This window comes from Castor canadensis, chromosome 16 (genome assembly GCF_047511655.1).
Source record: "Castor canadensis chromosome 16, mCasCan1.hap1v2, whole genome shotgun sequence".
NCBI classification, from domain to species: domain Eukaryota; kingdom Metazoa; phylum Chordata; class Mammalia; order Rodentia; family Castoridae; genus Castor; species Castor canadensis.
The window spans coordinates 51958096-52534811 of NC_133401.1; the positions used below are offsets into that span (position 1 = coordinate 51958096).

A 576716-nucleotide genomic window follows, 5' to 3' on the forward strand; every position below is an offset into this window, starting at 1 on the left:
AGTGTGTCAAAGAGATAGGTGTACTCCATGTACACTGCAGCATTATTCACTGTAGCCAGGAAGTAGAAATCATCTATGTCCGTCAGTAGACAGATGCATAAAGAAAATATGATGTAATGGAATATAGCTCAGCCCTAAAAAAAAATCCTCTATTTGCAGCAACATAATTGAAGCTGGAAGACATTATGCTAAGTGGAATAAAACTGCACAGAAAGACAAACACTTCATGATCTCACTTTTATGTGAAATCTAAAGTTAAATTTATGAATGCTTAGAATAAAAAAGGTGGTTGCCAGAGTTTGTGAGGATGGGGAGATGCTGATCAAAGAGTCCAAAGTGTCAACCATGTGGGATGAGCAAGTTCTGGAAATCTCATGTCCTGCACAGGGACCATGATTAGTAATACTGTGCCACACAACTAAATTATTAAACTTGCTGAGAGGATTGATCTTTACCACAAAAATGATGCTTATAACTACGTGAGATAGTCAAGCAGCTTGGTTGTGATAATCGTCACCAAAACATCACACTGCATACCTGAAACACACACAAGTTCTATTGTCAAGTATACTTCTGTAAAGTTGGAAAAAAGAGAAATGTTTTCTTTATATGCCTTCCTACCCAAAGTAGTTATTTCCTGCCCAGATGAACTCAACAGCCTCTTACCATCCTTGCCTCCAGTCTGGTCCTGCTGTAATATATTTGGTATACTTATACTGTGAAAAATGTAAATCAGATCTCTACACAGCTTTAGAATTAATAATTGGTTCCTTGCAGCATAGGACCAAGTTCATACTTTATCATACAATCTTTGGTTCAAACAAGGACAAGCTGCCCTCTTAAGCAGATCCCAGGGAATATAAATGGAGTGGGCAAAAATGAACAGGGAATGGAGAAAAGTCTATTAGTGTCATAAAAAGTGAGCTTCTTCTGTGGGCAGTGGGGGAGAGGCTCAGTCCTACTGCTGACCCTCTGTGTCTGGAACACACCTTAATGCCCCCTCCCCACTCGATCAAAGTACTCTTAGGTATATTAGCACTGCTTGCAATTTGTGCTGCTTGGAAGGGAGCCATTTCCTGTGGCTATGGAGAGAGAACTCAAGCAGAAAGGAGAGAAGTGGGCACTTTTGTGTTAGAACAGCATTCATGTTGGAGGAACTGCCTTACCTGCAGTTGCAGGTGAGCTCAGGAAGGCTGAGAGATGAGATGGGTGGGTGGGTGGGGTTATGAGTGGACTTCACATGGCACAGAAGACTCACGTTCTGGTATGGAACTCCACACTCCTATCTGGCTCCCTCAATATAATTCACCTATGTTCAATGCCAGCTTTCAAAATTGCACTTTTGTGCACTCAGACCCATTATCGCTGCTCCCACAGCAGATAGTCCATATTTTAGTACAGCACGTATCCAGCATTATGAACCAATTGCAATTTGCAAAGTCCTAACAGATTGCAGAGAGAGAACACTCATATTTGTTGAATAAACAAAAAAATACTACTTTGCATGGTAGTGATATTGCTAAGAAAGTGACAGAGCGTATCTGTCTGATGGGGTCAAGTAGAATTATCACATTTAGGGGAAGTAGAGTTGCCTTCCCAATATACTGAAACACCACAGGAACCTTCCAGATAATATTTATGATGGGAAGGCAAACCAGATCCTTAAATGTAGCTAAGAGAATCATTTGCTCTTTTTCTTTTTAGCTCAAGTTTGTGGTCTGTGTTGAATCTGAGGTTCCTAGGTGGAAGGAACGATTGGCTTCTTTTATTTAAATATCTATTTTAGAATCTAAATATCTACTCAATTTCTGAGAAGCACTGTTAAATATCTACAATATCTCCTCTTGTGGATTTGTAGAGAGTTCCTGGGATTCCCACTGCTACTGTTAATTGACAAAATTATTTTTCCTGGAATCACCTCTTCCTCCATGAGCATACAGGGAACCAGAAAAGAAAAATGGAAAAAAACCAATGGTCAGCTTCATTAAAATGCCACAGAGTCAGGCTGTTTTTGGAGCTCTGTGGGTGGCTCCTGAATCTGTTGACCTGGTTTCTGCATTCAGGAAGCAGGCTTTATCTCAGCTGCATCTCACAATCTACCCTTTCCCATCTGATTTAGCAGGATATTCATCTGTTGTCCTGGACTCTTCTATCTCCCTTTTTCCTATTTAAAGGGATGCTATACAGTTGTAGGAATATGATTTGTAAATACTGCAGTTTTGTGAGGATAAACAAAGAAGGTTTTTAAAAGTACATCTTTGTTAGAAGTGAGAGAAAACTGTCAAAGCTAGGCTTTATTAGCCAGGCTAATAAACTGGAGTTTGTTTTCTTTTCATAGTCAGGAGTAAAACACTCTTTTGGTGCAGTGGCATCAATATTTGCACAAAATTGACTTGGGGGTCAGGGTCCTGAGCTGTGCACTAGAGAGGTGTGGCCAAAGTTTCCTTGAGCAGACAGAAACACAATACCAGGACTTTGTTGGCCCTGGTGCATCTGAAACAAGAACTTCAAAATGAGTCTGAGATTTAGTACTAACACGTGAACTCTGTATGGTCTATGAGAGCTGGCTATGAACTGAGTTATTCAGACACTGTATGCATCAGAAGGTAACAGAAGAGCAAATGACCTGAGGTCTGTGCTAAACAGAGAGCACCACACAGTAAACCACATCAAACAATGGCAATGCCAACTCTGGAAGGCTCGGGAGTTACAGTACATAGAAATCTGTTTCACCAATATGACTCTTACTGCTGCAATGCATGTTAATCCTGTTCATTTATAGAGTCTCATAAATGCATATGGCAAAAGAACAGACTGCGTTCATCACTAAACTCTGAATCATCCCTTTCACTCTGCATATGCCAACACTTATCATGTCTTTCTTCAAAATATCTCCTGTAATTATACTTCTTCTATCTACTATCCATTTTATAACACACACGTCATCTAGTGGAGTTTGATATAGTACCAGGGTAATACTTCATAGATGATTAATAAAACTGGCAACCAGTGATATTAGGAAGCTAGCCCCATATCACTCAAATAGTAAAAGATGCATCTCAGCTCCTCATCTGGAAGACTGTGGACCAGGCATCACCCACCTCAGACACACTGTGGATTGACTTAACACTTGCATATCCTTTGTTCCAACTGTCATAGCCTCACTTCTCACCCTGGTCGCCATGGTTTCCTCTTTTCCTGACAGTGATAGTCTCAGGGAGTATTTCCTCCTTTTTCCATCAGCCCCATGACACACTTCTCCAATGAACAATTATTGCTCTCCTTGTTCTTGGGATCACAATCTAGATGTTCAGCCTCTTTTCCCATGTCTCCCATTACAGACTGAGTGGTGAGTGTCTGGTCACTCCTACTTAGTTGTTGGCTCACATATGCCCTTCTCTTCTCATCCTGCCTCACTTCTACCTGAGGCTTCTAAACCTATCTGACGTGGAAACACATGCACTCTGCTTCACCTCACCTGGCTGCCCCCTGCTTTGCTGCTTCTTTCTGCATTTAATCAACAAAGTCCTCCTGTAAAAAAGCAGCTTTCTGAACTCCTGACTTCATGTGGCTCAGACCTGTGTGACACCGTGCATGACATGTTGATGAAATCATCTGTATCAGACTCAATCTCCTGGGGGCCAGTGACATGACACAATTATCTGTGCTACGTAGAAACAGAAAATCAACACTCAGTATGTATTAAATAAATGGAAACAAACATCATTATTCTTGAGCCCTTTGGAATTTTCCCATGTCATATATCGAATTTCTTGTGCTCAAAATGCAAACAGGAATAAACTTCATGAGGCTGTTAGAAAATATTACCCAAAAAACCAAGCCCTTCTTAAAATGAAGCCTGTGCACATTTCACCATATTGGATTGATGTCTAAAGGAAATTTGTGGAAATTTTATACAGTGACACATTTGCTACATTCACCTGTACTCTGGGATTTACGAACAATATGAGGTGTTTTTTAGGCATTCATAATGAAAACAGAAAAATGGGATATTTCCAAACATGCATATTAATGTCCTTTGATCATATTCACCTGTTACTCTCTTATCCCCCCTCTTTTTACAGTTTTAATGGGTTTCATTATTCTTTTTTTATACATGCACATAGTGTACCTTAGTCATTCACACACCCTCCCAGTGATGCTATTTTTAGCATGTTTGTATCTGTCTTCCTGTGTTGCATTGTGGGTCCATACATTACACACAAAGCACATAGAATCTTCCAGAGTCGATGTAGAACTACAAAGAGCACTATCCTTGTGTTGCTTTGCTTACTTTGTTGACTTGGGAGAAACTTTTGATAAATGTTTGTTACACTGAATATTTATGGTAAAGACTTATTTATAAGCCACCAGGAAGAAATGAAAGTTTAGTTGTGCAAATCTAACCCTGTGCGTGGTATACTGTTTTGTTTTTTTTTTTAACTGTGCTGCCTGGGGCCAGATGCAGTGGCTCATGCCTGTAATCTATCTGCTTGGGAGGCATAAATAGGAGGACAGTGGTCCAAGCCATTCTGTGTGGCTTAAGTAGTGGATCACTTGTCTAGAAGCACAGACCCTGGGCCAAACCCCAGTACCACAAAAAACCAACACAAAACAAATAAAACGTGCTTCAATATCGTCTTTGATATTGTCTTGTAAACTTCAGGAAAGTCACATATGTGTGTCTGTCAAGTGTCTTTGTACAATCAGTAACAATGTACCATATCTGCTAAATTGAGGTAGTAGTAAGACATTCTGATTTCCTCATGCATTCTGAAATATAAAAAGAAACTTATAAAAAGAATTGTGCTTCTTATAAATGATGAATATGTTGCACTATGAAATGTAAGCTAGTTTTAAAATGTGCATCTAGCTACACATTTGAAAAGGAAAATGCACTTGAGTTTATACACAAGGGTCCTCAAGGGAGATGTTAGTTTCATGTGAATGAGTGAAATATGCAATGAACTCCAAAAAAGCTGCCAAAAATGTAATCATTCTCATCACTTCCTGAGGTAGAAACAAGAAATGTTCTGTGCAGAAGTCATGGTGTCTGCTGTTGTTTCTGAGTGAGGAAGATGGCTCAAAAGTGGCATGGTGCTGAGGCTGCCCACAGAATCAGCTTTTCTAAGAACTTTAACCCAGCAAAATAAGACCCGAGAGCTGGCAGAGAATTTGTAAGATATTTAGTCTGGGTATCTTCCTTTACTGATGAGGAAAAGATACCCATATCATCATGGTCCTGGAGATAAGCACAGGACCTCGAGCTTCCCAAGTTCTTTGCCAGTGCTCTCTGCCACATGTCACCAGCTCCTCTGAGTAGTTCCAGCTCATACAGAAGATAAGCAGGACTCCATTCTCCTATGTGATCCTACAGAAGATAAATGGTATCCCATTCTTCTCTGTGATCTTGCAAAAGAGAAATTGTACCTCATTCTCCTATGTGACTTTACAGAAGCTAGACAGTATCCCATTCTCCTATGTGATCCTATAGGAGATAAACGGTACCCAGTTAAGTGATTTTGCAGATTAGCACTCCCTTCTCCCAGTGTAGTTCTATCTCACTTTGAGAGAACTCATGCTCTTCTGGCTGGGCATGAATTGAAATGACTGGAAAATGCTTTCCAAAACATTCCTAGAGCAGAATTTGAAATGATCTCAGAGCCTCTAAGAAAGGCAGAACCAACTAATAAGCATAAATCAGAAACCGAATACAGGGGTCAACCTTGCTGTAGGTACGTGAAATCTCACCTGCCACGTTACTTTTGAAGGTTTTGCTGAAACCTCACCATACCCATTTCCACATTACCCACAAAGCCTTCTGAACCTTTAGAGAAAATGTCAACTCTTGATCTAGAGGACAGACTAGACTGCTAAGGATGGAGATGGGAACAATGGACTGCAAATTTCTTCAACACAGCAAGAGAAAGACTGTGCTTTTAAACATGTATAAATGTAGCCTCCTTGTACACATTCAATATTGATTATAACATCACCTTTCATGATAGAACATGATACATATACACATAAATGCATGTGTACATGTGTACAAAGGGGGTGGGTTTATTCTGTTATCTGATATAGTTAATCTCATGAAACTCCAATAAAGGGTACAAAATTCTTATCTAATAGACATTTTACATTTTATATTTTACCAAATGCTATCTCCATAAATGAAAGTAGGCTATATAAGTTCTATCAGTAATATTGTAACTTAAAAATATGTTTTAAAACATTTTTATTAGTATATGATAGCTTAGAGGGGCTCATTGTGACATTTTCCATATATACATATATTATTTGTTCATCCCCTTCATTATTCTCCCTCCTGTCCAATTACCCTTCATAAAATGACTTTGACAGGTTTGAATGTTCCAAATTCACACATGTATAGAAAATACATCCACCATATTTACCTTCCCCCTCCTCCTACTGCCCTCCCCTTAACACGACCTGTTTTACATTCCTGTCCTTCATTGTTTGTCTTCATTGTTCAGTGGGGATTTTGCCTTGGTGTTTTACCTGTAATTATATTGTACTTCAGTAAGTCAAACCCCCTCTATTACTCTTCTTTATTCTTTTCCCCTACCCTGTATTGTTCAATAGTTTTCATTGTGTTTTGTTGTGTCTTGTTCCTGCATAGATGTGATATATTTCAATATTACTCACTCTATATCATTCTGTTTTTCTTTTCCTCCTCCCTTAGTCTCCTCTAACAGTCCCATGTTTGGAGACATGTGTACATATATACATACGTATACGTGTCTATATGATAATGCTTATATGTGTATTCAGATGACTTATCTACACAACTGATTTCCTTTATAATATAATTCTATAGCTGTAAGGAGCTGAAACTTCTGGAATAACTGCATTCCTCACTTAGCACAAAAGTTCTTAAGCTGAAAAAGCAAGGATCTGCCTGATGAAGACTCGCAGCACTCTGTAAAGCACAGCCAGCATGATAAATCAAGAATTTAGCTCACAGAACCACCAGTGGATTTATCTGAAAATTGATTTTAATAGTGGTTCTAGATTTTTCACAAGTAAACACTGCTCTGTAGAAAAATTTGTGGCACTGATGAAACATTTGGGGTTTGGGGTATTCTAAAATATCCGAATGGATTCTTGAATCTCTTAGATGAAATATATGTTCCTGAGTGAATGACTCTTTAAATATATAATTTTCTATGGCTTTAACTTGCCTCCTGCTAATATCTTAAAGCCAGTCCCTACAGGAATAAAACCATCCCAAAATTCAATTCACCAAATGAGTCCCTTAACCATGCTTTTAAAAAATAATCTAAACTGAAATTGATTCTGTAACTGTTCCAACACAAAGCTTATGTATGCTAATAGAATGTTGGTCAGCAAGTGTTCCCAACAATTTTGCCTGAGACAGAAACCTAAAAGATGTTGGCAGCCCTCCTCACTGAGGTTTTCCTAAGCCTGCAAGAATGCCTGTAAATGCTGCAATTGCTGAAAATTGCCCTTCAGATACTCACACTTTCCAATACCTCATTTTCCTCCCGGCTTGATTTATAATATTTTGGTTCATTTGCTTTCAATCCAAAATAAAGAACATATTGAGGATTCAAGAGAAAATGTAAAAGTTTTGAGAGAAGAGAAACAAAGGCAGCACTGGAATATTAGGAAAACACTGCAGAAAAGAAAAAATAAAATAAAATAATAAAAATAATCTGGATGGAGTGAGACAGGAGGGTTAGGAACCAGAAGAACGAGGCATCTGATAACTGAGTGAAGCCGAGTTCCTGGCCACCAGGGCTATGATTGTGGGGATGGCCGACAATATATCCCTGTTTCTGCATGCTATGCTTAGGTAAGTTAATGCAGACAAGTGTCTTAGTTGACTTCTCTAGATGTCCTTCCAGCTCTGATTCTGTGACTTGGTAACCTAAAAATGACTAACCTAATTCCAAAAATTAATTTACAAATAACCCATGCTTATGTGGATCATACATGCAGGATTTATGTTCAACCTCAGAACTTTGAATCAGAGTGACATGGAGTGAATCTCAGACATGTCATTCTCTATTGGTAATTGTTTGATTGAGTGCTAGGGAATGACTCAGTATAACCTCATGACACTGTTCAATTTATACACACAATTGCTCTTCTGGCTTCCTTTATATTCTTGGTCCAATTTTCATATATTCCAAGTCAAATAGACATCTAATCAGCATTTCAGAAGTCTTTAAAATATCACCCTTTCTACTTGGGGGGTAAGGGTTGGTACCAGTGGGAGGGGGAAGATATAAGGAAAGGATGTAGGAGGGTGAATGTGGTGGAATATTATGTACTCATGTATGAAAATGGAAAAATAAGACCTGCTGAAACTATTCCAGGAATAAGGGGAGGGAGATAAAGGAGAATGATGGAGGGAGTGAATTCAACTATGATAGATTGTAAGAACTTTGTAAATGTCACAATGTACCCCAGTACAACAATAATATGATGATGTATATATATTTTAAAACTCAACAGCTAAAAAAAAATCACCACTTCTAGACTCCATGAGATTACTTCTATATTCTGAATGACAGGCCCAGCATAAATTGACTGTGTGTTTTTCTCAAATTTCATAAAACATTGGCTCCATTCCAATGCATTTTGTTTTATTCCATGATGTATGTTTTCTGAAGAACTAGCATACTTATGGTTTCACTTTGACATACTGCAGTGGGCTAGATTTGAAGGAATAAGGATAGTCTGTTCTGTGTTGTCTGTAATTCCTCTGAATTTAGCAGTTAAGTTTCTATTTCTGGTGGGTCTGTCACACATGGAATGCCCACTTGTGCTAGTTTACCTTCACATGATTCAAAGTGAGGTTCTAATAGCAGTCAAGCTTTGTGGTAACACAATTTCCCAGAATCTTATCCTGTATAAACCTCTCATTTAGGCTCATTTTCTCATGAGTAACATACTTAATTACCTATGCATTACAAACCTTTGCAGGATTCACACCTGGCTGAAATTTCCACCTCAACTGTATTTATGCTCTGTTTCCCACTATCATCTTAAGTAACCCCATTTTAACCCACTCTGATACTTAGTAACCATTGATTATGTCTTTGAACAATCTATTTATTTTCTGTTTTTCTCCTGTTTTTTATTCCAGTAATTGCCTGCTTTTGGTTCTTTTTACATGACAACCAATTCATCACATCTTTGATATTTTCTCATAATTTTTACTCTATTACTGTTCCTGACATCTTTCCATCATCCTATTGGATACCACGATTTCTGCTTCCACTTGAATGCTAATTACTACAGTCTTGGTCGTTTTTTAGAAGGATTAATGAGTAGATGGGATATTTGATGATTCTAGAATTCTAAGGTCCTTAACCAAACTTGTCCTGAATTCTCAGACAAGGAACGAAGATGACTATTGTTCTTGCTGTAACTTTAAGAAAAAATGAGGCCTATTTTCCCTGGTACAACTGGTTTTCAAACATAACAGAGTCTCATGAATATAAAACAAATTTAGAAAATGCTAAAGAATAATTTTAAGAGCTATTTTTAATTACTGGCATGAGGTGAAACTAGTGAACAGAATAATTACAGTCATCAAAGAAAACTTGAAAACAGTCAACTTTGTTTTCTTTTTCTTAGGTAAGCAGCAGCCAGCAAAGAGCCACAGGAGACATTTATGAAGATTTCAGTCAATCACAAATCCCCTAGAAATGGGGGTTTTTCCCTTGTCCCTTCATGTTATTGCTTATACTCTCTCTACAACAAAATTAGAAATAAGGGCAAAATAGTTTCTGCTGGGTATTGGCGGGGGGAGGGAGGGGGCTGAGTGGGTGGTAAGGGAGGGGGTGGGGGCAGGGGGGAGAAATGAACCAAGCCTTGTATGCACATATGAATAATAAAAGAAAAAGGAAAAAAACCCAAAAAAAAACCAAAAGAAATGGGGGTTTTTAATCTTCAGGGAAGTGCAAGTACTGGCTGCCTTTTGCCTGTCATTGTCACCTATGTCTGGAACATCTACTAGCACTTCTGTGAGAATCTCCCAGAGCATCCCACTGGCTAAGTCAAATTGACCTATTGGGGCTTTAGTTTCTGTGACATGGGGTTATGAGTTGTGGCTACTTAGGGACAGTGGCTTTAGATTAGCATTATGAATATTACAATCTGTAAGGTTGGACAAAAAGGTTTAGGACCTGACCTTTCTGAGCAACATGGCCATCACTCGTGTCAAAAGACACAATTACCACTTGTGTGTACCATGAGTTACATGATACCCAACTAACTTGAGCATGTTTTATGTATGACTTAAAATGATGGAGGTATCACAATACCTGACTTCAAATTATACTACAGAGTCATAGTATCAAACAGTGTGGTACTGGCACAACAACAGACATGAAGATCAATTGTACAGTAGACCCAGAAATAAAACCACACAGCTACAGCCAGCTAATGTTTTAACAGTAAAACCAAAAACATATGCTGGCTTTTAACCAAGTGGTAGTGGGAAAACTGTATATCTGCATATAGAAGATTGAAGCTAGACCCCCGTCTCTTTCTCTGTACAAAATTCAGCTCAAAAAAATTGACCAACGATCTTAATGGAATACCTGAAACTTTGAAACTACTACAGAAAAACAGAGAAAACACTTGAAGAAAGGGGGGCAGGCCATGATTTTCTGAATAGGACTCCAATTGCTCAGGAAATAAAAGCAAGAATTGACAAATAGAACAGTGTCAAATTAAAAAGGTTCAAAAAAGAGATGGGAGAAAATTTTTACAAGCTATTTATCAAAGGATTAACATCCAGGATATAAAAAGAGCTCAAAAATGAAATACCAAAGGAATATATAATCCAGCTAATAACTGAACAATGAGTTTAACAGACAGTTCTCACAGTAGTAGTACAATGGCCAATACAAAGAAATGTTCAACATTCTTAGTCACAATGGATAGCATCAGGAAGACAACAAACACTGGCAAGGATCTGGGGGAAAAGGAGCCCTAATCTACTGTTGGAGGGAATGTACACTAGTGCAGCCCCTAGGGAGATCATTATGAAAGTTCCTCAAAAAGCTAAAATTAGACCTACTGTATGATCCTGCTCTCCCACTCTTGGGGATGTGTCTGAAGAAGTGTAAGTCAGCATACAGTAGAGACCAGCATACTAACATTTATAGCAGCAGCATTCGCTATACTCTAGTGTGCGTATATGTGTGTATATGTACACTAATGTATACATGTATATGTATATAGACACACCACATTGTCTTTATCCATTCAACTAATACACAGCTAGGCTGATTCCATAGATTGGCTATGGTGAATGATTTTCTGGAAGCTCTTGATGCTTATTGGTGTGCGATACTGTTTGGGCATTGAAGGGTCAGGTCTTTATTCTAGTCTTCTTAATCTGGCTTTTTGTTTTTTTTTTTTTTTTTTGGCTTGTCCTTACACAAATTCTAAGCAGGCAGCTACTTTCTCTGAGCCTGAAGTCACTGCCCCAATTTCAGCACCGAGTTACACCCACATCTAGATTTGGCAGTAGTCTTTTGGTGTGTTGTCAATATTTTAGTGCTAGGATAATCCTAGCACAGGTTTCTCCAAGACTTGCTCTCAGTATATTAACAAGAAAGAAATAGGAAGGTATCTAAAATGAGTGTTTATCTACCTATTCTCCCTGAGGCAATGGTGGGTCCAGATACCGTGCCGTATTTCCAGCCTGTGGTCAGAAACTGCAGGATTCTGTCCAGCTCTGGGTAGAGTTAAGGTGGACAGACCAGCCCCAGGCTTCTATGTAACACTTGTGGCCTTGGCTGCTGTGACTGCGTCAAACCCTGAGCCCACCACCCACCAAGACCAGCACATTGGTATGGCAACTGTTATAGGCTGCCTATGCTTAGGTGGACTCATGGGTCAAGACCACCACAGGCAGCCACAGGAGAATTGGCTGGAACAGAAGTCTGATCCACTGGGGCCCCAGATCCTCCCCAGAAGCTGTTCCAGTGGCTCCATCTGCCATGAGGCCTAGGGACTGGGGTCATTGGGATCTGCTTGGTTTTTCCAGCTCAGCACTAAATTCCAAAGCAACATCTTGTGCTTACTTTGACCAATCCCCAGAAATGGGGCATTGTACCATACTCTACCTGAGGTTGGAAGGGCAGTGGTGAAGGCAGTGAGTGCCTTGGCCACCTAGGCTAGGCTAAGCTGGGTTATGCATGAGTCTCACGGCCACAAGACACAAGGTTCTTCAGAGTGTCAGGATTGCATAGAAGCTCCCATCATAGCTGGTGGTAATACACAGGCTGAAACACAAGTTCATTCTTGGGTTAGGTGTATAGTGCCTGGTGCCAGCACTGTCCTGGCCATAGCTGTGTTCCCTGAGTGATGGAGACAATCCCCTAACCACTACAACTGTGCTAAGCTGAGCTACACCCGAGTCCTAGTGCTTCAAGGGGCCTGTACAGTCCCAGGAAGATGGGAAAATTACCCCAGGCCTACGCCCACATTAAAAATAATGTAGGCTAAAACTTGAGTCTCTCACACCACTGTGTGTCTCACCTGCTGCTATTGCTGGATTGGAACTCCACTTATGGGCCTTCAGTTTCTACTAGGTGCTGGCCTTCACTGCAGAGGTCCTGGCCTTAGGCTCTGAGACAAAGCCATGGGCTGGCTTTCAAGCCCTTCCCCCCCCCCCCCAGTGGCTAGAGCCTGGCTCCCAAAGCTGGAGGAGGGGTGGTGGAGACAGACAACTGTCTGTCTTATTCCATGAGTCTGGCCTGATGATTGGGGTCATCAGACTTTGCCCAGCACTGGGTTTAATCATGGTGGGCAGATACTGAGTTTCAAGTCTAAGACCTGGATGTAATTATCTCTCCTCTCAAGCAGGAGACATCTCAGTACATGCTGCAGTACTTGGAATGGGGGTGGGCTGACCTGGGGAGTTCTTTCCTTGCTGCCTTTTTCAATGTGTCTTTTCACCTTATTCTACCATAAGCAGGCACTGTGGTCTCTCACCTGATGTCCTTAGCTCTCATGAAGGTAGCTTATGCATGAACAATTATTCCACTGGTGTACATCTGGGGAGACCATCCCTGGAGGATCTTACTCAGCCACCATCTTGCTCTGCCTCCCACATTAATAGTTTAAAAGACAAGAGAAAAAAAGTTGTCTAAATAAAACTGTATATTATGTAGAGCCAAAAGAGCAGAGGGTATCATGAAACATTTGAGTTACATAGGATCTTAAAGATCATTTAAATATGTTCTTCAAGCATTTGTACCCCATACACTTTTAAAATGCATGAAACCAACACTAAGTGTGTAGCTTAATCTACAGAAGTTGTCAGTAGTGAATATATTTGAAATCAGTTATTCCTTAAAATACATGAAACGCTTTGTTCTCCATCATAAACCAATGTTGCTGAAATTAATATTCTAAATATATTAAATATAGAAACGAGCATAACTGCTTATAAATTCTGTAGTAGCAAAAGACCAGGAACCATCTAGATGTCATTTAATGCAAGATTAAATAAATTGTCTCTCCATGGAATATTATGCAGCCATTAAAAACAGGAGGGAAATAGATGTGGAATGCTCTCCAGGAGAAATTGTGTGGAAAAGGCAAGGTTTGCAACAGTCTCCTCAGAGCAGCTCCACTTTAATAATTGAAAATGTTATTTATATAACACATATAGCAGGTATGTTTTGAATACATATGAGGCAAGTCATTATTCTAGGTGTGGAACAAAGCACTGAATGAAACAGAGAAACTATGCTCTAGTCAAGGGCAACAGTGAAAAATACAGCCATGCCATGAAGGGACAGACAACACAAAGGAAAAGAAAAAAGTGAAGAATGTTGGGGGTGTGGCTACTGCTCCCCATGGGAGTAGGCAGGGATGATGTCACATTTGACCGGGGATGGTATCATATATGACTGGGGATGATGTGACACTTAAGCAGGGGACTACAGATGGATGGGAACAGACTGGGGAGAAGAATGGTGGGAGTGAAAGCTTCTATATTTGTCATTTTGAGTCAAGTAAATTTTCTATGTAATTAAAATGATCAAACCGGAAGAATGGAAAACAAACACCCTAAAATTAAACACAAACATATAATTAAACTCATGTTATTGGACGGGAGGCATAGCTCAAGTGGTAGAGCACCTGCTTAGCCAAGGTGAAACCCTGAGTTCAAAACCCAGTGTTGCCAAAACAACAACAAAAAACCCCAAAACCCTTATTTTATTAAATAGATAACATAACCACACAAAGTAGAAATTTAATTAAAATTACTGTAAACATCCTTTAGATGACTAAGTGCAGAGTGTCAATAACATCCTAAACTTTTCTTAGAAGGTTTGTTGTAAGCATTGCTATGACTTTCATAATCCTCAAACTATTTAATGTATATGATAAAGCAAATGAGTTAAGATACCAATTTTGAGGGGGAATCTGAATTTTCTCTGTGGAAAAAGGCAGATTACAAATATGGAATGGTAGACTATGGGGAAAATCTTGTGTTGGAATGCAGGGGCCACAGTGGGAGATAGTTATTTTTGTGGACTTCAGTCCTATAATTTGGGGGGCTCTCAAGGAAAGCAAGAAGTATGAAATTAGATCTAGAACCTGAAAAGCAACTCATTAGTGTCATGATGTCACAATGAGTCTTCCTCTGACCTCCTGATTTGACTTTAAGAAGTAGCTATTTTGACGCTATTGTTGGGAATGTAAATTAGTGTAGCCACTATTGAAGTCAGTATGGAAATTCTTCAAAACACTAAAAATAGGCCTACTATGACCCTGCCATGCCACTCCTGGGCACATATCCAAAGAAATGTAAGTCAACAGACAATAGACACACCTGCACACCCATGTTTATGTTTATTGCAGCATTATTCACAAGAGTCAAGCTATGAACTCAGTCTAGGTGCCCAAAAGCTGATGAATGAAAAAACAGTGATTTTATATATATATATATATATATATATATACACACACACAAACATATAACACACACACACATATACACATACTACAGGATATTATTCAGCCATAAATAATGAAATTATGTCATTTGCAAAAATTGACAGACTTGGAGATCATCATGTTAAGTGAAATAATCCAGATTCATAAGACAAATATATACTGCATGTTCTCTGTCATATGCAGAAACTAGATCTAAAGAAAACACAAACATAAATCAGGGGAGCGGGCTACTTGGGGGAGGAGACAGAGGGCAAAGCGGGGAGAAAATGATCAAAGTGTATAAAATGAATGCATGAAAAGATAATAAAAGCTATTTAAAAAATTTCAAGAAAGATTAAAATTGGGAGAATAAGAAAGAGCAATAAAGGGGATGAGTATATGATATGCATTTATGTGTATATCACAATCAAATCCCAACTTTGCACAGTTATTATGTGCTAATCAAAAATGCAGGAAAAAAAGAATTATGCTTTTTTGCTTTATGCACTGGAAGTGCCTAGGAAGAATGACACCCTTCTAGCAATGGCACATCTAATGTCCAGAATTTGTTTTCTAAATCTACTACCTGACAGAAAGGAATATGGGGTCCCTAGAGAAATGCCTGACTCCAGGTCTGAGCAGGAAAAGTATAAGGAGATCTTAAAACATTCTGTGTCAAACACAAGGAAGTTCTCAAAGACTAATGGGGGTCACATTAAAATGACACAAGAACCTGCATAATAAGGACTCTAATGGCCAAATTTGCAACTTTTTAGAGCACCAAAAATAACCATGAAAAAAAAAATAACCATGACAGTAATGGATGACACATCCAATTTAAAAAATTCTGAGTCTGTAGTGATGGGGAAGAGATAAAAAATAGCAAACAAAGACATGGGGAAACCTCATGGCTGTGGAAGAATTCTACCTAACAGCTGCAGAAGGCAGGCTAGGAAGCATTTTGGATGCCCCGTGTCAAAGTGAGTTCATGGAAGGATCAGTAATGGATGCTAAAATTGCCATGTGTGATGGTTTACAGGAACAGAAAATTCTAACATGAACATAATACCAGCCTATAGTTTATTAATTTCAAATTGGTGAATAATAAGGTGGTCAGCCCTAAATTAATGGGGTTAGCACTATTCCTATAAATTACAGACTATGATAAGGAACTACTAATATGATGCTAGTAAAACCATGGAGGACCAGTGCTGTCTGGAGTATTCACCATCATTGTTCAATCAGGACATTCATGAGAAATAATGAGAGATCCAGAGTGTGAAACTTCCTATAAAGCAGCTTACCAAATTCTTAAAAAAAATCTTGATGGGGGAGAAAAAAAAAATCAAACATTAACTAAAGAGACAAAATAGTCAAATGCTGCTTGTGATCTTTGATTTGATCCTGGGCCTGTGCCCCTTCTCCTAGATAGTAGCCATAAAGAGAATTGGGAAACTAGGTTAATTTAAATATTAATTGTGTATTAAATGATAGTGCATTATCATTCAATTAATATTAATTTTCATAACTGTGATCATGGCTTTGTGGTTATACTGCAGTTATGCAGGAGAATGTCCTTATTTCCAGGAGTTCCCCGCTAAAGAAAGGATCCTGGTGTGTGCAGCTTCTAAACGATCTGAGAAAATGTGTGTGTGCTCACATGTACACAAGTGTGTGTGTGCTGTTTGTACTTTTTCAGAACAGCAAGAATAACTGACAGTAATAGGCAGAACACTGAATTAAGAAACAATACTGAAAGAAAATGAGAGCACAGTTGTGCAATTGAATAAAGTACGTGTTCAAATTTTTAATAATTTGGATGTCTAGCATAAGATACTCTGATGTTCTTTGAAATTTTTCAAAGCAGAAACAAAACTAGGGAAAGGTAAAAATACTAAGGATGAGTCTGAAAGCACTGGGTGAGAGTTGCAGACCGTGAATAACCTCAGTCTGTGTCCCTTTTCCTCATCCCAGTCGCCCCCCCCCCCCGAGAAAGTAAATTACCAGCTGTGACAAAAGCAAATAGAATTTGTATACATTTTGCTATAAATGATGAGTTCTAAAATACTATTTTATTTTAAAATACAAAATACTACACTTTATGATTTTCTGGGAAGTGGGGTTGACATTTGGTACTAATTCAAACAAATGTAAACTCTATACATAGCAAGATATTTCTAAGGTCTGTCTGATGGGAAAACCGAAATACTATCCTAGTTAAAAGTGATCTCTATAGAAATGCATACTAAACATAAGACTGTCATAATTTTAACAAGATATTAACATTTTCTCCAAAATCCTAAGGTGATTTGGATGTTACATAAGAAACATTCCAGGAAAGAGTCAAAATAACCTAAGCTGAGTTGGCCTCAGATGCACATGTAACATAAGCAAGTTTATCCTTCATTCCAGGCTTCTCTTGTCACTTTCAGGCCATTCCCACTGCTCTGTGGGTTTTCACCTAAAGCAGATGGTATTATTTATTCAATCAATTGGCTTCTTCTCACCACCAGAAGCTCATCTCTGCTTCACTCAATCCTCTGCTCCTTGATTCCCAAAGTGCTGCATGAAAATTCACCTGTTTCCCTTTCCTTCCTGGTTCACCCTTCTCTCTAGTGAGCATTATCAATCATTCCTGCTCAACATACCAATTAAAAGAACGAGATGACCGCTCCATACACATGCTAATTCAATCTTCTGAAGGAAATAACATGGTTTTTTGTCTAAGTCCTCAGTCACATTATTCCTTCTTCAACTTCTCCTGTGAACCTATGGCCACTGTCATATCTTCATAACATGTGTTACATAATAGCATAACTATTTCTTCAGATCTGTGTCTCAATCAATTGGACCAACTTCCTTTAGCAAATGTCTTGAACATTTTTGCTTCTCTACATATAGCCCAATACCTACCACATTACAAATACTCAGTAAAGGATTATTGAACATAAGTATAAAATTAAAACAATTTACTTCTGGAATCACTTCATCCTAGAAGCAGAAATTGTAGTTCAAAGGAAATTCTTCCTTTCGGGAAAGGCCAAAGTAATAAGGGAAAAACAAAAACAATAAAACAGGAAACCAAGCCAAAGAGTTGAAGTCTTTCTCAGCTGAGAAACCAGGTAGGTTAAAAACAGCCTTTTTGCTTAAGCACATTGCAGTCCTTTGAGCATAGAAAACCTTAACTGAAATTTGCTTAGTATTTGACCTTGAGATCCTCCAAGACAGAACCAGCTTCAAACAAATAGAACTTAGGTCTTTTGCCATTTATCCTTCATTATTATTCAGGTGATTATTGCAAGGAAACTTAGTTAAAAGGAAACTACACAAAAATATTTCCAACAAAATGTAAAATGTATTAAAATACAGTCAGCCCTCAGTATATTGGGGGAGGGTTTCTCAGGTCTTATATAAAAAGTTGTATTTGCACAGAACCCACACACATCTTTCCATATGATTTAAATTGTCTCTAGATTCCTTATAACACACACAATTTAAATGCTGGATAAATTTTTTTTTTAGGTATTAATGGCAAGGGAAAAGTGTACACACAGATTCCATACAGGTGAAGATTTTTTCCTAGATATTTTGATCGAGGTGGTGAAGTCTCAGATAGAAACTACCCAGATATGGAAGACTGTTAGCATTAATTTCTAGCCAGAGTTTGCAATCTAAAACCCAGTCCTGAGAAAAAAACAGTGCCTCTGGAATATGAGAAAGAAAGAAGAAATTGTGGAGCAAACCACAAAGATGGGGCCGACACTTGCAGCATGTTGCAGTGGGGACTAGATTCTGAAACTTTCAAATATGACAATTTCTAATATGGTTTTCTAGCAGATGGCAGATTCTGGAGGTGCATGAGCTCTGGGGTGCTGGCCAAGGACTACATCCCAAGAGAGCAGCATCAGTATCCATGGTTACACTTCCACTAAGAGCAAAGTGCTTGGCTTACCTGAACCTCTGATCTTTCATCTGAAAACGAGTTGTCTTAAACTTGATGTGATTTTAAGCCTCTTTCAATGGATATTATCCAATAAGACCATGTTTTGTTGTTCTTTGTGGGGAGTTAAAATATGTGGTAAAGAAGCACAAACTGTATTAAAATACAAAGTTTTAGGAGTTCCTGGGCTGCCCTGACCAGATATTGCCTTTAAAAACAAAGCCCTCCTTCTCCTTGCAGCTGAGCCCACCTCTCAAGGAATTAGCCTTGAGTGCAACAGGCTGGTGCCATCTCTTCTCTGGGACAACTTGCCTCCACCTGCTGATCAGTGCAGGGATACAAAGGCTTGGTGCTTTTGCCCAATTTGGATCAGTGCTGGAAGACCACCCCAGGTGCAGAACACCCTGGAGTTTCAGCTGAGCTGGTCACCACTATAACAGACATCAACTCCTCCCTGAGCCCAATCTTGTGTTCCTCTGTGTCTCACAGGTGCTGGATATGAGGGCACTTCCCATCATACTTCTGCCAGAATATCTCCATCTTAGGCCATTTCCTGGGTAATTTAACTGTAGTTAGGGGCACCATCAGTGGTTCTAGGAGAAAATTATATAATGGCAATTTGGAGTGGTGAACACAAGGACCCCTTCACTAGTGGGAACTGTAGTATTGATCATTCCCAGTGGCAGAGAAATTAACAAAAGACTTACCTGTAAGTTGGGACAAGAAAAAAGTGTGTCAGAAAACACTGGCAGGTGTAGTGTCATGTATTTCAGAGGCATAGAGGGAAAATTATAAGAACTATAAAATCACATGAGCTTCGCTGGCTAATACTGATACATTGTAAGGATTTAATTATGTTCTCAGGGCATGAATCTCAAATTTAAGGCAAAGTCCAAAAGTCTGGGGACCTCTGTGTTAGTCAGGCTTTCTGTCACTGTTGCAAATACCTGAGAAAACAGCTTAATGGGAGGAAGGAGTTATTTTGGCTGATGGTTTCTAATCATCCTGGAGGAGAGCAGCCCACATCATTCTGGCGGGGGGAGGGGAAAGAGAGAGGGAATGGGGAAGAGAGAGAGATTAAATATTCAAATGCTCACTCTGGGGAAGGGCTTTCTCTTCTTCCCCTTTCACCCATCTGGGTCCCTCCCTATGGGGTGGCACTGCCCATATTCAAGGTAGGTCTTTCCCCCTCAGTTAGTGTCTCACACTTCAATCCAATTCGGAAATGCCCTCAAGTCAATGGGAGGTGTGCTTTACTAATTTCCTAAACATTTCTCAATCCCATCAAGTTCACAATCAAGATTAACTACCAGAGTCTCTTTAGAAGCAAATAAAAAGGCTCTAACCTGCTACAATCAGAGGGAGAATAATTTAAGAGCAAGTCCAATGGAATTTATAAGAGAAGGAGAGGTCCAGAGAAAAGAAGTTGAGTTCTCTGTGGCAGCCAGTAAGTCCTACAACTTGGACTGGGGATAGCTGGATCAGGACTCTGAAGATCTTGAACTCACAGCTCCTGTGGCTCCTTGCTGCTCTGCCCAGTGACTTCCTTCCCTCCCTTGAGTTCAGCACTTGAGAGAGAACACACAGACTTCTCAGGTCTACTCCACCTCCTCTCTTGGATACGAGATAATAACTAGGGTTAAATCATAGCATAGCTCAGACAAGGACTTGCAAGAGGAGAAAAGGATGCAGGAGGACTTGTGCGGACTAATGAACAGGATTCTGCAGGAGACAGCAGAGGATATATGATTAGGCCCTGAGGTTGCTGGATCAGGGGTGTGATGCACAAATTTGAATAAGAGAGGTTTTATCAACAGGGTAATTTCCAGTGACATGAGATTTAACACCATGGCAAGGACCCTGGTGATTTTACTAACACACTGTTGGGGGAGCTCTTGGAAGCCTTAAAAACCAACAGCCCATGTTTAAAAAGCTAGAAATGCCAGAATAGCTGAGATGGCAAAAAAGAAGCTTACATAAAATATAGCAAGATGGTCAAGTTGTCCAAGATTGCATCAATCCAAGCTAATGTGTGTGAATTTTCTCAGATAAATGCTTGTTGGAGTATGCTATTTTTCCCAGAATTGTGGACATATTTGAAATACAAGACAAGCCTACCTCAGGAATTTCTATTGAAGTGTTGAAAATACTATCCAGTGCAGAAGCAAGATACTGTGTGCATATAACCAATGATAGTTTCAAGATTTCCATCTACATCTGCCATATGATCCAGCAATACCACTCTTGGGGATATACCCAAAAGAATGTGACACAGTTTACTCCAGAGGCACCTGCACACCCATGTTTATTGCAGCACTATTCACAATAGCCAAGTTATGGAAACAGCCAAGATGCCCCACTATTGACAAATGGATTAAGAAAATGTGGTATTTATACACAATGGAATTTTATGCAGCCATACAGAAGAACAAAATGTTATCATTCACAGGTAAATGGATGGAACTGGAGAACATAATTCTGAGTGAGGTTAGCCTGGCCCAAAAGACCAAAAATTGTATGTTCTCTCTCATATGTGGACATTAGATCAAGGGCAAACACAACAAGGGGATTGGACTTCGATCACATGACAAAGCGAGAGCACACTTGGGAGGTATGAGGATAGGTAAGACACCCAAAAAACTAGATAGCATTTTTTGTCCTCAATGCAGGGAAACTAAAGCAGATACTTTAAAGCAACTGAGGCCAATAGAAGAAGGGAACCAGGAACTAGAGAAAAGGTTAGTTCAAGAGGAATTAACTTAGAAGGTAGCAGACATGCACAGGAAAGCAATGCAAGTCAACTCCCTGTATAGTTGTCCTTATCTAAAGTAGCAAAAACCCTTGGTCCTTCCTATTATTGCTTATACTCTCTCTTCAATAAAATTAGAGATAAGGGAAAAATAGTTTCTGCCTGGTAGTGAGGGGGTGGGGGAGGGAAAAAGGAGGGGGTGGTGGGGTAAGGGAGAGGGGAGGAGGAAGGGGGAAGAAATGACCCAAACATTGTATGCACACATAAATAAAAGAAAAAAAAAGATTTCCATCTACAAAACCAAATACATGTTACACCTGTTAAACCATCAACCACCATCTCCAAGAATTCTTCCTGTGGCCTCTTTACGTGTCTTTGCAGTAAACACAGGTGTATTTCTTGGCCAGCAAATGCCCCTACTTTTAAAGAACCTGTTGCTCATCCACATTGGTAGCTCTCTGAAGTCATGTTGGAGTCACATACCTTGTGTCCACAAGGGGTGGACATGAGTCATTCATGATAAGTCCAGAAGATTCTCCACCTAACAGAAGCTTGTAATGGACGTGGAGATGTCCACTAGTTACTCTCTTTGGTACCTGAACTGAAATGAATCTGTAACTCCTTGTAGCTGCCACATGGCAAAAGCTGATCTGTAGAAAAAGGAGAATGAAGCAGATAATCTGAGAGGAGGAAAAAGGAGATGACAGACAACTTCTCCATTCTACACATCTGCAATTCCTGCTATCAAGCTCTGTAAGAAACTGATTACACAAATTCTCCCTTTCCCTTAAACTAGTAGAACAGAAAAACTGACCTAGCATGTCTTGTGGTATATAATCAAAATACAACTTTCAGTCTCCTATTGTCCCTCTAAAATTTATTCAGTAATGGAATGTTTTTCTCTTGCCCTTGGATGAAATTCTTTCTTTACTAAGCTCCACAAGTTTTCTGTTCTCATTTAAAGTATAAAAATATCCTGCAGATACCTTAAAACCCCAAAGTGCCTTGGTTCTGCAAGTAGAACCATATAGCTCTCTATGATAGCCCAAGATCAGCTTTCCTGTCAGGTTAATCCTTAAGGTTAACTCTTGTAATGGAAAGTGGGAGAAGTGAACTGAGCACATCATTCTTTCTTCTTCACCTAAGGTGTCTGTTCCTCTGCTAACTGCAGTTCTGACTTCCCCAAGGTTATATCCAGGAGGGAAGCGGAGTTTGGAGTCTAGGGCAGTCCTATGTGGCAGGTGCAGCTATCATGTGGTCATGGACCTGTAGCAACAGGTGCACATATGCTGATTGTTCCTTTGTGAGCTTCCCAGAGAAACAGTCTTCACTCTCCACTGCAATTGCTACCATACGACCAATGATACATATTCTGGCACCACTTTCGCCCTCAATGCCTAGATTCCCAGTAACCTACACCACATGAAACTCCCTCTTAGGATACTCAAGTTGTGGGATGTTCTCTTGGACAGCATTATGAATTGCTCTGCCAGATTTGCCTTTCTTGTGGGGTCCAGCTCTGGGGTGCAGGATGTGTGCATTCTTTGCACAGCTGTCTCTGCAAGTGTGGTCACATCTGAAACAATCTTCCCTTCTTTTTTGGCCCTCTGCTATCTGCTGATGGCGACAATCACTCACCTAGCCCAGCAGATTCATTTTCTGTTTTCTGAATTGTCCAATTGAGGAAACACCAACCTTACCTCCTCTTTCTCAAGGAGAAATAAGAACCAAAATAAGGGTTCACAAATCCTTTTTTTCTTTCCTCAATGTTTTTATATAAATGACAAAGGGGCATCCAGGAGTTTAAAAACGAATTCTCTCATTTACTAAGAATATACAAATGTGGCACTTTTCTTGTGTGTAGCAGCTGTGGCAACTTGGTGCTGTAGTCAAAAGTTAAATTTTGCAGATGTAGCTTCTGCAAAGGAGGTGGGGTGCTTGCCTATTATGGACAAGGTACAGCACTGGAAAAATTACATCATCAGTATAATGTTAGCATCAAGTGGTTTCCGTTACTATCAAACTACCATTAAGCATTGTGCCAGTATTCACAGTAAATACTCACATCAGTTCTGTGAACCTGAAAGTAAGTTTCACTGTGAAATGAGTGTGAAGGTTCATAGAATGTATGGAGCCATTTGCTGAATCAAGAGTGTGAATCTCATTAGCTAATAAATGAGGCTGAAGCCACTCGATATTCTTAGGCATATGTGATTTTGACTCCTTTTATTGGTAGTAGAATAGAAAGTAAGTCTTGTGAGGTGGTTTAAGGAAACATAACTCTTATTAAGAAAATAAAAGTTTATTGAATATATAAGATCATCAAAGTGTAGAGTGTAGGATGACTCTGGCATGGACCTACAGTTTTCAGAGAAATATTTAAGAGCATCAAAAACTAGAGTACAGAATGATTCAGTGTGGATCTATGAGTTTTAGAACCAACAGACACTTTATCCAGAGTATAAATATTGAGCATCTATCATCTGAAAATATTGTAATGGGTGTTTGGTCTAAGTGCTGAATAGTGTGGGCATCCTTCCTTCTCTTTGAAGTTGGCTGTCTACATTTGTTCCAGATAAAACAAGAAAAAAAGTTCATGAAATTATTTCTGCCAGTTATCTCCTTCTACATCAAGGGAGAAAGAAAATTTTGATGAAAGGTAAAATCTGCTTAATTTATGCTATGAAAATATGCACAGGCAATGTGTGCCTTTAGGCAAAATTGTGAATCTTTAGAAAGCCAGGTGCCTATCCAGAAAGTTATTTTCACGATATAAACATAAACAAGCAGATTTTTTAATTAGGGTAAAGGAAGAAAAGAGCATTTGACCATATACAAAATAAAAAGGAGTAGAGAAAGGCAAGATTTCTACAGAATTGTTCTCCCATCTGAAGAAAGGGCTAAGGCTCAGCAACAGTCCTTGGGTCTGCTGGGAGCTGCCTTCTCAAAGTAGGGCAGGGGTCACGTCTGTCCAGCCCAGCAGGGACCCTTCTGCCCATCCATCACCTCTGCTCTCCAATTGTTTATTCAAGAAGTGAAAGGCTAATATTATAATAATGATGAATACAAGACCTGCAGGGCTTGTTTGCTAGCAAAGTTTAAACTTCATAAATTACTTAAACATTTCCTTTACATTTTGTTTTATAATACATATAAAATATATAGCATGTTATATATGATTAGAATTGTAAATTCATAAATGTGGAGTTTTGAAGAATTGTCCCTAAGATTGTAAGAGGTATCTCACCTACCTATGTTGTCCACATATACTACCAATAAGTCCTGTCTTTCGCCAGTTTTGTTACCTGGGAGCAGTCAAAGCAAACCTCTAAGGAATGAATATGTAGAAACCTACTTTAAAAGCTTTAGTAAAGCTGGGCATGGTGGTGGGTACCTGTAATCCCAGCTCTCAGGAGGCTGAGGCAGGAGGATCTCAAGCTGGCTGACAGCCTGGGCTGCATAGGGAGACCCTATATCTAAAAACAAACAGAGAAACAAAAGCTTTACCAAAATGACTGCAGGTGACTTGCATGGATATTTGTGAGTTCTTTGCATGTACATTTCCATTGCATGAAATGCTAATGGCGATACTGTTCCAGATTTTGGAAGTCAGGGTAGTGGCTTGAGGTAAAATATCTTATTGGGGCTGACTTACAGTGCAGTCCAGGGTACTCATAGGACAGAAAGAGGGAGCCATTAGTAAATATGCCACAACAGAGTTACAAATGTGCGAACAGCAATGGATGGTTAGCCTGACTGAGTATTCTGATCAATACACAGTAGAAGGTCATTTACTTCTCCTGAATGCAGAGCAGAGATGCCACTCCCTGGGAGGAGGAAAGATGTCACAGTGTGAGGGAACACATACCACATTTGAGATGTGTGCATTCTCAGCTGCTTAGTTGGCTAACTTGGGAGCAAATGAAGAAAAGACGATCTGATGCCTCACCACCCCCACACAATCCACCTGATGAGATTCTGGTAACTCAGAGGACTTCCCCATGAACCACTGGGATTCAGAGCATGACAGTGACTCATGAGGTGTGGGGTGCCCTGATGGAACAATCAGACCAGGTTACAGTGATAACAGATCCCACAAGAGCAAGTTTGCCAACTCACTATTCAGAAATTGCTACTTTAAGGAGGTGTTTGAGGCTTTAGATTAGTGTAACTTGCCCATTTATTTTAAATAAGATTTCTTTTATGCCTCTGTCACCAGAAATCTGACATTATGGTTATTCATGTAGCCCATAGTTCCAGGATCTCAAATCACCTCCCATACCCAGAGTGCTATAGCACTTATTTATTTAGGTGTAAGTGAAGTTAATAGCTAGCAATTTACAAGAATTTCTTAGGTTACGTCAAACTTATTGATGTTTATTTCTGGCAGAGAAGTATAACTGTGTAGGAATACATTACCCACGGGGATAATCTTTGCTGCTGATCCACTGTTAAAATGGAAAATCATGATTCTACAATGCACATTCTTCCTGCTCTTTCTTTCATTGGTTTATAACAGATGCCTGTGCCTACTATGGGCCAAATGTTGTGTTTGGTTGTAAGGACACACAATACATGCCAGGATTCTGTCCTAATAAAGATTTCCATTTAGTGACAGACTGACCACAAGCAAACCATCAATGAACATAAGACCCAGGCTGTATTCTGCAATGAAAATGGGGCCATGTTTAGATGGAGTGGTCAAGAAGGTGACATTTATGTTAACACTTGAAGGGAAAGAAAGTCTCTGCTGGCTCCATTCTTTCTTACTACAGTTAGATTGCCTCTATTTTTAAAAGATTCCTCCAAATTGCTAATCTTAAGTGTCATGCCCTTACGCTTTTTCCTCCCTTCTCATCCACAACGTTGCTGTATTAATTGATTCTACTCTTATCTTGGCCAAGCCTTTCGACATGAAACTTGTAAGGAGAGCCAACATTTTTCTCTGGTATGTGAAGATTCTTTATCATTAATCTCATGTTCATAACTTTGTCATATCATAGAGGAAAATCTTGCAACAATGGGAAATGAGTCAGCATAGCTGAAAAAATTTGCTTGAAATTTCTTGCATAACCAGGATATTTTTTTGAGATGAAAAAAAGTAGTCAAATCGGTCTGTTTGGATCTTTGTCCCATGAATATAACTTGATTTTCTTCTATTTCTCCCCTCTGACTCAAAATCATGAGAGCTTTCTGAACACCAACAGAATATTTGCAAGACCAGATCTTAGCATGAGAAGGTTTTCTAACCATTTTACTTGTCCAGTTCAACAAATGTCATAAACTGTACCAGAAAGAATATAACCATGTCTTTTCCACCCAGTTTGTAGTCCAGCTAGACAGATCAAACACGAGCCTTCATTCTCATCTACATTTACCCAGGCCTTGCTAGCCTATTGGTAGCCTTAAACCCATGATCTCCACCACAACCTGAGTCCCCTTAAATAACTCTGCAGGAGTGCCTGCCAGGTCAAGTTCTATTCTGTTCCTCCCAGATGGTATAGTATTTTGCAGTTTCTGACAGGCACTGTGATCTCTATATAGGGAACGTGGTCCTTTTGGGTTTTGTTTATGACTCGCTCTCTTCTTAGTAGTCAGCATTGTTATTGTATCCAGGGTCCTTTACCAGACCCTTCTTTCCTCAGCATGACTCCTCTCCAGAGAGGCACCTCAGCCCTATCCACCACAATGAGGGTTTTTCACCCTTTAATCAATAGGCTACATTTTGGTTGGAGCTTTAGAGTTGATTGTTTATTCTGACCGTGCACCCCTTGGCCTTTTATAGCTGTCACCTGGAGCTGAGGGGAATAGCAGAGTGACAGTCACCTTCTTCAGAGTTACCAATCTCATCAGGGTGGCTAAGGTGGAGCCTCCACATTTGGTGTAAGCTCTACTCCCTGGAGACATAAATGACTGCCTCTAAGCTTATGCTCCCTTCTTCTAGTCCTTCTACTCTCTTTTTAGAGGTCAAGAGAAGTCTATAATGAGAGTGAGATCACATCTCAAGATGGTGCAAAATGTCATCTTGAGTCTCTCCATCAGTGGGTCCAAGAGAGTGGGCCCCCAAATCCAATACTATCTCTCAAGCCCCCACTGGGAGGTTGGCATCAGAGCCTCTAATTCTTTTCTCTAAAATGATCTTACCCTCTTAAGATTCATCTACTGCACCAACTGAATCTCACTATCAGTCATCACCAAAATCTCCTAACTGAATGCTTTGTTTTCTGTGACCAAAAACTACAGTAAAATGTGGAATGTGTTTTCAAAAAGAGGAAATATGTAGAAGATTCCATGGACGTGGATGAAGGATATTTTTCTTTTTCTGCCTGAACGCACTAAATAAGACTGTATGAAGAGATGGGATATGAGTGAGTCCACAAGGAGTTAAGATATTTTGTAAGTGATGATGTGGGGAGGACATTCCAGAATATGAAAAAAAAAATCCATCAGACATTGGATTATAATAAACCATAAGCATAATTTATATAAGTGGGAAATATTTTGAGTTGACTAGATTATAGACCTTAGATGTGGGAACCTGAGATGTAAAGTTGGAAAAGTAGACTGGGATTTATAGTGAATGGACTTCAATGTCATAAGCAGAGTTGAGACAATACTCTACATGCAATATGGGCCTAATAAATATTTTAAGTATATAAAGGATAAAATTGCATTAGAAAGATGCCATGGAGTCAGAAGAAAAGGGAAGCAAGATGGCTATTCTACAAAGCTGTTGTAGTTTTCCAGGGGACAGGTTGTGAGTAACTTAACTAAACAATGCCATAGAATATTTAAAAGCAAAACAAGGAAACAAGGTAGATATAGTCAGAGAATGTAGAGTTAACAATTGGAATGAAAAGTAGATGAGAAAGGATGAGCTAAATGAGATGACAATATTCCTATCCTGAATGATTGTAGGTAGAATAAAAAGTTAAGAATATAAGATGGAGGAGATGTATGAAAGATCTTTGATTTAGAAGTGCATTTGAAAAATCCAGGAAATATGTTACAAATATGTATTTGTGACTTAGGAAAGATGTTTAAGATGGCACTGTGTATCTGTGACTTTAATGGTTAATGAAGCATTTGACTACTGAGAGAAGCAAACACTGATGGATAAAAACATCTTAGAAATATACAGAAAAGAAAGAAGCAAATAGAAGAAAGAGAAAGAGAAGAGGAGTCAGGGGTAGAACTGAAGCTCCAGATGTTTAATACTTCAAGTTAACTGGCCACAAGCTCTATTTTATATAAAGCATAGATCAAGTCAGCAGAGTGGAAAACGTGAAACACGGTGAGAATGGAGCGATCTTGAGTCACTAACATTAATGCTGATATCTGAATGGACAATAGAAGGAATTTGGGTCAAAAGAGAGCATATTGATGATGTATTAAGGGTACAAATACAGGAAGCAGGAAACAAAGTGATACAAAAGTGAGGTTTATTCCTGTGTAGTTACCTAAGCAGATGCAGCAAAGTATCAAACAAGGCTTGTTACTATGCAGTTACTTAAGTAAATGAAACAAAATATCAAACAGCTTTTAAATTTTTAGATTAATGCTTGAGAAGGGATGTAGGTCCTATAAGTCAAATACATGAGAAAATTTAAATTAGCTATCTACAGAATCATTAGGAGAAATTATCATACACCAACCTTCAGGTATCACACATTCAAGTCAAAATTTCTTTCGTATGATTTAATTTCTTTTCATTTATATGAAATATTTAGAATTTTTAGTGGGATAATAGTGACTGATCTGTATTTGCCATAAAAATAAATTGATGAATTTGATAGTGATTAATGGCTTCTGCTACATTTACAATCTAGGTAGAATTGTTAGCTCTGGAGGTAACAAAAAAATCCGTAAAACATGAATCTGCATTTCAATATGTTTCAGAAGTCTCAGACTTATTCTTTAGGACTTTTTACCATATATAAAGTATTCTATACCATATAATAGTTATCTCTTTATGGGTTCATAAATACATCCATCATAAATATAGGTATATGTCACTGTATTTATTTTAAGTAATTAGGTTATTTTTAAGTAAAGGTTAAAAATAAATCTTTTGTTTTAGTTCTCAATAAAAGTCATGGATTACGGGTTTTCTTTATTTGTTTTACATCATTGATCCAGTTTCTATTATGTCATGAGTTCTAGTCATATCACTCACCGTAACATGGATAATTTTGTTTTTCGTTTAAATTAAATTAATTAATTAATTAATTATTCTTTTATTCACATGTGCATACATTGGGTCATTTCTCCCCTCTTCCCCCCTCCCCCACCCTCTTCCCGCTTCCCCACTCAGTTCCAGGCAGGTCGTGTTCTACCTTTATCACTAGTTTTGTTGAAGAAAAGAGAAAAGCCCAATAAGGAAGACAAAGTGTTTTTGCTAGTTGAGTTGAGGATAGCTATACAGAAATATTCCTAGCATTGCTTTCGTGTACACGTGTTATGACCCATGTTGATTCATCTCTAACTAATCTTTACCCTGGTTACTGATCCCCTTCTCATGATAACCTCTGTTGCTTTAAGGTTTCTGTATTAGTTCCTCTGGAGTGGGGACATCAAACGCTTTCATGTTTTGGGTTTTCTACCTATTTCTGTATCACCCAAATGTGCTCTTCCCTTATCATGTGATCCAAGTCCAACTACATTGCTGCATTTGATCTAGATCTAAAGTCCGCATATGAGGGAGAACATACGATTTTTGGTCTTCTGAGCTTGGATGACCTCACTCAGAACATGGATGATAATTTTGCAGCTCAGGTTTGGAACCATCTCTCTAAAAGCATGACTTAATATAAAATATTATGATATCATATTAAAAAGGTAGGAGACACAGGCAGCAGCATGGATAATTAATGTTACAAGGAAATAACTAGATGGAGAAATACAAGATCAACAGAATAGTTGTCAAGAATTTCCTTAAATTTAAAAAATAGAAGAAACCTGGTTCCTTTGCATTCATTTCCTCCTTCCCTTTTATGGCTAATCCAATGTGCTACCTGTTTCTAACACGCTTAGATCACAAACAAAACTATGGTGATTTTCTTTACAATATTTTTGTGATTACATTTGCCTTCAGAACAGAAATGAGAGCTGCCTATTGTCAAGTATATTTATGTAGCAAATGTTGGTTTGTGAATATTTTGCCTTAAAGAAAGATGAGATGAGAGTTTCCAGTTGTGACTTTGATTTTAGTATTAAATATATTACTTGAAGAAAACACGTATAATTTATGTTTGTCATCAATTTCTAACAATAAATACATGTTTGTTTTTTGGACAGCTATATTTTGCCTCACTAAGATGTCAGAAATTAAAGAATTGCTAAAAATAAATTCCTCTCTTCTGATGATTGGATAAGAAAGAAACTTCAAGCTCAATCAGAATCTGGGAGAGGTCTTATTAATAAATCATGACGATTATTCATAAAACTTAGCACTCCAAAGAGCCTGTCCTTCTGGTCTGGAGTGTGTTGGAGATACATGTTAGGACCATGACCCAATGAGAGGTACAGTCCATGAAATTATTGACCACACATTCACCACCATGGCTCTGAGATGCAGACCACTCAGTCCTGTCTGAAAACAGAATCATCCCTTCAAGATAAGTAATAAACCAGAAAATCCCACTTTGAATTCTCTATGTTAGTATCTACTCCACTGTGAAATGATCTTAAGCAAATATTGAGAAAAGTGAGTGCTTGAGTTGCCAAGCACTTGTACTTTGGTTGATGGGGGTTAAAGAAAAAGAGGCTTGCCCTTGGAGCATCCTCCAAACTTCTCATGAGGACTATGGCTTAGTTTTAGTTGTACATCCTAGGAAAGGCAGTAGTGCTCATTTTTCTTTGATGACGAGTGATCACAAAGAGCCTGGTGCTCCCCAAAGGGCTTCTCTAGTTCCTAAATCTCTGTGCAAGCAATGGAGAGAGACCAACTCCAAGGCTGCCATGACTGCTCCTACAGCTGGTGTGGCTGTATGGAACCCCATGGGCTAGCTCCTGATGTCTACTTGAGGGGTTAATTTCATGTTCTTTTTAAAATTATTGTTCATTTATTCATATGTGCATACATTGTTTGGGCCATTTCTCCCCCCTTCCCCTTGCCCCTTCCCTCTCCCCCCAACCCCCTTGCTTCCAGGCAGAACCTGTTCTGCCCTTTCCTACAATTTTGTTGAAGAGTAGACATAAGCAATAATAAGAAAGACAGAGTGTTTTTGCTAGTTGAGATAAAGATAGCTATACAGAGAGATTCCTAGCATTGCTTCCATGCACTTGTGTATTACAACCTGAATTGATTCATCTCTACCTGACCTCTTCACTACTTCCTGGTCACCTTCGCATATTGACCTCTGTCATTTTAAGGTTACTGTATTAGCTCCTCTGCAGTGGGGACATCAAACACTTTCATGTTTTGGGTTTCCTACCTATCACCATTCCTCCCATATGTGTTCTCCCCTCAGCATGTGACCCAAGTCCAACAACATTACTGCATTTGCCCTAGATCTAAAGTCTGCATATGAGGGAGAACATATGACTTTTGGTCTTCTGAGCCTGGCTAACCTCGCTCAGAATGATGACTGAAACCCTACATTTTCACAATTTATTCGTAAAATTTAGCCAGGTGAGGGGTATTTTCAACAACAAACTTTTCTCAATAACAAAGAATTTTTACTAATCCCTTCCTTCTACTTTTATTAAAGTTAGCAACCATATTCAAATAAGAATTTAGTTTTTCTAATCTCAAAAATAAAAATGAAGGATAGCAAATCCACAGGATTAAAGAGCTCTTTCAGGAGTAGAGGACACAGTTTTTCATATTTTAAGATTATCTCATCATACAATAACATTATTAATTGTGTTGCTTCTTCATCAGACCTGAGTGCAGGTGTCCTTTCTGCTGCTTTAATGGTGAGTCACAGATAGACGTCAGGCTTGAAGTTGGGTCTCGTTTACCTTCATGTACTTGCAGGGAGAACCTCTGATGATTATGTAAGATGGCATAAGAATTAATTCTCAAATGGAAAAATGAGTTTTAAAATGAGTTTATAATTCATTGATCAGGGTCTTGCTCATGGTTCTTCAATTAGGGTGGGCCTTTTCCATCTTGGATTAACACTGTTCTTTCTCTTAAACCAATCCCCCTTGTCATCCTGGAACAAAGTCATTTGTTAGTGCAGCAAGCAAAGTTGTAAAAGGATCCTATGATGTTGAAGGAAACTGTCTCATAGAAAACCTGCTGTGCAGAATTGTGCAGTGGTTGGAAATGGAACACACCACAGACAGACAGACAGACACAAACATGCACACACACATGCATACACACACATATGGACACAAACAGACACACTTACGTACAGATACACACACACAAGACACCATGTTAGCCATTGTGTTTACCAGAGTTGATATTCAAAATGAGTCACAACCAGTACATCCACTGTGACTGTCAAACATCAGAATAAATGCAATGACTAAATAGAATAAATGGTGCAAAACTGGTGATAGCCATATTAATATTTGACTGAATATTAACTTTGAGTAACATTACTACTCTCTTCATCTTTAATTTGCATAATAATTCCTATGTAACTGGTAATTCTTGAACAGGAAACTATATAATTCTGTAATTTTCATTGACATTTGCAGTGTAAATTAGGTGAATTTCAAATACTACAGGACACAGCAGGAATTAAAAGCCAGGACATGCACAATAGAGCTGGGAGAGGTAAGACCCAAAGCAGGAGAGAACACTCCCCACCCAAAGACACACATTCACATTGTTTAAACTGGTGGCCAAAAACATGTAACAACATCAGATCCTATCTCAGCTTCAAACCTGGGAGCTTTCTGATATCCACTAAACACCTCCAAATGTTGTTTTTTTTCCAATCTAATGACTACCTCTGAAAGTGTGCTACATTCCTGTGGGCTATGTCATGTTGTCACAAAAGTAGAACCATTTATAATAGAAATAAGTAAAAAAAAACCAAACAAAAATTTCCCTGATTTTTCTCTAAGATTGTAAAGGGTCAGGGACTGTGGATTACATCATCCTACATCTAACACACTATTCCTCATTTTATATGTTGTCAATGAAGAATGGAGAGAGGCTTTAGTTTCTTTGTTTAGTTGTTCTTTTGCTACTTTAACAGTAGGTTTTAGATTTCTGAAAGGATCATGATAAAATAGAAACAGAAGACAACTTCACAAATGCCATTATGAATTCTGGAGGATAACAAAAAAGTGTAGCATTATTATTATATTTTATGAGTCAAATACCCAATATATATACAAATATAGATATGAGTCAAATATCCAAGATATGGGAAAAGTAGATCTGACCACAAATACCTCAAATAATCAGAAAATGCCCAGCTCTACTTGAGCAAAGTCCATGTGAGCATCCTGAAACCCACAGTGCTGTTCAAACTTGTCTCACTTTGTTGTCCAGAATTGATCAACCCCATTTACTCAGTGGTATTTTATAAGAGCCATAGCAAAATTGTTAGTATACTAATCCTAAAGGCACTTCAAGGAAATCTTTTCCATCATAAGATGAAGGTAAAGAGATTTGTAATTTGGGAGAGACTGTGGAACTGAATAGTGTCTGGTCCTCCTCACTTTTGACAGTCCTCCAGCATATATCACAAAGCTGAGAATTCTGAGAATTTCTTTCTTTAATTCTACCATTCTGCTTTGTATATCTCAGATCTCAAATCTGTAAATTTTGTAGCATAAAGTTAATTCGAGTTCAAAAAAAAGTAGAGTAAGAGGAATTGATGGAAAAAAAGGGAGATTTAAGTTAACATAATATGACATTCATGCTTGACCTGGCCAGAGATGTCCACCTTCCAAGGTCATTGGACAAAATGACAAGAATAAGTTGCAGACACTGATAGGAGACTTCCCTAAGACAATGGCATTTAAGGACACTGACCTGATACTATGGAAATTCACAAAACAATGCATTTTGTGAGGCTCAATTGTACAAAATTAGAAACTACACCACATGCCACTTGTAAATCTGATTGTAAGCTGTCCTTAGAGATTGCACTGGTCAATTACACTAATGATGACAGTTCATTTCTTGCTGCTATGGCAACCTGTTTGTGGGGTAGGTGATTAAAGACCAGAATCTTCCTACTTTGACATTTGATGAAGTCTGAAAATAATTTTTATGCAAAACGTATAATAGCAACATTAATCAGTTTTTCAAATCAGTTGATTCTAAAGAAGACACTGCAGATTTTTATCCTGCTTTTACTATTAATTTCTAAGGAAAAAAAACATATAATGAGTAAAGTATATATTTGCTAAGTTTTTACTCTTAACTAGCTATTAACTTTTAAAGGCTTTGATTAAGAAAGTTGTTAGTACATCAGTGTAATCTGCATCAAAGATAGTTTTAGCTAGAGATGTTCAGCATAAATCAGAATAAATGCATTTATCCTAAAACATTGATGAACTCTACTTATAAGTTATCATATCTCGAATAGGTAAATATGCCTATCTTCACAGAAACAATTATTCATGTTCATTTTTTTAAAATAAAATATTCACATGTATTATTAGTTCTGTCCTAAGATGTGAAGAATCTGATTGTTTCTGTCACTTAAAAGAAAGCATGTTAATTCTAATACAACCAATGATTTTATAGACAACCCTAAATAATTGAACCTCTTGACTTGGTGAACATCAAGTAAACTAAAGGTTTCTACAACTGAGAAAATTAAGACATTGAAATCAATTTTTGCATGCATGGTTCTAATTAAAGAGAACACACAAAAAATTCTGTTAAGTCTTTAGGTACTTTTCACCATCCTAACCAAACCTTAACATGTAGAAATGATAATGATAATGCTTTGAAAAATACTCACAGAAAAGTAAACACAGAAAATGAAGAGGAATTTTAATGATTCATCATCTCTGTAACAGCCTTGATTCATAGGTTCCCTATAGGAAAGGGAATTCAAAAGTGGAATGAAGATAAAAAGACAATGACAATAAAGCCAGAGACCTCTGAATGCTGGAAAGAACCACAGCACAGACTCAGCAGCATCTGTAGTAGGAGAATAAGTAGAGTTAAGTCCAAGTCAGCTGGAGAATCCTACTCAGAGTTTGACTCCAGTGAAAGAAGTAGACTGAGAGTGTCTAAGTTACAGGTATTTCTGGAGGTCAGCAGAGTCTCCAGGACCCAGCATCCAAGTGCAGAACTGGCTATGTAATTTGGAAGGTCTCAGGGAAAACAAAAAAGTGTCAAAAAAAACAAAAAAGTGTTAGACTCTTAGGACTACAATGCAAAGCTTATTTCCTCCTTACAGTCTCTCAACTTATGATGCTGTTTTTATTTCCTATGTAATGTTATTGTAAAGAAAGAAAATTTTAAATTACTAGTATAGGTTTACCATGCATCTTTATATTGTCTTATGTCCCTATGTCTGACTCATCAAAATGGCAGGATTCAGCTTTTATAAGTCATGTATTAATATGTGTTATTTTCTTATAGAACAGTGGAAAGTCTACACAAGCTAACAAGAGTGTTTTTATTTCACTTTTGATATCTGCTCATTCTACCAGTATTCTTTACCTTTGGCTTCTTGATGAGAAAGGAAATGGAACTACATGTTTCAAGCCTTCTTTTTTACCATAAATAATTGGCTAATGCAGAGTAGGAACAAAGCCTATGACAGAGTCCTTTGGTCATATGTGTTTCTCAGAGTCCACTGACTTATTTCCACATTAAAGCAAGTTGCGCTTTAAACAGATGCATGGCCTCTTGAGGTTATTTGCAACCCTAGCTTCTCACTTGTAGACACAATGGGCTTACCAGTGCTTTGAGTCTTACTGAACTCCCACATTCCATGGACTAGGGTAAGCTGAATGCTCAGATATCTTTACATTGTCTGCCCCCTGGTATGGAGACCCTATATAATCCCTAACCTGAGTGTGGTGGGATATCACTCCCTCGATCATGTCATGTTACATGGCACAGGTAAGGGGACTTTGCAGAAGTAGTGAAGGTCCTACTTGAGTTGCTCTAAGTTAATCAAAAGGCTAATTATCCTAGGTAGGCATGACATACACAGATAAATTCTTCAGAAAAGGGACCATCAGTCAGAAGCTCCAAGCAACATGCAGAATCCTCATCCCCATCTTTCCATCTACCTCTCTACTGCTTTTACACATCAAAAGAACAAGCTGCCATGAACTCTATTGCCACAGACATCCAATCTCCAACTAAGAAGGAAGGCAGCCCACAGACCTCGAATACAGCCTTGTGAGTCCTTAAGCAGAGGATCTGTATAAGCAGTGCCAGGATGCCTGACCTATAGAAACTGTTAGACAGCAAAGCTGTGTTGTTTTAAACTTCTAAGCTTGTGGTAGATTATTCCATAGAATCCAACACTAGTATTCATGTTCTCTGAAATTCTGTGCTCATGGAGCATGGAAGATGCTACGTATGAATAGGGAATCAGGAACCATGAAGATGTGTGCCTCATATATCTCCCCTTTGCTCACACATGTACCAATAGGAATTTGGTTACAAAACAAAGGTTTAAAGTAAGTTATTAAGAGATTCAAATTGGCACCAGTAGAGCATATTCCAAGAGTGTTGTGATCATGGGTCCCTGTAACTGCACATTCACAAAGCTAGCCCTGTCTCCAAGGACAGCAAATTCTTCTCTGCATGATAGAAGATTTTATGCTGTGTCCTCTTATCTGTCTTTTCCTATGGAAGCAACACAGTTTTCAGAAGACTAGTGGGCAATTAGGATAGCAATTGAGTACCAAGTGTTACCCAACTGAACAGTGTAAGTGACACTGTAATGCTTGCTTTACACCAAATTTTATGCTTACAATACATCTCCACCTTCTTTTCCCAACAAATGAGCTTCAAAAGAAATGCCAGATTTGTTGCAAAGTCATAAAACCACATCTTCCCTGAAATCCAAGTTGTAGTGCAAGTAATGTATTCTGACCCTGTTTTGCTCATGTCACACAATTTAAACTATTTCTGAAACAAATCCTTTGAAGTTGTGCACCTTGAACAATAGCTCCCTTCCATGCACCCAGAATTATGTTTAATTACACTTGTCAGGTGTTTGTGTCCTTGAGTTTCCATGAGGATGAAGATTGTTACAAAAGATGTCTTAAAGAATTTTAAACAAGCTCTCCAATGTAACTGAGGAATCAACAGTGGCTAAATGACTGAAATAGCACAAAAATGCCATGTTCTTACTGCTCTTACGACAGAAACTATATAGAAAGTGTTTTTTTTCCTCCAACCACCTTGACATTTGTAAAAAATCACAAGTGCTAAGCTGTAAATTCAGTAACTTCTCTTCCAGGGAGAGGTGGCTGAGGGGTGGGAATTCTGATGGAAAATGTACCAAGCTGATTTTAGCCTCAGTCTCTCCCCAGGGTGCCGTCATGGCATCATCCCATAGGGGGATTGAGAAGTTCCACATCTATCCTTTATGCTTTACCAAGACTTGGCTCCATCTGTACCCAGACTGCAGAGGTCTGAATCTATCCCAGTTTCTTGTGTCTTATTTCTCTTGCCTCAAATTCTAAAGCCAACTTTCATTTTTCCTATTGTAACATTTTTCTTCCCCTGACTCAACTTCCCTTCATCAACACATCTCTAATTCCTTTTCCATTACCAACCTCCATATTCTACAGCTGAATTACTTCAATTCAGATATATCTATATTACCTTGCTAATGTCCTTAAAAAAAAACCATTTAAGATATTTAATATAGCACAGCCTAATTAATCTCATTCAAATACCAAAATGCATCAAAACCTAAATTATTCAACCTCCATTAAGTCTCTGGGCTCTACCATCAACCTGGACTCTACAATCTTTTTGTCTTGGTAGTTTTCTGTGCACTGAATACAAAGAAATAGCCCAGAACACCTAGCCAGGTTTCCTGAGAACAGTATTTCTGATAGGGAAATTTGATTTAATTTCATGTTTGTGTGTTCAATTAAAGAAGCATTTTTGGTTCTCTACTGTCTGTCAGGCACTGTGCTTGATTTTGCAGAAGTGTTGATGAGAAAGATCTTTGAAGAGCTCATTGTGCTGAGGAAGAGTTTAACTGTTCCTGTCCCTATCCTTCTCTGTACTCCCGCAAAATACCTGGTAATTGTAGGACAGAATTATGCATAAAATCTATGAGAACACAAATGAGGAACACATGGGGGATTAAAATGAGAGTGATGGACTAGGACTTTGTAGGAGATACAACAGACCATGCCAGTTATTTGGTCTCCTAATCAGACAAAAATGAGAAAATAAGTCATCCTTGTAGTACACAGTAGGTTGTGGCTTCAATTAGAAGGTGATGGATACCTAGGATTGAGTAGAGCAGAGAAGAAGGAAAGGCAGGAGAGGAGCCCATATAATGAAGAACCCATAGGACTGTGAACAACAACCTGAGGCAGAATGAGAGAAAAGAAGCCCGGGTACCCTGGGGAAAATAGGATATTAGGGCAAAATAGTCAGCACCAAAAGAGGGCTGGAGAAGGGAATGGGAAGTATGGCATTTTACTGCTGATGGAGATGAGCTCTACTGAGGTGGGGAATTTAAAGTGAGAACTACGACAGATGAAGGCTAATTGGGTGTAACTGGGTGACAGGATAAGAACCCTAAGGAAGAGGTGCACAAAGGAAAGCAGAGAGCTAAGAACAGGAGTCAAATGTCACCCACATTTGAAGTGGAGAAACCAAGTTACAAAAATAAAAGGAAACAACCAGGACATTAAGAAGAGCCAGAATCAGTTAGTATTTTATTCTATTTTATTTGCAACAGGGTCTCACTATGTATCCCCAGATGGACCTGGAACTCACTATGTGACCTGGGCTGGCCTTGAACCTGTGACCCTCTATTCCCTCCTACCCCCGTGCTGGGTTTATGGATGTGCCCCACGACACCCAGTTTAGAACAGTCTTATCATGTATGGCTTTAAAATAAAGATTATACACTATCAATTTCCTCCCTAAGGACATTTCTGTGGTAATTTATTCCTTAGTGACCATGGAGATGAGGGATAGATTTTGAAAATTCATTTCAAAATATGCTCAGTGAATCTTTGTAATATGTGTAAGGGGATATTTTTAATTGCAAAATGACAATGTGGGACTGAAATGTGATGAAATATACTACAATTCACTTACATTTTACTGAGAAAAATGTAGACTCGTGGCTTTTCTCTAGCTGAAGTGACTATACACTGTGGTTAACTGCCCCAGGCCAGCCTTCCTTACACCTCAAACAATCAGAATAAAAGCATTTGAAGCTCTGCATACTAAACACAGGCCAGCATCAAAACCCTGTTTTCTATATTTTTATTCCTAAGCACAGGTCTTTCTCTTATTAGTAACACTGAGAAGACTATAGGTTCTAAACCCAAGCCTGAGAGACTACAGAGCTCCTGCTGACACTCAACATGGCAGGGCTATATGCCCTCTCTGGGGCCCTCAACTCCAAAGGTCATGTAAAGGATGATGACCAGGACTGGCCAGTGTCCTAGTGACACAGGTCAAACAAATCCAAGTCAAACATTAGCACTAAACAGAATGCCAGCTAGCCAACCTACAAATCAGGGCCTGACAGAGACTTTTGTTCTAAATAGGAAATAAGAGAAAATTTTGTGTCAGGCTAGAGGAGTGGCTCAAGTGGTAGAGTGCCTGCTTAGCAAGCTGGAGACCCTGAGTTCAAACCCCGGTACTGCCAGAAAAAAAAAAAAAGTTAGATATTGCCAGGCGCTGTAATCCTAGCTACTCAGGAGGCAGAAGGATTGCATTTTGAAGTCAGCCCGGCAAATAGTTCACAAGACCCTATCTTGAAAAAAAACCCATCTCAAGAAAGGGCTGGCAGAGTGGCTCAGGGTATAGGCACTGAGTTCAAAACCCAGTAACACGCACACACACACACACACACACACACACACAAATTGGTGTCAGACCTACAGCTGTCTAAATTCTGGCTCTGCTTCTTAGCAGCCTTGTGACCTTCACCATGTTAGCAAATCTCAGTCTCCACAGATAAAGAAAGGGTGGTTATCTGCAGCTTGCAGGGTCTTTAGGAAGATTAGGGTGGTCTACATAAACTGCTGAGAACAGTTCATCTGCACTGTGTGAGTAGGTACAACTGGTTTTGTAGAACAACATTAATTTAGCTTGATCTCCTGTCTCTACCTCAATTTTATACACTCACATTTGCAGGAAAGCAGCATTTTTGAAACGTGACATTTTAAAGATTCTACATGATTAACATAATTTCCTGCAGACTGTATTGTTAATTTCTTTAGCCTTTATGACCAGCTATGATTAATGCTCTCTTAGCTAGCGATAAATGTGGTAATGTTATGAATTCTGCACCTTGAAACATTGTAAGTAGGAGAAAATGAGATGATTTATACAATCAAAGGCAGGTAGGACAGCACAAACTTGACCTGCTCTCAAGAAATGTAAAATAATTGATGGTCTCAGTAGCGCTCTACTTACAGGAGGGAAAAATACATCATGCAAAGAAAAAGGAACTGCACTTTTTAAAGATAATCTAAACCTTCGTTAATTATGAAATAAAGCACACTCATTAACAACCCGGCTGTCTTTAGTTGGATATGCTTCAGAGAAGGCATCGAAGTTTTCCATGACTCAGTTTCCTTGTCTGTGTGATATTAATTAGAGCTTTAAGGATTAAGTGATTAATATGTAAGCATATAACTGTCAGGAATACTGAGACTTTGCAATAATTGGATATTGATGTCATCTTTTCCATGAACTACCCAGAGTCTTAGGAATAAACAGAAACTTCAGCTGAGGTTATGAAGAAAGTTAATATTGGGGTTATTTTCGGAGGTGTACAAAGTGTGGGCTATTTTCAGAGATATAAGGATCAATAAAAGGTATTGAGGGGCCCAGGGGCTGTTAACAGGCATCAGCCATCATCACCAATAGTAACCAGCGAAAGACTGTGTCACAAGGGGACATGGAATCTCAACACAGAGAGAGGAAGGAAGAAATACCATCATACCTAAGGTCACAAAGGGACACAGAGCCTCAATTTTTCCAAGTGCCATCTCCTTTTCCAAGTGTCCAGACCCAACAGGAAGCTGGATGGCATGCACAACTGAGAGGTAGAGTCCATGGGAACCAGGGATCCAACTAGGGCAAAGTCAGAGAATGGATCTGGGGGGATGGAGGGTTAACCAAAGGCTATCCAGCCTGAATAATAATTGAATAATACAATGGGCTTCTTCTTCCTCGTAAATATTCTTAGCCAGGATCCAAGTTTTTGCTCCCTGCATTCCTTCCTGAGTTCTCATCCAGGTTAAGTCAGTGTCTTGATTGTAGGAGAGAGATCTAGATGTGACAGCTGTGTCACAGCTGATATCTTACAGATTTTTAATCAAGTGAAACATAAGTCTTATTTTGAGGCATTTCTGTTTTGCTCTATTCCAAGTCATAGTAAAGAGAAAGAAAATTTGTGATGATTAGAAAATGCCATAAGTCTGATGAGTCTGTCAATTTGTTCATGCACAAGACAGAGGTGTCAAAATCAAATGAGCCTTTTAGCATTTTAGTGACTGTCTACTAAACAGAGCAGTGACTCGCTGTTTGAGTCACTTGCTTTGCTCTCTTCTGGAGGGTGAGTCATAATGTCAGGATCTACTGTTAGTCAAAGCTTTTACATTCAATCAGCAAACAGTCTTAATATTGCAGATCTTATTGGACTGATGCAATTTTTTTACTTGCATGATAATAATTAATTATACAAAAGAGGTACTTTCAAAGGATCTAAATCTTATCTATATATTATTTATCTTTCTATAAAATTAAAATGAGAAGTTTTATGTGATTTTTCTTTAAACTTCTCAATAACCTAACAAAGTAGCTGTTTATAAAAAAAACTGTGGAAGACTGAAATGGACCAAAGAGAAAACTAGGCATTTTCTCATGTACATCCTTCCTATTTATATACTGCTATTAGCTCTATGCCTTTCATTAAGTTTGAGCCTTTTGAAACGCAGTCAAGTGTAGAGATGGAATGAAAATGATGAAATGGAAGTGATGACCATAGGCAAATGACTTCTTCCCTTGGAAGGACAAGTGGCTTCCCTCCTACCTGTGGGAAAAGTCAGCATAGCATCTATCTGTAAATTCAACTCAACATTCCCAATTACCATATCTCTGATGTTGTAACATCTACATGACTTCATCTACAACTAATAAGTAAAATCTTTGACATATGTTCATTTTGTATTTCTAAGGAATCGAGATTTTATCTTTTTTAAAGGAAATTGTTCTTTTACAGTTATTAAAATTATTTCCAAGATTTACAGATGGGGAAAGTGACAGAAAAGTTTGGTAACCATCCCTCTGTGACACCACTGAAACTCTGAGTCTTGATTGTTGACGTCAACGTGTGCACCTTTCCTATAAACAGCAATGTCATTAATGTAAACAAAATCCCATATGATTTATGTGCTACAGCATTCAGTATAAGATTGAATCATACATAGCATAAAAACTCAATGAACTAATAATTACTACTGACAATGAATGAGTAGAATTGCTAATTCCATTCCAACATGGCTACTGTATGGCAATAAAACACAGTAATACCCAGTGAGGTATAAACAAAGTTGCTGTGTTCAAACCCAGGCATCAAACATACCACGATTAATTTCCATCAGAATTTTAAACACTCTCAGTTATGTTTTTCTTTTTCTCCTCTGAATCCTTGGATTCGCAGAGACCATTCGCTGGTTGTGATTGTTTTCATACATAGTAAAAAAATAAAGGAATCAGAGAAGGAAAAGAAGTAGATTTACAAAACAATTTTAAGACTGCCATGATGAATGTAATGAAAACTGTGTTACCCTAAAAAAGTATAGGACAAACAAGTGCCGTATGACTCAGAAGTTCTGATCCCCAACAGGGACCGTCTGAGGGAAAGATTCACGTTGATACTGACATTAGTGGTGACAACTTCTATGTCACGATTATTCTTCCACAAGGCTGAAGTGACAGTAGAAACAGTAGAACAGTAGAAACAGTGAAACATTAAGAACATCCTATTTTTATTTTTTTAACTCCTTATATCTTCCTCAGTGATTTTTCTAATTTCCTTCCCTCAATTCTTCCATAACTTTTCACCCTTATTAATTCCTGTCTGAATTAAACATAGTAACCAAACACAATAACTGAAGATCTTTTGCAAATGAACCAAATACATTTTTCTTCCTTTGGGAATCTTCTTTTCAACCCCCAATTGTGCTAACACTGACTAGTTAAGACTGAAATTTAAAACAATTCCTGTAGTTCAATGATATCAATAGTAAGATTAAAAAAAATTGAACAATTTTGAACTAACATTTGAAGTAATGCACAATTCTTCTCCCTGTGTGCTTGGCAACTATGAGCCAAAAAGACATTAATCAGTTCAGTGACTTAGAAGGATTTATGCACTATGAACTAAATCAGTGGTTAATTAAAAGGTTAGAAATGGTTAAGAAATGTATTCATAATTATGAATCTTCCCATGTAAACATATAAAACACTTTAATATGAATGAGAAAATGTCCAGTCAGAAGCCATCATGGCTGGGGGGAATTATGAGTCTACAGTTCTGCAATCCCAACTCTATCAGCATGAAAAGTGTTTAAGACACTACACCATTCAATAGTGATGCTGTAAAGGTCTCCATTATAAAGGACTCTATTTCTGTCCCCAACACTTGTTTTAACATGTTTAACCCACGAACTCTACCTCACGATCTTCTCTAATCACCATTTTTTCAAAACTGAAAAATATGTTGTTGTTCTTCAGTTTGTGTATCTGTCAGCTTAAGAAGGCTCAGGTAGCTTACGTGTGCATAGAAAGAGAGAACCTAGACAGTTAACTCACAAAAAATAAACTGCAGTGTCATTGTACAACTCTTCAGTTGGCATGAGGTTTGCTGTTTCAAAAAGGTCTTTTTGCCAGGCCTGGAAGTACACATCTGTAATCCCAGCACTCAGGAAGCTGAGGAATGAGGATTGAAAATTTAAGGCCAGCCTGAGCTATATAGCAAGACCCTGTCTCAAATAGCCCTCTTCCAAAAAAACCATGTCTTTTATACTGGATGCACAGGAGTCCTGGTGGGTACAAACTCCTGTCTCACCTGAGACAGGTCAGAGGGATTCATCCCTCCTCAGGGGCATTTGGCAGGGAGTTAAGTGCAGTTAAACATTGTAAAAACCAAATTCCATGAAGCATTGTTTAGAATCTTAATTTCATATTAATTCCTTGATAGCACACTGTGTCATTTTTTTTCCTTTGAATAACTTGAACTGTTGAGAACAAGCCACTCAACCACTTGAGTGCAGTTGTTAAGAGTGTCAGCCAACCAGCCCCTTGGCAAACAGCCAGACTTCCTCTAAGACAACCTGGCTGTTTAAAATCCTCCACCACCACTGTGAGGAGCACTTCACTCCAGCTGCAAAGACAGGACTCACCTACTGAAGTCCATGCTCTGGTCATGTCTGCTGCAGACACCTGCACCAGCTTTGGAAGACATTGCTCCAAGGCAAGCCTCAGTGACCTCTAGATGACCTTGCTCATACTGTTGCTATGCTCACTCAGGCATAGGGGTACTATTTCCCCCAGGGGCTCAACAGCAAGCTTGTGATTGGCGCAGTTTGAATCAAGTGATTGGTGTTTAAGTGAGGTCTGTAACTGGCTCTTATGTAAGGCTTTTGCTTGGCGGAGCTGGAATTTACACCGTGATTGGTGCAAACACAATGCTGCACGCCCATGCCACGCCCCTTTCCTGGTTATGTGAGCAAGCTGTTTAGCTTACTTTTTGAGTCAGCCAGGAGACACCCTCCTGTGCTGCCTCTTGGAGTCTTCAGAATGATATTTTCTTGTGTACTTGTCATCTTTTGTCATGGCTAGAGTGGGCTGAGCTGGTAACATAGAGGAGGTGGCCTCAGTGGTAGTGGCCATAGTGGAGGTGACGATGGCAGTGTCAGTGGTGGCAGCAGCAGCAGAAATAGCAGGAAGAAGGTGGTTGCAAAGTTCCAGAGTGCTACAGAGGGCAGAAACTGGAGTCCAGAGGCAACTGAGATGACGAAAGATGGCAGAAGAAGTGAGAGGAGGTGGAGAGCCAAGTCTGTGGAAAGTGGAAGGCTGTGAAGAATCAACGATGATGAGAAGCTGGACTCTGGTCACTGCCAAGCCCTGGGGGCAAAGGATCTTGATACCAAGGTTCCCAGTTTCTGACTCTGCTTCCACAAAGTCCTCAAACATCAAATGGGGAAAGAAAGTAAGACCTTTCCCATATGAAGTCAATCACGTTGAAGCAGACGTTAGTGAGCTACTGAATGCAAGAGTTGAGAAAGAAACCAGGACATCTCATATGCAACAAGGTCAAAGTGTGGGACCATTGAAAGGAAAAAAGGCCAAAGCCCCAAAGCATGACTGAAGGCTGCTGGACAGCAGCTTCCACCCCCAGTCTGAGGAGCAGTCTCCATTCAGAATGTGGTTGCCTCTTTTCAGACTGGCTCAGGTTAGCTCAGGGTATAAGTCACAGATTATAACAAGATGGAAAGCCCTGGCTCCTTGCTTGGACCTACATATTAATTGGAAGCAGTATAAAAAGCTTGGCATCCCTGTCTCCATTTTACATCTGCCTTTTCCCTGAGCAGTCCCTTTGCAGCCATCTTGGAATCCAGGAAGGACAGGACTGAAAATAACCTTAAGGGAAGGAACAGCAGAGCGTCACAGGACAGACGACTCCCTAAATAAGGACAATTACCTATAATGATGATGCTGTAAGAGGTGCTCAAACTTTTGCTGAAAAGCACTGACTCCTTACTTGGGCACACAAATTAACTAAAAACAGGAGAAGCTTGTCATCCCTGCCTCATTTTGTATCTGTTGTTGTTCTAAGCCATTCTCTTTATAGTCACTGTACAATCAGCTTGGATTCCAAAAAGGACAGAACTGATAATAACAACTTTGTGACAAAGAAGTGGAGCTACATGGAGCTGCCACCCTCACAGTGAGGACAATTATCCCAAGAATTCTCTCAAATGGGAACCAGATTATTCCCTCCAGGTGATAACTTCCCAAAACTGGACCAGACCACCAGACCACCTGCCTGACCAAGACTGTACACTAGGCCAGTCACAAACCCACCAGACCACACCTGTGACTAGGACTGTTTATGCATACCTTTGCCCCCTGCCTCCAGTTCCTTGTCTACTTAAACTTATAGCTCATGTCTGTACACCGAAGATGGCTGAGAATGAGCTGAGTGTTCAGTCTCCCTCTTCCCATGACATGACCAGAGCCGTGTAATAAGCTTCTTTTCTCTGCCTCCACCATGCCTCCTTATTTGGCGTTTGGTGAATGGCCAACCTGGCATATGAAATCTCAGGAGTTTGGGCCTTGGGTCCAAAACTCTGGTTTCAGTGCTGCAGTCTGGAGCAGGAGTGATCATCTCATAGAAGCCAGATTGCTCCCCTCAAATAAGGACAGAGATAACTTCTTCATCCTCTCTCTGTCCTTCACCACTTTATTTGGTGTATTGGGATGAGCAGCCACACCCGACGTGGAATTCCTGGAGTGGGCCTCTGGCCTAGAACTCAAGTCATACAGTGTGACAACTGACTCTTTAGGAAGTGAAATATTTTAGAGCTAAAGTAAGCTTCAGGTACACAGTGAGTAGCCAAGAAACCACTGACAGGGGCCTTTATTTAAAAATATAAAAAAGCAATGACCTAAACCAACAGTGGCTGTGACCATCTGGAATTCTGCCCTTCCATCCAGCAGGGTTATAAGCTAGCCCTCTCCACCTTCAATTAGATCATGACATTGAATAGCAAAGGTATGTTTAGAATATGTTTTCATTGCTGTAGAAAATTAGTTCTGTTAGAAGAAATATAAAGCTCCCAAAAGTACAGGGAAAATAAAAACCTAATCCTACCTCCCAGAGGTAACTACTATTATTCTGTCATTTCTCTCATCTATTTTCTTTGTATATTTTAACTGTAGTTGATACATGAAATATGGAATACTTTGGTTTTTTAGTTAGCATAATAAAGATTTTCCAACTGGCTTTATATTACAATATCTGGCTTACTCATTACAAATTATGCAGTGTATTCAACCATGAAGTCTAATGTAGAGTGATAAAATAATTTATGATTCTTTACTAGGTTCAAATCATAAGGCTCCAGAAGGCATGAAAGTGGAAATTCTGCATCCAGCAGTGAGAATCCTCTAACCACCCCAAATCCTTTGCCAGTGGAGGATGCTGACACTACTAAAAACTAAGAATTAGGAAGAGCCTCAGGAACTTTCAGTCTTTTATTTGATCTCTTGGTATTTTGGTGCATCCATTTACAAGTAAAGAAGTGAAAGAATGAAAACAATACTTTTGTGATTGCCTCTCCACTTCCCCTTTATTTTAAGATTCATTGCAAATAGTGGATTTCTACAACTTTTCCTGTTTCCTTCACTCCTAGGAAAACTCAGAGTTTCCTCATTCATGTCTCATGGAGCCTTGAGTGAAACTCTTCATATTTTTATAGTATCACTGATTTACTGTAATTGCTTGATCCTTTTATGAATCTATAAACTCCTTGAATTAAAAATAATATATTAATTTTTCCTCAGAATCCAGCAATGACTAGTAGAGTAAAAGCTCTGTAAGTATTTTTCAAGCAATCACTATTGAATAAATTTAAAGCAAAATACATTTTTGAAAGCTAGGAAAGTGACACTGCACGTCTTTATTAATAGTGATAAGGCTATGTACTTTATGAGTTGCTTTTGTTTGTTTGTTTCTTTTGTTTTTTTGAAAATAGAGTCTCACTATGTAGGCTAGGCTGGTCTCAAACCTGCGATCCTCTTGCCTCAGCTTCCCAGTGCTGGGATTACAGAAGTGAAACACCACACCTGGCTTTAGAGTTGCTTTTGAACCATGTTCATGTATGTGCTTTTGTAGACTCTTTGAAGCAGTATTTAAGATTTCATCACTTTCTCTTTTTTTGAAATATGATGCCCAAAACTAGATAATACTATTTGTATTTCCAGAGAATAAGATGCTTGTTGTTTTGTGGGGCTATCAGCAACTTGGTATTATGATGGTTAAATCTGTATCAGGAATGATGGAAGCCTGGGGAGAGACAATAGACCTTTGCTCCACAGAGATTTAGAAGGGTATCTGGTAAAATCAAGAGTTCCAAGAGTACTATAAAATTATTCCCTCTCTTTTTCAACTTTTAGTCACCTGTGTCCATAAGTTTTAGGACCTATTCAAGGGGATAAGCTAGAGAGCAGAGAATAGATTAAATAGTTTATCCACAATCCCACAACAAGTCAGAAAGGATGTGTAACCTGTGATTATGCATTTCCTCACTGGAATTTAGGATGTCTTGAGATTGTTTGAAAAGCTTTTTAATCCCTTGGGGAAAAGGGGATATCTGCTCTAAAGTCCATTGGAAAGATGCTCATATTGTTTCTTGATTCCTTTTTTATTTTTTCTGACTTTATTCTATATTTTTTCTGTTTATGTAAAATTTATAGAAAACACAAATATATTAGAAATGCTATTTAATAGAAATGCATATTTTATAACTAACATCGAAATGTAAGAAAGTTATAAGCATACTCAATATGTATGACATACTGTACAGGAATACATGAATTTCTTCACAGGTATTAATTCAATTTAAATCTCACCAAATAAATTCAATTTTGATTTTACTTATATTGATCCCCAGTGATGGAAGTGCAGGCTCTTTGGAGGTGGTTATCTATTACAGCTATCACCACCCCGAGAGCCAGAGGAGCATCGGAGAGGACCTATTTCCAAATGGCCAAACAAATCAACAATTTTAGAATAAAAAAAAGCTCTAACCCAGAGAAGGTAGAAACCCTATTTATTTTGTTTATTTTCCTGCTAATGGCAATGGCTTCTCTTCAGCCAGACCATATTGTGCCGTCATGCCAAACTCATTCAAAGCCTTGGAAAAGTCTTTCAGGAAATGTCCTTCATTGGCACTGGTCCAACACAAATATCCCTGTGTGGTGTGGGGGTGACACAATTCTTCACACTGCCTACTATCCTTGGGTAGCTGCCTTTTGGGGGAGATTAGGAAGAACCCCAGTCTGGCCAGATAAGCATTTTCAGGACTCATGGAGATACAGGTCTCCTAGGGGACCGGCTGTCTGGGGCAATGACAAAGCTAGGATGTGCTTAAGAGGCAGTGGGACAGAGGGCACCAATGGCTAACCAGAGAGCCCTGAGTATTATCCTTGGTTTAGGCACAGTGGTGATGGACCTGGTGTGGGTCCAAACAGCAGGATGCATAAGCCAACAGCAGTGACTCCCTTGTTCATTGGACTTCAGACATTGTTATTTAGCCAAGGCAAAGTACTTGAGGATGCATATAATTTCCCCCATTTTTTAAAATTAAAAAGCTTCTTGACCCTACTTACTGTAGGCTACATTGGAGCATTAAATACTTTTATGTCCAATGGTAACCAAGCATGTCCAGTAATGCCTGAGTTTTTTCTGTTTGTAGTTACACTTAATGATTCTCCGATGTTATCAGCGTGGGGAAGAAAGGCATCATTACTCATGTTTTTGTTTAGAAAAAATGTCATATTAAATACATACAATAAATATTTATATGTTTTAAAAGTAACAGTAAGAATGAATATCTTATGTCTATCATCCATTTGAAGACATGACATGCTACAAATAACCTTATATACTCATTCCCAGCCCATTTCTCCTTGTCACCTAAGCCATCCACCACCCTAAATGTTTTATATTTTATTCCCTTCCTAGTCTGTGTAGGCATACTACATAGTTGTGGAACTCCAAATAACATATGATTTAGTCTTAAATGTCACACAATGGGATGACACTGTATTTTTCTGTGCCCAAAGTCAATATTATGATTAAAAGATTCACCCATGTTATGACTACAGCTGTAATGTACCCATGCTGTCCTGTTGTATAACAATGTTTGTCCCTTCTGATATAGTCAGTCCTCCATTTTCTTGATTTTCATACCCCTAGATTCAACCAAACACAAATTCAAAAAAAGTAATTGGGAAAAAATGAGTCTGTATTGAACACATGCAGCCTTTTTCTCTTGCCATTTTCCCTAAATAATTCACTATGAGAACTAATTACATAGCACTTACATATTACAGGTAATCTAGAGATTCTTTGAAGCATAGGGAGGATATGTATAAGTTCCTTGCAAATACTGCACCTCTTTATATTGAAGACTCATCATTGGACGATCTTGGTCTCCATGAGCAGTACTGGGGCCAATGTCCACAGCACTGAGAGACAACCGTATGGGCAAGGTTTGGGTTGTTTTAAGCTTTTTTGCCATAGTAAGTATTGTCACTATGAACTTTCTTGTGGTAGACATTGGCAATAAATTCTCAGAATATGTTTCTAGTTACTGGGGTATGTACCATTACTTATTAAATAATGCCAACTATTTCCCCAAAGTAGTTGAAACAATTTATATTCCCACCACCGATGTACATAAAAGCTCTAGTTTTCTACATTTTCATCAACTCTTGACATTAATAAGCATTTTAATTTTGCCAATCCAGTGGATTGAACCAGTGTTTCATTGAGTTTATAACTTGCATTTGATCAAATGCTTATTTATTAATTGTATTGGTCATGAATGCACCATTTTCTCTCAAGTGTCTACTGATTATTTGCCCACTTCCTTATGTTATTGTTCTTGTTATTAATTTCTACTTGTTTTAAAACTATTACCACATCAATTCATATGTTCTTAAAAAATAATCTTTGGCTAGTTTTCTTTGCCAGAAATACATTCTCATGGTTTCTGGGATGTTTTCCTCTTTCTTGATTCTCTCCTTTGACAATATTCTTAAATTTATTTATTTTTTCTTTGTTTTTTTGAGGTAGGGTCTTCCTATGTAGCCTATGCTGTCCTTGAACTTACTATCCTTCTGCCTCTGTCTCCAGAGTGCAGAGATTTCAGGTGTGCACCATCACAGCTCAAATTCTAAATTTTAAAATTAAATAATTTATGACTAATTTTCTTTATAATTTTAGTCTTCTTCAAAAACTTCCTTTGAATTCTGAGATTATAACCATATCCCCTTATGTTCTATAAATATTTCAGCGCTCTTCTCATTGAAATAGTTTTCCTACCTGTACCTGACACTCATGAATTGTTTAATTTAGAGACCAATGTTGTATTTTTCATATGGAAAATCAAGTTCCAGTACCATTTGTTAACTAATACAGCCTTTACTCACTATCCAGCAGTGCCTTCCGACCACAATTCAAGTTTCAAGTTTTCATATCAACAAGAGACACCTCTGGACTCAATGTATCTCTGTGTGGGCGAATATTGGTACCATCTAATTGACTCTAGGTTTTAATAAGCTTTGTTTTATGGTAGGGAAAGACCTCTGCCTTATTTTTCATCTGTATCAGTGTTTGAGACAATCTTAACTTTTACTTTCTACACTGTTTTTATTTTAGACTGAGGTTTTCACACTCTGGGAAACTTTGATGGTTTGAATTGAACCTACAGTCCAATGTAGGGATGAATAAGTATTCCCTCCATTAACATGGTGTATCTTCCCATTTATTTGCTATTTATTGCTATATGGAAATAACTACTTATATCCCTCTACATTTCAATTGTTCTTAGGTACCTTCTACTTCTTGTCCTCATTTTAAATGGTAACTAATTTCAAATTAAATATGTATTTCTTCTTGGTCTATGCAACTGACTTTTAAATTGATTTTATACCTGCATATTTTTCTAAAATGTCACTTATTCTCCTAATTTTCTAGGTAAATTTTGATTTTTATATGAAAAAAATCATAGCACAAATAAATCGTATGTTTTTTTCTTCTCTTTTAGTAACTGGAACCTGACCATGTTTCTTTTGACTTCGTTCATATTTAGGATTCACAGTATAATGTAGAATGGAGATGAATGATTCCTTGTCTCGATCTTGACTTTACAGTTAATATTTCTTCAAGATTTTACTTCTCCCAAATTCCCTTAGAAGTTCTTTCAATTCCTAGTTTTCTATCAGCTGCTGGTATAGTGTAGTGTTAATTTAATTGCATGATTTTTTCTTCATTTACTGAGAATCCATTTCTGTCTTAAATCTACGTATTAGACATACATTTCTTAATATTACACTGACCTTAGGCTAAGCCTAACTTGATCATTATTAGTTAACCTTTTTGCACATAACTGGATAAAATTTGCTAGTAATTATCTAGGGTTTCTGCACGTTTAATTTTCTTTTTTTCTGGTAGTTTTCAGGATTAGGTTACCTTTATAAATTGAGTTGGAGAGTGTTGCCTCTTGTATTATTCTCTGAGTTTGTGTAAGGTCAGAATAATTTCCCAAATAGTTGATAGAACTTACATGTAAAATCATCAGGACCTCAGATTTTCCTTTGTTAAACTTTTACATTACTGATTCTGGCTCATTTTAGTAATAGGACTCAAAGTGTTATGCTATAACTTTTTTGAGTCAAGTGGTGGCTTTTTTTCCCCAAAAATTTATATATTTTTAGAATTGTTCCATTTCATTTAAGTTATAAATTTTTTTATAAAATTATTCTCTTATCTTTTTAGTCTCTATTATGTCCATATTTGTGTACTCTTTCCAATCCTTGGCGTGGTTATTTGTACTTTCTTCATTTTGCTTAATGACATCGCTGAAGGTTGATCATATTTCTTAGTCTATTGAGACTACCCAGTGTGGATTTTGACATGTCCTATGGTATTTTCGGTTTCTTTTCATTCATTTGGCTCCTATGTTTATGATTTACTCTTTGTTTATTCTATTATTCACTACTGGCTTACATGATAAGCTTTATGATTTCTTAGGCAGAATGCTTAATTTTCAGTCTTTCCTACTTTCTAATATAGGTAATAAATTAACCTAGTATTATTTAGTTTATGTGGCTTATTTTTATTAATTTGTAATTTCATAGAATAAAATGTACATATAAAACTTCATTTTTGTTTTTTTTTGTTGACTGTGTACGTGCAGGTAATAACATCCATATGAACACATCCAGAACATGTTTTCCCCAGAAGAATTTTCCATAATGCCCTGCTTCCCTTAGAGAATCTCCCAACATACCCTGCTGTCCCATAAGAATCTCTCAACACGCTCTGCTGCCCCATGAGGATCTCCCAACAAGCTTCACTCCTTGCTCCTGGCAGAGCCATCCTGCAGTTTGCCTGTTCTTAGATCTCATAAAAATGAACACTGTGCTGTCCATACTTTTATATCCATATGGCTGCACATATCAGCAATTTGTCCTTTTTATTGCTGACTACTATTGTATCATATGAATAAACCAAAATTTGTTCATCCATTTTCTATTAAAAGACATTGAAGGTTTTTCCAGTTTAGGGATCTTACAAATAATATTTTTGTACAATGTCTCATTGCTTTCATCCATTAAAAAATTGGGTTCATTGCCTTAATGTTGGCTTTAAGGAATTTCTATGTTTTCTGGATGCAAGTTCTTGATCAGATCAATGTTTTGTAAATGTTTTATCACAATATCTGGCTAGAATTTTTGTTCTCTGAATGATGTATTTTAGTAAGCATAGCCTTTTATTTTGAGGAAGTCCAATTTGAGCATTTTAATTTGGGGTTAGTTTTTTCTCTGTTCTGTCAAAATATCTGTGACTACTGCAAGGTAGTGTTTTGCTTTCCTTCAAAAAGAATAATGATTCCAAGTTTCTATGCATGTGCATCGGCTATGTTAAATTAATCTGCACACAGAATGAGACATAGGTCAATGTTTTAACCTTCTTTCAAAATTTTTATTTGATTGTATTTCATTTCTAAACATTTGATTGTATTGTTTTAAATTTGCTTAAAATTTTATAGCTTCATTGACATTTTTGATACACTTATTTTGAACATACCAAACAAATGCTTCCCATTTGTTGCCTGTTGAGTTTGATAGTTGAATTCTTTGAGGATCTCATTCCTGCCATTGATTTTTTTTTTTTAACTGAGTTTCAATCTTTTCCTTTCATGGGGTCTTGTGTTTTGTGTTAGTGTTTGTAGTTGTGTGTGTTTGTGTTTATTTACTCCCCAGATTGGTGGTCAGAATTTTAAACTTAAAGTCATGAGGGGACAGGGCTTTAGTCACAATCTGTCTCCTGTGCCTCTGTCAAGCTTGGAATACGGGAGTTGCCTTCTGCCTCCCAGAGTGGTACAACTTCTCCTTTCATGTAGGTCACAGCTTTGGGCAGAAGTCTTTTCTCAAATTTTCTAATTTGAGCAAGCAAGGCTTTATACCCTTTCTATAATCTCTGTAAAACTTTTTTATTTTTTGGATGGTTCTGAGATTTGAACTCAGGACCTTCCACTTGCTAGGCAGGTAGGTACTCTACCACTTGAGCCACAACCCCAACTCTTTTTTGCTTCAGCTTTGGGCTATTTTTTAGACAAGGTCTAGCATTTTTTTTTACCTGGGACTATTCCTTAAACTGTAATCCTCCTACCTATGCCTCCTGCCTAACTGGTATTACAGTTATGACCTACTGTGCCTGACCTATTTGTTGAGATGGGGTTTCACTAACTTTTTTTTTTTTTTTTTGCTAGGACTGGTCACAGATTGTGATTTTCTTGCTTTCTACCTGGGATTACAAGTGTTGGCCACTGCACCCAGCTTCTGGAAGATTTTTTAAAATGGATGCTCAGGTTATCATCAATGGATCATTTCCCTAGGAAAGTCAGCTGTTCTGTTGTTCTGTACTTGCTGAACCGTTTGAACTCCTGCTTATATTCTGTGTTTAGCCTCTGACTATTTTTCTTATTTTGTGGTCAGCTCAGTAATTCACTTAAAATGTTTTGATTCAGCACTCAATTCATTTGTAATTGAAATGTTTATTGAAGTTTTTTAGTCAATTATCATTAGAAATTGGAAATTCATGTTTTCCTTAAAACTTTTTGTAGCCTTATCAGCTAACAGTGATGCAATTCTTATAATTGGCATGAAAACAGATAAAGTCCAAAATTCTGAGTGACGCAGGCAAGATGACTGACTAGAGGCTCCTGGTGGCTTCCATCTATGACAAAGGAGAAGAACAAACAAACAAAAAGGAATAGGGAAGAGGCAAAAAACATTTTGGAACATGGAGATACCTGATGGTACATTATGGCCTCATAAAGAAGGGATCCAAGCCTGTAGCATCTATTGTCCCATCTCTCAAGGTCAACCCTGAACCAAGAGGTTGGGGAAAGATTGTGGGGAAAGTGTGTGCAATCCCCATTCCCACCAGGAATCTCCATTCCCACCAGAGACACCCCCTCATGGGGCCTGTGCCAAGTGTGGGAAGTGGCCAGGTCACCACACCCTGCATTGCCATGGAGAAAGGGCCTGGCCCACACTGTGCCCTCCTCCACCCAGATGCCTGCCACATGGTGCCATCTTGACCTAACTGATCTATAGATCTACAAGGCAGTCTGGGAACTGTCCTTAGCAGCTTGGCCAACCTTGCCCTTTGAACCAGCCAAGTGGCTCTGCCCACACTCCCCTGGCCCTAGCATGGACCTGGGAGCCCACTCTGAGGGGCTCAGCCCACAGAGATGACAGGGCGACAATCAGAGATCCCTACTCTCTCATGAGTAATACCAGAAGCAGCCAGACAGCCACCCTGAGTGACTCCGGCCACAGTGGACTAATTGATAATCAGACAAGCACTCTCTTCCAGAATGGGTGGCCCAGGCCACACACTCACAACCCCAAGAAGCACTCTCTTGAGCAGGATGCTCCCCCCATGCCCTAAGAAATCCTCTGCACTGCTTTCAGACACTAAGAGCCCCTTCTGGAGCTATGGACCTGACAGGTACCTGTCTCAACACTGGAAACACTGTGCCTTGCACACAGGGTCCCTTGGAAACTGAAGGGCACCATGACACTGCCACCATTCCAGGCACACCTCACTTGCTCTCACTAGAGAGGGTGCATCCACACAATCCAGAGAGACTGATGGGCTCTCCTTACCCACATCGGGGCACATTATACCCACAGCTACCAGAAAACCTGCCTACCTAAGAAAACTGCACTGCAGGTGGTGGTATACATATAAGGTAATCCTCACTAGACTGGCAGAAGACTTCTCAATAGAAATCACATGGGCAAGGAGGAAGGGAGAAGAAACATTCAAAACCCTGTAGATGACAGCAAAGTGTACCAAAAGCTGTTGAATGATAGGGGGTAGGAGGGAAAGGTAAGGGAGAGTGAGACAGGGGTTTAAATTTGCTCAAATTTCAGCCTATTCACAGGTAAGATGTCATCAAGAAACCCCCTTGAACAATGAGTATGGAATTAAAAATGAAGGACAGGATTGTAAAATAGGTCTGGTGAGGAGGTGAGTAGTTGTGGGGGAAGGGAGGGTGAATGCAGGGGATAAAGGAGGGTGAATATTGTTAAAAAAACAAAAAAAGTCTTGGGAAAAAAACACCTGCCAACCAAGAATATTGTCTTTAACAAAGCTACCTTTCAGAAATAAAGGAAAAATAAAGTTTTTCCTATGCACAAAAAAAGTGAGGGAATTTATCACCACTTAAGAGAGTCCTACACTAGGAGACAACTGCTACATGCAAAAGTGTAAAACTCATGGCCGGGGTGGTTGGACATGTCTGTAATTCCAGCTACTCAGGAGGTGGAGGTAGGAGGATCTCAGTCCAAGGCCAGCCATAGCCAAAGAGTGAAGCCTTATCTGGAAAACAAAACTAAAAGCAAAATGAATGTGGGCATGGCATAAGTGGTATGGTATTTGCAAAGCAAGTGCAAGACCCTGAGTTCAACTTGCAGTACTACCAAAAAAATTTTTTTTTCAAAACTCATGAGTAGAGCACATACATAAAAGGGAAAGAGAAGAGAATCAAACCTTATGAAGCCCCCAAATCACCAAAACTAAAGGAGAGGAAGAAAGAGGGACAGGTACATAGTTCAATTGTAAAGCACTTTCTTAGCTCCTAGCATGCATGAGACCCCTAGTACACCAGAGAAAGAGAAAGAGAGAGAGACAGAGAAAGAGCCAGAAAGAGAGACAGAGAGACAAACAGAGACAGAGACAGAGATACAGAGACAGAGACAGAGAGAGAAAGAGAGGGTATACAAATCAACCTGATACAAATCAATAAAATGATAGAAGTATGTCTACTTATCAGTATTATCTTGACTATAAATGGATTAAATTCTTCAATGAAATGACTGCAATCAATGAGGTGCTTAGATTGTTGTGGGGTGCTTAGATGGATGATTTGTTGATGTAATAATTGCTAAAAATCATCAAAAATCCAATAGTGCCTATCATATAATGGGCATTGTGATAAAAATGATCTATTCTGGGCATCTTCATTATGCTGTTTGCTTATCTATTTTAGAAATTACTTTCATTGTAAAATATATCTACTTTAATTACAATTAGGAAATTGAAATGAAATAACTAAGCAAATATTTGTTGAACTTCTGTAAGTTTCCAACATTGAGCTGGCCAGTGGTGAAACAGGGAAAAGAAGAGCCTTGTCCTTGTCATCAGGTAGTTAAGAACATACTTGAAGAGAGGAGACCTATATAGATGAAAACGTGAAGGAGAGTTCCAGGGAATAAGTGTAATAAAAATTGAGAAACATAAGATTATATAAGGAGGACTTTTAGCTGAAGCTAGAATGGATGGATTTAAGTGGAGAATAGTAGGGAGAACTAGAAAAAGAGGTGTGGTATCACACATGCATGAGGTATATGTACTCCAGAAACCTTCATGGCCAATCATGCCTCCCCAGCATCAGCTCTGAGAATGGGCTTCTATGTCCTCCATCCTCCTCTAGTTTCCACAGTCACTCTGTGAGGTGGACACAGGGATTGTCCTTGTGCATAGCTGAGGATATTGAGCCTTGGAGAAGCTAACACAACAAAGGTATTGAAGTAACAAGTAGTAAAGTCAGGATTCAAATCAGTACTTTACCAGTCCAACATGGGTGTTCTGAATGACTATGGCCATAAAGAACAAGATACTGTCTTCAAAAGATGGAGTTCTTGGTATGAAAGTGATTTGGGAATCAGAACATCCAGGCAACAGATGGTACCTTCAGATTGTGTTATTTAAGCTGAATTTTGAAACAAGGATGTTTACAAAAGTGTAAGCAGAGTGTAGGGAAACCATGAGAACAGGGCAGGATGCTAGAGCTGAATCAGCCATTTCTGTTCTCAGCCTGAAAGGCGGGGTGGTATATAGATGCTGCCAAGCCCAGAAAGTGGGAGTCTTGAGAAGAGAAGTGCTTGACAAGACTCATGACCATTGATAGAAAGGAGGAAGTTAGGGGGCTGAGTTCCCTGACTTCATTCCTCTCCTTTATTCCTGTTTCTCACCAGAGTTCCCATTGATACAATGTAGGTGGATCAGTTACTCAGGTCTGAAGGGCAAATGAAGAAGAGTAGAGAATGGACCTGGAGAAGAAAATGAAGACACATAGCCTAGAATGTTCTGAGAAGGTCTCCAGTGTCAGGCTGAAGACTATTTTGTTGGGAATAAAGAACCAACAATTCTTCCAGAGTGAGAGACTTGCACATGGAAGAAGTACATTAGGAAAACTATTGCTTGGATGGAATGAAAATGCTGGCATCTAGAGCAATAGTGCAGGAAGTTCTGGGAGGAGACTTGATGAGCCAGAGGCAAACAGTGGTAACAAAACAGAAAGGAAGAAGCTTAGTGAGCATCTATAATGCTATAAATGCTAATGGAAACAGTCTGTATTCTTGCTTTGTATTATTTTGAAATTTAGTAACCCTGATTAAAATATCCTCATTATCACAAAAGTTAATATTTTTCAAAGTATACTAGCTTGATCTTTAAAATAATCAAATAAGATGTTTTAAAACCAACAAAAAGGGGTTTAATAGGTAAAGTGACTTTCTCAAAGGTCAGGAACCACTGTTGAACTGCATCTTATAGGACTCTTTTGGACTGAAAATACATTTTGGCCTTTTAATTTAATCAATATATGAATTTTACATACAATAGAATTTTACAAGCACCTAAACCAATGCTGTGGGTGAGTATGTAAAAAAGCAACTTAGTTTCATAGATACACCATGAAATAAGAAAAAATAAAAGGTTCATTTCATGACTATAGCTCTTACTGGTTTCCATAGCTCTGACTGATGCCACCAAAGTGGAAAGGTTTCTAGAATGACAATTAAAAGAGTAGGAAAATAAACCTTAAATCCAAGTAGTCTTCGTGCTATTCATACTGATATTCACCTATTCAGAAGAGTGATCTTTCTGAAAAATGAATTAAAAAGAGTACCAAAATTCGGCAGTTGTCAGAGAGATGTTTGAGAAGAAACTTATACAGAGATCAAAGCCTGTCTAGAACAATCAAAAGATTGGAAAAATGTGAACTTCTCTAGGTATATGATAAATGAGGTTTTCCTTTAATTTATAGTTATCACCATCAAGCAAAGGTATTTTCACCTTCACAGGTTATATGTTATTTTAAAATGAAATGTACCTTAGAAACTAGCCCACCAAAATAAAATGATACCATATCCACACAACCACCTCTATTCTACCTGATTACAGATAAATAAAAACATTATTATGTTTACATTCAGAAGTTCAGTGCATCCAGGTCTAAGTTCAGGACAGCAGAAATAGTTAATTTTTTTTTCCTGGAGGAAGTGATATTTACTTGTTTATTTAGGCCAAATTTTAATTTTTTTAGTTTTATTTATTTATTTAAAAAAATTATTTATTCATTTATACACACGTGCATACGTTGTTTGGGTCATTTCTTCCTGCACCCCTGTCCCCCCTTTCCCCCCCTTCTAGGCAGAACCTGTTCTGCCCTTATCTCTAATTTTGTTGAGGAGAAGACATAAGCAATAATAAGAAAGACAAAGCATTATTGCTAGTTGAGATAAGGATAGCTATACAGAGAGATTCCTAGCATTGCTTCCATGTACAACTGTGTTACAACCCAAGTTGATTCTTCTCTACCTGACCTTTTCACTAGTTTCTGATCCCCTTCCTATAGTGACCTCTGTCACTTTAAGGTTTCTGCATTAGGCCCTCTGCAGTGGGGACATCAAACACTTTCAAGTTTCGGGGTTCCTACCTATCCCCATACCTCCCGTATGCACTTTCCCCTTAGCCTATGACCCAAGTCCAACAACATTGCTGTATTTGCCCTATATCTAAAGTCCACATATGAGGGAGAACATACGATTTTTGGTCTTCTGAGCCTGGCTAACCTCGTTCAGATTGATGTTCTCCAGTTCCATCCATTTACTTGAGGATAATAAGATTTCATTCTTTGTCATGGCTAAGTAAAACTCTATTGTGTATAAATACCACAATTTCTTAATCCATTCATCTATTGTGGGGAATCTTGGCTGTTTCCATAACTTGGTTAATGTGAATAGTGCTGCAATAAACATGACTGTACAGGTGCCTCTGGAGTAACCTGTGTCACATTCCTTTGGGTATATCCCTAGGAGTGGGATGGCTGGATCATATGGCAGATCTATGTTTAGAATTTTAAGAAGCCTACATATTGTTTTCCAGAGTGGTTACACTAGCTTTCCTTCCCACCAGCAGTGTAAGAGGGTTCCTTTTTCCCCACATCCCTGCCAACACCTGTTGTTGTTGGTGTTTTTGATGATGGCTATTCTAACAGGGTTGAGGTAAAATCTTAGTGTGGTTTTGATTTGCATTTCCTTTAAGGCTAGAGATGGTGAGCATTTTTACATGTGTTTTTTGGCCAATTGAATTTCTTCTTTTGAGAAAGTTCTGTTTAGTTCAGTTGCCGATTTCTTTATTAGTTCATTGATTTTAGGAGAGTTTAGTTTTTTAAGTTCCCTGTATATTCTGGTTATCAATCCTTTGTCTGATGTATAGCTAGCAAATATTTTCTTCCATTCTGTGGGTGGTTTCTCCAGTTTAGAGACCATTTATTTTGTTGTGCAGGAGCTTTTTAATTTTATGAAGTCCCATTTGTCCATCCTTTCTCTTAGTTGCTGAGCTGCTGGGGTTCTATTGAGGAAGTCCTTTCCTATACCTATTAGTTCCAGAGTGTTTCCTGCTCCTTCCTGTAGTAACTTCAGAGTTTCAGGTCTGATATTTAGGTCCTTGATCCATTTTGAGTTAATATTGGTATAGGGTGATAAACATGGATCTAGTTTCAGTTTTTTGCAAATGGATAAACATTTTTCCCAGCAACATTTGTTGAAGAGGCTGTCTTTTCTCCATTGTATATTTTTGGCCCCTTTGTCAAAAATAAGGTGGGCATAGCTGTGTGGATTCATATCCGGGTCCTCTATTCTGTTCCACTGGTCTTCATGTCTGTTTTTGTGCCAGTACCATGCTGTTTTTATTGCTATTGCTTTGTAATATAGTTTGAAGTCAGGTATTGTGATACCTCCAGCATTGTTCTTTTGACTGAGTATTGCCTTGGCTATTCGTGGCCTCTGTATTTCCATATAAATTTAACAGATTTTTCAATTTCTTTAATGAATGTCATTGGAATTTTGATGGGAATTGCATTAAACATGTAGATTACTTTTGGGAGTATAGACATTTTTACTATGTTGATTCTACCAATCCATGAGCATGGGAGAGCTTTCCACCTTCTGTAGTCTTCTTTGATCTAATTCTTCAGGGGTTTGTATTTCTCCTTGTAGAGGTCATTCACATCCTTTGTTAAGTTTACATCTAGGTATTTGATTTTTTTGAGGCTATTGTAAATGGAGTTGTTTCCATATATTCTTTCTCAGTTTGTTTGTTATTGGTGTATAGAAAAGCTAATGATTTTTGGAAGTTGATTTTTTTATTCAGCCACCTTTCTGTAGCTCTTTATGGTGTCTAGGAGTTTTTGGGTAGAATTCTTTGGGTTTTTAAGGTATAGAGTCATATCATATGCTAACAGGGATATTTTAACAGTTTATTTACCTATTTGTATTCCTTTTATTTCTTCTTCTTACCTAATTGCTCTGTTTAGGAATTCCAGTACTATATTGGATAAGAGTGGGGATAGTTGCAAAATCTATTGTGATTTTGATGGGTTTACCTTTGTATGTTATTTGTTTTTTCTCTCTTATAGCCTTCAATATTCTTTCTCTACTCTCTGTGCTTATTGTATAATGATAATTTGTCATGGGTTAGTTCTACTTTTGTCAAGTCTCTTTGATGTCCTGTAGGTTTCCTGTACCTGAATGGGCATAGTTTTCTCTAGATTTGGGAAATTTTCTGTTATTATTTTGTTGAATATATTATGAATTCCTTCTGCTTGCACCCCTTCTTCTTCTTCAATGCCCATGATTCTTAGGTTTGGTCTTTTGATAGAGTCGGTGAGTTCTTGGATATTCCATTTGCATGTCTTGAGTTGTTTGACTAACAGCTCTTCAGTTTTTCCTTTAATTTCCATTTTATCTTCAAGTTCTGAGATTCTGTCTTCTGCTTGTTCTAGTCTGCTGGAGTGCCTTCCATTGTGTTTTGCATTTCTGTTTCATTCTGTTTTCTGAGGTTTTCCATATCAATGGGTCACTTCCTCTTTAATATTGTCAAAATTTATCCTTAATTCATTCATCTCTCTATTTATGGTGTTTTCTGTTTCACTTTGGTATTTATTTAGGGCTCCTGTGACTTCATTTATTTGTTTTTGTGTCTTCTCATATTCTTTATTTTTGTTGTCTTTTGTTGACCATGTCTAGTAACATCTCCATGAAATTCTCAGTAATTACTTGCAGGGTTTCTTCTTTCAGCATGTTCTTGTGGGCTTTGTTGGGTTCCTTGGTGTCATTTATCTTTGTTTTGTGGGAGTGTAACTGGGTATCTGTTTTCTTCATTTCCTTCTGAATCTTGTATTAATTTATTTTTGTGGGGAGAATAGTTTCCATCCCTTTTTTGTCTTCCCATCACTCCACTTGGTGCTGTTTTTGTCCCTGGTCTGTGTGTAATTTAGTATTAGCTAACTTACAATAGTAAAACTAACAAAACAAAGAAAGAAAGAAAAAAAAGAAAATGTAAAAAAAAAAGACAGAACCAAAGAAATCAACAGGAAGAGGTGGTGGACAAACAAACAGAACAAAACAAACAAATGCATTAAAAAAAATTCCAGGTTCAGGAACAATAGAATTTCAGTCATAGTAGTTTTGGTATTAGTTTTGCAGCATCCAGTCCTGGTGTTGGTATTTAAGCAGAAGCTCTGACATTGTCTTGCTTGGTGGTTGGGGAGACTCACCAGTTTTTTTTTTTCCTGTTTTTCAGTGGCAGCTGCTTGTTAGCTACTCCATCAGTGAGGTGTGGCTTGTCCTCAGGTTCTGGAGATCAGCTTTGTAGCCCACTAGCCATCCTGCTCTGCAGTTCCATTTTCACTGTGTTGGTTTATTGGGGGCTTGTTTCTTTGCCTCCTGCCTTTTCTCTGGGGCAAGGTCAGAGATCTGTCAGATGGCTCTCTGCTGTCAGTGTGTTATGCTGGTTTGCTGACTGCTTTTCAATTTTGCAATGTCGTTTGACTTTGGATTTTGGTCATTGGCTCAGGAGATGATGAGCTTTGTGGACCACTACCTGCCCTATTTAAGGCAGCGGCTTATCACCCACCTACTGTAGGCCCTTCTGCCTTTCCAGTCTTTGTTTACTGAAAGTTCATGTGGAGATCAGCTCCTTGATACTCCCCACTTCTCTGATGTGCTCAGAGCACCCTGCCCCCTCTGCTGTATTTTCTTTTCAGTTCCTGGTTTATTATTCAGTTTTTTTGGGTGTGTGTGTGTGTGTGTGGCAGGGGTCAGTCTGTCCAGGGGGTTATGCTGGTTTATGCCAGGGGTAGCTGTGGGAATACCGTGTGCTGCTTATAGGCTCACTTGTTGGTCTGTGTTTCCCAAGCAGGTTTGGAACCAGCTTCTGGCAGCGTGGGAGCCCTTTTGTTTTCTCAGTGTAACATAGCATGGAGAAGCTTTGTACAGGCTGGGGTTCAGGGTGTTGGACTTTTCATTCTTCTTGGTGTTTTTTTTTTGCCAAGGGTGGCTCCAGCATCTCTGCAAAATTTTTGATTTACGGATACGGATATCACACTGTCTGCTTCTGCCCTCTAGTCACCATCTTGCATCCCCCAGAAATAGTTAATCAAGATGAACTGTTCCTACTAATCAAATAATAGCTTTAAGTGCAGCTCAGACAGAAAGATTTCAGGGCACACAGAAGAATGACATGGTGAAGGAGCAGATGATCTTTAGAGCTATCGCTGGACAAGTTCATTAACCCTAATTTTCAGTACTCCAGCATGATTCTTCATGTCAGGTGTATAGTGTAGTAATACCTTCATATTAGATTTATAGAGGACAAGTGATACATGACACTTTAGTTCAGTTTTATCTCATAGTAGGTCTAACTCACCTTGTAGGCATACACCAATTCCTGTATGTATATTTGGAATAAGTGCCCTATGTGACTAGAAGAAAGATTTCTTGAATTGACTCAATAATTGTAATGTCCATTGTGATGGATGGAACTATGTTTTAGCCCCTGAAACTATTTCCCAAACAGGGTCAAAAGAATAAATGAAAAATAAAACTGCATTTTGTAATACTCACAGAGATAAGAGTCCTGTCAAAGCCTTATAGGATGTAGGAGTGATGGTCTCAGTCAAATCAATTAAAGTTATTGTGCTTGGTTTGTAAGAAATAAGGCAACAAGTGTATTATAAGTAGACAATGGATGATTACATAAATATAATAGAATGGCATCATTCAATTGAACAAGGTACCCATGCTGAATGTAGAATTCTCACTAGAACATTTTTTTAATTATTGTGCTAGAAATACATTGTGACATTTACACAAGTTCTTAAATTTATCATAGTTGAATTCACCCCTCCACCATTCTTTATCCTCCCTACCCCTATTCCTGGAACAGTTTCAACAAGTCTCATGTTTTCCATTTAATGCATGTGCACACAGCATTTGCACCATATTTATCTCCCACAATAGTTTAATGCAACTTCTAGTGATTTAAAAATGCTTATTTCCATACCCACCAGTGGAGTTAATCAAAACCAGTTTTCCTTTTCAAGGCAATTAAAAAGAAATACTTTCATTGTTCAGTACATTTAAAATTTTTGCCACAAAGCTTTATTTTCATCATAATTTCCACCATAATTTAGTCTACAAGAAAAGTGACTGGTTTGATATTCCTCATAACATTGGATTGACCATCATATGAATGGTATCATGGTAACTGGAAGAGGTGAGCAACTAATGTCAAAGATACACATGACCTAGTGTTTTCATGCTAGAGGGGTTGTTATGAAACACCTTACAGATTCATGGGTTTGATATAACAATGAGGTTCATATTGTCACTTGACTGGACAATGCCAGAATACCTCTAGTAAAGAAAAGTGAAATTTTGTTTAACCTATGCTTACTACTACTGTTATGATGGCACAGAATTTAGAGGGCTTCAGTCAGTTAGGCAGGTAGAGTATACTACACGGGGAAATACCATTTTGATTCATTTTATGACACAACCCAACCTATTATCATTGTGAGTAGTACAGAGAATAAGACAAGGTTTTGTAGCCTAAAGTTTAGGTTATGGTGCAAGCTGCCTTGTATCTTGGACCAAATGATCCTCAAAATCAAATAGCACTCAAAATACTTGAAGTGAATAAATATGGTATTTTTGCAAACTCAGGCATGCTACATGGAATAACCAGGGCTGGATTCACCCTGTGGCCAGAAATCAATGAAACTATCAGACAGAATAATTAAAGCAAGTACTTTCAATATATGAGCAACAAACTAAAAAGGTCAGTGGTGCCCAGAGATTGTTACAAATAATAAGAATACCATAATTGCCTAATTCACATCTTTGGGATGATTTAGAGACTACAGCACAAGTGCAGGGAGCCCAGGCAGAGGTTCAAAGAGAACACGGGATGCCCTTGACTTTATGGGAATAAATTTGGAATTCTAGGGAGACAAAACTGGGTAGAAATCATAGAGTACAGGAGAAGAAAGAACTTGGAAGAGTAGGAGAGTCTCAGAGATCTTCAGAAGGTTACAGTCAAGTTTTCAGCTAAGCATTGATCAGTTCTTGGTGGTGACAGACTTACTTCAGGAAAGAAACAACAAAAGTGATTAGAGGGAGAAGTCTACAGAGATATTTCCTACTTACTGCAGCAAGGGTAGAAGTCTTTGTAACTCATGTGGCACGGATATAGCATACAGAGGAGATTGCCTCAATAGTGGGGCAGAATTAGCCCCAAATAAGCACTGTTTTGGTCTTATCTAACAGCTTAAAAGCAAGACTCAAACTGTTCAACCTATTTCCAAGTAACTAAGCTGCAGTAACATTTAATAAGATGTACTAACCAAGATTAAGAATATGCATGAGAATACAAAAATATCTACCTCAACAGTAAAAAATGCACAATTTTTTGCATCTAAAGTAATTTCTAGCCAAGCATGGGACTCTATCTCAACCAATAAATCAGCTGTGGTGGTAGACACCTGTGATCCCACATACACAGGAGGCCACAGGTAGGAGGAGATTGTTGTCTGAGGCTGGTTTTGGGCAAAAATGCAACATCCTACCTGAAAAATAACTAAACCAAAAAAGGGTCTGGGGGCATGGCTCAAGTGGTAAAGTACCTGCCTAGCAAGCTCAAGGCCCTGAGTTTAAATCTCAGTTCCCTGCCCCCACCCCTTATATTTTAGATAAGCAAAGAAGTAGGAAAACAAGACAATCACTAGAAGAATATCAACCAGAGACACTGAGATGACATAGACAACTGTTATAATTGAATTCCACACATCCGCAAAGCTAAATGGAGGCTTAACCTTATTAGGTAGAGACATGGAATGTGTAAAAACCTAAACTGAGCTCCCAGAGATGAAAGCTACAGTGAACGGTGTGAAAACCACAGCAGAGAGAATTTACATCAGATGAAGCAGTGAGGAAGAGAATTGGTAAACCTGAAAATAGAAGTAGAGACTATCCAAGACAAGAGTCAGGTACTCATGCCTATAATTCCAGCTACTTACGAGGCAGAGATCAGGAAGATTGTGGTCGAAGGCCAGCCCAGCCTTCTCCCCACCTACCACTGCCACCAAAAAACGTTATTAGGACTCCATCAATGTAGTGGTATATGCTTGTAATCTTAGCTATGAGGGATGCATAGTTAGAAAAGTCACAGTGCCAGGATGCCTGGGTAAGACACAATACCCTATGTGTGAATAATCTAAAGCCAAAAAGGCTGGGGATGTGGTAGAGCATCTGCTTAGCAAGCAACAGGCCCTGAGTTCAAACCGCAGTGCTGAAAAAAGAAAAAAGAGAAAGAAAGAAACTATCCAAAGTGAAGCACAAGTGGAAAAATATTTTTAAAATAATCAACTTATGAGTAGTGTAGGAAAATTCTAAGCAGCTGAATACAGAAGGAATTAGAATCTCCGTGAAAGAAGATGGAAGACAATAATTGAACAAATTGTCAATGATATTACTGCAAATCATGGATTCTAGAAAGTCAGTAACCCACAAGTACAAAACATGACACCACACCCCATCAAATTGATTGAAACTAATAGAAAGAAATCTTTTAGAAAAGCAGAAATATGTAAATAGAGGAGCAAGGATAACCCAACAAACTCCTAGTGAGCAATAATGTAAGCCAAAAGACAGTGCAATAGTGTTTGGAAGTGAAGAAGATTATCAAACAAAAAGTCTATGACACAGCCAAAATTTCTTTGAAAGACAAAAATATAATGCTTGTTTAGGACAAAAATATCAGCCGAAGTGCCAAACAACTGATAAATGGATAAGGAAAAAACTTGAAATATTATCTGGCCACAAAGAAAAATGAAATCGTGCCATTTGTAGGAAAACAGATGTAACTGGAGATGGTCATGCTTAGTGAGATAAGACAAGCTCAAAAAGAAAAATGTCATATGTTCTCACTCATTTGTGGAACAGAGACCTGAAATGATGATGATGCTGGCTGCTTTCTTTGATGACAATGGGACGTGAATGTAAACCTGGGACTGTCTGGGGGGATCAGTGTGAGGATAAGGGGAAGGAAAAGATTCTGAGGGGTGAAGGGGATGGAAGTAGGCTGAATGCATACTTATGAAGACAGCATAGTGAAACCACTGCTCATCGTACAGGGGAAAAAGAATAAAAGAAGGCAGATGCAAGGTGAAGATGGACATCAAGCTTTTCATCTTGCTCCAGTCACCCTGTCAGACATCTGTAGGTCTAAGTGAGAAGTCAGTGTTTTCTGCAAAAGCAGCTTTCAAGTCCCCAAAAATGAACCTAAGCAATGGTTCACAACCCACACATCACAACCCACATGGCAGAGGGGCCCCCTACTGCAACGCTAGTGGGAGACTAACAAGGCAGCTGTGGGAGCCCCAAAATTTGTGATTTTAAGCCAACTAAAAAGAAATAAAGCTAGAGGGGTTTATTTAGGTTTTCCCTTGGTAGCATGTAGACTAGTTTAAGGAGATTTATGCTAATCATTAGTACTCCAAACAACACATTTTAGTTTCATCAAACTTAAATTTGCCATTAATTATCAAATAATATTCTCGTCTTTCTGAAGTACACCTAGTTTGTAGGCATCATTTATTAAGTATCAACATTTCACAGGGCTACTTTTGGTTATATTAAAAAGGGGGTATATTAAAAGAAATCCCCTTCAAGTTTATAGAAGTTCTTAAATTTTATTAGCAGAATATTTGGTGAAAGAATATTATTCTGGTGAATAATGGTGAAATTAAGCTTTTAGAGCTAATGAATTCATTTGCTACGCCTCAGCTATTTTTTTAATGAACAAGATTGCACTTAAAAAAATAATGTCAAGGAAAAGTCAAGTAGAGATCTTCTGTTATTTTAAATGAGTCCTCAGTGTGCCATTGGCTAAGCAATAAGCATGATTTACAAATTATCATCTACGGAAACTGGTGCCAGGGCAAGGCAAGGGGCAGAGAGTTTGGACATAAGCTTATTTCAAAGTTGAATGATGTTAGCACAGAAGAAATTGTTCTTCAGTTTTCAAGATTAAAGCTATCTTCACATATAAACAAGCCCTTTCTTATTCCATACTGATGATAAACTATCCTTTTTGGAAAAACAGAAATTACAATATTTTTTTAATCTTAGTTTTTAAATCACTTAGCTTTCATTTAACTATTTCTCATCTATAATGTATGGGTTCAATGTATATTTCCACATAAATAAAGCAAAAGTTATATTCCAAAGAGTTTAAATAAAAAATAAATGTCACATTGACCTTTTGTGCAGTCATTACAGAAAGTGCTACACAGCACTACATCAAAAGGACCATTTTTTATGTTTTATAGAACTGAAAGATAGCATTCATGACATATTGATAACAAAAATTGGGGGAGATTGGTATTTTATAACTCTTGAATATACAAGTGCACCTCTGAATGTAACAGATAAAATATATACAAATTTATGCTAAACAGTAGTTCCAACATTAGAAATTAGTCCTATATCAGGTCGGTATCTTTTTCAACTATTTCCAGTTAATAACTATGTAATATGACAAATATAAAAGTTTGGAGGAATATTTAGATACATAAAAATTAGCAGAGACCTGACTCATTCTTGCCAACGTATTTACTTCCACCTGACTCATTCTTACCAATGTGTTTACTTCCAGAGTGACAAGGAGACTGGTTCACTATCTCAGTCAGCACATAAACCTTTCACCAAGGCCTTGTGTGGTGTGTGACACATCCCCCAAATGGCTCAGTCCAGCCTAAATTCCTCCATCTGGTGTGAAATTATGATGTGTAAAAGTTGAAATCTCTTGGGCAAGGCACATTTGCCTCTATGCACAAAGTTATAGAGAGGACAGAGAAGTCAGGTAATCCAGAGAAAGTGCCTCCCCTAGGTTTGGAAGTAAACTGAGAAAGCTTGACTCCAAAATGGGGAGGAAACTCACTTCTAATCAAGTGCTCATCAGATAGAGCCACTTCCTCTGGCATTTTGAAGAATGGGTCTATTATCAGCCACATGTGAATGTTTCCTCCTCCCAATGAGTTTTTGTGAAAAGCTTAGTCATTACACTAATGAGAAACTTTCACGTAATCTGAGAAAAATGGCTTTTCCAGTGACAAATTGCTCAAAGCAAAACTAAAGTGTTTATACAATAGTTCTTAAGCCTGACAAATATTAGGAAACTTGAAAATGCAAATACTAAGCACATCTTCTGATTTTAGGTAACATTTTACTCTAGAAGCAGAAAATTTTGATGAAATAATAATACTGTATAAATGAAAAGAACGGTTTAGCCATAGTCTAAATTTCACAACACGTTTTTTATAAATGCTGGCTTTGAAAGTATAAAAGTGTATTATTTACATTAAATTAATTCATAGCTTTGCTTATTTTGATGGTGATCCAAATTTCTAAAAACATTTAAAATGTATTTTGTTCAAAATCTATCCATAAATCTTACAAATTGAATTTTTGCATAACTATTGATTTTCAGTCTTTTGAAACCACAACCACAACAAAAACAGAATTTCTAATTAAGTAAAAATCAATTTCAAAAAGTTAGGTGTTTTAAAAAGCCATCAAAATGAAATGTTGGTGTTAGCTTTTATGAAGACATAATCATTTTTTAAAATATCTTAAATAGTTTTCCTTTTGTAGGCAATTGTGTCAGTACCTCTTAGAACTAATTCAGCAGATAAAAGAACGGTTTGTAGACACTTGTATCATAATTATTCCTAAAATCCAAGTGGGTACTGTCCTCACTATTTTATTAAAGACCTGCAGTCGCAGTGGATAACAGGTTTTTGAAGGTAGTAACTTATATCCCAACTATTAACTTCCACAAACTTATTTACTATTGAAGTGAAGGTTGGTATTGGACCCCACAGAGTTTCAGGCTTCTAGAATTTCCTTTGTCCTAAAAATGACAGAGAAGCTAAATTTTACAGTGCACTTTAAGAGTGATGTCATTTCCCTGCGTGTAGAGGAAATATACAATTATGTTTCTTTTGCTCTTTTCATTTTCTCAGTATTGGAAGACTTATTATAGAGAAGGCATGATGCAATGCCTAGCAATAGATCCTGAATTTACAATATGACAAAGCTATTAAAAAAATTAAACAAGTACACAGACCAAAAAAATATAATGTAAAAAAAGAAACATGGCCTAAGAGATCCACGGAACACGTGCTGGAAGTTTAGAGAGTTAAAAAAGATGGTTTCTGGTTAACAGGTCACATACAGTTGAAATCAGTTTGCATGGCCTCATTGGGTGGGAACAACCTGGACATTAAATTTAGAAACACCCCAACATAGGAGAAATAATTAATAAAAAATATTTTTCAAAAGGTTTGTGGGATTTACTGAAGTCACTAATGGGGTTAGGGGCCGTTCTTGTGCTGAGGACACTGTGACTTATAGTGTATGATTCCACTCTGCTCCATCAGGACAAAAGTATCTCTTTCCATTTACATGGTGCTCACAAGGCTGCACTTTGCCTACAGTGGTCATTCAATAAATTACTGCTAATTTAATGAGCTGCTAAGGTGAACAGATGTCATGGAACATTCCTACACTGGTACAAATAAGTTGTACAGGATGCCCTGAGAAACCATGTGCTTCTATTGTAGATCTCCATGCATTTGTGCTGCCGACTTGTGTGTTAGGCAAATAAATCAGCTAGTTGTAAGTTGCTTTGTGATACTGTACTCCTAGATCCTTGTCAGTGTATAAAAATGCCATGTTAAATAAGAAAGCTGGATGCTCTGTAGCTCACACACTGTGTTTTATAATGGAACTGTCAACTTCCGTTCCATTTGGGTGAAGAGACAACTAAGTTCATGTGAATGCAGGCTTTCATGCCTCTGCTTGCACTGTGTGTCACAAATGAAGAAGAGCTGTGGGTTTGAGAAGCGAAAGAATATTAACATTAAAGCATAAAGAGCAAGCGGGATCAGTTCAGCACCATAGATGGATGGGAAGAAACTCACCCTCAATCTCCTACTTCCACCAGACATAAAGTCTTACAAATTTGCCTTTGAGACAGCCTCTGTATTATTTCTCAAAGAGAGTAAATAAACCTTTCATGGGGGGTACTATTTTTATTTTGGAACATTAGCAATTTCTTACTTGTGATAATATTTCAAGAGCAAGAAATAGGATAGCCATTATTAACCCTAACAAGAGGAATCTATAATATTTTACTAACAATAAACTTTGGTTTGAAGTAGCTCATGTAAATGGTGTATAATTTTTCATTTTTATTATTTAAATCGCTTATTTATTTTTTTCCCCTTAAGCTGTAGAAAAATTTGTGATGTGGTAGTCTTTTTGGAAGAATAAACTTTCTCTTTTCCTCAGGATCAAATAACTCAAATGAATTTCTTTGTGACAGAACAAAAGATTTAGGTACCATTGCTGACTTCCTTACTCATGTATTTTTTCAGTGTAGGATAAAACATTGAAAGTATTGTTTGAAATATGTATTTTAAACATGGCAAAAGCAGAACTTGAGCAGAAAGTTAAAGACCTAGCATAAACTGAAAAGAGGAAGTGTGGATGTAAGCACTCTATGACAACATGGGTCAAGCTCAGATGGCTTGGAACTTGGTGGCCTTGTCCTTTAGAGAGGACACAAGAAAAAACTAGGGCCTGCCCTAGAAGTGCACGTCCTGCCCAAGAAGCTCTACACACTAGGATCCCAGAGCAGCGATTTCTAACATGGTAGCTACCAGCCTCATAGGAATTGTGATCTCTCAAAACCTGCCTAGTGAGATTAAGAAAATAAATTTTTATTTTATTTCATTGTGATTAATTTTAATTAAAAGTTGATGTAAGAGTCAGTTATTTGGAAACTTTTAGCTATTTTTGCAACAACTTGTAATGGGGAACAAAAACTGCTTTTGCTGAGGCGTACCAATCAGAGAGGCAGGAGACAGGTGATTACAGTGCCTCTTTTCCATAGAAATGGAGGAATAAATTGACAGGGGGAAAAATGTAGCTGCGATAACAGAAGGGAAAATCTTTTGGTGTATCCAGCTTACGTGCTGACCAGGTTACTCTGCTTGTTCACCAAACTGACATTTTCATTGTCTATATGCTAGATAGTCCAAAGTTAACTCCCTTTACTCTTTAGTGAAACCAGGTGGTCTTCTACTGCTTCTCTCTCGCCCGTAACAGGAGTGTGTCAGTCAAGACACTCAGCTCCTGGGATATGGTGCCGGACACCTGGAGAACTGAGGCTAGCACCCATTCTGGGACATGCATTTCATCACATACCCAAGCTGAGCTGGACAGAGCTTTGAGAGGTTGACTCTCGGTCCTCCCCTTCATTTGATGAATAAAAAACCTTATTTCTTTTGTCTCAAAACCCTCTTCTAGTTGTTTGTGTCTGGTAACAAACTTGGGTATTCAAATCTATGTTTAAACTATAAATTTTTTAAGAGTTATTTTGTCTGTGTAAATTTGCTGTCAGAACTGATAAGTATCCAAAGCATAAAGAACCATATTTCAAAGATTAGTGTGTAAAAAGAATGTAAAAGTCTCATTAATAATTTCTATATCAATTCCCTATTGAAATAACATGAAACAAAATATATGACTAACATGAATTTTGCATTACTCTTTACTTTTTAATATCACTTCAGAACATTTTACACTATGTACATATTTGGCTCACATCACATTTCTATGAACAGTGGTGTCCTTGTGAATTAACTCTCAATGTGTAGATGGACTAAAAATGTGAGAACACAAAACTACTAGTAAGGAAAATAATCTGCTTTGAACTTGGGTGATAGGAGGAAGAAGGACCATGAAAACAAAAGCCTCCCGTTTGCAGATTTTGTGATCTTGAATGCATATTGCACAGGTTCTCCTAAAAGCATAAAGCCAATAAATCCAGTTTAAAGTCACCCCAACCTGAAAGTGTATCCAAGAAGCTGCAAAAGTGAGTGCAATGCTCTGTATAGCTATCCTTATCTCAACCAGCAAAAACCCTTGTTCCTTCCTATTATTGCTTATACTCTCTCCACAACAAAATTAGAAATAAGGGCAAAATAGTTTCTGTTGGGTATTGAGGGGGTGGGGGGGAGAGGGAGGGGGCGGAGTGGGTGGTAAGGGAGGGGGTGGGGTCAGGGGGGAGAAATGACCCAAGCCTTGTATGCACATATGAATAATAAAAGGAAATAAAACAAAATAAAATAAAATTTTACTCTGGCAAAAATAATATTTTAAAAAAAAATAAATAAAGGTGCAATTTATTATTCTCTTAAAAAAAAAAAAGTGAGTGCAAGTCCTTTCTCGAGGAACACTGATACCTTAGATGAAGTTCCAAGGAATATGATCTAAAATCAAAGGTAACTGAATGTCCGTGGAAAAAGAGTGCCTGAGCAAGAATAGGGGAAAGAGCAAGCAAGAAATCATGCACACAAATCCTTCAGAATTGCAGATATCGATTGGAGAATATTTTATCATTCATTTATCCAACAAAGAATTGCACAGGATCTTCTATCTGGAAAATGCACTAAAGACTCAGTAGTGAGAAAAACAAAGAAAACTCCTTGCCATTGAGGAGTTTATAAAGATAATGCTAAAATTTAAAGAAATTTCTTAATATATAATTGGCTTTTATTAAAGATTCATGAGTCAGACAGCATGTTCTTCCAAGGATTAGAAAAGGAGTTCCAATGAACTGAACAGGGGTGGCAGGAACAAGCGTGGAGAAGCTGAATCAGTGAGCAGAAGTGGTTTGTGTTAAAGCTGATTTCTTTTTAGGGTTGAAACACAAGGGACCGCCTTTCCACACTGCCTGAGGCCAGCAGGGCTCTTCCTAACTGGTTGCTGGGAGTCTCCTGTTGTTTTATTTTCTATTTTGTTGTAAAGTGGTCTCTTTGGGAATTTCCCTGTTTCGTTTTTAAATTTCGAGGCACTTAACATGAGTAACTCCATTTTGGTTTGGTCCTTTAGGGCCTAGTACAAGAACTCAGTCCCAAACTATTGCTTCCTGTCAGTTGTATTTAATAACAGACATGTTTAAAATGCTTTCAGAACATATTTTTAAATGTAAAGTATAAAATATTCAAACATAAAAAGTGAGAATAAAAAATTAAGATTAAATAACAGAAAGTTAGCCAGTCAATGGTGGCTCATACCTGTAACCCTAGCTACCTGGGAGGCTGGGATTGGGAGGATCACAGTTCTAGGCCAGTCAAAGCATAGATCACAAGATCCCATCTCCAAAATTACCGGAGCAAAATGGGCTGTAGATATGACTCAAGCAGTACAGTGCCTGCTTTGCATTTGTGAAGCCCTAGTTCAAATCCCAGTCCCACAAAAATATTACGGTAATAACAATAATAATAATAACTGCTAACTGCTAACATAAGTAAAAAATAAGAAGTTATTTCTTATATGACCTTATATTTCATGTATATGTGACCAAGTAAATGCTATAAAAATAAAAGTTGCAAAAAGTGAAATTTTAAAAATTGATGTCTGCAATAAATAGTAGGTTATATATTAGGTGTGTATAAATATAAAGCACTATAGCTATATTGTAATGGGCTTCATTTGAAACTGACCCTTTCTCCCCTCCCTACATTTTCTTTCCACCCCTGCTAACCCTTTTTGCTTCCTTAGGAAGGAGGACAAAGTCCATTGCAATGGAAGACACCTTGGCCTCTATCAGCTTCTGCCTGACCTGCACCTGTCTCATCAGGTTAAGACCTTCCATCCCAAAGATGCCCCACTCATCACGAAGCAGCCACACAGAGATGTCCCCAGCATCCCATAGAAATGGAAGGAAGGAGTGACAAAAGACATCAGGGAGCAAAAAATCACTTTAACCTCATTGTGGTGCTAAAGTCTGCACCCAGGAAGGAGAGATAAAACCTCATTCCCATAACATGGGACTTACATGGGAGCATGTTGTCCAGATGTATGCAGATGCCCCTCTCCCTCTTGAACATGTTTTCCCTGCTCAGGTAAGTTTATCCGCCTTTCCTGACTTCGCTGTCATGGCCTGGGAATGGTTCTCTCTGGTCGCCTTATTCATTACAAGTAATCTTTACCTGGAATGACAATTACTCTTGTTCTGTTCCAATGTGATTCCCAACAGCTGGCAGACCCACTGAGTCTGGTAACAAAGGCACAAGTGAGCAGCATTAGAAATGACAACAAAAAATTAATATATTCCTGATGAAACAGGTATCAAACAGATAAGAAGACATCAAAACTACTTTATATCCATAACTATAACAATCTGGATTAAATTTACAACTGGTAGAAATTCTTAATTATCCAAAATTTGCCCCCAAATAAATAGAAACTGACACATCCCATAAACATTAAGAAACTAATATTTAATATTTTCATAATTCTACTGGTAACTGCAACACAAACCAAATAATTACACTTTTATGTACACTGTATACAGCATGTTTGGTGATAAAGCAGTCTGTAGCTCATTATAAGGAGACAGGATAATAGTGATAACAAAATTTAATAAGAAGACATGAGCAGAAAATTGTGATGAAATGTTACTCATAAACTCAGATACAAAAATCCTAAAAATATAATGAACCTAATTTAACAATGAATGAAAAAAAAACAAGCTGGGATTGTTTTAGGAATGGAAAATTGGTTCAACATTAAACAAGCAATTAATGTAGTTTGCCACTTTAAAAGACTAAAGGAGAAAAATGATAATGAATTCTGTAGGTGTAAAAATATTCAGCATTCAAAAAAAGAGGGGAGCTTGCCTAGAGAAAGAAGACCAATGAAAACTGATGGCAAAAAAATACTGTGTTAGTCAGTGTAGGTGGCTCACGCTTGTAATCCTAGGTACTTGGGAGGCTGAGATTGGGAGGATCATGGTTCAAGGCCAGCCTAGGTGAGTAGTTCACAAGACCTCATCTCCAAAATAACCAGAGCAGAATGGACTGGAGGTGTGGCTCAAGAGGTAGAGCACCTGCTTTGTGAGCATGAAGCCCAGCTCCCCCCTGCCCCCACCAAAAAACAAAGGAAACACAATGTTGAAACCTTTTAGCATGTCCACCCAATCTGCATTGCAGAACATATTCAAGGGAATAGTTTACATGGAAGAGGAAGAAAAATAATCACAAGCATGAGAAGTCAGGAAAGAATAAAACCCAAAAGGGGAACTGATGAGCCAGCAGAGCTATGAAAGTATTAAGCAATGAATGAAACCTGACTATGAACAATTCCACAAGGTAAACAATAACCCACACAAGAGTCAACCTGAATAAAAAGAATGGAAACACAAGAATCAGTAAATACCTCTCAATCATAACCCTAAATGTAAACAGACTTAACTCTCTAATCAAAACACACAGACTATCAGGTTGGATCAAAAAGCAGATTCAAACAATCCATTGTCCATAAAATGGCCTATCAATGCCCCAAAGGTAACTCTCAGTTGCTCTACCTGGATTGAACTGGGGCCTTGGTTAGGGCCTTGCCAGCTGTTGCCTTCTGTTCTGTAACTGTACAGGACCATGTGTGTCAGTTTTGAGTAGCTGATTGTGTTAGCCCTCAAGAGCAGTATGTTGTCAAACATGGACCTTGTGTGTCCTTGGCTCATTGCCCATGTCCAACTCCTACCTAACACTTCTCCCTCAAGGGATCGAAACCCTGAGAGGTCCTGTATCCCCATCCTCATGTCCAACTGCTACCTGTCACCACCATCACCACTTTGATTCTCCTATTCTTTGCAATGCCTTAAAACAAAACATTTCAAAGTCATTATCCTTAATAGATGCAAAAAGAATAGGAAAAAATAAACTATTCATTTTTTGATAATATTTTTTCTATGCAGAAACCCAAATGGTCTCTTAGAACATGACTTTTGTGTGCATTGGAAGAATGTGATTAAAAATAAATGTCACTAGAGATGAGGAGGATTGAAGTATACACACACAGACACACACACACACACACACACAGACAGAGTGAGACACACACAAGCATATGGAGAGCATGACGAAACCCACCAAGTACTGTTTGAAAATGGGGGAAGAGAGGCTAAGGGAATGTAACAGAGGGTGTGAACTTGTCAAAAATGCACTCTAAAGAATCTATGGTATTATCATAAGGAATCCTCATGTACTAGTATTGTATAGTAAAAAAAAATAGTAAAATAAACGTAATTGTGAGGTCAATGTGCAGTATTCCAGCAAGCCCTCACAGGTAGCAACTGCAAACCCCATTAAATAAAAAACAAGCCTCTTCCCCCAACTATTTAAAAGCACTAGAGAGTGGCCAATGCTGAGGGCCACAGAGGGGATCTGGCTTTGGAAGGAGGCAGAGCATTTGGAATGAGAGGCCGGTGTACAGTTCATTTCTGAGACACCAACAGTCCTCAGCTATGAGATTACAGCTCAGGCTTCACCTGGCAGTGATGGATCCCAGACTGGAGACCAAGTGAGAGAACTCTGGAAAGGAGGCAAGCAAAGCAGGGAAGATGAAGATCTCCAGCTCAGATCTTGGCTGATCCCAGAATTGCAATGTGCAGGGGATACTCCAGCAAGATCAGGTATAAAACAACAGTAAAACTGAGGAATTCCAGGGTGTTTCCATCAGCACGGGCAGAGGCTGAGCAAGGAGTGTGGGGTTCCTGGCTCAGGGGGGCTTGGTAAGCCTTGGAGTTCCTGTGGATTCACTCACACTCATCACGCAAATCAAAGTATGATTCAAGTCAAGAAAAAGAGTCAATATGAAGGAAAAGCAACACAGGTGATCAAATTGTCAAACAAAGAAAACTTAAATATCAAGTTAGTTATAGACTCAAAGATTTAAGGGAAATACATGGTCATAAAGATGAAAATATAAGAAATCTTAGCAGAGGGATGGAAATTATTTTAAAAATACACCAAGTAGAAGTTTTGGACATAAAAAGTACAATACCCAAGGATGAAAATTTCACCAGAAGATTAAGGCAGCAGAAAACATCAACATATTTAAATCTCAGCCCATTGAAATTATCCAACTTGAAGTACATTCACAGAACCTCAGTGAAATCTGGAACAGAATTTAAAAAAATCTGTTCCAAGAACCTATTCTAGGCTCTTAAATTAGACTTAGGATAGATTTTGTAGTTGAAGAAAAATGGACTGATGATTTCTATAATTTGGTAAAAAGCATAAACATATAATTGAAAGAGTCCAGTGAAAAGGAAAGTCCAGTGAAAAGGAAAGTACAGAGAAATACGTACCTAGACATATCACACTCAAAAGCTGAAAGCAAAGATAAAAATAATACCTTGAAATTCAGCAGAGCCAAAAAACAAAAACATACCCACTAACAGAGAATGGATTATCAAAATGATGACTGATTTTCTTTTTTTTTTACTAAAAAGTAATGAAGGGCCAAATACAATGGAGTAGTACTTTGTAAACAATGAAATAAATAAATAATGAGCAAAAACACTATTGATCCAGAACTCTATCCTTCAAAAAAGAAGATTAAATGAAGACAAGACATCTCATCACCAGCAGACAAGAAAAGGATAAGGAAATTCATGAAAGGCCGATGAGGGACAGGGGCGTGTGTGCACAGTAGGAAGATCAGCAGAAGGTGACCACCTGCAAACCAACCCTGCCCACACCTTGATCTTGGACTTCAGCCACCATAACTATAGCTTTACATATCTTGAAACAAATTTCCAAACAAGGACTGGATCCAGTTGATGAGGCAATGGATATTGCAAAAGGTTTTCTTGAAGACAGAACAAGCATCAGAGAGAAATGCAGACAACAACCACGAATACAGCCAGGCACACAGGCTCGATTGCTCGGGGCTATTGCAAGAGATCAGTTTTCCAGACCAGTAGTTTCCAGAGTCCATGCAGCCATAACATCCCTATAAACCTGCCAGGATGCGGGCACCATGCTGAAGGAAGTAACAATAGTATCCCAGTCCTATGAGAAGGTAACAGCATTCTAACACAGTGATAACTGACATTCTTTCAATCAGAGAATTTGAAAATTTAAGAATTTCCCCTTGGAACTTGAGCTCAGATCCTGAATTTACTTGCCTCAAAGCAGCAGAGCTCTTATCCTGTGCTGGAGCTTAAAATAATAATATTTGGTTAATAATGGTTAATAGAGAAGTAGGGCTTGGCTCCATTAATGATTGCCTGATGCTCAAATGTACTTTATATTCTTTCTTTTTCACTTTTTATTTTACGTGTGGTGGTTCTGGTGATTGAACTTAGAAACTCAAGCTTGTTAGGCAAATATTCTACTGCTTGAGCCACTCTCCTTATCCTTTTACTTTTCAGCCTTGTGCCATGATCCTCCTACTTCTGCCTCCTTAGTAGCTGGGATGACAGGCATGAGTCAACAAGCCTGACCCTCTCTTTCTCATTTTAAGAGATACTTGAAGAGCCACAAACTCCTGGTCTAAGCCCTGCAACCATTGTCTATTTCTAAAAAGATAATTCTTAACAATTTGAAAACTACCAGTGTCACACAGCTTCTCTTTTTATGCAGATATTATAATCTCCACCCAATATTACATGAATAACTTTAAAATGCACAATGCAAAATATATGCAAAAATCCCATTTTTAATCAGGTCAGCTAACTAGTTGGCAATATAAAATACTGTTTGGAGTAAGTAGCTTTAACATTCCATAGTAATTTAAAAATAAAACAAAGCAGTTGTAGGTTTTGTGCTTCATGAACCTAGTATTAACTAAGGTGCCTTGTCTCTTCATCCTTTTCCCAAGCATTCTCTCTGTCGTGCAAACCCTACCCTCTTGCCTCCATGTGTTGTAGCTACCCATTGACTGCATCAAGAACATCTTCAGTGACTGGTTCTGGGCGAGGTCAGTGAGGAGCCTCTAGATAAACAATGCACTTGGAAGGAGGGAAGCCCACTGGAGGTCAAGGCCAGCCACACTCTGCACAGGCATGTTGGAATCATTGGAATGCAGCACAGAGCAAGTGCAGTGAGGATTAGATTGGTTTCTTGTGAAACAAAAGAAAATGAAAATCCAATGAAGTTGTTTTAAGTATCACACAAAGGGAACTTTAATAAAAGTGTTGCTAGTGGTAAAGACAAACTACTCAATAAGTAATTTAGCAGTAAAATTCCTAAACTCATATACACCTAATAAGTAAGCTTCTAAATACTCAAAGAAATATCTGCCAGAACTGCAGGGAAAAATCAGAAAAAAATCCACAACCATGGCTGGATATTTTAACATTCATCTCTTTGCAGATGATAAAGAACTAAAGAAGAAATCAATAAGATCTGACCACTAGCAACATGTCTGCCCCAATATGTATTCAATAGGCATAGAAAAGTAAACACAGAGAAATAGTTTTTTTAATTGCATTGAATTGAAAGACCTGAGTTTCTGAATTAATATAACCTACTGTTTGTCTGGCACAATGAAAGAGAAAGACCTACAGCTAATCACATCATCAAGAAATTTCAAAATCCTTGTAATAGAGACATATATCTCAAAATTTTCAGACACAAAGCCAGGAACAATAAAAACAAAAACAGCCCGAATCAGAAATGTATTTGAATTTATGGTTCTAGGCACAAAAAAGTATTGGACTTGTAAAAACAATTATGAAACTAAACAAAATGTAGAGATTTTAAGGCACTAAGCAGTAGCCATATGGATCTATCATTCTTGAGAGAAAGGGAAAATAATGAGATGAAATCCACAATTCCTCCTGGGACACCTTCCAAACCAAGGCACAGAGAAGTGGAGGTCAAAGAGTGCTGAGGTCTTTCTGGGAGAAGAGACTGGAGTTCACTGATGCTGTGTGAACTTTCTACTGCTGCTTATCACAAATCTAATGGCTTAAAATAGCACACATTTACTGTATCACATTTTACATGGGCCAAAAATCTGAGCACCATGTGTATCAATCACTCAGTTCTCCACATAGGGTCTTACCAGGCCAAAACCAAAGGGTTGGCAGGTTCCCTTCTGTAGGTGGCAAAGAATAATCCACATCCAAGCTCTTTCCAGTTGTTGGCAAAATTCAACTTCTTGATGTCAAACAGCTAAAATCCTTGTTTCATCACTGTCTGCAGAGGGGGACCTCTCATCTTCTTAAAACCCACCTCTACCATAATGTCATTCCTCCACCTTCAAAGCTTGCAATGACTCCACCACACACTGATCTCTCTGATTTCTCCCTCTGTTCATCTTGAGAAAGCTCTGCTTTTAAGGTTTTGTGTGATTAGATGGGGTAGATGTATATTATGCAGGAAATTGTCCCTGTTTCAAGTCTGTCATCTGAATCACATCTGCAAAATTCCTTTTGCCATGTAATGTCACAGATACACAGGTTCTGAATGATAGGTGGGCATGGACATTTAGAGAATTATTTTGACTGCCACAGCTGCAGAAGTAGCTGGAATTTGAAGAGCTGAATACCAGAGAGGAAGGAAAATTTCAGAGAAGGAGCCTAACTCACTCACTCATTCACTCACTAAAACTGCCTACATTTCCCTGGAATTGCTGATCAAATAGTTAAGTTGCTCATGTTTAGGAAAACACTTTGCAAGGTACACTAGAGAAGGCTACTAAGGAATTCTGAGCTTAATAGAAATTACAGAGGTTTCTAGATGTGGGAGAACTCACTAAAAATCCACCTCCTTCATCACATGTAGCACACAGTGGCTCTCAATGGATGTGTTGCCATCTTCTCTTACTGTAGGTCCTTTGTGCTCACCATTCCCTCGGCTAAAGTCTTCCCCATTCCCTGTAGATAGATAATTCCTGTTCATTCTCCAAGAATTTGATGAAAAGAAGAATGGTCACCAAGGATGTCCTGGTTCTAATTCTTGGCACCTGTGAAGAGGTTATGCTACACAAGAAGAGACTTAAGCAAGGCTGCAGATGGGAAGATGTTGCTAACCAGCTAACATTAAGAGAATGTGTTCATCCTGGACTATATAGGCAGACTCAGTATAATCATAAATGTTGCTTAAATGTGAAAAAAAGAAAGGCAGAAAGGCCAGAGTCAGAGTGATGCTGTGTGAGACAGATCCAGGCAGCCATTGCTGGCTTTGCTCATGGAAGAGACAACAAACAAACAAGTGCAAGAGATTGATAGAAACTAGGAAATGTGGGAGAGTAGATTCTCCAGAGCCTTCAAAGCAATGCAACCTAGCTCACACTTTGATGGTAACCCACTAAGACTTATTTTAAACACTTTCGTCCTTCCAAGTGTAATATAATAAATTTATTAAGAGTAGAAATTGATTATAGCAGCAATAGGAAACTAATGCAAGTATCAAAACACGACTACTCCACAATTCCCTACAAGAATAAAAATAGAATTTTTAAACCTGTTGAAATCACCATGAGAAGGGGACTAAGGTAGAAAGGAAAAAACACAGGGGATGAAGCAATTAGGGTTATAACACATATATATGTGGAAATGTCACAAGGAAACACCCTGTAGCTATCTTAAGCAAAAGTATCATTTTTTTTTCTACAAAAACAGAAAACAGGAAGGCAAAACTTGTCTTGTCTGGAGGGTTAGCACCAGTGGGTAGCAGCGGGGAGGATATAAGGAAAAGGTATAGGAAGGTGAATATGGTTGAAATATTCTGTACACGTGTATGTAAATGGAAAAATAAGACCTGTTGAAACTATTCCAGGATCAAGGGGAGGGAGAATAAGGGAGAATGATGGAGGGGGTGAATTCAACTAAGATATATATTAAGAAATTTTGTAACTGTCACAATGTACCCTCAGTACAATAATAATAAAGTATTAAAAGAAACAAAACAAAAACACTATCCCTTGGAGAAGCTCTCCTTGACAACCAGATCAGGATGAAATCTCTTCTCTATATTTCTTTATAAAAACCTACTGCATTTAAAATTACTTGTTCATTAGCTCTCTTTCTCAATGGACTACATACCTGCTACGTTCAACATTCTATCCCTAGAATCAGTTGTCAAACCCAGACAAGAGTACTTAAAACATGTCATTGATTGAATGAGTAAATAAATTTAAATCATGACAAAATTATCTTCTTCCAAATCTCATATGATAGATATTCTGAAAGGAGTAGATTTTAAGTTATTATTGAAATTTTAAAAATTGAAAGAAAAGAGAATGTCTAAAAATACCTGTTTATTGCTAAAAGTTTTATGCTGTTGTAAGAATACATACACTGTTTCCTTGAAAGTCTGAAGTGAGTGTGATACAAAAGAACTCGAAAGTCACAAACTTTTATCCCATCTTAAAAATACACAATTGGTCTTTCATTTCTCACATTTTTGGGGATCCTGTTAAAAAGTGTTGTATGTAAGCAACACACTACCACAAACCAATCTCTGTTTTATGATTCTTCAACCTAACCAACAAAAAATGTAGCGCCATGTTAGAATAACTGAGCCTGTGATTCTCATGCCTGATCACATCCTCCTGTATTAGAAGAGGAAGAAGAAGATGGGGAAGGGACAGGAAGAGATACAGAGAAAGGATAAAGTACAGGAGACTGAAGAAATGGTAAAGTAAGTATTTAGTTAGCACTGGTTTTATATGTTTAATAATAATGAGTATTATATGTGGTAGTTGTGTGTGTATATGTTTATATATATATAATATACAATCCTTTTTAAATAAAATAGTGCTGAGCTACACCCCATTTTACTTGGAAAAAAAGCAAGAAAATATTGGTGAAGAGGACTATAGTATAAGAAAAACATGAACATTGGCATGGGTCCATCTGTGGTCTTCATATTAGGAGTGTGTTGACCATGGATCTATCTATGGTCCATATATTGGAAGTGTGTTTAATGGAAACTAGCAGAATATCCATCTATACACAGAAGGCTTTAAATAATAGTGGGAAAAGCAATGAAAACATTTAATTTGTCACCGAAGAATAAGATCTGTAGGTAAGCTGTCATGAGTGGTGTTACTAAACCTACAAATTCCTTCTGTCTCTATATCCTGCCAAGAATTTGATTCTTTAATCACAGTTATAAAATAGCTGCTTCAGTCCTAAAAGTTATGCCCTATTCACAGAAAGAAAAAGGGAGAACTGGAAGATATCTTTTAGATGGATAGGTCCCTTTTACCAAGAAAATAAGTATCTGTTCAAGAGCCCCACACAAAAGAATTCTGCTTATATCTCATGAACAAGAAGTATACCTCTGTCTACAATAGATCCTGGAAAATCAGGTCTTAAGCCATACTATTCTCATTTGCGGGGAAGAAAAAGAGAAAAGTAATTGAGAAAGAGTAATTGGGTTTTCTGGTGTCTGCTACAGGCACAACACTTTGGTCTGAATTTTTGGTAATTTAACATCCCAAGCTTTACTCCCCACATAAGGAAAATATCTTCCTTCCCATTTTGTTGAGACATTTAAATAGTAATATATAGAAAAACATTTAGGATAATGTTTGATGCATTTAGTGTTTTGGGCACATAGTTGTTCATCATAGTTTTAAAGAATATTTTGGCTTAAAAAATAATCTTTTCACCTACTGTTACAGTTTGAAACTAGGACTAAATGAACCCAGTGGACACAGAGCCCAGACTCCTGTGTCTGGAGTATGTAGAACTACTTCTATAATGCAGCCTCAACTAGGTTTACTACATATCTTCTCTTTTTCATTCCTTCCTCCCATATTCCTCAAAGCTCAGTACTCCAATGTTAGGATCCACATTGAAGACAGTTTCATTGGTTTAGGACATCTACACAATCCAAGGCAGGAACCCAATTCAAACTGGCTTAAATAATTTAAATTTACAAATAGGGATTTACTGGCTCATGTAATGAATGTGGTAGTCTGTTGATCTCTTGACTCTGTTTCTCTGTTGGCACTGGTCTCAACAGCCTTTTTCTTCCAGAAGGGAACATGGGTTTTTGCATCTTCAGGTCTGTGTCCTAGCAGTAAAGTAGCTCTATATAAAAGTAAAGTATGTGCTTTACAATAATTCTAGCCAATTGTCAGAATTAGATTGACTCAGGAAACATGCCCTTGGGCTAGGATCACAGACTTTGCCATTGGAAGAGTGGTTCACATCATGACTCAGTACTTGTAAGCATATCTGTTTGGTCACATCATTTAATTTTGCCAAATTTTAATTTTGTCAACTGTAAAAGTGTGCTTACCTCTTGGATCACTCGGGAGACTAAATTAGCTTAAACATGGAAAGCATGTAGAGCAGTAACTGACCCCTAGTAAGTGCTGGATAAGAATTAATTTCTCCTGTCATCTCTAAAGCAATTTCTGTCACCAGGGGAATGAGAAGGAAATATGTTGAGTGATGAACAGGGGAAGATGTGGCTTCTTGTGTACATACACTCCACGAGACATGGGATCCCCAAAGCAAAGTTAAGGTAGTATTTGAAGAAGAATTGGTTCCCTTTCAGCAACATCAAAAGAGGTCTGGAAGAGTCTGTAGACTCTTGCATGTGGTCTTTAGACTCTTACAAGTTTTCATACAGTCTTGAACCATCTCTGAGGTTCCTGAATCCTGTGCAGTAACTCCTCAAAGTGATGGCTCCTTTCAGAGCATGTGTACATGGTCCTTTCATATTAGCTTACTAAGGGGTGCCATTTGGTGCACTAACCATTATGAGAACCAAGGACTCAGAACCTTTCTGGGCTCATGAACAGGGAAAGCTTGAGGAATGTGATTTCCTAAAGAAGCTTCTGAAGAATGTGGGCTCCTGTGAATCCTTCTGTGGGATGTGACATCATGGCCATAAGCTTGAATCAGATGCCATGTCAGAATCATGGCAGACAGTATTTAGTTCACTCAGAAAGGGCCTCATTATTTTTTATAAAGCTGTCCTTAGATTTGGGAAACAATGAATAGTATGTTTTTCTAGAGAGACAGTCACTGATTCCTCAACTCCTCGTTTACCTTCCTTTCCTACCCCATCTCTCCACCACATGTAGATACCATTTTGCACAGAGGAAAAATATTTTCTGTTTTTAAAACACTTATGCCTGTGTACATGATTCTATCAATAGACAATAGCAACTTAAGGTGTATGATTTTAGTGATTGCATGGACTCTAGGTCTATGATCCTTGTGATTGGTGAGTATACTGGAGGAAGTTTTATATTAAGCTGTCATTGGGTGCCCATATTTTGTCAGGAGTATAACACAGAGGGTGTTCCATGTCACATTGGCTGGCATTGTTGTTCTTAAGAGAGATACATGCCAGAGTGTTTTATGGAAAGTTATATGAAAAACAAGAGTGCTGTGTGTATTAGTTGTATTTGAATGAGGTGATTTCTACATGAGGATGGTAGTCAAAAGTATAATAATACAAACCATTCACTGACTGGTCAGAATGAACCACTGACAATTGAAGAAAGAGAAGTTGTCAATGACCTATAGAACCTTGTCAGTCACTAGGCAAGTGTTATCTGTGTGCGGATATCTCAGTAGACACACAGTAGGAATTCAGGATGTATGTGGACATTTACTGAGCATCCTCCCTATGACTGCCCTGTTTTGATCCTTGGCTGTTAGATGTACAGCCCCATGGGGAGTCTTTATTCTCTATCTTTTCTCCACTTTCTTTGGCAGGAGGCCAGTCCCATAGCTTACAAGGAAGTCCCAGAGTTAACAAGTTCAGACACAAGATTTTAATTTTTGCTCATTTGTCTTTGCTTATTCCCGCAATACTGTCAAACGTATTGCTATTTCCAATTTCTTTCCCTCTCCTCCCTTGGAGACATTATTAAATTATATTTAGAGAAATGTATGTGTTCTTGAACATGGAAGCATTGGAACAAGTTCTCCACCTCTTTTTCAGATGTTTCTACATCTGACAAAGTTTTGTCACAAACTATAACTTTCAGATATCTCCTTTAATCAGGATAGAAATCCTTCCTTTTTCTCAAACTTTATATTTAATACCTGGATTTTAGGGAAGAAAGTTAATTAATTTTACTTGCACATTTACACCTGAGACTGTCACATATGTGGGGACATTTTATATTTTTAGAGACTCAATGTAAAATACAGTCATCATGGTATGTCTCTTAGGGCATAGACATTCTAAAGAAGAAATATGACAACAGAGACATATTAAGGATCTTGTATAATAGATGTATGAAGTCTGAATATCATCATTTCCTTTCTGGCACAGAATGAGGGGACTTTGTGAATATCCGAATGTATCAAAATCTGCGTTTTTGAGACCAGTGGATAGATAGCTCATCTAGAGGTCTGCGTGGCCACCCGCCTCTGAGGCTGTTTTTCCTCAATGGTCTTGTAAATAAAGATCTGTTACTTTTACAACCAAATATCCAACTAAAGTTGGGGGTGGGGCTTCATGTAATACTACCTGGTCAGAATGTTCTTCTAAGTGAGGGAAAGACAGGAATTGGCCCTAAAGCAGAGAAGGATTGAAATATGTGAAGGATGAGGGGAAAAAGACTCCTGAGGGCTCAGCAGGACAATGCTCGTGACAGGTGAAAACAACAACAAAGGCTGGCCACATTTCCTGAGCAGTTGTTGAGAGAAGTGATGGACAAGATAAGCATAAAATGACAGACACAGCAAAAAAGCATTATGGGACATTAAGAACTGTGAGCCATTTTAGGGTTTTTGAGCAGGGAGAATCTCAAGGTGATTGATTGCTTAAGTGTGGCAGGACTTGTAAGATCTATTAATGAGACAAGAATTTGGAGGCAGGTCAATAGTCACACAGATACCAGTGACAGCCAGACAGCGAGGCTTTGGTTGATTGAACAAAACCTAAAACAAAATGTTCAACTAACTGCAGGCCATGAGGGAAATCTCAGAGTGTTGGATTTTCTTTTTATTCTGCAAATTTGACAGAATAAACAAGGGCTTTATCTTTCAGGTAAGGTGGTCACTACCACCTTCTAACACCACAAACTCAGGACCAGATTCTGGTGGTGTTGGAGCGATGATGGATCCCTGAATGTGAACTGGGAGGCCTCGGTCTTGGACAGGGTGAAGGGCAACACTTGAATGCTCTAAAGCCAGGTTCTCCTGTCTGCCCAAGGCTTTAAGTAAGACTTAAAGATAGTCAGATTTGTCTGAAACAAAATCTAGGTAAATCTTGAATATTTCTAATATACATTGATGGGTTGAGGCTACTGTGTAGTTCAGGCCGGCCTTGAACTCAAGGTCCTTCTGCCTCAGTCTCCCAAACTGAGATTACAGCTGTGTATCCCTACACCTGACTCAAGGCACAGATTCTTAAAACAATAATTACTGGCAGGTCACAAAGAAGCTTGAGCCAAATGTTGTTTGGTTCCTTCCAAGGCTATCCAGCCTCCATCTCTGCCTCCTCTGGACAGTGATCTGTCTCCTCTCCCTCACACACCTGCTTTCTGTGTCTGCTCCTGTCTACTACTGCAAGAGTTTGAACTTTAATTTTTCCCTGTGCTGAACCTGGTCCTAAAATCACATGACCTTCAGATTCTAATACCTACTTCCTTCTATTCCTTTATTTCTCTCTCACTTATGTTTCTTAAAATAATGACTAAATAATTTATTTATATTATAAAAATCATATACTAGGAACAAATCTAAAGAAAAAAGAACAAAATTACCTAACATGTAGAGGTAGTTGACATCAGCATAGTTATGACAGCATTAATTAACTACAGCCTCCATGACGAAGCACCACAGATCAGGTGCTTACACAACAGAAATGTATCTCTCACCTTTCTGGGGTCTGGAAGTCCAAGGTCAAGGTGACAGCCAGTATGTTTCCTTGTCAGTCTTCCTGGACTTGCAGATGGCCTCCGTCTCACTGTGTGCTCACACGGCCTTCCTCTATACACACCCACCTTGATGTCCCTCCTTACCAGACACATTGTGTCAGTGCTCCATCCTGGACCTCACTGCACAGCAATTACTTTTTGAAAGGACAAAATACAGCTCCACTGGGGATAGAAAATTTTCCATATGAACTTTGGAACACTATTCAGTCCATAGCGGGGGCCACAGTTTGAAATATGTCTCCCTTTCTTATGTGCATATGCATTTACACACACACATAGGGAAAATTTTTTATTGTTGTGCTGGGGGGGTACATTGTGGCATTTACAAAAAATCTTCAATGTATCAAATATATCATGCTTGCACTCACCCCTATAATTCTCCTTTATCCCCTCCTTCCTCCATTCCTGGAGTAGTTTCAACAGGTCTCTTTTTCCATTTACATACATGTGTTCATAATATTTATACCATATTTATCTTCCCATACCCTTCCCCACCTCTAGTACCAATGACCAGACAGGACCTGTTCCACCCTCTTGTTTTCCAATTTTATAAAAGAATAAAATGACATTTTTGTTTGTTTAAGATAGCTATGCAGGGGGTTTCATTGTGACATTTCCATGTATATATGTATTATAATCCGAATTGCTCCATCTGCTCTATTTTTCTTCCTTCTACCTTAGTCCCCTTCTTATGGTGGTTTCAAGAGGTTTAAAAATTCTATATTCATTCTTGTATAGAAAGTACATCAGCCATATTTACCTTCTTAACTTCCTTCTTTTACCCTCCCCTCTCAAATGTGACCTCCCCTTACCATGATCTGTTTTTCATAATATTTCTGTATTTGTATTAGGTCTATATTCAACATATGAGAGAAAACATGCAACTTTTGGCCTTCTGAACTGGACTAACTTCACATAGTGACAATTTTGTACTGTGCATGAATTGATTTGTACATAATGTGTTTTTTAAAATCTTAGAACTTTCTATTTTAAGCCTTTTTCTGTCTCTCCATCCCCTACTTTTTTTTCTTGACCAGCACATATGTGATAACTAAAGATAATAACCCTGTGTACTTCTTTCCTTTATTTTCCATACATATATAATAAGATTACAGAAATTTTGACATTATTTATTTTTGATGTGATCAGATTTTATACAATTTTTTTGCACTTTGCATTTTACACATGATAGTGCACAACGGAAATTTATCTAGTTAACAGGTAAACCTTCAACCCACACTTTCTAAAGGTTGTGTAATGTTCTGCACAGTTGATGTTCCAAAATTTACTTAATCTCTCCTCAACCAGCATTGATTTAATTTCCAGTTGGTTGCCATTGCCAATGAGATAGCATTAGACACACATCTTTTTAAGCTAATGATGCAATGTATTTAGGATAGATTCTCAAGCGTTCTATTGCTGGGTCAGTGGTTCAGTATATATTTAAGTTTTGTAGATCCTGCCATATTTCACTTCTGAGTGTGCTTTTACTCTGAACATCCATCTAGCAGAGGAATTTTCACCAATTTAACTATCTGTCCCTCTGATAGAATTCACAATTACTTCTATTTCCCAAAATACAGTGAGAGAAGGGGTAAGATTACTGGCCATTTTCTTTCATATGAATTGTCTCTTGATAGTTAGTGTTCATTTTTCTCCATGGAATTGTTTATCTTTTTAAATATTTTATAGGAAGTTTATATTTTATTGATATTTCCCCTTCATAGGAATGCAAATGTTTTCCTCAATCTATCCCTCAAGCTGTAGTATCTTTGGCAAGACAAACACAAATAAACAAAAACATACAATGAATGCAATCACGTTTACCTATCTTTTCCCTTCTGAGTTGGCATTGTCAACAAAGAGCTTCCCAAATATTCAATTATAATATATTACTTTCTCTCTTTTTCTTCAACTAACCAAACCACACCAGACTCTAAATCTGCATCTCATTCCTTCAATGTTGTCTATCTCATACAGAAAACTTCAGTCCTCGACCAACATAGCCTTATTGGCAGGGCAGCCCTGTTCCCAAGCAGTCTTCCTAAGCAATCCAGGCATTTACCAGGGAGTTATTCTGCTACTCAGATAAGATTTCCAAAAAAATTTATTTAGAACTGAGTTTAGCTGTTAAAAGCATTATGGAGTGCTAGCCATATAATTGAAAAAGAGCCTTGAGCAAAAAATTCAATATAAATTTTGTCTTAATAAATCTTAGAAATTATAGACTATTTAAATTGCTTCCTCATATTAAAATAGATACTTTTCAAGTTGTTGTGAAAATGTCATGTTTTGAGCTCAATTCTCCCTTAGAAGGATCATGTCCATGTCCAAGGCTATGACACCCCCAGAAAATACAGAAAGTGGGTTGGAGGGGCAGTCACAGTAGAAAGAGATGGTGGTCTCATCTGAATATAATTAAATGAGTCTGCTATTTCAGACTATACAGGAGTATATAACCCAATGTAGCATGCATTGCAAGGGCCTCTCCAGGCAGTCATGTAACTTCAACTTCACATTAAGCCATATTTTGACCACATTTTCTTTCTAAATTTGTGTTCTGTTAAAAGGAAATACTCATCAAAATGACTTTCTGCAAGCTACAGAAGAGCAGCTGGCGTGACCTCTTCCTGTGGCATCCAGGTATTCTCCTGCCCTACCACCAATGTCCCCAAGAGTTTCTTTTCCTCACAGATATCTCTGACTGAGCACTAGCCATGGGAATTGTCCCACTTTATTTGAGTTTTATATGAGATTCTTTCTCTCCTACATGGTGTATCCTGCATACATTCAAATCTTCATCAATGTAACATTGATGAGATCCTAAAATGTAAATGTGTGTCTAAAGACAGGCACAGTAGGTGTGTGCAGAAGAGACAGAAAGAGCCACTCCCTTTGCAAAGCCCTGTTGCTTTTCCCTCCTTTGGAGATGAATCCACCTGCTGAGGCATTGGCTCTGGGCCATCCACATGTCACAGGTCTTCTTCTGATGTGTACCGGACTGTGAACATCTTGAGTTCATACTCTCTTGGGCTGTTTTCCCCTCCTAAATGTGTAGGTATACTTTGGGAGCAGTAGTTCCCCAGGCTGGATGAAGCCTGGGAAGCTATAAGTCTGAAGAAAGTCTCCATGGTTACTAGCCATTGGCAGTACTGGGACAGAATTCTGCCTGGTAAAATATTTCAGCCTGTTCCTGCAGACCTATGATCAGACCCCAAATCCTACAATTACCCAAGTAAATGCAAATGATTGATCCTGGCAAGATGTCAGAAAAAAAAAAGTTCAGAACTATTTTTAGTATAGCCTTTAGAGGTGTGCTGGTAAACCAGGTCTCTAGAAAAACTTACAGAACTATCTTCTAGTGTTTGCAGATTTCCATGTTGTAAATAGAAAAAGTCAGTCTTAGGACAAACAGTACCTGATTCTACTTATGTGAGTTGTCTAAAGTAGTCAGGCCATAAAGATGGAAAGTAAAAGAGTGGCGGGTATGGACCAAGGTGAGGAGGAAATGGGGAATTTCTGCTCAGTGATCGTGAAGTTTCAGCTGTGCAAAATGAGTGAGTTCTGAAGATCTGCTATATAACATCGAGCCTCTGGTTAACAACAGGGTATTATACACTTAAAAATGAATTCACAGAGTAGACTTTATGTTCAGTGTTCTTACTACAAGGGAAAAAAGTCACCAATATTTAAAATTGGCTGTCAAAAGAACCAACTCTAACATAACATTACAAATATAGTTTTAGCTCTTAATATATTATATATAAAATCTTAGGATATATAGTCAAAGATAAATTTAAAAAATAAATTTTAGAAAGTATAAAAATTATTTAACATTATTTTTGCTTGATTGATGCCTGTATACTTGAAAAAGCACACATATCAAATTTTGATGCTGAGACAGTAATGGCTAGCTCCATATTTTACAATGTAATGCACAGTATATGATTTCATTCTGAAATCCTATAAGGGCACAATATTTAACTTTATTCAGCTTCCTGAGATGAATTTTGTCTGTTTTCACAAATACTTCTACAGTTGTATATATTATTTGCATAAATATTTTAATATTTAGGGTAAGTTCTGTTGAAATAGTTATAAAGTGCTAAAATTCAATTTGGTACCAAATTTCAGTGCCATCTTTTTTTTTTTTTTTTTGAGTCTTCTTTTACTCTAACACTATAAATCGAGGCAAACTGAACTTTGGATCATTTTTGTAGACAGCTTTTGGGAATTGCTTTTCAACCTCCAAATTTTCATTGATTGTGTTCAGGTAATCACTTATTTCTGGTGGCTGGAAGCATGACTAGGGGGCCAAGTTTTTTGTTGTCAAATGATTTTTCCAAGGACCCAGTTTCATTAGGAACATGTGATTGCATTTTTTCAATTGATAAATCTTATTTTATTTGCACAGTTTTAGCTTTACAGCAAAACTGGATGGAAAGTAGAGAGTTCCTACATACCCTTCACAACTCCCCCCACAACTTCCCTAACTATCATCATCCAAACCATGATGCAAATTGGAACAATCAATGAGTCTCCATCAACATATTTCATATGTTTTGAATAGGTATTTTTGAGCATTCTTTCAGAGCAATATTTAGTTTATTGAGATGGGAATTTAATACAAATCCAAATTCTTTCATCCTTCAATGTAAGCTGAGGCAAAGATGTGTTCCAGGATAACATGAATGAGTTTATTTCTCCAATGGTTAAAGACGCTCTTAACCACAACTGAGATAAATTAAGACTGCTTAATTCAACAGGGAATTCAGAGGTAAAGATGCCAGAAGGTCACTGTCTTGAGTATAGGGCATGTCTGCAGTTTATACGGTTATGGTATGTTCTAGCATTCATTCTCATCACAGACATTTTTGTCAAATGTTGCAAAAACTAAGTTGTATGTCCTTTCACAATGTCATCATCTTGGAATTTCAAATTTAAGTGTTATCATTAATCACCACAGGAAAACAATATCCAATCTTCTATTTAATTTCAAGGGTTTTTCTCTACACATAGAAATGACAAATATTGAGTGTTACAGAAGCTTCAATGTCCAAGAACATTTTATTCACTTCAAAATTTTCATTTAAGACCACAAATGATTGTGGGTATAGGACTTGCCTATAGATGTGGCTACAGTAACCAACAATTACCACAAAATATCTATTTAATGCTATTGGTCACATAAATTTAACATTTCTTGTTGGACTAACAATCATCACTTCTCTTTTTAGTTAGGGCACATGACTTGAGTTCTATTAATTAGACAACCTTATAGATAATTAAAATCTATCAGAGGACTTGATGTCCAAGATACTTTTTCAGTGACTCTGCTTTGGATTCTGCCATAGATGAAACAACAGTAAATGGATTTGTAATCTCATCTGGTGCCTCTGTTCAGAGAATCCATGGGGATTGACAGACCCCTGGCAAACCTGACTAAAATGAGAGAAAAAGCTCAAATCAGTAAAATCAGAAATACAAAAGGGGAGATAACAACAAACACCATGGAAATCCAGGACATCATCAGAGACTACTTTGAGAACCTATATTCAAATAAATTTGAAAATCTTGAAGAAATGGACAGATTTCTAGGTACTTATGACCACCTGAAATTGAACCAAGAGGATATTAATCACTTGAATAGATCTATAACACAAAATGAAATTGAAGCAGCAATAAAGAGTCTTTCAAAAAAGAAAAGTCTGGGACCTGATGGATTCGCTGCTGAATTCTATCAGACCTTTAAAGAAGAAATAATACCAACTCTCCTTAAACTTTTACATGCAATAGAAAGGGAAGGAACACTGCCTAACACATTATATGGAGCCAGAATTATACTTATCCCAAAACCAGACAAAAGACACATCCAAAAAGGAGAACTACAGGACAATCTCCTTCATGAAGATCAATGCAAAAATCCTCAACAAAATAATGGCAAACAGAATCTAACAACACATCCTTCACCATGACCAGGTCAGCTTCATTCCAGGGATGCAGGGGTGGTTCAAAATATGCAAATCTATAAATGTAATACAGCACATTAATAGAAGCAAAGACAACAACCACTTGATCATCTCAATAGATGCAGAAAAAGCCTTCGATAAGATTCAACACCAATTCATGATAAAAGCTCTAAGAAAACTAGGAATAGAAGGAATGTATCTTAACATTGTAAAGGCTATACTGACAAACCTACAGCCAACATCATACTTAATGGTGAAAAACCGAAATCATGTACCCAAAAACCAGGAATGAGACAAGGGTATCACTATCCTCACTCCTATTCAACATAGTCCTGGAATTCCTTGCCAGAGCAATTAGGCAAGAAGAAGAAATAAAAGGAATACCAATAGGTAAAGAAATTGTCAAAATATCCCTATTTGCAGATGACATGATCCTATATCTTAAAGACACAAAAAACTCTATCTAAAAACTCCTAGACATCATAAACAGCTACAGCAAGATGGCAGCATACAAAATCAACTTACAATAATCATTAGCTTTTCTATAAATCAACAATGAACAATTTGAGAAAGAATATATGGAAGCAAATCCATTTATAATAGCCTCAAAAAAATCAAATACCTAGTAGTAAACTTAACAAAGGATGTCAATAATCTGTACAAGGAGAACTACAAAACCTTGAGAAAAGAGATTGAGGAAGACTACAGAAGATGGAAAGATCTCTCATGCTCATGGATTGGTAGAATCAACATAGTAAAAATGGCTATACTAACAAAAGCAATCTGCATGTTCAATGCAATTCCCATCAATATCCAATGACTTTCATCACAGAGATTGAAAAATCTACACTAAAGTTCATTTGAAAACACAAGAGACTGCAAATAGCCAAGGCAATATTCAGCAAAAAGAGCAATGCTGGAGATATCACAATACCCGACTTCAAACTATATTACAAAGGAAGAGCAATAAAATCAGCATGGTACTGGCACAAAAAACAGACATGAAGACCAGTGGAACAGAATAGAAGACCAGGATAAGAGTCCACACAGAAAAACATGTGATAGAGAAAAGAAAGCCTCTTCAACAAATGTTGCTGGGAAATGTGGTTATCACTTGCAAAAAACTGCAACTAGATCCATGTTTATCACTCTGTACTACTATCAACCCAAAATGGATCAAGGACCTTAATATCAGACCCAAAACTCTGAAGTTTACAGGAAAGAGCAGGGAATACTCTGGAAGTAATAGGTATAGACAAGGAGTTCCTCAATAGAACTCCAGTAGCTTAGTAACTAAATGGGACTACATAAAATTAAAAAGCTTCTGCACAACAAATGAAATGTTTTGTAAACTGAAGAGACCACCCACTTAGTGGGAGAAAATATTTGCCAGCTATACATCTGACAAAGGACTGATAACCAGAATACACAGGGAACTTCAAAAACTGAACTCTCCCAAAATCAATGAATGAATAAAATATGGGCAATTGAACTAAACAGAACTTTCTCAAAAGAAGAAATTCAAATGGCCAAAAAAACACATGGAAAGATGCTCACCATCTCTAGCCATAAAGGAAATACAAATCAAAACCACACTAAGATTCTACCTCACCCCTGTTAGAATAGCCATCAACAAAACACCAACAGCAACAGGTGTTGGCAGGGATGTGGGGAGAAAGGGACGCTCGTACACTGCTGGTGGGAATGCAAGCTAGTGTAACCACTCTGGAAAAAAATTTGGAGGCTTCTTAAAAATTTAAACACAGATCTGCCCTATGATCCAGCAATCCCACTCCTGGGGATATACCCAAAGGAATGCAACACAGGTTACTTCAGAAGCACCTGCACACCCATGTTTATTGCAGCGCTATTCGTTATAGCCAAGTTATGGAAACAGCCATTATCCCCCACTACTGATGAATGGATTAAGAAAACGAGGTATTTATACACAATGGAGTTTTACTCAGCCATGAAGAAGAATTAAATCTTATCATTTGCAAGTAAATGGATAGAACTGGAGAACATCATTCTGAGTGAGATTAGCCAGGCTCAGAAGACCAAAAATCATATGTTCTCCCTCATATGTGGACTTTAGATCCAGAGCAAATACAGCAATGTTTTTGGACTTGGGTCACCCACTAAGGGGAGAGCACATGCGGGAGGAAGGGGGATAGGTAGGAAACCCAAGACTTGAAAGTGTTTGATGTCCCCACTGCAGAGGAGCTAATACAGTAAGATTAAAATGACAGAGGTCAACTTGGGAAGGTGACCAAGAAGTAATGAAGAGGTCAGGTAGAGATGAATCAATTCGGGCTGTAGTATACTTGTGCATGGAAGCAATGTTAGGGATCTCTCTGTATAGCTATCCTTATCTCAACTAGCAAAAATGCTTTGCCTTTCTTATTATTGCTTATGTCTTCACTTCAACAAATTTGGAGAAAAGGGCAGAACAGTTTCTGCCTAGAGGTGAGGGATTGGAGGGGGGAGAGGGAGAGGGCAGGAGTTAGGGGGGAGAAATGGCCCAAACAATGTATGCACATATGTATAAATGAAAAAAAAAGAAAAAAGGATGCTGACCATTACCACTTCCACTGAATACTGCACTGGAGGTCAGAGTAATGCACTAAAATGAGAGAGGAAGAGAAAGAGAGACATGGAGATACTACAACTCAAAGTGGAAGAAGTCTGCATTTGGAAATGATGGAACTATTTTTGCAGAAATTCCCAGAGGGAAAACCAAACACCCCATAGAAATTATGAGTGACTTCAGCAAGGTCCTGGAGTACAGGATTAGTATTAAAGAATCAGTTTAATATTTACATATTAGAGATAAAGATTGTAACATGAAATTTAAAAGTTAATTCTGTACATGGTAGCAAAAAAATCATAGCATACTTCTGATTAAATTAACAAATATTCAAGAGCTAGACATGGAAAAAAATTCTAAAACCTGAACAAAAGTACAGATAACCTAAATAAAATTTAAAAAGATACTCGGGCATTGTAAGAGTTAACAAGTTGATTGGTAGATTCAGCATGATACAAATTGAAATTTTAGTATCACGATTATGTTTTTGGTAGAGCATAGTGAACACAATGAACTGATATTTAAACTTTCATGGAAGTCCAAGAGATTTGAAAAAACAGTAATATTTTATGAAGGTGAACAAAACTTGTCAACTTAGCCTACCCAATTTCACAATTCACTATTAAACACTACTAATCACTCATTTGGGAACTGACAAAGAGGCAGGCATTTTAATTAATGGAACAGAAGAGAGAAGGTTCTGAATTAGTCTCACTAATGGTCAAATAAATGATTAAACAAATATGTCAAGGAAATTCAGTGGAGAAAGAAAAGGAAGGGTTTTCTCAAGAAATTGTACTAGATCAGCTGGATATCTAAGAAGAGTCCAGTATTACACTTCTAAGATGAGGAAAGGATATGGAGTAACAGTACACTCAATACACTGCTGTGGAAAAATTTAAAATTGCACAGTTACTTCGGAGAAATAGTTTTGGTTGCTTCTTTAAAAGTTGAATATTTGCTCATATTGAACATTTCATTATTTACTACAGAGTCAAGAAATAGAAGGCCACACAAAAACTTATATGTGAATGACTCTATTGTAGCAGGGGGAAGATCAGAAAAAAACAGTCCAGGCCTGAGTCCTTAGAAAGTAGCAGGGAGGTAGGGATAGCATAGCAGAGAGATAAACCTGAGCAATCTGAACATGAGGAAGGTCATGTAGTGCTAGGGAGGGGAAAGTCATGCAGCACTAGGATAAAGTAGTCAATAAAATTAAATATAACCATATATGGATTACACCTTGCTTTTTGCTTCTGTAACCTGCTTGCAATGGTTTATAAGGTGAGACACTTTTGTTCTTGGAGCTCAGCCTTTGGATATGAGTCCACTGAGTCTGTGCTGGCACAATAAAACATTGCTTCGTGCTATTTGCCTCAAGAGTCCCGTATCTCAGCAACCTCCTACAACATTTTTGGGGGCGCTTTATCTGGGATTGTGGAGATGGTGAATTATCACCTCCCTTGTCACCAGGGTGTGTCCCCCAGGACCGTCAGGATGAGATCCCTCCAGGCACCAATGGACAACTTGATCTGGTAGGGGATTCCTCCTCCCATGGAGTCAGGGTGAAGGCCTCCGATACACAATGGAACCCAGTGAGGCACATGAATCAGCAAGGGAGGGGAACACTGCTCATCAGATTGCTAAGAACCCGTGTTCAAATTCAGGCCTGCCCCAGGAGGCAGAAAGGGAGCTTGATCACCTCCCAATGGGACACCCTTGTAACTGCCCTTTTTTTGGGGTGAAACTGTGTCTCTCAGGTTCAGGGAGCGGGATGGAAGTACTGTGCTGTGTGAGAGTATATAAAAATGTGAGCTGAGACACAGCCCAGCTATGAAGCAAGTGAGGAGTTTCCTCTTGTTCTGTGTGCCCGGCAGTGTGGTAATGGGAGGAGATGGGTGGAAATCAGACTAAAAACACTCCCTTGGAGTGTATGATTAAATAACTTTAAAAAGGAATTTAATGGAGACTATGGAGTTAACTCCTAAAAAGCTAAAGGTCCTTTGTGAAGTAGATTGGCTTTTGATGTAGGATGGCCCCCGGAAGAGTCACTAGATAAAACTGTGATTAACAAAGTTTATAGAGTAATTGTAGAACAAAACAAAAACAAAACAAAAACCCTAACACCCAGGAGAATGGGAAAAGCCAAGAGGCTACAACTGGTCTTCAAAAACCAGACTCTATTGTTTATTTAAATTCAGGTAGCAATTTAATAGGCATCCTGAAGGAGGACTGAGTCTCAGCACTAACTGAGCTCTCACAAAAATTAACACATGAAGGATGGACTTGCACTGATACATAGGATCTGGTCTGACTTGAAAAAAAGGAATGTTGCAGAAGGTTTGTGAATGTAGAGAGAGAGAAGTGGAGAAATGGAAACAACATTGAGACAAGATCTTCATGGATGAAGTGAAGAGAAAGAGTAGAGAAAAAGAGGGGAGAGAGAAAAAATAAAATGTCATAAAATGTTTGGAGACAGAAAAGGATGAAAGGTTTAATACACTCCTTCAGTTGAGTTTTTATGTCTTAAAAATAAAAAGTAAATAGAAAATAATTTAGGATTATTAAAATATGCATTCTAGGGAGCGTAATCAGGGAGAACCTACCTAAAAGGGTGGGAAAAGGAGCAACTTTGACTGTTACTGGCAAAAAAAAAGTGTTCCAAAAGGTTGGTGCAGTAATCTTGCTCTGATACTGAGACAGTCATGAGATGCTTATGTTTTCCTTGCTAATGGCTGGTCAGATTATTCATCCATCTAATGGTGTGCTCACAGTGTGTGTCTATGTGTAAGCATCTTCAAAATGGTTCTTAAACTACTGCTATAAGGTTAATATGATACTCAAGGTAACAAAAAAATCAGGGTATTTGTTTTAAAGATCTCTGTTATAAACTGCTTAGGCTTTTTATACATAAATATGTAACCATCTTGAGAAAAGTTCTTATTATAGAGTCAATGTAAAAATTATTACTCTGTTCTGCTGCTACATTTTAAGAAAACATGTTTTTTAACTTATTTCAATCAGGTCTCACTAGGATGCAGGCATTCAGGGGTTAACACTACAGCTCAGACTTGGTGGGGGGGAGAAAAGGGGGGTCACAGCCTGCAGCAAAAATCTTGGAATTTGAGTAAAGAAATGACCTTCATATGTTTCATTCTGCCATAAATACAATCTGGAATTAAATTCTTTCTTATAATAAATGGGTCTATTAACAAATGGGCTTTCTATGAATTGCTTTTATACAAAAATAATTTCAGGGATGCTTTCTTTCTTGTTTTTCATACAAATGTAAGGCTCTAAGTTAAAAGATTTTATGAGTTATTTTCAACAAGTAACAAAAATATATAAAAGATATTAAGGATATGGTTTTTAAAAAATAAAAGGATAAAAAAAATTCTTTTGGATACAGAAAGAAAGGGGATAAAGACAAGCTCCCCCAGGGGATACAAAATAAGTTGTCATGAAGATACAGAGTAAGCTGTCATAAAAGATGGAGCTTATAGATGCTTATGTAAGTGATTAACTAAAATCCAGTTACATTAAAGGTTTTGTAAGGTCAAAATTTAATGTACTGATGTTAAACTAAAACTTAATTCTCTAAGCTCATAACAAGGCTATCTTTAAAATATTGTATTGTTCTTTATAACATTTACAAAAAAATCGTCTTAAAATGTTTTTTGTTTTGTCAAGATAACTGTCAGGGAATTTTTGGTGCAACAGGTTAATCCACAAATTTTTCAAGACAACAAGAGTTTATTAAAACACAGAAAAACAAGAGGCAGCTGAGCACAAGGAATACTGATGCACTGATGTGAGAGTTAAAACAAAGTTTCTTATGTAAACCCAAAGTGCACCCTCCAGATAGGATATACAAAAACAAAACAAACAAACAAAAAAAAACTCAAAAGGGAGCACTATGCTGGAAGTCAAGACCTCCAGTTTTTATTGGCCTCAACAGAGTAAAGGTGTTAGTCCTACCCTTTCCACATGTTGGATGGAAGGAATTTTTGCTCTGGGATGGACAGATTGGGCCTGTTATTTTAGTGGGGACTCCACTGACTACAGGTTGGTGGAATCCTGCTGCTGTATGTCATGAGCCATGTGTTAATGTCAACAATCTGGTATGTGATCCCTTATCAACATCTGAGCCATGATTTTTGGCCACAATGTTTCCTAACTCCACACTTAGTGCCCATAAATGTTTACCTGTGTTCTCTGGTGATTTTTGTTAGGGTTTTGACCACTAAGGTAAGTGAGTCATGTTCATTAAAGAGTTAGTTTATGTTGGGGTTAACAATGAGGACAGCCATGTTAGGATTAGACCCCCTCCCCCTTGCAGATGGCTTACCTTTATCTCCCTGGGTAGATGCCAAGGACAGTTACATAGATAGTGACCTAACTACAACTTATCTTTCTTGGTTGCCCAGAAACAATATCCCTTAGTGAACTTCCTGGAACTTTTCTACTACCCTCCTACATCGAGCCCAAGTCTGTGTATGGCAGTGGGCTCTAGCTCTCTTTCTGGGGTCTCCCTTCACAGGACTCCTGCCTAAACAATAAACCCTGTACTGGTGTGAGCCATCTCTCTGCCTCTTCCATACCTCTTATTTTCTAACAGTTTATATAATACTTTCTATATGACCTCACGGTTAAACAACTGTTGTCTTGGGTGATTCTAATATAGTTGGTACCCTATATGTGTCTGTGACTGGGCTCTTTGGGTTTACTAAAACTGTTCTTTCCCCTTACAACTGGTAAAAATCTAAGGTTTTACTTCAAAAAACAGCTAAACTAATATGTATATATTATCTCTAGAGAGCTGTGATGCTGTTGCTGGTTCCTGTATATTAAATATATATATTTATGTTTTTACATAAGTATATCAAGTCTTCTAAAATACAAAATTTGGATAAGCATAGTAACAAAAGGTTAGTGGTACTGATATATTGTTCTGTTAGTCGCAAAATTGTCCATCAGAATTTTAACCATGGCTCTTAAGTTTTTTGTCATTACAGATCTGATCCTTTTGGGGCATTCACAATCAAGTTCACAAAAAGAAATGACTAATAATTACTTACGTGTCAACCAGGTTAGCTTTTTAGACATCTGCTTTTGTTAGATTTTGTTTTGTATTGTCCTTGTCTAGAAGCCAACTGCCTAAGAGCCACTCCTTCTAAGCCTCTTTGTTGCTTAAATTTGGCCAAAAGGGTCTAGTTGGCACTGACTCCCACCTGATCTGCTCATTATTCCTATCCCCACACCCTGACATGGGATCAAAACCAACCAAACAAACAAAATCCAGCAAAGAGTGACCAATCAAAAAAAATCTTTAGTCTATGGCCATACCACCCTGAACGTGCCTGAGCTCATCTGATTTTGGAAGCTAAGCAGGGTCAGGCCTGGTTAGTACTTGGATGGAAGACAGATCTTCACAAGAGACTGCTCAGAGACAAGCAATTTGGAGACAAAAGAGGGAAGGTCATCGTCATCAGGGTTCCAATGGAGTCACTGGGGCCAGACCTCTCAGAAATAACCAAGGCCAAGAGGATTAAAAAAAATGGTTCTTATACATGTGTGGCTATCTGGCATTAAAGCCCTTCCAGACACAAACTCATAATTTTAGACAAGGTCTTCTACTTAAATAGAGAAAAAATAACTATTTTTACTGGTTCTAAACACGTCCTTTGATACTTAAAGATGGTGGTTTTAACTTTTTTAAACAATGAGTTTCTTGGACATATACTCTAACAGTATATTGTTGCCATAGTAATTCTACTCAGTTAAAAAAAAAGGCATTGGGTAAAAAAAAAAAATTAAAATATCCAACCATTAAAACCCCATTGGAGGTTTTGTTGTTATCTTGTCTACTCCCACCATAGTTAAAGTATCAGTGATTGCTCCTTGGATCCACCACAGTCGTGCATCCCCGATCCAGCTTCACTGTGCAGGATCACCCTCAGGAGCCTGAGCACCCTCCCTTGGCAGGACTCTGCTTCTCAGGAAACAACAGGGGACCAAGAACGAAGGGAAGACAGCCCTGCTCTAGTCAATCCTCCCCTCAAAACTGACTAGTCTACACATGGCAGAAGCTTGAGGAGTCAACTCTCCAACAGGACAAATTGGTTGTTTTCCACCCCAATTATCTCACTGTAATGCATTGTCACCCCTTGTCTGTATCTGCTGCTGTAGTTCTCACCCTAGTCTTCATTATAGGTTTGGCAGAAACTGCCCTGCTGATTGGTCTCACAGTGAAAGGTTTTTATTTGCTTTCTTCTGTCTCTTTTGAGCAGGATGCATCATTACTATTTATTGTTACTGATATGGTTTAACAAAGGACAAAATATTCAGCCTTCCTTCACAAAGGAAAGCTGCCCCTAACTACACCTGTGGCACCTGTAACCCTGTGAATTTCACTGTACTTAAGCCATCTGATTAAACACGGGGAAAGTAATTAGTATAAAAATATATAAAAAGGATCTTAATCCTGAGAGTTTGATATACCTCAAATCAGTAACCGTTATCCATGAGAGTTCCTCATACCAAGTTTTCACTCCTTTTATAAGGAGATGAAAAATAAATTTTCCATCTCTGCCAAACCTAAAAACTTTTTCCTCTCACTGGCTGAGTCTATAGCCCAGACACTAAATGTCACTTTATGCTATGTTTGTGGGGGGACCAACATGGGAGACCACTGGGCTTCAGAAAAGAATGACAAATGGCCTTACATGTAATGATGCTATAAAAATATAAACTCCTAAATAAAGATGATGCTCTTTGACCCTTAATGGGTCTGAGCATACAAGAGGGGAATAATGTAGCAGAGAGGAGGATCAGAAAAAAAACAATCTAGGCCTAAGTACTGAGAAAATAGCAGGGAGGTAGAGATGGCATAGCAGAGAGATAAACCTGAGCAATCTGAACATGAGGAAGGTCAAGTAGCACTAGGGAGGGGAAAGTCACGTAGCACTAGGATAAAATATCCAATAAAATTAAATATAATCATATATGGATTACACCTTGCTTTTTGCTTCTGTAACCTGCTTGCAAGGGTTTATAAGGTGAGACCCCTTTGATCTTGGGGTTCAGCCTTTGGACATGAGTCCACTGAGTCTGTGCTGGCACAATAAAATGTTGCTTCCTGATATTTGCCTCAAGAGTCCCATATCTCAGCTAGCAAACTCCTGCAACAATATCAGCTTTTTGTCATAGCCCCAAATGGCAGCAAATCAAATGTCTATCAGCAGAAGAATGGACGGATATATTGGGTTTTATATATATATATATATATATATATATATATATATATATATATATATATAATTATTATATTATATATATTATATATATAAATTCTCAGAGTAAAAAGGAAAATTAATACATGTGTAAACCTCAAAATGTATGCTTTGTGAAAGAAGCTAGACATAAGGACATAGCTGGCAAGATTCTGTGTGAACAAGATTGTAGAAAATGAAAAGTAATTTGCAGTTACATGAAGGAAGAAAGTGGTTGTCTGACATCAGGCATGGAGGAATTACAAATGAACACAGGGAAATGCTAGAGGTGGTGGATGCAGTCATCATCTTTCTTGTCATATTGAGCTCATGGCTTATTTTATGATAGAACTCATCAAATTACACAATTTAAATACATGCAGCTGATGGAATAACAAGTGTACGTAAATAATTTTGTTAAAAAAGTGAAAAAAAATTAAAGTAGAATGATTTTCAGCCTAATGTTAATCCAAATAGTCAATCAAACTTCAAGGCATTCAGATAGTTCACTTTAGAGACGTTTTCCAAGGGAGAAGTAATGTTGATTAATTATCTAGGTTTGCATGAGCATTTGTTACTAATGGACATTTGATGGCAGTTTTAGAAAATGCCAAAAATACTATTTAAGAAAAATGTATGCAGTTTGCCTTCATTACAATTACTGGATTCTTAAAGAGATGACTAGACTAAGTGAACTTGTCTGTAGGGTGGGGAGGGAACTCAGTTACCGTCTCTCTAGGACTTTCCTGTCTTCAGGTTGGGAATCTACCCACCTCCACATAGCAAACATTCCTACACAGGAAATATTTGCTTTCCAAACACAACAGATTGCCTGTTTTCCTCTTCATTTCATAATTATTATTGTTTTGGTGGAGATTCCTCCAGTTTTCCTTTGTCTAACTGTATTAATTGCTTTGTTTTTCAAAGGAAGTATTTTAAAGGAATGAATGCATGGCTGTAGCAGGCTTCAAGGTATTTTATTACAACATAGACTATCCCTTTAAATGTCTCAAGGAGTCACAAACGAATTTAAACAATTTCTTTAATATTTTCCAGTAAAATTATTACATACTTCTTTTTTTAATTGTGAAGACATTGAAAGCTTATCTTTATCATGGTTGAAAGATAAAAGGCATTGATTTATTCTTTTCCTAGAGAAGGGAAGTACAGGCTGAGCAACAGCAGTGACCACCAACTGTCTTGCTCTAGATTACACATTACTACACCATTCATAGTAATTAAGTTCCTTAGACACTTACTGCTATTATTTATTCTAAATTCAGCACAGACCTAAGCTCTTAATTATTTTCTCTGTGCCCAATAGCAATTCCTGAAGCTTTAAATACAATCAAAGAGCATATGTGGTGAACCTGCCAAAGAGACACTTTTGTGATTCGTATTAAATGCAATGAAAATGTGAGCTGGAAATTCAAGGGAATGAGCACAGGGAATCAAGTTGAGAGCACTCACCCCATTGCTGATTTCCATATTATGTGTCAGATTAAAGGAATAAAATTAGTACCATTTAGCTATGCAGCAATTGAGGAATTTGATATGAACTCATTAATCTGAAAGGCACAAAGCTCAAAGAAAAGCATTACTGCGTACAAATGTGAGATGAGTTATAATTGGAAATATTAAGAGAACATTTATTATAAAACCAGATGGATGTGTGCAAAGCTCCAGACTTAGCTAAAGAGCTGTCATCAAATCTGGATTATCTCAAGGCTTCTGAAAAGCTTGGAAATCACATAGACAGAAAAGTAGTAACTTCAACTGAAGAGCACGGCTTTTCAGTCATGGAAAACTTCTACCCTGGTCTGTCATTTACTTACTGTGTTACATTAGGAAATTGCCTTGACTCCTGAGCCTAACTTCCTTCTCCCATAAGAAGTGGGAATAATAGTAGTACTTGCTCCCATGGAATTAGAACAAAAATAAATTAGATAATGTGTATGTGGAGAACTTAGGGTAATGCTCGAAATGTAGAGCTCAGTAAGTGGTCGTGGGGGTGGGGAGCCCAATGGGTCCCAGCTCAACCCCCAGCACCCCACAAAAATAAATAAAATTAAAAATCATGCTTGCTGTTATTAAGATTACACTGGGTTTCTTCAAATTACCCAAACACACTGTTAGCCAAATCACTTTCTAGATCCACTTTTATATTCTGTAATACTAAAATCTTTAAGACACAAATGATCCAACAGACAGCTGTTTTATTATTTATATTCACTGATGGTTCCATTGGTAAATTAATGGAGAGGTGGTACACATATATAATGGAATAATCTTCAGCCTTATGAAAGGAGGAAGTTGTGTCATTTGTGACAGTGTGGATCATCCTGGAGGACATTTAAGCTAAGTCAAATAATCCAGGGACAAAAAGGCAAATGCTGCACATTCTTCTCCTCACTGATATGAGGGATTTACAAGAGCCCAGATTGATGGTTGCCAAGGGGCTGAGGGTGGTGGAGTTGGATGGAAAGGAAAGGGGAGATGTTGGCTAAAGATTACAAAGATTCCACTTCAATAAGACAGGCTGCTGTATAGCTATCCTTATCTCAACCAGCAAAAACCCTTGTTCCTTCCTATTATTGTTTATACTCTCTCTACAACAAAATTAGAAATAAGGGCAAAATAGTTTCTGCTGGGTATTGGGGGGGAGAGGGAGGGGGCGGAGTGGGTGGTAAGGGAGGGGGTGGGGGCAGGGGGGAGAAATAAACCAAGCCTTGTATGCACATATGAATAATAAAAGAAAAATGAAAAAAAAAATAAGACAGGCTGGACACACCCTGGAGATCTGTTCTACAGTATGATTATTAAAAACTGTGCATGTAAACATGGCTAAGAAGTTAGATCCTAAATGTTCTTGCCACAAAAAAATGGCCAGTGTGTGGGTTATGGGTGTGTTAATTAGCTTTGTTTAATCATTTGACAATGCATTACATAGTTTGAAATATTACATCATACACACAAGTATATGTAATTTTATTTATCACTTATACCTTAATAATAAAATACATAAATAAACTCCTTAAGGAAAAAGACTTAGTTTTTGTAGTCCAAATTCAGAACACTACAGAAATAAAAAGCTTACTAAATTTTGATTGATTTTATTCTGAGGAAATCATAATTCATTGATGCTCTATAAAAAAATAGTCCTCTGTTATTTTGTAAATTTTGTATGAGGAAAATATGCAAAGGCTACTGCAAAGAATATTTTACAGTTACCTCAGGAGTTTACTGGAAATCCAGGAATGTGCAGATAAGTTGGAGGATCCTACATAAACTCACAGTTTAGACATGCTAGAACATTCTTGACCCTCATGTCCATCCATCACCGGCTCCTGCGTGGCTCAAAGTCCTCCCACTGCTCTCCATTCCACAGTCTTTCCCACAGCAGGCACCACTTTGGCCTCCATGATAGCTCCTCAACCAGTCTTACCTGAGCACCTGTCCTGTTCACTACAGGTCTCTTCACAATAGCTAAACTGTGGACTCAGCTGAGGTGTCCAACAACAGATGAATGGACAAAGAAAACATGGCATATATATATATATATATATATATATATATATATATATATATATCATAGAATATTACTCAACCGTAAAGAAAAATGAAATTATGTCATTTGGAGGAAATTGGATGGAATTGGAGATCACAATGCTGAGTGACATAACCCAGGCTCAAAGAGACAAATTCCACATTTATAGAACTTAGACCTAAAATGGTGATGATGATGGTGGTGATGATGATGATGGTGATGGTGATGATAGGATGTGGGCACTTGCTGGAAGGAATCAACTGGATGGGGTGGGGGAAGGAAATGATACTGTGATACTGAGGGGTGCATACAAACACATAATAAATATAATATAACATAATAATAATATAATATTATAGTATATAGTGTGTGTTTATAAATAGATAGATAGCATAATGAAACTCACCAAACACTGTTTGAAAGAGTGGGGAAGAAGAAGAAGAGAAATGGGAATACAATGGAGGGGGTGAATTTTTCAAGGTACACTGTTTGCATGTATAGAATTATCAGAATGAAATTCCCTCATATTACTAATGTCTAATAATTCAAAAATAAAAATTTTAAAACCTTTACAGTTCCTCTGTATTTGGATTAGGTCCTCTCCTGTAAGTGACTATACAGTCTATGTTTTATTTATTTATTTAGTCAATATTTACTAGAAAAATTCTTACCAAATACCTACTAGTTACCAGCTGTGCTTAGATACAGCAATGCAAATGAAGGCTGACCTCTGCAAGAAAGGATAGTGGAGTAGGTATAAAATTCAAAAGTTAGCGATTAACATGTCGGGTAGTAATCAATGCCTTGAAGAAAAAATAATAAGGGACCAGAATGTCCCTTATTATTGGTTGGGGTTGAGGTTATCTTACAGGATGTCAGGGAGAACCTGAGAGAGAAGATGACATTTGACCAGAAGGAAGTGAGCAAAGTGAGCTCTGGGGAAGGTGACTGGCAGGCGGGGGTAAACCCTTGGGTTATGGGTCCTGGGTGCTTGGCTTACTTAAGAAATAGCTATGAAGCTCTCAAGGTTGGTACTGAGAAAGCAGAAATTAGGGCAGGGATCTTGGCGAGGGAAGATCACAGTGGACCTTTGGGGAATTGTAGGGCCTTTCCATTCTTCACTACATGAGATGGAGAGCCAGTCAGAGTTTGAGGCAAGTACACAGGGAAGCTTCTCACCTGGCTCAGGTGATGGGCACAAAGATGGTAACAGGGAGGAAGCAGGAGACCAATTAAGCTATTGTGATACACACATGAGAGAGGGCCATGAATTAATCAGATTCTGAAGGGCAAGCAGTGGTCAGATTCTGTGCACATATTTAAAGTGGAGTGAAGAAAATTCACTGATAGATGGGGTGTAAAGTCTGAGAGACAACAGTCAAGTGTGTCTCCAAGTTTTTTTTTTTATTTCAGTAACTAAAGTATGGAATTCCCATTGCTAATGTGGGGATTTGTAAAAGAAGGAGGAAGCATGAGAGAAGAGCAGAAGGCCAGCAGAGTATCTAATAGTCACTTGAGTGATGGCATCAGTTAAGCAGTTGTACAAATAAAGCTGCAGTTTGGAGGGGACTTGGAGCAGTGACATTTGTTGGGGAGTGATTAGCAATCCCAGGAGAAATGAGAATTGAGAATTAGAAGGAGATGAAGTACAGGAATGGAGCCAACATTTGTGAAGATGCAAAGGAGACTAAAAAGATAATGGCTGATGAAGTGAATATAAAGGGAGAATATGTCTGAGAGCTAAATGAAGAAACTGTAGGGGAATGATCACTGTGTCACACGAAGGTGACAAGTCAAGGAGATGAAGGCTGAGAAGTCACCTTTTGTCAACCTGGAGGTCATCGTGCTGTCTATAAGAGCAATCTTAGTGGATATGGAGGGGTAAAACACAATATGACAGGGTTCAGGGAAGAAGAGAAGGAGACACAGCGGTCATGCTGAATGCTGGCCAACTTTTCCATTGAACCTTGTTCTAAGAGGAAATAGAGGAAGAAGGAAAATCTGAGCTCCAGAGAGGGTTTCTTGTTAGATAATGGGATTCTTAATAATATTTCTATGCTAATGTGAATTAAATTCTGCAGCAACAGTACCAGTTCTAACATTACCACAGAGCTTACCAACATCCAAGATTTGGGGAATGTCAGGAACATAATATTCTTTGACTGAGTTTTAACTACAAAGGGTTTTATTTGCAAAATAATAAGAAAATAAGCAACCACAACAAAGCCCACAGACTTATAAGTAGCATCAAATATTTGCATTTGTTTTATTAATATAAGGATTAAATAGTTCAATTTCAAATATTAAGACAATGTATTTGTAGATTTCACTTCTGTTCTGATTCTCTTTAAAATCAAATGAAGAATAGAAGTGGTGTGCTCTGTTTTGTCATTTATAGTGAATTTTTATCGTCTACCTTAATGACTTGAGGAGAGAGAGAGAGGGAGGGACAAGGATAACACAGACACTCATGTTTGGTTTTACTATGCCTCAATTTGTCCAAGACCTTTCCTAATGTTAAAATTTTGATATGAAGGTCAGTGGGATGTCTTCCTGATAACCCCATGCTTGCTGCTCCAGGAGTAAAGAGTGGAGAATGGTAAAGGACACTTGGGACCTAGAACAACTCATATGTGGGACAACGGTGTCCAGCCATGACCCAATATAGCAACTATCCCTCCCCCAAGAGCCAGTATCTGCTCCCATCTGTGAGAACAGCAGTGTCCAGCCATAGCCCAATATAAACAACTAAGCCTTCCCCACGAGCTCGCTCTGCTCCGTACCATGACTGGTGCTTCCCAAGCAGCATTTCTAATTTAAAAAAAAACAAAAACTCTGATCACAGCCAGGTGTGGTGGTGCACTCCTGGAATCCCAGCACTCAGGTGTATTGTGAGTTTGAGCCCAGCCTGAGCTATATAGGAAGGCCCTGTTCAAAAAAAAAAAAAAAGGTAAAACATCCCTACCTCATTATTACATTCGTACAAAAGATGAGGAAATGATACTTTATAGAGGGAATAACGTGATGACCACCTCCAGCTTAGTAAGACACAGTGCTGAGATTCGGACTCAGGACTGCTTGCTCCAGAACCTCTGCCCATGGCCTCTTCTGTCCAGCATACCATGCTGCCTCTCCTTGATCACTTTTCTGAAATTGAGGAAAGTGTGCATAGAATTCTAAAAGAGCTCTCTCCTGTGTATCTCTTACCACTATATTCACCTAAAGGCTGCTCTTCTATTACCTTAGTAAATATATATATCTATATAATATCAATTATATAGATATATATATAAAACACCAGCCTCTAATAAGTGTCCATCTGCTGGACCCTTGGAAAGTGCAGACAAAACCAACTGTGCCTCCTCTTATGCCATAAAGAGCTGTGAAATGGAAGAGGGGGTAGATATTAGGATTCTCATTGGTGTGCTATGCAGACTCTGTTTAGCTATTCTGAATTTCTTCTCTCTTACATAATCATCCTGAGAAAAATGCAAATGTTGAGTGTTAACAGCATCATGTTACTTGTGGCAATTGTCAGACTTTCTGATGTCTTTGGAGACAATGAAAGAAGTTGCAGAGTGGGAACCGGCGTCTGAGGGAATCTTTCATAAACATATATAAAAGGTAAATAATAGAGCCCTGTGTATCCTGCCAAGATGTAAATTCTTGAGTCTGCTAAGGAGAAAAGCTTCATCTGTACAAAACTGACAAAATACATCGGACTTCAATCACAGGGGAAGGATGATGGAAGGTAGAGGGCTTGATTGGCGCTCTGTCCCTAAAGACAGCTCATGGTGCTGCTGTAATTGTCTCTAGCCAGGAATCCTGCAACCATGTCTTACACTAGGATGCCTCATTGCTGTAAATGCCATGATACTGAAAAAGGAACAGCACAGTGAAGGCAAAACCACACGACTAGATCAACATCCTCAGCCCCTGTTCTGGAGAGCCTGGATGGACCTGTGACTCATGAAGAGTCAGGGCGAACAATGTGTCTGACACAATTCCCAACAGCAGCATTCTTGATTCAAACACACAACCAGCCACTACTCACATCTGTTGCATGAACTCAGCAAGTAGCTGATGTAATACTGAAGCAACATGAGTGCCTGATCATGCCTATACTGCTTTACACAGCAGATCAACGTCACTACCAGCACAGGACACTAGGGCTACCTGTCATAATTGTAACCCAGAGTCTTCCCAAAATGCAAAGAACTATAAGTGAAAACACAGTCTTCATCCTTCTGTGAACCATTTTCGGTACAAGCTAGAGTGACTCCTTTTTTAAAAAAAATTTTTGCATTTTCAAAGACCTACAGACTCACTCATATAAAAGATATATTTTATATTAATTTTATTGCATGTAACTATGTAGGGTAATTCATGCTCATTCAGTCATGAATATGCACTGAAATCCACACAGTTTTTCTAATTTCAAGATTCCCCTTAGCTGACATTTTTCAGATTTATTTTAAATTTCATTTACAAATTCTTACATTTACATGCTTAGACATTTCAAAGGTAAAATTTCCCCATTTAGCATTTAACTTCCAGTCATTGTATCTAAGTATTGAACTATAGATTTAAGGTCAATAAAGGAGCCATCACAGTGTAGCTCAGAAATATGCTAAAGTGTATATGAAAGTAGGCTTGAAAATTTAATTTTCTTAAGTTTGTTGGTTTCTTCTCGTCTTCAGGGTTTGTGTGTGTGTGTGTGTGTGTGTGTGTGTGTGTGTGTAGAAATTGCCAGATTACATGAAGTCTGATATTTACTTACACTTAATGTGGAATTGCACGCCATTTTGACTTTCATAAGTGCTTCTGAAGGAAACGATTATGTCAGCATGTTCACACATGGTACTTGAGTAACAAATATATCTGGTTGGTGGACATTTGGGTTCCTTTTAGGGCTAGAGAGCACATAGCAATTGAGTTAAAAATGTATTTGCCAGAACTTATCTTACAGGACTATTGTCAAATATTCATTTTTTCTAAGTATTCTAGGGATTTATTTTATAAGCCAATTTTTTTTTTGTCTTTTCTTTTTTGGTACTGGAGATTGAACCCAGGGCCTCACAACTCATGAATTCTAGGGTAAAAGATCATTTTCAAGACAATTACTGGTATAAGTACAAATTCAATCTAATCCCCAACATGCATGATCCAGAATAAGAAAAAATGTCTAGATGTGAATTTAATGCGTAGAAAACTCTTTAGAGGATGAAAAACTGAGTTATACTCAAAGAATGAAGACATAAATGTGAGATCATCCTACAAAAATTTTCAGCCCCTAGGACTGAAGACAAAGGATATTTCTAGCCAATCATTTGCCACCGGGAACAGAGCAGTAATTAAGATGAACATATTATTGTTATACTGGGGGTACATTGTGATATTTACAAAATGATATATTGTACTATCAGAGTTGAATTCACCTCCTCTATCATTCTCCCTTATTCCTCTTCCTCTCATTCCTGGAATAGTTTCAGCAGGTCTCATTTTTCCATTTTCATACATACATGAGTACATAATATTTCCATCATATTCACCCTCCTGCACCCTTTCGTGTCTTCCCCCTCCCACTGGTAACAACCTCAGACAGGACCTGGTTTACCTTCCTGTTTTCCATTTTGAAAAAGACATTTTTGTTTGCTTAACATGGCTATACAAGAGTGTTGCTGTGACATGTCCATGTTTATATGTATTATAACCCGAATTGGTTCATTGCCTCTATTTTTCTACTTTCTACCTTAGTCCCCTTCTAATGGTGATTGCAACAGGTTTAAAAATTCTGCATTCCTTCTTGCATAGAGAGTACCTCAACCATATTCACCTTCTTAACTTCCTTCCTTTACCCTCCCCCCCTTTTATGTGACCTACCCTTAGTGTGACCTGTTTTTCATAACATTGCTGTATTTGTATTGGGTCTATATTCCACATATGAGAGAAAACTTGCAGACTTTGGCCTTCTGGACTTGAATAACTTCACTTAAGATGATGTTCCATCCATTTAGTTGCAAATGACAAAATTTTGTTCTTCTTCATGGATAAAAAAAAAAAAAAAGAGTCCGACCACCTGAATTCACAGACTGAACCACTGCTAACTGGCTGTGTAGATTTAGTGAGCCAACAGACTTCTCTTTTCAGCATTTTTCTCATCCATGAAAGCGGATAATGATTGTCCCTCTTTCAAATGATGGATGTGAGGATTAAATAGAATGATAAATATACCGTACTTATACCTATAGGTACCTATAACTATAACTTCCTAGCATGCAGCATATTTTCATTAAAAGTTAGGTGTTTATATGAACTAATACAGTTTTTATTTGTACATCTCATTCTGCATGTATTCTGTCAGTCTAATATGTCAATCTAATACTTGTTGGGCTATATATGATTCATTTTCAAAGCTTCTTGGATCTTTATTTCTAATGTACTGATTTCATGATCATGAAATATTAGAGCTGAAAGATATCTTAGATTGTGTGCTATTCAAATTTCTTCCTTTTTAAGGCCCAGAGAGAGAGTCTGTGGCATGGTCCAGAGTACATAGAAGACACGAGTTACTACAGAGGAGCATGGAGTACAGACACTTGCCAGATGCACACGTGGAACACATGGGGTAGCTGCTTGCTAAATGTCTTCTTTGACAAGATTCTCTGACTTTGGAAGCTATTAGGCAACAAATCTGACCTTAAAAAAACCTTCCAGAAATGAAGGTTTTTCTTTACCTCAAAGTTCTCTTTTTTATAATTTATATTTTTACATGTAAATTAACAAATTACAGTTGTATATATTCATGGGATACAAAGTTATGATTTAAGAATACAATGTATTTCATTTTGAGTGTGAGGTGAGGACTTAAGTAACACATCCAGCACCTTAAACATTTATTTTTTGTGGTGGGAACATTTCAGGTTTACTCTTAGTGATTTCAAAATGTAGGATGAATTGCTGTTTACTGAGCACCCCACACTGTGCAATATGTGTGAAAGGAAGACAGCTCCCTCCCATCTAACCTATGCTCTGTTCCCTTTGACTCTGACCCTCCCATTCCCCTCTCCCGATTCCCCAGGCTTTGGTAATCACCATGCTACAAACCTCTTTGGGTTCCCTTGTTTTACCTTCCTCACATAAGTGGGAACATATGGTATTTGTCATTTGGGTGTCTAGATTATTTTATTGAGCATGTTCTCACAAATGATAAAAATCTTTTAATTTTTTAATATTGAATTGCACTGGATTGTTGTGTACAATGTCTTTTTTCCTGTGAAATGAGATTTTAGTTGCGTGCAATAGCTTACACCTGTAATCTTAGCTACTTGGAAGGTAGAGATCAGGAAGATTATGGCTTAAGGCCAGCCTGGGCAAATAGTTCAAGAGACCCCATCTTAACACATAGCTGGCCAGTCCAGACATAAAGAGATAACCTTATGTCACAAATAAGAAAGCTGGGGTTGTGGAGTGACTCAAGTGGTAGAGCCCCTGCCAAGCAAGTGTAAAGCCCTGAGTTCAAACTCCAGTGCCACAAAAAATAAAAAGAAGCCTTTTATTTTTGTTGTGTAATATTTGCACAACAAAGGAAGCAACTGAGTGACGATTTGGTCCACAAATTTTTTATTTGTGTAATATTTTGCAAAGTCAGAGAATCTTGTCAAAGAAGACATTTAGCAATCAGCTATCCCATGCGCTTATTGTTTGGATATGTTTATTGTTGCATAATAGGTAATATTTAAATACAGTTTATCAAGATAATTTACATAAAGTGAAACTCACAACTTTTAAGTTTGCAGTCCTATTAGTTTTTAATTTTTATTTTAAAAAATGGCTTTATTGGAGTTTAATATGTACGAGGAAGTTCACCAGGCTGAAGTGACTGAGTTTGAATTAGAAGTTCTCACTGTGGTACTGCCTTTACTAGAATTCAAACAAGTAAAATCTGTGGGGTTTTTTTTTTTGCACTTCATACTGTTTCATTAATTTATCTTTGATGTACCAGGGTTTGACCTCAGTACCTTGCTCCTGTTTTATTTTATTTTCACTGACAAATAATGATTATGTATGTTTCCTGGATACAGTATAGTGTTTCCTATATGTATACGTAGCAGAATGAAGTCACTTCAAATGTTTTATCATTTCTTATTTATTTACCTTTAATTTTTTATTTGTGTAAGTTAGTTCCTTTATTGTTGTTCCATACATGCATATAGTGTGCTTTGATCAAATTCTCCCTGACTATTACTTTTTCTTTCCCCTTCCCTTTCTAGTGGGTTTTAAATGTGTTTCATCAGGCTCTTTTCATATGTGCACGCCCACATTTTCTTTCCCCCATCATCTGTTTTTGGGGACACTTGGTCAATTCCGTAGCTTGACCATAGTCATGCACCAGTGACCACTGGAGTATAGGTATTGATTTTATACCTGGTTAAATACCCATAAGGTGAGTGCTGGATCACTCAGAGACTCCATTCTTCACTTGCTGAGGGGTCTCCATTGCACCTTCATAATGGTTGTGCTACTTTATGTGCTGCCTACCCAGGGCCAGGGCTCTCCTTCCTCCACATCACTTCCAGCACTTGCAGTCTTTCATCTTTCTGAAATCAGCCGTTCTGACAGCCTTTTCCCTGATATACACATAATTTATTATTTTATTTTGTTCGGTCTGACAGCTTTGAGGCGACCTGCCATTGTAATGTGGAGTTGCATTTCTCTACTGATTAGTGATGTTGAATCATTTCAACTATCCCTCCACTTGTATTTCCTCTTTTGAGAAAAGTCCATTCCGGTCACTTTCCAGTAAGATCATGTGTTGTCTTTATACAGTTTTTTTTACTTTTTTCTATATTTTTAAACCCCTAGCAGATGTACAGCTTTAAGTACTTTCTCCCACTGTGTCGACCATATTGTCACTCTGTTGCTTCTTTGTTGTGCAAAAGGTTTTTGGTTTGATATATTGCTATTCGTCTATTTTCAGTTTTTTTGCTTGACTTTTTTGTTGTCAGATCTAAGAAATCATTGAGCAAACCAATGTTTTGTAGTTCACCCTCCTTCCCACTATGTTCTTTTCTGCCTCTTTTATTGCTTTGCATCTTAGTTTCAAGTCCTTAATTCATTTTGACTTCATTTTTGCACATGATGTGAGATAAAGGTCCAACTTTATTTTTGCATATGTCAGTTTAATCTTATCAATACCATTTGTTGATGAGACTGTTGTCTTTCCATTGTGTGTTCTTGGTACTGTGCTGAAAGTCAGACCACACACAGGGCTCATCTCTGAACTTTTCTATTCCACTCCACGCTGGTAAGCTTGCCTTTGGATTAGGCTTATAGTTGGCTAGGGTTAGGGTTAGGCTTGAGATAGGGTTAGGGTTAGGGTAACGATTAGGGTTGTTAGTGTTAAGATTAGGGTTAGGGCCAGCATCCTGCACATCTAATTACTGTGTCTTTGTACTCGATTTTAAAATCAATAGTGTGGTGCCTCCAGCTTTGTTCTTTTGGCTCATGATTACCTGGGCTATTTGGGAGTTTTTGTGGTTCCATATGAATTTTAGTGTTGTTTTGCTTTTCTATGAAAAATTGCATTGGGCTATGGTAATGCAACTCTGTCAATCATTTGGAAAGTAGGGAAAATTTAACCTTTTTTACATTCCAAAATTCTTTTATGAACATGGAAATAAAAGGAAATTTGAACTTCACAAACTCACCTTTGCTTCCAGTTTTCAGACATGATAAGTTTAATACGGTAGGTGCGTATCTTTACAAATATTCTATTTTTTAATGTTGTCAAGGACAGAGTCTGTTTTACGTATATGATCAACTGTGGGCATGTTTAGGTAATATGTATTAGCATTACGCTTTAATGGTTTGACTATTTTTACTCTTTGAAAAAATTTTCTCACTTCACCATAATAGATAAAATAGTTTAATGAATTGAGGGAAGACTTATGGGGCATGGAGAAGGACTGGGAAAGGGTATTATATATATATAATTATATATATATAATTATATAAATATTATATAATTATAATATTTATATAATTACATATATATTTATATATATATTTATATTTATATATATATTTATATAACTAAAACTGGGTGTATCTGATAAAGTAAGAGCTAAGTTATAAAAGCCATAGATATGCAAATATTACATGCTTAGGAAAAGATTGCAAGTTTACGGTCACTCCAGTGCTTGCGTTCAGATGTTCAGCAAACACTCAACTGCTCTTTTAGCACCAGGACAATGACCAGAAATAAAATAGAGTGTCAGGGAGAACCTATGTCATGAAATGAAATTACCTGAATAAACTTGATGATTAGAAGAAGAAATGGTATATAAAAGCAAAGCTGCACAAAATACATTATTTTGTATTCTAGAGAATTCATTGTTTATGAAAAAGCAAGCCAGAAATTGGGCACTTGAATTGACAGTTGCTTGTTTGATTTCAAATTTCTTCAGCAAAAGAGGCTGGACCTCAAGAACACACCTCAAATACTCCAAGCCATGAGTGCTTGCAGAACAGAACGTCAACTTCATAGTTTGTCATTTTCATTTATGTACTTATTTTTATTATCATATTATTATTGTTGTACTGGGGGTACATTGTGGCACTTACAAAAGTTCTTATAATATATCATAGTTGAGTTCACTCCCTCCATCGTTCTCCATTATCCCCTTTCCCCCCATTCTTGGAATAGTTTGAACAGGTCTCATTTTTCCATTTTCATACATGAGTACATAATATCTCCATATTTACCCTCTTATACACTTTCCTTATATTCTTCCTCTCCCACTGGTACCAACTCCCAGACTGAAACTGTTTTATCTTTGCTGTTCTCCATTTTTGAAAAAAAAATTTTTTGTTGAAGATAGCTATACAGGGATAGATTTCATTATGACATATTTGTGTAAACATGTTTTATAAACTGAATTGGTTCATTCCCTCCATTTTTCTCATTTCTACCTTAGTCCCCTTCTTCTGGTGATTTCAACAGGTTTAAAAATTCTGTATTCATTCTTGTGTAGAAAGTACATCAACCATGTTCACATAGCAAAGGGGGAAAGTTACATTTGGAGTTCAAGGTGATTCTCACTTCAAGCACATCCTTATAAACATATACAGTACATTCTACCTAACCATAGGGACATATTTGGAAGGCGCATTGCTAGGTGATTTCATTACTGTGAACTGAGATAACAAGGGTGTCACTAGGGATCCTCTGATCTCATGGGCCCACAGTAGTAACTGTGGTCTGTCACTGACTGAACTGTTGTTATGTGGTGCATGACTGTTTGTTTGCTTTCAGTGAATTGCAAAGTCTACCAACTATTTTAATTAGTCAATAGCATGACATTCATTCTCAGCAAATGAAATTATCCTTTCTGAGCATTATTTTCATACTCTCCCTTCAAGGTTTTAGTTCAAATGTGTGACCTTATGCAGCTCAGAACCCCATGGTTCTCAATACAAAAAGAGAAATCCTGAGATGGTATGGTCAGCCTTTCAGAGAGGGAATAAATAATTTAAAATATTGGATTCAGATGTTGCCTCATGAATTATGACAAGTAAAACAAATGGCTGACACCATTTCTCAGCATCACTAAGTCTTTTTGGGGGGTGATAGATCAATTACTGAGCTAAGCATTTCTCCAATACCATGAAACAGAAATTTACCATATCTTCTCAAAGACCTCTCTGGGTTCAAACTTTGAAAGATAGTGGAATGAACATAAATAACAGTGTTAAATTGTTGGATTAAGAAAGTCTGGAACTGGAGAACATCATCTTAAGTGACATTAACCAGGCTCAGAAGGCCAAAAATCATATGTTGTCCCTCCTATGTGGATTATAGACCTAAAACAAATGCAGTAATATTATTGGACATGGGTCACACACTAAGAGGAGAACTCATACAGGAGGAATAAGAAGAGGGAAGGAAACCTCAAACTTGAAAGAGTTTGATGTGCCCACTGTAGAGGAGGTAATAAAATAATCTTAAACTGACAGAGGCCACTATGGGAAGGGGACCAAGAAGTAGCGTACAGGTCTGGTAGAGATGAATCAATGTGGGTTGCAATACGCAAGTGCATGGAAGCAATGCTAAGAATCTCTCTGTATAGCTGTCTTTATCTCAAACTAGCAAAAACGCTATGTCTTTCTTTTTCTATCTTATGTTTTCTCTTCAACAAAATTGGAGAAGAGGGCAGAACAGGTTCTGCCTGGAAGTGGGGGTTTGAGGAGGAGAGGGAAGGGGCACAGGGCAGGGGGGAGAGATGGCCCAATGTATGCACATATGAATCAATGAAAAAACAATAAAAAAAGAAAAAAGAAAACGATTTAAAAAAAAGTCTAGTAGCTCATGCCTGTAATACTAGCTACTCAGGAGGTGGAGATTGGGAGGATCACATTCCAGGTCAGTTGTGATAATAAGTTCGTGAGGCCCCATCTAGACCAATAAAAGGCCGGGTACAGTGATGCCACAACCTGTCATTCCAGCTACTGGTGAAAGCATAAATAGAAGTATCACAGTTCAGGTAAAACCTAAGATTCTATCTCAAAAATAACTAGAGCAAAAACGTGTGGAGGCATGGCTCAAGTGGTAGAGCACCTACCTAGCAAACATGAAGCTCTGAATTCAACCACAGCACAGCCATTAAAAAGAAACAAAAATTCTATCGACACTGACTCTTAAGACCTTATGGAACTAGGTTTAGAAAAAAAAAAAAAAGAAATCAATTCTCATTCCATATGCAGACTCTTTGAGACCACTGGTAATATGTAATAAATTTCTACATTACTGCATTTACTGAAAGAAACGATTCTTCAGCAATTGATAAGAGCAAGAACAAAATGATTTATCATAGTCATTTTGCCACTTAAAAGCAATCAATATGAAACACTTATTGGCTTTGCATTGTAATCTGAATAAAAGAACACAATCTTCAAAGCATGTGAGGTACTCAGAGCTCAGGGTCTCTCTGTCCTGCCATCGAGAGCCACCTTCTACACGTTCCTCCCTGCCCCTCAACCTGGAATCACCCCTGCGCCAGTTGCTCCTCTGATTCACCACCCGTGGTGCACTTTGCCTGTTCTGCAGTTTCCATGGCTTGAAGCACAATTGCTGCCTTCTGCACTTTTTGTTCTTGCACTTGTTATTGAAGACTCAATTCCAAATGTGGTCTCCCCCATGAGGTCTTCCAAATGTCTTTGGCTCCTGGCACTGAGCATAAAAGCTCATTCCTTCTCTGTGAACCCACAACTCTTAACTCATGGTGGTCTGCATGCATGCCAATGATTTCTTTGCACAAAAAACCTCAATAAAGTGTTTTATATCTTTTCAAATAGGAGGAATACAGACTGGTCATGACAGTCACTGTGTACCCCCACTGAGTTTGTATAGAATTTGAGCCCATGTGGGTTCCACATTGGATAATGTGAAGAAGAGAAGTGGTACTTTGGAACATAAAGCGTGTGCCCGATAGTGAACTATTTCGCACATATATTAGCTATTTTCTATCTAAAACCAACCCTATGTGTTAAAGTCCATTAGAAACATTTCTAAACTAGAAAACCAAAGTTCCAAGTCACTTGCTTTGTTTACCCACTGGTGAATCTGTGCTGCTGATTCAGTGAGTTAGTGTAACTTTCCTTGACAAAAGCCAACGTGCATGTGGCACAGCCATGAAATACAGATGTAAGAGCCATATTAGCAACCTGATGAAACACAAGGCTCTGGATTTTCTAACCCTGGGACACAGTGACTCCACCACAACTCACAAATCAACTCCCTTTGTGAGAACCCAGCAACTGCTTGAGATGATCCTACAACTCTGTGAGTGCCAAAGTGCCCACAATGAATCTGGAAGGAATAACCACAACAAACTCTCCCCCTTAACCCCCACTCCCAGCACACGGTATGAGATCAGGATCCCCAAGTCTAGGCTTCTCCCTCAGAAGCAAATGGTTTGGACACACTTTTACCACCCCAGCTCTTCTGGCTGCCACCTAGGAGTCTGGCTTCTAACTCACCTGTTAATGAAAGCTGATGGTACCTGGCCTACTGGATCCACAGGGATGCCAAGAACAAAGATGGTGCTTTGAACTGACATGATGTCTTGAGAGGGCCCCCAGGATCTTGGGCCCAGCTGACCGTCAGGGTCTTTCCATGTATAAACCCAGTCTGTGAAGACTGAGAAAGGCAGATGCTTTGTCTAATTCATAGACACTAAATAGAGTGAAGAGAAATGAAGAAACACAAGAATAAGAGTCCAGAGAGGGGCTCAAGAGCAAGATAAAGGAGGAAAAACGAGTCAGTGAACTCTGGCATGTTACTGGAAATCATCCAGGAAGAGCTGGAAAAAGAAACAGAGTGACAGCTTAAGGCACTTGTGGGACTTGATGAAGCTGAGCAGTAGATACATTATGGGAGTTTGAGGCAGAGAAGAGAAAGGACCAGAAAGCTTATTCAAGAAAAAAGAAAAGTAACAACTTTGAAACCTGGTGACATATAGACAGCAGACCCAGGCCATCTAAAGCAGATGTTGATTTGAAAGCAAACAACGTGGGCTCAGATCCCAGACCTGGCACTTCACAACTAAGAGAAGCTCATGTGTTCCAGCCTGACTCAGCTGCTCCAATTATACTATGGGAACAAAATTGGTTCCAAGTTCTCAGGGATTTTGTGTAGGGTGTTAAATACTGGTGACCATAAACCATCAGCACAGCACAACTAATACAATGTCAAGACCATACTCTTGAAATTATACCATATGTTTTTCCTTGTAAAATTCCAAATCAGAAGTTGCTGTTCTGAAGAATGAGTCATTGTTTAAGTATAGGAGATTTTAGAGGGCTAGGACTCATAACAGAGTTAGAGAAGATAAACCTTCCTTTCAATTCCTGCCCTATGACCTCCTTCTCACTTCTTAAACCAAAGCAAAACGTTCTTTCAGAATTATCATGTAGAATGATGAGAGAAGTTGAAAACTAAGGTAGATATATCCCTAAGAGAAAGAGCAGGGGGTGAACTTATTTAACAGGTTTATGATTTCTTAAGCTTTTGTTTTATGTAGAGTTCAGTTCTTTGTACATAAGGAAGAGTCTCACTAATCGAGAACTGCATTTAGTATGCACAATTTAGAAGAGAAAGTAGCTCAGAAAAGACAAATTGAGCAAACACAGGTAACTCACAAATTTCTCCAACTCCCAGTCATAAATAAGCAAAAAACATGAAGCCTGCCACCCTGGCACCAGGTTAATGTAGGGTGTAATCTAGGGAAGCAGCAGCATTTAATACAAATAATTAAAATGTGCTAATGTGCTAATGCCACCAGTGAAAAACCATTAGGCACTCATTGTGAAACTTGATTAACTGAGAACCCCGTCTTTCCACAATTTCATGACTCTGTCCCTCTGTCTTCCAGAAGACTGTGTTATTATCCCAACCCCACCTCCCCCGATCTTCCATCCCACTAAGATCTTTTGAATAATCGTGAGATTGTGCTCCTGTGTGCACCTTGGGTTTCTCTTTAAAGCCTATTCAATTACATTTCAATTTAAAATATGTTTACATTTTCTACGTACATTAGGTAAATGCCAAATAATTTTAATAAAATTAGAAAATTCAGGTTTTATGACAAATTAAAGATAGTACTAAGAAATAGAAAAAAACCTTAATAATATACACAGCAAAGAATGACTGAACTTTAAATGTCTTGGCTCTTTATAACACTAAAAGAAATATTTTCACTGAGATGATAGCTGGTTGGATTTATTCATGTTTATACCTATTTAGTCATGGTTAGGTTCTCTTTTTCACTTTCCGCTGCTAAGGATTCATTTCTCTAAGCCCCACTTGGAACATAAATGGGTTAATGCCTTTCCCCTATATCACCTGCTATATCCAAGTTTACCTTATCCAACAGCTATCACATTAATTATGTCTATCTGTTAAATTATTCCCGAAAGTCCTGCAGACATTGTTTGAAATTAAGCCTTCATTTTGCATATTGTGTTGCGCTATGGAACACTGTATTAAGAAAAGCAATCATAAGGATTGATTTTGTGATAAATAACCTAATATTCACAGTCTTTCCTTGCTTAGTTACACTCATGTTCATAACGGTACTGTCCAATGCACCGGTCTCTGCCACCTCTGCCACCCTTCACTGCCACTTCTTCCCATGGGGACACTGCTTTCAGCTATATACCAAGGCGGATACATGTAACTGTTTAACAAATTCCTTTGTTCAGTTTTAGCATGGAGCTAAATTACAAATAAATCTAAAATGATCATTTGTTTCTTTTTTGTTGGAACATTTGAGACATGATATTATCTGTAGTCTTCTCAATATTAAGAATGGTAAAAACAATTACATACTCATATAATGCAATAACATTTTGTAGTATAATTATAACTTCATATAAAATGTATAGTATTATGTGTGAATATATTTATGCACTCATTTGCATGCACACACAGACTTAGAGGCTTAAATCTAGTTTACTTAAAGTAAAAATTTGGGAGCATTTTCACATATTTACCCAGGATTCATTTAACTCTGACTCTTTGCCAAGCATTATTTCAAGCTCCAAGCAGAGGGGTTACAAAGTTGAAAAATGCACAGTACAATGACATAAATATGCATAGGGTTTTGGGGAGACAGATTGAGAATTAATTTAGGAAAAGAAGTAAGAGAAGTCTGGTCCTTAGCTGACACTTGAAAACTTGAACTAGGAGCTTGGCAGAGAAGTTTAGGAAAGACCTTTAAGTCAAGGAACGATAAAAATGTCCATGGTGTTTAGCATCTAAGTTATCAATAGTAATTTTTAAAAGATCAAGTTCAGTGGAATGGTAAGGGCAGAAATCAGAGTAACGTCACTGGAAAATGAAAAGTGAGGAGAAGTAAAAGAATTAAGGACTGCCTTAATAAAAAATTTGGATATAAAAAAGTAGATAATGATGATGAAAAATGAGGAGTTTTGTGCTTGTTTGCTGATGTGTACTACTTGGGTATCTTTTTAGACTGTTAAGAAAAGAAACTAGTAGAAGAGAGGAAGCTAAAGAAGCCCTTAATTGATAAAGATCCTAAGAATAAAAAAGAACAAGGGGAAATAAAATCATTTGTTTTAAGGGAAGGTATTTAGAAGAGATAGCAGAAAATGTATATAAATGTCTGCTAACAATGAAATAAGCACATAAAGAAAGACAGATAAGAAATTGAACAAAGGGCTCATTTTCCACTTGGAAAGGAAGAGTTGCCTGATGAGATAGAAAGGTTTTGGGGTGTTTCTGGAGGGTTGTAACAGGGAACAGATAAGTGGCCTGATAAATAGATTGCCAACTAGCAATGTGATCCAATTCAACTGAGGTTGTAAACCATAAATTCATAGTGGCACCAACTTCATATTTGGTGACATCTTCAAGCCAACTTGTGGCTCAACAGATGTTTCATAGGTAGATGGTAGATTTGAAGCCTGAAGGTAAAACTATTGGCATTACAGTGGCTGAGGTCTTCATTGAGAATTGGGTGGATGGGAAGTAAGTAGTAAGTCATGCGGAAAGGATAGTTCAAGAGAACAAGATGTCCTCCACTGGAGATCTTCAAGAGGTTAATGACAGAACTAAAGAAGTAGGAGTGTGTGATGAGAGACTGGCATATTGGAATAGAAAATTTTATAGCTAGATGATAAAATTATATATGGGATATGGGCTGAATTGTCCCCTTCACCCTGAACTGAAGTCATAACCTCCAGTACTTCAGGATATAACTGTATTTAGAAATTAGGTCTTTACAAAGATAATTAAGCTAAAATGAATGCATTAGGCACTAATTCATTATGATGGCACTCCCATTAAGAAGAAGGGATTAGGCTCAGATATATGCAGATGAAGATCAAGTTAGGAGAGGGAGAAATGGCCATTTACAAGACAAGGAGAGAAGCCTCAGAAGGAACAAATCCCACCAATACCTCCATCTCTCACCAGAAGTCTCTTGGATTATAAGAAAATAAGTTCATGGGTTATACCACAGGTCTGTGGTACCTCAGTATTGCAGCCCTAGAAACCAACACAGTGAGTGCTAAGAACGACCACTATGAGGAAATCACCCCAGAAGACTCCTTGTTTCTCTACAGCTCATAAGATCAGGGCAGTTATAACAAGGAGAGGATTCTCTGTATTCATATCATTGATCAATTTTACTTAAAATGAGTTACAGGCTAAGTGTATGCTAATTAAATATCTGGATATAACATTCCCTGGCTTGTGTGCTATGTTTATTTATAATCTTCCTAGGTCACAGACTACAAGATCCTGGGCAGCAAGAGCTAGGTCTTACTGTCTTAATATTTCTGGTATCCTCAGAGTGCCTGCACATATAAAATTGTTTCATGAATGCTAGTTAAGTTAAACTAAAAGATATACCCATCACAATATAAGAGACAGCAAAAGGCAGCATGCTTTATTTCAACACATAATCTTAGAAATAATGCATGATAAAATTTTATATTTATAGTTTATTTTTTAAGTTCCTCTTAGCAACAAGCAGAGGAAATAAAAGAACAATTTGATATTGAGATTAAAATAAAATATTAGTTGATAATAACAATAATAAATGCCATATGTGTACTTCTTCATTCTTTTTAATGGTAAGGGGAGGAAGAAATGCAGAATAATGAAGTACTATTTTCATTGTTGACATTTCCCTAGGCACCCTGAATAATATGCCAAGGAAACAAGAGATCAGATGCTATGAAACCCATGCAGTATAGTATTTCAGGAGAATTGTTCATTAGCTGGAGTGCTTGAGAAACATGTCCTTTTGGAAGCGTTATATAAAATAACCTTAATCTCAAAATTTATGGCCCAAAAGTCCTTGATGTTGTTAACATCATTGCTTTCTGTCTGTTTAATTGTAATAATGATGAATTCTCTTAAGATATATGCCTTTCATGTTCAGGTACAAATGCCCCAGGATATGATTAATGGTTGGCACTAAATTGAATTTTTTTTCTATCACAGGAAAACAATTATGTCAGACAAGCAACAAAACCAACATTCACAGGAGTTGCCTTTTCAAGGAATAAACATGAAATGTAAAACTGAGAATCTGGTCAGTGTCAAGTTCTTATGGAGAGTTAGAAAGTAGCTTCTCAGCTGAGTCTTACGGCTTTAAAATTATACCACTTTGGAGTCTGAGAGGTGGAGCTGTGTGGAGAGATGTAGGGCCACTGGGGATCCTTGAATCTGGCTCTGAAATGTTCATCAACATCTTATCCCTGTATTACAGCAAAGGTGTATGAAGAATCATCGGTGTTCTAATTATGCTACCAAAGCAAGAAAATAAAACAATTTTTGATGTGGTATTCATCTTAACATGGACTCGAACTTAAATATATAAAAATTAGAGTATTTTGGAAATGAACATTGCAAGATTTTTTTGACATGGAATTTCAGCATTAGAAGGCGTGTTAAAATGCTTTTAGACTCTGTCCAAACAATGGTTTTGAAATTTAACATATATCAGAATCAAATGGAGGGTTGATTAAGGCACAGATTGCTGGGACCCACCCTGAAGTTTCTGATTCAGTACATCTGGAAAGGCATGGGAAAATTCTCATCCTAACAAGTTCCCAAATGAGGCAATGGGTTTGGTCTGGGATCACACTTGGAGATCTTCTGTTCTAGATTATGGTTTTAATATTTGGTCACATTCAGTGGAATAGCTAACTTAATACAACAAATAGTTATCAAGGGTCTGCTCTTTGACTGGAATTGTGCTGGGGTGAACAAATTATAGAGGAAGGTAAGTGATCTTGATCAGTTTAAGTTTAGTGAGAGAACTGTGCACAGGATGTCAAACAAAAGGTTCTTGGTAAATATGTAGAAGATTTCAGTGCAGCATATTAAAAGTTAACATGGATGTAGATGCGGATGTTATGAGAGCATAAACAAAGTCATCTTCCCAAACTCTAGTTCAGGGATGCCTTCTGCAAGACATGTCACTTAAACTTGGCCTTGCACAGAGGAAATGGGAGGAGCACCCGGCACAGGAAGCTGCAGGGAAAATGAAACTGAAGCAGGAAATAGCCAAGGGCAAGAATTGTAAGCAACAGAGATCTCAATCACACAATTTTATATTACAAATTACATTAAAATAAAACTTTAAATGAGTTAGCTGTCATAACCGTAGAGGATCTGTGTGTATTTTCTTAATTCCTGTTCATAGTAATGAAAAATATCAATCATGACAGTCAGAAGATTCAACAATTCTCTGTTATGTGTATACATCTCTATTCTGTATTTCATCAGAAAAACCACGTGATTATGAGAATATGTTCCATGCACCCAGAGTACTTATTATCTGAATACCCCAATGGCTTAAAAAATTTCTTTCTACCTAGAGAGACGTGAAAGTTGTCCTTCATGTTGCTTCCTCAAAGTGAAGGAAAAGCATTTTACCTTCTTGTTTAGTGAGCACAAAATGATAGTAAGGTAACAAGTCTTTGCTTCACCAGGGCACACACCTACATGTCAGGTAATGATGGAGCAGGTAGCAAAGGAGCCCTCTGTGTAGAGGTGCCAGAAGGAGAAGCTCCACTGGGAAGTACAAAGGAGCCCTCTGTGTAGAGGTGCCAGAAGGAGAAGCTCCACTGGGAAGTACTCACAGAATTCTGCTCTCCACCGGCCCTGCTGCTCCTCTGGAAAGACAAAAGAGCCCTTGATGCATTTCAGTCATTGTGGAATTTGGTGGGATGGAGAATGACAAAAGACTAGGGAATTAATAAATGAGTTAGAAAGGTCACAGTTAACCCAATTCATAACCAAACTAAGCATAAGGATAGATGTGAACCATGCACATGATGTCGAGTTAAAGGTTCTAGACACAACATACTAGATGATTCTATCTGTACATAGTTCAAAAACAGGCACAACTAAACTAGAGTGGTAGAATTCAGGATGATGGCTCTTTGTGGGAAGGGAAAGAGGAGAATTGAGGCAGGAGGGTTTCTAGTGTGACAACACTCTGCTTTCACTTAGGCGTTGTCAACATCCATGTTTTCTTTGTGAAAATTCATTGAACTGCAACTTTGTTTTATGCACTTTCTCTACTTCATAATGAAAGAGTTTTTTAAAAGCATATTAAAACATTTTTTGTGTGTGGTGCTGGTGATAGAACTGAAGGCATTCCTCTTACTTGGTTGGAAGTTTTGCTCAGAAAGATGGCAGTTGTTCGCACTTTAAATCACTTGAACAAGGCCAGTAACAAGTGAAAAGAGTTTTAAATTGTAAAGTTGGTGTAATTGCTGTTTTTCTGGCCTCTGAGTAGGAGACGCTAGTTAGCGCTTGTTATATCCCTGCTCTGCTAAATATATCTAAATTAACTTTAATTCTTATAAAATTTTGTTCATTTTGATTTACAAATAGAGATCAAGGTAATTGATTCATCATTCCCATGAATATCTGAACTTTTAAAGCAAAAAATCATGGAGAATGGAAAAAAAAGCACAAAATGGATCTAAGAATGGAAATTTCAAGTTGTCTACACATAGAATCATTTACTCTGTAAACAGGGATAATTTGAATGCCTTTTTTCCTGTTTCTGAGATAATATGTACGAGCTCAGATGCTGGGGGGGGTTCCAAAAATTATTGTAATTTCCCACTCCTAAAAAGTAGTAAACTCTTACAAAATTGCAAATATCTATTGAGAAGCCACACTGAGTCTATATAAAGTTAACATCTAACTGAACACCAAGCTAGTGTGTTCACTACAGCACTGAAATACACCCACAAAGTCTCTATAGAGGTCTTCGATTCCTATGAAGACAGAATAAAGCAATGCTTCCAAAACGTTGCTGCACATCCCACTTACCTGGGGAGATTTTCAAAGTGCTTGAACCCAGTCAACAGCTTCTACCAACGAAGTCAGATTTCTGGAATGGGAGCTTGGCTTCAATACTGTTTAGGATACCCCAATGATGCTTAGAATGTGCAACAAAATTTCAACACCACTGGAGTAAGGTATTTTGTATTCACCACATCTGCTCAGGGCTTCCTAAGTTTTTTATATACAACTTCCTTTGAAGTTGTATATTCTGTCTATGAGAGAATGGGAATGACTCCCTGATGCCACTGTCCCGGTAATCCATAGAACCACACTACAGCCTGCTTCCTTGACAATCCAACATTACCTGGATTTAGAGAGGAGAGAAAAAAGAAAAGAGAAAGTGGGGAAGACTTGGAGAGATGTAGTCACTCAGTGTTAGAGGACTTCAGTATTACAACTCCAATTGCTATGTTATCTCATCCACGGATCACTTTGTGTGAACATCTGGTTGGGCATTGGTTTAGTCTCTCCTTATCTCTGAGCACAGGAAATCAGTTCAAAGTCACAGTGAAAGTCTCAAGCACACTAACTCAGCAGGGAGAGAGATGTGATGAATAGTGAGTACAGTGTGCCATGCCTTCACCTCTTGGCATGTCTGAGAGTCTAACACTCCTCCCTTTCTCAGCATCATGGCTTCCCCTTAGTCTTCAGTTGTCTGTTTTCAGTGTACCATAGGATTCTTTATTCTGTGCTCAGTAACTACTGGCAGGAGCTTCCTCAGAAATGCAGAGTGAGTTTCCAGTTTTTGCATATCCAAGATATTTTTCTTGGTCAACTATGATTAATTTCTGTAGTACAAATAATGTAGCAGGGAGGAGGATCAGAAGAAAACAAACAAGGCCTGAGCTCTGATAAGGTAGCAGAGGGAAAGGGATGGCATAGCAGAGAGATAAAACCTAAAGAATTCAAAGGTGAAGAAGGTCAAGAAGGGCACTTAGCACTAGGCTGAAGTAGCCTATAGAATTGCATGTAACCAAATATGGGTTAAACCTTGTTTTTTAACTTTATTGCCTCTGTAACCTGCTTGCAAGGGTATATAAGTTCAGACCTCTTTGTTCTCAGGGCTCAGCCTTTGGACATAAGTCTGCTCGGTCTGTGCTGGTACAATAAAATGTTGCTTCCTGCTAAACTGCCTCAATGTCCTGTATCTCAGCTAGCAAACTCCTGCAACACTAATATGTATAATATTGGATGTTTAAGAATCAAAAGTACTATCCGCTGAAAATAAAATTTTAACTATAAGATATTTTGATGTCCCCATTTATATCTTTTTTAAATACATTTTTATTAGGATGTATTTGTTATACAGGGGAAGATTCTTAGTGATAATTCCGATTAGACTTCCACTGTACATTGGTTAGATCACCCCCATTGTCTCCTGCTCTCAACTCCTTCCCCACCCCACTTAAAGCAATTGCAAGAGGATTCTTAGCTCTTTTTCATATAGGTATATGAAGTTCATCAACCATATACTCTCACCTTAATCTTCTTCATTCACCTTTCCCCTCCCATAAGTACCCCCCCACACACACACACTGTGCCTATTTTACAGTCCTGTCTTTCATTATTAATATTTAAGTTGATGTTCAAAGGTGTGTGTCTTACTGTATCCTCATTGTGGGTGTGCTTTACATTGGTCCATTCAACCTCTTCCATTACTCTCCCTTACCCTTTCACCTTCCATCCCCCATTTTTCAACATCTTTCAATACATATTCTTGTATCCTCTACCTTCACATCTTTGCTATGCAATATTACTGATGCTCTATCACTCTCTTTTCCTATCTCTCTTTCCCCAAGCTCCATAGAGTAGTTCCACTGCTACAACCACATTCTACATATGGGTTTATATATGAGCATGCTTGTTTTTGTGTATGTTTATGTTTTGGATCTATCTTCCATGTAGGAGAGAAAACATACAATCTTTGTGTTTCTGAGCCTGGCTTACTTCACTTAACATGATGTCTTCCAATAGTATCCGTTTACCTTCAAACTACTTGTCATTATTCCTTGTGGCTGAGTAAAATTCCATTGTGCATACAAACTATATTTTCTCGATCCATTTAGCAGTTGTAGGTCACCTGGATTGTTTCCATAGCTTGGCTATTGTGAATAGTGTTGTGATGATGAACATCAGTGTACAGGTGTCTCTGCTGTAACCTGTCTTAGTTCCTTTGGTTAGATGCCCAGGAGCAGTATCGCTGGATCATATGGCAGTTCTAGTTTTAGCTTTTTGAGGAATCTTCATACTGGTTTCCATAGTGGTTATTCTAATTTGCATTCCCACCAGCAGTATATAAGTGTTTCTGTTTGGTCACGTCCTCACCAGCGTCTGTTGTTGTTATTACCCTTGATTATGGCCATTCTAACTGGGGTGAGATGACATCTAAGTGTTGTTTTGATTTGCATCTTTTATAACCAGGAAAGATGAATATTTCTTCATGTATTTACTGGCCATTTGTACCTCTTCCTTTGATAATTTCCTGTTTAATTCATGTGCCCATTTCTTCATTGGGATGCCCATTTACTTCTTAAATTAAGTCTGATATTTAAGCAAAGTAATCAAGTAGCAGACTCAGATCTAGAGGATAACAGCTGCTAGAATGGCTCAAGCAGTAGAGTGCCTGCCTAGCAATCATGAGGCCCTGAGTTCAAACCTAAGTATCACCAAAAAAAAAAAAAAAAAGTCTAGAGAGTGGATAACATGTTAAGCAAAGCTAACCAAATATACACTATGCCACTCAGATAAAATAGAGTCACAACACAATATTTACAGTAGTTTAAGACATTACCTATCCTTGCCATGTATTCTCGTTTGCAAGTTTCACTTCTCTGGCTATTAGAAGAGGGATAGAGCACATATTTAATGAAGTTAATAAAAACAACCTCCTTTACAAGATAAATCACTAAAAATGATACAAGTCAATACATGCAAGCTTGAATTGTAGAAGGTTTCCATCTTTACATTTAATTCTAGGGAATTTGTTCTGATTGTCCCCTTATAAAATTATAATTGTTCTCAGAATCGTAAAGTCTGAAAATTATAGCAGGATTTCAGTGACTTCATTAACTTTTAGAGCCAGGTTCCAAAATCACGTCTATGAAACTAATGTTGCACTAACATTTAAATCATTTGGTCAGAGCAAGATAGTGGCTGAGTAAGAGCTTCTGGTGATCTTCTCCCAAAAGACACTCTAAGTTGAACAGCTAAGCAAACACCAACTACTTCTACAAGAGCTAAGGACATTAGGGGAGAGGCGTAATTTAAAAGTCATACCAAGGAAGGCAGGCAGGAAGGAACTGTCCACTCACCCTCTCCAATACCATGTAGCTCAGCATGGACAGGAGAGGGAGAATGAATTACATTCAGACCTTAACTTAAAACCAGGTATCAGGCCCATCTCAGTGTTAGCATCAGCATTGGTACACAAGAGACCACGAACTTTCTTTTTACCCTAGGGTAGCAAAGCTATTGCCAAGCCAATGATGCCAGATGGAGGTCTAGAACTAGCCAAAGATCTATGTCCCACTGAGACAGACTCAAGTGGACCTGTATCACTGCCAGCTATGACATGGGTTAGGCATTTCTGTGACTGTAGATTCTTGCCTCTGTGAGATTCAAATAACCTAGCTTGACAATAAGTAAGGTGGCCAAAGGGATGCCTTTACCACCACTCCTCCAGAATGGTGTGGTCCAAGATCTTATTTTCTGGGAGTAGGGCAGGATAGTAATCATAATACTTTGCCCTGGAACTCAGTGCTGATACAAAGCGGATCACCTGCCCTTGTCTCAGGGCCTGTTTGCAGATGAAACCTCTAGAATATCACTAGTTCTAAGGGAAGACATGTGGCCACACTCTACTGGATTTATAGTCTAGCTAACATCACTGGTGGCTGGTTGCAGAAGTCTTGGACCGTGAGTTCATCTTAGCAATAGACAGCCCGTAAAAGTGTGGACTTTGGTACTACCTCAGGGTTGTGATGGTCTTGGAGGACTATAGGCAAGGGGTATGACTCAACTTGGAGGCACAGGTGGCCACAAGTGTGATATAAAAGCCTGGGACTGCCCCATCTACAGTGACTCTAACCTGAGCCAGAGAATCCTGCAGTATCTGCCATAGGCTGGTAACTGTGCATGAGGAATCTACAGAAGCTTGTAGAGACAGAATCTTCTTTGGAGGCCCTTCCTAATTCTTTCTAAACCATATGCCAACAGTGCCTAGGGATAAACCTGGGCTTAGATCTCTTTCTAGTACTAAAACAGTGACAACACACCAATGGCAGTCTTCCAGAAAATTTAGACCTGGGTGCCATTCAGTGCTGAAAGGGAGGAAGTGACTATGCACTCAGAGAAAAGCAGCCCATGTAGATTTCTGGAGAACCAGGCACAAACAAAGCCAGAATAGAAGACCGGAATAAACACCTAATCCTTCAATGCCCTAATAATATCATGCAGCAATAAACATCAAGAGAATTCAGGAAACCATGACCTCACCTAATAGTTAAATTAGGTGCTCAGGGCCGAGCTTTGTGGTGTATGCCTGTGATCTTAGCTACTTGGGATGTGGAGCTGGGAAGATTTTGACTTAAGGCCAGTCCAGGAAAAGGAAGTATGAAATACTGGTTAGAAAGTTATCTAAAAGCAAAAGGAACTAGGTGTTGGTGGCTCATACCTGTAATCCCAGCTACTTGAGAGGCTGAGATTGGGAAGATCACAGCTGAAGGCCGTCCGGGCAAATAGTTCCCAAGACCCCATCTCTAAAATAACCAGAGTAAAATGGACTACAGTTGTGGCTCAAGTGGTATAACACCTGCTTTGCAAGTGTGAAGCTCTGAGTTCAAATTCCAATTCTATGAAAAGAAAAGAAAAAAGACAGATGAAAAAGAAGAAAGAATCAGTGAGCCCCAAAACAGGTTACTTGAAAATACCCAGCTGGGGGAGAAAAAAGAAAGAGGAATAAAGAAAAATTACAGAAGCTTTATTATAGTATTAAAAAAGCAAATAGTTGGGTTATAGTAGTTCAAGAAAGACATCTTTACTCAAAGAAGGAATAAAACAAAACAAACAAAACAAAAACTTCCCAACCCCAGGGAATGACTGAAATAATTCAGGTATAGGTAAGTAGATCAAACATTGCTATTCTGATCTATCTCAACCGTGTCTACCTTAATATATCCTATAATCAAGTTCTCAAATAATTTTAAAGCTCCAACAGAAAAGAAACAACTAACATATCAGCTGTCTCAATTTCTCTGACAGCAGATATCTCTGGAAATCTTGTAAGCCAGGAGAGAGTGGCATGGGATTTTCACAGAACTGAAGGAAAACAAACAAATAAATTACTGTCAAATGAGAAAATTGTGCCCAGTATAGTTATCCTTTAGAAATGAAGGAGCAATAGATTCTCCCAAGCAAAGAAAAGCTGACAGACTATATCTCCATCAGAACTGCTCTATAGGAAATACCAAAGTCAGTTCTTCCAACTAAAAGAAAGAGAATTAATGAGTAAGAAGAAAAAGTGAGAAGGAAGAAACTCACCAGCAAAGTCATTATATAAACAAATTCAGAATGCTTTGATATGATCAACATGGTGGGTAAACCATTCTCATCTAAAAAAAAATAATTAAAAATAATAACTGTACTAACATGTGAAGAGCTCGTCAATCCAGGAAGATGTGAAATGTGATAACCAGCCCTCAAAATGTAGAGAGGAGTGAGCATGACTGGACAGTGTTCTTAGGAGGACATGTTCTGTTCTTTGCTTTCTGTTCTTATCTTTATGATCATGTTCAATTCCTACCATTTCTAAGCATCTTGTTACAATCAAAAGATTCTTTTTGTAAGCCTCATGGTAACCACAAAGGCAAAATCTGTAATAGACAAACCAAAAGAAAAGCAAGAAATTTAAATACACTACTAGAGTGAATCAGTTAGCCCCAAAGGAAGACTAAAAGAGAAGGAGAAAGTAGGGGTGGGGGCAGAGGGAGAGAGAGAGAGAGACAAAGAGAGAAAGAGAGAGAGAATGGGAAAGGAAGGAAGCGGGGAGGGATGGAGGAAAACAGAGAGAAAGGGAGAAAGGAAGGAAGGAAGGGGAAAGGAAAGACAGAAAGAAAAATGTAAGGAAGGAAAGAACCTACAATAAAAAGAAAGAACTATCAAAATGGTTATCACAAAACATCACCTACCAATAATTACCTTGAATAAAAATGACTTAAATTCCCCACTGAGAAGACACAGAGTAACTAAAAGGATAAGATACAAGACCCAAGTACATGTTGTTTAAACTCCTAGCGTACACAGATGTGAAGTAAAGGGATGGATATTCCATTGACAAGGCGCATGAAAGACAGGAGTGGCCATGCTCAACTAAGTCAAAGCAATAAAAAAGAGTCATGAAGGGACACTATGTGACGTAAGCGAGTCAGTTCAGAACAGCATGTGACATTACAAATGCATGTACACAACTTGGAGCACTCAGGTATGTGAACACATAGCAATAGGCCTACAGGGAGATAAAGGCCCAAATAAAATAATACACCTTGCTTGCACCAAATAGCAGATCATCCAGGCAGAAAATCAGTGAAGAAACATCAGAGTAAAGTGTGCCCTGAATCAAGTGACCTACAGACATTCATGGAACATGGCAGCCAAGGACTGGTAGAGACATATGCTTCTCTCTCAGCACATGGAATCTCTTTCTGAAATGGCCATATTACAGACCATAAAACAAGTCTCAACAAATTTCAAATATTGCAATCATGCTGAGTACCTTTTCTGATCACAATGCAATAAAAGTAGATATCAATAATAATCTTTGGAAACACACGTGGAAATTAGGCAACTGACTGTGGAAGAAATCAAGAAGGATAATTTTGAAAATTCTTGAAATAAATGAAAGTGGAAACCCAACATACTTAAAACCTATGGTATTCAACAAAAGCAATACTAACAGAAGTTTGTAGCAAATCATCTCCACATCAAAATGTAGAAAGAGCCTGATGCTGGTGTCTCATGCCTTTGCCTACTTGGGAAGCAAAGATTGCAGTTTGAGGACAACCAGGGCAAAATGTTTGTGAAACCAGATCTCAACCAATAGCTGGGTGTGATGGCACATTCCTGTCACCCAGCTACTGTGCGGAGTCTAAATAGGAAGATGGAGATTCACGCCAGCCCAGGTAAGAAGTGAGACCCTATCTCAAAAACAATCAGAGAAAAAAGGACTGGAGTCATGGCTCAAGCAGTAGAACACCTGCCTAGCAAGTGTGAAGCCATAAGTGTAAAGCCTAGTACTGCCAAATAAAAAACAGAACAGAAACTAGAAAAATCTCCAATAAACAACCTAATGTTATATCACAAGGAAATAGAAAAATAAGAACAAACCAAACAAATAATTAGGAGAAGGAAAGAAATCATGAAGATCAGAGAAGAAATAAATAAAGGCTAAAACAAAAATAATACAAGATATTAAAGAAATAAGAATTGATTCTTTTAAAAAGATAAACAACATAAATATGCCAAACATTAGTTAGTTTAACTAAGAAAAAGAGAAAGAAGACTGAAATAATTAAAATCTGAGATGAAAAGGAAGGATTTACAGCTGACAGCAGAAATACAAAAGATCATTAGAGATTATTATGAACAAACTTGGTGACACACAAGATATGGAACAATTCCTAGAAATATGCAAAGACTGACTCATGGAGAAAGAGAAACCCCAAGCAAATTAAGAGCAGGTAATGAGATTGTGTCAGTAGTAAGTATCCTCTCATCTATGAGAAGCCAGGACCAGAGAGAGCTTTACTGTTGAGTCTACCAGACATTAAAGAAGAACTAGTACCAGTTATACATACACTATTTAAAAAAAAAAAAAGGTCAGGAAGGAATTCTTCAAGGCCACTATCATCCTGCTACCAAATCCAGATAGTGACATCACAAAAAGAGAAAGCTACAGGTCAATATCCTTGATGAACACCTACAAAATATCCCCACAGAACACCAAAAAATGAATCCACCAAGACGTTAAAAGACTTTTCTCCACAGTCAAGTGGGTTTTATCCCACAGATGTGAGGATAATTCAATGTATGCAACTGATAAACTTGATATTCCACATCAATAGAATGCAAGACAAAAACCATCTAAGTAGATGCAGAAAAGGTATTGGTTAAGTTATCATCCCTTCATGATAAAAATGGCAAGAATGACCAATATCAAGAAAACTAAAGATATAAAATGCTGGCCAGGTTGTGGAGGAAAAAGAATGCTTGCACATTATTGTGGGGATTGTAAATTAGTTCAACCATTATGGAGGTTCCTCAAAACTAAAAATAGAACTACGCATGATTCAGCAATGCCACCACTGGGTACATCCAAAGGAAACGAAATCAGCATGTCAAAGAGACATCTGCACTCCCGTGTTCATTGCAGCACTATTCACAAGAGCCAAGAAATAGGAACAACAGAACTGTCCGTCAAAAGTGGATAATGAAAATGTGGTATTAAATAAATACATAATGGAATAGTAGTTCTTAAAAAGATGAGATTCTGTCACTTGTGACAATGTGGATAGAGTTAGAGTTTATGAGTGATGCAAGCTAGTCACAGATAGAAAAGTACCACAGGATTCACTAGTATCTGGAATTTTGAAAGTTTGGCCACACAAAATTTGAGAGGAAAATGGTGGTTGCCAGAGACTGTATAGTTTGGGATGACAACACATGCCTCTGTGCCTAGCAAACTTTTTAAATACACTATAACTTTTTAAATGTCAGCATCAGGATTGGCATGTATCCAGTCCATTGTTTAATTCTTTTCTTGCATATAGGTCTCCATAGACAATATATAGCATTGACTTGAACATTTAGATATTTGCGTCATTGTTTCTCTGGCATTCTGCAACCTGCTTTATTTCCATACTATTATTCCAATATTAAGGTTTCCAGATTTGCCCATGTTTTCAGTTGACCTTCCATTCTTGGATTTCTTGGTTTGTCATGCTGCTGCAAAGCACCTGGCCTGGGGACCTGTGGCTCTGGACTCAAACCTTTCTGTTCTTACTTCTGTGAGTTTGTGCCAGTCTCCTGGCCAAGCCCTTCCTCCTGCAGACATCCTCCTTAAAACTGTAAAGTTCCTTCTTGTGAACAGTAGATTTTGATGGCTCATAATTCTCCCTCCATCCTTCACCTGGGGAATCCTTTTCATCTTGTCCAGGATTTTTCCTCATTCTTCTTCCTCATGTCATTGAGTGTTGTTCCTGTTCTCCTGTCCCCTTTCTCTTGCTTGCTCCTGTTCTACCATTTCTTTCCTTCAGAATGGCCTTGGGACTCAATGGGGGTAGATCCAAAGATGGAATGAGATATCCAGTGTTCCAACGTAACAGTCAGACACCTCAGGAAATCTCCAAAACATCTACGAATCACACCAGCAGTATGTTAAAAGCATCACTGCAAAAACTCAAGTGATTTAGAAACAACAATTTTCCCTTTTTCTTCCAACATTTATTCCAACCCAAAAAGTTAGTATGATTTATTATTTGCTGTGGAAACTTTCAGACATTTTTCTACATACACACACACACACACACACACACACACACACAAGATTTTCTTTTTCTCACATAAAATATTAACTAAGTCACTTCCAAAATGCTGTAATTGTATGATTCACCCTGTTGAATCATCCATTGATGAAGTGGTCCCTTCCATGGTGAAATATTTCCAAAAGCTAATAGCTAAAATCTGCTAAGTGCTTCCTGTGTGTCAGATGGTCTTCTAACTGTGTATGTATAATTATCAGCCTTATCACAGAATGGGTACAATGATTTACCCCATATGACAGGTGTGTATAAATACACAAAGGTCAAGTGATTTGTCCCAGACATCAGAGCAAGTCAAAAACCATGCCTTCAAGATTTGATTCTATTGCCAATCTTGAAGACTTGCTTTTGCCACAAAGATCTTTAAAAGTCATAGTAGACTTTTTTCTTTAATAATAACATGAAATTATTAAGTGGAGGATGTAACTAAAAGGTCTCTTAAAAAAAAAACAAACCTATGCACCCCAATGAAGTTAAGGTAGGAACTACAAGCTACATGTTTAAGATCTGCACCTCTTTTTGGTTTTACAGTTTCTTAAATATAATGTCAAATGTAGGAGGTAATCCAAATATCCACATTAAGATGAAGACATGTAGAAAAATGCATAAATTTGACTGGTATTGGAGTGTAGCATCTTCGGGGCCAATGGAGACCCTTAGGAAACTCTGCCCAGCTCCCTTCCAGGTCTTTGCAGAAGCTCCACCTACTGCCATGGTCCCTGGCAGCTAAGTGGTCCCCTGCTTGGTACAGCTGACCCTCAACTTGATAGAATCACAAAGAGGCCTTCAATTCTATTAGCAGCTCTGGATTTCTGATGCAATGATACTGTCCAGAGTGTGGGAGAACATTCAGTCATGGAAATATTGGTGGACAGATTTGTTTGTTAAGTTTAATTTTTTAACCTCAGTACTTTTCCACTAAACAACAGGAGGTTCTCTACATTTTCAGATTCATCTTGTTTTTCCCCTCTGTCTAATGAACTTTGAAATGTTCTTAAACTATTAAGTTTGGAAAACATAAACATCTCATTAAAATAGAAGACAGTGATAACAAGTAGAAGAGACCCTAAAATTGAGAATATACTTCAGTAGAGACTATCCTTAGAATGGAGGGGTCACTCTTACTAGTTCAGGTGTGCAAGTAGAAGTTCAGGGTTCTCTGGACACCTCTGGGGTCCTTCTGTCTGATGGTGAGCTTCTATCACTTCCCATAAGAAGGGGGTGACACACAAAACACACGCTCTTAGCATACATTATTATATATATGTATATACATATATATATCAACCTATATACATATATATATATATATGTATATACACATATATATATTAACCTTTAAATTTTTAACATTATGTATCATGGCATTTTTCATACTTACAATTCTGCATCATTTTTTCATTTTATTTTATTTATTTTTAATTTATTACCATATTGTGGTTATACCAGAGGTACTGTGTGACATTTACAAAAATGCTTATAATTCATCTTAGTTAGAATCATCCCCTCCATCTTTCTCCATTATCTCCCCTCTCCCCTTTCTTCAGACAGTTTCAAATGTCTCATTGTTCCATTTTCATACTTGAATACATAGTAGTAATTCTACCACATTTGCCCCCCTTCACCCTTTACTTATGTCCTACCCCCACCCACTAGTACCAACCCCTGGACGGGTCTTGTTTTTCCTTCCTGTCCTTCATTTTTAAAAAATTTTTATTTTATTCATATGTGCATACAATATTTGGGTCATTTCTCCCCCACTTCCCCCACACCCTCCCTTACCCCCAATCCCCCTTCACTCCCCCCCTACCCCCTCACTACCAGGCAGAAACTATTTTGCCCTTATCTCTAATTTTGTTGAAGAGAGAGTATAAGCAATAATAGGAAGGACGAAGGGTTTTTGCTAGTTGAGATAAGGATAGCTATACAGGGAGTTGACTTGCATTGCTTTCTTGTACATGTGTGTTACCTTCTAAATTCTCTCGAACTAACCTTTTCTCTAGTTCCTGGTCCCCTTCTCCCACTGGCCTCAGTTGCTTCAAAGTATCTGCTTTAGTTTCTCTGCTTTGAGGGCAACAAATGCTATCTAGTTTTGTAGGTGTCTTACCTATCCTCATACCTCCCTTGTGTGCTCTTGCTTTATCATGTGATCAAAGTCCAATCCCCTTGTTGTGTTTGCCCTTGATCTAATGTCCGCATATGAGGGAGAACATATGATTTTTGGTCTTTTGGGCCAGGCTAACCTCACTCCAATTCCATCCATTTACCAGTGAATGATAACATTTCGTTCTTCTTCATGGCTGCATAAAACTCCATTGTGTATAGATAGCACATTTTCTTAATCCATTTGTCAATAGTGGGGCATCTTGGCTGTTTCCATAACTTGGCTATTGTGAATAGTACTGCAGTAAACATGGGTGTGCAGGTGCCTCTGGAGTAACCTGTGTCACAGTATTTTAGGAATATGCCCAAGAGCGTAATTGCTGGATCATATGGTAGATCAATGTTTAGCTTTTTAAGTAGCCTCCAATTTTTTTTCCAGAGTGGTTGTACTAGTTTACATTCCCACCAGCAGCATAAGAGGGTTCCTTTTTCCCTGCTTCCTCGCCAACACCTGTTGATGGTGGTGTTGAAATGATGGCTATTCTAACAGGGGTGAGGTGGAATCTTAGTGTGGTTTTAATTTGCATTTCCTTTATTGCTAGAGATGGTGGGCATTTTTTCATGTGTTTTTTGGCCATTTGAATTTCTTCTTTTGAGAAAGTTCTGTTTAGTTCACTTGCCCATTTCTTTATTGGTTCATTAATTTTGGGAAAATTTAGTTTTTTAAATTCCTTATATATTCTGGTTATCAGTCCTTTGTCTGATGGTGTGTAGCTGACAAATATTTTCTCCCACTCTGTGGGTGGTCTCTTCAGTTTAGAGACCATTTCTTTTGTTGAGCAAAAGCTTTTTAGTTTTATGAAGTCCCATTTATCTATGCTATCTCTTAGTTGCTGTGCTGCTGGGGTTCCATTGAGAAAGTTCTTGCCTATACCTAGTAATTCCAGAGTATTTCCTACTGTTTCCTGTACAAAGTTTAGAGTTTGTGGTCTGATATTAAAATCCTTGATCCATTTTGAGTTAATATTGGTATAGGGTGATATACATGGATCTAGTTTCAGTTATTTGCAGACTGCGAACCAGTTTTCCCAGCAGTTTTTGTTGAAGAGGCTGTCTTTTCTCCATCGTATATTTTTAGTGCCTTTGTCAAAGACAAGTTGGTTTATAGTTATGTGGCTTCATATCTGGGTCCTCTATTCTATTCCACTGGTCTTCAGGTCTGTTTTTGTGCCAGTACAATGCTGTTATTATTGTTATTGCTTTGTAATATAGTTGGAAATCGGGTATCGTGATACCTCCAGCATTGTTCTTTTGACTGAGTATTGCCTTGGCTATTCGTGGCCTCTTGTGTTTCCATATAAATTTCACAGTAGATTTTTCGATCTCTTTAATGAGTGTCATTGGGATTTTGATGGGAATTGCATTAAACATGTAGATTACTTTGGGGAGTATAGACATTTTTACTATGTTGATTATACCAATCCATGAGCATGGGAGATCTCTCCACTTTCTATAGTCTTCCTCAATCTCTTTCTTCAGAAGTGTATAGTTGTCCTTGTAGAGGTCATTCACATCCTTTGTTAGGTTTACACCTAGGTATTTGATTTTTTTTGAGGCTATTGTAAATGGAATTGTTTTCATATATTCTTTCTCAGTTTGTTCATTATTAGTGTATAGAAATGCTAATGATTTTTCTATGTTGATTTTATATCCTGCTACCTTGCTATAGCTATTGATGGTGTCTAGGAGCTTTGGAGTAGAGTTTTTTGGGTCTTTAAGGTATAGGATCATGTCATCTGCAAATAGGGATATTTTGACAGTTTCTTTACCTATTTGTATTCCTTTTATTCCTTCTTCTTGCCTAATTGCTCTGGCTAGGAATTCCAGTATGTTGAATAGAGTGGAGATAGTGGACATCCTTGTCTAGTTCCTGATTTTAGAGGGAATGGTTTCAGCTTTTCTGCATTAAGTATAATGCTTGCTGTAGGTTTGTCATATATAGCTTTTATAATGTTGAGGGACTTTCCTTCTATTCCTAGTTTTCTTAGAGCTTTTATCATGAAATGATGTTGAATCTTATCAAAGACTTTTTCTGCATCTATTGAGATGATCAAGTGGTTTTTGTCTTTACTTCTGTTAATGTGGTTTATTATGTTTATTGATTTTAGTATGTTGAACCACCCCTGCATTCCTGGGATGAAGCCTACTTGGTCATGGTGAATGATCTTTTTGATGTGTTGTTGAATTCTGTTTGCCAGTATTTTATTGAGGATTTTTGCATCAATGTTCATTAAGGAGATTGGCCTATAGTTCTCCTTTTTGGAGGTGTCTTTGCCTGGTTTTGGGATAAGTGTAATACTGGCTTCATAAAATGTGTTAGGCAGTTTTTTTTCCCTTTCTTTTTCATGGAACAGTTTAAGGAGGGTTGATATCAGTTCTTCTTTAAAGGTCTGATAGAATTCTGCAGAGAATCCATCAGGTCCTGGACTTTTCTTTTTGGGGAGACTCTTGATTGCTGCTTCAATTTCATTTTGTGTTACAGATCTATTCAGGTGATTAATTTCCTCTTGGTTCAGTTTTGGATGATCATATGTATCTAGAAATCTGTCCATTTCTTTAAGATTTTCAAATTATTTGAATGTGTGTTCTTGAAGTAGTCTCTGATGATTTCCTGGACTTCCATGGTGTTTGTTGTTATATCCCCTTTTGCATTCCTGATTCTACTAATTTGGGTATTTTCTCTTCTCATTTTAGTCAGGTTTGCCAGGGGTCTGTCGATCTTGCTTATTTTTTCAAAGGACCAACTTTTTGTTTCATTAATTCTTTGTATGGTTTTTTTGGCTTGTAGTTCATTGATTTCAGCTCTTATTTTTATTATTTCTGTCCTTCTGTTTGTTTTGGGATTTGCTTCTTCTTGTTTTTCTGGGGGTTTGAGATGTATCATTGGTCATTGGTTTGGGATCTTTCTGTCTTTTAAATATATACACTCATGGTTATAAACTTTCCTCTCAGGACTGCCTTTGCTGTATCCCATAGGTTCCAGTAGGTTGTGTTTTCATTTTCATTGACTTCCAGAAACTTTTTAATTTCCTCTTTTAATTCATCAATGACCCATTTTTCATTAAGTAATGAGTTGTTCAGTTTCCAGCTGTTTGCATTTTTTTGACTTTACTTTTGTTGTTGAGTTGTAGTTTTATTGCATTGTGATCAGACAGAATGCATGGTATAATTTCTATTTTCTTTTATTTGCTGAGGCTTGCTTTGTGCCCTAGGATATGATCTATTTTGGAGAAGGTTCCATGGGCTGCTGAGAAGAATGTATATTGTGTAGAAGTTGGATCAAATGTTCTGTAGACATCAAATAGGTCCATTTGATCTATGGTATATTTTAGATCTAAGATTTCTTTATTGATTTTTTGTTTGGATGACCTACTTATTGTTGATAATGGGGTGTTAAAGTCTCCCACGACCACTGTATTGGAGTTAATATATGCTTTTAGGACTTTCAGGGTATGTTTTATGAAATTGGGTTTGTTGACATTGGGTGCATATAGGTTGATGATTGTTATTTCCTTTTGGTCTATTTCCCCTTTTATTAGTATGGAATGTCCTTCTTTATCTCATTTGATCAATGTAGCTTTGAAGTCTACTTTGTCAGAGATAAGTATTGCTACTCCTGCCTGTTTTGGGGGGCCATTAGCTTGGTAAATCTTCTTCCAGCCTTTCGTCCTAAGCTTATGCTTATTTCTGTCAGTGAGATGGGTCTCCTGTAAGCAACAAATTGTTGGATCTTCCTTTTTAATCCATTTCATCAAGCAGTGCTTTTTGATGGGAGAATTAAGTCCTTTAACATTAAGTGTTAGTACTGATAGATATGTGGTGATTCCTGTCATTTAGTTGTCTTAGTTGTTTGAAGGTTTGATTGTGTGTACCTAAGTTGAGGTTACTCTCTACTTTCTTGCTTTTTCTTTTCTCATAGTTTGGTGCTGCCTGCCTTTTCATGGTTATGTTGGGTTTCACTTTCTGTGTGCAGAATCCCTTGAAGAATCTTTTGCAGTGGTGGCTTTGTGGTCACATATTGTTTTAGTTTCTGCTTATCATGGAAGATTTTTATTGCTCCATCTATTTTGAATGATAGTTTTGCTGGGTAGAGTATCCTGTGGTTGAAGTTATTTTCATTCAGTGCCTGGAAGATCTCACCCCACGCTCTTCTTGCTTTTACTGTTTCTGTTGAGAAGTCTGCTGTGATTTTGATGGGTTAACCTTTGTATGTTATTTGTTTTTTTCTCTCTTACAGCCTTCAGTATTCTTTCCTTGGTCTCTGTATTTGTTGTTTTTATGATAATATGCCATGGGGTAGTTCTATTTTGGACTGGTCTGTTTGGTGTTCTGGAGGCCTTTTACATCTGTATGAGAATAGATTTCTCTAGATTTGGGAAATTTTCTGTTGTTATTTTGTTGAATATATTACACATTACCTTTGCTTGCACCTCTTCTCCTTCTTCAATCCCCATGATTCTCAAGTTTGGTCTTTTGATGGAGTCAGTGAGTTCTTGCATTTTCTTTTCACAGGTCTTGAGTTGTTTTACTAATAGTTCTTCAGTTTTTCCTTTAATTACCATTTCATCTTTGAGTTCTGAGATTCTGTCTTCTGTTTGTTCTATTCTGCTGGACTGACCTTCCATTTTGTTTTGCAATTCTGTTTCGTTCTTTTTTCTCAGGTTTTCCATATCCTGAATCGTTTCCTTTTTAATGTTTAATTTTCATCCTGAGTTCATTTATCTCTTTATTAATCATGTTCTTTGTTTCACATTGTTTTTATACAGTGCTTCTATGGTTCCTTTTATTTCTTCTTGTGCTTTTTCAAATTCTCTATTTTTATTGTCTTGGAATTTCTTGAGTGTCTCCTGTACATTTTGGTTGACCATATCCAGTATCATCTCTATAAAATTCTCATTGGTTACCTGTAGTATTTCTTCTTTTAGATTATTCTTGTGGACTTCATTGGGTTCTTTGGCATAGTTTATCTTCATTTTGTTGGAGTCTGGATCTGAGTATCTGTTTTCTTCATTTCTCTTTGGTTCCTGTACTAATTTTTTGCTGTGGGGAAACTGGTTTCCCTGTTTTTTCTGTCTTCCCGTCATTGCCCTTGGTGTTGTTATTGTCCCTGTACTGTGTGCAATTAAGTATTTTCTAGCTTGTAATAATAACAATGGTGATATTTAGAATGGAAGGGTGAGAGGAGAGGGAAAGCAAAGAAGTTAAAGTAAAGGTAAAAAAACCAACCAACCAAACAAACAAAAGTTTCAAAGGTATAAACAGGGAGAAATAGTGTACTAATCAACTGTAAGATGAACAGGCATTAGAGAGACAGAGAGATGATTGAGAAAAAAAAATCTCCAAGTTCAAATACAATAAAGTTTCAGTCTTAATAATTTTGGTGTTAGTCCCCAGCCTCCAATTCTGGAGATGGTGTCTCAGAAGTAGTTCTGTCATTGTCTCATCAAAGGGGAAAAAAACCAAACCAAACCAAAAAAAAAAACCACCATAAAGTGTCCCAAGTTCAAATGCAATACAGTTTCAATAAGTTTTTCAGCGTGCAGGTGTAGTTCAGTTGTTGTCTCATCAAAGGAAGGGAGAAAAAAAAAAGAGTCTGGAGACTGTTCTGTGAATGGCTATCTGAGACTGTGGCTCACCTGCCCGCTGCTGTCAGCCTACTGTTGCTGGAGGCTTTATTTATGCAGATCTCAAGAGTGAGCTTAACACTCACCTGGCCCCTCAGGCTTTGTTTACTTAGAGTTCTCCTGGGCATGACTGCCACTGCTACAAGCTTTCCCCTTTCCAAGCACACTGGGGGAGGTTACACTGCACCAGCTTTCTCAGGCCTTCCCCCTCTCCTGTGGAGTTTTCCTCCCACTGCCACTTTTACAGGCTTTCCTGCTCCTGGTTGCTGGGTGTGTGTGCCACTCCTGCTTTTTTCTTTTTTCCCTGGGTGGGGGTTGGTCTGTCCAGAGGGCTATGCTGATCTGGCCCAGGGTTGTCTGTGGGAGTACCACGTGCCTCTTAGCTCACTTTGTGGTCTGCTGTCTTCCCAAGCAGTCTGGGAGCTGGTGTCTGGCAGAGCGGGATTCCTCCTGCTTTCTCCATTTAACGTGAAGTGGAGATGCTATGAACAGGCTGGAGGTGTGGAGGAGTCAAAGTTTTGCCTCTTCTCGGTGGTTTTTCCTGTAATGTGTATCTCCAGTGTCTCCCCAAAATTTTACTTTAGGAAGCACGCTTTCTGCTTCCTCCCTCTAGCCGCCATCTTGGAATCTCTCCTGTCCTTCATTTTTTTAAAAGACATTTTTATTTGTTTATGATGGTTATACAGGGTTCATTGTGACATTCCCTTAATCTAAGTATGTCCCAGATATTACATAGGATATATATACTTAACACTGAAAATTACTATTTGTTGTTTGTCTGAAATTCAAGGGTAACTAGGCATCTTGTATCATTTTTTTTTATATTTATAATAACCCAAAATAATTGATTACTATAAATACTGAGTCCTCAAGTTATTGTGGGGTTTTCTTAATCTTAGCACAACTAACATTTTGAATTGAATAATCTTGTATCATTATTGACTAAATCTGATAACCTTTGGGTTGGCTGTAATGGAGTCCACTAAGGGTTGGTGCACACTGGCTTTCAAACAGTTCTGAGTTGCAGGAGGATCTCTGGGAACATTGTGATGGTCTTCCTGGATTTAGCTCATAAGCCCTGGTCATATCTTGATTTTAAGTTCTTCCTTGGGCTTCTCTGAGCTGGAATGACCTTCCATGACCTTCTGTGTATGGGCTTTTTAGTAATTCTGCAAGCCCATATACAAGGGGATATCTCCAAAGTCAGTCTCACCCTCCTCACAACCATTTTCCAATTCAAAATGAAATCTCCCTAGAAATAGCTACATGTAACTGACAAGCAACAGGAAGCCTGTGAAACCTGAGATTAACATCACCTTCACCCTTCATGGAGAGTTTCACTTTCTTATTAGGATTAACAGGAAAGAGTCCAGGTCCTGTTATACTTCCCAGTGTGTGGCCAGATCCTCATGGTTCAGAAAGCACAGGTCTTAGGAAAGACAGACCTAAATGTGGATGTTTCTGGGGACTAGGCAGAGTCCTGAGTTTCCAGATAGCTTTTATGGCTTGTGGGAGCAATGAACTACACAGTTTTCAAAAGGGAGATCACAGAAGGACCTTGGCTTCATCCATTGTGCTGGCTCTTGTATTTGGTTCTGTCTGCATGGTGTTTCAAAGGTGGGCTTATTTACAACTATGATGACGTGGAAAACTCTCTGATGTGCTCTTTGGACCCTCACTCCCAGAGAGAAAGCAGGGCTGAGGTTATAGAAAAGACATGAATTTCGTGGATGTCAACTACATTGTCCAGGCCCTCAAGAGATGGTGGAGCTCCCTGAAGAGCTCAAACAGATGTTCATCTGTTTCATTCCTTTTCAAGAAAAGGTAACACTGTAGCATTTGCATCTGGCTCAGAGAGTTTCAGGTGTGTTGGGGAAGACTGCATTTAGATAGCACTACTATTACAATAGTAAGAATGACAGTCTATGGGGGTGGGGATATCTGGAACAGGAAAGAATGTACTGGAATTTCACAAAGGCAGCAGGACCGCAGATGACAGCCAGGAATATTGGGCTGTGATTTGTGTGGCAGGTCAGGGACTGACTGGCCAGCTGGTCACCCATCCATCATTTATGCACCCATTCATTTAATAGGTATTTATTGAACTACTGTCATGTTGTTAGGGAGAGTTCCAGGTTTTGAGATCCAACAATAATCAGTTGGAGAAACTGACAAATAGGCTATAGTGCAAGAGAAAGAGGATGTAAAGAAGGTCAATTAACTGAGCTATGGGTGGGGTAGGAAATGGGGATGCTGGAAGGACTCTCAGAGGAAGTGGCATTGAGCTCTTCAGGGTGAGCAGGAGTTCCCGGGCCCTTCCCAGGCAAAGATGGGAGAAGAAAGAAAGTAACCTGGGAGGGGAGTGTCAGAAGATGTGGCTGGGAAAGAAGGGCTCAGTGCCTAGGTCTGGACTCTGTTTTGTGGACAGTGGGGATGCCCTGAAGCTGTTCAGCAGAGCAGTCACTCAATCAGATGTGTGTTTTAGAAAAGTCACTTAGGTTTCTGGGTATGGGGTACATCTAACTGGGTATTATGGACAGTAAACTTAGATTTTCTTCTGTGTGGAACAGTGCCACACATAGGACTAGGTAGGTCACTAGTGCTAAGTGGGATGGTGAGGGTTTTTTCCCTCTTTCTTACATGAGGCTAGACCACATATTAGTTGCCCTGGAGAGCAAGATGAAATTTGTGAAATCTGCTTGGATTCTGCAGGGCATCTCTTTTTTTGTATTATTTTATATTATTCCAGGACCTGAATGGGTTGTCCCTATAGAAAAGTGATCTGGTTGGTGGAAAAGGAATTGAAGAGATCTGGAGAACAGGTTGTAGAAAACACTTGCAGAATATCCAGTTTATGATGTTCATCCACCTTACTTTTTCTCTTTGTGTTCCCAATTTATGAGAATGATTTAGATATAGTTGATCAAATTCCTTTTTCATGAGCCAGGCATGGCAGTGTGTCTGATGTTCCAAAGGTCAAATGGCATACTTTCCTGCTGAACTACTTGTCTAGTCCTTTTATGAATTGTATTAAGAGCCAGGAGCTGGCAGCTCACACCTGTAATCCTAGCTTCTTGGGAGACTGTGATCAGAAGAACTGCAGTTCCAAGCCAACCTGGGGGAAAAAAGTTTTCAAGACTCCATCTCAATGGACAAAAGCTGTGTGTGGTGGCACATGCCTGTTACCCCAGTGATGACAGGAAGCAAGACCCTGTCTCCAAAATAATCAGAGCAAAAAAGTCTTGGGGCATGGCTCAAGTCATAGATCACTTGCCTTAGAAGTGTGAAGCCCTGAGTTAAAACCCCAGTACCAAAAAAAAAAAAAAAAAAAAGAATTGTATTAATGAATGCCATTAACTAATAATTTACTAAGGGATAAATTTTTTCACCTTTTTACAAAGAAAAATGAGGTCAGAATTACAGGATGAATGCTTTTGTTCTGCGTTGCTGGGAGATGTTTTAATAACTCAGAATATATGTGGATTGTCAAATAGAATTAGTGTCAGTTTTCATTTACTTCTAGCTTAAAATGAAACTAGATTCTCATTTGAATCCATTTATTTGCATGGTTGTGAATCATGATCTTTTTGTAGTAGATAAAACGTAGGGTGTCAAGCTTCTCTGCTCCATCCCACAGAAAAACGCAATGAAATAAATCTCACATTAAAGCAATGAAGGGAAACTATACTGCAGTAGATTTGCTTGAGGTAGATCCCTGTTTTCCATTACACTTTCTTTTAGCTTGATTTGTTTATCCCTAACAAATCCTTGTAGTCCCCCTTTCAAGAAAGGGTACACTTTTGTTTTATGCTATCTAAAATGGTCCACTGAGCAACAAGCTTTAGATGTAGGAAATACAGCCGTTATGTGATTGTAAGTTATGGGGCCACTTCTGGATAGACAGATGCCTGAATATTCACAGGCTCAACTCTCTTAAAACAAAGGACAAATCACTACACTGTCTTACTCTTTGGAAAATGTTTTACTCTGACAATAATAAATTACTTTAAGGTGCAGCAAGCTTCAGGAGCTGAAGAATCACTGCATTTTATCTGGATTGTCTATCAGTGAATGTTTTTGCAGCAAATTAAACAAGAAGGATGAGCAAAAACAAAAGAAGTTAGAGGGACAAATAAATTAACAAAGGAACAAAAACATACCAGACACAGATGGAAGATAGTGGTCATATTTCTGTTTGTATTGTTTATTCTCTTATGTAGCAGACATGACTATAATCACATCAGAGTGAAGTAGAACAATTCTGTACAATATGAAAATGCATGTTGTTTTCATTTGACATTTGCTCAGAGAAAATTAATTTTTACCTACTTATAATTGAAATTCTTCTGTAAAATTAGTAAACCAAAGACTAAAGGAAGATTTAACATGTTCTCTGAGTGGGGGAGCTTCTTTCTGGAGACCAGTGTACTTAAGCTTGGAAGGTTCTTTACACAGTATGTTCTGAGTAGGTACTAAGCCTACTCCAAGCAGAAAGCATAGGTCAGGTTCAAGATCAAGTGATAAGATCTGGAATCACAGAAGCATTTATGAAACCAGAAAGCCTATCATAACATTTAAGAAAGATGCGTAAGTAGCAACATCTATATATAGTATATATATATATATATGTAGTGTATGTATATATATGTATATATATATATAGTATGTGTATAAAATCAGCCTCCAAAGCTAGAAAACAAAGAGTGTGCAAAAAAATATATTTTGTTTTTCTCTCTATGGGAAAAGAGAAACTCAGAACTAATGTGGTTAAATAGCAAAGGAGTTGAGGATCCTTCAGACTTCAAGTACATAAGGGAAGGCACTGAAAATTATAAAGCAAGAATCAAACTATTATCAAGTACATAAAGGAAGGAGGTGAGAGTTTTAAAACAAGAATCAATCTAATAATTAATTATGCAAGAATAGGTGTGTACCTATAGCTATAAAATAATTGTTTTCTTATCAAATTAATTTTAGTTCTTTATGTTTTCTCATTATCTTTACTATATTGTTCTGATAATACATAATATATTTTTGACAAATATGGAAAATTCAGGAAAGTAAAAATAAGAATGAGAACAATGTTAAGGAAAAAAGACAACATCACTTAAAATTTTTCATGGAAAATAATAAATAGGATTTATTAACACTTTTCCTGCCTGGTACTGCACAGGAAGCTATGTGTTCAATCCTCCATTGTTTTTATGGCAGCCTTGGAAATAGGACCTCCTATTGCCTCTCTGCTCTTGATTTTTAGAGTGGTTGGGTCAGGAAACCAGTAGGGACAGAACCAGCATTTGAGCCCAGTCTCCCAAAGCTTGGCCGTGCCGTCTTCTCTTACTTGTACACACAGACACATTTTAACATAATTTGGGTTATCCTGTAGGTTGGTGAATTTTGTGCTGTTATATTGTGAGTATTACCCATGTCATTAAATATCAGGGAAAAATCGTTTTGCAGACATTATATCAGTGTACAGGTGCACAGTAATTTCCTATATATTTCTATTTCTTTGACCCCAGGGCAGCTTCCATTCACTTACAGTTATTAGTAATGTGGGATCAGTATCCTTTTGTATACAGACTTTGATCATATTTTAAATTTTCTTAGAACAGGCTACTACTGTTCTAGTTAGTAGGTCATAGATTATGACCTACTTTTTTAGAGCCTAAAATTGACAATTTTTCAAAATATCTGCATCAATTTACAAATTTGCTTGGAGGTTTTTAGATTGCTTCAATAAAGCATCTTCTATATGATGATATATAAAAATGTTTCCTTGAATGATGATAGTTATGTAAATGTACATATGATTATAAATGATTTTAAATTTTTTCATGAGTATTATGCATTTTCATTTCTTCTGCTGTTAAATGTTTATAACTTTTTCCAATTTTCTACTGCATTATTTGTTCTTATAAATTTATGAAAATATTTTGTGATATTTACATTATTCATTAGCTGAAAAATTCAATTTAAATAATTTATCCCATTAAGTACTAGTATCTCAATTCTACTTGTTGGCGTCATAAAATTTATCATTTTCTAAAATCTTAAATTATTGTAGGCTTTAAAATAAATAAATTCTTTCAGGTTTTAAGAGTACTTTCCAAACTTTGGATCACTTAAATAATATATCACATTTTCCTTTATTTTATTTTAAATTCTTTACATGATGTTACATTGATTTTGATGTGAGTTTGAAATTTTTTTTTACAAATAAGTGATTTTCCAAGCACAATTTAATAAATATTCCATCCTTACCCATTTTGCTACTTCTATTACATAACAATATTTTATGAATATGATGTATTCCGTTGGATTCTTTATCAACCTGTGAAAGCTCAGTGATTTTAATATTTAAGATTTATTGAAAACTTCTGTATCTTTATAATTTTTTTCAATTTTTATTAGCACATATTAATTATACAAAGTACAATGAATATGCTTTCAGGGAAGACCCTGTTTTCTTTCAAGACAGTTTCACTTGCTGAAAACACTTGGTGAAAAAGGTCATTAAAAAGACACCTTTGAGATTTTTGTTGGAATTGTGCTTGACTGATTTGCCAACTAGGGAAGAACTGGGAAACTCTAGCTCTTTGACTGCAGAACGTTTCATCTTCTGCTTCAAGACCATTTCTCTCCACTGCAGAGCTCAGTGACTTTAATCTTCAAATTCTCAAACATTAGCCTAATAGGATATTGATTTTAGCACTACTTGGGAAATAATTTATAGGATGGTATTTTGATATCAAATATCTTCATTATGTTACACAAAACAACAGTGCTAATGAACACATTTATTTAAGGTCATGTCTATGTTGAAACATCAAAAACCAAGAAATGAACAAAGCACAATAAAATCTAGTTTCGTCAAAGAGTCAAAGAAACTCCTTGCTGGGCTTAGAACCAATGTACCACAGACCAGGTAGCTTAGACAAAAGGAATGGATATCTTCCTGGTCTAGAAGCAGAAATCCAAGATGAGGTTGTCATTGGGGCTGGTGTCTTCTGAGGTGTCTTTATTGTCTTCCTCCTGAGTTTTCACTGGTATTATCTCTGTGCTAATCTCCTATTCTTATGAGGATAGCTGTCATTTTGGGTTAACATGAGGTCATTACATGAGGTTATTACTTTTTAAAGACTATCTCTAAACACAGTCACCCTGAGGTCCTGGAGGAAGGACTTCAGCACATGAAGGGAAGGGGAAGGCAGGGGCAAATCTCAGTCCATGGCAGATGCAATCACATATGTCACAAAAAAGTAATCAAAAGCATGTGTGTAGATTATTTGGTGAATTATATCAAGATATATTAAGAGCCTTAGGTATACTTTATCTTGAAAATATGATTTTCTAATAATATTGACTTTTATTCTGATTAGGATTTGAATCAGAAATTACATAAATGAGGAATTTATTCACTAAATACAAAAAGAGTTTATTATTCACAAGGCAGTGTAACTGATACCACTGGTATATCTTTTTGTGTTTACCTGCTGTTGTGAGCAATTAGTGTACAATTCTGTCATTAATGTATGAGAACAGAATGAAAACCTCAGTTAACAGACATGAAATTCTATTTTTCATTACTACAGTACTACAGTACTAGAGTCATTTAAACACATTGAGTTTTGTTTTTTGAGGTAGATGAAGTCTGGCTTTGGACTCAAATAAACTAGGGGACATTTCTTTCTCCAGAGGGAAAACTACTGCTTAAATTCTGTAAGAATCAATCATAACATGGGACCCCCACACATACGTATAGCTTTTATGTATCTGTTAAAGATTAGAAAATTTGAAATTTGTTACTCTCAAACCCCTTTCTTTATATTTCTAAATTAAAGAAAAATTATGCTAAATGAAGGTGTTTGCAAGAAATGATTATATGTGAGTTATGCTAGTGATTTGTCTTCAGTATTAGAATTTTATATCATTAGACTATATGGCAAAATAATTAAATCACAAAAAAACTGTAAAATGTTATTTTTACTTAATCTGTCAAATACTCTAGTTCTAAGTAATTATAGCCTGGGATACATAAAAATGATACTATATGATACTGTAATGTGTTATTTTTAATGGAACAATGGAACAGACACTATTTTGTTGCCTCGTCATTGATTTCATTTTATGTATGAACATTCACTTACACCACAGATTTAATTTATGTTACCTTACTCCATATTCCACATTTCATCTTGACTGAATATGATTATACAATATATAATTTTATGCATCCCCTATTGCTATAAGTTGTTTTAATTATTTTCACCATATATACAAATGAACTAAGTATCCTAAATACTTGTCCGATTATTTTCTTAAGATTAACTCCTAGAATTACAATTTGTAGAATAGGAAGAATGTTTATCTTTAAAGCTTTGGCTCATGATGCCAAGTGTGTCTTTAGAAAGAGTAAAATAGTTCATGCATCATTTACAAAAGTCCATGAGAATATCCAACTCTCTGCAGACCAGCTAACACTGTCTCTTATTTATATTTTTTTCCAGCCAGGGAAAGCCTTGACTAATAATAATATTGCTTCTTTGGTTCATGCTTACTGGTTATGGCATTTCTTTGTGGAATTTCTTCTTTATATGTTTTGCCCATTTTCCATTACTGTATCCTAAATAGTTATAGCAATAAAAATCATAACTAACCATTATCAGATACTTGGCTACATGCCAGGTGCTTTTGAAATTCTTTGGATGTATTTAATCACACGCTCAAAAGCATCCTAGGAGGGAAATGGTATTATTATCCCCACTGGACAAATAAGCTATGATTTGAAGCCAGGAAATTTGGCTTTGGAGCCCACACTCACAACCTGTAAGGAGTGTTGTCCATCTATTACTCAGGTTTGGATTTATGTGTCTTTATACTTAGAGAGCATAAATTAATTGTTATGCATATGAAAAATAAATTTTCCTTTAATTATGTTTCTTATCTTTTAATAAAAACACATTTAACTTTTCTTGACACCTGTCTCTATCCATCCTCTATTATCTATCTATTTACCTCTATCATCCATCCATTTATCTATCTATCCATATACATACCTATGTATCTATTATCTATCTCTATCACCTATTCATCTACCTACATATGTATCTATCATCTATGTATCTATCATCTCTATCATCTATCTAACCATCCATCCATCTACCTATGTGTCTAAGTATCTATCATCTTCCTCCTCCTCCTCCTTCTTCTTCTATCAGTTTTCATTTCCTGCTTAGAAAGGTGCTCCTGGATTATATTCATATTTACCATCATTATTTTTGTTTTCTTTTCACTTGAATTTTTAATTTGGATTATCAGTTTAGGTTGAAGTACGGAGTACATACTTTCCTGTTGCAAAGGGACTTTGCAACAGGATCAGTGAGTGAGAGATTTCAGCAGTTTTCTTAAGTAGTAGTGGATGACAATTGCAGTGAGAACACCTCGGTGCACAGCTGAGTCCTTGAGTTTCACTGTGGTTGTTTACAGATTTATCAAAGTCAACAAATCAAGACAGGGACATAGAAGTGGAGTTATCAAGTTATACAGCAGGAAAATTAAAATAGAATGATTGAAAATCGAGTCTCTCTAGGGAGTGGGGAGAATATCACTAAAAACTATTACTTTTATGATAATTTTGAATTACTTTTTCCCATTATATCTATGCACCACTTCAATAGAACTGTTTTAAATTAAAAATTAAGCCACTGGAAGTTCATTTTTTATAAAGATGAGATGCAATTTTTTTCATTTAAGAGTGTATAGTCATTTAAAAAAATCCAATGTTTATAACTGCTATCTTATTTTTCTTCTGCTTCTGGAAAATTGAGACTTATTTCTTGAATTTCTAATTTTTGATCTTTTTTGATCAAATCATTTCACCTACTGTTAATATTATTATTGTATCATACTATTTGACATTCTATAATACTTGAGTCTTTTAAAGAATTTTATTAGCTTTTTTCCCTCTGGTTGTTTCTATAGAATTAAGTATCAAAAAAAGCAAAAAAATGGAGCATTGACAAAGGAAAGCTATAGCTTGTATTACTTCAGGGAAACACATGATTACAATGCATTAGAACAGAAGTGCCCATTTTTGCATCACTGGATATCCAGGATTCAAGTCTGCCTTTCCTTCTGCAGAACCCAATGCACACGCCCATGAGACACACCATTGTTTTTGGCCTTTCTCAGCTGTGAGGTTCCCCACTTTGTGCAGCAGTTTCTTATGCATATTTCAAACACTGAATCATGGTGTATAACCAAGACTTTAAATGTCGGTCTCCAGACTTATTAAACTTTCATCTATGCTTGTAAATATACCTAATGAGTTGTGATTATAAACCAACTAAGATATTATATTGCATACTTGCTGCTAATGTTCTATTTTTGATATTGAGATTCCACACTCAAAAAATACTAAAAAAAAAAAAAAATACTGGGTAATCCTACAGATATTAAAGTTGGAATCGGGAATTTATTCTTTTAAATATGAGATTTTTTTTTCTATTTGAGAAAAATGCCTGTTTTGTTTGAAATAGTATTAAAATTGCTTTTCAACCTTCCTGCTTGTTCTGAGTAAGCAAGTGATCAAGTCATCCCTCCCAGATTTATTTTTTTAACCACTCAGGAGAGATTATCCTTAATTTTCTCTTTAATTTTCATTTCAGAAAACCTATTCTGTGCTAGACACTGCACTGGGCCTGGCTATAAAACATTAAACATACTTCAGCTCTTCCTGCTTGTTAGGAAAAAGATGATAATCAGACAATCACTAAGTCAACAGAAAGTAAAAGAAAGAACAAACACAAGAAACAAGCAAGATGTGCTACATAACCCATTCTGCATTCTAAAAATATATTTATACCTAAATATAAGTACTCAACAGCTGGGAAGAGCTAGATATACACTCCTTTCCTTGTTTTAAAACTTCAGTCTGCTGAGTATATGTCTGGATACTCCATTAAGGCTTAGTTTTCACTCGTTTCCTTTGAGAGTGAGGCAAATAAGACATAATGGATGCTTGATGCTGAGGCTGATGCTGAGGCTACAAGAGCACAGAGGGGATTCTGGGAAATGTTAGAAAATGGCACCAGAAACATGAAATAGCAAAACTGTGTTTGGACATCAGGTTTTGGAATCAGCTTTGCCCCGTCCACAGAAGTGCATAGTTCTTCTGTCCAGCTACAGGGATTGATAGATCGTGCCACTGTCTCACGGTCACCCCACGTCCTATCTGGCCCTTCTCTCTCAGGTCCCTCCAATTGGACTGCTCAGTGAGTGACTGTAGTGGGAATATATCTGAGTCAGTTCTGGCTGCTAAAACAAAATCCCATTAGTGACTACATTAATGACAGAAATTTATTTCTCACAGTTCTTGAAGTGAGACGTCCACCACCAGATTCAGTTTCTGTGATTCCTAAGTGGCCATTCTGTCTGTGTCCTCACCGGGGGGAGGGAGAACTCTGTGCTCTTCAGCAACTTACAAGTCACTGATGGTGGTCATGAGGACTCAACCCTCACTAGTCACTTGGCCTAATCTCTTCCTAATACCCCACTTTGAGCACTAGATTTCAATATGAGAATTTTGGAGAGTCACAAACATTCAGTCAGTAGCAGGTTACACTGTAGGTCTGGCCTCTCATAATTGCTCTGCTGTCCTCACCAGCCTTCCTCCTCTGCCTCTTTTGCAGGTTCACACCTGCTTCTTGCTTTGAAGGCTCTTCCCACCCTCCTCAGTTGCTCACTCACTCTGACCCTTGAAGATATTTTCCCAACAAGTGCCTTTTATATCCAATCCCATCTTGGCACCTGCTCCTCAGAGAACTTTAATCACACCCGAAATAAATATATAAGACAGAAGAGATGCAGTCCTCTTTAATTCTCAGTTCTTTACATCTCTGTTATTCATAGGTGTTTTCATATTCACTCTAATCAATTTAAATCTCATTTCTTTCAGACCCTGAGGTTTTAAATTAGAAGTTGTGCATTCGTTGGGGAAAACAATTTGTGAATGCTTTAGACCCAGAGTATTTGTGATTTAGATTCATATCAAGTAGACGAATAAAGAAAGTACAATTAAAATAAAAATTTAAATTCTGCTTTCAAGGATTTAATAGGTCAGTTTCTTAAAATTGCTTTAATAGCCAGTTTTTACAGATCTCAAAGTCTCATGTTTTTGATCCTACATCAATTGAAATTTTTCTTCCTTTTTGGATGGGGATGCTGGTTACTCATTCATTAGCTAGTTCATTTATTCATTAAATAAGTGTGTTCTCCCAGACTTTGTGCTGAGTGTGTCTCTCACGTATTAGATTATAAATAAGGCTAACCTTTGTCTTGTGCTGAGTTTGACATTTGGAGCACAAACTTAAGTAAATGCCAAGTTTTACTCTGAAGATGTTGCAATTTCCTCTGTTTGAAACTGTTTGTCCTTTTTCATTCTGAACAAAAACATTTATACCAATTTCTGGTGACTGATTCCCATAACCAAATTGTACAAAATCCAATATAGCCACAAAATTCTACAAGAACAGGATGTGATTCATACCTTGCCCAGTGATTCATTTCTGTTCCTTGGTCTTTTTTCTCTTGCTGGAGTGGGATGCGTGAACTCTCACGTCTTCAGCATCTTCTGTGGAGTATGCTGCTCTTTCTTTACTGTGTCACTGAAACAGAGTCCAACATAGTCCAACAAAAGATGAAATTGCTTTTGAGAACCCTTTATGTATAGGTTCTGACAATAGAATCTTTCTCTGAAGCTCTACCCACAGCCTGAGATCATTTGCCTTTTAGGATTTAATACAGTTCTTTAATAGCAATGGCTGTGTGTCACCTAAAATTTCTCATTATTTTACATATGTTTTGCTAAAGAAATAAATGTTTCTGTTTAACCATTTTCACAACTAGTGGTTTCACAATTAAACACAATCCTGTGGGCCATCCTTGAGAATTTACGTGTGTTAAAAACCTTCTGAGTCTTGTCTTTACTCATGTTCCAAACACAACCTTCTTTCCTATCTCTGCTCCTATCCCATCTTTTCAGGAGTTCTGTTTCACTGCTATGAGAGTGCTTATAGTACACTTGAGTGTTTTGCATAATATTTGATGGATTTATCAACAGGATCCCTTTGATAGAGTCATGGCACTACGCAAAGAAAGAAGGGAAATCAAGAGAAATAGAAAAGAAGAGTGGAAACACACTTCTAATTATTTTCCTACATTAAAAAAATCCTACAATCATTCTTGTAAAAACAAACAACTGTAATATTTATAAGTATACAGATAGATAATAGTTACATAGATACAGATATATATTTATAACTCTTGAACCAGAGTGTTTATTCCACAAAAAATTGACTCCTTTTCCTAAACTGGTCAGAGAGAGTTGGAAAAGAAAAGAGGCTTTGGGTCTGAAGCTATCTTCTCAGGACAGTTTCACTTTTTAACTTGAGTGACCTGAGTACGCCTAAACAGTCTGTGGTATGTTTAAGATAGGGTAGATTGAGGAAATTGGCTCCCATATCCTCCACTTCTTCATATTCTTTTCCTAAGAAAGGGCTTGCTGTGAAAGGTCACATCTTTTCTCCTCTCTGGCAATTGTCCTTTAAAGTATGTGTCCACGTTCCAAATCATTACAGATGTTAATGGGAAACTCTTTAATCAAGACAGTGTAACACCTTTTCCATCCATCTCATTGGTAGGACTAAAATATTTCCAACAAGATTTTTGTTTTTTGAAGTTTTGAATTCCCTTTTTGTTAATTAATGTTTTTCTTTGGTGGAACTGAGGAATGAACTTGGAGCTTTGTGCTTACAAAGCTGATGCTCTACCACTTGATCTACACCTCCAGTCCATTTTTGCTCTGGTTATTTTGGAGATGGAGTCTGAGTCAGATTCACTGATTTGCAGAGGCCAGACAGTTTGTCTGATCCCCAGCTGCAAAGGAGGTCACAAAAATGAGTTTTTCAACCTTAGCTTCTACAGTGGGGAGCACATTCTGCTAATCCTGTCAAAACTCATAAGGTTGTGGGAAAAGATGCCTTAAACATAAGGAGTCAAGAAGTTTGTTCTCCAGAGAAGAATAAGAAGTCTCTATAATATATAGCTAATAGAGTTTCATCCAGAATTTTAAATTTGCTTGTTGGATTCATTCCCAGAAAAAAGCTGTACATCAGAGCTGTGATTGAGGAGGTATAAAGATTCCTTCACTCTTGGTCTTCTCATTGCTTCTTCTTTTGTTTAAATTTTCAGTGTCATTATTTTTCTGGGTCACAATCCTTAATTCTTGTATTTTTCCTTTCCACTTTGCTGTAAGAAGTCTTTCTCCAAATGTATCCCCAGGGCACTATTAAAACATAACAGCAGTGGGATCTTCTCTCTGCTCGTTTGGAGTTGCTTGCTCGCTTGCTCACTAATGAATCATGAACCTGAGCCTGTGAGGACAATTCATTGTGACAGCACAGCACTGTGACCAAGAACTATTTGCAACAAATGAAGAGGTAAAATACAGAGATCAGAAAGAACTGGCCTCAAGGGAATTTATAATCTCATAGAATACATAAACTAGACATGTTTATAAACAGCTGTGTTATAGAGCATAAGCAGGGAAAAGACAATTACTACTGGAATATGGAGGGAGAGGTGATTAATGTCCATTACTCAGCAGAAGGTTGGGGCATATGAAAGCTACTTCATCTTTAAAACTTAGAGTTAAGAAAGGGCATCTTCCAAGGAAACCAAATAAGGAAAACAAGTATTTTGCTTGAGAATAATTAAATAGCCTAATTTTCTCAAAATATTCTATGTGTGTAGACTAAGACACAAGAAAAGCAGACTGGAGATTGTTCCCTGGGGACCAGCCTACTAGGAACCATGGGTAATCTCCAAAGAGGAACTGTGGCAACATTTCTTCTTATGTTGAGCAAATTGCCAATTCTTTGGCCATTTATAGGCACTTAACTCATTACCATTTAATAAGAGATACGCTACTTTGCCACTTAGACCAATTTCACATTCGGAGATTGAAAAGGGTCTGTTTATATCAAATGTAGAATGGTTGTTATTTTACTGAAAAATGGATCTTTCTTTATGATCCAGTTTAGCATCTTTCTGAATATCTCAGTCTTATCCTGGGAGATAATAGGTCAGATAGAACTGCTATGAAAGGCACAAAAGAACAAAGCTGCAAGAACGTCTCTAACCCTCTCTCTTCTGATTTCTGGCAGAATTCAGTGGTTAAAATAATGTCACTGTACCAGTTTCCAGTAAGGATGACAAACTGTTCTAATTAAGCCATTTAAAACAACAATTTTATTCGAAACATATGTGCAACCAAATGTGTTTCTAAATTACTTTTCCATTGCTCTTTTGTGAAAATTAGGATTTTCATCATTGTAAATATTATTTTTTTAAATGAAAATATTAGGAGGCCAAAATTCGGACAGAATTAATTCCTTGCTTCTTAAAATTTACCCCAGTAATAGATGTTAAAGTACAGGGCTTAACTTCTGAAACAATAAAAATCTTAAGTTGTTTATGAACAGTAAAAAACCACATATTGTAAATGCAGAAGTATGGAAACTCTATTACCTTAACAGAAATATGAGCCCCAGAGAGTGTTAGATTACTTTAAGAGGGTTCTCCCTTCATATAGAGTTGAAAGATGTCCTCCTTCTCCACTGTTTTTACACCTCAGTTAGACAAGGGTATGCCAGCCTAGGTCCATTGTTCTGGTGCTCTACACATTCACACGAACTTTAAATGTACTGCATTTCTTGTTTATCATTTTTGGTCACCTCCATCCACCATAAAGATCTAAAATCTGAATGATTTGGATCAAGTATTTTGCAAAAATAGTGAGCTTTGCAATAGCATAAAGACTAAATTTGAAGGTTTTGAGTTATAGTATTTAATAATTTGTAGCAATGCAACAGAACCAGAGCTATAATTCCATCAGCACTTTACAGTGTCTTTAATCTGGGACTCCACTCCTGCCATCCCATGCTAAGATACCAGTGTCTCTCACCTGGACTGTCCACCTAGAGTCCTGGGACATCTCCCTGACCATCGTTTTTTCCTCCTTCAATCTATCCTCCACACAGCAGTCTGAGTATAATGAAGTAGGAAATTACCAATCTCATCTAGAAAGCCCTGGTCAATGACAACCTTGTCTAAACCTCCAGCCTCAATCCAGATTTCTGTAAAAAAAAAAATGACTCAATGGATTTTGTTTTTCTTTTCCAGTTTTCAACTCTGCCATTCTTCTTTATAGAATGCATTCCTGCTATCCCATTTACTAGTTAGTCACTAAAAATCCTTCAAATTGTAGAATAAATCACACCACATTTCAGTCTAGTTTTCTTCTTTTGTTATAGTTTCCCAAAGAATTGTGATTAGTAATAATGTGTGTAGGAGTAAAATATAGTTCCTGACTAAACCAAGTGCTCATGAAGGAAAGGATTAGACATGATTCTGAGCACAATTTTATTGTTAGCACCTAGCAGTATACTTCTCATTCATTTGTACATTAAATAAATGATTTTTAAAAAGAAGGAAAAAGGAGCAGATTGAGCCAGCATAGTTTTAAAAAAGGCTTCTATATTATGATCAAATGAGATTCACTCAAGGATGAAAAGTTGGCTTAATATTTTAAAATCCAACCATGTAATCACCACATAATAAATAGCAATACCACCAAGAGATGAAAATGATAATGGGAGAGAAAGAATATTTACGAATCATGTGTCTTATAAAAGACTTGTCTCCATGATGTATAAAAAGCTCTTACAACGCAATAATAAAAATGAAAATGACCCAATTAAGAACAGAAAAATGACCTAATAGGCATTTTCCAAAGAAGATACACAAGTGGTCAATCATCACGTGGAAAAGTGCTGACCGTTATTACTTATTAGCAAAATGCAAAACAAAGTACATGAGATGACATTTTACTACCACAATCATGGCTATAATAATAAAGAAGAGCTAATAACATGTGTTGACAAGGATGTAGAGCAACTGGACCCTCCACGAATTGCTAGTGATGATGTAAAATGGTACAGCTAGTTTGAGAAACAATTGGTAATTCCTCCAAATTTAAATACAGGGAAAGTCATGTGACTCAACAATTCCATCTAAGAGAGTGTGCAAAAACAAGTTTATCCATATGAAGTCTTCTGTACAGATACTGATGGCAGCATTAGTCAAAACAGCCAAAAACTACACAGATTAAAGAGGACATAAATAACATGTAGCATGTCAACAGACTGAGATATTATTTGTCAATAAAAAGATACAGGATGCAACTGGATGTTCCTTGAAAATATTATGTTAAGTGACAACACACACAGTGATGCCATTTGTATGAAATGTGCAGAACCAACAAATGTGTAAAGACACGAACTCAACTGGAGGTCAGTGGGGACAGGAGCTGTGGGGTGAGGCTATGGATATGAAGGTGCAAAATGTTCTGACTTTAGATTGTGGTGCTGGTTGAACAGCCCTGTGACTAAAAAACTAAAAACCCCAATGAATTGTATCCTTTAATAGGTTATTTGTCCAGTATGTGTATTATAGCTCAATGGAGATGTTCAAAGAAGATTGGACAAATAAACAAATACTAAAATGATAATATTGTTAACATACATGTTTAGTACACTGAACTTTTATGCATGTTCAGTGAATATAAAATATAAGTTCTCTCAATTTCATATTAACTTGAAACCTGCATCCATTTCTGGTTTTTTTCTTTTTTTTTCTTTTCTTTTTGGTGGTATTGGAGTTTGAACTTTGAACTCAAGACCTCATACTTGCTAGGCAGGTGCTCTATCAATTGAGTCACTCTTCCAGCTTTTATGTGTGTATGATGGGTTTTTTCGAGAGGGAGCCTCATGAAATATTTGACTAGGCTAACTTCTAACTATGATCCTCCTGTTTCTGACTCTTGAGTAGCTGGAATTACAGAAGAGCCACTAGCCATGGCTAGCCTGCTTCCATTTCCAAACCATGTTTTCTGAAGCCACTCACAGCAGTTTGAATGTGTAACCTGGGTGTTTCCTCCTAACAGCCATTGCTTTTTCTCAGCCTTGAAGTAGGGCTAGGTTTTTCAGCATAGCCTTCTGAATTTAAATCCATTATCAAGTCATTAATTGAACTGTGTAGATTTCAATGAAAAGAATTAGATTGGGTTCAGGGGGAGAGAGAAAAAGGTTTGTAACAAATTCCACCTGGCAAATATGTTAGTGAATACCTTACTTGGACTTCAATTATCCCGTAAATTCCTTCTTCACCTGCCACAGGTTTTCCACTATGACCTCAGCCTCCCTCCCATTAGCCACCCATCTCCCTGTGCTCACTACACAGATGTCTTGCTGTTGTCACAGCTTTCCTCATCTCCAGGGCCAGCTGGGTCCAGCCCTGGACATGCAGCTTCCTACAAAGTTTATCCTGGCTCTACTTCAAGAAAACTGCTGGCCGTGCATGAGGAAAAATTTCTCTAACTAGATCCTTATAAATAGCTAACTGAATATTTTAAGGTATTTCTGATATGGTGAATTTATTGACGTGGATAATTAACATGCACACAGTACACAAACATCGCAATTAATTTGCCAACAAAGTACATATTTAATCATCAACTGCTATACCTCTAAGGGTCCTTACTACTTAAAATGGAATGCACCAGAGCAAATTTGAGCAGAAGGGAATTTATTACAGGGAAAGTGATATTGTGAGTAGGTTTTTGTTGTTTGGTATCCTAATGAGAGGAGCCACATTCATTTTGATTTCTTGTGAGGTTTCTGGATTCACGTGGTCTTGCTTCAAGAGAGAAGAAAACAGTGCCATATGCTAATTACTGGTTTACAGTGTACTAGTTCTTGGAGGACAGTTCTAGAACATCTCAAGATATGTCTCCAGTCTTCAGTATTTCTTCTCACTGATTTAAGTAGTTTGTAAGCCATGAGCGATTGATAAAGCCAGTGAATCCCATGGACTTAAACTGTATTTCCTCACTATTTTTACAAGGATATAAATCTCTTGTTCAGAAGAAATAAATATTAGATAGGCTGGCATAGTATGAAACAAGACATTTCATAATATAGGATACAGTTATTATTGTCCTTTGAAGTGCAGTGGGAAAGTCAAAGCAATATGCAGAATTTGTATTTATTTCAGTAAGAATAAACTTCTTTCTATCAGGAAGTACTCTAGCTACCGTTAGAAGATTTGTTACTCAATTTTACAATCATATGGAGGGCATGGGCTTAGAAATTGCTGCCAGTAAAGCAAGCAAAACTTGTGGGGACAAGTCATCTCAGCGATGTTGGCTTGTGTGTTTGTGTCTGTACGTAGCCGCCATTCCTTCCACCACAGCCACTTTGGTAATGGACTCATTAAGTAAACTCCCAGGCCTGTTGAGGTGGAACGCCTGATTGATGTCCTCATATTAGTTTGCTTTATCAACTCAATGACTGAGTTCATGCTCAGCACCTGGACAAACACTCACATAGGGCCCTGGACTCCTGACTCATTCCGAGAGGAAATGACCCAAACTTGTAGCAATTCTCCATTATTAAACATTCCAAGTCCCTAACCATCCTGACACACCATTTTTTAATTTTTTGGTTGATCCTGTTACATTTGGGTAAGAATTGTACATTAGAATGTATTTATTTCTAAAAAATGTATGTCTGTCCCCCCAAAAGTTTTCTCTGCTCTATTGTCCAGGTTGTGTTGTGGACACCAGTGGTCCACTTCCAACAAGGACAGTCACATGTGTAAAGCCATCTGCAGCCTAAGCAGGTGGAACTGCCCATCATCCTTGTCACACACACGTATAAAATGCCATAAAATGTGCTTAAACAAATGCCAATTGCAAGGCTGTCTATAATGCAAAACAAACTACCTTGCTTCCTGCAGATAATTCTGCAACTAATAATTTATAAACAAACAAATTAGCTCACCAACAATGTAACTTATTACAGAAAAAAATGAAGGGTGTGCTTTGCAAATGAGAAAAACTATTCAGTAAGTATGGCCTCAGATGGAAGTAATAAGAAATGATAAAACCATTAGGGGAATGTGAAGAGCGATACTATCATCCAACCTTAAAATTGTGGTAATAACACACTCAGAAATACAGAAGCCAAGGAGAGCAGAAATTAGAGTTGAAGTGTTCTATGACCCTAATTTCATAGACTAGAAAAGATTCATATGCACGTTTGAATGTTGTGAGTCAACATCTGATAGAAAGTCAGATGGTAACCACTAAAGCAGTTGAAATAAAATAACAGAAAGAAATCTTTAACAATTAAATACAGAGATGCAAATAATAGAGGCAAAGTAGAACCAAAAGGTCAAAAGAAAAGGAAATATTTTCATACATATTATATACATATGCATACTTGTATATGTATATATGTATGAAATAGTTTTACCAGTTAAAAAAATCAAATGGATAAAATTCAGATATGCTATACATGGAAAATGCAATTTAAAAAGAAGTGTACATAAAGAATAAAAAGCAAGAAAAGAAGACATTAGGAAAATCCTGACAAAGATATTGCTGGAATGGCTAGAGTATAAACAGACAAAATGTAGCAGCAATAAAATTGCTCAAAAGATTAAATTATGATAAAATTAAGTAGATATTCTAAATTTGATTTACTAACACACACATTCATCTCCAAGTAAAAATGGGCATATCCAAAAGTCACAGATCCTTCAGACACAAAACTTTGTAAAGAAATAGAACTTATGTACTACACAATAACATAAATCTAAATAACGTCAAACTTGCATTGTTTCTCTGCATATTTCCACAAAATTGGTGGGCATGTATATATAACTTCATCTAATTTAATTATTTCATATTCTTTACCAACCTGTACAAAACAGCTTACCAATTTGTCATGAACAAGCCTCACAACTAAAGCAAAATTTTAAAATTTAGTACGATAGCCACATTCAATCACATTTAATTTTACCTAAATTCAATCAAATAGATATTTCCTAAAATATCAAACATTTGGAATTTTAAAAACCTACACTCTATATAGCTAATCATCCAAAAAGAAAACTTCATGTAAAAAAGAAGCTATTTTGAGCTGAATGAAGGTGTGAGGGTTTTGTCACTTGAATGTCAGGGCTAGAAGCCACTGCGAGCTTTCAATTAATGTTCTCAACTTCCAACAACTCAAGACTTTTAAAAGCAACAAAAAAAAAGTCCATGAATAAGGACAATAATTGAGGTGAGTCTGAAAATCAGTGAGAGGAACAAGTATATTTTCAACAATTTCCAAATCTGATTTTTGGAAATGGCCAATAAAACAGAGAGGCTTTTGGAAAGTCTGACCAAGTCTCAATATTTTAAAAAGGTACATTAATTCAAAAAAAGCATACACTTTAAAATATAGTAAAAGAACACTTACAAAAACTAGATGTCCCTTAAAAAGCAATGTGTGGTGGTTCATGCCTGTGGTCCTAGCTATGTAGGAGGTGGTAGGAAGAAGGACATCAGTCCAACAGTGGCCATGGGTCAAAACACTAGACCCTGCCTGAAAACTAACTAAAGATAAAAAGGCTGCAGGAGTGGCTCAAGTGGTAGAGTGTGTAGCAAGCATGAAGCTCTAAGTAGAGACTTCAAAAAAAAATCAGCAAACTGGACCTATGAATGTATACAAAAAATACATTTTTAAGTAACAGGGCTTAATAAGGATACAAGGATAGTTTAATGTTGAGAGCTTAAAGGAGAAAAAAATCATACAATCAATTCAACAGATTTAAAATCTTTCCAGCAAAATTTCACCATACATTCATAACAAAGAATCAAATTAGAAACAGAAGTAACTAGATACTTACTAGCTTCTGAAAATCTTTTCTTAAATAAATTTTTATTTGGATATATTCATTATAAGGAGGGGATTCATAGTGACAATTTTGATCAGAGTTATATTGTACATTATTTACATTGTCCCCACCATCTCTCCCCCTTAACCTCATCCCCGCCCCACTTAAAGCAATTGCAAGAGGGTTCTTAGTTCTGTTTCATATAGGTATATGAAATCCACCAACCATGTACCCTCATCTTAATCTCCTTTCTTCACCCTGCTCCTCCACTAGTATTCCCCCCCAACTGTATCTATTTTACAGTCCTGTTTTTCATTATTAATATTTAAATTGATGTTCAAAGGGTTTTCTCAATGTATCTCCATTGTGGGTATATTTTACTTTGGTCCATTCAACCCCTTCCATTACTCTCCCTTACCTCTTTCCCTCCCTTCCCCCAGTTTTCAACAGCTTTCAGTACACATTCTTATGTCCTCTACCTTCACATCTTATGGTATGAGGTCTTACTGATGCTCTATCATTCTCTTTTCCTTTCCCTCTTTCCCTGAGTTCCAAACAGTAGTTCCACTGTTACAAACATGTTCTACATCTGTGTTTGTATTTTCTGAAAATCTTGAGAGAATAATCTTTATGGTAAAACATTAAAGCTCCTTTTGAAATCAGAAATAAGACAAGGGTTTTCACCGTCAGCCATTCAACAATAATCTATAGTTTACAACCAGTTTAAGACAGTAACCAAGAATTAAAAGGCATAAAAACCAAAAATAAAACCATTATAATTTACAGATATGAGAGTTTTATCTGTTTGGGGAAAAGGACTTCACTAACGACTTCATCACCACTGAAAGTACACTGTTTCTTAAGCTGAGTATTATTATCCACTTTATATATGTATTACATATTTTAATACAGAGTACATTTTGTTTATAGATTGTATCAAACTGTATCATTTTCTTCACATCTTTTGTTATGTTATGCTATTCAAATCTGAAATCAATGAATATAGATATTTATATATTGCACTAATCTGAAGTAGGTATTGATCATTTTCCTAAATTTAAATGTTGTACATTTTTCTATCAACACGGACTTATCCTTAGTTATCACTGACCCTTCAGAGCTCCAAGTCTATGACATAGGCCATAACCAAACAAATCTGCATTCATTCATGATTTATCTACTCATGAATTTGTCAAACATGAATTCAGTAAATATATTAAGAATTCTGTGTGACACTGTGGTTTGTGCAGCTCACAAGAGGAGGCACTGGCAATGAGTCGATTAAAATGAAGTGTGATCAGTTTATGTCAGACTGAGTTGATAAAAAGTTTAGAGGAGTAAAATCTTCGAGACAGGCTGCAGCACTGGCTATGCTATAACATGGCTAGTTTCAGCTGAGAGGCTGGAAACCTGGAGTTCTGTCTGTCTGGTAAGAAAATGTGAAATGGGGGCAGGAACCAGAGTTTTGTGGTTATTGTTGCCGCCACATTCAAAATGTAGATACTGTCTGGAAGGTGTTGATGAGCTAGAGAGCTATTTCATGGAAGGAAGTGAGAATATATGTCAGTATTTTAGCCTATTATTCTGTGGTTGAGGAAGAACAGATTAGAAGGCTAGAGAAGTTAGTTATTACTCATGAATCACAGATGAAGTCAGACTCCGAGTAGGTCAAAGTTTTGTGCCCAGGCTCTGGAATCAGACTCTCGTATGTGTCCATCAGTATGTCAGTCTCGTAAAGTTCTGCAAGTGTCTTTTCAAGTTGGAAGGCGGTGTCCTGCAACTCAAGTGTGACTAACGCAGGACAACTCTTCATTACAGTTATTGCTGTGCACTGATAGCATTGAAGAAGGAAAACTACAAACAGCACAGTCATTTCTCCAATGTTCATAACATCCTTTGCCACTAGAAAATCTATTTCTGCAGCTCTGTTGCATAAACTTCAAAACATTGCCAACCTGAACACTTCTTCAAAGTCTGTCATGAAATATGTAACTCAGATGCTTTGGAGTAGTCATAGGGTAGATTAAATTCCAGCTTCAGGTGTTAAATACATTTCTTCTCTAGTCCTCATTGCTCTTATATGTGGTCACTGGGCATCTATTCTATAAAAGATTGCATTACTGTCTTGGGAGACAGGCTTCAAAACAGAAATATAATTTTATGTAATCCTGTCCAGAACTTCAGCCACTTGAAAGTGTTCACAGCAAGCCTGCCCTGAAGATGCTGAGTTCCTCTAAGTCAAATACTCACCAAGAGTTTGGCTGAAGTTGGGGTGACTTGCATCTGATTTCAAATGTTTTAAACTAAAAGCTACAGAGTCATGATGAACCAATTGTGAGCTTCAAAAGGACTTTTGAAATCAATGATCTGAGCAGCGTGCAGGTGTTGTGAGCCTAAGGTGCACTTTGATGACTTGCATATCTTCTCCTGGGCCAAGTGCCTATCTGTCCACAGATCTAGCATAGCTGACAACCTGTTTCCTAAGCATCTGGTGCCTCAGATCTCTGGGTTTACTCTAGTGTTCTACTCAGAGTAGAATCGAGTGTCAGCTCCTCTCCCAAAACCCTTCCAAGTCCAGGGCTGCCCTGGAATGAGCCCCAAATTCAACATCATAGCCCCAGAGTTCTGCCTGATCTGGGCAGTCACTTCTTTCACTTAAAATTTTCCATCAGGGGGATAAGAAAGAGTAATAGAAGGGATGAATTTGATCAAAGCACATTATACCCATTGTGGAAATCCATGTACAGTTTTCACCAACTTTTAGGTCTCAGCCTAAGAATATTTCCTGACACCTTGGAAAAGCCAATCCTTGTGTCCTAGCCGGCCCACATCCATTATCTTTTCCAAGTGCAACCATGTCTTTCTTCATAGCACAGACTTGTTATCTGTAAAGCACAGGCTGATGGGAAATGGATAAACTGACATATTTGAGTGAAGTTCATTCCCAATTTAATATACTAAAGGCTGTACAAATCATAATCACAAAAATAAGTAATCACATCTTCATTTATGTGTTTATTTGACTAATGTGTGTTTCCTACCTTTAAATGTTATAAACTAAAAATTCTTCAGAACAAAATCTATTTGATTTTGTTCATCACTGCATACCTGTTCAAGGCATGACATGTTATGTCATCATTTATAATAAAAGGGTAATTGTTTAGAACATAGTTACACAAAATGAAAAGTATATGCAGATGGATATCAGATAACTCAGCACTATCTGACAGCAATCCAGCACTTGTCAATGCTTAATTCATGTTACTTTAGCCTTTGTATTTGGGAAACAAAAATAATATTTCCTAAGGTCACAGTTTAAGGTCAATAACTAGCACTGAATTTTAAAAAATAATTTTAAATAATTCAATGTTAAAAAACAAATTTCATATGTAATTGATATAATTATATATTCAGCATTATTGATTGAAATAGCTTCCATTCCTTTCAGTACGGGGTTTGATCTATTGGGGTGTCTTTTCTGTGGGCCACGGTCCTGATCACTGCAGTTTTTTCAGAATTCTGATATAATGTAGAATAACTCTTGCAAACAGGTCCTTCTAATTTTACAGTATTTTGTTTATTCAAGGATTCTTGTGTTTTTCATACTAAATTTAGAGCCAATTTGTCAATGTCTACAAAAAAAGTCCTTGGAATTTTGACTAAGATTGCCTCAGATGTATATATTATTTTGAGCGTCACTGGTGTGTCTAAATGTGTTAGAATCTATTCCATTTATTAGGTCTTACTTACTTCACTTAGCAGTGTTTAACAGATTTCAGTGTAGAGCTCTTATACATCATAGGAAGTACTAATTAATAAGTATTTTATAAGTCAGTTAATAAGGTTTTTGTCCATGGTGTTGGGAATTGAACCCAGGGTCTTGAAACACGCTATGCGATCACTGTGCCACTGGGTACACCCCCAGCCTAAGCATTCTTTTTGATGCTATTATACATGGTTCTTGTGTTTCTCATTCCAATTTTTTCCTTTCTATAGGCAGAGATACAATTTATTTTTGACTCTTGACATTGTGTACAGCCAGTTATTATATTCACATCTACATTCTTATAGGTTTTGACAATTCCTTGCTGTTTTCAAAAGCAAAAATAATCATGTTGTCTGAATAAAGGCAACCTTACTTCCTCCTTCCCAATCTTTATTCCTTGTATTTATTCTTTATCATCTTGTTTTACTGGCAGGTTATTTTGTTGATAACTACAGATTTTTTTATAGATGTATTTTATCTGATTGAGGAAGTGGGTCTTGTTGCTAACACTTTGAGAAGTTTTTATTTATTATAAATGAAAGTTGATTGTATTGGTATTTTATATTCCTAATTTCTTCTGTTAATATGATGAATCAAATTGATTAATTTTTATGTATTAAATTAATCCTTAACTTCTGGGGTAAATTCAATTTGGATATATTATAATTTCTATGTATTGGTAAGTTCAATTTGTAACACTTGTTAAGGATTTTTGCATCATTCTATGATAAATTTTGTTCTGCAATTTTCAGTTTTTGCATGAAAGTTTACATGTTGTTAACATTTTTCCCTCAAAAGTGACAGTTTTTCATTAGTGAAACAAGTTGGTCCTGGAGAATAATCACTAGATTTTAATAATATGAGAATTCTTACAAAGAATTACATTTCCAGTTTTTAATTCTGACCTCTTTCCTTCCATTTCCTCTCACATTTCATGCTATTATTTAGTACTATGACAAAAAAGATAATAAAGATATCATCCTAAAAAATTACCCTTAGAGCATTTCATTTTCCCTTATGAATGAGCCTTAGCAAGAAGGAATAGAACAGCAGCTACTAAAAGGATCACTGAGGAGTGGGATTGATTGGGTGTTTTGATCCCTTTTTCAAGGCAAAGTTGTCAAGGGTCAGGATTACCTGGGTTTGGAAAATGAAGTACTATAAAAAGAGTTAAAGAAGAGTTCATTCACTCATGAAAGATGGTGCAGACGTCAGTATGGGCTTCCTTTCAGTGAGGAACTGATTGAGGTAGAAAGTGATACTTCTTCCACATCTTCCTACCACAATCCCAGTCCTGCTCCTTCATCCTTGGAATAAAGCACATTAATCCATAATTATGTAATTATTATTCAGATAAGCCAGAGAGTAACAGTATTCTTCTCAAAGTTCTGCAGTTCTGATAACAATTGTAACACCACAAGATTCTCTTTCTAGTAGATCTACCTATTTTTAGCAACACTCAAAAAGCTTAATTTTATTCAATATCAGTGGTCCAGAGTTTGAGATCTTTCTTTGAGTCTTTTATTTGATGCATCTGAATAAAATAGTGCATTTCTGTTGTGCTTGCTCTTTTAAACCTTCTTTCAAAGTTCCTGCGATAGCATTTGCTCTGTTCCTCAGAGTTGCAACACCAGTGAAGGCATGGATCATGGCAGAAATGCAGTTAATTTGTTGTGTCCCCCTGTACCATGAACTACTTGTCATCCTAAAATCAGGGGAAAAAATCAACACGTTTCACTCTTTCACTCACTCTTTCACAGTCAGACATTCAATTCTGAAAATTCAACATGTCTCAGAAGTTCAGTTGCTTACCAGATACCCTCTGGTACCAATATTAATGAAATTAAGGTTTCATTTTTATTGATAAGCAATAACTGACAACTCTGGAGAACTTAACAGTAATAGCAAAAGATTTACTTGAAAAATAGTTATGAAGGAGAACAGGAATCAGTGGAATAGCTGAGAAAGTGAGGCTAAAGAGATTTAATCAGAATCTCTGTAAATTCAGCAGAAGGCTTGCGTGGGCATCCTTGCTAGGGAGTGTCTATAAAAGAAATCTTCCAGAAAAGAGATCACAGAAGAGAGGAAGTCACTGTCTTCTTAGCTATCTTGGTAGAATGGAGACTCCCAAGAGGGTACAAGTCACGCTTTGCATATTTCTTTGGGTCATTCTTGCCTAAGCAAAATACATTTTCCATCTGCTTTCCCCACAAAGTGAATGATACACAAAAATTCTCATTCTTGTCCTGTAAATTCAGGTGACTTTCCTAAGAATTTACCAATTTTATTCTTTATTTAGACCTTTGACAAAGTCATGATTCAATTAGCCATAACAGTTCTCTCCTTTCAGAGATAGGCCCCTCTTTCCTGCTAATTTACTAGGTGTTAAATATTTCAACACATGTAAAATCCATGAGATGTATATTATGTTAGATTAAAATTTTATTTCACTTGCCTGAAGCTAACTTTTACTTGTCTTTAAAATTTTACCACAAGTGTGCTAAGAACAGAATATAGTACTCAAGTATCTGACGCAAGTAGTCATATGATTATTGAGTTTACTTAGGAAGGGTTCCACTAAAGTCAAATAAAAACTAAATTATTAGATAAAAAAAGCTGATGCTCACAAAAAAAAAAAAAAAATGCAAGGGAGACCAGAATTCTAGGATGAGGACACCAAGTGCCACTTCTGCTACTCTTCTTGGTCCACACCACTTTGATTCCTGCTGTGGTCGTTTGAATGTCATTTGAATTGCATGCTGCATTTGCAAAAATTCTTTTTGGATTTGTAAATGTGAAAATCACCATAAAGACTGTTGTCAAAATAAAAAGATGTTTAGTGAACCCTAAATGAAGACAGCCTGGACACTCGCTGTCCTCACAATGTGATGCAGAATGTCTGGTTTCATGGCCACATTTCACTTAAGCTCAGCAGCCTCACATCCTTCTCCATGGTACTTCCAAGTGTTCACTTGGCTGCTTATACTTTGAGACAGTTTGAGGACAGACTCCAAGTGTTTTCTGCTCTATTGCAGATGTTTGCAATAATGTGTGCCTAGCATAAACTCTAACAGTAGAAGATGTTTTTTAACAGGAAATAGTTTGCAAGTTATACTAATGTGGTATAAAGAGATGAGGGTAGAAAATTCTGTGATGGAGTCAGAAAGTTGACTACGAATTCATGCGAAAGTTATACACATGAAATACGTCATTAGATTGCTACACAGGGGGAAGAAACTGAGGCGAGAAGGCTATAAAGGAATAACCTCCATGAGGGGTTAGATACTGAAGGACAGATATTCACCAAGACATGACACAAAACACACCAAACAAAACTTCACATTACCTTACCAATGTATGGCATTGGGGGATTACAGATAAAATGATATTAATGTTTAAACCGTAAGAAGCCTATTTTATTGTTATGTATATTGTTACTACAATATTTCCATTTTAATTAAATCCATATACATAAAAGTTTATTTATTTATGACTTGTTTATTATTGTTGTACTGGGGGATACATTGTGACATTTACAAATGTTCTTACAATATATCATGGTTGAATTCACCCCCTCCATCATTCTCCTTTATCCTCCCTTCCCCCCTTTCCTGGAGTAGTTTCAACAGGTCTCATTCTTCCAATTTCATACATGAGCACGTAATATTTCCTCCATATTCACCTCCTGCACCCCTTCCTTATGTCCTCCCCTCCCTCCCACCCTTGCCTGGGTACCAACCCCAGATATGACATGTTTTGCCTTCTTGTGCTCCATTTTTTGTAAAAATAAGCAAGAGGGTTTGTTTAAGATATACAGTGTTTCATTGTGACATTTCCATGTATATATGCATTATAACCTGAATTGGTTCATCTCCTCTATTTTTCTCCTTTCTACCTTAGTCCCATTTTATGGTGATTTCAACAGCTTTAAAAATTCTATATTCATTCTTGTATAGGAGGTAGCTCAACCATTTTTACCTTCTTTACTTCCTCTTTCACCCTCCCCCTCTCATATGTGACCCCCCCCCCAGCATGACCTGTTTTTCATGATATTGCTTGTATTTGTATTGGGTTTATATTCCACATATGAGATTAAACATGTGACCTTTGGCTTTCTGAACCTGGCCAACTTCACTTAAGATGATGTTCTCCAATTCTATCCATTTACCTGTAAATGACAAAATTTCATTCTTCTTCATGGCTGAATAAAATTTCATTGGGTATAAATACCACATTTTCTTCAGTAGTGGGACATCTAGGCTATTTCCATAGCTTGGCTACTGTGAATAGTGCTGCAATAAACATGGGTGTGCAGGTGCCTTTGTAGTACTCTGACTTACATTCCTCTATGGATATGCCTAGGAGTGGAATTGCTGGATCGTATGACAGTCCTATTTTTAGTAGAAATCATCAATTGTTTTGGAAGTTGTGGTCCAATAAAGAGGAGATGTAGATAAGCAAAAGGGGGCTTTGAGTTTGAGAGTGAGACATTTATATAGATCTACTAAGTGAGAGAAAAGTCTCTATAGGGCTAAGAACTGCCTGAGAACTGCCTCCGGGAGACACTGTCATGTGGCTCCAGGAGCAAGCAGTGTGCACTAAATTAAGAAGTATCTTTGAAGGAGAAAGTTTGAGGATGGCTTAGACAGGTCCCATTTAACTAATGATAGTTGGAATAATAACATATGATGATCTCAGGTGATGCTTTCTTTTTCTCACTGAGAGAAATGCTTTGTTTGAGAATATAATAATAATCACAGTTAATATTTTAAATCACTTAAAGGAAAAACTACACACATTCTGAGAAATTAGGTCATCTACAAATATTTAAGATCTATTTGTTATTATACATTATGTCAGAAGCTCTGGAGTGTAAAAGGATTAATATCCTCAAAAGGAGGAATTTTTTTAAAGATGTAAAGCATTGTTCTAAAAAAAGTAGGCCTTTGATAAAAAGAGCATATAACAAAAAAAACAGATTTTTTTCTGTATCACATAGTCAGTCAATACTTTTCCCTTGTCCTAACAGAAAACATTTGATGCTTTTAAATCCTAAAAAGATGTTTTATTCATGGTTTAGGTAATACTTGACAGGTTTAATGAAATGTGTGTTACATTTTTTACATATTCTTAAGGAAAATAATCCAGATTTATTTCCAGCTTATCCCAATGTAAGAATGCTTTTCAGTAATGCCAGAGGTAAAATAAACAAATATTACTGAAACAGAATACTTTTCTAATTTTATACAGTGCCAGTAACCTATTACAACCCCAGCAACCTCTGAGTGCTAACTGATACATGCTTAAGAAGAAGAAATTTTCTAGATTAAGCAAAAATAATGGAAAGTCTTTTAAAAAGTACTAAATTATTAAGTAAGTATTTCAGCAGACAAACAATGACCCACACAGTACTGCATCATTTGTGGTTTGCATTTGTAAAACTGGGCATAAACAGACTTCACATATACCCTGACTAAAGAATGGGCTTCAAAAGACTTTAGTAGATATCACACCGAAGAAGACATATTCATAACAAAGAAGCTTACAAAAAGATGCTTCACACAACATGTCATCAGGGGAAATTCAAGTTAAAACCATGAAAACATATCGCTATACCTATGACAATGGTCAAAACCCAGAATGTAGACAACACCAAAGGCTCACTCAGTCCTACTGGAAATGCAGAGACAAAGTCACTTGGAAGAAAACTCAGCAGTTTCTTCCAAAACTATGACCTTGCAGTCACACTCCTTATTATGTACTCCAAGGAGTTAAAAACTTATGTACACAGATGTTGATATTGACTTTATTTATAATTGCCAAATCTTGGAAGATACCACGATATCCTTCAGTAGGGGAGTGAATAAGTAAATAAAGTATGGTATATCCAGAAAGTGGCTCTAACAAGAAAAAGTGAACTAGGGAGCCATGGAAAGACATGGAGGAAGCTCACATGTGTGTTACTAAGTGAAAGAAGCCATTGTGAAAAGGTTACTTGTATGACTCCATTGCTATATATGGACAAACAAAACTATGAAGACCATAAAAGGTCAATCAATTAAAATAAATAAGTAGTTTTGAAAGATCAGGGGTTGCCATGGATGAATGAGGAGAAAGTGTTGAGTAGGCAGAGCACATAGGGTTTTAGGGCAGTGAAACTGCTTGGTATGGTGTTCCATAGAGAATGAATACATGAATTACACGTTTATCCTATCCCATGTAGTGTACGATACCAAGAATGAACTGTAATCCAAACCATTGACTTTGAATGATAATGATATGTCGATGTGGCTTCACCAACTTTTACAAATATACCAAACCTAGAGGGAATATTGACAAAGGAGGAGAGTGTGTGTATATAGAGACAGGAGTATGTGAAGTCTCTGTGTGATCTCAGTTATGCTGTCAACCTAAAACTGCTCTAAATACAGTCTACTATAAAGATCACCTGAGATCATCACACATAGTAAACACTTAAAACAGTAAACTAATATTCATATGAACAATAGTTTCATAATTGCTGAATGCAGTCACCCACTGACTATAGAATACACAGCGAATTTCATTTCTGTGTATTCATTTAGCTCTGGTATTAAACAAAAAAAATAAGGTAACACCACATATGGTAACTCCTTAACTCATCGGGTGTAGACTTATGCTAACTAATGACAGTCTAGAGCTCCCTTGCGCAAAGTTTGCTGTGTGTGTGCCTTATAGTCATAAATGATGCCCTTAATCTCAAGCAATCTGTTTTTATTCAGAGAATTGGTAACAGGGAGGAACGGCATGAGTGTGATGAGTCAAAACAACTCATAAACTATTCTGGAGAAAAATCTCAGAATCCATGTCCAGCAGAACCACTCATGCTGTTGCCTCCAGATTTCCTTATCTCTGTATGACCACTATCATGCATTTGAGCTTGATCATCAAGCTGGTGCTGCTACCTGTGGTCACTATATTTCTAGAAGGTGCTAGAGCCATACATTTTAATGTACCTAGTAGGCACATTGGGCTTTCATGGGTCTAACATAACATTATAATTCATGAAGACCTTGTAGTACTCCACTGAACATTATTATACAAATGAAATTTTCTAATTTTTTGTTTGCCTTTCAAATTACACCTAATTTAAATTTCTTTTCTTTTTTGTCTAATCAATACAGATGTGAGAATCAACTCTCTTGAGTGATTTATCCCTTATTTGAGGCACATAGCACTTTTTAAAGAACATAAATCAAAACTTCAGAGAATTATAAATTACATTACATATACACATTCACATCGTCTGTCAATTCTGTCACAGTTGAAACACTGCAGCTGCTCCCAAGATGATATCAAGTGACAATTAAAATAGCACCAGTAACCTCGCACTACAGAGAGGTATAGAAAATAATCCATGTGGCAAAAGTAAGAATTATATTTAGATGGTTGGGATTTATGTTCCATATTAAAGGAACAGATGTTCTGAAAGATTAATGTTTGGTGCCATCCTGTCTGTTTGTCCAGAATAGTAGACACAGTGGGGCTTGTTTGAGCTGGACAGTGCTTTGTCCAACATCAGTCCACTAAACTGGGGTCTCCAAGTACCTCTGAAAACTGTTACTTCAGAGCTGGGTGGCATGGCCAAATAAGATTCGGAAACACTATGTGAAAGCTGCACATTTTTCTCTCTGGTGAAATTTCAGGCTCTTGAATATAGTCACACTCATTATGGATCTCCTGTAGAAAATACACCACTTCCCCAAATTATTTAACTTTAGAACTTGTGCCAGAATAGCCATTAACCACTAGGCAGGTGAGCTCCATGTTCATAATCAGCAGGATTGGGGAAAGCTTTATATTGATGTTTAATATTTGTTTAAAGCCTCAACCTCGTAATAACCAAGAAAAATCAGAATTTTATTGGATTTACTATATTTATTCCACTGAGATGTGCTTATTTTGGTATACACAGTAGGTATAAACTTGGCTTTTTGTAGTGCTAAACTCCTTTGATGGAATCAATCCAGAATTCCCTTTTTTTCTCCCAGGGAGTATCTACCGAGGTAATGTTACCTGGAACACAGGTATGGCACCACCACTCTGAATCCATTCACTACCACCTAAACACAGAGAAAGACACTGTGCCATTTTTATTACCTTTAAGCTTCTTGCACTACCAGCTCCCCTAGAAAAACTATGGTTCTGTGGGGCTGTCTCAGGGTTCTCCTATTAATGAAGGGTCCAGTCACTTCCTATGACCAAGGAGTATTTAAGATATAGACTGATGCTGAAGGAGTCTTCTACTTTCAACATTTGAAGGCAGTGGGGCAAGAGGACCCAAAATAACCCAACTTCACCTCTCTCTTAAGCTCAGGATTCTGCTTGATGCAAGGATTAACTCCAGCATTAGAACGAAAATAGCAGTGAAGGTATTTATTTTCAGCTGCTTCTCTTTCAGTTTCTGTCCTTTCTGCTGTTTTTCCTAGCCTCCTGTGCTCTCTAGAGTCCTCAAGCAGCCTTCTTGTTGATGCAGAGCCTTCCTTCCTTCCTTGCTTGCTTCCTTCCTTTTCTTCCACTTTTCCATTGATTCACAATCACCTCTGTCATTGACAATTGGCCTTGATGTGTTCCCTTTTCAAACACTCAACTAAATGACAGTAATTTAATTTTTGCATTGGCTTTATGACATTGATGGAAAAGAGCTGGAGAGAAAATAACATAATAGAAGGAGAATCATAAATAATAAAGCAAAATGAAGGAAGTCAAATCCAAAGTGGAACTAAGTCCTGACTACCCAAGAGGAGCTCAAAACCTAGCAGCAACAAATCTATAAAAGATGAGGCTACAGTGTGGGGACAAAATTGGATGAATTGATCAAAAACAAAGTGCTGTGGAACTTTAATGTCTGTTACTGTTTTTATTCCCAGAAATCTAGATGATAGCACACACTGTCTGCTCCCAACAAGATGAAAGTGTTACTTTCTAGAGAGACTGAAAAGCCCCAGGGATGAAGTACTCACAGGTATTCATAATGATGTGGAGTGATGAGAAACCTGACAAACTTTATGATAGCTATGATGGAGTCAACAAAACCATCACTTCTCAAACTTGAATGTGCACATGGATCAACTGAGGTCTTGCATATTCTAATCATTAGGCCTGGGTATGGCCTCAAATTCTGAATTTTTGCTGATCATGAACTACACATTGAGTGAAAAGGCAAAAGGCAATAAACTGAAACTGCACTCAGAGTAGCTGGCCAGTTTTCACTACTCACTCTTAAACATGGCAGAGAAGTCATCAACTGCTGAAGGAGGCGCTCACAGAGAAGATGACATCAAAAGAAAACAGAAAGGAGCAGCCAGGATATGGAGACGATGTTAAGTGCTGACAAGCATTCTAAAAAATGAAAACTATAATGCTATTCTAAATCTCATCACAGAGATATGAAGTTCATTTATGAAACTAGAAGAGCTGTCTAGGGACAAATAAAAATCAGAGAGTGAGAACACGATGATGCAAATTTAAAATACATGAGAAAAAAATTCAATAACAGATTCTGGAAATAAAATCAGAGAAATGTAGACTATATATATGTATCCACAAATTTAAGTTAGAAAGAATGGTTTAAAAATTCAGAATCTATTCAAGGGGACTAAAATATGAAACATGGCATTTTAAGTAAGAGAAAAAAGAGGGAGAAAATTACCAAAGAGAAATAGACAAGAATAATAAGTGGAATGAAGGCATGGGTCTTCAGATGGGGAAGGCTTAATAAGACTGTCTTCAAGAACCATCTATGTCATGTACAGCAGGAGTACAGATTGAACTTCAGAATCTGAAAGCTAGCATACCAAAGACATCAAAGCTACAAGGAAAAATTATTTCCACTATAGAATTCTGTACCCAGTTGTATCAATCAAGTATAATGGGTAAATAATGACATTTTAAGCTATAAGGACTGAAATACGTATATGCTGAGCCTTTATCCTTAGGCCCTTTCCACGTGAGGTGTTAAACCAAAATGAGGTAAATCAAGAAAACAATAGATACAGGATGCAGGGAAAGGCAGCTCATTAAGGGATACTGGCAAAGTTAATACCCAGGATAATGAGGAAGACAGACAGACAACAGAAAACAACAGGGTGAATTGGATCCAAAGAATCAAGGACTCCTCATGAAAGATCTGAGGGAGAGGGGATAAGGTAATTCATAGACAAAGTAAAATGTGTGGTAAGAATTTTTATACATTTGAAAGGAAGTGAGCAAACCAATTTGGCAATATTTAAACCCAGAAAAAGCAAAGGGAGATCAGGAATTGAAAATGCCTAGGGGTGTAGCTCAGTGGTAGAGCACTTGCCTGGCATGTTTAAGGTCCTGGGTTTGATCCCCAGCACTGCCAAAAACAAACAGACAAAACCCCCAAACTTTTCAGTACTTTAATTGTTAACATTTGCATCATTACAATCATGGAATCACTATCTAGTGGTTTACCTAGAAAATGGAGAAAGGTAAGGTAAAAGTTGTAACTATGGAGGAGGGAGTAGAGTGAGTATATGGTTGAGTAGAGTATTGACAAATGAAGTTATCACCTACCTTGCCCACAAGAAGCAGATCATCTATAAAGCTGGTGAATCAGGAAATGACAGGAGAAGAACTGTGGAGCTAAAAACCCTGAGCACAGCTACGAAAGTTGCTGATGGTTACATTCGGAATGTAGAACTCAGGGGACAGAAATGAGACTTTTTTCCCAAGTATAATACTTTGTTTTCATTGTGTTCGTTTTGTTTTACCTCTATGCACAGATTGCAATATAATTAATTCTAAAATAAGCTAAAACTAATAATAATATTAGCTAGGGCATGGGGTGATCAGTTTGTGTTGCTCCCAAGGTACAGCCTGGATCTGACTAGGAGGGTTGGGCAGAAGAAAAGAGTTCAGAAGACCCCATCTCTTAGCCATGTTTGCTGGACTTTATCTTTCATATCACAGAGTTGGGGACAGGATGAGAAATGCTGATGGCCTCAGAGAGCGCATGACTGTGGTGCAAGCGAGTGTAGGGAGGAGCCCTGTCCTGGGTCACACCAGCCTGGACTGGAGTTTCTGTCTGAGACAGCAGGAAGAGAGGATGGAAAATGCAGAGCTTAGCTCAAATACCATTCTGTTCTTAGCAAGTTTCAGTTTATTCTCTGTAAGAAATGTTTTTTTCAGCTACTGTATGCTCTCAGAACCATTTCTAGAGATGTAAATGGCTGTTTTTAACTGTCATTTTCATTGGTTTTATTGGAAAGCAGGTTAGCAGAGTTCCTTATACTGTTTGCCAGAAATGGCCAGCTCTTGATTTTAAACAAACACCCGCACTTCTCTGAGACTTGGTCTCCTTTTCTTTAAAATGAAGATAATACTGCCTAGTGTTCAAACTTTTTTTGTAAATATCAAATGAAATAAAAAGTGTTTAACATAATTTTCTTATACAGAAGGGATATTTTAAAGGCAGCTGTTACCATTTTTAATCAAATATGATCACCTGTGTCTTACACCTATTCATCCCAGCAAACGTCTGTTGAGAGCTGGTTGTATGAGCTATTTCCAGAAGGTAGAACCTAAGGAGCTGTGTTCATAGGACTTAGATTTTTATGGTAGAGATAGATGATGGTGAAAATACAAAATAGTAACAGGACATAGTAAGCATGACTATCAAGAGTAAGACAGGTTAAGGGCAAGAAAGTGACTGAGGCTGGCAAACTTAGATGCCAAATGTCCCATTTTCTCCATTCAAACAGCAAGCTGTTCTTCACTTTCTGAATTTTGGCATCCAAACACTTTTTTCTTCAGAAGTGGAACAAAAATCTTTCATCAACTTGTGAATCCCAGTTTTGTACCTTGAAAATATGGGTATGGATATACATATGTATATGTGTTTATATGCATACATCTGTGTACATATATATACATATGTGTACATATGCTTACATACATTATGGCTGCACACATACACATGTGTGTATATTTGTGATGAAGGCTAAATTTCCACAGCAGTTCTTAATCCCAACAACCTTTAGATATGGTTTCTACTCTTGTGAACTCAAGCCTGCCTAAAAATGTGAGGCAGGCTAATAAACTCTTTGGTTGCTTTTAATTCTGTACTTCTGTAACATAAAATTTTCTCTCTCCCTCTCCTTCTCTCTCCTCTCTCTCTCTCTCTCTCTCTCTCTCTCTCTTTCTCTGAATTCTCAGGGAAAGTGAGGAAGAGATTAATTAGATCACAGACCTTAAAAGTCCTGCGAATTACTACTAGAATTAAAATGTTACAGATGTCAGAATTTGTTTTCTGGATAGTAACTTTTAAAAAGAGAGGAAATAAAAGATGCAATCTAGATTACATAGGAGAACTAATTACTAGATTGCTTTCTGCGCACTAGCATTTTCTCACACAGTAGCTTCTCTTTTGACTGTTCACTATAAATCACAAACACCAAGACAGTCAAGTGTCACATCATCAGAGTCTGTGGTAATCGTTAGGATGTTCACCCTGTCTTCAAGGAACTTGTATTATGGCAGACACAGTGAAACGACTATGGGAACACCATAATGTAATGTTCACACCCCAGACCGTCAGCATGGGGCTGGTGTTCATGTGAGGTTGGCACTGCAGCTGCTCTGCCTACTTCTCTTTGTCTCAACAAGAACCTGGAGAATTTAAAGGGCAAGGATTTTTTCTTGGCTGTCTGGTACAACTCAGAGAGATCTGAGGCTGCATTCTGCTTTTGATGGGATCACCCAGGAAGTGAAAGGGAAATAAGAAAATACTTGCTGGAAGATGTGAATAAATGGTCTGAGAGCAAAGAAGGGAGGTTCAGAGTAGAGTTGAGGAATAACATGGAGGTGAAGGATGTCCAGGAATTGTAAATCTGGGGAGTTATAAGAAAGAAACACAGAAACAGAGCAAAGAACTATGAATGAGGCAGACAATACAATTCCTTTGCAAGTAACTAGATAAATGGGGATGCAATGAATTACCATGAGTGAAAAAGAGTATTGCATTCCACATACAAAACTGACAAATGAACTTCCTGCAGTGATGGAAGTGCTCTGTATCTACACTGTCCAAAACAAGAGCAGCTAGTTGCCTGTGACCTTGACTGAAGCAAGAGCTAATGACCAACCATGACTTGTCCAAAACAAGAGTCATTGGCTGCTAAGACCACGTCTAAAACAAGAGCTACTGGCCATCTATGACCTTGTTCAAAACAAGAACCACTAGCTTCCTATGATCTTGTCCAAAAGAAGAATCACTAGCCACCTATGATCTTGAGCACTTGAAAAATGACTATTTTACCTGAGAAAGTGAATGCTATCAAGTACTTGATTTTGCCTAATTTTAAATAACCACATTCAGCTAATGACAATGACTTTAGACATTACTGTGTACAGACTTAGAAAAGCAAAGCATGGAGACCAATGGGCAAGGTGGTCTGCTGCTGTCCCCTGAGGAGCATTAAGTGCAGGAGTGACCTCTCATCTCCTCTCCAACCTTTGTACCTTGCTCTGTCTGCTCTTCCCCTCCACAGGCACAGAGGCATGGAGACTGGGAGCTCGCCTTATCCAGGCAGTGGGGAGTGAGTAGCGGGCAGGCTGTTGGCAATGTTAAGCTCCTGTTAACCATGTGCTGCTGATACCTTCACACTTTTATTCTGTGTTCACACTGCTTCTTTTGCCAGTGTCCTTCAAGCTTCAACACAGAGCAGCAACTCCAGAGTTTGGTCCACAGAACCTTGGGGGTTCCCAGGATTCTCACAGGGAATCCACTAGATCAAAACTATTTTCAAAATATACAATGACAATATTTGACTTTTTTTGACCTGTGCTGATATTTGCATGGATTTTACAGAAGCAATGGTAGATAAAACAGCCCCAATCTTGATTTAAAAAAAATAAGGCAATTTTATTCAAGAATTTCTTCAATTAGGGAATAAAGCTACTAATCTTGTTAAATTTACTAGATAATAAAATATAAAAAGTAAATATTAAAAAATAAATTTAAAATAATGAGTAAGAAAATTTAATTTTATTAAATCTTTTTTTGGATGTACTGATGTTTTCAATTCAGGGCCTCTCACTTACTAAGCAGGTGCTCTAGCACTAGAGCCACACCCTAACCCTTTTTTTGCATTTATTTATTTTTGGGGTAAGGGCTTACATGTTTGCTGAGGACAAGCCTTGGACCAAGATCTCTCTCTTACTTATGCCTCCCATGTATAAGTGCACAGACATGCACCACCACACCCACCTTGTTTGTTGAGATGTAGCCCCACTAACTTATTCCTTGAACTGACTTTGAACCACAATCCTCCCAGTCTCTGTGTCTTGAGTATCTGGGACTACACATGAGCACCACCATGCTGGGCCCAATGTTTTAAAATCTTGATTGATGATATATATCACTGAGGATAAAATTTGAGCTTTGACGTGAAGAGTTGAGTTGTGAAACTCACTTTCCATTGTGAGCTTGGCTATTTCTCAAGACTTAAAGACTTCTGAAAATGTTGGTGGTGGCATTAACAAATGTGATTCTTTCATGCTGTGTGATAAAATATTTCAAAATCTGAAAGATCTGAGTATCTCCATGAACAAACTCTCTCCAAATGAACAATGCACAGTGATTCATGGGTAAAATATCAAAATGTAGGACAAGACAGTGGATTTTAATGAAATAGGGTAAAAAAAACTTACTGAACCATGTCACAACACACATTACAACTAATCTGTAAGAATTTACACCTTTAGTATAATACCAAAACCACTATTTGTCATTACCTGAAAAGGTCATTAGAATCATTTTCCCTGTTCAATGACACATCTGTAAGAGGCGGAGTTCTCACACCATATGTCAATCAATCGGGTCCATATCCTACAGCGTCATAATGGCGCCCAGGCACAGGACACCTGCAGAGTTCTATATTAAAGACACTTATAAAATTATGAACCTATGGAAGTTTTCAAACTCTTCCTAATGATTCTAATGAAGTATGTGTTTGATAAAGAGAAGTATATTTTATATTAGCATGCAATAACTTTTATGTGCTTTGTTATATATACATATTTATAATATATGTGTGTGTGTGTGTGTGTGTGTGTGTGTGTATAGATTAATATTATCCCCATAAACAAAGGCTCATTGGTGTCCTCTGCTATTTTAGGAGCATAAACGTATCCTGAGACAAAAAATTTTGGGAAGCATTTGTCTAGAAAAGCCTCAGATTCTTTAAGATCTCAGCCTTTGAAACTGCTTTTCCTTCCATCCAAGTACTAAGCAGGCCCAACCTTGCTTAGCTTCTGAGATCAGACGAGATCGGGTGCATTCAGTTGTAGACCAGTTGAAATCACCATAAAAAGGGGACTAAGGCAGAAAAAGAAAAATAGACAAGAAGAACCAGTTTGGGTTATAATACATATATACATGGGAATGTCACAAGGAAACTCCCTGTAGAGCTATCTTAAACAAACAAAAATATCATTTTTTTTCTTTTACAAAATCAGAGAGCAAGAAAGCAGAACAGGTTATGTCTGGGGGGGTGACACCAGTGGAAGGGGGGAGGAGGTGGGGAAAGGGTGTGGGAGGGTGACTATGGTGCAAATACTGTGTACACATGTATGTAAATGGAAGAATGAGACCTGTTGACACTATTCCAGGAATGGGGAGAGAGGATAAAGGAGAACAGTGGAGGGAGTGAATTCAAGTTTGATATATTTGATGTATTGTAAGAACTTCTGTAAATGCCACAATGTATCCCCAGCACAACAATTAAAAAAAAAAAGAAAAACAACAAAACAAACAAAAAATATTTTTCCTGACACACTCTGGTTTGCATTGGTGTGTCAATTTGTATAAATATTCTTTTGAATGTGTTTATATTACATGAGAGAGAAACAAAGGCAGAGACAGACAGGCACACAGGTGAAGTTAAACAATGATGCTCTGTATGCAGTGGAAACAACAGGATGAGTGTGGACAAAAATAAAGCAGCCAGAAGTTAGGGAAAGTGAAAATTAGAAGAACAAACTGGAACATGGGAGAGAGCGCATAAGCCAGATTTTAAGAATGCTGGTTGTGAAGAAAAGTCAAGGTAAAAAACTAATCACAAAAAGGTGAACTTGCATTTTCCTATCTGCTCAGAGAGAGTTTAGTGTTGATAAAAAGTTCAGCTTCGGTGAAATGAAACTGAACAGGCAATGCTGTGGTTCACGTATTTGGTCTCCTGAATTCACATGTTAAAGTCCTAATCCACAAGGTTCTGCTGTTAGGAGGTGATTAGAGACTCCTGTCCCCTTCTACCATACCAGGATAGTACTAGAACGTGCCACTTAGGAAACAGAATGTGGATCCCAACCAAACTCAGCCCATCAGTGCCTTGCTGGTAGACTTCTCAGTCTCTACAAGTGAGAGAAATAAATCTGTCATTATTGAGCCTCCTAGTTGACGGCAATTGTTATAGTCACTCAAATATACTAAGGTAATGAGAGATATCCTGTTCAATGAGGTCATCCTCCGCCATAAAAAAAGGAAACACCCTATACTCAGAGACAAAAAAGAGGGGGACTTGGAGCCATGGCTGTCATGGCCATGAGGCACCCACAGACAGCCAATCAAATGTCTTGTTGAGCATCAGAGGAAGTGGGATCATGATCAGATAGCTCAGAAGTCCATTAAAACTCTTCTCACAATTTTTGGCTGTTTCCATCATGCAGAACAGAGTCAGAGTTACTTAGACTGAATGTAAGCTTCAGAATTCAGAGAGACAAAGCCATCAAGAGAGAGCCAGAGAGCATTTGTAGGCCCGCAAAGGACTCTTTTATGAGAATGTTGCTGGAGATTTACTTGTTTGCTTTGGTTGACTCATTTGATTGCCTAATTAGTATAAGGCAAATTATATTAATAATTTCCTCTGGCAAATATAATTGGTGTATGTTACAATCTTTGCTGTCTGGCAATTGTCTAATTTAATTAAGAACACTGAGCAATCTTATTAATTATGGATCCATTACTATTCTTTTATGAAGAATAAGGGAGACTTTAGGGTGAAAGACAACTCAAGAATTCACTATAGGAAGAGAAAGCATTGAAGGCATCATGGGAGCTGTTTCAACAGAATTGCCCTCAAGTAGCCTTGAGGGAGGTCTAGCAGTTAGCATGAATTATACCCTTTTACAATATTTATATGCTGTATCTCATGAATTTATTAGCATTTGTTCTTGCTTGTTTGGAAAAGGAACTGATGTTTGAGTTTTATATTGTTACTCAAAAAATGGTCATTTAATTCTTCTCACAATTAATTAGCTGTTAATTCCCTCAGCAAGCCTTCTTTGATTTCCCAAGGGCAGTTAGGTGTATTTCTGAACATTATACCACTTTTCAGAATCCTCAAATGATGTAAGTACTTATCACTTGTCTGCATTTCTCAGACAAAATTTTTCTAAAAGTCAAGTACCTTCAGTGTTAGACATAGGACCTGGAAAATACCAAGTAATTAGTAAATCTTTCAATCAGATTTAACACACCCATAAATAAAAGGTCACAATAGCTTTAGCTTAAAGTGATTATTCCAACCTAAATAAAAGAACAGAGTGAGACGCAGCAACAGGTCTCAGCATTTATATTTTCTGGTGCAAACCTAGTCTCCCTATATCATGTGGCTCCAAGAGGTTTTGAACTAAGGTTTACACAGATGACCAATAAGTCTATAATCCTGTGTCACGGTGTACACACTTTGAGTCATGTGTTACCTAACACAGTGTAAAAATTTCTTCTTGAGTATGTGAAACAATTTGATAGACTTCATCCTAATTAGGGAAAAAAAAGGCTCCCCTGGACAAAGACTTCATGGGGCCATAGAGAATTCTCCTGCCTCTCTCTTTGGATATTTCTTTAAATTAGAAACAAAATTCACCTAGTTCTGTCTTAGAAACTTTCAGTTATTTCTGGGAAATCTGAAGTGATGGTTTTGAATATGAAATGCTGCCATAGGAACATCATTCAATGAGATGAAAGAACATACACAATCGAGTCTCCTTGCCTTCCAACTTTTCCACCTTGTAGCTTTATACACTGGAGGCAAATGTTGAAGGGTCTTATAGATAATTTGAAAAACGAGAACTTAATTTAGGTAGAATACATTTCTAATAAGTCTTCCTTCTCATGTATTTTGCATATTGCTAAGGCGAGCTCATCTTTTATACCTCATTTGCAGTAGAACGTTCTTGGGGAGAACCTTCTTGCCCCCTCATCATGATTCAACTTTCCTCTGTCATCTCATCTCATAATATTAGATCATTTTTCTTGGATTGTATTATACCCATAATTTATTATGCAATATTTATCTTTTATATCAGAGTATCATTTTCATGAAGGGTAAGAAAAATGTGTGTCTTACTCATGGAAACACTCTCACCTTCACACAATGCTTTGTACAAGGTTGACGTGTCACAAACTCTTGGTGAATGAAGTCAAATGAGAACATGTGGGTGAATTCATGTGTAAAACATAAATGGTCCAAAAAGCAAATTATATTAGATCTTCAGATAGTAGGAAAAAAATTCATGGAATTATTTACTAGAGTGATAGGAGAGGTGAGGAGATGATAAGGCAAATCAGAGGTTATTAATAGAGGGAAACATGACTACCCTATGCAAAAAGAAGACATGGTGACACCAGATCTAGAAGTTGGGCCACTCAGAGGAGCTAAACCTTATCCAGTAACAGTCAGGTCCTACAGATGGGGGCTGTTCAGTGTACGCTGAGGAGAAACGGCCACAGCCAAAGATCTTCCCATGATGTCTAACTCCCTTCCACTCCCTGACAAGAAAAGAAATACTCTGATTTCTCTCTTACTCCCACCTTCCATTGGCAAAGTTGCCCAAAGGCCAGTGGTAAGAGAAATTGGATAGCAGGAAAATGTAGAACAGAGTGAGGGGAAAAGCAAGATAAGAATTACTGAAGTCACAAACAAATGGCTAGCATAGCTGCAGCCTAGGACCAATAGTATGCAAAAATAATTCAGCATAGATAAATTCAGTGCAGATGCTTTTCTGGCATTGCTATTTCAAAAGATGGATAAAAATACTTCTTTCAAAATTGAACATGTTATACAGGCATTAAATCTATGCATGCTCTAAAGACATTACTGCAAGGTACTTGGGAAAACATATCTCCAGTAATGAGGACGAGGGATAATATCCCTAGACAAAAGAGAAATGGGGGAGCACGTAACCATTTCTGGCACGTGGACTGTATAAGGCCACTAGAAACACCAACTGTTAAAAGGCGAAGATTAGCTTTTACATGAGTGGGAAACATTTATAGCTTCTGGAATATAGAAATGTGTGATCATAAAAGATCTTGTGTTTTCTGACATCAACTTTACGATCTAAGTAATAGGTTTGCAACATCAGAAAAAACATTCCAGACCTTTGGTTCATGTTTTCATTACTAAAGAGCAGAATGAGACAGAAAAACAGAGCCAATTCTATAAACATGGAGGTTTCAATGAGCCTTCTCTGTCTCTAGAATAAAATGTTACATGGATAAGGAGGTTGTGTCCCAACTGTTGAAGAATTATATGTTTGTATTTCTGATATTTCTGGTGGAAGGTACCCAAGAAAGAGGAAAAATTACAGATGATGGGTTAGTTTTGTCTCCTGATGCAAACTCCTATGAAAAAAGCAATACAAGATTGATTTGAACTTGTATTATTCAGATAATCTAGTGGTGAACTTCAAATTTTCTGAACACTTGATGCAAGGCCATTATGTGAGTGACCGAATATGTGAAATATTGCACATATTGGAAAATTTCTTAAGAGATGATCAAGTAAAATGTCTTCTTTATAGAGTTGAAAAGTTGAAACCAAGAAAGGAAAAACTTCTTCCAGTTGCAGATAGTGACAGATAATAAATAGAATTCCTTTTCTTGACTCAGAGAGTAGTTAAAACTACTCAGAGAATAGTCCATCATAGTTGGTATTAATTCCAGAACTTTGCACTTCCTCCTGTGTGACCATGCACAATTAAGTTCTTTTGTCTCAGCTTTCTCCTCTGTACATAGGATCAACACAGTACCTAACTCATTGGAGGCTTTTAGTGATGAAATGAGCTGGTGTCCATCACACACTGAGCAGGGGACATAGATACCAGCTTATCCCCTCTGTAACATTCCCTGACTTTCTATCAAGCAGTGATAAGCGATCATTTGAGTTGAAGGGATGGTGTAAGTCCCTGTGGTGACTGAGAGGAGGAATCAGATATCAGTCACATATTTATGGTAGATATCGTCATACTCTCTGATATCACCATGGAGTTTTTCTTCCCCTGACGCTCTTAATTTATTGTTCTATAATTACTTCTGTTAACTATAATGAGAAGATCACTCAACAGCAAACTGACCATTGGAATCTGCAATCTATTTATACACAGAATTTTGTAATTTTGTAAACATGGAGATGGAAGGAAGCAAGAGGGACTGTGTTCCTCAGCTAGGTGTGGACATGGCGGGGGTGGCCATTCTTGGCCACATTGGTAACCCAAAACCAACAGGAAAATTGTGTTTAGTTGGATGCTTTGTACATAATTGTGGCTCATGAATTTCTGTTCTAATACACTAGATAAAAAGGTATGCAGTTATATGTGCCAGGTGTGATTTTTCTGAAAGTCAAGGCAAAACATACCAAGGACGTTTCAAATACTTAGGATTTAAGACACATGTAATCAGTTACATCAGTAGTCATCCAAAGACAAAGGTGAGGTAGTCCACGAAGTTATCACTATGAAGGTGTTAACAGAGTGACTACAAAGAGGTGAGGAAGTAAATCTTACAACTACGGAAACAAAAAAAACAAAACAAAACAAAATTTTGGTCATAAGCCATAAGGAATAGCAAGTAGGGGCAATGTGAGTGAGGAGAAGAGTAGTGGGAGATAAAATCCAAAAAATGGTGGTGTACAGGCCTGCATGTGGACTTGTAGGCATTTTAGTGTAACAGGGGGACTTCGAATTTGGTGCTGGCTGCTTAGCACCACCAAAAGAGAAAACATCAGTCTCTCTTAACTACTCTCTTAACTATCAATTTAAAGCCAAGTAAAATTTTGAGACTATAGCAGTATTCAAAGAAATTCCCCCTCTCCTGTGGCAAGAAAGCTGATTTTGTTGAAAAGTAGGCTGACGGAGACTTGCAAGACAGTGGTGAAGCTTAGGAAGAGTGAATTCATGCTTAAATTTCTCCCTATGGGAGACATCCTAGACAAACAAGTATTTTCCCTGAACCCACTGCATGGCAGGAGAAAGGAAGGCATGAAAAGCATTTGGTCAGGCTGAAAACAGATTGCACAGTGTGTTTGATTTCATTAATTCAAAGTCTTGCCCTGGTGATGTCACCGATGGACCCTGTTACCCACTACCTGCCATCCAGTACACATCAAGAGGTGGCAGAATAATTTCACCAAAAGGTGATTTAGGACCCCCATTTTATTTTCATAATGTTATTATTTATTTTTACAAAATTAAAAAATAGTGACATATAATGTCAAAATTGTTCATTTTATAATACTCAATTCATCCATAGATTTAGTGAAACACTATATATCACAACACTCTTTAAACTTAGACATAAGAAATAATATATATCCTCAAAGTTATCAGTGGTTGCTTGTAGTTATTGCTATCCATGCAGTGATTTCTAAGTCGTTATAAACCTGAGTCAGGAGCAAAATGAATCCAATGGTAATGTTACTGAGGAATTTGGTAGGCAATGTGGTGGTCACTGACAGTGAACTTGGCCCTAAGTCACCTGTCACTTGCTATTGAGGAGAAGCTGCTGCTAGTCATGCACCAGTATTTGTCACTGAAGCCATGAATTTCCTCTGCTGAGCAGCTCAGAGGTAGCAGCAGTGCTGCCGACTGCTAAGAAAAACGAAGGAGGAAAGGAAGGCAGGCAGGAGAGAGGGAAGGAGAGAAGAAGGGAGGAAGGGAAGAGAAAATGGGCCAAATAATATGTTTAGAAACTAAAATGAAAGAGGTGAGATTCTTTTCAGAGTAGAACATCTCATATTTAATATTAGGATTATGTAAAAGCTAGGGCAGGTAGAGTTTCCAGAATTTTTGGCTATCGAAGCTGCTAAAATCTACTTTGAAAAACACAACTATAGAGTTATTTGCTTAATAAAGAATTCTGGAAAGCAGCCAAATTCTGGAATGGTAGAAGTAGCAGGTTCCTTGATGCATAGAGAATATCAATGCAAACAGATACAAGAATAATGATGGCCAGCATTTATTCAGCAATTCACAGATTATGAATGGTTCCACATAATTATTTCCTCTGATTCACAATTCACTTTTGCAATTGTGCCCACATTCGCAGATAAAGAAATAAGTGAAGTTCAATGTCCCCATCACATAGGTATTGTCAGCATCCATGACAATAGCTTGCGGCAAACCTAAGGTTGTTCAGGTTCCAGTCCACTGACCTGCTCCTTGATTGTTTAGAGACAGTAGACTAAAGTGACACTTTTCTTTCAAAGTTCTTTAGAAGTTCAAAATAAGTAATGAAGACTTTTCCTCTGGTAGGCATGACATACCTTCAACATAGTGGCATAAAGGTAATGGGACCACCCTGTAGGGGCTTTTAGTAATCTGGGCAGCTGGTGAGCTTGACATTTATGAAGTCAGGGATGCTAAATTCCATTATCTGTGACAAAGACTTGCAGCATTTCAAGTGTCCCGCAAAACTATTACTTTAGTGCTAATCATAAAGAAAATACTGCCCTTGTGCATGTTAATATTAAAAAGTTTTACAAAACTTTTCTGAAATACTAAGTATTTAGGTGATGGTCATTATGATGGACTTCTACTGGGAAATAAAGTCCTTATCTTCAAATAATTTCACATATCCTCCCTCTACATTATAGCATTTACAAATGCATGCCCAGTTAAAAAATAATTTCCATTGGGAAAGCAATTGAAAACTGAGGCAGGCTAAGATAGGGAGAGACCAGGACTCCCATGACTTATTATATTTTAGATTGAAGAAATTATCTCTCTCTGAACCTCTCTTTCAATTGTAAAAAGATTTTAATAGCTGCCAAGGCTCCTTTTAATTACAAATATGCAAAGGTTGTTCACACCGCAGTCTCAACCACCACCCTAGCCAAAGGTACCTCCCAACCTTCTCCCCACTTAATGATTATTTGTGATTATTGGTGATCAAGAACCACCCAGATTGTTCCCCTCCCACAGGTTATCGAAGGTTCTAAAATCACCTGGCATTTACAGACAACGGAATTTTACCCAGCCACAAAGAAGAATGAAATTTTGTCATTCACAGGTAAATGGATGGAACTGGAGAACATCATCTTAAGTGAAGTTAGCCAGACTCAGATCGCCAAAAAACCGCTTGTTCTCATTTGTGAAATACAGACCTAACACAAATGCAGCAATATTATGAAACACTGATCACACTAAGGGGAGGCTGTGCACAAGAGGGGTAGGGAAACTAAGAACTTGAATATGGGAATGAATACAGAAATCTTAAACCACTGAAAAACCACCATAAAAAAGGGACTCAGGTAGAATGTAGCTATTTAGAGGAGATGAACCAATTGGGGGTATAACACATATATACATGGAAATACCACAAGAAAACTCCTTGTGTAGTTATCTTTATCTCAAACTAGCAAAAATGTCATGTTTTTCTTTTTATCTTTTCTCTTTTTTCTTCTGCAAAATCAGAGAACCTGAGAGTGGAACAGGTCCTGCTGGGGGTAGGGGCACCAGTGGAAGGGGAAGGTGGGGGGAAAGGGGGCAAGAGGTGCAAAAAATGTATACACATGCGTATAAGTGCAAAAATGATACCTGTAAAAACTAAACTAAAATTCATTTGACATAAACAAAAGAACCTGGAAACAGGAAGAGCCTCTCTCTGCTTCTGCCTCATAACCTGGCACAACACAATTGTTTGTAACTTTTTCCCTAACCTTTAATAAAACTTTATTATCATCCTTGCTATGTCTATATATTCTGCCTGGATGCATCCATGTGGGATATAAGAATCTGGATTTTCTGTTTATCAATGACTACAACAAAACATCTTGTAAGTATGTAAAAGAATATTTTAGAACTATTTGACAGAAGTAGAGCAAAATGTTATTAAAATAAAGAGATATAAGGGATCTGGTCAAATTTAATTAATGATAGATATTTAAAAATATTTTACTGGTTGCCATCACACACATACATATATTACAGTTTTGAAACATTATAAGAATCTATGTTGTGAAAAATTGCATACTTTAATACACACATGTACATCTATCTAATTGAAATTATTTTTTTAACTCGGCATGCATTTGTAAATGCCATAGTGGAGAGGGAGAATATGAGAAATTATTTGAAGACAAGGTCTTTATTCCCCAGTAGAAGTCCATCATAATGAGCATCACCTAAATACTTAGCATTTCAGAAAAGTTTTATAAAACTTTTTAATATCAACATGCACATATAGATAGATAAACCAAGTTATCAGTTGCTTCTCTTTTTCTGATGTTGTCTTTGGAGGTCTCATACAGATTTCTAAGGCCTCTAGAAATTGTGTTTCCTTTGGATCTTACGAAATTCTAGAGATTTTACTGAATGCCTCAAGATGCAGTTTTAAAATAGGAGAGATGGTTTTCCCAATGTCTCATTATTAAACAATGCTCCAAGCAGGGTCAGGTCAGGCAGAACAAGCATTCTCTTGACATGTTGATGTCTTCAGAGGGCCCATTGTGAGACCAAGCATCAGAAGGTCTGATTTTTCAGTCATTTGTAGATTCCACAATCTTGAATTATTCATGTAATTTTTCTGAGCTCAGTGTCTATATTAGTAAAAATAAAGAATTTAGCTTGTAGTATATCTAAGGATATTTATAGTCCTAAAGTTCTCAGATTAAAAAAAAACTTAATATAATTAATACTGTTCACTGGAGGTCAAACATAGTGAAATTTTGTGACATGACTACTCAGAGCTCCTAGTGTAATATACTGAATATTTTATTATTTCTAGACACAGTTTAACTACTCCAAGGAGAATGGTATATAGTTATTTGATTCCATAATCTATGGTGTGTGCATTTTGTTTATTTTTCCACCAATATGTATGACTACCAGATTATATATAATATTTATCATATTTAAAAGATATTAAAATGAACACTTGAAAATCACATAAATTCAAGCTCCTTTAAAAAATTTTTTATTATGATGTATTCATTATACAGGGGTGATTCATAGTGACAATTTTGAATAGGCTTATATTGTACATTGGTTAGATCTCCCCCACCGTCTCTACCCCTCAACCACCTCCCTGCTCCACTTAAAGCAACTGCAAGCGGTTTCTTCGACCTATTTTGTATAAGTATATGAAGTCCATCTACCATACACCCTTATCTTAATATCCTTTGTTTACCCTCCCCTTCCTACAAGTACCCTCCCACTTGTACCTAGTTAGCAGTCCTGTCTTTTATTATTAATATTTATAGACTCAAACTCTTAAACACAAACAACTTCTTAACTGATAAATTTAATTTGAGCACATGGCTGTTACTTCTTTCTCATTTCTCCACTCTAGCCTCACTATTCTGACCTGGTTTAGTTCCTTAGACTGTCTTCACAGCCCGCTAACTGCAACAGTCCCAATTGTGCAAGCTTCCCTCTCTCTCCTCCATTATGTCCTTCATAAGGACTTCAACATTTAACCCTACACCTTGTGCATTGCAAAACTCCAGATGCCCTCATTACATATTCACTCTGTACGCACTAGCCAACTTTCAAGCACCATCTCAAACCACATCTAGGAGACACACCATCTTCATGTGGTTCTGGAATTCTTTTGGAATGGGCAATACCTATTTTATGTAGCTTCAACTGTCATAAAAAAAAACAACCCTACCACAGTCTAGGTTGCATTACACAATACAGATTAATTTTCTCACAATTGTAGAGGATATAACACTGCAGATTAAGGCACAACCAATTTAGCTTGTGGTGAGGGTTCTCTCCCTGGCTTACACAGATGTCTTCTCAGGAGAGAATAGAAGAGGAAAGAGAAGAGAAGAGGAATGGAGATGAGAGGAGTGGAGATGAGAGGAGGAGAGAGGAGAGGAGAGAAGAGGACAGGAGAGGAGAGATTCCTCTTCTTGTGAGGCCAATAATCCCTTCATGAGGGCCCTATCTGCAAAAAATTCATCTAACTTTTACTATCTCTTAAAGCCCCCATCTCCAAGTAACATAACATAACATTGCAAGTAAAGGCTTCAACACATGGTTTTGCTTTGGGGGACAAAAGCATTCAATTCCTTTATGTATCTAAGGACTGGATTGAGTATCTGCCATAGCTCACTGTCTTTTGATGAGAAAGGGGCAGAAATAGCAAGTGACATGCTAGCTAAGTAGAATAATAGTATCATCTTGGACAAAAATGATTGCATCAAGATCCCTCAGCTAAGAATAGTGTCTAAGGACATACCCTTTAGCATGACATAGAGTGCCCTGAGTCCTCACTAGACTGCAGAGTTGGGCCAGGCATTTCATCCAGTTCCTGAAAAAGTAACTAAAACTACGTTCTATATCTGGCTACATACAGTGGATAACTGGCCAGAAATGTCTTTACATCTGAAGGCTAGAGTTTTCCTTAAGCAGAGAAAATAGTAGACACTCTTGGAAACTGTCCTCTCTCACTTAATCCTGGTACATGCTTATTTCTTGACATGGAAGAAAGAGACCCTAAAACTTCAAGACAGGAAATTCCATATGTCTACTAAAATTACCTGAATGTGTGAGTGATTGAATAGGACTTTTCATTGTCTTGGTGCATTTAGGCTGTTTTGAGTTCTGAATAATCAAGATTTTCTGAATTGTAGCTGAGTCACATCCCAAGGAAAAGCACTGTTAGGTTGTGTAGAGTAACAATTGGTCATGTGTTAGGAACACCATTCTGGCCATAGTTGTGAGAGTTGTGAAGTATTAAAAGTCCTAGGTTCTCTCCATGCCTGTTTCTTCAGTTCAAAGCCGAGAGGTGAAATGAGATTGGAACTACCATGTCAGCCTGGGCCCTAGGGTTTCAGGGTGGGTAATGACTCCTGAAAACTTGAGTGAAAGGGAACAGTTGAGCACTGCTTATACCCGTGGTGCTTGGTATCTGGAACCTGACCCCAAGATTAAAATGAATGAGGATTTAGTAACTCTCTAGGTGTGAGTAAAATAAATATGGCATCTTAGACTTGAGTGAAGCTAACTTGGAGAAGCAATAACAATTTTAAAATGCCCATCTATAAGTGCAAGGTAAAAGTGTGGTGTATAATTCAATCAAAAGCCTATATGGTGAATACAGGCTTTATTTATTTTCTCAGTGACACATGTCCTTTTTGGGGACATAATCAGCCACATTGCTATGCAACTTAATCCACATGGGGTGAATCACTATTCTTTCTTACCACTGGCTATTTATCTAAGCCTTACCACTGCTAATTCATATGGTATAAAAATGGTGTTGCTTCCTAAAAACACTTTACTTCCATATATTAGAAAAATATCATAACAAACAGAATTTGGTAGAATAATTCATTTTACTGCCACCTGCTGGAAAGTCATGGTATACAAATATATGATTTTCCTATGATCAGAATGGAAGGACAGAAGGTGTCTTACAAATGCATCCCAACCACATCAGGTGCCTGTGGTGTGTGTAATGACCTAAGATGGACTTATCAAAATCTGAAGAGCTTTCAATTATGACCTCTTCCTTTACTAGTTGCAAAACTGTGAAGATGTAAGTTTGGATTTACCAGTGACCAAGGTTCAACTGTTCCAACAGAAAGAAGTCAATTCACAAAGAAGGGTGGGAGAGGGTGAGACACAGAAATCAAAAAGAAATATTCCCGGGTGGGGGGAGAGGGAGAGAGTTGGAGGGGTAAAGGAGGGGGTGGGGGAATGGGGGAGAAATGACCCAAACATTGTATGCACATATGAATAAAATAAAAATTAAAAAAACAAAACAAAATTGGAGAAGTGGGCAGAACAGGTTCTGCCTGGAAGTGAGGAGGCTGGAGGTGGAGGTGCAAGGGGAAGGGGGGAAAGGTGGCCCAAACAATGTATACACATATGAATAAATAAACAAATGTTTTTAAAACTAAAAAAATATATATTCCCAATAGTCCTAGAATTTCAGGTCCAATCCTACCTGATAATATTCCTATCCATATCCTTTTGTGTTTTGTTGAGCAAAAATTCAGTTTCTGTCATGTAGATGAAAAGCCCCCCAACTAACATAGAGTGGGGATTATTTTAGTCCATTTTGCTATGACAAAATACCATAGCCTTATAAGCATAAGATATTTAGTTCTCCAAGTAATGGGAGATCAAAGTTCATGATCAAAATTCTGTACAATTGAGCGTTTCAGAGACAGCTGTCTTCTCTTTGTAAACTTAATTTATAGAAGTGGGGAAGGAGTTCTCTAAGGTCTCCTTTATAACATGAATCCTGCTTATGAGGACTCCTTCTTCATGATCTAATCACCTCTCAAAGGCCGCACCTCTAATGCCATCACCTTGGTGGCTTGTATTTTAATTCATAGGTTTTGGGATGACACAAACATTTAGACCATAGCAGAAGTTCAATGCAATGAACTGAATACAGTTAGGAAAGAGGATATGAAGAACTGTTTGAGGTATTATCACTGTACACTAGACTCTTGTGTACAATTATCTGCTTGTTCCTAGTGGAACAATGTCTTGCTAGACCTAGTGGTGTATAGAATAAGTTCTTGTATAGAGCAAGCATTTACAAAGAATTGCATTGAATTAATTTCAAAGCACAGAGAAAAGCACTTCATTCGTTCACTCATTTCAATGTCAGATATTTATTGAGAAGCTACTTTGAAGATATTACAATGCATATTTGTATTAAATATTTAGACAACATTTATTACTTTTTTACCAATACGCCTCTATTTTGCATAACTGTCATGCTAAAAGCAGATGATATGTAAAATGAAGACATTCTCCTGTATGGAGAATAGAAATAAGGGAAGTAATTAAACCAAGTGTGAGTCAATGAGAGGTTTTAATCTTGATTTGTTTCTCTCCAGAAGTGAAAACTGGACATGCCATTTAACAACAAGCCTTAGTTTTCTGGTCAAAAAGAGTCATTGCCAACAAAATGGGAGAAAAGGTTCTGATGACATTTTGTGCCTGTGATTTAAAAATTATGCCAGTGTATAGAATTTTCTCCTGAACGTTGATTCTTAGGGATCAATAGTAAAGGACTGTATAACCTCCCCCCCCATAAAATAAGAATATACCGATGAGTGTTTGTAACTGAAAAAGCAACCACTAGATGACCTCCCATAATCTCCCAGGTTTTTCTGCTATAAAACCTAGAGAGCCATGAACTGAGATAGCATTCTGGTATAGGATTACCTGGTTAAGTGAGTAAGACTCTTTTGTATTTAGGATCTGTTACCTTTTGTAACGTGTCTTGGGTGTGTGCTTATTTGCAAATAGCAGTAGTTCATAAACACTTATTTTATGCAGAGTCAGCAGAAGTTTTATTAGGTGTCACTTTTGCTGTGTGGACCTTATAATTTGACTCTAAAACACCATATATGCTAAAAGTGTAAGATGAGCTAAAGAAATGAAAGACTTTCATAAGGGTAATACAAAACTAGGAAGTAACTGGATTCGTTCACATCTCCCTATCATTCTATCCCTTTTCATTAATATTCCAACTCTTATAAATTTTTCTTTACAAACATTTTATGGGAACTTTAAGCAATCTGTAATGACTAAGAGATAGTAAAGCATAGATACCACTGCTGGGGGCCTACACGCTTTCTAAGTTTGGACCTAGAAACCAACATTGGCTTTTCCTTCTTTAGTTGACTTAATATTGTAAATATATATATATATATATACACATATGTATATATAATATATATACATTAAACATTAAACATGATGTTTTATATATATATATACACACACACACAATATCATATATATATGCATAAGAGAGAGAGCGACAGAGAGAGAGAGAGGTGACAGTCATTATTCTAGAGCACACTGTGACATGGAGAGGCTGGTGTGTCTCAGAGCAATGATGATGACTGGATTTTGAGCCAGGCCAGTGTGGTTAGGCCCAGCAGTGGATATCAAAGGAGAACATATTTTTGTTGTTTAATCTTTAGTAGAGGAAAGCTAGTGCAGCATAGACATTTCTTATGTCTCCACAGGACTAGTTTGTCTCTGGAGAGGACAATCACTTCCTTTTTTCCTCACCAGTATCCTTTATTAAAACCACTACACTGAGTTTTGTTCTAAAGTTCAGCTGTAAAAGATGGATGCTTTCTGTTTTTCCCTTACATTAGTGCCTACTTTTTCTGACCATTTGTCTTTTTTTTTCAGATATGAAATATGATCAATTTAATGACCCAAAATTCCCAGTGGCAATGTTTTTAAGCATGCTTTTTAATTAGTTTAGTTATAAAGAACCTGAAGAGATGAAAGAAGTTAAAGAAAGTCTATTCTCCCTAACTCAGAGAACTCAATCATATTTCTAATTTAGCACTTCCAATCCTGTCTTCTCTTTCCTCCTCTCCAGTTTGCTCACTGCAGACTCATTCTTGGGTTCTTTCTTATTTTCATTCTCTTGTAACCTTGTCTGTTTTCCACCTTTCTTCTTTTCCTTCTAAATTTCAGTGCATTTTCCAGTGCTGTGGCATATTTTTGACATTTCTAAATTTCTAAGTTTCCTGCTGTTGTCTTTCTTCCTCCAAATTCCAAATGCAACTTCCAAGAAATTTTTTAAAATTGAATTGAAGAGAGGGATGATTGTTAGGAGCGTCAGTAGCTGTGAAGAAAGGCTGACAAGATTTGCTCCGTGTTCAGAAGTACATGAGCAGCAAGGGATGGTGAGCCCAGCAAAGGCAAAACCAAAAGGAGAGCTCTATTAAGGGAAGGGTTTGGGGGAGGGCGAGCTCCAGAAAGCAAAGTGGAGCCAGCCTGCCAGGTCAGCAGCTAAAAGCCCCCAAATTTGTTACTAAAGAAATTAAAACTCTAACTAATGAGAATGGTGGGTTACCTACTGAGAACACTAAAGGTTTCCAATGAACGCCCCTCCCTGGACCCTTTGACAGAACAATCAGGAGTCACTTCCAATTTAGCACAAGACGAGAGAAAGACATACATTGATAGGAGAGAAGTTGGAGACAAACTCTTATCCATCCTTCCGCCCGCCCCAAATAAAGCCTTACACCAGCAAGGGTCACTGAAAGAGAAAGGACAGGTTGTCGCAGAAAGAAGTACAGTCAAGATGGGTCAGACCGTCTGGGGGATTTGGGATGTAGGGATTTAAAGTGAATACATCTGTATCATCTTTGCAGATTCAACAGCATTCGCCCACCTCCTTTAAGAATATGGGTTAAATCAGTCGCGTGGGTCCAGGGGATAGAGGGTCTCTGGTGTGCCTCCCCTACCTAGCCCTCTCTTTCAGAAAGTCCCTTTAATCGCAGGACACTGGGAGAATGGCTGGAGGTCTATAGATACCATTGGGTCCAAGATAAACATTAGGATCACTTACTGACCCTAACTCCAACTCCTCATCCTGTTGTGGTCCTTCCTTTCTAAACTGACCCACGACTTTGGGCGAGGTTAACAGAACCTTGGCTACAAGTAAGAACTGCGATGGCGGGGACTTTTTCAGAGCCCAGATGCTAGGAGGTCTGGGGGTGCTGGGGGTGGGGTTTGGCTGCTGCTGACGGTCCCCGCCGGGAGCGCGCTGGAGGAGGAGGAGGCGCAGGCGCGCTGCTCGCGTCCGCAGCCCAGAGGGAGCGAGAGCGAGCCAGCGAGTGAGCGAGCGAGCGAGAGAAAAAGAGAGGCGTCCCGGAGCCGGTGCCGGCGCGCGCCATGCGCGGGGCCCACGGAGCCGGTGGCCCGGCCCGGGGCGCGCGCTGAGCCTCCGGCCTCCCCGGCCTCCCGGCCTCCCGGCCTCCCGGCCTCCCCCGGCCTCGCCCCGCCGGCCAAGGATGTCCGCCCAGCCCGCCGCCAAAGTCAAGGTGAAGGAGCAGATAAAGATCATCGTGGAGGACCTGGAGCTGGTCCTGGGCGACCTAAAAGACGTGGCCAAAGAACTTAAAGAGGTGAGCTGTGCGCGGGCGGCCGGGGCCGACTTTCCAAACTCCAGGGACCCCACGGGGATCCCGCGGCTCCACAGCGGCCGGTGCACTTTGTTAATGGGAAGCGATCAACTGGTGCACTGATCTATGCGTGCCTCGGTCCGCGTACACTCGGGAAGAGGTTAACGGGGGTGTGGCGACCCCGGCGACTGCGGGACGCGCCTCTTCTGCCAGGTCCCCACGTTAGGGTCCCTGGGCAAAACGGCTTCTCGCCAGGTAGCACCCCTAAATCTAGTTGGGGGGCCCTGGAGGGATGTGTGTGTGTGGTGACTTGGGTCCCCTCCCCCCTCCCAGCCCCGCAAGAACAGCGACCTGTGCTGCTGGCAGGAGAACCCAGTTCGGGGGCCGCCAGAGACAAGGGAATTTGTCACTTTCCAATCCCTGTAGCGTCCCCTCCTCCTCTCTGAACGCCTTTCCCTGTGTTTTTGGGCCTTTGGGCCAGAGATCTCCCTTACTTCCTCCTTTCCTCCCTCCCTCCCTCCCTTCATCCATCCTGTCCCGCTTGGCATTGAACCTGCGGAGCGCTGAGTGCAAGTGTGTGTGTGTGTGTGTGTGTGTGTGTGTGTGTGTGTGCAACTGTGTGAGATTGAGCGTGTGTGTGATTGTGAATGTGTGCGAGAGTATGTGTATGTGAGTGCCTGTCTGAGAGTGCGTGTGACTGAAAGCGTATGTGTGCGTTTGACTGTTGTGCCTGCGAATGAGTGTGTATGTGCGAGTGCATGTCTGTGTGTGTGACTGTGTGTGTCTGTGAGTGCAAATGTGTGTGTGTGTGACTATGTGAGAGTGTGTGTGTGAGTGTATGTGTTTGACTGTGTGAGTGCATCTCCTTGTGTGTGCGCGAGACACGCGTTGGGGTCTTTGCCTAGTTGCATCATGCCTCTTTGGAATCGGGACCCTTCTCGGACCCCACCTCGCACCAGTCCTCTCAGGTCCCTACCCACCGGGTGCCCTGGGTAGAAGGGGGTGCAGCTTGGGGTTAGGGCGAGCGGGGCCCTGGGAGTTGCGGGATCTGGGTTCCTGCTGAATGCGCCCCTGGCGCGGTCCTTGGTGACGGAGTCCCAGCCCAGAGGCGCCAGGCCTGGCCAACTTCGGAGGTGGTGGGGCCGCGTGGAAAGAGAGGGGTGGCGTTCATAGCCTGAATCCCAAATTGTGATCTTGTTTCTGAGGCCAAGAGAGAGGAGATTAAATGCTGTGTGGATTATTGGCCTCTGAAGATTATCCTGCTGTAATTCCCAACCCGAATTTGGGGAGTCTCTCCGTCATTACCTCTCTGAATTAAACACGTTCGTTACCAAATTTATAGTCTGTTAAATGGTCCGTTCCTGGCTGGGTTGGTTTTGCCAGTGATGGATTCATCCCTGTGGGTCGCTCTGCCAACAGGACATAATTACCACTAAGGTCCTGCGAGACGCGGACATCAAACCTGTTGGTTTCTCAGGCTTCTCTGGGATTATTGTTTCACAGCTGGTTGACAGATGGAGGGCGAGGCTTGGAAATGCAAGTCTAAAGATGCTGTTCGCTACTTTGTTGCCTTTTTTATTTGACGTGTTTGGCAGGGGAGAATTTTCATTTGCAACATTATGGCGGTTTTTAAAATGAGCAAATTGGACATGCTTCCCTTGGTGCGAGTGTGTCACAGTTGCTGAGTTTCTAAGGTGGGAAATACGGGAAACCTACAGCGGCTCGCGGACTCTTACTGTCCTCTCCCAGCTGAGATTAAGGGACAGGTAGTCAGGCAAAATCCCGCAGCTGCTGCCTTCCTTTATTCTGTCCTGTGTCACTACACCAGCCAGTTGGCACAGAATAAATGACAGTCCTGATGTTGTGCGTCACTGTCCTGTGCACAGTTGGAGTCTAAGTAGATCTGCAGGAAAAGCTCCCTCTGGGTCTTGGACAGAATCACAAAGGTGTAAATCAGGGAGTGTTGATCTCTGTATCTTCATTTATTTGAAAGTCTTTACCAACAGGTAGTTCATAGAGGAATAGAAAAGCATAGGTCATATACTTGGAGTAGACAAGAGAGCTGACAGGTTAGAAAGTTTTCATCTGATGTTTTGTAAGTTTTGAGTGACTCAGGGATGTTTATTTGGGTCAAAGTCTCAGTATGTAGCTGAAATTCATGAATGATAAGTGATGTGATTGTCAGCCACCTTGGTATGTGTGGAAGAGTACACACCATGGCTAAATCTCAGAACACTGGCTATTTCTGTAATAAGAATGGGAATTCTTTTAAGAAGAAAATGTTTACAGGGCACTTTTAACCTATGTCATCTTGCAGTTGTCCAGTATTTGTCTTTTTTGGATAATAAGTGACTGAGCATGTAGTTCTGAAGAAAGGAGTAACTGAACACTTTGTAAACTACAGAGCTCATTAGCTCCTTTACCTACAACTTGTAAATAAAATGTTGCTATTAATTTATCAGTTGTCACAGTTTATGACATGTATTTATATGTAATGAATGTTATATTTAGAATTCTAAGTCTTTGATTGCTAATGTCATGCTTTTGAACCATAATATATTTTGATATAAATTAGCAGTAAGCTGTTATTAGTTTGGAATGGAAATGAAAAAAGTTCACCATGTCAGTCACCATATGGTACTTGCTTTTCTTTTGTGTTTTTTCATCCCAATTAAAATGCAATGTTTTAATATTCTGTCCTTTATCTTTGCATGAACTCTGTACAACAGTGTTGGGTATTGAGTTATCTGAGGTTACCGTTCCTTGCAGAGAATTTCTGGACTTTAGTCAATCATCCAAATTAGACAGGAAGGTATATTTGAAACACTTTAATGATGAGTAACAAAACTCCAATGTGTTCAGTAAGAAGAGTTGTTATTAGAAGCATTTTTTTGATTAGTTATTTATTCATAATTACTTAATGTTATAATTGGATTATACATTAAAGAACTAGAAACAGGATTTTTCAGAATGTCTAAGGGCAGATTTATTATGCTCTCTTAATTGAGTAAAACCTCAAATAACTTGAGTTTTCAGAAATACTATGAGTCATCTGGTTTTCTGTGCTATAATGAAAAACCGTAAGCATAATTCAATACATCATTCAGCACCTATCATGTCCCAAGTACCATAACATTTTTTTTTTTTTCTGTTAAAGTGAACACATTGTTGTTTCTGGTCTTTATGAGCTCAAGAATTATTTAGGGATGCATTTATTCTGTCTTTAAACATCAGCAAAGTACAAGGCATGACTGTCTTTTCTGGCCTTAGAGAAAGAAAGCAGACCTAAAAATAGCTAGTCTGCGTTTATTTATTTATCTATTTATTAGTACTGGGGCTTGAACTCAGGGCCTACACCTTGATCCACTCCATAAAAACACCTTTTTGTGTTAGCTGTTTTCAAGATAGGGTCTCATGAACCATGTGCCTGGTCTGGCTTTGAACCTCCATCCTCCTGATCTCTGCCTCCTGAGTAGCTAGGATTACAGGCATGAGCCACCGACACCAAGCTACATTCACTTATAAACTGTGTACTTAGTAACAGGGTGCTGCTTTGATTAAGAAAGTAGACACCTAAAAAGACAATGTGATATGAACTTTAAGAAACTTAAATTTTATTTAGATTTTCATGGTTAATATAAATGGATCTCTGCCTTATTCAAGAGATCACATATCCAAATGCTGTAACTAAATATTGGACACTTCCATGAAAGTTAAATCCTTTGTAAAAGTGGAGAGTCAGAAAGGAAAGGTTTTGAGTCTCTTTGTAATGTAGAAAGATTTGAAGAGATGGACAGTACAAGGTTGGAAAGATTGGAGTTCTCTACTAAACTGCTTCTTCTCTGAAAACAGATTCATTGTTGCTCTAGCTCAGTTTTTTCTTAGTTTAGACCAGTGTTTCAGTTTTAAATGTTGTCACAATATATTACGAATTGGAAAAACTTGAACACGCATATAATTATGTGTAAAATAACTAGATGTATAATTATTTTTGTAAAAGCACTGTGAGTAGATATGAATGTCATGGAGGACCAGTTGGAATGACAGTTGTTCTGTCAGTGACCCCGGATTACCCTGTGACTGGACACCAGGAGTGGGCAAGTGGCTCAGCCTGGGACTCTGAACTGAAAACACCCAGTGTTTTTTCTGTAATTCCATAAAACAAAATAAGTTAAAATTAAGTTTAATTTTGAAAAAATTTGAAAACCCATAGGAAAGAGTCTGGTCTGGGATTGACGAACACATAATAATTAAGAATAATTTTTTACTTTTTAATGTTCCTTCTTTTTTAATGGCTTATTCACTTGCAGTTCTATAGCTTATAGCTCTGGGAAATCCTACAGGGTGTTTTTAGTTAATGAGTCCATGCATACAAAACTCATTATGAGAACAAATTGCAGAGAATAATCTCTGGAGTGTTTCCCAAGTTCTAAAGTTATGAATGAGTAGGATTTAACAGGTCATTTAATAGTAGGAATAGCTATGCTTTTACACTCTATACAACTTTCATAAACTGAGGAATACTTATTAAATGATAAAGTACTTATTTTTTCTCTTTTCTCAAGCATGGTGGCTTAGCATATTACTGAGAGAGGAGAGGTTTGTGAGAAAATAGAGACAGCCAGTAGCATCCCTCACTGTGCCTCCCATTCAGTGCTCAGAAAATTAGCTGATAAGAAATTCAAGAAGCCTTAAGTAACAGACTGAGCCTCAGGTGACAGTGAAATCATGGCACTGAAATCAGTGGAGTGGGGCTCATTGTTACTTGCGTCCATTAAGTTGCTTCCATCCATCTGCTCTAAAGATCACAGATATTTACATCTGAGTGCAGGAAGAGAGATAGAAATGCAACTTTGAGCTGATACTACTTTCCCAAACAAGCAAACAAAACAAAAAACCCCCACAAAACCTTCTACAGAGCTAGGTCATGAAAAATTACATAGGTAATTTTTGAATATTAAATGATAAAGTTCCAATAGATCACAGACCCAGTTCTGATTGAAAGGTGTATAACTGACACCACGCTGCCTACACAAGATAAATACACAGCAAAAGGTACTGCTTTGTACACAGCAAAATTCTTTTCCCCCTGGATTCAGAAATAATATGAATGTTTATAGAAAGTCTGGGAAGATTTTAAAAGAAAATAAAAATTATTAGTAGTACTACATAAAATAGGTATCCAAACATTGCTGCATTTCCTGCCAGTCTTTTTTGTATACATATTTTAACATCAATGAACTCATAGTTATATACAGTACTCTTTTCTGCTTTCTTAAGTAATTTTAGGGCACAACTATTTTAAAATTAGCTAGCTGCAAGTTACTTTATACATCCCTTAATGTTACTACTTCTAATTTTTATGGTTATTAATATCACCAGAAAGAACATAGCTGACAGCTCTTACTTTCTCCCAGGGACCTTTCTAAGTGTTTTATATTTATTTATTATACCATCTGGTTCTCAAAACAGATGAGGAGGGCTGGAGGAGTGGTTCAAATAGGAGCACACCTGCCTATCAAGCATGAAGTCCTGAGTTCAGACCCCAGTGCCACCAAACAAACAAACAAACACAACAATGATGGGATACCATTGTTTCCCATTTCACAGATGAGGACTCTGAATGGAGAGAGGTTAAATCATTTGCTCACTTGGCTTGTAAATGGAACTGTGAATCTTCAGGTGGGATATTTTAGTATCAGAGTCCAGGTATTTAAAAGCTAAGATCTAGCACCCTTCCTCATATTTTTTTTGACTTGTTTACGTTTTCTTAGAAGTCAAGGACATGAAAGTTTTCAATACATAGTGACAAATTATATTCCAGAGACCTTTTACAAATTTTCACTCTTAGTACCATATCTGTGGTTACTGTTTCTTAAATTCCTGGCGAAGATAACAAACTATTTAATTTAAGGCTTACTGTGTAATTTATTACCTGCATGGCAACAGTCATTTTTTTGGGATGCACTTAAATTTAGACACCAGCACTGAGGCAGAATTAATGAGTAAATTAGAATTTGAAGTTTATGTTTTGCAAATAAATGGGTACCTTTAACCTGTTTTGTTTCAAGTGAAAACATGTTAATGAGAGTATTTCATAGTTTTTTTAGCATTATGGATCAGAAAACAAAGGAACAGTTACCATTGTATACAGGTATTTTCAATAAATAAAAACAAGTTGGGATATGATATACTCTTAAATTTTTATCAAATTGTCATCAAAAGGAAAGTCTGTGGAGATGGTTGGTTTGACAGTTGTTTTGCATTCTGTGACAACTGATGAATTACAGAATCTTACTGAATTCTTTATCAGCACAAGATTACCAAACTAGCTAATAATATCAGATGTATCTTCTCTTTAGAGTTCTTTTATTAACTTTGATACTATTGTAAGTCATTCCATTTCTCTACATAAAAGTGGTACAAGAAATAACTTTCTTCTAAAATCCTATTCTTTTCCCATGATATATGAATAAAATGTTTTCATTACACTGAAAATTAGACTGTTTGGAAGAACTTCTCTAAACTAAGGTTTCCTGTAAGATCTAGAAACCCAAAGTCAGCAGTACCTCAGCTCTAAACAAGAACCAGAAAGTACCATTAACTGGATGAGAACATAGAGCCATTTCTAAGCAATGTCCAAGCCAAAGTTCACAGCAAGGTGGCAGTACTTGTGACAAATGCTGCCTTATATGGTATGAGAGAGTTAGAGAAAGGGAAGACATGATGGTTCGAAAGGAATTAGCCCCAATCCCAGTCTCAGACAAGACAGGAGTTGTATTTTCAGTCTTTATCATTCTTTCTTTAACTCCGAAGATGCTACTTGAGGTTGGTCCTGAGATCATTTTTTTCTTGTGGAATATTTGAAGTGACTCAAATTATATACCTATGCTCAGTGACTTGGTTCTCATTGCGTTTGACCACTATAAATAGATTTTCAACTGCAGATAACATGCTATACTTGTCTGGAAAATGCAAATTTGATGAATTCTGGTAAGCTGAGTTTTCTAGTAACAAAAGGTAACAGATACTTTGATGTGCAATTTACTCCTATTATAACATCAAGTCTTATCCCAAACTGCATGCTATGTTACAGAAAAATGCCAGGTTATAAAATATTGGTCAAGTTAATTGCCTTTTAGCTCCACTGGTTCTTAAGTTTTTCCCCATGTCAGACCCCTTTAAGTGAATGGTGGTAGTCAAGAGTCTCTCTAGAGAAGATCTCCTGCAGAAAAGTTTCTGAATGCATTCAGGGAGTCTGATATAGGCAGGCAAAATGAGTAATTGATTGCTGTACTTAAAAATTATTACTTCTTTTCTTTTTGCTTGTTCCCCCCCCCTTTTTTTTTTTTTTAGAAAAAACCAATTCTTTTGCTAATTGCTTGAGGTCCATCTCCAAAATTTTCAGGATTAAAAGTCCAGGCTGTACAAAAAAAGAAACACTAATCTGATGTATTATTCCAGGAAACAAATGGATGGTATGTGAGCAATTTACTTCTCTTAGAAGAGCCCTGGTGGTGTAATAAGCAGGAGAAAGTGTGTCTGTATGTGTGAGCATCCATACTTGCATGTGTAAATTCACTAGTCCTCCAAACTATAGAATGCTTCTGCACTTAATAGCTAACTCATGTGTTGTTTCTTATGATGTGTACCAGAGCATGTCACTGCACACAGGAAAAAAAATTTCTAGCACTCATTGTAAATTAAGTATAGTCTCTTCTTAAAATTGTTCTCAGAAGAGCATACTTCTTTGTTTTATTATTTTTGTTTGTGATATCAATTCATGAATTATGAAAGATATATTGAATTTCTGATATGTATAAGTCACTGTGGAAATGAGCACAGGGATCTGCACCTCACAAGGGTAAACCTGCCCTCTGGCAGGTTGCGTTAGTTAAGGTAGTAGGGAAATAAAAGTTTCACATCACATTGTTCAAGAAATGAAAATCTTGAAGCATCCATCTTACCTTTCATTTTTATGATTTAATGGATTAAAAACTTAGCTTACTGGGATATGTAGTGACTTTTACAACACAACATAGTTTTGAGATGTGAGGGCAAACCTTTGAAACTCACACCTACTTTATTATCTTTGTTACTTTGTTATCTAAAATTTCCATTATGTATCTAAAACCACAACTTACTTTTTTGAAACAAATCTCTCCCAATGAGAATTTCTGTTGCCAATGAATGTGGATATGTAGTATGTAGACCTAAAAAATAATAAGACATGGTTGTAAAGTAGGGGCAGTTTGCCGGGGAGGATCAACTGGAGGAGAGAGAGACAGCAGAGGGGAGGGAGTGACTATAATGGAAGATAGCATAATGAAACCTTTGTACAATTAATGCATGCTAATAAAAAAAGATTAAAAAAAATCAGCTTTCTGTTATTCTTCTTTTTAAATTTGTTAAATTATTAATGTTTTCACACATTGCAAACAAGTTTTTTTTTTTTTTTGGTGGGACTGTGGTTTGAACTCAGGGTTTTCTGCTTGCAAAACAGATGGTCTCACTGCTTAGCAACACCTCCAGTCTATTTTGGTTTGGGTATTTTGGAGATGGAGATGGGGGTCTCATGAATTATTTGCCTGGGCTGGCCTTGAACCACAATCCTCCTAATTTCAGCCTCCCAAATAGCTAGGATTACAGGTGTGAGCCACCATGCCCAACTCATTCTGATATTTTTAAGCCTTTACACTTCAACACAGTTTCTTCTTCCTCTACATCATCTCTCTTTCACCTTCCTTGTTTTTTCTTTTCCTTCTTCTCCCTTTTTATCTCCCTTTTTCTTCATCTTCCTCATCCACTTCTTTGAACAGCTTCCACATTTGCTCACTGTTGAATGCTTCTCATACAAATGGCATTGAGCAAGCTAGCTAATGTAGATAAAACAGTGAAGAAAACATACATGGTCCTGCCATCTTGGAACCTGGATTTTAGCAGGGAAGTATTATCCAAATAGTAACAGAAACTGTATTTGTTGATGGATGTTAAGCACTATGAAAGAAAATACAAGACGCCACAGAGCATGAAGTCACTGCTAAGCAGGGAATTTCAGACTGGCAGCCTTCCCTCTTTCCTACCTCCATCTCTCTAACACTTATACTACTAACTTAATGGATGACATTTTAATTGCCCTGGAGCTAGTCTTTCTGTCTCTTTTTCCCTTTGCCAATTCATTTTTCTAGACATGGCCAGTTTAATCAACTGCACTACTTTCTTCCAGCCACACCCTGCTTTAAAGATGACACACTGCCCTGTTACTTAAATGCCCAGTGACCATCATTCTTCTCAGGGAGTCCTGGAGATTTCCTGCCTCTCCAGTGTTGGATTACAGGTGTGTGTTGAGGTGTGCCTCAACACAACATTTTAAAAGTCTCACCCTTATTTGAAGAGGAATTTGAGCTTGAAGATCCAGTTCCAACTAGTAGCTATTCAGGGCATTAAGGGCCAAAAGTCAACCCCATCTATTCATGTGCGAGAGATGGTTCTTTGTAATCTACTGAAGAAAATCCCTAAGATCCTCTCCTGGCTCTCTCACACCCTCTTGCCCCCACTGTCCTCTAGAGAACTCCTATCAGCATACCAATGAAAATGAAACCAAAACAAAAGAAAACCTCAACTCTTTCTTAACCTATACTGTTTTTGAGCACTCTGTGACAACAAACTTGAAAGAGTTGAATGCACTTGCTGGCTCCTATTTCCTCTCATTTTTTCCTTAAGCTGTCTCAAACATGATCTATTCTCTCACCACTGTACCAGAACTGCCTGTCAAGGTCTCCAGTAACTGTTATTTGAACTAACAGTCCATCCTCAGTCCTAATGTCATGTAATATGTAATGTTCTATAAAACTATGAAAGATTATGGGATACTGTGGAATACTATGAAATATTACATAATACTGTGTAACCCATTAGTGACATCTGACAGTCTTTTCATTAGTGGAAAATAGTTGTACAGGGTTTCCATTGTGACATTTATCTATGTGCTTTCAATGTATCTTCTTATCATTCTTCTTCCTCTCCCCTCCTCACCTTCCTAGAACAATTTCAATTGGTTTCATTATTCTATTTTTATACTTAAATACAAAATATATCCATCATATTCACCCTCATTCACTCTTTCCTTATGGCTTCCCCCTTCCCAGTGATTCCCAACTCCTGGAAAAGACTTCCTGTCCTTCATTTTTTAAAAAAGTGTATATTGATTGTCCAAGGGGGTTTTAACTTGGTACTTCAGGTTTGTATATGTCCTGCTTTTTATCAAATTAACTCCCCCATCACTTACTTATTCTCTATCTCCATGCTCCCCTATTATTCAACAGCTTGCGGTATATTATGCTATATTATATTCATATACAGGGAGTATAGTTTGGTATATTCATTCTCTAACATTTCCATTCTTTTTAGTAGTTTTTATTTCCTGGCTTGAATAATGTCATACTTTCTTACCTTACTGATTTTTCTTTTTTAGTTACCTTCATTCATTCCTCCTGTATTAACTCAAGTTTTTATCATTTAAAAAAATTGCATTTCTCTTCTTGTCAGTCTTGTGAATATACTCCACTGATGGGCTCATTACTCTTATATTTGTACAACCTGCCCACATCATTCTTCTATACTTGTACAGCCAACAGTCCACTCCATATCTCCACAAAGTTGGCCACAATATCTCTTCACCTACCCATGTCTGTCCAAACTTGGGACTGCTGATCTCCCTCTCCTACCTAGGCAGCACTAGCCTTTCCCACATCAGGTAAGGATGGCTTTCCCCTAGGCTTTGGAGCCATATCCATTCTGCTTTCTGTTATCAATTATCTCCAACTCATCTGAAAGCCTAGGTGAGTCTTTCCCAGAATCTGATCAGTTCCTTACTCCTCCACTGCTACCATCCTGGTCCACACTGACATCCCCCTTCACTTGGAGTGTGACAGTACTATCCTCTATTCTCCTTTGTGTTATCTCCTGTCGCCTCTCAGACCTCTTTCTGTCCTGCTTTCTCTCTGACTCTCCTTGTTTCAGCAGCAGGAATCTTGCTCTGCCATGAATGGGTGTGTTACACACATGGCCTAGCGCCATGCTTGACTAACTCTGTGCTCATTCAAATTTTGCTCAACTATCGCCTCACTATTGGCCTATTCTGACAACCCTATATATAACAATTGACTCTTGTTTTATCTTTTCTTTGTTCCTTATGCTCATCAGCCTTTGTTACACCCAAATGTAACAAATATAATATATATGTTCATTATTATATATATAATAATGTTCATTATAAATATATATATTTATATATTATATTATATTATAAATACAATATAATTATAATATTATATTATTTTATAATTATATATATTATGTTCATTATTGTGTGTGTTTCCCACCTCTGGAATGCCACCTCCTTTGGGTTAGTTACCTCTGTGTTTACACCTCCTTCATCTGAAGTTCCTGGGACAGTGGCTGACATTCCACACATATTCATAAACTAAATCAATCAATAAATGGATCCTTTCAGACTCTAAACTTCTCCTCTTCACCCTTTCCTCCCAAAGGAGCTATAGTTCAGAACTATCATACTTCCACTGCATTCCCACTCTCCACAGAACGAACATACTTTAGATACTTGTGAAATACCCTTCATACAGAGTCTTTAAATAGGGTGGTTTGGCTGAGAGGAGCTCTTGATTTCTCTGGTTTGATTTCATAATCTACAGCCCTTATTAAACACAGCCCATTAAATCCAACCAAAGACTGGGAATTTAGCTCAGTGGTGGAGGGATTGCCCAGCACACATGAGGCACTGAATTCAATACCAGCACCAAAACCCAAAAATAACAACAATAAAAAACCCAAACCAAAAAATAAACAAAAAGGCCAGAACCTGTATTCTTATACTTTGAAACAGCCAAGGGTGTTTTAGTCAGAACTATACAGTGAATACCTTCTGTTTGTCATATCTTCTCTTCTCCTCCCACATCCAGTAGCTCCTGAGTTGTCCCTCACGTATGGAAGGTCTGGAGATATTCTGTGTAGATAAATTGTAAAATTTGCCTGGAATTTCAGAGTTTCACCATCATATAAAAATCTGCCTGTAATTTAAGTGCCCATTAATCCTTTAGGTGCAGGGCTGACATTTTAAAAGATTTGAAACACTTAGGTGTTATTCTAGCTTTTTCTACTAGAATATGTGGACTAAATAAGGAGAGTGTATGTCTACTTTTTAACAGCATTTACACTGTTTTTCTGCTTGAATATTGTGTCTTTCTTACCATTAGCTCTTATAAAATTTAATTAACTGGAAAATGATATTTAAAGGGCATACTGGATAATGACTAAATAAATTTGAAGAGTTGCACTTAAGAAAAAAGCAAGTACTTTGGTGAGATGTAAGTATAAAACAGAGGAACTATGTAATATCAGTGTTTGGTTTCCTTGCCTTCTTTCTTTTATATACTCCCCCTAGTGTTCAAAAATATGACTACTTATAGTTAGCCTATTCAAATACTGAAGTTCAATGCTAATATAGAAATAGGGTTTTCCTAACCTAATATGCCTTTGTTTTACTTAGAGGACCAAGTTACTGAACTTTCTGAGCACTGAATGAAAGATGCATTCTCTCCCCTGTGTTTGTGAGGAGGTATCCAGGCCTGGTCTTTCCTTGGGTGGGTTGAGCATCTATGCACTTGGGACAGGAGAGCATTACAGTTCTGTCTTTGAAGACCAAGGTACGCTGTAAACTTTTCCTTCAGCCATGTAACTAAGGCGAGGTTTTAACAATATAAACTATAATAATTAGAAGAATATCTTTGAAATGTATTTTAGTTTTAATATACTGAACTGCCATTTAAATAACTTGGTTTCAAACTTCCTTAAGAATTAACCAAGATGTGGTTATCATTTAATATAGAATATTAGTAATTGCTAATTAGCAATTACTAATATTGCTAATATTAGTAATATAGAGAGATTATTGTAAATTGTGAAGTTAACTAAATTATTGCTGTTTGCTGACTTTTAGAAATCAGAGACTTACAATAATGTTACTTAGATTTGTTTAATGCCCTATAATTTTTAAGCCACTTTGATGTTGACTAGTCCAGTTGCTCTTCAAGAGATGAAGTTAAAAGATTGCAAAGAAGAAATTATTTTCAGTGATTTTTCTGAGACATTGTTTCCTAACTTCCATTCACTCTCTGGAAGTAAATTATATTATAATGATTAATATATTTTAAAATGGAATTCAAAACTCAACATTTACCCTATACCATTTTTTAGGGAGATTTATATTCGATCTTAAACCTTATTCATAACAGGCTTTCCTAATGCATACCCTTGGGGAAACTTACATGCTTTAATATTCAGAAAAACATGGTACAGATTAGAGTCTGGTTGTTTCATTAATCACAGACAGTACACCCTCAAATGCTTGGGAGTTGAACATCTGCTTCCCGAGGTCACCCGTGCTCATAGCTAATGAACTCCATTGCTCAGCAGCACTGCTAGAGTTTTTATGGGGAGAATAGTTGTTGAGACTATCTAGCCAGATTCTTATTCACAGTGTTTTTCTTTTTTCACTCCATCAAAAAGGACGTTTTCACTTGTATGTTGACAATTTAGTATAACTCTGTTAGTGCACAGTGTAGCTCATTCCTTGATTTGAAATGTTTCTAGCCATACTATCTTCTTAGGAGTTTCTTATAATGTGTCTTCTCTCCTCAGATCATGGGTGAAGAAAAGGGGACTTAATGAAAAATCCCTGACACCTGAGCTGAGTTGCAGAGAAAAGAAAACCAGAGCAAGGACTGAATGGAGACCACATGAATAAGCTTGCTTTGCATACAGCTAATTCACTCTTGTTATAATGCTCAGTGGACTTGAATGCAGGCCATTATTTACTAGGCTGACATAAGATTGTGAGGGAAACTAGACCAACAAGGTAGTTTTAGTCAGAAACATTAATCTCCCACATAATTATAAGATATTCAAGTGTCACTGTTCTCAACAGTAGACCTACAAGAGCTGATTCTGAAGCCTTGTCTTCAGAAATCTCCCCAAAACCAGAGGGCGTGACATCCATCCTCATAGCATGAGTCTGAATGGCAGGAAGAACTTGGTCAATGTAGTGTTCTTTGATATTTGTTAATTTTCAAATTAAACACAGACACTTTACCAATATTCTAAGGCATACCAATTGCAGATATTTGGTTCTGTTACTGGTGTAGAAAAGTAATTTAGTATACATGTATGACTTATAAAACTCTCCTGGAAGTCTTGGAAAAACTTGAGTTTTTTTTTTTTAAAGTAGACATGAAAGTAATTCTGAGTTTTATTAATATCTTTTGTCTAAGTTGTAGAAAGCATGTTATGTCTTTCTGTACAGGCAGAATGTGAAACATGAGCACAGCCAGACGTTAACTTAAAAATAAGAGTTCTCTGTGAATTTAAGAATACCTTCCTAATAAGACTAATGCTTTCTTTACAGTGTCATATCAAGCGGTATTTGATTCATGGTAAAGAAAATTTTAAATTGTAGTATTTGTATATAACTAAGCAAAATTGACTTCAGTTTGACTAAAATAATTTTCTCCTCCCAAGTTAATTTTGAAATACCTTAATGATTATATTCAAATAGGTTTCCATGCCTCAAGAGAACCAAAAAGTATTCAATTTGGTTATTATCCAATTTGTCATTCTACCAGAAAATGACTGATGGTTCCTTCCTTTTTGTCACTAAGGCAGTCATCATTTTAGTATGTTTTTAAAAGAAGTTTTGCATGAGAGGTGAGATGACATATATAATTATTTAACACAAAAATGAAAAAAATTGCTACATTTTTAATGCATATTATCCACTGGGCATTTTCTTCTTTACAGTCAAGATGCTAACATTATGAGAATAAAATTTTTGTGTGTTTTATATATCACTTTACACAATTAGCTTACAGCAGTACCTAGTAAAGTATATTTATTGAAGGTCCACACATATAAAATTTAAAATGTCTCCTGACAAGTATATTTAGTTGGTAGAATGAGTAAGAGATTTTTAATACATGAAATCTGTAATTTCATGTGTTGGAAGTGTGGCTCAAACAGTACAGTGCCTGTTTTGCAAGTTCAAAGCTATGGGTTCAAACTCCAGTTCCACTCCCCCCACCAAAAAAAAATCTGGGATTTCAGCTCCATTTGTGTGGCCTCCATTATTTGGGATTTCAACTACTGTATTGGTTAGGGTACATTAGGTTAGGTTAGGTTGTGATAATAAATTAACTCTGAAATCTCAGTTGTTTAACTCAACAAATTTACCCTGTGTAACACAGTAAGTTGGCACATTGCTGGGGCACAGAATCTTACGACTACACCATCTCAACATAATGGTGTCCAGGGAGAAAACAAAGCAAGGAGAATTCATGCTTACACTCTGTAGGTGACACAGGTTTCCTGTGTTACAGAATTTTATCACAACAGAAATGCAAGAGAAATGAAGTCTTAAAAACCCATGATAGAAAAGAAATCTCTTGGAACTTGATGAATTCACAACTATCTTGGTCACACTTTACTATTTCTGAATTCTTTCTTTTTGAAATAAGGCTTAAAAGGTCGTTGGATAGGTTTCACACACACATGCACACACACCCTCATGCACGCACATGTGTGTACATGCAGAACTGGATTTGCCAAAGTCAGTTTACTCATTGCTATGTATTTTGGGGGATAAAGAGTCTGCTTTTTCAAGACATAATCTCACAACTAGTATTGCATGGAGCAGTTTTACAAAACACTGTTTTTGATCTTATAAAGTGCATAAATGTCAGAATGTCATAAAATGAAGACACTTATCTTGAGTAGAGTCTTCAGCCTACAGTGAATCATGGACAGCTCACTTTTGATTTTATGTGTCAATAAAAATGTGTATAGCAAAATAAGATACCATTTAGTTTACAATAAGCACAAAATGTTGAATGTCTCAGCTGTCTAGTCAAAGATATGAACCTGGAATTACTTGGGAAAAAAGATAATATAGTTAATAATAAGTGATTATTAACTAATCTGAGCAAGAATTCTGCACTAAATCTTATTTTATTTCAGTTCCAACATGGTCTTGGTTGGCACAGAACATAAGCAGCATTAATTTTTTGTCTATAATAGGTATAAACACCAAATTAGATTGGGTTGCAGGGGTTCTCTCCTCTTCCCTCGGGATTTTATTCTGGTACTAGTGTGAAATACACATATCCCAACAATAGGAAAAATATAGAATAACTATTTAACAATAAGCAAATGCACAACTAATGGTTTTCAAGGAAGAAAATATCCTGGTTTCTCAGTAAGTCATTATCCACATGAAGTTAGATTATCATTACCATATGGTGTTTTAAAGGGGAAGGAAATGAATTACACATTTCAAATGATTGTTAGCTCAGGTACTGAAAGTAAGGTGTGTGTGTGTGTATGTTTTACTCTCTAAAACTGTAAGCTTCAGAAATGTGAGGTTTTCAAACCATATCCCCTTTTCCATTAATTTTAACTTAGAAGACAATGACAGTTGTAAGTAGTTTTAAATTATGCATATTATGTTTTGTATGATTCAAGTTATTTATTGTATAATGTAAGTACAATTCCATAATTTAAAATGTATGTGTGTGTGTGTATATATATATATATATATATATATATATATATATATATATACACACACACATACCTGGTGCATGGGGCTTGAACTCAGGGCTTTGGGCTTGCTAGGCAGGTGCTCTACAGCCTGAGTCACACCTCCAGCCCACATATATATCCCTTGTTGACAGAAATATGTGTCTGTATGGCAGATAGGATAGGAAATGTTTCCTTCCCTGCACTTCAAGGAAAGAATCTTTATGCTGATTGAAATAATGTAACTACTTGCCTGACTTGAACATTGTTATTTCATATGCTTAATTTTGTTAGCATTTTAAATGAGCATTATACACTTCTAATTTACAGTTACAATTAAATGTTAATTATCTTGTTAAACAGTTGTTTTATTATTCTTTGCCCATTTGGAAAAGTTTATTTAAAAGTATTTCTCTGTTATTAAATGATTGATCTTTTGCAAAAATTTGTGACACTTTTTTTTATATTATTTCCTGTAATTCCAGAAAAAACATAGTAAGATAGATTCTGGGTATTTTCAATTTGAGGCATCTTACTAGTGAAGAATCAGTCAAGGGCTCACATGTAGCCAAGTATATTCTCACAGTTTGTTGGAGGCCTGGTTTTAATGGAAAATGCCAGCCCTGGGCACGGACATTATGACGTGTTCTGCTTGTACTGTTCAGGGTTTGCTGAATTTCTTGCGGGTGGGAGGATTGGCATCAGGCCAACTGTAGTGAACTTGCTCATTGTAAGTTACCAGTGAGTCTTGCAGATGTTGGTGGAATTATGACTAGATTTAGCTTCTGGTGTTTCCCTGCTGTCACGTTGAGGGTAGCCTGGAAGTGACCTGAAAAGTGTGGAAAGTGATGATGTCCTGTGATTAATTCTCTTGGAAACCAGCTAGACTGACATTGAACATACATTAGAAAAACTACACATTTCTCGTTTTCTTTCCTTGCTTGGTGTGACTTAGCTATAAGATCTTATGAGTTCACACACAGTGTCTCTCTCATTTTTACTTTTATTCATTTTATTTCATAAAAATACCATTTTCAGGGAATCCTAGAACACAAGGTCTTAACAAGAAATTTCTTAAGGAGAATGGAATCAATCAATGAATTGAGAAATACAAATTACCAGTGAAAATTCACTACAAAAAAGCAGGCAAAGTTCATATCCTTTAGTGTTCAATGTCCCCTGTTTACTTTTATTTTTAATCTACATATGAAAGAAGTATAATGTTCATCCTGTAAAGAGCAATTTTTGTAACTAGTGCTACTCTGGTGTTAATTTATGTGTTTTAGTCAAAATAAAAGTCTTGTTCACTGGCATTGACTATTTTGTGCCAAAGCTGTTGCTTTTTTTCTGGTTGTATTTAACCAGTGTTTAATAAGTTGATGCCATTTGTTATTTAAATTTAAATTTTTAATTTTTTTGCAAATAATTGTAGTTCTACAAGCAGTCCTAAGAATAATGGTGGAGACACCCACTTTCCTTCTCCACCCTCTCTCCCCACCAGTATGGCAATGTCCTTCAAAACTGTTATGATGATGATGTTGACACTGATGTGGGCAACACAGAGCTGTCCATGACCAGGAAGGCTGAGGGCCTGTCCTGTGGCCACTTCTCTGCCTTCCCTACTCACCTGCACTCACCAATCTGTTCTCCATTTCTGTACTCTATCTTTTAAAGATGGCTATAGGACAGGTGTGGTGACTCACCCTTGCAATCCTAGTTACTCAGGAGGCAGACATCAGCAGTACAGTATCGCAGTTCGAGGCCATCAGGGTAGAAAGTTAGTGAGACTCCCACCTCAAGAAACAAGCTGGGCATGGCAGTGCACAGTAATCCTAGCTATGTGGGAGGCATAGGTACAAGGATTACACTCTGTGATCATTCCATGCAAAAAGCAAAACCCTCTCTGAAAAAAATAAAGCAAAGAGGACTGGGAGTATGATTCAAGTGGTAGAATACTTGTCTAGCAAGGTTGTTATATAAATGAAATAAAAAATGTGCACCTTTTTTAAAAAATTTCATGACATGTATTTGTCTGGGATCTATGCAGGTTTTTATGTACATCAGTAGCTTATTCCTATTCATTGCTGACTAGATTTCCATGTTATAGATGTACCACAAGTTGCTTAATCATTCACACATCAGCTGTCTCCATTTTGGGGCCATTATGAACAAAGCTGCTGTATACACTATGTATAGGTTTTCGTGTGCACATATATTTTTATTTCTCTGGAAGGAATGTCCAGGCATCATTGCTGATCTCGGTGTTCTAAGGAACCATTGAGCTGTTCTCCAAGGTGGCTGTGTGACTTTTCAGTCCTCCCCACAAGGAAAGTGAACCCATTTCTCAGGTCTTTCTGCTTTCTCACCAGCATTTGATGCTCTTGCTGTCTTCCTGTTGGCTATTCTGACAGGTGTGAACTGTGGGTATCTTACTGTGGTGTTACTTTGCAGTTGGTTGATGGTGACAATGGCCACCATGTTGAAAATCCTTTAATTTACTCATTTCTTAAACATATGTCCTCTTTGGTGAAATGTCTGTTCCTGTCTTGTCAATTTTAATTGGGTTGGTTGTTTTTGACTGTTGAGTGTTGACTGTTCTTTATTCTAAATACTAGTCCCTGTCAAATGTAGAATTTGCAATAGATTCTCTCAGTCTTAACATTTATTTTTTATTTTCTATCCTTTTCCCAGGGCTTGTCTTTTTTTTTTTTTTTTTTTTTTGTCGTTCTGGGGTTTGAACTCAGGGTCTATACCTTGAGCCACTTCACCAGCCCTTTTATGTGATGGGGTTTTTGTTTTTTTTTTCAAGATAGGGTCTTTCGAACTATTTGTTCAGGCTGGCTTCGAACTGCAATCCTACTGATCTGATCTCCGAGTACCTAGGATTGCAGGTATAAGCCAGGGATGCCCAGTCACAGGGCCTGTTTTAAAGCAAGTGTTTCAACTTGATGAAATTAAATTTGTTAGGTTTTTATTGTGTGGCTCATGCTGGTGTCAAGTATACAAAGGTCAACACAGCCCAAGGTCACGAGCATTTCTTATTTTTGCAAAGCTAAGCTAAAGGATGGAACCCAGGACCTCGTGCATACTTTCAGCACACTGCTGCTGAGCAGCACCCAGTTCTGGAAATTCTTCTGTTTCTTCTCTGGTTCATTTTGAGTTAGGTTTTGCATAAAGTGTAAGACAGGTTGAGGTGTTTTTGCCTGGGGATATCCACTTGTTCCCACACCATTGGATGAAACTCTAACTTTCTCTGATTGCATTATTTTTGGATCCTGATAAAAATCAGTGGGCATCTTTTTATTAGACTCTTTACAAATTCCCTGCACTGTTCCACGGGCATATGGTATAGATGTACCACAGGTTGCTTAAGCACAAGTTGCTTTCCCTGACACCACAGAGAGCATTGCAACCTCAGAAGAGGTCCTGGGATAAGTGGGCCGATTCTTTCCTCTTTGTCTTTCTTCAAAAATTTTAGCTCCTCTAATTTTTTTTCATTTTCATATACATTTTACAACAATCTTATCAGTATTTACAAAAAGTCTTTCTGGGAGTTTGTGTTAAACTTTTGTAATTTGAGATTTGACAGCCTTACCTGCACATATATTTAAACCACATTAGACTTCTTTCATCAGTTTTGTTTGTTTGTAGTTGTCAGAACACAAGTCTTGTGTTGTTTTTGTTTGTGTGTTTTACATTCCCGCCCATTTGTGAGTGATCATAAATATTACATTGTTTCTAAGTTTGCTCACCTTGGTGTAGAAACATTACTGCTTGCTACCTTATTTATATGTAGGTATTTTTCTGTTTTCTTGGATTTCCTTTGTAGACAGTCATAGTTTTTGCAAATAAAAGCCCTTTTGGTTCTTCTTTTTCTATCTGCATGCCTTTTATTTTCCTGTTGTGCACTCTGGGGATGTTAAAATGCACACACACACACACACACACACACACACACACACACTGACACCCTCAGTTGGATCTTGATAAACAGAGATTAATTTCAACAAATAGGCCTAGGTTGTGATGGTAACGTGATGAAGTTGTTATCATCATCTTTTCTTGAATTTACTCCTGGAAGGGAACCTCAGAATCCTCTGTGTGATTGATTTAAAGGGCTTTACATTAAAATGATATTCCCATAAGTTATTCAGGTTTCACCACAGACCTGAGTGGAACCATCTAAGCTGAAATGTGGACAGACTGTGATCTGGGGCTCAGAGAGGAGGAAAAGAAAGTGGATAATATTCATACAAACGGGAAAAGGCTGGTGTTCATACAAAAACTGCCAGACAAGGAAGAGGGCGCCAGCTCTTTCACAGTGGGAGATGAGAATGGGAGAAACAGAGCAAAGGGTTGTTTGTGGGCTGTGGCGGGGGGGAGGGGGGCGAGTGCAGGGAGGGAAGCTCCTCAGACTTCCTCAGAAGCTTTGTAAACCCTTTATCTCTGGATTCCATTCCAAGGACTTGTCCTAGGGAAATAATCAGAGGACCACAGGAAACTTTAAATGAAAGAGTTTGCATCAAAATAGCTGTAACAATTTCCTGTTATCTATTTTTTTTGATAATTTATTTTAATTTTTTTAATTATGCTTATTTTTTGTGCTAAGAAACCAAAAGTATAAATTCCTAATTGATAAAGAGTCTCAATCTTTATCAATCTTCAAAAGCATGTCTTAAAAGTGGACTGTTTAAGGCATTTAAACTACACACAATAGTCAGCCGGGGTTAACAGTTCTCACTGTCTTTATAACTCCTTGTGCAGGACAGTCTCTTAATTCTTTTGTGTCTATGACAGAAAAGTTTTAAATGGTTAAAAAAAAAAAACATTTAAAAGGAAGGCTGACGTAGGTAGAGGCTCCCCATACTTAAAATATAAGCCCCCTGGGGTCGGTTCAGATCCCAGCTCTGTTAGAAACCCCAGGAAAATTTCCTAACACTGAGACAATTTTCTTTTTATTAGTCAAAGCACGTGATACTGCTATTTTTGTAGGTCAAAACCAGTTCCACTTCCACAATTTCTGGCTCGATCTAATAAAATGAGTAATAGATGGTCTCTGATCAACAGCAGTCTATGGATCTGTAGTGAATGCTGTTGAATCTACAGAAATAAGTTTCCAACTATTCGAATGATGTGCTCAGAGGCAAGGAGCCCCTCTGCTTAGGAACTAAACATATTAACTAGTGATGTTTGGCCCAGCCAGCCCACAGTGCATCTGCTCACTGGGAAGGACTTTCACGTTGAAGCCTATGAAATACTTAGGAGGGACTGGGTAAAAAAATTGTTACATGTACAGTTAATCTTGGTTAAAGATAAAATTCCACCAGAAAACTAAGGAGCTGTAAGAATAATTTAGTAAGTATGAATATTGAATGTATTTTGTAAATATCATAAAAAAAATCTAAAAACTCACTATTCTCAAACTCTAGGGCCTAAATTTCAAATTTGATGAATTGAGGAAAAAGAAGAGAAAGTGTGGAAAAATACTTGTTTAAAAAGGGATACAATTCCTGAAGAAGTACAATATTTTTAAAATACTGTTTTATTGATCTGTGATTTTGATGAAGTTCCCTAGGTTTACATGCTTCCATTTAGAAATAGGAAAAATGAGTTTGTTGATATAGTTGATGCACAGATGACACGCGCAGGAATTTCAGGGGCTCAGGGTTCTTGAGCCCGCTCTGAGAATGAAAGCACAGGCAGACTCCAACAGCAGAGGTTGGAAAGACTTTATTTGTAGAGAAGAGAAGAGAAAGACCGCATATTGGGGAATGCAGGGGGACCTGGAAACTGGTGATCCTGTAGGTCAGGGTGGGGAGTGGGGTTTTATAGCCTTTTTTGTATTGCCTGAGGGCAGAGATGCCTGTCAGATGCAGACAGGAGTTCCCTAGGGAGGAGAGGTGTCTCCTTGACCACTTATCCACTTATCACTTTGGGACCTCCTGCAGTCCATCCATCAGTCCTTCATAGTGAGAATGCCCTAGTCAGAACTACAGTCATTGCAGAGGAAACCTGGAATTCAATTGCTGGATTCCCATAGTACTGAGAAGAAGGTGGAGATTCAGATAACCTTGTAAGCTGGGAACATATATTGTCACTCAAGTCGAAATTGTGCTTCTTTTGGAAGAACCCATTTATAAAATAACCCAGCTGTTTGGAGCCACAGTGGTATTTGGCAGAGGTTCAAACTGTCACCACTCTCCTCTTCCACACCTGGCCTTGGTGCTGACTCTGTGGGCATAACCTGTCAGCCATGTCTCATCAGGATGGAAGACTGTCCTGGGCTGCACACCAGAATCAGTAGCACTGTATTTGGACTCTAATAATCAGTCCTAGTGGAGACAAACCAAAAGGGATTGTAGGAATTTCCTTGGCTCCCTCCAGGTGTTTCTTTAATTCTTTATTTTATTTTATTTTTTTTGCAGTACTGGGGCTTGAACTCAGGGCCTACACCTTGAGGCACTCCACCAGCCCTTTTTTGTGAAGGTGTTTTTCAGGATAGGGTCTTGTGGGTTATTTGCCTGGGCTGGCTTCGAACTGCAATCCTCCAGATCTCTGCCTCCTAAGTAGCTAGGATTACAGCTGTGAGTCTATGGCGCCCAGTCTTCCAGGTGTTTCTTAAGCATGGACTCAGTAAATTGCTGCACAAATTGTAGGGATGGATCTAGTCTTTTCACCTACCCAGAGAATGCCTGATTTGAACAAGTCTGTCTTGGACTGGGATGGCATGTTCAGGAGAAACAGTTTTTCTCCAGTCTTGGAGAAGTATTTCCAAGAGAGCAGTGAGTCGATCTTCATAGGATTGTCACAGATAATGAACATTTGATCCAAGAAGTGGCAGATGTTGGGAGAAGATGGTGGTGTGGGTGATCAAAGAACACAGTCAGTGTTTGTGGACAGAAGTCCAAATCCCCTTGGTGCAGTCTGTGATCTGAAGATTTCCAAATTCTTTGCCCTGAGTGGAAGAATCCATGGTAGGATGCATGGGTGTATACTGAGTTTATTATAAGTTAGGGAAGGGAATTATGAAGGGGAACATGGTGGGGCCCAGGTGGAATCTAGAGGTCAAGAGAGCATGCTTTTCTTTCTCAGGTGCTTTTAAAACCTATGCTAACCCACGGGGAGGGCAGAACCAGGTGCTTCCCATCCAATGATCAATGAGTGGGGACCAGGTGAGAGTGATTCCTGAGCCAGAGTGTTGTCAATCTGAAACCTGATATTTTTCTATGAGTCCTGAACTTTCCCTAATTCTAGCCCCACCCTCAGCATCTGGGAACTCCTCTGCCCACAAGACACTTCAGAGATGACAACTGTGGGATTTTCACATTGGATGACTCCAGAGAGCCATACAGTCTGGAATTACTTGCACTGTCATAATAGATCCTCAAGGCCACAGTCACAAATCTGTGGTAAAGAAATACCTTGTGTCTTCAAGGATTTGATCCCACTAACTGTGGAAACTGGAGAGGCTGATGACAGAAGGCGGGAGGTTTCATTGTTGTCCCTCTTCATGTTAGGAATTTGCTAATATTTTTCTACACAATTGAAACATAATCTGAAAAATCAAACTTTACTCCAATATTACAAGAATAATATAAAAAATGAATCCCATCTGATTAATTTATTTTTCTCACTGTCTTCCCCTCTTGTTTTTTCTCTACTATTCTTGACCTTCTCCTCTACAATTCGGCAGACTGGAAATTGGCTGTGGATGACAGAAACTTAACAGGCTTCTCATAAGTATTTGAATTGAGAACTCTGAAGAAATGCTGATAGATGCCCAAATGAAGAAACATAGATGCCTAAGCAAATGTATTAAGCCCATCCAGTTGGGGAGTTGGGTGCATTAGGATATGTATTGAGTATGGCTATTGCCTCCAGCTGGGCAGGTGCTCAAATGTAAATAGGACTTCCCATTTACTAGATGGAGAGGGGCTGAGCAGTTAAAACTGAAGTCCAACCTTGGTTTTCAAAATTTAGTTTAAGCTGTTTGTCATAAGACTTATGAGGTTGGATGGGGGTATGGCTCAAGTGGTAGAGTGATTGCTTGAGTTCAGTCTTCAGTACTAGAAAAACATGTTATCATCACTTCTCATCACTGAGAAGAAAGAGTGCATGTCTTCTGCCTTTGTACAAATGTCAGTTATTTTAATGGAAATAGCATTATAGACTTTCTCACTCATCCTTTTGTCGTTTACAAAAGTTTGCTGCAAAGTAAAGTTGTCTATCTGATTGTTTTGATTGACTTCTCAAAAACTAAAACAAATTTTAAAAATTCATGAATTATTTGGTACATATAGTTAAAACTGATGTATCTTTTCAAAATGTACTGCTTCTTTTCTGAAAGTCTGTGTCTATCTATTATATACACACACACATATACATATAATCTGTATGTATATGCATGTAAACCAAGCAATAAACATACTTAAAAGATACGTATGTGTACATATGTATCCTTTTCTGTATAAAGTGTGCATAGCCTCATTATATTCACTTATACACCTACAACATATGAGAAGGAATACTTTCTTTGCCTTAAAAAGCTATTAATATTGATTTTCCAGAAATGATATTTTAAAGATAGACAAAAATATGTTTGTACAGAGGTTTTTCCTATAAATTATCATTGATTTGCCATGTGTGTATACTTGTAATTTGGGATATTTTTATAAAAATTAGCTTCAGGTATTTTTAAAAATTCCAACCATTTATACTTTTTTTTTTAAAGGAAAGGCAAATAAAATCTTATTTTAGAAGGTATCTTTGCATACCCAAATTAAAACACACTAGAAAACATTTTTATTAACACTTTGTCAAAACAACTTAAAAGTCTGTTCAGTGCCTGACACTGTTCATTTCAACCTTCTGTCACCACGAGGTTAAAGAAATAAACTGGAGAAGTCTTTTCTTAGAATGATTTGTGTTAAACAATAAGCCTATTTTATCTTTCCTGGAAAATATTTCCAGAAACCCTGAAATATATAAAACAAAAAGCATGCTCACTTTGTGAAATGTTACAATCACACTTTTTATGAGTATCCTACATTCACAATATTAAAGTTGAGGATTTATAGTCCTTTAGGCACTTTTACATTCTACACACCTGTGCTTCCAAACATGAAATGGGCAGTAAAATTTATTTCTATTTTTGATGAGTATGTCCAGATGGTCTTAAATTATAAAGCAGACTTATCAGTGGTCATTAGTCCTGATTTCCGTTTCTCTCTCAGTGTGGTAAACCTTAGAGTTACCAGAAAAGGCAAATGTGTGACTGTGTGCAGAACAGATGGCGTACCTCACGATTTTACTTTGGTCACCTTACAGAAAGGTAAAACTCCCCCCAGGACCAATATGCCCGCTACTTTGTCAGTGTGGAGACAGCACAGGTACAAGGTTGGACCAGAGTTTAATTCTATGTTTATGTCATTGTTATTATCTCATCGTGATTTAATTCATATTTTCAAATTAAAATTGCCTTTTTTCCTTACTAACAACTACTAGTGAAAAGGAATGTCTGTCAATCATTTTTAAATGTTTGACCTTGGATATCTTTGGGATAGAGATTGCTGTCTGATGAAAAGAGTCAGTATACACTGGTTCTCTTTTTCAGAGACTTTCAAACTGTGTCTTGTTGATTTGCTGGGGGAAATGGGGACAAGGACACAGCTGGACATCAAAGCAGGGCATTTGTAACAATGACAGATACAGTGGTTGCTGGTCATCCTTGCTCCCCCTCCCTTTATATCACAATCCCACTTGGGTTTGAGGGCACAGGTGCCTATGACATAACTACACTCAACCTCTTACTCAGTGTGTCACATCAAGATGGTGCCACCTCAGTGTGTCATCATGGAGCTTCCAGAAAAGCTTATAGGGAGCAGACTCAGCTGCACATCCTCTTTCTCTGGCTGGAATAGAGACATGTGTCCAGAGACACTCCATCTGAAGACTGGATGGTGACAGAGACTGGCGTTGAGGTAGGCGGCATGGAGAAGCATTTAACTACACTTCTTGTAATCCCTGTGTCATTCCTGAACTGCTTACAATCTGATACCCTGTCACGCAAAACCCTGTGCACTGCTAGCAGTGTGATTTGGGTTTTCTTTTCTGTGCAATTGGACAGACACAATGTTCAACTGTTGTAATAGGCTAAAGGAGAAATCATAGACCCTACTGACAGCTTCCCAGAGCTCTTCATATCAGTCTGAGGTCAAATGATGTAATCCATATGTTCCATAGTCTTTCAAGCATGGGACAATCTAGTATGCCTCAGTTGCTTGTGCAGGGCTGGCTTCCAAGTGACAGCATGGAGTTCCATTTCTGTAGAGTGCAGCCTTCCTTCTCCAATATACCTAGGACATGTGTAGAAAATCTGTCTTTACTTCATAGAGCCTTACTTGAATAACATACCTCTGCAAAGGCTTGGCTTTTGCAGTTTGGGTGTTTTCCCTGTGCTCATGGATCATTTTAGATTTCAGAGCATTAGCTCAAGGACAAAACTATGCTGTGATTATAGACTATTTTACCAACCATTGAATGTGTTAAATACATGAATGCTGCCACAGAATAAGCTAAATCATAATGCCATGAGAAATACCAGTTATTTATTAAACATTTGTTTACACGTTTATTACTCTGCTTTTTCTGCACCATCTCTAACTTGAGTTGTGTTGATGGATGGGGAAATACAGTTTGTAAAGTTGAAAATATATACTGATGCATTAGCTGTCTCTCCAATGGATTGTTGATTTTGATTACATATCCTTGTCTTATGTGTATGTTGTTTGTGAGTCACGACCTTGCTTGGAAATTCACTAGTGAATTTCACTGTTTAGTGAATTTCCAATAAGCCAGCCAAATGCAGTAGCACAGTCAAACCCCTGTTGTCCATTCACGTTTTGTATTTCTTGTACTCACCTTGCGAATAGTTTTAAGTCACAGTTTGTAAGCAGCACAGATCCACAGTGGCATAACTATACATCTGTAGGCTATATTTTCCCCTTGGTTTCTCTTGAATTTTCTACATCCATCTGTAGGACTATTATGGTCTTAGGTAAGAATGGAAGGAGAGGCCAAGGCAACTGGAAGAAGGATGTCAAGTGATTTTGGGCTGGGTGCAGGTGCAGGCTGGGAAGTCTGCTGGGTTGGGAGGCTGTTGGTGAGGTTGGTGAGACACAAGGATGAATGGACAAGAAGGTTGCCCTCAGTGAAGACTTCCCATCGATGGACAGTTCCTTTCATTCTGCACAGCTGAGTGAAGGCATTACTGAGTGGGAGGGTTTTAGAAAAGAACTCATCAATTTTAGGCCATGGGTGGCTGCTGAATTTTCATTGTCTTTTGCTGTTAAGGGAGCCAGTTTTATCCCATAGTATTTGAGTTAGAGTAAGAGGAAATGAATGTGACCTGAAGTTCACAAAGCAGTTCAGTTTTAACTTTATGTATTTAATCAGAAAATTTCACTAACAGACAGTTAATCACTTAAATTGGCATTTTGCATGCTGATGCAATCATATTGGGTAATATTTAATCCACAGTAGCCTTTCATGTCTGAAAGTCATTTTATAGGGGAAATTTTTCCAATTTGAGGTGCTGGGCTCCTGGCATATGGGACAACTGGTTCCCTATTGGAACCAGTGTATCAGTGTGGATTTAGCCCAAAAGAATGTCTCAAAAAGAGCCAGTCCATGGGAGGTGAAAGGCCTTTATGGTAGTGTGGACAAAACTGAGTAAATACAAATTTTATTCCAGCTTGGCTTGCTAGTAAATGCTGGCCTGACTTTATCAACTGTAAAAGAGAAAGAATGATTTGCACCTGCCTGTGAAGAGATGCTGTTATGAGCACTCATGATTGGCAAAGCATTTTGTGCTCTTAGAAAACCAAGTAAACACTAAGCAACAACACTCTGTGTGATGCATGGGAGCTTGTCAGTGCACATTAGGATACAGTTCATAATGGAAATACGATAAACAGAGAGGTCTTGACAGCTGAAACTACTCTTCTGTTGAAATTGCTAAAATGAAAAATTACTGTCTGCACACTTACTGTTGTTCAGCAGAGTCCGCTGTCCTCCAGGGTTTGCTCTGCGCTTCCTGCCATGACAAAAAAGGAGATGCCATCTCACCCACAGATTGGATGTTAGACATCAGAAGCATCCTTGCACATAGCAGATGAAAGGAATAGAATGCTGGGGATGTGAATAAATTCCACTTGCCCAGTCCCCAGATCTAGAGAATTCCTGCTTACCCCAAACCTTATACTTAGTGGAGGAAAGTGAGTTACACAGTCTCTGATGCCTTGAGGTTGTAATGGGTGTGGACAAAGAATAGGAGGTTCAGATTTGGTCCAAGTTGGCCACATTGGAGCCCAGTGACTTTGGTTTTACATCTGTGAAATGTGGGCTGTCTCTTCCCCTAGTTGTCCTGGAAAATGAATGTGATGTGGATGAGAGTTTTAGGTAGTGTTGAATGAGCTGCTCTGGTTTTCAGTTTTCCCAGCAGAGAAACCTAACCTAACATGCATGTCTCTTAGGAGGACTTCAAATCCCTCCTCCAGCTCCCAGAAACTAATGCCCGAAAGAAGAAGATGTACTGAGAAGAGACACATGTTGGCTGGTGGAGTCCCTAGAGAAAAGGGACTGGGGAGACCAAGTATCATTTCAGGCTTACACATCACATGGAATCAGTTTAATTGAAGGACATCAACTAAGATTCTAATTCATGCAGGTAATATTCTCTTTGTCCCTGGAAGCACAGAGAACCTATTCTGGGACCAAAGCTTGGACTTGGGTGAGATCTCACATGACACTCACGTTCTACGTTTTCTCAACTTCTGTTGCGGACTGTCCTGACTTATAATCATCATTGATTCTAGTCATTTTAGAGGTAGTTTTATACATCTGGAAGTCATTTCTATTTCCTTGAAATAGGCCCCTGGCCTATTATACAGTGATTTTTAATTTAATTTTCAGGGCATCTTATCTCACCTATCAGCTATTGGGATTTTCTGTGATTCCAATCCCTACCATCACTGCCCATATTGGGTTAATTTCAGATCTGGGCAAACTTCTGCTCAGTTGGTCTATTTATTTTGCCAGTTGTTAGTGCTTAAGAGACATGAGACTTCTCAGATTCCACTTTTGTCCTATAGTTATAAAGTGACTTGCTTTGAAACACCAGGTAAGCAACAGAGGAGAAATAGCACTGTCTTTCTGATACAGTCAAGTCACAAGGCACACATACACAGAGCGAGACCTGGGCGAACGAATGAGTGAACGAATGACTGACTCCAGATGTGCCATTCCCATCCGTCTGGTTAACTTAGAAAACTTAAGACACTTTCCTTTCTTGAAGTCTTCTAGGAAAATGGGAAGTTATTATTTGGGGGGGAGTGGCAGTGGGATTTGAATTCAGGGCCTTGTGCTTCCTAGGCAGGTACTATATACACTTACTTCAGTTGCAAGTATTTCCAGACTTCTTATGTTGATAATTTTACTCTCTCTGAGGAGCTCTTGTTCAAGAAAGCCTGATGTAAAATGTCTCTTAAAATCTGTGCCATTTTTCTCCATAGTGAGAATTTTGGTGAACAATTCTCACTTCAGTTTTCTTGTTAGGAAAGCTGCTTCTCTAGCTCTCACCTCTACCACCCACCCCCTGACACCCTGGGGAATTTAAGACTGAAAATTTTCTGCTAGAAAGGAAAAACAAACAAACAAATGAAATGTCTTTTGCTGTGAGCTCAGGAGGGAAGTAAGTAAGTACAACTCAGCAAGTACAACGTGTTTGGATTGTGCTCTAAGTCACCTTTCAGGACATCAGTGAATGGAGAGTATCTGTTCTGCCAAGGGAACTGTAGCCTGACAGATGCATTTCTTTTTATGTTTTCTCCTTTCACAATGTAGTTATTTCAGGAACGAATCCAGAGAGTCAGAAGGAAGTCAGCTGCATGCACTGAAACTGTGGGGGCTGTTGATGCTCCTTGGATGGAGGGAATGGCTCATCACAGACCGATGCTGACTCCATCAGGGTCTGGGAGCTGGCGACTGCACAACCTGTCACCTGCCTTCTGATTTAGCAATGTCCATATGGCTCCTGCTACTCCTGCCAGCGACCTGGGCCGGGCAGGACCACCCTGTGGCCTGTGGCATTTTGAACACACTGCTGGGTCTGGTGACCGAGAACAGTTTCTATTGTTGGCCCCTTCTGTAAGAAGTACTCATGAGGTAAATGAGCCCCAAGAAGAAAGCTGCTTTGGGGGTTCCCTGAATCAGACTTAAAATCTGGGGGTTGAGATTTTTGCATGGTTGTGTGGGAAAAGTTGCAGGGAAGTGTTATATGACAGGGAACCTACCTAAGCTGGTTTGCTTGATTGAATCTATGTGGAAAGCCTATTTTTCATCATTTTAAAACATTAATTTTAATATTTTATTTACTTTACTAGAGTTGTATAACCAATACACACATTCAACACTAGCCTTTAAAATAAGTCAGAACTTTGCAGTTGAAGTAGAAATTTCCTGTGGCCATCCTCCAAAGGGGGACCCCTTTCTTTTCACCCCACCACAAACCCTAATAACCATCCTTTTTTCTTATTTTTGGTGATATTGCATTTGATCTCAGGGCCTTATACTTGCGAGTCAGGAGCTCCACCATTTGAGCCACACAGCCATCCCTTTTTGATTTAGTTATTCTTCAGGTAGGGGCTTGCATTTTTGCTCAGGACCAGCTTCAGACCTTAGTCCTCTCACCTATGCCTCCCATGTAGCTAGAATTGCTAGGATTACAGATGCAACCAACCATACCCAGCCTGTTGGTTGAGATATGGTCTCTCTTAACTTTTTGCCCAGGCTGGCTTCAAACCATGATCCTCTTGATGTCTACCTCCTGAGCAGCTGGGATTACAGGTGGACATTACCACATCTAGCTTGCAATTGTCACTCTTAAGACTTTTGTTTGCATTCTTCCAGACATTTAGAAAATATATTTCACATACATATGTGGGTTCCCATGGCAAATATTTGATTTTCTTTTCTTTAAGTAAAACATAAATGGAAGAACATGTCCTATTGATGATAGAAAAACTTCCTTGCACAATTTCCAGGATTTATAAAAAAGTAATTTCATAGGTGTCTTTCTTTGGAAAAAGTAGGTAAAATGTTTAGAAATAGCTGTCTTTTAAGAAAAGCACTCATCAGTTACACTTGGTTAGGTGAGAAGTGGTTTTATCTCCATCTCAGTCATTCTTTACTCTGTCACTAGAGAAGGGCAAGTTTAGAGGGGATGGATGGACAGGACTCTGTTCTGAGAGTCACTGCTCTCTGTATGACCTTTGTACTTCCACCCTCCAGGAGATCTGCAGGAATTCCTCCAAGATTCTCTACAATGCATTGGTGTGTGTGCAGCTTGAATAAATTATCTTGGATGAAGGGAACTTTGTGTGTCAGTACAGGGAAGGATGAGGAGCTATGGGAGCTATGGAATTTAAAGCCAAATGTTCTGGATTTGAATCTCTTCCCTGCTTTAGGTATATATGACCACAACAAGTTATGTGACCGCTTCTCACCCCTTTTTTTAACTAGAGAAGGTGTGAGAATAATTCATATTTCACAGGCAGCTTGAGGATTAAATGAGGTAATGTTTATAAAGCATTCAGCAAGCAAGAGATGGGTGCATGTTAATTCTCATTAAGTTTTAAAGATATCTGCTCACTAGGTGATTTGCATGAAACCCAAGGATCTTCTTGGGATAATGGTATGGGCACCTTCATTAATTTGATTTGTTTATACAATATATAGATATATGTAAAAGAGTAGAGTTGACGCTATGATTTCCAAGTGATGAGAACTGTGGGGGCTTGAGAAACAATGCTTTGTGAAGAAAGGACCAGGGATGGGACTTTAGTCGGAGGAAACTCACAGTCAAGTGTATCTGGACCCCGCCACCCTCAGAAGCTCATCTGCTCTGCTGAGAAAAAACCAAAGTGGTTTCCTCATTTAGGTCATTCTCCCAAGGCTGCCAGGTAGTCCCAGTATTGATAACTTTTTGTGGTCCTGTCACTTTCTAGAATAATGACTTCATTTCCAGCCCTCTTGAGTATACTTTAGCAAGGACTGCAATTTGACTAATAGATGTGGACAGAGGTGACGCGCATAACTTTTACACTTTGTTCTTAAATGGAATGCATGTGACTCCCTTTTGCCTCTTTTATCCTTTCTGCTCCTGGATTATAAATTTGGTGGCCAGAGCTGAAGGGGCTGTTTTAGACTATGAGGTAGAAATCAAATATTGTGGACATTTGAGCAGCGAGCTGGAAAAAAATGGAAGGAGCTGGTTAGGATCTCTGACACTGGACAGCAGTATTTATTATGGATTTGCTTATATCTGAGCTATATATAAGTAGAAGTAACGATTGCTATTTGTTTTGTTTATTAGGAAAGAATATGCCTTTACTAATACATATATATGCTTCTGCACAAGATAGAACCATAAATTATCATCTGCTTATTTTATGAGACTTATTTTTGTGTTCAACCTTTGAACTTGCTTGACTTTTGACTTAATCTAGAAACATAGAGCTCCAGATGGAACAGATCCTATTTTGACCTTGCTGGCATCCAAAACATCATTTTGAATATTTAAAATAGCTCATGAAAATTCAATCATTTTTGCCCTATAAAACAGCACTTGCATTTGGCTCAATCTAATATTAAAAGAATATCTATTTTTATTGTTGTTGGGACTGGAGTTTGAACTTAGGGCTTTGTGCTTCCAAAGCAGGTGCTCTACCACTTGAACCACATCTGCAGTCCTTTTCCCTCTGTTATTTTGGAGATGAAGTCCTGAGAAGTATTTACCTAACCTCACCTTGAACTACCATCCTCCTGATCTCAACCTCCCAGGTAACTAGGATTACAGGTGTGAGCTCCTGACTCCTGGCTCACTCTTTTTCATTGTGAACTTACTGAGGTAAGAAAGTAAGTGTGCTTAACCAGCTTTGTGATTTGCAAAGTGGTAAGAAAATATGAGAGGACCTCATTATCTACTTCAGTGTAGAAGTAGGTTATCTTTAAGCTTACCCCTCTGTCCTCTCCTTTCAGACCCAGTGACCCAGCTGTACCAAATAGACCCATTCCAGTTCCTTAGTCCTGTCAGTTCTTCTTATCCAAGCATGGACTCAATAAACTAAACACAAACGACAACTCCATTGTTGTTTTTCTTTCTTGCTTCCCTTCTTAATCCATGTTCTCCTGCTGTATTTTAAGAATCTTTTGAAATCATCTCACATTCTTCCTGGAACTGATTTAAACCAACACTTATTAAGCAACTAATTTTTTTAAACTACTAGACAGGAAATCCTGCCAGGTACTGCAGGGGCCATCGTCTTGACAAATTCTCACTAGTAATTGTTGTGGTGAATGAATACAGAGCAGTGGCAGGACTCCTCAGTACTTACAGGTCATGAGTGCACTTTGCAAACAAGCTGTGATGAGAACTCACTGTGGGATGGATCCTGAGCACAACATCTATCTTTTGTAATGAGGTGGTGAGTGGATTATTAGGTAATAACAAGCTTTGTCCTCTGGTTCAGCAATTCTATGAGTTTAAGAAAACAAAGCAGCATTTTGGGGCAGGCATTTCCCTTGTTTAATAACATAAGCTATGAAGAGATATGGCTGTGTTCATTTTGGGCTGGGAGGGGGCCTAGGAACAAGGAGATGCACAACTCAAAAACAGACTTTCTGGTCCTAGGGAGAGTCCACCATAGCATAGTGTGTGAAGAATGTGTTGTGCAGTTCCTGGGCATCTGTGGGTCTGGTTATTAAACTCTTGTCTTGTGGTTACTGCCTCTTTATCAACACAAGCCCTGCAGATTTCTTCCTTCTGTTTACTGTGTCCTACCAGCCCCACTCTTCCCAGGGACAACATGAATCAGGTCATCTGGGTCCCTTGTGGATGTTCCTACATCCATTTTCCACTACGTTCAGATATGTGAACAGATATAAAACATTGCTGTTGTTTGATTATAATTTAATTGCATGATTTATTTTTTGGAATGTATTTCTGTGCCTCTTCTAATTTTTGCCCCAGACAAAAAAAATCCCAGCAATTATAGGAATTATTTCAGTGCCTTCTTCCTTTCCTCATATCACAGGGTAATTGTAGGCTCCATTGTGCATCCAGGTCCACATAGGGCACATCTTTGGCAATAGGGCCACTGCCATGTGTATGAACCTTGCTGTCTATCAGAGACCCATAATCATAAAATAGCATCCATAAGTATAATACTTGGTTAAATCACATTCTTTACAGTTTTGAAACAACCAGTCAAATCACCACAAACTAATGTATGGAAGAATTTGTAATAATTTGCCAAGTGTTTCAACAGAGTGTATCTAGGTTTTCAGTGACTTCATGGTAGCAGAAGTAACTCACCTATTTCAGGTGATCTGCTGAAGAGAATCAATAACTTGTGATTTGATTGGCCAATGTCAAAGTAATTTGCTCACTTGTGACCACTGTTCAGATAGCATGCTTCTCTAGATTGTGTCACCATACAGGTGTACTTAAGAACTCTAGGATCCTGGAAAGATGAAGTTTCAAGAAACCAGGAGCCATCAAACTAAAAATGGTAAGTGTATCAAAAAGGACTGATTGTATGGGATGAAGCCAACATCCCACAGTGAGTTAATAGCTGAGGTCAATTGATAAACAAACTAGGTTTACCTACTGCTAAACCATGGACACCCCTGATGGATCACTTTATATTTCCTATAACTTGTCACCTCCTATATGTTGTCACCTTGGTAGATAGTGGCTTCCTGGGTTAGGCTTAGTACCCAAGTACAGGATGCAGTAAATCAAAACAGTGACCCACCTAGCTCACCACCTTCGCCTGCTTTTCTGGCAAGTTTCCTCATTTGATGAAAGCAAGATCTGGAGTGACAGCCTATGTTCATCTCCTCAGTTCTGGCTCAGGTCTTTGTCCTCATCCAGAGTTTCATCCTGGACTGTCTCAGTCAAGAAAGATCAGGCTCCCACAGGTTCAAGGTAGCTCAGACACATGTCTATGGGTTCACTGCTAAATCCCCAGCCAGCAAGACAATTGCCAGGGCAGTGAACAGCAGAGAAGACTTGCTACATTTAGGACTGATAGAGAGTTAAAGGAAATTGGAAGAAGTGGGTAAATAGGGATGATAGTGCATCTTTGTAGCTAGGAGCTCAGGAGTCAAACTCAATGGTGCTTTGCACAAGTTCTGTTGTCCATCAACTGGTCAACCTTCCTGAGCCTCCATTCTAGCCAGATCTTTACCAAGGAGCAATGCCTGCTGCATGGAGTGAATAAATGCATAAATCAATACCTAATGAACATTTAGTGCTAATAATGGGTACTAATGTAAAACATAATATATGATTTAGTATGAAAAAGAGGATAGAGGAGCTATGTTGCATTTAGTTGGCATGAATTATAACAAGCTGAAAAACAAAGTTGTATGTAATACAATATGGAAAAATACAATGTGAGACTCCTAGTGTTCTTGCCTTGATTGAACTGCTGTGGAGACTTTCCTTTGCATTTCATAGACTGTCTCTAGTCTGGCTTTGTTTTCTTTTATTTTGGTAAGAACCCTTAACATGAGATCCACCTTCTTAACAAAATTTTAAGTGTACAGTCATTGATGTCAACAATGTTGTGGTCAGCAGACGTTTAGGATTTGCTCATCTTGCTTTAGGTGAGACTAATTAATAACTAATAATTGAAACATTAGGACTCATGATTAGTAACTTCCCTCCCCCTACCCTCCAGCCTCCACTATTCCACTTTTGATTCCATGCATTTGACTGCTTTAAATATTTTGCATAAATGAAACCATGTGAATGTCCCCATAAAAACAGGGATGCAAGCCTTTCTGTAAAAGCCAGATGGTAACTATTTTAGACTATATGGGTTGAGAGGCAGAATCAAGGATGTAATGCAGATGCCTATATTACAAACATATTTCTATAAGTTTTTATTGATGAAATTCAGAATAATTGAGTTGGAACTTTTCTAACTGGCTTAATTTTTTTGGGGGGGAAGGTGATATTTTTGTCCTTAATTATGGTTCAAAGTTTATGTTCCCTATCATTGATTGATTACTAATGTTCATCTTTAAAAACTGTTCTTAACTTATGGGCTAAACAAAAGCAGGTCACAGGCTTGATTTCTTGGTCTTAAAGGATTTAGAGAACAGAAGATCCCTGAGTGATTCTGATCAGATTAGCATTTAGTGAGTAGCAGGTTAAGTAGCCTTAGATTAATTTTGAGTCATGAAGGGCAAAGGGTGGCTGTAGTAATGTCTGGACATATTTAGATGTAGAAAGTAATTGGAAATGAATTTGGGAATACACCAAGGATCTCTGGTTGCTAAAAGAAGGCTCTTCTGAGAGAAGGAATTGAACTTCTTTTCTCTTTTTTTTACATGACAACTGCCTTCTTATTATTTGACAAATGCCTTCTTATGGGCATGTTCCCAAATGTTTTGGTCATTTTACCAGATGGAAGAGAACAACAACCACAAAAAAGGTAGTGCCAAGGGATAGATGTTCATTTAATTTCTTCTCTTAGAAGAATATGATAGCCTGGCAGTGAAGCAGAAAGTTAGAATGGAAGTTAGCTTTCTCCTTTTTATTTATCTAAAGCCAAAACAATATGAAGTAGAGAAAATCCATAGATACTCCCCCAAACCCTTTTGTAAATGATATGTGAAGAAATTCCTGGCAAATATACTTCAGATACAAGTCAGGAGGAGTGATGGATGCCTCACTCCTGCTCTCATGCTACAACAAACATTCTGTGAGCCTGGACAGACAGGGAGAATGCCTTCATAATCTGCTCTGGGAACATCTACATATTGTGTAGAATAGAGTTGAGGTGAAGGGAGGGAATCCGAATGTATCCCCAAAAATGACAACAATTCTTTAAGCTTTTTGAACAAAGTCAACACAGTGGACAGCCAAAAAGAGGTTAAGAGAGAGGAACAGTCAGACAGTCAGCTGGGGTGTGGTAGAGTTGGTGTTGTCTGAAATAGCCCTTATTTGGATGAATTGAATGCTAATAGCCAGACATATTATTTTGTGACCAACTGTGGCAACTTTGCCACATTCTTGGGAAGGGAAATGGCAGGAAGCCTATTGAAAAGGAGAAAATGGGGAAGCTCTGGTACCTTGAAGGAAGTAGAAAGAGTTCATATATCAGTTGTGATTTTGAGTTCAAGGATGGCATCCCAATTTCCACCTGAGCCTTAGGGTGTCAGTGAAGAATGGGTAGTGGTGGGGGCCTCAGTTTTAAAATTACCAGAGAGGAGATGGTGGAGACATCAGGACTGTGTGAACCTGAGGTGGGAACAAGCTCTTTCCTCAGTAGTTTGTGAGTGTGACAGAATGGTGGGAGGCAGAAAATGCTGGAGTAGCTGTCTCGAGACTGTTGAACCCATTAGGCTGAATGAGGATGTGCGTAGTGAGTGCAGTAGACTGAAGAATATGGATTAACCACACATCCAGAAGAGTTTTTATGTTCTTCACAGGCTGGCTAAAACTGTTGGGTCTGTGGAAAGAGATGAAGTTTGATTGATCTAATCATTAATTAATTGGATAGTGATATCATAGTTTGGGCAGAAAATCATTATTTTTGCATTTTTTAAAGCAAATATAATTTAAGATTTAATTTTTATCTCCTTGGAAAGCAAATTCAATCTCACATCAACAGATATTAGCTGTTAGTGTATTAGAGCAGTATACTTCCACTGATGCTGGGCAAACCAATCAGTGTTCACCATAATGGATCACAGTATACCTGCACTGTGAAGGTACATGGTGTGTTGTGGTAGGATTATAAAAATTAGACATGGTTTTTGGAGAAAATAACTTTAGTAATCATGTTAATTGTAACATTGTGGTCACTACTAATAAAAAGATAGATAAAATTGCTGCAGAAAGACAAATGAGAAGGTAACTTACCCTTCCTGACAGTGTTTAATAATGGCTCACTGAGTCATCCCTTAGACTAGCTATGTAATAAGAAATGCACTGTAGGGCTTTATTTATTTTTTTTTATTTATCTGTCTCTAAAACAAAAATCTAATTTTTCCTCTGTAAAACCTTGAGCACAATAAGTAATCTTTTGGATTATGTATCAAATGGTGGCAATGTTTACCTGTTTGAATTAAGTGCAAAATTTCCTGCCAGGTCTTCACCATGAGAGTACATCAGCTTCCTAGTGAGAACTGCTCCTGTTCAGATCAGCTTCTTTAGGGTAAAATAGCACCGAGAAAAATTCACAAAAGATGTCTTTAAAAGAAGGAATGAGAGGTAAGGATAATGTTAGTGACCACGAACCTCAGAGTTCCATAATAGGATTTTTTTTAACTCCTTTGTATTCGTTAGCTCTAAAATAGAATAATTATTAAAAGATCTAGGTGCTATCGAGATACATCTTTCAAAAGCAAATAATTAAAATTGTTCAATTATAGTACCATAAAATATTGAATGCAATATAATAGGCTTTTCTTTTTTTTTTTTAAATTAACTATTTTAGCTACATAAAAGTAATAAAAAATTGAGTTTTAGGTTCTGGAGTGAAATGAGAAGAAAAGGACATTATGCACTCTGACTTTATGACGTATTCATTTTACTATTTGGGAAATATCCATTTCTGAAAACATTGTTTTCCTGCCATAAATGAAGCTAACACAACATGACCCCTTGAGTCCTGGCATATCTCAAGCAAGAGTGTTATCCATGTGAACATGCTGCACACACATTTTTGTTTACTTGCCCACTGTGTATAAAGCAATCAGCAGAATGCTTACCCCACAGGCAGCCCCAGTGCCCACGAATGACGAGTCCTCTGCTTGCCTTTCTCCGTTTTCCTGACTTCTTTGACTTTTGTCTTTCTTTGTGTTGTGTCCTTTTTAGTTTGTAATCCCTTATATTGGTTTTCTATTTCTTTTCCCCCTTGCTTTCCTTTTCTCATTTTGTTTCATTTTCCTTAACTCAAGTTAAAAAATAGGGTTAAATATGAGAAAAGAAAATAATGGTATTGGTAGGATAAGAAACACTAGTACAGCAGTGTATTGTTGAAACAGCAAGACTGAGTAGCCCTGGATTTTGGGTGAAGTAAAGACAGAAGGTATGGGGGAGACCAGTAAGAGAAATGGGTGACAGGGTGAAACTTGGTAAGAGGGGAAGGATGAAGGTTCATTTGAGTGTGAGGAAGGGTCTGTCTGGCAGCATTTAGGGTGGAAGTTTCTGTTTTCTCCCCTAAGCCAGGAAGCTTAATACAAACCCTGCTACCAAAAGAGTAGAAGGTTTTAGTGTAGCCCAAGATAATCTTATTTAGAATCATACATATGTCATTCCATGCAACACATACCTTGATGCAACAGAAGTCAGAGTGAAATAGATATCAGTCAATGAAAAGTAGTTGAAATATAAAAGAAATGCTCTGACAGGATTCTTTTTCTACCAAACACTTTCAGTCCTTACATCCTTCTTCCATTCTCTGCATTCTAGTTTCACTGCCGAGAGTAATCAGGCAGCTGAAAATCATAGACTACGAGTTTTCTGTTCCTGTCAAGGAAGGAAAACCATGGAGTAAGAACCTTTCTTACAAAACAAACACCTTCTATCCGTATTTCATGGTGGTAACGTGACAACCAATGGTTTGTTGCAATATGTGATACCCGGGTGAGCATGGGAAGTTTGGGGAGTGGTGCTGGGGAATAAATGCCCTGTTCCTTCCACCCTCCACATGGCCTAGATATCTCAGGGGCCATTGTCACCAAAATGCAGAAGGGCTTGTAGTGAGAGAAAGAACTTGCCTCATTTGCAGCTTTCCATCCACGATGCCATACACTCCCAAGTACATGGGCTGATCAATGGATTCTCTAGTAGCTCATCCCCTTCATTTGGGTTATTGTCCTGTGTGAAGTTTTTCAAATGTTTTAATTTACAGCTTTCAGTTAGTACCTTCATTTATTTAAGTGACTTGACTTGTGACATTCTACCCTTGTCTAAATGAAGCTTCAGAACTGTCTAGATTAGCACTCAATTTAGAAGAGTAGAAAACAGAAAACAGAAGTAGTATTTCTTAAGTGTAATGCGATATTATAAATATTTAATGTATGCATACATACTTAAACATGGAAACATGCTACAAAGCATAATTGACTTATTTCCTGACTTTGCTGAGTTCTTCCCCAGGGCTCTCCCTTGCGGCTACTCATCCCTCCACCCCAGGGTCTTCAGCTGTAGCTCAGGAGTCAGGAGAAGGCAGGAGGGTTTGCTTTATAGTCTGACTCACCTATGTTTTGGAGTGATTGTGATTTTTGCAGGGAAATTGCCATGTTTTCCTGTCATTCACCTCAATACAACTTCAATGGCTCATCCAAACCAACCTAATTATCCACACAAGAAATGTTCATCAAGTATCTGTTCTTTGCTAGGCATTGTTCTGAGAATTTGAGGATTCATTAGCAGATGAAGTTGATAAAGACTGTTCTAGGGATATACCTGATACAAAGGATATCCGTAACATAGACAAAGGCACCTGAACACCCATGTTTATTGCAGCATTATTCATAATAGCTAAGGTACGGAAACAGCCAAGATGCCCCACAATTGACAGAGGGAGGTGGATGTGGGAAAAGAGTGCAGAAGGGTGAATATGGTGCAAATACTGTGTACACATGCATGCAAATGGAAAAATGAGACCTGATGAAACTATTCCAGGAATGGGGGAATGACTAAAGGAGAATGGTGGAGGGGGTGAATTCAAGTATGATATATTGTAAGAACTGTTATAAATATCACAATGTATTCCTATCCAGCACAAAAATAAAAGAAAATATAATAAAGATTCTTGCTCTGTTGGAGTTTAAATTTTAAAAGGGGAGCTGGATAGATGTGATATAACAGCTGTAATAAGTTAGTATGTTATATGGCATTTTAGAAAGTGATAAGCACTGTGGGAAAAGAAAGATAGGTTGTTGTTTTGTTTAGGGGAGCTATGGGAAAGATAGCATGTGCACCTAGACTTTAAGGAGGTGAGAGAGTTGACCCTGTTACTATTTTTGGAAGAAACATTGTAGTTAATTTGCTATATCAAGTTAATTCTTAAAATAAAGCCTCTCTTCTTATTTTTTGGCATATACTTAGCACTTTTGAAGACCATGACTAGAAGAGCATGGTATTGCATTAACTTAGTTTTAACTCATGAAAGTCCTAAATTTCTACAGTGAGCATGTTGCTTTCAGACAAAGCTCAGTGGACACTCTAAACACCACACAAACATTTCCATCCATCATAACAGTGCCATTTTATCTAAGCAGTGGTGAGTTTTGCTAGATTGACAACCTGTCTTCTCTCCTCCTTCCCCTTAAGTCTCCCAGCAGAACAAGTGGAATTTGGCTATGCAAGATCACCAAATCACCATGCAGGAAACTGCCGGTAAAGGGCTGGTTACAGAACCGAGATAAGATTTGAAGTTAGCACATATGGTCACCCATTTATATCTTGGACTTTTCAATGTTCTTTTTAAAAAATAAAAACATAACATTAAAATATACTTTGAGACATGCTCTCTGCTAAACAAAGGAGTTTACACAAAGTTGTCTACTCATTTATTTCATTGCTCTTTAGGAAATTCAAGCAGGTGATTATTAATGCTTGTTTCTAATTTGAACAAAAGACTGTTACTACCCCCTTTCCAAGCTACTAGTTTACTTTAATGGATGAATGTGCTAAGGTTGATGCCATTTTCAGGTATATATCCACGTGTTAGGATACTGTCACTAATCTACAACCAAGAAGAAATCCACATGTGTCTATGGAAGCCACTTTTAGTGGAGATTTAAAGAACTGGATAATTTTCACTGCTAACACAACTTAATAAATGCTTGGTGGTTTGCATTCTTGTACAAAAAAAATCCAGATCACTTTCACTTTGAAAAGTTAAAGTATCGTCAACATTTGCTTTTGCATATTGCAATTGCAGATAGGAAAGGAAGCCATCCTTACTCCCCATGCCTTATGAGTGCTCCAAAATAATCCAGCCATTTGAGATATCAAGAGTTATCTTCCCATCTCCTTCCCAGTGGATCCAGGATTGGAAAGGGTGGAGAATGTGCAGCCAGCTCAGGGCCATGCCGGAGAAACTGTTTGTCTGCCGCCCAGCAATCACATTTTGAATTTGTTCCTTGGAGGAAGGTTATGAAAAAGTGGGAGAAGTAAAATACAGAGAAAGAAAATTGGTATGAAGGAAAATGGCTAAGTCAGGAGCAGATGAAATGACCCCAAGGGTAGAAGAGGTTTTTTTTTTTTTTTTTTTTTAATATCTTTGAGGCTGTTTCGAAAACATGAGAAGAACTGATGCAGGATTTCATGAATGTTTTCTACTGAACAGCACTACGGTTTTAGGAATCAGGGTTTTGATAAAACAAAGTAGCAATATTATTATGTAATATTGTTTCTCCCCTGGAAAATTAAAAATATTCTAAGCCAGGATCAAATCTTTAAAATAACATAGCAAGGAAAGAGACAATGGTCATAGATTTTCGAAATGATTTTAATATAGATTTTATTATAATATTTAAAGGCGTGAGATCAAGTATTGTGAATAGCTCATGAATACAAATGTTATCTCTGGCAAACACTAAAGTGTATTTGTTGGTGAAAAAAAGTGTGTAGAAGAGATTATGAGGCATGGGACACCTGTATTATTCATGAGTGTTTAAATGAGAAGTTTAATATAATGTAATTGGATCTTTAATTTTTAACAACACTTGATATACCAGCCTGAAGCAGATAAAATGTCTTATTCGTGTGTGTATACAGATACATATTCCATTTTAATTTCTTACAAGGATTGTTGTGAAAATTGTATGAATGATGAAGTTTGTCCTTTTTTGTTTTTTGATGAGGAGCTAACGTTTAGTGGCAGAGAAGACTGTGTCATCTTTTAAAATCTCTTGTCTTTTACATTGTAGGTTCTTTGCTCTTTCAAAATCCCTCTTCAGGTGGAATTCATGCCTAAGGCTCTGAGGCCTGAGACTGCCTTCCTCAGCAAGGCTCAGCAAGTATAGAGCTGGCTGTGTTCTGAGTTTACTTAGAAATCAGTTCACTTCTGGTGAGCTCACATGTCTTCCCATGGTGATGGTTCCTTAAAGGAAAAGACAGTTATGGGGTGTCACCTTCTTGGATGAACCACATGTGTTCAGACACATTACTATTCTTTCTCCCTGAGCCTCTCCTCAGACAGGGAAGGGACTTAGGGTGGTGCAGAGCCTCTGGTCTCTGCACACAGCCACCAGATTGATCTTTCTTGAATACAAATATGAAAATGTCTCCTACAAAGGCTTAGTTTTACCAGAAATTTGGGGCTGTGGCTCAGGTTTTTGTGTCAAGCCTGCAAGGCTCTGTATGACATAGTCAGGCATCTGTTACCAGGCTCATTTTGCACCAGGCTCCCGTGGGCATCAGGAACGCTGGTCACAGCTACATAGTTCTGTACTCAGTCCCCTAGAGTGGTGATGCCCTTTCCTGCCTCAGACTTAGATCTGCCACCCCTGTTCTCCCTTCCTCTCTCCTTTGGTCACCCTAACTAACTGTTTCCACTATTTCTAAAGACTAAAACCTTCTTCTGACCCCAGACTAGATGAACACCTCCTTTCTGCTGTGTTTTAATATAATATAATGCATTGTCACCTTTGTCATGTCCCTAACTGTAATTAAATTATTAATTTTGGCTAGAGGCTGGTGGGTCATGCCTATAATCCTAGCTGCATGGGAGGCTGAGATCAGGTGGTTCATGGTTCTGGGCCAACCCTAAGCACAAATAGTGTGCGAGACCCCATCTCAACAGAAAAAGCTGGGTGTGATGCCACATGCCTGTCATCCCAGCTACAATACAAAGCCTAAAACCAGAGGATCAATAAAGCCAGATCCTATCTCAAAAATAACTAGAGAAAAAAGAGCTGGAGTCATTGTGGCTCAACAGTAGAGTGCCTGCCTAACAAATCTGAAGCCCTGAGTTGAAGCCCCAGTATTGCCGAAATAAATAAATAAATAAATAAATAAATAATTTTGTTATTGCTGCTTCATTGTCTGCCAGCACAGGCAAAAAATAATAGACGCTGTGTAGACACTTGGAACAGAGTCTTGTACATGGTGGATATGCAACAAATGTATTCAGACTCATAGATATGGACACAGATGCATGTGTGTTGTCTCTATAGATATAAAAATATTCTTTGGAGGTCTCATAATTGATTGTTTTACTATTTGAGGGGGTTGGGGAGTAGACACATAGTTATAGATGATCATTTTATGAAAGGCTGAATGTTTTCCACTGCTTCTTAACTCTGCCCCACTTCTAGACATGAGGATAGGATTTTGTTGGGAAGTGTAGACCAAAATACACATCAGACTGTGAATTCCACACCTAGGAATGAATGAAAGAAATTGAGTAGTACATTCCTCCAAGGAAACTTGGGGCTTTAAAATTATTGCTTTCGGGCATTTTAAGAACTTGCCTGCTTCCTAGGATTCAGATACCGTTATACCTTCATAACCACATCCTTTTTATAACAAAAGGTCATTGTTGGAATTGCGATTCTAGAGTTAGTAGTGTTCCTGCCAAGACAATTGGGCAGGGCTCAGATGGTCTTTTGGGAGTAGACATACTCACCAACCGAAAAGGCATTTCTTTTTCGGAGCCTTCTTGGTTTAGCTTCTTCACATTCTCAGTCTTTCTTGAACCAGTATCCTGGGTCCTTCCCTCTTCCCTTTGCTTTCTTTGGGGACACAGATTAAGAATGAGCAATTGGACTTCCTGGAGATACCCTGCTGAGATCAAATTACTCTCATTTCTTTCCCCTGGTTTGTTACAAAGAACCTCTGAAAAGGTTGCTTTTCTTTATTTGTTAAAATTATTTTTGTGTGTTATATGCCTTAGGGCAGCACTGTACCTCAATTTTGGAACAGCCTTTGGGCTTCGTAATAGCCCTCTGCTTTGAGTGGTTATAGGCTAGAGTAGATTTTTGAAAAAATAGGTATTTTCTTAAATATGAAATTTGTATCTTTTCTGTTTTTACAGATAATTAATATGGCACTCTCATGACATCTTTATTAATGTTTCTCAATTATTTTAATAAACTTTTTATTCTGGAATGGTTTTAGATTTATGGAAATGTTACAAAGACAGTACAGAGAATTCCTGTATAGCCTCTACCTGGTTGTTGCTAGTCTTAGCATCTTTCATTACATGATACAGTGGCCAAAACTAATAATAATTAATCAATTGATAATGAACACCAATTATACTAAATTCTAGACTTCATTTGGATTGTGCTAGTTTTTTCACTAGCAACCCTCTTCTGTTCTAGGATCAAATTCAAGATACCACATTCACTTAGTCTAAATCTTTATAACATAAAAGCAAAATTGAATAAAAAGTGAGATGGAAATTAGCATAAAGATAGACCCAAGGTGTTGGAATGTCAGTAATGTGCACTATTGCTGTGTCCTGTATCAAGGGCTCACATGTCCCTGTTTGGAGGGATGTAGTTCTTGGCTTCATCACATTTACTTCTCACTCTTGGGAGCACATGTATGTTGGTCTTTATATTATTAGCATTCATTATCTAAGGAATCAAGATTATAATCATTAAGAGTAATTACGCAATCTGTGGTTTGTTGTTGTATTTTTAATTATGAGATTATTTAGTGGCTTTTAGAAGTTTTTAAGCTTTAAAAGAATGGAATGTTTCATGGGTTTATTATATTTTTTATGCGTTTGTATTTATTTGATTCTAATATTTACACCACACTTGCTTTATTAGAAATTTTTGGACTGGAATATAACCTCCTTACCTTTTGGGGCAGAGATTCAACTTGTAATTATCAAATTCTTTTTAAAAATTTGACAGTTTCCTATATTATAAAATGCTTGGGAAAATTTTGTGAGATATGTAAAAAATGGATTAAAACTTGCTTAAAACAACATGACAAGTGTTTAGAAGTACATTCAGATGAAGGACTGTTTTGTAGCAGAAGGTAAGCACAGAGTGAAGTTATTTTCCTTAACTGAGTGCAGAAATTTTATGAGCCTGGTGTTGACATTTATGTGGGAACTGTTAGATCAAGATACATGGGAGCTTACCCTTCCTTTCAGACATTTAGCTATCAGCCACTAGCTTTTATATGCTGTCATATGAACTGGGTTGTCCATCTGCTAGACTGTGCATATGTAGCAATTGATCTGCACCAATATATCCTCCTCCCATAGGCTATGCACCTGAAACTGTAGATGGGTAAGGAAATTAATTGAACACAATGGGCATTGGTGAGGCAAATAACTGGGACTGATACTCAGCATTGCTCAGATCAAGGAAAACTACTCGGGGTCTCTACTTGAAGGGTCAATTGTCTTTTTATGGCTTCTTTCACTATAGAAGCTGCCTATCTTTGTGTACTGGGAGTTTCTACTGGCTGCATGGAGCTTTAAAGACTGTGGACTGGGCAGGTTTCAAATTGTTCCAAAAGTCTATAGTTTATGTCCCCAGGGTAACAAGCATTCAAGCCTTTGGGTGTCCTGTAAATATGTCAGAGATAGTGGAGTGGCAAACAGAACACTGAGTTCTGCATTGGCCTGGGGAGAACTGAGGCAGTCCACCTGCTGGCCTCATTGCTTTCAGACTCCACCCAGCAGTTCACCTTCCTATGTGGGGAGAAGACTGAAAAACATGCAGTTTGGGGGGCCTGCTCTCCAGGCTCTCAGTCTGACCTAGCAGTTCCTGGAAGTGGGTTTCAGTGCTTTTAGACCTGCCCAGCAGCTCACCCCTTGTGGGAGAAGAGGCTGTGGAAGTCATGGACCTGACCAGAAGACAGGTCCTAGAGATGAAATACCTCAGATGCCATGGCTTTGGTGCTTTGTTTCTGCCATGACTTTCAGGTGATAGGACTTCCTCCTCATTAGGGAAGTGGGGACCTCTAGTCACTAAGCCTTTCACTGCCAAAGTTCCTGCTGCTTAAACTTCTCATCAGGGCTACAGTTAGACTTTCTCCCTGTCCATGACCTCCTCTCATTGCCAACCCCACACAGATACTGACTTTTTCTTCTCTTCCAGCCCTCAGCATAGCCATCTCCCCACCCCCCAAGATGATGCCTTCCTATAGCTCTCCAAGATAAGAAGATTGACAAAATGTCTTTCTTCACCAAAGCTAGCCTTCCATACTCACCAAATCCCCATGCTGGGCTTAAGACTTGCAGAAGACATGGGCTTATCCTTCAGCTAGAATTGCCAGTCTGCCACCAGGGTCATCTGGCTTACATTGTGATCATGTCTTTGTCTCTCCCCTCCCTGGGAACTAGAGATGGGGCTTGAGACTATTTTCTGGTTTCTCTGTTGCCTTTCTGTTGTTTCTCCATGCTTTTCTACTGTTCTTTGGTAATTCCCAATGTTCTTCCTCTCTTTCTCTCTTCAGAATATTGTCTCTCCTTTGTTAGTTGACTCTTCTCATTAATTGAGTCAAAATGGAGGACACCTCTAATCTGCCATCTTGCACTATCCCTCCAGGGAATGTTTTGTAGGGAGCCTCCACAGGCTTTCCACAATTCAGAAACTCAGATTGTTGCCTGACACAGCCATAGGCCTATGCTGTTTCTGATTCTTAAACATGATCTACAATTGTGAAATTGCTTGAAATTATCCCAGCATTTCAGTGTAGGCAAGAGATGCTAAATTGCTCTAATCACACTGCCTGTTCTGATGAACTGAAAGCACATAGGAGGTAGAGACCAAAGAGATTTTGTACAATGTTTTACATCCTCCATGTTGTGAAACTTGCAAACATTCATTCAAACATGAGGATCTTTTTGGCTATAATATATACTTTGTGGAATAATATATACTTATGTTTTTAAACATTGATTAAAATGTCAACACTGTCTACCAATTTTTATAAAGCCATGCACTGGCAAAGGCAGCAGGTAAGAGTTTTGTTACCTTAATTTTAATGTGACTTTACTTCAGTAATAGAGATGTTGGAGGAGAATGAAAAGAGCAAGCATTTGATGAATAAGTATGATGTTACTTAAGAATATATATGATTTAAGATGGATAGCCTTAGCTTCTGTGTGTTGCTAATGATATTGTTAAGTCTAAAGAGGTACTGAGGGAGGAAGGGGTGTTTTTCAAGTTAAGAACCTTGATTTCTAAATAGAAAACAAAAAATGAATGACTGTTTCTGAATACTGTGCATGGACTACACATGACTGATGTTACCGTCCACTTTGCTTCTTCTCAGCACCCAACTCTGAGTAAGTCAACTTTCTTGGTATTCAGCTTTGCTTCCTTGAGCACAAGTAGACATTGTTTTTCAGATGTAGGTACATCAGTGTTTTCTAGTCTTTTGTTTACATTACGTTATTACTCTCATTCTCTACCAAGAGCTCAGCCAGCCTCAATTACAGTGTGGCAAATGTTTAAGAGGAATAAACAAAAGAATACTAGTTAAAGAGAAAATATTTAGCTTTAGTTGAAGGAGGGTTGTTTTGTAGGAAATTGGACTGTGTATGGAAAAACAATAGATCAGCCTCATAAAACTGTCTGTGTTCTCCTTGTTTGAAGCAGTGACTTCAGTTGTAAAGGTGAAATGTCGTAACTAACCCTCAACTCCTGGGCTTTTTCTTCTTTTGTACTTGAGTTATCTTTTATCAATAGAGCTGGAAATAAACTTGGTCTTGACACATGTTATCTCTTCATGGATTGATTGACACATTATATCTTCATCAAGAGATATGTTATCTGTAAGATAACATTGTCATGATATCTGACTTGCCATTGGGCAAGAGGTGACTAAGGAGTCAGGGAATCAATAGTGATGTGAATGCTACATGACCACCATGGTTTCTGCCCTCAGATTCCACAAATTAGATTTTGATGCTCTGGGTCGTTTAAGGCACTGACACCTGAGTGCTGAAAATGTTCAGACTTGGAGTTAAAAAAAAATCAAAACTATCCCTTTTCTTTGTCTCTTGACATACACATGCATGCCCACACATACACAAATACACACTCTTGTGCACATGCACATACACCCATTTCTTTCTTTTTCTATAATAAAGCCAATTTACCATTCTAGAAAATCATGCTGGCATTTTTTTTTTCATAACTCTATGTTGCTACCTCATGTGTCTCTATCATTATTTTTTTTAAAAGAAACTTGTGAGAAAGATCTTCCTAAAACATCCATGCCAACATGTCCTTCCATTTTTAAGAAATGGAAATGGCTCTCTGTGGGTATCCTATGAGCTGAAATCTCAGGCTGGTCTGTAGAACTTTCTTAATCTCTGTTCTCTCTGTTTATGGCAGCATTCCCACTATATTTCACCCTTTGCTGGACTCAGACAAGCCTCTTTTCCCCAAAGCCACCCCATCTTCAGGTTTACTCCCCATCCTGTGTCTTCCTTGCCCAGCACTGGATGCCACCTTATCTCACTCTGAGCCCTTGTCTGACCACCCCAGCCCTCAGTGAGTTCCTTCTTTATTTTCATTTTCAGTTCTTCACTTTGCTTTGAGCATCCTAGTGCATCAACTGGATTATGAACTTTCTGAGAGAAGGAAACATCACTTATATTTCTTTCTACTTATGTACAATCTCATGTGTGCAAAGATTTTGAGCATATACTTGGTTCTTTAAAAATGTGTCTTTGTGTTACTAGTATTGAGAAAAATAACATATATTGGTAGTGGTTCGGGACATTTTCTCAATTCAAGTAAATTTCAAATCCAGCTGTAGGGTAACACATGCCTGTAATCCCAGAACTAGGGAGATGGAAGCAGGAGAATCACAATCAGGAGTCCAAAGGCAACCTGGGCTACATAGGGCATCTCCATCTCAAGACAAGAAAACAACCAGAAAGAAAACCCAGTAAATTTTATTATGTTCCATGTCTACAGACTTGTCCCACTCTAACTCTTACTAGTTTGCAAATCAATAAATTTAACACATATTGATGGAGCACCTGACTCACACGGGATGGTTGCTCAAGTACCTATGGACACACTGTTGACTCAAAGCAGTCAGGTGCTTGACCTTTTGGAGTGTTTGTTCTACACCAAGGAACTAAAATCATATAATGCCCTTCTGAAATGTGTGATTGCAGCTCTCCCAAGTTTGTAAAGGAAAACTAAGAGGATTTGCCTGATCAGGCAAATTACAGTAAACTTCACTAGAAGGGAAAAAAATGAAGAGGGAATCAAAATTAAGTAACAGGAGGAGGTACATCTGTGGTAGGCAGAGAATGCCCCTCCTGGAATCATTATCAGGAAGGAGGCAGGGCACAGATGTTCCACACTCTTATTTGTTGTTACTAGAAACACATCTTCAAGCACATGTTCCTTTATTTCTACTTAGTACCAGAGCTAAATATGACATTCAAGTGACTGCACTGTTTTTGAGAAATAACGAGTCTGTTTTGAATAGCACACTTCTGTTTTTCTTAAGTTGGATAGAAGAGAAGTTATTTGACTGCAGCAAATTCACCTGTAAGGGTGGCACATACCTGTAATCCCAGCACTAGGGAGGTAGAGGCAGGAGAATCAGAATCAGGAGCTAGAGGAGAAAAAGCAGAGAAGTAAGAGAGAAATTGTGAGTTAGGTGACTTTGCAGGTATAAACGTAGGAAATTCCTGGGTTTATGGTGAGTAAAGATGAAGTAAGGTTCTAGAAAGCAGCCTCCCCTTTCACTCTGACAAGAGGAGGAATGGTTCATCCACTTCTTGTGTTGATTAGGACCCACAAAGGAGTGAGTGAATTGTCACACACATGGTAAACAAATGAGGGTGCTCAAAATGTCATGTCTCTGAGCCACACGGGTCTGCATTTGACACCTGGTGATTTCTGTCTCTTTGATAACAAAATAATACTGAGGAGGATCCAAGATGGCAGTTAGTGCAGAGAATCAGAACTCATCAGCTCAGTGATTCCAGAAGCCATCTTGAGACACAGGAGCTACACTTGGGTAATTCTGATTGCTTCTAGTCAAACTAATAACTGCCATCACATTAGGTGCACATACAATTCAAAGACTGACCCTTAAATCAGCCTTTAATTGCATGAACAGCTGTGAAAATCCTACATGGCACAGCCAGCAAGGCATGTCTGGCCCTGGAGAAAAAGGCCCCTATCCATTTCTCTCTCTCTCTCTCTTTCTCTTTCCCTTTTTTTCCCTTTTTCTCCCAAAAAGCAGAAAACAGAGCATCAATCAGAATTGAACTCTGCAGTATCTTGAACCCCTAACTTGTGGAAAGCAAGTTTCTCCATGCCACTTCTCCCCACTAGCTGATTTCAAAGCTGCTTGTGTGAATCTGCAGAATGAACAAGTGACCATCATGCACCACATGCGACTCCCTGCTCACCCCCGGGAACATAATCCAGTGCAGCCTCTGGGCAGACTGACCCTCCTCCATCAAAACTGAAAAGCATAAACAGTGAATTGTAATCTAACACTGACAGTGGAGGTGGAGGTGGAACACTGAACCTGTCCCCAGAGAATGTGGGTGGAGCAAGGAGCTGAAATCTCAGTGAACATAGCATGGGTAAAACAACAAAGACTGAGCATGGGAAGAAGTCCAAATGGCCAAAAAACACATGAAAAAAATGCTTACCATCCCTGACCATAAAAGAAATGCTAATCAAAACCACACTTAAATTCTACCTCACTCCTGTTAAAATAGCTAGAAGAACACCACCACCACCAAATGTTGGTAAGGATACAAGGAAAAAGGAACCCTCATACACTGCTGGTGGGAATGTTAACTAGTACAACTACTTTGAAAAACAATATGGAGGCTTCTTAAAAAAAATTAAACATAGATCTGCCATATGATCCAGCAATCCCACTCCTAGGGGTACATCCAAAGGAATGCGAAACAGGTTACTCCAGAGGCACCTGCACACCCATGTTTATTGCAGCGCTATTCACAATAGCCAAGCTATGGAAACAGCCAAAATGCCCACTACTGACAAATAGATTAAGAAAATGTGGTATTTATATACAATGGAATTTTATTCAGCCACAAAGAAGAAGAATGAAATTTTTGTCATTTTCAAGTAAATGGATGGAACTGGAAAACATCCTAAGTGAAGTTAGCCAGGCTCAGAAGGCCAAAAAGCATATGTTTTCCCTCATATGCAGATTATAGACCCAAAATAAATGCAGTAATATTATTGGACATGGGTCACACACTAAGGGAAGAACCCATACAAAGGAATAGGGAAAGGGAAGGAAACCTAAAACTTGAATGTGGCTGATGTGCCCACTGTAGAGGAGCAAATAAAATAATCTTAAATTAGCAGAGGCCTCTATGGGAAGGGGACCAGGAAGTAGTGAAGATGTCTGGCAGAGATGAACTAATGTGGTTTGCAATACACAAGTGCATGGAAGCAATGCTAAGAATCTCTCTGTATAGCTATCTTTATCCAAAACTAGCAAAAGTACTATGTCTTTCTTGGTATCTCTTATGTTTTTTCTTCGACAAAATTGGAGAACAAAAGGGTGGAAGAGGTTCTGCCTGGAAGTGTGTGTGTGTGTGGGGGGGGTAGCTGATACAATGTATATACATGTGAATAAATGTAAAAATGATAAAATAAAACACAAAAACAATACTGAGAGGATTAATTAGCTAATATTTGTGCAAGTACCTTGTATAAAACCTTGAACACAAGCATTTCCTCCATTTTTCTCTCTCTACTTATAGTCTCATTTCTTCTTCCTCATCATTGATATATTTTTAAAATGCTGACAAAGCAGATAAGGACAGAGTTTGACAGATTCCTGGATAATTTCAGTGTCTTTATTGTGGTTTGTTGACTCTCAAATCAGTTTCTTGTTTGTCTCCAGGTTTATTAAGCATGTTTGGAAGATAATGAGCAATGTATACACGTGATATTTTCATGTATGTATATATACATTGTGCAAAGATATGCATCACCTCACATGGTTATATTTTTCTTTCCGTGTAGGATTTGAACCCAGGTCCTCACATGTGCTAGGAAACTGCTGTGCACCTAGCTGTATCCTCAAACCCAGCTACTTATTTCTGTACGGTGAGAATATGTAAAATTGACTCTTTTAGCATTTTAGGTATGCAATACATTATTATTAAACTATAGTGATTATGCTATCAATGAGGTTTTCAGAACGTGTATGCCCTTGACCAATACCTCTCCTTTTCCCCACCCTCAGCTCCTAGTAGCCACGCCTCTTCTCTGTTTCTATGAATTTGAATTTTTTAAATTCCACATATAAATGAGATCACTCACTGTTTTTATGTGTCTTATCTTTTTTTACTAACTGGCTGTGAAACTGTTGGCCAGGTATTTAAGTTTATTTTTAGATTCATTAACTACTAAATTTAGATCATATGAACTCCCTGATCAAGTCATTGTTCTCCTAATATACGGTCTGACATATAATCAATAAATGATAAATGATGTTAGTTTCTTCTGCATACTGAAAATAAGTCAAACCTAAAATTAAGGTGTGTTAAATCCAAGAGTTTTCTACCAACTGGCCATGAGGGCTGTGGTCAATGAGTAAGACCTTGCACTCATGTATGTGCAGGAGAAGATGGTCATAGAGGAGGAAGTGCTGTTGACGAGGAGCCAATGTCCTTACAGGGTGTGGAGAAAGACACCAGCCACAGTGGAATGACTGCATGGTTTGTCACAGTGGAGACGCTAGAGTCTTCTCTGACATGGTGGGATAGGTACTTTTGCTGTGTTAGTCTCATGTATTCTGCACTTAACAAATGTCACTGTTTGATTGTCTGGATGAGTATTTCACCAAGAGCCCAGCCCAGGATATCAGAACATCTCATGGATTTACTCATTCTTTTAGGAACACAGAACGTCCTTGATGTTGGAACCAACAAAAGTCTCAGGAGTCTTCACAAATGCCAGTTCATACTCCCCTGTGACATTTGGGGATAAATAAAAATGACAGTAGTGGAAGGCTGTGGAATAAAGAGACTGACTAATACTACCCGAGACTCTGAAGGTTCTGCTGATTCAAGGTTCAGTTTATGTCTCTCAGAAGCTCCAATGGCTTCTTTTGTCACATGGTGTACAGATGCTGTTGTAAGCTGTAAGGATTTCTTAGTGGCATTAACTCCTCTGAATGCTTGCATTAGGAACTGGTGCTTGATTCATTTTTGCTAAAATTCGCTGGTCTTACCATTAATGTGGCCTGCCAATAGCATAACTAAAAATGCAATCAAAGGAGTAAGAGGTGCATACAATTTGAGGTAGTGGTGTTGACATGAAATATAGATGAAATCAAATGGAAATTGTAAGTCAGTTAGTAAAACACAATATTTTTTTTTTTACCATTCAGAATCCATGCCACTTGTATTATCATAAGATAAACTTACAAATAAGACATATCTTTCCTGTGTTTGTTGTGGCTTGTTCTGAAAAAAAAATGCAGATTTTTAATTTGTTTTTAGTAAAAAATAGTTTTAGAATTAATAAATATTAATAATAATATTATATTTTATTATAATAATATATTATTAATAACAAGAATTAATAAATATTAATTCATTTAAGAATTAATAGGTCTGGTGCCAGTGGCTTGCTCCTGTAATCCTAGCTACTTGGGAGGCAAAGATCAGGAGGATTGTAATTCAAAGCCAGCATGGGCAAATAGCTCGAGAGAACTTATCTTGAAAAAATGCACCACAAAAAAGGGCCAGTGGAGTGGCTCAAGTGGTAGAGTGCCTGCCTAGCAAGCATAAGGCCATGAGTCAAACCCCAGTACTGCCAAAAAGAGAAAAAAAAAAAAGAATATGTTTCATATACATAGCCTAAACCATTTCTCTAGCTTTTGGACTGCATTTCTAGAAATAAAACGTGTACATTTCTTCTGCAACTTTCTGAGGTTAGACTATTTATTTATTTAGTTTTGTTCTGGAGTTTGAACTCAAGGCTCACACTTGCTAGGCAGGTGCTCTACCACTTGAGACACTCTGCCAGCCCCAAATTATATTTTGTATGAATGAAAAGTTAGGAAAGAAATCTCCAAGAACAGTACAACCATTTTTGTTTGTGGGTGGCATGTCACACCTCAGGAATTCTGTCGCACTTGATTCCTGCTGATGTTCAGAGTCATCCACTGCTGGTGCACAGTGAAAGAAAAGTTAAATTGAAATGAGAACTGAGATCCCAGCTTGTCCTCTGCCACTAACCATTTTCCAGAGGTCAGCTAAACCTTATAGTTCCCTGCAACCGTGCAGCTCAGAGAGACCAGAAACGACTCAACTCAGACTGCATGTCTCATTTAGTACATGGTCTAGAGACTTTAACTAGCTTCTCTAAGACAAATTTGTTTAAGCAACAGACCTAAACACACAACACAGGTCTATTTTAGTACTATTTCCACACCACACAGAAATCACAAAGAATAAAGGAGCTCACAAAACACCAAGTAGAAAATAGTTTTTCTCTTTAAAGTAAAATATCACAAGAGGTATATATAGATGAATAATCTTACCAAATTCTGCACAGACCTGTTATTAAGTCATGGTCTGAAGACATATAGAACATGGATGAATTTAGTGCAGGCTCCCTAAGACTTCCCTAATGCCAAACTCATCACACTCATTAAATGTTTGCACAGGACAACTACATGGAAAACTGGAACCTGCTTCTTCTGTGAACTTGATTTTACCAAAGCCACTTGCAGAATCTCATGATGGCTTTGCTGCACAAGGGGGACAGTCCCCCAAGTCAGGAGGAGGAGTTTCTTTGGGTTATGGGTAAGTTTATCAAGCACCTAATCATTCTACATACCGATCCACATAGGCCTGGGCTTTGGCTGATTGTCCTTTGCTTTCTTTTCTGAAGTGTTTTCTCTTACCTTTCTTTTAAAAATGACTTTCAAGGTGAAGTTTAGATTTTTTAAGATAAATCTCATGCTTCACAAGGTGTTTCGAAGATCATCAGATCAGTATAATCTTTTCTTCATATTCTTGTAGAGAGAGTGTAAGGACAACCCCACAACTGCTGAATCCATTTCCAAGAACTGAAGACTCTTATATGTCCATAATCTTTATAAGACACACAGACATAACCATTGTCTCTCATTCCTGCTGTGCTCAGATCTCAGGTCTCCTAATTTGAATTTAACCTTCCTTTCACTCTGTGATGTTCATAGTGTATTTTTAATTCTCTGTACCAAAATTAATAATCATGTCTGAAATGATATCCTCAGTGACATTATACCTTGATGTTATCTATACCAAGGCACAATAATTGTATTCAGATGATACCAATGAAAGGCCATCTGTTGAATGAGCTAGCATGTCAGCAATTTTCTGGCAAATTACACAGCAAAAGTTCGATAAATTCTCCATTGAGTCTAACCAGCAAGGCTGTTCCAGCCACATTCCAGTGAGCTATCTGTTTTGTTTTACCCTCTCCTACATTTTTTTCTTATGTTGGTGAAAGCCATGAGCAAATACCAACTAAATTCGCAAATGACATACAATCAAGAGAGAAGAAATAACATATCGATGTTTGGAATCAAATTTTTGAAATCACGGGAGTTTGATTCTGCTTGTGGAAAGGACCAGGTGTGCAGGTGTACTGCTACAGAGGATTTCGCAGCTTCTCCTACAAACACCTACACTGGGAAGTTCTATGCCAGCAATGTCTGAGTGTGCTTTAAGGCTGTGTCAGTAAACATATAATGTTCATTTGTTTGTAGCAAGATCCTGATAGCCTCAGACTGGGGGCACAAATTATGACCAAATTGAATACAGAATAATTCCAAATAACAATTTATTTATTTGTTTGTTGTTTATACATTTATAATGTATACATTGTTCGGGCCGTCACTCTTCCCTGTCTCTTGCTCCCCTTCCCTCCCCCAACCCCCCACTTCCAGGCAGAACCTGTTCTACCCTTTTTTCCAATTTTGTTGAAGAGAAGACATAAGAGACAATAAGAAAGGCAGCATTTTTGCTAGTTTGAGGTAAAGATAGCTACACAAAGAAATTTCTAGTATTGCTTCCATCCACTTGTGTATTACAACCTGAATTGGTTCATCTCTACCAGATCTCTTCACTATTTCCTGGTCACCTTCCCATAGTGGCCTCTGCCCGTTTGAGATTACTATATTTGCTCCTCTACAGTGGGCACATCAAACTCTTTCAAGTTTTAACTTTTCTTCCCTTTCCGTATTCCTCCTGTACACGTTCTCCCCTTAGTGTGTGATCCATGTCCAATAATATTACTGCACCAAACAACAAATTAATATTTTTTAAATTCAGTTGTGCAAATATAAAATGAATAAACTTCTCTGTGTATTAGAGAATGGATTGCTTCATTAATACTCAATGAAACATGAGCCAGTCAAATAAGGATTCAAGAACTCAGGTTCAGAACGAAAAGGTAATCATAAAATTAAATTTTAATTTGTCTCTAGTAAGAGAGATAACTATGTTTGCTAAACAGAGTTAATACTGGGCAGATGTAAATCTCAGAGCTAGCATTCTAGTTGCTTCTTCTGTATCCCTTCATGTCAGCCTCACCCCAGTGCAGGTGCAGCTTTCTCAGATCTCCTTGGCTGGAGCAGCTCCTCTGTTCTCAGGGTTATTGTGAAGATAACTCAAAGCTTCAAAGTTAGGTTGAGGCTAGAAGGAACATGCCTCAAACTCTTGCCATACTTCCTAATGAATTTAGCGGAACACAGGAACAGTGGTCAATCAAGCATGAGCTCATCTTCTTCTGACCTCCACATTCCAGTGAGGAGGAGCATGGTAGAGACACTAGCATGGGGAGGGTGAAGCCAAGGGCTTGTAGGGTCACTGCCCTTGTACACTGCAGCTCTATAACCAAGCTGGAAGAGCCAGCTATCTCTGTGCATTCTTTCAAGGGAATCTTTGTAAACAGATGGTGTATGTTGATTGATTGATTGATAGTGTCATCTTCATTCTCAGGATGCCAGAGTTGGTTCCATCTCTCAAATCATCATATTAAGTGAAGTAAACCAGGCTCAGAAGGATAAATAATATTACTGCATCATTTCCCTCATATGGAAGCTAGACCTACAAGATAAACATATATATATATATATATATATATATATATAAATACACATATGCTCACACACATGTAATATAATATAGAGAAAGGTAGAGAGAATATAGTTGTAATAGTGGGTCTGAATAAGGGGACTATGAGGAGACATAGTCCTCAGTGGGGAGAGGAAATGAGAATGATAGAGTGAATAATGTTGAAACACATTGCATCTGTGCATATGAAGAGAGTATAACAGGGGAGCAGAGTGACAGACAGAATAAGTAATAGAAAGAGATTAATCTTATTAAAGTATGAGATATACATGTGTGAAACACCAAGGCAAAAACCCCCTTGAACAATCAATATAACCCCTTAAAAAAATGAAGAACAGAAAGATGGAAGAGGTCCTGTCTGGGGTAAAAGTCAGTGGGAGGTGGGACAGAGGGTGAAGGAGGGTGAATATGTTGGATGCACTTGGTATGTGAGTATGAAGATAGAACACTGAAACCTGTTGAAATTGTCCCAAGAAAGGGGAAGGAGGGATGAAGCAGTATGATGGAGGGGTGAGTCTAATTAAGATACATTGTAAACACATATATAAATGTTACAGTGTATCCCACATCTCAAAAATAAGATTGAGAAATAAATAAATATAATCACTTTGAAGTAAATTCTTCTTTGATATAAGCAAGTTGTAGTTGTGGCAAGACAAAGGACATTTGCAAGGATTATAAATGCCATTACTCTTTGTTTTTGACGTAGGAGGTTTTGAAAAATAGATAATCTTGTCATTCAACCCTTATGCTAATTCCACATGTAGCTTTATGTAAGACTTGGAAATCTATAATTTGAAGAAAAGATTAATTATGCTCTTCTAAGAAATAATTGGGCAATGGTGTGTTTTTTTTTTAAACCCACATCTAAATCCCTTTAACGACATTAAATTTCAGTATGCTCCAGTTCTTATATATCTGATTTTTGCAAATAACTTTGTTTACTTTATATGAATGTGATACAGCTTGTATCATCAATTATGAGATAAAAGTGAAATATCCAACCTCATTTGATATTCTGGCAAGTTTTTGCTGTGGTTAGTTTTGGATTAGAGCACCATGGAGTACAAATTAGCATAAAACATTTGGTGGCTTGTGTTAGTGATGTCAGGTACACAGTGACACTGTGGATTGTAGCATTTCTAGAGGAGCGAGTGCATTGATGGTACTTAACTTTATATGATGTGTACTTACCTATAATTTTATTTACTGTGCTCCAGACCTGTGCTGATATCCTAGCCGAGCTTTACACATGACATTGAGACAAGACGAGATGTTCTCTACCTGTGGATGTCAGGCCATCAGATTAGTTAACCTGATTACCTTGCCCAAATGTGGAGAAAAATTTAAAAGCTAGTGGTTCTGAAAAGACTAGTTCTGACTTATTTGATTTGGAATTCATCTAAATGTGGTATGAAATTAGATATTTGAAATAAAACCTGACCCTTTTTTTAAAAAAAAAATTGTATTCGGTCTTTCAGAGCTAGGTTCTCATGAACAATTTGCCTCGGCTGGCTATGAACTGCAGTTCTCCTGATCTCTACCTCCAGAGTAGCTAGGTTTACAGGCTTGCACCCTTCAAGCCCGACCTTTAATTCTTAGCTCTGCTGTTCACTAGTTATGAGATATCTTCTGCAAAAAGTAAGAATGATGCTTGGTATGTAATAATTCTGGGATGTGAAAAAGGAAGAGTGTTTCTGGTGAAGTAGCTTTGTTGATTCTAAAGTGCATTACAAGACATAGGACTCACCTTTTAAAAATCAATCCTGTTAAAATCTCACTATTTCATCGTGTTGAGTTTTGGACTGAGTGCAACTAACTTTACAGCTGCCTCATGCATGGATCACAGCCCATTCTGTGTTCTGTATAACATGGCATGGTAGGCTAGGGTGTTAACAAAGCAAGTTGATTGCCATTTTGAGTGCTTGTTTTCAACAAATGTGTAGAATTTTTTTGGCTTCATATCATTGAGTAGGGTCTTTTGCAGAGGTGTGCCTCTGGCTAATAGAAGCATTTTCAATCACTGATTTCAGAATATATACATGTATAAAACTGAGAAATTGAAGCACTCATTTCTTGTCTTAAAAGTGATTAAGTTTTAAGTATTCTATAGATGCATGTGCTTTAAAATTTAGATGCTTCAAAGGGGTATGCACTTTGTACCAGGGTTCTTCCATTTCCACCCTATGACTCTCCCTCCTTTTCCTGGGAAACAGTGACTTAACAGCTTCTATGTATTGTAAATGCAATTGTCAGAAACTCAACCAGAAAAGCACTCAACACTAGCTCATTCAGCGTTATGCTGTTTTAGGTTTTACTCTGGTCTTTGACAGATTACTCTTAAATTGACAAAAATAAAATTTTCCAATATTCTGAAATTCTGTCAATCTTTCTTTCTTCTCAGGTATGCTCAGCTGCTGGATAGTTTCAAAGTAAACAACTTCTCTGTAGCGTTCCATGCTTATCAGATATGTTTGCTTTATACTTTTGTGCTTATCATGATGTATACATCAGTATAGAGGAATAAATCCATTGTCTTAAGCCCAATATCTTACACATGCTGAAGATGTGTATAATGACACTCTCCTGTGGACATTTTTGGGCTTTTGATACAAGGTCATTGTGAGATGTTGAATTTTGGCCTCATTTCTTTTTCTGAAGCACTGTCTGCTTGTTTAGGGTCCTAACAGCCTGCTTGGCTCTCAGGACTTCCACCTAAGGGCCTGGCCTTGTCTTGGTTCTTCTGTTCTCTTTCCTGACCTGTGCTTTGCAGTCACAGTGGACTTTCATCAGAATGTTTCCTGGGATATACAGAGCTCACATAGGGGAAGACACCATTCATACAACTTATTACCATCTAAGGGTCAGTCTTGTTCAGCAACTGAACTATCTCCTTGAAGCAAGCCCCGTCTTCACCAGGTCCACTCCACTGCTTACCTATCCCAACTTGGGTCCAGCATGTCTGTTAGCAGCAGATGCAGTTGCTAGTGCATTTTTGATATAATATGACAAAAGTTTTAATGCAATTAATGAATATACTAGAACCCTGCAGTTTCACATGCCGTGTAGTCACCTGCCAGACAGCTGGTTGTGATGTAATTCCTTCTGTGCCTATCACTCACCTTTGGGGATGTGTGAAGAACCCAGAAAAACTGATGCAGATGGAGGCAGAGAGTGCACAGCAATGACAGAGATCCTAATAGGGTTGTTTTTGAAAAATATAGGTCTCTAGGTTCCAACTTGGAGATTCTAGATCAATAGAGTTGAGATACAGCTCAAAGAATACATATTTACAAAGCTCTTTGGGTAATAAAGGTTGTGCAGTTAATGGGAAATTACTGCCCCACAGAGCAAGTGATGAACTTTCTGTCTTTGGTTATGATGAGATAATTATGGGGAAAACTTTCCTGAAGGAAACCAACATGAAGTCATCCAAGAAAAATGGCTTTTTAATATTCTCTATACAAAAGAATATGAAGAACCAGTTCTTCACTTCAGTCTTCCCACATTTTCCACCACCGAGGGAAACAATTCCGTTCAGAAAATACTCCTGGATATTTGTTGATGTATCATCCATGTTGTACATCATAGCACATATGCTTTTATAGGTTTTTTTTTTTAACGTTTGTAGTGAGCAGGATAATAAGTGAGAATTACACATTCTATGATGACTACAGACTATGTACAACCACAAATAATTTTTAAATAGATTCTTTTGCTTTGGGGCAGAAAGATTTAGACATTAGCTGTCTGGTGTACTAGATTACTTGTCAGAGCTGTCTCAGTAGAAGTTTTGTGAAATGAATTTAGTTAATTTTAGGAAGTCTGTGAAATATTTTTAGGATACTGATTTCTGACAAACATGATAGAATAACAAGCCACTTCTGAGATACTTGGCACTAGGTCCCTTTCTTGATGCTTCAGCTGGTGATTTTTTAAATTTCTGGATCATTATAAGATTCATTCTTTTCACTCATATTTTAATATCCCCATTGTGTATATCCCTCTCATCATTATCCTGTTTTTAAGGATTATTCACTTGCCCTTCTGTTTTTAAATATTTATAAACATTTTCCAGTGTACTAAGTTTTTCTGCAGAGGGATAAAGCACTTTTGTTGTTGTTATTGTTTTTAGACAGACTTCCACATGTTGCCCAGTCTAACCTTGAACTCGAGAGCCTCTTGCCTCTGCCTTCACAGTGGCCTGGACTACAGGCACCTGCCACTTGTGCCCAGCTACTCACAAAGCACTTTTTATTAATTGCTTACTTTATCTTCCTTATGCATTAAGATACTTTATTTTCTAATACATTCTTTTTAAAATCAGGCCAAAGGCCACAAGAGTGTTGGGCACACTGTGAGGGCACCTGTTGTGATACTCTGGGCAAAGGCAAGTTCGTTGGTTTGGTTAATCAGTGATGAGGATGGCTTCTCAACCTTTTGGCTAAGATCAAGTATAGTATCTGTTGTTATCAGTGATGAGGATCTGGGGTTTTCTGTTCAACACGAAATCTTTTGTCTTGAATCTTCAGAGACTGGGTGAGAATTTGCTCCACAGAATAAGCACAGACACAATTTGTTCATTTCATACAGATTTACTGCTTTGGAAGAGAAAATACAATAAATCTCACAATCTGTGAATTTAGAAACCCTCAAACTACACAAGAAGATGTCTATTCAAGGAGAAATCTAAAGATTTCTAGTTATACAAGAGATAAATATCACCCCACAGGGAGCAGCAGAAAAGGGTGATGGGTCATAGCATGTCCCAGTGTGGCCAGGAAAGGGGCGTCAGAGGCACAGAAATAAGACTGGCTCTTACAGTGTGGATAGACATCTACAAGGTAGAAAATAAAGAAGATGTCAAAGGAGTGATTGGAAGTAAGGAACCCATCTGGGAACAGCATGGAACGTCTGGGTGAAGAGAAATGGAAAGGAACAATTGTGGATAAAACCAGGGAGGTATTGCAACTTCTCTGAGACAAGTGACAGGAACTCTAGTTAAGAAGAAAATAGGGATTATTTAAATCGTGATGTTTTCAATTTCCAGGGATAAACTAAGCATGGTGGCACCTGCCTGTAATTCATGCTACTTAGGAGGCTGAACCAGGAAGATTGTGAGTTCAAGGCCAGCCTGGCAACATAGTGAAACTCTATTTCAAAAAACATTCAGGAATTGGATTCAATTTAGATATGACTTTAATAGGACACCTTTAGAATTATCCAGAACCTGTTTTCTGATACTGTTTCTTGATGTTGTTCCCGGGACTTTCTCAATGCCATGTTATAAGCCTTATATTGTTCACCTCCAACCTAAAGGAGGAGAACATTTCTTGGTACAGCCCATGGAAGAGAATTAAATGCTTCCTCCCAAAAGCTCCAGCGAAGTCCATAACTAAGCAGCTGTCCATCCCTGATTTCATTCCTACAGCCACTGCACTGCTGAAATTTGCATGAAATGAATTTGCAAGGGAAAACTTTGATACTGTTGTCAGAAGAAAGAGAGACATATGGTGAAGAAGTAGAGGTCCTCCGTAGGTGGATAAGTCCAACCAGATGTGCACTGGAGGGAATGAGTAGGCACAGTTCTTGGTGGATAGCTAGACACACAAGTGTCCAGCTTTGTCAAGGAAAACGCCTGAACTCATACAGGGGAAGACAGACACAACACTCCCATTGTAGCTTTATTTAGCATCCGGGTGCCAATCAAAACAAGAGTGTGCAAATACTTTGTTGTATATTCACAAAATGATATCACAAGCACAATGGTAGAATTACAAAAACATGCAAAAATATGAATAAATTTTAGTAAATTAAGTGAAGGAATGAATCCTCAAAGATTATAATCATTAATACTTTACTCATAAATGTAAGAACAGTTAAGTTTTTAAAACACATGATTTTTAAAGAATACAAATACAGTGCAATTGTACATAAATGTGTATGAGACAGAAAATAAACAGGCAAAGAGGATTGGTAATATAGGTAGCAATGTTATATGGTTTGGGGAAGATGGAATAAAGCAAGGTGACAGAGCATGTTACCTTATATATCCTCTATGTAGGAAGGAGGCATTTGAGAAGAAAACACATGGGAATGAGAGAGTGAGCCATGCCAATGATGATGGAGCAGATTTGTCCTGGATGGAAGGAGAAGTCAAATCCAACAGTAAATGCTGTGGGAGTGTGCCGGCTGTAGAGCTGGTATGTCCCCTGTGGAGTGGGTACAAGAAGGGAAGGTGAAACGTAAGATGGGAATGTCAGAGAGGGTTAGATCATGTCGCCACCAAGGCTCTTGTGAAGACCTGCCTATGAGCCTTAGTGAGACAAGAACCCTCTGGAAGGTTTTGATGGTTCTCAGAAGAAGTGCAAATGGCCAATAAATACATGAAGAAATGTTCAGCTTCCTTAGCCATGAGGGAAATTCAAAGCAAAACTACACTGAGATTCCATCTTGCCCCAGTCAGAGTGACCATCATCAAGAAAATAAAGAACAATAAATGCTGGCGAGGATGTAGGGAGAAAAGGAACTTTCATACACTGTTGGTGGAAATGTAAATTAGTGCAGTCACTATGGGATCAGTATGGCGGTTCCCCATAAAAACAGAACTCTCACATGGTCCTGCTATATTACTTCTGGACATACACCTGAAGGAATGTAAGTCGGCATACAATAGAGTCACCTGTACACCCATGTGTATAGCAGCACTACTCACAGTGGCTAAACTAGGGAATCAACCTAGATGCTTATCAACAAATAAATGGATAAAGAAAATGTGATATATATACACAATTGAGTATTATTCAGCTATAAAGAAGCCAAAAACCAGGCACCAGTGGCTTACACCTGCAATCCTAGCTATGCACAAGGCAGAGATCGGGAGGATTGTGGTTTGAAGTCAGCCCCAGCAAATAGTTCCATGATACCCTATCTCAACAAAATCTCAAAAAACGGCTGGTGGAGTGGTTCAAGGTGTAGGCCCAGAGTTCAAGATCCAGTACAGGAAAAAAAAAAAAAAAGCCATAAAGAAATAAAATCATGTTGTCTGCAGGAAAATGGATGGAACTGGAGATCATCATGTTAAATGAAATAAGCCAGCCTGAGGAAGACAAGTATCACATGTTCTGTCTCAGATTTGGGATCTAGATTCCCCCTATCAAAAATAATGAAATGAATGTAAAACTGGGACTGTATGAGAGGCGAGAACCAGTGGGAGGGTGAAAAGAAAGCATGATGGGGGTGAATAGGATAGAAATACTTTACAAGCATAAGTGAAAACAGAATAATGAAACCTGTTAAATTTTTTAAAGGGGATAAGTATGAATAAGAAAGAGCAAAAGAGGAGATCAGTTTGGTCAAGTTACATTACATCCATGTGTGCAAATATCACAATGAAACTGCATTATACAATCAATATACAGTAATTTAAAAAGAATTACTATGGATAATTTGTGAAGAAGTTGATGGAAAGATCAAGTGTGGGATGATGGAGGTCAGAGTTCCTTTAGAGGGCTTAGAGTCATCCAAAACAGAGACGATGGTGCCTTGGGAGAGAATGATCTGATGAGCGGTCACTTAGAGCAGCGTGGTGACTTGTAATTATTTTATTGTGTATCACACAGATTTGGATTCAAGAATAGGGAGAGGCAAGGCCCAAAGCTGGGTAGTTGTGCTTTCCGGGGTCTGAACTAGGGTTCAGTTGAAGGTGTTCAGCTGGTGGCTTGTCAGATGGATCACAGAAAGCTCCTTACACAGGACCAGATCTGTGTCAGGACATTCAGAGACTATGCTCAACTGAGTCCTTCTCCTCCATGGAGCCTCAGACCTCCCCACTGACTTTCCAACATGATTTCCAGACAGTTCACTTGGACTTTATGATTTCTAAGAGCAAGTTCCTGTCCAAAGCCTGGAAACTGTTGGACAGTTCTGCCTTGTGCTATTGTCTGTAAGAAAAGTAAGTGAAATAAGACAGACTCATAATGACAAATACATTAATTTCACATGTTCTATCTCACATGTGGAATCTAGACCTAAAAAAATGAATGACATGAGTGTAAACTAGGACAGTTTGAGTGGGGGAACCAGTTGAGGGGAAAAGTATGTGGTGATGGGGTAGAGTGTGTTGTCTGTGTCTGTCTTTGTTTTTGCCTTTTATTTCTCTCTCTTCCTATGTGTGTTTCCAATGTTGAAACATGGTTTTACTATGCTACAACAGTGTGGTACATTAAGATCATAGGGGATGAAATCTGATGAATCTAAGTTCAGATTGGCCATGTCATATAGAGCAAGTTAATTGATCTGCTTTCTCACCTATAATGTGGGGCACAGAGCTCCTTTCTCGTAGGGCGTTTGGCCATTTGAATGAGGCAGTGAACACAGCTCTGTGTCCCATATAACCTCAGTTACTGTCAGCTGTGTGGGTAGAACCCGCAGTCATGTTTATTATTGCTTTTACCCTGTGTATCTCTTTTTGATTGATTGATTCACTTATTATTCATTTGCCACTTTTTGCTTCACTCACCTTTTTTTTTCTATTTCCAAGCTTCTAATTGTTATTTTAGATAAAGTAAAATCACAGCATTTTACATAATTACTATGTAATTTAAAGCTTTTCTCTTTTGTTTCAAATCTGTAGGATATGCACTTCACAGCCGCATGTCATTTTCCTGTTTTCTGCATTTCAGACAGACATATGCACGTTAAAAATAGATAAAAATGCACAGAATAAAGATAATTTGGTCAAAATAGGGCTCCTCGGGAAAGAGGCTTGGATCTGATACTATGTATCTATAAACAGTGTGTCCCATTTGTGTTCTTTACATGCTTAATTTTTTTTTTCAGAACTGGGATTTGAACTCAGGGCCCACACCTTGAGCCACTCCACCAGCCCTTTCTGGTGATGGGTTTTTTTCGAGATAGGGTCTCAGGGAACTATTTGCTGGGGCTGACTTCAAACCACAATCCTCCTGATCTCTGCCTCCTGAGTAGCTAGGATTACAAACGTGAGCCATCAGCGCCCAGCCTTCATGCTTAATTTTAGAAGGACATATTCATGGGTTGTATGGGCAGGTATTGATATTTTTAAGAGAATTTTTATTTAGTTTTCTTTATGATACGTGATAGTTGTACACATTACAAGGTACAGTGTGATTGTTTGATACAATGTTTAATGTCAAGTTAAGGTAACTAGCATTTCCTTCTCCTCACCCTTTGATAGAAGAACTGCCAACCTATTTGTGGCCATATAGTCTGCTCAGAAAACTGTATATGAAGAGAAGTGGTTAAATTCTCTTTCCCCCCCTTGTTAGAGGTATTGGAATTTGAACTCAGGGCCTCAGACTTGTCAGGCAGATGTTGTAGCGCTTCAGCCACAGCCCCCAACCCTCTAAGTAAATTTTAATGAATAGTTTATTGGTTTGATCGATGGGTTTGATGTGTCATTTGAAAAGAAAAGAAGAATCAGGGGTGGTCTAACTTTTTTATCTTAGCAGCTGGAGAAAAGCAGTTTATACTCATTGAGACGGATCCTTGTGGGAAAGAAGATCAGAAATTCTAGACTGCAGATGTAAACTCTGACTTGTCTGTTACATCACCATTGTGTCAGACATTCAGTCTGGGCGTTCAGGAGAGTGGTCTGAGCAGAGCACTGTGTATATATATAGATGATAGTTAAATGAATGTGTCTAGAGGAGTGTCACTTAGGGAGAGAATGAGTGGAGGAGGGGAGAGATCCAATTAATGAGCCTGAGGGAACTTCAGACCTTAGTGATTACAGAAACCAGCAGGAGCAGATAAATAACTAAGAAAGAGTAGAACAGCAGACAAAGAGGCCTAGGAACCTAGAGAAACTATCTGAAGGAACAGGAAAGGATCAAATTGCCACACACTGCTGACTGCATGAAATGAGACAGAAAATTGAATATAATTTGGAAACTGGAACCCATCTGTGACTTTTATAGGAGCTAAGTTTTTGAGTCAGGAAAAAAAACAGATGGAAATGATGTAAAACAAAATGTGAGGACAGTAAATGGAGAAAGGAAACGGGACCAGCCCTTCACACATGTCCTGGTGTGCCTGCATCTACCACCTTCTGTCCCTTCTCCATCTCTGACAGAGGTTAACTCCAGGGTCACCATCATTTGCAGCAGCTTTAGGACCATTGCTGACTGTGATGTCTGTGCCCTTTAGTCTGAATTAATATTGAATTATGTTTCTACTGCATATATTTCTATTTATCTCCCTCTTCCGCTGCTAAATGTCTGGGAGGTTTCATCACTTTGAATTAAAATTCTTGATTGGACATATTTTCTTAGCATTATGTCTAAATGGCAAGAAGAATAAATTCCAGTTTCAAACCCCTGAGAAAAAAATGAATTTGAAAGCCTCCGGGCTTAAGTTTCTCAGCTGGCATTTGCACCATCACCTGTTGTCTTGATTGTTCCTGCCTGAATTTTGTAGGCATTGCATGTAGAAAAGTTCACAGGGAGCAGATGGAACAGAGTGAATACTGACCGGGCAGAGTTACCTGGCTGTGCAACTCAGCTGGACGGTAAGGATATTAGTGAAGGGAACATCAGTAACACCTGCTCTACAAGGCAGGTGAGCCAAGTAGGTGCTCTGCCACCTGTGGCTCACCTGTCCCCTCAGCATGCTTTCTGTGATTGAAGTAGAAATTATGATTGTTGCTGGTTTGCAGATCAGAAATTGAGACTTAGTGAGGGTAAATGATGTGTCCAGGGTCCCACAGCCAACTTGTGCAGGGTTAGCATGGGAGGCAGCAGAAGCCCTGGCCTGTGAATACCAACTCTCTACTCTTTCCTAGCTGGAATTTCATTTCAGGGAAGAAAGGATCATAACAACTTATCTACTTATCACTTGTTTTTGAGAAAGAACCAGAAATAATAAGAGTATATTTTAAAAATATAGTCCTATACAATTTTAAGATATTTCTACAGTGAAGTTTGAAATACATTGTTGTAACTCTCTGGTTGACCCATTCTTTTAAGTTTGCTGATTGCCAGTACTTTTACTTTGGTTTAGTCTTTATTTTATTTTTTGGGTGATACTGGAGTTTGAACTCAGGGCCTCCTGCTTGCCTCAGGCAAGTGCTCTACCAATTGAGCCATGCCGCCAGTCTTCTTTGCTTTATTTTGTTTTTAGATAGGTCCCCAGACTGTGATCCTCCTACCTCTACCTCCTGAGTAGCTGGAATTACAAGCATGTGACACCATGCCTGCCCCCTTGCTCTATTCTTGAAGGTTTCTGGTTATCTAATTTTAGTGGTTAGTTAAGTGACTTTTCTTTTGGTCTTTCATACCTAAAGCCAAGTGATTTATATGTTCCCTTTTCTACAAATATGTCACATTATTAATAAGTATAAAATTTTATAAGACTTTGTAAATAATATTGGCTTGCCTAGTTTTCAAAGTGATTCTCAACTGTATTGTTTTTAAGTTAAAAATAGAACTTAAAGAAGCACACACAGCATTTAAGAGATAAAAGTTTTTTCTTGATTTTCAATACGTGTTTAAGTTCATATTCAATTTATAGGCAAATAATAGGAAGAAGTAGTCAAATACTGACTTTTTAGAAATTTAAACTCTCTTTTATGTGTGAAGTTAGGTAAGCTAATTTGCCTTTAATTTGCTTTTGATCTGGTCTTATTTCACAGAGAGGAATACAAGTTAAAGGCACCTAAAGTCATTTAGCTTCTCTTTCTACCATTTTAAGAATTCTGCAAGGTTATAAACCTAAAACAAATGCAGTAATGTTATTGGACATAGGTCACACACTTGGGGGAGAATGCATACAGGAGAAATAGGGAAAGGGAAGGAAACTTAAAACTTGAAAATGTTTGATGTGCTCACTGTAGAGGATCGAATATAGTAATCTTAAACTGGCAGAGGCCTCTATGGGAAGGTGATCAGGAAGTAGTGAAGGGGTCTGGTAGAGATGAGTCAATTTGGGTTGTAATACACAAGTGCATGGAAGCAATGCTAGGAATCTCTCTGTATAGCTATCTATCTCAAGCTAGCGAAAACTTTGTCTTTCTTATTATTGTTTATGTCTTCTCTTCAAGAAAATTAGAGAAGATGGCAGAGCAGGTTCTGCCTGGAAGCAAGGCGGGTAGGGAAGAAGTGGGGGACAGGGAGGAGAAATGGTCCAAGCAATATATGCACAAATGAGTAAGTGAATAAACAATAAAAAAGAGAATTCCGCAAAATACATAAAGTCACACATTAAAGGGTATTCTGAAATGCTTCTGTAAGCACGTGTTCCATTTTCTGAGTTTTCCAAATGATTAAAAACCTGGAATTAACGTTACAAGTCTATTCAGTATCAGTCTGAATAATTCAGAGTGCACTGTTTGGAATTTAAAGATAGTCTAGTAACCTAGAACAGAGATGAAAATTGATGCAGAATCTGATATATGCAACCTGGGTGGTTTTTTTGCAGCACTGGGGTTTGAACTCAGGATATCACACTTGGGAGGCAGATGCTTTACTACTTGAGCTACTCTGCCAGCTCTTTTTAATGTTGGGTATTTTCAAGGTAGGGTCTGTTTGTCTGGGCTGGCCTGGAACCGTGATTCTTCTAATCTCTGCCTGCTGAGTAGCTGGGATTACAGACGTGAGCCACCAGCTCCTGGTGGCATATGCAATCTAGAAGTTGTTTATACTCAGGAGTTAGTCTGTACTAGAATCCTCCAAAGGTGTTGGGCCCCATCACTCTTCAAGAGCACACCACTGTGTCTACTTGGTGATGCTGTGTCATCCTGACTCCACATGTGCTAGCAGAGCATATTTGGTCTCCCAGACAAATAGCCATGTTTACCCTAAATTAAGAGAATTCATGGATAAAATGGATTTGAGAGAAGTGGTTTGGTTTTCTTCCTCTATGTTTCTAATTCCAGCCTTGTGAATCACAACAGGTAATCAAATAAAAGGCCCAATTTTTCCTTTCTACTGACTTTTGAAGCACTTCTAAGAACTTTTATAGGAATGTTCCTTCGGAAATAGAAGTTTTGCCATACATTACACCTGAAAAATAGAATTTTTGAAGAATACTATTTAGTGTTTAATAGTTTGGCTAATATACTAAACAGTCAGAGGAAAGTACAATAAAAAAGCATAATCCCAGGGCAAGAATTGATGCTTGTTGAGTAGAAATCCTTGAATTTCCAAAACAGTGATTTTTTTTTAAATGGGGCCAATGTTAAAATTTGATGTTATTATTGTAGTAACTGCCAGGTATTGTGATGCACTCCGGTAATATTAGCACTCAGAAGGTTGAGGCAGGAGGACCAGGAGTTCAAGGCCAGCCTGGGGTAAGACTCTGTCCCAGTGTGCCCTCCTCCAATGTTGATTTTGTTCTCAGATTTTTAAAATTCTGCTTTGTTCTGTGATGAAAATATGCAAATTAGTGCACTTAGATATTTACAATTATTTTGATTTTATATATAAATATTGAGTAATAAAACTTTATTACTAAATGTTTCATAAACAAAGAATCCAGTGGCATTAGTAAACCATTCATTCAAGACTTATTTATAGAGTACAGGCAGTATGCCAGTATGATGGTAGATGCTATAAGACCTCAAACTCTGTATTTTCCAAAAATCTGATGAAGTCGTGCATTAGGAATATAATTGGCATGTAGTGTTATAGGAAATAAATTCATCCTCAAAGTGCTTTCTAAAAACATCAGAATTATCTTTAATACTCATTGTCTTCCATAATAAGCTGAAGCTGTGACTCAGAATTTCTGCAGATGTGGAGAAAGTTACTTCTTTTCAATAAATATTTGCACATTGTTTGGATATAGAATGGAAACAATAAACACATTTTGGACCTTAATTCTGTCATTGAAAGAAAAGACATTACAATGATTTTTGGCTCTTAAATGAAAGATTTTAGAAGACAGAGTATCTTAATGACTTGTACAAATACAGTTTGAAAATTATAGTGAGTTCTAACCATAACTCTAAATAATGGTAGAGTTCTGTACTAAGCTCTAACATTAGTAAATTGGACTAAATGAATATGAGCTATACTGTGTAATAAAAAAATAACATTATGAAGGGAGTGAAACAGCAAGGCACTGATAGTGAGAGAGATGTGTGGTGTGTGTACTTGAGAAAGGACTTGTCTCCAGGATATATGTCCAACAACTCAGTAACAATCCCAATAATAACAATGCTGACACCATATCCAAAATGTTCAAAGGATGTGAGTGGTCACACTACATAGAGAAAATCCAAATGACCAACAAAACATGAAGAGCTACTAAATTTAATTAGTCAAAAAGATGCACAAATGAAAGCAGCTTTATAGTCATTCTGAACACTCAGTAGAATGAGTAAAGTGGGAAGAGTAGATGATAAGAGGTATGGTAGATATGGATCAACTAGAATTCTCCTACATTGTTTGTAGAAATATAGATCATTACAGGGACTTTGAAAACTGAGTTGTTGGAGCGTTCTACTATACATGATATTTTATGTATAGTAGAATTATCCAAATTGGCGAAAAATTGATAGTAAGCCAATTGAACATCAATAGTAGGATGGATAAATTGTCATAAAGGGAATAGTACATAGCAAAGAGAAAAAACTGCTTGGAAATTATAGTTTAATCCTATGAATTTAAAATATTGTACCCATTATAGTGAGCAAAAGAAGCCAGTGACAAAAGATGCCTTAATTTATATAGACTTTGAAACAAAAACACTTTATTGAAACTATAGAATTGGGCATGAGAACCCTGGTGATTTTTTTGGGGGGTGGTGATATAGTAACAGAAAGATCTTTAGGGGAAGTATGTAGTATGGCCCGCAGTCTATTAGGGGAACTGAAAGGTGTCATTCATAATCTATTAGGGGAGGTGTAGGGTGTCATTCATAGTCTATTTTTTGAATTGCCTGCTGTTGCTGAAGTGTCCTCACTTTGTGAAAATCCAGAATGTTCTGCGTGTTATTCTGAATGCACAGTGCACCACAATAACATATGTTAATTAAGGTTAGAAAAATAAAGGAGAAATATTCGCAGTTAATATATTGCCCAGACTGACTCCTCTCAAAGAAATGGCCCAACAGTTTTTCTGAGGGTAAGAAAAGTCCTTTTTTTACACTGTTCATTTCTGGTTATTGTCTTAAATTGAGCTATAATCCTTTAATCATGCTACTATTTTGTTCTTGGATTTTTGCCTGGCAAATTGGGAAAATAGAATTAATTTGAAAAATAATGACTAACAATGAATCTTTAAAATTACGAAGATTCTTTGGACCTTTGCCTTGGGAAATCTTACCACTTCTTTAGGATATCTGTATTAACCTCCCTGGTGCACTGATAGGTTTCTGGTCTTAGCATATTCTCTGTTATTTCCTCAGGAGACTTCCTTTACCTTTTGTTTTTTAAATTCTTTTATTTGCTGTATATTATGCTTTGCCACTACCTTAGTACTTCCTATCATGAAGGTTAATTGCTTTCTTATTAATATTTAAGAATTTCTGTGCTTAATAAAAGAATTTGTGTGTATGTGTTATAATTCATGTATAAAAGTGGAAGTGTTATGTGTAGATGTTTAGAATTGGAGCTTTATAAATTTAAAGCTTTGTACTGATTTAGAAACCAAGGGGAGATAAACTTGATCTGGTTGCATTCATGACCCAATACTTTACTAAAATAAACAGGTCTATCTACTTGTTGGGTTGTCTCTACTGAGATGGAAATATGTGAATTTATACCTGAAAAAAATAAAGTTGTGTCAAGTGTATATCAGTTTTTATGAGAGTGGAGATATATACTTTGCAGTATGGGATCTGCAGGGAGCTAGGAATTTTATCAGGTGGAGCCAAAGCTTAACAGAAATGATGATGATGGTGGTGGTGATGTGGTAGTTCATATATTTTAGCAAGTTGTCCCTGTTTTCTTGGCTTCTATCTCACAAGTGCTCCTCCGCTTATAGATGATGACAATGGCGATGGTGGTAGTGGTGGTGGTGATGTGGTGGTTCATATATTTTAGCCAGCTGTCCTGTTTCCCTGGCTTCTGTCACATATCTTGGAGTGCTCCATATATAGATGATGGTGGTGGTGGTTTACATATTTTAATGAGCTGCCCTGTTTTCCTGGCTTCTATTTTCTAAGTGCTCCTCCACTTATAGATGATGTCCTTCCTCATATATAGGTATTCCTTCCTCACAGGTAATCCCTTATGTTCCCTTTCTACTTCATCTGTAAAAATATAATCATTTTTATTCAAGGGAAAAGTGTTGTTTCTCTTTACTCCAGGTTTACCAGGAGGGACCTGATTTCACAAAGCAATGATTGGCTGGAATTAGGATCAGTAAGTACTTTGTGGCTCTCTACTGTCCCACATGGTTAATCGAATATTCCTTAGAAAATATTACTTAAAATAGATTACTAGAAGAGAGGTGTCCCACTCTTAGACTTTCTGTGCCATTTGAGCCATACACTTCTTTACTTTAAGTAGGGAAGTTCACTACATTATATTTTATTTATTTTGTGCTTTTTCTTTTTCCCCACCACCACTTGATTTAATTATTTTACAAGGATAAAACAGAATCAACTATTTTTCATTTTAAAATACCTCACTGATTTATAGAAACTTAAAGTTTTTACATATTAAGGAAGTGCCAGGTGGTGAAAAAATTTCAAAATCCTTTCTTCTTGCTCTTTGAAATGTGCCGTAAGTTATTGTCACCTATAATTACCACCCAGTGCAGCAGAACTCCAGGATTTCTTCCTCTTGTTGCTTAGTTCCCATGAATTCACCTTTCCCACCCTCCCACAGGTCCTGTCCACAGACTCTGGTAACCACCATGCTACTGTCAACTTCTGTGAGGTCAGCTGTTTTGGCTTTCACATATGAGTTAGATCATGTGGCAATTGTCTTTCTGTGCCTGGTTTACTTCACTAAACAAAATGGTCTCCAGCATGTAAGAATCAGCTTAGGTTGTGTCCTTTCTTTCAAAGGATTTAATCAGTATTAACTGCCTCACTAACTGGCTTCCCATTTGCTTGCTTCATAGACTCTGCTTAATGTGATAAAAGTTTCTATTAAGAACAAAAGGTTGTTTTCCTTACCCAGTCCAGGACAAAATTCTGCTGGATGCTCTAGTTCTGGAACTGATAACCTAAACCGGTTATTGCTTCCCTGAACTTTCAAACTTCTTTGTCCCCAAAGCCCCCTCCTGACCTGGCCCCTTTCCAATTAGCCAACCATAAAGTCTGCAAATCTGAAATCTGACCAATCCAGGCAAGGGGCAGCATTGTGTTAGAGATAAAACCTGAGACCATGTCCCACCTGGTGTGCTTGCTTCACAGACTGTCTGGTGAGCATCCTTCTATAGAAGTAAATTTTGCCTTGCCTACTGTCTTGTGACACCCCAATGTTTTAACGATATTTCTAACAAGTTCTATCCTTATTGTTGCAAATGGTAGAATTTCTTTCTGTTTTTATAGCTGAGTGATAATCCATTGTTTATGTGTATCATCTTTGCTTTGTTCTTCATCAGTTGATGAGTACTTAGATTTTTACCATTTCTTGCTGATTGTGAACAGTGAACATGGAGAGAAGGTGTCTCTTCAACATAATGATTTCAGTTCCTTTGGATATATGCACAACAGTGGATTACTGGATCATATGGTAGTTCTATTTTTAATTACTTTTTTCTTCTTTTTGTGGTGTTGGGGATTGAATTCAAGGCATTGCACATACTAGGCAAAGTGTTCTACCATCGAGCTATATCCCCAACCCTGATTTTTAATGTTTTAGGAGGAACCTTCATGCCATTTTCCATAGTGGCTTTGTTAATTGAGATTCCCACCAACAGTGGATAAGGGTTCCCTTTTCTTCTCATCAATGCTAGAACTTGTTAGGTTTAGTCTTTTTGATATTAGCCATTCTTGCTGGAGTGAGGTGATGTCTCATTGTGGGTTTGACTTGCATTTTCCAGATGATGAGTGAATATTGTATCATGTACTTTTGACCATTTGCACATCTTCTTTTGAGAAATGACTGTTTATTACCTCTGTTCCCATTTTCAATCAGGTTATTTGCTTTTTTGCTTTTGGGTTTTTGGAGGTCTTTGTATACTCTGGATATCAATCCCTATCAGATGTGTACACTGCAAATATTTTATCCTACTTTATGGGTCCTCACAGCACTGTTGATGTTTCCTCTGTTACACAGAAGCTTAAAAAATTTTTTTTAGCTTGGTGTAATCCAATCCATCTGTTTTCACTTTGGTTTCCTGTGCTTTTGGGGAGAAACAACAGTTTGTTCAGTTGCTCCACTCTGAGCAATGCATAAATGATAATCAAAATGTGTAAAAAAAGAATATGTTAATATCCATTTATAAATCAGGCATCTCTTATGTGTTGTGCCTTATAATAATGTGTTCCTCACTTTATCTAGGAGAATATTAGTGAAAACCTGCCACCCATTTTATACTGTGATAGCACCTATTCAGGTGCCATATGTATATTCATATATATATATATATATATACACACACACATTGCTATAACACCTGTGTACAGTGAGGGTGAATTTAATGTGTAAGTTGATTGGGCTATAGGTGCCCAGATATTTGGTCAAACATTATTCTGGGTGTGAAGATTTAGCATTTGCCTTGATAAACTGCGTAAAGCATGGTGTTCATGCTAGTTTAGGAAGTCTTCATCTGCCATGTTGAAATCCCAAGCAGAAAAGACCCATCTTTGGTGAGTAAGTGGGAACTCCTGCCTGACTGTTAACTTCCCAGCTTCACATTCAAACATAAGTGACAGCTGTCCTTGGATTTGGAGCCTGCTGTTTTTGGAGTGGAACTCAGCACTGTGAGTTGTCCTGGCTTTCATGCTTGAGGTCTCTGACTGGTGCTTACATCATCAGCTCTCTTGGATAAATAGCTTATTGGTTCTGTTTCTCTGGATAACCCTGATACAAACATTGTTTTTTTAAGATTTAATGCTCCTGTGTTGAAAGACTATTTTTTAAAGCATGGGTGAATTCTAGAAAATAGTTCAAAGTTGGTGAATAATTGCATATTCTTGTGAATTCACATGAATGTAACTCACATATAACTATATATAGCCTGTACACAGACAAAAGCAAAATGTGTTCCAAGGATGTGCTTTGAAATTTTAACAAAGAAATCAAGCAGGAAGATTTTTAAAAATTTTCATCCAGCTGTCTTTGTATAAAACCTTTGCTCATCTTTGGAGGTCACTAGAATATGAAATCTCAGTCAGGGGAGGCTGTGAACTCTGAAAAATAAACAGAGAGGCACAGAGAGAGATATGAGCCTTCATACCTCATCATCTTTAAATGATACGTGATTGGCAGCTACTTTACTTCAGTTTTGAAAAAATAAAATAGGAGCAAAGAAATAGCATCAATGTTTCCTTCAAGATAACTTCTAGTTGCATAGATTTCTTCTTTTTTGAAACATGGACATCTTTCTGATATTTTGGAGAAGCACCATTTCATGTACATTCTTAAATCTTTTTGTACAGTCAGTGTAACATGAAAGAGCATGCAAATGTTTGGACCAGTCAGGGAATGTTTGATGTGGCCCTGGCCTCTGTGAGCCCTTCTGACCATCTCTTGAAACAGATTTAGAAAAAATACAAGGATGGATCAGATGACAGGTGAGAGAGGAGCTGATCTCATGTACTGAGTGACAGCTGTGGATCAGGCACAATGCTAAGAGATTTATATCTGCTGACTCATGTAATTTCCCAGCAATTAGAGCGAGATGATATTAGTGGGGTAGTGTTTATTTACATAACTTACATGCATATAATAATACATAATATGCATAATTATATCTAGTGTTTATTCAGAAACCTATAATGTTACTAATTTATATTAGTTCACCCTGTCAGAAAGTGGCTGAAATGTGGTCTAAACCCAGTTCTCTTGGAGTCCAGAGATCAAATTCTTAATTTAACTTACAATTCCAATTTAACTTAAAATTGAAGAAAAGAAACAAGGAAAAGAAATGGAAGAGGGAAAATAAAAGGAGATAATTAATTTTAAAAAATACTTGTTATAAAAATATATACTTCCCATTAAAATATTTGGGAAAATAATAAAAATGTAAAAGGAAACATATCAGTTAGCAACATCCAAGGAATCTTCTGTGTATTTTGCCCAGTCAGTACAGTTTTCATAGGCTCGTTTGACTGTGATCCTATCCTGTTACTAATATGTACTCTTGATTTCCTTATTAAACAACACACCTTAGAAAGTTTCTGCTGATGCAATTCTTTGTAAATAATTTACTGTGATGTAATATTATACTGAGCTATAATTTCACTAAATATATTTCTGTTGGTGGGCATTTAGTTTTTCACTGTGTAGATGCAAGTGTGAACCTAAATATCCACAGAGCTTTTTGGCAATTTGGGTTTAATTGCTAATCTCTAAATATCCATTTCATATGAAACTCTTAGTTGTTTATTAAAAGAATTAGAGATGATGTGGTATATAATATTTTTATAATATTAAAATATAACAAGCATGAAATTCTAAGCATTTTACCCCTTAGATTGTGATTTGCCTAGAGATAAGTTATTTATCACTAACTTTTGAAACAAAGCACCTGTTATTTTCCTTATGACTCTTTCATAGGTTGCTAAATGTTCATGAGATTCTTTTTTTATAACAATTATGCTTGTTTTAAGAATTCTTCATTATCTTTTCCCAGTAAGCCTTATAATGACGCTGATTAGAAGTATTCAAAGTATGCTTTATGTTTATAACCCCTTTATTTTTCCTCATGACCTGCACATTTCCGAGGCTTCCATCATCTTACAAATCCTAACCCTGCATCACCCTGCCCTGGGTGATGAAGTCCTCTGGAGTGCAGGGACATTGACAAAACTTATTTTCACTTTGCCTCCAACCTCTCCAAACTGAGGGAAAGGATGAGGCTTTCTTGGGAAAGGGATTGTTCCCTGAGCGTCTGTCCTTGCATATGCAGTCCTAATTTCTAAAATGGTTCCTCATTTTACTTAGATCATCGTGACTTGGCTTTCTGAATTTGCATATATTTGGTTCTGATTTAATTCTAATCAATAAATTCTGCATGGGCCATTAGAAGATAATACTGTTCTTCATTTGGTGGATGTGTTTTAAGTTGTAGTCATCCCTTCATTTTTAATATCTTTGTTTTTGTCCTTCAAATAAATAGTTTCAAGTTTCATGTCCTGTCTCTGCTCATAGAGTCACATATAATGAGTATATTCAGTAACTGGATGGATTATGAAGGTGTGGTAAAGAAACTGCTCAGAGATAGAGTGTATACAATTGCAAAGATGACTCAAATGCAGTAATAACTATAGATTTACTTCAACCCTAGTACCAAGGTATAGCTATCCCATTGCATGAACAGGAAAACTAAAGTATAGATGAAAGGTAAATGCTGACCTTGAGAGGGAACCCTGGCCTCAAGTAGCAGACTGGAGTGGACATTTCCAATGGCATGTTCCCGGAAGGCTTGATGGATGTAGTTCTTGGTGGGTGATGGAGCAGAATGGGGTTCTGATGAGCCCTAGGGTGAAGGTGTTGAAGACAGGATTTGAAGAGTGAAAACTGGCTGAACAAAACTGTGTTTCAGAGGAATGGATTCCTGAGTCCAGCTATCCCAATGAGCTAAGGGTTTATAAAGAGACAGAAATTCGAATAATTAGATGAAGTGCACAATGTGAAACAGCATGGAAGAGGAGGTCTGTAGTTTACAGTGCTATGCATTTTCTACCAAAAGTAGTTCACATTTCATTAAAAACGAGAGGAAATAGAATTTTAAACTCAAATGAAACAGAACAACAATGAAAAAAGCTATGCTTTTCAAGCTCTGTCAGGGAAATACAGTTGAAAACAGGAAAATATTCAAAAGGGCTTTAATAAATAACCTGGAAAATTCTATCAACATTCAGGAATTTGGAATAGTACAGTATGTTTTTACAGTTTGTTAGCATATATTGGCTGTACAGGGGGTTTCATTGTAACATTTATATATGTGCATATAATGTAACTTAGATTCCCTCCTCCATCATTCTTCCTCATCATCCCTTCCCCTTCTTAAAACAATTTCAATAGGTCTCATATTTCTGTTTTCATGCAAGTATATACCAAGTACATCTACTAAATACACCCTCTCCTGCCTTCCACAGGCTCTCATATAGACTCACTATTACAATCATATTCTCTCTCCCCATCATATATATATATATATATGTGTGTGTGTGTATGTGTGTGTGTTGTATATGCATTTATACACACATTTATCTTTTAGATCTAGCTAACACATAGGAGGAAAAAATGCAATCTTTCTTTCTGAGCCTGGTTTGTATTGCTTAACCTAATGATCTCCAGTTCTGTCCATTAACCTGCAAACAACATAATTTCATTCTTCTTTATGGCTGAACAATACTTCACTGTGTATATACCACATTTTCTTATTCCATTCATCAGTTGAAGGGCATATAGGGTGCTTCAAAGCTTAGTTTTGTAAATAGTGCTGCAATAAACGTGGGTGTAAAGTGGCTCTATTGTATCCTGGGACATATTACTTCAGATATATGATATATGCCCAGGCATGGTACTGCTGGATCAGAAAGCAGTTCTATTTTTAGTTTTTTAGTTTTTTGAGGAGCCGCCATACTGCTTTCCATAGTGGTTGCACTAATTCACATTCCCACCAGCAATAGATAGGGTTCCTTTCTCCCCATATCCTTGCCAGTATTTGTTTTTGTTTGTGTTTTTGATGATAGCCATTTTGACTGGGGTGAGGTGGAATCTCAATGTAGTTTTGATTTGCATTTCCTGTATGGCCAGGGATGTTTAGCATTTCTTCATGTATTTTTTTGGTCATTTGTATGTCTTCTTTTGAGAATTGTCTGCTCAATTCAACTGACACTTATTCATTGGGTTCTTGATTTTTTTGTGGGATTAATTTTTTGCCCTCCCTGTATGTTCTGGCTATTAATCCCTTGTCAGATGAATAGCTGGCAAAGACTTTTCCCATTCTGTGGGTTGCCTCTTCAATCTGGTAATCATTTCTTTTGCTGTGCAGAAGGTGTTTAGTCTGATGTAGTCCCATTTGTCTATCCTTTCTCTGAATTGCTGAGCTGTTGAGTTCTATTCAAGAAGTTATTACCTATATCTATGTGCTCCAGTGTTTCTCTATTATTCCCTGTAGTAGCTATACAGTTCCAGATCTTACATCAGGAGCCTTGCTCCACTTTGAATTTAAACTAGTACAAGCCATGAGACCAGAATCTAGTTTCAGTCTTCTGCAAGTGGATATCTACTTTTCCCAGTACTTTTTGTTGAAGAGGCTATCTTTTCTCCAACATATGTTTTGGACTCCTTTATAAAACTCAAATATCTCTAGCTATGTGGGTTTGTGTTTGGGTCCTCTATTCTGTTCCATTGCTGTTCATGTCTATTATTGCACCAGTATCATGCTGTTTTTATTATTATAGTTCTGCAGTATAGTGGTTTCTTAATTTCTTTCATATTTTCTTCAAAGACCTACCGATCATTTTAATCATCATGAGTTTGAATGTGTGGATTATTTTGTTGTTTTTCTTGCCCTGGGTTTCTAATTTTATTTCATTATGGTCTGTTAGTATCAGGGGGAATTTTTGATTTATTGGTATTTAGCTATGATTTGGTTTATAACCTAGGATGTGATCTATTTTGGAGAATGTTCTGTGAGTTCCTGCGATAAATGTGTAATCTGCTGCCATAAGTTCTTTTCATCCATGGTACTGTTTAACTCTTGGATATCTTTGTCAAATTTTTTGTCTGGATGGTCTGTCTCTTGATGATAATGGGGTGTTGAGACCACCCATGATTGTTATATCTGGACCTGTCTGCTCCTTTCTGCTCAGAAGTGTTTACATTTACATTATGACCTTGGGCTAACCAATATTTAGTATATATATATTTAAAATTGTTATGTCTTCTTGATGGATTGTTTCCTTTTTTAATATGTAGTCAGTTTATCTCTTCTGACTTATTTTTGCTTAAAATCTGCTCTGTCTGATATGAGAATAGAAGAGTATCTATATCATTTTATCCTTGGGCTTTTTTCTGCTATTATTTCATTGAATGCATTTCCTGTGTCTTTAGTTTGTATATCAGCTACTTCTTCCACCCTGTGTATTCTTTGGTTTGGCCTTTTGATCATGTCTGAGAGTTCTTGTGTGTTGTGTTGTTTCTTCCCCTCCCGCCTTGGTCATTGTCCAGTGCAATGTTAACTCAGTCTTGTCTTCCATCTCTGATATTCTTTCTTCCTTTTAATCTTGTCCCCTGAAGATGCTATCCACTGAGGTTTACAGTTATAGCTTTTTTTCATTTCCTTTCTGAATTTTCCTTACACATTGCTGAGTTTCTTGTCTTGTTCTTAAAATTGACTTCCTACCTTCATCTATCTATTTATTTGAATCTTCTTTGAGGTCACTCACCATTTTTCACAGTAGGCTTTTGAATTTTCTATCAATAGACATTTCAGCCAATTCATTATCTTTGGATTCAGTTATTGAGTTATTGTGGGATTTGGATAGGAGACATTGCCTTGGTTTTTCCCATTTAAATTTCTAAATTATGATTTGTGCATCTATTGGGCTAAATTCCTCTTTTACGTTTTCACATTAAGTGAAGAACTTACTGCAGAAACAAGGTCACTGATTCAGTAATAAACCAAATATTTGAGTGAGTAAGAAACAATTGGCCCTTCATCTGTTTCTTCACTAAAGCTGTATGGGGACAAAATTCTCTTTTAGTAGAATATCCCCTACCTACGTTCCAGTTATCAGAATCTGTTAATGTTTTCTATCATACACCTCAGTTCCTGGGCAGAACCCATAACCTCTCAAGATACAGGGATGTCCACCCTTCAGGAAGCTTCATTGTCACTTCACACTGGTCTACTCTGAGGTGATGGCTTCAGGATACTGATCTTTCCATAGAGTGGTGAAAGGTCACAAGGGGAAAAATGCTTTGGATTCAGACTTGCTTACCATAAGGAGTTGTTTTCTCTTATGTTTATAATGAGGGTCATTACACTGTTGTTCTCTGTTCAAAAGCATATCTGTAGGTTTTCATTTATTTGATGTTCTTACTAGGCTTTTTAGGTGGTGCTTTTGTTCAGTTTCTAAGACATGGTTTTCAGGAAACATGTTTCTCTCTCAACAGATTATAAATAGAAAGTAATAATGACATCAAATACTCTTTTATCTTAACAGCGTTATCTCTCAGTCTCCCTGAACTTGATCCTTCAAGAGCCAGCTCAGATTCTTGATTTCTCCCCTTTCACTTATCCCCTTCCTCTGAGTGTCCATCACAGTTTATTCCTTTCTTGCTGTACATGTGCAGTCCCCTATCTAGAAATCATTTGTGCCCATGCTCATATCACTGAGAAATAGAGAGCAGCTAGAGTGAGGCTCATTTTCCTTTCGTGTTTTCCTAAGTATTTTGTCATTAGGAGTTTCTAAATAAATATTTTATTTTATACAGTTCTGCTGAGATTGATAATATTTTGTGCTCCTTGTACAAAGACTAATTCAAAGCTAAGCCTTTAAAGAGTTTTACTTTTTAAAGAAAACATGACACTTTTAAGATGCAGGAGTAGTTAAAGAATTCTTAGCAGCTGTGATTGAGATATTCATTTATTGTGGTTTCATATCACTATGTAGACACTTCTGAATATTTGACCTCCCTAAGTTCCAGTTCACATAATTGTAAAATGAAGAAGAAAAATTGTAAAATGATTGTGATGAAGGTAAAATGAGACTGCAAGTATAAAATCAAATGTTGAGTTCATGACATTTCATCATAAATATTCATTAAAAATTAGCTGTTTTTACTAATAGTCATATTAGTAATACTGTGGATAAGTATATATTAATTATAATTCATTACAGTTCTGGCTTATAATAGTGCATGACTTAAAAAACTCTGTTCTTGTTACATATTTTATATCCTTTAGATTTAATCTAATAGTATTTCAAACTATTCCTTTGCCAATTAAATGATAGCAGTATATATGTCTTTTTTATAGAAATTCTTTGATTTCCAGAGACTATTTAAAGAGAATATGTGTATATTCCATGTCTGTCTTCTTTTAAATTTTACAAAAATGACCATTTTTGTAAATTCATGCAACCCAAACCGATTTATGATAGTGTTCCTTGAATTCTTTAAGTGTTATGTTATTTTCACACTATAAAATAAACTATAAGTTTGATTTTTTATTTAGTTTAGTAAATGCACTAATTAGTTTTATAGTTGAGGTATAAACAAATATTTTACTGTTCATTTGTTTTGTTTTATGAGTTACCTGTGAAATTACTTCCTTTTGCTCCATAATGGTATGCTGAGCTAACTTCTTTAGGTGTATAAGCAGTGTTGGTTGATTGAATTTTCAGAACTATAAGAATTACTCTTGGTAAAAGTAATTTTAAAATAATAAACTAGTAGAGATTAATAGTGCTGTAAATATAATGCATAAAGGAATTAGAATTCTTTGTTTTGAATTTTTAGAAGTAGAAAATAAAGATACAAGTTTTCAAATGGTATCTTTTCTAAGAGACTATTTTATGCAATTCCTTGATGAGCATAAAAAAAAAACCCAAAAATCAAGGGTTTCTGTCATAGTCCAATTCTTCTCATCAGCTTGGACCTCCAGTGGTATTTTGAATATCGATCACTTTCATCATCGAATCACCCAAAGATAAACTAGTATAACTAGGGCATTTTATGGTGCTATGTGATTTTGTCATAGGTTGTGCTGAAGAGGTCGTGCCGTACTTCCTCCCACACGTTTTGCTAACAAACCTAACTTGGTTGAAGTCTACATGCTGCTTCAAAACCACGCTTTTTCAGACATAAATTTCAGAAGAAAACTATTCTACTTACTACTATGAAAAATGCTTATATATTTGGAGGATGAAATGCACAATAATTCTTGGAGTCGGTACACCAGTATCCTGCAGGATAGATGCTTAGGGGAACTGCTCTTGACTGAATTGACAGGAGATGCCACAGATTATGAAATGCTCTGTTTCTGTTTTACTTTGACAGATAATACATCGACTGATAGATCACCTGTATATGGTGTAAATGAATCAGAGTAAATCAGATTTTTTTTATATTTGACTTTAAGTACATAGACTTTTGCTTGAGTCAAAAAAACAACTATCACAGATTTTCTCTAATATGTGGAATGTATTTGTAAAATGAAATAAACACCAAGACATGAAAGTTGAAGGGGGATTATTTGGAAAGAGGAAAGAGATAAAGGGGAAGGAGAAGAGTAGACAAGAGATGGTAATGGGGAGTAAATACAGTAATTCATAGTAGGTGTTCTGCATATATGAAAATGTCACAGTGGAACCCATTATTTCATAGAATTAATATGCAATAATAAAAACATATGCTTTTGGCAAATAATCGGACCATAATTTATTTATTTTTATCTATTTATTTGGTTTTATGAGGTAGTGTCTTACTATATAATCCAAGCTGGCCTGGAACTCACAATCTTCCTACTTCAGCTTCCCTACTGCTGGGATTAGAAGCCCCTAGAATTTGCAGTCATTTTATTTCAAAAGCAATTTGAAACAGAACTGTTCAACACATTATTTTCCCATTTTCTGCCCATGACCTGTCATTAGGAAGGCCACACTTCATTGTTTAGACTGTGACATTATACTACCTAGTGACTGACTGGATTACCATAAGAATTTTTATTATTTTCTAGGACACGAGGAAGTAGTCTGCTATATTATGAAAAATTTGTTAACACATAAATTTTTCCATAATCTCAATGTTAAGTGCTAACTTCTAAAGACGCATTTCTCTGCTTCCTAGAGTGGCACAAGAAAACACCTGAGACAATTCTCACTTGTAATTTCCCTGTTCCATGACTAATTGGAGAAACTACTTTATCCCCAGAGGCTTAGATAAGTTTGTGAGTTTCCTGTAGGAATCTCCTTTTGGTCAATTAGTGTCCATCTTTTTCATACAAATACTTCAAAAGGGTTTTGGGTCTCTGCTTTGTTTTATCTTGACAGTGGTCTCATTTAGAACTTAAATATAACTTAAATATATTGTTAGTATGTCTATAATTTAAAGTTTTAACATATTTCCTTTCAAAATATAATATTTTATAAGCACATTTCCAGGTTGAGATCCTTATGCAAGACAAAGAATTGACAATTATTATAAAATTTTAAGGAGGTTCTCCCCAACCTTAAAGATGGCTTTTCTCTCAAGGGTCAGCAATTAGTTGGGTTTACTTTGACCTCTTACACCTGGCTACTTAAATATAAAAAGACTTTTCACAACTTTTAATTTGATCTTTCTATCTCTCCATCCTTTATACCTATCACATAACAATTACCCAAGTTTGTTTTTGTAATCTTTGATGTTTTTAAGTCCATTGGGTAGAGGGACACTGTGGTGGGTTCAGGTGTGTGGTTTGGACCCATGAGGTTGCAGTAGGCACTGAGGAGACTTCTGGGAAATCGTCTCTATTTTCTTAACATAAGGTTCCTGAACTTCATCTGCACCTTGTGGTGCAAAGGTGCACACTCCGGACAGGACTCCTCCTGCAGGTAACGTTGAAACACTTGAAGGAAGGACTGAGTAACTTTCAAAACACCAGGGCCTGGCTCTATTGGAAAAGACCAGAGACTGAATTCTTCCTGAAGTTTTGCCTTACTATTTAAACTTTAATTTTGTGCCATTAAATGTCTTCTTTTTTTCCCCTATATTCTGTTTCTTAGGTATCATCTTCTGATTTTATTTTTCCCTTTTTAGGAATAACGAAATGTTTCAACCATACAGAAATTGTAGAGCATGAGATAATCAACACTTTTGTATATGTTGCCCTACTTTGATGAAGCAAATACTTTGGATATTTGACTTAAAATTTTGTATAACTAAGTTATACAAATATACAGAAATATAATTTGCATTCCCCATCTAAGCTTCCTCTCTTCTTTGTCTTTTCCTCTATGTGTGGATATAAACAAAACGCTGAACTCAGAGAACACATTTGAAAGTATTTTCACATATGTTTAAATCTGTACAGGAATATGCATAATTGTTTTGTTTACTTTCTGCTCCTGTCATATGTACTTACAGTACAAAATGATTTTAATATGGCAATATTCCTTCTAGAACTTTAGGTTATTTAGTTCATGTATTTCCATTAATTGGACATTTTCCATTATAGAATTTAAAAGGCATTCCATTGTGTATATATATTTCAATTTACTTATTCCTTATCTTTTTTCATTGTTAGGGTTTTTTCTTTTTTGTTTTTTTTATAACAGAGCAAATACAATTAAAAAAAATTTTTTTTCTTTTATTCACATATGCATACATTATTTGGGTCATTTCTCCACCCTACCCCCTACCCTACCCTTCCTCCCTCTCCCCCTCAGTTCCAGGCAGGTCCTGTTCTGCCCTTATCACTAATTTCGTTGAAGAAATGACATAAGCGTAATAAGAAAGACAAAGAATTTTTGCTAGTTGAGTTAAGGATAGCTACACAGAGAGATTCCTACTATTGCTTTCATGTACCCATGTGTTACGACCCATGTTGATTCAACTCTAACTCAATGATCTTTACATTAGTTCCTGATCCCCTGCTCATGATAACCTCTGTCGTTTTAAGGTTTCTGTATTAGTTCCTCTGGAGTGGGGACATCAAATGCTTTCATGTTTTGGGTTTTCTACCTATTCCTTTACCTCCCGTATGTGCTCTCCCCTTGTCATGTGATCCTTTCTGAGTTTTGTTATTAAGTATTTGTAAATGGTATCTAGTGAATCTTTAAGAATTCCCAGATTACAAATGTTTACTGATCATTCAATAGTTTCTTGCTTATATAATTCATATTTTTCCACTGAATTATTTATACTTTCATATTGATTTACGGAAAATTTTATTGTATTTGAATTCTCATGTTTATAAAATGCATGTTTGTGAAAAGACCTTCTACTGTGTTGGTTGTTTTGAACATTGCTGTATCTTGTAATTTGAGGTATAATTTATCACTGCTATGCTTTATGCTTTGTGAGTCTTGTTAAGAAAATGATCTATATTCCAAGCTCATAAAACTACGTTTTCTACATTTCCTTCTAAAATTGTTAACGTCTTGTCTTTTTTTTTTTGAGGAATCTTTTCCTATCTCAATATGTATTTTTCTCAATTTTTCCATGTTAATGTTTGACATCACATTTAAAAGTTTAATTAATAAAGATTTAGTTTTGGATCACATAAGACAAAGCTCCTATGGTTTTCTGTATATATATATATATATATCACATTTTTAAGCACCATTCATTCTTACCCTGAAACTGATTTAGCATACACTCCATCAGTGTGAGTGTCTTTTCTGGTTTTCCATTTTCTTGCTTTTCTGTGTACCATTATCACAGACTGTGAAATGGTGTTACATTTTATGAATTTCCATAACCGTACAATGTTCTGATATATTTAGGAAGATGGTTCCCTCAAGCCTGTTGGGCTTTTTATTCTTGTATTTCTCTTCCTTCTCTTTTAAATCTATGGAATGTTCTTGACTATTTTTGTACTATTGCATTTCCATTTGAAACTTAAGATCAGTCATCAACTTTTATGAAAATTTCATTTTGAATTGCAGTGGATTTTTTCAGTTTATGTTATAATCTAGGACTAGTAGCTGTTACTATGCAGTTTTCCCTGTACTGGGCATGGATTGACTCTCTGTGAATTCAGATACACACATCGTTGTGATTATCTTTCAATGAAGTTTCATAAGATTTTCCATAAAGCACTTCCTCATCAATTAAAAATATTTTTATATTTTTATCCATAGATTATTGTTAATAGTCTGCAGGGTTGCTGGCCCTGTTGCCATCATTTCTTTGGACAGGTTCTCACATTGAAGCCCAGCTCTTCCTGCATCTTATATTTTATCAATCACACTTGGGTTTGGAGTAGCCTAAGGTGCTTTGAAACAGGGACTAACTGTGCCCATTTCACCAGACATTTTCTTCTTTGTTTGAACCACTTTGGGTCTTCTCTTGTTTTAATTCAAGAGACTTTGAATTGATGAAGAGGTATACCTGTACATATTTTAAATACTGTCTCAAAGTGTTTTTAGTTTTGTCATTTCTGTATCCTTCCAACAACTCACAGTGAGAACTGGGATTATTTTAACAGCATAAAATTTTGGAAATTGAGAGTAAGTGATGGAGGGAAAGTGGCATGTTAGTTGCAGGAGGGCTTCAACTCATATCCAATTTTGTGCATTTTAGACTGGTTGTCTTAAAAATTTCCATTTTAGTCATTTACATGTCAGATATGTGTTTTTGTCATATCAACTTGCCACCTGCATTTTTATACATTTTTCTCCCTTATGTTTCCCAACTTATATTTAAATATGTTTCTTTAAAATATAAAAGTTCTATCACTGGTTTGAAAGCTAGTTATGTTTTTCTAAATAATATTAGGATCAATGTATAACTATTATACATAATTTTTGTCATTTATCTTCTAAAGTTACATCAGCAATCTGATATTCTTAGGAATATTGTGTTAAATCATATCTTTTTCTTTTTTTACTTAACATTATGTAGCTATAGGGTTAATTCCCAAATGTAAGAAATGTCTCAAGGAGCTAAGAGGAACAGATCCTTTCTTTCCCCGTCATTTATAAGCAATGGAATTTTAAGCAACAATGAATTCTTTTCGGGAACTGTGAATAGTGTACCTGGTTCAATTGTTGATCACATGATAAAGCGAGTGCACACAAGGGAGGGGTGAGGATAGGTAAGACACCTAAAAAATTAGATAGCATTTGTTGCCCTCAATGCAGAGAAACTAAAGCAGATACCTTAAAGCAACTGAGGCCAATAGGAGAAGGGGACCAGGAACTAGCGAAAAGGTTAGATCAAGCAGAATTAACCTAGAAGGTAATACACATGCACAGGAAATCAGTGTGAGTCAACTCCCTGTATAGCTATCCTTATCTCAAGTGGCAAAAACCTTTGGTCCTTCCTATTATTGCTTATACTCTCTCTTCAACAAAATTAGAGAAAAGGGCAAAATAGTTTCTGCCGGGTATCAAGGGGGTGGGGGGGAGAGGAGGGGGTGGGAGAAGGGGGGAGAAATGACCCAAACATTGTATGCACATATGAATTTAAAAAAAAAATGTTAGTACCAAAATGTCCCCCTGGGGAGGGGGGAAGAAGGCATTTGAAGCAGTCACTTAGGACATTGCTAAGGTTGGCAGCTGTGAAATATATATGTCAGTTTATTCATTTTCAGTGATAGACTTTTCACCTTTTAGGGAACAATATTTGTTCTTTACACACTGTCTCCCACATGCAATGACATAATGTGAACTGTGATTACTATTTCTATCCTGTCATTGTCTTGGAATTGAAGAAACGGCAACAAATAGTTCCTGTGTGTTTTGGGTTGGGAGACGAACATTTGGTTTCCCAGAGAAAGTTCATAATAAAAAGGAAATTCAGTTTAGGACTTGCAGAGGCATGGACATGAGGTGACTTGAGCCTGTAGACACATGGATGTGCAGTGAAGTTGAGTCTCAGGCTGTGGTAAAAGGTGGATGCTGCCATAGGGATCCTGGTTTAGTGCTTTCTTGGAGTCTTTTAGTGTCTTCACCATCAATCTTGATTTTTGAAGTCCTATTTAACACTCTGCTTCACATAGAGAGCATGTCCCCTCTTCCCAAGCATATTAAGGAAGATTTTTTTTTTTTTACTAACTTCTTTAGTTTTTTGTTTGTTTATATTTTTGATGTTGCTTTGTTTCCTTTCATTTGTTTTGGTTGACTGGAGTTTCTTAGTCTTGTGCATATGTCTAGATCCTGCTAAATCAACTTAGATAGAACAAGGAGTGTGTTAAATCTGACATATTCTGATCACTTTTACCCTTTCCTGATGCATGATGTTTCTTCTATGATGTTTCCTGGAAACAGGGCCAATGTATTGTTTTGAACCGAAGTTAAGCAAAACCTACAGGCTTCTGTAGCCCAAAAATGAATAAGACTTAGTGTTCTCTGCCAATGTCCCTCCTAATGAACCTATGCTTGAAGTAAATACTTGGTTCTTATAATGCAAAACAGTTCTTAGAGGAGGTCTCTGCTACCTTACACTCAGAGGGATGCCTCAGAGTTGAAGCCAACACTGGTATTTGGAGTTTATGATAATTACACTAATACTTAAAATAGAAGGCAAAAGTGAAGAATAATTACTACAAACTATCCCACAAATGCAAACACAAAACAGAGCAAAAAATAGCATTTCAAAGTGACTGTTCACTGCTTAACAGTCCAAATTTTGCAAGCCCTTTAACTAGCTAAAAATAAAAATGGCTAACATACTTATTAGTAATTTAATATCCTGAGTAAAATAATTTAATTCTATTGATTATAGAAGTAATTCTATTAGTCTAGATTGCACTAGTATATTTTCAATTATAAGTTGCATCTATTTAAAATGTATATTGTGAAAATTGCTTATTTTTCTAATCCCCCAGAGAGTGTTTTCATCTTTTTTTCTTTTTTCTTACTGTCATGATGCAGGTTCTGTTATGTGTTTGACTCATAGAAAATAAGCAGGAATAACCTATGTGTGCAATTTTCCTTTTAGCTGAATAATACTCTGTATTACATGTGCTTTATCCATTCATCAGCTGAAGGGTGGCCAGATTGATTCCCATTTGAGTATTCACTTATGTTTTTCTATTTTCTTCTTTCTCTTTTAAGTCTTGGAGAATTTTGCTTTGTTCTATGGAAGGAGGTTATGTTTTCGTCTCTTTCAATACTTCTTCACTCATATTTCTAAAATTCATGACTTAATTTCCCCAAAGATAGTAACAAATACTTACCTGTAATTTCTACTTAGAAGTATTGTAGGCTTTCTTGGTCTTTTTTGTTGAGTTTCAACAGTATGGTGATGTGCTAGTGCTTGACAAATACCTTTTCTTTAAGGCAGTAATACAGCCTTTAAAAGATGACCACTAAACATGAAACTGGACTGCATTTTAATTGCTTATATGCAGGTGCATGGTTTATATCTGAACTGAGATTCCAGAAGCCCTCTTCTGCTTAGCCTAAGAATTGAGCTTTAATTAAATGTGCAGAGTTCTGTGTTGGAGAGAGGAGTAAGAGGTCATCTCTCCCCGAAGGAAATTTGAGGCAGCCCATTGTATATAATTTATACTTGAGCAGAACTTTTCCCAGCAAAACACTTCACACACAGGGATTCAATATTTGTAGCCTCTGGTTTATGGGTGTCTGTTGATTCCCAGATAACTCCAATGGCTTTATAGAGACAGTTTTCTTCTATAACCAGATTGAGACACTGTGCATATGACACTTTACCAATTTATGTCATTGATCATAGGGGAGACAAGATAACATGGCAAGTTCAGTGTAAAATTAAAACCTATCAGGATTCCTGAGAAAACTATTCAACATTCTGTCCATGTACTATGAGATTTTTTTGCATCTTGTTTTTGGAAAGATAAATAATTGCTCAGGGTGGACTTATCAAAACAGATTGTGGATGTTGATTAATCCTGCAGAGTCCAAAAACATAAATGTCCACTTAACATGAACCCCAGTTGGTGTTCTCCCCTCTAACAAATTCAGATTCTCTGCTGTTTCCTAAGAGCCAACACCAAACATAAAGTTTAGATGTTTTTCTTCCAAAATTGATAATAATCCTCTGGAGAACTGGAATATGGTTCAACAATTCACTTCCAACATTTACCAGATAATTTTCAAACCTCTCCCACTTTGGTTTCATCAACTTTGTCTGAGATTGCTTAAAATAGATGAGGGGAATGAAGGAAGGGATTGCTCAGATTATGGTTGGCAGGAATGTTATATTGATGAATAAGGTCACAAGTTTTGGCTGGGATGGTTTGGTAATAGTTTTTTCCATTGTGAAAGCCGGGCAATCCCAGCCAAGCCTCAGAACAGAATATAAGCATCAAAATGGAAAATATGGAGGTTGTCGTGAATCCAGGGAGGGATTCTGTAGCACACCTAGAATTTGGCTCCTGTGCTTTGCTGTGAGGAGGAAACTACAGGCACTGACTACTCAGTTTGGTCTGCTGCTATGTCACATGGAGAACATGTGGCACAAGATTAAGGTCCAGGCTTAAGTGTGGGGTTCACAATTCTCCAGTGTTTTTGAAAACCTCTCTCTGTGAAGACTGACAAGTGTTCTTGCAACTTAATAATCTCACATTCGTAAGCACTTTTTATGTGCTTCAAATCCTTTCATGCCTTAGCTCATTCCATCCTAGGGAGCTAGAACTCTTCTTCTTCCCTAAGACAGAGAGGAGGGGAAGAGGGAAGTGTGTGCAGAGTTGCTGAGCTGACTCCACCACATTCCTGCTGTCTTGCTAGGAAGAATGGGAGAAGCATTAGAGACCAAGAGAAAAACCTATGCTCTCTTCCTTGGGCTCTCAGAGCTTTATTTTTAATTTTTTTTTAAAAATAAAAGTGTTTTAGAGGAGGGGAGAAGAGAGGTATGTGAATTCCTTCAGAATTATTAGTATACAGAATGTAATTTTTCTCACTTCTTTGCTTTTCCACTCCAGCATCGTAACTTCATGAATCTCTGACTTCTATCCATGTTGTCAGGAGCACCTGGTGTCAATTTAACATGAAATGTGATTAGAAAATTTGGTTGATCTCCTCATTGTTGATTCTAGATTCTTTTTAATGTTTTAGCCATAGAAATAACAGTGAGCAATAATTCAATACTGCCTGTATAATGATATCATCAGTTGTCTGTAAGTAGGATTTTATACTAGAAGTTTATAATTCATTATGAGCAGAAGTGGTTTCCGTCATCAATGCATGCATAATATGTGTGGGCAGGGATTCTGTGCATTTTATTTATTTCCCATATGCTCAAAATTAAGGATCTTAGCACATTGTTAGCACATTCATTTGCTGAATGCGTTTCAGGACACCGAGTCTGTTCAAATACAAAATTTTTTCTTTACTCTGATTATTAGTCGAGGTTATTCTTTTTTCAGTTTTTATTTTAAAAAAATTTATTACCATATAATAGTTGTACAGTGCAATACATTTTGATATTTATATATATGTTTAAAATATATTTTAGTTAGATTTATGCCCTCCATTGTGCTCCCTCTTCCTCCTGCCCCCTTTTTAGAACAATTTCAACAGGTTTCATTCTTCTATTTCCATATGTGGATATAGAACATGTCCACCATTTTCGCCCTCATTCCCTCTTTCCTTGTGCTTACTCATCTCCCATTGGTATGCACCCCTGGAAAAGACCTATTTTCCCCTCCTGCCCTTCATTGCTTTTTTTTAAAGTGTATATTGATAGTCCAAGGGAGTTTTGCCTTAGTACTTCAGCTCTGTATATATCCTGTGAGGTTATTCTTGATAAAGAAAATCAGTAAACTTTCATGTCTGTAAGTAAGCATGTCACCAAAGGTGTGAGGCAGGAGTGAGAGGTTGCATCCAGCATGTCTGGATTGAGTACAACCTCAAAGGCCATGGCCCCTAACTGCCCTTTGTGACCTTGAGTCTTTAGTGTGTCACCAGCCAAGAAATCACCTAGCATCTGCTTTAACTCTTTATTTATCAGATTTAGTGTAGTCTTTAACTCACATGGCCTCAAAGCCTGATTCCCTGAGGGTGGCTCAGCCAATTGGCCATCAGACTTTGAGCGCAAGTATCCTAGACAGAGCTTCCTTCAAGTATTTGAGCACAACACTCTCATTTTCAGAAGACACCCCATAACACTACACTGCTTATGGGTTTATATGAGTTTCTGTGACATGGTTGACTCCCCCATTCTGCCTCTTCTCTTTCTCATTACTGCCCCAAGAGACAGTCCCAATTCGTCCATGTGAATAATTCAATGAATAACAATACTCAGACAGTACCGAGTGAGGTCATAGTGTTGCTATTAAGGTTTCTTGAAGACTTGATTGATTAATCTAGACTCACAATTCTTGTTTTCACTCACAGTGTGTGTACTTCACATGACTTCATTGATGTGTTCATATGTTGATGCTTTGTCTTCCATCCATGTGTAAATTTCTATCAATACACCCTGTGAGTCATATTGACCAATACTATCCATTCCATTCATCCATTCATAACCTTGTCACTGGGTTTGGTTCAGTGTGTTTTAGAAAGCCTAAAGTAAATATGCTATCTTTAAAAGTTCTCCAATTGTTTTAACAGAAGCTCCATAGCCTACTCCTACCTCCCCACACCATGAAACAGGGAAATAGTACTGAAGGGAGACAATGTCAGCAACACACCATGATGTGACTGAGGACTTAGCCCACTTGCCATGATGTTTTCAGGAATTCAAAGTTTTGTGAATCTGGGGCTTGAACTCAGGGCATTGCACTTGGTGGCCAGGTGCTCTACCACTTGAGCTATGCCTCCAAGCTTTTCTAAGATGTAAACACACTATATCATTTCCTGGTCAAAATGTCCCCCAAAGTTGTGACCAACAAGATCTCTTTGAATATTAAAATCACTGAATAATGACCTTGAATAACATGATTACCATTCATACTAGTTATCATCGTATAAATTGCCATGTTTTCAGTCTGTTCATATTCCATACAGGAAAATAACTACACTAGCATCATGAATTTCACTGCTATTTATTTCTGGGACTCCCAAAATATTTTAAGGAACATTTATCATGCTTTTTAAAATGATAGGACTTAAATTTCAAGGTGTCAGATTAATGAGCTCATGTTAGAATATTCACAGTTCCTATGAACAGAGTAATTCACATTTTGATAATTTGTCTTTATGTATAGTGACAGTGGGAAATTAATTTGGTCATTAAAATACAACAAAAATCCCATAAGAGATTTGATAGTTTAAAGTCAAATGGTAAGTCGGGGCTCACTGTTTTTTTAGACTGATGTGTGGCACACAGAACTCATTTGTAATACTAGGACAGACTTGGTTGCACCATATGTGAGCATAAGAAGGATCATTACCTCTAACAGCTGTGCATTCCTAGTGATGTGAAAATAAGCACAGTCAAGGTGAACAACACTCTTTTGTTGTGTTGGACTTTATGTTTTTACATCATAAAAAGGATTTTATTGGTCCCAGTACTTTTCTGAGTGAGAAAGAATATGTGTGGATCTCTTGCTTTTATACTTCTGGACAGTAATTTAATTCCATCCTTACCATCCATACAGGACTATGGTTACTGCTTGTGATAAATACAGATGCCAAATTTCCCACATGCTGATAAAATCTGAAAGATGTTGTGATCTGTCAACTATTGGATTTGAACAGCAAATTTATTATATCCAAAAGATAGAAGATATCTGGGCAATACCAAGTATTATAAATATATTGTCATGTTTATAGACACTATTTTTATTTATTCAGTTATATTCTTTGGTCATGCATTTTGGGAACATTATTTGAAATGAATTCCTGTGAGTAGTGTTGACTTTTTAGTTGAGATCATATTAAATAAATTCTCTTTATTAGTGTACAATGAATGTGAGAATGTAATTAAACTATTCTAATTTGAGATTATAAAAATTATACTTTTTAATCGATAGGAGCTATGTTATGAATCAAACCTTCAATTTAACAAATGTGATGTTATTTGGAATTTACCTATGGTTATCTTCTCAACTGAATTCTATTTTATAGGTAAATAAAAAAAGAAGTTATAGAATATTACAAAAAATGGGAGCAAAGTGTACTGACAGGAAACTGATGGTAAACTGTTGATGATGTCAGGATAAAGATGAAAGGTAAAATTAAAATTCACCTATAGGTATTATTAATGACAACACCCATAGAGAGATTCTTTGAATTACTTTTTGTTTGTTCGTTTTCTTTTCTTTTAAAATATGCAATACCTATTCACCATAAAGTTATACAACAATATTCAATATTAAATTATGTTTTAAAAAGGATATGAGTAGAAATTAAGATTTCTGAATTCCAGATTCTAGCATTAATATAACTTGCAAACAAATATCTGACAAGTCACTTATTCAAACTGAGCTCCTCAGACCTTTGCTTAACTTAATGAATCAGAAAATTCAGGAAGCAATTTCCATGTATTCTCATTGATATGGCTTTTACAGAAAAGGCTGAAAAAAAGTTACATGCCCAGCTTTTTCTACTGGAATGAAGTCTTAATGGTCTTCCTTTTCCTGAAAGGCATGAGGTACACACACACATTGTTTAGGGTGAAAATTCATTCTAATTTGGGAACATATTTAGAAGTGACCTTCTGTAAATATCCCATGATGTCCCAAACTTTAGGCTGCTAGTGGATTTATCAAGCAATGACAGAACCCCTTAAACTCAATTATAATTTAAGTAAGAATAATTCACATTTAAATGTTTATTTGTTTCAACTGAGTTCAGGTGAAGAGAAAGCATGAATTCATTGGTGATGTAATTATAAACTTGACTGGTAAAAGCAGATGTAAAGAACTTGCAAGGTCTTTTCATAGCTATTATAGGGACTATAAATTCTGTTAAAATATATGGAGATTTGCTGCATCAAGTGAAAGGAGACACCATTACTACTGCAGCTAAGGGTTTTAATCACATTACTATTTCCTAAGGACTGAAAACGGTCATAGCTCAATTAAATATCAGTTCTCATTCAAAGTGGCACATTATTATACAAATGGAAACTATATCCCCACCAAGAAACGGCAATGGAAAATCTGAGGGACTGACTGAGACTCAGCAACAGGAAAATTTCCTCTAGGTATCCAATTTAAAATATGATAAAGCAGTCCTATGATATCTTTAGTATTTTTGACAAGTTAAAATTGACGGTTTGACATGATTTGAACAGAGATCTATCTTCTTAGAGATTTCACTACCTCCATTTACCTTGTCTTGTAAAAATGGCTCATAGTCACAAAGTTATCTTCATTCCAAGTCAACATTGACAGTCCTTGAATATGTCAGACAAGATAGGTATACTTTGAATAATAAAATATAAAACTCTACCCAACCTCCCTTAAGTTTGTAATATTTAAAATATTACACTAGTGATAACAAGGCTAGAGCATTGAAAATTTTTAATGAAAAAAATCTCATGTAAAACTACATAAAAAACAAAAACAAAAAAATTAACATTTTGAACATTTAGATCCAACTTAAAATATTGTTGAATTCATTCCTTCACTCAATACTGACTGTGCATGCATTTTTGTAGTAGGCACTGTGCTAGAAATAATATGCTCAGTCAAAAAGAAGAGTTATACTGATGAAACAAGAATAAGCAATTTGCATGAAAATATTTTTTCTGAGTTAGAAGTAAATCAGAGAATGAAAGTTAATAAATTGAGTTTTGTGGAATGAGACTGATGATAGAAGAGAAAATTCTTGTGGGTCAAACTGAAATAAATATTATTAAATAATTATTGGAATTTCTGAAGAAGAAGTGCACAGTGAATTGGCAAACTGTGGCATAGTAAGCAGTTTTAGTGAAATAAAAATAAGAATATGAAAAAGAGATACTGGAAATTTCCAAGATCGTGAGATTCTGTATGGAAACATTAAATGGAATTCCAGTACTATATCGAATGAGAGTGTTGAGAGGGGCACCCTTGCCTCATTCTTGTTTTGGAGGAAATGGTTTCAGTTTTTCTCCATCTAGTATCTTGTTGGCTTATAGGTTTGTCATGTATAGCCTTTATAATAATGAGTGATGTTCCCTCTATGCCTAGCTTCTTCAGAGCTTTTATCATGAAAGGATGGTGAGTGCTGTCAAAGGCTTTTTCTGCATCTATTGATATGATGATGTGGTTTTTGTCCTTGATTCTGTTTATGTGTTGTATTATATTTGTTTGTTTATGTTGAACCATCCTTGCCTCCTTATAATGAAACCTACTTGATTATGGTGTATGACCTTTAAGTGAATGACCTCTGCAATGAAACTATAAATCACTCAAGAAAGAAACCAATGAAGACATTGGGCGATGGAATGTCATGCCATGCTCATGGATCAACAGCATCAATATTGTGAAAATGGCTCTCCTACTGAAAGCAAGTTATATGTTCAATGCAATTCCCATTAAAATTCCAGTGACATTCTTGGCAGACATAGAAAAATCAATCCTAAGTTCGTATGGAAGCACAAAAGACCTCAAAGAGCCAAAGCATCCCTCAAGAAGAAGAGCCATGATGGAGGAATCACAATACCTGACTTCAAATTATACTATAGAGGCATAGTATAAAAACACAGCATGGTACTGGCACAAAACAGACATGAAGACCAATGAAATAGAATAGAAAACCCAGAGACAAACCCATGCAATGCAGCTAAGCCAGGCTCAGAAGGACAAAGGTTACATGTTTTCCTTCATATGTGGAAGCTGGACCTAAAAGTATATATATATCTTACATAGAGACAGAGTAAAAAAGAGAAAGAGAGAACATGATTGTAGTAGTGGGTCTGTCTGCAGGGACTACAGGAAGCAGGCGAGGAAAAGAGAATGATAGTGAATAATATTGAAACACAATGTATCTGTGTATGAAGAACAGGGTGATAGAGAGAGAGTAATAAAGGGGGCTAATTTGATTAAAGTAAAATATATACATGTGTGAAAAACCAAACAATCAATCAATATACACTTAAAAAAACTAAGGATGGGAAAGTAAAACAAGTCCTATACAGGGTACTAGTGGGAGGGGAGGGTAAATGGAGAAGGTGAAGGGGATGAGTTTGGTCTGTGCACTTGAATATGTGTATGAAAATAGAACAATGAAACTGGTTGAAATTGTTTTGAGAAGGGGGAAGGGGAATAAGGGAGAATGATGGAGGGTGTGTACCTAATTAAGATACATAGTAAGCACATATGTAAATGTCACAGTGTATCCCACATCTATAAAAATTAAATGCTAATACATAAAAATGAAAGAAAACAGTGAATGGAATTTATCTTAAATTTCCTTAAGAGTGACTTGAATGCGACAATGAAGAATTATGGAGCACAGTGACAGCTGCGGTTGTGATGGTTAAACAGACAAATCAGCTTTGTGATTCTGTTGCACCTCTCTGCAGATGGGCAGAGTGGTTGACAATCACTCTGGGGCTGCTGGACTTTTGTCATCAAATCAAAACAACTGAAGCAATTATTTCAGAGAAGTGTATTACACCCTGCCCTAATCAGCTAGCAAGCTTCTGTGGTGTAGACTAGCAGACCCGCAAAGATGGCCAGGATGTAGAGAAAAGTGCTGGAGAGCACAGCCTTGAGGGTGTTGTGAGGATGTACCCTGTGGAGGTTCTGTGCACAGAACAGGTGAATTTGCATTTTCCCTTCGACCTCTCTGGACATGCTCATTAGCAGTTTTGCTGAAACCTTGTTTTTTCGCCCTTTCAGGGTTGAGGGCCCCTCCCTGTGTAATCTCTCCCGTCTTCCCTCCATACTTTCTACACTCCCCACCCCCACTTCCTGCTGGTATCATTTCGTATCTTAGATTTAAACACAAATTTTTTGTGACTGAGAACTAAATTTATGACTTTAGCCCTGACCTCTGCCCTGAGCCAGCTCACCATCTTCCATTGATCTTTTAACAGGGATCTTAAAAGTGTCAAAAGCAGAAGTTTAGGTGGGCAGAGTGACCTGCACTCACAGTCCCAGACCTTGTGAGGCTGAGGCATGAAGATCACACGAACCCAGGATTTGACACCATGCTGAGCAACAAAGCAAGACCCCAGTACTCCTCACTCCCAGAAAAAAAGAATAGCAGAACTCCAGAATCAATGCCAAGGTCTATAACCTTTCTTCTTTAGTTTCCTCCAGGCCAGTAAGTCACTCCATCATCCAACAAGTGGTTTGGACCAAAACTCTTGACATAATTACCATACCTTAGAAAGTTCTGTGACATCTGTCTCTAACATGTAACCTGGGTTCTCCTTTCCACCATCTTCCTAGCCACCTAGCCAAGCTGATCTTTAGAACTTTATAGGAGGGCCAGGCTCTGCTCCTTTTCTTGTTCTTCTGTAATTCATTTACCTCACAGCAACAAAATAATTGATTTTTTTTTAATCAAAAGGATCCATGCCATGGTATGGTGGGGTGTTTTGTGGGTCCCCATTGCTCCTAGGTATCTGTTATCTCCTTGCTTTGGTGATCCACTTTGTGACCAATCCGCACTGACCTCTGCAGACCCCAGAATTCATCTCATGTGTGCATGTGGCTGCATCTTTCTGTTCTGGTCCAATTTCACCTATCTTCTTCCCAGAGACCTTCGCTAACCACCTCATCTGAGCTTTCGTTGTCCCTGTGTCCCCACACACAGCCTCCACATGCTATACCATCCTTCACGGTATGGTCTGAGACTTGTTCATGGTCCTTATCTCTCTGGGTGTCTCAGTTATGGGTTTCTTTACTTCTTTGTTGTCTGTTTCCTCCTGTGAGATGTCAGGCAGCTAGTAGCATGACATTCCCAACTGCCCCTTCCATTCCTGAGTTCTCAATGAGGAAGGGCACGGAAGTGAGTGTGGAGTGAAGGAAAGATTCTGAAGCCCAGGTCGATCTTCCTCCATCTTCAGACATGTTGGAGTGGCTCCCAAGAGATAGAAAAGTTGTGGAGAACTGAGAAATGTCTCAGTCATTACCATGATAATGTCTTCTGACATTGTCATGCAAATGTCATGCAAAGCATGACACGTGTGCAAGTTTTAAAAGCCAGGATTCTATATTTTAGCAACTTCTTACAGTCTGTAAATCTATTACTTTTTTCATGGCTTCTTTTTTGTTCTTTAAAGGGCTATGTGTCAAAACAGAATTTGATTTTTAAAAACTTAATGTGAGTACTTTTTAAATTATGCAATAGTAAGAAAGAACAATAAAAACAAATATGGTTCACTTACAAACAAAGCACACTTTGTATCTTGGAGTTAGGGATTCATGTATGAATAATCTTTCCTTAGAAAAAGGAAAGGTCTGCTCAATGTGGGTACACTTGTTATTTTCACCTGTTTGCAGAACACATCACCATTTGATAACGTGTTGTCATTGCAGTTATATTAAGACAGAGAACAAAACAAATGTTAAATTATCAGACTCCTGGGTGAAAAGATAAGGAGAGATGTACAAGTGGAAAATTTTATAGAAGCAAAAGAATCAAATGTTATCTTAAACAAATATGGTGAATACATTGTTCACGTTGTCTCTAGATTTTTAATAGTAGTTTTGTATAATTATTATATTAGAGATTTCACACATGTAAACAACCATACTTCCTGTTGCTGTGGGACCCATTCAGTGTAGTTGTTAGAATATGGATTCTGGGTGTATAGTGTCTGCCTTTGAAACTCAGTGTGGCCTCTTGCTTCTTGTATGCTCTGGACACTTTATCTGTTGCAAATATCTGTCTTGTGTTGTTTTGAGCATTCGATGAGATAATTTTGCTAATATTACTCTATTATTTATTATTATTATTATCAGGGGATTGGAGTTTGAACTCAGGGCCTTGTGCTTGCAAAGCAAGTCTCTATCACTCGAATCACACTTCCAGTTCCTTTTGCTCTGGTTATTTTGGGGATGGGATCTCCCAAACTATTTTCCCAGATTGCCCTCAAAACTCGATCTTCCTGATTTTAGACTCTCAAGTAGCTAGGATTACAGGCTTGAGCCACTAGCACTCAGCAATATTATTATTATTATTGTTATTATTATTATAATTTTGGAGCTTTGAGCAGTACTGGAGTTTGAACTCAGGGCTTTGTACTTTCTAGGCAGGCACTTGCCAGCTTTAACCAGGCCACAGTCTTTTTGAGGCATCCACAGAGTATCTGCTCTTTCTCAGTTATCAGATAAAGCTACAGTGATAATTGCTGAGAAAGATAACGCTGTAATAATCAAGTTAGAGACCGTTTCTGGAGTATGATGGACCCTATTTATGTACATGAAAAGTTTTAATCTTTCAGGGTTGAACTCACACAAAGTAGATAAGAGAATTTAAGGTGAAATCCAAAGTAAGTTATAATTTAGAGATGGCTGTTTCAATCCTGTTTGGGAGAAACATTTTCTTCTGGCTTAAATTAAATCAAACAGAATGAATGAAGGAAATTGGTCTGTGATGATGCTTCTTATCATTCCCAAGAATTTTGATTTGTTTTATTTGTGGTAGCCCTGGGGCTTGAACTTGGGGCCTTACACTTTGGCAAGTGCTCTAGCACTCCAGTCATTTTGCTTTGGGGTCTCATGCTTTTTCCAGGGTCAGCCTCAGACCTTGGTCTTCCTTCATCTGCCTCCTGAGTGACTGGGATTCAGGCATGTGACACCATGCCTGGCAGTCAAGAATGTTTTACTTCAATCAGTTGTTTCTACCTTGACTAACAGAGTGAATGAAACCCAGGAGCCAGGTTGTCTTGTTTGAGCTTAGCTCTGCATGTCCTCGCTGTGTGACACTGGTCAAGTAACTCATTTCTGTGCCTCTGTTAACTCTTCTGAAAGTGGAGATGCTAAACAGGCCTACTTCATAAGAGTGTCATGAAGATTAAATGAGTTATTGTTTTTAAAGGATCAAGACCTACTCCTGACCTGTAAAAACCCACATACTTGCTTTTGCCCTTTCCTTTTTATTCCCTTTCTTCTGTCATGTGTCTACTGAACATGTTCACACAGATGTGATGACAGGAAGGATGAGTGCTTGAGGGCAGGAATTTAATTCTGCTGCTTTGTCTGTGGACCCAGTAGTGTTCCACCTTGAAGTCAGTAGCTGTGAAGTTTCTTCTCCTCTGATGAACTTAATGTTCGTGACCAGATTAGAAAGTAAATGTTTACGACCTTTCATACATAAGCATGTGTTGCCTGGACGCGTCTGTGTGAATCAAGAATGAGGTTCACATCCCTTGGTGGGTAAATAGTTTGAGAAATCTTCCGGACAGAGGATCTGATGTTTTCTTAGCACTGCTGCTGTGTTAAGTGATTTCCAATGTGATCAGGGCAAAGATATTATTATAATAGTTAACACTCTGAGAACACTGTGCTCAGTGTGTTTTACATCGTCAAATACTTACGATAAGCTGAAAAGACAATCACTGTCCTTGTCCCCACAAACCAAGGATGCTAATGACTGACCTGACATAGACTCATGGGATGGTAGAAGCCCCTAGAAGCCACCTCCAGAGCCATGCAATTCCATGCCCTCTGGAAACTCAGGACAATAACTGAGCACTGAGGAAGTTCATCTGCTCTGTGTAGATTAGGACAGGTTGAGCCTCTCCTTTCTAAAAATGCTGCAGACTCTGTGTGTTTCCAGTTTGGAGTTTTTCAGATTTGGAAATATTTTAATAAACTTCTTGGTTCAACATCCTTAGTTCTAAATCTGAAACCTAAATTGTCCTAAAATCAATATTTTAATTTGAAAATTACATTGATGCTCAAAAACTGTCATATTTTAGAGCATTTTGGATTTCAGATTTTCAGATTAAAGATGCTCAATTTGATACAATTCTCTTAAGTCTGATTAATCCCTATAGACATGAATATACCCATAAAATTGGACTTTGATGATCATAGAACCATTGTTCATCATAACCAAAAGCTAAAAACAAATGCCCGTCAACTGATGATAAGACAAATAAATATTATACGGCCACAAAATGGAGTACTATTACTGTGCTAATAAAAGAAGCCAGATATAAAGTCCACATAGTCCATGACTTCAGCTCTAGGAACTGTCTAGGAAAGGTGATTATCTGTGGTCTAAAACTAGGAGTTGTTTTGAGGGGATGATCAAAAATGACCAGAAGAGAAGGTTGTGAGTGACAGTATTCTAAAGCAGGATTGTGTCAACAGTTTCCCAGATTTGCCAACTTATTAAAATTATTTACTAAAAATGAACTGTGCACTAACTGCATTAATACTATCCTTTGCAAATTACACCTCAATAAAGGTGTTGAAAAAGGAACAAAGGAAGTGGACCATAGCCCAGAGAGGAAAAACTGGGACTGTGGTTTAGCACTGAGGATGGAGCATAACTGTTAAACTTATTTCCCTCTCCATGAACTGTAGCATAAAAGAAAAAGTTATTTTTTAATTGCCCAACAAAAATAAATTGGAATAAAATAGGAAATTTTATTTACTTGGAACTCTGTGCTGGCTTTATTTCCCTGGGCATGATAATCTGAATATCTAATTCTGAAAATAAATTAGGTTTTTTAGCTTCATTTAGTTTGTCTATGCAAATGAAAGTGTTTGAACAGAAGTTTGCATAGTGTGCTTACCATCACATGGAGAGGGAGGTTTCAGAGTGTAGAAGATATGACAATCTGATCCCAGGTGGGATGTTGACCTCTTCACAGTCCGTGTCCATTTTTCTTCTGTCTGTCCTTTGGTTTCTCATCTAGTTCTACTTCTTGAGGATGCAGGATATTCATTGACTTTCCTCATTTTACAGATTGGACAACTGAACCAAACAAGAATTAAGTCCAAGCCATGTACCTTTTATAAATCTGAAAGGGGCCCAGGACTTAGTTTTTCTGGACATGATTCATATAGAATTTATATATAACCCATCTATTTTGCTCTCATTGTACAAAATAATATGTACCAAGCACTGATTAAGTCTACAGAGACATTGAAAATATCATAGCCAGATTCTTAATCAGTTACATCAATGCATCTTATAAGATTCTTGTTTAAACATGGTGTTAGCATGTGAGTCATACAGGGGATTTCATTGTGACATTTCCATATATGCTTACAATGTACCATGGTTAGGTCCATCCCCACCATCATTCTCCCTCATCCCTCTCCCCTTACTTAAAATGACTTGAACAGGTTTCAGTGTTCTATCTTCATACAAATACCAAGCTATGAAAACAACCAGGATGCTCTACAACCAATGAATGATAAAGAAAATGTAATATATATTATATATAATATATATACATATACATATATACAAATATATATAGATATATACATATAAAGAAAATGTATATATAATATATATACATATACATATATACAAATATATACAGATATATACATATAAAGAAAATGTATATATATATATATATACACACACACACATACAACATATACATACACATACAATGGAATATCATTCAACCATAAGGAAGAATGAAATTATGTCATTTTCAGGAGTAAGATATAAAAAACTTAACAAGTGAGATTATACCTCTTTTATCTTTTGTTTTGCTGCATGAATTTACGTTTTCACATCCAATATTAAGAATCCTAAAGGCAGGAAGCTGTGCAGCGACTCATAGCTATAGTTCCAGCTACTCAGGAGGTTGATTAGAGGATCACAGTTCTAGGCCAGCCCAGGCAAAATGTTAGCAACATCTCATTTTAATAAATAAGCCAAGTGAGGTGGCATGTACCTGTACCCTCAGTTATGTCAAAGGTTTGAGGCTTTATGTAGAAGGATTTCTATCTGAGCCCAGCCTAGGAAAAAAAGCAAGACTCTATCTGAAAAATAATCCAAAGCCAGAAGGGCTGGTATTGTGGCTCAAGTGGTAGAGCATCTGCCTGGAAAGTGCGAGGGCCTGAGTTGAAACCCCAGTGTCACCAATTAAAAAAAAATCCTAATGGCAGTAATTCCCTAATTCCCTTAACTTGTTTGAAATAAACACTTAGACACTTAGTAAGTAAGTCAACTGATGGGATTTGTAATGACTTATGCAGGTGTGTATTTCTGAAATGTGAATTCTAACACACATCAAATGCTTATGTGCCTCTTCACCAGCAGAAGAATCTAGGATGCTTTCATCCTGCCCACAGCTGCTTCACCTGATGTGTTAGACACACCTTGTGTTCTATGAAGTACACAACCTGGTCTTCACCGTACAACAATATGCTTTCTGCCTCAGTTTCCCTATTCTGAAGTGCATCTCTTGTCAGTCCAGTGGCTCTCAGCAGTTGAGATGCTTCTTGCTTCTCCAGCACACTAGGTCTCCATGATGAGTTTGCATTAGGCTTGGATTCCAGGCCATCATATCCACTCACCCTCAAGAACATCAATGGGGAGTTGGCAGTTTGCTCATCTCTGATTTTCAGCACTTTCTCTCTCCCTGCTTTCAAGGGTTTTTGGTTTCTTTGTTCATTGGCCATTAGGGTCACCCAGACTGGTGAATGGTTTCTAACCACACTCACATCTCACATCTCATTTTTCTCTTCTAAGAATTCATGATTTTCATCACTTAGAATATTCTCAGCCTGCGTTCCTTAAATATGCACATATTCCCATTGTTCTATTTCCTTGTTCTCTCTCTCTCTTTCTCTCCTTCTGTTTAATGTTGCCCCTTCTTATTCTACTATCCATCTCTGCTATGGTTTGGATAAGTGTCCCCCAAAGACCGGTCACCATCTCTGGTGCTGTTGGGAGATGTTGGAGTCTGTAAGGAGTGAGGTGTGGTGGGAGGGACTTGTCTCTGTAGCTCCTCTCCTGCTACCATGAAGTGAGCAGCTTTTTCTGACTCATAACCCAGAGGCCCAAAAGTTACGGGTCAACCATGGACTAAAAGCCCCAAAACTGTACTAAAACTAACTTCTTCCCTTGTTAACTTAATATCTCAAGTGTTTGTTACAGTGAGGGACTAATACGATCTCTCAATGGCTTTGTATGTCTGCACTACATTTCTCTTGCCCGTGTCTAGTTCAATGTCTTCCTCTGCAACTCTACCTAATTTGATGTGTGGCCTGCTTGTGTATTTATTTGTATCTATATGTAATTCTTTTTAAAGTCTGTTCCTTAAGTCACTTTAAACATAATAACTGTCTTACAATTTATCTTTTTTTATTAGGTTAAGTTATTGAGTTTCCACGCCAATTATTAGTCTTCTGTGCTAATTCAAAGTCACAGTAGTTTATTTCTTATAATTTTTTCATTTTTAAATGTAAGATCATTTTGCTCCTTAAAACCTCCTGAGGTCTGGTGTTCCTCCTTTCCTTCCAGATGCATCTGTGCTATAAATAGTACATTGCTAGACAAGGTTTCCTGTTTTAAGTTTGCAAAGGTGTGTAGGTTTTATAAATCTGAATCCTAAACCAAGGTAGCTATGTAAAGGTTATGAAAGAAAGGAAGAAAAAAGGAAGGGAGAGAGGAAGGAAGGAAGGAAGGGAAGAAGAGGAGAGAAGAGAAAGGAGAGAAGAGAGGAGAGAAGAGGAGAGGAGAGGAGAGAAGAAAAAGAAGCAATCTTGTTTTCTTGTGACCAAGTGCAGGAAGGTTTTCTGTCTTCTTCCTTGGGTTGAGACACTGTGTTTTTCTGCCTACCTTTCCTGAGGCACAGGTGTTCTTGGCACCTGCTCCTATGCAGCTATCTCCATTGTTCCTTAACTGTGGTCTACACGAGCATGGACTTGACCCCAAATCCCTGGATTATTCAGACGAGTGTTCACCTCCCTGGCCACCCAAGGTTTGTCACAGTGCCAGCTCAGTGGCTTCCCTTTTTGTCTCTGGCAGCTAGATGGTCTGTTTCCTTTTTGAGAAAACCTAGAAACACATTTTGGAAGAAGTCTCAGGTTACCTGGTCTCTAGTGTGTAAAATTTGAGAGCGGAAGTCTCTCATGACCCTTCATTGTTTATATGTTTCTCTAAATTTCAGCACCTACCCACAACTAAACAGATTTTTAACATTTGGAACTGATTCATATCATAAATAAGCAAATGACAATAAATATCATCTGATAATGAAGATTTTTGTAAAACAAAACTTCAAAGGGTAATTACTGAATTTAGAATGGATAACCTTGTCTTTATATCACGACAGTAAAGTCGTGTTTTAAAATTGATGGTTCTGGGACATATTAAGAGCTGTAATCATAAATGTGTGTATTAATATAACTGAATTAGTCCTTTTCCACTGGCAATGAAAAAGGAAGAAGGTATACAGGAAGTAATTGACCATTGGGGTAATGTTTCTTATGGTTTTTTCTTTTTGATGGATTTTCTTACTCTATCTTTGAGACTTCCTATGTTTTGCTGAGTTTCAACTCACTCTCCTACACACTTTTAAAAAGGACTCTCTTAAAAACAACCCTGATTTAGCAGTTTCATTGTTGGCTCGATTTGAAAGTTATGCAAGGTAACACATAAACGCACGGGAACATTGAGATGCTGGTTTAAGACTGTGACATCCTGCTTGGAAAACATCTTTGCCCAATTTGTTGATTTGTTAATTCTTCTTGAATGCTGGTCATGGAGGCCTCAGAGGAACCTTTTCAAAGTACATAAATGCCATCATGGGCGGGTTAGTTCACCAAGCTCATTCATGGGGTTGTTGTAATTGTGGTGTTTCAAAATGCAAGTATATCCAAAGGTATTTGAAATATTTGGTCCACTTTCTTTTTAGGATAATTCATGATGCACAGAGACAAGAAGAATTTCAATAATGGTAATCAATAAACCAATACTATTGTGAACCAGGCACTGTTCTGAAACTTTCTGTTCCATTTATTTACTTAATTCTAACTAGTTGTACAGATTCCATCACAATTCCATTTTATGGATCAGATTCTCTTATCAAAATCTTTCTGGGATTTATAGCCAAGCTAGCTGCAGTCTGGTTCCCAGTCTAGCTGTACTTTGAACTGTCTCTTCTTCTCATTCTCCCTCTCTGCCTCTCTCTCTCTCTGTCTCTCTCTCTCTTTCTCTGTCTCTGTTTTCATTCTCTCAGAAGCACCTAGACATGTACATGCATACATACATACATACATACCCACACACACCAACATACTCCCCAGCTTAGGCACACATGGCATGTTGTATGGTAATTTCCTGGGAATCACTCCTACATGTGTCTCTCTGTTTATCTGACTAGGAAGAAGAAAGGCAAACACTCCCATTCTTCAGTTTATAATAATGGTATGAGCATAATGGATTATTTGATTGCTGGCAAAAATTCAAATCCTCAGAAACATGTTATTTTAGAGTTGAGACATGTATTTCACAGAATTGAAGCCTAGACCTTCATTGCACAGCTAACTTTTAGTGCAGAAATCACAATTTTCATTCTGCTGATTTGGAAAACATCAGAATCTTGTAGCTTAATTTGTATCTGTGCTTCCCACTAGCTCAGAACAAGTAAACAAATGGCATTTCCCCTTTTTAAAGATTGTTGCCCTTAACGCAGAGAAACTAAAGCAGATACCCTAAAAGCAACTGAGGCCAATAGGAGAAGGGGACCAGGAAGTAGAGAAAAGGTGAGATCAAGAAGAATTAACCTAGAAGGTAACACACACGCACAGGAAATTAATGTGAGTCAACTCCCTGTATAGCTATCCTTATCTCAACCAGGAACACTTGTTCCTTCCTATTATCGCTTATACTCTCTCTGCAACAAAATTAGAAATAAGGGCAAAATAGTCTCTGCTGGGTATTGAGGGGGTGGGGGGGAGAGGGAGGGGGCGGAGTGGGTGGTAAGGGAGGGGGTGGGGGCAGGGGGGAGAAATGACCCAAGCCTTGTATGCACATATGAATAATAAAATTTTAAAAAAATTATTTTTAGGTGCTTAGCCATATTATGTATTAGAATTTAATGAATACTTTGGATTTAATTATTGTGTTTTTAATAGTTAATATTCTTTGGCTTTAGAACTCTATAATTGTTTGGAAAAGAAATATACCTTAATTGCAGTCAATTTAGTAGTAAGAAGATTAAAAAAATGGAAACCTAGTTGTAATGATAGTAAAAAGATTTTCCTTTACTTTCATAATATATTATTTTTTTTCCTCTTGTAATTTGGCTGGCTAACCTAAGCTTCTTAAGAATTCTATAAAAATGACTTTTACCTGCTCAAAATCCAAAGCCCTACCACGAGAGCAGCTTTTCTCTCATTATAGATTCTCTCATATCCCCAAATTCAAATATAAAAAATTTTCATATTGTTGGCATTGGTGTATTTATACCAAGTGTAAAAGCAAACCTTGGCCTGGCTCCACAGAGGTTACAAGGGTAGTCAGTCATTCCAGCACCTCAGTGTAGGCATGTGACCCACCATCAGTGAAACAGCACTCTCTAAAGACAGTGAAATCTTAGAAAAGATGGTGCCCTATTTGTGCCTTAACTATTTAGATACTAGTGAGGAATTGAGATTACATTTCAGGTGGTTGTGTGTGCTGATGAGTGGAACCCTAGCTGTGGAGTCAAAAGTGGCACATGAATATTCTGCCATGTTGTTCACAGGGTAACATTTGTCCAGCCCTTTCGTCCTTAGTAAAAAGGAGTGTGAATGAGAGACCTCATTACTCTTAAAAAAAAAAAAAAACAATAAAACAACACAAACCTGACTCTTGCCCACTCTCCTCTGTGTCTCTCATCCACAAAGCCACTGTGGTCTTTAACCCTTGAGCTATGAGTTGGGTGGCTTTCATTCAGCCATTCTGAGAATTGACAGTCAACTATGAGATGGCTCTCAGTGAATTGTCTACTTCCTGCAGAACCCAGAGAACAAAAGGGAGAAATATCCATTGACTAAAATTTGAAAAAACAGCCACTGCAAGGCCTCTACTCTGGCCACACAGGAGCAGAGTGGAGTGGGTGGGAAAGAAGCAAATTTTAGCCAGAGATATGAAGTGGTGAGGGGGAGGGGATGAGCATAACTTCCATCCAGTTCAAACCTGTGGAGGACAAGAGCAGACAAAACACCATCAATCTTCTCAATACAAATTAATTAATTAATTAATTAAATCCTTCTCAATTCATTTATTCAGGACATGTGTACTGAGGACTATGTGCCAGTCAACATGAACGGGCAGGGCAGGAAAGCTATCTGCCCTGGCTCTGCTGAACACCTCGTGCTTCCTTCTGTTCTACTTGGCTTCCACGGCTTCAAAGGAAGATAATCAATGTAAAAACACATCACAGTTCTGTCAAAACAAGATGTCAGGGGCAATGCCCAGCTTCCCCTCCACCTCTAAACCACGAATATAAACCTGAATCTGCAGGGTAGCTTTTGCCCTGACTTCACGGTTGACATCCTTTCCTGTGTTGATGATGTACACTTGAATGTTCCTAGAGTTTTAAACCCAGTGTGTCAAAAACTGAGGCCATTTGGTTCTCTGCACTTCCTGCCTCCTCAGACCTAGGTGTGGCTTAGCTTGTTCACTGTCTATGAAGTCACACATTCAGGAGCCTCTTTACCTCCATGCTGGTGTTTTGCAAACATGACTATCTACTTTACATTTAAGTGCATTTGAATACTGTGTATGGAAAAATGAGGGATCACAATCCTTTAGATTTTGAAGTATTTACATAACCTAAAAAGATACCTTCAAAATTATAAGCCCCAATCTAAACACAAACATCATTTTCTTCATTTTCACCATATAGCCACACCCTAAAGTTAATTTCATGTAATATGTTTCTCACTTTATTCCATGACACAAAGTTCTGTACATTGAAACAACAGAAGTGATCATTTGGGGCATCATGATGGTACTCCAAGTTTCCAATATTGGAAAATTTTGGATTGGGAATTTCCTTTTTGTTATTTCATTTTATTTTTAATTACAGTACTGGAGCTGGAAGCCAGGGCCTCATAGAGCAGTGATTTTAAAGCCTGTTTTCTTTTTAAATGATATTAGTATATGATAATTATACAAGGGATGTCATGTGACATTTTCATATATACTTTCTACGGTTTGTTTCTTCCCTGCATTAATGTCTGTCTTTAATAGGAAGAAACCTCTTCAAATGATATTGCTTGCAATCCTCAATTGCTTGGAGCTGACTAGATTTGAAGTTCAATGAGCAGGACAGGGTTATGTGTAGTGGCGATCTCAGAAGGGAGTCCCATTGCTCCTGGTTGGATCACCTAGAGGATTCAGTGTATCTACAAGGCAGAGCAGAACACAGCAAGAAAGTCTGATTTATACTACAGTTACAAACTGCCTTGGGTACTGTTTACATCCTTAATTATTCACTTGTCCACACTTCTCTTTTACACCACATTTTTACACTTCACAGACACACCTCTGCCTGAACACTGGTCCTATCTGCAAGGAGAATCCCAGGCAGAATCCATGTCTGAAGCCCCATAAGCACTGTCAGTTTCTTGTCACATCACCTTCCCTGTCCCCTGGCTTATTAGAGATTTCCTTCTCTATGCAGTTTCACCCCATGTTTACCTTTACCTGGATCACAAGTTGTTTCACAGCTCTGTCTTCACATCTGTTTCTGTAAGGTACTCACTGAGGACAGCAGTCATGTCTTCTTTTGCATTTCTCAGTACCTTACTGTATACAGTGGATCAACAGTCATCTGTGACATGAATAAATGGATGGTTTGAATGATTGATTGATGATGATTAGAGTGAAATTTATTTCAAAATCAAAAAAGTGTTGGGTGCAGTGATTTAATTAATTAATTAATTAATTCATAGGTTTGCACATTATTTGGGTCATTTCTTTCCTCTACCGCCCGTCCACTCCCTCTCTCCCCACCCCCTCGCTTCCAGACAGAACCTGTTCTGCCCTTTTCTCCAACTTTGTTGAAGAGTAGACATACACCATAATAAGAAAGACATAGTGTTTTTGCTAGTTGAGATAAGGATAGCTATACAGAAAGATTCCTAGCATTGCTTCCATGCACAAGTGTATTTCAACCTGAATTGATTCTTTATCATTTTTTAAATGAAATAAGAATTCAAAGTTAAGTTTATTAGTAAGAAATGTTTAAAAGCAAGATGAGAAATATGGTTCTAAAAAATCTATAATTGTCACCATTAAACAACTTGGAACGAATATTTTGGATGTGGAATTTCCATCTAGTTTTTTTAGCTGTTAGTAAATCTGAGACATTTGAAAAGAGCATTTGCTCAATCTCCAGCCCCTCTGAAGTTTTTGATCTTACTGTGATCACCACCCTTAATTACATTACAGTCAGGTGGCAGTTGGATACCTGAGAGTTTGGACTTAGTGGTGCTGGAAAAAAAGTGTAACTATGGTACAAAAAAAAAGATTCATTTTTTTTGGAGGGTGAGAATGTTATAATCTTTAGAAAAGCAATTGTAAAATAGACCTGTATTCACTTTTTAAAAATTCTCAGTGCATGTTAAATAGCCATACTATAAAACTGATGACTTTTGTAGACTGTGCCTGAATGTGTCAAATGGACTGACCAGGCTTCTCAGTCAACAGCAGGTGGGACACAGCTCCTGGAGCTCCAGGGCATCCAGTGTGCTTTAGCTGAGTCTGGACAGACCTCAGGACTGGCTTCTGGACCTACTTACTCCCTCACTAGCTAAGTCAGGACCTGGGCTGGGTGCTGAACTCCTCCAATCTAGAAAGTCCTCTACTTCTAGAAATGGGAGTGATGATAGCTTCCTCATCATAAAGATTAGTGTGGCTAGTGTTTGCAAAGCTACCGGTTTAATTCCAGGCACAGGCTAAGTAGTCAATAAATGCTGACCAATATTTTTATTATTTCACTTCAATGTATAGAATATCTGTTCTCTGAAAGCTTGATACTTATAGCAGGGCTTCTGAGGGAGTAAAGCAAGTAGAAATGCCCAAGTGTGCTAAGAGTAAGGAATGCGGAAGAAAGAGACTAGACATTACAATGTGCAATGTTTAGTTTTGTTCATGTTCTTAACAGGGTACTTATGGGTTTACAGATGTGTTTGGCAGAGAAGTGGTGCAGGGTAATGAACACAGGGAGTAGAAACAGCTTTCTGACAGGATATCTGACAGTCAGCCATTGTGTTTTGATTCAGAAAATGAATCATGCTTTTATTTCCACTTAATGTTGCCTTTTGAGTAAAAATATCTCATAATCTCTCGAACCGAAGGTTTGGCCTGCTTTATTTTCTTGTGATACATAGTCATGACACTTTATGTGACCTGGTTGTTGGAAAGGTCTTTCCGTTCCTTGCACACAGTCATTTCTCAGAGAACTTGTCATCAAGGGTATTTCATATGGTGAGGTAGTGTTCCTGACTTATGAATTTCAGTTGGTTTATGCTGTGAGTTCCTGAACCATACGAGAATTTAAAGTACATGAAATGAGAACTTCAATAAGAAGACATCTTACCCAACTTTCCTTTGCAAAATTTATCTGGGCAAACAATTCTTTAAATCAGATATTTCCCCTAGGGTCTCTTCTGACTATGACCTTTGCAAATGTGTGAATGAGTTGCTCTCTCTGGAGAGAGGTGGATATCTTTCAATGTCTTTGACACCTATACTTTCTTTTTTCTTTTTTAAATTACAGATTGACTGACTATGTTTATGGTCAATTATGGAGTCTTTCATATACTAAACAATTGAGGATTAGAAAAACTGAGTCAATACTTTCTTCTTTGTCCCTTTATGTCATTTTAAAGGTTTGACAGCATCACAAGGGACACATTCAAATGGAGCTGAAACGTTAAACCCAGAACTAGCTATGATATGTAAAAGCCTAGACACACACACACATGCATAATAAAAAGGAAACAGAGAGAGAGAAAGAGAGAGAGAGACAGAACAGAAACAGAGATGGAGACAGAGTCCAAGACAGAGAGAGTGCATACAAAATATTTTACTTGAAATGCAACTTTAATTTTCCTAACTACTCATTTTTGAGCAGCTAGTATGAGCAAAAATCATGCCAGATACCATGGAAATAATGCAAATGAAAAGAAATATTCTTTATCTCTGCAGTGTTTGCAATCTGTCTAACTTAACTAGTTCATGTCCTTTGCATATACATTGCAAATTACTAGTTGAGCAGAAAGAAAAATTGAGAGTTGCTTAGTAAGTGGTTGGAGATTGGAATGTCTGTGGATGACACAGGGTTGTTCCCTCAGCAGCCCAGTAGTGCAATCAGGAGCGAAGTAAGGTTTTCTGTGGCTCCATTGTGTCAGTCTTGCTTTTGTGTAATACTTGACTCTAGTCACTAATTGTCTACAGAACTTGTAAACATTACATCTTGAACATCAATGGCAAGAAGAAAATAAATGTGTACCGCACAATCTTGAAGTTATCTTTCTTAAGGCAGAGGACATTTTCCCTGGGGACAACTAGCCATCTCCCCTTATGTGACTTATTGCCCAATGTGGGAACCATGATTAAAACTGATCTTGTGAGGATGGATTGCTATTCAGGAATTACCCACAATCCTCCAATTATAAAGTTAAATCTACCTTCCTATAGATATTAAATTATATGTGTATATAGTTATATATTAAATTATAGGGTAGTATATATTTATATGTATTGTAAATTATATAATATGTATATATTTTAATATAATATGATATGTACTTATATTATATATAAATGAAATAGCAAATGCATACAGATCAGGGTTTGGAAAGTGTTATGGAAATATTGCTGGATTATTATTGAAATATAAAAATACCATGGAGTTTAGAGACAGAGGAAACATGACCTTTGTCTCTGGTTGTGGGGGATACATGAAGAACATGGAGAAGTCTTAGTGACCTCATCTTATTTATAGATTTATTTTTCACCTTACCTTTACCTTGTCCTCAATGACATCCTTCATAATTGCGGACATTGATTTGCAAGAATATTTATTTGTTTTCCATTTATTTGCCATTGCCTTAATACTGGAATTTCATAAGGCCAGGAGTAATGACTATTTCATTCATCCATGAGCCTCCTTGATAAATGGAAATCAAAGAGTGAAAGAAAAACCTGAAAGGATCTTATGTGAGAGGAGGGCATCTGCAGGGTAAAGGGGCCTGATTGGCAGTTTTCAGGAAAACTCAGACCCTTTTCTGGGTCTTGGGGCCCAAGGAGAAAGAAGAGTACAGTGCATAGAACAGGATCCATGGGGTCTTTCCAGCAACCTTCAAGAAGAACTGAGGTCTCAGTTGCAGTGATGTTGTATGGTGGTGTGATAAGAGCACTGCGTTAATAAGGAAACTTGGCTATGAAATGTCATATGGACCATAAGAGAAAGGGTGAGATTGGGCCTTCAGAATGAAGGCCATATGGATAGTTGAGAAGAGTTTTTGAGAGCCTGATTTGGAGTTAACAGAAAAAACAAAATCACAATAAACATGTTTTAACAATATACTAGGTGAGAATTGTGAGGATGTAAACATAAATGGGAGAGGAAGGCATTAGCAACTTGAAAACAAGAAGAAATTTGAGGATATACCATGGAATCAGAAGTGGGTGTTCAATCTCTTTCTTTCCTTCTTTTAGGGAACATGGGTTGCAGAGAGGGACTGCCCTACTGAGAAAAGGCCTTGGTTCTTCCAGTTATCCAGAAACCTGCTCTGCTTATAAGAGATATGTAGTACTGGGGAGTTCAATAGAATAGACAAAAGCAGTAAGAAAAGGTGAATCAAATTTTTTCTGAAATTAAGTATAGCAGACTCAAAAGGAATTTAAGATTAAGAGAAGTAGATGAAGCCAGGCATGGTGGTTCAAATCTATAATCCAAGCTACATGATGGCAGAGATAGGAGGATTATGGCCCCAAACAAAAGTGAGACCCTATCTCAAAAATAAAGCAAAGAAAACCCCAGTTACTGGGGTTGTGGCTCAGGTGGTAGAGTATGAGGCTCTGAGTTCAAACGTCAGTACTGTCAAAAATGAAAACATGCAAAATAAGGCCATGGGAGAAGCAGCACAGAATAAATAAATGTGTAATTGTTGCCTGGCATGTCTTGGCTGAAATCATCTATTTGTAGGGTAGAAATGGTCTTCATGATGTCTTCCAATCTTCCCTCTTCCTTTTAAGTAGATGACATTGACAGATTTCAAATGAAATTCACAGAGATTCCAGAAAAAATTCTATAAACACAACCATCTTACATTTGGGTGAAAAATACCAGTTTTTGCCAAGAAATTGTTACTTGTAATTATAATTATTTACACCAGATGTGAGCTTGTTTATTTTTGGTTTGTGTTTTGATAGATTTCACTTGGCCATTCCTTCCTAAGCCTTTACTTTTCTGAAGTTTATTCTTCAACTTCTTGCTTTCCTAATTTCAGTCACCAAAAGAGTGACTCATATGTACAGTTTTAAAAATTGAATTGCTGTTGAATAACCTCTAGACCTTTTGTAAAATGTATAACCCTTTAAAGTTCTATGCAGCCTCAACTATGTCACAGGCCTTGGTAAGAATATCTGAGTTGATCATACCTCATCTAAACATGAATTTCTAAAGTGCAAAAGAAACCAACACAAGCTGGTCTCTGTCATCAGTTTATGTGACTTCCTTTGGAGGAGAGAAGAGCTGAGACCCAGACTTTGGGCTCAGAGAAATCAGACGGCCGTGAATGCTTTCTTAGCTGTACCTCACAGGCAGAACTGTGAGGACTTGTTACCCTATTAGATGGCATTTCTTCTTTTTTTTCTCCAAGGTGCTGGCAGTGGGATCCAGGTTCTTGCAAATGCTAAGCACTGAGCTGCCCTATCCCTTACACTTTTAGCACTGTGGAGAGAAGTGTGGGGTAGCAATGAGCTGACATTGAAGATCAAGGAAGGTATGAGAAGTTTTAGGAATGCTGGTAAGTAGATCTATTTAGCTTTCTTGCTTGCAGCGCTTCTGTGAGCTGTGATTTGCCAGTATTCAATTGTCACATGTAGCAAAGTTTAGAAAAGGTGGACCTGCAGTCAGTGCATTAGTTTATGAATCATAATCTCTGTTTTTACAGTGGTTGATACATTGTTGAATCTAATTATACCAAGTAACAGCTAATAATTACAGTGTCTAAATTAGTAATAATTAGTGATTATTAATTATAATTAGTAAAATTAGTAATAATTACATAGTGTCTAAAGTAGTTTCATGTTTGTAGACTCAAAATGTAATCTCACTTTCTCTCTCTCTCTTTTTTTGGTGGTACTTGGGTTTGAGTTCAGGGGCTCATCCTTGCCAGCAAGGCAGGTACCCTACTATTTAAGTCATGTCTCCAGCTGTTTTTTGCTTTATTTATTTATTTATTTATTTATTTTTGGATAGGGTCTTGTGTTTTTTCTGGGGGCCAGTGTTGAGCTGCAATCCTCTTATTCCTTTCACATAGCTGGGACCACAGATAAGAACTTGTTTGTTGAGATGGAGTATCACTCAGTTTTGCTCCGGCTGGCCAGCTTTCAATTACAGGTTTTCTGATCTCTGTCTCCTGAGTAGCTGAGATTCCAGGTATGCACCACTGCACCCAACCCCTCACATTTACTCTTTAAGACAACTCTTTTCTTTTTTTTTTTAACTAAATAAGAATTCAAGATTTCAAGAGATGGATTTTGTTCCCAGTGTAGCAAGTGGCATAATCCAGATTAAACCCAGCCTTATCTGGTATGAATATGTTCCACTACCTCCCTCCTTGAATTTAAAATTTGTTAAATGCAACCTAAACAGTTTCTCCCTGAGTGATGGTTGTCTAATTGGTAATTACCAAGGATCATTTGCATTGCCTGGCAGGAGAAGGGGTTAAACTGAGATTGGTCAGTAGTGTACTGATGTCTGGAGTGGAAGGCAGCAGCTTACAGCATTTGCCTAGTTTCATGGTGCAAACACTTTCTCCTGGCTTATTTTAAGACACCAACCTGATGGCACTAACTGTGAATTGGAAAGAGATACACAGAGTTCTATACACATTTTATAGAACTTTTGGCATTGGTGGTAGAAGTGAGTGTATTCAACAACCTAAGAGGCAAGTCTTAAAAAGTGATGACTTCTGAGTCTATGGCTGTGTCTTACTATGATTAGTTATTAGCTCATTTTTAATAATCAGCTCACAAATTTCCAAAAATTTAGTAAACGTCTCTTGGGAACCAGTCTGAGTTGCTTTTAACATTTCTTTATTTAATTTATAATCTGAAAACTCAAAAAAATGGTCTACAGGATTGTCCATTATGTACTCATGTATGAAAATGGAGAAATGAGACCTGTCAAAACTATTCTAAGAATGGGGGAGGGAGGATAAAGGAGAATGTTGGAGGGGGTGAATGCAACTGTAATAAAAAAAAGTAAGAACTTTTGTAAATGTCACAATGTACCTCCAGTATAACAATTGCAAAAAGAAAGAAAGAAATGACCTGATACCTAATAGAATATGATAAAACCCTGCAATCCCAAGGCCTCTGAGAGTGCAGATGTGGATGATGAGGACTGGCTGTTGGTTTTCTTACTCAACCCATACCTTCAAGTTGCAATGACCTAATGAGAAGGGTAGTGTGTGGAGAAGAGAAGCCTGACCGGTGGAGGACAGTTTCTCATTGTCTTGTTGCTGATCCTTCACAACTCCTTGGAGTTGGTGGTAAGACCAGTTTCAACAATCGGAAGACTCTTTGAACAAAAGCCCCTACCAGTCTCCACACCCAGCCTTTTCTCCCTCTCATTAAGCCAGAGAGTACAGGTTCCACCATGTGTGTCACATTCCATTGAGGACCTGGCTTTGGAGCACAAAGTGGGACCTATAAAATTCCCAACTCCCTGAATGCATGGGTTGCATAGTTCATTCCATTGTTCTCTAAATACCATCACCACCTTCTAAATGAATGAATCTCTTGGGCCCTACTTGCCACACTGTAACAGTGTTTAATTGTACCTTAATTTCTGGTAACTGACATTTTGCAATTACACTACCACCAGGCATCATGGGGGAAGGAAGTCAACTGAGCAGAGTTTGATTGTGGACTAATGTGAAGTGATGTCTTTTCTGTCTTTGGTTCAGTTCTGTTCATTTTTATAGCATTGCATTTCTCTATAGACATAAGAAGGATGCTATTAATTGTACTCTCAGTACAACATAATATGATAATAAAAAATTGAATTTAAAAAAGGATACTATCATGAAAAACTGCTTTCCCTATCATCCTTCATGCCATATCTGAGCTTCAAAGAAAATAGACTTCCTAACAGGAGCAATCACTCTTTAAAAAAACAACAAAAAAAGTTTTATTGAAGTACTTAGCAAGACATGCCACCAAAACAGAGGGGGAGATCTTGTGAGTATAAATATCAACACCTAATTATATGTGACCACAAATAAGGTGGAAGAGGATTCACTTCAGTTGACATAATTTACATTTGTTACCAAGTAGCTTTTCTCTAATTTTTAAAAGTACCACTTCTATAATTTTTGTGTTCCTTATAAACACATAAATGCAATTTAAAGAGACCATTGCTGACTTAATATCACATATAACTGGTATTTTTATGGTCAATTTTTCTGTATTAAACTATTTGGGAATTTATTTCATTCATCCTGCATTTATCATGAGATTACCATCTTACAGAGAGTAAGGTCCGTTTTACTAAGTATTCTTCAAGAAGAAAACACATCCAAATGCTTTTGGAAGAAATATTTGAGGTTAATAAAAGAAATTAATGTTTTTATTCCTCAAGGCTTTAGAATGAGGAGTGTCTGCATTTATCTTTGAAATGGCCAAATGATTTTTTTAACTAAAGGATTAGATTGTTTGAATGGATACTGTACATCCCATTTTATGTTTGAGGAAGTACCCTTATAATGTCACAAAACCAGACCAAATTGTTTTCATTTGCGGAGCAGTCAGGATGCCTTAGTTACTTTTGATCACAGAATTATAAACAAAGATTAGAAATGACCCACATATATTTGGGGTGAATTTGCTAGTTTTGGTTTCAATCAATCAATAATAAGCTTTAAGCCTCATATTGCAATTCACACCTGTAATTCTACTTACTCAGGAGACTGAGGTCAGGAGGATGGTGGTGCCATGCCAGCCCAGGCAAAAAAGTTTATGAGACCCCCCATCTCAACTGAAAAAACAGGATGTTCTGATAAGTATCTGTTATCCCAGCTACTGCAGGAAGCATAAAATAGGAGGATCACAGTCCAGGTTGGGCTTGAACAGAAAGTGAGACCCTATCTCTAAACTAAGCAGAACAAAAAGGGCTGAACCTATGGCTTAACTGATGGAGCACCTATCTACCAAGCACAAAGCCCTGAGTTCAAACCTCAGTACACACACACACACACACATGAAGAGTATCTCTGATTAAAAAAAAAAAGCAGCTTGAGGAAACTTGTCTTTGGTGTGTGCCCCACCAGCTTGCAAGGATGAGAGCTGACCAGTTATGTGGTTTTTCAGCTCTGTGACGTGATGTCATCATGTTGGCACCTCAACCTCAGCCTGGGTGGGAGTGACAGCACCATGGAATTTGGATAAGTTAGTTATTTTTATTTTTATATCCTGGAGAGCTTGTTACTGAACTTTGAACAGAATCTCACTGTCTAAAAGCATTTCTTAGTCTTAACATTGAACACCAGGGTTGCTCACTCTGTCCTCCAGTTCCTGAAGATGACAGATGCATCTGCTGCAGAAAGCTTACTCACAAGAGGAAGGGAAAAGGAAGATCTTTATATGTGGCTCTTAACCACATATTAATTCTACCTCCCCAGGAGCAGAACAAGTAAAAGAATGTTATTCCATTTGGAAGATAGCATGAGAAGCGTGAATACCTTGTAGCCCAGGCTAGCCTGGACTAAGACTCCTGAGTGCAAGGATTACATGCATGCACCACCATGCCCTGCTCACTTGATATTTAAAGACATGACAAATGTCATTGCTGAAGCACCTTCGCATCTTGGCTACTGAACAGGTCTCTGGGAAAGTTGACATAAAATCTATGTCCTCCAACTGGGAGCCTCAGGGCTTCTCATGGTACATATGCCATCACTCACATTAAGTCAAATTCCCCTTCTTCTTTCCTTTGATTGCTTCCTCAGACTGAGAGGGGAACTTGGGGCACAGACACTGTCTCATTGCCAAACTGGTCCTAAGCTAAGGCAGGTAGCATGAGGACAGTATAAATACCCATAGCTTTAGACAAAGCAACCATTTTACAGTAAAACAACCAACTTTCCATCTTCTGGTCCTCAAACATACCTATTAAAGTTATTTTAAAATGTGAAGTTGTGTTTTTCATGACAGTTTTTGTTATCAACACATTTTAGATAATGTGTCATTTGTGGCAACCTATTTTGTGAATCTAATTTCTTTTCATTGACAGACGTCGAGTAAGGAAGTATGCACGGCACTCTTTCTGTTTTTCTTCACAGAGTGTCTGCATTGTAATAACTTCACAATTAAAGTGTTCAAAACTTCAACTCATGACAATATGTGAGGCTATGTTTGCTTTCAGAATTTGCACAAATGGTATAATTTCTGAATTTATTTTGAATTATGATTTTATTGTTTAGCAATTATGACATGCAAAAGGAAAATGGATTTGAAATCCCTTTCCCTCTGCTGTCCAGTAACTATTTTTTGTGTGTTTGTTTCTAAAAGAACATCTTAGATGCCCACATCTTCCCATCCTTGAGAGTCTCTCACTTGTCTCTGAACTTGAAGGATGACTTGATAATTTTCAAATTTCCTGAAATAATGAAGTTTCTTCAGAATGTACAGACTTGGACATTGAAATATTTATTTCAATTCTTTAATCTTTGGGGTTGGTGAATTTGGAGTTTTATATTTTTCTTGCTTTCTTGTGTCCTGAGATTCTCATGTTTGCTGTGTTTACATCTCATGGCAACTCCGTAGGACACAATGTCCTCAGGTCACCCTTGCCCTCAGAACTTGGTACTCATTGCTGTTCCATGTCTGTCCCTTGATGTCACCCTGGGAATGTCTGAGACCAGCCCAACTTTTTCCCATTGTCCTCCTCCTTGAAGTTTCTTAGTGGTGGTTGTTCACCAACAAATTTTATTGGGGCACATTTTTCACCTTCAATGGTCAAATTCAGTAGTTTCCTATTTACAGAAATTCACTTCTTTGCTACATTGTTTTCCATAGCAATGGGGTCTATACTTGTTATTAAAAGTAGTGTTCTCCACAAGGCATGTCAGCGTTGTGTTCCCAATGTTCCTATCACCTCCTTCCCATTTCAGCAGGCACCACTGCCTTTAACACTGAGGACCACAGAGGCCCAGCCAGCCTGCTCCAGCTGCTGTGGGGCCAGTGTCCTTGCCACCTGTGTGCATTTCCCATGTGGATCATTCTATAGAACTGCAGACCTGGATCCCCAGTCACTAGTCCACACACATTCCAAGGACTTGTAGTAGCATTTTGTCATGAATTTTGTTTCTTGAAGTAGACCAAATCTCAGGAAATCTTTCCTTACATCCAAGGATAGATGAACTGTTTTCATGGACTGTGGACAGAGCTTGGGACTGCAGGCGGGATACTCACACAGGCACCTCATAGTGTAGTGCAGAGCTGGGTGGGATGGAGAGGGTGTTGGCCATCATCAGGACTTGGGGACCAGGACCAGTCCTTGTTCACTACCACTCAGGGAAAACTTTCTTCTCTTTCCTTCCAAACTGAACTCCCCACATGCCCTTGGCACTGTGTGTCCCTCACCACAATAAAAATAGCTAAAACAAAAAATAACTAAACCCAAAAGGGAATGTGGTTCAAGTAGTAGAGCACCAGCTTAGGCCTTAAATTCAATCCCCAGTACAACCAAAAAACAAAAATAAACAAGAGGAAAGGATTGTAAGATAGCTCTAGTTATTTTTCAGATAGGATCTTTCATTTTTGCCCAGTCTGGCCTGTTCCATGATCATCCTACTCAAGCCTCCTGTGTAGCAGGATAACAGGCACACCCAGCTTGTTGGTTGAGGTGGGGGTCTGGCTAACTTTTGACCTGGGCTACCCTTGAACCTCTATCCTCCTGATCTCAATGTCTGTAATAGCTAGGATTACAGGTGTGAACCTTTGCTGCTCAGCTGAAACAACTTTTAATGGAAAGTCTTCAGTGACATGCTTTGGCAGCCTGGTGCATCAAACACTTGTTGGAGGTGAACCAAAGATAGTTTTGATTTACTAATAATAAATACTGAAGTTGCAGAATTAAATGACTTTAAAAGCTTTAAGTAATTATATTAAATTCTTTTTATATTAATCATTATTTATAATTGACTTAAGTTAATGGCGTTTGATGGTATACAGATATTAGTTAAAACACAAATGTATCCAGCACTGGACAAGCCTTTATTGGTCATAAGATACTCATGCCAGAGGATTGATAAAATTGGCCACTTGTGCCCTTCTTCCTGCATGGGATGAGACAATGAAAGATTGAAAAGACATTTTAAGGGATAACATGGCCCTCTGTTAATTTATTGCTGAGGAAATACTGAGACTGATACAGGTATCTTAATTTTGAGAAAATCTTCCCAAGGGTGATTTTCAAATGTGTGAAAAGAGAATGACTTCGATGTCAGGATGGCGGCTTGGAAACTTCTGCAATCACATTCAGCTCAACAACCATTTATTTTAATTGTGCAATTTCTAAAAATCTGTAAACTTCAAAATCTTTCTGACATCTCTAAAAATGTTTTCAAAAGGACAGCAAGAGGCCTTACCCCTGTCTGTGTCACCAACCATGTATGTCCTCTACTCTACCCGTTTACTGTCTTCACTGTTTGCAGCTCTGCCTTGTGGTATATTTGAAAATGGCTTTGCACCTTATAGGAATTCTTCATATAATTATTATGTGTTTAACCATGGCCTTCTGAAAAAAATATTTGAGTGTATAGATACTAGAAATCCCCAGAAATATTCTCAGACTCTTGGTTCTCACATGTGAAAATCGCATCTTAAATCCGTGTGCCTAATCCTCCAGTTATTAAATTTTAAAATTCAAAATATTGTCCACAGTCATAATTTTATATTACCTAGAGTATTTTAATAATGACATTATCTTAAATGAGACAATTGTTGCTTTTCTTTTCAATTAGACCTCAGTAAAAGAGAAATTCTCATCTTGAAAGAAGAAACATTCTTGAGTTTTGTATTAACAACATTGCAGTACACTGAGTTTTTTAAAACATCAATTCATAGAGAATTTGGTAAAGGACAGTAAAACTATACACAATTTTGCCACTAGAGGGCTTCAACATTTTTTAAAATAAGAATATAATTATAAAGATAAATAATGTTTGCGTGGTTACTAACATTTTAGTTGTAAAATTACAACATTTTAAGTGGATTTCTATTACCTAGAATATGCAATAACTTTACTGAGATTATAACCAAACACGAAACATGTCTGATGTATGTTTCATGCTTTAATATGGGGAAAGAAGTGGATAATGCAGTTTCACAAGAAGGATGGGCTTTACAGTTTTTATGTGTTCATAACATTTTAACATTTTAACATTTTTAACATTTTAAGAGTCAGAAAACAGTATTCTACATTTTTCTTCTTCTAACATCATGTGTAAGTCATGTCTATTTATAGCATTTTCCACAGCAGTTTTGTTAAAATTAAACAATAAGAGTGGCTTTTGCTGTAAATGCTCTGTTCTCATACAGAAATAGAAATGCAGGATGAAGTCTTTCAGGGACTTAATAACAGAATGAGAGTTGTGAGTGAGTGATTTTCAAATTCTTCTGGAAGAATTAAAAGGCTAGTGGCTTTCTGTGATGAGACAATCCTTGTTTTTAAAATTATGTGTAATTTATTTTTATAAAATATCTTTAGAGTCCTATGACAGTGAAGACAGATGCCTAGAAAGATTATTCTACAAGGATTGCAAATTTTGAGCCCCCTCTTCCTCTCGTGTATGCTGGCTTATTAGTTTTGACATGATGTCGCTATTTTAAATGTGACTCTGCTGACTCCATTCAAAATGGCAGAACTATAGCACAGTAAGGCACAGAGCAATGCCACATACCATCCTTAAACCACGGATAATGTCCCCAAGTGCATTCTCATTATAATTGAGTCAAGGCAGGTGCTTTCTTGTTGAGACAGATATTCTGAAGATAGGCTTCAGTGATTTTCACATGTTCTCACCAATGCCAGAATATTGCAATATAGCTTCCCTGATCGCATCATTTTCCACAATTTTCCTTGCATTTGCTTATAACAAGAATAATCTTTTAAATGACTTGCTTTGTGGTGATGCCTTTCTACTTCCTCAAGGCTCTGTAGAATCCTAAAATCTTTGAGCACTCATCTGTTTAAGCCTTATGTGGCTCCTATGTCCATCAGGTAATGGTCAAATTCATCAGGATGGTGTTGAAGAGCCCTAGGCATTTGCATCTCTGTACTTCTGTCTTTATATACTTCTTACTTTTCCTTGCTTTCTCCTTTATTAACTCAAACATCCCCAAAAGTGTACATGTTCACAGACACCATACACCTTACACTCTTATCTAAGTTTCCATGACTAGAACTCTTGTTTTATACTTTTTAAACTTGATTCTTCCTTTGCATTTTATTAATCCTGGAGTGCACTTCCACTTTTTCTACCTCACACTTCACAGTGCAGATATCACAGACATTTTCTCTCTTTTTTCCCTTACTGTTAAAATTAATAAAGTGCTAGAAAAAAATGAGTTTTATCATCATATAACTCGTGAGTGTCCAAATTATAATTACAGTCTTCACATCCAGTACTGCTATCAATATGAACATTTCTAGTAATAGAACTTTGAATTTTTGCCAAATGCTTGTTATTTCCACAGGGTAATTATGTACTTGAGATTTCAAGGAGAGAATAAATAGTTTTCCAATCCTCTTGACATGTAATTGAATATTTAACATGGATTCTAACATACATCAAGCACATGTAATTTACTAAAATTCTTCTTTCTTTACATATATATTAATCATTTATCCCACTGAGATGTATAAAGCAAAAACATGTAAATGTAAATGTTCCTTTGGATATCAATAGATAAAATGCTGTCATAATCTTACAAATGAATTTTAATACATCTTTTTGACATCTTCCCACCAACAGAGTTATCTCTAGAAGTATTATACATTTTGAAGGTGTGTGTGTATGTGTGCATGCATGTATATGTGTCTATGAAAGAAAGGGAGAGAAATTAGAAATGTTACAAATATAGCTTATTTATAGACCCAATGCATTGCCTCAAAATTTCATAGACATGCACAAAAGCAATGCGTATCTCATGTAAAAGATACTTCATTGCAGTATATTTTCCTTGATTCATTTATACATTTAGTACACATTCTCTATTCCAGCCTTAAAGGCAAAGGATTCTCTGACCTCTGGCAGGTTGCAATCTTACCCAAGAGATAAACATTAGTAACTCTTAACCAATTCATCACTAATCAGAGATGGTGTGTGGTGGGAGATGACGATGATGGATGCTTTAGGGCTGGGCAATGGGGTCATCTGAACAGGAAGATGCTTTGAATAGGAGACACTGGGACTGATTCTTGAAGGACAGGAGGAAAGTGTGTGTGTGTGTGTGTGTGTGTGTGTGTGTGTGTGTGTGTGTGTGTGTTGCAGGAGGAAAGTGGGAGGCACACCTACACTGAGGTTGAGAATGACTCTACAAGGACCCATGACAGCAGCTACATATTGTCTAGGCAGCAGCAGAAATGGCAATAGGACAATGAGCACCTGTCATCAAAAGCAGGACCTGAAATGGCAGCATTGAAGTATTGTTAGGCACTTGGTCTTTATCTTAGGAGTATTGGAAAACAACTTCAAGGTTTTTAATAATAAATGTAGTGTTATATACATATGTTTGTAAGACATGCATATTTAAAGAAAGCTGCCTCTAAAAGCAATGCAAAAAACAGATTGAACAGAAGAAAGCAGATTGATATGGAGGAGTTTTATGCTTGCTACCTTAGGGTGATGCTTGCAGAATATTCTTTTGGAATATCTGTCTTCCCTTCTTTGATAGACCCATACTTTACTCTGGGCACATTTAGAACCCAGATAAAAGCCGATGTTTTCCAGCCTCCTTCCATCTAGGTAATTTAATTTGCGGTGGTGAAACCTAAACAAATAAATTTGCTCCTCCAGAAACATCTCATTGGAAAGGAGCCTTCCCTTCCCTTCCCTTTCACATCTTCCTCTGAAACATGTGTGCAGATAGAACTCAATCCATGTATGCCACATTAACATGGAAATCTCACCCTAGGCCTAGCGGAGAACATCGTTACACAGAGTGGAATCTCTCATAACTCAGGATAGTTCCTTGCTCACACTGGATTACTTCCATTACCTGCATATTGTACTCTGTCAAATATACCAAAGAAAAGGAGAATAAGTAAGAGTCAGATAATACAATTACATTATGATATTTGGGATGTTTTAGACTGCAAAGAGATACATGCTCAGTTGATGGAGGTGATAAGAGATCTTAGGAAAAATGTGAGCTCATCTCAGTGGCTGATGGGCCCCCTCACTAACTAACAGTAATAATCTTAAGGATGTAATGGTTGCTCTAGAAATCCAGAGACAGCTCTAGTAACAGGACAAGTCTGGTCATCATTTTGAAAGCAAGTGTTTACTACAAACCATTTGAGCAACTTTTCCACAGAAGGCAATGACAGGGTCTCCACTCTTCTCCTGTTCAGTGGACATAGTTCTTGTGTCAGTCAGTGTTTGGGTTCAGCTAGTCCAATAGTTTGGGGAAAGTCATGCTTTTACCCATTTTTGCTCCTGTTAAAAAATTCCACTGAGTTCTGTTCATTTCTTTTAGGTCTTTACTCATACCACTTTTAAAGGTGGTAATTTTTATAAACCAATCTTAAAGATTTTAGAAGAATTCATAAATATTTCTGCAAGATGTCAGTTGGGTTAAATTCCTCCTTTTCCTCCATCAATTCTGTAGTTGAAATTCTTGTAGCTGAGAATCCCTAGGAAAGCCCTAGGGAAAGATTAATTCAAGTTAAAAAGAAGTTTTTCTTCATTTTCAAGATAACTGAATTTCACATTATGTTTTAAATAAGACAATTACATTTTAGAAATTTTCTAAATACACTTAGAGTTATGTGGATAAATACTTAAAGATAAATCTATGTTTGCACTCTATCCATTGTGTAGGAGTTGGAATGCAATAATCTTTATGTCAAGACTGAGCGTCAGGCGTCAGGGAAAGAGTTCACCAACTTCCATCAAGTCTTTGCTTTCTTTTCCCTCAACCTCCTCCATTCCCATGAATCTTTATGAACCATGTGGGATTGATGACTGAAGGCCTTGAAATCCAGGTCTAAATCTAGAAACCTGAGAAGGAGTAGAAAAAAAGTCAAGAAATGACTTGCAACTGAGTCAGCATTCATTCAGTTCTTTCGCGGTGCAAATAATGGTTGAATTCCTAGTAAGCATGGTCAGTGCGATCTCTGGCAGCATATCAGAAAAATCATTTGATAACAGAAACAGGGACAAGAGAATGGCATGCTTGCACAGTCTGAGTGGAACACACAGAAGTAGATAATTCCACTGCATTAAGGCAATTGTATGATGAAGGCACAGTGGAATAGGAGGAGTAGCTCCGAATTTTTGAAAATTTCAAGTAAATCCATTTTTCCTGACTTCTGCTGTCATGGCATTCCTGAGGACTCTTCATTTTTATTCTTTGTGGTTTAAGATTTATACAAGTAATATATACTGAATTTTGATCCCCACAAATGGATTATGTAATCACTTAACTTCCTCTAAATCTTCTTCTCTTTAAGAAAATAGGTATATTTTCCCAGATGTGACAACCTTGAGTTCAAGTAATTCCTAAGTCATCTTTATCACTGTTATTATTAATGATAAGTTATCCCATGATGTAACCACAGCTACTATTTTGGTTTTGTTCCGATTTGCAAAGTCCTGGGTAGACCTGAGCAGCCATGATTACTTGGATAGAAGACCCAAGTGCAAGTTTGAAGCACATTTCTCCTGGGCTCCTGACATCTAGGTGTGCATGGTCTTACCGTCTTCTCATCTCTAAATATCTACAAAAACCATTGGTCCTTCCGGTCCTACATTCTTTCATTTTGTTTCTCTTTAATTCAATCCTTCTGTGGCTACTGTTCCTTTAGTTGAAATACAATACTTTGAAATAGCTTAAGCAAAAAAGATGTGCACTGGTGAAAACAAGTGGACTCTTGTCTGGGTAATTTATTCGCATATCGCTTGGCCATAACAATGTTTTGTTGTTGTTCTTCTGCTTGGTGTGGGTACATTGTAGCATTTACAAAGGTTCTTACAATGTTTCAAATATATCATACTTGAACTCACCCCCTCCTCTGCTCTCCTTCATCACCCCCCATTCCTAGAACAATTTCAACAGGTATCATTTTGCATTTCATACATGTGTATACATTATTTGTATCATATTCATCCTCCTGCCTCTTTCCCTGCCATGTAACAATATTTTCCTGGCCAAGAAAATAAACTGCAGCAATCTTCAGTACATTTTCCATGTGTAGGGATTACTTCCTTTATTTCTTTCTAACCTTACTTAAACAGAATTAAATATTTTATTCAGCCTTTGAAAAAGACTTTTTGCCATTGGTCACAATATGCATGGAGCTAAAGGATAATATGGCATTATGCTAAGTGAAATAAGTCAGATACAGAATGAAAAATATTGCATGGGTTTTTTTTGAAAGACAAATATGTAGAGATAGAGAATTAAACAATGGTAGCCAGGATTGGGGTGGGCGTAAGGTAATGCAGAGGTGTAAGGCACAGGATAAAAGGTAACAGCCAGATCTGTAGGATGAACAAGAAACAGCATGAGGACTGTGGTTGATAATGGTGTGTCACATCCAGGATTTTGGCTAAATTAACAGATGATTGCTGAGCCCTGCCACAGGAGAGGAAAATATGCAACTATGTAAGATGATGGATGTATTGATTTGTTTTAATATAGAAATGATTTTACTATATCATGTTATATACCTTAAATATATACAATAACATTTATCTGAAACTATTCTTCAAATGACATAATCTTTCCCAAATAACAGAAAATAAATAAATATAATAAAGGTAACTCTGACTTAAAAAGTTCACATTTTTTTCTTGCTTTATGTCATTGTTTTAAAAATAAAATATTTTAGCTATGTAGCACATGTTTCCTACATTGACCTTCCTCTTTGTCTGACTTTAATGTGTACTGTTTATTTTCATATGGAATAAAATACCTTATCTGTGTTTTTACATTGAAACAATATATACATACTAAAAATGTATTTTATAGATTTTAAAACTACTCAGTATCAACTTTTAGGGACTTATCCTTTCCAATACACATAGATTTAGTTAATTCATTTTTTCAAAACTTTTAATTATGATTATTAATGCATGTTAATTACACAAAGTAATGGGTTTCACTGTGACATTTCCATGGTGCATGTATTTTGTACAGTGATTTCACTCTCCCTTCTACCTTCTCCCTCCTCCCCTTTGAATTTCAGTTCATATTTTTTTGTTTTTAGTTCCCACATCTGAAACAAAATATGTGAAATTTGTCTTCAGTATTTGGGTTATTTCGTCAACATGGTCTCTGTTTCCATCCATTTCCCTATAGATGACATGATTTCATTCTTCTTTATGGCTGAGAAATACTCCATTATGTATGTACACCACATTTTCTTTATGCATTTGTCTGTTAATGGGCACATAGTCTACTTCTGTACCTGGCTACTATGAGTAGTGCTGCAATGAACATGGATATGCAGGTGTTTCCACTGTGTGCTGACTTCATTTCCTTCAGGTGTACACCTAGGAGTGTGATAGTGGGACTGTACCTTCTGTTCTTTTTTCTTCTGTTTTTTGAGGAGCCTCTACACTGCTTTCCATAATGGCTGTAAAGTTAACATTTCCACCAAAAATTCAGTTTTTCTCCACATCCTCACCAACATTTTGTATTTTGATAATAGCCATTGTGGCTGGTATGAGATGAAATCTCAATATAGTTTTGATTTTCATTTCTCTAATGGCTAAAGATATTGAGCATACATATGTATGCATAGATAGATAGATGATAGTAAGATAGATAGATTGATAGATAGATGGTAGATAAAGAGGTAGATGATAGATAGTAGATAGATGATAGATAGATGGTAAACAGATAAATGGTAGATAGATGATAGATGGAGGATAGATGATAGACATGTCAGATAGACAGATAGATGATAGATGAATAGATGATTGATAGATAGATAGATAGATGATAGATAGATGACATTTGTACTTCCTCTTGAGAGGTGTCTGTTCAGATCATTTGTACAATATTTAATTGGATTACTTGCTCTTTTTAAATTTTTTGTTTTTTAATATTCAAGATATTAACTCCCTGTCAGATGAATAGTTTGAAAAGATTTTCCCCCATGCTATAGGCTGTCACTTCACTTTGTGGATTAGTTCTTATATTATAGAGTTATTTAATTTGATGTAATCCCCTATGTCAAATCTTGCTCTTATTTCCTGAGCATTGGAATACAATTTAGGAAATCATTATTTATGCAGTATCTTGAAGTATTTTCCCCTATATTTTCTGCTCAGAGTTTCAGACTTTATGGTTTCATACTAAGATCTTTGATCTACTTTAAGATGATTTTTTAAATTGATTTTTGCACACAATGAGAAATAAAGGTTCACTTTTAGTCTTCTGCATGTGAATATCTAGTTTTCTCAGCTGCATTTGTTGAAGAGGTTGTCTTTTCTCTGATGTGTGTTTTTGACAGATTTGTTGAGTATCAGATGATGTACATGTGTGGGTTTATTTCTGGGTCTTTTATCCAGTTCTATTGCTCCGTCTATTTTTGTGCCAGTACCATACTGGGTTTTTTTGTTTTGTGGTGCTGCTGGGGTTTGAGCTCAGTGTCTCCAGTAATCTACTGCTTCAGCCAAGTCTCAGTCCTCCATGCTGGTTTTGTTTTGGCTCAGTAGTACATTTTGAAATGCCTCCACCATTGCTCTTTTTGCTCAGGATTGCTTTGGCCATTAGGCGTGTTTTGTGCTTCCATATGAATTTTAAGATTGGTTTATCTAGTTCTGTGAAGAATGCCATCGGAATTTAGATGAGGGTTGGATTGAATCTGCAGATTGCTTGTGGTAGTAGGGCCATTTTAACAATGTTAACTTTCCCCATTGGTGATCATGGGAAGACATTGCATCTTCTAGTTAATGTCTTTACTTAGTGTTTCATAATTTCTATTGTAGAGGTCTTTCACATCTTTGGTTATGTTTATTCTTGGCTTTTTTTTAAGGTTCTTAAGAATAGGATTGTTTTCCTGATTTCTTTCCCAGTGACTTCATTATTGGTGTATGTAAAAGCTACTGATTTTTGTATGTTGTTGCTGAATTTCTTTACCAGAGACTTTTTTGGAGTCTTGAGAGTTGTCTACACACAGAATCATTTAGTCTGCAAACAGAAATAATTTGAATTCTTCTTTTCCTATGTGTATTCTTTTTATTTCTGTCTCTTGCTTAATTGTTCTGGCTAAAATTTCAAATACCATATTGAATATGAATGGTGAGAGTTATCTTTGTTCTTGATTTCAGAGAAAATACCTTCAGTTTTTTTTCCCCATTCAGTATAATGTTGGCTAAAAGTGTGACTTATATTGCCTTTATCATGTTCAAGAATGATCCTTCTAATCCTAGTTTCTTCACAGTTTTTGTCATGAAGGGATGAAATATTTTGTCAAAGGTCATTTCTACATCTGCTGATGTGATTATGTTATTTTGTCCTTGTTTTACTTTTGTACTATACTAAATTTATCAATTTCTATATGTTGAAACATTCTTATATCCCTAGAATGAAACCAACATGATCTTGGTGTGTGTCTGATCTTTTTAAAGTGTTGTTGAATTTGGTTTGCAAGAATTTTACTGAGGATTTTTGCAGCTAAGCTTATTAGAATATTAGTTTATAATTTTCCTTTTCTGTTGTGTCCTTGTCAGGTATTGGTATCAGGGCAATATTGGTTTTATGAGATGGGATTGGAAGCATTGCTCTCCTTTGTAATTTTGAAGCAGTTTGAAGAATATTGGTGTTAGTTCTTGTTTTAAATGTCTGGAAAATTTCAGCAGTAAGTCATCCATTTCTTGGCTTTCCTTTGTTGGGAGTGTTTTTTAACTACTTCTTCACTGTCACTGCTTATTAATTGTCTGTTTAGGTTTTTTATTTTCTCTTGGCTCAATTTTGGTATGTCATTATGCATCTAGAAACTCATCCATTTCTTCTAGTCCATCCAATTCATTGAAATGTCAGCTTCAAAATATTCCCTAATGAGTCTCTGAATTCATTAGTGTTAAATACATGATATTTCTTTTCATCTATAATTTTATTAATTTGTGTCTTCTGTATCCTATTTTCGCTTACTTTAGCTAACGGTTTGTCAATTTTGTTTATCATTTCAAAGAACCGACTTTATTCTATGGATGCTTTGCCTTGTTTATTTGCCTCTATTTCATTCTTTTCTGTTCTGGTTTTTATGACTTATTTCCTTCTATGGATATGAGGTTTGGTTTGTTCTTGCTTTTCTAACACCTTGTTAGACACATTAGGTTATTTAATTGAGATCCCTCTGGCTTTTTAATGCAAACCCTCATAGCTGTAATCTCCTGTTAGTGCTGTCTTCAGTTCTGGATGCTGCATTTACAATTTCAATTGATGTTAGGAATTATTAGCTCTCAAATTTTCCAATAGATCATTCAAAGTGTGTTAGTTAATCTCCACGTTTGTATGATTTCTGTAGCTGCTCTTGTTGATTTCTAATTTTGTTCTTTTGTGATAAGTTGCAAGAAATTTTTTCAATTTTTGTATTTGTTAAGTATTGCTTTATGGCCTAAACTATGATCTACTGAGGAAAAGTTCAAGGACCACTGAGAAGAGTATGCATTCTGCAGCTGTTGGAGGGAACAGTTTAAAATTGACTCTTAAGTCCACATGGTCTATCTCATACTTTAATTTGATGTTTCTGTGTTTGTTTTGTCTAGAATTTCCAGCTATGAGTGGGAATTGAAGTCATATTTTATTATTGTTTTGGGGCCTGTCTCTCTGTTTATGTCCAGTAGTGTTTGTTTTATGCAATTAGGTGCTCAGTTGTTTGGAGCATCTGTATTTACAACCTTTGTGTATTCTTGATGGATTGCTCCATTTACCTATATGTAGTGACCTCTGTTTCCTATGACTGATTTTGGTTTGAAGAATAGAGTTTCAGGTTTGAGTACCACTATGCTTGTTTGCCTTCAGGGTCTTTCCTCTCACTGTCAATCTGTATATGCCTCTGCAGTGAGGTGAGTTCCAATCATCCAGTCTGTATCTTTTTGTTTGACAATTAAGATCAATTTTGTTCAAGGTTATTATTAAGAGAAATTTACCCATTCCTGCCATTTTGTTGTTTTTCATCTGTTCTTTTGAATATTTGATAATTGTTTCTTTTCTTATTCATGTTATAGGTTTTATGATTTACTGTATTAATGTTTGCTTTTTCCTAATTTTCACTTACTTATAGACTCTGCAAGTCAGATTTCATTCTTTAAGAATCTCTGATAATTCTGGTTTGGTGGTCATGATTTTCTTTAGTTTATACTTGTCTTGGAAGGTCTAAATTTCTCCTTTCATTCTGAAGAATATCTTGGCTGGACATAGTAATCTTGGTTTGCGAATTTTTTTTTTTTAGGACTTTAAATACATCATGACATTCCTGACCTTGAGAGTTTCTGCTGAGAATTTTGCTGCTATTCTGATGAGGCTGCCCTTATCTGTGACTTGACACTTCTCTCTTGCAGCTTTTAATATTGGCAGTTTAACTAAAATATGTTTTGAAGAGGTTTTTTCTAACTTTTTTGGGGTTATACATGCATTATAAACCTTGATGTACATATCTTTTCCATGAATTGAGAAATTGTCTTCCACTATTTCATTAAATACAGTTTCAGTACCTTTAGATCTATCTATTCTGATTATGTGCATTTTAGTCTTCTGATGTAATCCCAGAGATTTTCTATATGCTGTTTATTCTTTCTTACTTTTCTTCATCACTGCCTAAATGTGATAATTCATAAACTTGTCTTCAAGTCCTCACATAATGGTTTTTCTTCCACTTCATCAAGTCTATTGACGAGGCTTTCAACTGAATTTTTTTAAAATCTGATTTATTAAGTTTTTCATTTCCAAGATTTCTGTTTGGTCCTTTTTCAGTAACTTGACTTTCTCTTTCATATCTTGCATTTTCTTCCTTAATCTATTCACCTTTGTATTTGTTTCCACTTGGAATCCATTGACATTTTTATTAATCATTCTTTGAATTCTTTGCCTGGCATTTCATCTACCATGATATGTTTGAAATCATTTTCCAGAAACATGAACTTTAGGAGGTGTCATGTTGCCTTGTTTTTTTTCATTCTATATTTCCATGTTGAATTTCACACAACTGTTGGGATGGATATCTCTTTTTATGTGAGGGCCTTCTTAGCAACTTTCTCTTGGTGATGTGTCCTATGCTGGATATTTGCTTATTTGTGTCATCTTTAGTTTATATACAAATGGACTTTATAGTGTCATTTACCCCTGACTTGTTTGGCTATGAGTAGGTTTTTGACATAGCAAGTACTGTATCAAGAGTATGAAGGAACCACTTTATCTGTAAGTCTCATAAAAGTGAGGTTTTTGTGGTAGTTCAAAGCTGTGCTGTAGACAGTTTTGAATATCCAGACTTGCTGACAATGTGTAGTCTGAAAGGGTGTGGAAGCTAGTTATGGTAAAAACCTCACAGATCTTGTGTCCACAAAAGTTGGATTACTTCTCTCTCCTGTTGCTCTGAGTGACAATGGCCAGGAGTGGGACTTCAAGCCTCCATAACTATGCTATTTAGGGCCATATTATTGGCTGGGGGCTTTTATCTCTCTATTCTTTAAGTTGAAATATCACTAATATCTGAGTGGGAGTAGGTTGTGGCTCCAGTAAGATGCAGCTTCTCTCAATTGACATCAGAGTGTATAATGCTGCACAGTTCAGTGGCAAAGAGTCCTCTTGCCATGTTCAAGGAGCCAAGCTGGGTTCCCAGTACCACTCAGAAATAAGAAAACAATAGTAACAACAAGAAGAACAAATAAAATACAGAAATATGCTAAAGCCAAATAAAACAACCACAACCACACAGACTGTGCCAGATACTTCTCACCAGACAGGTTAAGGGAGTGTTGAATATGACTGGGCTGTAATCTCTCTGGGGCCTTTGACTTAGCATACATAGTTTCATGGCAAGTATGGAACTTAAAAAATTCTCACAGACTACATTTTGGGAAATTGTGGAGCATGCAAGGCTAGCATATGTTCTCTGCAGAGGTCTGCAGCCTCCTGGTATCATGACCAATGTCACAACCCCACTATCCCTCCCCTCCAACTGAGCCTCAGCATGTGTGGGCCATGTACAGATGGCCCTGTCTACCTAAGGACATGGTGACTGTCCAAGCTGCCTCTGAGAGTGAAGAAGCAATCACACACTGAACTCAGTGCTGGAGGGGCAGCTGTGTTCCAGGTGCCCTCAGACCCTGTCCTATGTCCACATGAAACCATACTGGTCTGGTTTTGCTTCTAGTCATGGAGGGAAGTGTCACTGCTTCCCATGCTCTCCACCCCATTACAGCCCCATTTTCCCTGCTGCATAAACCTCTAAGTGGATTTGTGACAAAAAGTCCCCCAAACCACAAGTGTGTCACCAGCCTGTCTCCTGCCCAATCAATAGGACCCTAAATTTCATGCACTCAGGTTTGCTGATTCCCAGAGAAGTTGAATACCAAAGAATAGGACCCTTGTCAAGACAGCTCCTAGTTACAGCCCTCTGAGAGGTGGCTGAGCAATGTCCTGAATTTTTCTTCTAAGGCTAACTTGATGTGCAGGAATCCCTTTTAGAATCAGTCTGAAGCCTGTAAGAACTGTGGCTATCTCCCACAGTTGAGACTGTCAGTCTTTGGTCATCACAGGGATTGTTTGCACTCCCCTTTGTTTGCAGTGCCAGATTTGCTGCCCCAGACAGGGAGCCAGTGTTGAAGTTGTGAATTGTTTTCTAAAATTCTCTGTGCTGTTTGATTCCCATCACTTCATTATTTGTTCCCAGAGTTCATTCTTTCTCTCTTATAGTGTAGTTTTTCCTTTGGTGTCCTAAATGTATTTCAGCATTGTTCAAAGGCTGATTCTATTCTTCCATCTTGGTAGCATCCATAGTTAATTCATTTTAACCACTTAGTATTTGCTTTCTTAATCACTTACAATAGATATTTAGATTATCCACAATTTTTGGCCGTGAGAAAATGAAGAAAAGCCATGCAATCAAACCCCTGTCTTTTTTCTAGCCCTGTATACATCTGTTAGCTTCCCTAAAGGGGGATAGGCTGTGTTCCTTATAGAACTGTGACAAGGATGCATAGCTTACTCAATTTGTAAGATATTGCTCAAAAGTTCTGCAAACTGGCTGAACTTACTTTTATGATGGCAACTGTAAATTTCTCATTTTTCCACATCATCACCAACAAATGGGATTGTGAAAATCTTTCTTACCTAACCATTAGGTTTGAAATGCTATTTTATTTTTCTTCATTGAAATTGAGTGTATGTTTATTATGTTAGGAAATTTGGTGTTCATCTTATGTGAATTGTTCTTTCAAAACTGTTTTCCCCCAATTTTCTTTTGTATGTGTGTATATTTGCATATTTACATGGGCATGAACTTCTGTTTCATTTGTGTGTTCACCTATGTTAGTATTGATACTCTTCTGTTTCTTTGTTTAAGAAAGACTTCAGCTTAATCTTTTTGCTTGTTCATAATGTAACTGTATCAGGCTTCAAATGGTTATTTGCCTAATATATCTTGTTTCTGTCATTTTATACTCAATCTTTCTGGGTCTCATTGACAGAACATTTTTGAACAAATGACATTATTTGTATTTGTTATGATAACACAAATACTTAAGTTATTTCTTCATGCAGTGATCTTTTTTTTACTATGCCTTTTCATTTTCTTTTTTTAGTTTCCTTATTTTCTGCCTTTTAAAGATTTATCAAAATTTTGACACTCACTTTTTATTCCCTATGTTATTTTGGAAGTTATAATTTTCGATCTATTATTTTAGTAATTGGCCATACATTTTTCACATGCATTCTTGGCTTAATAAGATCTAAGTTTAATTGATTCAAAGTTAGTGATTTTCCTATACATTCCTGCATTCCAGCTCTTTCTAGTGAATTTGACTTTTTCACTGAACTGTTATTTACTAGTGCTTTTAGGGCTGAACTGTAAGAAGTATATTCTCCCAGGCTTTATTGCACAAAAGTGTCTACTCCTCTCACTTTTACATAAAAATTAAACTGTATAATGGTGGTTTGCATTCACTATGAAATGTATTCCTAAAGTGTCTTAACATGTCTACAGTTTGTGTAGTTATGGCCTCTTTGCTTTACTTTTGTTAGTTTATAAGAACCTGGGGTTCCTTTTGTTGTAAAAGTTTTATTTCTCAGTGTTCTTTAATTTCACTGTGGTGTGCTTGAGTAAAGGTTTATGTTTTCCTTTCGAAACTCTGTGTATTTTAGCTAGAATATCAAGTCCTCTGTTTGAATACAGCTTCTTTCACTTCTGGAACTCTTTTTTTAAATATGGCATTTTCTGAATGCACTCCAAAGTCTCACAGTCCAGTTGCTGCCTCACTCTCTGACCTCCTGTCTCATTCACACTGCCCTGCAGCCACAGGTCTTTAAACCTCTCCCACTCCTTTTATCAGGGAGCCATTTCTTTCTGAGCAGATGCTTGAGCCATGCCTCTTCTCTCAGGAGGCTCTTGTTCACCTTCCAGAAGGCCCTGCTCACCTTCATCAGGGCTCCTGCTCTCCTCTTCAAACTGTCACCTGTTTGAAGATCTAGCTAAAGTCAGGCCCTTCCTCCACATTCCCTTTTCAATGAGGGCAGTGTTTGCTTTGGGGCTTTATTTTCTTGGCATTTAATAGACACTGAAGAAATGACAATGTAAGGACTGAAACCAGTCAGAACTCTAGTCAATGCTTTTCCATTTCTGTAAAAATCAGTTTCCGACCTTCAGAGTAGAAGAGTTCTCTTTCCTTTGACACAAATACTAATATGATAAAAGTCAGCATAAGTAGATACCTGTCCAAGTGAAATGGTGCACAGCACTCCTAAGGCACCTCTGTTCCTCCTAATTTAATTTCTACATATTCAATGAGAACCAGAGAATGTGTCACCAACCCTATGGTCATTTATGGGTAAGATTTTTCTAGAATAATTGAGCAGGTTTTAAAGTAATGACATCTCCAAAAATTAAGTAAGAAAGAAAATGCTTTGCTTGCACTTGAACCTAAGAAATAATCCTCCAGGCTTTTACTTAACAAATATTTTCTAAGCACCCATCACTAGTTTAGGCCATTAAAATACAGTAGAGAAACATAATCCTGGGCCCTGCTGTCACTGAGATTAGGCCTGCATGGAAACATTCCTTCATATAATGTGAATCATTTGAATTAAATAAGTAAGATTCCTTGGGGATATTTAACACCATTAACTTATTTACATTTACAGTAGAATTGGGAACCTAACCACTAAGATTTCACAGATTTGGAGGAATTAATTTGACAAAGAAGAGAGGTGAGGGCATTTCAAGAAGAAAAGTTAGTATATGTAAAAATGTTATTATATGCAGAAGCAGAGGGTTACTATGAGGGTCTGAAAGGACCAGAGAGATTTGATAACAGAAATAAAAACAGAAATGTGTTAAAGTTGAGGGGAAGAGTTTTTTTTAGAGTAAAGGAGGTTGATGTAGCAGAGCTGATTTAGACTGGTAAATAGATACCAATCATGTTTTCAGAAACATAGCCATTGTAAGATCAAGCTTCTCTGAACTTCTCCTTGTTTTCTGTGTGGAAGAATATTTTTCTGTAGCTACCAGCTACTGAGCAGAAGAGAGGCCCATCCTCTTATTTCTGCACTGGGGTTCTGTCTTTGGTGGGTGTAGCGAGACTGGAATAGAATGTGCATGTAAATAGTGTATGATGTCTGGGCTTGTGAAATGTTGCTATCAGATGGCTGGGCCTTGTAGGTAGCTATATGATGAATATTCTGCCTGAAAACTTCAAACAGCACAGATTGCACAGCTCAGAATCAATCAAAGCTCCAACAGAAAACAGTGCTGCTGATATATTTTCCTGTGGGTCATCCTTCAACACATTTGCCTTGTCCTTCCCACCAGGTGGTTGACCAGATTGATACCCTGACTTCTGACCTCCAGCTGGAGGAGGAGATGACTGACAGCTCCAAAACGGACACTCTGAACAGCAGCTCCAGTGGCACCACAGCCTCCAGCATAGAGAAGATCAAGGTTCAGAACAACGTCCCACTCATGAGGACCCGTGCACACCCCACTGCCATCCTCACTGTCCTCAGAAAGCCAAACCCCCCTCCACCTCCCCCACGGCTGACACCTGTGAGGTGTGAGGAACCTCCAAGGTCAGTGCCCACAGCCAATCCTGTAAAGACTAATGGCACTCTGCTACGGAATGGAGGTCTACCTGGTGGACCCAATAGAATCCCAAATGGAGATGTCTGTCACATACCCAACAGTGACATGGACAAGGTTTCACTGCAGCCTCTGACACACAGACCTGAAAAAGACAGGTGTCCCCAGTTGGGACCTCGGGAACGAGTGAGGTTCAGTGAGAAAGTGCAGTACCATGGCTGCTGTCTTGACTGTGACACTCGACATAGCACGAGGAACAGGGAGGCCCATCTACATAGTGAGACTGTCCACCCACCAGGAAGGGCTCCCCGCCTTGGCCCTCCTCTTCCTCCTCCACCCCATGGCCCTCTTGTTCCCCTAGAAAATGGAGGACTGGGAGTCAGCCACAGTGACAGCTTCCCCCCTCTCAGACCTGCAACTGTGCCTCCACCCACTGCACCAAAACCACAGAAGACCATCTTGAGAAAATCCACCACCACCACAGTGTGATGTATGCCAATCTATAAACTTCTGTTGTTTTTTTTATTTTCTATATTATAAACATAGAATGATAAGTTTTGAGCACTTTCTACTCAAGCAATAAAAAGCCCAAATATTTGACTCCTGCATTCAGCAAAGTGGCATAAAAGTCACCTGGTGAGTATGCAGTACATTGCTTATATCCTGGGTTACTTCAAATGTTACATCATCCAAATCTGCAGATAATAAAAAAGTCTGGATGCATTGTTTTTGCAAATGACCCATGACTAACTGTGACCTTCAGATTTCAAATATTTTGAGTTTATTATGCAAGATGGGATTTCAAGTATTTTGATTTGTTAATAAACCCAGGGTGACCCATTTTATTCATGTCTAAATCATCTATGCATTAATTCTATGTCATATTCTTAACTTTGATCTAATATTTTTAATAAGAAATTCAATACTAAAGAATTATTTTATTATTTTTTCTAAAGATGTTTGTCACTACTTTTGCATTACTAAATGCTGAGGACAGTACCAAAAAGTTTATTTTCTATACTATACAATTATGAATTATATGTCCAGCTCTATATGTAATAAAGTATTTTGATATGTGGAAATATCATGACAATAAATGATGGTAAATAATGACATAACCAAATGTTCCTCAAAATTAAAATGAAGCAGTGGTTCATTTAATCCATTTTAATATTCATTGAAGTGGGTAGCAACTATCACAGAGACCAGACAGAATGGCAGTGAGTCCTTATCAGAATTTTCTAAATCAAATATCATAATCCATGCACACATGTGTATATTGTGCAGCTCCATTATGGTCCTCCTCAAATGATCCTGGAACTCCCATGTGTTGTCATGGCCCACTGTAAGCAGCACATTGATCTGTTGAGTGTTCTGCTATCTGTCTATGTCAGCAAGCTCTCCATCTCCCTGGAAAAACCTGCATTCATAGCAGAATTGCAGGAGAAGACAGAGAGGCTTCTAGTAACAGGTTCTGCTCAGCATCAGCCTTAAATGTTTTTGGTTCTGAGTTGAAAGATATCCTGGTTCTTTGCTGTTCCATAGCAGAAAGAAAGAATCTTTTCCTTCTACCATCAAATAAAAGTTCTTCTGTTCATTTCCATTTTCCAGCTTAAGAAACTTACCTACTCATGGGCCAACCTCAGTTCCCAAAGCATTGATTTGAGCTGATGTTTTGTCCTGGGGCTAGAAATGAGTTTCTCTCCTCTGGAAGCCTTGGAGGAATGGTGACTGGGTGGGGAGAAATATATATATATGAAGTGGTAAGACTAGAGGGAATCGTGTTTTGTTGAAATTCATTTATTGGTAACTTGAAGAGTGTATTTACCTTTTCAAACATTTGCCTTTTGGTTTCAAAGCTTTAATTTTTGCTGCTACAGGGAGAAAGTCTCCAATCATTTCTTTGTTGCCTTTTCAGTCTGTATTGTGGTAATTTGGAATACTTTTTAAAAATAGTTTTCTATTAAAAGATAATAATATATTTTGAGCAGGATATGAAGAGGTAATAGGCTTTATTTTTAAAGGAATAAATTGAGTGAAAAACAGAGAATGTCATGGTAAACACTCAACATGCAATTTTATCTTTATGTATTTATCTCTATGTGTTGGACATGAAGAATAATGTAAGCAGAATGACCCAGTTTTCCAGAAAATTATGAAACATAAGATCAATAATCAAGAAAGGTATAATCTAAAATTTATGAGCTGTATGAACATTGTGTTTAAAAGATATGAAGTTATGGTTATGGCCCAGGTAAAGAAATAAATGATTGACTTGCTGAATACCAAAATAATGTGTTCTTAACAGATTTGTTTGTTTGTTCATTTTTGTGGTGCTGGGGATCAAACTTAGGGCCTTGTGCATACCAGGCAAGTGTGTTACCATGGAGTTATATCCTTTGCTTTTGTTTTATTGACGTGGGGGTCTCTCTATGTAGCCCAGGCTGAGCTCAAACTCATGATCCTCCTGTCTAAGCCTCTTCAGTACTGGGATTATAGATATGTGTCACCACACCTGGCATTCAGCTTGATATACATAAACCCAGAGTATTGTCATCCTTCATAATTATACCTTTCATATGTCCCTCAAGTGTTAGACCATTCAAGATAAACAGTCCCAGAAGACATGCAAGTTTTTTTCTTGACTCTATCTTCTTTCTCTAGACAGTTACTGAATAATCAATTACAGTTTGAAACCCTGGCCATTGTCTGGGACCAAGCAGTATCTCAAGACAGAGCTTCCCTGCAATCACATACCCTCACAGAGTGGATAATTTCCTTGCAGTAAACCAAGCTAACTAAGTGAGCCATTCAGGTTGGTCAAGGACGGATATTGAACCAGATGCCCAGAAGAAACCCTCAAAGATTCAAAACCAAGGATAGACAAAGTTTCTTCATAAATGAACATCTTTTTCTGATTGGTGACCTATGCCAAAGCTACACTGTTTCAAATTTAATGTATTTATAGTATTGGCCTAGAAAGTTTGGTTAAGTCTCATCTCCAAATCTTATAGTTACTGACTTAAATCTCTCGTTATAATTTAATTATTTATAATCAATATTAAATATTAGATTATAAAAATATTGATACTTTAAGTTTTTTACTTTAGGTTGCTTCATTTCTGTATCAATGTATGGGATATTTTGCACTAATGTGTTTTTTAACCAACTGGTAATTTTGCAATATTCACTGGAACTTAGTCTTTAAATATAAATATATACATACATGTATATATGTATATTTGTGTGTGTGTAAAATCTTGTGAAATTGGACAGCAACTAGCATAGAGCTTCATAACATTTCCCTGGAGACATTAATTAAAATTCCAGAAATGTTAGTATAGTTTTGTAATCAGCTAGCATTGCTGTCAAAATTCACAATATGCAGGGCGACATCTGCACCTGATCTGCAGCGTGATGCACCTCCACACGTCTTCCCTCCTCCTGAGGACCCAGACAGAAGCACTTTCCAAAGAGCGACTGCTTTTGTGACGTGTGTTTGCAGACTTTCTTGGCATGTGTGGACCTCAGAGCTGGTGTCAACACTCCTGCAACAGTGGTGTTCCTACAAAATGTCACGTGGTCATGAGTGGCTTCTGATATCACTCTCTCGTAATGCAAAAATGGATCCTAGTCCCACAGACCTGGTACTCATTGACTAAGTAGAACAGGAAGAACTTGCCTTTTCAGTTTACACAGGTATTTCCTCATTTTTAAAAATTAATAGTTATTTCTGTTTACCAAAGGCCAAAAGAAAATGAAAATTAGCCAAAGTTCTTTTCTACCTACCAGTATTTACAGCAGTTTTAAAGGAAATAAAGCTATAAAATATGAACATAAAAGTGTTCTCACAAAAACACAAAGGCATGCAAAGAGAAAATGCTGTCTTCCAATTTGATGCTGTTCTATATTATACCTCCCTTCAATAGTTTAATAATATTTTGGGAAGAAATGAATCTGCTAGCAGAAGTGGTTTAATTAACTTAAAATACCTGTATGCCAATCATAACTTCATTGTTGCTATTTAATGAGTAGAGGACTAAGGTGCAGTGTTTTATAGCTTTCTTTGGACTGATCAGTACTTGCTTTTAGTGTGACCAGAGCAGCAGTGGTATCATCCCTGAAACTATACAAGACATTTTATCTAGATTGGAATCACACCTCTTTTGGGGTGCTTCATGAAGGAAAATCTGAGAAGCTGTGCATAATTGCACTGGGAATGGTAATCAAATCATGAATTACTGCCTCACCTCATTTTTCCCATGAAATGCATGTGATAATACAATTCCGCTTATCATTGTCTTAAAGCTTTGGTTTCTTCTTCCTAATTCTCTCTCCTAAATCTCTAGAGAACATCACAAAGTCATATGACATTTTCTGACCAATGTGTAGCTGTGACATTGTAACTATGTTTTAAAATTTTTGAGTTGCATGATTCTGAAGCACGACAAGCATGATGCCACCACGAGGGCACACAGCAGTGCTGAGCATAAAGCCATTCCCATCTTAGAGAAGCAGGAATTACATGGGTGTCATTTCATTTTAAGCACTTGGATATATCATCCCAGCCTTTTGGGAAAAAATACTAATGCAACTTTAAGAAGCTTTGCCAGCACCTTTCTCTTTAAAATGCAATTAAGCCCTGGGGGGCTATTTCATGGTTTGATGACTACGGATAGTTATGTAGTGTACACTTCAAAATGCTGGAAGAAAGAAGTTTTGAAAGTTTGCACCACAGAGAAATGATAAATGTTTGAGGAAATAAATATGATTAACTTTACTTAAACCTCAAACACTACTTGATATGCCATATAATATGTACAACTTACTGTTTTGTATACCAGTTAAGAGAATTAAAATGCAGTTAAATCCACATAAGGAATAAAATTATGTTAAGGCCAAGGGAAAGTAAGGAGGAAATATTACTTATTAGTTACATCTTCAAAACTGAACAAAAACAGACTAAGATAGTCACTTCTTTCTGAAATTTTGCATGTATTACAGTTACTCTAACATGTGTTACTGACTTGGCTTATAAGTTTAAAATTACAGAACCTCAGCTTCCACATTTTCCCAAATCAGTCTTTTAGTAAGTACGGGCTGGTATTTTAGTGATTAGCATGACTCCCCAGGATTTTTCACTATATAACATCATCATTTAATGGTGTTCTTTACAGCCCTGAGCTGTGCAGATCTTTCTTTTATTCTGAGTGGTCATTTTGACACTTGAAAGGGGGTTTCCTAATCTTGTTTTGACATTTATAATGTGCTTAATCTTTGTAGAACATAAAAGGGATTTCAGAAAATTCAGCTGCTGTCAAAAAAAAATGAGTCGCTGGATAATGGAAGCTCTCGCTCTCATGTATCACAACAACAGATCTATTTTTCAGGGTTTTTTGTTGTTCTTTTCCTCTAAGTTCAAACATTATCATTTGGGTCTTTCTATTAAGAACTTCTGATTCCACAGTCCTCATGCCACTTACCCTGAATGTGTCACTGTCACTCATTGTTTTTTCATGTGAATTTCATATATTTAACATTGGCCCTGAGAGCTAAAATAGCAGAGAATTCACTCGGTAAAATCTCTAAAGGACCAGAGACTTAGAATTCTCTCTAATGAACGCATTCCCATCCTTTTATTATCAGACAATAGAAGGGATTCTCCACAATTTGATAATATGTTTGTCAATTCTCCTAATCACCAAAGGGGATTTTGGATCAGCTAAATAAAAGATGTGTGTCTGGACTGGGATTGGGGTCTTGGTGGTAATGCATATGGCATCCAAACCTAATAGAGGACTTCTTTCATGCCAGACAGACTTTTGAGTGTTCTCCATGTGTTGTTTTTCCTTATCATTCATTTCTTTTGCAATACCCAATGTCTTAATTGTTATTCTTATCTGCATTTTATAAATGAGAAATCTAAGGCAGCAGAAACTGGCTGCCCAGGTCCTAGATCCCACATGTGGCAAAGCCAGAATTGAAAGGCAAGCAATCAGATTCCTCACCACCTCTCAGAACTAAAACATGGGCCATGCATCTCGAACAGATGATCAGTAGAAATAAAAGCCATCATTTTCTGGAACTTGCCTGAGAAAGGTGTTAGAAGATAGATAATAAGAAAACAACTAAGTGTATTACTGTATGAATCAAAACAAGGCCCCATGTGGCAGTAATAAATAAGCCCATATTCCAGAGGCACTGGAGTTATTTCTTCCTCACCCAAACTCTACCTGGGTCTGCAAATCTCTCCAGTGCATCTGTTTCCCAACAGTCATCCAGTAGTATGGACTGTGTTGGCTATGTGGACCCAAATTCATCTTGTAGGATCACCATGACAAAGGTAGGGTTAATAGAGAAGCTGACTCCTGCCCCTGATGCTTCACCAGTAAAAATAGTTACAGGGACTTGCCTGGAATTCCTGTGTGCCCAGAAATGGAAAGAGGGAAATAGGGTCTGTGTATGGATCAGCCCAAGCTACACTTGCCGTCATTTCCAAAGGGGTGATATTTTGGTGTATGTATAAATATTTTATAGACATTCGTAGACTACCTTCTGTTTCATATTACCTGATGTTCCTTTAACATCACCATAAACTAGGATGTCATTTTATTTTTAATTAGAGATAGACATAACAGACCTGGTTAAAGCTCAGTGGGGAAAACTGGTGAAACTGGTTAGATTTTATTAGTTTTTACATACAATATTTGAATTCTGTTAGGGGGCTATAATCAACTTATATTTTAAGCTAAACTTTCCAGAAAAAAAGAATAAATTTTGCTTTGTCAAATTTGTAAATAAAAAATTTTTTAATAAATTAGGTTAGTGTATGAATAATTATCACTTCAGGATAAATAAACCTAATTTGAAGATACATACTCATCTATCCAGAATGGTCAAGGAAATATATAACCATGCTACAGAAATTTAGGTCACTGAAGATGTAAATTATGATGTGTTTATAGATAATATTAATCTATGAAACAGTATATTAGTATAAAAATATCAATTTGGAACCAGAAATTTTAGGTTTAAGTCAATTTTCTCAACCTCCAAGTATTCCTGATCAAATTACTTAGTCCAGTCTGTGGCTTGTTTGCAATGAAGACAGTAATGTCCCTTTTCCACTTAAGGAGCTGTTGAGTGATTCTGTTGTATTCCTGGCTCACCTAAACCTGTTTTTATAATGTAAGGGGTAAAGAGAGTCCTGTCAGCAGAAGGATACTGTGATGCCCTCAACCCTACACAAATCACTAAGGCGTCAAGACCACAATCTTCAGTTCTTTCTGAGGCATTGATGCTGAAATGTGAAATGGATGAGGTAATCAGGTGTGCAGCTTCAGGGAGGTCTGTAGTCTGAGTTGCCGAATACAGAGTCCACAAACTCACCAAAGTATTCTGCCTTATTCTTTGCATATGTCAGAAACACTTCACAAATGCCTCTCTCTCTCCCCTCCTCCTCTTCCTTCTCCTCCACCTTCCCCCTCTCTGTATCCCATACTGAGAGGTACAGGGCCTCAATCAGGCTACACCACTGGTTTACTGTTGAGCTACACTTCAGCCCCCTCCCCAGTTCTTACAGCGTCCTCTAGATGGCACAACGTAGATCATGCATGGCATCATGGCTAATTAGGTTTCACACAGCTCAGCTCAGCCATTTCTTCTGTTTTGTTTTCTTGCTCAAACTCACACTTTCTCAGCTCATGTTTCTCTTGTGCTCACAGAAATAGAAACACTGTGCTTTTTCCTGCTTTATTTTGTCCATTCCTTTATAAGTCCTTACTCCTATACTTGGTCCCTAAGTCACATGTTTCGCACACTGTATTTCTTGCATCATTATTAGCCTTGATACCACTATCCATCTCCCACCACCCAGTCTCCTATCTCTTCCCCCTGCACTCCTCCTTTGAAGGGTACCACTGCTAATATTTTGTTATGAGGCCCTAATTATTCAGTGAATCCAAAGTACTTTCTGATCTGAACAGTAAAACCACAAACAAATGCAACTCATCATTATCAATTTGGGATGCTTCTTGTCTAATTACTCATGTTCCCTGTTTATCTGGTGGATTCTTTTACATTTGCCTCCTTTGATGCTAATGATATTTTATGGATTTCATTTATGAAGCAATTATTTTACTTAGATCCTTTTGCAGTTACCATTATGGAATACACCTAATGAATTCCTTAGAACCTACAGTTCATGTGTAGGAGTCTCATTTTTGATTTTGTGAATGAGCAAGTCAGAAAATGAACATTATGGAAATCCAAGATGATTCCACAAAGAAGCTCAGTTAATCAAACTGTTTTGACAAGAGCGAGTGAGTTTTAATTTGCTTGTGGTAAAATGTAATAGTAAGAACATAAATAAATTCATTTAGAGTCTAATTTGTTAAACTAATGAAAATCTAATACCACTAGGTGTTTATACGTGTTCTGAAAATGTTTGTTTAAATGAGAGATTAAATCAGTTTAGAAGAAAAAAGGCCTATGTCTGTGGTTAATAGACATAGGGAAAAAAATCCAAGCATTAACTTTTTTAATTTGTCATATTATTGTTGTACTGGGGGTACATTGTAACTTTTGCAAAAGTTCTTAAAATATATCCTAGTTGAAGTCACCCCCTCCATTGCTCTCCTTTATCCTCCCTCCCTCTTCTCATTTTCCCACTTTCATACATGAATACATAATATATCCATCATATTCATCCTCCTACACCCTTTCCTTATGTCCTCCCCCTTCCCAATGGTACCAGTTGAAGTCTGGAACATAGTTAAATCATATTTCTGTGTGATGCTTCTCAGAATGATTGAGAACTGAAGTCCTATGATCACCGGCGCTTACGGCTAAAGCATAAGGCCACAGACATTGCCAATGATGATCCAAAATATCATCTGAGACTGTGATATTCTGCTAACTCACCTTTCTGACAAAAACAGAGTGCTTGGTTTTATTTTACTGCCTTTTCAATCTTTCATAGTTGTATCAAGCAGGGGATTATATTTTGCCCATTATTTAAAGTACAGTACAGGACTTCTATTGTTTTACAGGTTACTTTTTCTAAAGAGACTTGTCAGCTCTTATAGTGAATTAATATTTTAGAAGCTCCTCAGTGTAACTTCCCAATGAATTTTCTGACCACCCAGATTTCCAGTTTCAACTCTCATTTCCCCCAATGCCGTTATCCAAATTAATTTATTTTTTCCCAAGTCTTTCTGTGCAAAGTCCTCCCAATGACTGTCCTCAGAGTGGCTCTTACCCTCTTATCTCTGACAAACACATTTGCCACCTGCCTGGTCATTTCCCTGAGTGTACACTCTATTTTACTGATGTCCAATAGAGAAATTTTCTTTTCATCATTGAATCACAAGCCAGAAATTTTGATGGTTTAAGATTATCTGCTATTTGAAATCTTAACTCTGGGCTTGGCCACTAAGCAAAACCCCTCCAAGGTGACTTTTATAACATCCTGATCTGGTGGGGCAAAAACTGGTAAGGTGGTTCTAGACTTCTGCCATGCCTTGCTCATTTTCTTTTTGAACCCAGATGTCAAATTGGATTTAGTATTTATTTTGGTTTTATATTATCATATTAATGTTGTATGGGGTATATTGTGACTTACAAAAGTTCTTATCAGTTGAATGGACCTCCCCCCATCATTCTCCTTTATCCTTCTCCCCCCATTCCTGGAATATTTCAACAGGTCTCATTTTTCCATTTTCAAACACGAGCACATAATATTCCTACCATATTCACTCCCTACACCCTTTCCTTAGTCCTCCACCTTCCCACTGGTACAAACCCTTAGGTAGGACCTGTTTTACCTTCCTGTTCTCTGTTTTTGAAAAAAAGCATTTTTGTTTGTTTAAGATGGCTACACAGGGAGTTTCACTGTGACATTTCCATGTATATATGTGTTATAACCTGAATTGGTTCATCCCATCTATTTTTCTCCTTCCAACCTTAGTCCCCTTCTTATGGTGATTTAAACAGGTTTAAAACTTCTATATTCATTCTTGTATAGGAAATGCACCAACCATTGTCATCTTCTTAACTTCCTTCTTTTACCCTCACTTTCAATGTGACCTCCCCTTAGTGTGACCTTTTTTCCATAATAAAGCTGTATTTGTATTGTGTCCATCTCCCTCATATGAAAGAAAACATGCAGCCTTGATCTTTCTGATCCTGGCTAACTTCACCTAGCATGATATCCTCCAGATGCATTCATTTACCCTCAAACCACATGGTTTCATTTTTCTTTATGGATGAATAAAACTCCACTGCATATGTATGCTACATTTTCTTAATCCATTCATTAATTGTAAAGCATCTGGATTTTTTCCCCAGCTTGGCTATTGTGAACAGTACTACAGTAAACATGGATGTGCAGGTGTCTAACTGCTGGACCTTCTCTGGACCTGTGGCCCCAGTGTGAAATCATATTGCTTTGTAAATCTTTCTCTGTGTTTTTTTCCCAACATTTCTCTAAATCCTTTTCTAATGTTAAAAAAAATCACAATTATGAAATGAGTACAATACAGGTAATACCTCACAAAACATAAAAACAATAATAAACAATAATTAAAATTTATAGGTTGTAAATTAATGCTCTTATAGGCTAAATAAACTTGTACAAACTCACACATTAAAAGATAGATTTCTTACTCGATGTAGGATATATTTTTTTAACTTAAAACAAGCAGTTCTTATTGAAGGCAATTGTCATTTGTTACTGAGTGAGAATCTTACTACAGAGGAAAATTTTGAGTTAATAATATAAAGTACAGTCATATATGCAGACAGTGCTTAGCAAAAATAAGAGAACTTAACAAGCTGTTGGGACAAAAACATAATAACCATGCAAGGTAATACACTTACTAACTAGGTCCATGTAGATTTCTCATGATGTCCATCTATTCTGAAATAGATACAATTTTACTTGTCAACTTTAAAACATGAGAAAATAAAATGTTTAATTTAAAGTTAAAATTTTGTACTTAAAATATGCTCTTTAATTAATGTATGAAGGTTTAGCTACACTTTTACCACTTAGATTAAAACATTTATTTTACTTGCTTTTTAAAAAGTTGAACATAGATTCTACTTTGACTGATTTAATATGGAGATTAAATTTAATATGGTGATTAAATTATCTGACAAAAGAGATTTCTGAGACACATTTGCCATTTAAATGCTCCCGTGAGAATGAAGCTTTACTTAGATTTCTATTTATTTGTTAAATTGTATACTTTTCAGACCCATCTCACCCTAGTCTAACCAAATCTCTGTGGTGATATACATGGGACAAGAGTCAGCTCTCTCAGTATCAGACTCAAAGAGAAAAATAAAAGAGGAAACTGCAGTTTGTGGCTGGAGCTGTTCCAGTGGTCTTCTTAAACCATACTAAGCCTGTCCACTTAGTAGAATGGACATACACACTGTATGAGTTTCTCATATGGAACACTTTATGGGGTTCTGACAGTGTGTGCACAGTGACACTCAGCATTACATCAAGTGATTTTCTGAGCCCAGTGACCTGCTGCCCTGTGTCCCCTTTCCTGTCCAGTGCCTGTTACACCTCACCTGTGCTGAATCAATACATTCTTTCTGTCCAGTTTGATGGAATCACTTTGGTCAGGAGATAGCAGCCTTCTCAGTATGTATCTGCTGACTGAATTCACAGAATGAACATCAGGTGCCTAGTGCTTTATTGATTACGCTTTCCTATTCTCATAGCTTCTTTATTGCTTTTTACAATATATTTTTCCATGAAATATTTGGGGAGGCTGCAGGGAAATTTGAAAAGACTGTTTACATCTGTGGCTTCCTGCATGAGAGCTTCCTTACTAAGAGTTTTAAAGTGTGACATTTGCTTAGCTTACAGTTACAAAGGTTAGTCCTCATAAATGTCCTAATCCATGAAATGGGAGAGGCTTATTCTAGGATTTCTTGTAACTTAAAATTGATATAAAAAGCTGTGGATTGCTTGATGTTCACTAATCACACAAAATAGAATTTGGGGTAGTGAGACAGGCTAAAGTAGGGAAAGTTTGGGACTCATAGAAAAAATATTACATCTTAGTGTTAGAAATGAAAGATGCATGGAAGAAGCAGAAAGACTGCTCAAACACCAGCACAGGGTTTATTGTTCAGGAAGGAGCCCTACAGATGGGAGACACCAGCCACTTAAAGACTTGGAGTAGATATAGAGGAGTGGTCTAGAAGGGAAACCCCACTGGGCATGAAAATTCTTCCAGAGTGGAGCCAACCATCCCTAGGGGGAGCTAGAAGAGATAAGTGGTAATTAGGCAGATAAATTGCTCAGCTCTGGAGCTCTTGGTGAGGTGATGGCTTGTCATTTTCTTCTAGTGAGTGGTGGGGTGTCAGTAAGCTGCCTGCAAGGGTGTGTGTGGGGAGGTCCAATCCTAAGGACTTTTCTTTTTGTTCATCCTAATACTTAGATTAACCATGCTTTGGCTCAGGAACCACCCTCACCTGACTCATGCTACTTTATTTAATGGTCATGACAACTCTTGTCAAAGAATTGCTCTGGACAGGTTAAACAGGCAAGGAAGATTTATCCAAGAGTACTGTGTAGGGGTTAGACCAATTTCAATAGGACAGAAAGACTGAATTCCACTGTGTCAAAACAAAAGGCAGGTAGGTTTTTCAACACCAAGGTGAGCTAGTGGGCAGGATGTCCTGAGGGAGGGAGGTCAGTCAATGTGTTTTTGCCATTTTGTTACTAATTGCTTCTTATTCTAATTTATCTATTCTCCCACAGAGACAGGGAAAAGGATACACTCTTTCTTGATGATTGCATTTCAAAAGGATGGATCCTAGGGAGAGGAGAAAATTTTTATCTCAAAGAGCAGAGGAAATTTACAATTGAAAATTTTGGAATGTAAATGCTTCAAGAATTGAAGTTCAGAAGCCAACAGTCAGTAGGAGTTTAAAGGAATGCTAAGTCCATTTTTTCAACCCTAAGTAGATTGCCAGTCCTTTCTTTACTTACTGGGGCCTAGAGAAATCAGGGTTGGTTGCCCTGGGTTTTCCGGCTATGAAAGGACAGAGTTGGGACTTGACTCTAGTTCTGTTCTGCTCCAAACTCTATGGCCTTCCCAATACATTATAAAATCCCAGGCTGGAGGAAAATGCTGGCCCACATAGGAGGAAAGTCAGAGTGAGTTCTTAATAATTCTCCAAAGTTCTATCAGCTCCTTTAGGGAAAGGAAGCCTCTGTAAAGAAGTTTTGTCTGTTTAAAACTTCCTATGCCATAGGAATTGCATTTAAAGTGGATACAACTTTACAGCAGAAAGAGCCATCTAACCTGCTTGCCTGATGTATTCCTTATTTGTGATAAAGGCATTTTAAACACAACTGAGGAGAGTCTCTTAGAGTATTTGTAAAGTAGCTCTAAGAAGTTTCTTTTAACCCTTGTGAATGGAAATTTGTTCTGTAGGACTCAAGTTTTACACTATTTTTGATAGGGACAAGAAGAAAAAAAGGTTAAGAAAATAACTTCAACTAGAAATCATTAAAGACAGTTTTCTTTATTAAAGCTGTTATGTGCTGATGTGAAGTGCCGAGGGCCGGTGATGAGGGTCCTTGCCTTCACAGGCCAGGGAGCTGACTTGTGAGGCAGCTGATTGATTGTGAGCCAAAGCCTGTATATGAAGTGGGACTTATTAGAGAGAAAGGAAAGGCTGCAGCTAGAGCAGTGCAGTGGAGCCTGGAAACTGGTGGCTCGGTGCTCAGGTGAAGGCTGTGGCTTTTATGGACTTTTTAACTCTGTGTTTGGGTAAGGGTTAGGTGGGCTGCTTTCATTGGCTGTGGGTTCATGGGCTTTCTTAGATTAATTGATTTGTTTGCCCCTTATTGGTGGTGGTTGTGGGGAAATAATCTTGAGAGCATTTTGCTCATCAGCCCTGTGGCAGCCCTGTATCTCCTCTTAGGATGCAGGAATGCAGATTTACAACTCCTTCTCAGGATGCAAGAATCATACTGCTCTCCATGGGGGGATGGGATACTCACTCATCTGCCCCTTAGGTCTCCAGACCCAACAAAACCACAAAGAAATAACCCATAAAAAGTTGTTAGGGGGTCTGAAGGACTTGTCTGGGCTCTGGGGAAGCTTCCTGGCTCAGGTGCATGTATGCTTGGTGCTATATGTTATATGTGTGTATTCAACATATATATAAATGTAAACAAATATCTGTATTTGTAAACATGTATGTGTGTGTGTTTCTCTGCACTGAATCAGTGTCCATGAAAATATTTAATTTTTTTTGTTAGGTCCCTGGCATTCTTGGGGTAGGCAGAAGGACCCAAGGCTACACCTTAAAACCAGAACCCCTGATTTTTTTGACCACTTGTTTCTCCCTGCCTGATTGTTTCTTGGCTTGCAAAACAACTCAGGAACTTCCAGTTACTCAACTAGCCAGGCATGTGGATCTGTTCCATCTGGTGATCGCAGATAATCAGAGACCAGAGACTCTCTCCCTCCCCCATGGCTTGGCCCCTCCTATAAAGCCCACTACCCATTCCAGCCAAGCTGCTGCTCCCTGACCTGGGAGGGGAGGGGCCACCATGCAGTCTGGATCTAATAAATCTTTCCTTTCCACACGTGGTGTGGTCTTAATTCGGCAGTACTTTACACCTGGTGCCGAAACCCGGGAGAGGTTAACAAGATGCTCTGGCCTGGGGCGGCTCCCTTGGCCTCCGTGTCCTGCCCTCTTCTGAACCCAGACTGCTGAATTGGCCCCATGTGCCTCCGGACTGTGGATTTCCGACCTTACTGCCTTGCTGGCTTTCCCATCCATCATTAGCCTCTCTCTTCCACAGCTTTCCTCCTGACCTACAGTAAGTGTCACCCTCCTGCCAAGGCTACCTGCTCTGCCTGGTTCTGAAGTCGTAGCTACACCACGTATGCCTCCCCTGCCCACAGGAGCACCCACCGCTTAGCACGGGGATGCCTGGCTAACCAGTTGGGGCATTTCCTGCTGGACGCCTGCCCTTGGGAACCCGTTTGGGTGATACTCCCACTCTCACTCCCTCTTTCCTGCTCTCCCTCCCTGTCTTCCTTTCCTCTGCCTAGGGTGAGAGCTCAACAGCCCCTCCAGCTTACTTTGACCAAATGACAACTGGATGATTCTGCTCTCCTTGCCTGAGTCATGTAAGGGAGGCTAGATCTTGACCTAGATCTATATTGGCCTGAAGAGTAAACTCACCAAGGCACCTGCCTCGCTCTCTCTCACTCTCCCTCTCTCTCTCTCTCTCTCTCTCTCTCTCTCTCCTTCTACATTATGGAGACCTCCCACTCTACATTAGCTGTGTCCACAGGGATGCCTTCTCTGCACCCTCCCCCTTGGTCTCCAAGATGATCTAAAACCTAAGCAACTGATTTTCACACACTTCTAGCTCTTGACAATTTCTGCCATCACAACGGCAAGTGATTCGAAATTCCATTCGTCAAAGCTCTCCTTTCTCTCTGCTCTCAACCCTCCCTGCTCCAATCTTGTAATGCTGTTCAAATCCTCCTTGCCAACAACAAACCCCTCTCAAACTCTGTGTCTTTTCCTTCCACTAAACTCTTGTACTTGTGACCTCATGGGCTCTGTCTGCCCACCTCCCAACTCCTCCTGCCAGTCCTCTACATCAGTCTCTTCTCCCACCTCATCCTCCCATGACTCAGACCCCCCTTCTTCCACCCCTGCTGGCTCTCCCAAACAGTTGCCACCCTATTCCCCGTCTACAGTAGTCATTATTGACCCTGAGCCATCGGCTCTTCAGGAACCAACATCACCAGCCTTGCCCTCATGCCCTGCTACACCCTCACCCTTCTCCTCCCCACCTATGTTCCATACCCACTCCCATACCTCCTCCCAAGCACACTTAGCCCACCTGTACCACTCCAGGAGTGGCAGGAGCTGATGACGTTATCAGAGCCCATGTGCCCTTTTCCATGACTGATCTCTCTCTCAAATTGAAAAGAGACTTGGCTCCTTCTCTAATGACTCAGTCTCCTATATTAAAGAATTTAAATACCTAACCCAATTATTCTCAACTCTCATTTCCCAATCATTCCCTAATATTCAAAGAAAACTTAAACAGGCAGAGGGTGGCCCTCAAACCCCCAGGGAGATCTTGTGAAAATGGCATTTAAGGTATTTAATAACTGAGATGAGGTTTGAGACCAGTGAAAGGCCCAGCTCTTGGCAGCTGCCCTGAGGCTACCTCCTCCAACTTCGAGACAGGCTGGACAACAACACACACCTCCATGGCCTGCTTTAAGTGCAACCAGACAAGACACTGGGCAAAACACTGCCCTTCACCTCTCCTGCTGCCAGGACCCTGTCCACAATATGGCCAGAATGGACACTGAAAGGACGACTGCCCCTCTTTGTCTCTGCAGTGTAGGTCAGTCTCCCATTCCCACTCTTGACAGAGTAAAGTCCTTACAGACCTCTTGGGCCTGGCGGCAGAAGACTGATGCAGCCCTGGGACCTTGACCTTCAAGATCACCTCAGAGGAACCCAGGGTAACCGTCCAAGTAGCAGGTAGGCCTCAATCACCTACTTGGTGCTACCTGACTGCTCAGGTAAGCTTTATCCTTTACAGATCTCTGTGGTGGGTGTGGATGGTCTCATCTACCAGCCAAAAAAGAAAAGACAGTTTTATTCAAATTAAAATTCTTATAAAAGGTAATTTTAAAATACAGGTTACAAAGTAAACAACTGGAAAGGATATAGATAGGTATTGAATGTATTTTTGAGAAGTTGAAGGAAAAAGGAATGGTTTTTTTGGATGAGAAAGGATTTTGTAAAGAAGGGTTTGTCCTAAAGATTGTCTCAAATAGGAAGGATAAGGACAAACCACCAAAGGGTTTAGTATCTTGTATGAAGGTCTGAGTAAGTTTTAAAAGTGTATAATAAAAGCTTCAGTGTGTGATAAAGTTAAAGTTGACTATAATCTAAGAGTTGCCTAAATGATTTTTAAGGTCATGTCAAACTAAAATCAAATTCTCTATGTCTATAAGATAACAAAGTTATCTTAATACTATTCTGCTCTGAATAACATCTACAAAAAAAATGTGATAGGACTTGTGTTTTCTGTTGATCTTGTCAAGCTTTAAGTACTACTAAATCAGAGTTCATTTACATATTTGCTTATGCAAAGGTCTCTTAAATGACCACCTTATAACTGTGTTCTGTGTCTATACTTTATCTAAATATGATACAAACTTTTACAAAGTTAAAAAAAGCTCTTTTTTACCCAAAAGTGCTACATTTAACCTGCATTCTGACAGTCAGACTCTATCTGCCTTTAAAGGTCCCACAAATGCTATGTAGCAACTAACCTGGTCAGTTTTGCCACAAGAATTTAAATACATCCCTCATCCTTGTGGACAGGCCCTAACCAGAGACTTATTAGATTGGCACTACCCAGAGGCCACCCTTCTTCAATGCAGAGCCACAGTGCCCCTCATCTGCAGGGCAACTGAGTCCTTTTTATAACTTTCTGGCCTCCGGGAATACAAAGTCTCTAAGGAGAAGGCTCAAGTATGTCTCCCTCTGGTCACCTACTTAGTTGGGTTCTTAAAGGGACAGACTCACTGCCTAAGTCATGAGTAAATCAACCCAATCCTCCATTTCCCACTCTCCCATACCATAAAAGTAGCTTAAAGCTTTCTTGGGAGTTACAGGATTTCACACAATCTGGATCCCTAAAAATATGCAGCCTTCAACAGATACCCTTTTATGCTCCTCCTAATCTTCCTATTTGGGTTTTAAATAATGTATGGCTACCCATTTCGCTTAAAAAACTTGCCTCCAACAGACTCTGCTCCTCTGGCTGACTACCTACCTTATTTTAACCTCCTCCGGGAACTTCTCAGACAGCAGGCAGACCAAAACCTACCCCACCCCACAGAGAGCCCCATAACAATTTCAATTAAACCAGGGAATCTTGTTCTCAAGGATCTTTGACCCTCTCCACTGGGACCTCAGTGGACCAGCCCTCATCTGGTCATCCTCACAATGCCCACCACTGTCAAGCTCAACGGGATCCCCCAGTGACAGCACCTTTCAAGGATAAAACATTGCCCACCAACTTCAGGCTCTTCCATAACAATGAAGGATGAGTACTCTTGCATACCACTGAGCCCCACGTGGCTATCCCCCTCCTGCAAACTCTCTCCCTTTTCCATTCCTGCATAAGCTCTTATTCCTCATCTGGCTCTTGATCTGATTTCCCTTTGCAACCCAGAAATCCTCCTCCTGTGACCCATGCATGTGCTTTGCAAGGGCAGGAAGTATTGTTACTAAGACTTTACTGTTCCACACTTACTATTCCTGTGCAGGCTCTGTTATTGGGTCATGCACTCACAATCACACCAACTATCAGGTGTGCTCCCATGATAATCAATTTATCTGCTTCAACCCCACTTATCACCCTGTGTAGCAAAGGTTAGAACTCAAGGAGTGGCCACCTCACTGGGAACACTGTTACTCCATCCCAGGTGTTCAATCCTGAAAAACCAGTGTCATTATTGTTTGATGCTTGTGCGGCCATTCACAAACTATGTGGAGGTACAGGGTGTGGATGTGGAGGCCTGGGTTGGGAAAGGACTTACACATCAAATGAAAAATGTATGTGCTGGGGAGACAACTCCTGTCCACATAATAATGAGGGTTATCATTTTTGCCCTTATTGGAGTTGTGTTTCATGGGCCACTGGGCACGGGGCTACACACTTAGCCCTCCTTCAAAAGGCCCTACTACCCCTAACTGCAGTGAAGGCACCTGTAACCCTGTAAATTTCGCTGTACTCAAGCCATCTGATTGGACATAGGGACAGATGTTTTTCTGCCATAGATGGATTTAAAACACTGGTGGGGGCAGTGGGCCTAAATGATGCTATGGAAATACAAACCCTTAAACCAGAAAAATGCTCTTTAACCCTAGATGCCTCCAAGATCATTCAGGGAACTCAGCAGACAGACTTCTGCTACTACAACCTTCTCCCAACAATTGGCCTTGTCTTCAAATGAAGCCTGGGACAAACCATCAGCCTCCGCTCCTGGGGACCTCTCAAATTTCCAAATTCCAGCTGAACCCCCTTTAACGACACCACCACTGAGCACAAAGCAACTAGATCAATCTGCGCCCATAATACCAACAAAAGGCTGGAATGTTAGGTCCCTGGCATTTTTGAGGTGGGTGGAAGGGCCCAAGGCTATACCTTAAAACCAGACCCCCTAATTTTTGACCACTTGTTTCTCCCTGCCCGATTGTTTCTTGGTTTACAAGACAACTCAGGAACTTCCTGTTATTCAACTAGCCAGGCATGTCGACCTGTTCCATCTGGTGATTGCAGATAATCAAGAGACCAGAGATTCTCTCCCTCCCCCATGGCTTGGCCCTTCCTATAAAGCCCACTACCCAATTCACCCAAGTCGCTGCTCCCCAACCTCAGGGGGCAGCCATGCATTCTGGATCTAATAAATCTTTCCACACATGGCATGGTCTTAATTCAGCAGTACCTTACATTTTTCACTTCAATAATGCGTCTTGATTTTTAACAGATAAAAGATAACCATCTATTTTTTCAGGGTTTCTGATGACAACAGAGAAACACTTTACTCTCCCTACAGACACACACACCAGTAAAATCTCCTCTTCGATTTAGTTATTGTAAGAGCTTTAGCTTCAGTTTTCCTAATCATGCTTTTACGATAGATAGATAGATAGATAGATAGATAGATAAATAGGTCAATATTGTTCATTTTTCCTTGTTTGAATCTTAGAATGCACAAGGACATAATGCTCCTGTATTTGATAATGAGCTCATCAAAAGGTTGGCAAGTTCCAATCAACTGCTCTCAGTTGCTCACCTCAGCTTTTTAATATAATATGACCACTTGCTTTTCTCTGATTGAAGGAATTTTCTCTTCTATAACAGCTGTAAGAAGCTCCTGGTTGGATTTTAACGGTAGTATCACTTCCTGTGAAATCCTCTCAAAATATCTTTACTAGAATACACCAATGTTCTGGTAAACTTGAGTCAGGAAAAGCTAACTATGTTATTATTGAGAAAATTGTAAGTGTGAAGGAGATATTATGATTTTATGAGGACAAGACGAGATTATCCAATTCTGTAAGCACTATGACAAAAATTATTGTGGTTTGTACTAAGACTGTCTGCTTCAAATCGCAACTCTGTATCACTGGAAAAATGGCCTTGAAAATTACCTCATTTTTTGTCCAGCAGGAGAAGAATTCAAGCAAGATGCAAAGATTCAGTAAAAGTAATAAGTTTATTAGGAAAGGAATACACTTTCAAAAGATCAAAAGTGGGTGTCTCTAGAGTGAGAGCAACAGGGTCAGGGGGGAGAGAAAGAGAGAAACATTCCTGTTCCCCACACAGGAAATGGGAGCAAAAGCTTAAAATGATAGTCCCTATCTCTTAGTCTACAGTGGAGAGAGTTGGGGGAATACAGTGGTCAAAGGTCATGGATCTGGGTGGCTGAGGGCTATTGAAATACGGAGGTGTTATTTTGGCCCCTGGAGTGATATCCTGAATTTGGCTCATTGGTTTGTTAAGAGAGACATTGAGTTATCTACTAGGTCCTGCTCTAATTGATAGGGAATTTCTGTTTGAAATTCCTGAACTTTGCTTTATCTAGCTCTTAGGTATTGATGTTTAGGGTGTGACTTACTCTTGGGTAAAAAGTGAATTAAGCTTTAGGATAGTGGCTAACTTCAAAGCATCCTGTGGTAGCCTCTGGGTTTTGGGTACTAGATCTTAAGTGGAGACTAGTGGAGCTGGGAAGCAGTATTAAAATGATTTCTTCCTTTCTTCCTCTGTGGCCACTGCTTATGTCTAACTGCTACCTGTCACCCACAAACATAGAAAACCAGAGTTAAATGAAACGTACATGCACAGTTTCAGTTTTTAAAGAATTTGGGCAAATAGCAGAATGAAAGAAGGACACTAGCATTATCGAGTACATTTAGTTTAAACTGGCATTGGTTATAATGTTGTTCCCTGTTATTTTAATGAACCTTCTGCAAATGATACCAACATCTGCAGGGAGACTGTGCAGAGGGAAAATTTGCCATTATCTGTCCAAAATAGCTCCTGTATTTATTTTTATTCCTAAATACATTCTTTTTAAAAATCCTTAGATATAATCTATATATGATGACCTCTTTTTAGGAAAAATACACTGAAAGGAAATAATTTTTATTAACATGAAAAGCCAAGATAAAGTCATTTGATCTTAGCTTGGTGCTTCAAAACTAGAAGATGGCCTCTCACAAATGCCTTTTGTTTTGGTGATGGTTTCCTTTTAATTCATGGTGGCCAGTTACAAGTTTTATAAAATTTTTCACTTATAAAATATTTGTGTCTCTGGAAGCAATTCCAAATTAGAACTTTCAAGGCTGTTTCAAATTAGGGATATTATTTTTCCCATGATCATGGAGCATGAATTCCAGGACCCCAGACACATTCCTACATACAGTATGGAGTTGCCAGAATAGTTTTTCCTGTCTATATTTTGGAAGGAAGTCTTTTAATTTACATTTTCCTCTACAGCATTATTCATTCAGGTGATTCATTCAAATGGACCAGGGAACTTTTAGATGTTATAGAGAAAGAAGCTCTTAAAAGTAAACAGACTGTCTTGAACTGTGGAGGTTATGGACAATGGCATATCACCTATTGGGATTTGTAGCTCAGTGGAGGTCCCATTCCCCCTCTAAATTACAGATAATTTTGATCTGTGAAAGTTGGAGCTCTAGGAAGTCTCAAAGGCAAATATTTTTGCTAGGCATAATTTTTTTTTTTTGGTACTCATTTTAGTCAGTTTTTAATTGATGTGAGAGTATACATGTACATATGCATAGGGTTTCTTTTTATATTTTACAAAGAGAAGTCATCTAATAATGTTTTGAGAGCTTTTTTATGAAGTTTATCTTTTTTTTTCATATGTGCATACAATGTTTGGGTCATTTCTCTCCCCTTCCCTCTGCCCCCTCCCTTACCCTCCTGGCCACTCCCACTGCTCCCCACCCTCTCGTAACCAGGCAGAAACTATTTTGCCCTTATTTCTAATTTTGTTGAAGAGAGAGTATAAGCAGTAATAGGAAGGACCAAGGGTTTTTGCTAGTTGAGATAAGGATAGCTATACAGGGAGTTGATTCTTATTGCTTTCCTGTACATGTGTGTTACCTTCTAAATTAATTCTTCATGAACTAACCTTTTCTCTAGCTCCTGGTCCCCTTCTCCTATTGGCCTCAGTTGCTTTAAAGTATTTGCTTTAGTTTCTTTGCGTTGGGGGCAACAAATGCTATCTAGCTTTTTGGGTGTCTTACCTATCCTTATACCTCCCTTTTATTCTCTCACTTTATCATATGATCAAAGTCCACTCCCCTTGTTGTGTTTGCCCTTGATCTAATGTCCACATATGAGGGAGAACATATGATTTTTGGTCTTTTGGGCCAGGTTAACCTCACTCAGAATGATGTTCTCCAGTTTCATCAATTTACCAGTGAATGATAACATTTCATTCTTCTTCATGGCTGCATAAAATTCCATTGTGTATAAATACATTTTCTTAATCCATTCTTCGGTAGTGGGGTATCTTGGCTGTATCCATAACTTTGCTATTGTGAATAGTGCTGCAATAAACATGGGTGTGTAGGTGCCTCTGGAGTAACCTAAATCACATTCTTTTGGGTATATCCCAAGAGTGGTATTGCTGGATCATATGGTAGATCTATGTTTAGATTTTTAAGAAGCCTCCAAATTTTTTTCCAGAGTGGTTGTACTAGTTTACATTCCCACCAGCAGTATAAAAGTGTTCCTTTTTCCCCACATCCTTACCAACACCTGTTGTTAGTGGTGTTTCTAATGATGGCTATTCTAACAGGGGTGAGGTGGAATCCTAGTGTGGTTTTAATTTGCATTTCCTTTATTGCTAGGGATGGTGAGTATTTTTCATGTGTTTTTTGACCATTTGAATTTCTTCTTTTGAGAAAGTTCTGTTTAGTTCACTTGCCCATTTCTTTATTGGTTCATTAATTTTGGGAGAATTTAGTTTTTTGAGTTCCCTATGTATTCTGGTTATCAGTCCTTTGTCTGATGTGTAGCTGGCAAATATTTTCTCCCACTCTGTGGGTGTTCTCTTCAGTTTAGAGACCACTTCTTTTGATGAACAGAAGCTTTTTAGTTTTATGAGGTCCCATTTATCTATGCTATCTCTTAGTTGCTGAGCTGCTGGGGTTCCATTGAGAAAGTTCTTGCCTATACCTATTAGTTCCAAGTATTTCCTACTCTTTCCTGTACCAACTTTAGAGTTTGGGGTCTGATATTAAGATCCTTGATCCATTTTGAGTTAATATTGGTAAAGGGTGATATACATGGATCTAGTTTCAGTTTTTTGCAGACTGCTAACCAGTTTTCCCAGCAGTTTTTGTTGAAGAGGCTGCTATTTCTCCATTGTATATTTTTAGCTCCTTTGTCAAAGACAAGTTGTTTATAGTTGTGTGGCTTCATATCTGGGTCCTCTATTCTGTTCCACTGGTCTTCATGTCTGTTTTTGTGCCAGTACCATGCTGTTTTTATTGCTATTGCTTTGTAATATAATTTGATGTCGGGTATTGTGATACCTCTAGCATTGTTCTTTTTATGAGTATTGTGCTAGGCATAAATTTTAAGCAAGATGGTATCATTGTGGCTCGTGGAAGGACAGAAATATATATTTTAGAATTTACAGATCATTTGTACAAAATTCTCCATTAGACATGAAGAACTGAGATACTGGAAAATGTGAAGGACTTCCCCTAAGATCCCCAGATATCTTCTGAACATTGAAACCAAGGTGCTTGATTCTAGCCAAGTATTGTATTACACTATCACATCTTTCCCCTATGACACCATTGATGAGGAATAACTCAATTACAGAAACCAGTAGAGAGGTACGGAAGTGACTCAGGTGCACTCACTGCTGGCTCAAAGCAAAGTAAAGGCAACTCAAAGTCTTTTTCATGTCCTAGTACATTGGTCAGTGATATGAGGAAAACAAGTCTTTTCTATCAAAGTGTGTCACCATCTTAGCTGGTTGCAGTTCTGGGTTCTTGTTCACTGAGCTCTGATTTTCATGCCAAAATTGCTGTCTACCCCACCCTCAAATTCCAAGTGTAGCATTAGCCAATCACAAGCAGATTGCATGCCCAAACTCTATCAATAAGAGTAAAGGGAGCAGGGAGCATCAGGGATAAAAATGCAGACCTATGGTCTACCCCTTTGTGCGTGCTGTGCTCCATGTGCCTGCACACCCTCTGCAGAAGTAAATTTTGCCTTGCTGAGACAATTCTCTGTTTCTGTGTCTTCAGTAGTGAACCTGGTGGTCTTCAGGGGTCTTATTTCTAACAGTGATTAGAAAGGATCAAAAACTCACTTGTGATCAGGGAACAGGCTGCTAATGAAAAAGAAGTTAGATCTTCATATAACAGGAAGACAGCAGAGAGGAGTAAGGATGCCTTTACCTCAGGGACACTGCCACTGTGTCATTACACATTCTTAAAATAATCCCACATCCTATGTTAAGTAGAACTTGTTAGTAGTTAAAACCTTAGATAAGACTTTAGAATATGTTATGCCTAACTGACTAGTTTGATTGAAAATCGTTTATAATGTCTTTATAATTTTTATACTTCATAATCAGAAATGGAGAGGAGAATATTTTCCAAGTGAGAATATTTTTTTCTCAAATGTAGTAAATTTTACATACGTACCAAATTAAGAATGAACTATTCATTCTTATAAGCATGTAATTAAGTTTATTAATTTTATTTCATATAGTTTTTGTGTTAAAATTTATTATTTGAGGGGGAAGGAAGGGGACTTCAAAATTATTCTTTACTGAATAATCTCGTAGGTTCTAGTTACTCTATCACAAATATCCAGTGTAAAAAAAATCCGTAATTGGGGCATGTGAACAGCAGAAAGCATTATGAACCTCCTAAAAAGCATTAAAATTAAAATATATTAAGGTACCTAGTCAGCTTGCCTGAACAACTACACACATGGTAGTCACTCATCTTGCTCCAGGCACATTCTTTCCCATTGTGCATATAGACATCTGTTACTACTGTAGTAATCTATTGCTGCTGCAGCAAATCATCCTAAAATTTGTAGCTTAAAGCAATGTGAATGAATCATCTATTGCTGCTGCAGCAAATCATCCTAAAATTTGTAGCTTAAAGCAATGTGAATGAATCATCTTTTAGTTCTCATATGCAGATGTCTGAAATGAGTTTGACTAAACTGAGGTCATGGAGTCAACAGGGTTGTGTTCTTTTCTGGAGATTCTAAAGATAATCCATCCCCTGGCTTTTCCCAGCTTCTAGAGGAAGCCAGGATTCCTGGGCTCTTGGGCCCTTCCTCTATTCAATGCCAGCAATGGCCAATAGGGCCTTTGTAACAGGGTATAACTCTCATGCTGGCTTTTCTGCCTCAATCTTGAATGTTTAAGAGACTCTTGTGCTTACTCTGGGTTCACATGGAGCATCCAGAATAATTTCCTCATTTCATAGTCAGTAGATTACCAACTTTTATTTCATTTAAATCTATTCTTTTCTTTTTTGGTAGTACTGGAATTTGAATTCAGGGCCTCACACCTGCTAGGCAGACTCTACCACTTGAACCACTCTGGCAGCTAATCTAAATCTTAATTCCCCTTTGTCATATAAAGACACAGTCATAGGTTATGAAGATTGGGATGTGGATATTCTTGGGCACCCATTATTCTGTTTTCAACAACCAAAATTGTTTTATTTATCTATTTGTTTATTATGTTTTCTACTTAAAGAGTAGTAACTGTGTTTGTCTTCTTCATTGGTTAATCATCAAATATTGGTGGGATAGGACTGAATAAATGAATGAAAAAGTATGAAATATCTAGCATGCTATAGAGTATGGTTTTAGAGAGCCCAATTAGTATTTCTTCTCTATACTGATTATGTCTAGGACAATCTGAGACTTACATGAAGTCCAGCAGAAGGCTATCCATACATTAGCTTTGTTACATTGGAGATCTAGGCTGTGTGGGCATGTAGTTGCATCTCTCTTGGGTTGGACACACCAGGTCTGATGCTACCTGAAATTGTGCTAGACAAAGTCCTCCCAATACAGCCTGAGAATTGGACCTTATATGGGATAGGGGGTTAAAATCCAAAACACATCAATTATGACACAACTCAATAGGAAAAATCAAAACAGCAAAACATGTCACCTAATTTAAAGACAGGCAAAAGATCTGAGTAGACATTTTGCCAAAGAAGATGTATGAATGGGTAAAAATTTATGACAAGAAGTTTAACATCACTAATTATCATTAAAGCATCATATTTGCACACCAAAGATAAGTGAGGTATCACCTTATTCTGTTAGAATGCCACTGCCAGGAAGCCAACTGGCAGGTGATGGTGAGCATATAGAGACAAGGATTCCCTGGTACACTGTTGATGGGAATATACATTGGTAAGGCCATCATGGGAAGCACTATAAGATTCCACAAAAAATGAAAAGTAGAACCAGCATATAATCCAGCAATCCCTATGTGGATTACATCCGAGTGATATGAAATCAGTACTCAAAGTACTCAAGGTAATATCTGCATTCTGTTCATTGTGCCATTTTTAACAATAGCCAAGACATGGAGACAGCCTGTGTCTGTGAATAGGTAAATGCATGAAAGAATTGTGAGATATAGAACACAACATGCACACCACAGAGAAAGATAGAGAGAGAGAGAGAGGGAGGGAGAGAGAGAGACACACACAGAGAGAGAAGGATATTATTCACCTTACAAGAGCAGAAGGTTTTATAAACTGTGGCAACCTGGATGTTATGCTAGGTGAAATAAGCCAGACACAGAAAGAAAAGAACTTTGTGATTTTACTCGCACTTAGAATCTATTTCCAGACTCTTGAAAATATGTCCCTGAAACCTAGTTATGTAAATGTGGCATGCTATATCTATAATTAGTGTATACTCAAGGCTTTTAACTTTCCCTTTGTACACTAGGAAAAGAAAGTCCTGAAAAGTGTAGAAAGATTTTCAGATCCACAGGGGAACTGGATTTTTTTCTTAACATAAATAAGAAATGTTAAATAGAAAATGATAGCATTGTTCTCATGATCTTTGTAGTTCTCTGTTTTAAAAGTTGTAAAATCAATACTATATGTGAGAAATGAAAATTAAAGTTTTGGAAAATTTTTGAAGATTTGATCTTAAAGTCATCTAATTAAGCCATTCCTGTTAAGAATGAGGAATCTAAGTGTACCAGGCATTGAACAGCTTGTTCAGACCCGGAGCTGCATGGATGATCAGAGTCACAACATGAACCTTCCACTCAGTGGTTTTACCTTTTATCCATTGCTGTTGTCTTGTGCATGTCTTTCTCCCCATGTGATATAATTTTTAGATTAATAATTAGTTAAGTCAATAGGATGTGGATACTATAAAACATGTAGCAATTAACTATGTAATCATGGTATCACATGTAACAAACTGTGCTATGAAAACATTCAAATCCACCTTGACTTTATATACAGTTTAATCCAAACATTTCTCTTGTCTTAGACTCCTGGTTATCAGAGTAAACTCCTCTGTGGTCAGTTTTAATAAATTTCCAAGACTCACAAATCTTCCCAGAGACCCTAGGAAAATGTTTTGTAATTAGAAAATAATTATAAGGAAAAATTCTCTGAATTGTCTTATCCATCACAGGTAAGGCATTTCTTCTTTGTGTTAGCTAGGTTTACAACATCAAAAAATGATATTGAGCACACTAAAAGAAATGATAGTAGAAGTAAATGGTGGGTGTTATTATATATCTAGTGATTAATGTTGAGTAATTTGTTAGAGTTATTTAGATCAAGTATAGAAGCACATAATGAAAAATGTATCATTGGAATTAAGCATTCTGAGAAAGTGTTATGATCAAAATTACTCTTGACCAGAATTGACTTAGGATAGGAGAGTATAGAATTGGACTTGTTGCTTATGTCTGAGGCGTGCATAACCTTGTTATAGTTTAGAACTCTCTATATCATGATTTATGACAAAATATAGACCTTTATCACGAGTGCTACAATGTACTGTGGAATTACTCCTGGAGCTGTTTTGATGTGAAAGCTTCACATTTATATCAACTATTGCTCAATAAAAACACACATAAACACTCACACATATGCACTCTACTCATGACATAATTAATACTATGTGACTATACTATAACTAAGCATTTCCCAGGTGCATTTAGACATGAAAATTAAATGGAAATATTTTATTTATAATAATTCCTCATATAAGGTGTTAATGTGATCTTTTAGGAAACCTGTATGTTAACAAATTCCTTCTCAACATGATTTGCAATTTTATTACTAAGATAACACCACAGCATTTGCCCAGAAATATTCTACTTACCATGTTAAAAACTAAACAAAGCAGAGGCAGGGAAGAAAGTAGCAGGAGTGTGTGTGAGAATCAAAATAAATAAACTTCCTGATGTTTTCCTTTTATTGTTCTTTGTGTTTGAAAGTTTCAGAAGATACTCAGTCTTTGAAGTTTGCTCCTGTTCCCCCTCCATTCTTTTTCAGGTGAGGAGTGGGGAGGAAGAAGACAGGTGGGCATTTCCAAAGGGCTGCTTTATTCTGGGGTCTTCACCCTAGAGACTGGAGCTGCAGCCCTCTCCTCTGTTCCCTCCAGCTGCTCTGCACCTGAGGCTCATTCTCCTGCGGGGAATTCTGCACATCAAACTGGTGCTTAAGCACCAGTAAGAAGGAGTTCAGCTCCAACATGCCTCACTTGTGTCTTCATCAAGGCACCCTACCTAAAAGCATCTACAGAAATTTCCAGCAGTAAAAAAGTGCAGATCACTAAAAGCAAGGTCTATAATCTTTTCCTAGTCATCATCTTCTCCTAAGTCCGTGACGCATTCACTCACCAAACATCTGTTGAGTTCCTTCTTCACTCAGCCCCTTCCTGAATCCCTCACCTCCTGACTGTGTGACCAGCAGGCATCTGGCTTCCCACTGATGTGACTGATCTTCTCAGAGTTACACTGACTTCCTCTTGCTTTTCAAATTGATTGACTTCCACCTTTCTGTTCTTTAATCCTACTTACCTTTCTGTATATTCCCTTGGGTAGAATACCATGGTTTCTATTATCTGCTCAATGAGCCATGATCAACCACCTAGGAGTTCAGCATCCTACATGTGTTTTTCTTCTTAGTACAGCCGTATCAAAGCTGTACCACCAGTTATGACTCATTGAAGACAAATTGCATCATCAGTGGCTGGATAATGTCTGGACTGGATGTAAAATGAATGGATGTTTGAAGAGTAAATAGGATGCACCAGCGAGCGTAGAATCACTATTCCCAAGCTCTCCTCTGTACCTGGCAATGTGCTGACAGGTGAAGGTGTGTGGGGGGGATGGGGAGGGAATGGAAATGGGTAATTTATCTGGCCAATCTTCTGTCTACTGATGGTGCTTGTAAATATTGACCAAGTATTTGACAATTACTTTTATATCAAAGTGTTTTATAATAATGATACAATGAACAAATCACTAAAAATGTTTTTATACTGATAATGTAGAATGCCTGTTCAGTCATGGAATTAATAGTTCAAAAGTTTAGACTTTAGTTGTTTATTAGTTTCTTCACGTTTCCTGCAAAATCAGAAGTGTAACTTTTGACAACTTCTTATATATATTTCAGCCAGAGGAAAAATGTTTTTGAAAAAGAAATATTGTGGCTGTATGTGTTTTATTTCTGATGAAGTCATTATTCCTGATTTTTTTCTGTTATTCTTATCATCTATATTAAAAACTTTAGAGGAAACTCATAAGTTAATTGATGAAATATTGACTGAGTCAATAACAAACTCACATAGAAGAGATTTGCATAGAAACCACAAAGCTATTTTCACACCTGTGCATTTTCAATTCTCTACTTAACTATTGCTACAAACAAAATTTCAGGCTGTCTGTCACACACACACACAGGTTCTTTCTTCTGACTTGGTAATAATCTAGAGAGAAGATGACATTTGACTTCAAAAGAAAGATACGAACATTGTGCAATATTTCCTTCATGAAGAACTCGGTCTAATTCCTACCTGCTGCTCTTTGCAGCTCTGTGCACTTTATAAACCAGTGTTTAAAAATGAGCTACACAGGTCAGAGTCAGGAGTATTAATTAAATCTGAATGTCAGAGAGGAAATTTTATGAACAATTTTTGAGGCTTTATCCTTTAGTAGTCAAATCAAAATAGAAATAACTGCTAGGTCTGCTGTATACCTCAGATTGTGCCTTACATTCAGTTCTGTAAATTTAAAGTAATGGTGACTGTTTTTTATCTTTCTCAATCCAGAAATCCATTGTTCATAGGACAAAAGAGATGCCTAGTGGGTTCAACTACCATCTTTATAACACATTTTACTTGTTAGAATTTTATTACTGAATATTCATTTTGCAGGTTCTAGTTCAGAAATCCTACAATGTGCTTCTCTTATGCATAGATAAAATTTTTGATGAATTTCCCTGTCTAATTTTGCATTCTGCTGTGAAAAACAAAGTTCATTATTCATTTAAGGTATTTACAGATGTACTCAATATAGTGGAAGATACCTTTGACTTCAAGTATCAGAAAGCTCCAACAAATTAGGCTTACACATAAAATGAATCAATTATCTGAATTCAATGTTAAACAATATAAGGAAGAAAGTGATTCTTTTCTATCCTTGGTGTCTGTGGCAAACTCCCCTGTGGCTGGGTCACCATTGCCATGGTTGTATGTATATCACAGATTGATTCAAAAATCTTCAAAGAAGGAGAGCAGTCAGTTCCTTTTTGTGTCTTTTCAAGGGTTAATAAACCACAAAGGTCTTCCCCTGACTTCTGCTGGGCTGCACTGTGTGTAACCCATTACTGGATGTGGAAGTACTTAGCTACAATCCATGCTTTTCCCTGGACCAAAAGAGGTTCCACTTTCCTGGTATTTCATGATGAGTGAGGTGGACCTAGGATATGATCAGGACTCTGCTGTGAAGGAATTGTCAGAGCTCAGCTTTCAGTAGGTTACAAAGATTACCTCAAAAATTAAGTCTGGAGGATTTCACAGTGCAATATGAGAAACTGCTAAGGCAACAGAAGATTGCAAGCAGAACCACAATGTACACTACTAATGGACACATGTTTGGGGTCTTACTGGGGTTCTGGCAGGAAGTGCTGAGAAGGAGCACATGATTTTAGATGAAAGGTAGCAATTGAAGACAAGAGCACTAAGGAGGACAAGGAGCAAACATTCATGGATGATTATGACTGAATCAGGGAATATGCCATGTTTTTCAATTCTCAGTACTAATTTTGGTAAAATTGTGAAAGTAGCTACAAATTTTTGTTGTTGCTTCAGTCATAATTTTAAATTTGAAATGAGATGTCATGGTTATATACATTTCTTTAAATTTGAAAGGAGATGTCATGGTTATATACATTTCTTGCAATATGTAACTGCAGCTAAGATAAAACCTCAAAGCTTTGTTATAGTTTTAGACTCTGTTATAGCGAGTTTAGAACATAAGAATTATGAGATGATGATGATGATAGATAACCATAATGTCGCAGACAGATGCCACAGCACTGATGGCTTGACTGTTTGTGATGTCAGACAGATTGGAGGGAATACTTCACTCTGAGCACTAAACATCATTAAAGCACGAGACAATAAATTAACTCCATCAAGGTGATTTTCACTTACACTATCACACAATACCAGAAAATAAGATGCATTTTTCAGGTTTTCTCTTATTATTATTGTCTTTAAAGGGGAGAAAGTGTAGATATGATTACATTTTGAATTTCTAGTTGATAAGGACATTTGGTAATCATTAAATCCATTTGCAAGTAGTGCTATGATTTGAGACATATTGTACAACAACCAAAGCCCAGTTATTTTCTTATGACTTTCATGTTCCCAGTTCTAGGTGGGACGAGGAAAATAGCACACCAGCTGTAAGAAGAAATTTAAGCAGTTTCAATGTCTGATTTGTAGTATATCCTGATCATGGAGATTAATGAAACAGCTTTTGTGACTCTTATCTTTGGCACATTTTAGATTCAGTTAAGTTCTGAAATTTTTTTTTCTTGCCCACATGGTATCAACCTTATGTTAAATAGAATACCATGTATGCTTTCTACCTGATTTTAGCCCCTAGAAATTGTATAAAATTTATGCAAAATAAAACACTTACCTCATTTAATCTTTCTATGAAAGATTTTCCATATTGATGGAAAAGTGAAGAATTTTCTATAAAAACCTGTATGTGTTAGAAGACTTTTTCAAATACTTGCTTAGCTATAGGTCCAAAGTGGGGAAAATATTTATTATATGTTTTGTTATCTTATTGGCATTGCATTTGCCTACTGGTCAAACAATGATCATTCATAATCTCAAGAATAACCCTCTTGCCTCATGTCCCCGAGTCTACTCTGGGGCCTCAGTGTCTGGCATCTCACCAGGCTCAGGCTTGCATGGTCTCTGTACATTTCACATGTTCTTCTTCTCTCTTTAATTTCCAGCATTCTTCTTCTTCTTCTTCTTCTTTTTTGTGGTACTGGGTCTGGAACGCAGGGCCTACACCGCCAGCCCTCCTATGTGATGGTTTTGTTCGACATAGTCTCCAGAACTATTTTGTCAAGACTGTTTTGAATCATGATCCTCCTGATCTCTGCCTCCTGAGTAGCTAAGATTATACATGAGAGCCACTGGCACCTGTTCATTTAAAAAAAATTTAATTAATTTATTTTTTGGCTGCACTGGGGTTTGAACTCAGGACCTCATGCTGGCTTGGCAGCACTCTTACTGCTTGAGCCACTCCACTAGCCCTTTTTGTGAAGGTTTTTTTTTTTTTTTTTTTTTTTGAGATAAGATCATGCAAAGTGTTTGCCTGGGCTGGCTTTGAACTGATCTCTGCCTACTGAGTAGCTAGGATTACAGTCATGAGCCACCAGTACCTGGATCCAGCATTGCTCTTTTCTTTCCTTTATCTTGGTCCTATTTACTATTTTCCTCCTAAAACTTACAGTTCACTACATTTCTTTCTTATACGCGTATTGAAAATTAAATTCCCGCAATCTCTTGTACTGAATAATACAGTTTTCAAACATAGACACACTAGCAGTCATTCTAACACTCACATAACTCATCTCAATCTCTGCCAGTTTGGGGAGTTGTTGATCAATTTATAGTAGAAATATTTTTGAGGGGTTTGTAATCTCTTGTTTCTGTTCTCACTTTTCAATAGGGGATTAATTTGTAAAAATAAGAATTAAAGTTTCTGAATAATTGACTCCAAGTGATAGACATTTCTGCATTTTGCACAATTTTCTTGTATTTTTATGTTCTATACTAAATGCCAACGTTTTCTCAAACTGTGCCTTGGGCAGCTCTGTGATGGATTTTTACATTTTTCTCCATATTATCGTTATATTTAAATGAACTGCAAGTGGGCTTTTGCATTACAAAGAGAAGGGATATCCAAATACCTTGTTCTTTAGACTTCATACATATGAAAAAGAATTCTCCTGTGCCTGAGAGACCGACAGCAGTCTTTTATTAGGACCTAATGTGATACCTCAATCCATCATCAGCTGAGCTGGTGACCATCACCAGATAGAAACATTTTAGTCTGCATAATTCTTCATAAAAATTATAATGTCTTTTCTGAATTATGTGTACAAGTGAGTGTTCAGTAAATATTTGCTGAATTAAAATGTATGGAATATATCCATCCATTCATTTATTAAATGAGACTTCATTTAGTGCTTATAAAGTATTGCAGATTTTTCTAGGCACTTGAAAATATTTGTCAGTGAACAAAACAGAGATTCCTAACCTTGTTACCTTTGATGAACTTATATTCCAGATGGGGGAACAGACATTTATACAATAGCATATTAAATAATTGCATGATATGGCATGTTATAAAATGATAAATGCTATGGTAAAGTAGATGTATAGAACAGGGTAAGAGGAATCCAATATGATATGGTCGGAAAAAGGGGAATAGGGTTTGTGGAGTTTGCAATTTAAATATGGATGCCATGTTTAACCTCAGTGAGAAGGTGATAATTTCAAGGCAAAACATGGAAATAGAAGAAGTTTCTGGGTTGCTTAGACATCTCAAATTTTTACTTATTGGTGGTAGTATTTCAAGAGGAGTGAAATTGTAAACCCTGTAGCCAAAATGCTCTATTACCATACTTGCCTCTTTCACAATGCTCACTGTGAGAACAAGCGAGTTACTTTTTACCCCTCTTCCTCTAAGTTTTTTCTCACCCACATGTTTTGGATAAAAACAGCAGTTGGAGTTGTGGAAATTTTCTTTCTCAATGGATAGATAGGGAAGAGAGAAAGAGGGAGAGAAAGAGAGATGTACACACCCTATGAAAGATTGTATCTATAGCTATGTTCTCTCTTGTGTGCTATATGTATATATATTTCACATATATTCTCAGTGATTTATGTATTTATATACTTCTACATATATTCTCTATATATTCTGCAACTATATGCTCTTACTGAGAGTATGTATACAAATACACGTGTGTGTATAGTGCCTCTGTGTGTGTGTGTGTGTGTGTGTGTGTGCGTATGTGTGACTGAGAATGGTGCCTGGCACACATAACACTATTAGTTTTCATCAGCTATGAAATTTTACTGAAGTGACATTTAAAGCATATTAAAACATGTCAATATGGTCAAACTAAAGAACAAGATACAATTTATGATTTTAGACACATTTTGAATTGTTAGTTTATTTTTGTAAAAATACCATCATTGTAGTTCATTCTACAAAAGTTTTTAGAGGGATGTCTAAGGACATACAGCCTCAAAATAGCTTGTATTTTTTGATGAATTTGTCTATTTAACATAGCACCCAGAGAAACTGACTGGAGGCTAGCGCCTGGCACCTATCTCAGTACCTAGGTTTAGTAGGCCCTCAATTTTCCATTGCATTTTTCTTGAGTAACATCATTGCACCTTGATCTGCATTATTACTTACTAGTGAAGTTTTTTATGAAATATAAAACCCGAGTAGTTTCTGTCCTTGTTAGTAATTTTAGAGAAGAAAAGAAGGAGAAAACCCTGTGTTCTCTATAAGAAAGAATTTTCCTGCGTGAATTGATAATTTAATAGGCTCGTAAGAGCATAATTACAAAAAAGAAACATTTGAATAATTTTAATGACATAATTAACATATGAACTCTGTGCTGATTGCAAATGTTATTTTTATCTATCACTAAAGTAGATGTGATGGTACTTGTGCTTGTCGGCACAAGTCATTTATACTAATATTTGTGCCAAACAGAAATAATCACCTGATTTTTTTCTTTGATGGTACTGGGGTTTGAACTCAGGGCTCTGTGCTCGCTAGGCAAGCCCTCTGCTCTTTGAGTCATGCTCCCAGCCCTAGCAATCTTGATTTAACATAGAGTGAAATTTATATTCTTGGGTAAGTGCAGTTATTGGGAAGTTTCGAGTTTATAATGGAATTAAGCTATAGTTTGGAAGGAAAAAAATCAGTCTGTTGATTGCATAAAAGATGAAATAAAGATGTGAAGTTGGAGGAGGGGTCACACATAAGAGATACAAACAGAGAAAGTAGTCTTGACGGCCCCAGCTTTCTGCTCCAGGAATCCATGACAGTGAGACCAGTGACTGGCGTGGAGATCAGGGAGAGGTCTGATTTGTGAGCATGGAGCTGTGGCATCTACTGCTTCCATTGTTCCTCATCTATCTGGCCAAGCAAGGTAAAAAATCACTCAGGAAAAAGATGTGTACTCTCACTTCACCATCCATCTCTTATCATAGGATAACATGCACCCATAATTCTTCAATAAATATTTGTTTAGGATCTTATCTATCAGAACATTTTATTAAGAGTAAATGATAAACTTAAGGAAAATGATTGAAGTGATGTCTAATTTCCTCTCAGGTTTCCATGGGAATAAATAGACAATTATAGTGAAATGTGTTTGCGCAGAAACATGAATGGAATTAACTATTGTCAGATTGTCTGGGAAACAAGTTCACTCACAAGTGTACAGTACCAACAGATGGAAAATCTTTAAAAATTAAAAGAATTGAGTCATTCTGCATGAATAATAAAAATTAAAACGTCACTGTAGTGTTATGAATTCTTAAAAGTATGTAAAAAGATCAAATACTTTTATTTGGCTTAAAAAGGGTACTTTTCATCAGCAACTCCTATTGAAACATTGCTTGATTCCCCAACTGGTCTAATATACATGATGAGCATTTTGATGCCATTTTTTTGACTGGTGTGTTGAATAAATCCTTTCTACTTGTGCCAAATCTCCCTTCTGAGAAATATGTCATAACTTCTGGGTCATCATTCCAAGAATATGATGTTACCATGCTCTATTTCACACAGCTATAAAATGAAAATAGGGAGTCATGAAATTGGAGCAACCAATATTATGTTTTTAATATCATCATCTCAATAATGAATATGTAGGTAACTTATTCCTAAACACATGGTATTTGTCTTCTGTCAGTCAACTAAAGATGACCTATCTTAGAAGTTTATTACATAAACAAAACATTTAATCACCCAAGGGTTCTATTCATTCCATCAATCTCACAACTCTTCAGTGGGAAGAATATTATTTTAAAGCTTGACCAACTGTTTATACTTGTAATATTTTATTAATATTTTAGGTCTAGATAGAACTATAAAATCTGCTTCTCTTCATCAATCTCTGTAGGATACAAGATGATGCTTTTTGTGACTTTGAGGGGAAATGTTGTGTCTTAATGACAGCAAGGCATGTGATTCATTCAAAACTACCCTGAGATTATAAGGACAATAGAATGGTTGTTTGCTGCCTAACCTGCAGCCCAGCCTCTCACGATTTCTTGGAGCCTCAACCAACACCTCTCGCCCACAGCCTGGGCACCCACCTGTGCCAACTGTGAATTCTCAGGCTAGGGTCATCAACTTTTCTATTCTTTTCCCCACAGTACCAAGAACACCTTGAATAAGGCATTTATTTTACTTTTCTAAGTACTCAAGGTCCTCAGGCATAAATATTGGGCAAAACTGGTTTTTAATACTTTTTTATTGAAAAGGCAGATGAACCCTTACCATCTAAAGGAGGGGACCAACAATTTCCACTGTTAGCATGTCTTTAACCAATCTTCTTTGAGACTCTACTAATGGGTGAAATTTAGTAATTCCAGCATTTCGAAACTGTCTTGAGAAAGAAGAGGATTATTATGCTAAAAATGTCTTTGAACTTGGCACCATATTTGTTCATTTTGTGCAATTAAAGTTGTTTTTTATATAATTCACTATTGAGTATAATTAATCAGAGAATGTCAAGGGCTTTCATGTGACTTCTGTAGTTCTGATGACACTTTGTGAAACGTAAGGAAAGAAATTGAGATGTAAGCAATTTTTTTTGATAACAAAAGAAAGGTAAAAAAAGAATTAGGTACTTTAGAATCAAAGAGTAGCAGTGATTATCTGTGGATGCTGAGAAATCACACTTGCAATTTTCCTCCACAACCCTTCCATGCAGTACAGCTGGGGTAAGGATTAGACTGAGCCCCCCATCATGGGATGGGGGATTGCAGAGATAGTCATATCTGTACTGCTTTCCTCAATGCCCTACAATTTTTTTTTAAAAAAATTAAAACAGATATATAAGAATCCTGTGTTAAAAATTTTACAATTTCTGAAAGCCAAAATTCTATCTCCTGGTTCTTGGCAAACAGAAATGGCATGCCAGTGGGAAAATGCAGCTGTCATCATTGTAACTTCCCTTGTGATTCATATCTCTTTTAGGATTTCTCAGTTTAATTTGTCAAATAACTCATCTTTTAGTATGTTTTTGTAGTTAACAATGCCTAGGAAGACAGACGATAAGGAAGAACGGGTTTTTGGGTTATCTATTTAGGATGCAGGATGACGAACAGGTCACAGTATTGTCCTTTCTCACATGTGAGTCATTCTTGATGGGGAGGACACACCCTGCTCATAGTCCCCTGAGTCCAGTGCTAGACATCCTGGTTTTTATGCCTACCTGTGCAGGAGCCTTGTTACTGTAGTTTGTAAGAGAATAGCAGAATCATTTTCCCATTCATCTACATAAGTTTTCCAAATCAGCAATTCCTGTCAAGTCAGAAGCTGCCCAGCAACCCAATACAGGTTCCCTCGGCCCCAGAGCACCCCTGAAACCCCCCTCAGCCAAGATGGCTTATGGCAGTTGTGTTGCTGATGTCCTCTCTCTGATTTCTAAGACTTTCCCCTCTGGTCTTTCCTTCACCTTTCCTCTTTGTTCCCAAGTTTACTTTCTTTTCCTTGATACACTGCTGCTCCAAAATTCTGTACTTTTCTCCCCTGGCCTCACATGTTGTGTACATTACTGAGGTCATCTTCCAGTCATATGACTCCAAGTCACATTGGTGTCTTCAGAAGAATATTCCCTTCCCAGTCCAGTCCTGTATCCATCTGCCTCCTGTGTAGCTCCATTTGGGAACCTTATAGGTGACTCAACACAATGTTCCCAAGACGGAAGTCAGTCTCCTCTCCACAACCTGCATTGTCTTTTTTCCTGAAATGTTTCAGCTCTCTACCCTGCACACACCCATTTTGTAAAGCCAGGATGATATTTCTCAAACACTTTGAATAATTCCTTTATTTACAAAATAGAATAATACTTGCCTTTCAGAATTGCTGTGAAGATATGTATTGGATGTAGGAAACACTGTGGTTCTAAAGTTCATGGTAATTAACTATTTCATGTATCCAAAGAAAACTAAGACTTCCAACATTCATTCATGTTAAAATATGGTTATATAGAAATGAAGTTGGTGCTGGTGGTTCACACATGTAATCCTAGCTACTCAGGAAGCAGAGATCAGGAGGACCGAGGGTCAAAGCCAGCCTGGGCAAATAGTTCCCAAGATTGTATCTCCAAAACACCCAAAGAAAAAACAGGACTGAAATGGTTTAAGTGGTAGAGCAGCTGCCTAGCAAGCATAAAACCCTGAGTTCAAACCCCAGTTCCACCACTAAAAAAAAAGGAAATTCACTAATAGAGTCTTCTGTAAGTTTATATTTATAATCATAAGAAAACCTTTTCAATACACAACATACTTGAAGTCTCTTAGTAAGTAGGCAAAATAAAGATTAATAATATAGAAAAAAACTGAAGGTACTCTAAATAGCCAAAAGCAATATGAAGTAGATTACAGAATATCTATTCAACAAAATATTAGCCAGCCATTCAAAATGGTGAGTCAGCTTAATAATATAACATTACATGAAGAAATTATGATATAGAATTTATGTGTTGTCTCATTAAATTATGCATACCAAGAATTCCAAACTACATATTGTATCTATGTGAACAAGATAACTTTTTAAAGTAAGGTACTGTAATTTTTTTATGTTAGAAAGTCAAATTTGTAAAACAATATCCTCTGTTCTTTTAAAAAGAAGTAAATACTATAAACATTTAAACATGCTACAATGATTTGAAGTAGTAGCAATAAGATCTTATTCTTTTCTAAATAAAAGCTTCAGATCAGATACTGAAATCATTTTGCATATTGAAAATGAGTCACACGGCAGCCCCCTCCTGGTGACCAGCAATGGGACTGTTATAAAAGAAGCCTCTCAGAGGATCCAAGATGGCGACTAGAGGGAGGAAGCAGACAGCATGAACTCTGTAAATCAAAAAGTTTGCTGAGATGCTGGAGCCACACTTGGCAGGAAAAACCCACCAAGAAGGAGCAAAACTCTGATACCCTGAACCCCGAGACTATACAAAGATTCTCCACACCACCTTACACTGAGAAAATAGGAGGGCTCCCATGCAGCCAGATGCCAGCTCCAAACCTGCTTGAAAGATGCAGACCAAAGACCAGAGACAGAAACAACACCAAGTGGAAAGATGGGAAGATAAAAAAGGTATGAAAACTATTTTCCCCCCCAAAAATAAATTAGTACAGGATTCAGAGGGAAATGAAGAAAACAGACACCCAGTTCCAGACTCCAACAAAACAAAGATAGACTATCCCAAGGAACCCAACAAAGCCCACAAGAAGTCTCTGATAGAAGAAATCCTATAAGAAATCACTGAGAATTTCATGGAGATGTTGCTAGACAAGGTCAACCAAAATGTACAGGAGGCACTCAAGAAATTCCAAGACAAGAAAAATAAAGAATATGAGAAGACACAAAAACAAATGAATGAAATCATAGGAGCCCTAAATAAATACCAAAGTGAAACAGAGAACACCATAAATGAAGAAATAAATGAATTAAGGACAAAAATTGGCAATATTAAAGAGGAAGTGACTCATGATATGAAAAACCTCAGGAAAAAGAATAAAACAGAAATACAAAACACAATGGAAGGCCACTCCAGCAGACTGGAGCAAGCAGAGGACAGAATCTCAGAACTTGAAGATGAAATGGAAATTAAAGGAAAAACTGAAGAATTATTACTCAAACACCTCAAAACATGTGAAAGGAATACGCAAGAACTCACTGACTCCATCAAAAGACCAAACCTGAGAATCATGGGCATTGAAGAAGGAGAAGAGGTGCAAGCAAAAGGAATTCATAATATATTCAACAAAATAATGACAGAAAAATTCCCAAATCTAGAGAAAACTATGCCCATTCAGGTAAAAGAAGTCTCCAGGACACCAAACAGACTTGACCAAAATAGAACTACCCCACAACATATTATCACCAAAACAACAAGCACAGAGAATAGAAAAGAATATTGAAGGCTGTAAGAGAGAAAAAACAAATAACATACAAAGGTAAACCCATAAAAATCATAGCAGATTTCTCAATGGAAACCTTAAAGCAAGAAGAGCATGGAGTGAGGTATTCCAGGCACTGAATGAAAAATGACTTCAACCCTAGGATGCTCTACCAAGCAAAACTTTTATTCAAAATAGATGGAGCAATAAAAGTCTTCCATGATAAGCAGAAATGAAAACAATATATGACTACCAAGCCACCACTATAAAAGATTCTTCAAGGAATTCTGCACACAGAAAATGAAAGCAAACAAAACCATGAGAGCACAGGCAGTACCAAACCACAGGAGAAGACAAGGCAAGAAAGTAGAGAATAACATTGATTTAGCTACACACAATCAAACCCTTAAACAACAAAGACAACTAAATGACAGGAATCACCACATACCTATCAATAGTAACACTGAATGTTAACTGACTTAATTCCACCATCAAAGGACACCTCTTGGCAAACTAGATTAAAAAGGAAGATCCAACAATCTGTTGCTTACAGGAGACCCATCTCATTGATAGAAATAAGCATAGGCTTAGGATGAAAGTGTAGAAGAAGATTTACCAAGCCAATGGCCCCTGAAAACAGACAGGAGTAGCAATACTTATCTCAGACAAAGTAGACTTCAAACCTACATTGATCAAATGGGGGAATACACCAAAAGGAAATAGCGATTATCAATCTATATACACCCAACATCAATGCACCCAATTTAATCAAACATACTCTGAAGGACCTAAAAACACACATAGACTCCAACACAGTGGTAGTGGGAGATTTTAATATCCCCCCTATCGCCAATAAATAGGTCATCCAAACAAAAATCAATAAAGAAATTCTAGAACTAAATCACACCATGGATCACATTGACCTAGCTGATGTCTACAGAATATTTCATCCAACTTCTGCATAATATACATTTTTCTCAGCAGCCCATGGAACCTTCTCCAAAATTGATCATATCTTAGGGCACAAAGCAAGCCTCAGCAAATATAGAAAATAGAAATAATCCCATGCATTCTATTTGATCACAATACATTCAAACAAGAACTCAACAACAAAAACAACAGTAAAAAGCATGCAAACAATTGGAAGCTGAACAACACATTACTCAATCATCAATGGGTCATTGATGAAACAAAAGAGGAAATTAAAAGATTCCTGGAAGTTAATGAACATGAAAACATGACCTACTGGAACCTATGAGACACAGGAAAGGCAGTCCTAAGAAGAAAGTTTATAGCTATCAGTGCATATATTAAAGGACAGAAAGATCTCAAATCAATGACTTTATCTGAAACTACAAGAAAAACAAGAACAAGCAAATCCCAAAACAAGCAGAAGGAGAGAAATAATAAAAATAAGGGCTGAAATCAATGAAATAGAAACAAAAAAATCCATACAAAGAATCAATGAAACAATGAGTTGGTTCTTTGAAAAAATAAATAAGATTAACAGTCCCCTGGCAAACCTGACTAAAATGAGGAGAGAAAAAAACCCAAATCAGTAAAATCAGAAATGCAAAAGGGGAGATAACAACAAACACCATGGAAATCCAGGAAATCATCAGAGTCTATCTTGAAAACCTATATTCAAATAAATTTGAAAATCTTGAAGAAATGGACAGATTTCTAGGTACTTATGATCATCCAAAATTGAACCAAGAGGACATTAATCACCTGAATAGATGAAATTGAAGCAGCAATAAAGAGTCTATAAAAAAAGAAAAGTCCAGGACCTGATGTATTCTTGGCTGAATTCTATCAGACCTTTAAAGAAGAACTAACACTAACCCTTCTTAAACTGTTCCATGAAATAGAAAGGGAAGGAAAACTGCCTAGCTCATTTTATAAAACCAGAATTACACTCATGCCAATGCCAGACAAAGACACCTTCAAAAAGAAGAACTATAAGTCAATCTCCTACATAAACATCAATGCACAAATCCTAAATAAAATATTAGCAAACTGAATCCAATAACACATCAGAAAGATCATTCACCATGACCAAGTCGGCATCATCCCAGGGAGGCAGGGGTGGTTCAACATATGTAAATCTATAAATGTAATACAGCACATTAATAGAAGCAAAGACAAAAATCACTTGATCATCTCAATAGATGCAGAAAAAGCCTTTGATAAGATCCAACACCACTTCATGATAAAAGCTCTAAGAAAACTAGGAATAGAAGGAATGTACCTCAACATTGTAATGGATATATATGTCAAAGTTATAGCCAACATCATACTTAATGGTGAAAAACTGAAACCATTTACTCTAAAATCAGGAACAAAACAAGGGTACCCACTATCCCCACTCCTATTCAACATAGTACTGGAATTCCTAGCCAGAGCAATTAGGCAAGAAGAAGAAATAAAAGGAATACAAATAGGTAAAGAAACTGTTGAAATATCCCTATTTGCAGATGACATAATCCTATCTCTTAAAGACACAAAAAACTCTACCCAAAAACTCCTAGAGACCATAAACAGCTACAGCAAGGTGGCAGGATACAAAATCAACTTACAGAAATCATTAGCTTTTCTATACACCAATAATGAACAAACTGAGAAAGAATATATGGAAACAATTCCATTTACAATAGCCTCAAAAAAATTAAATACCTAGGAGTAAACTTAACAAAGGATGTGAATGACCTCTACAAGGAGAACTACAAACTCCTGAAGAAAGAGATCAAGGAAGACTACAGTACATGGAAAGATCTCCCATGTTCATGGATTGGTAGAATCAACATAGTAAAAATGGCTATACTCCCAAAAGCAATCTATAAGTTTAATGCAATTCCCATCAAAATCCCAATGACATTCATCACAAAGATTGAAAAATCTACCCTAGAATACATTTGGAAACACAAGACCATGAATAGCCAAGGCAATACTCAGTAAAAAGAGCAATGCTGGAGGTATCACAATACCTGACTTCAAACTATATTACAAAGCAATAGCAATAAAAACAGCAAGGTACTGTCATGAAAACCAGTGGAACAGAATAGAGGACCCAGATATGAATCCACACACCAATGCCCACCTTATTTTTAACTTAAGTGCTAAAAGTATATGATGGAGAAAAAGCCTCTTCAACAAATTTTGTTGGGAAAAGTGGTTCTCTGCACAAAAGTGAAACTAGATTCATATTTATCACCCTGTACTAGTATCAACTCAAAATGGATCAAGCACCTTAATATTAGACCTGAAACTCTGAAGTTGGTACAGGAAAGAGCAGGAAACACTCTGGAAGCAATAGGTATAGGCAAGGGCTTCCTTGATAGAACCTCAGCAGCTCAGCAACTAAGAGAAAGGATGGACAAATGGGACTTCATAAAATTAAAAAGCTTCTGCACAACAAAAGAAATGGTCTCTAAACTGAAGAGACCACCCACAGAGTAGGAGAAAATATTTGCCACCTATACATCTGACAAAGGTCTGATAACCAGAATATACAGGGAACTTAAAAAACTAAACTCTCCCAAAATCAATGAACCAATAAAGAAATGGGCAACTTAACTAAACAGAACTTTCTTAAAAGAAGAAATTCAAACGGCCAAAAAACATTTGAAAAAATGCTCACCAGCTCTAGTCATAAAGGAAATGCAAATCAAAACAACACTGACATTCCAACTCACCAGTGTTAGAATAGTCATCATCAAAGACACCAGTAACAACAGATGTTGGCAAGGATGTGGGGGAAAAAAGAACCCTTGTACACTGTTGGTGGGAATGCAAGCTAGTGCAATTACTCTGGAAAAAAATTTGGAGGCTTCTTAAAAATCTAAACATAGATCTTCTATATGATCCAGTAATCCCACTCCTGTGGATATACCCAAAGGAATGTGACACAGGTTCTCCAGAGGCTCCTCCACACCCATGTTTATTCCAGCAATATTTACAATAGCCGAGTTATGGAAATACCCAAGATGTCCCACTACTGTCAAATGGATTAAGAAAATGTGGTATTTATACACAATGGAATTTTACTCAGCCATGAAGAAGAATGAAATGCTATCATTCACAAGTAAATGGATGGAACTGCAGAACATCATTGTGAGTGAGGTTAGCCAGGCTCAGAAGACCAAAAATTGTATGTTTTCCCTCATATGTGGACTTTAGATCTAGGGCAAATACAGCAATGTAGTCAGATTGGGTCACATGATAAGGGGAGAGCACTTACGGGAGGTATGGGGATAGGTAAGAAACCCAAAACATGATAGTATGTGATGTCCCCACTGTAGAGGAACTTATACAGAAACCTTAAAGAGACAGAGGTCAATATGAGAAGGGGATCAGAAACTAGTGAAAAGGTCAGTTTGAGATGAATCAACTTGGGTTGTAACACATTTGTACATGGAAGCAATGCTAGGAATCTCTGTGTATAGCTATCCTTATCTCAACTAGCAAAAATGCTTTGTCTTTCTTATTATTGTTTATGTTTTCTCTTCAGCAAAATTAGAGATAAGGGCAGAATAGTTTCTGCCTGGAAGTGAGGGGGGTTGGAGGGAGAAGGAGGGGGCAGGGGGTAAGGGGGAGAAATGACCCAAACAATGTATGTACATGTGAATAAATGAATAAAAGAAAAAGAGAAAATGAGTCACAGGAAACAACCAATGATTAGATGAGGAAAATGTGGTATAAGGTTCAGAAAGCCAAGGTCACATGTCTTCTCTCATATGTGGAATATAGGTCCAATGCAAATACAAGCAATATTAAAAACAAGTCACCCTTAGGCTAGTCACTAATGGGAGAGGAAGGGTAAAAGAAGGAAGTTAAAAAGGTGAATATGGCTGATGTACTTTCTATTCAGGAATGAATATAGAGTTTTTAATGTTGAAATTACCATAAGAAAGGGACTAAGGTAGAAAGGAGAAAAATAGAACAGTTCTGTTCTGCTGAGATGCCATTTTTGTGTACAGACAGAAATGGCTCCCTGGTCACTTTCTGTATCTTATCTTAGTCACCCAATCTTTGGGGCACACCATCTTGGTCAGGTTTCTCCACTATGAAGTTATAAATTTTCTCTTTGGAATTAATAAAACTTTTATAATTGAATTTATTGCTTTCTGGCTTTTATATTTTGTTGTCTGACTAAAAATGTTACTGCCAAATGTGAATTTTAAGTAAATTCACACATACCATTTTCTAGACATCTTTATGCTCATATTTTCTTTTACTGTTAAATATTTAGTTGGAAAAGATCACACTTTTCCTATAGTATGGCACTGTCACCTTTGTAATGAGCTGACTGATTGTATGTGAGTCTGTTCCTGGCCTCTGTCCCATCCCTGTAGACTGTCCTTTATCCTCTTGTAATGCCAACACCAGGAATCACAGGAGCTCTTGAATACATCCATGTAAGTACTCAGCTTTCATTCTTCTCCTGCCCTGGCTATTCCTTATCTTGTCTATTTCTATAAAAGTCCTAGAATCACTTTTACAACTTCCTAAAAAAAAAAAAAAGACTCCTGAGATTTTTGAGGGATCATCTTGAATTCAGTGACCAATTTGGGAAACATTTTTATAATATACAGGATTCTAGTTCAAACATGGTATATATATATATATATATCTTAATGATTGATTTTTCTTTAATCTCTCTTCCATTATGTGTAGTATCTTGTATAAAACCCTTAAAAATGTTTCTGTACTATGTTCCTCCATATCTGCTATCCACACTGCTAATATAAATGCTGTATTTTTAATTTTCACCTTTATTTCTTATATTTAGAAATACCATTTGTATATTGAGCTTAAATTTGGTGGATTTTTCTAAATTAACATTAATTCTAGGGATTTATACAGAGTCTTTCACAGTCTTACATATGTAACCAGAACCTCTATAAATAATTTTATTTCTTCCCCCCGCCCTTGCTACTTTTATTTCTTTTTCAGTCATTGCAAAGGTTTTCCCTTTGACCGTGTTGGTAAAGGTGGTAAAGTCAGCATTTTCATTTTTTCCTGATCTCAGAGGGAAGCACTCAACAATTCACCATTACTCATGAACCCTCCTGGATCTGTGGGTAAAATCTCCCAACTCCCCCACCACACATCCGTGCACAGCCCCCTCTGCATTCCAGGCTTGGAGTACCTGTGTCCTTGGGGCTACTATTCTGTCTCCCACATCCTTCCTTCTTTTTTTTGCACCACACCTCTTGCCTTTAAACATTGACCTCCTATCTTATTTCCCCGTTATTACATTAGCATTTATTTAAGTAAATGCAGGGTTTCTAATAGATCTTGACAGGTAAAAATTCAACTTTAAGAAGTTTTCTTTATTTTCTCAATGAAGGTCCCACCGGTGCCATATTTCTTCTGTTTCTTACTTTGTGGTGGTGTTGTTAGTTGTGGATACTTGAGGATATGAGTTAGGACTATGTCAAATCCTCTCCCTGGAGAATTTTAGGGTTGTTTCTTTAATGTCTTTTTGCATTTGAATATGTAGTCAAGTTCTCTGAAGACAGCCTGACATTTTTCTAATTGTTGAGTGATTTCACAAACTTTATTCTTGGACTTCAGTCAAGATATATGTCATTACTGATGGTTTTCTATCACATTCTCCTAGAAAATGTTATGTGTTTCATGTCTATTTTCACTTTTTCTTGTATCTCAGGAGAATGTCCTGAATACTCTGAGAGCATTTTAATCCCTTTGGGTAGACTTGTGCTTTTAGAATCTCTCATTATCTGAGGTTTGCCTAACTTTCATGCTCTTACTCTTTTCCTTATTGTTTTATTCCATCTGTTTATTTTCTTCTTCCTACTTGTCAGGAAATCAGTTTTCTGCACTAATATATTTACTAATTTGATGATAATGCAACATTGGTCCTGTGTCTATTTCTTTACTCTTCAACTGCCCTGTTCATTTTTCTGTTGTTTTCTGATTTTTGTCTTTGAAACAGTGATGCTTTCTCTTAAAATTTAAATACAAGTTACACACTTTTTTCAAACAAGAGTTTCTGGTGTTTTCCATGTGGCCTCTTTTTAACACAGGCAGTTTAGCTCACACTGTTTGTGTAGGTTTGGTGTAAATGCCTGCTTTCTCCTGTCTTCTCTTTTGAGACTTCAGCTTGCCTCTGTGATCTTTGTACCACTGAGATTGTGCATGGGGATGGTGGTGGGAATCAAGGGACCAGGTAGAAGCTGAGTGAGAAACTGAGTTGCATGTTATAGCTGTGGAAACCTCAGCTCGCATTATAGAAGCTGTGTCCTGGTCCACGCAGAGCTTCCGAGGCTTCCAGAGCTCCTGTGGGATGGTGCAGACCTCACAGCCATCAGAAGACGTGTCTCCTGGAGGGGGTATGTTTGGAACTTGGTCTTCTTGGTCCCCTCTGGTCTGTCTCTGTGCTTCTCTTCACATGCTGGCCAGCCATAGAACTCTTCAGGATCTTTTTGTCGTTTTTCTTTGTGTTTATGTTCTTTTTGACTGTGACTCAGCCTTGTGCTTGCTAAGTACATGCTGAACCATGTGAGCCACACTCCCAGCCCTTTCTGCCTTAGGTAGATTTTAGATGGAGTCTCATAGTTTTTTTTTTTTTTTTGGCTTAGGGCCAGCTTTGGACCTTGATCTTCCTCCCTATGACTTCCACATAGCTGGGATTACGTGCACCACCATGCCTGGCTTGTTGGTTGAAATGGGTCTTGGTAAATTTTTTGCCCAGGCTGGCCTCAAACAGATTCTTCAGCTCTCCCCTCCCAAGTAATTGGGATGAACAGGCCTGTGCCACCATGCCTGGTCCAGGATAGCTTTCTAATAACTTCTCTTTCCCGTTCCTCTGATTGGGTTGTTGGGAATTACATGGAGGTAAACCACATATTTTAAGTGCCTCTTTCTCAGGACATCAGCTTTTGGTCTAATGGCCTTTGATTTATTCTTGGGAGATTTTTGTTTGTCATTTTGTTGCTTTCACTTTTACTATAAATATATATATGTGAGAAAGAGAGAAATTTTGACTTTTGACATAATGGTTTTTATCTTTGGAAGTTTGTATTTAGATTTAGATTTGTATAATTTTTTCAAAAATAGCTTTTCTTCTATGTAATGAAATGAGTTTGTTCCTTTGGCTCATTTCCATATGGTGATTGGTACAGAAACATTTTAGTGGCTGATCTCCACAGCTCAGTTGACGACAGCCAAGTCTACCCCTGGCACACAGGTGGGATTAGTGAGGAAAACGAGATATGGTTGTAGGTCCTGTCCAGTGTGTGAAGTAACATTTCCTCTGAAGCTAGCATTGATTTTCTGAAATGTACTTTCTGGTCTTAAGAAAATAAGAACTTTTGAGGCACAAAAGAAGTTTAGAAATAATTTTGGTAAAGTGTATTTTAATAGGATTTCTTGTTAAATTGTTAGCCAAACTAGAATCTTCACAATTTTGTCATATATTTTTTCTTTATTATTCAATGTTCACCTTTGACTAATTTCTTTCAGATGAGGCATTAGATTAATAGTTTGCAAAACTTCATTGTGCATTAGAATTTTTTGACAAGCTTTAAAACAATAACTGCCCAACTCCCAGCTCCAGAAATTTGGCTTCAATTTTTCTGAGGTAGGACTCTGATATTGATATTTTCTAACAGCTCTTGAAGGTATTTAACATGTAGCAGAGAAATTCAATCTGGAGGAATAATAACTTTTCAGGAGGGAGTTGTGGAAATATGGATTTACAGATACCATGTTTCAGTATAAATTATTTTCTCTTCCTCTGGAGCCATGGGAGAAATTATCTACACTAAACTATTGTTCAACATGATTGTTGAATAAAGTATATTTTTTTCTGTGAAATAAAAGTAAGCTCTCCTTTGAAATTTGGGGAGAAATATTAAACTATTATTCCCCTAGTCAGCTCTGTTTGATATAATTTATTCCAATAGCATTGCCAAGACATTAAGTTCTTCCTTGACCGTTGAAGAGAAAGCTTAGGTTTCCTTGAAATTTGCTATTGTTGTGGAGAAAAATGTTCAAAGTTATAAGTACTTTGAAAATGCTAAATGCTTTTTCAAAAAAGAAATCAGAGACATAAAGGTTTAGGTTTTTGAATGGCCACACACAGGGTCTGGGGAGATATCTGTTGTCCATATTCACCATTTTATATACTAGTCTCCTAGAGAATTTACCTTAGGTGTTTGTGTTTTAGCTAATTTGTTCAGTAAGTTAAACACTTCAACTTGTACTCTGTTAAGAACCAATACATTAATCAGATTTCAGTGAAGGGCCGGCTGAGTTTTCGGTCAAATTCTGGGTCTTGTAGATGGCTTTATTTTGTAGGAAAGGCTCTTCTCTTCTGTAGAACTGGGATTATGTGAGACACAGGGAGGAAGATGATGCTGTATAAAAAGGAACATCATCACCTGTTAACTAAGAAGCTGGCCCCATAGACACCCTACACCCATGATAAATTCCTGTGGATGTCCAACCTGATGTTAAATAGAAATTATGCAGTCAAAAATATAGCAAGATGCCCAAGTAATCTTCTTGGACCTTAGGCTTTTACTAAGGATTACAGCAAGAATGAATGCAAAAAAGAAGAGAAAGAAAGGAATTTGGTTCACTGGACATATCTTCAGGTGATATTTGTAATTCATGTTTCTCCCTATAATAGTAGGGTGTATAAAAGATACACCTAGTTCTAAGAGATTAGAAATTCTCCATTTGGTTCAATTTTTCCCTACCTTTAAACATTACATCTTTTCTTAGAATTATACAAAGTTATATTATTTATCACCATAATTTTCTGTGTGTTACCCAATAATTTCAAAAAATGAATGCTACTCCTTAGATCTCTACTTAGAGATTCTGCCTGCAATGTATTATTTATCAAACATTTCTCCCTTACATACTAATCAATGATACTTGCCTTAACAGAATGAAGAATTCAGATAGAAAGTGGATTACTTTCTTGAACATGATTTTGAATCAGTCTTGTAAGTTTCACTTTGTGTTTAGATAGAAGTGAGGATGACTACTCTAAAACAGCCAAGATTGATTAATATTAATGTGCTCGAGCATAATACTAATAATCTTCTTCTAAGAAAGAGTATTTGTTTTGGTTTTGGCCTATTTAGGCTGAAAATATCAGATAATTCCCTTATACCCATTTTTTCTTATGTATAATTCGTTTTTCATTCATTCTCCTAATACTTTATATATGCTTAGCATATGCCAGAAAATGTAATGGGGAGCTCAAACTCTGTCTATCAATTAGGAGAATGTGAAAAAGGGAAAACAGACATTATTCAAATAAAGAGGGATTTAATATAAAACTTAAATCGTGCTCTGAGAACATACGGGTCTTATGAAACAGTTGGAGGGTGTGACCAAAGATGGAAATCTGAGAATTCTATATTTATATTTGAAATAAAATCTGAAGACTGAAGAGTTATTTGCTTAATGGGTAGCATGCCAGGTATATAAATGAGGTGAAAGAGTTTTATGTACAGAGAATACATAAACACAGAGATAGTGAAAGTATGCCACAAACTGGAAATGACAGCAGGAAATCTTACTTTTATTAAGGGATGCAATAGAAATCAAATCAGAAAATGATATTTTGGTGCTAGCTATTGCCAAATTTAATTTTATAATAATACCCCTTAAGCAATTTTATTTATTCCTGAAAAAACTTGTATATATTTCTGTTGTGTATGCCAAGGCTTAGCCATATACCAAATAGTAAGACTTAATTGTAGATGCATGTAACAACACTTTTTTCTTTTAAAACATTACAGAATGCATATAGCTCTGCGCTAAACCTAAAGTAATGGTAGCATGTTGACACAGAAAGTACCAAAGCAATGGTTAAATGTTTATATTAGAAAATTTCTTTTCCTTCCTTCTTTCCTTCCTTATTGTGCTGGGTGAGGGTATATTGTGGCATTTACAAAAGTTCTTACAATATATCAAATATGTCATACTTGAATTCACCCCTCCATCATACTCCTTTATGCCCCTCCATTCAAGGAAGAGTTTCAGTGAGTCTCATTTACATACATGTGTGCACAATATTTGCACCATATTCACCCTCCTACACCCTTTTCCCACCTCCTCCCCCTCCCACTGATACCACCCCCACACACCAGGCAGGACCTGTTCTGCCCTCCTGTTCTCTGATTTTGTAAAAGAAAAAAATTACATTTTTGTTTGTTTAAGATAGCTACACAGTTTCCTTTTGAGATTTCCATGTATATATATATATATATATTATAACCCAAATTGGGTCGCCTTCTCTATTTTTCTCCTTTTTATCTTAGTCCCTTTCTTATGGTGATTTCAACAGGTTTAAAAATTCTATATTAATTCTTGTATATACAGTACATCATTTCATATGATATCCTTTGTATAATCCTCACAGACATTCTAATCAACCTTTGAGCACACATTGATTTCGGTGTTGCATGGTTCACCTGGTTTCTGGTAATTTTAAAACTAATGTTTCAAAAATTAGCATTGACTTGTTATCTTGTCACAATTTCTTCCTGCCTTTCCCTTGTGGCATTGAAACTAAGAAAAACTGTGTTCCACTGATATCAATCTTATGAAACTTATACTCTCCTGCATAAACAATTAATTTTAAACAAATTGCTGAAGTTGTTGAAGGAAAACTAATATTTGGGAATTAAAATATGCAAAGCCTCAGTGCACTGGAGAATTTTAAGATCAGGTTCTTAAGGGTTTTTTCCTGTTAATTAAAAAAATTTGAATAGCATTTTTCTCTAAGTTTAATGGAATGGCAGGTAATTTGAAGTTCATCTCTGTAGATCTTGGACATTTTCATAAAGAACTGATGAAAGTATCTTTTGACATGTTTTTATCATGGTTTTAGGTGTAAAGAAGTTTGTTAAGATTAATTTACAATCTAGCTACTTTACACCAATGCCTAGAACATAATAAAGGGTCATATAAACGTGACATACTATTGTTAGTAGGTTAGTAATTGTGTTTAAGTGAATAGATGTAAATATATTTGTGGAAAGGAAAAGTAGATGTAAAATAGAGGCAGGGAAAATAAGTCACTTTCTAAGGTACTGATTTTTTAAAAATTTTATTATTGTACTGGGGGGTACATTGTAACATTTATAAAAGTTCTTAAAGCATATCATACTTGAATTCACTGCTTCTATCATTCTGCTTTACTCCCCCTCCCTATTTCTAGGATAGTTTTAGAAAGTTTCATTTTTCCATTTACATACATGTGTAGGCAATATTTGTGCCATATCCACCCTCACACATCCTCTCCTCACATCTTCCTCTCTTCCACTATCAACCCCCATTCAGGACCTGTTCTGGCCTCTTGTTCTCTGTTTTTGTAAAAATAAAAATGACATCTTTGTTTGTTTAAGATGGCTACCAAACATCATAAACAGCTTTAGCAAAGTAGCAGGAAACAAAATCAATTTACAAAAATCAGTAGCTTTATATACACCAATAATGAGAAAACTGAGAAAGAATATAGGAAAACAATTCTATTTACAGTAGCTTCAAGAAATACCTAGGAATAAACTTAACAAAGGAAGTGAAAGATGTCTGCAATGGAAACTACAAACTGTTGAAGAAAGAAATCAAAGAAGCCTACAGAAGATGGAAAGATCTCCCATGCTCATGGATTGGCAGAATCAATATTGTGAAAATGGCTATATTACCAAAAGCAAGCTACATGTTCAATGCAGTCCCCATCAAAATTCCAATGGCATTTATCATGGAGATTGAAAAGCCAACCCTAAAGTTCATTTGGAAACACAAGAGACTGTGAATTGCCAAGGAAATACTCAGCAAAAAGAGCAATGCTGGAGGTATCACAATACCCAACTTCAAACTATATTCCAGAGCTGTAGCAATTAAAATAGCATGGTACTAGCACAAAAAACTGATATAAAAAACCAATGGAGCAGAATAAAAGACCCAGATATGAATCCATGCAGCTACATCCATCTAAGTTTTGACAAAGGTACCCAAAACATATGACGATGAAAAGATAGCCTCTTCCACAATGTTGCTGGGAAAGCTGGATATTTGAATGCAGAAAACTGAAACTAGATCCATGTCTTTCACTCTGTGCAAGGATCAACTCAAAGTGGGCCTTAATATCAGACCAGAAACTTTGAAGATTGTGCAGGAAAGAGCAGGAAATACTTGGAATTAATAGGCATAGGCAATGATTTCCTAAATAGAACTCCACTGGCTGAGCAACTAAGAGAAAGGATGGACAAATGGGACTTTATGAAATTAAAAAGCTTCTGCACAACAAAAGAAATGGTCACCAGATTGAAGAGAAAGCTCACCAGAATGGGAGAAAATCTTTGCCAGTTATACATCAGACAAGGGATTGATAACCAGAATACACAGGGAGCTCACCACCCCCCCCAAAAAAAATCAATGAGTTAATGAAGATATGGGCAAATGAACTGAACAGAGAGTTTTCAAAGGAAGAAGCCCAAATGGCCAAAAAACACATGAAAAAATTCTCATCATTCCTGGCCATAAAGGAAATGCAAATCAAAACCACATTAAGATTCTACCCTGTTAGAATAGCTACCATAAAGAACACAAACAACAACAAATGCTGGTGAGGATGTGGGGAAAAAGGAACCCTCATATACTGCTGATGGGAATGTAAGCTAATACTACCACTATGGAAAACAGTATGGAGTGCCTCAAAAACCTGAAGTACTGATCTTGAACTTAAAACTATTGTGAGAGGTAGAAATGGCATGATTTGGCAAAGTTTCCTCAGTTCTGACTTTTAAGATTTCTTTACACTGGAGACTTATAAGCTAGCACTTAACCTCCTCCTACATTATCTTCTGGGCCTAATATATTATTACATTCACAGAGCACCATGAAAACAGCTAAGTGATAAATTGTAGAGGATGAATGAGATGTTGGCGGGTGCTTAATACCTAAACAGAAGATAAGGTGGAATTCACAAACCCATATGGGGTGTGTGACATCACTTAAATCAAAAGTCTCAGAAATATTATTAAATAAATGATTTATGGAAACAAAACATGCAAGAAGGAGCAGTGACTACCAGAGCCAGGCTGCATTGTTTCAACCTTGTCTTTGACATTGTCCATGACATACAGATTCAAGGCAGTTTTGCAAAGCTTCCCTGAACCTTGTAGAAAAGGTATAGAGACATTAATTGAATATACGAACTAACTAGGTGGACCAGTAAGTGGTTAAATTGTTTGAAATTATTTTTAAATATGTGTATGGAAGAGGAAGAATTATTGATTTGAGGAACTCCATGGGTTAAATTCCAAGTAGAAGATGAAAGCTATGAAAAAAGAAAACAGCTCAATTTAAGATAACTGTATGTGGAACAGAATGATGAATTCTCTTGCAATTGCTTTCAGTGGGGTAGGGAGGAGTTTGTGGAGAGGAGAAAGATGATAGGGGTAATCTAACCTCCTGTACAATGACTCCCCCTGTACAATGAATGTATCCCAATAAAAATGGGGGAAAAAGTCAGCTGTGTACAGCCGAGCTATCTGACAATCAGATAGGGTATGTGGGAGATCATAGGTTCCCAGAGCTGGCCACGTTGAAGTAGGATAGATGGCCGTGTCCAGGAAACCTTGGAGATGGGGCATCACAGACTTCCTTGTGTACTTGTTGTAGGAACCAGGTTTTGCTTTGAGAAAATCATCTACCTTCATTAGTGAAGATTACTTAATGTAATGTCCTTTCCTCCCCTGGCCACGTGGAAACTTGATCCAAGTCAATCAAAATCTCTCTTCCTAGAATTTGAGCTGCAAAAGTGGGGCCTCAGTCTTTTTGGAGGAGGAGTCATTACAGAAGGCCACCAGACTCCCCATCTGGGGACTGGAGTTTCTTTAGTTTCTGTCCTTTCCAGGATGGAGCAAACATCACTTACTCTAAGACAGACCTACTATTTTTCTAACCAATTCATAATATTGCATAACTATCCAGATTTGCTCGGCTACTGAAACCACACAAGTGTGATTGATACCCAGGTGGCAAGTTGCACACAGGTGACTGAGATAAGTCACTGTTAGAACATCTTTCAGTCTTGAGTGCTGTGAACCTTTGATTTAGAAACATTATTGTCTCTTTTTTAATAGGTAAAGATAGAGGAAGAGAAGAATTAGAACAATTTTCACAGGTTGAAAACTTCCAATTATATTTTCTTTCGATGGTGAGATTTTCTGAATTTAGTCCTAGTTTGTCTATTGCATAGGACTTTGAGACTCTGATTTATCTGAGTCCCTCTGTCCCAGCATCCTGCAGTTATTCTGGGTGGGGTCTATGACATTATGCCCTGTAGAAATAATGAAAGGACCTAAGAGAAAGATTTGATGAAGTCTGACTTGATCTGTCTTACCATCTTCTTCAGTGGAAGAGCAGGCTTCAGGGAAAATCAGTGAAATTGAATTGGTTTTCTGGGCTGAATAGCTAAGAATTTTCCAAACCTATGGCTCTCATCTCAGCCTCTGTGGGATCTGTAAGATATTTCCTTCATGTCTTACATCCGTCACCTGTGTGGTTGTTGGATAAGTGCAAATGCAAAGGCTGCAGAAGAGCTCGGACCCAGCAGGTCCCTCTGGGTTCTTTTCAAAGATCATCCCTTTGTTATCTTCTCTCTGTCCTTTCTCTGCCTACTTTGCATGTGTTGTATAATAAATTTCAATTCTGGGAATATATGTGTATATATACACACACAATTGTCATAATATATATTAAATGTTTTCTATTTCTTCAAGGTTTTAATTGCATTTTATTTTTTGAGAGTTTTCATGTCTTAACTGCTTGTAATGAGTTTTCTCTCTCCTTGATATAAAAATAATTTTATTGTCTTTTGCCAAGTCTGAACTGTTTTACTGTCTATGTTATAAACGTAGACATTCACATGTCTTTTTGTTATATTGCTGTTTACAAAGAAAGAGTATTTGGTCAGATATTCTGTGCATACATACGTGTGTGTTCAATTTAATTATTGATCTCGATTTCTTTATTAATTTTCCATTTAACTTTCTGATAATTATCTACTTTTTATTTTCCAAAGAGTACTTTGTTCATTTATTTTTTTCTTCTTTTGAACTAAAGATCGCTGTGACCATAAATACTTCACCAAGTGCAAATTTTACCATACTTATTAATATCATCATGAATCATTATAATTGTCCTGTTTCAGTGTGTTAATTTTACTTTAATTTCATCTTAGATCTAAAAAATTCCATGAATGTATTTCTTATTTTCTAAAATTTTACTTTTTTGCTACTAATTATTTCTCAAATTTTATTGTTTATTTTCCTGTTTATCAAAGAATATGTGATATGCAAATTTCTATTAAAATATTTACAATATATTTTTGTGGCAAGTTACCTGGCATTTTTACAAAGCTTCTTTAGAGATAGCAATAAAATTTTTCCATCAGAGAGATAAGAATCTCTCTCCTCCACACATACTTATTGGTTGTATTAAATACTTTTAATATGCTTTATCTTTTCCTACTCTATCCTGTTCTGAAAAAGATGTGTCCAAGTCTCCCAGTTTAAGGATTATTTATAACTCTTTTATCACTAGTACCTTTTAAAGAGCTAGAGTTTCCAACTTTTATTAAATCTAATTTATCAACTTGTTATTGTATGAGTTGTAGCTTTGGTGGATAGGGAAGAGTCTGAAAAATTTTTGCCCTCTGTTTTCTTCTAGAAGTTTTATAGTATTACGTTTACAGTTAAGTCTACACTTCATTTTGAGTTATTCTTGTGTATGGTGTGTGATATGGATTGAAGTTCAATTGTTTGATGTCCAAATGTTCAGTTCTGTTTGTTGAAAAGACTATTCATTGAACTTCCATTGAAAAGCATTTCTCCATATTGGACCCATTTCTGCTCTCTTCCCTGTTCCATTCATGTGTTTCTCTGCTTTTGTACAACTACAGTTTTTTGATTGCTGTGGCTTTACAGTGAATCTTGGAATGAGGGAGAGTTACCCCTCCACTTTTATCCTGTCCTCTTAAGTTTTTTGGCTGTTCTAGGTCAATCTTGCATTTCTGTATAAATTTTAGAATCAGTTTATAAATTTACCTATAAACTTTTGCCTTGATTTTGGTTGGAATTGCATTGAATTTGCAGTTTTGTAAATTAATTTTGTATCTTGAAACAAGCTTTAAAACTCATGTTAAGAGTATGAGATTTTGTGTAGATTCTTTGGCTTCCTTACAAAAACATATGTGTCTTCTTCAAATGGTAATGGTTTGATGACGTCCTCTGCAATGTACATGTTTTGTTGCTCTCTTTGCTTTATTACACTGTTTAGGACTTCCAGAAGGGTTGAATAATGTGGTTATGTCACATAAATTATTCTCTAAGTGTTGATAGTACTTGAGCTTTAAAAGATGTGGTAGAAAGTTTACCTTTTGGTTTTCTACCACAAAATAGCTGATTGCTATTCACAGCAATGTAATCTCAGTTACACATTTTTGTCTGAAATTTGAAGCAATAGAAACACAGAGGAACAGATTTTTCACTCAATGACAGGATCGTTCCCATCTTCCTATTCTGAATAAATAGCCCAAAGAAATACCATCTTTCAATTAACTTCTAAATCACTCTGTAAATACACTTCCTAAAAGCAAAAACAGCATCATGTTGAAACGTCCATTTTCAATCAAAATTCTTCCTGTACAGTCATGCTGACTCTTTATTGAGAAAATAATCATTGAGAAACTTCCTTGCTGAACCCTGATTCCTCTGTCATGCCTTCTAACTACATCTTTCACAATTGAGAGTGACTGAAAACAACCTCCAGATACAAGTAGCTATCATAGAATTCATCATTTAAAAGTATATAGTTAGGGTTTTCATGCTTGCTATACTATAACTCCATCACCACAATCTAATGTAGAATGTTTTAATTTTTATCACCCCCAAAGAGACACCCTAACCATTCCAAGTCAGCTCCCACACATCCTCCCAGACCTAGACTTTCAGTAACTTCTACAAAGGAAATAAATATTTTGATATTGACATGTGGTGGTCTCCATTCAATCTTGACACAGTTAATTTTCCCATGGTTTTGTTTCTAGTGAACACAGATATGTCTTTATAGAATAGTTCAGTACACGATACAACTCTTGAGAATGTTTTAAAGAATCAGAGCTTGATGTTACACTTGTTACTTCTTCTACAGTGTTTGTCATTATTCACTTAACCTCTCATACTCTCCTCTTGCTGGGATTTCTCTATTATATTTTGAGCTCATTCCTTAGAAAAAGTCAGTTATTAGATAATAGAATAGATTGAATGACTGACTTTCTAGCTTTGTCTCTAATTGGATATTTGGAAGGGCCCGTGTGAAAATCATCTCCTGGAAACTCAGAATCCTGGGACCATATTGGTGTGGAGGAAAGAGGAAATGCCATTGCCACATTCACCTGAGGATTTATAAGCAAAAGCATGTTTGCACAACTGCTTTTAAGTAATAAAATGGCTGTGGTCGGAGTTTGCAGGTTACATTCTTTAGGAGTTCTGTTAAACTCTAAGAATATTTGAAAGGAACACATTTTTGCAAATGTAATTTAAGAATAAGGAACTAACCCAAGAACAGCATTGACTGAGTCCTTTCCTTACTCTTACATTGCCTGACACTTCCGTCTTGACAGGGTTACTTAACCTGCTGTGTCTTGCTGGAAGCTCACTAAATAATTATGGTGTCTGAAAGAAACAAAGTAGCTGAAAGGCACAAGGTGACCCTTTCATGTGTCTAGCCATGCTTCAGGAGACAAGAGTTCAAGCTCTGATGAATGGCATGCTCCACTGAAACTGCAGCATTCACAGAGACTCACTGTTCTTACATCTGAGTGCTCATTGCTGTGTTTGTGAGCACTTTGATCATCTTCATCATAGTGTAGAATTCATTTCTGCACTTATGCACCTTGCACAGTTCATGATTCAGATTGAGCAGGTATCACATGGACCTCGAGCACATTATACTAAATTATGTTAAATGAAATAAGCCAGACTCATAAAGAATAATATTGCATGATCTCAGATGTGGGATATAAATGAATATGCACATTATGTGTATAATACACAGAGATGAGCAATGAAACTGTGATAATGACTGGTTGTGGGGAAATGTAGATCAGGAAGTACAAAATAGCAAACAGGCATGAAGAAAAAGTTTATAGAGACCTAATGTATGTGAGGACTAAAAGTAATAAAATCATACATTGTAGTTAGGTGTTTTATTAAGTAAGTATATTTTAGCTGCTGTTGTCACCTGCAGAAGAGTAACTCTGTGGGGTGATAGATCCATTTCCACTACAGATGCATCTCACTATCCATATGTGTCCCATAATACCATGACACAAACCTCAAATATACACAGCACAATTTATATTTAAGGACAGGTTCCAATTCTGTCAAGTCTAGTGCAGGTGGAGGGAATTCTGATTCAGTCAAATTCTTCCCTTTCATTATAAGTAGTAAAAGTTTATTGTCTAAAATCTAACAGTGTCTTAAGAATGACTTGCAACTTTGACTTTTTTTCATCAAGATGTGAAGGAGATGACTTTTATGGCAGAATTTGGGGCATGTTAAGCAAAGGGGTGTTTTATTACTTCTTTCACTGTTTGCCTTTTAAAAATATTAGCATCATTATTTCTAAAACTATTTTAAGAATATGGAATATACTTGGAATATTTGAATTTTATTAAGAAATTTTGGCCTCACTCTAGTGTATGTTGTTTCTTTGATGCTTTTATAGAGTATTATACAGAATATGTAACACTTGTATGCCATATGCAAAGATGCTTTATCATAAAATCATTTTAAAAATGCTTAGAGAATCCAACTAGACTTTGAGGAATAATTATCATCTTGGTGCTATTTTGCATTTTAAGAATCTCCACAGGGGCTGCGGAACATATCTATGTCTACACATCTAAACCTACATCATCTATATCCATGTCTATGTCTATATCTGTCTATTTCTATCTATGTAGATACATATTTACTCCGTTTTTCACAAACTTACTCATTATGGAACATTTATTACTTTATTCTTGCAACTAATGCCTACAGAGCACTTTGTGAAGCTTCTGAGTTTATTTACTTGGGCTTGAAATCATAGGTCCAAGGTATTTGTTAGTATATTTTATATTATGGTACTGTATATGTTAATGTAAAATGACTAAGAACACAACTTTGACCTAAATGGTGTCATAACACTATAGTGATTTGTTTATATCATATTAAAAAGTATCTTACATGGAAAATTAGAACTAAGGAAAAACTGGAATAAATTATAGCAAAGCTATAATAGTGGGTGCCTCTGAGTATCAGAAGAATGGTTATTTTACTTCTTGTTTAGACTGTTCATATGTTACAAAATTTCAATGATAATGCCTTCCTTCAAACAGGAAAGAATAAGTTCACATTAAACAATAAGCACAGCATCATGTATTTGCTCTATGCTCTCTGAGACTGGGCAGCTCACTGGTGGCCTCCCTCCTGCTGCCTCTGCTCAGACCCGGCCCTTCTTAATCATAGACCTAAAACCTCACCTTTTCTAAGACACATACTTTCTCCCCAAATGAGATGTTCTCTCACCTTTCAAAGCATTGGGAATGCTCTTTCTTCTTTCTCTCAAAACTGTAGCCTCAGGGCTTCTCTAATCTGTCTCCTCCAGTCCTCACCCCTACCCTAATTCCCCCTGAAATCTGGCTTAGCTCACTTTACCATGATCTGACAAAATGCACGTCCCACAGGGGTGAAAACTTGTGTCTCTTTTGTTTACTACCGTGTCTGGAGTTTCTGCAACAATCCCGTACATATGGTACACATAATTCAGTACTGGTTTAATGTCTTTGTTACTATTGGTGGTGATCATTTGCGATACAGTATTAAAGCAGGGCCTGTGTATTCTGTAGTTTTTCAAGCACTGTGGAATTTCTATTTGAATTGTGTTTTGTGATTCATTGAAGACTGCTATTGATGAGCCTAATTCCTGACATTATTAATATTTTTCTTTTCTCCATGCCTTAAACTACCAACTTCTTTATTCTCCCTCTTACAAACAAGGTAGCCACCCTGAAAGTTGGTTAGAATGTGTAGGTAAGATTATGTGGGTTGATAAAGAACGCATTCTCACAAAAGGCATGAGACAATTAGACACCAGACACAATGGCTTTCTACAGATATGTGTACAGAGGTGTGTAAATGCAAAAATGAGACCTGTTAAAACTACTCCAAGAATCGGGATGGGGAATGAAGGAGAATGGTAGAAGGGGTGAATTCATGGGCGATATATTTGATATATTGTAAGAACCTTTGTAAATGTCAAATGTACCCCTCACCTATCACAACAATAAAGGAAAAAAATGTAAAAAAAAATCCAAGAATTTATTAAGTGCACATCAGACTGTCTTAATTATAGTCTTTGATACCTACAAAACAGGTTGCATGGGCCCCTAAATGTTTGTTTCGGCTGCATAACCCTGGGGCTGTCAATACTATCAGACTCACATGAATTTCTATATTTAAGAGAAAATATCCTGGGGATTTGTGACTTCAGAAGTACTTCATCTTGGTAACTTCGTTAACTAAATCTTCTCTGTCAGAATAGTCCTGAGGTAGTTATGAATACATTATTTTAGGTAGGGTATTGATAGAGAGGGTGCTTACCCTCTGAGCCAGGGGAACGCTTGGCCTCATGTCACACTCTACATCCTATGTGGAAAGTGGATTTTTACCATTTATAGTTAAGATTAGTTTTCTGTATGAGCAACAGCCAGTCCAAAGCATAGAGGCTTTAAAAAAAGGCACACATCTATTTTTTATACACAGATCTGGAGACCCATCAAGACTGATGTAGTGGCTCTGGAGTGCAAAGAGCTCCAGAGTTAAGTCTCCTTTGAACTTTCTTCTTATCCACTCCTGACACAGCAGGCTCTCACTAATGCTCTCAAGATGACAGGAACTCAAAACTAAAAACATTCAAGAATAAGAAATGAGAATTTTGAGTAATGATATTGGTGTGGGTATAAAATGGCTTATATACTGAATTCTAAGCATTGTACAAGTGGATATTCACAGTTTTTGTACCTGTTGCCAGTATATCTCTTAGCTTATAGATGTCCTGTTTCTAATAAGATAGTTAACCTTTTTTCACAAGAACACAGACTCATATCACAAACGATAGCATGCTCAGTTACTAACTAGGTTTTATAATATTTCATTTGTTTTTCAGTTGATGTGCTTCTAATGGCTATGGAAATGTCACTTTCTCCCTTCTTTAACTTTGAGCATTAGATTTATTAAAGAAGCTAATTTTTCAAAAAGGACCAGATAGTAAATATTTTAGGCTTTGTTGTCATACAGTCTTTGCTCAACTACTCAACTTTGATATTATAGTGCTATAGCAGTCCAAATGTCACTCCTGAACTGTAAAATTCTGACTTTTGTGTTTATTTGAAAGGGAAAACTTTCCCAACTAGAGCTAAAAAGATACTTCCAAATCTATATTTTGATTTTTCCCCCTTTTCTTGACAGTACTGGGGTTTGAACTCAGTGCCTTGTACTCTTCTATTTTACCATGCCGCCAGTCTTTCTCACTTTAGGTCATTTTTCAGATAAAATAATACCTCTCTGTAAACCAAAGGTTAAACTGGGATCCATGGAATAACCCCATTTCCTATTGCATTACAGCCTAACTCTCGTGTGGTAGCAAGGACCCCATGGATGCAGCTCTGAGGGCTCCAACAGCACAGGCTTTTCCCCTTTTCTGGACAAGTGATTTTCTTACTTTGCCTCTGCTTTTCTTGAATAGCTTTCCTTCTGTTAGTAAAACTCTGTTCAGCCTCCATCAGGAGGCTAGGCTCTGAAGTCCGTTCTATTTCCCCAGAGGGATTCATTATACTCTCATTCCTGCTCAAGTGTCATTTGTCACTTGGATATCTTGCTCTCCACCCTTTTCAAAACACATCGAGCTGTTCATGGCATGCAGTTCACAGTGCATGTGTATGTTTTCAATAATTGTTTCTATAATTGGATGGGGAGCACGGTGTAATTGAAGAATTTGCTCAGTACTTGTCCTTTATCTTAGTCTTTATTGGTCAGGCTGAGTAATAGAGACATCGTGAGTTATGAAAGAATGAAATGAAAAATCTTACAAATTGTAACATACATCTCAGTTTCCTATACTACTATTATCAAGAGTATAAATTTATGAGGTTTCAAAATAATTTGAGTAATTCACAATTCCCTATTTTACAAATCAGTTTTGCTGTTTTGAAATAACTTACTTCAAGTCATAGAGATTATCAATACAGCTCTCACTCCTTACTCACTACTGTCTTTTTAAGATCTCACCTATCAAAATATGCAGAGTAGGACCAAAATTATTATGAAATCCAAAACACTGTCCTGTATTTTATTATGTTTTTATCTTTAGTTTTTTGACAGTACTGGGGTTTGAACTCAGGGCCTCACACTTGTTAGGCAGGCACTCTAACACTTGAGCCACTCCACCGGCCCTTTTTTGTGATGAGTTTTTTCAGAGATAGGGTCTCATGAACTGGTTGCTCAGGCTGGCTTTGAACCACAATCCTTCTGATCTCTACCTCCTGAGTAGCTAAGATTACAGGTGTCAGTCACTGGTGCCTAGTTCTGCCCCATATTTTAATAAGGACATTTATGTTTAGACAGTTCTTGCTTGCAGGAGAGGGGGCTGTCCTGTGCACTGCAACATCCTCTACCTCAGAGAACCAGTGTGATAGCCAGAAATGTTTCCAAATGCCAAAGGACATGTGTAAAATCATTGCTAGCAGTGAAGCCCCTGACATAGGGCAGTGGTTCTTCTTAATTATAAACATCAACAAAGAAAAGGTTTAATTATCTCTCATATATTGTTTTTTGCTGTATATTGAAAAGATTACAGAATAGAAATGTTTGTTCAAAGTAGCTAACAAGTAACTACCTAACCAGGTTAATTTTTTGTTTTGTTTTGTTTTTACTTTTGCTTTTTCCCAGTACTGGGGTTTGAACTCGAGGCTTTGCACTTACTACTCAAGTGCTCTATCTCTTGAGCCACACCCCTGACCTTTAGCTTTTTTAGTTTGTTTTTTGGGTAGGGTCTCACCATTTTTTCCAGACCAGTCCAGACCACAATCCTTCTACATCCACCTTCCAAGTAGCAAGTAGTACAAGCTTGTACCATCACACCCAGCTCGTTTTGAGAAGCAAGGTCTCTTAACTTTGTCCAGGCTGGCCTATAAACTTGACTGTCCTATTTCGACCTCCTGATTGTCTAGGATTACAAGGGTGTTCCATTCCACCTGGCTTAACCAGATTAATCATAACTCTATGTATAATCACCTAGATCTCCATTTGACAAATGATAGTCTGAGAATGATAAAAGTTATACCATTAGGGAAAAAAAACATAAAACTGAAAATCTTCTGATTTATTTCATTTTATATTTCAGCATGCCTTTTTAAATTAACTTTCCCTTGACCCCATGTCTGCTGAATTCTGGGGTTCTTTCTAAGTCAGCAGTCTGTTTATAATGTGAAAATTGAATGTGGGAATCATCGGTGCTGTCTGTAGTACACTGATGATGGGAGCAAATGGCATAGTGAAGTAGAATATGTTTGAACTTGTCCCACCTCTAAGTTTCCATTATTTGGTCATGAGTGCTTGAGGAAGAAAGACGTTTAGAAGAAGAAAAATACAATTTAAGTCAAATATATTTCATTTTGCCTTGATTCTAATTCTTTTCAATACAATGTCTTTAAACAGGAAATTGAGAACAGATATGAACTTTGGCCAAGCCAACTAGATGTTTTTCCAAATCTAATACATTCAGCGACCTTAGTAACACAGGAAACCCCCTGATTCTTTCTGGAGACTAGAATAAAACCTGATTCAGCAGATTAGTAGTGCTGACCAAACTCCTTGACTTCAACCCTGCTTGGGTCTGGGGAAGGAAGACTAGTTAACATGAGTTAACTAGTTAATTAGCTAAGTTAACTGCAAACTGCGAAGTCCAGATTGCTGCTGTTTCTGTGGTATCCTTCCACTTACTTAAAGGCAAGAGAGAAACAATAAAATGCCATCCTTGTCACATACTCAATGGTTGGAAAACATGAGTGGACATGAGGTATTGTCATCACCTGTTCCGTGTAGTAAGTTAAAATGGAAAATGGATCAGACCTGGCATAAATGTTTAGACAAGAAGGATGGAACACTGTTGGAATTTAGCTCTCTCATTCCACCCTAAGAACAGAGCACCATGGTGGCCAGCTTTGCAGGTGTACAGGGGAAGTGGATTGAATGCATGTGTGGTGACATTGAGTTCAGCAGGGTCCATGCAGTGACACAAAGGAAGGAGTAGATGTCAACCATTGGTTACACAGTGTCTCCCATCCGGCAGCAATGGTTTCTCAAAGCAACAGGTGATTTATTTAAGGGAAAATGGAAAGGTGGGGGCAGAAAAAGAGATTTAGAAGAAGGGATTTTCAGAAATGTGCTTTGGCTTTTGAGAAAAGTAACTCACAGCATGCTTCACCAAGGTGGACAAAAATATTCTGGAAACAGAGCTTCCCTCAGACAAACACACACACACAAAACCCTATCCCTTGAACCCCACTGGTGAGGACCGAGAGATCCACCTTTCACACAGCCACCTTCCTCACTTCCTCGATGATGGGGTGGATGAACCTCATTTAGTGTGCTTCTGTGTTCACAGAGAAACAACAAAACAAAACCCAAGAAAGTCTTCTTGGGACTGTTTTTCTACTGGTTCCTTTAGCATTTGCAAATCATTGCCTTTGACATTTTTATTCCCTAAGGTAATTAAATATTAGAAAATACTCAGAATTCATTGGTTGCCAGATGCTAACACCCTTACTACTGTCAGGAGGAAGAACACAGGGTAGATGCTCTGATGGTGGTCGCTCCCTGGAAATCTGCCAGGGTGGGGACAGGACATGGGAGGCTGGGCTCAGACCTCCTGCAGGGTTCAACTTCCCAGGTGGCTTTGTCAGCACTCTTGCAGAACCATTTGCAGAAAAAATGTATTTGCTCCATATTTCTGTCTTTTTGTAACAAAGGAAACCCATGCATCCTGCACACTTCACTCTGTTCTGAGTTTTTCCCTTCATCAACCCAAGAAATAGAAATTAATGTCTGTTCCAATTTTTATTTGTAGAGGAGAAAAATAAATTAAAAATTATCATTTCTTGTTTCTTTGCCTGGGCTGGCATTGAATCATGATCCTCCTATTACCTCCATCTCCCCAGTAGCTGGGATTACAGGCATGAACCACTATTCACAGCCCCCAAGTCCATCTGATCTTGACTTAGTACTGCTGGGCAGGGAACTTAATTTTAAGTTTCACTCTCCAAAGCCATCACATCTTACCAGGTGCAGTATTTAGAATTTGTAAGAAGTTGTTAATGAATCAAACCATATAAAAGACTCATCATTAGTCCATGACTAAGGCAATTCTACATAATTACACATAAATTAAACAAAGAACAAACAAATTAATATTCCCTATATCCTGTGAAAAGAGTTTTGTGTGACTGAAACTTACACTTAATGAGAAGTCTGTGATCTTGACTAATTTAATGGTTCCCTTGCACATAATAAGCAGTACAAAAAGATTTCTAGACAGTACTTTTCAAGATAATATTTTCAACTTGAAGCCTAAAAGGAACAGGAAGAAAGACAACTTTTGTTCAAACTATTTACTCCTTTCTAAGTGAGAATTTGCCTGAGATACTTAATCACAAAATATATGAGCAATGGTACATTTTTTTTAATGGTCAAGAAAATATCCTTAAATATGTCAGACATGGTTCTTAAGGTAGTGCTTTCTTTGAGATGCTGAGGACCGATCCCAAAGCTCCACACCTGCACTGTCACTCAGCAAGTACTGTTACTCAGCTGCGCACTCAGCTTGAAGCTGTTTTTAAAAAGTGGCATACAAATTGAAATAATTACAAAGACATTATTAATATCTTGAAAAGTTATTGCACCATAATAACCTTACTATTATAAAGACCTATGATATAATTTCCTATAATCATTAAAACTTATGTCACCAAACTAATTTCAACTGAATTAACTTGATCGTGAGAACATTCCTTTCACACGGATGTTACTCCATTTGGACATAGTGCAGAGGAGAGAAGATGCCTTTCTTGTCCTTTCTGGGGCCCCTGGCTGATGTCCCAAAGCAAAAGACAGGTTAACATCAAAAGGGGTATGAATTTAATTAATGTAAGTTGTGAGACACAAAAGGTGCCACAACAAAATACAGACCTGAAAAACTGAGTAAGATTGTACATTTTTCTGCTTGATGAAGTTTGATGAAGAAGCGGGTGGTGTAGAGGGGAATGGACGGAAAGTAGGATCTGATGGACGTACTGGGGAGGAGTCCAGCAAGGTGTTCCCACAAATTCTCCCCATTCCTCAGGGTGCAGGGAGGCCCTGCTATGGGAGGAGGTCAGAGAGACCGACCTGATTCTTCCACTTTCTCAGCTTTCTTCAGATTAAAATATTCAGTATGCCAAATTGCCATGCTCTGGGGTGACGTCTTCTGTTCTGAACCCTATCAATTTCAGATAGTAATAAAAGTTTAGAGTTTTTTTCCTTTTTCTGTGACAGACAACAGAACTATGTCTTCCTTTATGTCTATTGCTAATCTTATTTATTTATTTACCTGTCCATTAATTTATGTATTGGAAGTACTGGGTTTTGAAGTCAGGGACTTGAGCTTGCAAGGCAGGTGCTGTACCACTTGAACCCTTTTTGCTCCAGTCATTTTTCAGATAGGGTATCATGTTTTTGCCTGGTCCAGTCTCAGACTGCAATACTCCTACCTACACTTCCCACTTAGTTGAGATTGCAGTCATGTACCACTGTGTCCAGTTTATTTGTTGAAATGGGGCCTCACTAACACTAACTTTTTGCCTGGTCTGGCCTTGAATCTCTCTCTTCCTGATCTCTGCCTCCTAGTAGCTGAGATTGCAGGGATGAGTCATTGTGCCTGGCTCTATAGCTAATCTAGTGAAAGAATTCCACCAAATTCATTTTTCAGGTATTGATCTATTGGCTGACCTTGTTTTAGAGGATAGAGTTTGCAGGATAAAATTTTACTTTTTTATGTAAAAGAATAAAATTTTCAGTAGGTGGGTGTTTTAAACTTACTTATAAAATCTCACTTTGCAGTGAACTCTAGAGAGTTCAGGAGAATTTATGATCACTCTCAGTCCACCCAGACCAGCTTAGCTTACTGGTCAGGATTTATTTTTATCATAAGCACTATTGCTTTGTAATACATCTAGTTTTCTACCAATGTCAAGTTTCCATGGAAACAGCTTGAAAACTAACTCAAGGCCATTTCTCTTTTTACAGAAAAGGGGAAAATGTTTTGTGATGCATGCATTCTCATCAGGAAGCACAAATATTTGGGAATTTAGATTACCAAATACACTGTCTTTTCTGACTTATGAAGTAATAAAATTCAAAAGGACAGTTATGTTTTCAACTCAAGAAACTAAAATAAAAAAATGTTCCCAAAAGAAATAGATAGGAAATACCAGTAAAGATAAAAATGTAATATAAATTAACAAACCTAAAAAAATAGGAAATTCATATTTTATTTTAAAGAGATTACTAAAGTAGTTTTTTTTGACATGAAGATTAAAAAAGACAAAGAGAAAACAAATGAGTTACTCTAGAATTCAGAAAGGAGAACCAGACTACTCAGTTCAAGCATAGATAAAATAGTTAATTTATAGAAAAATATAAATCACCACTTTTCCCTCAAGAGCCACTTAATCATTACCAAGAGAAGGTGAAAGGCCATCTAATCTTTTCCACTAAATTAAGGCATCAAGATTTTCGGGGACATTTTTTACAGACACTGTTACACCTCACATTAGTAATGAGAAATAATGAAACAAGACAGGATAAGAAGTTTTCTCAATATTTACAAACAATATGACCAACACCAGGTGATACAGAAAAAATTAACAAATCACCTAAAACCAATAAGAAAGAGCAGTTATTATCTAGATAGAACAATATTTAGACATTCAATAGCAGTCTTGTATCAGCAATAAGCACATACAAAACATAATTTAAAAAATACTCAAACTGCAATGCATGCTATAAACTATGAATAATCTTATAAGAAATGTAAACAATGTATATGTAGAAAATAACAAAACTCCGGAATAACCTGAAAGGTCTAAATACACAATTGCTGTGTTTGTGTGTGTGACTACTTAGAGGTTAATTGTTCTATAAATTCGATGTTATTTGACAGAACTTTAAGATTTTACTGCCTCCAAATCTGAAATGCACATGGGTGAGTAAATGAATGACTAGTGTCCAGAAATACATGTGTGTCAATGCAAATTGTTACATTATAAGAATAATGTTTGGGAATTATTATAGGATAAGAATAACATAAGTAACAATGAATAGAGTGAAGAGACAATCCACAAAGTTGGGGAAAATACCTTCAAACTCTATATAGCAGATTTCTCAGGAAGTGCTGTTAAAGTGATGGCAATCCATTTGGAAAAATACGAAAGATTCATAACTCATAACATAGCAATTTCCCAATGAATTAAAACAAGGATTGATTTGCACACTTCTGTCTTTGTCATTATGAACCACACCATTTCTGTCACAATTCTCACCTCTACAGTCACAAGGACAAAGGAACCAGGTGAGGAAGTGGATCTGTCTGCAAGCTTTAGTGCAAACCCTGATTTAATCTCACTGGGCCAGAACTTCCTTACTTGGGAAACTGAAATAATATCTATGCCATAGATTATAGAACAGACAAGGGAGGTTAAAATGTTTAGGGCAGTGTTGGATACAGAGAATCTAGCTTTATGTCATTACATTCCCAGGCTGGCATGCCTACTGTATAGTAGGCATTGTATGCATTTTCGATTAGCGGAATTAAGCGAAAACTTTTTGTTGCTGTTGGTTTAACACTTACAGGAAACAAAACAGATTTTCTTTGAAATGATTTTAGTCTTTTCATTGTTACTATTTGTAATGTAGAAGACACATAACATATTGCTCCATAAAGATGTTTTAAGTTATATATACTTACACACATATATATTTATATAAAATATCATTGGTTTAAAATATATTCTACAATGTATAATTCATATACAAAAATATATATATAATTTTAAGATATATAAATATAGACTACAATGAGGAGAATTGTAAAAACTATGCCAAGATCAAAAGAAATACAGAAATTATGAGAACTTCTGTTTAGACAAACTTTTTAATTTATTTTTCACTCTTCTTTGTTGTCATCAACATTTTAAATTATGTTGCACTTGCAGCTTGGAAATGCTCTTAGTCACTTCAAATGCTACTTATATAAATTAATTAATTTGACATTTAAAGAATAAAAATTATCTTGCACCATTCATATTTTGCTTATCACATTTGGACCTGAAGATTGTACAAGAAAGAAAAAAGTGACAATGTATCCCATCCAAAAAGTGAATAAAAGGTTTTGAAGAAAACCTTTTTGATTGGAATGTATAATTAAGCCTGATGTAAAGAAAGTTTCCAAAGGCATTTCCACATTGGACCCATTAGCTTATTTTTGCTCATACAAAATCCTGGTGCATATAATTTATTTTTATTATTTCTGTGCTGAATGAAGTTATTTAGCATGTTTAATAATGATACTGTTTCCCTATTTAAACATCAAAAAAAGAATGCAAAGGTTTAAAAATGTCTGTATTTTAAAACCTGTAATAATAGAAGTGCACTCTAGGGACATTGAAAAATTACACATGAAAAGTTATACTGGGCTCTTCTTTAGTGGGAAAAATATTGGAGCCTTGCCTTGTCTGAGTGACTTTGGTATCTGATACCATCCAGAGAGAGGTGTGGAGGTCTGTAGCCATCTTCAGAGCTCAGTAGGACATAAGTGCTCCTTCAATGTCTAGTCCTAGACTCCCATCAGCAAGTCCAGGCTTCCATGGGTTCCATGGCTTTTCTCTTCTGTGTTCACTTGTGGCCAACAAGGGCAGAGAAGCAAATATTTACTTCCAGTATCCTTAAAAATCACGGTGGGATGAGAAAAGCCTCATAATGATGCCTGTTCTTGTCCTAAGTAGGTGGCCAGGAAGGAAGCTCTGTCTTAGCTTTGTAAGGAGGAATGGACAATTTCCCACCCTTCAATTTGTCAAGACAGCCTCTGGAACTGCAGTAACCAGTTGCACGTGGCGGAGGCCTTGACATCCTTTGCATAAAGTACCTGACGTGCCTACTTTCCCTAACACTTCCACACTCCATGCAGCCACTCTCATCCTCAGAAGTGTCCAACATTCCCATTTCCATTGGCACAAATTCTCTTTTATTAGCATGAAAAGGAACCCTGGCCTCTGTCAACCTCTCCAGAAACTTTTGTCTTTTCTCCCTTAAACTTTGTGCTGTATTGAAAGCACAAGCCCTGCATGCTGCTGTGCTTTTCACCATGCTACCCCTTCTGCTTTAAATGCCTTTCTTCCGAGGAGCAGTTTGTGCAAACTCCAACTCACCCTTAAAGTTTTAATTCAAAGACTTCCTACTCCAGTGCTTGTGTTTAACTTCATATTCAACACATTCTACAGCACAAATCTTTCACTACCTATGTTTGCCTTTTTACCTTCAGATACTAAGCATCTGGGAGGACAGGAAATTTCCTTCTTGTGTCTGTGATTCCTAAATTAGTATCTTGTATCCAACAGGTGACAAATATTTTCTAATGAATAAATGAAGAATTGATTCAACTGTTTTAGCTGCAATAAATAATTACAAAAGGTGATAAAATCTCCTGTACCAAGACTTTGAAAATATAATTGGCACATTTAATTATCTTGATCCTAAATATATGAATTATCTACCCTACATTTATAGCAATTCACCTTTGTATATTTTTATACTGCTTTGATAGAAAACCAAAATATTAACTGCTAGGGGCAGTAACAGTGGAGTGCTGGTTTTCTTTATATTCCTGGAGTCCTAAGTTCCCAGAGGTGCAGAAGTGGTGCTGACCACAGATGCAGGTGATGGCTAGATTGGCTTTGTCACTGTTCTGTAACTTCTGAGCAACTCACAATCCTTCTCTAAGACAGTTTCTGAGTCTTCATAGAATATCTTTGGTTGTGAGCCAGAGGAAGCTGCAGTTGTACATTGAATCATCGACCAGTTTTGTAGCTTTAGTCTTGAAGTAGCAAGAGGAAGCTATTCTTTTTTCCCTGTTTGGTTGTCGATTTATTTAAATTATTTAGTACAAAGACATTGTCCTGGTAGTAGAATAATATAATGAAGTTGTCTCTTACCAATCTAACAGAGTAAGAACAAAAGGCTTTATAAGAGGGCAAAGGATCCACTCTGTTGTGTGTGTCTTTTTGTGAGTGAGGGTGTTTGTGAAAGTGGTCGATGGCATGTGTGTGCATGACTGTGTTTGCATATTTGCATGTGTGTGTGTGCAAGGGTTTGTGAGCTTATGTGTGTATGTCTATAATGGAGGAAGCAGGACACTTTTTGGAGTTTGCTCACTTACAAATGAAAGGGTTTAAGCAAGGGCTTCTCAGATTTAAGGAATCAAAAAATATACTTGAAAGCATTACTACTCTCTATTTTTGACTGCTGAGATCCATGCATTAATCAATTAACTATGGTACTAGTTTTCTTTAATAGTTTTTGGGACCTAACAATGTAAGATATTACAAACACAAGTATCCTCTGTTGCATTACAACTTCGAGTGAAGACCAGATGCACTTCCACATTAACTCACGTTTGTTGTTGAGGGGCCAAGTGAGAATTAGTCAGGCTTCACTTCTCTCTGTTTCCCCAAAGTATGTATTTAATAATTAGAAATATGGATGTGAATTCTCTTAAGGCACTTACTTAAAAGGGCTATGGATTTTCTCAAAGTTAAGTTAATTCTTTGGCAGCTCTGTTTCATCAAGGGGAAGGCTATCCTTTTACCAATCTAATAACCTGTTCAACTCCACAGAGTGCAATGAAAGGTTACAGTATTCTTACCTTACCAAGTCTCTTGAAAATGCCTTCTTTGCTTGTTTAAATGAAGGCTCCACCTTAATTAAAAGAGAATTCTTAAATTTTTAGGGTGAGGTATATAAAATATTTTATCAGCTGTGAATTAAAGAAATACTTTGAGAAATTGATATATTCACAAATGGATAAATTTATCTGAACTTTTAAAAAAATATCATTTTTTTCACAAAATTGGAGAACAGGAAGGCAGAACAGGTCCTTCCTGGGGGAGTTGGTACCAGTGGGAAGGAGGAGGAGGTAGGGAAATGGTGTGGGAAGTTGAATATGGTACAAATACTATATACAAGTGTGTAAATGGAAAAATGAAATCTACTGAAATTATTTCAGGAATGAGAGGAGGGGGAGCAAAGGAGAATGATGGTGGGGGTGAATTCAAGTATGACATATTTGATGTATTGTAAGAACTTTTGTAAGTGCCACAATGTACCCCAGCATAACTATAAAAAATTACCTGAAGTTTTAAAAATTGTTAGGGATGAGAGATTTTTTATTTGACATATAAGCTTCTACTGATGTGAAATTTAAGTGGGATATGAGTTTAAAATATATTTAGACATTTAAAGTAAGTGCTTGATAATTCAAAGATTTTAAACTCCTATACACTATTAACAAATGATTGTCCAGATTGTAATAATAGTAGGATGTGTTTTTGTTCCACTATGAGAACCCTCTTAACTCATCACTTCTCTGTTTCCCTTTTCTACAGCTCCCAGGAAAACCTTCTCCTGGAGGAATGGAGCTCATTCTTCTCACTTCTGATTTATTGGTATGACTTATGAGGTCAGATCTACTTTAAATTGACTGGGAACCTGATGTGCAGCAGGTCCTCATGCAGGAGCACAGATATCACTGGTGACCTGCATAAAACCACCTGCCTCCAGCCTGACGGCCACCATCTGAGCCCTGAGTGAAGAAGCCGCAGCCTTAAATCTCTTCATTCAGAAATAATTACCAGGAAGGTAAAATGCAGAGATGAAAAGGACTAAATAAAAAGCCAAGAAATAAATAAAAACCAAACACAACTCTCTTATTTGACCATGGAAAAAAAAGTATTCCCAGAAATAAGCTGACTCAAAAAAGCCAAATTCAGCAATTAAGGTAGTAAATTATAAAATTGATTTATCAACTGGGATAGGGAAAATATAGTGATGGGAGATGTTTCTAGTCCTGATTCCTCATCATGTCAAAATGCATAGACAAAATCCCAACTGAAGAAATAGAAACTTTGCAAGTCAGCAGGTACTAGACACAATGTTGCTCTTTGCAGAGGGGAAGGTTCCCATCTTGTGTATACCCTCAAAGCCATAATGGAAGAGTGGCATTGCCACCAATTTCTTGAAAAATTCCCACGATTGCTCCCTCTCCTATCTTGGTTCAAAGATGAAGTTTGTTCTTATTGATTACTTCAACGCAACTTCTGGTATTTGCACTGTCACTTCCATTCAGGGTAATGACGTCATCTGTTCTTTGCACAGATGGTCCCACTTAGTTGTGAGACCACAACAAGCAGTTTCTTGCAGGAGTCCAAAAAAAAAAAAAAAACAAAAGAGAATTCTCAAGACATTGATTTCTTTTTCTCCTAAAAAATCAGTAGCCTAAACAAATGGACTTGTATCAGTTTGAAAAAAAAAATACTATAGTAAAAGCATCAGTATGGTCAAATGAATTAAAAAAAATCAAGAGTATTTTAAATGAAGATCAGTTTTTATTATTAAGAGCCAAGAACTCAAATACAGTCAACAGCACAGTAAATATTTGTGTTAAACATCTATTTGTTCTCTCATTTAATTAAAAAGTCATTTGTAATTTGTATTTGACATATAATAGGTTTTTATAACCATTTATCTGTGCCTCATGGAAATATGTACCAAACAACATTTTCAGTTTATTTTTCTAAATAAGTGTGTTGTTTTTATTATTTGTAGTTGCTTATTTAATTGAGTTTCCATGTCTGAAAGCTGTTTCCTAGGTTTCATTGGGTAACTGCTATCATATTAATTCAGAACTATTGGAGGACTGAAGCTTTCAAATATTTTTCTTAGTATAAAGTTAGGCTTTCTATTTTCTAAACATTGAAACAATGATATATTTTTCACTTTGGCTTTCTTTTCCAGGTCTATTTTAATAATATTGTTGTATTACCAGGAATTTCTGTTTATATAAGGGCTCATTGCTGGAGAAGAGAATTGGGTACTATACTAGAAAAGACTTGAAGTTTTTTTTTTTTTTTAAGATCTTCAGAAAAATGACAATATGAGACAAAAACATTTAGGCCATTAATCATAGCTAATAAGTCCTCATTATTCCACTTCCATAAATTACATTTAAATTGACCAGACAATCCTACTAGAGTAAAAATGAAGGTCTCATCAACAAAGGTTTACCGAGTGCCGACAAACGCTTGTGTTTCCTTACAGCTCATCAGTTGGATTCAGGATTTGCGTTGCTGCTACCAGCAGTGAATAGTGTGCAGGACAAAGTGTTTTTAACAATTAAAAGAATAAGGCATTAAGCTTATTCCTAAACTATGATCTAGAACCAAATTCCCATTATATTGTTCTGTACACTTAAATTGGCTTACTCTCTGCCACATTCTTGGTATTTAGAGTATCCTGTAATACAACAAAGAAAATTGCTTGTCATGCGTGACTTGACATCCTGAAAATTAAGATGCAGCACTTGAAAATAATCCTAGAAATAGAAATCAAATCGTCAGTTCCCGTGAGATGTGAAACATTGAAGTCTGGATGCCAGGACTTATTCACATTCTTTTAAATCCCACATGTTTGTTTCATACTATGAATTATTTGAAATTACAAACAGGAAAGTCAGCTTTCCCCAAACCATTTAACATTAGTTCCATCTGTCAAGAATAGATCATTACAATTAAGGCTCTTTTTTGTGTGTGAGTAGACTCAGCCACAAGCAGCACTGTTTTAGAGAGCCCCTAAAATATTTTGCAAGGACATGAAATGGCCAGGCTTGTGGTTCAGCAAGGATGTGAAACGGTCCCTGTAGTTCAGCAGGGAACTCTGGCAGAATTCATAAAACAACCTAGAGTGAGGCAGGGACTGGGTGGTCAGACTAGTAAAAAGTGTCTGCAATTTTCTTTGAATGCAGCTTAATTTTTCTGCTAAATTTTGGTTACATTTACTTTCTGCATTGTTTTACTGGCCTGTCTCTTTCCTCATAGTCAAATTTTAAAGTTGCCTTCACGATGCAATTCACGACTCACCACTACTTCCTCAGTCTTTAAAATAAGCATCAGTTTCCCTTGAGAAGAACTAAAAACAAATGTTTTTCAGACTGAAAGTTCTACCCTCTGTTTCTACAGTGCAGTTTCATTGCACACAGCCAGCATCTTCCAGCATCCTAATTATCAGGTTTGGCTAAAATGATGTTCACTGAGTGCCCACCATGGAACGGGAACTGTGCTGGGCCCTAGAAACAAAAGGGCAAGGAAAAAGAGAGTCCAACCCTCTTTTGAGGGAGTTTAAGATCTAGTTGGAGAAAACTCCATTAGACATGTCGTTACACTAGCTAACAAAAGTACAACTGTGCTAGGACTAAGGAAAGGACACATTATGCAGAGAGCCTGTGTCTAGCAGGTAAAGTAATCCCTGAGTTGAGCTCTGAAGAATGACTAGAAAAAAAAAAAAGACAAAATCAGGTATGAGCAGGGTGGAAAGAGCACAGCAGGTGAGAAGACCTGAATTTGACCACTTAGAGTCAAGCAAAGGGAATCAAAAGGAGAGCACTGTTAGATAGAAGCCAGACCCCACCTGTCTATGTCCTGAGTAATGACAGAGCAAAAGGAACAGAATGAGGAACACAACAGTAAACATGAAATCACATAAATCACACCAAATCCATCCATTTAACAAATGTAGGTGGGTTTGACTCCTAAATATACTAGGATATATATATATATGTATATATACATATATATATCTGGCTTATCTCCTACCTCTACCATGCCACTCACACATGAAGGATTTACTTGTACCCCCAATACACAGTAACATGGTAAGTTACACAATAAAAGAGGGTGTTATAATATATTTGACTGACCATAAGGAAAAGAGGAGAGCAGAATTCCATCTAAAAAATTAAGAATGACTGTTGGAACATTTTTATTGTGTAATTCTCAATGAAGATATAAAAAATCATTCAGATAGCATAAATGAACCACAAAGGCTGGAGCAACTACAGGAGGCAACAACACACATATATAAAAATGTGAGCAAACCAATTTGTATTAAGCTATGTTTCCCTGCACAGGCCAGAAAACCCAAAATAACATATACTAACTTGTTAGCTCTGGCATTACAAGTCCATGAAGTCATCAGGACTAGGGTGTCTTCCAATTATTTTCTCTGACATCCTTAAAATATGAACTATATCCTTATGATACAAAACAGTTGCCAGAACTCTAAAAATCATATGCACTTTCCAGAAAAAGGCAAGTTCCTCTTTTTAGGGAAAATTGACAAATAAATATTCATGCAATATTCTTTTGTATTTGTCATTGTTCAAACTAATTACTAGGAGGACTAGAAAATGTAGACTTTTTGACTGGATAGGTACTTTAGTGGTAGAACACCTGCCTAGCTAACCCAGTGCTAAGCACTGGGTTAGATTCCCAGCATGAGTTAAAAAAAAGTAAACTTTGACTGGCACAGACAAAGTCACAATGAGTAAATTTGGCATTCTGATACTAAGGCAGCTGAAGAGAATGAGTGGTGATGTATGCAACAATCCAAAGTCTGCCACAAGAGGAAAAAATGTATTATGACCAATCCATCATATCATAGGTAAGTGGAGGACTTTGGACCTCCATTTGTTAGGTTACATGCAAGCATGAAAGAATCAACCTTTTAACTACTATTTCAAAGGCAAAATGAAACAATGGAGTACCATCATGAGCACACGAAATCTTAATAGATTCTACTATGCTCCTGTCTCTTCCTCATGAGAACATGTACCCAAGATTGGGAGGGGGAGGGTGTCCCTCTGCCTTGTTATCCTGAGTAGGTACAGTGTATCTTACAGATGAACCCAGAGATTAACCAGGGGACTTGTGACTTGATGGTCTGCCATCATTATGATATTATTATGTGTTGATAAATACAAGTCATTAATAAATAACTTGTGTACACTTTAGTGTGGTGTTTTATCCATTGCTTTTTAGAGAAAAAGAAACACTGAAATTTTCTAGCATTGTTTTTATTCAGTAGGTGATACATCTGAGTGCACTGAGTCTGTGAATGCATTACTCACCTTTTCAGGTTTGGCCACAAATTCAGAGAGAGTTGCTTATCAGGTGGTGACAAGATTCAGGTATTCCAGAGACTTTGATTTAGGAAGTGAAGTTATACTCCACATTAAAAAATAAATATGTAAGCTAAGATATTTATGAATTGCCACAAAAATATACTTCCCCACAAGCATATAGCATACGTGTCTAATCACACTCACACACGTTCTTTGGTAATATGCCAGTATAATGACATCTAAACCAGTTTGAAACTATTTGAGATGTAGAGGTGACAGCACATGTTATAGGTGGTCCATCAGAGAGAAGGAAGTCCATATAATTCAAGACATGAAAGTCTTCTTGATCATGAAAGAAGGCTTCACCTCCAAAGACCTATGTGTCACCTATGATCAAATGAACTTTCTGAATCAAGGAAAATGTCCTAAGACCTTGCTTTGGTCACTCTTTGAATATTGATATGCAATGTGTTTCAAAAGAGAATATTGTTATGTTATCCAATGTGTAGATGAAAACTACAATTGTTAACTGTTATTTTTTTTTTCTGAATTGTTTCTATGTTTCTAGAGTTAGATGCAAATAAAGCAGAGAATAATGTTTTTGGTGAAACAAAAATTGACACTGTAAGAATGAACAACACTTCATACATCAGCATCATTCCTTTGGAAGATTAGTAAAAGGTAAACATGCAATATGTTACTATAACCTGAAGAAACAGTAACACTTTGAGTCAAAATGCATAGAAATTGAGGGAAAGGAACTTAGGCATGTAGTAGTAGGTATCTTTAAATCCGTGCTTTCATTGTGCTTAAAAAATATGCCAAATTCATTACTGTTATAAAATAAAAATAATATGTGTAAGAAAATACTCTCAATTTGTCAGCATTTTCACATGACTTCTGCAGAGAAAAGCACTGTATTCTTTGATATAAATATCAATGGAAAATAGTGTATGCTTTATATTCATCATATTATAATACATCAATGGAAAGAACATTTTATTTGAAAACTTTTTTTCTTAAGCCCTTTTTAAGGGATATTTCAATTTAAAATTTTTAACTAGATGTCTTGTGGTTGCTTCTCTGGATGTAACACGTCACCATGGGACAATCTTGTCTCTGTCCCATTTTCTGGCTCCTCTTTCAAGAATGTAAATGAGTGAGAACCAACAGTTTTGTGAAGTATTTTGTCTTATTTTCATTTTGAATTCAATTGTTTGATTGGCAGATGATACTGGTGCATGTCTACAAGGTACAACATGATGTCTTGATTCATGTGCACACTGGGCAATGATGACATCAGGGTGGTTAACATGTCATCACCTCAAACTTTATCATTTTTTAAATGGAAAGCACACTCCAGATCCTCTCTTATAACTATTTTGAGGTGTACAATGTGCATCATTGTTAACTGTATTCATGCTATTACACAGAAGAACACCAGAACTTATTCCTCATATCTAACCATGGACGAAACTCTTCTGCCCCTCCTCCTCTCTTCTCTCTCCAGTCTCTGATAACCTTCGTTCTACTCTCAACTCCTATGGGATGAACATTCCCCACATGTGATGCCTGACATCATCATTTATGCAATGCTCTACACTATGAATCTGTTCTTCTCAAGAATGAATCTTGGAGACTTTCTACATCTATCTACTACCATCTATTTACCTATTACCTGCCTATCTATCTATCTATCTATCTATCTATCTATCTATCTATCTATTATCTATCTATCTATCTATCTATCTATTATCTATCTATCTATCACCTATCTATTTTCTGGCTATCTATCTATCTATCTATCTAATCTAATCTGTCTACCTATCTATCTATGGAAATACTGAGCAGATATAAGTATGAAAAGATACATATGTATTTCTGTCTTTTAAATTATTGTTTGTATCTCATGGAAACACTCTCACAAATAATTTAATTACTCATACCTCACATGGAATATTCTATTTCTCTCACAATCAATACTGCACAGACCAATGGTGTCGATTTCTCATGGACCATGTACTACAGAGTAGAAGCTGAGTTCAGCTTTTTCTTTAAAAATACACCTGACTCTGTCACTTAAGCCATAGCTCCAGCCCTTTTTCTTTAGCTATTTTTTAGATAGGGTCTTGATTTTTCCCCAGGGCCAGCCTGGACCATGATCCTCCTAATTATGCTTCCTGCTGTAGCTGGGATGACAGGCGCATGAGATGTATATATAAATAAAAGTGTCAAGGCAATAAAAATGTCCACTTAGGTATGCTAGCAATTATTTTAGTGGAAAAGCTATTCCGTTTGAATTTCAAATGCCAGAAACTTCTATTTTTACATTAAAAATTATTATTCTCTGAAATAGTGACTATATATGTAGGTAAAGTTATAAAAAACAATTAATAGATGGCTAAGAAATTAAAACAACCATTTCTTTTAGGCACAAATCCAAGCTTCTCCTTAAAGGAGAGAGTTCTAGGTTACTCCTTCAAAGCAGAGACCACTGAGGTGGAAATGCCTTCTCTAATAAAAAGTTGATAAATGACTTTCTACATATCTGTCTTCCCTGCATGTGTGACAATAGGCACAACCATGCTTTCCTGGGTAAAACAGTGAAGTTTTACTTAGGAAATTAGACTAACTGGAGCGAAGGGAAAAACAAAGAAGAGAAGAACTGCTTTCACTTGAAATGTGAGAAGCAAACAGCCCCACCCCCTCTTTTTGGCAAGGAAATGCTTTTAAATTTAGGTCTTTCAGAGGGGAATTGCACTACCAATGTTACCTGCTGGGAATACTGCATTAGGTAACCTGGATGTTAATTAATTTATCCAGGGAAGCACCAAGGTGCTCCTCAGTGTCTTCTGGAAGAGAATTGTTCCACCTTGACAGAAATTTCAACTTCTGAAAGTGGCCCCATGATGTCTAAGGCTTCAAGTTGGTAGTCCTTCCTCCTGGAAACTTCAACGCTTGGGTTTGGGTCAGGTCCAGCTGAACACCTTGGCTGTTCTCCATTACTCATGTAAGAAATATTAATTAAATGTTATGTTCCAAAATGTGGCTGGTGAACAGAGATTCAGCAAAGAACTAGATAGAGTGTTTCTGAGAAGGACCAGGAAGCTGTCAGTTAAAATGCAAGGTGACAAGACCTGTGCAGAGGTGGCCATGCCCACTCACACTCAACCACTCTGTGGATTTGCTTAAACATGAAACTTTATTCAGAGCTTCCTGGAAGTCAGAATAAATGAAAACTTTAGTGCTCCATAGTTCCAAGTCAAGAGGAAGACAAAGTGTGATGAAATTTAAATACAAGCTAAGAGACCACTGCATGTATTAGGGAGAGGGGTTGTGAGTTCAGCAGCTTAACACAGTCTGGTTCCTGTGTCTTTTTCCAAAACCAACATTTGGAACAGCTATATGACTGAATGTAAAAGCCTGCCTTATACTCAAGACAATTGTTACCACCCTGTAGTGCCCAGACCTCTTAATTTATCTTTTCTCCTAAATAAACTCATTTGTGTCCCCAAACATTGTAGGACAAAATGTTCCCTTCCCAGCATCTATGCAGGCTCCACCTCTCCCCATCTGGACCTCCTTCACCTGTCTGCTTCCACTGAGACCCCAGTTCTGCATCTTGCCCATCTGTCCTGATTCTCCACATCCTCAACCCCAGCACATTCTCTTCCATCAAAGCACAGTAACACATGGCCTTTATGCATCTGGAAGATTTCACTGAACAAGAGTAACAGTGAAGAATTATAGCCTACCTCAACTGCCAGCACTAATTTAAATTTGTACATCAGATAACTAACTGAAATTTTTTATTTTGTATTGAAGTGTGAGGCTTCCCTTTAGTCACATTCTCCTCCTCCTCTTTTCCTTTATTGTCCAAATTATACCATTCCCTTGGCCCACCCTTCTTAGGGACATTCTCTTCTCTTTCTAAGTGTGACCAAATCCCAATTCCTGTCACTTTCTTACACACGGCACTTTAACTTTAAAACTTCTTTCTCTAAAGCCAAGAAAATGCTTTAAGATATTTTCTCCAATACTCCACTTATACTGTGAGTCTCACTAAAGCTTTAAAACTAAGTCAATGCTTGTTAAATCAATGATTTTCGTAGGCACCTAGTAGATAGTGCCTAAGACAGATAATCTGTCTGTCCAAAGAAACCCCTCAGGAATTGTGGAAATAAGTGCTTTGTTGTTTTGTTTTGGGTTTATTTTACCTCCAATCATGTCATCACTGTCCTAGATTTTTATCAATAAACTTATGTCCTCTTGTAAAATGATTACCACAGGTATTAACCTTGGGTTTTTATTTCTATATTTTGTATGAGAAAATAAATCACTATATTTAGAGACCTGTCTTCTATTCTGCTCATGTTAGTGGTCTAACAGAGAGTGCCACTGAGAGTGCAAAGCATAAACAAACATTCACATAGCTCTGTTACTTAGGGCAGAAATCATCTGAATGAATGCAATATGTTTGATTACTTTAGATGTGTATTAATTATACAAAACAACTGGTAGAATTCTAAGTGATGCAAACATTCTCATAACGGATTCTATAAACATTTTAGCAGTGTTTTGTAAGACAAGGCACCCTTCTATGAACTGGGGTAGAAAATGCATAAAAACCAACACAGCTTGCATTTCTAATGGGAGCAGTCAGATAATAAGGCAACAAGAAGAAGAAGTAAGAAATTTGAAGAAAAATACAGCAGTATGACAGAATAAAAGAAATGGAAGAGGATGGGAAAGTAAGAGGAAAGTAAATGGCATTTTATGTAAGGCAGTTAGGCAACACATCTTTGATGAGGTGACGTTTGAACAGAGACCCAAGGATCCTTTGCAGCAAGTATGTGTAACTGGTGAGAGATAAGAACATAAGTTAATTCCTGGGTCAGAGATATAGTGTCCAAGAAAAAGTCATTTAGCTTAGGGTGGAGAGAGTGAGAGAAGAGCTGGGAAGATGAAGTAGCCTGGGTTTGGAGGAAGGGGTAAAATTTTATAAAATAGTAGATAGGGATTATTAGATCTTAGTATTTACCATGAGTAAATGGGGAGGTTATTAGTGGATTGTATCTCAGGTGTGGCAAGACATAAGAAGCAAGCTGATTTCCCTTTGAAAGGGGACAGTTTAATGTGTAGACAAGACCCAGGCAAAGTTGAAACCAACAGTATAGAAGATAATTTCAATGATTCCAAAGACAGATGATATTGTTGTAGACCAAGATGGGTCACAATGGAGGTAGTGAGAAGTACTGTGTTGGGATATGGTTTGAAAGTTTGCCCAATAGCATTTTCTAACAGACTGATAGGATATAAGAGAAAGATAATAAAGATTATCTCCAATGTTTTATTTAAAACAAACAGAATAATGGAGTTGCTATTTATTCAGAAGAAAAGCAGGAAGTTTAAGAAGTGGCATCAGGATTCAGTTTAGGATATGTCAAGGCTGATACGCACTTTGGATATCTAAGTGGACATGTCAAGGGAGGAAGGTGGAGTTACAAATAATATCTGAGATATAGATGTTCATTTGTGAGCCCTCAACCTGTGGATGGAGATAATCCCATGGGATTTGCTGAGGTCATCTAAAATGGTGGCACAGAGATGGAACCTTGGGACACTCCATTATTTAGAAGTCAGGGGTAAGAAGATGAAACAACAAAGCCACATGCAAAAGCTTTTATAGTAAAATAGAAGAAAAATAAAAGAAATGAAAATTAACAAAAGAAATGTAAATTAAGAGGAAAAATCCCCGAATGACATGAAAATGACTATCTTCATTTTAGCAAAAGACTCTAGGGGTCAGTCAAAAGGCAATCTATTTCTATAATTTATACTGAATTATGTATTGGGAGGAAGCTAGACAGCTTCTCAAGAAAGGCCACCAGAGTAGACTCTATGGGTCCTTCATGATGATGGCTTATATTCTAACAGGTGATGTATGGAACAGAGTGCTGGCCTAGGTCTATGATCTGGTGAATAATCACTTTCAAACTCCCCAGTCTCTATAGCTGTCCACAAACTTAACTCAAGGATATTTATGAACTTCTCCACAAACTTCTCATATTGACCCTACTTTGGAAGGAATATGACAGACATCCAGAGAGCCCACAATGCTGTTGAGTCTGCTGCAGAGACTGTATTGCTCAACTGAAAAGAAGCAACACAAAGTGCTATGCTATAAAAGGCAAAGCAGGAAGGAATGACAAGAAACATCCCATAATTAAGGATGGAGTGCTGTATCATCAAGAGGCTGGTGTCCTCAGCAGGGCTGTTTGCAGTGCTCATCTGGACAAGGGAGATTCTGAGGTTAGTTGGTAAAGGAAACCATGGAAGTTGTGTGCAGGCTTTCTACTTAGGGTTCCAAATGAAAGGTAGTGTCATTTATTTGGGAGAAAAGTTGAAAACATGTATGACCAAGAAAGGTGATAACCATCTCTTTATCAGTATGACACCAATATTGAACGAGCAGTCAAGCTTCTTTGTTGGGACACCCTTGAAGAACTCAGCCATGTTGCTTTGGTTCTTCTTCTCTCTCCAGGCCCTGTACACATGGCTGTCTTCACTGAGACCACCTTTCCATCCCAGTTAATCCTTTCTTTTTGTGCAAATCTTCCAGATATCAGGTTGATTTAGGTAGTGCTCAGCTGACTTAGGTGTGGTCAAGCCTTTCTTTAGCTTCTCTACCCATCTTGACCTTGGAAGTGCAGGTGACCCACTCTTCTCAGTTCTATATTGAACCTAAACTAGAATTTGAGCAGCAGAATGCTGTGTGGTTAGCTGAGGAAGAGGAGGACAGTCCAACATGCAAGTGTCCTTGATCTCAGGTCCTGCTGTCTGTGTAATTCCATCTCAAGGAAAAGGTTTGTTTGATTTAGCTTTTCCATCACTGTGGTATATAGCCAAGAAATTCTGAGTTTTGAGTACAGGAAAACTGTATCTATATAGGAAGTGCATCTGGTATTGATTATCTTTTTTTGGGAGATATATCATCATCAGGATTATAGATAATAGAAGTTGATGTGTTGCTCACCCCGTTTACTTTTTCTTAACTCTTCAAGTCTTCATATGTTAGATTCTCACTCTGCAGGATATTCCATATGTTGTTAGGTATACAGCAAAAACGTATAGTGATAAGACCAACATGAAAATAAATGGATATGATTTAACTTGGAGAAGGAACAGGTTTGGGGAAAATTGACAAGTAGTTTTCCAGTGTGTGAATGATCCTTACAAAAATGACTACTGAGCAGTTAGTTTCCATGAGAACAAAAAAGGAAGTGGCTTAATTAAAGTTTATTGAATCAACTTAAAGATAAAGAGAAAATCCCCCTGGTGGTAGGTACTGTGCTAAACATTGGTTTGTTTATTTTTCTTCAATCTGCCATTGATTTTTCCCAGTCTTATTTCTCTCATACAGAAAGCAGAAACAATTGTGGGTATTAATGTTCTGTTCTTGCTCAGAGTAATGAAGTTAGTAATAAGCCATAACAAGGAAAAAATAAAATCTGATAAAAGAGGAGTAATGGGCACATGTAACGCCCCCCCCAAAAAAAAGAACTTCCAAAACTAACAGTAACTAAATTTGCAAAAACAATATCCCTTTTATACAAAGTACTAATTCAAGGAAATGCTATGCCTGACTGATGACCCTTGCCTGGTCATGAATTTGAGTAGACATTAAAACAGGAGCTAAGTGTAGGAAATATTGCAAAATCAACCTATCATGAAAACTGCTTGGAGTCAGAGTATATAATTTAAGCATCTATCTGGTTTCTGTGTAGAATAAGGTTGATCTCATCACCCTGCAATCCCAAACACAGAGCTTAGGGCATGAAAGTCTGAAGAGAATGGCTTTCTACATAATTAACCTCTCTGTTTCCTTGGGCTTTTAACAGCTATTCTCAGTTTTTTTTCTTTCTAGTGAGACTTTCACTTGTATTCTGCATTCACAGCTAGTTTCTGATGACTATGTTCTAGCCAAAGACAAAGAATGGTTTGAGGAGCATTATTATTGCCAGAAATATTCCTTAAATGTCTGTTCTTATGGTGGAAAATGTCTCTATTTTGTCTAGTAGCTGTAATTAAAAGATAGACAAAAATGAACTTTTTAATAGTTTGATACTTAAAAATCTGAAAAGGGAAATAGTTCAATCCCTTAAACATATCATTTTCATTACCAAATATAACAGGTGATAAGTGAGTGTTCTGTTAAACATTAAGAACTGATATAGAAGATGTAATGTTCTCATTATATTAACCTGATTTCAGAATCCTAGAGGTGAGCTTAAACATGTGAAAATGGAGCTCTGCCAAGATTAGATGACAAAGAAACCCTGCATTTGCACTTTTGGAATATATTTGAGTAAATACATAGCTCTATGAGCCATTAGAAGAAATTTTGTATTTCTGAAATGTTTTCAATGGTAAATAATAGTTATATCGGGGTTTCATTGTACATTTCCATATGTACATAAATTGTACCCTGGTTTGGTTCCATCCCCTCCATTATTCTCCCTCTTCCCCCACTCTCCTTCTTGAAATGACTTTGAAGGTTTCAGTATTCCTTTTGCATACTTGTATAGAAAATAACTCAACCATATTCACCCTCCTTTACCTTCTTCATTTACCCTCTCCTTCCTGCTAGTGCCCTCCCCTTAACATAAGCTGTTTTATATTCATGTCCTTCATTGCATAAGTGTCTGTTCATTGTTTAGTCGGGGTTTACCTTGGGATTTTCCCTGTAAATATATTGTACTTTAGTCAGTCTAACTCCCTCTATTACTCTTCCTCACCCTTTTCCTTCTACCCTGTGTTGTTCAACAGTTTTTAAGTGTGTTTCATTGTTTTTTGTTCCTTCACAGATGTTGATATAATACACACACACACACACACACACACACACACACACACACATATGGCATGTAGAATGTATGACTTTTTCTTTACAGAACGTAGAAAACTTTAAGTTGTACTAAATTTTATGCAAACTCCATCCCTTTGTCTACAGAAGTCACAACTATTTGCCTGTCCTGGCTTTGAACTGCTACCTTCCTAATTCACATCCCTAGTAGCTGGGACACAGGCATGAGTGAGCCACTGGCGCCAGGTCACACTTATCCTTTCTTTATATTTTCTTTTGATTAACAGATTCTCAAAACCTTGACCTTAATTCATTATTTTCTATCTTTTAGAAGTCTGTGTCTCATCAAAGAAAAATTTCCCTACCCTCCTATCATAAAGATACTCTGCCATGATTTCATCTGTATCATTATGATTTTAGTTATACATTTCAGACTATATCTAAGCTTACATTTTTGTACTTGATGTGAGGGAAAGGTAAAATTTTTTTTACCCTACCTCTTCCAGAATTTATAGACAGTTGTTTCAGAGCCATTGGTCTTAAAGGACTTACTTTCTCCACTGAATTACTTTGGTCCAATTGAGTTTGCAAGCATTTCCAGATTCTGTTGTGTTCTACTGATCTGTTTTCTTTCTTAGCACCAATATCTCATTGTTTGATTATTGTAGCTTTAAATTCAGATAGTATAAGTCTTTTACCTTTGTTTTTTAATTTTTCTCCCAAAATTTAGTTAGGCTATTTTAAGTCCTTGGACTTCCAGGCATAGTTTAGAACATTTGTCAATTTTACAAAACACCAAGTTGGGTTGTTGATTAAGGATGTATTGTATCCTAGGGCAATTTATGTAACAATTTGCATTTTTAACAATGCTGAGCCTTTTAATACATAAAATGTATGTCCTCCCATCTTTTTGTTTTATTTATTTTAAAAATATTTTATTATAAAGATTCTGCAGTTTTAGACAAATTTTTAAATATACTATATTATTTGAGATTTTTACAAATAGATCTTTTAAATTTTCATTTTTCAATTTTTTGTGCAGTAAGTAGAAACCCAGTTGATTCTTGAACATTAATTTTTAATATAGAATTTGGCTATTTACTTATTAATTGGAGGAGTTGCTTTGGAAATTAGTAAGACTTTTTCCACACAACTGAAATTTACAAATAGAGATAGTTTTCTTCCTTCCTTTCTGGTTTTTATACCTTTTTTCACTTCTATTGTGTTATTTTATTGCTTAACACCTAGGGTAGTAGTGATATGTATGCTGTGTTAATGATCTTTAAGTAGAAAAGTTCAGTATTTCAACATATAAGTGGTCTTAGCTATAGTTTGGATACCTTTTTGCAAGCTGAATGATATTGCACCATTCTTTTCTTATTAGCTATGTGGTTTCAGTGGTTTTTCTGCAACTCTTGAGATAAACATATAGATATTGTCCTTTATTCTGATATGTTCTTTTATATTGGTTGATTTTCAAATGTTAAGCCAACTTGGCATTTCAATGATAAACCCAACATAATCGTGATATATTGTCTTTTTATGTTGATTCAGTTTATATCTAAAGATTCATTTAAAATGTGTACAATCTTTCTTTTACAATGAACTTTTCAAACTTTGATGTTATATGATGCTTCATAATTCAAAATGGGAAGTGTTCTCCCATCTTCAAAAGCTTTTTTGTGAAGTTATATTATTTACTTATTATGTGTTTGATGTAATTTACCAGTGAAACCACTTGAGCCTTACAGTAATATTCTCAATAACTGTGCAAGATCTGTAATATTTAAAATGATATTAATTCTTTTCTACACCTTCTTTATAGCAGTTTTGGCAATTTGTGTTTTCTAAATTTGCTGGGTTTTCATCTATGTTGTCAAGTTTCTTAGAATAAAGTTGATAATAATTATGCCTTGGTTTTTAAGTATACCTAATCTATAAAATATCCTTATTTCATGTCTAATATTGATAAATTGTGTTTTCTCTCTTTTTTATTGATAACTTGTATTATTTACCTTATTCTGATAAAACAGTATGTATACAGCTTCATATGGTAATGTTAAGTGATATATTTAAATGCCCAACTAAGGTAATCACTGAATGAATGTATGTAAGGTTAAATCAGAGATGTATGTGTGTCATGGCAAATAAATGTGGTAATTCTAATCATATGTACAATTCTCAAGACTTGCAGAGTGATGAGTAAATATTTACCCATTCTAGGAATTTACCAGCTTAAACTGTTAATATTTATAAATATGTAACATTACCTTAATATTTTTACATTTTAACTAAACAACAAAATTTAAGTGCAAACTTTATTTCCATTCAGAGGCACTTCTGCCTAAAGTATAAAAATGTAAAACTAGCACACAGTATTTGTAATTAAGGTTTGATTACAAGGTAGTTGATTGATATGTTAATACAATTATTCTTTTTTAACCATATTATTGTTGTATTGGGGTACATTGTAACATTTACAAAAGTGCTTACAACACATCTTAGTTGAATTCACCCCCTTTGTCATTCTCCTTTATCCTCCTCCTCCCCTTCCTAGAATAGTTTCAACATGTCTCATTTTTCCATTTTTATACATGAGTACATAGTATTTCCACCATATTCACTCTCCTACAACATTTCCTTATTTCCTCCTCCCTCCCACTGATAGGACCTGTTTTGTAACTTTTCTTTTATTCATAATACCTGTGCTTTAAACTAGTAAAAGGGTGGACTCATTCATAACTCAGACTATACTAAACCATTTGAATAATCATTACTAAAAGTAAGTTATAAAATAGCATTTTCCAATGACTTTCATTGATACTGAAATATTTACTGTTATTTAATGTGGACTATCTAATCAAAAAGAAATTTGACAAAAAGACAAAACAAGCTGACACAGAAGTTTAAAGATAAGTTAAGGACACACTTTGTTCAGCATTTCTAAAAGTCAAGTTGCTGGTGCACTTAAAACTCCATGTCTGAAAATTAATTTCAGAGACTGCATAGGAAGATCACCTGCAAGAACTTAATGATTAATTATGCAGTTGTCGATGTGATATTCCATTTAATCATAAACTGAAAAAGAAATCTGAGCAGAGTGGATGTAAGTCCAAAGCCTGATGGGCTTACTGCCATTGCTCTAGAAAATAAATCCTGCCATATATTACAGGGAATGAACAAGGTAAATTTCAAGGGTTGAGAAATATTTCTTGTGGAGAAAAATATCATTAAAAATATTTGAAGTACTTCACAAAAAGGTCCTTGGTAGTTTTACTGTGGTTACTCTGTAGGGTATTCTCCTGTTTCTCATTTTGTCTCATTGTATCAAATTCCATGACCGTTGTTTATGATCAATAAGCAATTTCTTCTCAGAATACTAAAAGGTTACAGCCTGATTTGCTGGGAGTAGTGGAAGATTTACTGGATGTGAGTCATCCCTATTTAATAGCCTATTGAGTCATTAATTTTCAAAGTCTTGATGTGCTTGTTGTGTTTATCACTGTCCTCTGGCTAATGGAGGTTTGGATTTATATCATAGTTTAAGCCAAGAATCAATTTTGATATATAAGTCTCAGTTTCTTCGATCAAATATGCTCTTCATAGAAACTGCCATTACCCAGTGTCAATCATCATCAACGGAAAGAGAGCTTTAATAAAGAAGTCAGAACAGGATGCAATGAACTATTCAGTGCTCAGTCGACTTTCATTACTAATGAGTTTATCAAGATTTTTAAATTAATTTTAATTTTTGTTTTGGATTTTTAAAGTGCATGTAATATAAAATATTGAACACAGCATATTAATATAAGCAATGATCCTTACCACCCTTCTACCCAGAGATGACTTAGCAGCCAACCGTTTCTGTCAGTGAGTGAGCATCTGTGCATGTGTCCTCTACCTCCCCCTCACAGGGCTTGGATTGTTTCTTTCAGTGTGGACCAAGTTGGCCTTTGTTTCAGGAAGTACTATGTTTATCATTGCTACATTTATTTCCTTGGAATCTAAATCTTTTCTACCCATGAAATGTTATGTGATTAAATTCTGACTTAGTGGACTCAGGGCTTCCAGGATTTTATGTTTATAAGTTTTATCAACTGGTTTGCAACTTCAATTAGTCCTCACAAAGAATGTTTTTTGGCTCAGAATGTTAGCCTCAGAATCTGTATTCTGGAAAAAAGCTGTTTGTTTCTTTACCAAGTGCTACTTCTAATACAGATTTTTTTTTAATACTAACAGTCAAAACTCAAATAAATCTATATCAATTTTTTTTCTTTGTGAATATTTGAAATGTTCTATTTTTTCCGTAGCTGCACTTTCCAGAGCTGCAAGCTCAATACATTCACACCTATAACTTGATAAACATTATCGAGTGCCTTCTTAGTAAAATGCATTTGTTCAGGCATGAGGTATATGTATAAACAGTCCATAGATGCTTAACCCTTGTGGAACTAGAGTAAAGCACCAAGGAGCTAACCACATACCCATCACTTGTGGAAACTGCTATGAAGTTTAAACACAGTTGTCCAAGGGAGCAAAGTATAATCTGTTGCCTGAATAAAACTGACTCTCATTTCCAGAATTGTGATATTGGCAAATTACCAATGTCCTATAAAAACACAGGACTAGAGTTTTAAATTGCCATTTCATAACAAATACAGCAAATGTATAACATAGACTCATCCAAAATCTAGCAAGTAAACCATAGACATATCCCACCAAATGTCTTTTTGTCATTGGAAAGGAAGTAAGACTGTGCCTGCCTTTTTAATGATAAATAGTTTAACAAGGAGTTGCACATCTCCACTATTTTCACACACACAGCAGTGAGTCCCCTTAGAAAATAATATGCTAAATTGAATGCTCCCAAAATTTATGTGCTGTTGTCATAACCCCCAATATTCTGGTATTTGGAGAGAGGGTTTTGGGAAATAATTAGGGTTAGATGAGGTCATGAGAGTGACACCCTGAAGATGGGATTAGTACCATTGTAAGAAAGAGTGTCCTCTCACTCTGTGTGCACCATTTTGCTAGATGTAATGAAAGCAGTGCTTAAAAGAAAGAGTCTAGCATCAAATAATTACATTAGAAAAGAATAACTGTTTCAAACCACTGGCTATACATACACCTAAATTAGAAAAAGGAAACTATTAAACCCAAGAAAGTAAAAGGAAAGAATTAACACAGATGATATTAAAAGTAAATTAAATAGAGAATGATAAAAGTCATTTCCTTAAAAATGTTTTTAATTGATAAATCTCCTACTAGATTGATAGAGAAAGAGTGTGAAAACAACCATATGAGCAAAAGACAAACAGATTGCCAGTAACAGAATAAAAGATTTAACAGTCTCTCAAAGTGTAATAAGAGGAATACGAGCAAGTTGTTAACAATAATTTAAGAATCTGATAAAAATAATTTCATGTACTTGAATTATCAAAACTCACACAAGAAGAAATAGAAAATTGAAGAGATCTGTGTTGAAGCAATTTCGTTCATAATTTAAAACTGTCTCATAAAAAAAAGCTTCAAGTCCAGGTAACTTCTTTGGTGCAGCTCACCAGTCATTGAGGAACAATTCCAGTCTCATGGAACTGGTCATAGAATAGAGGAGGGTCTCACTACCTTGATTTCTGTGGTAACAAAACTCAGCAGACACTGAAAGACAATACAGAGCAATACCTCACATGCTCTTACAAGCAAAGATCCTCAAAAAAAATGTTACCTGAAGTTGTAGTAGGCCAGAAGCAAAACTTATTTTCTCTATTACACAGTGGTTTGGCATTCAAAAATCAACGTGATTTACTACATTCACAGAAGAAGGGACAAAAATGTAAGGTCATCTTATTAGATACTTGTCACTGGACAATATTTAGCACTTATTATGGATAAACTGTCAACAAATTAGACATATAAAGAAATTTTCTCAATCCAATAAAGGGTACATATGGAGAATCATCAGAAAACACAATGCTGAAAGATTTAGTCATTTCTCCAAATGTTGGGATCAAGGCAGGATATGCACTTTTATCCAGTACTATACAGGGCTTCCTAAATGCAGTTTACTAAAGCAAGAAAAATAGATGCATGCAATCTGGAAGGGAAAATGTAAGATCTTCACTAAAACCATACGATCTTCTCTGCAAAAGTCATAACAAATCCACAAAAGGCTTGAAAGCTACAAAACAATTCTGCAAAACCAACATCCCAAACCCCAGAACTCTTTTCTTTGCATCAGCCATGATTAACTCAAGAAGTGTATTTGAAGGAGCAATACCATTTACAAAAGCCTAAAAACTTGAAATGGAGATAATTTTAGATAAATAGAGAAAGATTTCTATATAGAAAACTATAAAACATAGCTGAGAAAAAGAAGATCTGAAGGAAAATTCAGAGCTTTGTTAAGGATCAGGAGAATATTGTCAGGATTTAATTTGTTCTGTAAATTGATCTTCAGCCTCAACACAATCACAGCTTAATAGCCAGCAGTCTTTAAAAAATGTAGTCTTCCAGAAATAGATCCTAATACATCAATTAAGATACTCGAAATTACTTTAAAAAGAACAACAATTTTGGAGGATTTAAACTACTTGACATCAAGGATTACTTTAAAATTATTAATCAAGGTACTGTAATACTTGTTTGATGACAGACATACTCACTGAAGGGATAGAATACAAAGTCAAGAGATGGATTCATGTATATAAAGCCATTTATTTTTAAGTAGGGTGTGAGGGTAATTTAATGGGAAAAGGTTGTTTTTTTCCACAAAGATGACTCTAGAACATTTGTCTTGTACAGGGAAAAAATACATTGACTCATAGCTCACATCATACAAAACTGTCAACACAAAGTAAACTCATTATAAACTTCAGTTAAGATCCAAAACATTAAAGATTTAAAGAAAATGTCAAAAGAAATCTTTGTGACTTTGGCATAAGGAGAAATTTCAAAGAAAGAGTAGAAAGCTCACTTAATACAGAAGAGGAAAGACATTTGAATTTTATCAAAAATGTGAATTTCTACTCTTTGAAAGATAAGAAACTGGAAAGACAAGCTATAAGCGAGAGATTTCCTTCACAATACATTTATCTAACACTGCTTTCAAAACTAATTTTAATATGTGAAGAACTCTAGATCTTAACAGTAGTAAGACAACCCCTTGTGCAGAGAGTACAACTAAGATTCATACAGAAAATATACCTAAAGCTACAGAGGAAAAGTGTCTAGACACCATTGGTCATCAGTGAAATGAACATTAAACACTCAAAGAAGTGTCACTGTAATGATTAAAAAATCTTAAAGACTGAAAATTGCAGACATTGACGAAATGTGAAAAATGGAAACCTCATATCTTTCTAGTAAGAGTTTGATGTGCAGCCACAGAAAGGAGTGCACAGTAACTCTAATATTAGTCACTCATCCTGGATTAAAAAAAAAGTACATGTGTTCAAAAAGATATACATGGAAAAGTATCTATTCAAAACTGCTTCAGATTATAAACAGCCCTTAATAGATAACTGAATAAATCCCATAATAGATAAGTGAATAAATCCCTTACTAGATAAATGAATAACTATATTGTGATATATCCAACTAACAGTATAGCACTCAGCAATAAAATGGAGTGGACCACTTATACACAGTCTGTTGGTGAATGCAAAAAACCTATGCTGAACCATACAAAACGCAAAAAGCACATATGGAATGAGGTGCAATCCATGTGCATAGAATTTCAAACTGGTACAACCAATCTATGATAACAGAGTGTAGGAGTTGTTGCCTGGGCCAGAGTTGAAAAAGGGTAAAAGGGCAACAGGCTATAGTAGAAATTTTGGGGGATGATGGAATTATAGATTGTTTGATGTGACTATTACATGAGGGTATTTATTTGACAAACTCATTAACTGAAAACTTAAAATAGGTGGTTTTATTGCTTGTAAGTCAGACTTCATTGGGGTAAGGGAGAGTAATGGAAGGGGTTGAGCAAAGTAAAGTATATTCACAGGAGGATATATTGAAAACCCCTTTTGGACTTTGACTTTGGAATTAATAAAGAAGACAGCACTGTAAAATAGGTACAGTGTTGAGAGGGATATATGTGGAAAGAAGGAGGGTGAATGGAGGAGATGAAGGTGAGGGAATATGGTTGATGGACTTCATATACATAAATGAAATAGAATGATGAAACCTCTTGCAATTGATTTAAGTGGGGTAGGGAGAGGATGGTGGGGGAAATGGTGGGAGTAATCTAACTAATGTGCAAAGTAAGGCTATTGGGAATTGTCACAATGAACCCCCTTGTACAATGAATATGCTAATAAATGAATATAAAAAATAAAATAAAAATAAGCAACAAAACCGTTATAATGGAGGCAGGAAGACTAGTTTACAATAGCAGGAATACAGAACAAGATAAAGACTGAAGATAACATTTTGAAGGCATATTTTTAATGGTAGCTTGATGGTTTAGATATGTATGTTTGGGTGTGGATATCTGATGGACAGAGAGAAATCAAGTCCTGAAGTTGGACTTAAGAAACCAGATGGAGTTGTTTACTCAAATGTCAGTGTGGGTTAGGAGCTGGTTTGATGTTTGGGTTCTGTGGAGAAACATGAGTCCTATACTGGCTGTATTGATTTGAAGGTGCTTATTAAAAGGCCTGTGGATAAACCTTGTTCTGGAGTTTTAGGGCATGCTTGGACCTTAAGGTATAGATGTAGAAGTCACAGGAAATGAGTTACAGTTAAAGATGTAGGCTTTAAAAATATCACCTAGAAAGAAAACATACTTAAGAAAAATAGGGAACATTGATTGACTTAGCAGGAGGAAAGGAACCCACATGTGAGTCTGAGATGAAGCAGCTAACAACATGAGCACTCAGGATCAGATGGGGTCCTGGGCACCAAGAGGTAAAGTGGGTTTTGAAAGAAAGGTGATCAACTGTGCTGAAAGTAACTGGAAGGCCTGCTCAAAATAAGCAACGCAGTGGCCACTGGACAAACTTTGTGACCTTGGCAAGATTTCTCTTTGTGTGGAGTGGGTGAAGCCTGATTGGAATAAATTTGGAAGATCATATGAAGTCTGCCTGGTTAACTAAGATGTGTGATAAATTGGGAAGAGAGACTTGGGCCAGTGGCAGAATGATGATGTGGAGGTCAAGAGAAGTATTGTTTGTTTTATTATGAAGGAAAAAATGCTTGGTGTAGGCTGGTGGTAATAACCCATAAAATTGAGAAATTGTTTGTGCAGGAAAGAGAGGGAATGAGTGTTTGAGGAATGTCTTCCAAAAGAGGACATGGAACCCAAGCCCCAAGTGGAGTGACTGGCATTGAATGACATATTTCATTTGCCCAGAGAGTGTATTGATATAATTGTTCTCTACATTTTAATAGTCAATTTAAAACTAAAAAGGAAAGCTAAGTAACAACACATTCAGTTAAAGTGCTGATTTGCTTTGTTTAACATTTTCTGATTCTTGTTTTTCTTAGTTTGTGACATGATTTTTCTAGTCTTATTTAACCCTCTAGATTATCCGGTCTTCATTAGGCAACTACCTTGAAGTTAAACTAGAAAGACTGCTTCATGCAAAGGTAACTAATTGAAGTTGCTTGTTTTGAAGGATAAAAACATATTAGCAGATTAATCCCGATGAAAAGAATAGTTTCACTTGAGCCACTAATGAGGCTTATGGAAACCAGAGACATCATCTGAGAACTAGGTAGCAGTGTCTTCTGACCAGAAGAACACAGTCCTTGGAATATCTGCAGCTACAAAAGCCACCCTGGGTCCTTTGATCTACACAGCGTAGGACCCTGTAGTATGTTGTAAAACTGTATCCCAGTCACTAATGAAAGGCCAAATTTCTCTTTAACAGGCAGAAACAATCATTGAGAGCCAATGGCATTCATTGTCTACTGTGGTAAGTGGAGCCAGTGAAATATTTAAGAGTTGTAGCAAGAAGTGAGAGGAAAAGCTGTAATACTGAAATCTCAGGAACCAAAACATGTCTTACAGATAAGAAGAAAATGAGAGCCGGGCGTTGGTGGCTCATTTCTGTAATCCCAGCAACTTGGGAAGTAGAGATCAGGAGGATTGTGGTTGGAAGCCAGCCAGGCAAATAGTTTGAGAGACCCTGTCTTAAAAGAACTCATCACAGAAAAAGGGCTGGTGGAGTGGTTTAAGGCAAAGGCCCTGAATTCAAATCCTAGTACTGCAAAAAAAAAAAAGAAGAAAACAAGATATTGTGAAAATATGAAGTCAGATTGCAGGAAACTATGAAAAAAGGAAATTATTTCCCCACATTCTGACATTTCAAGTTTTTACATTACCAGTAATGTAACAGATACAGATACATGATCTGTAAATCTGTGAAATGCACTGCTCCTCCCCGCTGGAGGAGCAATTCTCTTATCCTATCTCCTTCACACATGGATCATTAATAATGCTAAACATAGTTATGTCAGAATTTTTTACCTGGAAATACTAAATAAACCAAAAATGTGCTTAAAAGATGAGAAAGTCATAGCATCTGACGTATGAAGTCTCAAGGTTGACTATGCAGAGCTGGGAATGTCATGGCTGTGTAATATAAAGTCATCAATAAATCTCTCTCTTGACTTTCGTCCTCTTCTCACAAAAAGAGCACCCAGTTAGAAAGGAGGAGTAAGGTTAAGATAGCTATTGTACAACACTAATGGCACGCTGTTTTCTTCAGTATCCTAGGAAAGAGGATATCAAGTATTCTCACCCCCCCAAAATGACAGTTATGTTAATTAGCTAAATTTAAACATTCTACATTGCATATGAGTTCTAAGGCATCTTATTGTACACAACAAAAATACCTACAATTCTAGGTCAATTTACATAAATGAATAAATGTTAATTTTTTTTAAAAAAGTATATACAGACACTCCTTGTGTTGGGGCCTCACATGGTACTGTCCAAATCCAGGAACAGCATGTCCCTTCCTTAGATCCCCCTTTTGGATAATGATAACAAGGAAAACAACCCCGGAAGCCTGTGACTTGACTTTTCTTTGTTGTTTTCTGTTATGTCACCATGTCTAATAAACTGGTACAGGAAATGGAATTATAATGATTGACATAGATTAGTAAATGCCCCTCAGGATACAGAAGCTCCTTAAAGACACAGGAGCAAACAGTCTCTAAATAAAGCTGAGATTTTGTCAGCAAGGTAGGAAGGGTGACTTCTGACTGTTGACAAGACTGTACAACACTTTTGAACCTATTTGCAGATAGCCTGGCACACACCTAGAAAATATCGACTGTATTATTAACCTAGCAGAGCCACTGTGATGGGGAGTAAAGAAAATGACACCAGCCTTGTACCAACCACACACAGACTGCAGACCCATCCTCCATCCAACCCTTAGCTGCAGCTCAACAACTTTCCTTCTGTCTAAATCCTTTCCTTTGTCATCTTATCTTCTTCACACAAAATTAGTTAGTAATCTGTTTCCATTGCTTTAAAAAAATGTGCACTTTTTTTTTTGCCAACTCATCCTTCTTAAGAAAAATTGGATCTTGTCATTGTCTTCTTTAAGAGTTTGCTGTGTAACAATTGCTCATTAAAAAAGGAAAAGGTTCACAAATGGACTTCATTGTCTGCAGCATACAGATGCACTCAAGAGTTTCTCCCCGAAGGTCAAGAGCACCCTCTCCTGGCAGACAGTAGTGTGACAGAGTCAGGCCCTACTTACATCTCCCTAGTCTCCAGCCACCTAGAGTTTGGTCAGCAGAGAGACTCCAGCAATGGGTCTCAGCTGTGTAGAGTGTCCTTGCGAGGGTCAGACCCTTCCCAGGATAGTGCACGTGTGTGACTGAGTGAGACAGAGGTACAAGACCATGTCAGCTACTGAAATCAGCTCCACTTCCTGCACGGAGGCTGAAATTGCCTCTCAGGTCAACTTCTTTTTCTGCTCTTTCTCTTCCTAAGTTTTGTTTCCTTATAAACATGTAAACCAACTCTCTCAGTGTTTGCTTCCAAAAACTCAACTTACAATGATTAATTTCCACTAGAAATTCTTTAACCCTGACCTCTGTTTTGTGCCTTGATTATTATCGCTTAGCTTGAAACTTTCATTCCAAATACACAGAAATAGTTATATTCTTTTGAATGCACCACCATAGTTTTGAATATAAACCTATGCTTTATTGACTGCTTGTGTGTGGCTCTTTTACTCTCTCATTCTGGGAGGCATAAATAGAGTTTAAAATGCTGAGAAGTCATGTGCTTATGCTCACCCTGTAGATATCAAGTGGAACTCCGACTGTACCATCCTGAGCCGCGTAGACCATGTTTCGGCTGCATTCATAACTTACCCACTTTTAAAAAGGATCTTGAGTGACTTAGCATCAGCACATATTAGGTACTGAAAAATATTTAGTGAATTGTTTTATCAGTATTATTTCTTTCAATCTAGTTTTGCACAGACTTGACCTTTCTTAAGGGCAATGAACGTTTATAAGTTTAAAGATTTTGATTCAATGAAGATTCTGTTCCAACTCTCATACTTGGTTACACCCATGGCTACCTGCACTATGAAATGTAGAAGGGATGATTTGGAAAAGGCAAAAACATCTATCAAATGAAGAACCCTTCCTAAAAGAACCACTTACTGGATAGATGGTCACTTGTTTGTCATTTAGCAAGGTGAGCAAGTTCCCTTTGGGTGTTACTGTGAAGATGTGACTGTGTTCATGTAAGTGTGCATGCATGTGCATGTTTGTGTAACAAGAATTGCACCATGAACAGTCATGTCCTTGGTCTCTTCTCCACCCCCAGGTACCACTCCCCCATTATCTTATTCACGCAGTATGGGAACAAGGGGAGAACAACGCTGACCAAATTTTCCACAGGACAAGTGAGTGTGGGGCAGAGCAAGGGCTGTAAACACCTGCATGCTGATTTCGTGGCTATTGCTTATATTTTTGCACAAAAGAGAGCTCTCACTTTAAGTTCCACAGTTGCCTTTTGCAGGATGAAGAGTGTAATGGTTTGCAAACTCAGTGGAGAGAAAAATGGAATCAGGAAAAGATGCAGCCTCCATGGGAGCACTTTTTCTTCCATGGTGTCTGTGTCACAGTGCAAGTTATTGTCAAAATATGAACTGAAAGGAAAATATAAGGGCACAGCATTTAAAAATTGTGACTGGACAGCAGGATGAAATATTGCATGACAAAAGTGTATGAGGGTTTGGAGGGTGGGAATGGATATCAGTCAACAGACCCTGAATAGAATCTATTGGAATGAATAAATACCCATAGAATCAGACATGTCCAGGGGCTTATATTAAATTAGAAGTCACTGATAATTTACCCTAGGGTTCATAGATATTCACTAATCTCTCTGACACAGAATAAACTTGTGCTGCCAGACATTCTTCCACTGAAATCTAATCACCGATGTAATAGTATTTGAGGCTGATTAGGGCATGAATGGGATTAATGCCCTCATAAAATAGGTCCCAGAAGGCTGCCTCTCATCTGCTACCATGTGAGGACACAGGAGAAGGTGCAGTCTCTGCACCAGGAAGCAAGACCTCACCAGAAGGCCTTGAGGTTAGATGTCCCAGGCTACAGGACTACAAGAAATAAACCCTGCTGTTTGTAAGACACCCAGTCTATGGGGCTGTCATAGCAGCTCCGATTGAAGAAGACTCTCCTAGGGATCTCTGGGTCTCCCTGATCCAGAACCTAAAGCAGTAATACCTGGTATGGGAAGGCCATATCAGAACCACGAATAGAGTCCCTGTGTGTTGCTGTCCTTTCTGGTTGGTTCTGTGCTCCCACTGACCATCACTTCTGATATGCATGAATATTAAAACATATTTCTCCCTGTAAGCAGCAAAAACTTCAAAAAGTCACTAAACTAAAATTTAACATAATGAAAATAGTTTAATAATTTATTTTTTAATTAGTACATTCAGGATTCCTAAGGTAAGAGTTGATAAATTCTTTTAATCCTGTTACCTACTGCCTGTTTCTATCAGTTACTAGGCCAATAGATTTTGGGTGTGTTTCTCTATTTTATTTTGAAAACTTCACTCTAAAAATGACTTTAGCTCACCATCTTCTTTTCTCTGGCAGAAGCATAGAGGGTCAAGAGATTCTGCTTTTGCTGAGGTACTCAGTGACATAATGACAATATTCATTTTTCTTTCAAATGTATAAAGGAAATAAAGAGGAAGACAAAATACACACCACAAAAGCCATTTTACTTTAAACTGAGGATCAAATAACAGTTTGTCCCTCAACAATCAAAATCAGATTCTGTTTCTGCAAAACACTGAGCACAGTCTGCTTACTGAGGGCAAACCATGTATGTTTAAAATGTATCTTGGTTAGATTCATCCCAACCATCATTCTCCCTCATCTCCCTCCTCCCTACTTAAAATGATTTCAACAGGTTTGATCACTCTAGTTTCATACAAGAATATAAGGTACATCAATCATATTCACTCTCCTTTACCTTCTCCATTCCCTGTCCCCTTCCCACTAGTACCTTCCTGCTTACAGGACCTGTTTTACATTCCTATCCTTTTTATTTTATTGTATATTCACTTTTCAAAGGGTTTTTGCCATGGTATTTCACCTGTAAATAAACTTTAATATTCTAACCCCTCTATTACTGTTCCTTACCTTTCTCCCCACCCCATATAATTCCACAGATTTCAGTGCATTGTGTTATGTTTTCTTCCTCCACAGATGCAGTGTACTTCAATATTACTCACACTCTGCTATTCTTCTTTCCTCTCTCTTCTCCCTCAGTCCCCTAGTCTCCTCAAATGGTCCCCACTGTTGCAAACATGCTCTCTCTCTCTCCATATATGTATGTGATCATGTTTCTATTTGTGCATACATTTATCTTTTGGATCTATCTTCCACATATGAGATAAAACATGTGGCCTTTATTTTCCTGAACCTGGCTTACTTCCCTTAACATAGTGATTTCCAGTTACATCCACTTACCTGCAAATGACATAATGTCTTCATTCTTTATGGTTGAATGCATGTATATATGTGTGTATACATATATATATATGCATATGTGTGTGTGTGTATATATATATATATATATATGCAGTGTGTATATATATATATATATATCGCACATTTTCTTGATCCATTCATCAGTTGTAGCGCACCCGGGAAGTTTCTATAACTTGACTCGTGAATAATGCTGCTATAAACATGGGTGTTCATGTGTCTTTATTGTATCCTGACTAACATTCCTTCTGATATATGCCCTGGAGTGGTATCACTGGATCATATAGTTTTTTTTTTTTTTTTTTGAGGAAACTCCATATAGCTTTCCTGTAGTCAGTGTTTAAGGTCTTACATTAAGATCTTTGATCTGCTTTGAATTTATATTATTACAAAGATCTATTTTCAGTATTGCACATAAAGATATCCAGTTTTTCTAACAACATTGGTGAAAATGCTCTTTCTCCAACATTTCTTATGGGCTCCTTTGTCAAAATACAGAAGATGTTAGCTGCATGGATTTATGTTTGGGTCTTCTATGCTGTTCCATTGATCTTCGTGTCTGTTTTTGTGCCAGTACCATGCTGTTTTTATTGCTATGTCTCTGTAGTATACTTTGAGGTTGGGTATTGTGATACCTCCAGCTGTTCTCTTTTTCCTCAGTGTTACCATGGATATTCGAGGTCTGTTGTGCTTCCATATGAACTTTCTGATTGATTTTTACCTCTCTGTGAAGAATGTCATAGGAATTTTGATGGGAATTACATTGAACACATAGATTGCTTTTGTAGTATAGGTATTTCCATGATGTTAATTTTGCTGATCCACTAGCATGGGACATCTTTCCATCTTTTCTTTTTTGTTTTGTTTATTTCTTCAGTGATTTATAGTTTTCATTATAGAGGTCTTTCACTTCCTACATTAGGTTTATTCCTAGGGTTTTTTTTTTTGAGGCTATTGTAAATGGGATTATTTTACTGAATTCTTTCTTTCTCAGTCTATTCACTATTGGTTTATAGAAAAGTTACTGATTTTTGTATAGCAATTTTGTATTCTGCTCCTTTGCTGAAAGTGATTATGATGTATAAGAGATTTTGTGGAGTTTTGGGGGTCTTTTAAATATAAGACCACATCATCTTATCACCAAATAAGCATAGTTTAACTTCTTCCTTCTCTATTTGAATCCCTTTTATTTCTACCTTGTTACTGCTCTGGCTAGGAATTCCAAAACTGTATTGAAGAAGAGCAGGAAGAGTGGACACCCTTATCTTGTTTCTAACTTCAGAGAAAACATATTCAGTTTTTCCCCTTTTAGTATGATATGGCATAGGTTTGTCATATATAGCCTTTATCATGTTGAGGTACATTTGTTCCTTTTTGGGGGTGGAGTTCTGGGGTTTAAACTCAGGGCCTCACACTTGCTCTACTACTTGAGCCACTCTACCAGCCCTGTTTTGTGTTCAGTATTTTTGAGATAGGGTTTCATGAACTATTTACCTGCGCTGACTTTGAACTGCAATCCTCTGGATCTCTGCCTCCTGAGTAGTCAGGATTACAGGTGAACTACCAGTGCCTGGCAAGGCACATTCCTTCTATTCCAAGTTACTTCAAAGCTTCTTATTATGAAAGGATGTTGAATTTTGTCAAAAGCAAAAAGTTTTGCTCATCTCTGTTGAGATGACTTTTGTCCTTATTTCTGTTTATATGCTGTATTACATTTATTGATTTGTATATACTGAACTATCCATGCATCCCTGGAATGAAACTGACTTGATCGTGATATACAATATTTTTGATATACTATTGAATTCAGTTTGCCAGTATTTTATTGAGAATTTTTGCTTCTATGCTCATGAAAGAGACTGGTCTATAATTCCCTTTTTTGTTGCATCCTTGTCCAGTTTTCGAATGAGAATAATACTCGATCATTGGAATGATTTTATGGGCAAGTTTAGGAGTACTGGTATTGGTTATTCACTAAAAGTTTGGTAGAATTCAGCAGTGAATCCCTTGGGTCCTGGAATTTATTTTTTGGAGACTACTGTTTTTTCAATTTCATTGTTTGCTATTTGGGAGGTTTATATCCTCTTGGTTCAATTTTGGTTGGCCAAATGCATCTGAAATTTATCTATTTCTTGTAGATTTTCCAGTTTATCTGAAAATAGGTTTTCAAAGGATTCCATAATGATCCTCTGGATTTCATTGGCATTTGTTGTGATAATCCCTTTTAATTTTAATTTTTTTTAATTTGGATCTTTTCCCTCCTTCTTCTAGTCAGATTGGCTAAGTGTTTATCAATCTTATTTATCTTTTTCGAAGATAATTCTTTGTATAGTTTTAAAGTCTATTTCATTGATTTCAGTCTTCGTTTTTATTATTCCACTCCTTCTGCTAATTTTGGGTTCAGTTTATCCTTGTTTTTCCAGGAGATTGAGATGCACATTAGGTCATTTACTTGAGATCTCTCTGATTTTTAATGCAGACACTCATAGCTATAAACCGTCCTCTTAGCACTGCCTCTCTGCTGTGTCTCAGGTTCTTGTATATTGTGTTTTCATTTTCATTAGACTCTAGGAAACTTTGGATTTTTCCTTTTATTTCTTCTGATCTACTGGTTATTCAACAATGTGTTGTTTAGTTTCTGTGAGTTTGAGTATTTTCTGTAGCTTTTTTATTTGAGTCTAGTTTTATTTCATTGTGGTCTGATAGGATTCAGGGAGTTATTTCAATTTTCTTACATTTGTTAAGACTTGCTTGTAACCTAAAATATGATCTACTTTGGAGAAAGTTTCATGGACTGGTAAGAAAAATGTATATTGTGCTGCTCCTGGATGAAATACTCTGTTAAGTCCATCTAGTCTATGGTGTCATTTAACTCTGAGGTTTCTTTGTTGATTTTTTTCTGGATGAACTACCTAGTGGTGATAGTGGGGTATTGATGTCTCCAAATATGATTATATTGGAGTCAATTTGTGCTTTTAAGACCAGTAGTGTTTGTTTAATGAAGTTGGGTGCACCAATATTAGGTGCATATAAGATAAAGATTGTTATTTCCACTTGATGCATTGTTCCTATTATTAGTATGAAATGACCTTCATTGATAATTTAGGTTTGAATTCTGATTTATCACATATATAGGTATCATTACTCTTGCCTGTTTTTGGAGGCCATTTGCTAGGAAAATTTTTTTCTGCCCTTTAACCCTAAGGTAATGTTTCTTTTTGTCAGATGCATTTCTTGCAGGCAACAAAACATGGGGTCTTGACTTTTAATCCAGCTCACCAATTTATGTCTTTTGATGGGGAAGTTGAGACTATTAACATTCAGTGTTAATATGGTAATACCTAATATTTTGTTGTTGTTGTGTGTGTGTGTTTAATTCTTTCCTACTCTCCATTTGCTTAACTACTCATCTGGCAAGATTTACTTTTTCTCCATATTTCCATGGCTATATTTTCTTCATCTTCTGTTTGTGGGGTTCCTTTGGGTATCTTCTGTAGTGCTAGTTTAGGGGTCAAAAATTGCTTTGGTTTCTACTTACTATAGGATGTTTTTATTTCTCCTTCAATTATGAATGATAGCTTTGCTGGTTAGAGTAATCTAGGTTTGAAATTATTTTCTTTCAGTATTTGAAATAGCTCACTCCATGCCCTCCTTGCTTTTAAGATTTTTATAGAGATATATGCTGTTATTCTGATGGGTTTGCTATTGTAAGTGATTTGATGTTTCTCCTTTGTGGTTTTCAATATTGTTTCCTTGTTCTCTGTACTTAACTTTTAACTAACATGCTACAGAGAGATTTTATTTTTGTTATGTCTGTGTGGTGTCCTAGAGGCCTCCTGTACCTGAAAACCATGTGTTCATCAAGATTTGGGATGTTTTCTGCATTTTATTTTGTTAACTATGTTTCCAGTGCTGTTAGCTTGCTATTCTTCTCCTTCTTCAATGCCTGTGATTTTATTTTTTAATATAGTCAGAGTTCTTACATATTCCATAGTATGTCTTCACTCTTTTTTTCTAAGCATTTATTTGTCTGTTCTATTATATGTACTTTATCTTCAAGCCCTGAAATTCTGTCTTCCACTTGTGCCAGGCAGCTATAGGAGCTTTCAACTGATTTTTTTTTTTATTTGACTTAAGCTTTTTTATTTCCAGAGCTTCAATTCCGTTTTTGGTTTTGAGGCTGTTTATATCTGTTAAATTCCCCTTTCATGTCTTTTATTGTCTCCATTATTTCATATATGTTTATTTATATCTTCCTTGAATTCATTCATCTTTGTATTCTCATTGAATTCATTTAGTCATTTGTTCATATTCTCTTTGATTTTGTTGACTTGTTTTTATATATCTTCTTTTAACTCGTTAATCATTCTTATCATCATTCTTTTGAGCACAGAGATAGAGGTTTCAACCCCTTCACTATCCATCACATCTTTTGTTGTGTGATTGTTGACCTTTGAGGACTCATATTCCACTGCCTTTTTGTGTTTCTTATGCCTCTATTTTGAGACTTGCTCATTTATAGTCAATTAATTGGTTGGGGTAATGTTTGTCACCTAAAATCTTTCCCTTGAATTAATTTCTCTTGTTCTCACTGAACTGGTTATCAACTAGGTTATTATGTCATTTCTGACCCCTGGCCAAGGGTACAACTTAACTATAACAAATTCACCAACTAAATATCAAAACAGATGTTTACATGAAGCATAATATCATTGGCAGTATTACCTATATATACTAGGGGGTTGGAAAATGGAACTTGTTTGCATAGAAGTTAAAACTTAGATTGTAAATAAAAATAATGGAGGTTGGGAAGGAGATAAGGAACAATGAAGATGAGGAGATGAGGAGAAGGATTGTGAAGTGTGAGGGCTGCAGGTGAACTAGACCCTAATGTGTACAGATATAGTTCAATTGTGGAGAAGGGTGCTATTGTCAGGCATTGCAGAACTTAAAATAGATTGAGAGTAATATAAGAAGGAGTTAGAATAAACCACTAGTTGAATGGTTTGTTAAGCAAGAGACAAAAAAAAGTTAGGAAAAAACCAGAACAAAAAATTTTTTAAATGAGGGGGAATGAAAAAGGAGAAAAAAATTGGCAATATAAGAGGATAAACAACTAAAACTTAAAAAAAATTATAGTCAGTTTTTCTTCCTGTTTTCAAAGTCAGTGTTTCTTCCTTCTGTGCTCTGTTAGAACACTGAATGCTCCCCTCCAATCTCTGGTCCTCAAGTTTTTGTCTGTAGTTGTGTTGTGTTTATACACATGTCCCCTTAGAGCCTTGAATTGCCCAAGGCTGCTCTGGCTTACAATAAGCTTTTCATTTTTTCTCTTCTCCTTTTCCACGTATGCCTCAAATTTAATGTTTTCTTTGGGGAGTGAGGGAAGAAAAGCTCCTATTACTTGTGTATATGTTTACACTACTGGGTTAGGTAGTAGATTATGGGCTCTAGCTAGCTGGTCAGCTCATTTCAGCACCTTCATCTTGTGATAAAGACCTGGATGCTGAGATCTTGCTGGCTAGCTTGCTGGCTCCCTGACCTTGCTTTGGATGGAGAGGCTAAGCTGAGTGGCTATAGCCCACCCCCACAGGGCTTGCTGTGATCCTTCAGTCGGTCTGCTTAGCCAAAGGTTTTCTTCCAGCCAGGTGGGTGGGGGTGGGAGAGTGTCAGATTCAACTCACTTACTACCAGGTTTCTCAGGGGTTAGATGGACTATTTCCCATGAGTTGAGTTGGCTTGTGTGGTAGGTCAGGACTGAAAGGAGCTAGTTCACCTTATTGTTTTGCAGGCTCATCTCTCTGGTATCAGAGGGAACACACATTGGCTGTCAGGAACAGTTCTGTGGCTTGGGAAGGCTTTTAGCCCTGCATGTTGATGTTTAACATGCTAGAAGATCCATGTGAATGGGAAGCAACTCAAAGACTGCATAGGAAACAAAAACAAACACAAGAAACTTGGCCAGCGGTGTGGTATGGAGCAGGTCTGGGTCATTGCCAATGTGTCTGTGGCAGATTGGCTTTTAGAGGCTTAGTTATAGGTTTGCTACTCTAGCGAAGCTCTTTCCTTATACTGGCACCCTCTTTCTTAGTGTACTGACTTGCCTACCTATTATTGCAGCCATCTTGTCTCTCTAGGTCCATAGTAGACTCTTAACATCTAGCTGGGACTCTGACTAGCACAGTGGTGGGAGAGAGAGAAAGAGAGAGACAGAGAGAGAGAGAGAGAGAGAGAGAGAGAGAGAGAGAGACGGAGAGAGACAGAGAGAGAGAGTGAGAGAGAGGAGACTGGGCTGTTTTCTGGTCCATTCCCAGCTTGGCTATTCTCTCCAGATATTTGAAGCTACAAATCTCAGGTTGTTCACTGACCTCAATAATGAAATTAAGCTAATTACAATTTGTAAGATGTTGAAAGTCAGTAAGCCTGCAGAGCATAATGGCAGAGGAAGGAGGATTTCAAGTTTGAGGCCAGTCTGAGTTACACAGTGAAGACCTATCAACAAAAAATAACTTATGTTATAATTCTTAAGCTATTTCTACTTTGAAATTCTCCAAAATCTCCTAATTTGGATCTGGATCCTTAACATGCATTGTTTTTTAGTTCCGGGAGTTTGCACTTCCCTCACTAATGTGAAGAGTTAAATAGTAGCTTCATGCTTGACCTGGTTGCTGATACTTTGGAAGAGCCAATCATGAGTACTTCTTCCCAACTTCACATTTCAGTGTCATCCAGTTGGCAACCTGATATTAGCCATGGTGGTGATATTTACACTATGTAAATTAGTAAACATTACAAAATAAGGCTTTGTTTTTTCCTAGAGGAAAAAACAAATACCCTACTTGATCTTTATCAGTGTGCTACAGTTGAAGAGAACCCAGGCAGAAACTGTGAAGTAAGCCTCTTTCCTCTATTCTCAAATAACAGAATAAAATGCTGTAGGTTATGAGTTTATAGTGCCTTGTGCTTGCATCCTCCTGTGAGGAGGGAAAACATATCTCCAAATCCTTCCCATTCTACTGTCTAGCCAAAGCAGCCTTAATGACCCTGTCCCCTTGCCTAAACTCTAGATAGGTTTCTTTTTCACTGTAAACCCTTTACTTCCCTTTTCTTAAAGAATTTACTTTTAGAAAACTTGGATTCTCTTAAGAGAAATTGATGCAAATACTTTCTCTACCCCATGAGATGTAGATCTTCTCCTGGCCTCTTGAAAGTATCATAACACAGGAAAGTCTCCCAGGACTTAGATTCTATCTCTTTGAAATGCAGCCACCAAAAAAGATACTTCACCATCTTCTAGTCTATAAAGTGGTGAACATCTTCCATAAGCACCAGTTAGTAAACAGTGAGAGTCTAAGCATGCAGACCAATCCTAAATTCCCTTTAGTCTTCTCTACTAGCTCATTCCAGTGACTAAAACATCTGTATTTTCTCTTTTTATGACTGAGGTGATTTATTTCTCCTTCTTACTATGATGGTCTTGAATAAAGTCTCCATGCTGGTTTAACTCTGTTGGTGCAGTTTTACCTTCACACTTTTCTGCTCCTAATTTCTTCACAACACTGTCTGCAAACCTCTCCTAAAGTGTGTTTCAAATACTACTCCTCACATGAGGTGTTCCTGAGCTTTCAAACTGTTTGACCATTTGGTAAATATTTTGCCCAATTGTGGAGATTAGTCTGTGCCCTGCTCTAAGTTACTCCATATTGTGTAGAATAGTAGCTTTCAGGCTGTACCTTGCCCTGAGTGACTCCATTTTATAAAACAGCAGATATCGCCATTTGGAGTGGAAATGTTATGACAGAATGACCCTCTGTCTTGTTTAACAACCACCATCTGTCCAGTACAACCTATGGGACAGACTGATAAATCATTTATTTACATAAATGAAAGATCACCACTCATGAACTTATCTAACTAAACCAAGGACACATGGACACCTGGGTGTATCAAACCTATATCAGAAACCCAGTCCCATGAACTTATTAACACTGAAACCAAGGAATAATGCCAACCTCTCACCTGAATCATGTAAAAGGCAGGTCACCTACCATGGGGGTACAGCAGCACATACCAACCCATCATCACACTATCTGGTGCATGTGTCCAGGGATCTATAGTGACAAACTCCTGACTGTGTCCCTGGGCTTCAGCTCAGCTGTGACTCCTACTTGGCCTGACCCACTCCAATTACCCAAATTGTCTCAGTCTAGATTCTGTAAGCTGGGCATCCACTCTGTGCCTAGAATCACCTGGAATCAGTTCTGCACCTGGGAATAGCATTGCACTTGAACCAGCTCTGCATTCTGGTTCTGATAACTTCAAGCCTCACAGCTCTATGACTGGGCTCCTATCTCAACTTCAGACATTCTCTTTGCATCCATATCAGTTATCTGCCCTTGCTTAAGCAAGGTCCATCTGAACTCTGTAGCCTCTGTAACACTTTCTTAGCATTTCCTATAGATTGTCATTGTGTGAAGTGTAATGTGTGATTTGAGAGTTATATTAGTAATTAAGATTGGAGTAAAAAGAAGCAAAATCAGTAGTACTTGACAAATTAATGCCAACACAATTGACATAGCTTGTGAATTTATTGTTATTTGATAAGTTCTTACATTGTGAAAAGACACAAGTGTATTTGTCTCTATGTTTCTGTCAATTTGTCCCTATGATAGAAAGAAGACAGGTTATCTGATATTTAGTGAGAGCCCCAGGCTAGTTCTATTGGTGCCATTTAAAATGCATTTTATAATTTGGGTTCTTAAATATATATGTACACACACATATGTAGTCCCCCAATCAATGTTGAAAATATTCAATTGATAGCTTCAGAAATAATTCATAAATTTTAAGTTTCATCTTTCTGAACAGCATGGTGACTTCTCTCAAGCTGTCCTGTTCCATCTCACCTAGGATGTAAATCATCTTTTTCCTACACATCTACCATGTATATGTTCCTGAAGAGTCCAAAATCAGTCTTGTGTCAAGTGAGGTACAGTTTCAGGCCAGACACAGAAGCAGAGTGACAGCAAAGCAGAGTTTATTAAAATAATATTTTCAATAGACTTGAAAGCAGGTCCTCCCTAGGGTGAGAATGGCAATATCAACTTTGGGATTTAAGTATTTATTGACATTGTCAATGAGAAATTCTTAGCCCCAGGTCCAGCTTACAAAGTTAAGGTCATGGGTAAGTAACATATGTTTTCTTGATTACAATGCCACAAGATTAGGTTGGGTTATTGTGTCCACCTGACCCCTACAGTACATAAACCTGGGTCTATATTTTGTCACAAAAAGATCTATTACAATATTTTTGTCTCAAAGACCTTGTGATCTCTTCCTCCTCTGTTCACTGCTTATGTTTGCCTGCTACCTAACATTTCCTCTCCTCAAGGACTGGTGACCTTGAAGAGTCCTCCATTTTAGGTTCCCTTTTCACATATCCATTTCCCACCTCTAACTGCTGTCTATCAAATATGCCACCTTCCCTGTTAATCACTTAGTAGCCATCTTGTTTATCATATCTACCACATAGGCTGGTAGTACTTGTTTTTAAGTAACCCTTATTCTACTTGATATTGGCCTCAAAGCACCATCAAAATACAGAATTATAATGTATTATATTGTAAAAGGACTTGGTAGTATCATCTTGAGGCAGACTAAATTAGGGAAAGTTTGGGACTCATAGAAAATTATTACATCTCAGATTAACCATGCTTTGGTTAATCTCACCTGGCTGGGAACTGCCCATGCCTCTTCCCAGTCATTGATTATTGGATGAAAATCAGCTGGTTTCTCCCTTCCTGTTTATAAGCATAAGTTTTAAAAGCACCTGAAAAGCACAAACACTCTCTCTTGACTTCTGTCTTCCACCTGGGTGCCATCATGCTTCCCTTTGTATTTCTCTTCCCTAACTTTTAATAAACTCCATTTATGCCCATTTGTCCTGCCATGGATTCCTCCCCACTGAAAACAAAGATTTGGCAGTCTTCTGATCACAGATTGCACTAGCACTGTTGATATTTTTTGGTGAGCCAGCCAGGAGTTAAAAGGTAAAACGCTATGTTTATTGACTTGTTTTAGTCTAACACATTCCTCCTTGTCCTCTGGCCTGTGCCCCTTCCTCATCAGCATCTCACCCAGAGCATGTTGCTGGGAGATGCTGGGATCTGCTGCATTAGCTCAGCCCCATGTGGCTCAAGTTATGAAGGGCTTACACATACTCACAAGCTGCCACTGTGACAGCATCCTGGTAGACATGCAGTTGGGAAGGGCAGAACTACAGGGGTGGCCAGTGTCACAGGGTGCAAGTTTGCTATCTGGCCCAGGTGGAGAGGGTGGTCAGGACCTGAAGCCCATGAGGCTTTAGGTGCCAGCCATGGTATCTGCTGCCTCTTTCCTTCAGCTGCCATGTGTCTGCACCCTTCTCCTCCCACCCTTCTCCCTTCTCTCTGCTGTGGGTCTTTCACTGGCAAGTGGGGGACACACCCCACCTGACTGGCCCTAGGCCTTAAACTTCCAGAAAATGGCCTTGGAGGTTTGCCTCAGGCAGGAGAAGAGTCAGTAAAATTGACAGTAAACTTTGTTGGGAAGGGAGTGCACTTTTAGCAAACTGAAAGCAGATTGTCTTTAATGTGAGAGCAATGGAGTCAAATTTTAAGGTTGAAATATTTACTAAGAAATTCTTACTTTGGATTCTTTAGGCCCCTGGGGTGATTTTCTGAGTTTGGGTCATTGTCTTATTAAGGTCAAGTGATCAACTGGTTCCTGCTCTAATTGATGGAGAACCTCTATTTGAGATTCCTAGCCTTTGCTCTGTCCACCTCCTAAATTTGGGTCTTTGTTTTGTTAAATTCACTTGTGAAAACCTCCCTGCTCCAGGCATAGTTGATGTTTAGGTTTAGAGTGCTGATTACTGTTGCATAGAGATTGGATTAGGTGTTAGGGTGGTGACTAACTTTACAACTTCCTGTGATAGCCTTTTGGTTTTGCCTATCTAATATTAAAAGGAGGTTAGAGGAGTTAAAAAGTTAAATTACTTTTAAAAGGGCAAAACCTCAATGTTCAAAGGGTAATAAAATGTGCACCTGAAAAGCACAATGCAATTAATAGCTATATTAATTGTATGATGCAATTAATATAGCTATAATTTAAAAGGTTATCTAAATCATTTCCTAAAATCAAAATTTCATAAACGAATTTAAAGCTAGCATCAAACTATCTTAAAGATATTCTGCTCTTAGTAACATTTGATAAAAACTGGCTTATAGGAGAGATTTCATATTTTATCAGGATGATTGTAAAATTTATTAAACTCCATTTAAATGCTATACAAAAGTTTACAGGGCAAAAGTTATATTTTTAGTGCAAAGTGACTAACACTGGGTCAATAGAAAACAGGTGTATTTGGGGGAATTGGTCCTGTCTTCATAAGCTTGTAAATACTTGTAAGAGCTTTGACTTTTGTGACTGCTACACACCTATATCTGTGCAGCTAGGATGTTAATTGTTGTCTTAAATGTTAAATGCACTTAAATTCTCTAAGTATATTTTCTAAAAATAAAAATAGTACCATTTAATTAAGGATTGGACACTGGTCACCCATGAAGTATATCTGTAATAGTCTAAAGGAAAAATTAAAAGGGGGAATTTATTCTATTAATAAGATGTTATTTTTTTTAACACTAGAATATAAGTGTTAAATAAATACTTGAGATAGGGAGAACTTAATGGTATCAATGCTGTCCATCATAATTATTATCCTAAAATGTGATATACAATAAAAATTGTTTTGTCAAATTGCTAAACATTTAAAAACATTCTAAGAATAACTGTTCTAAGTTTTTGTCATCTACAGTTTGGATCCTTCTCTAAGACATTTGCAGTTAAGCTCCCAGAAAATATTTATAACAAGTATCTATTTCTCAAACAGTTGTTTATTGAAATACTTGCTATCATTGGTTTGTTTTTATATTCCTTACAAAACTTTAACTGCTCTCTATTGATATTTTTCAAAGTACAATATAAATAGCATGTTTTTTAAAAATGCCCATTAACTACAGAAAAAATTAGGCTTTCTTATTGAAAGGATGTGCCCTTTGCCCCAGCAGATCCCCATAGCAGAAACCAGTAAAGCCAGTACAGGATGCCCCGTGCAGGATAAGATAAACAGGATGGGGGCAGGTGGAATGTGAGGAATGTGAGGAATGTGAGCAGATTGCGAAAGATGACTAGAAGTATGTGCAAGATGTGCCCTGCCTGCTTGCTAAATGTAATACTGACCCTTGAATCTATAGGCTAAGAAGTAATGTACTCTTAAATGGATAGGCTGGAAATGTATGTGGTGTTACAAACTCATTGGCTATGTACTGTGCGGGCTTTTGCTGTAACGGCGGGTAGGGGCCTATATAAGATCTTCCCTAAAGAGGCTTGGGGTCTTGTCTGCCCAATCGGACCTGTGTGTCTGTGTGGGAGCTTGACCCTGGCTTGCCAGCTCAATAAACTCTGCTTTGTTGATTGCATTCACTCGTGACTCTCTGTCTCTCGGAGGAATAGGATTCTTGTACCCTAACACTTATAGCCCAGAGGTTAAAAAGAATGGGTCCTTATTTGTGGGTATTTTAAATAGGCAATTTAATGAGAGGTTTTATTCTTATCAATTAAATCTATTCCATCATGATCCTTCAATTATTGATTATATGTTATTATTTATTTATTTATTTATTTTTGCAAAAGGCAGCATTAACTCTAAAGCTGGAGATTAGTAAAACTTTATTCTCTGTAGCTCAATGTAGTATGTCAGATTCTAAATTTGTTTAAGGTCCTTTCCAAACTGTCAATCTGTAAATGGCTGGGTTCTACAGGATTTGGATTTTTGGCTTTCTAGGTAAAGTCCCTTTATGAGGTAAACAAGGGTCTGATTATAAATACCTGGAGTAAACTTACAACATCAAAGCTCCTTAAAGCTTAAAGGTTTACTGGCATTTGTCCTAGCCCTAGTAATCCTAAATTGACATGAACCTTTAAAACTAAAAGACAGGACATTATATTGAAAGAGGGAAAAGTTCGGCAGCCTATGACTAATTCTCCAAAACTATCAAATGATGTCACATCCAAGGAGACTAACAAAACTTTTTGAATCCCACCTTAGTTTGCTTCTATTATTTGGACTTTTCATTAGCATGCTTAACTCATATGGACACCTGTCTCTCAAGGGGAGATGTCTTTTATTCCTGTAACAGACTGAGCCTGTATGTTGCATGTAACATGTCTTTGTGTTCCATTTGAGAGAGAGACCATGTGGTCACAGAAAATGCTGCCATGATAATGAAACCACCACATGTTCAGTGCCATCTTGCCCCTCCCTAGTGATAGGATGCCATCTTTTATCCTCTAGGAAAATTGTAACTGACTTGTGATTAAAATTCTCTAAATTACTATGGGTTTTATACATGTTGTTTTTAATACATTAATCTATTAAGGATTAGACAAAGAATAAAATATTTGTGTAAGAAACCTGTTAAAAACTACTTAAGAATTTACCTGATTAATCAACTAAACATAATGTCAAAATTGGTTTAATAGTGTGCTCTGAATTAATGTGATGGTTTTGTGTGTCATTGTGTACTTTCTGTGTATATCTTATTCTGTCTCCTACCTATGTACTTGTGTCCACTAAATTTTTGAGCTCATATGTGTACTTATATTTTAAATTCTTTGCCATGCCTAGGTAAAAATATCTTTGTGTGTATGTGAGTGTGTGTATGTGAGTGTGTGTGTGTGTGTGTTTAGATGTCTTTAGGATGGTTCTTAAGGTACTTTTATAAAGTTAATGCACATGATAGCTTCAAAAGTTATCTAAAGTTCTATCCCAACCAGGCCTAATGATCCTCTACCTTAGGACTAAAGAAAATTTATGAACAATAATCTGTTTCACTCTATAGTGAGTGCAATTCACATGGCTATTATAAATAAGATAGTTTAGTTTAATTTTCTTCCTGAGTTTTTAAAATTATAAGGTTGCTGACAATTTTATTAAAAATAGTGTTATCTAAATTCAGGTTTTTACAAAAGTTGTTTTAAGATATAAATTAAGGACTTAAAGCATATAGGTTTATATATGTGCAAATGGGTTGGCTCTAGTTTAAAGTTTGCCTAGAGAGTACTTTTTAAGATTTAAGGTACTAATGTCTGCTTAAAAATGGGTTTCTGTTTTATCAAAATAACTGTCAGGGATTTTTAGTGATATAGGCTGATACAAATTTTACCAAAACTAAACAAAAGTTCATCCTTAGGGGGGATAATTGGGGTTTATTTCCTACCAGTTTCTAAGCCATGAAGCTCAGTCATTGGGTTTCCTAACTATGTTTACTCCCTTGTCTCTGTTTCTGTATTTAATCATTTGAGACATTAATTTTGTTGGTTTATTATTACCTTTTTAGAAAATGTACTTGTTCCCCTGTTCTTCTCAGTTTACAAGCTGACTACAACCCCATGGCCTGATGTGAAAACTGACCATGAGTGATGGGTTTGTATCAGCTAAGCTTACGTTGGTGCAATTTGGATTCTGTACTGGTTACAAAAGTTCATATTAAGATGTTTTCCTTGTAACACAAAACAGGTTGTCTTCCTTTATATTGTAATCTTTTCATTTTACATGTTGTTTTTGGTATCAGTGTATAATAGTTCTGATGTTTTAATAGTTGGATTGGCATTCAGGATCAGAATCCCATTTAGGAACCCTCATGCAGGGGTATAAGGGATTGGCCTATTGGAGCAGTAGGAAATTGGGGGACCCTGCTGCTTGTTTCACAGAGACATCTACTGAAGGCCTTTAAGTCAAGCCAGGTCTAGAGGACCTGCAATCGAGACTTTGAAGATATAAGAGGGATGACTTTGAGGAGCTTGGAATCGATGTCTCTCTCTACCAAAGGAAAACTTTCCTCCTTCCTCTTTTCTCTCTCTCTCTCTCTCTCTCTCTCTCTCTCTCTCTCTCTCTCTCTCCCCTCCCTCCCTCCCTCTCTTCCTCCCTCTCTCTCTCTCTCTCTTTCTGTCTCTGTCTCTCCCTCTCTCTCTCCACTAGTCAGCATAGGAAATTCCATGCAGGTTACCTTATGCTGGGGCGAAAAGACTGACCCTTGGGAAACTTGTTCTCTCTTTAGGGAAAAAATTCCTCTTCCCCCTTCCTCTCTCCCTTCACAGGTCAACATGGGGTGAGAGGCTTTGATTGCTAATCAAAAATAAGATGACAAACTCTCTACATAGCCCACTTGAAATTATTTACTATTCTTTGCATCCTGCCTAAATTAGTATCTTGCCAGATGCAAAAACCCTAAGGTGCTTTTCTGATAACACTGAGGAAGCAAATTTAAACTAAGTAAAAATTCTTTTAAATGGTTCTAATATTGCTAGTGCTTTGTAGGTAAATGTTATATCATTTGCAAAGTTAAAAATGTGTATATGTAAACAGCTATAGTTCTTTTATCTAAGATGCATTCTATCTAATAAAGTCTTTGACATTTCTGCTTTTTGACAAATGCTAAAAGTTCTGCCATTTAGGCCTGATATTTAGGCTAGATAAACATTGTTTTATAAACATAATATGCAATTGAGCATTAAAATGGGGCCATTTGAAATTACTGACACTGTCTTCTCCTCACCATTGGAAAATGTAGGGTTTTTAATTGTCTGTGCTGTATTGACAGTATTGACAACCACTAACTTGTTACTTCGCCTAACCAAAATTCAAGGTTTAAACTGTGATGCTGCTACTGGTTCCTTTTTAAAAAGACACTGTACCAAGTCAATGTCTCACAAGTTTGTGCATATTTTCCCAATTGTAATAAGAGAGTTCTAATAATACTATACTATTATGTTAATTGCTAAACTATTAACCACAGTTACTTTAAGTTTAGTCATTACAGTTCCAATCCTACTGGGTTATTTACAGACAAGCCCATGGAAAATGAGTCTGTCAAGTGCTTATCTGCAGCAGGACTGACATTCTTAAGTATTAGGGTCATTTCATATGTTCCTTGTAAAGCTTTATAACTGTTGTTGACACTTTACAACAATTTAAAAGTGATCCCTATGGGACAGACAATTAGCTTAATTAAGCCCAGCCTACGAGCCATTTTAAAATAAATCTCTTTGTTGCTTAATTTGGCCAAAAAAGGTTGCATTGGCACTGACTTCTGATTTGTTTGATGTGTTTACTCCCCTTCCTCCATGGAACAAAATCTGTCTTTTTGGAAGAAGCTATGACTGTCTAGAGAAATTACTCCTGCTCTGAGGGACAAAACTGCAAAATTGGAAAACTCTTCAGAGATGACTATTCAGAGAAACAGTTTAAGAAGATGCAACCCTGAGCAGTTGGCTTCTTCCAACTTTTTAGAGAAACAAGTGGCATTCAGCCACCTGAGAGAATTCAAAGGACTACACAAATGAGGGGACTTCTTCAGATCCAGATGGGGTCAATTATGCCAGACCTCTAAAAGTAACCAAAGTCAAGAGATTTTAAAATGGGGGACTCTTACACATGTGCTCTAACATTTAAGACTTCTAGACTTCTGACAGAAGGCAAACTCTTTGACCAAGGCCTTCTGTTTAAGAAAAGGCAATATAACTTTCAATGGTATCTAACTTCTGCTTAGGGACCTTGTGAGTCTTCTTTCTGTACAGAACTGATTCACTAATGTTTACCCTCTAATTGGATAACACCTGCCTCCTGGTACACCTGGTATACCTGGCCACTAATGTAGATATTGCCCCATAAGTCCTTTACTGCCCATTACAGTGGCTATCTATGAGTTAAAAATAGCTATAGGTATCAATACCTATCAGCAAAGTACCATAAGACTCTCTGTCACTTTTCAAAATGAAAAGTTGGACTCTTTATCCTTCCAATTACACCTGGCAGGGCCCCTTCTGATGCTCCTATCATTGTTCATGTTTGGGTTTTGCCTTCTAAACTTGATTTATCTCTTCCAAGATAAAAGTCCTTAGAACCCAAATCATGAGGTAACAGGGCTATCAATCTTTACAGATGAATAAGATCTCCATGAGCAACCCATATCTCCATGAGAAACCTTGACAGTGTTTTACAATAATTCATACACCTTGTGTCCAAATGAACCCCAAGGGAAAGAAATAGGAGAGACAATTTCCCCTTGTATGCAGGGCTATCAATCTTTACAGATGAATAAGATCTCCATGAGCAACCCATATCTCCATGAGAAACCTTGACAGTGTTTTACAATAATTCATACACCTTGTGTCCAAATGAACCCCAAGGGAAAGAAATAGGAGAGACAATTTCCCCTTGTATGTAGGGTCTGCTGCCCCTTGTCTGCTCAAAGCAGACACTGAAGATGGACTGCCCTCCTGCAGTAATCCCCCAAAAGCATTTTTTGGAATATTATCTTTCAGGGGGAATTTGATACAGGCTAAATTAGAGAAAGTTTGGAACTCATAGAAAAATTTTACATCTTAAATTAACCATGCTTTGGCCCAGATCACCCTCACCTGTTCAGGAACTGCCCCTGCCCCTTCCCACTCATTGATTATTGGATGGAAATCACCTGGTTCCTCCCTTCCCATAGTTTAGCATAAGGTTTAAAAGCACGTGAAGAGCAGAAACATGCTGTCTTCGATTACAGCTTCCACCTGGGCCCCACCATGCTTTCCTTTGTATTTCTCATCCCTAAGTTTTAATAAGCCCTATTTACACCTATATGTCCTACAGTGGATTCTACCCTACTGGACACAAAGAATTTGGAAGTCTTTAGTACAACCACTATGAAAGGCAGTATGGAGACTCCTCAAAAATCAAAAGATAGAACTTTTGCTCCTGGAATTGGAGAACATCATTCTGAGTGAGGTTAGCCTGGCCCAAAAGACCAAAAATCTTATGTTCTCTCTCATATGTGGACATTAGATTAAGGGCAAACGCAACAAGGGGATTGGACTTTGAGCACATGATAAAAGCAAGAGCACACAAGGGAGGGGTGAGGATAGATAAGACACCTAAAAAATTAGCTAGCATTTGTTGCCCTTAACGCAGAGAAACTAAAGCAGATACCTTAAAAGCAACTGAGGCCAATAGGAAAAGGGGACCAGGAACTAGAGAAAAGGTTAGATCAAAAAAAATTAACCTAGAAGGTAACACACACACACAGAAAATTAATGTGAGTCAACTCCCTGTATAGCTATCCTTATCTCAACCAGGAACACTTGTTCCTTCCTATTATTGCTTATACTCTCTCTACAACAAAATTAGAGATAAGGGCAAAATAGTTTCTGCTGGGTATTGAGGGGGTGAGGGGGAGAGGGAGGGGGCAGAGTGGGTGGTAAGGGAGGGGGTGGGAGCAGGGGGGAGAAATGAACCAAGCCTTGTATGCACATATGAATAATAAAACAATAAAAAAAAAAAGAAAAGAAAAATGAGGGGTGGGAAGTAAAGGGGTAAGGGAGAATAATGGAAGGAGTTAAATGGAAAAGTAAAGTACACCCACAGTGGGCATACATTGAGACACCCCTTTGAACATCATTTGAAATGTAAAATAGGTACACTGTGTGTGGGGGGGGGGTGAAGGAAGGAGATTAAGGTGAGGGTATATGGTAGATGGACTTCATATACCTATATGAGACAGAACTAAGAAACCTCTTGCAATTGCTTTAAGTGGGGCGGGGATGAGGTTGATGGGAAGAGATGATGGAGGTGATGTAACTAATGTACAATGTAACTGTAATTGGAGTTTTCACTATGAATCCCTCCCTATATACTGAATATATCCTAATAAAAAATTATAAAAACCAAAAAGAATTTGGAAGTATTCTGATCACAGACTGTACAGTTAGCAAACTGTTTCAGAAATCCATGGGGTCCTAGAGAATATCCCCTGAAGATAGGGAGAAAGACTACTGTAATTGCGAGCTGGCTACAGTTTTACTTCCCCAAATTTTTGCAATTTTTTGGGTCAAGTTACACAGCTGAGCTTCACAAAAAGGAAACACCTATACTTACTCAGCTCCTCTCTGGGGCCATGAACTCCAGTCCTGGTGGTCAGCATTTTGCAACTCTACATTGTCCTGAAGAGAAACATAAAGCAGACCTGCCTAGAGGTGCTTCCCAAGGCTTCAGTTGTGTCTTGTGTCCCTACCAGTCACATTAAAATGTAAATGTCTCCTTTAATGGTTGTGGATTCATCCCTGTTTCTCCTTTTTCATTAAACTATGCTTCTTCCTTTGTACCCTAGCCAAAACCTGTTTCTGGACCAGTTCATCCTTCTGCTAGAACCCAGTGCCTCTTTCCTGAGTTTCACATGAGTTGCTCAGATCCATGTTGGTATTAGGAATAGCTGGTTCTTAGAACATTTGCTCGTTTTACACACACCTTCAAATAGTAATTATAGATTTATTGTTTCTATAACTATCCCCTAATTTTGGGGGGTTTCAGGTACTCTTCAGTTATTCAGCCTTCAAGGTCCAGGACCCAACTTTCTCTGTGAACTATAAGTTCTTTTAAGTTCTTCCCACTCCACTTTGATTCTTCACTGTGCTCTTCCCTGCTCTGCACCTCTGAAACCCATCAAGCCTTTGCCTGTTGTGGTTGGGTGCAGAGACTTAGGAAGATTTTCTCTCAGTGTTTTTGTCTTTCAAAACTGTTCAAGCTCTGGGTTTTGGGCTTTATAATCTCATTTTTTTTTCTATTGTGCTGGTAAAAATCACTTCTCTACAGTAACTAACATCTCAGCATTTAAGTGTTTAAATGGGAGAAAGCCAAGGTCTTACAGAAAAATTGAGAGATTCGCTGTTCACTGCTACTATTTCAAAATTTCATATTACCACATACATATTGGCATACACACACTCCTACTGGAGAAGGCACTTTTGTGTAAATCCTATTTTTCATTAATATTTAACTAGAATCCCCCTTACAAATAGGAATACCTATGCTTTAGACATTCCTTAACCTGAAATATAAAGGACCTTGATTTGGGTATCATTTCATGGAAGAGTTCTGTTTGATATATTTGTAAAGAGCACTATGGACTTGTGAATATAAATTATTATTTAAAGCTGACAAAGTCACTGCTAAACATTGTATGAAATGCAGACATGGATAAATAAGCAAGCCCTACTTTTACGCTAAGTAAGATGCAGTTAGGATACTCTCATGGATTTTGGAGTCATGGGTTGGATTTTCCAAGATGGTAGAGAAGAGAGAGCAAAAATTTATTAGGATGCCAGCAAAAGAAAGGAAAGTGGTTGGCAGGTAGGCAAGGGATTGCAGTGTGCCAAGACAAGGTGAGAGTAGGTTTTAAACTTTATAATTTAACTATCTCCCTTTTTGTGGACCTTATTGTTTAGCCATCTCTTCCTAGGATCATGGTTTGAGGTTCACATCTTGTGAACTTGGCCTCTATATTCTCATTCTAATATTTTGAGCACTCAGCCTCTCCTTCACTCTGTCTGGCTCTTGGTATTTTGTCCCTACCATGCCTCTGTGTGTGTGGGATGGGAGGGGATCCTCCATATTACTTGACAACAAAACCAATTCTGGTTTTAGTGGGGAGAATGTCTCATCTCTTGTAACTGTTTCGTGCTGGGTAGAGTCCTGGAGAAGTCCCTGCCTATGTATTTGCTACTCTGGAAGAGGGTTATGGGGCAGTTCATGGGACACAGTTGGGGCCTAATTGAATCTGGAATAAAATGGCATGGAAGCCTGGACCAGAGAGCTAAAGATCATTGGATTGTCAGGCAGTAGGAACTCACATTGTAGCATCACTTATAACTTTATGGCCTGGAGGCAAGAAGAAGCAAATCTGGTTTCTAACCATTAATAAGGCAAGGACCATGGCCAAAAGGAATAAAATAGATACTACAGGCTCTAAGATGTTGACAAGCCAAGATAACCATGAGAGACATTCTTTGGTGGCTGCTTCTCTAAGTTGAGAGGCTTGGTAGATTAGTTTATGGATGTTAGTTTGGACTTGTCCTGGTTTACTAACCCAAAGGCAGCAGTCTTCTCCAAATATAGCATAGGTTTCCCCTTGGGCAAAAGTGAGCATATCTAAGGCCATTCTGTTCTGTAAGACCATGACTACTAAAAGAGTCAATTTGTCCTATAAATCTGTGAGAGCTTTGGCTATGGAGTCTAGGGTATCAGCCACCTCTAGTGAAAATATTATGTAGATTATGGAGGAAGAAATGAATCTTCCTACTCCTGTACCTATGCTTGATGTAATTTTGAGGCCTATTAGCAGAGGGGTGAATTGGAAAGTCATTCTGTTTTTCTTTTTTCTTTCCATTATGTTTTTAAGAGGTTGTGAATGCCCATACATAGTATTGTCTGGATTTTCCTGAAGTTGTGGGAAGAGCAGGTGATAGATTGGCTAGTTTTTGTCCAGTTGGAAGGTACACAGGCTTGGATGTTAGCATTACATAATCATGCCTGTGGACCATTTCCTTACAACCTCTGGGCTTCAGTTACTTTTGGAAGAATTGGCACAAGTGACTCTATTTAGAATCTGAGAACTTTGCCTCTTGAGCAAGTGTCTCTGAACTGTTTGCCTCCGAATGGTCCCTTGTCACTGGAATAACTGCCCTGGTAGGTCCTCATTGCCAGGATAAGATATCCTGTTTGGTCTGATCTGATTCCACATTGGAGGGTAAGTGACAGGTCACATGAGAGTCAGTGTCAGTAAGATACTTTTTGGCCAAATTTAAGTGACAAAGGTTTAGAAGAAGTGGCTCTTAGGGTGGGCTTACCTGTAGTACACTAAATTTAATTTTTTCTGGTTTATAGGTTTCACACTAGTCTCTCAAAAAGACTGTTGTTCAAGTTACTATTGTTATAAGAATGTCAACAGATGGCAGTCATAAAGTTTTATAAAGAAAATATATAAAACAAAATCACCAAAAGCAACTATCTTACTGCAGTTAAAGAGAAAGTACTCACTACTTGCTCTTCATTTCTTTGTACCCTAAAAGTTGTGACTTTGCAATGGAAACAATTGGAGTGAAATCTAGCTGAGAGGCAAGCCATTTCAGAATCTCTGAGGATTCCACCATCGCCCTTCAGCCTCACCTCTGATAATCTTTGCAATATTGTAAATTTTGAGACCTCATAAATGGAATCTGTCAAATAAATTTTGTTAGGAAAGATATTTTGAGGTCTCAAATTCTGACTGATTTACTTGAATCTGTGTTAAGTAAAGTGCCTGAAGACCCTAAGAAACTGCAAGGGATTTCATCTCAGAGAAAGCTCTTTGCAAATGTAAACCCATAGTACAATGAGGAAGCCAAAGAAGTTTAACTCATTTTAATAGTCTTGAAGCTGAGAAAAGATTAGTTTCTGTGCTTTCACACAATTGTCCATGTGTTTGAGCCTTCACTAAAGTCACTCAAGGCAAGATTTTATACTGATCATAAGCATTCTGGTAATTTAAAGCACTGACCTCATTTTTTTCTCAAATATTGATTTCAATGAAAATTGCATTTCCATTGTTGTTGTTTTTCCCAACACTGCATATGCATATCTTTTGCATTTCATTTTGAAAGGTATTTTGGATACTTCAAAAATAGGCACTCCTCATTCAGAGAAGTTAAACCTAAATACATTTGTTTCTAAGGAGTGTGTGAGGTAGATTTTCTGTAAACTTTATCAAAATTTGGGCCATGTGGCACATCTTCAAAGCACCTTATGCCTTTGGTAAGGCCTCAGAAATAAGTGTGTCATTTTCCAGAGTAGGTGGAACAGAGTTGTAAAGAGACCAGGGTGACTGTTAATGGTGGGTAGCATGGTATATATACTTTGGTGCCCTGGGTAGCAAAAACAAGACATTTTAGTAAATTCTCAGATCAAAAGATGTAAGAACAGATATTCTAACTTGAATCACTTTGCAGTGTTTCCAGGTGACCCATAGCAGAAACTTCCTTATTTAGCAATGGCTAGCAGTTTTTCTGAGCAAAATCCAGTAGGTTACTTACCAGTTAATAAAAACATGCCAAGTGCCATGGAATTCAGCCACTTCCATAATTACTTTACTTTTTAAGCTGAATTTGCTCATCCATTAAATGTACCTCAAACCCAGTTCTGTCTCTGAGTAAGCCCACATTAAACAACTGTTGTTGAACAAATGAGCACCAAACTTACTAGCAGGTAGATAGTAACAGGAATAAAGAAGGTAAAGTCATCATGTCAAAAAAGTTTTAATCATGTACTTGTCATACATTAAGCATGATCACAAAAATTCAGGAAGATTTCAGCTCTCATGCTGGGAATGGAAGGAGAGATGTCATTGTCTTGAGCCTACAGTGTTCATCCCAGCAACAAAGCATATCTGGAAGACAGCTTATAGCAGGGATTTCTCCATTTATGTAAAATAATAAGGAGACTTCCAATAAAGAATTAATTTTAAGAGAAGTCTAGTGAAACAGCTAGATCACTGATGCATGGAGACTACATCACAATCACAGTTAAGGATATTGCCCTCAGGTTTTCTTCCAGCTGAACATGAGAAAACATAACCAACATCCAATATTGGCACAACAGAACTTGGGGAGAGTCCAGGTTCCAATTTTTCACATGCTAAACCAATGTTTATTTTAGACTTCTTTTTGTGGGGAATAGATTATTACTGTTTAGGTCACCACAAATCAATACAATTATTACTTAAGTCAAGTATTAGTTTACTTGTAGCTGAAAGGTTCTAACTGAAATTGCTGTCCAACAGATGAGATGACCCATCTGCTGACTATGGTTTTGGAAATATCACTGTATCTGAGAAGTCTTTTAACATTTAGAAATTTGATTTGAAAATGTGGAGTTCAAACTAAAAAGAAAATGAGGAATTTAAGACAATACAATGGTTTGTTTTGCCCAAACTGTCTTGAATATACTAAAGGAAATGGTGGCAAGTAAGGTGGGACCTTAAACTTTTCCTCATACTTTGCTGTAAGAGAAAAATCTGTAAGTTATTTTTAAAATTAAAATAAATAATGATTTGGGATTCAGGAGAATTTCTGGTGCTGTAATAGGATCCATAGGACTGACACAGCCATCTGAAGGAGACAGCATTCTGCCCAGTCTGACTCCAGGCATGTAATCTCCTCTGATGCTCCAGGTCCTAGTGGCATTGACTCCTGTTGTTGGAAGAATTTAGCTCTTTGTGTTTGTAGAGCTAAGGTCCTCATTTTCTTGTCTGCCTGATATAGACTGCTCTCAACTCCAACAGGTAATCTATTTATAGTTCTCACAACATAGCAATTACTTCTTGAAGGACAAAGTGTCATGTGACTCTGAATTTTGTCTCTGACTTATTAAACCCTTGCTAAGTGCTTACTAGTATACTTCAGACAAAGTCAAATTGAACTTACCAGTGACCGTAATTATATCTACAAGATATCCTCACCTTTACCATATAACAGAACCTAATCACAGAATGATATTCCATCATATTTATAGGTTCTACCCATAATAAATAGAAAATCAGATTCAGAATGAACACTGGGATCCAGAAATATTTGGGGCCATTTTGGAATTCTGTCTTCCACAATGTCTATATTATGCAGCTGAAAACCAAGACTCAGAGCATAAAATAAATTGCTCAAGGTCACATGACCAATAAATTCAGCAGTTGCCATTTAGTCACCTTGATTCTCAAGTTTGTACTGTTTTTACCTGTACCATCCACTGAAAAAATTATAAACATTTATACAAAATTCTATAGAAAAGGAATCAAGATGGCGACTAGGGTGCAGAAGCAGACAGCATGAGCTCCGTGACTCTAAAACTTGCTGAGGTGCTGGAGCCACACTTGGCAGAAATAAAGGACCAAGGAGAATTGAAACTTTGACACCCTGAACCCCTAGCCCATGGAAAGCTTCTCCACGCCACGTTACACTGAGGAATCAGGAGAGCTGCCGCCACTGCCAGATGCCAGCTCAAAACCTGTTTGGAAGACATTTGGTAGACCAAACAGGTTAGTGCCTAGCATCATGAGATATTCCCCCAGCAATCCCTGGGATAAACCAGCATAGCCCCCTGGGCAGACTGATGCCAGCACAAAAAAAGAAAAAAACCACCAAAAAAACTGAATAATAAACAACAAACTGAAAACTAACACACAGCAGAGAGGCTTTCCACTGAAAGCACACTGGAGAAGGGGGGAGGAGCAAGGAGCTGATCTCCATGTGAACTTTCAGTAAACAAAGACTGGAAAGGCAGAAGTGCCGACAACAGGCAGGTGATAAGGCAGGGAGTGGTCCACAAAGCTCATCTCCTGAGCCAGGGAGCAGCATCCAAAGTCAAACAACCCTGTAAAATTGAAAAATAATCAGCAAACTATCACAACACACTGACAGCAGGGGGCCAGTTGAAGGATCACAGACCTTGCCCCAGAGAAAAGGGGCCAGGCAAAGAAACAAGCCCCCGGTAATCAAGCATGGTGAAAACCTAACTCCAAAGCAGGACAGGTGGTGGGCTGCAGAGCTGATTTCAGAACGTGAGGACAACATACAAACTTAAACTGCTACACCCCACTGAGGGAGGAGCTGAACCAGCAGCTGCCTCTGAAAGACAGACGAAATAAACAAACAAACAAAAAAACACTACCCAACCATCTGGTGAGACTACAACAGAGCTTCTGCTTAAATACCAACAGCAGGACTGAATGCTGGAGGAGGGACACCAGAACTTAAACTAAGTCTGAAACTCTATTGTTCCTGAACCTGGAATTTTGTTTGTTTGTTTGTATGTTTAGTTATTCTGTTTCTTCTTTGTTTATCTCTCCATGTTGATTTCTTTGGCTTTTTTTTTTTTTGGTTAGTTTTATTGTGAATTAGCTAATACTAAATTATACCCAGACCAGGGACAGAAATAGCACACACACACTTAACTATAAACCCAATACAGGCCACAAAACAAAATTAAACCAAGAAAAAGGAAACAGGTGACTGAAACCACCAACTAGCCTATCAAGAACATAGTTGCACAGTACTAAGAGGAGTGATAGGAAGATTAAAAAGACATGGAAAACCTTCTCCCCACAAAAATAATTTAATACTGGATTCAGAGGGAAACGAAGAAAATGGATACCCAGTTCCAGACTCCAAAAAAAGAAAGATAAATGATGCCAAGGAACCCAATGATGCTCACATGAACATCCTCAAAAAACAAATCCTGCAAGTAATCACAGAGAATTTCATGGAGATGTTGCTAGACATGGTTAACCAAAACATACAAGAGGCACTCAAGAAATTTAAAGACACCAAAAATAAAGAATACAGGAAGACACAGAAATAAATAAATTAATACACAGGAGCCCTAAATAAGCATCAAAGTGAAACAGTATATTATAAATAGAGAGATAAATGAATTAAAGATAAAAATAGACAATATTAAAGAAGTGACCCATAATACGGAAAATCTCAGAAAAAAGAATGAAACAGAAGTACAAAACACAATGGAAGGCCACTCCAGCAGACTAGAACAATCAGAAGACATAATCTCAGAACTTGAAGATAAAATGGAAATTAAAGGAAAAGCTGAAGAGCTACTAGTCAGATAACAGAAGACCTATGAAAGGAACATGCAAGAACTCACAAACTTCAACAAAAGACCAAAGCTGAGAATCATGGGCATTGAAGAAGGAGAAAAGGTGCAAACAAAAGGGATTTGTAATATGTTCAACAAAATAATAACAGAAAAATTCCCAAACCAGGAGAAAGCTATGTCCATTCAGGTACTAAGTCTCCAGGACACCAAACAGACTTGACCAAAATAGAACTACCCCATGACATATTATCATTAAAACAATAAGCATAGAGAATAGAGAAAGAATATTGAAGGCTGTAAGAGAGAAAAAACAAATCATATACAAAGGTAAACCCATCAAAATCACAGCAGATTTATCAACTGTGATTAAATTCCTTTAAAAAGAAGAAGGGCACGGAGTGAGGTATTCAGTCACTGAATGAAAACAACTGTAACTCTTGGATACTCTACCTAGCAAAACTATCATTCAGAATAGATGGAGCAATAAAAGTCTTCCACGATAAACAGAAACTAAAACAATATATAACCACCAAGCCACCACTACAAAAGATTCTTCAAGGAATTCTGCACACAGAAAATGAAAGCAAACAAAACCATGAGAAGAGAGGCAGCAACAAACCACAGGAGAAGAAAAGATAAGGAATCAGAGTAACATTAACTCAGCTGCACACAATCAAAGCCTTAAACAACAGACAACTAAATGACAGGAATGACCACATACCTAACAATATTAATATTGAATGTTAATGAACTTAAGTTCCCCATCAAAAGACACCATTTGGCAAACTGGATTTAAAAGGAAGATCCAACAATCTGTTGTTTACAGGAGACCCATCTCATTGACAGAAACAAGCACTGGCTTAGGGTGAAAGACTGGAAAAGATTTACCAAGCTAATGGCCACTGAAAACAGGCAGGAGTAGCAATACTTATTTCAAGCCAAGTTGACTTCAAATTTACATTGATCAACCAAATAAAGAAGGACACCCCATACTAATAAAAGGGGGAAATACACCAAAAGGAAATAACAATTACCAACCTATATGCTCCCAAAGTCAGTGCACCCAATTTCATCAAACATACTCTGAAGGACCTAAAAGCATATATAGACTACAACACAGTAGTAGTGGGAGACTTTTTAATACCCCTTATCACCAATACATAGGTCATCCAAACAAAAAATCAATAAAGAAATTCTAGAACAAAATCACACCATAGATCAAATGGACCTAGCTGATGTCTATAGAATATTTCATCCAACTTCTGCACAATATACGTTCTTCTCAGCAGCCCATGGAACTTTCTCAAAAATTGATCATATTTTAGGGCACAAAGCAAGCTTCAGAAAATATAAGAAAATAGAAATAATCCTATGCATTCTATCTGATCACAATGCATTAAAACGCCAACTCAACAACAAAAAAACAGTAGAAAACATGCAAACAATTGGAAACTGAACAATACATTGCTCAATGATCAGTAGGTCATAGATGAAATAAAAGAGGAAATTAAAAGTTTCCTGGAAGTTAATGAAAATGAAAACACAACCTACTAGAACCTATGTAACACAGAAAAGGCAGTGCTAAGAGGAAAAAGAACCTATGTAACACAGAAAAGGCAGTGCTAAGAGGAAAGTTTATAGCCATGAGTGCTTATATTAAAAGGACAGAAGGATTTCAAATCAATGACCTAATGTTACCTCTCAAACTCCTAGAAAAGCAAAAACAAACAAAACCAAAAACAAGCAAAAGGTGAGAAATAATAAAAATAAGGGCTGAAATTAATGAAATAGAAGCAAACAAACAAAAAAAAAATACAAAGAATCACCAAAACAAAAAGCTGGTTGTATTTAAAAATAAACAAGATTGACAGACCCCTTTCAAATCTGAGTAAAATGAGGAGAAAAAAACCCAAATCAGTAAAATCAGAAATGCAAAAGGGGAGATAACAGCAAAAAAACCACAGAAATCCAGGGAATCATCAGAGGCTGCTTTGAGAACTTATATTCCAATAAACTTGAAAATCTTGAAGAAATGGCCAAATTTCTAGATACTTATGACCACCCAAAACTAAACCCAGAGGAAATTAATCACCTGAATAGATCTATAACACAAAATGAAATTGAAGCAGCAATAGAGAGTCTCCCAAAAAAGAAAAGTCCAGGACCTGATGGATTCTCAGCTGAATTCTATCAGACCTTTAAAGAAGAACTAATACCACTCTCTTTATGCTGTTCCATGAAATAGAAAGGGAAGAAATACCACCTAACTCATTTTATGAAGCCTGCATTAAACTCATCACAAAACCAAAGACACCTCCAAAAAGGAGAAATATAGGCCAATCTCCTTAGTGAACATTGATGCAAAATATTCAATAAAATAATGGCAAACCAAATACAACAACACATCAAAAAGATTATTCACCACAACCAAGTTGGCTTCATTCCAGGGATGCAGGGATGGTTCAACATATGCAAATCTACAAATGTAATACAGCACATTAACAGAAGCAAAGACAAAAACCACTTGATCATCTCAATAGATGCAGAAAAAGCCTTTGATAAGATCCAACACCATTTCATGATAAATGCTGTAAGAAAACAAGGAATAGAAAGAAAGTACCTCAACATTATAAAGCTATATATGACAAACCTACAGCCAGCATTATACTTAATGGTGAAAAACTGAAACCATTCCCTCTAAAATCAGGAACAAGACAAGGATGCCCACTATCCCCACTCCTATTTAACTGGAATTTCTAGCCAGAGCAATTAGGGAAAAAGAAGGAATAAAAGGAATACAAATAGTAAAAGAAACTGTCAAAATACCCTATTTGCAGACAATATGATCCTATACCTTAAAGACCCAAGAAACTCTACACAAAAACTCCTAGACACCTTCAACAGCTATAGCAAGGTAGCAGGATATAAAATCAACATAGAAAAATCATCAGCTTTTCTATACACTAATAATGAACAAACTGAAAAAGAATATATGAAAACAATTCCATTTACAATAGCCTCAAAAAAAAATCAAATACCTAGAAGTAAACTTAACAAAGGATGTGAATGACCTCTACAAGGAGTCCTGCAAACCCCTGAAGAAAGATACTGAGGAAGACTACAGAAGGTGGAAAGATCTCCCGTGTTCATGGATCTGTAGAATCAACATAGCAAAAATGGCTATGTTACCAAAAGCAATCTACATATGTAATGCAATTGCCATTAAAATCCCAATGACATTCATTACAGAGATTAAAAATCTATCCTAAAGTTCATTTGGAAACAAAAGAGACAGTGAATAGCCAAGGCAATACTCAGCAAAAAGAGCAATGCTGAAGGTATCACAATACCCGACTTCAAATTATATTACAAAGCAATAGCAGTAAAAACAGCATGGTACTGGCATAAAAACAGATATGAAGACCAGTGGAACAGATTAGAGTACCTGGATATGAATCCACACAACTACTCCCACCTTATTTTTGACAAAGGTGGCAAAGACATACAATGGAGAAAAGACAGCCTCTTCAACAAATGTTGCTGGGAAAAGTTGTTATCTGCCTGCAAAAAACTGAAACTAGATCCATGTTTATCACCCTGTACTAGTATCAATTCAAAATGGATCAAAGACCTTAATATCAGACCCAAAACTCTGAGGTTAGTACAGGAAAGAGCAGGGAATACTCTGGAAGCAATAAGTATGAGAAAGGACTTCCTTAATAGAACCCCAGCAGCTCAGCAACTAAGAGAAAGGATGGACAAATGGGACTACGTAAAATTAAAAAGCTTCTGCACAACAAAAGAAATGGTTTCTAATCTGAAGAGACCACCAACAGAGTGGGAGAAAACATTTTGCCAGCTATACATCAGACAAAAGACTGATAACTAGAATATATAGGGAGCTCAAAAAACTAAACTCTCCCCAAATCAATGAACCAATAAAGGAATGGGCAACCAAGCTAAATAGAACATTTTCAAAAGAAGAAATTCAAATGGCCAAAAAACACATGAAAAAATTTTCATCATCTCTGGCCACCTCACCCCTGTTAGAATAGCTATCCTCCCAAACACTACTGAGAACAGATGTTGGTGATGATGTGGGGAAAAAAGAACACTTATACACTGTTGGTGGGAATACAAGCTAGTCCAACCACTCTGGAAAACAATATGGAGGCTTCTTATAAATCTAAACATAGATCTGCCATATGATCCAGCAATACCACTCTTGGGGATATACCCAAAGGAATGTGACACAGGTTTCTCCAGAGGCACTTGCACACCCATGTTTACTGCAGCATTATTTACAATAGCCAAGTTATGGAAACAGCCAAGATGCCCCACTACTGACGAATGGATTAAGAAAATGTGGTATTTATACACAATAGAATTTTACTCAGCCATGAAGGAAGGGTGAAATCTTACCATTTGCAAGCAAATAGATGGAACTGGAGAATATAATTCTGAGCGAGGTTAGCCTGGCTCAGAAGACCTAAAATTGTATGTTCTCCCTCATATGTGGACTTTATATCTAGAGCAAAGGCAGTAATGTTGTTGCACTTGGGTCATATGACAAGGGCTAGCACATACAGGAAGAATGGTGATAGGTAGGAAATCCAAAACTTGAACGTGTTTGATGTCCCCACTGCAGAGGAGTTAATACAGTAACCTTAAAGTAACAGAGGTCAATATGGGAAGGTGACCAGGAAGAAGTGAAGAGGTCAGGTAGAGATGAATCAATTTGGGTTGTTACACACTTGTTCATGGAAACAATGCTAGGAATTTCTCTGTATAGCTATCCTTATCTCAACTAGCAAAAACACTTTGTCTTTTTTATTATTGCTTATGTCTTCTCTTCAACAAAGTTGGAGAAAACAGCAGAACAGGTCTGCTTTGAAGCAAGTTGTATGGGGGGGAAAGGGAAGGGCTGGGGGGGAAGTGTGGAGAAATGACCCAAACAATGTATGCACATATGAATATATGAATATAGAAAAAATAGCTGTAAATCTATCAAGTTATCTCAGGTGGTGACTAAACTTATATGACATTCCTAAATGACAAAAATATAATTTCTTGAATTAGTATTATTCTAGGATACAAATATTTTCAATACAAGTCACCAAAAGTAGACATAAATTAAACTCATGAAATTTCAGGGAAGTGATACTAGTGTGATGGCTGTAAATGTGAATATAAAAACTGTAAATATATTAGTTGGTGGTCATGTATTAATCAATTTTATGACCACCTTAAAGAATTAAGAAATTGAGACTAAGCATTTGAGTCTGTCATCTCTTAACACAAGAATAAAACAACCACCTACATATAGTCTATCTTGTCTTACTCTCTTTTTAAGTAAAATTGTCATTCTAATGTCTGCAACTTAAATCTTCATGTGTCAAGAAGTTATTTTCCTTGATTATATTATCCACAGTCAGCTGAAATTTTAATGTTCTCTGAAGACTCAAGGACATTTCCTTACAAACTCCTACTATTAAAATTTTAGGCCCATTTTCAAACAAACACACCTCTCATGTTGTCTGATGACTGAGTCACTATGTACCACTACCCATGCTCTAGAGAGGAAGTGAGACCTGAGCCCTCTTGCCAGCTTACCTGTTGGCCATATGCTTGCAGGCCTAGATAGGATTCACTGTCTACAGGAGGTTTGGTAGCAGACCTTGTAACACATGCATATGGTTTGAGTCCAATCTGTAATTAAATTAAATTATTACTATGTTAATATAAACTTTCGGTTAGGAAGTCATAACATTATTTGGAAAAAATACTCCATAGTGAGTGCTACATCTGAGGTTTCATTAAGTCCCTTTCACATTGATCTTTAATTTTCTTTCATACTAATATAAAAACATTTAAAACTAAATGAGATAGATGATAAAGTTGAATGTAAAAATCACTCCCACATTCTAGCATCTAAGAAAAACCACTGTAAACATTTTCATGAATACCCATCCAGACTTCTTATTAGGGAGATGAGCAGCTATTTCATTATAATCTATAATTTTAATATTTATACTTTATTGCATAAATTTTATACAAATGAAATCAAACTATATGTGCTGTTTTAAGATCTGCCTTTTTTCATTCAAAATGTAACAATGTTCCCATGTATGGAAATATAGAACTGGAACATAAAAAAAAGTCTATAGAAAAAAACATTTCCTGTAATTGTCAGTGTTTTTAATAATCCAAAAAGCAAAGCATATCAGTATTCTTTTAATTTAATATAAAATAGGGAGATTCCAAGATGGCGGCTAGAGGTAGGAAGCAGAAAGCGACCCTCCTATAGTGAAATCTTGGAGAGATGCTGGAGACACACTTTGCAGGCATAATCACCGAGAAAAGGCATAACTTTGACCCCTCCACATCTCCAGCCGGTGCAGAGAATCTCCACTTCACATTAAACGGAGAAACGAGGAGGGCCCCCGGGGCCGCCAGTGGCCGGCGCCCATATGGTGTGGGAAGACGCGGACCAGGTGAGCTTCGCGGTACCGTGGTACCCCCACAGACAAGCCTGGGCCAGAGCAGCATAGCCCCCTGAACAGACTGACCTCCACCCGGGAAAAAAGAGAAACTGAGTAATAAGCAATAAGAACAGTTAAGACACGCTGGAAAGAGGGTGGGGAGCCCTGAGCGCTGAAGATTGGGGGAAAGGAATCCTTCCCGGGACTGTAAATAAACAAGCCGGGCGGGCCGGAGAGCCTCTGGTGGGAGCAGGAGCGGGGTGCGTGCCCAGCAACCAGGAGCGGGGAAGCTTGTGAGAGGAGGGAAGACCCACTTCCCACGTGAACTGTAAACAAACATGGCAGCCAGCAGGAGCAGCAGCACCGCCCAGTAAGCAGGAGCAGGAAAGCTTGTGAAAGTGGCAGTGGGAGGAAAACTTCAGAGGAGAGGGGGGAAGACCCACCTCCCACATGAACTGTAAATAAACACGCAGGCCTGACAACGCGGGGCAGTGTCACCTTTCCCAGTGCTTGGAAAGGGGAAAGCCTGTAGCAGAGGCTCCCGCACAGGAGAACTCTGAGCAAACAAAGCCTGTGGGACCAGGTGAGTGCTTGCTCACCCCAGAGATCTGCATAAATAACGCAGCCAGCTACAGGCTGAGAGCAGCAGGCAGGCAAGCCACAGTTGCAGATGCCACTCTCAAAACTGTCTCCAGATGCTTTTTTTTCTTTTTCTCCCTACCTTTGATGAGAGAACAACCGAATTACACCTGCAAGCCGAAAAACTTACTGAAACTGTATTGCATTTGAACTGGGGACACTTGGTGGGGCTTTGTGTGTGTGTGTGTGTGTGTGTGTGTGTGTGTGTGAGTGTGTAGTTTTGTTCTACTTTATGCATACCCTTTGATGAGACAACTACAGAACAACATCTGAGGCACCAACTTCAGGACTGGAGATTGAGACGGACACCCAAATTATTAAGACTGAAACTGCATTGCATATAAACTTGGAAATTTTTTTTTTTTTTAATTTTCTATTTTCCATTTTATTTTAATTCATTTTTATATATAGATATTACTTTCATATACTTATTTTTTATTTTTTTTATCTTTGATTTTCAATCCTCTCTCTGTCTCTCTATTGTCTGTTCAGCTTACTGTCGATTAGTACACTAACACTCCCTGTTTATACCTTTGAAACTCTCTTGTCTGACACCTTGTTCTGCTTTCTCCCTCTTGTCTGTATATTTGTTTTCCCCTTTTCTTTAACTTCTTGCTTTCCATCTCAGCTCACTCTTCCACTCTAAATATTACCATTGTTATTATTACAAGCTAGAAAATACTTAATTACACACAGTACAGGGACAGTAACAACACCAAGGACAATGACGGGAAGACAGAAAAAACAGGGAAACCAGTTTCCCCACAGCAAAAAATTAGTACAGGAACCAGAGGGGAATGAAGAGAACAGAAACTCAGAGCCAGACTCCAACAAAATGAAGATAAACTATGCCAAAGGACCCAATGAAGCCCACAAGAATAATTTAAAAGAAAACATACTACAAGTACTCAATGAGAACTTTATAGAGATGATACTGGATAGGGTCAACCAAAATGTACAGGAGACACTCAAGAAATTCCAAGAAAATAAAAATAGAGAATTTGAAAAAGCAAAAGAAGAAATAAAGGAAACCATAGAAGCACTGTATAAACACCAAAGTGAAAGAGAGAACACAATGAATAAATGGATAAATGAACTCAGGACAAAAATAGACAACAATAAAGAAGAAAACAGCCAGGATATGGAAAACCTCAGAAAAAAGAATGAAACAGAACTGCAAAACAAAACGGAAGGCCAATCCAGCAGAATAGAACAAACAGAAGACAGAATCTCAGAACTTGAAGATGAAATGGTAATTAAAGGAAAAACTGAAGAACTATTAATTAAACAACTCAAGACCTGTGAAAAGAAAATGCAAGAACTCACCGACTCCATCAAAAGACCAAACTTGAGAATCATGGGCATCGAAGAAGGAGAAGAGGTGCAAGAGAAGGGAATGCGTAATACATTCAACAAAATAATAACGGAAAATTTCCCAAATCTAGAGAAACATATTCCCATACAAATGCAAGAGGCCTCCAGGACACCAAACAGACCAGATCAAAATAGAACTACTCCACGACATATCATCATTAAAACAACAAGTTCAGAAACTAAGGAAAGAATATTGAAGGCTATAAGAGAGAAAAAACAAGTAACATACAAAGGTAAACCCATCAAAATCACAGCAGACTTCTCAACAGAAACATTAAAAGCAAGAAGAGCGTGGGGTGAGATCTTCCGGGCACTGAATGAAAATAACTTCAACCCCAGGATACTCTACCCAGCAAAGCTATCATTCCAAATAGATGGAGCAATAAAAGTCTTCCATGATAAGCAGAAACTAAAACAATATGTGACCACAAAGCCACCATTACAAAAGATTCTGCAAGGGATCCTGCACACAGAAAGTGACACCCAACTTAACCATGAAAAGGCAGGCAGCACCAAACCACAGGATAAGAAAAAGCAAGACAGTAGAGAGTAACATCAAGTTAGGTACACACAATCAAACCTTCAAATAACTAAGACAACTAAATGGCAGGAATCACCACATACCTATCAGTACTAACGCTTAATGTTAATGGACTTAATTCACCCATCAAAAGACACCATTTGACAAAATGGATTAAAAAAGAAGATCCAACAATTTGTTGCTTACAGGCGACTCATCTCACCGACAGAAATAAGCATATGCTTAGGATGAAAGGCTGGAAGAAGATTTACCAAGCCAATGGCCCCCGAAAACAAGCAGGAGTAGCAATACTTATCTCTGACAAAGTAGACTTCAAACCTACATTGATCAAACGAGATAAAGAAGGACATTCCATACTAATAAAAGGGGAAATAGACCAAAAGGAAATAATAATCATCAATCTGTACGCACCCAATGTCAATGCACCCAATTTCATCAAACGTACCCTGAAAGACCTAAAAGCATATATAAACGCCAACACAGTGGTTGTGGGAGACTTTAACACTCCATTTTCATCAATAGATAGGTCATCCAAACAAAAACTCAATAAAGAAATCCAAGATCTAAAATATGCAATAGATCAAGTGGACCTAGTAGATGTCTACAGAACATTTCATCCAACCTCTACACAATATACATTCTTCTCAGCAGCCCATGGAACCTTCTCCAAAATAGATCATATCCTAGGGCACAAAGCAAGCCTCAGCAAATATAAGAAAATAGAAATAATACCATGCATACTATCTGACCACAATGCAGTAAAAGTAGAACTCAACAACAAAAGTAAAGACAAAAAACATGCAAATAGCTGGAAACTAAATAAATAACTCATTACTTAATGAAGAGTGGATCATCGATGCAATAAAACAGGAAATTAAAAAGTTCCTGGAAGTCAATGAAAATGAAAACACAATCTACCAGAACCTATGGGACACAGCTAAGGCAGTCCTGAGAGGAAAGTTTATAGCCATGACTGCATATATTAAAAAGATTGAAAGATCCCAAATCAATGACCTAATGATACATCTCAAACTCCTAGAAAAACAAGAACAAGCAAATCCCAAAACAAATAGGAGAGAAATAATAAAAATAAGAGCTGAAATCAATGAAATAGAAACCAAAAAAACCATACAAAGAATTAATGGAACAAAAAGTTGGTTCTTTGAAAAAATAAACAAGATCGATAGACCCCTGGCAAACCTGACTAAAATGAGGAGAGAAAAAACCCAAATTAGTAGAATTAGGAATGCAAAAGGGGAGATAACAACAAACACCATGGAAGTCCAGGAAATCATCAGAGACTACTTTGAGAACCTATATTCAAATAAATTTGAAAATCTTAAAGAAATGGACAGATTTCTAGATACATATGATCATCCAAAACTGAACCAAGAGGAAATTAATCACCTGAATAGACCTATAACACAAAATGAAATTGAAGCAGCAATCAAGAGTCTCCCCAAAAAGAAAAGTCCAGGACCTGATGGATTCTCTGCTGAATTCTATCAGACCTTTAAAGAAGAACTGATACCAACCCTCCTTAAACTGTTCCATGAAATAGAAAGGGAAGGAAAACTGCCAAACACATTTTATGAAGCCAGTATTACACTTATCCCAAAACCAGGCAAAGACACCTCCAAAAAGGAGAACTATAGGCCAATCTCCTTAATGAACATTGATGCAAAAATCCTTAACAAAATAATGGCAAACCGAATTCAGCAACACATCAAAAAGATTATTCACCATGACCAAGTAGGCTTCATCCCAGAGATGCAGGGGTGGTTCAACATACGAAAATCAATAAACGTAATAAACCACATTAACAGAAGCAAAGACAAAAACCACTTGATCATCTCAATAGATGCAGAAAAAGCCTTTGATAAGATCCAACCTCATTTCATAATAAAAGCTCTAAGAAAACTAGGAATAGAAGGAAAGTTCCTCAACATTATAAAAGCTATATATGACAAACCTACAGCCAGCATTATACTTAACGGAGAAAAATTAAAACCATTCCCTCTAAAATCAGGAACCAGACAAGGATGCCCACTATCTCCACTCCTATTCAACATAGTACTGGAATTCCTAGCCAGAGCAATTAGGCAAGAAGAAGGAATAAAAGGAATACAAATAGGTAAAGAAACTGTCAAAATATCCCTATTTGCAGATGACATGATCCTATACCTTAAAGACCCAAAAAACTCTACTCAGAAGCTTCTAGACATCATCAATAGCTATAGCAAGGTAGCAGGATATAAAATCAACATAGAAAAATCATTAGCATTTCTATACACTAACAATGAGCAAACTGAAAAAGAATATATGAAAACAATTCCATTTACAATAGCCTCAAAAAAAATCAAATTCCTAGGTGTAAACCTAACAAAAGATGTGAATGAGCTCTACAAGGAAAACTATACACTTCTGAAGAAAGAGATTGAGGAAGACTATAGAAAGTGGAGAGATCTCCCATGCTCATGGATTGGTAGAATCAACATAGTAAAAATGTCGATACTCCCCAAAGTAATCTACATGTTTAATGCAATTCCCATCAAAATTCCAATGACATTCATTAAAGAGATTGAAAAATCTACTGTGAAATTTATATGGAAACACAAGAGGCCACGAATAGCCAAGGCAATACTCAATCAAAAGAACAATGCAGGAGGTATCACAATACCTGACTTCAAACTATATTACAAAGCAATAACAATAAAAACAGCATGGTACTGGCACAAAAACAGACATGAAGACCAGTGGAACAGAATAGAAGATCCAGATATGAAGCCACACAACTATAAGCAACTTATCTTTGACAAAGGAGCTAAAAATATACGATGGAGAAATAGCAGCCTCTTCAACAAAAACTGCTGGGAAAACTGGTTAGCAGTCTGCAAAAAACTGAAACTAGATCCATGTATATCACCCTATACCAAGATTAACTCAAAATGGATCAAGGATCTTAATATCAGACCCCAAACTCTTAAATTGATACAAGAAAGAGTAGGAAATACTCTGGAGTTAGTAGGTATAGATAAGAACTTTCTCAATGAAACCCCAGCAGCACAGCAACTAAGAGATAGCATAGATAAATGGGACCTCATAAAACTAAAAAGCTTCTGTTCATCAAAAGAAATGTTCTCTAAACTGAAGAGAACACCCACAGAGTGGGAGAAAATATTTGCCAACTATACATCAGACAAAGGACTGATAAACAGAATATACAGGGAACTTAAAAAACTGAATTCTCCCAAAAACTAATGAACCAATAAAGAAATGGGCATGTGAACTAAACAGAACTTTCTCAAAAGAAGAAATTCAAATGGCCAGAAAACAAATGAAAAAATGCTCACCATCTCTAGCAATAAAGGAAATGCAAATTAAAACCACGCTAAGATTCCACCTCACCCCTGTTAGAATAGCCATCAGCAGCAACACCACCAACAACAGGTGTTGGCGAGGATGCGGGGAAAAAGGAACCCTCTTACCCTGTTGGTGGGAATGTAGACTAGTACCACCACTCTGGAAAAAAATTTAGAGGCTACTTAAAAAGCTGGACATCGATCTACCATTTGATCCAGCAATACCACTCTTGGGGATATACCCAAAAGACTGTTACTCCAGAGGCACCTGCACATCCATGTTTATTGCGGCACTATTCACAATAGCCAAGTTATGGAAACAGCCAAGATGTCCCACCACTGACGAATGGATTAAGAAAATGTGGTGTTTATACACAATGGAATTTTATGCAGCCATGAAGAAGAACGAAATGTTATCATTCGCTGGTAAATGGATGGAATTGGAGAACATCATTCTGAGTGAGGTTAGCCTGGCTCAAAAAACCAAAAATCGTATGTTCTCCCTCATATGTGGACATTAGATCAAGGGCAAACACAACAAGGGGATTGGACTATGAGCACATGATAAAAGCGAGAGCACACAAGGGAGGAGTGAGGATAGGTAAGACACCTAAAAAACTAGCTAGCATTTGTTGCCCTTAACGCAGAGAAACTAAAGCAGATACCTTAAAGCAACTGAGGCCAATAGGAAAAGGGGAACAGGTACTAGAGAAAAGGTTAGATCAAAAAGAATTAACCTAGAAGGTAACACCCACGCACAGGAAATCAATGTGAGTCAATGCCCTGTATAGCTATCCTTATCTCAACCAGCAAAACCCCTTGTTCCTTCCTATTATTGCTGATACTCTCTCTACAACAAAATTAGAGATAAGGGCAAAATAGTTTCTGCTGGGTATTGGGGGGGGGAGAAGGAGGGGGCGGAGTGGGTGGTAAGGGAGGGGGTGGGGGCAGTGGGGAGAAATGAACCAATCCTTGTATGCACATATGAATGATAAAAGAAAAATGAAAAAAAAACAGTTGGGCATAAAAAAAAAAAGAAACACAAAAACAAAACAAAACAAAAAAAATAAAATAGGTACCACATACTTCTAGGGTATGTCCGTGAGGGCATTTCCAGAGAAGAGAGATGGTGGGTCTGAGAACTGAATGAGGAATGAGAATTGAATCTGGGCAGCTCCATCCTATGGCTGAGTGACTGGATGGATCCAAAACTGGAAGGGGAACTCGCAGGCTCACACAAGCTCAGTTCTTTTTGAGGTGAAATGTTTTCTTCTTCAGCCTTTCTGCACTCACCCTTCAGATCCCCAGGAAGCTTCTGGGCCCTTGGTCTTGGACAGGGGCTTTGTCATTGTCCCTGATATTCTGAAGCTTCTTGGACTGGTTTGCCTGCTCTTCAGCCCACAGCCAGCCTTCTTAGGACTCTCCAGCCTCTGATCCTCTAATTGTTAGGTCAATCTAATACACACCTGTATAATAAACATACATGTGTGTTGTGTAATATTTCTTATTCTGAGAACTGTGTAATATTTCTTCTGAGAACTCTGACTTATGTAATCTGTTTTTAGACTCTCATAGTTTCCTTCATTAAGTCAATTCTCCCAATACCATTTTTAATAGAACTTAGAATCTTCAATTGTGAGTTCTTTTTATACACAGATTTGCAAAGACCTACATTTCATACATTAGGTGTTATTTTGTTAGTTAAGCTTAAAGATATAATTTATGCTTTGCTTTTAAAAAGATGTTATTCAGATGAAAGGCAAGGAATTAGTAAACAGACCTGAATTGAAATTTTGACTGTATTAATTTTGTCATTTTGCTAAATCATTTTTCTAGCTTAATTTTTTCAATGAATAAGGACCTATTTGTGTCAGAGAGAAACAATGCCAGACACTAAAGTGTCAAGAATATATTTTAATTAATCACTGCAATAGGGAAGAGTCTCACTTTCAATTTGTACAGAGGTGTTTTAAAGGAGAATGAGGGACTAGGAAGGGAGAAGTAGGCAGGACTCAATAGTCAGAGAAAAGAAAATTAGAAAAAAACAGGAAGGGATGGGAGTTCCCTGGAAAGCCTACTGGAATTTGAAGCTGGCGCGCATTGATATAAACCTATTCTCCCGGACACAGGGAGGCAGGGGCTCACTCCAGGCTTGATGGAAACAAACAAAATTCTTTTGGGTTCTCATGGGCCAGGATTTGAAGTGAGGTGAGACCATTGCAGTCATGTGGCCTTGTGCTGGTATAAAGCCTGTGAGCGTTTTTGTTCAAGTCCTCCTTAGACCAAGGCTGAGGCTTAATCAAAAAAGGGTTCAGTGCAGCTTGACTGGAGTTTGGCCAAAGACAGTCTTTGTCATAAGTTTGAGGATTCATGATAACATAGTGCATATTTAAGTGTATTTTTGTTAAAATGTTTCTTACAGTGTATTAAAGTTTTCTGTGTTGTTTACAAGTGATTGATGATTCTCTAATTCCTAAGAATTGTTATCTTGAACTTGATACAAGTTTGAACGTTTAATTAGGATTTCGTCAAGAATAAAAGTTTCACAAAGCAAATGTTTTCACACTCAGTGTTTCCAAATTTAAATTAATTGTTTTTAAATTGTTTTTAAATTAGCTTCTATGTATAGTTTCAAAAATGATCATATTTTAAAGAAAAATTCAAACATAGACTCAATATCCTCTCCTCTCTCTTCTAATACCAGTAGTGTCAGCCTTCTCTCAAGTAACAATAGTTGTTAATTTTCTCAGGAAAATAAATACCTTGCTTCAAAGTCTAATTTATTTTATTTTGTGCCAACCAGAAATGATTACCTATACTACCCCCCAAAACTATTGAGTCTGAAAGTCTAATTATGCTTAATATTTTTAAATTGTGTAATTTTAAAAGTAGATATAAGCAGTTTGAGATTTTTACTAAATATTCTTGTGTGAACATAAAAACTTCCTAAACTCCTCTAGTGATTGTTATTTGGGACTTGGTCTCAAGCTTTAACACAATTCACCTAAAAGTCTGTGAGCCATGATAGTGGCACTCTGTGTCAACTATGACTTCTATTACCATGATGTATCCTTACCAAACTCAGTGAGAACTCCTTTAACATTTACATTTGGTGTGATGTTCAACTCTGTGGAGGTTTCCTTCCTGTTTGCTAGAAGTTTACATCATGGATGGTTGTTGAACTTTTACAAATGTTATTACTGAATCTGATTTTAATGCAGATTTGCTGCTTTGAATCCTTTCCAATTTTGCTTGTGGGTAAAATGAATTCATTTTGCTTTTTGTTAGAGTTTGAACCTTAAATGTTCCCAAGTGCTCCTGCATTGAAGACTTGGTCCTTGTGTTGGCAACAATGTCCAGAGGTTGGGCTTCGGGAAGTGATTGGATCATGAGGACACTTACCTCATCAATGGATTGACCCATGGATGCCTTCATAATTTGATTGGCTGTGGGAAAATGATGGAAACTTCAGGAGGTGGGGCTTAATTTTAGGAAGAGGTCATTGGAGATGTGCCTTGTAAGGTGTTTTGTCACTGGTTTCTCCTCTCTGCTTTCATACACATGGTGGATGTCTTCCATGATGTTCTGTTTCATCCCCAGAGCCAAGTGACCGTTGAAACTGAGCCCAACCAATCTGTTCTATTATAAGTTCATTTCCTCAGTCTTTGCCACAGCTATAGGGAACTAACATATCTTCTTTATTTGATTTATGGCATAAAATTAAAAATTTAAAATGAACAAGCCCATGGCACTTTGTACATCCACATGTGTGTAACCACCACCTCTGTTTAGTGGCAAAACACTTCAAGATTTCTCTTCCATTTTGTGGGCTATTGAATGGAAGTCTTTATCAGCAATCTCCACTTCGCCCACACAGTCCTTTGCACACATTGTATTATTTTGTGGTTCTCAATATGTTAGTTACAGGTAAGCCCCTTGTGATAGTCATGGAAGGTGATTTGTCTGATCTTCCTAGCTACATATAAAACTCTGTCATTGTCTTTGATTTTTCCATAGTTTTAATATTGTATGTTTAGGTTTAGTTTTTTTGTAATTATCTTCCCTAATAATTCAAAAATTAAATGTTTTATATTTTTCACCAGTTTTGGACAATCATCTGCTATTATTCATCCAAATATTGACTTTTCCTTCATGATCTCTCTTTTCTCCTTTGGAATTTCTATACCTAAGATTGATCATAAATTCTTTGAGTTTCTCACATTTAAAATTTTTTTCCTCTGGAAAAAAAATTGGACTTACTTCACTAATTCATTTAAGTGAAATTTTCTCCTTACTACATTCATGGAACTTTAAGTTTTGTAGGATTTTATATATTATTTTTAGAAATTCCACTGGATCGTTTACATATTTGGCTCCTGTCTTAAATTCTCATTTTTTAAAATTTAATTTCTTAGCATAAATTAATTGCACAAAGGGTTTCATTGTGATATTTGCAACATGTATTTAATATACTTTGATCAAATTCACCTACCTATGTTACTCTTTCTTAAGCCCCTTTCCTCCTCTCCCCTCCTTTTCAACAGTTTTTGGTGGGTTTATAAAGCTATTTTCATATATATGTATGTGTGTGTATATATATATATGTATATATATTAATATATTTATGTATATATTATTACATCTATATAATATGTTTCTGCAATACTCACACCCTTCAATAATCACCTTCTTTCTGCCTCCTCACACCTGCTTGTTTCAACCCCTCCCTCAAACAGTCCCCTTTTAACAATCACATCACGTTATCTTCATTGGTTTTTTTGTCTAAATACTGCAAACGAGTGAAAACATGTAATGTTTGCCTTTTTGAGCTTGGCTTATCTTGCATAATGTGATGATGTCCTTTTCCATCCATTTTCAAGGAAATGACATAATTTCATTTTTCTTCATGGCTGAATAATACTCCATTGTATATATTATCACATTTTATTTATCCAATCATTGGTCATTGGGCACCTAGTTGGTTCCACAGCTTCACTATTGTAAATAGAGCTGCAAAAAGTATGGATGTGCAAGTGTCTCTCTTGTATGTTGATTTGCATTCCTTTGAATGTATGCTTAATACAATCATGTTTTTATTTTTTTAAAGAGAATACCAATAAAGATTCTAAAATCTCTGTCTGGGAATGGTATTTTCTAGAAGCCCTTGAGGTCTGCTCTATTACATTTTGTTTCTCATGGATTTTGTTCATATTGTTCTGTATCTTCAAATGTATGGCCATTAAAATGTCATGTGGATCTATAAAGATGTATATATAAGGTACTTATATAATATGAGAACATGTCAAATGGTATCTTCCACCAAAAAGATGTGTGCTTCCTTCACAGTACCAGATTCTACACCCATGACAGTCTAGGCTTCAGAAGCCTCAAAGGCGAAATCTGGATGATTGCTGGGTGTTTCTAACTCAGGAGAAACCCTCTGTCAGGCTCTGCCCTCTTGCCAGCCTCCTTATGTTATACCGGATCCATCGTGTCCCTGGTCAGCTTCTCCACATCTCAGTGGCTTTCTTCAGAACTGCCAGATATTCACAGGCAGAATCAGGCTGACTTGTCCAGAGCTGCTGCTGCTAGATCTGCTTCTTCTAGATCTGCTTCTTCTAGATCTTGGCCCCAGGATATCCCACTACACTGTAAGCACCATGGCACCTTCCTGAACAGGACTTTCTTTTATTGTTTTTTAAAAATTGTAATACAGTTGAGGGTTTCTCTAAGTCTCCTAGTCCATTGTTAGCTGATAATTCTACATATAGTTAAATTATAATGTAATAGTGAGGGTGAAATATATTTTCAAGTGAAATATTGATTTTGTCAACCATAGGCCCTTGTTAAACTGAATTTTATTCCCTAAAACTCTAAGACCTCACCCCCAGTACCTCAGAATGTGATAGTATTTAGAAGCAGGGCTTTTAAAGAAGTAATTAAGTAAAAATGGGGTATTTGGGTGGACCCCAGTTCTTTCTGACTGATGTCCTTATACAGAATGGATATTGGAACCCACAAAGGACACAGATGCACTCACAGAAAAGACCACATGAGGACAGGGGAAAGACAGCTATCTGCATGCCAAGGAAAGAAGCCTCAGGAGACACCAACCTTGCTTGATCTTACCTCCATCTTGAACTTTCAGCCTCTAACATTTCTGGGAAATATTTCTGTTATTTAAGTTACCCATTGTGTGGTATTTTGTGGTGGCATTCCTGGCAAATCAACAGAGATTCTTACAAAGGCAAGTACTGAGGGTTTGACTCCAGAACACTTTCAAATACATATAAAATAATAATTCTTTTTAGCATGCGAACAAAAGTAAACGAAGATACTCCAGGCCAGAAATTTTAGCCCAGAGGCTCTTGCCATTCTTGACTCACCAGCAGGTCTAAGCACTGAGGTTATCTGCATCTTATACACATCTGTAAGTAACACACAGCACCTCCACTGGGAAGCTCTTTGAAAAGGATCAGTTTTAGGAAGAAGTAAAATAGAGTCATAAAGGATGTCTGAAAAGCAAGGGAAGAAGAGTCTTTTTGCATAAACAGAAGCTGCAGACAGAGTTTCATAGTAGCTGTTGTTTGAAGCTTTGTTAAACAGGAGGACACTAACCCAACCGCTGACTTCTCACTGTGAGCTGCATTCCAGTCTCACGTTATAGACTCTTCCCAGCCTCTGTACCTGATTCCAGCAAGCTCTGAGGATACATCTGTGAGAATAGCTTCCTTCTCTGCTTTGAGTTTTTCTTCTATCTTTGGAAACTTCAAAGGTTTTTATCTTATGTTTAATACAAGCTTTATATTTTTGTTTTCTCCTTTTATATTTTATTTATCATCACTATGTCTTTTGAACACATAATGTCATGTATTGAGAGTGTGAAAAGATGTGATATCTTACTCAAAGTCCAGCACAGCCATTATTCAAACAGTTTTCAAATTACTCTGCCTAAAATTATTGGGTTATAAACCACTACCTGAGAAATAGTGTTGATCGATTACATTAAGCCATATGAAAACACTAAATTTAATTGCACACCTGTCACATTGACTCACAGAAGCCAATCACAGACAAACAGACATAAACACACATGCTTCACATCCTTTAAATAAGCCTTTGCTCCTTCCTACCTACTTTTCCTACTGACCCCACTTATTCTGGGATGACTTCTGTACTTCTCTGAAATGTTTTCCTGTTGTAGATTGACCACAGTGTTATCTGTGGTATCCTGTTTGTGGCTCTGTCTGTTCCTGGGTCATGCTGTTTTTCTTCCCACCTGAGTTTTCTCACTCTGCAGCTGCAGGTTTCATACCCAGGACATAGGCATGGATGTCAGTGTGCCTCTCAACAGAGGCCCTGGATAAGGACTGCACTGTCAAGTCACAGGTGATGTTCATTCATTTTATTTCTGTTACATCAAAAACATTTAAATCAAGTGGTTTTGTGTTTAAACATTTGTATGCTTCTATCTGAGTACACAAAAATATTCCAACTCTATTTTTTAAGGAAGCACTGTTACAGTCCCCAGCAATGGCAAACAAAATTCTCACCATATGCAACTAAGGCACACAAGGTTACAGAGACTCCTGTTAATTCTGGATTACAGGAAGGAGCTGCTGCAGACAGAATGAGCTGTGCTCATTCAACCAAGGCTAACACTCATTTTCTTCAGCCTTTCAGAGACTGGTGGGGAGAAGAACAAACAGTTTCCAAATACTAAAAATTCAATCAGATTGAATGAGGTTCTCCAGATGGACAAAGTGTTCACATTGAACTTCATGTTGCTTTTCCAAATTGTGCTCTGGTAGTGTTGACTAAGACAATTTCATACTTCAGTTAAAATATGACCTGAGAAGCATTCAAAAGACTCATATTTATACTTTCCCTGAATAGATTTCATCTAAAAAACATAAGAAAATCAAATTTGCCACTCATATTTGCAAGATCTATGACAAGAGTACAAATGGAGGCCCACATTTCAAATGTCTAAATATTTAAAATATGCTGAATTAGCTGGCAAACTGATAAATAAGATGTGCTACATCCTTCTCAAAGAAATACCTTTGCTTTGCAAAATGAAAACTATGTGCGAATCTCTGATTTTATATGAAAAAGACCATGAAAATGCTAAGATGACTGTGTATAAGTACTATCTCCTATGTTGATACCCAAGTGTTATCAGCACAAGTATAACATAAGCATGCAGTGCTTAAATGTCATGATGTGTACATATCTTCTATGACATTCACTCTCCATTGCTTGATTGGTATCCACCAGTAAGTTTGGACATAGTCTTCATTCTATAATGTACTCCACCTTCTCTGCCCTCTTGTCCTGTCTCCAAGTTCAAAATACTTTTGATCCTCTCTAGAAACAGTAAGTGTTGTTCCAAGCACTTTCTGGACTGCAAGAATGGTTAGAATATTGAAGGTTTGGACAATAGAATTCCCAGCCTTGGATTTTATTCTGGTTGCTGGCTCCTCGAGGTACCCATTTGCCTCCAATTACTGAGAAATGCACCAGGATCTTAAAAAACACACACAGCAGGTATTCTCGTGTTTCACTGTGAAATGGTTTTATTTCTGTTAATTTCAAGTTATATGTGATTTGTTTTGATTTCCTCTTTGGTCCTTGAGTTATATAGAATAGTCTTGATTTCTAAGTTAATTACAAAGGGGAGGCCATTTTCCCAGTCACATGACCTGGCAAAAGTTTTGCTTATCAAAGTTATTGATACTCTTTGGTCTCCCAAAAGCCTCCCCAGTGTCTAAGTGGAGGAGAGACACTTCGATTTTCTCTACATACATGGTGTCCTCTGCAGTGCACAGGCTGGGAATTCACAATCAGGAAGACTGTGGGGTTTTCCTCAGAATTGTACCCATATTTCTCATTCCTCCAGCTAAGTGGAAAAAGGTACTGCATCTTTACCCTTGAAAATTCATGTCTTCAGACCTGGAGGTATTGCCTCCAGAATTTATCACAAATATTGTATTGCTTGTATTGCACTGCAGCAAAGGATGAGAAGAAAAGGTATCACTGAGTGTTCAGAATGCCATATGCACTGAGATACCCAGGCCTTCAAAACTGAAGATGATAGCATTGAGTTACACACTTTGTTCTAAAGTATGTTTACAATAGGTAAAAGCAAACTTACCACTGAAAATTCTTTGGGAGAGCACTGCGTTAGGGACATATTTTTAAAATATCTCTAACAAGGCCAGTTTTATTGTTTTGGTTTAAAACATGCAGGAAATCATTCAGATGCTATTTGGGATCATGATGTAAATATATAACTTTAACTACTAGAAGCATTACACTGAACTCAAAAGAGATGCCATGCTGAGATGCACAAGAGGATAAAGACTCGTTTGAGATAGAAAATTCGTGTCTCTAGTATCACACCTAAGCTTGTGCAATTGTTCTGAGTATTTAAACTGATATTTTATCACACTCTATCTTTTTGAATTAGAGTCAAATTAGTGCAAATGAAGTATAGGTCCACCTTAATGTCACCTTGCATTTGGTGTGTTTACAAAAGTGGATTTTGAAAAAATTCTGTTAACTTACATATAATGGAAAAAGAAACACAAGATTTGTGGTATGTCACAGCTAGATATAGAATATTCATGTTTTGCAACTAAGATAACTAAATGGCAGGAATCACCACATACCTATCAGTATTAACACTTAATGTTAATGGACTTAATTCACCCATCAAAAGACACCGTTTGACAAAATGGATTAAAAAAGAAGATCCAACAATTTGTTGCTTACAGGAGACTCATCTCACCGATAGAAATAAGCATATGCTTAGGATGAAAGGCTGAAAGAAGATTTACCAAGCCAATGGCCCCCGAAAACAAGCAGGAGTAGCAATACTTATCTCTGACAAAGTAGACTTCAAACCTACATTGATCAAACGAGATAAAGAAGGACATTCCATACTAATAAAAGGGGAAATAGACCAAAAGGAAATAATAATCATCAATCTGTATGCACCCAATGTCAACACACCCAATTTCATCAAACATACCCTGAAAGACCTAAAAGCATATATAAACGCCAACACAGTGGTTGTGGGAGACTTTAACACTCCATTATCATCAATAGATAGGTCATCCAAACAAAAACTCAATAAAGAAATCCAAGATCTAAAATATGCAATAGATCAAGTGGACCTAGTAGATGTCTACAGAACATTTCATCCAACCTCTACACAATATACATTCTTCTCAGCAGCCCATGGAACCTTCTCCAAAATAGATCATATCCTAGGGCACAAAGCAAGCCTCAGCAAATATAAGAAAATAGAAATAATACCATGCATACTATCTGACCACAATGCAGTAAAAGTAGAACTCAACAACAAAAGTAAAGACAAAAAACATACAAACAGCTGGAAACTAAATAACTCATTACTTAATGAAGAATGGATCATTGATGCAATAAAAGAGGAAATTAAAAAGTTCCTAGAAGTCAATGAAAATGAAAACACAACCTACCGGAACCTATGGGACACAGCTAAGGCAGTCTTGAGAGGAAAGTTTATAGCCATGAGTGCATATATTAAAAAGATTGAAAGATCCCAAATCAATGACCTAATGATACATCTCAAACTCCTAGAAAAACAAGAACAAGCAAATCCCAAAACAAATAGAAGGAGAGAAATAATAAAAATAAGAGCTGAAATCAACGAAATAGAAACCAAAAAAACCATACAAAGAATTAATGAAACAAAAAGTTGGTTCTTTGAAAAAATAAACAAGATCGATAGACCCCTGGCAAACCTGACTAAAATGAGGAGAGAAAAAACCCAAATTAGTAGAATCAGGAATGCAAAAGGGGAGATAACAACAAACACCATGGAAGTCCAGGAAATCATCAGAGACTACTTTGAGAACCTATATTCAAATAAATTTGAAAATCTTAAAGAAATGGACAGATTTCTAGATACATATGATCATCCAAAACTGAACCAAGAGGAAATTAATCACCTGAATAGACCTATAACACAAAATGAAATTGAAGCAGCAATCAAGAGTCTCCCCAAAAAGAAAAGTCCAGGACCTGATGGATTCTCTGCTGAATTCTATCAGACCTTTAAAGAAGAACTGATACCAACCCTCCTTAAACTGTTCCATGAAATAGAAAGGGAAGGAAAACTGCCAAACACATTTTATGAAGCCAGTATTACACTTATCCCAAAACCAGGCAAAGACACCTCCAAAAAGGAGAACTATAGGCCAATCTCCTTAATGAACATTGATGCAAAAATCCTCAACAAAATAATGGCAAATCGAATTCAGCAACACATCAAAAAGATTATTCACCACGACCAGGTAGGCTTCATCCCAGGGATGCAGGGGTGGTTCAACATACGAAAATCAATAAACGTAATAAACCACATTAACAGAAGCAAAGACAAAAACCACTTGATCATCTCAATAGATGCAGAAAAAGCCTTTGATAAGATCCAACATCATTTCATGATAAAAGCTCTAAGAAAACTAGGAATAGAAGGAAAGTTCCTCAACATTATAAAAGCTATATATGATAAACCTACAGCCAGCATTATACTTAATGGAGAAAAACTAAAACCATTCCCTCTAAAATCAGGAACCAGACAAGGATGCCCACTATCTCCACTCCTATTCAACATAGTACTGGAATTCCTAGCCAGAGCAATTAGGCAAGAAGAAGGAATAAAAGGAATACAAATAGGTAAAGAAACTGTCAAAATATCCCTATTTGCAGACGACATGATCCTATACCTTAAAGACCCAAAAAACTCTACTCAGAAGCTTCTAGACATCATCAATAGCTATAGCAAAGTAGCAGGATATAAAATCAACATAGAAAAATCATTAGCATTTCTATACACTAACAATGAGCAAACGGAAAAAGAATGTATGAAAACAATTCCATTTACAATAGCCTCAAAAAAAATCAAATACCTAGGTGTAAACCTAACAAAAGATGTGAAAGACCTCTACAAGGAAAACTATACACTTCTGAAGAAAGAGATTGAGGAAGACTATAGAAAGTGGAGAGATCTCCCATGCTCATGGATTGGTAGAATCAACATAGTAAAAATGTCGATACTCCCCAAAGTAATCTACATGTTTAATGCAATTCCCATCAAAATTCCAATGACATTCATTAAAGAGATTGAAAAATCTACTGTGAAATTTATATGGAAACACAAGAGGCCACGAATAGCCAAGGCAATACTCAGTCAAAAGAACAATGCAGGAGGTATCACAATACCTGACTTCAAACTATATTACAAAGCAATAACAATAAAAACAGCATGGTACTGGCACAAAAACAGACATGAAGACCAGTGGAACAGAATAGAGGATCCAGATATGAAGCCACACAACTATGAGCAACTTATCTTTGACAAAGGAGCTAAAAATATACGATGGAGAAATAGCAGCCTCTTCAACAAAAACTGCTGGGAAAACTGGTTAGCAGTCTGCAAAAAACTGAAACTAGATCCATGTATATCACCCTATACCAAGATTAACTCAAAATGGATCAAGGATCTTAATATCAGACCCCAAACTCTTAAGTTGATACAAGAAAGAGTAGGAAATACTCTGGAGTTAGTAGGTATAGATAAGAACTTTCTCAATGAAACCCCAGCAGCACAGCAACTAAGAGATAGCATAGATAAATGGGACCTCATAAAACTAAAAAGCTTCTGTTCATCAAAAGAAATGGTCTCTAAACTGAAGAGAACACCCACAGAGTGGGAGAGAATACTTGCCAATTATACATCAGACAAAGGACTGATAACCAGAATATACAGGGAACTTAAAAAACTAAATTCTCCCAAAACTAATGAACCAATAAAGAAATGGGCATGTGAACTAAACAGAACTTTCTCAAAAGAAGAAATTCAAATGGCCAGAAAACACATGAAAAAATGCTCACCATCTCTAGCAATAAAGGAAATGCAAATTAAAACCACGCTAAGATTCCACCTCACCCCTGTTAGAATAGCCATCATCAGCAACACCACCAACAACAGGTGTTGGTGAGGATGCGGGGAAAAAGGAACCCTCTTACACTGTTGGTGGGAATGTAGACTAGTACCACCACTCTGGAAAAAAATTTGGAGGCTACTTAAAAAGCTGGACATCGATCTACCATTTGATCCAGCAATACCACTCTTGGGGATATACCCAAAAGACTGTTACTCCAGAGGCACCTGCACACCCATGTTTATTGCGGCACTATTCACAATAGCCAAGTTATGGAAACAGCCAAGATGCCCCAGCACTGACGAATGGATTAAGAAAATGTGGTATCTATACACAATGGAATTTTATGCAGCCATGAAGAAGAACGAAATGTTATCATTCACTGGTAAATGGATGGAATTGGAGAACATCATTCTGAGTGAGGTTAGCCTGGCTCAAAAGACCAAAAATCGTATGTTCTCCCTCATATGTGGACATTAGATCAAGGGCAAACACAACAAGGGGATTGGACTATGAGCACATGATAAAAGCGAGAGCACACAAGGGAGGGGTGAGGATAGGTAAGACATCTAAAAAACTAGCTAGCATTTGTTGCCCTTAATGCAGAGAAACTAAAGCAGATACCTTAAAGCAACTGAGGCCAATAGGAAAAGGTGATCAGGAACTAGAGAAAAGGTTAGATCAAAAAGAATTAACCTAGAAGGTAACACCCATGCACAGGAAATCAATGTGAGTCAATGCCCTGTATAGCTATCCTTATCTCAACCAGCAAAACCCCTTGTTCCTTCCTATTATTGCTTATACTCTCTCTACAACAAAATTAGAGATAAGGGCAAAATAGTTTCTGCTGGGTATTGAGGGGGGGAGCGGGAGGGGGTGGAGTGGGTGGTAAGGGAGGGGTTGGGGGCAGGGGGGAGAAATGAACCAAGCCTTGTATGCACATATGAATAATAAAAGAAAAAAGAAAAAAAAAAAAAAAAGAAAAAGTCCACAAGCAGAAAGTTATAAGTATCTACAGAAGGATGTGGATAGCACGCGGTGGTCTAGACAGCAGAGGAAATATGAATAGGGCCCCAATATCTTTGCAACAATGCCTAAAGACAAAAGATTCATATATTCTTTTTGATAACAATCATAATTATCTACACATATACATGGAAATGTCATAAGGAAACAAAATCAGAGAACAGGAGGGCGGAACAGGTCCTGCCTGGGGATTGTACCAGTAGGAAGGGGTAGGATGTGGAGAAAGGGTATATAGGGGAATGTAGTGCAAATACTGTGTACACATATATGTAAATGGAAAAATGGGGGAGGAGGAATAAAGGAGAACGATGGGGTGAATTCAAGTATGATATATTTGATATAAGAACTTTTGTAAATGCTACAATGTATTCCCAGTACAATATAAAAAGAAAAATGGTCAAAAAATAAAATAAAATATATTAAAAGAACAATCATAAAAAAAAAAAAGAATATTCATGTTTTGGAAAGAATAAATTTTGGTAATTCCTGATCTTTTTGGAAAAGCTGAATCAGACCTTAATTTTTTCTTCTAAAAAAGTTAGTAAATATAAAAATACTCTTTTTTTGTTTTTATTTTTTTTTTTAGTTTTTTTATCTGAGTGGTACTGGAGTTTGAACTCAAGGCCTTGCACTTGCAAGGCAGGCCCTTTACCATTTGAGCCATGCCTCCAGACCTTTTTGTTTTAGTTATTTTTTTATAGGGACTAATGATTTTGCCCCAGGCTAACCTCAGAGCATGGTTCTCCTTCTTCCATCCCCCATATAGATGGTATTATGTGTGTACACCACCACGCTGGCTTGTTGTTTGATATGGGGTCTTGCTAACTTTTTCTTGGGCTAGACTTGAATCATGTTCCTCCCAATCTCTGCCTTTGAGTAGCTGGGATTTCAGGTATGCACCACCATGTCTGCTTTCCTATTTTTAATTATAATTAATTTAATGCCATGAGATTTACTTTAATCTTAGTAATTTATTTAGTTATTCATTAAGTTATCTAAGTGAATTTTATATTAGCTGTGGGGCATATTTATAAAGATTTTGCTTCACATTTTAAGAAACATATATCCTGCCAAACAAAAGCAAGTGCAAGTTGTGACTCAGATTCTTACCAGATGTGTAGCAGCAGAAATGTGTATTATATACGTATGTGCATGTACATTTCTGTGATTTAAAACTAAAAATCACAATTGAAGCTCTTGTCCTTCTCATGTCTATGCTCACAGTTATAAATTTCTGGAGGAACTGAACCTTAATTGTGGAATGCCAGTGAAATCTGAGTTAAACACCTCCTCCCTAAATGGGTTTCTGTCTCAAGTGAATTTACTTTTGTAACATTGCATGCTTCAGTGATAACTCACGGTTGAATATTAACAAAAGAGTGAAGCCTCAAAGCTTTTATCTAGTATAAAATAAAACAGACAAAATGAGCAAGACAGAATAATGTGCTTCAAAACAACAAGCATTTATTACCAACTACAAAACTGAGTGATTAAAGTTATAAGCGGCATCCTTCACTCGGACTATAAGGAAAAATAAGGAATCATTTTACTATGAATATTAAAATAAGAGTAAGTAAAAATGATAAATTCTTGCATTTCTACAAACTTAGCAATATGGTCAATATCACTTAGTCATATAATTGTATTGTTTGATGTATTCAGAATACCCTAATCTTCTTGTTTTATTTATGGGGAAATTTTAAGATACCAAAGTTAAATGACTTGCTGAATTTCACAGATCCAGTTAGTGATGCACCAGGATTTAAAAGCCAGGTGTCTTACCTCCTGTCGTGGGATCTTTTGACTATTCCAAGCTGTAAACAATTGCTTTAGGACAGTGAGACACTCAAGGGCAGTGTTTGCCAACAGACAGACCCGTTTGTAATAAGTCAACGACCCTGGTGGAATTAAGGAGCTTTGTTAGCCTCTATTTTAGAATGTAAAATATAGTAATAAGTGTAGATTTTGCATAGAGGAAATTCTGTGAGAAGTAAATGAAATGATTTATGTAAATGCTTAGCACAGTCATTGGCACATAGTGACTACTGCATAAATATAATTTGTTATTGTACATTATTGTTTTCTTATGAGAACACCCTTAAAATAAATTGTAGGCTTGAGAATAGCTTATGTTATTGAAATACCTGGAGTTCAGACTGGATTCCCTCTGCTTTCTTAGCATCATGATCTATGTAACTGAAAATGTCCATTCGTATAACTGAAAATGTCCATTAGCATTTTCAGTGAAATGCTTTGAACTATCCATCAGAATAAGAATGATCTTGGTGATATAATGAACTGTAAGGTGTTGTTACATTCAGAATGAAGGACAATGTTTTGTAAACTTGGTGCAACCCTTGTCTCTCCTTTTCCCTGTTACACACAAGTTTTAATAGGTCTCTTTTCTTCACTCTTGTTTGTAGTATCCTAGGAAACAATCCTGGTAAACACATAAACTCTTCTAGCTACACATCTACTTCAGACACTTTCCATTTCTTTTTAGTCTATTTAATTCTCTGCTGCACGATTTTTCCAAAGAAATGACGCCAGCGTGAGTCCATAATGCTTGCTCTGACCAGGGCTCGTCTTCCCCTCACATCAACACCCTCTTTCTACTTCACAACTTATTTCCCAAACATTTGACTCCCATTTTCACTGGGATTTTATCTCATTGTCCTCAAATACCACAGGCACCTGCCTGGCTTTGGTTCTATATTGATTATCCTGATCTTATAATTCCCTATAGCCTTTACCATTTTGTAACTCCCACAATCCTGTGAGCTTACACCGAAAGCAGCACTACAATGAATGCAGCACAACTGACTTTTTGGAAATAAGGTATTAGACACTACAGATGTGAACTATAAAAGCTATTGCAGAGTACATGTGTAGAGTGCATGTACTCATATGCACATGGTTTTCTATTTGCAACAGAACTTCTTTTCCAAACTAATCTTCAAAACTTCATAAATGCAGAAAAATCCAGATTTCAGCTCACTTAGGGAATCCATTGCTAAGAGTTTTGAGTTAATTTCTCATAGATTCAGGTTTTAGGCAGCATATTCCTACTTGATAAGGCCATAGTGTTTTTGAAACTCTATAAGGAGCAAAAGTATTATATAACTTTTGGAATAGTAGATGTAGCAGTACCTTTGCTGGCCTTGCAATGTAGAAAGGGGAAATGTAACTTGCGTACCTTTTCTCTCTACCACTGGTGTCGCCTTGGAATTTTCTGAATAGTAATAAGCTGTGAAAGATGATGGACTAGGAGAGTAATCTTGCTTCCACCAGTTCATCTCAATAGAGTCTTTGGGCTATGATCAAATAGTCATTCAGGTGTTAATCTGGAACTAAATACACATCAGCCCATGAAATTTGAGACAAAACCTGGTTTAGCAGTTCATGAAGAATGCTCTGGAATATTTCTCCTAACAGGTGGACTCTAAGGCACATGTTTTTATTTTTAGTTGTTCTTCCCAAATGTCATTAACAGATGACTCATGAGAGGTTTGCAACAGAAAAATGCATTTAAAATACAGAAAATGAAGTTTGAATTTTACAGTTTTGTACATGTTCAAGAGTCTGCAAAGTTTGGATGAAGTTTCTGTAGACTAATAGGTTTTTATCATCTTTGAAGGAAATGCTTGATAAGGTAGCTATAGTAGAACAGAAACTTAACCCAGAAATACATCTGTTTCTCATGGCTACCTCATGAACTGTGGTGTTCCTACACCACACAAAAGAGACAGTATTTGCAAAGGAAGAGGTGGAAACAGTTGTTACGCATTCATTTTCTGGGCAGAAGCTATCATCGAAAGCTTCTCTGAAGTATTGTTTCTATTATTTTTGTGACAAGCAAGAAAATGATATTTTTATAATAATAAAGTTTGCAACTTAGCTAAAAACTTCATAATTTATTTAATTTCCATAAATCTCACATATTAAAATTTGCTTTACACGAAGAGGTTCTCATTACCCATTTACCTTAACAAATGAATTTCTTAATTCATGCATAATAGCATTTTAAAAAATACACAAATCGTGAGTTTATGGCTTATGAATTTTCACCAAGTGACCCCTAAGGACACCACTCAGTTAAAAAATGAGAATATTATCAGCCTTGAGAAACCTTCATGGTGCCGTCTTTGGTTGATAACTCTCTGTCTTCCCCACTGTTAAGCATTATCCTTATTTTAAAGCCATCTATTAGTTTGGGCTCTTCAAACTAAGTGTAATCATGCATTATATAAGTTTTTACACCTGGCCTTTTTTTTAATGTACATTTTGTTTATGAAATTCAGTGGTGTCATTCCTTTAGTAGTGATTTAATTTCCTTTGCTGCATAGAAATTCATTCAATAGATATTACACAATTTACATATTTTACTATTGATGGATATTTGGGCTGTTTTCAGTTTTCAGCTATTGCAGATAATGCTCTTATGAAGATTTTTGCACTTGCAGCATGGGTACCGTGGAGTTTCTGCAAGCTATATGGCTAGGAGTATAACCTCTGGACGCATAGGTTATGTCTATGCTCATCTTTCAGAGGGAGTACAGATAAGTGGAATTCTTTTGGCCTTTGATAACTAAATTGCTGCTATATTTGGGCTTAATTCTACATTTTAAATTTCCATTTATTCCCTCCTTCTCTGTGTTCATATGTTTTTTGCCTTTGTTTAAATGTAAGTCTCTTGTCAGTGTTATTAAATCATTCCATTTACCCCTGAGTCAGGTGTTTGAAGAATGTTCTTTTGTTCATTCTTAATGATTACACAGGACATTATAATGTGGATTCTTGGATTAATGCAGTGCAATATATATATATAGTTTCGTAGTTTTATAACTTCCTGGTCAATTTGTTTTCTTTTAGTACTCTAACTTCTTATGTTATTGTGGAAATGACATTATAGTTCTAAATTTTAAATATCTAAGTAAAACACTACCAACATCACAATCAATGTGTTATTGAGCTTTTCCATTGCTGTGACAAAATAGCTGAGTAAAACAACTCAAGTATTTGGTTCTTAGTTCAGAGGTTTCCTCCATGCTCACATAGCTCTCTGACTCTGACCTGTGGTAAGGCAATGTATCATGACAAAAGGGGATGTGTGATGAATGCTGCTTCACCCTCTGACAGCCAGGAAGCAGAGAAGGGGTGGGGATTGGGGGAGATGCACCTTTCATAGGCACACACACAGTGCTTACTTCCTCTAAAAAGGCCAGCCTCCTAAGAGCCCATCCAGTTATGGATCATCAATGGATTAATCCACAATGCAGTTAGCATTCTCATGATCCATTCATCTCTGATAGCACCACCAGCTGGAACCAAGCCTTCCCACATGAGTCTTGTGGGGGGACACTTCATTTCCAAACCATCACCTTCATTGTCACATCATGAAGCTCCAGGCACTGGTTATCAACATACCTGAGTCTACAAGACAGAAATGCATGCAGAACAAGTCACACAAAATGGATCTCTTACAAATAGGAAGCAAGGTGTTAACAGAGTCAAGGATTCATCAGAAACTGCTCCCTAAGCTTCCTGGGTGGCTGTAGTCTATCAATGCCAGGTTATCCTGCAGCTGAGAACCATGGGGAACAGTCTACACTGGGCTTTATACCCATGGACTGAAAATGTCACTTGCTGGGATATGCACTGAAGGACTTTTTCTTCTTTTTCTTTCAGACTGGAGTGAGGGGTGAAAACAAAGCCTGGGCACTTCCAACCAGCTCCTCCTACTACAAATTCTTTAGTTACTCTTTTTTTTTTGTGGTGGTAATAGAGCTTGAACTCAGGGCCTTCACCTTGAACCACTCCACCAGCTCTATCTTTGTGAAGGGTTTTTGAGATAGGGTCTTGGGAACCATTTGCCTGGGCTGGCTTTGAACCGTGATCCTCCTGATGTCTGCCTTCTGAGTAGTTGGGATTACAGGCATGAGCCACTGGTGCCCAGCTTTAGTTAATTTTGAGGACTGCAAACAAGAAAAAGGAGAGTTCACCTACAGAAGAACCATCCTATAGTCCTCCTCATCACTTTACATTCTGATCATTGCAGGATGCATTTTTTTTGCATTTATTTGTAATTACTATTCTGACTAAAAATTCTCCAAGTATTGTTAGTGACAAATTCCAATTATTTCTTTTTAAATCTAAAATCGTCTTTATTTCACTATCTAAGTTTATTAAGTACAGAATCTTAGGTTGACAGTTTCTTTTGGCACTAACTTCAAAAATATCATTTATTGTTTCGGTTTCCATTGTTTCTTTGGAAAAGAAAACACTCTTTAACAGTAGGATATAAGGTGTTCTATTTTTTTGTATTTTTAAAATACTGGTTGGTTTGTTGATGCTGTCCTTATATTGAATTTTCAAAAATTTTACTGTGTTGTATGAAGATTTGGTTTTCTTTGCATTTATTCTCCTTGGTTTCTAGAGTTCTTAAATCTATGGTTTTACATTTTTCATCACCTTGAAAAAAATGTAACCAGTTTCCCCAAATACTTTTCCCCCATCCATCTCTCTCCCTTCCTAGTGAGTTTTGATCTACTTAGACACCTTCATCATCCCATATCTTTTAGGTATGTTATATATTTTCCATCCATTGTTGCTTTTGACTCACCAAACTGAGTATCTTTTACTGACATCCTCCATGCAACCTCCTTGCATCTACTATGTTTAACACTCCATCAAGTCAATCCTTTGATATCTTAATTTTAGGTATAATATTTTTAGTTTTTTAATTTCCATGTTACTATGTTCTAAAATAGATGAAATTCTCAGGTTAAATTTCAATCTTTTCATCATTTAAAAACATGTCAATCACGATTATTTTAAAATAAATGTAAGAACTCTAGTACTTAGATCACCTTGGAGTGTGTCTCTATTGTTTGTCCCCCAACTTTGGTTTTTAGTCATTTGGTCTTTTTTATTGATATAGCTGATATTCTTTGGCTGATTGCTAAATATTTTTTTTGAAGTCTTGTAGAGCTCATCAGCAACTTGGGACAGAGTATATATTTATCCATTTTGGTTTATCAGAAAGAAATTCCAATTGCTTTCTGACATGCAGTTGAAGTAGAGATACATGACCTTAAATATGCTTGCTATTAGATTTGTGCCACATGGGATTCAAGTATGCTTTTTAGGGCAGATATATATGCTCAGAACTCCCTTATTCCTGTGTTGCAATAATTCCAGAGTCTTTTTCTGGAAAATCTGGGTTGTTTGCCATGCTTATTCTCCCTTGGTAGACTTTTAATTCTAGTTTTTGTTAACTTTAATCTAAGAAACTTCCAAAAGTTCTGTAGTTACCTACCATTTTGCTTCGCTTACTAGCCTCTTGGTCATGAAATTACTTAGATATCTGCAAATGTGTCATTGAGAAAAGCAGTACAATGTGTGTTCACCTCAGTGTTCTTTCTGTCTCTCAGACTGTCACCTTAGAGGTCTTATTTGTGTAGTAGATGCAAACTCTGGCATTCTGGCTTACAACCCTGTTTGGCTCCTGACAGCCCATTTCCTGTTCTCACTTTTGTTCTGGTGTTTTCTTTGGCTGGATTTCATGGCCTGTCTTCTGTGGGTGCTGAGGAATTAGCACACAACTGGTAGGAGAAGTAGAGCTTACTTCCAGCTCCTCCAGTCCTGGCTGCCTCTGGACCTATTTTCTAGTGATGTGTGTAAGGAAGGATTTTTGCTGTAAGTTACTTCACTTTTGACAGAAGCAGTTAAAATTATGCTCTGAATGATTCAATAAGTAAATATGGTTTTTATAAAAATATTAACCAATCCACTAGTATATCACAGATATATGTTTATACCTATAAGTGACCTGGTTTGTTCTTTTAGGAAAATACAAGTGATTTTGGATAATTTAAATTCAGAGTGAAGGTGGAAGGGGACTAAGAGATGAAGTTGTAAAGTTGTCAAGGACAAAATCATAGAGAACTATGTATGTCATGCTATGTAATTGGAAATTGAATAGCTATGTTTGACTTTGAAGACTACTCTGGCTATACTGTAAAAGGTGATTTGAAGCAAGTGGACCCACCTTTGATAGTTATAGTCAAAAACAATCAAACTTGAATTCAGGTTGCAGAGGAGTTGGGTGTATTAAAGAAACACGCTAATGCAGGAGGAAAAAAAGCAGCTCAGAAAATTAGGTTAGAAATACGCATGTGTGTTAAACATGTTTGTTGGTAAGGATATGTTCTTATTCTCTTGCATAATCAGTGTGAATGACATCAGACTTACTAACAACTTGGATTTCAAGTAACATAAGTCTATTATATTCTAAAATACCAAGAACAGATTAAATTAATTCTCTGACAAATCCTCAAACCAAAGGACACACACATTCTTTTAGCATTTTGCTTTGGAAATTTTGAGTTTCAGTGGAGAGAGCTTAACACTGGATTTCTACCACCTAGTCCTTGTTCTTATTTTAATAGACTCAATTTATTAAAGTTATTAGTATTTGAAAGGACATGTCACTGAAATCTTGGATGGACACCTCTTTTGTAAGGCGAGGTGGCCAGATGCACTGAAAATAACTAGAAACAATGTGCTTTCTTTCTATAAATAACACTGCATTTATCACATAACCTTTCTTCTTTTGCTTAGGTAAAGTGGATGTGACTTATTCTACTCAGCATGATGCATGATGATGACAAATGAAGCTTAGCCTGGAAGTCATGAATCCAAATGGAGAGTTGGTGGGAGGGTGGGGGAAGTGGGTAAATCATTGGGGAACCAGGTGTGATGCATTCTGGGAAGGGAGGGCCTTTGCAATCCACTGCACTAGGAGCCAACTGTTAAGTGGGATGCAGTAACAGAGATCCAACAGGGATAAGGGAAGTGAAAACAGAGCCAAGCATAGAATAGTGGGATTGAGTATATGGGAATGCTATTAATATGATTCCTGTTTCTCATGTGGATGGCAGTTCTTCTGAGAACCAGAGTACAAGCTGGAGACAAAGGAAACTGACCCAGTGTTCCAGATCAACAAACACCTGAATATTTAAGTTGAACACTCAGGAAATGTATGCAGGAGACACTCGCACTGAGACTATGACCAAAAGAGTAGGGTTAATATGTTATCATGACGCATTTGCTAAGGCTAGGGCAAAAAGTGTAGGATTAATATGTTATGACACACTTGCTGAGGCAGGAGCAAGGAAGGTAAGATTAGGATGGCATTTCAAAAGCAATTGGATTCAAAGTCCAACAAATACGGATTTAAATCTCAACTCATTATTTCTTCATGTCATGTCCACAAACCACTGGTGGATATACCTGTATGAACCTGAAGAGATTGCTATTGGATCACGTGAACTACGTGTGGAAGCTTCTGGGTCAATGTTGGTAAAAGCATGGGCTCAGCACTGTGATTTCATCTGTTTCTGAGCATTAGATAATATAAACCTATGCTGTTTACCTCTCATTTTCATCACTCCAATAATACGTTCTCATTGTAATCCAGCCATAAAATACAGATGAGTAAAAAGAATAAAGAATAGTTATTTACAATAGTTTCATTAGGTGATAGCCACAGTCTTTCTATATACTAATCAAAAACATTTGTTAAAAAACCAGGAATACATGTTATATATAGAACTTTATGATCTATTTCAATAAATATACATAGGGATTTTTTTAGGAGTGGGTGAAATCTTAATTCACCTGTGTTGGCTAATTAACTTAACCCAAAAGAAAGTCAACTTTCTGGTATCTTCCTGACAGCAGAAGCAAAGTTATGACCAAAGTTTGCTTCTTATCTTCTTAAGAACCAGAATACAGAGGCTATCTTCCAGGGTAATTCCTGTGAACTAAAGATAGAAAATGTCTCTGTTTAGAATCTAGAATACCAAGTGAAAGGAAAGCGTCCTTAAAATACGAGGGAAAGATTAGGAAGGGATGGCAAAGTGAGTTTCTAACCTGCTATGTTGCATCCCCCACTGCCCTTCATTTCATTTCCACGGGAAGTGGGGCTGTCGATCTGATCTGGGTAGTTCAAATAGAATGACGGCAAAGAGTGGGGAGTCTGGAATGGAAAGTCTTGACATGATAAAAGTATCTGTGTTCCCTTTTCTGAGGAAGAGGAGTCAGAGACATGTACCTGATCATTAATTTGGAGACCTGCTTGTATAATTTCTGGACACACAGTATAATACCTTTAAACCCCACATAGGTTTCTATTATTAGCATCAGAATTGTTGACCCTAACTCTAAAATTCATTCAAGGATGAATCTGGTCTCAGCTAGTAACTGACAAAATGTGCCTTCAATATCCTGAGGGTGAGGAGAGACCAGACACAGTGCACAGTAGAGTCATCATGATCACACAGTGGTGAATGAGGCTTGGGATGGAAAATTCCAGCCAAAAAGACTTGAGCTATTTTAAATGGGGCATTACCCAGACAAGCATATGTCATCGGGAAAAACAAAGACACAATAAAACAGGTTAATAATCTCATAGTTATTTACCTTAGCTATTCTGTCTTTTGAACAAACAACCCCTCCTAGAGCACAGGTCAAGGCAGGGTCTGAAGAGGGGGTCAGAGTGCCTTCCTCTGGCAGAATCTGCATTATTCTGGAGTGATGAATCCAGGGCTCTGTTCCCGTGAGCATTAATGAAGTGTGGGTAGTTAGTAGCACACCATATGGGCCCCTCTAATTTTCAGTCATCTGTTTGTTAGGATCTTAGGGTTTTCAGATTTTTAATAGTACCTTGTCTCTGGAATGAATAGGGTGGATGCATGAACTTGGAAGAGCAAACTCGTGCAAAGTGGTCAATTCCTGACACAATTGCTACACTTTCTGTTTAACCCTAGCTTAGTTGTTTAATCTAAAGGGTTGGGTACCTAACATACAGGCCAAAAGTGTCTCTGAGGGGCTTAAGTCCACTTTGGGGTCACTCTGATTTGAAATAGACCAAAGGTAAAATTTTATCCCACTTTAAAAAGGCCTTTAGACCAAGCTCAGCCAGTATCTTCTTTAAAGGACAGTTTATCTTTTCTGATTTTCCTGTAGATTGTGGTGTCCATGATCAGTGACATTTCTAAGTTATTTGTGAGGCTTTGCTCAGCTTTGGGGTAATTTCCAGAGTAAAGGATGTCTCATTATTTCTTTGAATAGAGCTTGGTGGTCTAAGCCTGGGAATCATTTTCTTGAGCAAAAATTTGATTACCTCTGTTGTTTTCTCATTTCTAGTGGGATATCCCTCTATTTAAGCTAAAAGGCTGTCCATAAATACTAATAAAAAATTTAAATTACCTGATCTTTTAGATGTCTGAGTGAAATTTATTTTCAAGTCTTCAAAGGAACATATCCCCATATACCATACTCCCTTCTGAGGTGGGTTGTGTTTAATTTGGGGATTATTTTTAATATACAAATAATAACCTTGTATAATCCTTTGAGCATCTTTTGAAGGTGTGACCCTTTCATGTAGGGCCATATTAGATCTGTTAGCACATCCCTGTCCTGTGCTCCTTTGTGTAGCAGTTTTAAAATTGGATATACTAGGGACTCAGGGAGTAAAATCATCCCTGGTCATTAAGTTTCATAATTTCATCCCTGGTGCATATTAGGGAAGCTTCATTCTCAGGTGCATTCCTCACCCACTCTGAGTAATGAGGCCTGGACTTGGACAAGTCCAAGTGGGATGTGAAAACACTGACAAGCCCCTTCTCCCTAACGGCTAGCTCAGTGGCTCTGTCAGCTCTATGGTTTCCTATGGTGACATGGACTCAGTCTTTTGTGCCCTGGGTAGGGCATCATGGCCACTTGGGCTGATAAAACAACAGCTTCAAATAGGAATAATATTTCCATTGAATAGTTGATGTCTTTATTTCCTGAAGTTAATAATCCTCTTTTATTCCAAATAACTCTGTGAACAGTGCTCTACCATGAAGGGATATTTGATATTTGACCAGCTGTCACAGCTGATCTGAAAAATAGGTCTGCTGGAATAGACTGCATTGAGAATTTCTAAGCAGTTAACTTCCAAATCAGTTGGTTTTCATTATGGGGAGCAAAATAGCTGAATTTGGGACTATGGTAGTTCTCCAGGCAATGTTTGGATTGTCAACAAAATAACCTGACATTTGTCCATTCTTCCTGCTGTGAACCAGTTTACTTTTATTTCTAATAAAGTCAACACTTGATGAGGTTCCAACACCATAATAGACTGTCCCAAAGTAAACTCCACTGCTTGTTGTAAGATATCTCAAGTGGCTGTCATAGCTCAGGCAGGGTGGCCATCTTTAGGCTGTCTGTTCCAATTGTTTAGAGAATAAGCTACAGGTTTAGAAACTCTCTGAGCATTGAATAAGTACATGAACCCACTCCCTGCTTCCATTGTGCAGACAAGTTGAGGGATTTTCAAGGATTATGTCACCCCAAGGCAGGTGCTAATGTTAACTTTTTTTTAGCACTGTCAGATGGCCACTGCCTTCTGTGGTACAACCTAACGGCTGTTAACACATCTTTTGAGGCTTTATAAGCAGGTTTGACTGAGTCCCAAATTAGGGACCCAGTTTTGTATAATCTAGAAACCCTTACAGTTGCCTCCTATTTACAGGGGTTCTAATATTGGCAGTTGCTTATTTCTGACTGGACATTAGGCTCAACATTCCTTATTCTAATGGAAACCCATGGTAATTTACTTTGTGCCTGAAAACCCAAGTTTTCTGGGATGACACTGTATCCACAGCCAGCCAGGTGATTTAGCACCAAAATGGTATTAAATAAACATTCTTCATCACCAGGGCTCTCTGTCAGCAAATCATCAACATACTGCATATCCCTCTTCCACTTGCAGAGGTCTTAAGGGTTTAGCAAAAAAATCTCAGCAAAGACAATGGAGGGATTTTTGAAATCTTGAAGCAATACAATTCGGCAGTATTGAAAGGTGTTTTTTAATATTGGAACTTGCCATTTAAAGGCAAACAATAATTGAGCCTTGTCTTCAAGTTAGACGCAAAAGAAAGCATCTTTAAGGTCCAATACAGAAAACCGCCCAAAATCCCCAGGTACAACAGTCAATAAGGTGTAAAAGCCTAGCACAGTAGGATGATTGTCCTGTGCAATGCCATTAATAGTTCTCAAATCTTGAATAAATCTGTATTCCTTTCTATGAGGTTTCCTAACTGGCAGAATCAGAATGTTATAAGGCAAACTACAAGGTGGAATTAGTCCATGTTTGAGAAATTTCTGCAACATTGGCAACATTCCTTCCAAAGCTTCATTTTTTTTTTATTCATATGTGCACACAATGTTTGGGTCATTTCTCCCCCCTGCCCCCCTGCCCCCTTCCTTACCCTCCCCCACTCCCTCTCCCTTCCTTACCCCCTCTTACCCCTTGCTAACCAGCAGAAACTATTTTGCCCTTATCTCTAATTTTGTTGAAGAGAGAGTATAAGCAGTAGTAGGACCAAGGGTTTTTGATAGTTGAGATAAGGATAGCTATACAGGGAGTTCACTCGCATTGATTTCCTGTGTATGTGTGTTACCTTCAAAGTTAATTCTTCTTGAACTAATCTTTTCTCTAGTGCCTGGTCCCCTTCTCCTATTGGCCTCTGTCACATTAAAGTATCTGTTTCAGTTTCTCTGCATTGAGGGCAACAATTGCTATCTAATTTTTTAGGTGTCTTACCTATCCTCATACCTCCCTTGTATGCTCTCGCTTTATCATGTGATCAAAGTCCAATCCCCTTGTTGTGTTTGCCCTTGATCTAATGTCCGCATTTGAGGGAGAACATATAATTTTTGGTCTTTTGGGGCCAGGCTAACCTCACTCAGAATGATGTTCTCCAATTCCATCCATTTACCAGTGAATGATAACATTTTGTTCTTCTTCATGGCTGCATAAAATTCCATTGTGTATAAATACCACATTTTCTTAATCCATTTGTCAGTAGTGGGGCATCTTGGCTGTTTCCATAACTTGGCTGTTGTGAATAATGCTGCAAAAAACATGGTTGTGCTGGTGCCTCTGGAGTAACCTGCGTCACATTCTTTTGGGTATATCCCCAAGAGTGGTATTGCTGGATCAAATGGTAGATCAATGTATATATTTTTAAGTAGCCTCCAAATTTTTTTCCAGAGTGGTTGTACTAGTTTACATTCCCACCAGCAGTGTAAGAGGGTTCCTTTATCCCCACCGCATCCTCACCAACACCTATTGTTAGTGGTGTTGCTAATGATGGCTATTCTAACATGGGTGAAGTGGAATCTTACTGTGGTTTTAATTTACATTTCCTTTATGGCTAGAGATGGTGAGCATTTTTTCATGTGTGTTTTGGCCATTTGAATTTCTTTTGAGAAAGTTCTGTTTAGTTCACTTGCCCATTTTCTTTATTGGTTCATTAATTTTGGGAGAATTTAGTTTTTTAAGTTCCCTATATATTCTGGTTATCAGTCCTTTGTCTGATGTGTAGCTGGCAAATATTTTCTTCTACTCTGTGGGTGGTCTCTTCAGTTTAGAGACCATTTCTTTTGTTGAGCAGAAGCTTTTTAGTTTTATGAAGTCCCATTTATCTATACTATCTCTTAGTTGCTGAGCTGCTGGGGTTCCATTGAGAAAGTTCCTGCTTATACTTATTAATTCCAGAGTATTTCCTACTCTTCCCTGTACCAACTTTAGAGTTTGGGGTCTGATCCATTTTGAGTTAATATTCGTATATGGTGATATACATAGATCTAGTTTCAGTTTTTTGCAGACTGCTAACCAGTTTTCCCAGCAGTTTTTGTTGAAGAGGCTATCTTTTCTCCATGGTATATTTTTAGCACCTTTGTAAAAGACAAGTTGGTTATAGTTGTGTGGCTTCATATCTGGGTCCTCTATTCTGTTCCACTGGTCTTCATGTCTGTTTTTGTGCCAGTACCATGCTGTTTTTTTTGTTGTTATTGCTTTGTAAATATAGTTTGAAGTCGGGTATTGTGATACCTCCAGTGTTGTTCCTTTGACTGAGAATTGCCTTGGCTATTTGTGGCCTCTTGTCTTTCCATATAAATTTAACTGTAGATTTTTCAATCTCTTTAATGAATGTCATTGAAATTTTGATGGGAATTGCATTAAACATGTAGATTACTTTTGGGAGTATAGACATTTTTAGTATGTTGATTCTACTAATCCATGAACATGGGAGATCTCTCCACTTTGTATAGTCTTCCTCAGTCTCTTTCTTCAGAAGTTTATAGTTTTCCTTGTAGAGATCGTTCACATCCTTTGTTAAGTTTACACCTAGGTATTTGATTTTTTTGAGGTCAAAGTCTCTTTTTTGAAGGGGTACTGGTACTGTAATTTCCCTTTCTAATTTGACCGTTACCACTTAGGCACTTAGTGCATGGCTCAGGGTGCCACCTGCCTATATGTATGTCTTACTTTCTCACAGACTTCATGGGGGAAAGTCCCTCACTGTTTCCTCATGGCGAATGAGTGGCATTTATAACCTTAAGGCTTGTTCCTGTGGGATCCATAGAAGCTTTTGTTTTAGAGAGAAAGTAATTTGAGTATTCAATTTATGCAAGTCTCTTTCCAGTAATGAAGTTGGTCATTCTGGCATGCAGAGGAAGCTATGTTTCAGTCTTATGGCTCCTGTTTGACCTTCATAGGATTCAGAAAAGATATTTGTTACACTTACTCCATTACTCCTCTAATAGGCACTGTTTTGTTTTACTGCTTTGAATCTTAATATTGAGAATAGAATAACTGGTGCCCATGTCTAAGTAGAGCTCCATCAGAATCCACACTGTCAGTTGTACCCAACACTCCTTTGGAAAATTATGAATGGCTCTAAAAGACCAAGGAGAGGACTGGGCTTCTTCATTCACCATCTGCCTCACAGTGGTGTTCCATGATCTGCCTGCTTGCTTTTCCTTTTCTCTCTCTCTCTATCCCTGACTTTGATTTTGGGCAGTCACATTTCCAGTGTTCCTCTTCCTTGAAAGGTATGTGTTGGTTCCTCCCTCAGGGTTCTCTCTTTCCATGTTGTCTGATCCATTTCTCCTTCCTCTCTTCATGTTCTCTCCTTCAGTAGCCACAAAAATGTAGTTTGTCTCATCTTTTCTGTATCTCTTGCATTAAATACTTTAAAAACAATATCTACCAACTGGGATGGATTCATTCCTATAGCCCCTTGCAGATTTTGTGTTTTCTTTGAACACTAGAGGAACTTTGCCCCACACAGGTAATGTTAACCATTTTCATATTTTCTGGGGCTTCTAGATCAGGATCTGTATACTATTGATACACTTAGTAAAGTCTTAAAAATTCTGAGGGTGTCCTCATGTGCCTTGTCTGGATTGCCTGTATTTTGCTGAAATTCCTCTAGTTGGGTTTCTTCCTTAGTCCTGCCAGGATGCACTGCCTATAATGATCTCATTTAGCCATTCCCTGTTGTTTGGTCATCAGATAGGTTTTTCTGATGGAACAGACTCTGTAGGATCAGGGATCCATGCAGGATTTTCTTGATGGCACTGACTGACCTCCTTGGTGGCCTTGTCTGTCACTGGACTTCTTTCCTTTTCAGCTAATAGAATATTTTAAAAACCTTGAATATCTTCACAGGTAGAGCCAAAATTGAGGTGAACATTGGTCATTTACTCAGGTTTACCTCTACATGGTGGGTTAGAGCTTTTCACTTCTAATCACCTTGAAGTTTGAGAATAGACTGTAAGCCCAGTAATATTCTGCCATCCAGCTATCTTCATTCAAACCTCTGAATGGATACTGTCTGAAAGTCTGCTGTCTGATGGAAATGGGATTCTCTGCTTGCTGGCCAAACTGATTGCCCTGTTGGGTCATGTGGGGGAGACCATCCTGCCTTACTTCCCTGTGTGGAGAAGACAAACAGGAGCTGATGGTGCTGTGGGCTCCATAGCAACTAGGGGTGGGTTTAGAGAATTAAAAAGATAATCATTTTCCCTTTCATTCAGAGTTTTGCTATCCAGGAGGGGAATAAAATTCTTCCACCCTCTCTGAACCACCACTTTTTTCTTGGCAGAACTAGGCATTGAACTCAGGGCCATGAGTAACACCCCCAATTTTTTTCAGATAGGTTCTCATTCACACTTTTGTTCAGGCTGGCCTTGATCCATGATCCATCTCCACCTCATGAGTAGCTGGGATTGCAGGCATGTACCTCTATGCCCACAGAACCATCAATTTAACTCTCTCTTTCACATAATCCTTATTATGTAATGGCACGAAAGCTTGCATATAAGAAGTCTTACCTCATTTTTGACAAAATATTTCCAATTGTAAAATATTAGCGATAATTTAACAAACCATCAAGTGGCTATCTTTCAGCAGATTTTAGCACATGCAGGCCATACAGTGTTACAAGAGAACATCAACTCCTTTTTAGTCACAGAACCATAAACTGTTGTCTGCTCAGTTGCTAGTCTGCATCCCAGAGGAGTTCCAGCTGGTAGGAAAGCTGAACTGCCCATCCTAGAAATAAAAGCTATTATAAGATGAGAAAGATAAAAAAGTCAAACCAAATAAATGGATAGTGTTCAAGCAAGCATTTCCTGGGAATTTTAACCTTCTGAATCTCATTCCACACTAACCAGTGAATGCCCCGCAAACAACTAAATGGCTATTGGATCCTCAAACAGAAGAAATAGCTGAGGTCACATCAGCTGGTGCTGCAAAGTGACCCAAGCAAGGTCCAAAAGGCTGGTTAGCCTCAGACATGGAGATACAAGATCCCCAGGATACATCCCAGTGTGATAGACCTAGGCCACAGTCCCCTGGCTCCCCAGAAACCAAAACCAAATAAACAAACACCCTACACAAACAACTACTCTCTAAGCAAGTGGGTTGTAGTTTTAGCCTGGATCACACTGGCTTCCAACAAACCAAAAATAAAAAAACCCACCAAAACCAAATAAACAAATACCCTATACCAACAATTTCTCTCCACACGAACTGGATGTAGCCTGGAACCCAGTGGCTCCCCAAAATCATAAACATTTTTCTTCCACTCAGGAAGCATTGGTAAGCCACCAATCCTGTGAGCAGGAAAGAAGGAAAATCCCAGGATGTAAGATGTCTCCCAGAAGCTTCTGGGATGACTCTGAAGTCCTGAATGTGGGCTCAGCTAGAAACATGCAGTTCAATCCCCTCCTCCTGGATGATCGCCGTCCCTCCTGTGGGACCCACAACTCCCACACTGAGAGTCTGAACTGTTTCTCCTGGCCCGCCAAAACTGTTGCTGGATTCCAAGATTTCCACTTTCCTGGAAAACTGGAAGACTGAAATGAGTGGAAAGAAATGAACTTTTTCAAGGAAAATAGAGGAGATTTTTCTGATTCATATTGTCATAGTTGGCTCAGGGGCATAAAAGCTTTTATGGGACACAAACAGGTAACAGTGAGGCAATGGGTGAGAAATTCTCACTCTGAGTAGTCTTTTTTTTTTTTTTGGTACTGGGGTTTGAACTCGGCCTTGCACTTACTAGGCAAGTGCTGTACCACTTGAATCCTTTTTCTTAAGTTATTTTTCAGATAGGGTCTTGCACTTCTGTCTTTGGCCAGCCTCAGACTACAGTTTTACTACCTGTACCTGCTTTATAGTTGGAAATGCAAGCATGCACCACCATGCCTGGCTCGTTCTGTGAAATAGGTTCTTGTTAACTATTCCTTGGGCTGGCCTTGAACCCTGATCCTCTTGTCTCCACCTCTCAGATAGGTGCGCTTACAGATGTGAGCTACTAAGCCTTGCCTTGAGCTGGTCTTTCTTTCCAGAATGCTTTTTCTCTTCTTTGAAAATTGATCAGACCTGGAGCCAGCATCTGTATTTTCTTTTCATAAAAACACATTACTTTTCTGCAAATCAATTCACTTGAACTGAGAAGAAAAGGTGTTACAGATACATCTCTTCAGAATCTAAATGCCACCTAAAAGGGGCATTAAACGCTTAGGGACAGGATGAGCAAGGGAAGGCAAGAGATGTTTCTGCCTGCTCTATTTAATAGGATAATAACAACTACAAATAAAGACAATCTGCAATGTTGCATAATTTGGCTTCATTTAACGGAGACTGATTAGACTATCAATAGATTAAGGAAAACTTGTTGAAAGTTTAGTAAAGGTAATTTATAAAGAATTATGTTAATTCCAAATGCAAAATGGTTAATGCAGATTTGTGCTATTTTATAATTTTTCATTAAAATACTATACTTGGGGTTTAAATGATTGAACCTTTGTTTTGTTTAAAGCCATTAAAACTGTAAGTGTAAAAAATATAACCAATGTAAAATATTTTCACAATTATGGTTAACTTTGAAAAAGTGAAGGCTTAAATGCTTTCATTAAAACAATTATTCTCAGCTAATAAGGATTTATTATTTTCTAAAATAGAAAGTTTGTACAAATATTGGCATTTTGATAATTGATACATGACAATGGTAAAACAGAACCTAGAGTGCTTTGTCTAGAAAATCAAGTTGAGCTGTACATTTCACTGAATATTTTAAAATTCTACCTACTGCTGTTGGTGCATTTACAGAAGATTACACAAAACTTCAGGATGACGATGGGGTCAGCCAGACACATGCAGTTCAGTCCCCTCTTCCCGAGTGATCGCTGTCTGTCCCATGGGACACACAGGTGACTAAGTTGGAGGAAAGACAGGGTGGTGCCAGTGGAGCAGTAACAGCACCAAACATCTTTCTAAAAAAGTATGTTATGATAAAAGTCATCTCTAAAAACCATTTTTATGAAAATTGCTTCATTACTTTTGCTAAAAGTAGGTTAATTTCTTTCCTTTTTCTTTACTAGAACAATGTTTGTGATCATGATTAATGATATCATTAATACTTAAGATTAATATTTATTTTTGTATCATTACCCTATTTGACTCAATGGTTTGCAAGTAATAGACATTTCTAACTTCTTGCTGAGTTGAATTGGGAAGTCCTTAAGTTATGGAATTAAAATTTATAATGTAATTCAATTAAATTTGCTATTTAGGACACCTTTTTACAGTTCTGCAGTTGGTATGAGTCTGCAACTTGATAAATGCACTGATTAAATTAAACAACACATTGTCAATTAACAACATAAGAGGTAGAGTTTTCTCTCCTCTCTCTTAAGAATTCCAGTGTTATAGAGAAACCAAATGAAGTTATTTAAGTACTAGATGGAAATAGTGTACTTATCACAACAAGAATAATTTTGATCTTTAGAAATGGTGGAAATATAACCTTTAACTCACACAGCTGTGTACTGACTGTGTCAGCTAGCACTTCCTCAGGAGCCCAGGTTGGCAGGAGGGTGATTTCTCAAAGATCCCAGCAGACAGTTGTATCTCAGGGGTTTAATGGTATGCAATGTCTCTTGCATGACAAAAATAGATCAAGCTTCCCCAGTTCTCTGCAGTATTCTGCAAAAGGTTAGCATCTAACTATGATCTTACTTTAGAACTTTGTACTCATTCATTCCATCTGTCTGTCTAGTTATCTCTGTGTATTAAACACTCCCAACCCTGAAACATAGATGCAATGTTTTGACTTCAAGAAAATTTTATTTTTTTGCTTTTGCCTTTAGGAAATTAACTTTTTATAAAATTCATCATATTTGGTTATGTGCTATTTCAAATTGTCAGACATTTGAAGAAAACAGTATTTTTAACAGCTATATGTCTGTCACCCAGATTCAATAAATCAAGCTTTCTTTATTTCTGGAATCCAGACATTAACAGTACCTAAGAGACTCAACTTCTCATCTCATAAATTTCCAGTCTCTTTGAGAACCTCATGGAGGCTGTGGATTCCCTCTCAGAAAAACTTACACATGCACAAAATTAAATATCTACTAACTGAGTATATGTATAAAGGAGGAAGTCCCTCTGGATTCTCCACTGGGAGTGGGCATCAGGGTTTCCATCAACACAAATATTCAAAAGAAAATTTCAACTCTATACTAACACGAGGTAGTGGGGCTGTTAAGAAAATCAAGATGCAAAATTATGAAATTTTTAAATAAGCAAAATAATTTTAAAAATAGTATTTGAATAATTAATAAAGATTTTCAAGTAAATTATTGGTACTGAGGTAAAATGCCAATTTTTTCAAGTTATGTGAGAGAGTTATTTCAGGTTATCTTTCTAGTACTCAATTTGGATAAACCATTATAGTTTCTACATTAAAATATCCTAAGAAGCACACAGAAAAAAGGGAAAACTTGTTTTTATGAAGTCTTTTGAGTTTCTTAATATTATATGATAAAAATTATATCCCCCAAAACCTTTGCTGAAAGGTTTGCTGAATTTGCCTTCCAAAGTATGACTTTATTATATGATAAAGACCAAGGGAAAGGCAGAGTTGGATATACTCAGTTCTCTAAAGAGACAAATCATTAGAGAAAATGTATTTTTACTACTCTAATAATTGAAAATATTCTAAATTGTTTTTGATACATAAAATGAGTACAGGTGTATCAGAGAATCATTGAATTATTGTATAACTGAGAATTCTCCAAATTTATTTCCATGTAGAATATATTTATTAAAGAACAAAAAATGACTGTTAATTGGAAGCTTATATATTATATACATATATGAATATTATACATATAAGCAAAATTAAATAGTGTCATCAGCAATTGTTCAGTACATGAACAATTTTTTTCCACTAAGAAGTATTTTATCACTGAAATTGTTTAGAAATAACTGGTGCATGAGTGTGTAGCTGAAAATGAACCAAATTCTAGTCTGTTTTATTGGCCACATGTTCTATAGATAGTGTACCATCCTGTCACCAGTTCTGGCCACCCTGTCCTTGGTACACCACTGGTCTGGGCACAGGCAGTGTGCAGCTTTACTGTAATTCAGTAGATCTCAGCTAGAGCTCTCTGTCTGAATACAAGAGATGATCTATGGTGTTTGTTGTGTCTCATTGATTACATTTCTTGCTGTCAATTCCCTTGTATGTGAAATAGAGACAATCAGAGGACCCAATTCCTAAAATTCAAACTGCAAAATGCAACTACTTAGCACATGGCAATAGGAACTTTGGAGTGTGTTTCTATAGAGCCCCTGCTTAGAGATGAGAATAATGCTGATATTGGAAACAGCCCTGATTCCAACCATTGTGCAGCTCTGCCACCTTCCATGAGTCCTTAACTTTTATATTCTTCAACCTCACTCTATTTTCTGTAAAACTGCAAGAACTGGACCAAATGATTCCAATGTGATTCCAACGTTCCTTTCTTGTCTGAGGGTTCTTTAAGTCTATATGTAATTTGTAAGTTCCACAAAATATTAACTACATTATTTATTGCATACTAGATACATTCATTTACTTAGTCATCATAGAAATAAATACAGTTACAAGGTGAGTAAAATAACTAGTGTAGATGAAGAAATTGAAATTTAATGGATGAATCTGTACTTATATAGGCTCAAATTTTACTGAAATTTATTGTCATGGACTCTGTATTATCCAAAATAAATCTACTTTTTACATATTTCTTAGAAATAGTTCTGTCTGAGTTTGGGATGCTGTTATACAATTAATGTAGTTGGGAATCTTTCCAAACATCTCTATCTCAGTGTTGTAAAGCAGGAAATTCCCTGTTCTTATAAGAACACTAAACCCATCATGGGAGCTCCACTTTCATGATGTCATTAAACTGGATTACCACCCAAAGTGCCACCTCCTAATACCATCCCATCCCATCGGGGTTGGGGTTTCAACATACGAATTTTGAGGGGACATAAGCATGCTGGTCAAAAGTTGCAAGTAGTTTGTGTGCATTTCCTAAATTTGCTGAAGTCTGACTTCTTACTGAAGTTCTGACTCACATTCACAGACCATTTAGTGATCTGACAACTACCAGCCTTCCACCGTGAGAGCAGTGCATCCTCCTCCTCCAGCCCATTCCACATCCTGTGATCGGGTCTGATTTTTGCAGGTCCTTGCTGTCTTCAATGTCTCTGCATTAGTCAACTTGAGCTGCTGTAAGAAACTACCACAGACTGGTGTTTCTTCACTGCTCTAGAGACTGGAAGTCGAGGAGCCAGCAGGTTAATGCTCCTGAGGTCACCTCTCTTGTCTGGCAAGTACTTGCTTTCTCACTTTGAACTCACATGGCCATCTAAGGTCTCTTTGGCCTCAAAGAACATCTGTGAAGAGGTTGACATAGGACATGTACCTCAGAGCACTTCAATGAGGCCTTGGAAGTTCAGTTCTGAGCTTATAGTAGAGGAACTGGGATAACTGGAGAGAAGGTTGGCCTGAGGGTCATGGGGACACATGTTTGTCAAGTGTTCTAGTCACAGAATGCTCCAGAAGACAGATGTCCATGTCAGGCCTGGATGGGCAACAGACACCTGGGTGATGAGTGGTGTGAGGACCACGGTTGACCACAGAAGAGGACTCTACAGAGAGACAGGTGAGTCCACCTCAGGCCTACATCCTCAGGCAATGTCCTGATGCATCTGGGTGTTGTCCTAAGTGAATTGCTTGCCTGAGCATTTTCAAACTTGAACCTATTCTTTGTTTCTAATGGTTGTGAATCTAGTCTGCTACCTAGGTCATAGTTTTCCACCTAACAACACAAACAACACAACTCCCCCAAAATTGAAGTTACAAATAATTTTCTTTCTTTCTGTGGGTTCATGTCATAGTAATCTTATAAGCTTGGTGCCAGTGGCTCATGCCTATAATCTTAGCAACTTGGGAGGATGAGATTTGGAGGATTTCAGTTTGAGGTCAAACCTAGGCAAATAGTTCACAAGATCCCATCTTAACCATAAAAAAATAAGTTGAGCATGGTGATTGGTGCCTGCCATCTCAGCTGCTGCCAAGAGGCCTAAAATAGTGGTCCAGGCTGACCTTGGCAAAAAAACCAGACCTATTCTCCAAAATAACCAGAGCAAAAAGGGCTGGAGTTCTTGCTCAAATGGTAGAGCACCTGCTTAGCAAGTGTGAAGCCCTGAGTTCCAATTCCAATACTTCCAATAAAAAAAAGAAGGTTTAAATGAGACATTGTTACTCACCTATTTAGGAAACCAGTATCTCTTCTTTTCATTTAGACTACAAGCTGGAGCCAGTATGATGACCTGCCATGCCCCACTATGAAAATCTAGGTCATAGTGAATGCAATGCCATAATACTCTAATACTCTTTAAGAAGATTAACAGATACTAATTGTACCTAGGGTTTCACTGTGATATTTCCAAACATGAGTACAATGCACTTTGATCATATTCACCCCTTATTACTCTTTCTTGTCCCATTTGCCCATTTTTTCCTACAATTTTAATGGGTTTTTTTAGTCTCTTTTCATACATGAATATAATGTACTCAATCACCCCCATCCCATCATCCTTTCCTGTCACCCTTCCCCGTCCATTGGATCCCCCAAGGGGACATGAAAAGTCAATTATTATTGAATCAATGAATTTATGCAAATTAAAAGCTAATTTGTTTTGGAAGCAAAATGAGATCCTAACTGTTTGCAGAGCATTAGCATAGGAAAATAAAAATCAGCGATTTTTTTAACATTGGCCTTTTAAATTATTGTATTTAAAATCTGATTTTGTTCATTTTGTTTTCCTTAATTTCCTCTTTATTTTATAGGATAGTCCTTGATAATATAAATAGCCAATGATAATATTTAATTTTCATTGTTAATAGTAACTATGTATTTTCACAATCGTGCTTTCATTTTTTATTAAATCTGGAAGGATTCAAAGTAGAAGAGAAGATGAAGAGCAAAGGAGAAAGTAAAAAGGAAGGTGAGAATCAGACTCACATGCTGTTACTTTCTGTTGCCTTCTGTGTGGTCGGCCATGCTGGAGCTCTCTTCTCTGCCTTTGTCTCAGTTTCCCACAGAGCTAAGTGGGCTGAGCTCCTCTTAGAGCCATAGACTTCTGTATGCGGAATAAGGTGAAGAAGAAAGATGGAATAATTTATAGAGGAAAAAGAATCTCTTTCCTTTCCAGGTTACAATGTATCCTTTCTTCCTCTCTTCTCCCCTCTCCTCTCCTTCCCTTTTTATTATTTTTGCATTTCTGGGGTTTGAACTCAGGGCCTCCTATTTGCTAGGCAAGCATTCTACTGCTTGAGCCACACCTCAGCCTTTTTGCTGTTGTTATTTTGGAGATAGGGTTTTGCTGTTTGACCAGACTGGCCTGGACCATGATCCTCCTGCTTATGCTTCCGTCTCCAGGTATGCACCACCATGACCAGATTTTTCTGCTAAGATGAGGTATTATGAACTTTTTGCCTGGACTGGCCTGGAACTGCAAACCTCCCTAAGTAGCTAGGATTATAGACGTGAGCTACCAAGGTATGGCTCATTTCTTTATCTTTAGGGAAATAAACCATATTTGTTTAAAGATTATTTTCTAGGTATTCTTTTCTCAGGCTACAGTAATCTTTTTGTACACATGGCACACATTTTCACACAAGCCAACTTTTGAAAGCACAGCAGGAGGGAGAGGACTTGGTGCTGTCTCATGAGATTGCTTCTTGTTACAGTGTCTACAGGCAGGAGAACCAGGGGCAGAGCGTGCCTGCAGAAGCCACAGCTCAAAGATTAAAAACATAAAACATCAATTATGTATCAGAGAAGGAGGTGTAGTTAGTGATGACAGCAGATGCAGCTTTGTTTATACACAAAAATTCAGTCTCCCATACTTTGTGTTCAGCCTTGAAAACACAGGCTCACTAGTCAGAAAGACTGCTCTCATTAGCCCGCAAATCAGAAGCTCCTTTGGGATTATGGTAGGTTCTAGGTTTCTGGGTGCAGACTACCCAAGAGAAACTCATGGACCCTAACTTTGAGGAAGCCTCATGGCTTCCTTGTTAGGCAGGAGATTGCTCTGAAACCCTTTCCCTCCCACCAGGTGGGAGGTCGTCCAGACATGAGGATCTCAGCAAATCCTCCTTCCTTATGGAGCCAAAGAGAACTTGGACTGGGGTAGAGAGAAGAAACTGAGCAAGTCAGTACCTGCTTCAATTGTAAACTCATGGCTGGGTGATGACAAGCATCTTCCTGAGCTTACAAAGCCCTTCTCATGTGCTCGTTTTGGCCAGGTTCTTGTAGGACCATGAACCAGATACAAGCGCTGTGTATTTGTTTGGGGGCTGGTTGCCACCAAATTTACAATGCTCATTGAATAAGTAAGATTCTGCTAGATGGTGGCTTGGAGTCAGCTGAAAGGTTAGATTTTTCCACATGATATACCCTACTCGTTGGCACTCAAGGCAAAACTCAGAATTAAATTTGATGAAGCAACGGAGCTGTTTAGCAGCAGCACCACAGGAAGCCATCGCCACTTCTATAATGCCAATTTCAAACGCCAAGTAGGCTACAATATGCTAAATAGCATAACATCTGAAGTTAAAAGATATATGTATATATAGTGGATAAGAGAAATAATAGCTAGAAACTTTAACCAAAGTTAGAAATACTAGTGACCTAGTTTTCTGGCATGAGAAACACATGCACACGTAAGTAAGGGCCCCACTATCACCTTGAGACTCAGTGATTCCAAGGGGGCTCACGGGATTCGGAAGGTCCAGCACTGTGGGTCCACAACGATAAAAGGATGAATAGAGCAGGGGAAGACATGTGGACAAGTCTGGGTGTCCACCATGCAGTCTCCTAGGAAGGGCTTGATTCTTCAGCAATGATGAGCCACAAGTGAGTGAGGGGCTGCGGACCAGGAAGGCTCAGCAGAGTCCTGGTGCCCAGGGCTATTGCTGGGAGTTGATCAGTCAGCTGCTGACTGTGACATATGCTCCCTTTCCCTCTAACCGACCTCCAGAGGAAAGAAAGTGTCTACCATAAGTCTTATGCTTAGCATAAACTGTCCACACAAATGGAACATCCTGGCCCAGGCTTGCAGGTGTACAAAACATTATGACAGGGAAAACCTTTCAGAGTTTAAGAATTCAGTTCTCAAAAGCCAGTCACGGGCCAGTCCTAAAAAAAAACAAAACTTTCTTTGGATTGTGCAGAGTTTGAGCAACCCAGGCATTTCCTGCACATTGCAGAACCTCAGTGTGGAAACATGAATGTCACTCAGTGGGAAAATACTCTGTGATTCCTGTTAAAGACAAATCATTCAAACTTTCCTGTGAACTGACCATGGTGACTCGGTAAGTTTAATAAACTGTCATGCAATCTAACACTCCATTATTACATTTTCTTTTGTGGTAAGCTGAATTATTTGTGTTGTTCTAAAAACGTACCTTTATACATGCACATTTTTTTTCACATTAACTGAATTGGTTCACTTTTTAATCTGTCTTTAGCATCAAGACTTCAAAACCTAGGGCATTTTCTGCCTTTCTTGCATTTCTTCATTAGATATATTTTATAGATTTGTAAATTTATCTGGAAATGGTGGCTTAGTTGTATCATGACTTTATCTTTTATATTCTTGCCCTTTTAGAATACATCTGTATGGTAGATAGCCTACTTTAAAGTTAGAAGTCTGAGTTCAAACCCCAGTATCAGCAAAAAAAAAAAAAAAAAAATTCACCTCCATTGTCATCAAATAATAAAATAGACATGGTTTAAGGAAAATGTTTCAAACAGGTAAAAATTTCTCATCCATAATTTAACTTTTCAGAATCCTCGTAAAATTAAACATTTAAAATACTAATTTGGTAGTAACTCTTTAACCTAATGCTGCATAAGAATATTTATATTTTATGCAATCTGTGAACTGTGAACATTCAAATGTTTCACATCAAACATATTAATATGTATGATTACAGAGTGCTGCCCCAAACTCCACCTGAAATGTTACATAATATCCATTGTTTTTACATTGTATTTCTCTCTAAGTGAAAATTCAGAATTCTGTATTCTGGGTCCCTGAAAGACATTGGATCCAGGCTCAGCGGCAGTTGCTTCAATATGTTTGCTTATGGTTTCTGGTTTATACCTTCATATTCGTAAATTATATGTCTTATACTATTTCTTGAATTTTAATTTTAGACAAGGAATACCAACTTATAAAAGAAGAAGATGGGGATTAACTTCTTTCATATCAAACTAAGCTTTTTATCTCACTTTTCCAAAGCTGTCATATTTGAAAAAAAGCTGTCATATCTGGAAAAAAGCTGTCATATTTGGGTGATAGCCATATTTTATGCCTCCATAATTATTTTACAACTGAGACACATAGAATATTATATTCTTTATTCTTTATAGCTTGAGGCCTGTGTAGAATGAGTAATTACCTTTTATTAGTTGTTTATATTTATGTAACGGTAAGCTATTTCATCAAAATTTGTTAAACAATACCAAATATCTTCTAAATATACCCACCCATCAGTTGTGTTGGCTCTGGAGGCCTTCATCCTTGGCCTACACACTGGGATGGTTTATCTTCAGGTCTTCGTTAAACCCTCAACCTGGGGCTTCCTCACATAAAATCTTCTTTTACTTTTTCCTTTGTAGGCCCTTCTATTTTCTACATTTCATTTAGTAAACTAGTGCACACCAGTACTCCAGCTGGTGGACTGCAGAATAATCCTGACAAAACTATCTGACTTTCAGACCACACAAGCAAGAGTGTGGGACAACTGAACAGCAGCCTGACATCAGCCAGATCTGGAAACGATCACACTATTTTGCATTTTTATTTCATTTTGGGCCAAATTTCTTAGAAACACATCTTTTATTTTCTAACCAAGACAGTGTGTCTTTGATTGTTGTATACAGAAGATGAGATTTCTCCCTCCACAATCTAGAATTATACTTAATTACCACACTTACTGTACTGCAACCTCACACTCACTTATACCTGCTGCCCTAAATCCAGAAAATGTCTAGACTTAACTTTCATAAAATCCCTACAGTCTTCAGGATAGGTGACATATAGTCCTCCATTGGGAGGGGTTAAGGCTAGGATCCTGTACGACTTTTACACACTTAAGTGTTCAGAAAATTCCGCCATTATTATAAAGTGTCATCACCCTTTTCTAGAGCTTCCCTGGAGCTTCAAGTTCTGAGTTATCCTGGTGACTTACTCTTCTGCAAGCAATTAAATTTCAGTTATCTCTATTCTGACAATTTGGCTCTATTTTGCTTTCTATTTTCCAAAATTTTTTGATATCATTAATCTCTTGTTATCTTATCATTTTTCCTACTGCTTTTACCCATATTGCCTTACATCTTTAAAAATATTATTTCTGTGTGCTTGGATAGAAGTAGAGATAAACACAACCACACATCTATTTAACTGCATCATGGTGATTTGTATCACACTGGTACATACATTTACAGCTATGGTTATTTTTGTTTGTTGCTTTGTTTTTCTCTGTAACTCGGTTAAATATTCAGAAGACAGTGATCTGTCTAATTGCTCAATGCATTATTGTTCTTTCTCATAGCCTAGCAACCAGATTTATATCTGTGCTCAAATATCTCCAAAATATTCATACTTATCATGGTGTCAAACAATATAATATATGTTGAAAAATAAGATATTATTTTTATTTCTATGTAACTTAGAATTTTTAATACAGTTGTTTCCCTCAGATGTCCTCAGGATAACTATGTTAAAATTGTTTCCTTGTTAATAGAAAAAATGTTACAAAATATATCATTTCCCTTGCTGGTGCAATATGCAATTTTAATGTCATGTTGCAAAGGCAAAGAACTGCAGTGCTTACAAATGACATTGTAGTGGGTTGAAGTACTTTGTAAGACAAGGTAAATAATGCCATGTTATAGTTGACAGTCTGGTTTCTTTACTGCCTGCACATTAAGTAACTGATCCCACAGCAATGGGAAACATTTCATTGTGAATTAGAATGAAGTCAATAACCAGTATGCAATACTACACTCATCATCTCTGTACCTGATAATAATGGTCTTCGTTACTTAGCTATCGAGCAAGCTAAGATTGTTTTTCAGAGTGCAATAGTACGTCAAACAAACCCTGAATTCAAACACCACTTCTTGATCCTTAGCTGTAAACAAGTAAATTACTTCCAGGAGAATGTCCCCTGGATTCTAGAATTCATGATAAATGGAAGTAACAGAAATGCAGCCACCATTTTATCTCTTTCTTGAAGGAACATACTAATGCAAGAGGGATAATGTACTTATCCATTATATATAATAATTTCCATTATATAGCTAAAGATTTTCCTGTTCTTGAAACAAGATTTTCTTAAATCATCTTTTATCTCTTTTGAATTTCCTTAGTAAATTGACCATCATTCTATGGGTTATGTGTTGATTTGGTATATTCACCATGAATAGCAAATAGTTTTTCAGTTTCTAGGTATGATATGCAAAGCCCTGTTTTTACATCTCTTAACAATCTTCTGAAGAATCAACAATTTTCACTCTTGTTGCTAAACTCTAGGTAATTTTGAAAGCTTCAAACTCAATTTATTTATTTATTTTATTTATTTATTTTTTTGGTGATATTGCAGTTTGAACTCAGGGCTATGTGCTTACTAGGCAAGCCCTCCACTGCATGAACCATGTCTCTAATCCTTCTTATTGTGGTTAATTTGGTGATAAGGTCTTGCTTTTTTGACCTGACCAGTCTGGACCACAATCCTCGTATTTTACAACTCCCACCATCACTAGGATGACAGGTGTTCACTACCACATGCAGCTTTTTTTCCAATTCAGATAGAGTCTCATGTACTTTTTTCCCTTGGCTGGTCTGAAACCATTATTCTCCTGCTCTCAGCTTCCCGGGTAGCTTGGGATGACAGGTGTACATCCTTGTGCCCACCTGTTGGTTAAGATGGGGCCTCACAAATTATCTGCTGAAGCTTTCCTCAAACCTCAATTCTCTTAATCTCAGGTTCCCAACTTGCCAGGATTATAGGCATATGCCACTGGTGCCTGACTTCAAACTCAATTTAAATGTAACCTCATCTTTCCCTATCATAGACTTGAGTTGTATTTGTGCTTTTAGTGAAGGGTCAACTGTGATAAACTCATCTCCTATAGTTTTAGCTATTAACAGATTTGTAGTTACACAAATGTAAGAGATAATGGTTTTGTTAAAAGCAAGTTTGTACTGGTCATGGGGAAATGTCAGTCTATCTAGTCCACCCTGTGCTGGTTGAACTCAACTGCACTCATGCAATTACCTTGGTATGGTAAGTATGCACAGTTCTTTGGAGGAATATTGGCTTTCATCCAGTTTATTCTCATAACAGGGGAAACCTTCTAAGAGTCAGTGGTTCTCCTTCAACACCACCAGTGGCTCATGTCCCCATGTCATTTTGGGTAAATTCTCTACCCAATATATTTCATGTCCCTGGGTGCTTTCTCGTGCTTATCAGATATTTGAATGTTTGCAGCACTAGACAGACATGCAAAGCTCTTCTGTGGGTCTTGAGGCAAGGCATCCAAGACATAGAATTGTATGTCTTCAATCCTTTCTCTTTCTTTTGACTCAAAATTTTCCAACAAGTTTCAAGTCTTTAAAAATCTACAGACTAGAAATTGACTGTGATCTTGATGTTTGCATATTGCCTCAAATTGCAGGAGTTATATGTCAAGTGCTCTTAGGAGCACTACCTTCCTCTGACCAACCTCATTCCTTCATTCTAATTATGGCATGAGGAGGGAATCCAGAAGACTAAAGCTCATGAGATATCTTTTCAGGGAATGAAGTCATCATCTTTTCTTCTTGTATTATCTCAGACCTTTGAGTGTGACTGGCATGAAACTTGACTTGGGTACAGGTGGAATTCACCTTCACTTTTCCCAGGAGAGAAGTTTTTATAATCACTAACACTTAGCATAAAGTGGAAATATTGAAAAAAATCCTCCCTTCCATCTCATTTTATCTACCTTTGTTTGTCAAAGTTTGGGTGTGAAGTGATGGTGGGAGGGAGGAAGATGTGATTCTTACCTTTGTGAGGTCTCAGGAACTGTGTCAGACTCAATTATCTGTCAGCTTTTAAGTGTGAAATATTTCATTTTGATTTCAATCGTGAGCCCTGGTTAAAAACATCCCATAGGTTTAATTTTTGTAGTTAAATAGTCTATAATGTTCTTACAGAAAGTGTCTAAATAGACCAAATCTGATTAACAATTGCTTTTGTAAAGAAATTTTATTGGAACATAGCTACATTCATCTGCTTGTTGTCTATGGATACTTTGGTGCTACACCAACGAATATTAGTTGTGACAGTGACTATATGGCTCACAAGTCAAATATGTTTATTATCTGACTCTATCCAGAAGTTTGCCAATCTCTAGTCTAAATAATTTTTTCTGTTTATAACTATTGTCAGTTTCATAATACAATCCATTATAAAATTGCAGTGTTATATGTACCAAGGGGGGGGTGTGTATGTGTCTTGGATTAGTGTTTTGTGGATAGTTTCTGCAGAAATCAATTATATTGCTCAGAAAAGAGTAAAAAGAGCAACAATGGAGGCTGAGTATACAGACAGGCAATACTGAGGAAGGGATGAGAAAAATGCTTACTTAGAAAAATCTCAAGACTTTGGTATCATGATGATGATGATGAGTGAACATTTAATTAAATTACTAAGTTCTGATATCTAGTCTGTGTGGAAATTTGAGAAAATCTAAAAGTCACGAAAATGTGTTAGACCACATATTACTCATCAGATTCACCAGAATTATTCCAAATTGCACACAGAAACAATATAGTAGGTGCATGTTTATTTCAAAAAACATAAAGATGGTCTTATGTTTATGTTGCTCTTCTAATGGCAACCAACCAGTCATTGATACAAGACCAATCCCAAATGTGAAACTCATATTCAAAAAGATTTCAAATGAAATATATGCTCTTACACCAAGAATACAGACCAAATTCAATAACTTCATAAAGTAATGTTATGATATATGACTTGATAACAACCATAGCCATAAGATGCATTAAGAATTGAAAACAGAATTAATCAGTACAATATTTAGTGCTATGTTTTTATAATGAGTTAAGGGGAAGTTGTAAAACAGACAATAGAGAACTATGAATCCTCTTTTTGAATCTGAGATTTTGGAATCTCTATTAAAATACAAGAACAGAGGTCTAAGTGAATGAGTCTTTTATTGAAATTCCAATGAGATTTATATCTAGATCTAGAATCTGGTGATTATGCTATGACCACTGGCCCTTAGCAATGTGTTTCAAGTACTCATTCTAACTATTTCTAGTTCTCCCCTATATTGGTTCTAAGTCCTACCTCTAAATTACCATTTGTCTTCCACTATTACATATCCACCTCTTCCCCTTTTAGAAATTTTATTCTGTTATTATCTCAAGATTCAGTAACTGATGGACAATTATTCCCAACATCAAACTATCATCTGGGTCCTCAGTACCTTGTAATGACTGATATATAATAGTCAATCAATAACTGCTTAGTTGATGAACAGTACTGATCCAATTACTGCTTATGAATGGCTATAATTGTGGTTTCTTGCTTCTATGCTTGTATCCAGTGCAGAAATTTTAGAGTAGCAATGATTAAAATAGCACAAACCACTTTCTGCCACATGAAGGAGGATGCCATGAGCTGGGAGAATCACTCAGGGACCAGCTACTGAGGACCTCCCAGGCAGGCCCATCCCACCCAATGTGAATCAATCCTAGCTTCTCCTCCCTCCTCCTCTGCCGTCTCATGTTTCCATGGGAGCGATCACACCCTGAGACTTTTTCCTGAAACACATGTTGTACTTGACATGATCTTCAATATTTTATAAGCTGGATATAAAAATAAAATATATGCTGCACAGCATAGTGAAAAAGAAGAGTTGGAATTATCCAGGCTTACGAGTCTTGAATTTATGACTGTTAGCAAATTACATAACTTTTATGAGATTTTCCTTCTTTATCTTTAAAAATAGAGATCTCCTGGTGTAGTCAGAATAAGAAAGTCAAAGAACATAATGCAAGTAAAGCATTCATCTCAGTGCCTTTGTCATTGTATATATTCAATAAAGTTAGCTCCCTCTGCTTCTGGGAAAAACAGTCTAAACTCAGGGAAGCAATTGCATTGAATGGGCAGATATGCATTTTCAGAGTTCAAAGATGAAAAACTTGGAGAGTTGATGTTTTTACAGAAAAGTTTTGAATGTGATGGGAAATTTGTCTAAGACTTGAAATGTAAATCTGTATTTCATATACATTAGACTTTAGTTAAAGTCTCATCTTTAATGACTCTATAGAAAGCAAATCCCCTGGTGAGTAAAGATATTACACCTGCAAGAGGAGGTAATGGGACTAGTAGTTCTGATTAACTTTACCTGGAACGTGTCTGAAAGATCTGTTTAGGCTCTTGGCTTTAAAAGAAGAGCCTGCTGAGATAGCAGCTTAGAAATCCAGGAAAACTCTAAATAGAAGATGGATCTTCTAAATACTCTAGCTGTCTAAAACATGACACCTACTACACTTAGATGGTCAGTTTGTAACAGGAGAATATATGGAACCAGGGCTGGGTGCAAATAAAAGGCAGGCGCATCAAATCAGTCATGAGTTCATAGAAAATCAAGTGTTTTTCATTGTTTCTTGTTGGTATCTTGTTGAGAGCAGTAACTTCATATTTTACCTTTGAGCAGAGTTTAGAACATATTAGTAAATAAGGCAGAAAGACAATGATAAGATTATCCATTTATACATACAAGGCCAGCTGGAGAATGTGGCTTTAGGTATCCACTAACTAATTTACAGCAGGCTTTCAAATGCATACCTCTTCCAAGCCTCTTCATACAATAGCATGACAGGTTGATCTTAGGTCTGCTGTGATGAGGACCACTGTTTTCACTCTACTGAAGAGAGAAAAGTAGAGAACACATCTCCATGGAGAATAGGTCTAAAAAAGTGATTGTCTGAGCAACTTTCCTGCACACATGTTTCTTTTTGGAGCTCTTCAACTTTGTGCAGAAGCCAGGAAGGAGGCAGTAAGAGGTCATAGTATAATTATTGAAGAATTTTCATGAAAGAAGTGTGGATGGTGATACAACATACATTGTATTTAATGGCCATTCTTACATAAGATAGAACTAGCAGACAAATCGGAACCGTAATTTAGGTACAATTGAATGTCAGTGAATGTGAGCACTATAGCTATCATAGACTGCTTTGCTGCCTTGTAAGTTCAGCTGTGTGTCAACAATATTTACAAGTAGGTGTTGTCCAAAGAGAATTCTCTCAGGTTATTTAGTCTGCACTATTTCTGAAAATTGAAGATTAAATACATTTACCTTCAAAAAGAATATCTATTGATAAAAATACAGGATCAAATGTGGGGCCATTTCTGTCGAAAATTATCAGTAAACTCTCTGGAGGCAGAAAACATGAGTTAAACATTTTTGCAATACTGGGGATTTAGCTCAGGCCTCATGCAAGCCGGGCAAGCATTCTACCACTGAGCTACATCCCAGCCCTGGTTATATTTCTTTGACTGTCTTCCATCCCTTCTGAGATCAGCTGGATTCTAGAACATGCATGTGGTTGTCACACAAGTACTCGTTTTCCTACTTGTGTTGCGTATTGTGAGTTTTACATCTGTTCAAAGTTGAAAACATTCTGTTTACAAGAATTCCTCCTATAGTCATTTCCTGTTTCTTTGAGAATGATTTTTTGATAAGCTTGCTTAAGATAAAATTTGAGTCTTGGTGAAACTGAGGTGTGAGATAATACTGAAATTTATGGAGAAGGGTATTAATCTACTCTTCTGATAATGAAAATTTTTATCTTGAATATTGAGTGGGCAAGGGAATAAGGAATCGAGAGACAGAAGAGGATTGTATGAAATTTAGAGGCTAGCTAAACACAGACCCACACTTGCCATATTTTTTCATAGCCAATAATTCTTACTAGAACTCACAGTATACATTTTGAGAGCTTTGAGAACACTAATATGTGAAATTAGTAAAAAATCATGATATAAAAGATCAAAACATGTAAAATCATAGAAATTACAGCAAGGATGTAATTCTCAAAAATTGTGAGGCTTGAGTTTTTCTGAGCAGGGTTTCACAGTAATGTCATTTTGTTCTTGAGACTCGAAGAGGCTCCAACTAATGTCAGGTTGAGTGCACACTTGCTGCAGAAGGGTCTTTCCTCATCCTGTGATATTCCTCACAAGCACCATAATAGGTGTGACTTCTGTGGAACGACTGAACCAGAGCCAGTCACTGTGTCCGCATCTTTGTAAGATGAACACTAATATGACTCACTGGTGATTGAGTAACTGTCCATCTACCTTAGGAGAGTTTATGTGGCCTGTGATGTCACCTCTGCACAGAGACGCCACAATGGAGCTGCTGCCTGGGCAGTAGTTCTGTGGGCCTACAGGAGGAAGAAAGTGAAAGAATTATACGGCAAAGTGCCTTCCAACTTGTTTGGTCTGTTTGCTGACAGAGAATAAGATTTTATTTCTACAGTTTGATTTCAAAGGTGTATTTTTCCAATAAACAAGGTGCATGGGCAGGGTGACTAGTAACACACACACATCTAGCAATGAGCTCCTTTGCTCCTTGGTTCTGAGATCAAATCTGCTCACGTCAGTCCTGCTTACCGCAGTGCCTGTGTTTTCACTTTCCTAAAGTGGTTTTTTCCACGTGTCTGATTTCTATCCATGCCTAATGAGGCTACAAAATCTCTATTTTATTGAATTAAGAAACATTCTATGATTTTTAAAAACCTGGTGAAATTTGTAAATGTTGTAAAGCAAATTTAAGGTTTTTATTATAAAATACACCTTCTTTCCTTTAGTTACCTGTTTTTCCTCCCTTCTCATTCTAAAACGAAGATCGCTCCTTTAGAAACTAGACATGTCATGCTACTTGACATGCAATATTGGGCTGACACCACACAATGACTTGCTGAAGGGATTGACATGGCAAAAGACTTTTTGTTGTCAATTTTCCTCCTGGTGTATTTTTAAAGTTTTTTTTTTTTTCATTGATTCTTCTCTCTGGCTTATGTCAGAAGTCATATATACAAACACACAATCATGGGCCACAGTCTTTAATATATACACTTGTTGAATTTGCATTTACATATGTCCCATAATATGAAAAATGACTATAATTTAAATAGTTTAGATTACTCCCTTCCCTGTCCCTTTAAAGGGTGAGTGAGGTACGGGAGTTGAGACGCTGCTACCTGATAGCCATTTGCAATTTTGAACATCATATCTTAGTATAAACCCACAATATTAGGTGTAATTCTGTTATTGAAAGACACAAAAATGTTGACCAACTTCATATGGCTCTCAGTCAAAGAAATAATGAACTGTTCCTGATGGAGGAAGCTGTATTGCCAGCTCGGGAAGGTGGGCAGGTATGTGATTACGTGTGGCACTATTCTGAAGTGTTCCTAGAAGACTTTGCACTTCTCACGCAAGTCTAACCACCATAACATGAGACATCGTTGCGTAAGTTCTCCCTCATTACATATGAATATACATGAGCATGTGTAAAAATAAATGTAAAGTTCGCACTTGCCTATGTAAGCACACTGACAATTGTGCAGTTAAACTCAGTTTCCTTCAAAAATTCCATATGAGGAAACCAGAAATTCTTCAAACACATTGTGAAAAATTGAAATGAACAGAATACTCTCAGTTCCTCCTCTGGCCACCACCCTTATGGAACTTGTGTAGGCACACCATGTGATGATGTATGAGGGCTGCTTTTTATAGGACCCACAGCATCTAAAGGATTTCCTGACCTTTGAACACTTAGGCTGATTTGGCCTGAAAGCATTATTTCCTTCACAGCCTCTGCCCCAAGGATGGAGCAGTACAGTTTTTGTGTGTTGCCAACTTCTCCAAGAACTCACACTGTCCCAACAGAACCATGGCTTCCCTGGCCATTCTATGGTAGGTTATGGAGTGACCAGGAAAGAAGCTTTTCACGGCCCACACAGCATTTCACCCCATTCCAGGTCCCATCTGTTCCTTCTGTTTCTGAGATGGGCAGCCCTAACTCACTCACATTCCCTGGGAAGTCGTCATGTCATTCTTATTTCTTTATGTTTTCACATGATAAAAAAGGTATCTTTTTTCTTTAAAAAATTTGATGTCACTTGATAAGTAAGTAATTATGATCTTAATCACCTCAATGACTTAAAGCCATTATGGTTGGTTATTTATTTATTTATTATTTATTTACACTGGGGACCAAACTCAGGGCCTCACACATGCTAGACGATTGCTACATCCTCAGCCCAACTCCATTTATTTTTTCAGTTGAGCCTCCTTTGACTTACAGTGTCATCCTGATCTAATTTCCTTGAAGTTGTTTGGAAATCTCCTTATCCTTGTAGATGTTCATACTGGTTGTGATTTCAGAATTGGTAGAGTTTATCAAGGAGTTGTAGATACTGGGATAAACTATCAGGGTTTAACAGAGTTTGGATGACTTGATATACTCTGTGTTAAGCCCCTGGTTACAGTCTTTTTAAAAAAGTTGACTTCATTTTTAAAAAAAGAAGTTCTGGGTTTGTGGCAAAATTGAACTGAAAGTACAAAGAGTTGTCATAAATGTACAGCTTTATCTATATAATCATCTCCTACCAAAATTCAAAATAGGTTAAAATTAAATTTATATAGACACAATATCACCCAATGCCCACAGTTCACATCACAACCATCCTTGGCTGATGCATTACAATGATGAGAAAACACTATTGCATGCATTATGAATGTGTCATACAGAAAGTTTTATTTCCTGCTATGATTTGGACATGAATTAACCTCCACAAAAGGCTTGCATGTTGGGAGCTTGGTCTTCATCCACTGGTGTTAATTTTGGAGGTTCTGGAAATTTTAGGAGGTAAAATGTAGCTGGAGGAAGGTCATGGGGGGGTGTGAGTTTTAATGTTATACCTGTTATCCTCCTCCTCCTCCTCCTCCTCCTCCTCCTCCTCCTCCTCCTCCTCCTCCTCCTCCTCCTCCTCCTCCTCCTCCTCCTCCTCTTCTTCTTCTTCTTCTTCTTCTTCTTCTTCTTCTTCTTCTTCTTCTTCTTCTTCTTCTTCTTCTTCTTCTTCCTGTTCTTCTCCTCCTCCTACTCCTCTTCTTCCCTCTTCTTCTGTCTTCCTCCTCCTCTTCTTCTTTTCTCTCTCCTCTCTTTCTCTCTCTCTGTCTCTGTCTCTGTATCCATCTCTCTCTGTATCTGTCTCTATATCTATCTCTGTCTCTATCTCTACCTCTATCTATCTCTGATTCCTCTCCACCAAGGAGTGAGTGAAGAACAACCCCTGCCACACACTTTGACCACTATGATGTTTTGCCTAAGCACACAAGGCCAAGCAACATGGGTTGAACCATCTGAAATCACAAGCCAAAATAAATAACTCCTGTTTTAAGTTGTTTTCTCGAGTATTTTGGTCACTGTGATGAGGTGAGTAAGTTACACATGCCCTAAAGTCCCCTCAGTGTTCGCCCTTCTCCCTTTCTTATTGCTTGCTCATTTCTAGCTGCCGTGGATCTTTTCATTGTCTTCAGAGTTGTGCCTTTCCCAGGACATCCTGGAGCTGTAATCACACAGTGTGAGCTTCTACAGACTGACTCCTTCCACTTATACATCTAAGTTTCCTCCACTTCTTTCTTGTCATATTTTTATCTGACATTTTCTCTGTTAGAAAGGAACATTTCTTAGCAAAGATTAACAATGCTATCATTGAAGTGTTTTTATGTCAGGTACGAGTGGCTAATACCTGCAATCCTAGCTACAGAGGAGGCAGAGATCAGGAGGATTGTGGTTTGAAGCTAGCCTGGGCAAATAATTCACAAGACCCTATCTTGAAAAACCCTTCACAAAAAAAGGGCTGGTGGAGTAGCTCAAGGTGTAGGCCTTGAGTTCAAATCCCAGCACGGCAAAAAATAGGATTGTTTTTATAATAACACAGTTATAATCCTTTAATAAGAGGACAAATGATTTGTCTTAAACACCTTTCATTGAGTCAAGAGTTGTCAGTTCAGTGGAGACTGTACTCAGCCTCTCCTATGTTTCATGTTGCTTTGATCAACAACTCCCTAACATTATTTCCGTGTATAAATTAGAATAAACATTTATTCTGAGTTGTACGGATATCATGTCATATGCATGTACAAGTAAAAGAGTAAATGAATTGTCTCAATGAACTCAATGAATGTTCAAACATAATTATGAAACCAAAATAGACCATTTTATTGTTAAATTAAAAAAATAGTGGGAATCATGTGATCTATAGCATGTATACTACATAATTTTAATTTACATTTTGAAGCAATCTCTCAATTTTACAGAAAATTTGTGTGTGTAGTACAAGACAATTGGCTTTCTGAATCATGGGAAAATGACTGCTGACCTTATGTTCACTATCCCGGATCACATTCACCAGAATCAGGAACATTTACACTGATATTCTACTACTTAACCCATGATCCCACTCATATCATCAATAGTTCCTGTAAAAACTCTTATCTGAAGAGGCTCCAGTTCAGTCTCAAGCTTTGTGTTAATTGTAGTGTTTCTTAGAGTTCTTCAATGTAGAAGAATTTTAAGCATTTCTTTCGCTTTCATGAGCTCAATAGTTTTAAAGTATCATAGACAAGCTTGTTATTTGTTTGACATTTACTATTTCTTAGAATTTTTCTTTTTTTGATTCTTGGGTTTAATCTCAGGTCCTTATGCGTCCAGCCCTCTTCTCTGGTTACTGTTGAGACAGGGTCTCACTTTTTCCCAAACTGACTGGAACCACAATCTTCCTGTTTTATGACTGCTGCTGTAGCCAAGATTACAGGTGCACATACCATGCCTGTTTTTTTTTTTCCACTAGAAATGAGGGTCTCAAACTTTTTCTATTTGAGATGGGCCAGCCTTGGACTATGATCCTCCTGATCTCAGCCTCCCAAGAAGCTAGGAATATAGGCTGAGCCATAGGCACCTGACTTGAAAGTATTTATCTTGGCTCTCAGTTGCAGAGGGTTCAGTCCCCAGTTCGTGGCTCTGTTGTTTCTGGGCTCATGTGAGGCAGAACATCATAGAGGCAGGAGCATGTGGCAGAGGTTACTTACCTGTGGTGGACAGAAAGCAGTCAGAGAAGAAGAGACAGGGGCCAGAAATAAGCTTCAGAGGAATGCCCCAGTGACGTACTTCCCTAGGTAGGCCTGACCTCCTAAAGTTTCCACCACTTCTAAAAACAGCTCCAGCAGATGGGGACCAAGCCTTCAACACAGGAGCCCATGAGGGGCATTTCATAGTCAAACCACACATAATAGTATAGTAAATGACCATCAATTGAAGAGATGCACTGAGTTATCCACCAGAGGGTCCCTTTACTATTTTTGAAGCAACATGAATTTTGTGAAGAGGTATTTTAAACTACATAAATCTTCCTTCACTCTTCAAAGTCATTTCTGTAGACTTGAGGATTTTTAAAATAATTTATAATCTGATGCTATCATTCTCTTTAGGATTTTTCTTGATGTTTGGGTGGTGGCTGACCTGAAGAGAAGGAACAGTTTGGAACTGGCTTCTGTATTCTTTTGTCACATCTCCACATTTCTGTACCTTTTCTTTGCTTTCTGGCCCAGTAGTGGGTTCCAATCTCACTTTGTACTTTCCCAGCTCAGCAGAGAAGCTAGTTATGTCTCCAAGGAACTAAGTTTCTCTTACAGGAAAATGTATTCAGAAGCCACAATTAGAGGCTACATGTGCCTCTATGTGTCTTTGGGTGTTGCCATTCCTGGTCACTCTCCATAGACACAGCTGAGAGCACACAGGTGTGTGTGGCACACATACATGCAAACACACAACACACACACAACACATACATGCACACACACATGACAACATGTGTGCACACACAGCACACACACACACCATTTGCATGCAATTTCATGTGTGCACCATTTCTCTCAATACATGTTCAAGACACAAAGTGACACTGATATTTCTAGTTCCATTTCAATACCTTAGGGTTTGTTCAACATTCTTCCCTTTTAATTCCTTCTCTGAGAGTGAGAATCCAGGCTCCAATTACTCTTGGTAAATGGTCATCCAATTCCCATATATATAATGAATCTCTCCTCTCCATAGCCATTCCTCTCCCATATGGACACCTGCTGATCCCTCTTTAAACTAAATCATCTTTCTACTTCTGCTACTACTGTGTTGGCCAATGTCCTCACTCTTCCCAGGCTCTGATGTTCATGTCACATGCCTCCCATGCCTGACATACACAGGATCCTTCCTCTTCCTGCTTGGACTCTGACAGCCCAAGCTATGCTGACCTTTGTGGCTGCCATCCTTAGCTGAAGGGGCAGCTGCTCCCCATGCATGCACCCATGCTCCTACGTAGACATCCTCATCACCCAGTTGGGCTTCTGCACCTCACTGTTGGTCCAAGCATCTCCACCTCTTTTGTATATATATTCTTTGATCTGTTTTATTTCATGGATTGATCAATGCATTATTTAAGAGGAAAAAGAAGAGGAAGAAGGAGAGGAGGACTAGGTCTCTCTGTGCAGTTTTAAAACACCTCATTTCTTTGCTTAGCCAAGACCCAATAGGAAAAATCAGATAATCTTGAGTATCTTCACTAAACGTAAATAGTATCTGAAATGCAAGCTTGTGGATGTCAAGACTCATAGATTTTCATATTTATACTCTCAGTAGTTGAAATATAGCCTGGAATGTAGCAAACATTTGACTTAATGGATTAAAACTTTAAGATAGTGGTGAGTTGTTAGTTTACAATTTAAACTTCACCTCTAAATTTTGTCAGAAAGCAATTTATTCTGAAATATGTGTTGACAATGATTGCCAGCATCTCATGTGATCTGAATGCTTAAAATATTTACTCTGGCCTGTACAGGAAAATATTTGAGAACTTGTGTTCTAATTCATAATTGAGGAAACATGAGATAAGTAGAATAGAGAATTCTATTTATCCATTTAGGGGTTGGATACACTCACAATTGAATACTTAGGTTTTTAGCTCCTTTTGATTATCAAATTTTGGTTATTATTTGTTCCAATACTACAAAAATGACTGGCAATGTCTCAGATATTTAAGTAGGATTTAAAAACAGAATAGTGCTCAATTTCCCAAAAGGAGAAAAGCTCCAGAGCAGTGCTTAGTAACATATGCACTACTAGTCCACACAAGATTTTGTCTCATCTAAACTTTCTTACTATACAATGACTTAAAAAGGAACAAAAGGCAAGTATGAAGTATAGAAAACTAATGGTAAGATGGTAGATTTAAATTCAGCATATTAACAAATACTGTAAATACAAATTGTGTAAACTAGCTGAATGATAGCAAATGTAAGAATAGATAAAAAGCTCAACATAACTATACATCAATAAAAATGCACTTAAATATAAAAACACAGATGAGTTAAAAATACTGGATAAACATATGTCAAGCAAACAGCAATCTTCAAAGAGCTGTAATTGATACATTAATAACAGACAAAGTAAGTATTCTGAAAAGCAATGTTACCAGCATGAGGGAGAGATATTTCATAATAACAAAAGTATTAATCAAGACATCAAAACCTAGATGAGGCTGGGTACCTGTGGCTCACACTTGTAATCTTATTAATTTGGGAGGCAGAGATCGGGAGAATTGTGGTTTGAAGTCATCCCAGGCAAAAAGTGAGACCCTGTTTCAAAACTAACCAACACAAAAAAAGGGCTGGTAGAGTGGTTCATGTGGTAGAATACCTGCTTGGCAAGCTTGAGGCTCTGACTTCAAATACCAGTACCACAAAAGAATAAAACATCCTAGATGTGTATGCACCTAAAAATAGTTAAGCAACTACTGACAAAAGTAAAAGGACAAATAACCTAATGAGCATTTGCAGTAGGAGATTCAAACAACTCTGTCTATAAGTTAGTGAAATGAAAGAAAGTTTGAGTAACACCACCAAACAATATGATTTGATCAATATATTCAAAGTCTTCCACCCAATAGCAGCACCCAAGCAAGTCCTCCAGATAAACTATATGAGGCTACAATGCAAGTCTTTGTACATCTACAAGACTGAAATACTAAATTGCATTTATGTACACTAGCAAAGAACAATCAAAAGTGAAAATAAGAAAACAATTCAATTTATAATGGAATCCCAAAACATGAAATACTTTGCAACAAGTTTGTTCAAAACATATCTGAAAACTAGAAAATATTTTTGATTGCTAATTTGGTTATATTTCTTTTTATGTTTGGACAAATCCACTTAACTGTACACCTAAAATTGATGAGTTTTAAGTGTAAGTTATAATCCAATTTCAATAAAATAACATGTCAATAAAGGGACATGTCTTAAACATCACTTTTATAAATTATGCTATGATTTTTATCACTAGTTCTCAGGCATTAGGAAATTCCAATAATTGATTTTTTTCTTTCCGCTAAGGCTGGTGAAAATAAATGATGCTGACATTATCAAGCCAAAGTAGTTTAATTTCATGTTAATATTTTTAAGTGCATAGTGGTGTGCTTTGTGGTGTGTTTGAATGAGAGAGAATTCAGTGTGAAATTAAACATTGACAGACTGTACAGCTTCCAATAAGAAGGGCCTATAGGGACTGAGCTTAAACTAGGCAGTGTACTGGAGATCTGGTGTGTTGTTGATGTGTTTTAAAATTTGGCCAGGACAGAATCACTTTTTTCTTTTGTTTTAGAACTGCAATGACGATATTATCTGAAGAAATGTAGCATTTAAAAATATTATAGAGTTGCTATTTCTATGGAAATATCACTGCTACTTTTAGAAACCAAGAGAATTTTACCTAAGTCTATTCTAGGGAACAAATACTGAGAATTTTTCACAGAATAATCACCATTTTGACTTTTAAATTTGGAGAATATAAATATTTCAGTAGTGTAACATCTATGTTTTTACAATGACAAAATTTCACATTTATTAACCAACATATTAGCTTTTCTCTAATTTTGTCAGCATGACAGATAATTTATGTGTTACTTGTCCAAAATTCTTTATGCTTCTTGACTGTATTTTGACTGTCCTTTGAAAAAAATCATGATTAATATTATGAAATAGCTGTGCCAGGTGTGGGGACACAGGCCTGTAATACCAGCTACTCAGGAAGAGGAGGCAGGAGATCCACAAGTTTGAAGCCATACTGGTCAAACAGTTACAAGATCCTATCTCAAAAAACAAAAACAAGAAAAGGGCTGGGGTGAAGCTCAGCTGGTAGAATGCTTGCCTAGCAGGTACAAAGTCCTGTGTTCAATTCCCATTCCTCCCCCTCCAAAATTATGAAATAACTCCATTAGTAAGAAAAAGTTTTTCAAGTTTTTGAAAACACAACAGATGAACCAGAAATTTTATATGAATAAAGCTTTTCAGACTATGACATCATTTAACTACATCAGTAAGTAGGTTATTTTTCAGGTTAGCATTCCTGGCTGACTAAATTGTTACCCAGCCATATGATTATCTTTACATGAATTAGAAGGAGAAAGAATCTAGGCAGGCATCTCTTCTCCCTTGAGATTAGATGTTGAAATAACCATGGTAGACTGAGGTAGGGTGATCTGATCCAGTGGATAACAATTGACCATTATTCTCATCAAAATCCACAAACCTGGTTCAGGGATTAAGATTCGAGGTAAAGATCCACTCTTCTCAAATAAAATTCTCTGATGATTGCAGCAGGTTTCAGAACTTATTTTAGTGACATTTCTGTGCCTGGATTATTTCACTTAACACAATATCCTTTGGATTTATCTAGTTTTCTCAAATGATGGGATGTTAGTTTTTTTAGGGTTATACAGTTCAACTTAATTTTTTTGAGGAACTTCCATTCTGTTTTATTCAATGACTGACTAATGCACATTCCCACCATCAGTGCTTAGAGGTCCCCCTTCTCTTCATCCTCACCAGCCGTTGTTATCTTCATTTTTGATAGCAGTCATTCTAACTGAAATGAGGTGCATTTTCCTACTATTTAGTGAGGACAAACATTTGTCATATACTTGTTGACAATTTGCATGTCTTCTTTTGAGAAATAGCTGTTCAGGTCTTTTGTCTATTTTTAAAATCAGATTTTTTGTTTCTTTGCTGTTGAATTGTTTGAGACCCTTACATACTCTGAATATGAACCTGTTAGCAGATGTACAGTTTGGAAATCTCTTCTCCCATTCTGTAGGTTTTTCCTTTCACCATTTACTGCTTCCTTTGCTGAGGCAGAAGTTTATTGCTTTGATGTAATCCCATTTTTCCATTTTCACTTTTGTTCCTTATGCTTTTGTGGCCTTATTCTGAAAATATTCCCTGTTTCAGTGTCATAAACATTTCTTCTATGTTTTCTTCTAGTACTTTCAGTGTTTCAGAATTTGTTTTTAAGTGTTTTGTCCATTTTGAGCTGATTTTTGTAACTGGCGATGGTATGGTATACTTTCATTCTTCTTCATGTGGATATACAATTTTTCCAGCACCATTTATTGAAGAGGTTTTCCTTCCCTGAATGTGTGTTCTCAAACTTATCGAAACCCAGTTGACTGCAGATTTATTTCTCTGTCTTATTATTCTATGTGTCTATTTTTATGCCAGTGGCATGGTGTTTCAGTTCCCACAGTTTTGTAACATTTTTGGAACCAGGTAGTACTTCCACCTTTGTTCTTTTGCTGATGATTGCTTTGGATGTTCAGGGTCTTTTGAGGTTCTACACGTATTTTAAGATTTCCTTTACTTCTGTGAAAAATGTCATTGATATTTTGACAGAGATTGCATTAACTCTATAGACTGCTTTGGACATCTTAACAATGCTAGTTCTTCCAATCCATGATCACAAGGATATCTTTCAATTTATTTTCTTTTTCTTCAATTTCTTTCATTGACATTTTATATTTTTCATTGTAGAGCTTTTTCTTTGGTTAAATGTATTTTGGTTTTTGTACCATTTGAAAATGGGATTGCCTCATTGATTTCTTTTCCTGATAGGTCCCTATTGGCATATAAGCGTGTTACTAGGGAGCGATGGAAGACGCGTCTGAGTGAGAACCCAATCTCCTGCATTACCTGCAGTGGCCCTGTGGGAAGGACACATCTTCACCTCACACATGACTACAGGCATATAGCACATTATGCCCAAACCTGAAGAAGGACATGAACTCCAAGGAGAAGTTCCCTCACATTGAGCTGGCATTGAGCAAAACCAGGACTTTGAAGAGGGGTAGGTGGAACCTATGGGAGGATAGCAGCCTGGGGACCTGAGACTGTGGTCGTGCCAAATGTGTACATGGAGATGCTTGTACTGAGGACCAAGATCCACATGCAGAACTGCCAGCTGTGAACTGGGACCTGTGAGCCAATTGCCAAGATCAGCAGCCTGAGTGCAGGGGCCAGGAAGCAGGTGCTAAAGGGGTGTCTATGCCCTCAGCCCTGCCCTGCCTCAGATGGAGAAGACGGACCTGTGGATTCATTCTTTCCACCGCAGAAGATGCCTGCAAGAAAGATTACAACAGCTGAGATCTCACTGGGGTTGAGTTCACAGTGCTGATGACTTTGGAATGGTCCTGTATCTCCTGGAGAACCAAGTGTTACTCATTATGGATGCCTCACTCAGTAGTTCTAGCCCAGGTTGCCCAACAGAAAGGCATGTTCCTTGGCCAGAGTACTGAGGCTATCAGTGTCCACACAATCACTCTGCCCTGAAAACTGACCCTTTGCTGCACTTGCCCTCTTCAAAACCTGTCCTCTGCACCTGTCCTCCTCTGCTCCTGCCCTCCTCTGCACCTGCCCTCCTTTGCACTGGTCCCTCACAGGCTGCCCAGTTCCTCTCTTTATTCACTTTCCTTGGAAAAGAGACATTGCTGTCATTCCAAAGCACACCACTGCTCCAAGGGTCCAATGCTCCTGTTTATGTTGTAATTTAAGGTCTAAGCTGGGGCTGAGGCAGGGCTGAAGCCTTCTTATGATTGACATCTTTGATTGACAGGAGGATGTTATATAACTTATTTTTGACTGTCACGTGTCCCTACCCATAATGCATTTTCTATAATTTCATGCACCAGAAGCAGTTCATATATATGAAACTTTAAGTAGTGGGTGAGGGTGTCTCAAAAGATCATCTAAAGACAGGTTCCTCAGCCCTCACCATGTGTGCTAGTTTGGGGTTTTTCCTTCTGTGCAAACATCTTCCTTTATCAGGAAATAGCAGTTATTGACTTGACTACAAAAAGCCATCCCAGCTTTTTGAAGGGCAAGACCTAGACAGGGCTTTGTGTCCTAAGGCAGAACTTGGATTAGCACCATTTATCCCCTTTTGACCAACCTATACTGCCCTATCTTCCTTCCTCAACAGAGACCACTCTCTGCCTCATGCCAGGAAAACTCAATTACCCACACCACCGGACCTTCAGGAAAATGCTGATTCCTGGCTCTTGATTTTCCTAAGCAATATTGTGATGGAGAAACTGTTTATTATAATTCAGGACCTGGCTCTTTGGGTCTCTAAGGGAACAAAAACTGGTCCAGAGAGGTGTACTGAAGGTGTGATGAAACCACCCTTGAGCCTTGAGCAGGAAGGCTCACTGCTGCAGTCCTTAGCCTTGAGCTGTCTCAGTCGTGCTGCCATTTTCATTATCCCTCTGTGCAGGTCTGTGCAATGGGTCAGGGGTTTTTTCCAGGTCCATTGTACATTCTTGAGTAGGTTGTGTGATCATTCTCTAGCTCCCTTCCTCATCAGTACTGAGGAGCCAAGACTGTTGTTTTTCCTCATAGGTCAGCTGGTCTCAGAATGGCTATTCTCACTGAGTCTCACTAACTTCCCTACTTCTATTCTACAAACCTCCCAGTCATGGTGCTTGGGCTGAGCACCTTCTGTCCAGCACAGACCACAGTGTTCCTGCAGAAGGGAAGCCCAGTCCTGTGGCTCACAGAACTTGATTCCACACCTCCATACCACCCCAGCAGAGGTGCAGAGCAGCTACCTGCTCTGGCTCACTGTAGGCCTAACAACTCTAACCAGCGGGGACCAGGAAGTTGTAATGACTGGGACACATGAGAACAGTGCAGGATGAGACCACTGGTTCTTATTCTGACCTTGTCTATCATGGTCTCCCTTTTAACAGGACAAGAACAGCTTCCTGAAACTCTAAGCCTGCCCATGATTATGTGCACACAATGCTAGGGCAGAGTCCAAGACAAGGCTCCTTTAAAAAGCAGCCTGTCCCAGACAGTGCTTTAGTTCACAATCTACGTTCAGGGATCATGTTCCCTTGGAACTTCCTGTAGACATTAATACCAAGAAAATACCTGGTAAGCAGTAATAACTTAAGCTTACATATTTATGTAGTGACATTTAGTCATTTACCAAACTGGTCTGTTTGAAGCCTTTCTTGCCTGTGTCCTTTCAATAATGACAAGAGCTGCCATGTGGACCTGAAAGTTGCTGCAGCAAAGTCAGTACTTCAACCAAATGACATCCAAGAACCTTAGCCCTTTAGACTGGGTCCAGGAGTCTGAGTGGGGTCCAGGTGTTCAGCTGGGCCATGACCCATAGTCTGCTAGACTGAGTCCAGGAGTCTGGGAGGAGTCCAGGTGTTCAGGTGGGCCAAGACCTGGTGGCACTTCCTTGACCCCCAGCAGTTGTGGATGCCTGTGTCAGAAGCAAGTGTCTGACCTCAGAATGCTCAAGGTTATTTGTCATGGATTTTTTCAAATGGATAATGAATATGTTGAAGTAAAACTTGGTTTTACAACATAAAAAATATAAAAATAAATATATTTAAAAATTAAAATGGTAAAAAAAAAACCACAAGAAAAGACCTTCCTCAAAGCACTCCACCTAGCCCTATTCTTCTTCTTATTATTATCATCATCATTTTACAGTGCTGGGGATCAAAGCTGGGTCCTGTCCCATGATATGCCAGGCCAACAACATCCCCTGCTCTCTTTGAGGCCAGTGGCTTTCTCGTATTAGGAGGATTCAGGCTTCTGGAGGTACGAACTTTGCTAAGCTCCTATTTCTGACAGTCCCCCACTGAGATTTAATGTAGTATTGCAAAGTCTGAAGGACAGATATTAGCTGTCTTAGGAAACTGAGAGGCATGGACCAGGGGGTCAAATGGTTGTGTATTTGGGAGGATCTGCCTCCAGGACTTTCTTTTCATCAGTGTGATTTGAAACCAATTTCTTCTCAAGACATCTCATCTTTGCAGTATCTATGGCTTTCTTTAATGTTTATTTTCAAATACAATGCAACTTAGTGTTGCTGGAAAATGCAAGTGCTTCGTATTTTTATAGCTTCTATTCTACTTACTGGGGAAAAAGAAAACTCATTGTGCCAGTGCTATAAAGGGCTGCAACACAAACATTGAATGGCTTTGTTTAAACCATCTGAGATGAATAGTAGCATTTAAAAACCTTATCCTTTCTGTGATAATAGGAAGAAGCTGTCAATAAAACACATTACAAGCAGACTTCTATGGTCTACAAGTGTAAAAATTAAAACAAAAATGACTAACTTCCCAGGCAGAGGTCCCATGCTAAGATTCAAGTCATGATCTCTAAACCTGAGCTTGGTGGTCCTGTGTCATAATGACACTGTGGCCATGGCTCTGAGGAGAATAAAGAACAAAGATTTTTAATAAGCTAGAAATATTTTAACGTGGGAGATAGAGCTATTCTGGTCACTGGTGAGGTTAATTATTGTGGTCATCAGGGAGGGTGGTCTTCCGCCTCAGATCCAGGTAATAGGATTTCGGAGGCTCTTCACATGGCTGTAGTGGGCTACCAGGAATGTGCAAACGAGTCTTCTTTCCCCTCTGAAGATGTCACAGCAATCTGAACATGATGCTAAGAGATTCTGTGCATGTTCCGAGGACAGCAGGAAGGCCCTCTGCTTCAGCACAACTCCATCATCCTGCTAGTCTGTAGGATGAGCCTGAGGTTCCAAGTGGAAAAGAATCTTTAACTGGGGTGGTGATCTTCTTTCTTTCAATGGAGCTGCTTGTCATTTTTGTGTTTACAGACAATGCTTTTCCATAAATATTTAGTTGAATAGCCCAGGGTAATTAGTTTTGTAGCTTCCAAAGGGATTGGTACAAAGTGTGTATTCTAAAACTGGCTTCACCTGCTTCAGTTTAGATTATACTCCAAAACAAATCTTGAGGCTTACCAATTTTACAAACATTCCAACATTTGTGTGGAAAGCTACAGATGTACCTGGGCCTGAATAGGGTGAAAGGTCTAAAATGTCAGAAATCTTTATTTGTACACTTTTTAAATGATTGATGTTTTTGGTACTTGTGGTCTGTTTTCTCTACTTTGAGTTGAATATTTTTTACTATGGAAAATTCTTTATTGTTCTTTGACCTAAAGAGGTCCATTAAATTTTTCCATGTCAGGATACATTTTATAATTTTTAATAAGTGCACATTTAACAAAATCCCCGAAGTGTTTCTTTACCATCTACTTTCCTCACATGGCGGTCACACATAAGAATTCAGACAGTGAGTTTGTTCCACTGCCAGATGAAGTTTTTGGTTGTCTTCTGAAGAATTCTTTTCACGACGTCAAACTCCAAGACAGCCTGTGTGGAAGTGACGGTGACCCTTGAAGGGATGATGATGTCTGTCACTTCACCTGACAGTGCTAATATCCATGGTTTCTTCCTTATTCTGGACTGGGAATCGACTTGGTGCAGAAAATAGCCATGGTCTCAGATTTGCGTGCCTCACAGACCCGTGGGAACTTGTGGACAAGAAATGTGAACAGAAATTGGTGAACAAAGATTTTTAAGTATGCCGCGTTACAGTTTTACACCTCTTGTAACCCTCTTCATGCTTGTACTGAAATCCTCCTGCAGTTCCTGGGGAAAACCTTCATTAGTTAACATAAGTAAAATTTATTTACTATATCTTCTGATATGATATTCAGCCATTTCAAGTTTATTATTTATCATTTTATAGATTACACATGCTGCTTTACCCATAGTTTCAGCCTAATAAATTTTTTTGTCATTAAATAATATTTTCCCAAATTGGACTTTGCAATTATTTTACAAATTTGGATTTCTCATTTATTTACTCAGTCACATTCATATTTTTTGCATATGGCCATATGCTCCAGACTGCTTAAATTTGGAAGAACACAGAATGACAGAGTAGGCATTTCCTTCAAGACACAGTCTAACAATGGGTGGGGTGGCATGCCAACTGTTACAGTAACAGAATTAAAACAAATGTAACTGTTTTATGGAATGGAGGAAAGGGGGATGTTACTTTTGCACAGATCTTCTGGGAATAATGTGAGATGAATGTCTGTTTCAGGCAGAACAATATCCAAAGAACGATTCTGTCCCTACTAAGTACATGATTTTGGGTGATTTCACTAACAACTCAGTGGTCCAAACTGAAAACCTGGAGAAATTCCCAACTTGTGTTGATGGGGAGCTGACAGGAAGTATAGAGGAGAAGTGAACACATGCACATTTAAAGTAAATCTGGCAACCAGATGTCCTAGCTGCTTCAATATTGTATTTCATAATAACTACATTCTATAATTCTGTGTTAAGGATTTTTTCTTTTTTTGAGGTTTTAGGGTTTGAATTCAGCACATTGTACTTGCAAGGCAGGCACTTTACCATATGAGCCACACCTATAGTTCTTTGTTTTGCTTTAGTTATTTTTTGGATAAGATTTCATAGTCATCAATTTATAATTAAGTAAAATTTTGGCGTGAACTTCACATATGATGTGCCTGATGTTGAAACCCACAAGCTTTACACACACCCATTCTAGTCCTGCTAATCTTAGACACCACTTCTACCACTGGCTGTTACCCTGAGTAACTCTGTCTCAGATTGTTTTTCTTGAGTAATTTTGGGATTATTGTGATTGTTACAGTGATTAGATATGGCAGATTGATGTGAACTAAACACAATAGGTACACAGTACATTTTAGAGAACTCCCTCGCCTGTATCCCAACATCATGTTGAAATGACTCAATTGCAAAAAAAATAAAACAAAAAACATTTATACCAACATGATAGCTTTAGGCATTTATCAGTAATCCTCATAAATATAAAATTGTATCTCATAGAAAAGGAGACTTTTTTGAGGTATTTTTCTAGAGCTGGTTAATTTTGTTTCCATGGGTTGGGCATCCTATAATTGCATTTTGATTTTATTTTGGTTTCCAAGACGAATAAATTTGAATTCATTTTGTAATTAGATTTCATTTAAGGGTACTGTCTACAAGTTCTTTTGTTATTTTTATATCTTTCGGCTCATTTTTAAATTTCTTCCTGAATGATCAATTACATTAGTATTAAAGTGGCCACTGAAAGAAAAGTGTAACAAATGTATTCACAAAACATAGTAGGAATTTAAAGAGTTTAAATTATTATAGGTAAAATAATATTGGTTTTTAAAGCATTTTGGACAAAATAATCCAGTTAAAGTGAAATGCATTTTATAAATAAGGTTATGATAATTGTCTTTCTCTGTTTTGAATCTGATCAATCCACTCATCATGTAGTATTGCATTAAGTGATGGAGCACCTTCTTCACAGGACATCTTGGTCCTAACTATTCTTCTAACCAGATACAGTGAAAGACCTGGATGAGGAGACATGACTGAAAGGAAAAGCATTAATCCCCATTTGCAAATTCAATTATGTTGTTTCAATTTCAGCAGATTCTAACTTTCAATATTAATTTTATCTCAGATATAAGTGATTCATTGCAAGCTTTCTGTAGATATGAATAGACTTTTCTAACTTTCCTCAGAGCAGTGTTTATTGAGAATATTTAATGTAATAACATTTTGTAGCATTATCTCCCTCTGTTATTTTGGTCCTCTGCAATAAGAACTGTTGTTACCCTGTTTTCCATAGCAGAAGATCTAGCCCCAAGGACTTGTCACTTTCCACAGTGATGCTGCTCTTCAGAGATGAGGGCAGAACATGAACCCAAGCTTTAGGACATTCAGAGAAAAATAATGAGGAGATTTAAGACATTCTTTTTGTCAATTAATTTTTTTAACTAATGAATTGTTTATTTCCAGAAAATTTTAACCATATTATTGTTATACTGGGGTACATTGTGACATTTACAAAATTGCTTAAAATATATCTTAGCTAAATTCACCCCTCCACCAATCTCCTTTATCCCTCCTCCCCCATTCCTGGAATAGTTTCAACAGGTCCCATTTTCCGTTTACATATATGTGTACGTAATATTTCCACCATATCCACCCTCCTACACCCTTTCCTTATGTCCTCCCCACTCCCACTGCTACCACCCCCCAGATAGGACCTGTTTTACCTTCCTGTTCTGTGTTATTTATTTATTTATTTGTAGTACTGGGGTTTCAACTCAAGGCTACACCTTGAGCCATGCCACCAGCCCTTTTTTCAAGATAGGGTCTTGTGAACTATTTGCCTAGGCTGGCATCAAAATGAGATCCTCCTGATCTCTGCCTCCTGAGTAGCTAAGATTACAAGCATGAGCCAAAATAAAAAAACAACCAGGTGCCAGTGGCTCACACCTGTAATTGAGCTACCATACATATATATATTCTAGGCCCAAAGTATTTTACATTGTACATATATATATATGTGTGTATATATATATATATATATATATGTGTGTGTATATAATGCCCATGGTATTTCTCTTTGCTGTTCCCAACATAGCCATGGCTTCAGAACATCATCATTCTTCCCTTACCTCATTTCCCTTGCCTTTTATGGCACCCCTGAAAATAAAGAAAAGATCAGAGATTTGTCTATGCACACTCATTCTTTCATTTTTTTAAAATTATTAAGCACCAAACCTGTCATTCCAATTTCTGGGGTTTAGCAGTGAGCAAAGTCATTCTTTTAAGCAAAATGGACAAATCATTTTGTAAGATTTTTAAGTTGTATTCCTATATGAACTCTAACTTTTTGGTCTTATCCATATTTTAATATTTCTTCCTTTTCTTTCTGGATGTAGGGACTTATTAGTTTAAATGGGGCAAATTTATATGTCATAATCATATAGTACCTAGGTTGGGTTCTTCATTTTGTGTGAGAATTAACAATCTAGAGATCAAGCATGTCATGCACTTCCCAAAGAAATTCTATCATACTGTTGGTATTCATGGGGTCTGGAACCAGACAGCCTGGGTCTGGATCCCAGCACTGCTGGTTATGAGCTGTGTAACCCTGGGAAGATCCTAATGCTTCCAGTGTTTCAGTCTTCTTCTTGATAAAATGGGAAATATCATATAGAGCTATTTTGAAGATTGAATGATCATGTTGATCACGTAGATAAATTACTGGCACATTTTAATTATCATTGCTTTGATCCAGAGACCAAGAAAGAGGAGAACAAAATAAATTTGCCAGATTAATAATGAAATGTAACCTTCACCAAATCAGGAGAGATCACATGCATACCACTCTCTTTTCCACTGAAACTGGCTGGCATCATGTCTTCCTCTTGAGCCCAACATGGCTTTTCAGTTAGCTCAGTGCCCCAGCCATCAATTTGTGGGACATTTGCCATCCTGAAACTCTTTTGTAAAGATGTCGCAAGGATCTGTCCACTGTTTTTCTGGAAATATTTTTTTAGAGTAAGTATTCAAAGTTTTTTTTACAGCTATGGTGATCATGTATTTGAGTTAACTTCAGTATTCACACAAATGTAACTATCAACATTGCTTTGGACAAAACATGATGGCCACTTTAGTAGTAGGCTGTTAAAAGACCATAAAATAGATTATGTTAACAACTTTGTGTTCTGAGCAACTGTCCTGGAAGCAATCAACAAACCTGGTCTTTATAACATACAGTGAATATTAGTCTCATTGTAGAGACACATCTGTATCTACATAAAGAAACAACTCCATAGTCTTTTCAAACATCTGCGCTTTTAGTTTTAAATGATTATGTTCCAAAAGGTGGTGGTTTCTCAAATATCTCATCCTTGTAAATATAACAAGTAGTTGAAATTTTCAAGTGTTTGAGGAGCCTCCATACCATTTTCCATCATTGTTGTACTAATTTACATTTCCACCAACAGTGTATGATGTTCCTTGTCCCTACATACTTGCCAATGTTTTTTGCTGTTTGTGTTCTTGATGATAGCCATCCTAATAGGAGTGAGGTGGAATCTTAATGTGGGCCAACTTGTTTTTAAGTGATTAGAATGATTTACAATTCTCAAGAGTTTTATTAATTTCTTATTTCCAGATAATAATTTTTAAACACTACCTCATTCACAAACTATTTGACAAACTTTTATGAAATGATCAATGTGTTTTGTGTTTATTTTAAACACTGACTTGTTTTTATGCTATGTCTTACTTTTCTCATCCCTGTGACCAAATTCCTGACACAGAGGAAGGATTTATTTTGCCTTATGGTTTCAGAGCTATCAGTCCATCACGGCAGAACAGAGTAGTTCATATCATGGAGGCCAGAAGCAGAGAAAATGGGTTACAGGAAGAGGCCAGGGCAAGATATAACTCCAAGGCTATATCCCAATGATCTACCTCCTCCAAGTAGACCCTGCCACCTGCCTTTCACCACCTTTCATTAATACCATCATTTTATGAACCAATCAAAGAACTAACCCATGTATGAGGTCAGAGTCCTCATAATTTAATCATTACTAGGAATACCCTGGCAGAAAACCCACCTGTGTACCTTACTAAGCCCTGGGTACCTCTCAATCCAGGCGAGCTGACAATGAAAATCAACAATCACATGCTTAAATAAATTGAATTTAAGACATATGTAGAAGCCATAAATCATCTATTTGAGTTATGATAGAACCTTATTCTGAGAATAAATTCTAATAAAAACATTTTGATCCAGCTCTGGACACTGACTGCTAAAGAAACTTTACTGACTTTGTCTTCCTCATGAATTAATTTACAACTGAGTTGAAAATGTTAATGTTTAAATAATTTTAGAATGAGGAGTATGGATCTGAAGAGACCTTCACTGAGCAAGTGTGATCCTTTTATCCAATGTAGGTATACTTGAAATCCGCATCCAGAGGAATGATTAGGATGATGACTAGGGCGCAGAAGCAGACAGCTTGAGCTCCGAGACTCCAAAACCTCACTGAGATGCTGGAGCCACTCTTGGCAGAAATAAAGCAGCAAGGAGAATCAAAATTTGACACCCTGAACCCTAGCCCATGGAAAGCTTCTCCACACCAAATTACACTGAGAAAACAGGAGGGCTGCCATGCTGCCAGATGCTGGCTCCAAACCTGCTTAGGAGACATTCAGCAGACCAACAGGTGAGCACCAAGCATCACGTGGTTTTCCCCCAGCCACCCCTAGGGTAAACCAGCATAGACACCTGGGAAGACTGACCCCAACCTGTGCAAAAAAAAAAAAAGAACAATAAACAAGGAACTGAAAACTATCACACACCAGAGGGATGGACTTGCTGAAAGTGCACAGGAGAAGGGGGAAGGGGGAAATACGAACTTCCAGTAAACAAAGGTTAGAAAGGCAGAAGGGCCAACAGTGGGCGGGTGATAAGCTGCTGCCTGAAATAAGGCAGGTAGTGGTCTAAAAAGTTCATCTCCTGAGCCAGTGAGCAATATCCAAAGTCAAATGACACTGCAAAATTGACAAATAATCATCAAACCATCACAATACTCTGACAGCAGGGGGCCAGCTGACAGATCACTGAGCTTGCCCCAGAAAGGGGGCCAGGCAAAGAAATAAGCTCCCAATAAACCAACAGAGTGAAAACCCAACTCCAAAGAAGGACAACTGGTGGGCTACAGAGCTGATTCCGGAATCTGAGGACAACATACAAACTTAAACTGCCACACCCATGGAAGGAGGAGCTAACCAAGCAGCTGCCTCTGGAAGATAGAAGGAAAAAAAGAAAAAAACAAAAACTACCCAACCATGATGAGACTACAACAGAGCTTCTGCTTAAATACCAACACCAGGATTGGATGCTGGAGGAGTAACACCAGAACTCAAACTAAGACTCAAATTCTATTGTTCCTGATCCTGGAATCTGTTGTTTGTTTGTTTATCTGTTTGTTTGTTTCCTCTGTTTCTTGTTTGTTTTTGTTTGTTCATCTCTCCAAGTTGATTTCTTTGGGTTTTTTCTGTTGTTGCTAGTTTTACTATTGTGAATTAGCTACTACTAAATTATACCCAGACCAGGAAAAGAAATAAAACACACACACTTAAGTAGAAACCTAATACAGCCACAAAACAAAATTAAACCAAGGGAAAGAATACAGGTGACTGAAACCACCAACAACCCTAACAAGAACATAAAGTTGCACAGTAACAAGTGGAGTGATGGGAAGGCAGAAAAGGGATGGAAACCACTCTCACCCCCAAAATAATTCAATATAGGACTCAGAGGTAAATGAAGAAAATGGATACCCAGTTCCAGACTCCAGCAAAACAAAGACAAATGATGCCAAGGAACCCAATAATGCTGAGAATTCTGCAAGTAATCACTGAGAATTTCAAGGAGATGTTACTAAACATGACTAACAAAAATGTACAAGAGGCACTCAAGAAATTTGAAGACACCAAAAATAAAGAATACAAGGAGAAAAAGAAACAAATAAATGAACTCTTAGGGGCCCTAAAAAAATACCAAAATACTGAAACACAGAACACTATAAATAGAGAAATAAATTAAAGACAAAAATAGACAACATTAAAGAGGAAGTAACCCATGATATGGAAAACCTCAGAAAAAAGAATGAAACAGAAATACAAAACACAATGGAAGGCCACTCCAGCACACTAGAACAAGCAGAAGAATTTTAGAACTTGAAGATAGAATGGAAAATAAAGGAAAAGCTGAAGAGCTATTAGTCAAACAATTCAAGACCTGTGAAAGGAATATGGAAAAACTCGCTGACTCCATCAAAAGGCCAAACCTAAGAATCATGGACATTGAAGAAGGAGAAGAAGTGCAAGCAAAAGGGGTTCGTAATATATTCAACAAAATAATAACAGAAAATTTCCCAACTATAGAGAAAACTATGCCCATTCAAGTATAGGAAGCCTCCAGAACACCAAACAGACTTGACCAAAATAGAACTACCCCATGACATATTATCATTAAAATAACAAGCACAGAGAATAGAGAAAGAATATTGAAGGCTGTAAGAGAGAAAAAAGAAATCATATACAAGGGTAAACCCATTAAAATCACAGCAGATTTCTCAATGGAAACCTTAAAAGCAAGAAGGGCATGGAGTGAGGTATTCCGGGCACTAAATGAAAACAACTTCAACCTTAGGATACTGTACCCAGCAAAACCATCAGTCCAAATAGATGGAGCAATAAAAGTCTTCCACAATAAACAGAAACTAAAACAATATATGACCAACAAGCCACCACTACAAAAGATTCTTCAAGCAATTCTGCACACAGAAAATGAAAGCATACAAAACCATGAGAGGACAGACAGCATGAAACCCCAGGAAAAGAAAAGACAAGGAATCAGACAGTAACATTAATTCAGCTGCACACAATCAAACCCTCAAACAACAAAAATAACTAAATGATAGGAATCAACACATACTTATCAATATTAACACTGAATGTTAATGGACTTAACTACCCCATTGAAAGATACCATCTGGCAAACTGGATTAAAAAAGGAGATCCAAAAATTTGTTGTTTACAGGAGACCCATCTCATTGACAGAAACAAGCACTGGCTTAGAATGAAAGGCTGGAAGAAGATTTACCAAGCCAATGACCCCTGAAAAAAGGTAGGAGTAACAATACTTATCTTGGAAAAAATAGACTTCAAACTTACATTGGTCAAACAAGATAAAGAAGGACACTGCATACTAATAAAAGGGGAAATACACCAAAATAACAATTGTCAACATATATGCTCCCAATATCGGTGCACCCAGTTTCATCAAACATACTCTGAAGGACTTAAAAGCATATACAGACTCCAACACGGTGGTAGTGGGAGACTTTATTATTCCCCCTATGACCAATAGATAGGTCATCCAAACAAAAAATCAACAAAGAAATTCTAGACCTAAATCACACCATAGATCAAAAGAACCTAGCTGATGTCTACAGAATATTTCATACAACTTCTGCACAATATACATTGTTTTCAGCAGCCCATGGAACTTTCTCCAAAATTGATCATATCTTAGGGCACAAAGCAAGCTTCAGCAAAAATAAGAAGAGAGAAATAATCCCATGCATTCTATCTGATCACAATGCATTAAAACTAGAACTCAACAACAAAAACAACAATAGAAAACATACAAACAATTGGAAGCTGAACAACACATTGCTCAATGATGAATGGGTCACTGATGAAATCAAAGAGGAAATTAAAAGGTTCCTGGAAGTTAATGAAAATGAAAACATGACCTACAAGAACCTATGAGACACAGCAAAGGCAGTCCTAAGAGGAAAGTTTATAGCTATCAGGGCATATATTAAAGATCTCAAATCAATGACCTAATGCTATATTTCAAACTCCTAAAAAAATAAGAACAGGCAAATCCCAAAACAAGCAGAAGGAGAGAAATAACAAAATAAGGGCTGAAATTAATGAAATAGAAACAACAACAACAAAAACTATACAAAGAATCAATGAAACAAAAGGCTGGTTTTTTGGAAAAATAAACAAGATTGACAGACCCCTGGCAAACCTGACTAAAATGAGGAGAGAAAAAACCCAAATCAGTAAAATCAGAAATGCAGAAAGGGAGATAACAACAAACACCACAGATATTCAGGGAATCATCACAGGCTACTTTGAGAACCTATATTCCAATAAATTTGAAAATCTTGAGGATATGACCAAATTTGTAGATACTTATGACCACCCAAAATGACACAAAATGAAATTGAAGTAGCAATAAAGAATCTCCCAAACATGAAAAGTGAAGGTCCTGATGGATTCTTAGCTGAATTCTATCAGACTTTTAAAGAAGAACTAATACCAACTCTTCTTAAATTGTTCCATGCAATAGAAGGGAAGGAAAACTGCCTAACTCATTTTATGAAGCCAGCATTACACTCATCCCAAAACCAGACAAACACACCTCCAAAAAGGAGAACTATAGACCAATCTCCTTAATGAGCATCTATGAAAAAATCCTCAACAAAATAATGGGAAACCAACTCCAACAACTTATCAGAAAGATCATCCACCATGACCAAGTTGGCTCCATCCCAGGGATGCAGGGGTGGATCAACATATGCAAATCTATAAATGTAATACAGCACATTAATAGGAGCAAAGACAAAAACCACTTGATCATCTCAATAGGTGCAGAAAAAGCCTTTGATAAGATCCAACACCACTTCATGATAAAAGCTCTAAGAAAACTAGGAATAGAAGGAATGTACCTCAACATTGAAATGGATATATATGTCAAACTTATAGCCAACATCATACTTAATGGTAAAAAACTGAAACCATTCCCCCCTAAAATCAGAAATGAGCTAATGTCCACTATCCCCATGCCTATTCAACATAGTCCTGGAATTCCTAGCCAGAGCAATTAGGCAAGAAGAAGAAATAAAAGGAATACAAACAGGTAAAAAAAAGTGTCAAAATATCTCTATTTGTAGATGACATGATTCTATATCTTAAAGACCCAAAAACTTCCACCCCAAAATTCCTAGACACCATAAACAGCTACAGCAAGGTGGCAGGATACAAAATCAACTTACAAAAATCATTAGCTTATGTATACACAAACAGCAAACAAATTGAGAAATAATGTATGGAAACTAATCCATTTACAATAGCCTGAAAAAAAATCAAATATTTAGGAGTAAACTTGGCAAAGGATGTCAATGATCTCTACAAGGAGAACAACAAACCTCTAAAGAAAGAGATTGAGGAAGACTACAGAAGGTGAATGATCTCCCATGCTCATGGATAGGTAGAATCAGCATAGTAAAAGTGGCTATACTACCAAAAGCAATCTACATGTTTAATGCAATTCCCATCAATTTCCCAAAGACATTCATTATGGAGATTGAAAAATCTACCCTAAAGTTCATTTGGAAACAAAAGATTGCAAATAGCCAAGGCAATACTCAGCAAAAAGAGCAATGCTGGAGGTATCACAATACCCAACTTCAAACTATATTACAAAGCAATAGCAATAAAAACAGCATGGTACTGGCACAAAAACTGATATGAAGACCAGTGGAACAGAATAGATGACCTGGATATGAACCCACACAGCTCTGCCCACCATATTTTTGACAAAGATGCCAAAGACATACGATGGAGAAAAGGCAGCCTCTTCAACAAATGTTGCTGAGAAAAGTAGTTATCTGCCTGCAAAAAACTGGAAACTAGATCCGTGTTTATCACCATGTACTAGTATCAACTCAAAATGGATTAAGGACCTTAATGTCAGACCTGAAACTCTGAAGTTAGAAAAGGAAAGAGCAGGGAATACTCTGGAAGCAATACATATAGGCAGGGATTTCTTCAATAGAACCCCAGCAGCTCAGCAACTAAAGGAAATTATGGGCAAATGGGACTACATGAAATTAAAAAGCTTCTGCACAACAAAAGAATGGTCTCTAAACTGAAGAGCCCTCCCACAGAGTGGGAGAAAATATTTGCCAGCTGTACATCAGACAAAGGACTGATAACCAGAATATACAGGGAGCTCAAAAACTAAACTCTCCCCAAATCAGTGAACCAATAAATGAATGGGCAACTGGACTAAACAGAACTTTTTCAAAAGAATTAAAATGGCCAAAAAATATGTGAAAAAATGTTCACCATCACTGGCCATAAAGGAAATGCAAATCAAAACCACACTAAGATTCCACCTCACCCCTGTTAGAATAGTGATAATTAGAAACACCAACAACAGGTGTTAGTGAGGATGTGGGGAAAAAGGAACCCTCATACACTACTGGTGGGAATGCAAGCTAGTGCAATCACTCTGGAAAAAATTTGGAGGCTTCTTAGAAATCTAAGCATAGATCTGCCATATGATCCAGCAATCCCACTCCTAGGGATATACCCAAAGGAATGTGACTCAGGTTACTACAGAGACACCTGCACACCCATGTTTATTGCAGTACTATTCACAATAGTCAAGTTATGGAAACAGCCAAGATGCCCCACTACTGAAGAATGGATTAAGAAAATGTGATATTTATACACAATGGAATTCTACTCAGCCATGAAGAAGAATGAAATCTTATCATTCTCAAGTAAATGGATGGAACTGGAGAACATCATCCTGAGTGAGGTTAGCAGGCTCAGGAGACCAAAAATTGTATGTTACCCCTCATATGTGGATTTTAGATCTAGGACAAAGGCAGTAATGTTGTTGGACTTGGGTCACATGCTCAGGGGAGAGCACATATGGGAGGAATGGGGATAGGTAGGAAACCCAAAACTTGACTGTGTTTGATGTTAATACAGTAACCTTAAAGAGACAGAGGTCAATATGGGAAGGTGACTTGGAAGTAGTGAAGAGGTCAGGTAGAGATGAATCCATTTGGGTTGTAATACACTTGTGCATGGAAGTAATGCTAGGAATATCTCTGTATAGCTATCCTTATCTCCACAAGCAAAAACACTTTGTCTTTCTTATTATTGCTTATGTCTTCTTTTTGACAAAATTGGAAAAAAGAGTAGAACAGTTTGTGCCTGTAAGTGAAGGGGTGGGGTGAAGAGGGAGTGGGCGGGGGACAGGTGGGAGAAATGACCCAATGTATGTACATATGATTATATGAATAAAGAGAATAATAATAATAATTTTAAAGTTAAATAATTAAAATTAAAATAATTTTAAATTTAAAAATTTTTAAGCTTCTTTTAACTCAGAATACAACATATTAACAAAGTAGTGGTCTAATGTGTCATTCATCAAAGTGATTTTCTTAAGAAAACCCATCCATTGTTACACATGTACATTTATAGACATAGCACTGAAATTGTTCACTGGATTTCAATCTTTAGTTACAATTTTCTCAGAGGAAGAAATTAAAAGCCAGTTTCAGCTGATTTTAATAATAACAGGAACCAGAGAGGCTTGAGGTAAAGTTTATTTCACACAAAGCTGAAATCAGGTCTTCAAATGGAGCCATTAGGAATCTACTGCCTCTGTTCTCCCACACATATGTTTTCTCCCTGAGGAATGGCAAGATGGCTGTCTGTGCTTCTTGATTTCCAATTCCAACATTCTCTGCAACCTCCTTGGAGACAGAGCTTCTTTTTCCAGCAAAATCTCATCACTGAGTCTGGACTTGGGTGCTAATACTTGAACAGGTCACTGTGGCCAGGGGGTGTGGAATGTTCTGCTACTCGGGTATGATCCACCCTTGGAGTGAATGAGGGATGAGCAGGGGTTGGTTCCTGAAAGATGATGGAGGAGCTATTGGGCAAAGGAAGCATGTGTGTTGGGGGCGGAATGTGAGAACAGTGGCAAGAACAGCTAATTCCATTGGAAAACTAAGATTCAACAGTTGCTGACTGAGAACCTGACAACCAAAGAAAATGTAAAATAACTTCATAATAGGCAATCAAACTAAGCAAATGTGAACATTGTTTATATTTTAGGTAGCCATGATAATATGATTTTGATCATTGAAAAATCATTTTATAAAAGATAAAGCATTTTTGTTACCAATATGCAAATTCTATTTCCACATGCATTTTGTCAAAATGTTATTAGTTATATATTTAGACATGGTTTTATAATGAGGTTTGGAAAAAATATTAGAGTGGAAATGATTTTAAAAGGTGCTAGGCAATGACAAATCACAGGAACTACTTATCATAGTTGTGCTCTCTCTCTCTCTCTCTCTCTCTCTCTCTCTCTCTCTCTCTTTCTCTCTTGATTCCCCCCTTCTCTGATTTTCTCACTCTTCGGTCTCTCACAGGTTTGTATATGACTCTGGCTTTTCCCCTTTCTTTCACTCTTTTTAATACTGACCTGAGTTGTAATTCTGTTTTCATAGAATTAATGACACCTTAGGTTCTATCTCAATGTAGACTAAGTTTTAGACCTCTCAGGGACATTCAATTTCAAAGAATGTTTAAGAGCAGCATGACATTATTGGCAATTCCAATTTATATGTGAACCCACAGCTCCTTAATGTCCTGTTCGGGGACTCTTAAAAAACCTGTTCCACTTCAATTTTATGTAAAAATATTGTTAAGATTTATTGTGTATGAAGCAAGTGATTTAATTTAGCTGAGGAATAGGTGACTAACAATTTGCTATACCCTAAAAGGAAAAAATATAGAAAGAGAATATAATTGAAAGTTATATATGTACAATATATATTTACATGTAAATATATATAATTTGTACAATATATATTTACATGTAAACTCAGAATCCTCAAAGCTGTACAAAACAACAGGTAGATGGCAGAAAACAGATTGCAAAACAGCCATGTTAACGTGTGCCTCTCAGTGACTGATAAAGAAATAAAGACAATAAGCATTAGACATATCTGAGATATGAATAATATAATGATCAAACCTTAAGTTACTAGTTATGAAGGTATCTACAATCAATATGCTAGAACACTTACAAACTAGATCATGAATCATGTCCCTAAAATTCCTGAGAAAATCCATAGTATGAATAGTTTACAAGATAAATTTTCCATCATGATTTTTAAATGTTTTTTATTAGTATATGATAGTTACATAGGAGGTTTTTTGGTGACATTTCCATACGTACATATATTGAACCCTGGTTTGGCTCATCACCTCCATTACTCTCCCTCTTCTCCCACTCCCTTTCTTGAAGTGACCTCACCAGGTTTCAGTGTTCCATATTCATACTCAACAATATTCACCCTCCTTTGCCCTTTTCATTCACTCTTACCCTGAACAGAACCTATCTTACATTCCTGTCCTTCATCATTTTAGTGTTTGTTTTTGGTCTTTGTGGTTTTGCCTTGGTATTTTCTCTGTAAGTATACTGTATTTTAATCAGTCAAACCCCCTCTGTTACTCTTCTTTACCTTATTCCCCCCATATTGGTCAACAGTTTTCAGTGAGTTTCCTTGTGTCTTGTTCCTACACAGATGTGATGTATTTCAATAATATTCATTCCCTATCATTCTTTACTTCTCTTACTCCTCCCTTACTCTCCTATAATAGTTCCACTTTTGGAAACATGTTCTGTATATATTTATATGTATATATGATAAAGCTTGTATTTGTATTTGGATCTATCTTCCACACTGTGAGAGAAGTCATGTGGCCTTTGGCTTTCAAAACTTGGGTAACTTTACTTAAGATGATGTTCTCCAGTTCCTTCCATTTATGTGCAAACAGCAAAATATAATTCTTCTTTATAGACCAATAATAGTCCATTGTGCAATAATATGCCATTGTGTGTGTATGTATATGTTTCTAAATATTATAAATAATTTCTAAGACTTAATGCTCATTAATTTCACATAAATATCAGATTTGTGGCTCATTGTTGAAAAATTGCAAGTTCTGGCAGTATTGACCTATATTTGTACATGACCATGCTTTAGTTGGTGCTGAGCAGTGGCTACTTCTAAAGGTGAACCATGGCTGCTCCAGGTCAGCATAACCCTGCTTGACCCACTCCAGGTGTCTACACTGCTCCAGGTCTCCACGTCTGTGCCCAATCCACTCCATGCCCATTCAGTGACTATTGGCACTTGAATTGGTGACTCCTAAAAAGTATGGTGGAACACATCCCAAGGCTCTACAAAGCAGATTCTCTTCTGTCATCTCCATGGGTACCTCAAATTTAGCTGCACATTGGGGTTGAAGATGTAGTTCAGTGGTAGAGCACTTGCCTAGCATGAATGGGCTCTTGGTTTGACCCCTAGAGCTGCAAAAGCAAACAAACAAAAAACAAAAACAAAACAAAAAAACTCCACAAAACAGTCACTTTTATCCTGTCATATACCTTTGGTTTGGGGGCAGGGAAAATTGGGAGACAAAGGACAATTTGAAAAGGAATAATTTCAAGAAATGGGATACTAAAATTATGTGCTATTTTCAGAACCAATGATAATATATAATAACTGTAGTTTATTATATGATTAGGTTCTCTTTCTTGTTATGGTTCTGGGTGTACCAGATGATCTTTATTACTTTTTAAAGGACATGGGGTATAACATGATACCTAGATGATGTTTAAGTTCCATTGGTCCCAAGTTAAATCTGTATTTCTCCACTATCTTTATTCAGATGTCTGTTTTCTCTTTAGATACTTTGAAATCTCTTTCAATTCCTATAGTCAACCACATGGAAATGTAAACAATATCTCTCAGGCTAGGGGCCAAAAATAAATAATGTCATATTATTTAGTGCAGTCTGATAACACTTGTTTCCTTAAAATAGGCTAATAATATAGGTTATGTCAATCCTTACATAGAGTATGTTATATATACTATATCAATCAATTAATTGATCATGTCAATATAATGTACTTTTGTGACTAATTTTATTACAGATTAATGCATGATGCTGTTGTGGAGACTGGATGTGATATGTTTTCCTGAAGTGTTGGACTCTGGCTTGGATTTCACATTCATGAAATCATCGATTTATTGTGATAATAGAAGCAATTGTGTACTGAAAACTTGCTGAGCGTCAAATGCTTTTCAGCTGGTTTGTGTGCATTATTTCTGACATGTGTTATGGTCAGTCTAATAGAAAGCAGTATAGGCCTTGTCCGAGGTCACACCTAGAAACTGTGGAGTTGACAGTGCCAAAGGCATCCATTTTGTACTTTGCCAAAAGGACAAAGTGTAAAAGACAAACCTGCGAATGACATAGGTTACAAGTGTTTTGTACACACTACAAAAATGTGAGTTATCATAATTACTCCAATAGAAAAATGTTTTGCTCAAATTCTTCCATCTTAATAAAGAACATTGACAAAAAACAAGGGATAGAGGAGACACCACAACCAGGGGATCTCACAGCTGGGCAGCAGCAGCAAATAGGCTGAATCATCACAACCAAAGATTATGAGTCTTTCCAGAAGACACAAACATACACACCATCACCACCACCACCACCAAAAACAACAGCAATAACAACCAACAGAATATGGAAAACAGTCTGAGTTCTCAAGTTATGAGTCCCATGGATACAAAATTTGTATGTCCAGTTCTCTTTCATTGATGACTAGGTGTCAGCAGGTTCACAGAATATCAGGATTCTATGAGAAGCAGGGACTTCAGACAAGATTGGGTGTGTTCAGAGTGGTAAGTCCATAGAAGCAGGGACTTCAGGAAAGGAGGAGATAGTTTGTCTGTTCTCCACACTAGCCAAACAGACCACCCTGCAATGGTCCTATTAATCCATGTCACCAACAGATGGGAGGGGTTCAAAAGATGGACAGTTTAGAGAATGGAAAGCAAGGCACTGACAATGACTGTGCCACATTTAACCAAAGCCTTCAATGTCAGTTGAAAGCCAGGTGAGGAATGACTGCATGATGCAGTCTAGATGAAAAGAGTCTTGGAGGTGTTAGATGTGACAGCTGCTTTAAATTATTCTAGGATCTATGATATGGAAGAAGAATTAGATTTTTCCATGGTAGAATTAGGAAGTAATCACTCAGAAAATAGACTTTAATTCAGGCAAATATATCTTAATAAATTAGAGCACCTTCCTGAGAGATGGGTGATGTTCAAGTGTATACTTAGCAAATTCTTGATGAGGTACTAAGGAGGCACTCAGGATGTTAAGAACTCTTGGGCTGGAAGACCTGGAGGCCTCCACCACAAATAAGAAAGACCCTTCAGTCATAAGATATGCTGATTGCCAAAGCAGAGAAAATGGAGTCTGAAGCTTATGTTAGAATTTTAAAATTATTCTGGCCAATGATGGGAAAAGCTCAAATGAGGACACCATTCATATAAGTAAAAAGGGCCACAAAATATTTTTTGGTGACCCAATATCTGCCTGGGTTGGAGAATATAGGAGATGGAGACATTTTGAATAAGAAGATGGGGGTCAGTCAGATTGAATGAAGTATGGGAGGATATCTGAGGAGAGTAGACACCCAAGACTACATGTAGTTCCTTTTACCCAAGCCAAGGGGAAGTAGAATGCTTTCGCAATAGAAGTAGGAGGGGAGTTATTTCTATTAATAAGAATGTGGATTTTTAAAAATTAGATTGCCTTAATATCTGCATCTATCAAGTGGGATTAAAATAATATTGAATTAATAAATTTGGAGGATTAAAGGAATTAATTTATGTATAATACCTGAGGTATGAAAGCTTTCAATAAATGTAATTATCATCATGAATACATAGTAATCATTCAATGATTCAATCATCACCATTAAGATGAAACTGGATTTCCCTGACACACTTTGCTACTCTCACTGTCTTTTGCAAATTGTGCATCTTAGCTGGTTGCTCAGGGGCATGGGAAAACATTATTCCTTCCTTCACTGAGTAATGGAGGGGAAAATAGGTGATATGGAGGTGAACAGCTGGAAGCAGATAACATAGTCAGTCCCTTGAGGAGATGTGCAGTGATGGGAAGAGGAGGGCATGCAGGTTAGGGTTGGGAAAGAAGAATAAAAGGGTATTTTCCAGGTAGAGGAAGGGATCACAGCAGAGCAACGTGAGAATGATTACATGATTGCACAGAATAGGATCAAAGACCAGAATGCCATAGCTCTGTTACCCAGTTGCTGAATGCATTTGGAAGTTTATTTTCTTGTTATTTTTAGATGACCAAAATTCAGATAATACTTCATTCTCTGAGCTTTCATAAAAAATGGAATTTTACTGAATCTAATAATTAGGCCTTGTGGATGCATGTGACAGAATATGGTCTGGAGGCCTGACCAAATACCTATGTGTTTCTCTCACATAACAAGAGGTCTGGGGATGGGAAGTCCAAGGTGGATGTAGCATCACCATGATGTCCTGGGCTCCTTCCTTCTACCCCTGAATCCTAAACTTTAGATGTCCAACACACTTCTTTATACATCTTTTGCCTACATTCTGCCACCTGGAAACTTTAGCTGCTGTCGGACCTCCCTGAACAATGTCAGGGCAAGTCTGATAAAAGAGATGAAAGACTAGTAGGTATGTAGCTAGCAGAGTCTGTCATACTGACTAACTGATCAGATGCATTAAAGCAACACAGAAATGCTTTCATGTTTAAGACTTGTTATGCAGTTGAAAATAAAAGCAAAAAGTTTCAAGTGTGATTTTATTAATTTGATTCCTTTTCTTATTCAAGCTGTTCCTTTATTTCTATTACCATATATTAATCACACATACAAAGGGGTTTCATTATGGTATTTCTATACATATATATCACACATTTATTTCTGATTTGCATTCATCTTTCCTTCCATGCAAAGATAATGAACAACATACTCACTGGAAAGGGTTTTTTTCATATCCCAGGAATATGCAAGTGTTCCTGCTGAGACAGAGACCAGCCTTTTGGTGACTGTATCTCCACACTTTAGGTTTCAAAATTCTGTGCCATAACCCTACAAAGACATTTATGGAAGTAGGAGACAGAAGATAAAGGTGCAGGAA

At 37.4% G+C, this 576716-nt stretch overlaps 1 protein-coding gene and 1 non-coding gene across 7 annotated transcripts; both read left to right on the forward strand.

Annotated features, from left to right (window-relative positions):
* Window positions 1-206774: 206774 nt before the first annotated feature.
* On the forward strand, window positions 206775-425668 carry LOC109676573 (protein Largen). 6 transcript variants are annotated; one of them, XM_074057031.1, is made up of 6 exons: window positions 206854-206978; window positions 260688-260771; window positions 261565-261739; window positions 263344-263482; window positions 326197-326343; window positions 349812-353114. In XM_074057031.1, the coding sequence occupies exons 5-6, from the start codon at window positions 326338-326340 to the stop codon at window positions 350565-350567; spliced, it is 762 nt and encodes a 253-aa protein (XP_073913132.1). In that variant the 5' UTR covers window positions 206854-206978; window positions 260688-260771; window positions 261565-261739; window positions 263344-263482; window positions 326197-326337; the 3' UTR covers window positions 350568-353114. The 6 variants fall into 6 exon arrangements, 4 of the variants coding, with proteins under 4 accessions (XP_073913131.1, XP_073913132.1, XP_073913134.1 ...); XR_012442444.1 differs by lacking the exons at window positions 260688-260771; window positions 261565-261739; window positions 263344-263482; window positions 326197-326343; window positions 349812-353114 and adding exons at window positions 219544-219700; window positions 220695-236349; window positions 237525-260664 and having other exon boundaries at window positions 206839-206978; XM_074057033.1 differs by lacking the exon at window positions 326197-326343 and having other exon boundaries at window positions 260688-261739.
* Window positions 270226-270425, forward strand: LOC141418251 (U2 spliceosomal RNA). The gene has a single exon (XR_012442938.1). It is a non-coding gene; the product is annotated as a U2 spliceosomal RNA (small nuclear RNA).
* Window positions 425669-576716: the final 151048 nt, after the last annotated feature.

Bases quoted from the DNA above. Each gene is read 5' to 3' on its own strand.
- LOC109676573 (XM_074057030.1), top strand. From the start codon at position 206,865: ATGTCCGCCCAGCCCGCCGCCAAAGTCAAGGTGAAGGAGCAGATAAAG. The intron at 206,979-349,811 runs GTGAGCTGTGCG...CCTTCCCACCAG, and splicing joins TGGCCAAAGAACTTAAAGAG to GTGGTTGACCAGATTGATAC.